Source organism: Dermacentor andersoni, chromosome 3 (genome assembly GCF_023375885.2).
Source record: "Dermacentor andersoni chromosome 3, qqDerAnde1_hic_scaffold, whole genome shotgun sequence".
In the NCBI taxonomy this organism is placed as follows: domain Eukaryota; kingdom Metazoa; phylum Arthropoda; class Arachnida; order Ixodida; family Ixodidae; genus Dermacentor; species Dermacentor andersoni.
Genome location: NC_092816.1, coordinates 223,595,042 through 224,171,757, shown reverse-complemented (window position 1 = coordinate 224,171,757; position 576,716 = coordinate 223,595,042). Strand labels below are relative to the sequence as shown.

General features: G+C 47.2%; 5 protein-coding genes, 4 long non-coding RNA genes and 1 pseudogene across 18 annotated transcripts; 5 read left to right on the top strand and 5 right to left on the bottom strand.

Annotated features, from left to right (window-relative positions):
- Window positions 1–204,499: 204,499 nt before the first annotated feature.
- Window positions 204,500–206,745, top strand: LOC140216663 (uncharacterized). The gene is made up of 3 exons (XR_011893238.1): window positions 204,500–204,615; window positions 206,160–206,316; window positions 206,479–206,745. It is a non-coding gene; the product is annotated as an uncharacterized lncRNA (long non-coding RNA).
- Window positions 206,746–224,019: 17,274 nt separating this feature from the next.
- On the top strand, window positions 224,020–225,153 carry LOC140216633 (uncharacterized). The gene is made up of 2 exons (XM_072287013.1): window positions 224,020–224,423; window positions 224,851–225,153. The coding sequence occupies exons 1-2, from the start codon at window positions 224,322–224,324 to the stop codon at window positions 225,151–225,153; spliced, it is 405 nt and encodes a 134-aa protein (XP_072143114.1). The 5' UTR covers window positions 224,020–224,321.
- A 28,109-nt stretch (window positions 225,154–253,262) lies between these two features.
- On the top strand, window positions 253,263–258,370 carry LOC140216838 (uncharacterized). Its single transcript, XR_011893544.1, has 3 exons — window positions 253,263–253,673; window positions 253,743–253,911; window positions 258,205–258,370. It is a non-coding gene; the product is annotated as an uncharacterized lncRNA (long non-coding RNA).
- Window positions 258,371–259,023: 653 nt separating this feature from the next.
- Window positions 259,024–263,059, bottom strand: LOC129386676 (uncharacterized). The gene is made up of 3 exons (XR_011893545.1): window positions 262,851–263,059; window positions 261,762–261,838; window positions 259,024–259,282 (listed from the first exon to the last, which is right to left on the bottom strand). It is a non-coding gene; the product is annotated as an uncharacterized lncRNA (long non-coding RNA).
- An 853-nt stretch (window positions 263,060–263,912) lies between these two features.
- LOC126538463 (uncharacterized) lies at window positions 263,913–269,664 on the bottom strand. 3 transcript variants are annotated; one of them, XR_011893542.1, is made up of 3 exons: window positions 269,418–269,664; window positions 266,150–267,848; window positions 263,913–264,123 (listed from the first exon to the last, which is right to left on the bottom strand). XR_011893542.1 is itself a non-coding variant. In XM_050185305.3 (2 exons), the coding sequence occupies exon 2, from the start codon at window positions 267,653–267,655 to the stop codon at window positions 266,435–266,437; it is 1,221 nt and encodes a 406-aa protein (XP_050041262.2). In that variant the 5' UTR covers window positions 267,656–267,848; window positions 269,418–269,664; the 3' UTR covers window positions 264,946–266,434. The 3 variants fall into 3 exon arrangements, 1 of the variants encoding a protein (XP_050041262.2); XR_011893543.1 differs by lacking the exon at window positions 269,418–269,664 and having other exon boundaries at window positions 266,150–267,866; XM_050185305.3 differs by lacking the exon at window positions 263,913–264,123 and having other exon boundaries at window positions 264,946–267,848.
- Window positions 269,665–297,997: 28,333 nt separating this feature from the next.
- nes (lysophosphatidylcholine acyltransferase 3 protein nessy) lies at window positions 297,998–528,216 on the bottom strand. The gene is made up of 12 exons (XM_050183807.3): window positions 527,815–528,216; window positions 479,291–479,398; window positions 463,840–463,946; window positions 451,583–451,676; window positions 418,226–418,263; window positions 397,782–397,889; window positions 387,160–387,230; window positions 381,339–381,447; window positions 373,658–373,744; window positions 356,690–356,856; window positions 325,106–325,412; window positions 297,998–300,753 (listed from the first exon to the last, which is right to left on the bottom strand). The coding sequence occupies exons 1-12, from the start codon at window positions 527,903–527,905 to the stop codon at window positions 300,637–300,639; spliced, it is 1,404 nt and encodes a 467-aa protein (XP_050039764.2). The 5' UTR covers window positions 527,906–528,216; the 3' UTR covers window positions 297,998–300,636.
- LOC140216902 (U2 spliceosomal RNA) lies at window positions 515,012–515,190 on the bottom strand (annotated as a pseudogene).
- Window positions 528,217–529,153: 937 nt separating the features above from the next.
- Window positions 529,154–534,619, top strand: LOC126536850 (thioredoxin-related transmembrane protein 2 homolog). Its single transcript, XM_050183872.3, has 2 exons — window positions 529,154–529,609; window positions 529,955–534,619. Exons 1-2 carry the CDS (start codon window positions 529,349–529,351, stop codon window positions 530,498–530,500), a joined length of 807 nt encoding a protein of 268 aa, XP_050039829.1. The 5' UTR covers window positions 529,154–529,348; the 3' UTR covers window positions 530,501–534,619.
- A 9,910-nt stretch (window positions 534,620–544,529) lies between these two features.
- LOC140216837 (uncharacterized) lies at window positions 544,530–572,787 on the top strand. 7 transcript variants are annotated; one of them, XR_011893535.1, is made up of 7 exons: window positions 544,531–544,837; window positions 548,266–548,553; window positions 550,833–550,917; window positions 558,641–560,030; window positions 560,961–561,085; window positions 565,258–565,324; window positions 572,659–572,787. XR_011893535.1 is itself a non-coding variant. In XM_072287421.1 (6 exons), exons 1-6 carry the CDS (start codon window positions 544,701–544,703, stop codon window positions 572,703–572,705), a joined length of 618 nt encoding a protein of 205 aa, XP_072143522.1. In that variant the 5' UTR covers window positions 544,530–544,700; the 3' UTR covers window positions 572,706–572,787. The 7 variants fall into 7 exon arrangements, 2 of the variants coding, with proteins under 2 accessions (XP_072143522.1, XP_072143523.1); XR_011893538.1 differs by lacking the exon at window positions 558,641–560,030 and having other exon boundaries at window positions 544,530–544,837; XM_072287421.1 differs by lacking the exon at window positions 550,833–550,917 and having other exon boundaries at window positions 544,530–544,739; window positions 559,979–560,030.
- On the bottom strand, window positions 552,076–572,665 carry LOC129382428 (uncharacterized). 2 transcript variants are annotated; one of them, XR_011893540.1, is made up of 3 exons: window positions 572,052–572,665; window positions 568,953–569,375; window positions 565,334–567,312 (listed from the first exon to the last, which is right to left on the bottom strand). It is a non-coding gene; the product is annotated as an uncharacterized lncRNA (long non-coding RNA). The 2 variants fall into 2 exon arrangements; XR_011893541.1 differs by lacking the exons at window positions 565,334–567,312; window positions 568,953–569,375 and adding an exon at window positions 552,076–553,694.
- Window positions 572,788–576,716: the final 3,929 nt, after the last annotated feature.

The following is a 576,716-nucleotide window of genomic DNA, read 5'->3' as shown; positions in this document are numbered from 1 at the left end:
GCGAACCGCGGCCAGCGTGACGCAGGACAATAGGTGTGCGCGATTCTACCACTCGGCCACTGCTTCCGAGACTTCGCCAAGCGATACGCTCATGTTTTTATAGATACCACGCGAATTTTCACGACATTGTTACAAATATCGCTTTTGGGAAAAAAATTATGGGGTTTTACGTGCCAAAACCACTTTCTGATTATGAGGCTCGCCGTAGTGGAGGACTCCGGAAAATTAGACCAACTGGGGTTCTTTAACGTGGACATAAATCTAAGTACACGGGCATTTTCGCATTTCGCCGCCATCGAAATGCGGCCGCTGTAGCCGGGATTCGATCCCGCGACCTCGTGCTCAGCAGCCTAACACCATAGCCACTGAGCAACCACGGCGGGTTCTTTTGGGAATAGTGTTACGCCATGTGTGGAGAGTTGAGATAGGCATCAACCAAAAGCTGAGTCTCCGGACTACATACGCTGCACTGGGTATTAACATAGACGCCGTAGTTTTATCACAGGCATCGTTCTTGCCTCAAAAATTTGGTACAGGTCTTCGTCGTTTCCATAGGCTTCTATTGCTAAATATTTAACCACTGTGGGAACAAAATTATTACGTGCCATAGCGTGATGACTGCATTTGGCTCGTGTGGATTGTCTTCCAGAACACGTCTGTCACCTGCCTTTTTCAATAATCGGCCTGCAGCTTTCGTTATTCGCGAAATACCCGCTCGTTCAATTGAAAACGCGCTAGCTTCGAGCCGGGCCCGCTTGGGGCGCTAGTTGGTACGTGTCCAGAAAAGCTGTATATGGTAAAGCAGAAGGTACTAATGTCATCCAAATCAAGTGTTGATGGCCTTGGCCGGTTGTAGGGTAAACATTAAGCAAGGAATTGGTTCACATGGAAGACCATGGCTACTCGCTACTATTGTTTAGACTAAGTGTATAATATTGTATTCAAGTTCTCTCCCACATTGTTAAAAGCATCTCATCGAAACGCACGATACGCTAAAAATAAAGTATTTTGTTTACAAGAATTATTTATTGGAATTTCGTTTCTTTATTTTCATTAGGATATTAACGAAAAGATGGAGTAGTATAAACAAGATGGGTTGAGTCTACCGCAGTATATAACATATATAACACACTATCTGAATCGCTCAAGTAGTCATGGAGCTGGTGTTGCATGATTTCTGTTCAATAATACACATTGCAAATTGCTTATATAATACTATGTCATTACACCCGATCTTGAGATACTCACCTTGTTGGCTAAACCGACAGTGCATTCTATACGCTCTCACTCACATTCAGGAAATATTGCTAAGTTATCTGAATTGTTTGATAATAACGTCCTTGCGTTTGCTGCTGAGAATGAATGTGTTAATTGCTGCTAAACATTTTAATGTCGGTATGAATGGTAGTTCTAAAGGAACCAAATATTTCAGCACAGTTATTACCTCCAACAAGTTTTTTTTTAATGTAATCACTCAACCAACTTGAATAACTGCTGGACGTGAACTATACTGACAGTGAATCTAATACGTATTAGTTATTTACTACTAATTTTTCTTGAAAGGGCAACAAACAGACACCAAAAAAAGCATAGGGGACATTACTTGTACTTACTAGTTTTATTAAAGAAATTATGAACTACTGGCAATGAAACTGGACGAAAAATTGTCTGTGGCTTAGCTCTGGTTAACCCTAGTTGAATTGCGAAAGCAAGAGCTGCATGGTTTCTGGCGTCTCGTGAGCGCGTTGCCTCTTCCTCGCTTCGTTCTGTCGTTGCGTCTCTTTCACGCTCTCCATAGCGACTAAATACACTGAGGCGAAGCATATATATATATATATATATGTATATATATCCCGCGAGGCGGAACCTCCTCTCCCTCTACTCCAGCGGAGCACATCTGGTCTGCTATTCTGCAAGAGTCTACCTAGTGGACTGTCCACTTCGGCCTGACGTCATCAGATGCGCGTTCTGTTGTTCTAAACTTCGGCGAGTGCTGACGTCATCAGAAGGGAATCCGAACTTGCACAAAAATGAAGTGGGAGACCTCGTACACGAAGAACATAGTGCCTGGGGCGCCCTGGAAGTCACCCGTGACAACATAAATCGAATGAAATGCCGTTTAGCCGCTTGCTACTAGTTTCGGTTGTGGTTTGCCGAGTGAAGATGTGAGACGAGCTTGGCCGCGTGACTGGTAACAACATAATGTGTCTGAAAATTTTAGTTTCATCATCTTTGTATACGGTATAGCGGCGTTTCGCTTTTTCCTGGCGTTGTAACGACTACAATTGTTAGTTTGCCACCAGATAGCCGCGTATCGAACCGAAACGCAAAATGGCAGCTGTTTCAAATGAATGAAACAGCTGACCACAAACCGCAGGCTACCGAGCATCCCCGTAAACTGACGGCAGCAGTATGTCATGTTGGTAGTTGCTGTCTTGGTGCATTCGCTGACACTAGTGTTGCAACGGAAGCGCAAAATGACAGCGTCTACGCTTGCAATGAATAGCTGACGCAGGATCGTCGGTGACTGAGCGTGGGTAATCCCTGTAAAGTGGCGGTGGCAGTATGTCGTGTTGATTGTTGCTGTCTCGGAGAGTTCTCCCATAGTACTGCTGAAATCGTTGTCAATAAATGCGCACCAGACGATGTATGCCTGGTCGTCACGACTGCAATGCTTCGAGAGAACTTGCAACTCGAATCGCCTCTAGTACCACACCGAAAACTGTCTCGTCTGCTGCGTCGACGAAATATGACATTCAACGGTAAGTCGCGGCGTTGAACAGACGACAGTGATGTTGATTGCGCATAATAATATTTATGCAGGCCCACAAGTTCAAGAAGAGTACTGCGAAGCATTTATTCATGATGCTGAATAAAAGAGTCCAGTAGCGGTCTGTACGTTTTCCTGAATATTTTCTACTCCCCTGCAGTCAAGCTTCCAGACGGCAGTGTTTGTCCATCACAGCGCCATGGCACCATGGGACATTGGCCCTCACATAAACCATCGGAAACAGGAAATTATATTCAACTTTATGGAAAAGAATCCCCACTTAGTGAAATCATCCGGAGATCTGGACCGAAAATTCACCGCTAAAAGGAAAAAGGAAATGTGAGAGGAGCTCGCCTATTTGCTAAATGATGCCGGGCCTCCCACAAAGCCCGTGGTGCAGTGGCGTTGCTGGTGGAACAGATTCGTAAGTCGTGCCAGGGCTGACGCAGGCAACCTCTCCGCCGAGATGAAGTAAGTAAAACAGGTGTGAATGCTTTACGGTAACGTCCGTTTCGAGTGTTTACGCAAACCACATTGCAGGTCTACCGGCGGTGGACTTCTCGGGGGCGCCAAGGGCCGAGTGCTCGCCCTACTTGGCCCTGCGAGCACCGTATCGGCGCGGCCTGCGCCCTTCATGAGCAGCGACTGCGAAGTGAGAATATCCTTTCTATATTTGTATTCCTTTAGAAAGGCCAGGATTGGCAGTTGGAAACCTTCGCCTGTCCTGTTGCTTTGTGTGACTAAGCAGTAAGGAAGGGCGTAATGAGATTTTGTAAATAAAACTAGTAGGTAATAAACAGTGCTGGAGCACAAGTTTCCATTACAAATGAAGGCCTTGGAGGCCATGCTGTACCTAAAAGAGCAAAGCCTACTGCACTGCACAATATGCTTCACCTTTTGTAACTATTGTGATCAATAGTTACAAAATGCAATGAAATGTTTTCCGGGTGATGGGGCCAGTCCAGCTGTTAAATGCAGCTTTTTTCCCATAACACCTAACCACGTCCATGTGCACTTTCATGTACCTGCCATGTGGTTGAATAAGTTCAAGCTCAAACTCAAACTCAATGTCTGCCTCTATTAAGCTTAACAATTTGTTTTTATTAAATGCGGAACGACTCCCAGCAACCTCGCACTTCAGCTGTGATTGAGGCGTCGCAGCCAGGCGACACAAATGGCGCACCGTCTGTGAGCACCGGCGTTGCATGAAGCAGGAGTACTGCAAGCCGTAAGTGTGTGGTGTATGCACGTAATTGCGACCTCACGCGAAAAATGTGTGCATTCAATGTCAACATAGCTGTAATAGTGATATAGAAGTTCCTTGTACTGGTCACAACAGATGAAAGGCACCTTGCAGTACTTTATGCATGTGAGGCAAACATGTCAAGTGAAGAAAGTTCGTGTCTTCGTTCTCGTGTCTGGCATACTTACTGGTTAGCTTGCTAGTTCTTTTCAGCCATTGTGAGTCAACGCTCTTTCTGTATAGGTATTTAAATACCTTAGCTGCCCACCTGTTATAGTCCAATTTCCTCAGGCGTTTTTCGCATAGGATTTTACTCTGAGCTTCCCGTGCTTCGAACGATGCCCAGCCCATATCCCCCTGTACTGCTTCGTTTGTTGTTTTCCCGGGAGCACCTAGTGCTAATCTTTCCACAGCTCTCTGATTTACTTCTAGTCTCGACTGAACCTCTGCCCTTAAACACACGACCGCATTCCTGAAAGTAAGCCCCGGCACTACTACTCCCTTCCAAATACCTCTCAGTACCTCATAGCTGTTGTACCCCCACAATGCCCTATGCTTCATTATCCCGGCACCTCATCGCCCTTTTGCTATGAGAGACTGTTCGTGGTTTTCCGTGTACATCTGCCCTTTGTTTATCCATACCCCGAGATATTTGTATTCGGCCACTCGGGGTATTTCATGGCCTTGTATTGCAAGCTCCTGATCAGTTGTTTCGTTCAAAAACAGCCCACCGGACTCAGCTGCACTAAAACTGAAACCTAAACTGTCTCCTTCGTCTCTACAGTAATTACCCAGAGTTTGCAAATCGTCCTGGCTCTCTACTAACATTACAATATCGTCCGCATACATTAAACCCGGTAGTCGTTGCTCAACAACCTTTCCGCCTAATCTGTACGACAGATTATACCCTAGATTGCTGCGTTGTAACCTTTTTCTATACTTCTCATATAAAGCAAGAACAGCAGCGGTGATAGAGGACAACCTTGCTTTAATCCTTTGTGTACCTCGACAGTTGTCGTACTCTTAATTCCTTCCCATGTTATTTCAACATTGTTTTCTCGATATATTTCCCGTAGAAAATCAATTACATCATGACCGATACCTTCTTCCTTTAATATGTTCCACAGGAGTTCCCTGTTCACGTTGTCGTATGCACCGCTTATGTCCAGGAAGGCTAAATACAGAGGTCTATTTTCCGCCTTACCTATTTCCATGCACTGGGTAAGCACGAACAGGCTATCATTTAAGCGCCTACCACTCCTGAACCCGTTCTGAAGTTCTCCGACTATTCTATTACTTTCTACTCATGACTACATCTTTAATTTCACCGCCTGCATCGCCAGCCTATATATAACTGATGTTATCGTAATTGGTCGGAAGGATTTATGTTCTTCTTATCACCTTTCCCTTTATAAATCAAATTCATTTACTCTGTTTCCAGCTGAGCGGAATTTGCTTATTTGTTACGACTGCCTCCAATGCTTTTATCAGCGTTTCCTTGCTTCTTGGGCCAAGTTCAATAACTTGATTGAAATTTCGTCTATCTCCGCGGACGTGCCTTTTGGAACATTTGCTTCCCCCTTTTTCTGGTTATGATTGGTGAGTTCTAAGCTGTTTTCTATTGTGCTATCCTGTGTTGCTCCCTCATTTAGGGCGATTACCCGATCGTCTTTTCTAAATGACTCTGCTATAACTGAACCGATGTAGTTCACAGCGTCCTCTCCCTCTAAGCAATTTCCTTCTGCATCGTGAATCTGTTCCTGCTTTCTGTGATTTGCTTTACTCAGCCAGCTTATATGGTTCCTGAATTTTCTTGACCTCCCTTTATTAGTTGCATCGCGAACTTCAGCCAGCCAGCGATCAGAGGACTGCTTTATTTTAGCCTGGACAAGCACCTGCACTTGTTTCTTTTGTTTATAAGATTCCAATTTTGGGCCTATTTCCTCTTCAGGTAACTGCGCCCTCTTTGCTTCTCTGTCTTCCCGAGATGCCAACCGTCGTTGTTCGATGGCCTCCCTAATTTCTTTATTCCACCATCATCGTGGCTTCCTCTCTCCTCTCCAGCGGTTTACTGCTTTTACTTCTTTTATTTTTGTACTATTGAGTAGTTCTAACTGATTATATTCCCACCTTTCCATTGGATGTTTCTCTATTGCTTCCTCTATGCCGGCCGCTCTTTGCGCTGTTTCTTCGTCAGTTAATTTTGCGTACTATTTTTGACTTCCCTGCATTTCTCTTTTGAAAAGGGCTCCCAACTGTACACTAATACGCTTATGATCACTTCCGAGGCTGTACTTCCCCTCTTCGTCTATTTCCATTATTGCGAGCTTGCTATACAAGCCCTGCGACATTAAACAGTAATCAATGGTCGTTTGTCTGTTAAAGGACTCCCACGTGATTTGTCCCACACACTTAGTTTCTCTATTTACTATAACTAGGTTGTGTCGTTCACAGAAGTCTGCATCAACCTCCCATTACAATCTGTGTATCCATCCAGATCCTCGATGTGGCCATTCATGTCACCCAGCAGACAAATATCAGCACCTTCTCCAAACTGCTTTATATCGTCATCGAGACACTTCACTAGATCCTTGTGCTCTTGCCTGCATTTGACCCCTGTCCCTAAATAAGCTACTCCTAGCCATGTCTCTTTACCGGCAATTGTGCCTGATACTCAGACATGTTCTTTGGAAGTTAACTATATTCTTTTCCAATTTGTTCCTTGATGTATCAGCATACGTACTCCTCCTCCCTTCCTCTCTGTTGTTGTTCTATTGCTCCCTTCACAGACGTAGCCTTCAATAAACGGTGGGTCTTTTAGATCCCCGAGATGTGTTTCGTATAGCGCGTATACACCTACTTCTTCGTCCTTTACCTGCTGTTCTATTTCTAACCACCTCGCTCTCTTTCTACCACCTTGCATGTTTATGTACCTGATCCTGGTGTTCAATTTTTTTGTAGTTTTCATCCTGGACCTCCTAGTGGCCATTTTATTGGCGTCAGCCGCTATTGTTGCACTTTCTACACTGTTTCTACCTACCCCTACGCCCTGAGGCGCAGTGGATCCCCTAAAAAAGCTACTGCCCGGCCTGCCAGGCGCCAGCCGATCTCGGCTCCTAGCCTTCCATTAAAGTGGACGCCATCGCGTGTAAAGCCTCCGCCAAAGCCTGCTCTATACACTTCTCTGTTTATGTCTGCCACTTCAAATCCTTTCTCCTGGCTTAGCTTCCTTATCTCACGATTAACAGCCACAACTTCCTTGGCACTTTCTCCGTTCCGTCCTTGCACCTCCGGCACTGTGCATACCACGATCTGGACTTGTTCTGCTATCGCCCTTAAATCGTCAACTCCCTCCGCTAATCTCTCCCCTACTTTTGCGGCTTCACCATTCAAGATATCGTTTAGCCCCGCCGCTACCACTGCCAAATTGCGCTCTGCAACATTGTCAGAAAGCTCGCTCTTTGTTTCTCTCAGTACTGCGTCCATTGTCCTGCCTGGGTACGTCCCGACTGCTACCCGCTTATCACCCTTTGCACGCTCCATTATACCTCTTTTGCACCTCCTCATATTTGAATCCCCACCGATAAGTACTAGGGCATTCCCTCCCTCCCTCCTTACTTCCAGATTATGCTGCCTCTTGTCATTGGCTATGAGCTCATTCCTTGGGGTTAGCTTGTTCCCCTCCTCTCCTCGTGCTCGTTGGCGCCCCTGTGGCTGCAGCGTCGCCTCACTCAGGGCGTGTTGCGCTGCTTCACTACAACTACGCCGATTCGCCGGCGGCGAGCTGACGACCGCTTTCTTTGGCTCCCTGCCTCCCACTTCGCCTGTAGGGTCTACCCTACTTTCAGAGTTTTTGCCACCGCTTTGTTGTCCTGACCCGACATTCTCCGCTGCCCGCGTCTCAAGCGCATCGAGCCGCCTTTCCAGATCGGCGCTCCTTTTTTTTCTCTTCCTCAAGCTCGGCCACGGTCCTTACTGACTGCGTCGCCTGGGCCGCCTCCACCTTGACGAAATTGTCAACTTTCGCCTGCAGTGCTACCCGCTTCTCCTGCTCCTCCCTCAGGTCAGCCTTAAGCTCTTTTGACTTAGCCACCCAATTCCATTCCAGTTTTTCTACGGCTTCCCGGACACCCTCGCACGACCTGCACGTGAAGCTAGACCCCTCCGCGTCTGCTAAATTCTGGAATTTAGACTCGTCGAGGAAGCACCATCGCAGACACTCGTCGCACTACACTTGCTTGCCGTCCCCCGCGGCCTTCACGTTCTTCGATTTCATCGCTAGGCTTACGTCCCTAAGCCCAACGAGCAAGTTCGCCAAATCACTCAAGCAAAGCCGACTCAACCGCTATACCAAACAAAAAATGACTGTGGCTTAGCTAAGGTTAAGCCCAGGATGCTGAGCATACTAGCCTTTATTTTAGTTGTTGAACCACTGTTTAGCATGGTGAACTGCTGTTGCTTGGCTATATTTGGTTCGGCTAGACGAAGAAACAACTCATGCGTTACTCTGCTTCGCCTTCAAGAGTGGAACGCGACAGCGTTTCCGTCGACCCGCCAAGGGGTGTAAGACAATGGGCTACGGCGCAGCGACTACGCGCCCCGCATTGGACGCGGTGAGCGTCGAGCAACGCAGCGTTCGGCGCGGCAACGAAATGTGCGCCTGAGCAAGCGACGCACGCCTGAGCCTTAGAAACAGCTCGTTTCTAAGGCAACACCGCATTCACTAGAGGCGCTTTTGTACCGCTTTGAAGCATCATACTCGTGGCTCAGTGGTAGCGTCTCCGTCTCACACTCCGGAGACCCTGGTTCGATTCCCACCCAGCCCATCTTGCAAGAGTTGAGCCAAAGCCACCTAGAAACAAGCGCAGCTGCTTATATACGGCCGCGACGCCGCGAGCGACGGCGCGAGTTGGAGCCCAGTTTCTCCTCTGTCGTGACGTCATGGTGTCACGTGGTATGGCATGGGGTCACTAAAGGTCATTGAAGGCGACACAGCCGCGCCTGAGGAGCTGGGTTGAGCTCTAGTAATATGTTTCGCATAAAATAGAGAATCATCACTCCCTACCCCATGTAAGAATCCGAAGGGCTAGCTGAAAGAATTAAATAGGCCTCTCAAATAGGTCCCTCCTACCACCTAGGCCTAACGGGGGAGCCGCCAGACCTAGACAAAGCCGGTACGTTAACTACTCTTACCAAGAATTCAAAATTTGCGCCCCTACTCCATGCAAAAGAAAACACTTCAAAACACTAACTAATAAAGATAAAGGAGCACTTAGCTACGAACGAAGACGCTGAAGCCTCGACACAGGAGCGTTCGCGAGCAATCCCCGTTGTGGGAGTGCCACTGAAAGAGTGGACTCTTGCAGAATAGCCCCCCTGGTGGAGCGAGCAGCGACGGCAGCGGGCGTCGACGGTGGCTCCATCTGTTGGAGCGCGGCTGCGGCGTTGCTAGGCAACGGCGGCTCAAGTTCGTTCGTCGGCCACGGCCACGGAGTGGCCACGGCATACGGCGCGACGAGCCGAAGTGGCTCGCTGGCTGCCGTAGTAAAGCTTTCGCTTTAAAAGCAAGTTGTCGCAGGTGGGGAACGATCCCAGCTTTTCGCATTACACGGCGCGCCAGCCGCTCCTCACATCACCTGTGCGCCAGCGGCGCTCCTTCGCTTCCGATCGGAGGGGTTGAAAGAATAATAAAACGTCATTGTCTACCCACCAATCACAGTGTCTCGTTCCATCCTGCGAGCGTGAGCCCTTGCGCAATGTTTTGAGAGGGGGAGAGGACGAACTGTGGACTGTTGTCTCGCTCGCTTGTTCGTCGCGGGAAGGGCTGAGAAGGGCGCGTACATTTGGGCAAGTGGGCATCGCCCTGGCGACTTCATCAGCACTTTGGACTTGATATGAGCAGGGCGTGCGCACTTCCCTCGGTGGAAGAACACAAAGAACCACAACGAGAGCAAAAGCGCGAGTGAACGCGAAAGCGACGAGAAGCCGCTTGCGCCTGACGCGGAGCGGCTGACTATTCTCGATCATCGAGTGTGCGCCGTGCAGACGGAAGATGGGACCCTCGTCACGACGGCCAACGTCCATCCGGCTACGCCCAAACGAGACATTGAGGCCTTTCTAATAGACCGCTTTGGTTGGATCGCATTCGTCGAAGACAAGTCGATCGTCATAGTAGGAGATGTTAATGTCGACCTAGCGCAACACGGACGTTAGTGTGCCGACCACGTGTCACCAGTCGTGTACAGATTCAACATTTGACAAGAACGTGTATAGCATAGCAGTAGAACTGATCGCGGTGCACCACAGCGACCACAAAACTATGGTCACTGTGATAACGAACGAGACAAAATAAAGACGATAACGACCGAAAAGTTAGAATCATGTGTCTTTATTCAATCAGTATAGGAATAACCATAAATAGCATTACAGTTGTGGAAATAGTCATCACAATACAGCTTCGTTAGTTATTCTTCACAGAGTGTAAGGGCACTAAAAGATTTCTTATCTACATGTGCCGCGTTATCGCCATGACCTACTGCGGACCCGACTTATCAGGTTACTACATCGCGCTAATTTTTATACTCCGCGGTTAAACTTGTTCACTGATGGTAAACGCCTATATTTAATTTAGCAACATTTATACCAGTAGCCCGTGATTTACCTGACGTAGTTTATCACTTTCGTTTCGCGTTTACGTTGACAAAACTATAGTTCTAGTATTTCCAACGCCGCGAAAAGCAGCATGTGTTACCATAATTTGAAAACAAACTCTAGCTGTGACATTTACGGAGTCCAGATAAGACCTGCTAATTCTCGTTACATTGTACTGGCGGGGAAACATAACGCAGCTCAAAACTTTGAGTTACAAATTTAACTTTGTATTGGGCAAAATTGTGTCCAGCAAAACAAGTAGCATCTAAGCACAACTATAAGAGTCAGGAAAGTCGGCGATGCTCGAAAATATGATCTGCGGAGCGAGCTAGTCGGCTTTTATACGTGATTCGTCCACGGTTCCTGCGTATCGCTAGTACCCGCGAGCCTGCCAGAAAGTGTTACACAATTCATGTCCCGCGTGCAACCTGATTAAACGTGGTGCGGCGAGAACATACAGAGGAGATAGAATAAATGATAACATTCGACTAGGTTCCATATAATGACGGGGCGTCTTCCACTGAGTCATAACGCGAAGTTGTTAGCGGGTGAAATCCAGTTCCCGGGAAAAGGATAAATAAGTACACCCGTCAATACGTAGCTGATATGTTTCCTGTAGTTCTCACGGATATTTTGATTATTTCTATAACAAATTGAATTTTCCGGAGAAATAAAAAGAAACAAGCACGAATATCTGTTCATAAAGAAGAGATCGAAAAGACATATTAAATTACATAATTATAGTCCATTCTGTTATTATTTTTCAAAAATGTCGAAAATAATCGCACACGCGGGTTTTCTATTTAACTGCGAGCACAAAATACACGTCCTCTGCATGGATTTACGAGAAATAAGTCAGCAAAGTAAAATTTATTGTCTATTCAGATAATGCCAGAATATTTCTTTTTCTGGAACACATGTTAAGGAGTACCACTGCGTGATGAAGGAATGCAATCACTACAGCGTTATACAGAAGTGCGTGTTGCTAGGCTGGTCGGTTCCTACTGCTGAGTAGACGATAAAATTATCGCTTTGACGGCAACCAAGGATGGACAGAAGGGAACAAGGGGAGCGCCAACTTCCGACTGTTTATTCTATATTGTATAACATGCAATATATACACGCAAGTGAATGCGCAACATACAGAACAGCTTCAATAGCGCAACACCCTAATCACAGATGGCTATCAAAAAACCTTCGTTCTGCACGCAAAAGTAAAAATTATGTGTCGCTAATAGAAGACGGACCTCGCTCTTTAATATGAAACGCCGTTAACAATTCACGTGCCATGGTGTCCCTGCTTTTCCCAAGAATCCGTATCTTGTCCAGTCATGGCTCACACGGATGTGTATTGCAGTGCTTAGGCACATGTGCTCCGTCTTTACCTTTAAGTAACAGTTCATGTTCCCGCGCACGCTCATTCACGCAACGCCCAGTTTGGCCGACATATGTCTTACCACCAGACAGCGGAAACTCATAGATGACTCCGGTAGCACGTTTTGTGTACGGCCTGGCATTTATTTTACAACAACCACGTTTCTTGCTCCCATCAGAAAATATGCATGGATACATCTGGGCGAGCTTGCGTGACGCAGAGAATACAACTGGCACCCCATGTCTGTCTGCGACCTTGTTGAGGTTGTGGGTTACACGGTGCATGTAAGGTAAGACCTCACCGTCCTCTGCGCTCGCTGAGCCCGCCTCCTGTGTTTGTCGCTCTTAAATTTCTGTAGGAGCGGCTCGGCGACGGCAGTAATGAGTGCGCGGGGAAACCGAGCAAGAACAATCGAACCAATTGATTCTTAAAGCTTGCCTGCATTACGTCAGGGCACGGCCGTACAAGAGCGGATCGAAGGAAAAGTTTAGCAATAGGCTCTCTTAACACTCTTGGCGTTTACCGACTCATATGGTAGTAATCCCTTTTTTTTTTCGAGGCAAATAAAGCCAGCCAGTTTTATCCATGTGAAAGGTCATGCTGATGTCAAAAATGGCAAAGAATTGTAAATTTTCCGTCACATTTACAATGCAGCATATAGATCACCAGCACAGATCTATTTAAAAAGTGCCAGATAATTAGCATACACCGGTAATATACATATCGGCTCAGTTTAAAATGTGAACTGGAGATGCAAGGATGCGCACATCTTCTGCAATGTCTGTCACACTTAGAGCAATATATACTCAATTAACAAACAAGACATGGTGAGTCAGGTTCTGTGTACACCTCGTATCAGTCCTAGCTAACAATGTCTGCGCTTCATTGCTTTTGCTTCTTAACTATCATGCTAAACACCGATATTTATTCTTGCAAATTTCGCGAGCTACGTGAAATATATAGGATTATATTTATTATTACACATTACCAATGTTATTCTCATATGAAATAATATACTTTGGTTATTCATTTTGGTATTGTTTGTTCAGGCTATATGTTACTGCGTTTGTAAGCTGATTTTGGTTAAATATGTGCGCTTTATCACGCTAATGCAAAAATATTGACGCCCCTACTACGCGCCAGCAATGGTCATCATCTCCACGGTCCTGTCCACGGCTTTCAGTTCCGCCACCGGGAAAATAGCCGGCGCGGTCGATGGAGGTGAGGTCGCTGGATGTAGCGCATTGCACACAATTATTCCTCCACCAGTTTCGATACTTCACAAAAGGCTCATTTGCTTGTTGACGATGTCTCCACAGTGGCTTTGATAGACACCGGAGCAACTGTTTCTGTGATGAGTTAAGTGATCAAGGAACTACTTGGCCGTAAATTTATGTTTTATTAGGACAAACCTACTGCCTTTCAGTGAGCGGCACCTTTTTGTGTGCAATCGGTGTATGCATCGTGTCTGTTTCTGTCACTGGCAAGGCCTTCTAGGCAGAATTTGCCGTACTTGCTCATTCCAGGCAGGACGTTATCCTCAGCATCAGCTTTTTGCAGGAGCGTCGTGCGATTGTGGACTGCGGAGCTGGCGAGGTTCTGTTGTCCGTTCTCGCCGAGCAGCCTCCCTGTCGAAGCGACCACCTCCTTGTAGTAAAATATTCTGTTGTACCGGCTTAGTCTACGTACAGCGTAGTAGTTAATGCTTCGACAACCCACCCGAGTACAGGCTGATTTGACATTGTGATTGAGCCGTTGCCCTTGCCTGGTGTGGACAAAAACATACTTGTGCCTGGCTGCCTTGCATCGTTTGCTGGTGGGAAAAACACAGTTATGGACGGTGAACTGCACAGCTGAGTCAGTTATGCTCCCAGAGGGCACGTGCCTTGCCCTCTTTGAAAAGGAGTATGACATCTGCATAGGAGCCCTACGCGACTGCGCTCACTCTGACCCTGCTAATGTCTCTGTTACAGAATGAGAGTACTTAAAATGACCAGCACGTGCCGGCCCTAGCAGACGCGCAAGGTCTTAGTTACATTGTTGGCTAGACAAGCTAAATATTTGATTTTGCACAGAAGGTGCAGGGAACTCAAGTACCGAGCTCACGCACGCGCTACAAGACTGAAATTCCTATGGAAATTGGAAATTCCTATGGGTCCGACTCACAAAGAAATGAAAGCTTTTTTAACGCCAGACGGTTTGTTTGAGTTTAAAGTTATGCTGTTCGGGTTGTGCAATGCCCGCACAACGTTGGAAACATATATGGACATAATTTGCGGGGCATCAAAAGGGAACTGTGTTTATGCTACCTGGACGATGGCTCTATGGCCGAACATGAGAGGAACATAACCATCGCATTGATCTTGTTCGAACCTGTATGGAGAAACCTGCACTGACATTGAAATCCAAGAAATCTCGTTTTGGAGAACGTGAAACACTGGTACTGGAACACATTGTGGACGAAATCGGCGTTAGACCGGATGCGCAGAAAGTCGCCGCTGTCAGCAACTTCAAGAAGCCTCAATCTCTCCGGGATGTACTCCCGTGTCTAAGCTCACACTTCCGCCACTTTATTCCAACTTTTGCTGATAGGGCGCAATCACTGAGTGACTTGTTGCAAAAAGATCTGCCATCGCAGCGGACATCGGATTCTGACTCTGCATTTACGCAGCTGAAGTTCATGCTGACATCGGGACTGGTGCTGCACCACTTTGATTCTTCTGCCCCTGGGCAAATTCATACCGATACCAACGGAATCAGACTGAGTGCAGTGCTCGTGTAATATCATGACAGCGCTGACCACGCGGTTGCCTATGCAAGCCGTTCATTGACCAAGGCAAAATATACGAAAAAAACATAATGGGCGTATGTTATCGTGCTCCGACTGACGCTGCCTCCTTTGCTAACGAATTACAAGACACAATCAATATCGTCCAAACACGCTTTCCTTCGTTACCCTTGTTTCTATTGGGTGACTTCAGCATTTCAACAGAGCCTGGCATAGCGAACCCATTGTGATGCAGGCCTTCTCCGCATTAGCAAAATATTTTCTTGAGCTGTGCGCACTGTTCTCTTTCACTCAACTGATAACACAGTCAGCCAGAATCACGCCTGAAGTTGCTAAAACCCTGGACCTTTTGCTAACAACACAACCCGATTTTCTTTCGAACATTACTTCTTACCTTCCTTAACCTATCACTCTCTTATGCATTTCAACATCTACATTTCACGTCCGAAATCAGAAAAAAAAAGATCAAGACAATTCACGACTATAAGAAAGCTTACTTTGAGTCAATTAACAACCAGGTCTGTATTTTCCTTGGCCCTTTCCTGACTGATTTTGATAACCGCAGTGTGCAATCAAACTGGAATACGTTTATTACTAAAATTAGTGAATTAACGACCTACACTCTTTCTTGTAATGATAACGCTCCCTGGTACAGCAACCACTTTAAGCGCCTTTCTAACAACAAGAAACGTATGTAGAAATGAGCTAAAACATCCGCGAACGCTGAAAGATGGGCAGCCTACAAACGCGCTACATATAACTATATAACAGCGCTTAACCAAGCTAAGGTGTGCAGCGGTGGCGTAGAGGTAGAACACCCGCCTCGCGTGCAAGAGGTCCGTGGTTCGAATCCCGGTGCCGGCAATTTTCCACCGGATTAAAAAAAAAAAAAAAAGTCCGCGTGTTGATAAAATTGCACAAACAGGCCTGGAGTGTGGCCTGATCCCGGTGACCAGAACCGGTAACGCACTCCCTCACCAGAGCAGGATTGGCCACCCTGGTGCAGTACTTGGCCACAACCTCCTATATGAACACAACAATCAAACCCCGGCCCTCAGTTCCCAGCAGCTGCGAAGCTACTGACCACGGCGGCGGTCAGACGTGCGACGCTGCAGAGGGTGCTAAGAATCACTGGCTCCGGACAGGCCGCCATTGGAATATGAACCTGGCAACGTTTAACGCTAGAACGTTATCTAGTGAGGCGAGTCTAGCAGTGCTATTGGAGGAATTAGAGGGCAGTAAATGGGATATAATAGGGCTCAGTGAAGTTAGGAGGCCAAAAGAAGCATATACAGTGCTAAAAAGCGGGCACGTCCTGTGCTACCGTGGCCTAGAGGAAAGAAGAGAACTAGGAGTCGGATTCCTGATTAATAAGAATATAGCTGGTAACATACAGGAATTCTATAGCATTAACGAGAGGGTGGCAGGTCTTGTTGTTAAACTTAATAAGAGGTACAAAATGAAGATTGTACAGGTCTACGCCCCTACATCCAGTCATGATGACCAGGAAGTCGAATGCTTCTATGAAGACGTGGAATCGGCGATGGGTAGAGTGAAAACCAAATACACTATACTAATGGGCGACTTTAATGCCAAGGTAGGCAAGAAGCAGGCTGGAGACAAGGCAGTGGGGGAATATGGCATAGGCACTAGGAATAGCAGGGGGGAGTTATTAGTCGAGTTTGCGGAACAGAATAATATGAGGATATTGAATACTTTCTTCCGCAAGCGGGATAGCCGAAAGTGGACGTGGAGGAGCCCGAACGGCGAGACTAGAAATGAAATAGACTTCATACTCTGCGCTAACCCTGGCATCATACAAGATGTGGACGTGCTCGGCAAGGTGCGCTGCAGTGACCACAGGATGGTAAGAACTCGAATTAGCCTAGACCTGAGGAAGGAACGGAAGAAACTGGTACATAAGAAGCCGATCAATGAGTTAGCGGTAAGAGGGAAAATAGAGGAATTCCAGATCAAGCTACAGAACAGGTATTCGGCTTTAACTCAGGAAGAGGACCTTAGTGTTGAAGCAATGAACGACAATCTTGTGGGCATCATTAAGAAGTGTGCAATGGAAGTCGGTGGTAACTCGATTAGGCAGGATACCAGTAAACTATCGCAGGCGACGAAAGATCTGATCAAGAAACGCCAATGTATGAAAGCCTCTAACCCTACAGCTAGAATAGAACTGGCAGAACTTTCGAAGTTAATCAACAAGCGTAAGACAGCTGACATAAGGAAGTATAATATGGATAGAATTGAACATGCTCTCAGGAACGGCGGAAGCCTAAAAACAGTGAAGAAGAAACTAGGAATTGGCAAGAATCAGATGTATGCGTTAAGAGACAAAGCCGGCAATATCATTACTAATATGGATGAGATAGTTCAAGTGGCTGAGGAGTTCTATAGAGATTTATACAGTACCAGTGGCACCCACGACGATAATGGAAGAGAAAATAGTCTAGAGGAATTCGAAGTCCCAAAGGTAACGCCGGAAGAAGTAAAGAAAGCCTTGGGAGAAATGCAAAGGGGGAAGGCAGCTGGGGAGGATCAGGTAACAGCAGATTTGTTGAAGGATGGTGGGCAGATTGTTCTAGAGAAACTGGCCACCCTGTATACGCAATGCCTCATGACGTCGAGCGTACCGGAATCTTGGGAGAACGCTAACATAATCCTAATCCATAAGAAAGTGGACGCCAAAGACTTGAAAAATTATAGACCGATCAGCTTACTGTCCGTTGCCTACAAAATATTTACTAAGGTAATCGCAAATAGAATCAGGAACACCTTAGACTTCTGTCAAGCAAAGGACCAGGCAGGATTCCGTAAAGGCTACTCAACAATAGATCATATTCACACTATCAATCAGGTGATAGAGAAATGTGCGGAATATAACCAACCCTTATATATAGCTTTCATTGATTATGAGAAAGCGTTTGATTCTGTCGAAACCTCAGCAGTCATGGAGGCATTAAGGAATCAGGGTGTAGACGAGCCGTATGTAAAAATACTGAAAAATATCTATAGCGGCTCCACAGCCACCGTAGTCCTCCATAAAGAAAGCAACAAAATCCCAATAAAGAAAGGCGTCAGGCAGGGAGATACGATCTCTCCAATGCTATTCACAGCGGGTTTACAGGAGGTATTCAGAGACCTGGATTGGGAAGAATTGGGGATAAAAATTAATGGAGAATACCTTAGTAACTTGCGATTCGCTGATGATATTGCCTTGCTTAGTAACTCAGGGGACCAATTGCAATGCATGCTCACTGACCTGGAGAGGCAAAGCAGAAGAGTGGGTCTAAAAATTAATCTGCAGAAAACTAAAGTAATGTTTAACAGTCTCGGAAGAGAACAGCAATTTACAATAGGCAGCGAGGCACTGGAAGTCGTAAGGGAATACATCTACTTAGGGCAGGTAGTGACGGCGGATCCGGATCATGAGACGGAAATAATCAGAAGAATAAGAATGGGCTGGGGTGCGTTTGGCAGGCATTCTCAGATCATGAACAGCAGGTTGCCATTATCCCTCAAGAGAAAAGTGTATAATAGCTGTGTCTTACCAGTACTCACCTACGGGGCAGAAACCTGGAGGCTTACGAAAAAGGTTCTAGTCAAATTGAGGACGACGCAACGAGCTATGGAAAGAAGAATGATAGGTGTAACGTTAAGGGATAAGAAAAGAGCAGATTGGGTGAGGGAACAAACGCGAGTTAATGACATCTTAGTTGAAATCAAGAAAAAGAAATGGGCATGGGCAGGACATGTAATGAGGAGGGAAGATAACCGATGGTCATTAAGGGTTACGGACTGGATCCCAAGGGAAGGGAAGCGTAGCAGGGGGCGGCAGAAAGTTAGGTGGGCGGATGAGATTAAGAAGTTTGCAGGGACATGACCGGGGTTGTTGGAGAAGTATGGGAGAGGCGTTTGCCCTGCAGTGGGCGTAACCAGGCTGATGATGATGATGATGATGAACCAAGCTAAAGTTAACTTTTTAAAGAACACATTGCCATCTATGCTAACTACTGATACGAAAAAGTTACGACGTCCCCATAACCCTTGTTGATAGCACTGATAACGCAATTCCCCCTGCCGATGTAACACCCTCATGTAACACACCCAACTAAACTATCTTACGACTACGCCGCAATGTACTTAATAATCGAACACGTCGGCGTAGAAAAAATAATCGCATCATTGAAACTCTCATCTGCTGCTGGCTGTGACTTAATTAATGCAAAGTTTCTACAAAACACTAGCACATATTGTTCCATTATTCTTACAAAGATTTTCCAGCAATCACTTGACAACGTTTCACTGCCTGCTGATTGGAAGGTGGGGAAGCTGATTCCAGTCTACAGAACAGGTACTAAACATTCCCCACTGAACTTTCCACCAATTTTTTTAACCATTATACCATGCAAAATTATAGTGCATATTCTGTTTCTCATATTGTCAACTTCTTAGAAGAAAACTTTTTTTTCGGAGTTTCAACACGGCTTCCGCAAAACATACACATGTGACACCCAACTAGCATCATTCACGCATAAACTGAACCTATTGCTTGACCACTCATAAGTTGCAGACCTAATTTTTTTAGACTGCCATAGCTTATTAATCTACAAAATGCACCAACTAAACCGTGATTCTAACATTTGGTACTGGCTTGTGGTTTTCCTCAGTAACCGTACACAGTTTGTGTCAGCTAGCGAAGTAACCTCTAAATCTGAGTCCTGTTTATTCGGGTGCACCACAGGGCCCCGTGCTTGGACCCCTCGTATTTCTCATATATATTAACGACTTAGCTTCCTGTGTTTAACTCAAATTCACCCATTTGCTGACGACTGTGTAATTTACACCGAAATAACTTGAGATGAGGATGTAAGTAGGCTTCAGGCTGACCTGAACGCCGTTTCTGCATGGTGCAATTCATGGTTAATGGAAATTGCAAATTGCATAATGCGAATTCATGCGTGTATCTAGAATTACCAGTGAACCACTTGTATCATGTACTCCCTTAATAACCTTCCATTAGATTTGGTAACAACTTAGAAGTACCTTGGCCTTATAATCACCTCCGATCTCACTTGGAATACCCACATCGCACATATAATAAGTAACGCTAACCGAATGCTAGGTTACTAACGACGCAACTTTTCCAAAGCACGTTCTTCCTTAAAATTAATTCTCTCTAAAACTCTAATACGACCCAAACTTGAGTATGCTGCTTCGATGTCAGATCCATGTCAAATAAACTTAACGTACTCACTGGAAATGCTTCAGAATAAATCTACTCGTTTCATTCTTTCTAACCATAATAGAACCGCCAGTGTCAGTGCCATGAAAGCTAGCCTTAACTTACCATCCTTGTCATCACGTCGCAAAATGTTCCATCTGTGCCTTTTTCATAAGTTATTTCATCACCCGCTGTTACGCAACAAACTTATTTCCCCGCCTCCGTATGTATCGCCCAGAACTGTATAACTAAGAACCTTTTTCTTCACATTGTTCAATCTGTACTCAAGAACGCCATAGCTAACTTCGTATATCTAGGTGCAATTTGTTATTGTTGTTTGTATATATATATATATATATATATATATATATATATATATATATATATATATATATATATATATATATAATTTTCTACTTTAATTACTCCTGTTTGTTGATTTGACCCGGTTTGCTTGTAACCACTCCCCTCTATAATGCCGTAATGGCTCTGAGGGCATACTAAACAAATAAATACATAAATAAATAAAATACATAATAGAATAAACAAACAATTGGGACTCCGACGACAAGCTGCGACATGTCTTTTTACCATTGGAAGACACGCCAGGATGTGGTTCGAGATTAGAGAAGCCGCCTTAACAACGTGGGACCAGCTCTGAAGCGGCTTCCTGCAGACATTCACAAGTGTCGCACGCAGAGAACGAGCCCAAGCTCTACTGAAAACCCGAGTGAATCTGCCCAATGAGAGCATTGCGATATTCACGGAGGAGATGAGCCGTCTATGCCGCCAAGCCGACCCGTGAATATCCGAGGAGAAGAATCCCGCCTACTCAAGCGCGGTGTGAAGGAGGAACTTTTCGCTGTAATGGTGCGAAGCCTACCGAAGACCGTCGACGAGTTTCTTCGCGAGGCCGCCAGCATCGAGAAGACACTGGAAATGCGGAACCGGCAAATAAACCGCCGCACGAACTCAGCAAACTATGCCGGAGTTCAATCACTGGCCACCGATGACCTGCGCGAGACTAACAGAGCGGTGGTGCGGGAAGAGCTGCGGAAGCTGTTCCCTTTATCACAGCCTCAAGTGGCTATGACTGCCGACGTCGTACGCGAGGAGCTCCAATAATCACTCGGAGTACCTCCATCGCCACCGCCCCAGCCGGAAGCAATGACCCACGCCGCCGTAGCCCGCCTTCACGTTCCCCCTACGCGCCTGCGCCTGGTATCGCCACAGTTCAGTCGTCCACCACTGACTATCACACCCACTTCGCTGAAACGAAAGCTCTACCGACAGGTAGCGCAGCTGAAGTGGCGAAACTCTTCGTCGACAACATCCTGCTGCGATATGGCGCCCCATAAATCCTCATCACTGACAGAGGAACAGCCTTTACAGTGAAGCTCACCCAAACCATTCTGCAATACAGCCAGACAAGCCACAGGAGGGCAACTGGCTACCACCCGCAGACGAATGGTCTTACCGAGTGCTTAAATAAGATCCTCGCCGACATACTAGCAAGGTACGTCTACGTCGAGTCGAAAACAAGACATGGGATGCCATACTGGCGTACGTAACTTTCGCTTACAACACGACGGTGCAAAAAACAACACAGATCCCGCCATTAATGCTTTTTAGGAAAGGAACCCGACGACACCTCTCGACACCATGCTGCCGCACGTTATCGACCAAGAAAACGTCGACGTCGCCCGTCTATATGTCCACAGCGCCGAAGGAGCCTGGCAACTCACCCGCCAGTGCATCAAGAACTAGCAGAGGACCGATAGCCGACGCTACAACCTTCGATCACGCTACGTCGAGTACCAGCCCACCGACCGTGTTTGGGTTTATGTCCCAAAATGCCGACGAGGACGTGGACCCTACAAAATCACCCGGCACGTTGGCGCAGCGGTGGCGTAGAGGTAGAACACCCGCCTCGCGTGCAAGAGGTCCGTGGTTCGAATCCCGGTGCCGCGCAATTTTCCACCGGATTAAAAAAAAAAAAAAAAAATCCGCGTGTTGATAAAATTGCATAAACAGGCCTGGAGTGTGGCCTGATGCCGGTGACCAGAACCGGTAACACACTCCCTCACCAGAGCAGGATTGGCCACCCTGGTGCAGTACTTGGCCACAACCTCCTATATGAACACAACAATCAAACCCCGGCCCTCAGTCCCCAGCAGCTGCGAAGCAACTGACCACGGCGGCGGTCAGACCTGCGACGCTGCAGAGGGTGCTAAGAATCCCTGGCTCCGGACAGGCCGCCATTGGAATATGAACCTGGCAACGTTTAACGCAAGAACATTATCTAGTGAGGCGAGTCTAGCAGTGCTATTGGAAGAATTAGAGGGCAGTAAATGGGATATAATAGGGCTCAGTGAAGTTAGGAGGCCAAAAGAAGCATATACAGTCTTAAGGAGCGGGCACGTCCTGTGCTACCGGGGCTTAGCGGAGAGACGAGTACTAGGAGTCGGATTCCTGATTAATAAGAATATAGCTGGTAACATACAGGAATTCTATAGCATTAACGAGAGGGTGGCATGTCTTGTTGTGAAACTTAATAAGAGGTACAAAATGAAGGTTGTACAGGTCTACGCCCCTACATCCAGTCATGATGACCAGGAAGTCGAAAGCTTCTACGAAGACGTGGAATCGGCGATGGGTAGAGTGAAAACAAAATACACCATACTGATGGGCGATTTCAATGCCAAGGTAGGCAAGAAGCATGCTGGAGACAAGTCAGTGGGGGAATATGGCATAGGCTCTAGGAATAGCAGAGGAGAGTTATTAGTAGAGTTTGCAGAACAGAATAATATGCGGATAATGAATACGTTCTTCCGCAAGCGGGATAGCCGAAAATGGACGTGGAGGAGCCCGAACGGCGAGACTAGAAATGAAATAGATTTCATACTCTGCGCTAACCCTGGCATCATACAAGATGTGGACGTGCTCGGTAAGGTGCGCTGCAGTGACCACAGGATGGTAAGAACTCGAATTAGCCTAGACCTGAGGAGGGAACGGAGGAAACTGGTACATAAGAAGCCGATCAATGAGTTAGCGCTAAGAGGGAAAATAGAGGAATTCCAGATCAAGCTACAGAACAGGTATTCGGCTTTAAGTCACGAAGAGGACCTTAGTGTTGAAGCAATGAACGACAATCTTGTGGGCATCATTAAGGAGTGTGCAATAGAAGTCGGTGGTAACTCCGTTAGACAGGATACCAGTAAGCTATCGCAGGAGACGAAAGATCTGATCAAGAAACGCCAATGTATGAAAGCCTCTAACCCTACAGCTAGAATAGAACTGGCAGAACTTTCGAAGTTAATCAACAAGCGTAAGACAGCTGACATAAGGAAGTATAACATGGATAGAATTGAACAAGCTCTCAGGAACGGAGGAAGCCTAAAAGCAGTGAAGAAGAAACTAGGAATTGGCAAGAATCAGATGTATGCGCTAAGAGACAAAGCCGGCAATATCATTACTAATATGGATGAGATAGTTCAAGTGGCTGAGGAGTTCTATAGAGATTTATACAGTACGAGTGGCACCCACGATGATAATGGAAGAGATAATAATCTAGAGGAATTTGATATCCCAGAAGTAACGCCGGAAGAAGTAAAGAAAGCCTTGGGAGCTATACAAAGGGGGAAGGCAGCTGGGGAGGATCAGGTAACAGCAGATTTGCTGAAGGATGGTGGGCAGATTGTTCTAGAAAAACTGGCCACCCTGTATACACAATGCCTCAAGACCTCGAGCGTACCGGAATCTTGGAAGAACGCTAACATAATCCTAATTCATAAGAAAGGCGACGCCAAAGACTTGAAAAATTATAGACCGATCAGCTTACTGTCCGTTGCCTACAAAGTATTTACTAAGGTAATTGCAAATAGAATCCGGAACACCTTAGAGTTCCGTCAACCAAAGGACCAGGCAGGATTCCGTAAAGGCTACTCAACAATAGATCATATTCACACTATCAATCAGGTGATAGAGAAATGTGCGGAATATAACCAACCATTATATATAGCTTTCATTGATTACGAGAAAGCGTTTGATTCAGTCGAAACCTCAGCAGTCATGGAGGCATTGCGGAATCAGGGTGTAGACGAGCCGTATGTAAAAATACTGAAAGATATCTATAGCGGCTCCACAGCCACTGTACTCCTCCATAAAGAAAGCAACAAAATCCCAATAAAGAAAGGCGTCAGGCAGGGAGATACGATCTCTCCAATGCTATTCACAGCGTGTTTACAGGAGGTATTCAGAGACCTGGATTGGGAAGAATTGGGGATAAGAGTAAATGGAGAATACCTTAGTAACTTGCGCTTCGCTGATGATATTGCCTTGCTTAGTAACTCAGGGGACCAACTGCAATGCATGCTCACTGATCTGGAGAGGCAGAGCAGAAGGGTGGGACTAAAAATGAATCTGCAGAAAACTAAAGTAATGTTTAACAGTCTCGGAAGGGAACAGCAGTTTACGATAGGTAGCGAGGCACTGGAAGTGGTAAGAGAATACATCTACTTAGGACAGGTAGTGACTGCTGATCCAGATCATGAGAGTGAAATAATCAGAAGAATAAGAATGGGCTGGGGTGCGTTTGGCAGGCATTCGCAGATCATGAACAGCAGGTTGCCATTATCCCTCAAGAGAAAAGTGTATAACAGCTGTGTCTTACCAGTACTCACGTACGGGGCAGAAACCTGGAGGCTTACGAAAAGGGTTCTACTTAAATTGAGGACGACGCAACGAGCTATGGAAAGAAGAATGATAGGTGTAACGTTAAGGGATAAGAAAAGAGCAGATTGGGTGAGGGAACAAACGCGCGTTACTGACATCTTAGTTGAAATCAAGAAAAAGAAATGGGCATGGGCAGGACATGTAATGAGGAGGGAAGATAACCGATGGTCATTAAGGGTTACGGACTGGATTCCGAGGGAAGGGAAGCGTAGCAGGGGGCGACAGAAAGTTAGGTGGGCAGATGAGATAAGGAAGTTTGGAGGGTCAACATGGCCACAATTAGTACATGACCGGGGTAGTTGGAGAAGTATGGGAGAGGCCTTTGCCCTGCAGTGGGCGTAATCAGGCTGATGATGATGATGATGATGATGACGTTGGCGCACTCGACTATGGGGTCATACCTGACGACATTTCGCTATCGCAGCGGCGCCGCTCACGACCTGAAATAGTCCACGTTGTGCGACTTAAGGAGTTCTACAAGCGCTGATGAACTTCGGGACTTTGAGTAGCTTACCTTCGGACTTTCTTTTTTTTTTATTTTGTTACTTTGGACTTTGTTTCTTTTCATTGTTTTATTGCTTTTGTCCATTAAGCGTCTTTTTGATTTTCACTCTCCTGTTATGTTTGTAGCAGCGGGACAATGCTTTTTAAGAGGGGGGCGTGGACACGTGTGCTTGTTTGTCTTTTCCAGATAGACCGCTTTTCACCGTCTGACAAGTGTTATTGCTACCCGCCGTGGTTTGTCAGTGGCTATGGTGTTGGGCTGCTGAGCACGAGGTCGCGGGATCGAATCCCGGCCACGGCGGCCGCATTTCGATGGGGGCGAAATTCGAAAACACCCCTGCACTTAGATTTAGGTGCACGTTAAAAAACCCCAGGTGGTCAAAATTTTCGGAGTGCTCCACTACGGCGTGCCTCATAATCAGAAAGTGGTTTTGGCACGTAAAACCCCATAATTTTTAAATTTTATTGCTCAGCGCGGGACGCGCCCGCACGCATCGGAAGTTTCTCGAATCTTGTCGATGGTTCTTTTTGCTGCCTGTTGTCACCGAACCTTGTGTAATCTGATTTCATATATACGCGACGCGAATGGTGCAGAAGTTTTTGGAAGACACGCGGGCACCAGCGATTACTCTGGAACCTTCGATGACTGATGTATAAAAGCCGACACGCTTGACCCACTGATAAGATTTTGGACGACTGCCAACTGCGTGCGCCGCTGTCGCCGTTCTTTGAGTGCAGCCTGTTTTGGGGGCCATAAGTTCGCCCAATAAAACACTAGTTTCCTCATTCGCAGTTTTGATGCTTTCTTCACCGCCACTACTACGTGACAATATTAGGAAGCTATATAACAGTGTGAGTAGCGTGCTTTCTTTGCATGCAGATCACGCGCGCTACACTGGCGCCACATCGTAGCCAACGTCGCCACACAGCACTCTTGGGGCGCTATAACGTAAAACTATTCCAGACTGTTCTATTCCAATTCTGCAATCAGCCCTCCGCGATTGGTCGAAAACATTTTTGGCCCTCCCTCGCTTCACCTGTCTGTCACGCGACGTTGATTATGCATGATTTGATTGAACAAAAGAAAAATAGTTATATCTGATTCGACGCTATTTCGCCATTAGCCCTCGGCTATTGGTCAAGAGTTTTCGGACTGCACCCACTTCACTTGCCTCTCACGCGACATCACAAAACCGCAAGAACTCACCGCGTCATAGTGACGTGCACGCGTTAAAGATGCATTAAAGTGCAGAACAAAACTGAATTTTCTTCTGAATAGCCACAGGCTGCCCCGTTCCGAAAGGAATAAAAGATGGCTGCCGCCGATCGCTCAGGCACTGGCTACTCGCACCTGCCGGAGAGCATGGGTTTATTTGCGTGTACTAAAGCTTTTTGCATGGCCGTCTAACGTTCTCGAGCACTTTCGGCGCGTTTGCGACCTCGTTTTGCCAACTCTTCTCTGACGAGGACACGTTTTAGCATCATTCTTAAGCTTCCGTTGCATGCCACCACGATTGTCGACGAGCCACCGCAAGCTATGTAAGGGAAAGCGGACCAATCGCAGACGCCCGCACCGCCCTCTTCATCCGGTTATCAATTTTCAGTGCAGTGGCTCAGCCCCATCGAATCCCTCTCCACTTGATCGTGCTCCTCGCCTCTTGTGAGGCAATTAGATAAGACAAGCCGCTCAGTGTAGGCAACGTTATTCGTTTTTCAAGCAAACAAAAGTGACTTCCTATGAACGAGGAGAGCGTTTGATTGGACAGTTGAGACAAACCCTCTGGGTGATAGCCCGATGTTTACGTCGGCGGTCACGCAAATTTGACGTCAGGTGATTGGAATAAAAACATATTGGAATAGCTTTACGTTATAGGGCCCTTGCATGGTACTAGACTTTTTCACCAACAAAGAGAGCGGCCCTTCGCCGCGAGGAAATCATGCCACGAGCATCAGCGCCGAGAACACCCAAGGGATCGTTACATCGAACCTAACTTGTAGCCGTTCGCCATCGCCTCTTCCAGGAGCAGTGATCACCGTCACACACACTGGTACCGCGGACTGACCTATGCAGCTGACGTAGCGCGCGAGCGAAGGCATTTCGAGGACAGAGGACAAGAAATACGCAAGAGCCTATACAGATGCCCTGCTTCTGAACGCGCAAGTTGTTTTCGACAGAATATAGGGAAGCTCTAAGACACCATATCCTTAGCGGGCACGTTAAATAAGCCAAGGTGATTGAAATTCATCGGTAGTCTACCACTACGGCATGCTACATGATCGTGGTTTCGGATGGGAAAACTCTAGAATTAATATTTCAAGGCCGCATATCAGCAGCTCCAGGAACTGCTCTTCGGACACGTCGCATTCCTGTTTAAAGGCACACGTACCGGAAGCGTCAGTCATTTCGTTCACAGATGGAAAAATGTAGTCGTGTAGGGTGGAGAAAAGAGTTCCTCGATGCCTATGGACATGCCGCAGTTCGCTCCTCTGAAGCCTTGCTGAACTGTCACACTTTCGGAACTCCTGACTTTGAAGGAATCCGTTTACGAGAACTTAAGATGCTTTAGAACGTAGCTGCTCAGGGCACCCGGAGGCAATGTCTGGGATCAAAAGAACATTCGCGCCTTTCAACACGGTTGTCGATTGTTCAAAGGGCAGTTGCTCAACCTTCCTGAGGTGTTACCTTGGTATCACCTTAATTTCTTTTGAAAAGAACTTCTACATTAAGAAGCAGGCTATTTATATAGGCTCTTGCATAGCTCTTGTCCTCTGAAATTTTTAGGCAGCTTTGAACGTCAACTGAAACGTCACCTCAACACAGCTGAACTAGGCTTGGTAAATGTATTTAGGTAAGTGGATGATTCTTCAGTCATTTTAAATTTAGACACACCGCCAGGCTTAATATCGGAGGTTGTGCCGGGCGCAGAAACCTTTAGCAGATCTTCCTCCTAACTGAGTCATTTGTGTTTGAGCTCCAGCACGCCCGTTTCCTTCAGTTTTTAGACTTTCCCAGAATTTTTAAAGGCGACCGAATTTGGTGGGCGTACGTGTCAAAATACAAGAAAGCTTTGATTGCTCAGCAATGTTGGAGCATGTGTGTGCGCAGAAACCAAATACACTTGTGTCTACATCGCACAACAGCGGGTCTAACAAAGACATAGTCGTCCGCTATTCCTGTTGGACCAGGTATAACATATTGTATGGTAAAAAATTCCACTAGAATTCAGTAAACGCCACAGTGGTGTTTTAGTAAATGAATATTAAAATCACCATGTATACTTATGGCTGCTGGTTAAGTTGTCAGCTTTCTAACGATGCTTTTCATATTAAAGTAAAAGTCAACTTTGTATGCGTTTGGAGGGCGATATGAGGTACAGATTATTTGAGCGCATTTCAGTTGTAATAAGAGCGTTTCAAGTGAGTTTTGCCCATGATCAATATCTTCGTGATTACGGAAATCAGGATTGCTTTTTAGAAACCGGGCACCTCCCCCCCACCCCCATCACCATGACTTGTAAAGTAGTGTCAATGTCGTGAGACCGTTTTAGACTAAGAAATATTAACTCTTCCACTTTCATAACATCATAATGGTGTCACGTAGTAGTGACGGCGAAGAAAGCAGCGAAACTGGGAATGACGAAACTAGCGCTTTGTTGAAGAAGTTGAAGCGAACTTGCGCGCTCAAAAACAGGATACACTCAAAGAACGGCGATAGAAGTGGGCTTAGTCGGCGGTCGTCGAAAATCTGATCAGTGAGTCAAGCGCGTCGGCTTTCATAATCGATCATCCAAGGTTTCAGAGTTATCGCTGGTGCCCGCGTGACTTACAGAAAGTTCTGCACCACTCGCGTTGTGCGAATAAATCAGATTACACAAGGTTAGGTGACAACAGACAGTGATAGCGAAATACCGACTAGTACGACCTCATAGTCAAGTGCGCCAATGTGTCGGATGATCTTGTAGGATCCGAAATAGCGGCGTAAAAGCTTCTCGCTAAGTCCTCGTCGGCGTATTGGACTCCAAGTCCAAACACGATCACCTGGCTGGTACCCGACGTAACCTCGTCGAAGGTTGTAGCGTCGGCTGTCGGTCCTCTGCTGATTCTTGATCCGCAGGCGGGGGAGCTGTCGGGCTTCTTCGGCGTGCTGGAGATAGGTGGCCACGGCAGGATTCCCTTCGTCGGTGACGTGCGGCAGCAGGGCATCGAGAGTCGTTGTTTAGTTCCTGCTGTAAACCAGATTGAACGGCGGGACCTGTATTGTTTCTTGCACCGCCGTGTGGATAAGCGAAGATTACGTACGGCAGGACGCCATCCCAGGTCCTGTGTTCGACGTCGACGTAAATTGCCAGCATGTCGGCTAAGGTCTTATTCAGGCGATCCGAAAGAACGTTCTTCTGCGGGTGGTAGGCGGTTGTCCTCCTGTGGCTTGTTTGGCTGTACTGCAGAATTGCTTGGGTGAGGTCCGCTGTAAAGGCCGTTCCTCTGCCCGTGATGAGGACTTCTGGAGCGCCATGTCGCAGCAGGATGTTCTCGACGAAGAATTTTGCCACTTAGGCAGAGCTACCTTTCGGCAGAGCTTTAGTTTCAGCGAAGCGGCTGAGGTCGCCCCAACGATCCACTTATTTCTGGATTTTTACGTCGGAACGAGTCCCAACAAGCCCATCACGATCTGCTGAAATCGTAAGCAAGGACGCTCGATCCGCTGCAGTAATCCCGCTGGCTTTGTCGGTGGTGTCTTGCGTCGTCGACTGCCTCCGCATGTCTTGACGTAACGGGGGACGTCGGCGGTCAGGCGTGGCGAGTAATATCTTTCCTGTATCCTCGTAGTGTCCGGGAAAATCCGAGGTGCCCAGTGGTCGGACTGTCATGTAGGGCGTGCACTACTCTTGGACGCAGCGCTCACGGAACAACAAGAAGGTAGTTAGCGCGCGCTGGTGAGGAGTTCTTCAGGAGCAGATTGTTTTGTAGCATGAACAAAGACAATCCGCGCTTAAATGCCCTAGGGACAACGTCGGTGTTCCCTTCCAAATACTCGAGGAGGCTTTTTAGCTCCTGGTCTGCTCGTTGCTGTTCAGCGAAATCTTCCGCGCTTATTCTTCCAAGGAAGGCATCGTCACCTTCGTCCTCTCGCGGCAGTGGGTCAATGGGGACATGTGATAGGCAGTCGGCATCAGAATGTTTTCGTGCGGACTTGTAGGTTACAGTGAAGACGAATTCTTTTAGCCTGAGGCTCAGCCGCGCCAGATATCCTGAAGGATCCTTTAAATTCGCTAGCCAGCACAACGCGTGATGGTCGCTGACCACTTTGAATGGGCTGTCATATAGGTAAGGGCGAAATTCTGATGTAGCCCAAACGATGGCGAGGCATTCCTTTTCGGTCGTAGAATGATTGCCTTCCGCTTTTGACAGCGACAGGCTGGCATCAGATAGCATCCGTTCAAATACGTCTTTCCTCTGGACTAGGACGGCACCAAAGCCTAGGTTAGTGGCGTCAGTATGGATTTCTGTATCAGCGTACTTGTCGAATTGCGCAAGTACCAGCGGCGACTGCATGCGTCGTTTGAGTTCTGGAAATGCGTTGGCCTGCGGCGTTTCCCCACTTGAACTCGACATCACATTTAGTTAGATGTGTCAGCGGCTCAGAGATGCGTGAAAAGTCGTTGACAAAGCGCCTGCAGTAGGCAGACAAGCCAAGAAATCGATGCACCGCCTTCCTGCCGATGGGCTTCGGCACCTTTGCGATGGGACCTGTCTTCTGCGGGTCGGGGCGGACTCCAGATTTGCTGATGATGTGGCACAGCAGCTCATCGTAAGCGAAACGGCACATTATATGTTTACCATATCATTTATGTATAAATTGAAAATAAAGAATCATACAGTATTGCCTTGAGGAACAGTGAGAAAATTTAACGGCCGAAGTAAAGTTTTTTTTTTATTATTTATTCCGTACTGCCAGCGTGTTTTAGAGGCCCTAGGCAGGAGTGGGATATACATAAAGGCTTTAAGAGCCAATAACATGTGAAACACAAGAAAGAAAAAAAAAAGGGAAAAAGAAAAAAAAAGGTGGAAACAAGCAAAGCGTCATCTTGGTACAATGCAAAAGAAAGAAACAACAATAAAAAGGAAGGAAGATATCAAAGAGTTCTGCAATACAGCACATGTTTACACAATGGCTTATACACACACACACACACACACACAAAGAAATTAACGGTGCCCTTAACATAATATGATCTATATCACATAGTGTATGGATTAGGATAGAAATCGTGGGAAACGTTTCGGTTCATAGATTAATGAGTGCGTCCATGAAGGACGATATGGTGGAGCTTTGAAGAACGTTTTCAGGCAGGGCGTTCCAGTCATGGATGGTTCGGGGGAAAAAGGACTGCTTAAATAATGTGGTATGGTACGAATACTCGTCTAACCTGAATGAATGTGATGAACGCGTTGGGCGCCGGCTACAAGGGGTAATATACATTTTTTTATCTAGTTTTACATGCTCCCGATGAAATAAATATATCATTTTGAGCCTGTCTCGATACCGTCTTGACTCTAGGGTTTCCAAGTTCGCCTGCTGTAAAAGAGCGCTAACTGATGTATGACGGTGGTAGGAATTAAAAATAAACCTGACTGATTTCTGCTGTATCATTTCAATCATATTTATGCTTGCTTGGGTGTAAGGATCCCAGACAGGAGTAGCGTACTCTAACAATGGTCTGATGAAAGTATTGTATGCTAATAATTTTATATTACATGTAGATTTAGCCAAGGTCCTCCTCAGGTATCCGAGCTTATTCATGGCTTTCTTTTTAATGTGAGCTACATGACTATTCCACCTATATGTGTACACACATATTGCTTTCTTAGGGTACGAATTCTTAAAGGCCATGACGCGTGTACCATATAAATCTATCTGTTGCAGTCGTAACTTTCCCTTCGGAGAGTGGAAAGCCTTGCTGAAATCCACAAAGGTACCGAGCATAACTTGTTTATTTGGAAGTAACACTTTACCCCGTCAATCCACATATTTAGGGAACGCTATTTACAGTGTCGAGGGGTTTCGTCTTCTTTTGGGGGGAGGGGGTCCATTTGACCACAGGTACCATTCAATACCATGAGACCTTATATCTTTCCACTGAAAATAAATCCTAGAGCGTCGCCTTGCTTTGCTATTGCCTATCAGGATCTGATAATCTTTTTCGCTGTCCACAATCAAAACAATATCGTCTGCATATAGCGAACCTGAGAGACGTTCACGAGGCACAACATCTCGTTTCTACGACCAAATATGTCCTGACCTACCTGACTCTAGCCACGAGTCGATGTTTATTAAGAACATCATTAGAGCAGCAATGACAACGAAAAACGCTGGCGCAAGCACGTTCGAATGGGAATCGTTCCTTCTCTAGGCAGCCTTTTCCATTAATCTCCACATCATTATTCTGCTAGATCTTCAACAGGGCTTTCTCCAGACTTTCATTCCTAAGTAGGTACCAACAGGTATTTTTCGACGTTGTCATAAGCTCCATTTGCATCCTGGAAGGCCAAGTACGGAGGTCCAGTATCTTCTATAGATATTTATTTTGAGTTTGCGATAACAAATGATTTATCTTATTGTGCGTTGTTGGTTGAGTTCGTACATTCTTTGCGGGTAGTAACGAGCACAAAATTTGAAGGGGACGGGAGAGGACCCAGAAGAGAACCCGTACCATTCATTATTATTAAATGCAGGACGTCAAAAAAGAAAAAAAAACCACTCCCAGATTTTCAAACATGTGCACAAAATGCATTCAAAGAAGTTTACCGAATTTGTCAAATTCCGCTTTTCTAAGTAAAACAGCTGTTTCACCGCTTGCCAGTGCATTGTGAGGAACGATCATGCACGCGACTGTCCACTAGCGTGTCCGAACAAGCTAATTATGTCGTCGCATGCGAGTGCCTTGAGGCTTGCCATATTCATCGGGATGGGTGCATCATTGGCGCGTCTGTCTTATTTACGAAAGTGAAATTTGTAGTAATACAGAAGCTTCCTTGAACGCATTTGTGACCTTCACTGTGCGTATGCCTGATAAGCCGGGGCGCAATTGGTGTTGAAATGCTGCATTTATTCTAAAAATCAGTTGCAATTGAGCACTTCCCATTTGTCCATTCTCGTTGCGGTCAAATTTAGTGCTCGTTCTTAGCCTCTGAATAGCTTATCGTCTATTCACAAATCCATTTCCTGAAGCTTCTTTAACGTTCTACATTTTTTTTTTTTTAGTTACCGTAGGCCATTATCTCGTTCGCACTGGCCGGCACGTCCCCCGTTGGGGTGCAGTAAAGCTCAGCGATCACTTGCCGCGTGCAGCTTTTCTTCCGCTATACGTCCATCGTATGCTAAAACATCATTTTCGTTGCGTGAACATGCCGTACTTTTTCATCGCTGGTGGCTGCTTCTTCAAAAGTCCTGTAATCCTGGAAAATAACGAGGGCTTTCTCGAAGGAGAATCTGGGAACACGGACACTGGCATCTGAGAACTCAACGCTGGATCGGCCGTGGTGGTCCTGGAAAGAGACATTAGAGTCGCATTAGTCATTGGGAATTGCGCGTGGCTCAGGAATACTGTGACCGTCGGCGTGGCAGATTGTTTACGAACGCTGCAATGAAAAACCTGCACTGTTACCTATGGGTTCGATTGGGTGCCACTAATCGGTATCTACATAAAGCTTACTTGTTCCGCTATAAATTAAAACTTAATGTCTTCTGTGCTTGTCTTCCCTTTGACGTGTGTGGGTGTACTGCCTTCAAACATGAATCACTACCAACTTATGCACTTTACTACTCTAGGCGAACGTTATGCAACAGTTGCTATTCTTCCATATCCAACGCGCCAAGCATAGGTGGGAGTGTCTAGCGAAAAAATCAATTTTCTATGCAATTCCTTCTAGCTGTTTTTGCTCGTTATTCTACGAGAACAGGAAGTTAGCAGAAAAGGCTTCAAAATATTGCCTGATTCATACACCATTTCCGTTTGCTTTGGAAGAGGCATGATAAGACCGCGACATATTGATTTATTCATGACACATTCATCCAAAGCGAACATTCTAAGGTAGACAATAGGAAACATTGGTTGCGCTTCCTACACAATCACATGTAAGAAGACAGGACAGGCGCAAACTACCAACTGTTAGTTTAGTTATTAGTTTGCGCCTGTCCTGCCTTCTTACATGTGATAGTCTAGAAAGCGCAACCAATGTTTCCTATTACAATGAACCAACTTCCCCAACAACGCATCCTGCTAAGGTAGACAAGTCTTTCGCGACGAATTGAAATAACTCAGTGCTGATCATTTCTGTCGTCATAGGTGGTAAGAATGAAAAAAAAAAGTCGAGACAGGGCAACAGAAACATTATAGCTCTGGGCTCATATGGATTTTTTTTATTTCACACGTTTCGTATCAGGATAATATTTTTGATTAAACACATTTTCTTGCATACCGGTACACCACATAGCTATATATTGCATTATAATTCTGGTAGTCTAGCAAAAATACACAGGCACAAAAGCACAAAGTTTACAAGGACAGCCGCTAACATTGTTTTCGAATGCCCCCCCACAAATATTTGCACAATTTATTGCGCATGAGATTCGCCGCATCCCGAGGGAAGACACCGCTACATGCGTATCAAAAAGCCGTTTGGATTAATTTGTATTCACACAAATGCAAGCATATCAGAGCTTCGCTAACACAAATAGAGACATTCTGTTTCATAAGAAACGCGTCCAACCGTTCAACTTTTACTGCTGCCTAGGATCTCCATGACGTGGCTCGCAGCCACATGCGGGAACGTGCGCGACCAAATGTGCGTGCGTACCACTTTCTTTTTCACTTTTAGAGCCTGCTCCCTAATATATTCATTAACACACCTATCCGACTGGCCGATGTAGTAGGTTTTGGCACTTGACATTCGGATTAGTAACATCTTCATGACGGCCAGTTGGTTCATATTGATACCTGTACTTGCATATATTTTTTCCGGTGACCACTTTTTACTGTCGAAAAGGTGTTATCGCTCAACGCAAGACGCGCCCTCATTTATCGGAAGTTTCTCGAATCTTGTCGATGGTTCTTGCTGCTCTCTCTCGTAACCGAAGCTTGTGTAATCTTATTGCACGTGCGACGCGAATTGTGTAGAACTTTCTGTAAGACACGCGGGCACCAACGATTACTCGGGAACCTTCGATGGCTCGTGTATAAAAGCCGATGTGCTTGAGCGGCAGATGAGATTTCAACGATCGCTAACCGTTTTCGCCGCTATCCTTGTGCCTTAAGTGTAGCCTTTTTTTCTGGGCGCAGGTTCACCAAATGAAAGTTAGGGTTGTCGTTCATAGTATTGCTACTGTGTCCTTTTCCGTCACTACTACGTGACAATATTGTTACGAGGCATCGCGTATGAGCATGCCGTTAAAGGACCACATTGTTCTGCCGAGAGAAAGAAGACGGGAAGTGCCCCGTGAGATGCTGTCAGCCATTCTGCGGTAGCAGCAGGATGTAAATAGTACAATATACGGACGCAACGAACGAGCTATCGATCCGCGCTCAGCCGTCCACTGAAACGCGCATATCCTACATTCAGGACGTATTGGCTCTTTGCCGTAAAGTTGACAGGGAGATAACGCAGTCGGACAAGGTTGGTAACGTGCTGAAGGGAATCGCAGGCGATGCGTTCAACCTATTACTATGGCACACTTGTGCAACGATTGACGAAATTATCGAAGAACGCCGGCGTTTTGAGCAGGCCAAAAGCCGGCGTACTGAGAGGACATTCTCTCGGTTACCGAACACCCCTACGACGTCATCATACGAACACAGACAGGTTTCTCGTCTGCAGACGTTGCCGCCGTTGGAACTTACACGAATCGTCTGTTGGGGAATTCGAAGCAATTGCTCCTGCTCTTCATAACACCGGTCACGGCGATTTTCACGTGCCTGCCGTTTCAGTGGTCCACTGCATTGTGCGGCACGAAGTCGACAACACTTCGGTTTCGTCGTCTGCACTGTTGCTAATTCTTGGATACCTGACTTTTGCTCCTGATGGCCGCCTCGGCGCCCCAGGAAGATCGTCGCCCCAGGAAAGAACAGTTCTACCCTCGCTCTCGGAATCCGGCTGAATGGCGGACGGCAGGTGATGGGCCGATTTGTTTTAAGTGTTGCCGTATCGGTCCCGTCGCGCGCCCTTGCAACAGCCTTTGGATGTCACCGTTCGCCTGGGACAACACTGCTAGCCGCACCGGCAACTACCGCCATTTTTTATCACCATGCCTATCAACTCCACTATTAGAAAAGAAATTATCTTAATTGGTGCTACTGGAGACTTTCGGAGGACCAGAATAACCTTTGCTTCCTTGACCCCGGAGATGCGCAAATATACAACTCCGCGGTAAGCTTTGGGGCTGGCATCTGTGAAGATGTGTACTCCCTTCCAGATATCTTAGGGTAAGCTACCATATCGTCTTAGCACTGTTACGTCCGTTAAATGGTGTAGCTGAGTGTGCCACTGCGTCCAAGCTGCTTCGACTTCTTCAGGCGCCCCCAGAGGGGAGTCACACTCAATACCCAATTTCCACAGTGTTTGGAAGATCAACTTTTTTGTCACTGTGACCGGAGAAATCAGACCAAGTGCATCATATATACGACCAATGCCTGAAGGATAAGTCGCTTTGTGTTGCTGTTTCGGTCCAGAAAATCTAAGATGGCCTCCATGGAAAATGCCAGGTGATCTCTGTCCTTATTTCATACAAGTCCGATGACGCGTGAGACAGTTGTACTTTAGACATTCCACTTAGCCAAGGGCATATCCGGTTCCTTCGTCGTTTAAAAGCTGATTAAGCATCTTTTAATTTGTGTTCTACTTGCGCATTGTCATGCTTGCTCGATTTATGACGCCTGGTGCTCCCCGGTAGAAACCTGTAGCCTCCACCATTGTATTCGCTCCGGTTATGAGGTCGTCCACGTAAGGGGTCTCGCTGATGGTTTTTCTTATTTCTGGATAATCTCCTGTCGTGGACAGATGGTGGCGCACGGTGGCTGCGAGGAGGAATGGGCTACTTGTCCCGCCAAAAGGGACACGTGTCCTTCTCCAGACCTCAATAGGAGGCTCTGGGTCTTCATTCGTTGGAAGATGCGCATACCAGAGAAATCGGAGGGCATCGTGATCCGCCGGTTGAACCGAAATTTGCAGAAGTGCTTTTTGAATGTCTGTACTTAATTCCGTACGATGAATTCTGAAGGTCAGCAACACCTTAAGCAAATTTGGATTCGAGTTCGGCCCTGGTTCTAGCGCTTCGTTCAGAGATATACAACCTCCATCGTGAGAAGATGCGTCAAATACGACTCTAATCTTGGTCGAAAAGCTGTCAGCTCTAAAAACGGCACGATGAGGCGTGTAGTATAATCTGCTTTCATCATTGTAGGTTTCTTGCGATGGAAGTCGTGCGAAACCTCGTTCCAGGTACTGACGGACAGGCTCGTCATACTTGATCAGTATCGTCTCATCTTTCAATAACTTTTTCATGAGGTTAGTTAAGTGCTTCGTTGCAACCGCTTTGTTGTGGGCGAGTTGCATGCTCAGGAGTTCCCAGGGCAGTGCTACCCCATAGCGCTTGCCCATTTTCTCTGTCGATGCCGAAAATGTGTTCATGACTTCCTTGCTGTCTTCATTCGTTTGGGCACAAGAGCCGATAATTCCAATGCTCTCAAGTTCCCAAAACGATTTAAGCTCCTTGGACAAGCTGGTTGTGTCGGCGAATACTCCGGCACGAAGCACTGCCACGGTTCAGCAGCAGGCAGCTGACCTACTGCTGGGAATCGCTTCTTGCAAAGTACAGCCGAATTCGGTCTTTACCGCAACTAGTGCGCCTTGTCTTTACCGCAACTAGTGCGCCTTGCATCTTCTTGACTTCGCCACAGACCAAAGTCCAGTAATAGTCAGCACCGATAAGAGTGTCGATCCCGCTTCCCATCAAATGGGCTGGTGCAACAGACACAACTGCCAGTTTATTCATGTACGCTAGCACCTTCTTTTAGAATGTCCTCAGGAATATGAAGCCAATCAGAGCAGATCTCCGGTATTTCTTGAGCTTCGATAGAGGGCTCTTTACGGTCGTATTGACTTTTTAGGTAAATTCTTACATTTCTGCGCTTCTCTTTGATAATTTTTCCTGCTCCTCCGAATGGGTAGATTGTGATGTCCTCTTCCCCTGCGACCTCTAGTTGCAGTTCATGTCAAAGATTTCGATGACAAAGGTTCGTTGGCTACCTCCGTCAAAGAGGGGACGAATGAGCGCTCTTCGTCCGTCTGCTCATACTTCAGCGGTTTGGAGCAGCACAGTTGGTACCTTTTCAGATTTCTTTTGTGTCCAAGAGCGCAACTCTGCGGCTTTGTTCTCGGGTGGTTTCCATGCCGGATCACACATCTTAGTCAGATGTCTTCTGCCACACTCCTAGCATTTCATTCTTTTGTTGCGGCATTCCCTTGAAGTGCGCCCTTTTGTGCAGCATCGGAAACACCAGCCAGATGTAGTGAGCCTTTTCTTCTTTTCATCCAATGAGATCGGTGCCTGGCAATCGTGAGTCGCATGATTTTTCCCAGCACAGAATGCACACGGGTCAGACTGCTTCGAAGCACCCGCAGAGAAAAGAGAAGCTGCTGACTCTTTTTGAGGTTTGCTCTTTTCTTTGTCTCGCTGTTTTGAGCTTGATACTCGGGCTTGGAGATTATCAGGTTGCAGTGCCTTTTCCCGGCTTTCTACTTCTCCTTTCAGAAAAAGACCCCCGAACAATGCAAGCAGAAATGTCGGCGAAGCGGGCGCAGACCGACGGCCCTCCGGTGGGGGCAAAGTCCAAATTGAAACTGACCAAGCTCGAGTTACAACGATTTAGCGGCGCCGCCACGGCGTGGCAGTCTTCTGGGAGCATTTCCAGCAAGCGGTTCACAGAAACGACGGAAAAGCTGCAGCGGCCATTGTAGGCATTCAAGTGACTGGGGCAAATTACACCACTGTCATCGAACTCCTAAATGAGCACTTCGGTCGACGATTTGTGCTTATCCAAGAACACCTGACTCAGTTACTCGACTTGCCGCCGATAGGGAACGAAAAGGAGTACATCAGCCTGCGTCGACACTATGGCCACCTGCAACGCAATCTCGCTGTTCTCGAGGCGCTCGGAGTCGAAAGGGACTGTTACAGCGCTTTGCTCTCCTCCGCACTCCTGCGAATGCTGCCAACCGGCTTGTTGTCGGATACCATAAAGGACCTTCCGCTGCAAGCAAAGATGACATACCTACTCCTGAAGAGCAGGCAGCTTTCGATCTGCAACACCAAGAGCAGAACCGGGAACCAGCTCGTCTACGCCATATCGATGCTGCAGCCCGGTCACAAGAACGGACTCGTGCAGCCGAGCGCAAGCAGCAACTGCGTACGGAGGATCCGGCAGCCTACCAAGCCATCGTTTATTGAACCGCCGGTGTTAACCAAGTGATAAATACCGGGGCCGCACGTTTCAGCTTTGCAGGTTAACCAGCTGCACGAAGTGCTTGGGCAGTGATTTTTTAAAGCACTTCGTACTTTCTGATGCCAGTAATAGTCCGAATGCAAACGGGACTGGAGTCGAGCGAACTATTTCTGCAGAGCAGGCAGGTGCCAAATCATAATTCACAGCAGCCCTGTTGCTTCACCGCACAGTTTTTAGATCATTCATGCCTTATTCCTAGGCCCGGCTACTGCAGCCGCATTTCCATGGAAGAAAAATGCGAAAACACCCGTGTACTTTGATTTAGGTGCCGAGGTGGTCGAAATTTCCGCAGCCCTCCACTACAGCATGCCTCATAATTAGCAAGTAATTTGGGCAAGTAAAACCCCATAACATATTTATTACGATTCCTAGGATTGAACACTGCATTCCCCATGGTAAGTGATTCCGAATGAACGTGGCACAATCTGTCTATATAACAGCCTATTTTTAGGCACTCATCTAATCTGACAACCAACTCAGCAGGCACGGTGCGCCTATCAATCTCACTAGGAGAAGAACTTCATCGTGATTGTTCCTCCTGCTTTTTTTCCATGCCGCTGTCAGTGAGAGCTTATCAAACCGGAAACACTGGGTGAACCGTGGTGTGCTTGACAAGCACTGAGCACGTATAAAAATGTTCGTCTATTTGCCATTAGTAGGCGCATGTGCCTAGCATGCTGTGCTTGCACTCGGTTGAAATCTTTTTAGTGTGAGGTGCATCAGCGCAAGCTCATGGGCCAGTTGGTGAATGATGAACTTGAAAATGGATACCAGCGAAACACAAAGAGACGCGCACACAAGGAAAAGGCGTTAGACACGGGCGGACGCTGGTCTTTCAACTACTTTATTGGAATACCCATTGCCGCACATAGCCTCCGACGCATGCGATTCTGCAACTCCTCCCCAGTCATGTGCATTGATAACACTTCGAAAAGTACATTGCCGCATGAAAACAGCTGACGCATGCGCAAAGTGTACTCTTCCCAAGACCCGTGTATCAATGTCAGGTTTTGAATCATATTTTACCTACCCGATAGGTGAGCACGTTTCTTGTTGGTTAAACAAAAGCCGTATCACTGACAATTTTTTTTTTCTCATTTCCAACGTGAGAAGCTTCTAAGATTTAGCGTTCGTATCTAGTCTTACCCCTCGCTAAAGCAGTCACATGACCAAACAGTGGCGCACTTTTTTTTGCGCTACTTGCTGCCGCGGTAATGAAGTGCCAGATTGCTTCCCTGGTCTCTGCTTAAGGACGCGTTATGTTCTTGCTAGAGCTTATTAACGCACCTACCTGTCTGGTCTATATATAGTTGATCAGAATCCAACGGAATGCGGTAAACAAGCCCAGTCTTGCACTCGATGGAGGGTTTCACGTGTTTGTGGCACTTCAATATCGCGGCTGCAAGAAGTTCAAAGAGTGTGCGCCACTGTTTAGTCGTGTGATCATTCTAGCGAGGGCTAAGGCTACATACGAACGGTAAATCTTAGAAGCTTTCGCAATATAAATGAGAAAGAAAATTGTGTCAGTGATACGTCTTCGTATTTAACCAACAAGGAACGTGCTTATCTATCGGGTCCGTAAAAGATGATTAAAAACTGACATTGATGCACGGGTCTTGGAACGACTACACTTTGCGCATGCGTCAGCTGTTTTCGCGCGGCAATGTACTTTTCGAAGTGTTATCAATGCACATGACTTGGGAGGAGTTGCAGAAACGCATGCGTCGGAGGCTATGTGTGGCAATGGGTATTCCAATAAAGTACAGTTTAAAATCCAGCCTCCGTCCATGCCTAACGCCTTTTTCTTGTGTGCGCGTCCTTTTTGTTTCACTGGTACCACCTTTTTCAAGTGTTTAGTATGAGCCTACTTACGATCCTTCTGGAAAGAGTGAAAAATTATCTAATGGATTTATTATGCTCTCTCTCTCTCTCTCAAAAAATGGGAAAATTTTTTTTAAAACGGAGTGGCATATGAGATGAGCAAATACTCTCACAGAGGACATTGCTATCACTGTTATTGCCGTTCGAGACGTATATACAAGGCACAAAACTGCATGACATCATATCATTCTTTTTAGTCATGTTATTGAAAAGGACACCTGCTGTCTGCAGCGTTCTTAAAATATGCTTCGATACCTGTAGTAGAAACACGGGCGAAAAGTTTACGCATGCCGTGCCAACTCACGTGCTTTCCTCCTGCTGAGGTGTCGGAGAAGATCCGCCGGTCTTGAAAAAAGGAAACTTAAATACACCTCTTCTGGGTTTCCGTACCGCTGGTTCGTCAACCACGGGCTTATCCTGAGATGTTCTGCGCGTTTCCGGGGCAGACGGAAGTGGCATGTCTAAATCGAACAGCGGTGGTAGCTCCGGCGCTGCCTGTAGAGGTTCTCCCATATCCAACGGAGTGGGCAAAGGTAGGTCCAACGGCGGGGGCACCCAGACTTGTGCACCATTTGCCTTGAAACGCATAAAAGGCGCACTTATTAAATGCATTCATAGCTATGTAGTGTGTACTTGACATTTTGTTACGCTTTCATAGTACTTTTTCTTCAGGTCACACTCAATCGGTTCGAACTTCGCCTATACGGAGCTCATCCACTCCTTCGCGTTCAGTATACGAAGCAAAATTGAAAAATTAACTCGAGCTAATGCGATCCCACGAGTGCCACTTCAAACGGCCATAAAAACCTCGAATACAGTAATAATATTCTCATTACATATTATTTAGATGGAATTGCAATGGGGTTGACTACGAACATGCGGTATGTGAACATTTCAGAAAGAGGCGATAGAATGGGAGTACGATAGCTGATGTGGCATAGACAAGAAAATGGGTAAAGGTAACGAACGATAAGGGTGGATAATGCCAATGCTGTCACACGCCATTTCTGAAACCCAGCTAACCGCGTATAAAATTTTAGTGCAACTCATAGCGGAGAATATCTGTGGGGCCTGAAATGCGCACTCCAAGACGCGTGCATCAAAATTAGAAATGATACGGCGGCTTTCCGGTCGGTTTGTGTAATTATTGGCATTGCGGTCAAAACCTTACGGCATTCTCGCTTTATACGCCCGCAAAATATTTCCCTGCTGGTGTCACAAAGAAACCAAAAACAATTTCACCTCTCGTAAAAAACACTTAACAATCTAATGCGATATGAGGACTCCAAGTATAAAAGCGAATCGAGGTCCAGAATTAAAACAACTGCACAAGTCTACAGAAACACACAATTTCAAATGGCTCCTCTAGCGCCTTTCTTCTGCCGTCCTCTCTGTTCGCTGTGCAGTATGTCGATCTAGGTTTTCGTATTTTTCTCAGACCAGCAAGTAGTCGCAGAGGGGAAGCAGGAAGTGTTCCCATCCTTGGTTTTTGATAATATTATCACGTACGAGTCCGTGCCGCTGTGGACAAAAGGACATTGGGAGGTGAAGAGGAGGTTGAAGTGTCTGGACGATCGGTAGATGGTGTTACCCTCACTACTGAGCTACAACCTTGTAACTGTATATATTGTACATACATACGCGTATATTTTCTCCCCGTAACATTTTGGTGGACGTGCGAAGTACTCTCGCCACAGGCCGGCCCTGGATCTTCGCAACGGGCGTCACATCCGTTCCGCTGTTATAGCTACTGACGCTGCCTCCATCACGCAGACACCAGCGGAAGTAGTGCTAACCCATCTACGTCACCCGGAAATCTTCATCGGCACTGGTAAGGTCGACGTCGAAGACTGGCTGACGTCGTATGAATGCACCTGTAAGCACAACAAGTGATATGCCACACTTTTGCCGGCCAACGTGATCTTTTACATGGGAGGAACCGCGAAGGTATGGTTCGAGACGCATGAACCCGACGTTAGAAGCTGGGACTCCTGCAAGGAGAAGCTACGCGATCTTTTCAGAGGACCTGTGAGACGTCAAATGGAAGCCAAGCAAGAGCTAGCGTCTCGTGCCCAGATATCAATCGAATCGTACGTTGCGTATATTCAAGACTCTCTGGCTCTCTGCCGTAAAACGGACACGGACATGCTGGAGGCCGATAAGATTGGTCATATCTTGAAGGGCATCGCTGACGATGCGTTCAACCTCCTGCTTTGCAGGAACTGCTCAATGGTTGAGTCAATCACAAAGGAATGCCGGAATTTCGAGTAAGCCATGAGCAAACGCATCGTACAACGCTTCGACCGACTTCCGAATACGGCTGCCACTTCCTACTGCAACGACCCTCCGGCGTCGCATCCGCCTACAACACCAAGCTTGACACAGGTCATCGGTCGCGAACTTGAGGCAACGGCTCCAAGTTCTCGTTGCCCCAGTACGCATGACAAAATGACCATCTCGCTCACTGAAGCTGTTGTCCGCCAAAAAATTCCGAATATGGACATCCAGTCTGCCGTCCGCCCACGTCCCACCCCTACCACTCCTGTCATTGCCTCTACTGCACCTCGACAGTCGTTCCCGAATCGATATCGCAACCCCTCTGAGTGGCGAGCACCGGATGACGGGCCAATTTGCTTTGCTTGCTCCCGGGTCGGTCACATCTCCCGCCACCGCCGTAGTAGGCGCTGGTACTCCTCTACTCGAGCCCTCGCCTTCCACAAAAGAACAGACTTGTGGATGGAATAAAAATTGTGGATTGATTGATTGATTGATTGATTGATTGATTGATTGATTGATTGATTGATTGATTGATTGATTGATTGATTGATTGATTGATTGATTGATTGATTGATTGATTGATACGCTCATCGCCGCTTCGACCGAGACCCTCGGCCTTTGTTGCACCTCTCTCAACCATATGCCGGCCTTCCCTCCCGGCGATACACCACTAGCCACTCACCCTCGCCGCAACGCCATCAGTCCCGTTCACCTACACGACGTCCCTCGCCCGCTATGCGCGCCGCTTCTCGGGAAAGTAAGCAATGCAGCCCTCGGAGGAGAGGCTACATGACGTCAAGCACTGAAACACCTCTGCTGAGCCCTGCTGCTCGAGCAGACCTTGTTGAAATTTTTGTTGACGATGTACCCGTTCAAGCCCTCATCGATATTGGCGCTGTGGTGTCAGTTATGCGATCAGACCTTCGTAGCCATCTCCGTAAATTCCTGACACCGGCCGAGACACCCGTCGTCCTAGTACCTAATGGCAGCACAAAAGCCGTGATGGGAATGTTCGCTATCTGTATTCTATTGCCGGCCATCTAGTGTTAGTCCTGTGCACTGTACTGGCCGAGTGTCCCCACGAAGTGATACTTGAAGTCGACTTTCTGACTGCCCATTCAGCATTTATTGACCGTGGATCCGGCAACCTTCGCTTTGACTGCCCCGTTACTTTTATGATCCGACCGACAACCTCAAGTCCCGACTCCGTTCTACTGAATTTCTTTGACTGCAACCTGATGCTGCTACTTACGTCCTCATGTCGCCTTGTCCCCCACTTCTAATTGTTCCTAACATGGTGTCCCCACTTTGCGACGTCCCAGGCCCGTCAAATAGTACTACCAAGCTCAATTGTAACTCTTGTCAACAATCCAACATTGCTGCATATCATATTGACCGCAAATAAAGATGGGGAAAGCGAAAGAGAACACAAAAACAACCACCCGTGTCGCTTTTGTGTTCCCTTGCGCTGTCCCCGTCTTCACTTGCGGTCAATATGATATGCAGTAAACACCAACTAGGCCAAACTGAAGTTCTTTTGAAGCGTGGTTTCCTCTTCTGAACCTTGGATCGTGTCTGCAAGTGTCTCCTGTCATTGCCTCTACTGCACCTCGACAGTCGTTCCCGAATCGATATCGGAACCCCTCTGAGTGGTGAATCTCTCGCTGTGCTGTACCCTTCGGAAGACTGTGGAGTAGCTGCTCTTACGGCCCAACCACGATTCGATACTGCTGCAGCTTCTGCCCCTCCTACTTCACGCAAAGACAAGTTTACGCCAATGTCAGCTACTGATTTACGACCTGCTTACGCCAACGCCCTTCGCCGCCTTCTGATGTCCTATGAAGACATCTTTGATTTTGGTAGTCGCCCACTACGTCGAACACGTGTCGTCACCCATCCAATTCACACTGGTGACGCTCCTCCTATACACCTGCGGCCCCACCGTGTGTCTGCGGCTGAATGCGAAGTGATCCAAACGGAGGTGGGCAAAATGAAGTCCAACGATATTATGGAGCCTTACTGCGGTCCGTGGGCGTGACCTGCCGTTTTCCTTAAAAAGAAGGGCAATACCTGGAGATTTTGTATCGATTACTGTCACCTCAATTAGATTACCAAAGAGGACGTGTATTAAAAAAAATCAATTATGGGGTTTTTCGTGCCAAAACCACTTTTTGATTATGAGGCACGCAGTAGTGGAGGTGTCCGAAAATTTTGACCACCTGGGGTTCTTTAACGTACACCTAAATCTAAGTACACGGGTGTTTTCGCATTTCACCCCCATCGGAATGTGGCCGCCATGGCCGGGATTCAATCCCGCGACCTCGTGCTCAACAGCCCAAAACCATAGCCACTGAGCAACCACGGCGGGTGGACATGTATCCACTTCCGTGTATTGATGACGCGCTGGACTGCTTACACGGTGCCAGTTATTTTTCTTCGATTGATTTACGCTCTGACTACTGGCAAATAGCAGTGGATGAACGAGATCACGAAGAGACCGCCTTCGTCACCTCGGATGGTCTCTACCAATTTAAAGTGATACCTTTCGGACTGTGCAATACGCCTGCTACCTTTCACCGTATAACTGACTCTCTTCTGCACGGATTCAAATGGATCACATGCCTCTGCTACCTTGATGGCGTCATTGTTTTTTCACCGACGTTTGAGAGTCACCTCCACCGACTCTCAGCTATCCTTGCTGTTTTTCGACGAGCTGGCCTACAACTCAATTCTGCTAAATGCCATTTCGTCCACCAACAAATACTACTTGGTCACTTGATTGACGCTACTGGCGTGCAGCCTCATCCTTATAATTTCGTGCCGTTGGTGAGTTTCTACTTCCGCGTTCTTCTACCAATGTCCAAAGTTTCTTAGGGCTGTGTTCCTATTTTCGGCGATTTATCCAAGACTTTGCCGAAATCACTCGTCCCCTCACAGACCTCCTCAAAAAGGACACCACTTTTCGTTGGGGACGAGACCAGGCTGCAGCATATTCAAGGCTTATCAGTCGCCTTATCAGTCCACCCGTGTTGGGTCATATTGATCCGCATGCCTACACAGAAGTTCGCACTGATGCCAGCGGCCCTGGCATTGGCGCAATCTTGCCATAACGACAACAGGACGCCAATCGCGTGATCGCGTATGCTAGCCGTCTTCTTTCAGCACCAGAGCACAACTACTTCATAACAGAACGTGAATGCTTGGAGCTTGTTTGGTCCATTGCTAAGTTCCGCCCTTACCTGTTCGCTCGGCATTTCATCGTCGTGACAGATCATCATGCCTTATGTTGGCTATCCTCACTCAGAGACCCGACAGGCCGCCTGGTTGCGGGGCTTTATGCCTGCAAGAGTACACCTTTTCCGTATCCTACAAACCTGGGCGGCTACATAAGGACGCCGACTGCCTCTCCCGCTACCCGTCAACCCACCCGATGGCACCGAAACCGATACAGATACCTACGTTTTGTCAATCTCCGACTTCTCATGCAACGCCGACAAGCAGCGTCGTGACCCATATTCGCCATCCGTCATGGAACGCCTTACCTCTGAGCAACAGGACATTTCCCTCCGTATGTTTCTTCTCCAGGATGAACCTTATACCGGCGCAATATGAATCCACATGGTGCTGAACTGCTTCTCGTCATTCACCAGCATTTGCGCTCTACAATTATCTCACAGTTACACGATGTGCCCACCGCAACGCATTTGGGTGTCTCCCGCACGTACGACCGAGTATGCAGGTGATTTTTATGGCCTGGGCTATATCGCTCTGTTCGAAGCTACGTCGCTGCTTGCGAACTTTGTCAACGCCGCAAGAAGCCTCCGTTGTCTCCCGTTTGGTACCTTCAGCCTATAGATATCCCCAGCAAACCGTTTTTCCGCGTCGGCCTGGTCCTCCTTGGCCAATTTCCTACTTAATCCTCGGGCAACAAGTGGGCGGTCGTTGCGACGGACTATACCACGCGTTATGCCATAACGTGGGCCCTCCCTACGAGCTAAGCAACTGATGTGGCTGATTTTCTTCTCCATGAAGTCATCCTACATCATTGTGTTCCACGTCAGCTACTCACTAATAGAGGCCGCTGTTTTCTTTCTAAAGTTGTCGACGACCTTCTTTGCTGTTCCTCAACGTCCCAAAAGTTCACGACGGCTTACCACACACAGACCAACGGACTTACCGAGAGTCTCAACCATACAATCACGGACATGCTCTCCATGTACGTGTCTGATGCTCATCGGGATTGGGACTGCACCTTACCCTTCGTGACGTTTGTATACAATTCGTCGCCTCACGATTTTACCGGTCATTCGCCATTCTATCTACTATATGGTCGTGACCCACTCCTGCCTCTTGACTCGCTGCTCCCTTCCGGTGCGACCACTACCACGTTCTGTGCTGACGACGCCATTGTTCGCGCGGCACAGCACGTCGCATTGCCTGTGACCGTCTTCTAGCGTCTCGGACTATCAAAAAGGACCGTTACGACAGTCGTCGTCGGGACGCTCATTTCGGCCCTGGGTCACTTGTCCTGCTTTGGTTACCCTTCCGTCGCGTCGGCCTTTGCGAAAAATTACTGCCGCGATACGTCGGGCCATACAGAGTTCTTAGCCAAGTCACCAGCATCGCATATGACATATCAACTGTCACTTCGACGTATTCTATCCCACCGAGAACTGATATCTCGCACGTTTCGCGACTAAACCCCTGTAATTGGCACACTGATTCGACACCCTAGGAAGCATCGAGACGATGCTTCTGCCGCCGGGCGTTAATGTCACGTACGAGTTCGTGCCTCTGTAGACAAAATGACGTTGCGAGGTGAAGTATCTCGAAGATCGGCAGATGGCGTTACCCTCACTACTGAGCTACAACCTTGTAACTGTATATATTGTAAATACATGTAATTTCTCCCGGTAACAATATAGTTAACTAACAATTCCGTAATTATCTATGACGCACGCTGTATGCAGACCATAGTTTAACTGGTGCTTTTTCATATTGAGAACGTGAATACGCCATTGAATAATGATTCGGTTCTCAGGTATCATTTACACGTTCCTATTGTATCAGTTACAGTAGGTATCAGTTACACGTTCCATTTACACGTTCCGTTGCCTATTCTTTTGTTTCCGTGTCTCTTTTCAGTTATGTGTGTTTATATTTTGTATGTTTATTTCTCTCATTGTGTGATTAGTATTTGTTGAGATATTAGCACTTAAATGGAAAGTTATTGTTTAAATTTTCATTACTCATTCATTTGTTATCATGTCAACTCTGAGTCATTTGTATGTTTTGATGAGTACGACCTCTGCTCTCTTGTTCCTGAGTCGGACCTATGGTGCCAAATAAAAATCCGAGGCCACCTAAGCCCATCTTACGAGTTCTGAATGCGAATGTCCACTTCAACACCGCTTAACGGTCCTTTAGTTATCAACTCCCAGGCAGGCAGGCGCGTTGGCCCCACGGGGGCGCACTTAGAACGCAGGCGGGAGCTTACGCTAATAAGGAAGGCGCGGATAACACAGGCTACCCAGAGCAATAACGAAAATCACCTGACGTCTCCCCTCGCGCAACACGTGGTGCGCTTCTAGCGCAGCAGGTGCCCCCTTCCGCCCGCTCTGCTCGGTCGAGGTGGCCTCGCGCCCTGGCATCGCAGCCAATGGGGACTCCGTGAAGGTGAGCTCGAGATGTTACGTTGCAGCCAAGCGAAGTTAGGTGCCGTTTCGCTGCTACAGACGCCGGCTTTTCGCTCAATGGGCAATTTGACGCTTTCGTATTAACGAATTATAAGCAGTGACGCACATGATACATGATTTTGTCGCCCGAAGCACTAATACTTCGGACGACAAAAGGTAACTACTTAAACTTCACGCTTAAAAAAAATATTGTCACGGTGGCACGGGATGGATAAAGACTCCTTGTCCAACTAGCGATGAAATTAGAAGGGCTTCGCAAAGCATGGCTTGGGGAAAAGCGATAGGAGAAGATTGAATAAGTCGCTTTGGTCAATAGAAGGAATATTATGATTGGATAATATTGTCACGTGGTAGTGACGGTGAAGAAAGAAGCAATACGGTGGAATACAAAACTAGCTTTTATTGGGCGAACCTGTGCCCACAAAAACAGGCTACACTTATAGCACAACGATAGCGGCGAACACGGTCGGCGATCGTCGAAAAAACTGATTAGCGGGTCAAGCGCGTCGGCTTTTATAGATCAGTCGTCGAATGTTCCAGATTAACTGATGGGACCCGCGTGTTTTCCACAAAGTTCTACACCATTCGTGTCACGCGATGAAATCTGATAACACAAGGTTCGGCGACAACAGACACGTGGATAGAAGCGTCGATAACTTTCCAGAAACGTCGGATACATGCAGGCGCGTCCCTCGCTGTGCGATTACAGTTGTTAAGCGGCGAAACGTGGTTGCCCGATAAAGATAAGTACACGTGTCATTACCCCCCTCTTAAAAAGCATCGACCCGATGCTGCTAACAAACGAAAGTAACAAAGAAAAGCACTCGTAGCAAAGAAAACAACAAACTAAGGAAGTTCATCAGCGTCCGTAAAATGGTTTAAGGCGCACCACGTGGACCACTTCAGATCGTGCGCGGCGCCGCTGTGAGTGCGAAATGCCGTCTGGCACGACCTCATAGTCTAGTGCGCCAATACGTCGGATGACCTTGTAGGGTCCGAAATAGCGTCGCAGCAGCTTCTCACTGAGTCCTCGCCGGCGTATCGGGGTCCATACCCACACACGGTCGCCGGGCTGGTACTCGACGAAGCGTCGTCGGAGGTTGTAGTGTCGGCTGTCGGTACGCTGCTGGGTCTTGATCCGCAGGCGGGCGAGCTGTCGGGCTTCTTCGGCGCGCTGGAGATAGGTAGCGACGTCAAGATTCTCCTCGCCAGTGACGTGTGGCAGCATGGCGTCGAGCGTCGTCGTCGGGTTCCTGCCGTAAACCAACTTGAATGGCGTGATCTGTGTTGTTTCTTGCACCGCCGTGTTGTAGGCGAAGGTGACATACGGCAGGACCGCGTCCCACGTCTTGTGCTCGACGTCGACGTACATTGCTAGCATGTCGGCGAGGGTCTTGTTCAGGCGCTCCGTGAGACCATTCGTCTGCGGATGGTAGGCGGTTGTCCTCCTGTGGCTCGTCTGGCTGTACTGCAGAATGGCTTCGGTGAGGTCTGCTGTAAAAGCCGTTCCTCTGTCGGTGATGAGGACTTCTGGGGCACCATGTCGCAGCAGGATGTTCTCGACGAAAAATTTCGCCACTTCGGCTGCGCTGCCTTTTGGTAGAGCTTTGGTTTCAGCAAAGCGGGTGAGATAGTCCGTCGCCACGATGATCCACTTATTCCTGGATGTTGACATCGGAAACGGCCCCAACAAATCCATCCCAATCTGCTGGAATGGTCGACGAGGAGGTTCGATTGGCTGTAGTAATCCTGCTGGCCTTGTCGGTGGTGTCTTGCGTCGTTGACAGTCTCTGCATGTCTTGACGTAACGGGCGACGTCGGCGGTCAGACGCGGCCAGTAATACTTTTCCTGTATCCTCGACAGCGTCCGGGAGAATCCGAGGTGCCCAGCGGTTGGATCGTCGTGTAGGGCGTGCAGTATTTCTGGACGGAGCGCTGACGGCACTACAAGAAGGTAGCTGGCGTGGACTGGTGAGAAGTTCTTCTTCACGAGCAGGTTGTTTCGTAGCGTGAACGACGACAACCCGCGCTTAAATGCCCTAGGGACAACGTCGGTGTTCCCTTCCAAATACTCGACGAGGCCTTTTAGCTCCGGGTCTGCTCGTTGCTGTTTAGTGAAGTCTTCCGCGCTTATTATCCCAAGGAAGGCGTCGTCGTCCACGTCGTCTTGCGGCGGGGGATCGATTGGCGCGCGTGATAAGCAGTCGGCGTCGGAGTGTTTTCTTCCGGACTTGTATATTACCGTTACGTCATATTCTTGCAGTCTGAGGCTCCACCGCGCCAGCCGTCCTGAAGGGTCCTTTAAGTTAGCTAGCCAACACAACGCGTGGTGGTCGCTGACGACTTTGAATGGCCTGCCATAGAGGTAAGGGCGGAATTTAGCTGTAGCCCAAATGATGGCGAGGCATTCCTTTTCAGTCGTAGAATAATTGCTTTCCGCTTTTGACAGCGACCGGCTAGCATAAGATATCACCCGTTCAAGTCCGTCTTTCCTCTGGACTAGGACGGCACCGAGGCCTAGGCTACTGGGGTCAGTGTGGATTTCAGTATCGGCGTCCTCGTCGAAGTGTGCAAGTACCGGCGGCGACTGCATGCGTCGTTTGAGTTCTTGAAATGCGTCGGCCTGCGGCGTTTCCCAATTGAACTCGACATCAGATTTCGTTAGATGTGTTAGCGGCTCCGCGATGCGCGAAAAGTCCTTGACAAAGCGCCTATAGTAGGCACACATGCCAAGGAATCTGCGCACTGCCTTCTTGTCGATTGGCTGCGGGAACTTTGCGATGGCAGCTGTCTTCTGCGGGTCGGGGCGCACTCCAGATTTGCTGATGACATGGCCTAGGAATAGAAGCTCATCGTAAGCGAAGCGACACTTTTCCGGCTTCAGGGTGAGCCCTGATGACTTGATGGCCTCTAATACTGTCGCAAGCCGCTTAAGGTGATCGTCGAAATTTCCGGCGAAGACGACGACGTCATCCAAGTAAACAAGACAGGTCTGCCACTTCAATCCTGCTAAAACCGTGTCCATCACGCGCTGGAACGTTGCAGGCGCCGAGCACAGTCCAAATGGCATAACCTTGAATTCATAGAGGCCGTCTGGCGTGATGAAGGCGGTCTTTTCGCGATCCCTTTCGTCGACTTCTATTTGCCAGTAGCCAGACTTGAGGTCCATCGATGAGAAGTATTTAGCATTGCAGAGCCGATCTAATGCGTCGTCTATCCGTGGGAGGGGGTATACGTCTTTCTTCGTGATTTTGTTCAGTCGACGATAATCGACGCAGAAACGTAGGGTTCCGTCCTTTTTCTTCACTAAAACAACTGGAGACGCCCACGGGCTTTTCGACGGCTGGATGATGTCGTCGCGCAGCATTTCGTCGACTTGTTGTCTTATAGCTTCGCGTTCTCGCGTCGAAACTCGGTAAGGGCTCTGGCGTAGTGGTCGAGCGCTCTCTTCGGTGATTATGCGATGCTTTGCGACTGGTGTTTGTCGAATCCTTGATGACGTCGAAAAGCAGTCTTTGTATCGTCGAAGCAGACTTCTGAGCTGTTGCTGCTTAATCACGGGGAGACTTGGATTTATGTTGAAGTCTGGCTCGGCAACTGCGGTCGTCGGGGTAGATGCAACAGAATCCGAGAGGACAAAGGCATCGCTGGTTTCCTGTATTTCCTCGATGAATGCGATCGTCGTGCCCTTGTTGATGTGCTTGAACTCCTGGCTGAAGTTTGTCAGCAACACTCTCGTGTTTCCTCCATGCAGTCGAGCGATCCCTCTTGCGACGCAAATTTCACGGTCGAGTAGTAGACGTTGGTCGCCTTCGATGACGCCTTCTACGTCAGCGGGTGCTTCGGTGCCGACCGAAATAACGATGCTGGAGCGAGGCGGGATGCTCACTTGATCTTCGAGCACACTCAAGGCGTGGTGACTACAAGGGCTCTCCGATGGTATCGCTTGATCTTCCGACAGCGTTATTGACTGCGACTTCAGGTCGATGATTGCGCCGTGTTGGTTCAGGAAGTCCATGCCGAGAATGACGTCTCGTGAACACCGTTGCAGGATAACGAAGGTGGCAGGGTAAGTCCGGTCATGAATGGTAATTCTTGCCGTGCAGATTCCAGTCGGCGTAATGAGGTGCCCTCCAGCGGTCCGAATTTGGGGGCCCTCCCATACAGTCTTAACCTTCTTCAACTGGGCGGCGATGTGTCCACTCATTACGGAGTAATCGGCCCCTGTGTCGACTAAGGCAGTGACTGCGTGGCCGTCGAGAAGCACGTCAAGGTCGGTGGTTCTTTGTCTGGCGTTGCAGTTAGGTCGTGGCGTCGGATCACGGCTGCGTCGTGTTGAACTGAAGCTGGAACGTCGCTTCGTCAAGTAGTCTTTCGTCGGTGTAGTTTTGGCTTCCTGACTTCGTCGGGACGGCGGCGTGTCGTCATTAGGTCGTCGAGATGGTTTCTTCGTCGTCTTCGTCGGCGGCGGAGGATCTTCGTCAGTTCGACGAACAGCAACCGCACCTCCATCGGTTGCTGCTTTTAGTTTTCCGGATATGGGCTCGCAGAGCGGCCCCGGGCTGGGCCGGTGTATGGTCGGTGCTGCGGCGACAGGTAGCGGCCTGGTGACGGCGAACGGGACGGTCGTCGAGGGCTCCACTGAGTAGCGGCGAGGTAGTCGGCGATGTCACGAGGGCGTTCACCTTCCCTCGGGCGCTGTGCGTTCACGGCGAAGCCTCGCAATCCCAGGTCGCGGTATGGGCATCGGCGGTACACGTGGCCGGCTTCGCCGCAGTGGTAGCAGAGCGGGCGGTGGTCGGGGGCGCGCCAAATGTCCGTCTTCCTCGCGTAGGTGCGCTGGGCGACGGGTGGGCGTGCTGGCGGCGGCGGCGGTGGACGACGGAATTGTGGCGTTACAGGGCCCTGGCGTTGTCGCGGAGGGGGAGCTTGACGGCGTGCGACGGCGGCGTAAGTCATCGCTTCTGGCTGGGGCTGCGGTAATTGTGGTTGCACCTCAGGAACTCCTAGCGATCGGTGCACCTCTTCTTTGACGATGTCGGCGATCGAGGCCACTTGAGGCTGCGACGATGGCAAGACCTTGCGCAGTTCTTCGCGCACGATGGCCCTGATGGTCTCGCATAAATCGTCCGTGGCCAGTGATTGAATTCCGGAGTAGCTTGTTGGCTTGGTGCGTCGGTCAAATTGCCGGTTCCGCAATTCCAGTGTCTTCTCGATGCTCGTCGCCTCACGAAGAAACTCGTCGACGGTCTTCGGTGGGCTTCTTACCATACCGGCGAAAAGTTCCTCCTTTACACCACGCATCAGTAGACGTACTTTCTTCTCCTCGGACATTTCTGGGTCGGCGTGGCGGAACAGACGGCTCATTTCCTCAGTGAAAATCGCGATCGTCTCATTCGGCAGCTGCGCTCTTGTCTCCAGTAGAGCTTGGGCTCGCTCTTTTCGCACGACGCTTTGAAATGTTTGCAGGAAGCCGCTTCGGAAGAGGTCCCACGTCGTCAAGGTGGCTTCTCGATTCTCGAACCACGTCTTGGCGGCGTCCTCCAATGCGAAATAGACATGTCGTAGCTTGTCGTCGCTTGCCCAGTTGTTAAACGTAGCGACCCTCTCATACGTTTCCAGCCAGGTTTCCGGGTCCTCAAATGTGGAACCGCGGAACGTTGGTGGTTCCCTGGGTTGCTGCAGCACGATGGGGGACGCTGGGGATGCCATTGCGGTTGCCTTGGCCACAATCTTCTTGGTCTTCTCAGGTAGAAGTCCGTGCTCCGGGGGCAGCTGTTGAAGACGGCGGCTTGCTCGGTGGTCCGGGACTACGTTGGTGTTCTGTTTGTGGTCTGGGCTGGGATCACGGCTTGTCGGGGGCGTCCTGTGCATGGACGAAAAGCACCTCCACCAGATGTCACGTGGTAGTGACGGTGAAGAAAGAAGCAATACGGTGGAATACAAAACTAGCTTTTATTGGGCGAACCTGTGCCCACAAAAACAGGCTACACTTATAGCACAACGATAGCGGCGAACACGGTCGGCGATCGTCGAAAAAACTGATTAGCGGGTCAAGCGCGTCGGCTTTTATAGATCAGTCGTCGAATGTTCCAGATTAACTGATGGGACCCGCGTGTTTTCCACAAAGTTCTACACCATTCGTGTCACGCGATGAAATCTGATAACACAAGGTTCGGCGACAACAGACACGTGGATAGAAGCGTCGATAACTTTCCAGAAACGTCGGATACATGCAGGCGCGTCCCTCGCTGTGCGATTACAGTTGTTAAGCGGCGAAACGTGGTTGCCCGATAAAGATAAGTACACGTGTCAATATATATATATATATATATATATATATATATATATATATATATATATATATATATATATATATAATTGGATAACTTCTAAAGACAATTTCTGATTTATTAGCACTAATACTTCGGACGACAAAAGGTAACTACTTAATTAAACTTCACGCTTAAAAACATATTGTCACGGTGCCACGAGATGGATAAAGACGACGAACACCTACAAGACGAACGCGACGACGTAAGAGGGGGGGGGGGGCTAACCTAACGTTCAGCCATACTGGTTGTACCGGCCATATCTTCTTCAGAGTAAACACGGTCCCATTTGGCCTTATATCGCTGCCCGTTTAATTTTTAGTGGAGGTGCTGTGTATTACACAAGACGGAACTCCGCAGTGGACTTGTCCTCGGCCGTCCTACCATGCTGACAGATGACCAGGCCACTGGTTTAAGTACGGCGTCATCACCCGGCGCACCCGGGCCGTCAGCATCCGCGACAGCGCAACCGTCAGTCGTCTTGACCCATCCGCGACCCCGGCACCTTCTCTGGTAACAGCACCAACAAAGTCGACATCGAAGAATGGCTTGGCACATACGAACGTGTCGCTGCACACAACCGATAGGACCCGACAGTGATGCTCGCAACTCTTCTCTTCTACCTCCAGCGACCATCACGCACCTGCTATGACACACACGAAGAGTTGACCAGCTGGGACGTATGCAAGCAAAAACTTCGCGACCTCTTCGGCAATCTCGCTGGTCGCAAGTTCGCCGCTGCGAAAGACCTACCCTGTTGGCCTCAGACAGCTGCCGAGTCGTACGTTGCGTACAACCTTGATGTCCTAGCTCTCTGTCACCGCGTCGATGCCCATATGCCCGAGGCTGACAAAGTGAGGCACATCCTGAAAGGCATCGCCGATCATGCGTTTAACTTGCTTGTTTTTAGAATGCTGGACGGTAGACGAAATTATCCGTGAGTGCAGACCTTTCGCAGGCGCAAAGACCCGTCACATCGCCGGACATTTCGTGCGGCTTCCCTACACGGCCGCTATGTCGTCGTGCGAAAACGCTCGTTCGGCTCTTCAATCGTCCACTACAGATAGCGTTGTCCGAATTGTGCGGCGCGAAATCGAGGCTGCGTCGCCATCTTCTTTCGCGCGCCCTACGCAAGTGACGATCTCCCTCATACGAGCAGTTGTCCGCAAAGAACTGGCCGATGCCGGAATGCAACCCGTGTGCTCCATCACACGCCCTCTGGTTAGCCCCTCTTCATCGCTCTGCGCCGACGTTATCCAGATCCTGTCCAATGACGAACGCGAGATGACAATCCCATATGTTTCCATTGTAGCGGCGTGGGGCATATTTCTCGCTGTTGCCGTTATCGACCGCCCTTGTTTTCACACTGCACATTCTCCTACCGCAACAATGACAACCAGCGACAGTCATTTTATGCTCCAAATGTCCCGACATACCATGACCGCGGCCCTTCTGCGTCCCTGACACACTCGAGCCATTTGCGGTCGCCGCGCGATCGTCGGTCCCGCGCACCCCTGCCCCGTCGTTTATCATCCATCGTTGCTCGCCCCCGGAAAACTGACGGACGCAGCCCCCGGAGGTGACGCTGCATCGGACTCTCGACCTGCAAATCCTCTTCTCACCTTGCCGACAGATCAGAACCTAATCGCCGTGAAAGTTGATGCCCTACTTGTCACTGCCCTGACAGGCACCGGCGCACACATCTCGGTCACGAGCGCTGATCTCCGGAACCGGCTCAAGAAAATGCTCACTCCTGCCGAGTCCCACGTCGTACGAGTCGCTGACGGGGGAACTCCCACGTTGCTGGGAATGTGTGCCACTCGTGTCAGCGTTGCTGGTCGCCACACATCTGTATTGTTCCACGTACTTCACCATTGCCCTCACGACGTGATCTTTGGCCTTGATTTTTATCGGCCCACTCATCTGTAATTAACGGCTCGGGTCGTGTGGTCAAACTTGATTTCCCTGATGTTACCGGCCTTACAGACACCGTACCGATCCAGCTCTGTAGTGCCGACTTTGTTCGTCTATCTCCGGAGGTACTGACCTGTATCACTGCTGTGCCAAACGCCTGTGTACTGGATGGTGACTATGTCGTCACTCCCTGTGTCAGTGCCTTACTTTCGCACGACGTATCGCTTCATCACACCGTAGTGACCGTATCTGCTAACAAAACTTACCTTCCGCTCCTGAATTTCGGCTTCTGCCCTCAGGTACTCCCTAAAGGGATCTCTCTCGCCATGCTGAAGTGACTAGCGCAAGAGTGGACACGAGGCACAAAAGGGCAACAAGAACAAACACACGAGTACGACCTTTCTTCCCTCTCGCCACTTCCGTCTTCCTTTAACTCTTCTGCCACCTGCAATTCTCATTCTGCCACGTCGCCTCCAGCGCACGACAACATTGCCAAGATGATAGCCCTGGTCCTTACCCCCACACAAACTGACGATCTTCGTGGTTTGCTCACATCTTATTGAGACATTTTTTTAGCTTGACGGTTGGCCTTTGGGTCAAACTTCCCTAGTTCAACATTGCATACATACCGGCGATGCGTCGCCTATTCACCGACGGCCCTATGGCGCGTCACACGCCGAGCGCCCAGTATTACAACAAGAGGTTTATAAGATGCTTATCAAGAACATTACTGAACCACCCTCGAGCCCGTGGGCTCCTCCTGTAGTCTTGGTAGGAAAGAAGCACAACACCTGGCGATTCTGCATTGATTACCGACATCTAAGCAAAACAACAGAGGATGTCTACACACTGCCACGCATACACGGCGCATTGGATTGCCTACACGGTGCGACGTATTTTTCATCGATAGACCTGCGCTACGATTACTGGCAGATTGCCGTCGATGGCATGGACCATGAGAAGACCGCATTTGTTACGCCAGATGGCCTTTGTCAGCTTTGAGTCATGCCATTAGGCTTGTGCAACGCTCTGACCACCTTCGAGCGTATGATGTGCACGCCGTTGCACAGCGTTAAGTGGTCTATATGCCTTTGTTACCTCGATGACGTCATCGTGTTCTCGCCGACCTTCGCGACACACCTGGAACGCTTTTCCTGTATTCTTTCCGTTTTCTGTGCTGCTGAGCAAAAATTAAATTCTTCGAAGTGCCACTTCCGTCACCGCCAAATTACTATCCTCAGTTATCTCGTCGACTCATCTGGCGTCAGCCGCGATCCCGCAAAAGTTCGTGCTGTCCTCCATTTTCCTGTGCCGACCTGTGCCAAAGACGTCCGCAGCTTTGTAGGCTTATGCTCTTATTTCCGTCGATTTAGGCAGCGGTGACAGCCAGTAGGCGCAGGACTAATCAAAGTGGTTTTGTACTGCAGATAACCTGTGACTCACCGCAAGAAACTGCTAGGCACGAGGGTGCCCTTCACTGGAAGCTTGAAAGCGGCGCAGCATTGGAAGCAGCCCTGCAGCTATCCACTGCGCCATTAACCCGGATACTTGCTGCGACGTACTGCTAAGTGTAAGGTGCCCTTCACCGGTGGTCCACGAAAAGCAACGCATCGGCATCCCCCGGAAGCTGCCCACAATGCATCAGCGAGAATACAAAAGGAAGCACTCGACACTCAGCAGAGCATTTGGCAGCGGTGACAGCCAGTAGGCGCAAGACTAATCAAAGTGGTATTGTACTGCAGGTTGGTGCTGTTTTTTGTCTGTTATAGGCGTGATTTATTTTATTTTCTTTGTCACCACTGCCAACTTGCTGTGTAATTTTGCTCATTGAATTTCGTTTTGCACATTTTGCACTTTCTACTCTTTGTGACGTCACAGAAGGAACGGGATGCACGCTCTCTATTGCGCGAATTGCGTGCCGAAATGAAAGAAATGAAAGCGGGACTAGAATTCATGGAAACGCAATTTGAAACATTGGTTAATGGAAGGGCGCATCGAGAGAGAAAGCTTAAGGAAGGAAAATGAAGGGCTGAAGGCTAAATGCAGTAAAAATTTGTAGATAATTGTAGAGCTGCAGAAGCGAGTTGTTGAAGGTGAGCAGTACTCGCACAGGTCGAATGTGGAAATAAAAGGGTTTGTTGAGATGAAAAATGAAAACATCATTGATCTTGTAGGCCAGATTGGTGATGTCAATGGCGAACCCATTTTTGCTAGCGAAATAGAAGTGCGCCACCGAGTACCGACTCGTGATCAGGGCAAAACGAACGGTATTGTTCAGTTCAAAAGCAAGCAGAAACGGGACCATGTCGTCGAGAAAGCCCGCAAGAATCGCATTCAGAATCGTAACGTACGGATCTCAAGCGAAGCATAAATCTTCGTGAATGAGCATTTCTGTCCACCACTGAAGCAGCTGCTTGCACAGGCAATTGCAAAAAACGGGATAATCAGTGGCAGTTTGTGTGTACTAAGAATGGGAAGATTTTCGCGCGCAAGACACAGTCCAGTCAAATGGTGCGCACTTAAACAGATTCTGACCTCGTCAAGATTGCCTAGGGTGCCTATGCTTATATTCTGTGTTACCGTTTCTTGTAGACGCGATGCTGTATCAAGAATTTTGTCTGCCATGTGAACTTAACCTTCCAGCGCAGTTGCAAGGCATGTTCACTGCCATTCACCTCAATGTACGTTCCACCGCCACTAAGCTAGGTGAGTTAAGCACATTCTTTAACGAATTCAACTTCCTATTCAACGTGATAACGTTGACTGAAACGTGATATCGTGAAGGAAGCGACATGTTAAATATGATTGACTGCAATCGCTATTTTATCAACCGAAGTGGCCGCCGTGCTGGGGGAGTGGCAATGCACGTACAATAAAAACACGTGCTCTGAGACATAATCCCGGAATTTACGTGCCTTACAGCTGACTATGAAGTGCTTTGCATAAAGAGCAATATCAGCATGTGTACGCGACGTTTTACCGCCCACCGTCTTGTGATATGAGTGTATTCCTGTAATTTATTGAAGAAATGTTAGAATACTCAATATTTCATCAGTATAACACTCTAATAGGTGGCGACTTTAACATAAACCTTCTGAAGGATAATTTGACCTCCCGGAAATTCCTTAACAAGCTTTACGCTTGTGGCTACAACAACGTCATTACTACGCCAACACGCGTAACGACAACTTGCCAGTCCATACTAGACTTGTTTATCATCAGCATATACACTGATGTAAGCGCAGCTGACACGGTATGCGCCGGCGTAAGTGACCACTGTCCTGTCTTTATTGCTTTTCCTAAAGCTATTGAAAATGAAATAACTTGTCATGATGTCGTTAAACATAGATGTGTGTCTAGCAAAAATATGACCTCATTCCGCATGCGTATGCTGAGGGAAGATTGGTCTTCTGTTTATGATAACCTAGAGCCAGATGAGAGCTACCGTGAATTCGTATCTATTATCATTAGTCATTATAACACATCTTTTTCTTACGTAAGCGCCAAAGCTAACAGAAAAAGAAGAAAACCTTCCGTAGGGCGCTAGCATATCAAAATGATCAAGAAAAAAGTCGCCCTTTTAAGAAGTTTTTGCGCACACGCGATATTAAGGAATTTGAGGCATTTAAAATTTACAGAAACAAACCAACTGCCACACTGAAAAAGGCAAAGGCCTCCTACTATAACCGCATGTTTTCTGACATCTGTCAACGGCGCCCAAACCAAGTTTGGAAAGCGATCAATCGGGCTCTGAACCGCAAAGAGGGTCAAAATATTTTAACGGAAATAACCATCAGCGGGAACAAGCACTCCGGTGTGCATTTAGCCGAGCACTTCAGTGAGCCCTTTGATAATGCGGTTCAACCACTGGGAAGCATTGCTCATACTCGCATTACTTACCATAATACTGATACAATTTTTCCCGCGCCTACAGATGAAGCAGAAATACTATGCACATTTCTTTCTCTAAACAACAGTAAAGTCGTCGATGTCGATGGATTTCAGGTAGAAGCGATTAAGCACATAATTGACCTGCTTGCTCCTTGTCTAGCCTACATGTTCAATCTAGTCTTTCAGACTGGCTGTTTCCCAAATCTTATGAAGATATCAAAAGTTTCTGTTATATTTAAAAGTGCAGATGTTAATGATGCTAATAATTACCGACCAATTTCGATAATTCCTGTATTCTCTAAGGGATTAGAGAAGATAATATGCTGCCGAGTAAACAGCTTCTTTAACAAACACAATATACTTTTGGAGCAGCAGCACGGTCTTAAACGGGGTAAATCTACACCGACTGCACTGTTAGCTCAAAAACAATTGATAGTTAATAACATCGCAGAAAAAAAGCTTATGCTGGGTGTTTGCATTGACTATAGCAAGGCCTTCGATACCCCAAACCCTTACATTTTACTCGGGAAGTTAAGCGCTTACGGGGTATGTGGTGTGGCTATTTCATTGTTTAGCTCATATCTGTCTGAGAGAAAACAATGCGTCTCAATTTCTAACTGTTTTTCGTCATCTAAAACCATTCCTTATGGCGTGCCTCAAGGAAGCATTTTAGAACCAATGCTCTTCAATGTCTACATGAATGATATTGTTAAGGTAAACAATGACACCTCATTCCTGCTCTATGCGAATGACACTAGTATTTTTGTTTCTGGACAAAATCCAACCGAAATTGTTGCCAGAACCCAACGGGTACTTTCAGATGTGCTGCGAAGGTCCACTGCTAATGGCCTACGAATAAATGGGAAAAAAACAAAAGCTGTCTTTTTTCAGATCCCGAGCACGAAAGTCAACGTGAACCAGTCATTAACGCTTGAGGGAATACCCGTCGAAGCAGTGGAAAAACATAAAGTTCTGGATGTGACTTTTTCTGCTCATATGACATGGACGTGTCATATTGAATGACTGACTAAATCACTGCCATGTGCTGCTGCTGTTTTGTCACGATGTAGGCACTTTCTTCCAGGAAAAGGTAAACTTCGGATTTATCATGCTCTGTTTTCTTCCCAATAAATTACTGCCTGTTAGTCTGGGGCACGACAACCCTAAGTAGCATAAATACAATTCACCTGTTGTAGAAAAGAGCACTTCGGTATATTGCAAACATCCCGCGCAATAGTTCTACAGGTCCATTTCTTACCCGCTAAAAGATAATCAGTGTGCAACGCATGTTAGATTTTCGTTTTATGTATGTTTATTTGTTCCCAAAGGAACAATTCAAAGTGTTTATTAAAGATTTATCTAATATAAACATGCATTGCACTGATTCACGCACCCGCAGCGCCTACAAGTGGCTTGTTCCTCGTTACCGCACGACCTATTTTTTTGCAGTCTCTTAGATTCACACTGCCCTCCCTACTTAATAAATATGAAGAGAAAGGTGCCAACTTTTCTACGTTTACAAAAAAAGAAATGCGTGCATTTTTTCTAACTCTTGTCTAATGTCTTTTATAGTGTCCGAACATGATAAAGTAGGTTTCATTACTCTTTGTATCACGTTTACTGTTCTCGTCATTTTATGACATGTATTTACGTGAACATTGAATATTTCATCTATAACGTACAACTGTTCTGGAGTGTACTTATATATTGACCTTATTTGTTCTATTGTTCCATTTTTGTATTTCCACAACCTCTTTTTATTTTCGTAAACTGCATTTTTACTCGATTATTGTAAATTTGTTTTTGAACATATGAATCTTAATACCGCTGTCATGCACATGGGCCTTTAGGCATTTTCAAGTGGCGTTGTTGCCACTTTTCACCTAAGGGAACCCCAAACTGTCGTTGGGAATAAACATTTGATTGATTGATTGATTGATTGATTGATTGATTGATTGATTGATTGATTGATTGATTGATTGATTGATTGATTGATTGATTGATTGATTGATTGATTTGTCAGAAATTTTGCGTTCATTGCTCGGCCTCTGACTGAACTTCTGAAGAAAGGCGCCCCCTTCCCATGGGGTTCTGACCAAGCTGCTGCTGCCTTCCAACGCCTCATCACCCGGCTCACTACTTCGAGAATTTATTTATTTTATCTAAATTTATTTACATATACTGTCATCTTGCATTGCAAGCTATTGCAGGAGTGAGTGCATATATATGTCAATCAATTGACGAATACATTTTAGTCGCAAGAAAGAAAACAAACAATATAAAAAGCAATATCAGGAAGAGCTAGTTGATCAATGAACGTCATTAGGCAATAGGTAGGCAAATTCATCACACGATAACTCGCGCAAGGACCCCTCAAGGCAAATTCCAAATCGCAATTGTATGTGAGAAAAAGGAAAACCTAAAACAATCAATCGATGCATTCAAAGGAACAATGTTCAGACGATGACGTCTTCCGGTGGGCCGAGAAGGAGCGTTAGCGAAAACAATAGATGCATTCACATAAGTTTTCGCATGAGCAATTTTATGTAGCAGAACGACACGGTCACAAGTACGTCTATGGGGCCGAGGCTTTAGTAGCAGCTTACTAGCATGTGATGTCGGCGAGAAATCGCGGCCACAACGATTATAATAACTCCTATGGCTTTTTTCTGAATATACTCAAGCATGTCTATGTCTTTGGAATGATGTGGTGACCACACTGCCGACGCGTATTCAAGTGATTAGTGATCTGTATGCCGTTAATTTACATTCTTTAGTTGCATCTCGTAAGTTTCTTTTAAGAAAACCCAATTTTCTCAACGCCTTGTTAGTTATACATTTAATGTGAGCATGCCATTTCAGATCAGGGGAAAAAGCACGAAGTTATTTGAAGGTGTGGACGCTTGCAAGCTTGTGCGCTTCATTAAAATATGTAAATTGTAATAGTTGTTTTTATTCGAAAAAGTCATTGATACGGTTTTCTTAAAATTAAGTGACATTTGCCATGTTCTGCTCCATTCGCAAAAACGGGCTTCGTTCAGCTCCAATTGATCATGATTACTAGTTATAGTAGAATGAATGACACAGTCATCAGCATATAGTCTTATTTTGACAGAAGCGCCTGCAATTACTTCAATGACATCATTTACATAGATAACAGACAGCAAAGGACCCAAGACAGACCCCTGTGGTACACCGGATGTAACATTGACACGAGATGAGTGAACATGGTTAAATGCAACAAACTGGGTTTTTGTACACTTGTAGTCCTGTATCCAGCCTAGTAGTATATAATCATGAATTATTGCCGTGAATTTTATGAAACGCTTTTTACGACACACTGTGTCAAAAGCTTTACTGTAATCAATGAAAATGGCATCAAGCTGTCCTCTAAGGTTGAGCGTGGATGCAATATGATGAGAGAATTCTAGAAGTTGTGTTACCGTCGAGAATGCAGAATGGAAGCCATGTTGAGCATGCGAAAGAACATTATGTTTAGATAAGTAATAAATGATATATATGTAAATAATGTGTTCCAATAGTTTGGAAGATGTTGATATTAAAGAAATAGGTCTGTAGTTAGAGATCACCTGCTTATTACCGTCTTTTTGAATGGGAACAACCTTAGCATATTTCCAGAGTATTGGAACAGTAGATGATTCTACAGACTGAAAAAATTAGGGATAAGTACCGAGAGCTCCATTCAGAATATCGCCGTAAAAACATATCTGGTGTATTGTCTGGCCCAATACTATTTATAGTAGCGATCTTGAGTATAAGATTATGTACACCAGCTTTAGTGATTCCCATACTAGGAAAAGGTCATGACGAAAGAGCAGTGCAAAACCTGGAGGTGCGTCCGTCATCACAGGTGAACACACATATAATAATTATAATAATAAGAATAATAATAATAATAATAATCTAAAGGTGTTTATTTGGCAGAGCTCGGAGCAGCGCAACGTCGACGGGCAGGGCAGTCACAGCTTCCAAACACGAGAGCCGTTGCTTAGCAGGAGCGCTCGACCCACTAGCGTTTAGAGCCAGTAGCGCTGAACCCACTAGCGTCTCTCTTCGCTACAATCACCCCCCGGGAGCGAGAAGGGAACCGTCCGGCGACCTAACAGCTCGTCACGATGAGGGGGTCGTAGTAACGCTTTAAACGGTCGACATGGACAATGTCTCGTCCACGGCGGCGCATGTCTGAAGATGGCTCAACTGGTTCTATGACATAGTTCACAGGAGATGCGCGTTCGAGAACACGATAAGGGCCTTCATACTTAGGGACCAGTTTTGATGACAGGCCAGGGGCAGTTAAACGAACTGAGAGCCACACGAGCGCTCCCGGATCGAAGGTGACCGCGGCAGTGGCGTCACCGCGAGTGCTCCTCTGGCGCTCTTGATCAACGGAAGTAAAGGCCCGTGCGAGGTCGCGGCTCTCTGCATGTCTGACCGTGGCAGAAATAGGCACGCACTCGGATGCATCCGACCGGTACGGAAGAATGGTGTCGATGGTGTGCGAAGGGTGTCGACCATACAGCAAGAAATAGGGTGAAAATGCAGTGGTGCTCTGCGTAGTGGTATTATACGCGTAGGTGACGAATGGCAGAACGGCGTCCCAGTTCGTGTGGTCGGAGGCAACGTACATTGAAAGCATGTCGCCGAGCGTACGGTTGAAGCATTCTGTGAGGCCATTCGTTTGAGGGTGGTACGCCGTAGTCGTACGATGAACAACGTGGCACTCTTTGAGAATCGCTTCAACTACTTCCGACAGAAGACGCGTCCGCGATTGCTGAGCAGTTCTTGAGGTGGACTATGCCGCAGGATGAATCGGCGAAGCAGGAATGATGCAACATCGCGCGCTGTAGCTGCTGGGAGAGCGGCGGTTTCAGCGTATCGTGTAAGGTGATCTACTGCCACAATGGCCAAGTGGTTACCAGCCGACGTGAGAGGAAGTGGCCCATGCAAATCGATGCCAACGCGCCCGAATGGCCGGGTAGGGCAGGGTAGAGGCTGCAGACCACCTGGCGAGTGGTGGGGTGAAGATTTTCGGCGCTGGCAGTCGGGGCATGAGCGAACGAACTTTTGAATGTAGTTGTACATTCCTCGCCAGTAGTAGCGTCGTCGGAGGCGCTGGTAGGTTTTGAAAAGTCCCGAGTGCGCACACTGTGGATCAGAGTGGAACGATGCGCAGATTTCAGAACGCAGGCTTCGAGCTACAACTAATAACCACTGGCGGCCGTCAGAGGTGTAATTGCGTCGGTGAAGCAGGTCGTCGCGAATGGCGAAATGGCGAGCTTGACGGCGCAATGCACGAGTGGTTGGCTGCGATGACGGATCAGCAAGGCAGTTGGAGGCAATCCAGGGGTCCTTGCGCTGCTCAGAAGCGATGGTCCCAATGTCGACGAAAGAAACGTCAAGCTGGGATATTGCGCAGCAGGCATTGTCGTCTGGCAAGGGAGAACGTGAGAGGGCGTCAGCATCAGCATGCTGGCGTTCGTTGCGGTACAGTACGCGGATATCATATCGTAATCCTGTAAGCGAAGCGCCCAGTGGACGAGACGGCCTGAGGCATCCTTCAATGACGACAGCCAGCATAGTGTATGGTGATCCGTGACGACATCAAATTGTAGACCATACAAATAGGGCCGGAACTTGGTAAGCGCCCAGATGATCGCCAGGCATTCTTTTTTCGTGACGGTGTAATTGGTCTCCGCTTTAGTAAGCATACGGCTTGCATATGCCACAGCATATTCAGGAAACCTTTCTTTACGCTGCGCTAGGACAGCGCTGAGGCCAACACCGCTGGCATCTGTGTGTACCTCAATAGGTGTCGTTGGGTCATATTGGCGCAAAATGGGAGGAGACGTCAACAAACGCCGGAGCTTAGTGAACGCCTCGTCGCACTCGGACGACCACGAATGGAGAGGTCCGTTGCTGCCAAGGAGCTTCGTCAGGGGCGATATGACGGCGGCGAAATTGCGAATGAAGCGCCTGAAGTAGGAAGACAAACCTACAAAACTGCGCAGTTCTTTGACGGACGTCGGTTTAGGCAATTCAGCTACGGCACGAAGTTTGTCTGGATCGGGGAGGATTCCATCCTTCGAGATGACGTAACCTAGTATCGTGAGCTGCCGCGCTGCAAATTAGCACTTCTTTAGGTTCAGTTGGAGGCCAGCGTTTGCTAAGCACGTCAAAACACGCCGTAGGCGTTGAAGGTGCGTGGTGAAGTCAGAGGCAAAAACAAATTTGTCGAGATAACATGAGCACGTGTGCCACTTCAAACCGCGGAGAACTGTGTCCATCATGCGTTCAATGCTTGCTGGCGCATAACAAAGTCCAAACGGCATGACGTTAAATTCGTATAAGCCGTCGGGTGTGACAAAGGCTGTCTTCGGCCTATCGACGTCAGCCATGGGTACTTGCCAATAGCCGGAGCGTAAATCTAGAGATGAAAAGAATTCTGCTCCGAGTAGGCTATCGATGGCGTCATCGATTCGCGGCAGCGGGTATACATCTTTGCGAGTGATCTTGTTCAGGCGCCGATAGTCTACACAGAACCGTACCGAGCCGTCTTTTTTCGTAACAAGGATGACAGGGGATGCCCATGGACTGTTCGAGGGTCGGATCACTTCGCGGCGAAGCATATTGTCCACTTGCTCATTAATCACACGACGTTCTGTGGCAGAGACGCGATAGGGTCGTTGCCGCAATGGTGGTTGGGAGCCAGTGTCAATATGGCGCGTGACAGCAGACGCCCGTCCCAGGGAAGGTTGCCCGACATCAAAAGAAGAACGAAATTCTTCTAAGATGCGCAGAAGCTGCCCACGCTGAGATGGGGTGAGGCCATCGGCAATAGATGAATCGACACACCTGTAGGCAAAGGGTCCGACGTAGAGAGAGAACCGAGCGTGTTGTAACTGGCGTAGGACGTGTCTTCGAGAACATCCGTAATTTGTACGGCGTCGATCACTTCCACGTGGCCAAGACATTCGCCTTGAAGCAGCATCACAGGGTATGAGATGGGGTTACAGAAAAAAAAAACGGTGGAGCCCTGTTTGACGTTCACAGTCGCAAAAGGCAGCAGCAGACCTTTTCGAGTACCAAAGTGGCCCGACGGAGAAAGTAGTGCGATGGCGTCAGAGGGGCTGCTGCAATGCATTGATACAATCACTGACGAGTTGGGAGGAACGTTTGTGTCGTGCCTCACGAGTAGTTTGTTCGCAAAAGAAGCATTATCGGCAAGCGTCATATTTGATATCGGCGACAGTTCTAGTTCGGCCCATGCGCAATGAATGACGCCATCGTGGCGGGCGAGAAAGTCCCACCCCAGAATAACTTCGTGGGAGCACGAGGAAATCACAATGAATTCGACGGCGTATACAACGTCCTCGATGAGAACACGAGCGGTGCACGTCGCAATCGGGTGAATACGCTGTGCGCCTGCTGTTCGGAAGGCGAGTCCAGCAATGGGCGTCGTAACCTTTCGAAGGAAGCAACAAAGCTTTGCATCCATAACTGATACAGCGGCTCCGGTATCCACGAGGGCATATGTGCGCACACCGTCAACTAACACGTCTATCACATTGGTCGGGCTACGTTGAGGACTTCCGCGTTTCAATGGCGTCGCAGCCCTTGCCTCATGGACTGCGACGATTAGTTTTCGTCATCCCGAGCTTCGGGACGAGGCCGCATCGGTGATGGGGAGCGTCGGCGTGGAGAAGTTGAACGGCGGATGTTGGCGGACCGGAGGAATGGTGGTGACGCAGCCCGAGGTTCGTCGTCGTAATAAGGGCGCGGAGAACCCGCCATAGGACTTGGCACATATGGTGTAGCGCTAGGCGACTGCAAGCGACTACAGTGGCGTGCGACGTGGCCTGCATAGCCGCACGCAAAGCATATCGGTCGATTGTCCGCTGTACGCCACCGAGTCGTTGCGGCAGGTCCCATCCATGTGGAAGGACGCGTTGGACGTGGCGGCTGGTGAAGTGATTGCATAGCAGGCTGTTGTCGGGGCATAGCGAGGACTTCGGCGTACGTGAGAGGTCCCCGTTGAGGGGGTTGTTGAGGCTGGGTGACGACTTCCGCGTAGCTGAGTGGCACAGCTGTCGGGTTCTGTTGGGGCCTGGCCATGACTTCGGCGTAGCTGTGAGGCGCAGCCGCAGGAACACACTGGGGGTGCTCAGGCAAAGCCTCGTGCAGTTCTTGCGCTATGACGCGGCGAAGCGGAGGCGCGTAACTTGGCGTAGGCGCGTGTACCGACTGCGGCTGTGCAAAATCCAGCAACGAGAGTTGCCGGGCAACTTCCTCGCGGACGAACGCCCTCATTTCTGCGAGCAACGCTGCCTGGTTGTACATGGCAGCCAAATCAGCGAGGTGTTGGTCACGCGGTAGAGATCCACGGGTCAGTGACCGCTGCCTGCGGAGTTCTTCATAGCTCTGACACAGTGTGACAATTTCAGCCACAAAGCGTGGACTTTTGGTCAGCAACATTTTAAAGACGTCGTCTTCTATGCCCTTCAGGATATTTCGGATTCGATCAGACTCCGCCATGGTCGAATCGACTTTCCTGCATAGGTCCAGGACATCTTCGATATAGCTGGTGAGCGTTTCGCCTGGCTGTTGAGCTCGTTCTCGCAAACGTTGCTCGGCACGCAGCTTGCGAACAGCAGGGCGACCAAATACATCGGCGAGGGAAGTCTTAAATTCCGACCATGTCTGGAACTCTCCTTGATGGTTGTTATACCACAGGCTGGCCACTCCAGCGAGGTAGAACAGAACATGGCTCAGTTTGGCCGCTTCGTCCCACTTGTTATGGTCGCCTACCCTGTCGTACGCCGTGAGCCATTCGTCCACGTCAGTGTCGTCCGCTCCAGTGTAGATAGGAGGGTCGCGAGGACGAGGCACCCCGGGACACGCAGTGGGTGCAGGAGGAGGCGTTTGCTGGGAGGCCTCTTGGGGCATGGTAGATGGTAGGGTACGGGACCGGACTTCCAGGATGATCGTCTGAGGGCACCCCGAACACTCCACCAATTCTAAAGGTGTTTATTTGGCAGAGCTCGGAGCAGCGCAACGTCGACGGGCAGGGCAGTCACAACTTCCAAACACGAAAGCCGTTGCTGAGCAGGAGCGCTCGACCCACTAGCGCTTAGAGCCAGTAGCGCTGAACCCACTAGCGTCTCTCTTCGTTACAACAATAATAATAATAATAATAATACTTTATTCATGACGACTATAATACAATGCAAGATTCGGGCCGGCCAAAGCCGCACACTGGGTATGAACGGCAGTGCCTGGCAGACAGCGACAGAGCCATCAGTAACACGTCATTATTTTGTAAACAGTGAAAAAAAAGAAAAAAACACTTGACAGGCTTCCGATCACGCATTAATGTGTCTAAGAGCCTTTCTAAGGCCATATTTCGCTTTCACGTCTTGTATGCTTTGGGGAAGTAAATTAAGCATTGCGGCGACATAATAGTTACAGAGTCGTCGACCGTATCTCGTCTTACAGCGGGGTGTAACATAAGGATTCTTTCGTCTCAGGCAACGAACAGGCACATAAGGAATTTTATAGTGGCTTATCCAAAAATGCTTTAGGAGAACAGTTTCTAGCAGCTAAGAATTGAAATCAGGTAAAGACAAAGCTTTCCATACATCAGATTTGGGAGAGATATATGCCACATGCTTCAGAATACCACGAAGGACGTAACTGACCCTGTTTACCAAATGTTGAGCGCCATGACACAAGACACAAGACACTGCGTGAAGTTTTTGACAAATATGTGTGAAATGAGAGTTCCAGGAAAAATCACTGTCAAAAATAACACCAAGGTATTTAATAGAACAAGCGTATTGCACAGGGTCACACGAACAGGGATTGCAATGTGATGTATGCAAATATAATGGGGACGATAGGGTAACTTGCTTGACAGGGTTGTGGAAACAGATTACTTGAGTTTTGGACGCATTAATATCGACTACATTATTCCGAAACCAGTCCATCACTTTTGTTGTGGCCATTTGTAAAGAAGAGATGGCGTCAGTGTAACTTCGAGCGTATGAAACAAGGACAGTATCATCAGCATACTGATATAATTTGACGTTCACAATATTACATAAACCGTTCAAATATCAATTGAATAATAACGGACTTAAAATTGAAGCTTGGGGGACGCCAGCTTTAATTTCGGTCAGGTTGATAGGAAATTTTCCAATAGACACAAATTGGTGCCTGTGAGATAAGTTTTTCAGGAGCCGAAAAACGTACCCCGAAAGCCTAGCAAAGAAAGTTTGGTTAGTAGTATACTATGACAGACCCTGTCAAGCGCTTTGCGGACGTCGAGAAACAGTGCACAAGCAATCTGATTGTGTTCAAATGCAGAGTTTAGTGTATCGGAAAAATCTTCAAGCAACAACTGCGTACCCCGATTCGGCACAAAGCCATACTGGATAGGAAATAACACGCCGTTATTGTTTAAAAAGCTGATCATTATCTTCAGCAGATGTTTTTGCAATATCTGCCCAACGCATGAAAGGATTGAAATAGCCCGTTAGTTTTCGATATTGTTGCGTGCGCCACATTTAAAAAGAATAATGACCAGTGCAATTTTCACATTATCGGGAATGATGCCAGTGGTAATAATATTGCTTAAAATGAGTAGTAGCACATCTTTTATTGCTTCGAAAGTTCTGCGCAGATCTAATATTGAAATACCATCAATTCCTGGCGACTTACTTGGTTTTAGGCTGAAAACGATTGATTTCAGATCATGTTCCGGAAACATGGGAAGAAAGGTGGATTCTGAAATACTAGTTTACAATGTGCAAATATCTGGATGAGGTCTCGCTACACCAGACACTTTAGAAAAAAAATAAGTTAAGATCATTAGCGGTGAGTGTTGATTAGGGACCACGTCTTGCTGCTGTCACAACGAGCGTCCGTAAATTTTGCTCGTGTGTTATTGCGTTTTGCTAGGCGTATCATAGCATTGACCCTATTTCGAAGCTCTTCGAACCGAAGCCGCAATGCAGTACGATTGGGAGTTCTCTTTGTTTGAGCCCATAACTATCCTTTTGTTTTTATTGCCGCGAGTATTTCTGTCGACATCCATTTTTGGTCCAAGCTACGTTGTTTGATTTTACAGACCCGTGTAGCTGCAAGCCGGAAATCGTTGAACAGCATTAAAAAGTTGTTATAGGCGTGGGCTGGAGGAACAGTCATCAAAAAGTTACACCAGTCATGATTCATTATGAATTTGTTGAAAGCCAAGGGGTCAACAACTGAGATTTGAAGCGACCAAGTCAGCAGTGTCATCTGATAGAGAGCAGCAGACCATGTAATGATCAGCAAGTTTCGTTGCAATAACGGCAGATTTGACACTCAAGTTATGTGCACGTATATTTATGATCTATGCAAGATGTGACAAGAGGACCAGCGAGGAATTCTTCGCACTTAGGTTCAAAGATCGTGTTTTGCAAGCCCCATTTGGAAATGCCGTCCAGATGATTACCAAATGTCGTGGCTGGATGGCGTAGCGTATCTATGTTGACATCCCCAATTAGGCTAACATGGCCCATTGACGAAAGCGAGGCCAGGGCGGCATCCAGTTCATCCAGGAATATACGACCATTGCAACACGGTGGACGATAAACCGCAAGCAGAATTAGTGACAAGGAAGGTGCGCAAAGACGCAGTGCCACAATTTCAGCTTGGGAAAACGAGAAAGTGAGCTCAGTTATCGCCCATGTGTCTCGGATGAAAACTTTCACGCCTCCTCCCCTTTTAATCGGCCGAGTGTGTGAAAAAAATTGGTATCCAACTATGTGATACTCATTGGTGCAGGCGGACGGAATATTAATCTCGGTAAAGAACCGCATTGAAATAGGAGTTCAGAGGAGTAATTAAGTACTGAAACTAGTCCCAATGCTTTTTAATACTGTGAATATTGACATAAACAGCATGGAAGGCGCCACCATAACGATTTGGAAAGAATCTACAGACCTCGTTCAGATTAGTACGTCTTCAAGGCATCTTTGTTCATGCTCATGCAATACTGTCAAGATCAGATGTCTTATTGATATACAAAATAGGTGCATCTTCGTCCCTCTCCGACAGCACCTTGCCGTTTTTGGTCCAAACAAGTTTAATTTTTTTTCTTTACCTTTCTGCCTTGCCAGCCGATACAGCTACCGTTGTGCACGCGAGAGATTGTCATTGTAGTAAAGCCGCGAAAAGGTGCTATCATGAGCAAGCTCGCGTAGGATTCCTCGTGCAGTGAGTCACTCCTGCTTGGCCGAGACAGTGCATTTGCACAAGGATTACAGAAATGGTATTGCTTCGTTCGGGAAGTCGTTGAACGGCAAAAACATCGGTCGGTTCGTATTCGGAAATGTTTAGCTTCGCGGCCAGTCCGGACAGGAAGGAAGGAAGATCCTCATTGGGGTTACATTGCAAGCCATGAATCTCAAAATTGCAGCGTCGGCTGTATTGCTCTAAGTCGCTAAGGTCAGAGCCAACCTTCTCAAGCAGCTCAGCCTGGGCAACAATCTTAGCGGAGGCTATATTTACTTGTCTGCCAAGCTCGCCGACTGCTATCTGGTTCGCAGTTACAGTGGACGACACACTTAAAGTAATTATTAAAGGCTTCAGTGATGCTAAGGTTATCTGAACATGGTTGATTGGCTATAATGAATGAAGGAGAGCTCTGGCTTGGTGGACTGATGGTTCGCTAGAACTTTGATGGTTTGCATTTAATGAAGTATGACAAAGTGCTAATAAAATATAAATTTTTCACATTCGACATACCAGATATTACGTATTTGTTTAAGTGTGAACGATACTGAAGCTTCCATTGGATTGTTTGCATAGGGTTGTTTGCAGAGACACCTGATGCGACGAATTAGGTCTATAATTTCACGTGTGTACCACGGGTGCTTGGGATTGCGCTTTACACACTTGGTTGGAATGTAATCCGTTATACATTGATTGACAATTGAACAAAAACGCTTCACTAACACGTTACCAGAGGAATGGTTCACGCAGCTAAAAAACTCATCAAAAGAGCATACGAGTAACTCAGTTATGGAGTTGTCATCGGCACGCTCAAAGTTCAATACTATCTGATGTGAAGGAAGCTTAGGCATAGAGGCTAAATTCAAAAAAACAATGACCCCCTTATGGTCCGACAGGCCTTCAACAATATTACAATCGTAACCATTTTGTTTAGGTTGCTCATTTATGAAAACAAGATCTGAAATTGAGTTTTCGCGAGTTGCGGAATTCACAATTTTCGTCAAATCGAAAGATATAGTCATTCATCATCATCATCATCATCATCAGCCTGGTCACGCCCACTGCAGGGCAAAGGCCTCTCCCATACTCCTCCAACTGCCCCGGTCATGTACTAATTGTGGCCATGTTGACCCTCCAAACTTCCTGATCTCATCTGCCCACCTAACTTTCGGTCGCCCCCTGCTACGCTTCCCTTCCCTCGGAATCCAGTCCGTAACCCTTAATGACCATCGGTTATCTTCCCTCCTCATTACATGTCCTGCCGATGCCCATTTCTTTTTCTTGATTTCAACTAAGATGTCATTAACGCGCGTTTGTTCCCTCACCCAACCTGCTCTTTTCTTATCCCTTAACGTTACACCTATCATTGTTCTTTCCATAGCTCGTTGCGTCGTCCACAATTTAAGTAGAACCCTTTTCGTAAGCCTCCAGGTTTCTGTCCCGTACGTGAGTACTGGTAAGACACAGCTGTTATACACTTTTTTCTTGAGGGATAATGGCAACCTGCTGTTCATGATCTGCGAATGCCTGCCAAATGCACCCCAGCCCATGCTTATTCTTCTGATTATTTCACTCTCATGATCCGGATCAGCAGTCACTACCTGTCCTAAGTAGATGTATTCCCTTACCACTTCCAGTGCCTCGCTACCTATCGTAAACTGCTGTTCCCGTCCGAGGCTGTTAAACATTACTTTGGTTTTCTGCAGATTAATTTTAGTCCCACCCTTCTGATCTGCCTCTCCAGGTCAGTGAGCATGCATTGCAGTTGGTCCCCTGAGTTACCAAGCAAGGCAATATCATCACCGAAGCGCAAGTTACTAAGCTATTCTAAATTTACTCTTATCCCCAATTCTTCCCAATCCAGGTATCTGAATACCTCCTGTAAACACGCTGTGAATAGCATTGGAGAGATCGTATCTCCCTGCCTGACGCCTTTCTTTATTGGGATTTTGTTGCTTTCTTTATGGACTACAGTGGCTGTGGAGCCGCTATAAATATCTTTCAGTATTTTTACATACGGCTCGTCTACACCCTGATTCCGCAATGCCTCCATGACTGCTGAGGTTTCGACTGAATCAAACGCTTTCTCGTAATCAATGAAAGCTATACATAATGGTTAGTTATATTCCGTACATTTCTCTATCACCTGATTGATAGTATGAATATGATCTATTGTTGAGTAGCCTTTACGGAATCCTGCCTGGTCCTTTGGTTGACTGAAGTCTAAGGTGTTCCTGATTCTATTTGCAATTACCTTAGTAAATACTTTGTAGGCAACGGACAGTAAGCAGATCGGGCTATAATTTTTGAAGTCTTTGGCGTCCCCTTTCTTATGGATTAGGATTATGTTAGCTCTTCCAAGATTCTGGTGCGCTCGAAGCCATGAGGCATTGTGTATACAGGGTGGCCAGTTTTTCTAGAACAATCTGCCCACCGTCCTTCAACAAATCTGCTGTTACCTGACCCTCCCCAGCTGCCTTCCCCCTTTGCATAACTGCCAAGGCTTTTCTTACTTGTAGTCATTACTCAAATGATATTGCGCAACAAAAAACGACATGGACGTGAGAGAGGACGACACACCAAGCACTTGGTGTGTCGTCCTCTATTACGTCCGTGTCGTTTTTTGTCGCACAATATCGTTTGAGTAATGAATTACCAACTTGCCCGTAATGCTGCTCTTATATAGTCATGTTAATCAAGTTATCATATATGACTTTGTGTCGACCACTTGCAGATAGCGTTGGCCACTCTATGCCAGGGGTGCTAGAATCACCAGTAATATTGTTACGTGTAACTGAGCCCAATGCTATATACACTTTATTTACACGCACGCTAACGGAAGGCCAAAATGGCGACGCTATATCAAGTGGGCCCACGTCGTCTTCCTCCTCCTCAGTGCAGCCACACTGTGGCTTCTGTTCCGTAGCATCACCCCCGGCAGTAAAAGCACCGTCCCGGTGCTTAGTCTACACATCCGCGGTGAAAGGTGTGTGGTATGGGTTTAGTCTCGCCACGTGAATGATGTCACTTGCAGCCGACGATGACGCTGAGAGGTCGGCGGGGATGACTTTATACGTGACATCGGTCACTTGTCGCACCACACGGTATGGGCCAGTGTAGCGCGACAGCAACTCTTCGGAAAGGCCCACATGTCGAAAGGGAGACCACAGAAGCACCAGAGAACCCGGAGTAAAGTGCACGTCGCGATAGTGGCAATCATAGACGCGTCTCTGATGCTCCTGTGAGGCCTTGAGACGGGTGCGGGCGAGTTGGCGCGCGTAGTCGGCATGTGCGATCGCGTCGCGGGCGTATTCAGTGGCTGAACGCTTGGCCGAAGGCAACAAAGTGTCTAAGGGCAACGCGGCTTCTCGGCCATATAGGAGACAGAATGGTGAATAGCCGGCGGTATCGTGACGCGATGAATTCTACGCGAACGTCACATATGGTAAGTGAAGATCCCAGTCGTGGTGGTCGGTCACGACGCACTTCGAAAGCATGTCGGTGATGGTCCGGTTGAGGCGCTCCGTGAGGCCGTTGGTCTGTGGGTGGTAGGACGTGCTGAACTTCTGCTTCGTCGAGCAGGAGCAGAGGATGTCCTCGACGACTGCCGACAGAAAGCTGCGGCCACGCTCAGTGAGTAATTGGCGCGGAGCACCGTGCACTAAAATTATGTCATAGAGCTGAAAGTCAGCAACGTCAGTGGCACAACTTGTCGGGAGGGCTCTGGTGATTGCGTACGGCGTAGAATTATCACTAGCGACGGCGACCCATTTATTTTCGCAGCGCGAGAGAGGAAACGGTCCAAGCAGGTCTTGGCCAACACGGAAAAAGGGTTCCGGTGGGATGTCGATCGGCTGGAGACATCCAGCTGGAGGTGTGGAGGGCTTCTTCCGGCGCTGACAGGGATCACAAGCGGCAACGTAACGCCGCACGGAGCGGGCGAGACCTGGCCAAAAGAATCGGCTGCGTACACGGTCGTATGTACGGGAGACGCCCAAGTGTCCAACCAAGGGAGTGTCGTGAAGTTGACGGAGGACGGTCGAACGCAGTTGCGATGGAATTACGAGCAGAAGGTCAAGGCCGTGCGGATCAAGACTGCGGCGGTATAATGTCCCCTCATTAAGGAGAAACATCCGGAGAGAGGCGTCGCCAGGCGTTGACTCCAGATGGCCGATGAGGGCTCGTAATGAAGGATCGCGGCGTTGCTCGTTGCCGATTTCAAGCAACTGGGACACAGAGAAAACGCAAGCGATGGCGTCCGCACCAGTTGGTTCGTCGACGGGGTAGCGGGACAAGCAATCGGCATCCTGGTGCAAGCGTCCCGTCTTATGTACCACGGACAAGGTATATTCTTGCAGGCGTAACGCCCAGCGAGCGAGTCGTCCCGTGGGGTCCTTAAGCGAGGATAGGCAGCAGAGCGCGTGGTGATCAGTTATGACTCAGAAGGGGCGTCCGTACAAGTATGGACGAAACTTCGCAACAGCCCATACAAGAGCGAGGCACTCGCGCTCTGTGATTGAATAATTGCGCTGGGCGGGTGATGGAAGTCGGCTGGCATAGGCTATAACGCGATCATGTCCACGCTGGCGTTGTGCTAACACTGCTCCTATGCCGTGACCACTGGCATCAGTTGGAACTTCCGTTGAGGCAGACGGGTCAAAGTGGGCCAGAATTGGAGGCGTGGTAAGGAGAGTAGTGAGCTGCGAAAAAGATGCGGCATGGTCAGGTCCCCAAGAAAATGGGGCGTCTTTCTTCAAGAGGTCGGTAAGGGGACATGTGCGATGGTTGCAAAATCATTCACGAAGTGTCGGAAATAAGAGCATAGCCCTACGAAACTACGAACGTCCTTGGTAGACTTCGGAACAGAAAAGTTCGTAACGGCGCGAATTTTGTCCGGATCAGGTCTCACGCCTCTGGCGTCCACGAGGTGTCCAAGGACGGTGATTTGGCGGAGAGCGAAGTGACATCTTGACGAGTTCAGCCGGAGACCGGCGCGGCGGAACACGTCAAGAATCACTGAAAGACGGTCTAAATTCGTGTCAAATGTGGGCGAATAAACGATGACGTCGTCCAGATAGCACAAAAAGGTGGACCACTTGAACCCCTGAATCAAAGAGTCCATCATTCGTTCGAAGGTGGCGGGCGCGTTACAGAGACTGAAAGGCATCACCTTGAACTGATAAAGGCCGTCAGGGGTAACAAATGCAGTCTTCTTTCTGTCCATGTCGTCGACGGATATCTGCCAGTAGCCGGACCGTAAGTCGATAGAAGAAAAATAGGTGGCACCATACGGGCAGTCTAGAGCGTCATCAATACGTGGCAAAGGGTACACGTCCTTTTTTGTGATTTTGTTCAGGTGGCGATAATCTACACAAAAACGCCACGTTCCATCCTTCTTTTTGACAAGTACGACGGGAGAAGCCCAGGGACTACAGGAAGGCTCGACAATGTCCTTTCCAAGCATCTTTTTGACTTCCTGTTGGATAACAGCTCGTTCTGCCGCAGAAACACGATATGGACGTCGGTGAATAGGGTTCGCATCGCTAGTGTTTATGCGATGGGTTACGACGGACGTTTGGCATAAGGGTCGATTGTCAAAGTTAAAATATCGCGATAGCTTTCAAGAACGCGGCAAAGAGCTTCAGCTTGAGCAGGTGTAAGGTCAGAGGAAACTATCTTCTCAATGTGGACGTCAGTACCGTGCGATGACGTCACGGCATGGGCTGAGCTGTGACGATCTTCGACTGTGAATGGCTCGATCTCATCTTCCTGCAAAGCGCTAATTATAGCCAATGAAATCCCCTGAGGCAGAACTTGCGTGGTTAGCGCAAAATTGACAAGGGGAAGGCAGGTGCGGTTGCCAGTAATTGTCAGCACAGTGTGCGGCACGGTAACACCATGTGTAATTATAACTACCGCAATCGGTGCGACCACGTAATTACCGTCAGGTACAGCTGGTGAGGAGAACAAGTCGCCGTGTGTCACAGAGTGAGGCAGTAGGCGAATAAAATCCATGCAGCTCAAACGGCTTGGAGGCGGGTCCACAGGGCCGGCAAGAACAGGCAAGTCAAGGCGAAGGGAGCCGCCCGAACAGTCAATGGGGGCAGAATGATTGGCAAGGAAATCCAGACCGAGAATGAGTTCGCGAGGGCAATGCTCGATGACGGTAAAGAGAACGACGGTGTGTCTGTCAGCAGTGGTGAGTCGGGCAGAGCACATGCCAACAATAGGGACAGTCCCTCTGTCGGCGACTTGTACAACTCGGTTCGGGGCGGGCGTCAGAGCTTTCTTGAACCGACGGCGAAGAGCAGCACTCATAATGGACACATGCGTCCCGGTGTCAATCAACGCGCACACAGGAACATTGTCGACGAGAACGTCCAAAAGATTCTTGTTCGTGGGTAATGCGAAGCGAGAATTTCGTGCTAATGCCGTCATTGCAGCTTTACCTCAAGAAGCTGCACTGTCTAGTTTTCCGGTCGGGGGTGCGGCGAGTAGGTCGGAGGAGGAGCACGGCGAGACGGGGGCGAACAAGATTGACGACGGGAGGGAGAAGGCGAGCGGGAGTAGCGGGGTCGTGTCAACGGTGTCGCAGGGTCAGATGATGGAGCGGGTGTAGAAGGGGCGAAGGAAAACGATGCGCTAGAGGGGCGAGGGTGGTAATTAGAAGAATAGCGTGTCGGAGAAGTACAGCGGCTGCGGCAGTTGCGAGCGACATGTCCAATGCGTCGGCAGTTAAAACAGATCGGCTTGTCGTCCACGGTTCGCCATTCGGAGGGGTTGCGCTCTCTATAAGAGTAAGAAGGGCGCGGTGGGGCCGTGCATGGACAGAGAGGTTCCGAGCATACGGAACGAATGGAGTGCAGGCCGACGTTGGACAACTCTTGACGGACGACGGCCTGGATCAAGGAGATTGTCACCGGAGAATGATCAGGTGACGGGAATGAAGGGGCCGCCGGTTGTGCCGCTTCAACCTCACGACGAATGATGCGGGTCAAGTTGTCACATCGCGACGGCTGGTGGAAGAGGTCCTCACAGGATAACATAGCAGCTGTGTTGGGAAGTCGCGTGATGTGCTGGTATACCCGGCGGCTTTTAGCATGCTCGAGACGGCGGCACTCCTTGAGGATCGTATCGATGCTGGTGACGTTCGTAAACACGAGTAAATTGAAGGCGTCGTCAGCAATACCTTTGAAGACGTGATTAACCTTATCGTCCTCAGACATGGTCGGGTCAGCCTTGGCACAAAGGGCCAAGACGTCGAGAATGTACGACAAGTAGGACTCGGTCGACGTCTGTACACGAGTGGAAAGGGCTTTCTTGGCATTGACTTGGTGACCGAACGGATTGCCAAAAAGGTCGCGGAGCTTCTCTTTGAAGACATCCCAGCTCGAGATCTCCTCTTCGTGAGTCTGGAACCATGCAATTGGAGCTCCGTCGAGGTAAGAAAGAACGTTCGCAAGCATAATAGTCGGTTCCCACCTGTGACTGGTGCTGACACGTTCGTATAAGCGAGCCAGTCGTCAACATCAGGACTGCCGACTCCGTTGTAAACACCAGGATCCCGAGGGGGGGGAAACGGCGACGGTGGTCGGGGCTGAAGGCGGAGACGGTTGCGTAGATGAAGTGCCGCCAGCAGGAGCCGAAGTTGCACTGTCGCCTTTGCGACCGCTGCGAAGCTCCATGACGGGTACGGGGAACGTCCACTTCCACCAAATTAATGTTACGTGTAACTGAAGCCCAATCATATATACACTTTATATACAGGCACGCTAACGGAAGGCCAAAATGGCGACGCTATGTCAAGCGGGCCCACGTCGCCTTCCTCCTCCTCAGTGCAGCCACACTGTCGCGGCTGTTGCGTAGCAATATTTTGCAACGGTTAAGTTTGTGTTTCGTTATATAATCGGTAAGAGCAGAAAATACACTAAAATCCCTGTCAGGGGGTCAGTAAGCAGCCCCTACAGCCAAAGTAGACCACAAAGCCTGATTTTGCACCCTACAGATTCACACTTAGGAACATCAAGCAATACTGTAAACTCAATATCTTGGTACATGAAGAGTGCCACACCGCCACCGCGCCGGCCACTTCTATCTTTCCTGAGGACGCCGTAACGTGGTGGTAAATTTTCATAATCTCAGATAAGTTCACCAAGCCACGTCAGTCATGCAAATCACAGAAGGATGCTAAAATGCAACAAAGTGATGAAAGTCTTGAATTTTCTTAAGAAAACTGCGGGCATTAGCATTTACTAGCGAGAAATTAGTGTCGGAATGCAGTCAAGTTTCATGTACTGCAGAGGTTTGCTTTTTGGTTTTAATGATTGAATCACCTGCTTCATTCAGCACATAGCGTACATTGTCTATCAGCAAGGAATCATATTGCAGACGAACCGTAGAGGCATTTTTCCTTTGATTTACAGAACTTTACAGAGCTTTGCGTATCTTTCGAACCCGTTCAGAGAAGTCCTCATTTTTACATATACTTCTGTACCTTTAAGCTTTCGGGTATTCTTTAATATTGCAAGCTTTGATCTGTAATTCAAAAAATTGAAGATAGCAGGACGTGGTTTATCACCTCAACGCGCCCCAAGCCTGTGCCAACGTTCAATGTCTGCTCACTGAACACCAAGGTTATCAGATATTAGGTTTGTTAACGAATCCAGTAGTTGTCCGGAGGGCTCCGAATGGGGTTCATATACTCCGTAGACAACAAGGTTATTTCTGCGGGACCTGTTTTCAATGTCGTCACACCGACTGTCCAGCTCGATACCAGGTTTGTAAGATGAGCGACAGTTTTTTCAGGTTCCTGAACGCACGGAATCACTTCCGTGACTGGTAGTACTGACGTCTCAAGCCTATTTAGCCTTTCTTGCATGGAAGCAAGCTTGGCTGTCCAATAAGATATATCGGAACGAATTTTCTCCTGCCCTGCGAGCAATTGCAACAGCGTTTCTTGTAACATATCGGGACCAGGATTGGTCTCGACGTCACGAGACAACGTCAACAACATTCTACGGACAGAAAAAGTAGATAACGCTCTCATTTCGCTCTCACCACACATCGATCGTCACTTCTATCACAGGAAAACTCGTACTTCTGGCCTACGTGAAAGACAGTGTAGACAAGTTTGAACAATGTGCTCGTCGTGACGCCGCAAGACGCACTGAAGAGAATAGCGTCCGTCCTCGGCTTCATAGCACTGCAGAAACGACCAGGTGACGCTGTGGTAGTACTCCATGCGCAAAAGGGCTCGCCAAAGGTTAAGCTACCCAGATAGGATGCATAAATCCAACGATGATGCGATGCTTGAATCACATCATCCGACCACGCGGTTCCGAGTAACGTGTTGAAGGATGGGCCAAAGGGATCATGCGCAGAGGTAGCAGATTCCTGAAGACATCTGGATTCGTTGCAAGCGGCAATCTGAAAGACAGTGCAGACTAGTTTGAACCATGTGCTTATCGTGCCGCCGCAAGACCCAGTTCTTGTTCAGTTCAACCCATCTGCCCTAACAGAGGTCCGTACATGTGCTAGTGGCTCTGAAATTGGCGCGGTTTTAGCTGAGTGTCACGGTGGGCGTGACAAAGTCATTGCGTATGCAAGTCGACTGCTTTCACACGCTGAACACAATTACTTCATTACAGAGCGCGAGCGCGTCACACTCGTATGCGCAGTGAGAAAATTCCGGTCGTACTTATGGTCGACCTTTCACTGTTACCACGGACCATCACGCTCTCTGTTGGCTCTCGACACTTAAGGATTCAACGGATCGTATAGGTCGCTGGGCACCATGTCTGCAAGAATTCATCTACACAGTGGTGTACAAGTCCAGTAGGCTACAACAGGATGCCAATTGTTAATCTCGGCACCCCGTCAACGCTCCTGACTCCATTGATACAACTAGTGGAATATTCACGCTCTCCGCCTTCCACCGCATCGGGCAGGAGCAAGCACGCGATACATCCTTGCGCGACCTCGTCAGCCGCCTCCGTTCTGACCCGTCAGACCCCTCGCTTAGCTTGTTCCTAGTTTTGGACGACATCTTATATCGCCGAAATATACGCAGAGAAGGACATGAACTGCCGATATTCGTTCCTTCTCATCTCCGTGCAGCTGTACTCACTCAACTCCATGACGTCTCCACCGCTGGCCACCTGGGTGTTTCCAGGACCTACGACCGTATCTGGCGACGATTTTATTGGCCTGGACTCTGCCGTGCCATGCGACGTTATGTCATTACTTGCGAACCATGCCAACGTCGTAAGAAGCCTGCTTTGCTTCCGGCTGGGACCCTCCAGCAATTTGACATACCCACCGAACCATTTTATCGTGTCGGCCTCAACCTGTTGGGCCCTTTCCTTACCTCCAGAGCGGGCAATTAGTTCATTGACGTTGCAACGGATTATTCAACCCGCTATGCCGTCACACGAGCCATCCCGACCAGTTTTGGTACCGTTGTCGCAGACTTACTCTTCCAAGACATCATCTTCTACGACGGAGCTCCTCGCCTGCTTCTCACAGACAGGGCAGCTACTTTTTATCTCGCGTTATTGACGGCCGGAGAGGCCGCCATTGGAATATGAACCTGGCAACGTCTAACGCTAAAACATTATCCAGTGAGGCGAGTCTAGCAGTGCTATTGGAGGAATTAGAGGGCAGTAAATGGGTTATAATAGGGCTCAGTGAAGTTAGGAGGCCAAAAGAAGCATATACAATGCTAAAATGCAGGCACGTCCTGTGCTACCGGGGTTTAGCGGAGAGACGAGAACTAGGAGTCGGATTCCTGATTAATAAGAATATATCTGGTAACATACAGGAATTCTATAGCATTAACGAGAGGGTGGCAGGTCTTGTTGTGAACCTAATAAAAGGTACAAAATGAAGGTTGCACAGGTCTACGCCCCTACATCCAGTCATGATGACCAGGAAGTAGAAAGCTTCTATGAAGACGTGGAATCGGCGATGGGTAGAGTGAAAACAAAATACACTACACTAATGGGCGACTTTAATGCCAAGGTAGGCAAGAAGCAGGCTGGAGACAAGTCAGTGGGGGATTGTGGCATAGGCACTAGGAATAGCAGGGCAGAGTTATTAGTAGAGCTTGCGGAACAGAATAATATGCGAATAATGAATACCTTCTTCAGCAAGCGGGACAGCCTAAAGCCCCTCAATCTCCCAAAGTAACGCCATTCGCTTCCCTCCTCCTCCGCTCGGCGCGGCCTCGACGGTGGCGCCGCCGGTGGTGGGCCTGCCGTAGCAGACGACGGCTAACACGCTACGGGAGGAAATCCGCAGAAAAGTTCGTTCGAGCCCTGCGGAGCAGTTTTTTCAATCGAGATCTTTCTTCGTCAGTCGGTAACTGGCCTTTAGAATTTCGTGTTAGAATTGCGGAGGAAATAGAGAAAATGACCATTATTCAAGGCGTATTTAAGGCGTAAAGCGCGCGACGTTGAGAGTTCGTGTTGCTGAAACACGACGCAAGCACGCGGTGTACTCAAACACGCGCGTAATTACCAATGTTTCAGGTGTTGACAGCGTGAAAGTATGTGTACGTGGTTTCGTAGGTTCATTCACGTACCTGCAGGACACTTTTGTTCGGTCGGCGCGTGAGAGATTCCGGCTGTGTGCGGTCAGCAATGCCTGGCAACAGGGCCGTTTTTTCATTGCGGGGTGCTTTGGTAATCGTGACGATATCTTGTTTTTTTTTTTACAAGTACTGCTCCAGGAGGGCACATGTAATGGCTAACGGAAGCCTCTGAAGAGCACGTAACATTACACTAATGCAGACGTCGCAGGGAGTGTTCGCATACAAAATTGGCTGTCCGCGATCTTATACCCCCGTGGCATGCACAGGCTTCGGCGAGCCCCATCTAGCGCTGGTTCTAGCTTTGGTGTTGCCGTTGCCGCTTTGGTGCCCTGACGGCGCCGTCAATAACACGAAATAATTACAAGTTGTTACACTAGTAAATAAAATTTATTGAAGAAATACAATCGCGCCGAGGCGCCAACTTCTAAAGCAGCACTAGCGCACAAGTATTATGAAACGCCAACGAGGAATTTACCGGCCCACGTACGACTCTACGATCAAAGTGCACGTTAAACATCCCCAGGCGAGCTAGATAAAGTTATCCGGAGCCATCCACTACGACCTCCATCCTAGATTTAGTCGCTTCGGAACGTTAAAAACATTAATCACCACAAACCAAATCAATACATGCGGGCGTACATTCGAAGCTAAAAGACTGCATCGTAAGTAATAGTGAGCCTTGCAATAGCGTTGAGAATGTGCTAACTTCTGGTGGAGCTCAAAACACACCCTGAATAAAGTCGCTTTTATGTCACAGGCGAGCTGCAGATGCGTGCATTTCACCGCAAGACGATACTACATGAAACAAAGAGAGCACATTCGAAAAAAGAAAGTCAAACAACGCGCTAAAAACCACGCAGAGCATGAACACCCACTTTTTCGAAGCGGAAGGCGTGAACTAGGCTCAAAATAAGAGGTTGTGAGTAGCCGTGGCCCTTACTTCACTAAGCCGTGCCCTCTTTGCCACTTCCTCGAAGTCAGCCCGCCCGATCCTGCGAATCCACACTTCTTTTTGCGTTGCGCCCGCCGGACGGCAAAGCAAAAAGCTTTATGCCCTCGCTGTGTCTGTTGCGGCAACCGAAGGTGCAGCAGCATGGCATCGCAATTAAGTTCTCGGTCCTGCACATTCGATTACGCTAACGCACTCCGTCAGTCCGCCTGCCGTACTTTCGTCGCGCAGGCCCAACAATGGAGGTCGGCGCGCGCTGGAAAGAAAAAATATACAAAAGCGCGGCGCCTGCTCCACGCTGGAAAGAAAAAAATATACAAAAGCGCGGCGCCCGCTTCCACGTGACACAGATTGGCCAATGGGGGAGCGGAGGAGGCTGGGGCGACAGGAGGCGTGGAGGAGGACGCGCCAGGGTGAGCGGGGTGGCGGAAAGATCTAAGAATGGCGCTACTTTTGAAAGATTGAGGGGCTTTAGGACAGCCGAAAGTGGACGTGGAGGAGTCCGAACGGCGAGACTAGAAATGAAATAGACCTCATACTCTGCGCTAACCCTGGCATCATACAAGATGCGGACGTGCTCAGCAAAGTGCGCTGCAGTGACCATAGGATGGTAAGAACTCGAATTAGCCTAGACCTGAGGAGGTACATAAGGTACGCATAAACTGGTACATAAGAAGCCGATCAATCAGTTAGCTGTAAGAGGGAAAATAGAGGAATTCCAGATCAAGCTACAGAGCAGGTATTCGGCTTTAACTCAGGAAGAGGACCTAAGTGTTGAAGCAATGCACGACAATCTTGTGCGCATCATTAAGGAGTGTGCAATTGAAGTCGGTGGTAACTCCGTTAGGAAGGATACCAGTAAACTATCACAGGAAACGAAAGATCTCATCAAGAAACGCCGATGTATGAAAGCCTCTAACCCTATAGCTAGAATAGAACTAGCAGAACTTTCGAAGTTAATCAACAAGCGCAAGACAGCTGACATAAGGAAGTATAATATAGATAGAATTGAACATGCTCTCAGAAACGGAGGACGCCTATAAGCAGTCCAGAAGAAACTAGGAATTGGCAAGAATCAGATGTGTACGTTAAGAGACAAAGCCGGCAATATCATTACTAATATGGATGAGATAGTTCAAGTGGCTGAGGAGTTCTATAGAGATTTATACAGTACCAGTGGCACCCACGACGATAACGGAAGAGAAAATAGTCTACAGGAATTCGAAATCCCACAGGTAACGCCGGAAGAAGTAAAGAAAGCCTTGGGAGATATGCAAAGGGGGAAGGCAGCTGGGGAGGATCAGGTAACAGCAGATTTGTTGAAGGATGGTGGGCAGATTGTTCTAGATAAACTGGCCACCCTGTATACGCAATGCCTCATGACCTCGAGCGTACCGGAATCTTGGAAGAACGCTAACATAATCCTAATCCATAAGAAAGGGGACGCCAAAGATTTGAAAAATTATAGACCGATCAGCTTACTGTCAGTTGCCTACAAACTATTTACTAAGGTAATCGCAAATAGAATCAGGAAGACCTTAGACTTCTGTCAAGCAAAGGACCAGGCAGGATTCCGTAAAGGGTACTCAACAATAGACCATATTCACACTATCAATCAGGTGACAGAGAAATGTGCGGAATATAACCAACCCTTATCTATAGCTTTCATTGATTACGAGAAAGCGTTTGATTCTATCGAAACCTCAGCAGTCATGGAGGCATTACGGAATCAGGGTGTAGACGAGCCGTATGTAAAAATACTGAAAGATATCTATAGCGGCTCCACAGCCACCGTAGTCCTCCATAACGAAAGCCACAAAATCCCAATAAAGAAAGGTGTCAGGCAGGGAGATACGATCTCTCCAATGCTATTCACAGCATGTTTACAGGAGGTATTGAAAGACCTTGATTGGGAAGTTTTGGGGATAAAAGTTAATGGAGAATACCTTAGTAACCTGCGATTCGCTGATGATATTGCCTTGCTTAGTAACTCAGGGGACCAATTGCATTGCATGCTCACTGACCTGGAGAGGCAAAGCCGAAGGGTGGGTCTAAAAATTTATCTGCAGAAAACTAAAGTAATGTATACCAGTCTCGGAAGAGAACAGCAATTTACAATAGATAGCGAGGCACTGGAAGTGGTAAGGAAATACATCTACTTAGGGCAGGTAGTGACGGCAGATCCGGATCATGAGACGGAAATAATAAGAAGAATAAGAATGGGCTGCGGTGCGTTTGGCAAGCTTTCTTAGATCATGAACAGCAGGTTGCCATTATCCCTGAAGAGAAAGGTGTATAATAGCTGTGTCTTACCAGTACTCACCTACGGGGCAGAAACCTGGAGGCTTACGAAAAGGGTTCTACTCAAATTGAGGGGGACGCAACGAGCTATGGAAAGAAGAAAATTATGGGTGTAACGTTAAGGGATCAGAAAAGAGCAGATTGGGTGAGGGAACAAACGCGAGTTAATGACATCTTAATTGCAATGAAGAAAAAGAAATGGGCATGGGCAGGACATGTAATCAGGAGGGTAGATAACCGATGGTCATTAAGGGTTACGGACTGGATTCCAAGGGAAGGGAAGCGTAGCAGGGGGCGGCAGAAAGTTAGGTGGGTGGATGAGATTAAGAAGTTTGCAGGGACGACATGGCCACAATTAGTACATGACCGGGGTTGTTGGAGAAGTATGGGAGAGGCCCTTGCCCTGCAGTGGGCGTAACAAGGCTGATGATGATGACGATGATGATGATGATGATGATGATGATGATGATTGACGATCTACTTCGCTCTTGTGCCACGAAACAAAAGTTCACGACCGCATACCACCCTCAAACGAACGGCATCACTGGACGCGTGAGCCGAACACTTACAGATGTGCTCTCGATGTATGTCTCCTCAGATCATCGTGATTGGGACGCCGCGCTTCCATTTATGACCTTCGCGCACAACTCGTCACGTCACGACACCGCTCTTTACTCCCCCTTCTATCTCCTGTTTGGTCGTGACCCGACATTGCCTATCGACACGCTCCTGCCAACTGCTCTCGAGTCTTCGTCTGAGTACGCTCGCGACGCTATAGCAACAGCCACCCAGCCACGCCAGATTTCCCGCTGGCGCCTTTCTGAGTCGCAGGCAAGACAGAAGTGTCTCTATGACAACCGTCATCGTGATGTCCAGTTCTCTGCCGGCGGCCTCATCTTCCTTTGGACTCCTTCACGCCGTGTGGGCCTCTCGGAAAAACTGCGCTTTCGGTACTATGGCACTTACCGCGTCGTCCGACAGCTCAGCGATGTGACTAATGATGTAGCCCCAGCCGATGCTTCGCCAAGGTTCACGTCAACTGATATCATCCACGTGGGTCGTCTCAAACCCTATCATGTGGACGCCATCTAGAAGGCGCCGGATTGGCGCTTTCTGCGCCGGGGGTTATGTCACGGTGCCACGCGATGAAGAAAGACGACGAACACCAACAAGACGAAAGAGACGACGTAGTGGGGCTAACCTAATGTTCGGCCATACTGGTTGTACAGGCCATATCTTCTGCAGAGTAAACGCGATCCCATTTAATCCTATACGTCTGCCTGTTTCAGTATGTTAAAAACTGATACGCAAAAGTTTTGGTGCGTTATACAGACGATGTACAATCAGGCTGTGCCGTCATTCACTAAATATAAGGGTAACACAGTGTCTATAGCTGATTGCTCAGATCTATTCAGTCAACACTTCTCTCAGGTATTTACTCATGAATGGAGCTTTTCAGAAGCATCCAGTGGCGCGTTTAATCCTGTTTTATCCTGGCGAGAGGGTGAGTCGGGCAGCTTCTGTCAAAGCGAATGCGAAGACGTCGTGGGAATTTTTTTTCGAAGTTTCCCCTTATCATTCGTCAGACAGTTGCGAACTGCTCGTGTGCATGCTTCGGAATCCCCGGCAAGCACTGTACTATTATTTGACTGCAATAAGCATCCCAATAAGCATCCAAACAAAAAAAGTTTCATGTGAACGTACCCGTCGAAATGTTCGATAGGCAACACCACCAAGTCTGAACATAGAAGACGTCGAGGAAAGGGGCTTACGCAGTTTCGCCGCATCGGCTTTGTGCAATCTACTCACTTTCTGGAAAGGTACATTGCGTCTCACTAATTTTCTTTGACTCAATTAACAAACAATAAGATTGGTTGTTCACCCATTCAACTTAGCGTAGACTACGTAACTCGCGTCTTTGAAATATTGTGCAATAAGACAAGTTGCTGCCCAGATGGTTCTAGCGCAGAACTCTTAAAATTTACCTGCCTGTTTACATCTGTCTGAACTACTTAATTTTTCAGCAATCTCTCGTCTCTAGTTGCCTACCGAATGACTGTAATATGGCTCACGTAACAACCGCGTTTAAATCTGCCGATGTGAATACTTCCATTAATTACAGGCCTCTTTACCTTACATCAGTGAGCTATAAAGTATTCGAATACATCATCTACTAACACATTATGGCACACCTGAATGACAATCCCTTCTTTCTTGATAACCAGCTCGCCTTTTGACATGAACGATGCTGGCAAAATAAATTATTTCAACTCATTACTATTCGTCTGATTTCATTGCATATGACTGGCTATATCGATGGTGATTTCGTTGACTTCGCAAATACTTTGGACTAGGTAGGTCATAAAAGCTATTATTCAAAATCCACAAAGTTCAACTTCATGAATATACCACAATTTGTATGTATATAATCCCTATCAAATGGTTCTTAATCTGTTACCCTTTGTATCCCAGCTGCGAAAAAAACATGTTGCCATATTGCAAATTAATGCTGCACATTTCATGCGTGTCGCTGAACATGCTAATACCACTTGCGTCTTTCAAGGCACTTCGACGTTTAAAATATACTTAATAGATGCCACTAACTATCCTGAGAGCAGTGCCGCTAGAGAAAGACAGATGGCGTCCTCCTCCATGTAGTCGACTTAGTATTTACCTGAACTGATGATCCATGTAGTATTTTGTGGCGAAAGGGACAATTATGACCAGGAGGGCAAGGCCAGTGTTAATGAGTTCAAAGTGAAGCGATGGATTACGAGCAGTGGATGTGATGGCGCTGTAAAAGAGCCTAAAATACTGTCGCAGTAAAGGGCGTAAAGCCTATGTGTAATAAGATATGGCAATGAATAATGAAGTGTGTTACGAGCGCGAGAGATACATTGTGAAACAATGACGATGTGCTAAAATATGCCAGATGCAAAAATTTTCCAACATAACTGCTGCCTTAACAGAGCCCTGGAAACTCAAGTACATGAAAGCGTGTGCTATACAACACTGCTATCACAGCGGCATCCTCTGGAGAGACGATGCGCTACAAAATTATTGCGCTAGTTTCATGCAAGTAGACATCGTAGACAACTTTGGTGTTAAAAAGCGGTCTTAACCAACAAACATAGCGGCATGGACCGGGACGCAAAAGTGGTATGCTAGGGGAAAATGGTTCTTTCTCTCTCGTTTGGCCTCCCGACACTCCAGGAGGATGTGGACGACGGTGAACATCTCACCACATCTACCACAGATGGTAGGTTCATTACCAGTCAATGAAAACGTAAAGTACCATGTGAGTGTCTTGTTCTGAGACGACAGAATCCAACATCAATTCGTCATGTTGCCGTTGTAGAGGACCAAAAACCTAACTGTGGCTTAATCAAGGGAAGCTTATTATTTGTTTCGGCGTTCCACAAGCATTGCCAGCGGCTTCGCTGTTTCTTTCGCACAAAAGGCTTCAGATCTGTGACTGGAGTAGAAGCGGTAGCATTAATTGGTGGCAATGTAATTGGTGTGGTCATTCGGTCTGCTAGCACATTGCTCTCGATGCATCTATGACCAGCAACCCCCCATATTGCCACATGTCTACGAGATGAATAAAGATTGCACAATTATGAGCAAAGCTCCTAAAGAACAGGAATCTTTTTCTGTTTTATTAAGGAAATTAGTGCTTTTAGAAGCCTTAAGGAGTCCTTAAATAGTATTTTCTTCTCTATGTTTAATTTTTACGTGTTTAACCACATACATTTTTGCTTAATGTCGGCAGTAAAGATATTATTCTGTATTAGGATTCAATACCTTCGATTGAGAAAACGAGGGACCAACACCCGCGTTACATACGCCCGCTTGCGACTTTGATGCATTGGTGCAGAATTCAGAGGAAGAGTACTTCTATTGGAGTTCATAGAAATGCCTTTGAATTTCGAGCTCTGGTGCGTGCGTTGTAACTTTTACAAAAACTATATCGCATTCTATCAGCTGCCACTCCCAAGACGGTAGCAGCTTCGCTGGAGCCATTAAGCGACGTTCGAGGAGTGGGACATGCGTTTCATGGCAAATTTCCCACATATACAGCAAGAACGCTGTCTCACTGAGGGTCGATTATGGAAAAGTGTAGTACACGTTAAATCATTAAAGGTTTTAGAACATGGAGTTCATGGTTAGAGTGCACCTAGATGAACTATGTGAAGCTGATGTATGATCTCTGCAGATGTAACGACTACGCATTCGATTCTACGCATAAGCTTTCAATAGGGCTTGTTCTGAAAGCGCCGGTGGCCAGGCGGATACGTAGATCCTAAACGGCATCTAACAACTTTAGTAGCGTTCAGGGCGGCATAGTGATAAACTACAGTGCCATAATGCAGTTGCTATCAGATGAGGCTCTTGTAAAGGTTCATTAAACATTTCCTTTGGCAGCCCCATGTTGTGAGAGACAGAATTTTCATTCGGTCCATCGTTCTTAGGCATTTCGCTTCGAGATAAATTGTGTTGAATGAAATTAAGCTTTGAGTCAAATATGATGCCTAAAAACGTGTGTTCTTCGTTTACAGGCGTTTGTTGTTCATACACTAATACACTAGCATCGGGAACTACGCCCCTCTTTCTTTTAAAAAGAACATAAATTCTGTGGGGGTTAAATTTAAACCAGTTTTCGTCTGCCAACTTAGACACTTTATTCAAGTTATGTTGTACTTGTCTCTCACACACTGTAAGGTTGCAGGATTTGAAACCTACCTGTATGCCGGCCACTTAGACGGAATGCAATAAAGGTGGTGGTAATGATGCACGACGCGTGTTCATCTTAAAAATAAAGAGCGTGCCACTCAGGACGCTTCCCTGAAATACCCCAGCTTTTTGTATAAAAGCACACGACAGTGCATTGCCTATTTTCAACCGGAATGTACAGTTATGCAGGCTGCCCATCGCCGACAGATCGCGCAGGACTCCGTAACGCCAAGTGATAGCGTAGGCCTTTTTCATATTGAGAAACAGGGATAAGAAGGATCTTTTATGCATGAAGGAATGAGGAATGTATACTTCGATGCGCATAAAATTATTGGCTGTACACCGCCCTTCTCTAAAACCGCATTGATGTCGATAAAGGATTTTATTGGATTCGAGGAAGTGTAAAGGGCAACGGTTTATCTTTCTTGCAAAAATGTTGCAAATACATCTTGTGAGGGCGATTGGGCTGTAACTTGTTACTCATGCAGAGTCCTTTCCTTGTTTTAGAATTGGAAAGGCAAGGGATTCTTTCCATGTGGCAAGCACGCACCTGGCAGCCCATATAGAATTAAAAAGTGCGAATAGCGCTATTTCAGTGTCACTTGGAGGTGTTTAATTATGTGAGACATGATTCTGCGAGATCCAAGTGCACAGCTCTGACATGCAGTCAAGGAGGCTCGCAACTAGGCGATGTTAAAATGGAGGTTACGGGATTCGTTCTGTCGCATTTTTGGTCAGTGGCCTAGCTTTTGGCAATTCGTTTGTGCTTGAGGAATTCCTGAGAATTATGACTGGAACGAGATACCCGCTCAAAGTACCTTTGCTTCGAAGTTCTTCGCCTGTCTTCGCCTACTTCTTAACTATGATTTAACATGCTTAAATTCTGTTAGATGTTGAGCTGCAGGACATACAAGTAGTTTGCCACAAGCTTTATTTTGTCTCCTTCGCGCCTATATACAATCGCCGTTCCACCAAGGGACCCGTCTTTTCAATGATGTACCACTAGTTTGAGGTATGAATATCTCAGTGTCATCCATGATCAAAACGGTAAAGTATGGTACAGCATGATTTATACGAAAATTATTTGTAAAACCTCTAAAAGGAAAGCCATTTATACGCAGTTAAGGCTATCAAAACAGCGAAGCTGGTGGTCGTGTTCTCATGTTTGAACTCGGGTTTAGCGCGATTTTTATAAAAGCATTTTTTCTCGTTGTCGTCATTTTGCTAGGTTTGAGCTTCGCTTCCTTATTGCGCACTCTTCAGCTGCGTGAGGGTGTGGCAAAAGCAAAGTCTATCACACACCTTGCAGCTGTGGCCGCACTCACGGTCGAGGAATTCTCTCTGCAACGGTCCATAGGCACCCCCGTGGGAGGAATGGCTCCGCGTCGACGCCTCTGCTCGCCCTCCTACTCCCAAATTTGGGGTTAGTTTGCCTCTGCTGGCGCGTCACTTGGGTTGCGTTCTGTTGAAAGTGGGCGTTGGCTTGCCTCTACCGGTGCTCGGCGTGCACGTACCGTTCTCAATGCTCGGCGGTAGCAGCTTCTATCCGATGGCGCTTTGCTTGCGCTTACCGCTCTCGAAGCTCGGGATTTGCGCGTCGTCAGCGCTGCCGCTGTCACGTGAGCTCGCGCCGAGGGGAATCCAGGTGACGAAAGGGCGCGCACCGACGAAGCACCTGATCCGAGACCCTCTTCTGCCCCATCCCCCGGCGCGCGCTCTGATTGACCCGCCTCTCCCTCGCTCCGGCGCGCCCTCCGAATGGTCAGCTCCTGTCCTGGTGGGGCCCCGCTCCTACCTTCGGCGGGTCCATTGGCAGTGAGCTGCGAAACCTGCCCTTCTGCGTGACATCGGACGTCAAACGGCGAAGGCTCTACTTAGAACAGCTCTGATGTTAACAGGTGGACTCTTTAATACATTCCCTGTCAGCTGAGGCCAGTTCCTGGTGAGGGACATGCGCAGGGTAATCATGCTTGGTTACTAAGTTCATCGTTACTCAGAAGTGATCACGTCCGAATGAATGTTTAATTATAGGCCATGCTAAATCAGGGAAAATACAAATGTAGCTAATCGCAAGCGCTACTGAAGAGTATGACTTATGATGATGTTCGTTCGTGCTTTTTTACTGCAAAGGCACGCACCGGAATTTACAAGGAAGCCAACCTCTCGCATCGCATCGTGTGTCTCCCCACATTGTGCTGTGAGCATTAAAAGCTGCCATGAGTATGAACAGCTCGGGTAACTCGTAAATGAGGTTATAGATGTCTTTTTTTTCATGATAATGGCTGGGGGTGTAATAATGAAAAATACAGTGACCAATTTATTAGAAAAAATGGCCCGAACTGAAATGCCCAATGAAGCGTCTGAAGGGCGGCGTGCAAGCAAGCTACAGACTTGAGGGCAGCTATTGCTACACCACCGCAGCCGTTGGCCTCGTCACAGTCGCACCGGGAGATGGTGTAACTATGAAGAAAGTTGTTCGTATGTTTCAGATGTACCTTTCGAACACGCAGCATGTTTGGGTTGTGCTTGTGTACGAGTTCTCTAATATCGTCGAGCTTATGAACCAGTCCTGTGACATTCCATTGTAGTATTTGTGTCTCCATTCTGAGAAAGGTTCGGCATGTTCAAGAGACGAACATTAGTTCACTGGACCTTTCAACGCACCTTGACGCGAGGTTTGTCTATTTTGGCGCGATCGCGAAACTCTTGCCACTCCTTAGGCGCTGGCGGCGCCGTCTGGCTGGTTGCTTTGTCCATCGTTACTTGCAAGGCCTGGACACGGTGCTCTTGCGAGTGTTTCACGTAAAGGCCGTGACACGTCCGACGAGACCTTTGAAGCCAGCAACTGCCTGAAGGTAAATGGCCCCTTCTGCTGGAGAGGTGTAGCAGCGCCTCCCCAATAGTAAGGTTAGTCGCCAAGAAAGCGGATGACTGCACAGAAATGCCTTCTGATTGTGCTGCTTGCTCTAAGCCGTTACCTTTGGATGCGAAATTTTCAACATGTTCGGCTTGCAAAGGTTTCCACCTTGGAAAACGATGCTCTACAGTAGTTGAAAACAGCTACGCAAAAATGAGTACAATTAAACGTGAAACCTCGCTGGGCCAAACATGCCGACAGGAAAAAAAGCCCACCAGGAGACTTGACACAGACAGCAAAAGAAGAATCGTTTACACATCAATTTATTGTTGTAAATGAAAAACTACACCGACTTGCATCTAACGTAGAAATAGTCGCCACGAAAGTGCAGGAACTTCTTACATTTAAGGAATCGGTTGGAAAGATCGAGAACGCGATATAGGAAGTGCAGACTTCAATACAATTTCTTTCCAGAAAGTATGACTCGGTATTATAGACAGTCAACAAAAATCAGACGGAAGTGGTGGAATTACGTTCCAAGGTTGACTCGCTCTCTTCTACCGTCGAGTTCCAGCCAGACCTTATTGACAAAATAAGTGATCAAATGAATGAAATGGAGCAGTATATTAGGAGAAAGAATTTCGAGATCCACGGGTTTCCCAGCAAGCCAAAGGAGAACTTGCAATCCTTCCTCAGTGATCTTGCGCAAACAACTTGAGGTACCTTACTTTGCAGCAACTCAAGTCTCTGCTATCCACCGTCTACCCAGTAGGGACAATACTGCACCAGCTATTCTTGTCCAGATGTGCTCCGTTGAAGCGAAGGAACAATGGTTTCGATGACGTAAAAACTTGCCAGGATTAGTTTAGATTGATTTTCCACGATTGTATTTCAATGACAACCTCACAAGGGTTAATCGTGAACTGTTCTTGCTAGCTCCTACTAAAGCAAAGTTAATGTCCTTCAAGTACGTCTGGACAAGAAATGGCAAGGTGTTTGCAAGGAAAGTAGACGGCACTCCACTCGTTCGCAATAATAGAAAATTGGACATTGAAAGGCTTATCTAGTCATCGGTAGTACTTTCAAGGTTTGCAATGACCTTCTAGAAGTTCTTCGGGTTTTTTTCTTTTGTTATCCCGGTAACAACGCTTTCCATGTTACTCACGTAAACATCAGAAGCATTCGTAAGCACTGGGACCATTTAGTAGCCATTCTATCTTCTGTTCCACTGCTTTTTGATGTCATCGTACTCACCGAGATAAATATCTCGCCAGGTCTATTTTCTAGTTTCGCGCTACTGGGCTAGCAGTCATTCTTCTTTTTTCGTCTGGTCCGGAAGGGTGGAGGCGTGGCTGTCTTCGTAAAAAAGACTTGGTCAGTCTCCGAACTAAATTGCTTTTCGACCATGCCGAAACTCTTTATCTCCGCTTATCTAATCCTCGATTTTCATTGGCCTTGCTTTCTGTATATCGTCCCCCATGTGGTAACATGCGTCTTTTTTTGGCTGAGCTCGACTCTGCGTTATCTCGGCTAGGAATCGATGAATGTATTTGCTTCACAGATGACAATAATATAGATACGTTACGCCCAACAGTAGGAATATTTGCTGATTATTTAGATACACTATCTAAATGGGGAATTCCAATGACAATCCATGTAGCAACTCGCGAGGAATTCCTATCTCAACGTCTTCTTTCATCCTGCATTGATCATGTAAATGTTAGAGCCCATAATCTGGAAGTAAAATGTACCATTGCACAGGTTAAGCTTTCTGACCACTACTTCGCCTGCTGTTCACTGAAACAGGCTGTGAATCCTTTGTTATCAGAGGCCATTAACTCTGTCAAACAAATTTGTGTAATTGATCATAGGCTTTTCGATAAACTAGTCCAGAAAATTTATTGGGATAATTTTTTACGTACTGTGTCACCGGAAAACATGTACCGCAAATTTGTAGCTGCGTTTGATGCTTTTAGGCAGGCGGCAACAGCCGTTGTCAAAATCAGGCAACGTAACCTGAGCCAGAAATGGATGACCAGCGAAATCCTATCTGCTATAAAGGAAAAAGACTTGTTGTGGACTAAGGCCAAGCGGTTGTCAAACAGCAATGACACGCGCTTAAGATATTGTTACGTAGGAAGACGCAGACGAAAAGCTATGTACAAATATATTTACAAGGAAAATACGCTGCGCTTGGCCAAGAGGCAACAGCCCGCGCTAGCTTCTAATCGTCGTCGTCGTCTTCACACTGCTGGCCTTTCGTGATCGCGCATATTGTGCCGTAGCACTACCCCCGGCTGCAAAAGCGCCGTCCCGGAGCGACTAAAGATCGGACTCGGAAGCAGTGTAGTAGGCCTTGAGCCTACTGACGTGTACGACATCACTAGATGCCACAGGAGAGGACGAGGTTGAGGCCACAGGAGCAATTTCGTAAGTCACAGGCGTCACCTGGCGCAGCACGCGGTAGGGCCCTGTGTATCGCGAAAGGAGCTTCTCTGAAAGTCCGACGTGACGAGAGGGCGACCACAGGAGCACGAGCGCACCAGGTGAAAACTGTACGTCACGATGGCGGGCGTTGTACTGACACTGCTGAGTGGTCTGTGAGGCCGTCAGTCGAGCACGGGCAAGCTGGCGTGCATGGTCAGCGAGGGCGATGGCGTCGCGCGCATACTCGCTTGTTGAGACCGCAGCAGGAGGAAGTGCCGTGTCTAGGGGCAAGGTAGGTTCGCGACCGTACAGTAGATAAAAGGGAGAAAATCCGGCGGTGTCGTGCCGGGAAGAATTGTACGCAAATGTTACGTAAGGAAGGGCAATGTCCCAGTCGTGGTGGTCCTTGGAAACGTACTTGGCCAGCATATCGGTAAGAGTACGGTTTAACCGCTCTGTCAGGCCATTGGTTTGAGGATGGTATGAAGTAGTCAGTTTGTGTTGAATGGAGCAGGAACGCACAATGTCAGCGATAACTTTCGAGAGGAAGTTTCGACCACGGTCAGTAAGCAGCTGTCGCGGGGCGCCATGAAGCAAGATAATGTCACGCAAGAGAAAGTCCGCGACGTCAGTGGCGCAGCTGGTAGGGAGAGCCCGAGTGATAGCGTATCGGGTGGCGTAATCAGTCGCGACGGCTACCCATTTGTTCCCAGAAGATGACGTGGGAAAGGGACCGAGCAGGTCTAATCCAACACGAAAGAACGGTTCCACAGGGACGGTGATCGGCTGGAGATGACCGGCAGGTAGCACCTGAGGTGTCTTCCGACGCTGGCAGGGATCACAGGCAGCAACATAGCGTCGAACGGAGCGAGCGAGACCAGGCCAATAGAAGCGGCGGCGGACGCGGTCGTACGTGCGGGTTACCCCAAGATGTCCTGAAGTGGGTGCGTCATGCATCTCAAAGAGCACAGTCTGTCGTAGCTGTTTTGGCACGACAAGAAGAAGGTCAGAGCCGTCAGGGAGGAAGTTCCTTCGATACAGAATGCCACCCTGGAGGACATATCGGCGAACGGATGCGTCGGTAGGTGTAGAGCGCAGACGCTCGATAAGTGCTCGCAGCGATAGGTCTCGGTACTGCTCATCGGCGATGTTACCGAAGGCAGAGACAGAGAAAATGCCGTTGGCGCTACTACTGTCGGCGTCGTCAGGCTCGTCGACCGGGTAGCGAGACAGGCAGTCAGCGTCCTTGTGCAGTCGGCCAGATTTATAGGTGACAGTATACGAATATTCTTGGAGGCGTAAGGCCCAGCGACCAAGTCTTCCTGTAGGATCTTTCAGTGAGCATAACCAGCAAAGCGCGTGATGGTCTGTGACAACGGAAAAGGATCGGCCATATAAGTATGGGCGGAATTTCGCAACCGCCCAAACTAGGGCCAGACACTCACGCTCAGTGATGGAATAGTTGCGCTCCGCGGGTGAGAGGAGCCTGCTGGCGTAAGTGATAACACGGTCGTGGCCACGCTGGCGTTGTGCCAGTACTGCTCCAATTCCGTGACCGCTGGCATCAGTACGGACTTCGGTAGGCGCAGAAGGATCGAAATGGGCCAAAACGGGAGGCGTTGTGAGAATGTCGATTAGATGAGAGAATGCAGAGGCCTCGTTATCGCCCCACTGGAAAGGAGCGTCTTTTTTCAAAAGGTCGGTTAGTGGTCGTGCTATGGCGGCGAAATTTCTCACGAAACGGCGGAAGTACGAACAAAGGCCGATGAAGCTGCGCACATCCTTGACACACTTCGGAACAGGGAAGTGCGTAACAGCATGGATCTTGCCTGGGTCCGGTTGCACTCCGTTCGCGTCAACGAGATGTCCAAGGACGGTAATCTGGCGACGGCCGAATTGGCACTTCGATGCGTTGAGTTGCAGACCGGCTCGCCGAAAAACGTCCAGGACTGCTGAGAGGCGCTCGAGGTGCGTAGCGAACGTTGGGGAGAATACGATAACGTCGTCCAAGTAGCACAGGCACGTGGACCATTTGAAACCGTGAAGAAGGGAGTCCATCATGCGTTCAAAAGTGGCAGGGGCGTTACATAGACCAAACGGCATCACTTTGAATTGATAAAGACCGTCGGGTGTGACAAAAGCAGTCTTCTCGCGGTCGAGATCGTCCACGGCAATCTGCCAGTAGCCGGAGCGAAGGTCAATAGAAGAGAAATAGCGAGCACCGTGGAGGCAGTCAAGGGCGTCATCAATCCGAGGTAGGGGATACACGTCCTTTTTGGTAACCCTGTTAAGGTGCCGATAATCCACGCAAAAGCGCCATGAGCCATCCTTCTTTTTGACCAGTACTACAGGTGACGCCCATGGACTATATGATGGTTCAATAATGTTCTTGGCAAGCATTTTGCGAACTTCTGCGTGAATAACTTGACGCTCAGCTGGTGACACTCGATACGGGCGGCGATGAATAGGAGGGGCATCGCCGGTATTAATGCGATGTTTGACAGCTGTAGTTTGGGCTAAAGGACGATCGTTAAAGTCAAAAATATCGTGGTAGGAAAACAGAACGCGGTAGAGTTCACGAGCGTGCTCGGAGGGCAAGTCGGGGGCAATCATTTTCCGTAAGTCAGCGATGGTACAATTTGCCGACTGCGATGGTAGAGGAGTATCGGATGAAGTGTCGTCTACTGCAATGGATGCTACTGAGTGATCCTCGAATGAACAAAGCTGGGCCAAAGACATCCCACGTGGCAGCACTTGTGTCGTCAAGCCAAAGTTGACCACTGGCAGGCAGACGCAATTCGCCGTAATAGATAAAACTGTATGGGGTACTGTGATCCCATGTGTAAGGAGGACGTCTTGCATAGGAGCCGCGATGTAGTGACCGTCGGGGACTGGTGGGGATGACACTAGGTCAACGTAGGTCAGTGCCGAAGGTGGCAAGCGAACGAAGTCGGCGGAACTGAGGCGACTGGGGTGTGGTTCAGCAGGATCAAGAACAGGCAGGTCAAGGCGGAGAGTACTGGCGGAACAATCGATGAGAGCAGAATGTGCGGAAAGGAAGTCTAAGCCGAGGATGATGTCGTGGGGACAGTGGGCGATGACTGTGAATAGCACGATTGTTGAGCGATCGGCGAAGGAGACGCGGGCGGTACACATACCAATTACGGGGGCTGTTCCGCCATCGGCGACACGGACAACAGGCGTCGTGGCGGGCGTGATAATTTTCTTGAGCCGGTTACGAAGGTCAGCGCTCATTACGGACAAATGCGCCCCAGTGTCTATGAGAGCAGACACAGAAACACCGTCGACTTGCACGTCAAGAAGGTTCAGATGAGTGGGCAAAGTCAGTAGAGGATTTGGCGGCGTAGGGAGCAATGCAGCGTCACCTCGAGGCGCTGCATCGTCTAGTTTTCCGGCTGGGAGCGGCGCCCGAAGGGAGTCGGCGAATAGGAGCGACGGGGCTGGGGAGAGCGAGATTGTCGTCGTTGGGGCGAAGGCGAACGAGAATAGGGGCGGTTCGTTGCAGGAGAATCAGTGGCGGCATTATCGGAGCGTGCGGCATAGGGACGAGAAGGGCCACCTGAGGGGCGAGAGTAGGCAGTATAAGTAGGCCGGCTCGGGGAACTCCAGCGACTACGACAGTGCCGAGAAATGTGCCCGATTCGATGGCAGTGGAAACAAATAGGCTTGTCGTCAGCAGTGCGCCATTCAGATGGGTTGCGGAAACGTGGTGGGTAAGAAGATGCGGGACGGGGCGAAATCGAAGAAGCCGGGCGGGTATTAGGGCGATGGGCCGAGCAGATGGTGTGAAGACCCATGTTTTCAAACTCCTGGCGGACAACTGCCTGGATCAGTGAGACCGTGACTGCAGATGTGTTGGTGGGACTGGAGTCGAAGGCAGCCGGATAGGCGGCCTCGATCTCACGCCGGACGATCCTGGTAACATCGGCAGTGTTGTTGGGACGAGGAGCGTCGGCACAGGAAGATGTCGCTGGGGTGTTGGGCAGACGGGCAAACTGCTGGTCAATACGTCGGCTTTTGGCGAGTTCCAGGCGGCGGCACTCTCTTATAACAGCATCCACCGTCGCTACGTTGTTGCAAACGAGCAAGTTGAAGGCGTCATCGGCAATGCCTTTGAGGATGTGGGAAACCTTGTCTGACTCAGTCATGTGGGTGTCAACTTTGCGGCACAGAGCCAAGACGTCCTGAATGTACGTGACATAGGGCTCTGTTGACGTCTGCACACGGCCGGAAAGCGCCTTCTGCGCGGCAAGTTGTTGACCGTAGGGGTTGCCGAACAAGTCTCGAAGCTGTGTCTTAAGTGAATCCCAACTGGTGAGCTCATCTTCGTGCGTGCGATACCAAACTCGAGGTGTGCCACCGAGGTAAAAGACTACGTTGGCGAGCATAATAGTAGGGTCCCACCGGTTATTGCGGCTGACGTGTTCATACAGGCTGATCCAGTCATCGACGTCTTCCCCATCTTGGCCCGAGAATACGCCAGGATCACGGGGAGCGGGGAGAGTGATGTAGGTCGTCGAAGTGGCAGCAGGTGTCGGAGCCGGCGGAGTCGGGTTGTCGTCGCCGGGAGCCATGAAGGAAGGCTCGACGTACCGTCCACTGCGAAGCTCCGTGACGAGGTACAGGGAACGTCCACCTCCACCAGATATGTTACGTAGGAAGACGCAGACGAAAAGCTATGTACAAATATATTTACAAGGAAAATACGCTGCGCTTGGCCAAGAGGCAACAGCCCGCGCTAGCTTCTAATCGTCGTCGTCGTCTTCACACTGCTGGCCTTTCGTGATCGCGCATATTGTGCCGTAGCAATATAAATGTGCCAGAAACAAGGTGAATGCATTGATCAGACTTGCGAAGCGCGTTTATTTTAGAAAGAAATTTCAAGAAGCTCGATCTTACATAAAGAAAGCATGGTCCCTAGTCAGTAATCTTAAATGCGGCAACATTTCAACGCCTAAACAGCGCCTTTCATATTATTTTTCTGCAGACGACGAAACTGTGGCAAAGTTATTTAATCAGAGCAGCATTCCGGGCAAGTTGGTAATCCATTGCTTAAATGATATTGCGCGACAAAAAAGAAACGACACGGACGTGAGAGAAGACGATACACCAAGCGCTTGGTGTGTCGTCTTCTCTCACGTCCGCATCGGTTTTTCTTTCTTGTTTTTTTTTCACGCAATATCATTTAAGTTACTTAATCAGTTCTTTTCAAGTGTCTCGGGATCGAGGACACGGTGACCATCGGTGTGTACTTTAACAGATAGCTTGCTAGATTCCGCATATCTTCCTTTATTATCGCTTGATGAATTAATGTCCATTGTCTTCAATCTTAAGACGAATAAATCACCTAGCTTCGACAAAATCTCTGTCAGTGAACTCCAGAGAAATTTTGACTCAATTTAACATGTATTGCTACCTCTTTTAAACTCTCTTTTGGATGGTGGTGTGATTCCAGTTGATGTGAAAACCGCAATTGTAATTCCGCATAATAAGCAAAGTGCGCTCAATAGTATTGAAAATTACAGACCTATTTCGATAATTCCCTGTATAGCTAAAATATTACAAAAATACGTGGCTCTTACGGTAACACAGTTTCTAGATAAGCATAGTGTATTATCTTCACATCAGTATGAATTAGTACAGGGGAAGGGTACACAAACACTGTTAGAAGCTTTCTCTAATCTTTTAAACTTGACACTAGACCGTAACCGGGTAGCATGTGCCTTCTTTATGGATGCCTCTAAGGCATTTCACAGTGTCTGTCATGACATTTTGTTACAGAAACTGTCTCTCCTAGGCCTCCGTGGATCATTCTTCAATTTATTAACTAACTTTCTGCAGGACAGACGACAGTGTGTAAAGGTGGGAAGTAGTTTAAGTGTTTTTGCCTGTATTCATTCTGGAGTCCCTCAGGACTCGATATTAAGCCCCCTGCTTTTTAACATTTATGTGAATGATTTCTCCAATGTCGTAGGTAATTATATATATCACTATGCCGATGATACTGTTCTTGTATCCTGTGCAACTAGTTACTCTGATGCAATCAGCTCCTTACAGAATGAGGCAACGAAAGCTATGGACTGGTTTGCGGCTAATTTAATAAGCATCAACCTTTCTAAAACGCGACTTGTCCGTTTCCATAACCCCTAGAAAAAACTCCTGCCTACAACATCATTATTCTTACACACATCGGACTGTTATGAATGTACATGTCAACCTGTTAAAAATGCATCTTCTGTTAAGTATCTTGGGTTGCTTTTTGACTGTGATCTTTTATGGAACTCGCATTATCCCACTTCTGTAAAAGGTTGCGCGCGGTCTCATGTGTATTATACAATATGCGATGTCTAATGCCAATCTCCGTTCAAAAACTTATTGTCCATGCTCTAGTCTACAGTGTGCTACGTTATGGCTTGACTGTGTATGGCCATTGTGCTCTTAGGTGGAGCTCAAGAATTAATTCAATTTTACGTTCACTGCTGTCAACAGTGGCTTACAATTTGTGTCCAAAGCAAGATGCAGACGTCTTTAGGTTGTTGAATTTGCCAAACTTCACTTCCCTGATTGTCGAAAGTGTTCTAATTAAACACTTCTTGAATAATGATTTTAAAACACGATATACACCTTTCCGCTCCTTAAGACCGAAGGAACCCTACGTCATCCCCAAGACTGCGACAAAGTAGGGGAGTAGAACGCAGCAATACTATGTTCCAGCCATATTTACTACATTGCCACCGCCTGTGTTAGAAGTAAACACAAGACATGTGATTAAGAAACTACTTAGAATTTTCGATGTTTATTGTAACATTTTGTACAACTGTTCAACATTTTGCTCCGACCCGCTAATAGCTAACTTCGCTATTAGCCCTGTGCGATTTTCTGTCACCTGACTGCCAGGCACTGCCAGTCAAGCCCTCTGAGGCTTCGGTAGGCCTGCTATATGTACTTTTGTTTTCTTTATGCACAATAAAGATTGTATTGTATTGTATTGTATTGTATTGTATTGTATTGTATTGTATTGTATTGTATTATTCTTGTGTTACCGCCGGCTCTATGGAGGAAAGCTCGCCTCGGCAAGCCAACTTCCTCTGAAGCCGTCCCTCCTACTCTCCGGGGTCTTGTGCGTGAAGCCTTTTGGGTAGGAATAGGCCCACACGGCTGCCGTACCATTCGTGACTGTTTCGTACGTGGTAACGATTAGTGGACACCTGCCATCAAGGGCATGGAACCACATAAGAAGCATAACGCGTGGGTTTCTGCTACCGCAGGCGTCGTTGTTCGATTCAAATGCGTTGCCTTGAAATGCCGAGAAAGACTGGGGAGCCAGACCCATCCCGACATCATTTTCAAAGCATCACTTGCGCTTACCAGCGCTGTTAATCCGCGCGCTCACCTCGAAACCCGCCCAAGAGTATGCCCGAGCGCGGTCTATCGTTTCGTGAATTAGCTGTTGTGTACCTTAAACTCCAGTGCGTATTTCCTGGCTAATTTTCATTCTGCTTCTTGCACCTATACAGGATGGGACGAGACCAACCGCCGGTAGCTACTTCTCACACGCTTCATTAGTGAATGGTTCTGTTGCGCGTCTTCGCCTTTGTTGAGGTGTCGGTGCAGTGTACTGTAAGATTGGGTGGTGCGATGTCGTTGCGCGGTAGAGACGCACCTACTGAGTTCTCGCCGGTCCGCAGAGAAGCGGAAGGCACCGAGCAGAAAGACAGCGTCGACAGGGACTGTCTGGCATAACAATGGGCTGGCACGACCATAAATATGGTGGAGGTCCCCGGCTTGTAAATGCGTCGTTGAGTCATTGAAAACCAGATGGGCCCAACGAAACCTGGATGCTCGCTTGATCGCCTGCACCTGTTTTCAGGGGCGAAAGGCATCACCGTTTCCCTGAAGGTACCCCCAAACGGGACAAATCGCCGTTGGAAGGGTGGCTTGGTGGCATTCACACGTTTGTAGGGCAAAAGGTTTCCTAGTTTCCCTGAAATCGCCCCGAAAGGCAACCAGTCGCCCTTGACGTGGCCCTCACGACGTGTTGGGCACAATGCTGGTTAATCACCCGAAGCATTCATTTGCTACAGATTTGCCACCTTGTCTGCTGCTTGCTTAAGCGGCGAGCTTCATTGTCATTCAGTGCGTTACCTGACTGACATAAGGGAGACTCGACTGCTTCATACACCTCAATTCCTTCGCTCAACCTCGGTAAGCATTTGTCATGCCTAATATGTGCGCCTATTCTGAAAGCATCGCAGCACAAGCAGCCAAAGCGAGCCGACTACATCTACCGCTTGCCTATCACGTGGGGCCTATTTTCTATCATTCCATTTATGTAAATTTTTTTTAACTCGCGTTCAAGGTTATCACGTGACACTTCCTCCACTGCATGCGGGCCAGACAGCCACGGGGGACTGTTACGGCTCCGCCCCTGACGCGTCACATCGGCAAAGCTGTTCGTTTGCACGTGGGAAACCCACCTGCGAGCCTCCTTGAAGTTACATTTTTCTTTACATTGATTGTGACTGCTTCTTTTCTTTCTTCCAGCAGCGGAAAGAATGTCTGCGAGTATGCACATTGCTCGCCATCACAGTTAAGGCAGCGTCGAGCGTTTTCGCAAGTTTGAGAGGCATGGTCACCTGCACTACAGTTAGTACATGTCGCACGGTTTCGGCAGTTCGGGGAACTGTGATCGAAACGCTGCCATTTCAAGCATTGAAGAGGACTTGGAACCAAATAATATGAATCGCAGCTTCACATAGCATGCCTCGATTGTCTCGCGCAGTATGCTTCAGCCAAAGATAAGTACTCAACCCTTGGTTTTGATCGCCGTGCCCTCGCTCCTTAAGGTAATTCGTTAAACATTATTCAAATTTGGCTCACTCAAGCCTTCCACAGTTCAGTTTGTGTGAGCTCGATCAGGTCATCATCGGAAGCAACACAACACCTGATGTTCATAATTTAGCGCGGGCATATTCTCACAGCGAATTCGCCGAATTAAACTAACTTAGGAAGATTTTCATGCTTTTTATGGGTGTCTTTAATTGTGCCCTTCGTTTCCATGATATAGTGACACACCGCGAGGAAAAACCACCGATATTAGTGAAGTGAAAACGGGAGGAGTGCTTTCCCTGTATACTAGCGTCTGTCTATCTTTATTTGTGGCCTTTGTCTCCATAATGTAGTGGCAAACTGCGAAATAGAACGCCGACATCGGTGAACATAAAACGGCTCAAGCATTTGGCCTGTCTAGCTCGTCTTTGTGGGCCTTCATTCGCGCAAATCATCTTCATCATGCAGTCCAACACCGTGAAATAGGACGCCAACACTCGTAAAGAAAAACTGCACGAGCATGTGGCCTGTGTACATCGTATTTGTGTGCCCTCACTTTCGCACTTCGTCTCCATGATTTAGTGGCAAACAGTGAAAACTAAAGCCGACATTGGTGAAGAGAAAATGGCACGAACATTTGGCCTGTCTACAGACTCCTTATGTAACTTTAATTGCGGAAATAGTCTCCATGTTGTAGTGGCGCACTGCGAAGAAGAAAGCTGACATTCGTGAACAGCAACCGGCACGATGACTCGGACCCTCCGCTTCGTCTCTGTGGGCCTTTATTTCTGGAATTCTTCTGCGTTATATCGCGGCATACAGCGAAATAGAGCACCGACAATGGTGAAGAGAAAACGGCACGAGTATTTGGCCTGTCTAGCTGGTCCTTGTGGGTCTTTATTTGCGCAAATCACCTCATTATGTACTGGCTCAAAGCGAAGTAGAATGCAGACATTGGTGAAGAGAAACCGGCACGAGCATTTGTCCTCTCCTGCTTGTCCTTGTGGGCCTTTATTTGCGCAAATCGTCTCCATTATGTAGCGGCACACTGCGAAGCAGAGTGCCGACATTGGTGAAGAGAAAACGGCACGAGCATTTGGCCTGTCTAGCTGGTCCTTGTGGGCCTTTATATGTGCAAGTCATCTCCATTATGTACTGCCTCGCAGTGAAATAGAATGTGGACATTGGTGAAGAGAACACGGCACGAGTATTTGGCCTCTCTAGCTCATCTTTGTGGGCCTTTATTTGAGCAAATCGTCTCCATAATGTAGTGGCACACAGCTAAAAATAAAGCCGAAATTGGTGACGAGAAAACGTCCCGAGCATTTGTCCTGTCTACCTCGTCATTGTGGGCCTTGTTTTACGCAAAACATCTCCATTATAAAGTGGCACAGTGCGAAATATAACGCCCAGATTTGTGAAGAGAAAACGGCACAAGCATTTAGCCTGTCTAGCTGGTCTTTGTGGACGTTTATTTGAGCAAACCTTCCCCATTACGTGGTGGCACACTGCAAAATAGAACACTACATTGATGAAGATAAAAAGGCACGAGCATTTGATCTGTCTAGGTCGTCTTTGTGAGCCTTTATTTGTGCAAATCGTCTTCATTATGCAGTGAGACCCAGCGACATAGAAATCAAGCACTGGTGAAGAGCAAATGGCACGATGACTCGGCCCCTCCGCGTCGTCTTTGTGGGCCTTTATTTCTGGGATTCTTCGTTATATCGCGGCACACAGCGAAATAGACCGCCGACAATGGTGAAGAGAAAACGGCACGAGTATTTGGCCTGTCTAGCTAGTTCTAGTGGGTCTTTATTTGCGCAAATCATCTCATTATGTACTGGCTCACAGCAAAGTAGAATGTGGACATTAGTGAAGAGAAAACGGCACGAGCATTTGGCCTGTCTAGCTGGTCCTTGTGGGCCTTTATTTGCGCAAGTCATCTCCATTATGTAGTGGCACACTGCGAAATAGAGAGCCGACATTGGTGAAGAGAAAACGGCACGAGCATTTGGCCTATCTAGCTGGTCATTGTGGGCCTTTATTTGCGCAAATCTTCTGCATTACGTGGTGGCACACTGCGAAATAGAACACTACATTGACGAAGAGAAAAAGGCACAAGCATTTGATCTGTCTAGGTCGTCTTTGTGGGCCTTTATTTGTGCAAATCGTCTTCATTATGCAGTGAGATAAAGCGACATAGAATTCAAGCATCGGTGAGGAGCAAACGGCACGAGCATTTGTCCTCTCTAGCTCGTCCTTGTGGGCCTTTATTTGTGCAAATCGTATCCATTACATAGTGGCACGCAGCTAAAAATAAAGCCGAAATTGGTGAAGAGAAAAGGTCCAGAACATTTGACCTGATTATCTCGTCTTTGTGGGCCTTTTTTACGCAAAACATCTACATTATAAGTTAGCATACGGCGAAATAGAACCCCGATATTGGTGAAGAGAAAGCGGCACGAGCATTTGGCCTATCTAGCTGGTCTTTGTGGGCTTTTATTTCACCAAATCTTCCCCATTACGTTGTGGCACACTGCGAAATAGAACGCCCACATTGATGAAGAGAAAGAGGCACGAGCATTAGATCTGTCTAGCTCGTCATTGTGGGCCTTTATTTGTGCAAATCGTCTTCATTATGCAGTGGCACACAGCTAAAACTAAAGCCGAAATTGGTGAAGAGAAAAATGCACGAGCATTTGTTCTGTCTAGTTCGTCTTTGTGGGCCTTTATTTGTGCAAATCGTCTTCATTATGCAGTTGCCCACAGCTAAAAATAAAGCCGGATTTGGTAAAGAGAAAACGTCGCAAGCATTTGGCCGGTCTAGCTCGTCTTTGTGGGCCTATATTTGAGCAAATCTTCCCCATTACGTAGTGACACACTGCGAAATGTGCTGCCGCTAAATTATGTCTAAATTCTGTTGTGTTATAGAAGATCGACCTTACATAAATCACGATTATTTGGAACGGGTTGAACAATAAATCCACATCTATGTGCTCGGCTCCTGCAATATATACAGATACGTTGAAGAACTTTACTGCACATACACGTAAGGAACATAGAATGGTAGTTAATAATAACAATACGCGAACCATAATCGTGGATAGGAGCAACCGATGTCATCTTCTTTTTAGCCTCGAGAGAGCTGTAACTTAAGTAATTTTCAAAGAGGATACTAACACTGCATGGGAACAAGACTTCTGTATGACAGTTGTTGAACAATTAGTGCCGATAGCCTTCGGACTACTTGTATAGTGTAGTAGTATTTCAATGCCTCAGTAGTCCATTATTAGGTTGGCAACGGAGGTGATTTCGGCCTCGACAAATCAAGATATTATCCAGGATTAGTAGGCGCTTTCGAATATTGAGGTAAAATAAAAATTGAACAATGTTGCCTTTTCCGTAGCTCACTATTGTTGGCATGCCTCTGCTCAGAGCCGAAATTGAAACGTCATTTTTGTTTCATTTTATGTGTTTCCAAAGTTTCTTCGGCCTATTGTTATTCTACTTTCCATCGTTTCGAAATGGCCGGTGCATGTTTGGTCTGTGGCGTTATATACCTAACGCGTCGTCATCTTAAATTCATTAGGATTATCTGCGGTAGCATTTTGCTTGAATGAACGATAAATTCATTGCTTTCTTTCTAGTAAAAATATAAGTTGTTTCGTGTACCACGTAACGCCACACGCGCCGACGTCTCTTGAAACGTTGTGAACTAAGCCCAGGTAAAGGTTACGCGGCTCTAGCCTAATGGTCATGAAAGACCCGACCGTCCAGTCAGCCTAGTTGACGAGTCAGCGAATGAAGAGTCCACTGCGACTGAGCGCATGCCGCAAGGCGTCAGCGATCACAAAGGGTGCCCCGGAAACTAGATGATCAGCCTCAGCACGTCCAACGGCTAGACTACACGGAATGCCGGCTATCATTAATAGAAGGGGAGTGCCGGGAATTGCAAACGAGCAAGAAACAGGCTAAGCAAGCGGACGCAGCTGTTGAGCGTTCGTTGTTTTTACAAAAAATGCATACGATGCAATTTATTGCGTGGTGATTGATGAAAGACCAGACGAACCACGCCTTGATAAGTTTGCAGGCTTTGAGGAACTAGCGGTAACGAGTGTAGCTTTGTCATAAAAAGCAGCAAGAACGCCGCGACGAAGGACGATGAAAGTTGCATTTTCTGAATAATCCTCTTTAACAAAACTATTCCTCTGTATTACACATTAACGAGCATATAGAATTCCCAATTTTGCCAGTCGATCTCTCTGCAATTTCAGTGGAGATTTGCACTAATCACACCTTTCCTTGCGTCGATAAATTTTATTATGCGTACTAGCATGCGTATTGCAGTTCTCCACTTCCGAGCCGTGTACTTGTGATGGGTCCTCGTCAAGCTGTTGAGTGTGCCCCTTTATCGCAGACAATATTCGTGTATGCGAGAAAACTCACCTGCTCATCCTCTTTTGAGTGTGCGGCGACTGTCGCGCCAGGAGCCGCTGGCGGTCTCTCAGTAGCGGTCGGGGACCCGGAACCGGAGACCTGATGGGATCTACAATAAAGAAGCGAATTGATGAAATTTATCAGATGGGCGGCGTGCAACTACAATGCAAGAAGTCTGGCAAAGTCAAATCCGTTTGTCGCCACACAAAGCTTTTCCTTTCGTCCGGTTTTCATGTCTTTTTGACAAAATGGACAAGCGCGCTGGGGTTCGGCTTCTTGTGGTCTTTGTTCTGCAGCCATTGTTTCCTCATAGGAAGGTGTGGTCGAATCTACCTGTACTATTCTACACAATACATTAAAGATCGACGTGACTGCACAGCAGTAAGCAATCACAACGTATAGTTATTGTGTATCACAAACATTGGCTGTGGTTTAGCTCTGGTTAAACCTGGTTGAATTGCGAAAGCAATATCTGCATGTATATTGTCACGTGGTCCTCACGTCAAAGAACACAGTAGCAATACTGTGGAACACAAAACTAACTATTATTGGGCGAACCTGTGCCCACAAAAGAGGCTGCACTTATAGCACAACGATAGCGGCGAACACGGTCGGCGATCGTCGAAAATCTGATCAGCGGGTCAAGCGCGTCGGCTTTTATACAACAGTCGTCGAATGTTCCAGACTAATCGTTGGGACCCGCATGCCTTTCACAAAGTTCTACAACATTCGAGTCACGCGGTGAAATCAGATAATACAAGGTTCGGCGACAACAGACAGCGGATAGAAGCATCGATAACTTTCCAGAAACTTCGGATACATGCAGACGCATCCCGCACTGTGCGATAACATTTGTTAGGCGGCGAAACGTGGTTGCCCGTTAAATATAAGTACACGTGTCAATACCCCCCTCTTAAAAAAGCATCGACCCGATGCTGCATACAAATGAAAGCAATAAAGAAAAATAATTTTTAATTGTGGGGTTTTACGTGCCAAAACCACTTTCTGATTATGAGGCACGCCGTAGTGGGGGACTCCGGAAATTTCGACCACCAGGGGTTCTTTAACGTGCACCTAAATCTAAGTACACGGGTGTTTTCGCATTTCGCCCCCATCGAAATGCGGCCGCCGTGGCCGGGATTCGATCCCGCGACCTCGTGCTCAGCAGCCTAACACCATAGCCACTGAGCAACCACGGCGGGTGCAATAAAGAAAAACACCCGTAGCAAAGAAAACAAAAATAATGAAGTTCGTCAGCGTCCGTAAAAGGGTTTCAGACGCACCACGTGGCCCACTTCAGATCGTGTGCGGCGCCGCTATGAATGCGAAATTCCGTCTGGCACGACCTCATAGTCCAGTGCGCCAATACGTCGGATGATCTTGTACGGTCCGAAATAGCGACGCAAAAGCTTCTCGCTCAGTCCTCGTCGGCGTATAGGGGTCCAAACCCAAAGACTGTCACCGGGCTGGTACTCGACGAAGCGTCGTCGGAGGTTGTAGTGTCGGCTGTCGGTCCTTTGCTGGCTCTTGATGCGCAGGCGGGCGAGCTGTCGGGCTTCTTCGGCGCGCGGGAGATAGCTAGCGACGTCAACATTCTCTTCGTCAGTTACGTGCGGCAGCATGGCGTCAAGCGTCGTCGTCGGGTTCCTGCCGTAAACCAGCTTAAACGGCGTGATCTGTGTTGTTTCTTGCACCGCCGTGTTGTACGCAAAGGTTACGTACGGCAGGACCGCGTCCCACGTCTTGTGTTCGACGTCGACGTACATTGCTAGCATGTCGGCGATGGTCTTCTTCAGGGGCTCCGTGAGACCATTCGTCTGCGGATGCTAGGCAGTTGTCCTCCTGTGGCTTGTCTGGCTGTACTGCAGAATGGCTTGGGTGAGCTCTGCTGTAAAAGCCGGTCCTCTGTCGGTGATGAGGACTTCTGGGGCACCATGTCGCAGCAGGATGTTCTCGACGAAAAATTTCGCCACTTCGGCTGTGAAATTCTACTTCCGGATGTTGATATCGGAAACGGCCCCAACAAATCCATCCCAATCTGCTGGAATGGTCGGCGAGGAGGTTCGATCGGCTGTAGTAATCCTGCTGGCCTTGTCGGTGGTGTCTTGCGTCGTTGACAGTCTCGGCATGTCTTGACGTAACGGGCGACGTCGGCGGTCAGACGCGGCCAGTAATACCTTTCCTGTATTCTCGACAGTGTCCGGGAGAGTCCGAGGTGCCCAGCGGTTGAATCGTCGTGTAGGGCGTGCAGTATTTCTGGGCGCAGCGCTGACGGTACAACAAGAAGGTAGCTGGCGCGGACTGGTGAGAAGTTCTTCTTCACGAGCAGGTTGTTTCGTAGCGTGAACGACGACAACCCGCGCTTAAATGCCCTAGGGACAACGTCGGTGTTCCCTTCCAAATACTCGACGAGGCCTTTTAGCTCCGGGTCTGCTCGTTGCTGTTTAGTGAAGTCTTCCGCGCTTATTATCCCAAGGAAGGCGTCGTCGTCCTCGTCGTCTTGCGGCGGAGGATCGATGGGGGCGCGCGATAAGCAGTCGGCGTCGGAGTGTTTTCTTCCGGACTTGTATATTACCGTGACGTCATATTCTTGTAGTCTGAGGCTCCACCGCGCCAGCCGTCCTGAAGGGTCCTTTAAGTTAGCTAGCCAACACAATGCGTGATGGTCATTGACGACTTTGAATGGCCTGCCATAGAGGTAAGGGCGGAATTTAGCTATAGCCCAAATGATGGCGAGGCATTCCTTTTCAGTCGTAGAATAGTTGCTTTCCGCTTTTGACAGTGACCGGCTAGCATGCGATATCACCCTTTCAAGTCCTTCTTTCCTCTGGACTAGCACGGCACCGAGGCCTAGGCTACTGGCGTCAGTGTAGATTTCGGTATCGGCGTCCTCGTCGAAGTGTGCAAGTACCGGCGGCGACGGCATGCGTCGTTTGACTTCTTCAAATGCCTTCGCCTGCGGCGTTTCCCACTTGAACGCGACATCACATTTGGTCAGATGTGTTAGCGGCTCCGCGATGCGCGAGAAGTCCTTGACAAAGCGCCTATAGTAGGCACACATGCCAAAGAATCTGCGCACTGCCTTCTTGTCGGTTGGCTGCGGGAACTTTGCGATGGCAGCTGCCTTCTGTGGGTCGGGGCGTACTCCTGATTTGCTGATCACGTGGCCTAGGAACAAAAGCTCCTCGTAAGCGAAGCGGCACTTTTCCGGCTTCAGAGTGAGCCCTGATGACTTGATGGCTTCTAACACTGTCGCAAGCTGCCTAAGGTGATTGTCGAAATTTCCGGCGAAGACAACGACGTCATCCAGGTAAACAAGGCACGTCTGCCACTTCAGTCCGGCTAACACCGTGTCCATGACGCGCTGAAACGTTGCAGGCGCCGAGCACAGTCCGAATGGTATGACCTTGAACTCGTAGAGGCCGTCTGGCGCGATGAAGGCAGTCTTTTCGCGATCTCTCTCGTCGACTTCTATTTGTCAGTAGCCAGACTTGAGGTCCATCGACGAGAAGTATTTAGCGTTGCAGAGCCGATCCAATGCGTCGTCTATCCGTGGAAGGGGGTACACATCCTTCTTCGTGATCTTGTTCAGTCGACGATAATCGACGCAGAAGCGTAGGGTTCCGTCCTTTTTCTTTGCCAGGACTACAGGAGAGGCCCACGCGCTTTTCGACGGCTGGATGATGTCGTCGCGCAGCATTTCGTCGATTTGTTGCCTACTAGCTTCACGTTCTCGCGTCGAAACTCGGTAAGGGCTCTGGCGGAGTGGTCGAGCGCTCTCTTCGGTTATTATGCGATGCTTTGCAACTGGTGTTTGTCGAATCCTCGATGACGTCGAAAAGCGATCTTTGTATCGTCGGAGAAGACTTCTGATCTGTTGCTGCTTACTCATAGGAAGACTTGGATTCACGTCGAAGTCTGGTGCGGGGACAATGCTCATCGGGGTAGATGCGGCGGAATCCGAGAGGACAAACGCATTACTGGTTTCCAGAATTTCCTCGATGTACGCGATCGTCGTGCCCTTGTTGATGTGCTTGAACTCCTGGCTGAAGTTTGTCAGCAACACTTCAGTTTTCCCTCCTGCAGTCGAGCGATCCCTCTTGCGACGCAAATTTCACGGTCTAGCAGTAGACGTTGGTCGCCTTCGATGACGCCTTCTACGTCAGCGGGTGTTTCGGTTCCGACCGAAATAACCATGCTGGAGCGAGGCGGGATGCTCACTTGATCTTCGAGCACACTGAAGGCGTGGCGACTACGAGGGCTCTCCGGCAGTGTCGCTTTATCTTTCGACAACGTTATTGACTTCGACTTCAGGTCGATGATTGCGCCGTGTTGGTTCAGGAAGTCCATACCGAGGATGACGTCTCGTGAACACTGTTGGAGGATAACGAAGGTGGCAGGGTAAGTCCGGTCATGAACGGTAATTCTTGCCGCGCAGATTCCAGTTCGCGTAATGAGGTGTCCTCCAGCGGTCTGAATTTGGGGACCCTCCCATACAGTCTTAACCTTCTTCAACTGGGCGGCGATGTATCCACTCATTACGGAGTAATCGGCCCCTGTGTCGACTAACGCAGTGACTGCGTGGCCGTCGAGAAGCACGTCGAGGTCGGTGGTTCTTTGTCTGGCGTTACAGTTAGGTCTTGGCGTCGGATCACGGCTGCGTCGTGTTGAACTGAAGTTGGAACGTCGCGTCGTCAAGTCGTCTTTCGTCGGTGTAGTCTTGGCTTCCCGACTTCTTCGGGACGGCGGCGTGTCGTCATTAGGTCGTCGAGATGGTTTCTTCGTCGTCTTCGTCGGCGGCGGAGGATCTTCGTCAGTTCGACGAACAGCAACCGCACCTCCATCGGTTGCTGCTTTTAGTTTTCCGGATATGGGCTCGCAGAGCGGCCCCGGGCTGGGCCGGTGTATGGTCGGCACTGCGGCGACAGGTAGCGGCCTGGTGACGGCGAACGGGACGGTCGTCGAGGGCTCCATTGAGTAGCGGCGAGGTAGTCGGCGATGTCACGTGGGCGCTCTCCAAGCTGTGGACGCGGCGCGTTGACGGCGAACCCTCTCAGTCCCAAGTCGCGGTATGGGCATCGGCGATACACATGGCCGGCTTCTCCGCAGTGATAGCAGAGCGGGCGGTGGTCGGGGGCTCGCCAAATGTCTGTCTTTCTCGGGTAGCTGCGCTGGGCGACGGGTGGGCACGCTGGCGGCGGCGGCGGTGGTCGACGGAATTGCGGCGTTGCAGGGCCCTGCCGCGGTCGTGGAGGGGGACCTTGACGGCGGGCGACGGCGGCGTAGGTTATCGCTTCTGGCTGGGGCTGCGATGATTGTGGTTGTAACTCGGGAACTCCGAGCGATCGCTGAACTTCTTCTTTGACAATTTCGGCGACTGTGGCCACTTGAGGTTGCGATGAAGGGAAGATCCTTTGAAGCTCCTCTCGTACGACTGCCCTCAAACCACGTCCTCAAACCACGTCCTGGCGGCGTCTTCTAAGGCGAAGTACACATGCCGGAGCTTGTCGTTGGAGTTCCAGTTGTGGAATGCAGCGACGCTTTCATATTTTTCCCGCCAGTTATCCGGGTCTTCAAACGAACATTACTTCTACGTCTACATCGTGAGTGACCAACACTTGCGCCATCTCCACGTAAATACCGAGCCGCCAGACGGTCTACTTTTGGAACTATCACGTTTACTGGCATGGGCATCTACGAAAGCCTGCAGCAGGTCGTGATTTCGCAATACGGCATCACTGTGGCTACGCCTCGCTCACAACCTACGCTGCCAGCGTTGCCTGGTACATCTCTCCTGCATCGCGTGGACCCGACACTACGAACAACGACACTATCTACAAACTTTACAGGGACTCCGGCACCTGGGCTCTACCACTGAACTTAATTTCAATCACGCTTCGCACTAAGAGGAGGGCCCCAAAGCGGTGCGCCTATCACCTCCAAAGCAGACCAAGAAGAAGGCACGTGCAGGTAGCGCGAGAATAGAACGTGCTGGCGCACTCGACCAGAGCGGCCATGGTGTCGCTCGCTCCTGAGATCCCGCTGTACAATGGCCGGCCTGCCTAAATAAGCCATGGCTACGGCGGCTACCTCTTCGCGCTGCCTCTCACAACCTCATCTTTACGGAAGAAGCATGGCACAGGGAATGGAAGAGAGCACGTTCTTCTGACCACGAGGAGCGCCATGATTTCCAAGCGGAATGGAGAAGCTATATTAGCTTTAGTTAGGACAAGTGCCGACAGGACGATGACCGATATCTTCACTTCACTATCTTCTTCAACTGTGCTGGAACTCAGTGCTTTACACCGAAAAAAGTCTACGGGACGCAAGAAGCCGACAACAGACACTTGACGCGGATATCCTGAACGATCGCAGCATGATTACGTCGCTCCACGGGCCGACATTTATGTATCGTCACCGCTATGCAAAGACAACCTAAATTGTTTTCTTTGTTGGGCTTCGTACCGACGACGCAGGTTTCCTCCGTTCCCTCCGTTGCCGGAGGGAACAAAGAGCAACTAGAAAAATCAAAACTCAGTGCACAGTGTTTAACGTTGAACAATATCGGCTGACCCTGCTTGTGTGTACAATCGAATTAACGTTAGTAAGCGAATCCTCGATCCTGATTTTGGTAAGGCGGAAATGACCTGGAGCAGATGGCGGTGGGCTCGGATCACAAGACGAATTTTCTCGTGTCACCTAGGAACTTACAAGGTCTGTGCGTCAGTTCTACACTGGCCAACTTTACCTTCCGGTTGTGTTGCCGGACTCTCTTTTCGCAATGGGCACGGAAATACCACTTTTTTGTCGGGGCGGGGAGTTTGTTGAAACTTCTCCGCTCACTTTCTATTACCACCAGAACTTATGTCTTTTCTTAATCTCGATGTTTGTCATGACACTGACCATGCGATTGTTGCGGGATTCTACAAAATCGTTTCTGAATTCTGTAGTTGCCCTAAAATTTGGAATGCCGTCTTCCCAAATCTCTCAAGTGTGCAAAGTAAATACGCAGCATTACTCACTCTAACAAGGTCCATGTCTTAAAATTTAAAAGCATTTTCATTGAATAGAAAATTGTGCTGTACAAGCGCGATTATCGCTCCAAAACGGGCGAAGAAGAAGAGGGCTCGCGTGCGGGTTGCGCGAGGATAGAACACGGGCTTGACGTGAGAGGCCGCGGTATCAGCTGAGATACCGCTTTTGCACCATGGCTGGTCGGCCTAAATAAACCATGTCTACAGCGGATACCTCTTCGCGCCGCTTCCCACAATTCTAAGACTATTGCGTTTATAATAGACGGCAGTCGACAAACACTCTAAAAAGATTTTTTATTAGCGCAAGTGCCTGAATGAGAAAACATGGGTAGGGCATTGCGTTGTCTTGCCTTTCTTCTTCAAACGGTCGCGTTAAATAGCGCTTTAAAAAAAATGTCCGACTAACAAGCCAAAAGAGCCCCGCTGGTCGACTTACTTATCTTTGGACTGAGTCTTCTCTGAGTTTTCAGCTGAAGTGCCCGTTGATCTTGGCGTACCTCTGAGAAATGAGATAAAGACAGATTGCATTAATGGCACGGCAGCAGGAGGTTTCCGTCAGAAGCATTTTGTAACCACAATAAAAACACAACAGAAAAGAGTCACACCAGTGTCATCATAATCGCCAATCTGAAGCAGCCCGCTGTCCCACATTGTGTACATTCTTGGTCTCAGTGATGTCAGGCGACGAAAACGCCGGACGCTCCTGTAGCGGCGCAAGCGTTTGCGTGTGCCACGAGGCGCCGAGGTGCTGTGCGACGTGCCTCAACGGGCATTCGCGCAGCATGCAGGACATAAAGCTCATGCAAAACGTGCGTTTGCATCTTCCACCCAGTGCTCCGCTATGAGCTGTATAACTCACAGTATAGACGTACTCTTCCGAAGCCGCATAGCATTTCACTTCTGTTCATGCGGCACCCATAAAAAATTATGGGGTTTTACATGCTAAAACGACGATCTCATTATGAGGCACGCTGTAGTGTAGGACTCCAAAATTTGAGTCGCCTGGGGTTCTTTATCGTGCACCGAAATACAAGTACACGCCTGTTTTCGCATTTCGCCCCCGTCTAAATGCGGCCGCCGTGCTCTGTATTCGATCCCGCGACCTCATGCTTGCAGCCCAACACCATAGACACTAAGCAACCGCTACAGGTGCTGCATCCATCGATCACAAAAATGGCCCACAGGAAGTGCCGCGACGGGATTAATGCCTCGTCAGCATTCAATAGAAAGCCGGTGTCCGCCGGTTGAAAAACAAAACATTATAAAACGACCTACAGCAGGCGAAATGCTGGAAACTGTGCTTCTTCGTAAGAATCTGTACCTTCAAATAAAATTGCGAAATACACCAAGGCATGGAGAAAGGTGATTTTCTGAATGCCTTTAAAGCATTTCGCCCCAATTTCTTGATGGCCAGTTTTGATTAATAAAGCAGTGGGAATTTAAGATTGACGGACAGAAGAAACATACTGAGCAGTACTTTTTTTGTTATGGCTCATTGATACTCATACTAGACTAATCACAGCGCGAAAATACAAGGACGAGACCGCGACAAAGACATTAGGTCGCTTACGACTACTTTTATTTTTGAAGTATGGCAAATATAAAGAGTACATGACACAAAAAATAAATAAACAGATAGAATCTTGTGCCCGTATTAGTCGCTTAATCACAGCTGCTTGTTGCCCTAAACATACACACCAATAAACATTTTCCCTCTTACACTCAGCATAAGGAGTACCATGCTTACAAATGCGCAGTGCAGCTTATCTGTATTTGCTGCATCGACTAGTCATCTTGTCGGAGGAGCAGCTAAGCACTGTCGTGCTGTCCGAATGTGACAACTAGAAGCCCCTGGATAACGCGCCAAATACTTCATCTAAAGTGTGCGTGAAACGACTATCGTCCGAAAATCAGAAAGATAGGAGCATCTTGGCTATGGTGGGATCAAATTTGCGACTGAAAATAAAAATGTTTAATGCGAGAATGCAGAACTTTCCACCGATCGTAGAAAGTGTTCGCTTCACTTGATACAAAACAAGGAACCAATTAATGAATTGAGAATGTACGATAAGTCGGTCATTGGCCCAACCATTGTAGCAACAGCATGCAATGATTACTTTTAATTAGGGTCTTTTTTTTTGCGCAGTACCGATAACAGTAAAAACTCCAGCAACGCATCTCGGTACAACTTCCCAAGCGACTAATAATAGAAGAAGGCATTTTTTCAGCATCGAATAAATTAGGCACTTCGAAATCTTTAGGGCCCAACGAAACTGCAAATACGTTTCTGTTTAGAAACGCGGAGTGGTGTGCTAATTATGGTCGTGTTATTCTTAGCGAAAATTTACAAAAAGGGTAAATTCCTGCTGAAAATAGGCAAAGCTATACCGATACATAAACCCGGTGATAAGTTCGCAGCAACAAATTATCACTCGGTGTCCTTGTGCACAACTCGCAAGGCATTAGCACATTTTCTTTTAAAACATTTAAGTGGCGTTTTAAAAGGCAACAAGTTTTTCTGAAACATACAGCCTGAATTCAGGCATGGTCTTTGAACACTGGCTGAGTTACTTCCCAATACTAGAAATTTCTTTTCAGTTCTTGATAATACTGGCCAGGTCGATATCAACGTTCTAGACTTTGAAAAAGCCTTTTACCGCGTTTCCCATTCCAAAATGATATTTACACTTAAACATATCGTTAAAACGAGCATATTCTGCGGCGGTTTGACTATTACCTAACGCAACGGCAACAGTTTAGCACTGCGCCCTTATTTATCATTTTCTCAGCATCTACAATCGACCCGCTCATAAAAAATTATGGCTCAGCACAAGACGCGCCTGCATGATTAACAACTTATGAGAATGTTATCGTTGGTTCTATGTGTTGTTTATGTTTTCTCCGAACCTCATATAACTTCATCGTATGTCCCTTCATATCTTTTCCGAACCTCGTATGACTCTCCTGTAAGTGTTTCACGGCCTCGTGTAATTCAAAACGTGCTTGTGAATGTGTCGCTGTGTGTCACACGCCACCATTGAAGGTCACAACGTGCGCGTGATGAACCAACACCTTCGTGACTTTCTTATTTCCAGGTAGAAGTGTCGGATGCTTGTCGTCATACCTCATATTTGTCTGCTGTATACGACCTTGCAATCTTAATAACCCCCTCTTGCCTTAAATACTTGGCAGCGTCTTAATCTTTGCAGATTTCCTGTTTGTGTGACCATTTCATTTCTTTATTCAGATTTATCTTTTATTCTTGCCAAATAAAAATTTCCTCTACGACTGATATTTCTTCACGTTTAAGAGGAACATACACCGAGCATTGGTAGCAAACCGAAGTGTCCATGGTGTAACTCCTAAAAACTTTGCGCAGTTGGTCATTTTGTCTATATTGATGCATCAGGCTCTGCGTATTTACGTGGTACCTCCAATGATGTTGACGCGCGTGCATGTTTACCTTTCTCAGATGAGCGACTTTTCACCGGCTAACAAATGTTAAACAATATCGCTCAGCACAGGATGCGCCCGCACGTATCGCAAGTTTCTCGAATGTTAGCGATGGTTCTATCTGTTGTCTGTCGTCACAGAACCTTGTGTGCTCTAATCGTATGCGCGACGCGAATTGTGTAGAACTTTCTGGAAGAGACGCGGGCGCCAGCGATTATTCTGCAACCTTCCATGACTCACCTATTAAAGCCGACCCGCTTACCCTGCAGACCAGATTTTCGATGATCGGTGACTTTGTTCAACGCTATGGTTGCGCGCTGAATGTCACTCGGTTTTAGGGGCGCAAGTTCACCCAGTAAAGAGTTAGTTTCGTCATTCACAATTTTGCTACTACTATGCTTTTGACCGTCACTACAGCGTGACATTCCGTTGAGGTGCTTTTGCGTTCATGTACCATGACGCCCCCGTCAAACCCACTCCCCGAAAACAACACGAGCGTCGCCCCGAACTATCGAGCAAGCCGCAGGCTAAAAAATCTTGCCCCCAGAGCGTGGACTCTTACTCAGTGGCGTAGCTAGGTCATCTGGCACACGGGGCCCATAGGTCTTCTGTGCTAGGCACCTGCCACGTTTCAGCGTGTGGTTAGTCGGGTCGAAGTGGCAGACGTATCTCGTCATCTTAGATGACGTTGTCGTCTTGGCCGGGAATCTCAACGATCACCTTAAGCAGCTTGGAGCAGTACAGAGGCCATCAAGTCATGAGAGCTCACTCAAAGCAGGAAAAGGGCCGCTTCGCTTTCAACGAGCTTCTGTTCTTGGCCCACATCAACAACGCAGAAGACGACTGCCATCGCTACACTTGCGCATTTTTTTCTCGCTTGTATGCCTCTACAGGCGCTTCGTCCAGAACATTTCGCCCATAGCCGAGCCATTAATCATTCTGGAAAAGTCAGACGTCGAGTTTAGATGCGAAACGCCGCAAGTATAGGCATTCGAAGAGCTTAAGCGATGCCGCAGTCACCACCATTACCCACCGATTTCAATGAAAACGCTGACAGCAAGATCCACACCGACGCAAGTAAGCGAGGCCTCGTCGCCGTCCTAGTCCAGAGGAAAGATGGATTTCAAAGGGTGATTGCTTAACCTAGTCGGTCGCTGTCGAAAACCGAAGCCAATTATTTTACGACAGAAAAGGAATACCATGCCATCATTTGGGCTACCACGCAATTCCGTCTTTACCTTTACGGCAGGCCCTTCAAAGTCGTAAGTGACGACCACACCTTGCGCTGGCTGGCAAACCTAATGGAGCCTTCAGGATGCCCCACACGTTCGAGTCTCGCACTCCAGGAATTTAGCATCACCATCACCTACAAATCCGGGTGCAAGCATTCTGGTGCCGACTGCCTATCACGCTCCCCATTGACCCGCTACCGCAAGACGATGAAAAGGGTGACCTTCCTAGGAACAATAACCAAGGAAGAATTCACTGCACAACAACGAGCAGAACCGTAGCTAGAAAGCCTCGGTCAGTATTTGGAAGGCACCACCGACGTCGACTCTAGACATTTGGGCGAGCTTTGTCTTCGTTTCCTCTACAAACTGACGTCCTAATAAGGAAGAACTTCTCCCCTGTCCGCTCAAACTACTTTTTCGTTGTGCCCGTAGCACTGCGGCCGAAATCCTGCACACCCTGCAAGATGATCGGACAGCCGGGCGCGTCGGATTTTCCCGTACACTCGCAAAGGTACAAGTACTGCTGGCCGCGCCTCACCATCGCCGTAGCTAGTTACATCAAGACATGCCGATACTGTCAGCGACGCAAGACATTAACAACAAGGCTATCAGGACTGCTACAGCTGAACGGGCCTCCTTGCCGACCACTCCAAGAAATTCGGATGGACTCACTGAACTCATTTTCAACGTCAACATACGGCAATAAGTGGGCGTTGTATCAACCGACTACGTTTTTCGTGGCAGCGAAACGAAAGCTCTGCCTAAGGGCAGTGCGGCCGAAGTGGCCAAATTCTTAATCTCCAACTTTCTCCAACATGCTTAATCTATCCAAATTCTTCTTCGAGAATGTACCGCAATGGCATCATGCCCCGGAAGTGCCCATCACCGACAGAGCAACGGCTTTTACTGTGCAGCTCACGCAAGCGATTCTGCAAGACAGCCGGACAAGCCACAGGAGGACAACTGCCTACCACCCACAGACGAATGGTCTTACGGAGAGGCTAACCAAGAATCTCGCTGATATCTTGGCAATGAATGCCGACCTCAAACACAAGACGTGGGCTGCCGTCTTGCCGTACGCAACCTTCGCTTTAACATGGCCGTGCAAGAGATAACGCTGATCACACCATTCAAGTTGATTTACGGAAGGAATCCGACGACGACTCTCGACGCCATGCTGCCGCATGTCACCGACGAAGAGAATTTCGACGTCGCCGCCTATCTTCAGCGTGCCGAAGAAACCTGACAGCTCACCCACCTGCCCATCCAAAATCAGCAGAGGACCGGATGCCGGCACTAAATCTCCAAGGAAGATACGTGGAGCACTATCCCAGTGACCGTGTTTTGGTTTGATCCCGACAGGCTGAGGAGGTCTTAGCGAGAAACGTCTGTTACACTATTTCGAACCATACAAGATTATCCGACGAATTCATGCCAGGAAGCATATCGCTATGACAGCGGCGCCGCTGACGATCTGAAATGAAATAGTAATCTTGTGCGGCTTAAGCCTTTCACCAGCGCTGACAAACTTTGAGACTCTGTTTGATAATTTTTCTTTGCTAGGCGTGCTTTTTTTCGCTTTCCTGTTATGTTTGTAGCATTTGGACGACGCTTTTTAAGAGGGGGCATTGAAACATGTACTTGTTTATCTTTCTTGGATGACAGCTTTTCACCGGCCAGCAAAGGTTAAACTATCGGTCAGCGCAGGACGCGCGTGCATGTATCGGAAGTTTCTCCATTGTTATCGATGGTTCTATCCGTTCTCTGCTGTCTATTGTCACCGAACCTTGCGTAATCTTGCTCTGTGAGCGACGCGAATTGTGTAGCACTTTATGGAAGACATGTGGGAAAGAATTATGGGGTGTTACGAGTGAAAACCCCGATCTGATTATGAGGCACGCCGTAGTGGAGTACTCCGGAAATTTGGAACACCTCGGGTTCTTAAACAGGCAGAGTTCTGACTGGTGTGGTAGAAGTCTGTTGCCAGATTTTGGGTGAATGTTGCCAAACTACCTGCCGAATTTGACGGGAAACATCACCGCCAAATGCAGCCAACGCCACGACGTCGTTCCCGAGGGGCACAGTTACCACACCGGGAACACAGCGCACGCGCACCCTCTCCCGTCCAGATGGTACCCTAAAGATGCTGCATCTCCAGCAGCTTTAGCGTCGTTTTCTAGATTTTGGGACCCGTTACTGAACATTATTCTGCGCGCTGGCTGCTACGGGACAAAAGCGATTGCGCCGCCTTGCTTCGCGCCGGATTCCGTTTGTTATGTCTTCGGCAATAATTCGCTGCGCGTGCGTGCACGTTTGTGACGCGTCACACAAGACTCGGACAGCTTTTTTCGCTGCGCGTGCTATGGCCACTTTGGCTGCTACGTAAGGGTTGAATCTTTCGCTGGATCTAAGTCTGAGACGCCTGGCACAACACTCCGATAGCTTTTATCGCTCCTCGCGACATGGGTGCTACGTACGGGTTGAAGCTTTCGCTGGATATTTTCACGTGGTAGTGACGGTTGAGGACACAGCAACAAAACTGAATGGCGAAACTCACTTTATTGGGCGAACGTGTGCCCAGAAAAAGAGGCTGCACTCAATACTCAACGAAAACGGCGAACACAGCCGCCGATTGTGAAAAATCTGATCAGCAGGTCAAGCGCGTCGGCTTTTATAAACCAGTCGTCGAATGTTCCAGAGTAATCCTTGGGACCCACGTGTCTTGCACAAAGTTCTAGACTATTCGCTTCGCTCGTACATGCAATCAGATTACGCAAGGTTCGGCGACAGACAACGGATTGAATGAAGCATCGATAACATTCCAGAAACTTCCGATACATGCAGGCTCGTCCTGCGCTGTGCGATAACATTTGCTAGGCGGTGAAACGTGGTCGATCGATAAAGATAGGCAAGTGCACATGTCAATATAGGTCTCAGACGCCTGGCACAACACTCCGATAGTTTTTTTCGCTACTCGCGACATCGGTGCTACGTACAGTTAGAAGCTTTCGCTGGATATGAATCTCAGACAATTGAACGGTGGCGTAGAGGCAGAGCATCCGCCTCGCGTGCAAGAGGACCGGGGTTCGCATCCCGGTGCCACCGGTATAAAAAAATCCGCGTCTTCATGAAATTGCATAAACAGACCTGAAGTGCGGCCTGATCCCGGCGACCAGAACCGGTAACGCACCAGAGCAGGATCGGCCACCCTGGTGCAGCCTTTGGCCACTACCTACTATACGAAAACAACAATAAACCCCCCGGCCCCTCAGTCCCCAGCAGCTACGAAGCAACGGACCACGGCGGCGGTGAGACCTGTGACGCAGCCGAGGGTGCTAAGAATCTCTGGGTCCGATCAGGCACCCATTGGAATCAGAACCTGGACACGCTTAATGCTAGAACGTTATATAGTGAGGCGAGTCTAGCAGTGCTATTGTAGGAATTAGCGGGCAGTAAATGGGATATAAATATGAGGGAACGGAAGAAAATGGTACATAAGAAGCCAATCAGTGAGTTAGCGATAAGAAGAAAAATAGAGGAATTCCGGATCAAGCTACAGAACAGGTATTCGGCTTTAACTCAAGAAGAGGACCTTAGTGTTGAAACAATGAACGACAATTCTATGGGCATCATTAAGGAGTGTGCAATAGCAGTCGGTGGTAACTCCGTTAGACAGCATACCAGTAAGCTATCGCAGGAGACGAAAGATCTCATCAAGAAACGCCACTGTATGAAAGCCTCTAACAGCTAGAATAGAACTGGCAGAACTTTCGAGGTTATTCAACAAGCGTAAGACAGCTGACATAAAGAACTATAATATGAATAGAATTTCACATGCTCTCAGGAACGGAGGAAGCCTAAAAGCAGTGAAGAAGAAACTAGGAATTGGCAAAAATCAGATAGATGCGTTAAGAGACAAAGCCGGCAATATCATTACTAATATGATGAGATAGTTCAAGTGGCTGATCAGTTCTAAAGAGAATTATGCAGTACCAGTGGCACCCACGACGATAATGGAAGAGAGAATAGTCTAGAGAAATTTGAGATCCCACAAGTAACGCGGGCAGAAGTAAAGAAAGCCTTGGGAGCTATGGAAAGGGGGAAGGCAACTGGGGTGGATCAGGTTACAGCATATTTGTTGAACGATGGTGGGCAGATTGTTCTAGAAAAACTAGAAGAACGCTAACATAATCCCAATATATAAGAAAGGGGACGCCAAGGACTTGAAAAATTATAGACCGATCAGCCTACTGTCCGTTGCCTACAAAGTATTCACCAAGGTAATCGCAAATAGAATCAGGAACAGCTTAGACTTCTGTCAACCAAAGTCCCAGGCAGGCTTCCGCAAAGGCTACTCAACAATAGGCCATATTCACACTATCAATCAGGTGATAGAGAAATGTGCGGAATATAACCAGCCCTTATATATAGCTTCCATTGATTACGAAAAAGCGTTTGATTCAGTCGAAACCTGAGCAGTCATGGAGGCATTACGGAATCAAGGTGTAGACGAGCCATATGTAAAAATACTGACGGATATCTATAGCGGCTCCACAGCCATCGTAGTACTCGATAAAGAAAGCAACAAAGTCCCAATAAAGAAAGGCGTCAGTCAGGGAGATACGATGTCTCCAATGCTATTCACAACGTGTTTGCGTGAGGTATTCAGAGACCTTGATTGAGAAGAATTGGGGATAAGAGTTAAGGGAGAATACCTTAGTAAATTGCGATTCGCTGATGATATTCCCTTGCTTAGTAACTCCGGGGACCGATTGCAATGCATACTCATTGACATGCACAGGCAAAGCAGAAGGGTGGGTCTAAAATTATTCTGCAGAAAACTAAATAATGTGTAACAGTCTCGGAAGAGAACATCAGTTTGCTGTAGGTAGAGAGGCACTGGAAGTGGCGAGAAAAGACATCTGCTTAGTGACCGCTGATCCGGATCATGAGACCGAAATAATCAGAAGAATAAGAATGGGCTGGGGTGCGTTTGGCAGGCATTATCAGATCATGAGCAGCAGGTTGTGATTATCCCTCAAGAGAAAAGTGTATAACATCTGTGTCTTACCAGGACCCACCTACGGGGTAGAAACCTGGATGTTTACGAAAAGGGTTCTTAAATTCAGGACGACGCAACGAGCTATGGAAAGAAGAATGATGGGTGGAACGTCAAGGGATAAGAGGAGAGCAGATTGGGTGAGGGAACAAACGCGAGTTAATGACATCTTAGTTGAAATCAAGAAAAAGAAATTGGCATGGGCTGGGCATGTAGTGAGGAGGGAAGATAATCGTTGGTCATTAATGATTACGCAATGGATTCCAAGAGAATGGAAGCGTAGCAAGGGGCGGCAGTAATTTAGGTGGGCGGCTGAGATTAAGAAGTTTCCAGGGACAACGTGGGCACAATTAGCACATGAACGGGGTAGTTGCAGAAGTATGGGTGAGGCCTTTGCCCTGCAGTAAGCGTAGCCAGGCTGATGATGAGATAAGATGATGAGTTGAATCTCAGACACCTGGCACAACGCTCGGATAGCTCTTTTCGCTGCTCGCGATATGGGTGCTGCATACAAGTTGAAGGTTTCGCTGTATCTCAATCTGAGACGCCTCGCACAATTCTCGCATAGCTTTTGTCCCTGCTCCCAATATGGGTGCTACGTACAAGATGAAGCTTTCGCTGGATCTGAATCTCAGACGCCTGGAACAACTCTCGGATAGCTTTTCTCGCTGCTCCCTCTTTGGATGCTACGTACAAGTTGAAGCTTTCGCTGTATCTGATCTCAGACGCCTGGAACAACTCTCGGATAGCTTTTCTCGCTGCTCGCGCTTTGGGTGCTACGTACAAGCTGAAGCTTTCGCTGGATCTGAATCTCAGACGCCTAGAAGATCTCTTGGATAGCTTTTCTCGCTGCTCGCGCTTTGGGTGCTGCGTACAAGTTGAAGCTTTCGCTGTATCTCAATCTGAGGCGCCTCACCCAACTCTCGCATAGTTTTTGTCCCTGCTCCCAATATGGGTGCTACGTACAAGTTGAAATTTTAGCTGTATCTGAATCTGAGACACCTCGCACAAGTCTCGCATAGTTTCTGTCGCTGCTCCCAATATGCGTGCTACGTACAAGTTGAAGCTTTCGCTGGATCTGAATCTGAGACGCATCGCACTACTCTCGCATAGTTTTTGTCCCTGCTCCCAATATCGGTGCTACGTACAAGTTGAAGCTTTCGCTCTATCTGAATCTGAGACGCCTCGCACTACTCTCGCAAAGTTTTTGTCGCTGCTCGCGCTTTGGGTACTACGTACAGGGGCTGTAGTCTGAAACGTTCGCCTTCCGCAATAATTTCGCCGCCGTGATAGTCACGTTCAATAAATCAAGCGACTGCTCACCCATGACGTCAGCGGGCACTACCAACACGTGCTGTCGAACGCTTCACATCGCATGAGAGAGCGCGCCGCGCGAACGGAGAGCGGCTGGGTGTGTTGTTGCAGTACGTGTTCTGCGTACTGACTACGGTTGGTAGCTGACTACGGTTGGTAGCTACGCAGCTCATGATGGCTGCAAAGGGGCGAAGTTGTTCTTGCTGCTTCGCGTCGGGTATATCGTTATCGCCACGAAGCGGTGGATATTAGTCAATGAGCTCGTGCAGCTGCTTGACTACTCCTGCAGCGAGATATCCTCGTTGTCTCATTTTATTTACCTTTTTGAAAAGGGCTCTTCTCGGAGGTACTCTAATGTTGTATCGGCTGGGTTCAGATATTTCACACTGCTCCCACCGTGACGCTCTCCAGCCGAGAAATTTATCGGTTGCACAACAATACGCATTTACTGCAACATTCAAGCGCATTCAATGCAAATTTAAGAAATGTATAGCCGTGACGACTGAAAGCTCTGAAATTGCTTAGGCTGCAGCGCTTGGTGACAGACAAGGAGAAGCATATGTATTGTGCAGGTAGGAATAATTTGGAGGCAGCTATAAAACCGCGTTGGCGCGCCGCGCAATTGCGCCGGGAACGCGCGCGTAGCGAGAAAAAGAGCGCAGGGGGTTTTTTGCGACGCGTTTCAGAAGAGCATGCAATACGCGCAGCGAAAGCCCCAAGTAATTCCCCATGCAAAACAAGGCAAAGCAGCCCCTTCATCCCGTTGCAGCCACCTCACGCTGCAGAAAAAGAGCGCCCTGTAGTGTTGTGCGAGGCGCCTCAGTTTCAGATCCAGCGAAAGCTCCAACCCGAACATAGCAGCCGTACAGCCCGCCAGAAACACAAATCACCAGCCCTTCCTTTAACGGAAAAACGGGTAAGCGCGGCTTCCCTGCGTTCACCTGATCTTCGTGACGGTTAAATAACCCACAGATAGCGGTGCCCAATTGCTTGGCCTGCCGCTACATCAGCTCGGAATCTTCTTCTCGTTGATGTCCAATTGCCAATTGGTGTTGTTGTTCAATTGATAGCTGGATCCGTGCGCCGACGGGGAGCACTTTCACGGGCGAGTTCTCGCCCGAGGTCCTCAAACGCTGCCCATTCCTAGGGGAACGCACGACGCATGGCCATCATATTGGTTTTCCCACATTAAGATGAACGGAAACGAAGCCGGCGAAGCGCCCGAACATTATCCGGCTCAATACTTCCCCGGTGGAAGCGAAACGGCTCCGATTGATTGCGCGCTTCACGATAGCGCGAGCCTATGCAGCAGGAATCCTCGCTAAAGACTCGCGCTCAGGCACCGGCGCAGCTTTGAAATCACCAAACCACCCTTTCCCGCAGCTGCTCTGCTCTAGGAGCAACTGGGCTGAATTCTCTCATATACACTCCAGGAGAAGCAGGGCAGAGCGACCACTTCCTCCCGTTCCAGCCATCGCGAACAACGAAGAAAGTAATCCGAGAGTTCTGCGACACGTCTAAGTTTCAGATGCAATGCACGCTCCAAACCGTACGTAGAAACAACAGCACACGCGGGGAAGAAAGCAAACGAGAGTTGTGGTGCTAACATCAATTACAGCGCGTACATAGACAGAGAAAACCAAAGAACGACGAAGACAAGCACTCTTTAGGAGAGACTAGCTTCGTACAAACCCTGCTTCGGAGAGTTGTGTGACGCGTCTATGTTTCACATCGAGCGAAAGCTCGAAACAGTACGTAGCGGCCATAGCGCAAGCAGGAAAGAAGGCTAATGAGAGTTCTGCAACGCGTCTCAGTTTCAGATCGAACGAAAGCTCCAAACCGCACGTAGCTGCCATAGCGCGCCGGGAAGAAAGCTATCCGAGAGTTGTGCGACGCGTCTCAGTTTCAGACAAAGCGAAAGCTACATACAGTACGCTGCAGTCATACTGCACGATTGGAAGAAACTATCCGAGAGTTGTGTGACGCGTCTAAGTTTGAGATCCAGCAAAAGCACCAAACAGTACGGTGCTGCCATAGTGCACGCATAGTAGAAAGGTATCAGAAAGTTGTGCGACAGGTCTCAGTTGCGGATCAACCAAAGTTCCAAACAGCATGTTGCAGCCATTGTGCACTCTTGGAAGAAAGCTATCCGAGAGTTGTGCGACACGTCTCAGTTTCAGAACAAGCGAAAGCTCCAAACAGTACGTTGGAGCCATAATGAACGCATGGAAGAAAGCAATCCGATAATTGTGCGACGCGTCTCAGTTTCAGGTTGAGCGAAAGCTCCAAACAGTTCGCTGCAGCCATAGCGCGCCCCGGGAAGAAAGCTATCCGAGAGTTGTGCGATGCGTCTCAGTTTCAAACCAAGCGAAAGCTTCAAACAGTACGTTAGAGCCATTGTGCACGCATGGAAGAAAGCTATCCCAGAATTGTGAGACGCGTCTCAGTTTCAGATACAGCGAAAGCTCCAAACAGTACGTTGCAGCCATAGTGCAGGCAATGAAGAAAGATATACGAGAGTTGTGCGACGCGACACGTCTCAGTTTAATATGAAGCGAAAGTTCCAAACAGTATTACAACCATAGTACACGCATGGAATAAAGATATCCGAGAGTTGTGCGACACGTCTCAATTTCAGATCAAGCGAAAGCTCCAAACAGTACGTTGGAGCCATAGTGCACGCATGGAATAAAGCTATGCGAATGTTGTGCGACGCGTCTAAGTTTCAGAGAACGAAAGCTCCAAATAGTACGTTGGAGCCATAGTGCCCGCATGGAAGAAAGCTATCGGAGAGTTGCGCGATGCGTCTCAGTTTCAGGTCAAGCGAAAGCTCCATACACTACATTGAAGCCATAGTGCACGCATGGAAGAAAGCTATCCGAGAGTTGTGCGATCCGTCTCATTTCTAGAGAAAGCAAAAGCTACAAACAGTACGTTGCAGCCATGGTGCAGGCATCGAAGCAAGATATCCCAGAATTGTGCGACAGTTCTCAGTTTCAGATCAAGCGAAAGCTCCAAACAGTATTACAACCATAGTACACGCATGGAATAAAGATATCCGAGAGTTGTGCGACACGTCTCAATTTCAGATCAAGCGAAAGCTCCAAACAGTACGTTGGAGCCATAGTGCACGCATGGAATAAAGCTATGCGAATGTTGTGCGACGCGTCTAAGTTTCAGAGAACGAAAGCTCCAAATAGTACGTTGGAGCCATAGTGCCCGCATGGAAGAAAGCTATACGAGAGTTGTGCTATGCGTCTCAGTTTCAGACCAAGCGAAAGCTCCGAACAGTTTGTTGCAGCCATAGGGCACGCATGAAAGAAAGCTATCCAAGAGTTGTGCGACGTGTCTCAGTTTCAGGTACAGCGAAAGCTCCAAACAGTTCGTTGCAGCCATAGCGTGCCCCGGGAATGAAGCTATCCGAGGGTTGCGCGATGCGTCTCAGTTTCAGGCCAAATCTCCAGACAGTACGTTGAAGCCTAGCGCACGCATGGAATAAAGCTATCGGAGAGTTGTGCGATGCGTCTCAGTTTCAGAGAAAGCGAAAGCTCCAAACAGTACTTTGCAGCCATAGTGCAGGCATCGAAGAAAGGTATGCGAGAGTTCTGCGACACGTCTCAGTTTCAGATCAAGCGAAAACTCCAAACAGTATTGCAACCATAGTACACGCATGGAATAAAGATATCCGAGAGTTGGGCGACGCGTCTCAGTTTTAGAGAAAGCGAAAGCTAAAAACAGTACGTTGCAGCCATTGTGAAGGCATCGAAGAAAGATATCCGAGAGTTGTGCGACACGTCTCCGTTTCAGATCAAGCGAAAGCTCCAAACAGTACTTTGCAGCCATAGCGCACGCATGGAAGAAAGATATCAAAGATTTGTGCGATGTGTCTCAGTTTCAGATACAGCGAAAGCCCGAAACAGTACGTTACAGCCATAGTACAGGCATGGAATAAAGCTATCCGAGAGTTGTGTATGTGTCTCGTTTATGACCAAGACAAAGCTCCAAACAGTTCGCTGCAGCCAGCGCGCCCAGGGAAGAAAGATATCCGAGAATTGCGCGATGCGTCTCAGTTTCAGACCAAGCGAAACAATACGTTGCACCCATATTACACGCATGGAATAAAGCTATCCGAGAATTGTGCGATGTGTCTCATTTCAGACCAAGCGAAAGCTCCAAACAGTTCGTTGCAGCCATAGCGCGCCCCGGGAAGAAACCTATCCGAGAGTTGCGCTTTGTGTCTCAGTTTCAGACCAAGCGAAAGCTCCAGAAGAGACGTTGGAGCCATAGCGCACGCATGGAAGAAAGCTATCCGAGAGTTGTGGGATGCGTCTCAGTTTCGGGTACAGCGAAAGCTCCAAACAGTTCATTGCAGCCATAGTGCACGCATGGAAGAAAGCTATCCGATAATTGTGCGACGCGTCTCAGTTTCAGGTACAGCGAAAGCCACACACAGTTCGTTGCAGCCATAGTGCACGCATGGAATAAAGCTACACGGTAATTGTGCCACGTGACTCAGCTTTAGGTACAGCGAAAGCTTCAAAGAGTACGTTACAGCCATAGTGCGCGCATGGAAGAAAGCTATCCGAGAGTTTTGTGATGTTTGTCAGTTTCAGATAAAGCGAAACTACAAAAAGTACGTTGCAGCCATGGTGCACGCATGGAAGAAAGCTATCTGAGATTTGTGCGACACGTCTCAGTTTCAGATACAGCGAAAGCTCCAAACAGTTCGTTGCAGCCGTAGTGCACGCATGGAAGAATGCTATTCGAGAATCGTGCGATCCGTCTCAGTTCTAGAGAAAGCAAAATCTACAAACAGTACGTTGCAGCCATAGCGCAGGCATCGAAGAAAGATATCCCAGAATTGTGCGACACGTCTCAGTTTCAGATTAAGTGAAAGCTCCAAACAGTACGTTGCAGCAATAGCGCACGCATGGAAGAAAGATATCCGAGAGCTTTGAATTATTTCACCCGCCGTGGTTGCTCAGTGGCTATGGTGTTAGGCTGCTGAGCACGAGGTCGCGGGATCGAATCCCGGCCACGGCGGCCGCATTTCGATGGAGGCGAAATGCGAAAACACCCGTGTACTTAGATTTAGGTGCACGTTAAAGAACCCCAGGTGGTCGAAATTTCCGGAGTCCTCCACTACGGCGTGCCTCATAATCAGAAAGTGGTTTTGGCACGTAAAACCCCATAATTTTTTTATCCCAGAGCTATGCGACGCGTCTCAGTTTCAGACCAAGCGAAAACTCCAGACAATACGTTGGAGCCATAGCGCACGCATGGAAGAAAGCTATCCGAGAGTTGTGCGATGCGTATCAGTTTCAGGTAAAGCGAAAGCTCCAAACAGTTCGTTGCAGCCATAGTGCACGCATGGAAGATAGCTATCCACGAATTGTGCGACGCGTCCCAGTTTCAGGTACAGCGAAAGCTCCAAACAGTTCGCTGCAGCCATAGCGTGACCCAGGAAGAAAGCTATCCGAAAGTTGTGCGATGCGTCTCGGTTTCAGACCGAGGGAAAGGTCCAAACAGTTCGTTACAGCCATAGTGCACGCATGAAAGAAAGCTATCCAAGAGTTGTGCGACGTGTCTCAGTTTCAGGAACAGCGAAAGCTCCAAAGAGTTCGTTGCAGCCATAGCGCGCCCCGGGAAGAAAACTATCCGAGGGTTGCGCGATGCGTCACGGTTTCAGGCCAAGCGAAGGCTCCAAACAGTACGTTGAAGCCTAGTGTACGCATGGAATAAAGGTATCGGAGTGTTGCGCGATACGTCTCAGTTACAGGTCAAGCGAAAGCTCCAAACAGTACGTAAGAGCCATTGCGCACACATGGAAGAAAGCTATCCGAGAGTTGTGTATGTGTCTCGTTTAAGACCAAGCGAAAGCTCGAAACAGTTCGTTGTAGCCATAGCGCGCCCCGGGAAGACAGCTATCCGAGAGTTGTGCCATGTGTTTCAGTTTCAGACCAATAATAATAATAATATTATAATAATATATGGGGTTTTACGTGCCAAAACCACTTTTTTGATTATGAGGCACGCCGTAGTGGAGGGCTCCGGAAATTTCGACCACCTGGGGTTCTTTAACGTGCACCTAAATCTAAGTACACGGGTGTTTTCGCATTTCGCCCCCATCGAAATGCGGCCGCCGTGGCCGGGATTCGATCCCGCGACCTCGTGCTCAGCAGCCCAACACCATAGCCACTGAGCAACCACGGCGGGTAGTTTCAGACCAAGCGAAAGCTCCAAACAGTACGTTAGAGCCATTGCGCACGCATGGAAGAAAGCTATCCGAGTTGTGCGACGCGTCTCAGTTTCAGGTACAGCGAAAGCTCCAAACAGTACGTGGCAGCCATTGTGCACGCGTGGAAGAAAGCTACCCGAGAGTTGTGTGACGCGTCTCAGTTTCAGATCTCGCGAAAGCTCCAAACAGTACGTTCCAACCATAGTGCACGCATGGAAGAAAGCTATCCGAGAGTAGTGCGACGCATCTCACTTTCAGCTACAGCGAAAGCTCGAAACAATACGTTGCAACCATAGTACACGCATGGAATAAAGCTATCCGAGAGTTGTGTATGTGTCTCGTTTCAGACCAAGCGAAAGCTGCAAACAGTTCGTCGCAGCCATAGCGCGCCCCGGGAAGAAAGCTATCCGAGAGTTGTGCGACACGCCTGAGTTTCAGATCAAGCGAAAGCTCCAAACAGTACGTTGGAGCGATAGTGCACGCATAGAATAAAGCTATCCGAGAGTTGTGTGACACGTCTGAGTTTCAGATCAAGCGAAAGCCCCAAACAGTACGTTGGAGCCATAGTGCACGCATGGAAGAAAGCTACCCGAGTGTTGCGCGATGCGTCTCAGTTTCAGGTCAAGCGAAAGCTCCATACACTACGTTGGAGCCATAGTGGACGCATGAAAGAAAGCTATCCGGGAGTTGTGCGATGCGTATCAGTTCTAGAGAAAGCAAAAGCTACAAACAATACGTTGCGGCCAAGTGCAGGCATCGAATAATGATATCCGAGAATTGTGCCACGCGTCTCAGTTTCAGATCAAGCGAGAGCTCCAAACAGTACGTTGCAGCCATAGTGCAGGCATCGAAAAATGATATCCGAGAATTGTGCGACGCGTCTCAGTTTCAGATTAAGCGAAAGCTCCAAACAGTACGTTGCAGCCATAGTGCACGTATTGAATAAAGCTATCCGAGAGTTGTGCGATGCGTCTCAGTTTCATAGAAAACGAAAGCTCCAAGCAGTATATTGCAGCCATAGTGGAGGCATCGAAGAAAGATATCCGAGAGTTGTGTGACACGTCTCAGTTTCAGAGAAAAGCCGAAAGCTCCAAACAGTACGTTGCATCCATAGTGCAGGCACCGAGGAAAGATATCCGAGAGTTGTGCGACTCGTCTCAGTTTCAGATACAGCGAAACCTCGAAACAATACGTTGCAGCCATGGTACACGCATGGAATAAAGCTATCCGACAGTTGTGCCATGTGTCTCGTTTCAGGCCAAGTGAAAGCTTCAAACAGTTCGTCGCAGCCCTAGCGCGCCCAGGGAAGAAAGCTATCCGAGAGTTGCGCAATGCGTCTCAGTTTCAGCCAAGCGAAAGCTCGAAACAGTACGTTGGAGCCAGAGTGCACGCATGGAATAACGTTATCCGAGAGTTGTGCTATGCGTCTCTATTTCAGAGAAAGCAAAAGCTCCAAACAGTGCGTTGGAAGAATAGTGCACGCATGGAAGACCGCTATCCCAGAATTGTGCGACGCGTCTCAGTTTCAGGTACAGCGAAAGCTTCAAACATTTCGTTGCAGCCATAGTGCACGCATGTAAGAAAGCTATTCGATAATTGTGCGACGGGTCTCAGTTACAGGTAAAGCGAAAGCTCCAAACAGTTCGTTGCAGCCATAGCGTGCCCCGGGAAGAAAGCTATCCGAGAGTTGCGCGATGTGTCTCAGTTTAAACCAAGCGAAAGCTCCAAACAGTGCGTTGGAGCCAGAGTGCACGCATGGAATAACGATATCCGAGAGTTGTGCTATGCGTCTCAGTTTCAGAGAAAGCGAAAGCTCCAAACAGTACGTTGCAGCCATAGTGCACTCATGGAATAAAGTTATGCGAGAGTTGTGCGACGCGTCTCAATTTCAGAGAAAGCGAAAGCTCCAAACAGTACGTTGGAGCCATAGTGCACGAATGGAGGAAAGCTATGCGGGAGTTGTGCGATACGTCTTAGCTTCAAATCAAGCGAAAGCTCCAAACAGTACGTTGCAGCCACAGTGCACGTATGGAATAAAGCTATGCGAGAGTTGTGCGATACCTCTCAGTTTCAGATCAAGCGAAAGCTCTAAAGAGTACTTGGCAGCCATAGTGCCCGCATGAAAGAAAGCTATCCGAGAGTTGTGCGACATGTCTCAGTTTCAGATACAGCGAAACTCCAAACAGTACGTTGCAGCCATAGTGCATGCATGGAGGAAAGCTGTCCGAGAATTCTGCGACGCGTCCCTGTTTCAGGTACAGCGAAAGCTCCAAACAGTTCGCTGCAGCCATAGCGCGCACCGGCAAGAAAGCTATCCGAGATTTGCGCGATGCGTCTCAGTTTCAGACCAAGCGAAAGCTCCAAACAGTTCATTGCAGCCATAGTGCACGCATGAAAGAAAGCTATCTGACAATTGTGCGACGCGCCTCAGTTTCAGATACAGCGAAAGCTCCAGACAGTACGTTGCAGCCTTAGCGCGCCCCGGGAGGAAAGCTATCCGAGAGTTGTGCGACGTGTCTCAGTTTTAGGTACAGCGAAAGCTCCAAACAGTTCGTTGCAGCCATAGCGCACCGCGGGAGGAAAGCTATCCGAGAGTTCCACGATGCGTCTAAGTTTTCGACCAAGCGAAAGCTCCAAACAGTACGTTGAAGCCATCTGTGCACGCATGGAAGAAAGCTATCCGATAGTTGTGCGATGCGTCTCAGTTTCAGATACTGCGAAAGCTCCAAACAGTATGTTGCAGCCTTAGCGCGCCCCGGGAAAAAAGCTATCAGAGAGTTGTGCGATGCGTCTCAGTTTCAGACCTATCGAAAGCTCCAAACAGCACGTTGCATCCCTAGTGCACGCATGGAAGAAAGCTATCCCAGAGCTGTGCGATGCATTTTAGTTTCAGATCGAGCGAAAGCTCCAAACAGTACGTACGAGCGATAGCGCGTGCCGCGAAGAAAGCTATCCGAGTGTTATGTGAAGCGTGTCACTTTTATATCTATTGAATGGTCCAACCTTTACGTATATTATAGCGTGCACTGAGAAGGAAGCTAACGACATTTGTGCGACGCGTCTCAGTTTCAGATCCAGCGAAAGCTCCATCTGCTACGTAGCAGCCTTAGCGTGCACATGGAAGAAAGTTGTCCAAGATTTTAAGGCGTAAGCCTTTAGTGGCTCTAGAGTGTCCGTGCAGAGTCCGTGGTGGACGCAGGAAAGCGGTGATTACCGGCGAGGGGAGCAAGGAGAGGAGGCGCCATGCCAGTAGCGCTGTGCAAGTGGGCGCGTAGGAGAGCGCGAACGTGCGCGCGGGGTGCGCGCACATCGGCGACAAACCTTGAAGCCATATGGCGGTGTTTTCATCCTATGCTCGCGGCCCCGGCGGCGTATTTCCAACTGCTCGTAGGTACAACGGGGCGTGGAACTTGCGGAGACGACGGACGTTTGCGCGCATGCGCGAGTGAGAGTGGGTGCGAGAGAGGAAATGTGGGGACTTTTGATTCTTGAAAATACGACTCTGCCTAGGTACTACGGAGGAGTCCCTTGGGGCGCGGTGTATGCGCTTGTCCCTAGGCGCGCCGTGCCGGCAGAAGTCGCGGGGCGCGGTTGTGCTGAACTTAGCATTGCAAGTTGGCGGCTCGACGCAATCATATTTAATCGATCATGTTTTTACTAATGAAAACAACGTGTCATTATTTCGCATTATTGGCGGCGCCTCCAGGACACCAAAGCGGCAACGGGAATATCAAAGCTAGAAGACGGACTGGTCCGTGGGTTGGGGCTCTCAGAGGCCTGCGCGTGCCAGGGGAGTATAAGATCGGCTGTCCGCTATCGCGGACAGCCAATGTTTTATGCGAACACCCCCAGGCACGCTTCGGCCTCTGCGGCCCCAACCCACGGGCCGCCCGGCTTCCAGCTTTGATCCCCCCGCTACCGCTTGGGTGCCCCGGAGATCCTGCGCCGCCTGCTTTAATATAACCTCAGGTGCTCTCCTGAGGCCTCCGTTTGCCGGTTACATGTGCCCTCCTGGAGCAGTGCTTGTAAAAAATCCGATCTATCGTCGCGACGAAAAATTCGACCTGCGACTTATAAAACACCAGTCAGAACATTGTCCCTTCAGACACAGCGATCACCAAGCGGCGTCCGCGCCCACTGCCTCACCGCGCGGGCAGCCAGCGGCGGAGCGTATAAACCAACTCGACCGAACTCCGCAATGCCGGCATGTCAGGGGACAAACGAATACAACGCAATCTAAGAAACCTCCTCCGTAGTGTCTAGGCTGAGTCATATATTCAAGGAGCAAAAGTCCCCAGATTTTCTCTCTCGCGCCCGCTCTTACTCGCGCCTGCGCAGAAACGTCGAGCTCCGTCAAAAGTGGCACGCCCCGTTGTACCTACGAGCAATTCTAAATACGCGCCCCGGCGGCGTCCGTTAGCAGAACAGTTCTGGAGAACAGCAATAGAGGCAGTTATAGACAGGATTTCGCCTATCGCATTTCAGTTCAACAAAGTGCTCATAGATTTTATGCTATGCGTCTCAGTTTCGGATGCAGAGAAAGGTCTAGCCCGTACTTAGCAGCCACAAAGCGCCGGGAAGTAAGTTAACTGACAATTGTCAGACGCGTTTCAGTTTCAGATCAGGCGAAAGCTCCAACCCGTATGTGCTCAACCCCTATGTACTTTTTGCTGTCGGGCAGTTTCGGCACGACCATTCGGTCACGCCACCAGTTACAAAGCCGGATTTTCGCGTTATGGGGCATATATGCCTTCGCATTAATACCCAACAAGAAGCCATCGTAATCTCACTGGTCACTTGACAGCAGTAGTCACGGCGATCGCGCCTTTTTCTCGGCGCCTTCTTGTACATTCACGGGAAGCTTTTAGTTCCTTGTCTTCAATACAAAATATTAGTGCAGGTGTCTCTCAAAGAAGCCTTTTGGTGTAGTCTTTGTGGTTAATTTATCTAAATGATATCTTATGGGGATGTTGGGAGCTTGCACTGTGGAATTGACAGTAAATTTGTGTCTTATGCTGATGACACTTCAGTGTATATATCCGGAAGTCAGAAATTGATATCGAAGAGAAAGCTAGTAGAACACCAGATTCATTGAATACATAGCAGGAAGCAAATAGTCTTTAGATTCATTTTAAGGAGACAAAAATGGCGTTATACTTTTTAAAGTGAAGATACTATCCGGGCTGCTCAATGTATTTTAAGCCAGCATATTGTAGAGATAGTAGATTATGTCAATATCCTTGGCGTCATATCTTCTAGGCACTTGACTTCGAATGATCATGTTGATTATATCAGGTCAAAAATATCTTCAGCGCTCAGTATTATGTCTCGCCTGCGTGCTATTCTTCCTCTTAAAATTAGGCTGCTGATTTATAGCTCTTTAATTCCCTCACACTCTTGCGACACTGCCGTACCGTTTGGGGTACTACCTTGGGTTTGGGGTACGAGTATCACAAGTTTGTCTGCCTCAGAAAAGACCTAGGAGATGCATTGCAGGTGTGCCTTGCTCTTTCCCAACACGTGACCTGTTTCTTTATTATGGAAGGTTACCCGCGTCTGCTTTGTACAATTACAAACCTTTATTGCTTCTCAAAGCTTCTTCACGAAGTGGTGAAAATTATATTGGTTGTCTTGCAGAACTTGCGAAAAAAACCATGCCCAGCAGACTAGCCATAAAGAAAATTGGAGGACGCTTAAGCTTCGCCTTCAAGAGTGAAACGCGACAGCGTTCCCGTCGACCCGCCAAGGGATGTAAGACAATGCGCTACGGCGCAGCGATCACTTACGAGGCGCCCCGCATCGGACTTTGCACCCACCAATCACGCGGTGAGCGTCGAGCAACGCAGCGTTCGGCTCGGCAACGAAACGTGCGCCTGAGCAAACGGAACGAACCAAAGAACTCGGCGTCTCGGAGGGGGAAACGATCTGCGCCATCAAAACGTCGTCTTCAGCACGGGCAGAGAGATATATAGATAGTGATCTAAAGAAAGGCAGGACGCTTGATTCTGCAACCCGGGAGGGAGCACCTCAAAGCGTCGTCAGGGCAGAGGGAGTCGGCGCCGCGACGCGCCTCGCACCGGTCCCCGCACAGCTCCAATGCTAAAGCCCCTTGATAATTTGAAAGTAGCGACACTCTCCTCCTCACAGCGCCTTTGTCCTCGATTCTCCTCGCCCGCCGGCTGCGCACGGCGCGCTTTTCCTCCTGGGCTCCCGCGGGCGGGCCGCAGGATTCTATGGAGGCGTGTTATTTTGGGCTAGTTGCGCGCCCCAATGGGGTTGAAAATTTCGAGAAATGCTACTAACAGCATCGATAATGCTGTAGGCAACGTTTATGAGGATATTGGTTTTTTTCTTAAAGCCGTATGAACGGGGTACACCGATGTAAAGGGAGCTTCGAGGCGAGTTCTATACTCCAGACAATTTTTCTGCCACATGATCAGATGCTTTACTTCGTGCGTCTGATCTAGTATTGCTTGTGACACATCCCTTTGTGTGTGGCTTTAGATTAGTGTGGATGCAGGTGCGTTGAGGTGCATTAAGGAGGATTATAGTAGAATAAAGTGCATGAAGAAGGATAAAGGTGGATTAAGAAGGATTAAGGTGCATTAGGAAGATTATGGTGGGCTAGGGTGAATAAAAGTGAATGAAGGAGTATTAGTGTGGATTAAGGAGGATTAGCGAGGACAAAGGTAGATGAATGTGGACTCGGGTGGATTAAGGTGAATTAAGGACGATTATAGTGGATTAGGCTAGATTAAAGTCAATGAGGAAGCACTAGGGTTGATTAAGGAGGATTAAAGTCTCAGTAATTTCTCTCGTCGTATTCGAGTGCTGATTGCCGTGTTATAGTTTGTTAACGAAGCTTTCCCCTCAAGTCTAAATATTTTAAGGCAGTTTGTCGTGTGCGTATCATGGCCACGGACGCTTATATCGCCTTCCGTTTCTCTACCATGGTTGCGCTTTAAAACCACGACGCTGCAAGTTTGCTTCAGAGACTTTCCTTCCCTCCCTTCTTCTCCGCCCTTAAACTGGCTCTCTTAACTACTACACACAGAACAAAGCAACAGCGCGCGCATTAGATCCCATAGATGAGATGAATATTTACAACTAGTATTAGGGTTATAATTATATTCGAGTGCTGATTGCTGTGCTTTCGTTTGTTACCGAAGCTTTCCCTCAAGTCTAAATATTTTAAGGCAGTTTGTCGTGTGCGTATCATGGCTACGCACGCTTATATCGCATTCCGTTTCTCTACCACGGGTGCGCTTTAAAACCACGGCGCTGCAGTTTTTGCTTTTCTTTTCTTTCTTCTTCTCCGCCCTTAAACTGGCTCTCTTAACTGCACTACACGCAGAGACAAAGGAACAGCGCGCGCATGCGATCCCATAGATGAGATGAATATATATATATATATATATATATATATATATATATATAAAACTATCAGTCATAGCTCTCGTAGTATAGCCCTGTGGGCCGTTTCCTTTTTTTTCGAAAGTAGTCCTATTAGGGTTATTATAATTACACGAAGGTATTTCGCCCTCATCAGCAGCAGTCCTTGGTATAGTTATTCTGGCGGCTAGCTTCCCACGCTATGAGTGCCGCCATCGCACCTGGTTAAGCTTTTCCTAGACGCTAGAGTTATGCTTTGTCCGCGCAACCTTGAGCGATCGGAAAGCGCGTTTCCCCCTCTTGGCCGGCGGAGAAGGGAGGCTTCGTTCCGGCCGCGAAGCTCTCCATATCTCTGTAAGGTGCCTTGTGGATGTCTCGTGCTGACGATGCCCTCTCGGTGAGCGCATATTTCCCCCCCCCCCCTCATCTTTTAAGAGGTTGAATACATACAAGCATTTGTCTCGCAAACCAGATTTTTTTTCAAGGGAATTTTCCACGTCTCAGTAATTTCTCTCGTCGTATTCGAGTGCTGATTGCCGTGTTATAGTTTGTTAACGAAGCTTTCCCCTCAAGTCTAAATATTTTAAGGATGTTTGTCGTGTGCGTATCATGGCCGCGCACGCTTATATCGCCTTCCGTTTCTCTACCAGGGTTCCGCTTTAAAACCACGACGCTGCAAGATTGCTTCAGAGACTATCCTGTCCTTCCCACTTCTCCGCCCTTAAACTGGCTCTCTCAACTACTACACGCAGAGACAAAGCAACAGCGCGCGCATTAGATCCCATAGATGAGATGAATATTTACAATTATTATTAGGGTTATAATTATATTCGAGTGCTGATTGCTGTGCTATCGTTTGTTACCGAAGCTTTCCCCCAAGTCTAAATATTTTAAGGCAGTTTGTCGTGTGCGTATCATGGCTACGCACGCTTATATCGCATTCCGTTTCTCTACCACGGGTGCGCTTTAAAACCACGGCGCTGCAGTTTTTGCTTTTCTTTTCTTTCTTCTTCTCCGCCCTTAAACTGGCTCTCTTAACTGCACTACACGCAGAGACAAAGGAACAGCGCGCGCATGCGATCCCATAGATGAGATGAATATATATATATATATATATATATATATATATATATATATATAAAACTATCAGTCATAGCTCTCGTAGTATAGCCCTCTGGGCCGTTTCCTTTTTTTCGAAAGTAGTCCTATTAGGGTTATTATAATTACACGAAGGTATTTCGCCCTCATCAGCAGCAGTCCTTGGTATAGTTATTCTGGCGGCTAGCTTCCCACGCTATGCGTGCCGCCATCGCACCTGGTTAAGCTTTTCCTAGACGCTAGAGTTATGCTTTGTCCGCGCAACCTTGAGCGATCAGAAAGCGCTTTTCCCCCTCTTGGCCGGCGGAGAAGGGAGGCTTCGTTCCGGCCGCGAAGCTCTCCATATCTCTGTAAGGTGCCTTGTGGATGTCTCGTGCTGACGATGCCCTCTCGGTGAGCGCATATTTCCCCCCCCTCATCTTTTAAGAGGTTCAATACATACAAGCATTTGTCTTGCAAACCAGATTTTTTTTCAAGGGAATTTTCCACGTCTCAGTAATTTCTCTCGTCGTATTCGAGTGCTGATTGCCGTGTTATAGTTTGTTAACGAAGCTTTCCCCTCAAGTCTAAATATTTTAAGGATGTTTGTCGTGTGCGTATCATGGCCACGCACGCTTATATCGCCTTCCGTTTCTCTACCAGGGTTCCGCTTTAAAACCACGACGCTGCAAGATTGCTTCAGAGACTATCCTGTCCTTCCCACTTCTCCGCCCTTAAACTGGCTCTCTCAACTACTACACGCAGAGACAAAGCAACAGCGCGCGCATTAGATCCCATAGATGAGATGAATATTTACAATTATTATTAGGGTTATAATTATATTCGAGTGCTGATTGCCGTGCTATCGTTTGCTAACGAAACTTTCCCCCAAGTCTAAATATTTAAGGCAGTTTGTCGTGTGCGTATCATGGCCACGCACGCTTATATCGCCTTCCGTTTCTCTACCACGGTTGCGCTTTAAAACCACGACGCTGCAAGTTTGCTTCAGAGACTATCCTGTCCTTCCCACTTCTCCGCCCTTAAACTGGCTCTCTCAACTACTACACGCAGAGACAAAGCAACAGCGCGCGCATTAGATCCCATAGATGAGATGAATATTTACAATTATTATTAGGGTTATAATTATATTCGAGTGCTGATTGCCGTGCTATCGTTTGTTACCGAAGCTTTCCCTCAAGTCTAAATATTTTAAGGCAGTTTGTCGTGTGCGTATCATGGCTACGCACGCTTATATCGCATTCCGTTTCTCTACCACGGGTGCGCTTTAAAACCACGGCGCTGCAGTTTTTGCTTTTCTTTTCTTTCTTCTTCTCCGCCCTTAAACTGGCTCTCTTAACTGCACTACACGCAGAGCCAAAGGAACAGCGCGCGCATGCGATCCCATAGATGAGATGAATATATATATATATATATATATATATATATATATATATATATATAAAACTATCAGTCATAGCTCTCGTAGTATAGCCCTGTGGGCCGTTTCCTTTTTTTTTCGAAAGTAGTCCTATTAGGGTTATTATAATTACACGAAGGTATTTCGCCCTCATCAGCAGCAGTCCTTGGTATAGTTATTCTGGCGGCTAGCTTCCCACGCTATGAGTGCCGCCATCGCACCTGGTTAAGCTTTTCCTAGACGCTAGAGTTATGCTTTGTCCGCGCAACCTTGAGCGATCGGAAAGCGCGTTTCCCCCTCTTGGCCGGCGGAGAAGGGAGGCTTCGTTCCGGCCGCGAAGCTCTCCATATCTCTGTAAGGTGCCTTGTGGATGTCTCGTGCTGACGATGCCCTCTCGGTGAGCGCATATTTCCCCCTCCCCCTCATCTTTTAAGAGGTTCAATACATACAAGCATTTGTCTCGCAAACCAGATTTTTTTTTCAAGGGAATTTTCCACGTCACAGTTTTCTCTCGTCGTATTCGAGTGCTGATTGCCGTGTTATAGTTTGTTAACGAAGCTTTCCCCTCAAGTCTAAATATTTTAAGGCAGTTTGTCGTGTGCGTATCATGGCCACGCACGCTTATATCGCCTTCCGTTTTTCTACCACGGTTGCGCTTTAAAACCACGGCGCTGTAATTTTGCTTCAGAGACTTTCCTTCCCTCCCTTCTTCTCCGCCCTTAAACTGGCTCTCTTAACTACTACACACAGAACAAAGCAACAGCGCGCGCATTAGATCCCATAGATGAGATGAATATTTACAATTAGTATTAGGGTTATAATTATATTCGAGTGCTGATTGCTGTGCTATCGTTTGTTACCGAAGCTTTCCCTCAAGTCTAAATATTTTAAGGCAGTTTGTCGTGTGCGTATCATGGCTACGCACGCTTATATCGCATTCCGTTTCTCTACCACGGGTGCGCTTTAAAACCACGGCGCTGCAGTTCTTGCTTTTCTTTTCTTTCTTCTTCTCCGCCCTTAAACTGGCTCTCTTAAGTATACTACACGCAGAGACAAAGGAACAGCGCGCGCATGCGATCCCATAGATGAGATGAATATATATATATATATATATATATATATATATATATATATATATATAGAAAACTATCAGTCATAGCTCTCGTAGTATAGCCCTCTGGGCCGTTTCCTTTTTTTCGAAAGTAGTCCTATTAGGGTTATTATAATTACACGAAGGTATTTCGCCCTCATCAGCAGCAGTCCTTGGTATAGTTATTCTGGCGGCTAGCTTCCCACGCTATGCGTGCCGCCATCGCACCTGGTTAAGCTTTTCCTAGACGCTAGAGTTATGCTTTGTCCGCGCAACCTTGAGCGATCAGAAAGCGCGTTTCCCCCTCTTGGCCGGCGGAGAAGGGAGGCTTCGTTCCGGCCGCGAAGCTCTCCATATCTCTGTAAGGTGCCTTGTGGATGTCTCGTGCTGACGATGCCCTCTCGGTGAGCGCATATTTCCCCCCCCCCCCTCATCTTTTAAGAGGTTCAATACATACGAGCATTTGTCTCGCAAACCAGATTTTTTTTCAAGGGAATTTTCCACTTCTCAGTAATTTCTCTCGTCGTATTCGAGTGCTGATTGCCGTGTTATAGTTTGTTAACGAAGCTTTCCCCTGAAGTCTAAATATTTTAAGGATGTTTGTCGTGTGCGTATCATGGCCACGCACGCTTATATCGCCTTCCGTTTTTCTACCACGGTTGCGCTTTAAAACCACGGCGCTGTAATTTTGCTTCAGAGACTTTCCTTCCCTCCCTTCTTCTCCGCCCTTAAACTGGCTCTCTTAACTACTACACACAGAACAAAGCAACAGCGCGCGCATTAGATCCCATAGATGAGATGAATATTTACAATTAGTATTAGGGTTATAATTATATTCGAGTGCTGATGGCTGTGCTATCGTTTGTTACCGAAGCTTTCCCTCAAGTCTAAATATTTTAAGGCAGTTTGTCGTGTGCGTATCATGGCTACGCACGCTTATATCGCATTCCGTTTCTCTACCACGGGTGCGCTTTAAAACCACGGCGCTGCAGTTCTTGCTTTTCTTTTCTTTCTTCTTCTCCGCCCTTAAACTGGCTCTCTTAACTATACTACACGCAGAGACAAAGGAACAGCGCGCGCATGCGATCCCATAGATGAGATGAATATATATATATATATATATATAGAAAACTATCAGTCATAGCTCTCGTAGTATAGCCCTCTGGGCCGTTTCCTGTTTTTTTTCGAAAGTAGTCCTATTAGGGTTATTATAATTACACGAAGGTATTTCGCCCTCATCAGCAGCAGTCCTTGGTATAGTTATTCTGGCGGCTAGCTTCCCACGCTATGCGTGCCGCCATCGCACCTGGTTAAGCTTTTCCTAGACGCTAGAGTTATGCTTTGTCCGCGCAACCTTGAGCGATCAGAAAGCGCGTTTCCCCCTCTTGGCCGGCGGAGAAGGGAGGCTTCGTTCCGGCCGCGAAGCTCTCCATATCTCTGTAAGGTGCCTTGTGGATGTCTCGTGCTGACGATGCCCTCTCGGTGAGCGCATATTTCCCCCCCCCCCCCTCATCTTTTAAGAGGTTCAATACATACGAGCATTTGTCTCGCAAACCAGATTTTTTTTCAAGGGAATTTTCCACGTCTCAGTAATTTCTCTCGTCGTATTCGAGTGCTGATTGCCGTGTTATAGTTTGTTAACGAAGCTTTCCCCTCAAGTCTAAATATTTTAAGGATGTTTGTCGTGTGCGTATCATGGCCACGCACGCTTATATCGCCTTCCGTTTCTCTACCAGGGTTCCGCTTTAAAACCACGACGCTGCAAGATTGCTTCAGAGACTATCCTGTCCTTCCCACTTCTCCGCCCTTAAACTGGCTCTCTCAACGACTACACACAGAACAAAGCAACAGCGCGCGCATTAGATCCCATAGATGAGATGAATATTTACAACTAGTATTAGGGTTATAATTATATTCGAGTGCTGATTGCTGTGCTATCGTTTGTTACCGAAGCTTTCCCTCAAGTCTAAATATTTTAAGGCAGTTTGTCGTGTGCGTATCATGGCTACGCACGCTTATATCGCATTCCGTTTCTCTACCACGGGTGCGCTTTAAAACCACGGCGCTGCAGCTTTTGCTTTTCTTTTCTTTCTTCTTCTCCGCCCTGAAACTGGCTCTCTTAACTGCACTACACGCAGAGACAAAGGAACAGCGCGCGCATGCGATCCCATAGATGAGATGAATATATATATATATATATATATATATATAGAAAACTATCAGTCATAGCTCTCGTAGTATAGCCCTCTGGGCCGTTTCCTTTTTTTATCGAAAATAGTCCTATTAGGGTTATTATAATTACACGAAGGTATTTCGCCCTCATCAGCAGCAGTCCTTGGTATAGTTATTCTGGCAGCTAGCTTCCCACGCTATGAGTGCCGCCATCGCACCTGGTTAAGCTTTTCCTAGACGCTAGAGTTATGCTTTGTCCGCGCAACCTTGAGCGATCGGAAAGCGCGTTTCCCCCTCTTGGCCGGCGGAGAAGGGAGGCTTCGTTCCGGCCGCGAAGCTCTCCATATCTCTGTAAGGTGCCTTGTGGATGTCTCGTGCTGACGATGCCCTCTCGGTGAGCGCATATTTACCCCCCCCCCCCTCATCTTTTAAGAGGTTCAATACATACGAGCATTTGTCTCGCAAACCAGATTTTTTTTTCAAGGGAATTTTCCACGTCTCAGTAATTTCTCTCGTCGTATTCGAGTGCTGATTGCCGTGTTATAGTTTGTTAACGAAGCTTTCCCCTCAAGTCTAAATATTTTAGGGCAGTTTGTCGTGTGCGTATCATGGCCACGCACGCTTATATCGCCTTCCGTTTCTCTACCACGGTTGCGCTTTAAAACAACGACGCTGCAAGTTTGCTTCAGAGGCTATCCTGTCCTTCCCACTTCTTCGCCCTTAAACTGGCTCTCTCAACTACTACACGCAGAGACAAAGCAACAGCGCGCGCATTAGATCCCATAGATGAGATGAATATTTACAATTATTATTAGGGTTATAATTATATTCGAGTGCTGATTGCCGTGCTATCGTTTGTTACCGAAGCTTTCCCTCAAGTCTAAATATTTTAAGGCAGTTTGTCGTGTGCGTATCATGGCTACGCAGGCTTATATCGCATTCCGTTTCTCTACCACGGGTGCGCTTTAAAACCACGGCGCTGCAGTTCTTGCTTTTCTTTTCTTTCTTCTTCTCCGCCCTTAAACTGGCTCTCTTAACTATACTACACGCAGAGACAAAGGAACAGCGCGCGCATGCGATCCCATAGATGAGATGAATATATATACATGTATATATATATATATATATATATATATATATATATATATATATATATATATATATATAGAAAACTATCAGTCATAGCTCTCGTAGTATAGCCCTCTGGGCCGTTTCCTGTTTTTTTTCGAAAGTAGTCCTATTAGGGTTATTATAATTACACGAAGGTATTTCGCCCTCATCAGCAGCAGTCCTTGGTATAGTTATTCTGGCGGCTAGCTTCCCACGCTATGCGTGCCGCCATCGCACCTGGTTAAGCTTTTCCTAGACGCTAGACTTATGCTTTGTCCGCGCAACCTTGAGCGATCGGAAAGCGCGTTTCCCCCTCTTGGCCGGCGGAGAAGGGAGGCTTCGTTCCGGCCGCGAAGCTCTCCATATCTCTGTAAGGTGCCTTGTGGATGTCTCGTGCTGACGATGCCCTCTCGGTGAGCGCATATTTCCCCCCCCCCCTCATCTTTTAAGAGGTTCAATACATACAAGCATTTGTCTCGCAAACCAGATTTTTTTTTTCAAGGGAATTTTCCACGTCTCAGTAATTTCTCTCGTCGTATTCGAGTGCTGATTGCCGTGTTATAGTTTGTTAACGAAGCTTTCCCCTCAAGTCTAAATATTTTAAGGCAGTTTGTCGTGTGCGTATCATGGCCACGCACGCTTATATCGCCTTCCGTTTCTCTACCACGGTTGCGCTTTAAAACCACGACGCTGCAAGTTTGCTTCAGAGACTATCCTTTCCTTCCCACTTCTCCGCCCTTAAACTGGCTCTCTCAACTACTACACGCAGAGACAAAGCAACAGCGCGCGCATTAGATCCCATAGATGAGATGAATATTTACAATTATTATTAGGGTTATAATTATATTCGAGTGCTGATTGCCGTGCTATCGTTTGCTAACGAAGCTTTCCCCCAAGTCTAAATATTTTAAGGCAGTTTGTCGTGTGCGTATCATGGCCACGCACGCTTATATCGCCTTCCGTTTCTCTACCACGGGATGGGCTTTAAAACCACGGCGCTGTAATTTTGCTTCAGAGACTTTCCTTCCCTCCCTTCTTCTCCGCCCTTAAACTGGCTCTCTTAACTACTACACACAGAACAAAGCAACAGCGCGCGCATTACATCCCATAGATGAGATGAATATTTACAATTAGTATTAGGGTTATAATTATATTCGAGTGCTGATTGCTGTGCTATCGTTTGTTACCGAAGCTTTCCCTCAAGTCTAAATATTTTAAGGCAGTTTGTCGTGTGCGTATCATGGCTACGCACGCTTATATCGCATTCCGTTTCTCTACCACGGGTGCGCTTTAAAACCACGGCGCTGCAGTTTTTGCTTTTCTTTTCTTTCTTCTTCTCCGCCCTTAAACTGGCTCTCTTAACTGTACTACACGCAGAGACAAAGGAAAAGCGCGCGCATGCGATCCCATAGATGAGATGAATATATATATATATATATATATATATATAGAAAACTATCAGTCATAGCTCTCGTAGTATAGCCCTCTGGGCCGTTTCCTTTTTTTTTTTCGAAAGTAGTCCTATTAGGGTTATTATAATTACACGAAGGTATTTCGCCCTCATCAGCAGCAGTCCTTGGTATAGTTATTCTGGCGGCTAGCTTCCCACGCTATGCGTGCCGCCATCGCACCTGGTTAAGCTTTTCCTAGACGCTAGAGTTATGCTTTGTCCGCGCAACCTTGAGCGATCGGAAAGCGCGTTTCCCCCTCTTGGCCGGCGGAGAAGGGAGGCTTCGTTCCGGCCGCGAAGCTCTCCATATCTCTGTAAGGTGCCTTGTGGATGTCTCGTGCTGACGATGCCCTCTCGGTGAGCGCATATTTCCCCCCCCCCTCATCTTTTAAGAGGTTCAATACATACGAGCATTTGTCTCGCAAACCAGATTTTTTTTCAAGGGAATTTTCCACGTCTCAGTAATTTCTCTCGTCGTATTCGAGTGCTGATTGCCGTGTTATAGTTTGTTAACGAAGCTTTCCCCTCAAGTCTAAATATTTTAAGGCAGTTTGTCGTGTGCGTATCATGGCCACGCACGCTTATATCGCCTTCCGTTTCTCTACCACGGTTGCGCTTTAAAACCACGACGCTGCAAGTTTGCTTCAGAGACTATCCTTTCCTTCCCACTTCTCCGCCCTTAAACTGGCTCTCTCAACTACTACACGCAGAGACAAAGCAACAGCGCGCGCATTAGATCCCATAGATGAGATGAATATTTAGAATTATTATTAGGGTTGTAATTATATTCGAGCGCTGATTGCCGTGCTATCGTTTGCTAACGAAGCTTTCCCCCAAGTCTAAATATTTTAAGGCAGTTTTCCTAGCCTCTAAAGCCGCTCGAGTTCGCTCTTCTCCTCGAGCGGCCATTTTTCCTAGAAAGTATGCCTTCCACCGACTATCGCGGATAACATGAGTCTCTTTCCACGTAAGTGTGAGGCTCGGAGCAGGAGCTGTGGCGCTTGAAAGTAGCCTGGGGCCTGACGAACCAACCGACTGAGCTATCTTTCCGGGCAACATCGGAGGGTCACGAGTTCAAATCACCTGTTCCTTTTTTTTTCGCCCCTTTTTCTTTTTTTTTTCTTTCTTTTAATGTCTTTTCCTTTATTTTATCACTGTACGGGAACCCTCCTAAAAAAGAAAAAAAAGAAAGATATATATCTTCAAATATGTATGGCCTCACACTCACATGTGCAGGTCATAAATACCAGGTTCTCTAGCCGAGTGCCATCCATGCGGTATAACCGAGCTCAGATTGGTCCACCTTGACTGACCAAATAGGGCACCACTGTAGGTTAAATGAGGCGTACAACTCCTGCGGGACCCGCCGTGGTTGCTCAGTGGTTATGGTGTTAGACTGCTGAGCACGAGGTCGCGGGATCGGACCCCGACCACGGCGGCCGCATTTCGATGGGGGCGAAATGCGAAAACACCCGTGTACTTAGAATTAGGTGCACGTTAAAGAACCCCAGGTGGTCGAAATTTTCGGAGTCCTCCACTACGGCGTGCATAATCAGAAAGTAGTTTTGTCACGTACAACCCCATAAATTAATTTTTAATTTAACTCCTACGGGGACGGTAGAGTATCCGTCTCCAGTGCAAGAGGACCGTGATTCAAATCCCGGTGCCGCGCTATTCTCCACCGGAAAATACAAAAAAAAAACCTTGTGTTGAGAAAACTGCACAAACAGGCCTGGAGTGCGGCCTGATCCCGGTGACCAGAACCGGTAACGCACTCTCTCACCAGAGCAGGATTGGCCACCCTGGTGCAGTACTTGGCCACAACCTCCTATATGAATACAACAATCGAACCCCGGCCCTCAGTCCCCAGCAGCCGCGAAGCAACTGACCACGGCGGCGGTCAGATCTGTGACGCTGCAGAGGGTGCTAAGAATACCTGGCTCCGGACAGGCCGCCATTGGAATCTGAACCTGGCAACGTTTAACGTTAGAACGCTATCTAGTGAGGCGAGTCTAGCAGCGTTATTGGAAGAATTAGAGGGTAGTAAATGGGATATACTAGGCCTCAGTGAGGTTAGGAGGACAAAAGAAGCATATACAGTGCTAAAAAGCGGGCATGTACTGTGTTACCGGGGCTTAGCGGAGAGACGAGAACTAGGAGTCGGATTCCTGATTAATAAGGAAATAGCTGGTAACATACAGGAATTCTATAGCATTAACGAGAGGGTGGCATGTCTTGTTGTGAAACTTAATAAGAGGTACAAAATGAAGGTTGTACAGGTCTACGCTCCTACATCTAGTCAAGATGACCAGGAAGTCGAAAGCTTTTATGAAGACGTAGAATCGGCGATGAGTAAAGTCAAAACAAACTACACTATACTGATGGGCGACTTCAATGCCAGGGTAGGCAAGAAGCAGGCTGGAGACAAGTCAGTGAGGGAATATGGCATAGGCTCTAGGAATAGCAGAGGAGAATTATTAGTAGAGTTTGCAGAACAGAATATTATGCGGATAATGAATACCTTTTTCCGCAAGCGGGTTAGCCGAAAGTGGACGTGGAGGAGCCCGAATGGTGAGACTAGAAATGAAATCGACTTCATACTCTGCGCGAACCCTGGCATCATTCAAGATGTAGACGTGCTCGGCAAGGTACGCTGCAGTGACCACAGGATGGTAAGAACTCGAATTAGCCTAGACTTGAGGAGGGAACGAAAGAAACTGGTACACAAGAAGCCAATCAATGAGTTAGCGGTAAGAGGGAAACTAGAGGAATTCCGGATCAAAGTACAGAACAGGTATTCGGCTTTAACTCAGGAAGAGGACCTTAGTGTTGAAGCAATGAACGACAACCTCATGGGCATCATTAAGGAGTGCGCAATAGAAGTCGGTGGTAACGCCGTTAGACAGGAAACCAGTAAGCTATCGCAGGAGACGAAAGATCTGATCAAGAAACGCCAATGTATGAAAGCCTCTAATCCTACAGCTAGAATAGAACTGGCAGAACTTTCTAAGTTAATCAACAAGTGTAAGAGCGGACATCAGGAACTATAATATGGATAGAATTGAACAGGCTCTCAGGAACGGAGGAAGCCTAAAAACAGTGAAGAAGAAACTAGGAATAGGCAAGAATCAGATGTGTGCGTTGAGAGACAAAGCCGGCAATATCGTTACTAATATGGATGAGATAGTTCAAGTGGCTGAGGAGTTCTATAGAGATTTATACAGTACCAGTGGCACCCACGACGATAGTGGAAGAGAGAATAGCCTAGAGGAATTCGAAATCCCACAGGTAACGCCAGAAGAAGTAAAGAAAGCCTTAGGAGCTATGCAAAGGGGGAAGGCAGCTGGGGAGGATCAGGTAACAGCAGATTTGTTGAAGGATGGTGGTCAGATTGTTCTAGAGAAACTGGCCACCCTGTATACGCAATGCCTCATAACCTCGAGCGTACCGGAATCTTGGAAGAACGCTAACATAATCCTAATCCATAAGAAAGGGGACGCCAAAGACTTGAAAAATTATAGACCGATCAGCTTACTGTCCGTTGCCTACAAAGTATTTACTAAGGTAATCGCAAATAGAATCAGGAACACCTTAGACTTCTGTCAACCAAAGGACCAGGCAGGATTCCGTAAAGGCTACTCAACAATAGACCATATTCACACTATCAATCAAGTGATAGAGAAATGTGCAGAATATAACCAACCATTATATATAGCTTTCATTGATTACGAGAAAGCGTTTGATTCAGTCGAAACCTCAGCAGTCATGGAGGCATTACGGAATCAGGGTGTAGATGAGCCATATGTAAAAATACTGCAAGATATCTATAGCGGCTCCACAGCCACCGTAGTCCTCCACAAAGAAAGCAACAAAATCCCTATAAAGAAAGGCGTCAGACAGGGAGATACGATATCTCCAATGCTATTCACAGGATGTTTACAGGAGGTATTCAGAGGCCTGGAGTGGGAAGAATTGGGGATAAAAGTTGATGGAGAATACCTTAGCAACTTGCGATTCGCTCATGATATTGCCTTGCTTAGTAACTCAGGAGACCAATTGCAATGCATGATCACTGACCTGGAGAGGCAAAGCAGAAGGGTGGGTCTGAAAATTAATCTGCAGAAAACTAAAGTACTGTTTAACAGTCTCGGAAGAGAACAGCAGTTTACGATAGGTAGCGAAACACTGGAAGTGGTAAGGGAATACATCTACTTAGGGCAGGTAGTGACCACGGATCCGGATCATGAGACTGAAATAACCAGAAGAATAAGAATGGGTTGGGGTGCGTTTGGCAGGCATTCTCAAATCATGAACAGTAGGTTGCCACTATCCCTCAAAAGGAAAGTGTATAACAGCTGTGTGTTACCAGTACTCACATATGGGGCAGAAACCTGGAGGCTTACGAAAAGGGTTCTGCTGAAATTGAGGACGACGCAACGAGCTATGGAAAGAAGAATGATGGGTGTAACGCTAAGGGATAAGAAAAGAGCAGATTGGGTGAGGCAACAAACGCGGGTAAACGACATCTTAGTTGAAATCAAGAAAAAGAAATGGGCATGGGCCGGACATGTAATGAGGAGGGAAGATAACCGATGGTCACTAAGAGCTACGGACTGGATTCCAAGGGAAGGGAAGCGTAGCAGGGGGCGGCAGAAAGTTAGTTGGGCAGATGACATTAAGACGTTTGCAGGGACAACATGGCCACAATTAGTACATGACCGGGGTAGTTGGAGAAGTATGGGAGAGGCCTTTGCCCTGCAGTGGGCGTAACTAGGCTGATGATGATGATGAAAGTGCGTTAAGGAGGGTTAGAGTAGATTAAGATCGATGAAGGTGGATTAGGGTGCATTAAGGAGGACTTCCGTGGACTATGGTGGATTAAAGTTAACGAAGGAGGATTAAGGTCGATGAATGTGGATTCGGTGGATTAATGTGCATTAGGGGGATTATAGTACACTAATCGGTCTTAATACTCAATGAACCCTAATTCCCCTTAGTCCACCCTAATCCACCTTAATGCTCCTTCATCCACCTTAATCCAGCTTAATACTCTCAATCCACCTTAATACAACCTAATCAACCTACATCGCCCCTAATGCACCTTATCCTACCCTATACGGTCTTAATCCTTCTTCATCCACCTTAATCCTTATTCATGCACCTTAACCCAACTTAATCCTGCTTAATAATCCCAATTTAATCTACCTTAATACACCCTAGTCCACCTCTATAAACCTAACCCAGCTCCATGGTCCCTAATTCACCTTAATCTACGCTAATCCATACTAAACGGTCTTAATCCTCCTTTATCAACCCTAATTCACCTTAATCCAAATTAGTCGACCGTAATCTGCCTTTATCCACCTTAACCCTCCCTAATCCACGTTTATTCACCCTAATCGGTCTTAATACCCTTTCATCAACCATTCACCTTAATCCACCATAATCCGCCTTAATCCCCCTCCACCCACCTTAATCCTTATTCGTGCATCTGAATCCTTAATGCACTCTAAGCCACCTTAATCTTCTTTAATACACTCTAATCAACCTTAATCCTCCCTAATCCACCTTATGTCAATCACTAATGATTCATTAATTAACTTGGGTAATCATTCCCTTATACAGGGGAGGACATGCTTTGTGTCACCTCTAGCCTTCCTTGGGTCCCGTGATACTTTCAGTTTACAACGCGACCTTGAAACAGAGATCTGAAGGCTTTCGCCTTCAAACTTTAAAAAAAACTCAATATTGACTAGCTAACGCTCATCACCTGCAATACCACGGGTATACTTACCACAATTTCTTTCAGGGTGCAAAGCAGAATCTATAATGCTGCACTTCCGACTGAATAACAACAGTTAGCGACGTGCTAGGTGATGGAGCCGCCCCAGGATATTAAGCATACTGATGACAACCGCAACAAAAACGCTGGTGAGCAGGCCGGAAGAATGAAAAAAAAATGGAGCATTACGGGATGCTTTGCTACGAGCTATAGGAAAGACGCCTCAGCTCGCAAGCAACGCTGTTCTTTGTCGGAACAGAGTTCTTTCGGCTAATGTCATGCAGCCACTGCTTCCTGCTCAAGCCGTCACGCTTTCCTTATGGTATTATAAAAATGGCATAACCATCATCAGGCTTCTTGCTGCAGTTATATGCGCAACAACCCGGCATAGCGCTAGCACATAGAGCAGGAAACACAGCGTACAACGTTCGCTCCACCGAGCTAAAGCGCCGAGCCAGCCGTGCTCAGGAGGAAAATGGCGTGAACGACAAAGAAAAACACAAGCAAAACTCAAGATCCGCGCGTTTCCAAGGGAAACGGCAGAGAGACCAATCGTCATGCAGAAAAACGGCGGCAAAACTGGTTGCCGCGGGGGAACGCGCAAGGGGCGAGGAGGAGGCGAAGAGGTCGCGCGGTGGCGGCAAAGTTCAAAGAGTGTCGCTACCTTAAAATTATCAAGGGGCTTTACCCAATGCGCGCGTGGCGCGCCATCTGTCGGGGCAGCGCCGTACATTGAGAGGCGGGGGTCTTCTGTGTTTGCCGCAAGATGGCTCTGCGTGTGCGGAAAGCGCACAAGAAATGTAGCGGAAACGTACTTCGCTACTCGTGTAACTGCAACTTCTGTAAGTTACATGCTCATAATTACCGATATACACCGCAGTATAACTTTCTGCGGCACGTTTCCAAGACAACACCGCATTCACTAGAGGCGCTTTTGTACCACTTTGAAGCATCCAACTCGTGGCTGAGTGGTAGCGTCTCCGCCTCACACTCCGGAGACCCTGGTTTGATTCCCACGCAGCCCTTGTTGCAAGTTGTTTTTATTTATGAATTGCCTGCCGGGATTTTTCGCTCACGGCCAACGCCGCGGACGCCGACGACACCGGCTTTTCTGCGACACGAGCTCCTTAACGCTGTCGCGTTAAAACGTGGCTATTTCCGACACCTAGAGGCTATTACATTGAAAAACTTATCTCTTAAGCTCTGCCAGTGTTATTCAACAAGTTAAATCAAGAAATAGTTAACCCTTATGAGCTTTCAAATCTTTTCATTAAACATTTGTTTTGTAAACAAGTTTATGTGATGACACGAGATGCATTTTATCATTATATTGTTTCTTCCTTTCCCATAGCGTGTTGCTCTTTTCTTTTGTACGGCAATGAATAGCGCTGTTTCTTACCTAGTGTTTCTTTTTATTCTGCTCTCCCTCAAATGTTTGTTTTTGTCAAAAAAATCATCGTTTGTTGTTGTTCTGCTGTACTGCCAAGTTGAAAAAGCGCGCACGACCTCTGTCAAGCTTGGGAGCTTTTATTCGTCTCCTTCTCTATTTCAGAGAAAATGAAAAATTGATTGAATGACTGATGGATTGATTGATTGATAAATACAAACAATTCTTTTAATAATATATACGCAGAAAAATCACGGTGAATAATCATGTCCTACCCAATGAATTTGCTTCCTCGTTAACTCGAAACATATGTGTACTTTGAGGCCAGTGTAGACATTTTTAAAAAGCAGCTAAATATATATTATCAACCAGTACGTTCCCATTAGTCGGTTTACGAATCTTCTTTCCTTTTAGTGAATACAAAAACATTTTGCGTTACGGAGGGTGCACTTGTCATGGCATGGTAATGTATTTTATGTCTGTGAGACAGATTATTTGCACTGTACGTAGGTAAGCTATATTGTATCGGGGTTTTTGGTATTTTTTCTATAGATGAAATTAGCTGTGAATTTTCTACCTTTTTCAGTTTCTTTATTATGTGAATTACTTTAATGATGTGTTTAAAAAACCTACTACATACTGCGAACTTGTGACTATTCACTTGAAATGTTATATTGTAACGATGTTAGTAAAACAAGGATATTTATTAAAGGCGAACTTGTGCCCACAAGTAAAAGTCACTGCGGTCGTGCAGAAATCCGCGGCAGTCGCGTTCTCAAACTGGGCTCGAACCGTCTTCCTCTTCTCCTCGCGTGACACCTCGTGCGCGTGGCGCATGCGAGCCGGGTCCAACTGGCTGCCCATGCCACGAAGATCGCTGCCTGTTGTTGCTGAACAACACCACTGTACGGCGTGCGCCCAATGCAAAGGGCGCGCAACTTGAATGTCACCAAGTTTGTCGTGGCATTATCCCCCTCCTTACCGCATCGGCCCGATGCGTGAGAGGAAGTAAGGGTTCCGGCAGTTGCACGGCAATTGAACGTCGAGTCCCTCCAGGCGCTGTATAAGTGGAAGCAATTCCGGGTCATCTCGTTGTTGTTGAGCAATTTGTGACTCGTCAACAATGCCAAGGAACGGGAAATCCTCTTCTTCTGACACAGTTGTCTCGACGGGTGCGCGTGACAAGCAGTCGGCATCGCTGTGTTTCCTCCCGGATCGGTATACGACAGTAATGTCACACTCTTGAAGCCTAAGGCTCCATCTTGCTAGTCGTCCGGATGGATCCTTGAGATTCGCCAGCCAGCAAAGCGAATGATGATCGCTGACTGCTCTGAATGGTCTACCATAGAGGTAGGGCCGAAATTTACATATTGCCCAAATGACTGCAAGGCACTCTTTCTCGGTTGCGCAGTAGTTTGCCTCTGCTTTCGAGAGCTTACGGCTGGCATAAGCAATTACTTTCTCGTGGCCGTTATTCCACTGCACTAGTATGGCACCGAGGCCGACGTTACTCGCATCGGTATGAACTTCAGTGTCGGCTGTCTCATCAAAATGGGCAAGGATTGGAGAAGCTTGCAGGCGTTTCCTTAACTCGTCGAAGGCGTCTTGTTGTTCGATTTTCCATATGAAAGGTTGATCTTCTCTTGTCAGTATTGTAAGGGGCTCAGCAATGTTTGAAAAGTTTTCCACAAATCTTCTGTAGCATGAGCATAAACCCAAGAAACGTCGCACTGACTTTTTGTCTGTGGGTGTCGGGAACCTCGCAACAGCTGCTGTCTTTTCGGGATCTGGCCGAACGCCTTCAGCACTGATGACGTGTCCGAGAAACCGAAGTTCATCGAAGCCGAATTGACATTTTTCCGGCTTAATTGTCAAGTCTGCTGCGCGAATAGCTTCTAATACTAGTCGCAGGCGCCCTAGATGTTGGTCAAATGTGGTGGAAAATACGACCACATCATCCAAATACACTAAGCATGACTGCCATTTCAATCCTGCAAGCACAGAGTCCATCATTCGCTGGAACGTTGCGGGTGCGGAACAGAGGCCGAATGGAAGTGCTTTAAATTCACGGTCCCGTTCACGGTCACGGTCCCGTTCATCCACTCTATTTGCCAATATCCACTCTTGAGATCCAGGGAGGAGAAAAACTTCGCACATCGGAGCCGATCTAACGTATCGTCGATACGCGGAAGGGGGTACACATCCCGCTTGGTTACGCTGTTCAGTTTACGGTAGTCGACGCAGAATCGAAGTGTGTTATCTTTTTTCTTAACCAGCACTACTGTAGACGCCCATGGACTGCTGGAAGTCTGAATAACGTCATCTGAAAGCATCTCCTCTACTTGCTTCTTGATGATCTGCCTTTCTTTTGGTGACACTCGATACGGGTGCTGGCATACCGGTCTTGTGGCGTCCTCTGTTATGATTCTGTGCTTCGCAACAGACGTGCGCCGTACCTTCGAGGACGTGGAGAAGCAGTCAGAAAAATCCTTTATCAGGGCATATATCTGTTTCTTTTGGGCTTCAGGGAGTCTCGGGTTGACGGTAATTGATCTGTCGACACTGCAGGTTCATGGCAGGGCAGTTGACGTAGTTAGGCTGCATAATTCGGTCGCTTCACAGAACTCGTGGAAATAGGAAATAGCTGTTCCTTGTGCGATGTGTTGGAATTCATTACCGAAATTTGTAAGTGCGACATTTGCACGGCCATCGCTTAACTGAACAAGGCCCCGAGCCACGCAAATACCTTTGTTGAAAAGGAGCTCTATGTTTCCATCCGCTATGCCTTCGCGGTCGGAAAATCTTTCATTCTCCACAAGAACCATTATACTGCAGCGTGGCGGCACAGTTACGTCATCGTCAACGACGCGCAGTGCAGCGAGACGTCGCTTCTCCGACTCTTCCACAGGTATAGCTTGTTTTGTCGAGAAAGATGCACTGGACCTACGTAGGTTAATTATGGCGCCGTTAGCTTGTAGAAAATCCATTCCCAATATAAGTTCCCGTGAGCATTCTGGCAGTACAATAAAGTCAGAAACGTAAGTGAAGCCTTTTATCGTAAGTCTTGCGGTGCATCGGCCAAGGGGCGTAATAAGATGGCCGCCTGTCGTGCGTATCTGCGGACCAGTCCACTTCGTCACAACTTCTTTAAGGTGCTTCGCCATCTTGAAGCTTACTACCGAATAATCAGCGCCGGTGTCGATTAAGGCATTCAGCTCGAATCCGTCTATTATTAACCGCAAATCTGACGTAATCGGTTCGTTCCTGCACCTGTAGACTGGAATTATCTCGTCACCGCACTGGAATCGCGTTGGAGGATCTTCGTAACTCTGGTTATCAGCGGCCTCACCTCCACAGGTCGCTTGCTTCAGTTTTCCTGGTGTGGGCTTGGTGAACGACGCCTAGGCAATCTTGGAGACGTGCGTGGGCTAGGCGATCGGTGACGCATGGGCGACGGCGCCCATGGTTGATGTTGGCGAGGAGTAACGGGGCTTTGGCGCGTCGACAAGTATTCTTCGGTCTCCGCTGGCCGTTCACAGTTTCGGGGGCATGGTGCGCTTAAGGGAAAACCCCTTAACCCAACTTGACGGTACGGGCAGAACCTATACAGGTGACCCGCTTCTCCGCAGTGGAAACACAGAGGCCTGCGCTCGTGGTCACGCCAGACGTCACTTTTCCGGGGCCTTTGTTCCACAAAACGAGGTGCACTACGTGCTAAAGGCTGATAGGCAGCCGGTGGTTCCAGTAGACGAGGTGCACTGCGCACTGTCGACGGGTAGGGAACGGTCGTCGCAACTGCTCCACTACTGTGTACCGCGGGTTGCCTGAGTACGTCGGCGTACGTTGGGGTGCGCCGCGTCGGCTGTGGCTCACGCTCTGGATCCCGTATGACGTTCCTCAGTTCGTCCCGGACAACGTCGACGATAGTGCAGCTGGAGCCTGAGGTATCTGCAACTTGTTGAGCTCTTCCCTGATCACTGGCCGGACAAGCTCCCGCAGGGCTTCCAGGTCGCTTGGTAGGCCTCCAGGGAAGACATGGACAGGTGCGCAGCTTGCCTCACGGTTGTATTGCCGAGCCCGCTGTTCCAGTGTCTTTTCGATGGTCGTTGCTTCACATCTGAACTCGGCGACCGTGCGCCGAGTTCTATTTATTATATATTATTTTATTATTATATTATATACTATTTATTATATATTACACATGCTCGAATTGTAAAATAAATGTGGTAAGGTGGTGAAGTCATTTATGCTTAGCAGAATCCCAAGCACTAACAGCTTAGGCCGTCTTTCGAGACATTGTTTTTTTATTTATTCTAATTAGGTTTCCAAACCGACGCCCTCTAGGAGTGCGGGGCGGTTCCGGACTCCTGTGATCCTTAAAATGAATGAGAAAGCGATCGTCCCTGGTGGCTCTTCCACCGGCTACACTTGAAACAGCTTCAATTAAATCTATTTTTCTAGTGACAAAAGCAGATCATGGCCATTCAAAACGGACATGTTCAACCTTAGACTTGGAATAAACCTGCTTTCTACAAGCAGCAATTCGTCACAGAAAACTTGGGTCGGGGCCAGAAGCTATCGCGAAAGGATGTCTACGTGAAGCTTCCTGGTGCAATTTTCTCAACTTGACTTCTAGGCGAGCCAGGCACTAAGCAAAAGTAGCGAAAATCTTCGAGAATGCATTTCTACCTTCCATTTAAAAGCTACTAAATAAAGCTAATAAAGAAAGGCTACTTGTAATTCTGGGACGCGGGGGCTCACTCATCGCGTCCTTCAATACCACTTCTGAGGACTCGACCTGCTACCAGACTTGTTTAACATGCATGACACAGAGAGTTCAGAGCAGTGCCCTGAATTTTCAAGGGCTTTAAATTTTTTGACCATTTGAGCTTAGCGCTGCGATTTAGCAATGCTGACTTCATTAGGTGTATAAGTTCAGCTATTACCAAATGCTATAAATATTTCGTACTAATCAACGTCACTGACACAATGTGGGGTAATGCTGTTACTCGGAGAAGTCCGCTCATACTCAATAAAGTCTATTGGCAATTTAAGCCGCTAGCTCTTCACAGAACTGAAACCGTCATCTGGCACAGTCCCAGAACTTACGATATTTCCCCTGTTCCGCTGCCGGACTCTGCCTCAGGAACTTGCTTCTTCATAACTGAATGCGTGCCTGAAAATAACAAAGCAAAACATCTAGAGAGCCTGTTGCTGGTACAGTTAGGTTTTATCAGAGAATCGCTAAAGGCGAAAAAGTCGGTTTTATAGCGACGCATTCTTTGCCTGGTTCTTGGGCACTTTACGGTACGCTATGAACAGCCCCTTTTCTTTGAACGCATCTTTCGCTGCCCCTAGGCTTGTTGTGCAAGAAAGCGGCGAAATTCCGATTCCCCGCGCATGCGCACTGTGCGAAGCAGAGACGCGCACAACGGCGGGAGTGCAACGGAGTTCCACCCAAGTAGTTGTGGGGGCTCGCACATGGCGCAAGCGCACTTTTTCCGCCGCGGTAATGTAAACGGCGTTAAACACAACCGCGTGTTGTGCCATGCTCGCCGAACTGGTCATTGGTGTTCCGTGACACGAGGGCATCGTTGCCGGTGAGGCAGCTGTGTTGTCCTAACCACCGCGCTCTTATTGATGGTTCGTGTAAAATAGCGCAAACGTTATGATCACGTTTTCTACCGAAGCTGTAGGCCTCTCGCCCCTGTATGCGTTACCGCACGCGTTTCCAAGGGGGAATACCCTGACCGGCTTAAGTCCGTAAGGGTGACAGGAATGTGCGCGCTGATCCCCGAGATAGTGCAATACCGGGCTGACCCGCGGTGGAGGTGAAGCAGGCTTAAAACAATAATGAATGAATGAATGAATGAATGAATGCATGAATGAATGAATTATATTTCTTTTCTTTGAAAAGGAAGAGTACGGGATTGAAAGCTGTAACAGCTTGACCGGGAGCTGCATTTCGATGGGGGCGAAATGCGAAAACACCACTGTACTTAGATTGAGGTGCACGTTAAGGAACCCCAAATGGTCCACATTTGTGGAGTCCCCACTACGGCGTGCCTCATAATCAAATCGGTGTTTCGGCACGTAAAACTCCATAATTTCTTTTTAATATTTTTTTTTCTAACAACTTCACGAGGTCACCACTACTTAGAAGTTGGCAGAACAGCAAGATGGCGGCCAGTAATACATAAGAACTGCAAATTGGACAAGCATTATCGAGCGACATGTAATACAGAATGAAAGTAACAAAGCGCCAAAAAATCATACAAGCAAAAATGGCAGTACAATTGCCAGTGCAGCTTTTCTGGCCTGTCTTGCTTCGTCGCCGTCAATGCCAAGGGCACCAAGATTTCTTTCAAGCCGTAAAAATACGGCTTTTATTCTGTGCCCCTTTCACAATGCGTACGTCATGTTGTGAAGAACAAATAAAGTGAATGAATGAAGTAATAACATGAACAGCAGTGGTCAACAACAACAGGAACAAAATGCAAGGCATTACCAGTCCTGAAATAAATAAGCTGGCAAAAACGTTTAATAAGAAAGTTTGGGTTACAGGAAGCATCAAAATCTTATCACTTTAATATGTGTAGCTGCGAAGGTAGCGTGTAAGACAGATTGTTCGTCACAGGAATTTCTTAGGGTGCGTGCGAACCATAGCACATCGTCTGGTCAGACGAACACTTGTATTTACTTGTAGACCTGCCAGACAAAATGCATCCGCCAACTTTGAAACACTAATGTTTTGGGTCCAAATATAACCGCATCATTTCGTAATTTTAAAAGATACGCTATATGTTGTCACGTATTAGTGACGGTGAACAAAGTAGAAAAACTGGGAATGACGAAACTAGCGTGTAATTGGGCGAACCTGTGCCCTCAAAAACAGGCTACACTCAAAGAAGCGCGATAGCGGCGAACGCAGTCGCCGATCTACGAAAATCTGATCTGCCGGTCATGGGCGTCGGCTTTTATACATGAGTAATCAAAGTTTCCATAGAAATCACTGGCGCCCGCTTGTCTTCCATAGAGTTCTACACAATTCGCGTCTCACACGCAATCAGCTTAGACAAGCTTCGGTGACAACCCAACCATCGATAACATTCGAGAAACTTCTGGTACATGCGGGCGCGTCCCGCGCTGAGCGATGACATTTCTTAGACGGTGAAAAACGCTCACCCGTAAAGATAAGCAATTCCACGCATCGATGGCACTCAAGAGGCATCGTCTCAATGGCACAAACATAACAGAAGAGCGAAACGCAAAATGACACTTATTAAACAAAAGTAACAAAACAACAAATTAACAAAGTCCAAAGTAACAGTCCACGTGCCAATGCACCCCTCTATATTAGAAAGTGCCCATAGTGTGGCAAGTTGGCCTTCATGCTCTTTATTTGTTTAAAATCCTTTTTGACTAATAATGAGAGGGGAGAAGAGTGTGGCGACGGCGCCTGTGCACGCTGCCTGTGCTTCTGTGGTTTCAACGTTACGATGTTACCCAGTCGTGTGCAATAGATAATTTCAAAACACTCCTAGCCCAACAATAGCACAGGAAGAGAGAAACGAGTTGTAATCAGATGCTGGAGATGTTAGCCTGGCGTTCTGCCTGATTTTCTACTCCAGATGCCGGTCGATAATTATGATATTGACACGTGTACTTATTTGTACTTTTCTTCGGCAGTGGATTTCAACCACCAACAACTTCAAGCTATCGCTCAGCGCAAGACGCGCCAGCATGATTGGAACTTGCGGGGATATTATTGATGTTTCTATGCGTTGTCTGTTGTCACTGAAGCTTGTGCAATCTGCATGTATATGTGACGCGAAGTGTGCAGTACCTTCTCGATAGTGATTACTCTGAAAACTTTGATGGCCCAAGTATAAAAGCTGCCGCCCTTGACTGCAGCTCAGACTTTAGATAATCGCCGACTGCGTTCGCCATATCGTTATTCTTTGAGTGTAGCCTGTTTGTGAGCCCACAGGTTTGCCCAAGAAATTGCTAGTTTCGTCATTGACAGTGTGCTGATTTCTTCGTTGTCACTAATACGTGACATCTGGTGGAGGTACTGGGTACGTTCAGCACTGAACTCACCCGAAAAGCCGTGATGCAAGCCCGAACCCGGAATACAGCACCAACGTCAGCGTGGACCATCGAGCAAACCGCAGACTATGAAACTTGTCCCCGGAGCACAGTCTTCTACCCGAGCAGAGCAGAAGCATCGACACAAAGTAAGCAGCAGCTGTAACGTAGCCCAGCCTAGCGGGAGCGCATTGCCCAGCCGGCAACACTGAGCCCCCAAGAGGCTGTTGCGCGTTCTCGAGTCGTCGGCGTGCGTTGCAATACAGGCAGTCTTTGTTCAGCACTCGCCTTGGTGGGCGTGTCGTTACTCACGCTCGTTACATGGCGTCAGAAGTGGGATAGCCGTTCCCGCGCAAGAGACCGTTGCATAGCAAGCTCGAATTTCAAGCCTGCGCATGGAAGCCCTACCGCCTCCTGCTCCGCTGGTGCTCGCTGAGAACGCGGCAGCCAATTGGAAGAAATTCAGGCAACGCATCGAGCTATATTTTGTAGCCACGGGAAAGGAACGTACCAGCACGGAGAAGGCTGCCATTTTTTTACATGTGGCCGGCCAGGAGGCCATTGATGTCTTCAACACTTTTCGACTTACGTCTGCCCAAGCGGAGGACTACGATGTGCTGGTGCGCAAGTTCGAAGAGTACTGCGCACCACAACAGAATGAAACATTTGAGCGATACGTCTTCCGCATGCGACTCCAGAATGAAGGTGAGCCTTTTGAGCAGTTCTTGCGGGACGTGCAGCTCAAGGCGCAGTCGTGTAACTTTGGCGATCTCAAGTACTCCATGGTGCGTGACCAGTTAGTCTGTGGAACTCGGGACAAAAAGTTGCGCAACAGGCTGCTGCGCGAGAAGGACTTGACACTCGAGAAGACCATTGATTTCTGCAAAGCGGCGGAGGCTGCCACGAGCCAGGCGCGAGTATGGGAGCAGGCAGAGACGGCACAGGTGATCGGCGCAGTGGAAGGAAAGTTAGACGGGCCGGCTCGGAGCAAGACTTTGCGGCGGTGCAACTTCTGCGGCAGCTGTCACCCGCCGCGAAAATGTCCGGCATGGGGAAAGAGGTGCGTGGTGTGCCGAAAACTGAACTACTTCGCGGCGTGCTGCAGAGCGAAGAGAAGCGTTCAAGAAGTTGAGTGCCCTGAAGAAAAGTCGGAAGATGATTTTGAAACATTAGACGTGCATATAGCCGGCGTCGCCAGCTCGAACGATTGGATCGTCCCGGTTAAAGTTGACACAGATACAGTCCACATGAAGGTCGACACGGGAGCCCAGGCGAATTTGTTGCCGTTATCTTTATACCGGAGACTCAAGCGAAAGCCACCGTTGCGCCCCAGCCAGACTGTTCTTTCAGGCTATGGAGGCAATGCTATACAGCATGTTGGTACAACGGTGCTACCTCTTCAAGTGGGCGATAAATGCGAACAGCTGGTTTTCTATGTGGTGAAGAAGGGCAAACAGGCCTTACTCGGCCTTGAGGCATGTGAGAAATTCGGCTTTATAGCACGAGTCCGGTCAGTGTCACAAGAGGAAGGAATGGACAAGCAGCGGATTATTGAAGAGTTTCCTGCTCTATTCCGTGGCCTAGGATGTACGAGGCGGCAATACAGGATCAGCCTGAAAGACGATGCGCGACCTATAGCGCTACCATCGAGGAGGGTGCCACGCGCACTGAAGGAGCCCCTGCGCCAGGAGTTGGACCGCATGGAGGCGGAGGGCATTATAATTCGGATGCAGGACCCAACTGATTGGGTAAGCCCACTTGTCATCGTAACTAAGAAAAATGGGAGATTAAGAGTGTGCATGGACCCGCGGCGTGTGAATGAGGGTATCCGAAGGGAGCACTACGAGCTGCCCCAAAGAGAGGACATTGAGGCAGAGCTGGCCGGAGCCAAGTATTTTAGCAAACTGGACGCTAATAGAGGCTTCTACCAGATACCTCTAGATGATTATACGTCCTGCATTTGCACGTTTAGCACGCCGTTTAGCAGGTACCGGTTCCTGAGGCTTCCATTTGGGCTGAGTTCAGCGCCAGAGGTTTTTCAGAAAGCCATGAGTGATGCCCTCAACAACCTCCCGGGGGTGCGAGTCTACATAGATGACATCTTAGTATGGGGAGCAACCAGGGAGGAGCACGACGCCCGACTGAAGGCGGCGCTCAGAGCAATTGAGACTGCAGGCTCTACCCTTAACCCGGAGAAGTGTGTAGTGGCCGCTCAAGTTCCTAGGGGATGTCCTCTCTAAAGAAGGAATACGGCCCGATCCGGATCTGGTGCGATGCGTAGCCAGCATGCCCTCACCCACGTGCAAACAGGAGGTGCAAAGACTCCTAGGCGCAGTCAACTATTTCGGAAAGTTTTTGCCTTGTCTGTCTGAAAAAACACACATGCTACGCTCCCTCGTGTGGAAGGACAGTGAATTCGAGTGGACAGAGGCGCATGACAAGGAATGGAAAAACTTGTGCGGCATACTATCCTCTGCCCCCTTGTTGGTCATTTTCGACACTCAGAGGCCCACTAAAGTGTCAACCAACTTTGCCTTGGGTGCTGCTCTCCTCCAGCTACATGAGGGGGGTTGGAGACCGGTGGCGTATGCCTCGCGTGTTCTAACGCAAGCGGAAACCCGGTATTCTCAAATTGAGAAGGAGGCACTAGGAATAACATTCGGCTGCGAACGCTTCAGAGAATTCATCGTGGGGTCTCATGTCACCATAGAAACAGACCATCAGCCCCTTCTAGCTATTGCGAAAATGGGACTGAATGAAATGCCCGCTCGTGTTCAGCGTTTTTTCTTGCGTCTGATGCAGTTCGACTTCACCCTGCAGTTCGTGCCTGGAAAGCAGCTCCTACTGGCGGATGCGCTGTCGCGTCTGCGGATCCCACCAGACTCAACTCGGGCAGAGGAATATGAAGATGTAGCCATGCATGCTGTGAACATACTTTCAACCCTCGTCAGTGACGCCATGGTAAAGAGGCTGCAGGCAGCGACGGCTGAAGATGAAGACCTCAGGCGAGTGATGACCGCTCTCGAGAATCGCGAGGCCATTCAAGGGCAGTTATCGCCGGTGGCAGCAGAGTGGTCGGTTGTGAATGGTATCCTTATGAGAGGCGCTAAAGTAATAATACCTAAGAAGCTACGGAAAGAAATGCTGGACCGCGTGCACGAGGGGCACCTCGGGGTGAACAAGGCAAAGGCGAGAGCTAGAGCCCTAATGTATTGGCCGGCTATGCAAAAGGACATTGAGGAAAAAACGTCAAAATGTGAGACCTGCTGTCGCTACGCGTATCGGCAGCCATCAGAGCCAGTGCTAATGAAGCCTGTCCCTTTGTCGCCGTGGTCAAGAATAGGGTTGGACCTGTGTGAGCATGCGGGAGTGCACTACTTAGTGGGCTATGACGCTCACTCAAACTACCCAGAAGTAGAACAGCTGACTCAAACAACGAGCCACCATGTCATGCAGAAACTGTAAATGTGGTTTGCCAGGCATGGGATACCTTTAGAAGTGTGCACGGATGGGGTACCGCAGTTCTCCTCGAGGGAGTTCCTAGAGTTTGCCAAGCTATGCGACTTTCGACACGTGGTTTCGAGTCCGAGGTTTCCAAGGGCAAATGGGCTAGCCGAGAAAGGAGTACAAGTGTTCCAAAGACTCCTGAAGAAAACAAAGCATGCTAATGAGCCTCTGTGGCTGGGACTTCTAAACTACAGGTCATCGCCACTAGAGGATGGAAGCAGCCCTGCGCAGCTGCTGATGGGAAGACAACTTCGAGGCCGTCTTCCAGACTTCTCCACCCCTCAGGCAACCGAGGTGAAGAAGCAGACACAAAGGCACCGGCCAAGGCCGGAACTACCGCCACTCAGGACAGGAGACACGCACGACCCGCCTTTTAGAAGATCAAGGTTGGACTAGCAGAGCCAAAGTAACGCGGCAGGTCACACCACGATCATATTTGATGGAAACCGAAGACGGGAGCCTACTGCGTCGAAATCGGCAGCACATCCTGCGGACGGCAGAGCCGTTCCACTCGCCTAGTGACACAGCGGGCAGCCCCCACCATCCTCAGAAAGCTAATGGCAGCGGCCAAGAAACAAGCCCTACAGGCACCCCAGAACGTCCACCAGCCTCTGGCCTGCACGACGCAGCAACTCCCATGCGCCGCCCTGTGCGGGCAAGGAACCCGCGAGTGCGTCTAACTTACGATGAGAACTTCGAGCAAGAACCTGGACCCTCACGTGGGAGTGAGGGAGGTGTAACGTAGCCCAGCCTAGCGGGAGCGCATTGCCCAGCCGGCAACCCTGAGCTCCCAAGAGGCTGTTGCGCGTTCTCGAGTCGTCGGCATGCGTTGCAATAAAGGCGGTCTTTGTTCAGCACTCGCCTTGGTGTGCGTGTCGTTACTCACGCTCGTTACAGCAGCGATCACAACAGCGTTGCCATCAGTCATAGAGCTTCAGCAACCCAGGGAGCCACCTACTTTCCGCGGAGCTTCATCGCAGGACCTGGAGACCTGCCTCAATACATTCGAGAGGGTGTCAGCCTAGAACAAGCGGAACCCTGAAGACAAATTTCGCCACGTCTATTTCTCATTCGAAAACTCTCGCAGGATTTGGTTCGCCAACCGAGAGTCCTCGTTAACCACATGGCACCTGTTGTGAAGCCAGTTCCTCAAGACTTTCACAAGTGCTGACAAAAGGGATAGGGCCGAAATTCGACAAAAAGCTCCATCATCATCATCATCATCATCAGCCTGGTTACGCCCACTGCAGGGCAAAGGCCTCTCCCATACATCTCCAACAACCCCGGTCATGTGCTAATTGCGGCCATGCCATCCCTGCAAGCTTCTTAATCTCATCCGCCCACCTAACTTTCTGCCGCCCCCTGCTACGCTTCCCTTCCCTTGCGATCCAGTCCGTAACCCTTAATGACCATCGGTTATCTTCCCTCCTCATTACATGTCCTGCCCATGCCCATTTCTTTTTCTTGATTTCAACTAAGATGTCATTAACTCGCGTTTGTTACCTCACCCAATCTGCTCTTTTCTTATCCCTTAACGTTACACCTATCATTCTTCTTTCCATAGCTCGTTGCGTCGCCCTCAATTTGAGTAGAACCCTTTTCGTAAGTCTCCAGGTTTCTGCCCCGTAGGTGAGTACTGGTAAGACACAGCTATTATACACTTAAAGCACCATCGCTGCTCCCTAATGAGAACGTCGCGGTATTCACGGAAGTGATGACTCGTTTTTTCCGTCACGCTGACCAAGAAATGTCCGACTAGAAGAAAGTACGTCTTCTCATGCACGGCGTAAAGCAAGAACTCTTCGCAGGACTGATGCGCAACCTCTAACTGGCGGAGCAAAGTTTCTGTCAGAAGCAACGACGATCCAGAACACGTTAAAATTGCACTCCAGGCCATTCAATCGCCGCTCAGTGCCAGCCTATACAAAAGTTCAAGCCCTCTCCTCCATCTACTGGCGAGAGACAACCAGACTGGTTGCGTGCGAACTCCGGAGTAGGTTCCCTGCGTCTCAGTCCTAAATTAATTAGATTGATGACGTAGTCCGGGGTGAAATCAAGCGGTTATTGGGAGTTCCGGAAGTACAACCGGAATCGCCACAGCCTCTGCCTGAAGCGACGACCTACGCCGCCCGTCGCCAGCGTTCAAGTACCCCTCCGCATCCAGGCCAAGGCCCCGCAACGCTGCAGTCCCGTCATCCGCCGCCGCCGCCGCTAGCTCGCCCATCCGTCGGCCAGAGCAACTACCCAAGGAAGGCCGCCTTCTGGCACGCTCCTGATCACCACCCGCACTGCTACCACTGCGGAGAAGCGTGAGACGTCTACCGCCGGAGCACATACCGGGAGATGGGACTGCGACGGATCGCCGTTAATGCGTCGCGCCCGCAGCAAGGTGAAATGCCGCGTGATATCACCGACTACGTCGCCGCCGCTCAGAGGAGCCCCACGACACATCTCCCGTTCACCCTCACCAGGCCGCTACCTGTCCCGGCAACGCCGACCATACACTGGCCCAGCCCGGTGCCGGTCAGCAAGCCCATATTCGTAAACCTAAAGCAGCAACCTATAAAGGTGCGGTTGTTGTTCGTCGAATTGACGAAGATCCCCCGCCGCTGAAGAATACGCCGAAAAGACTATCTCGAAGACATATCAACGAGACGCCGCCATCCCAACGAAGCCTAGATTCAAAGTCTGCTCCGACAAAAGGAGCCCCGATGACACCACGTACCAGCCACAGGTGAACGCGACGCAGCCGTGATCCGACGCCAAGAAACTTAGAAGCTCGTGGGAAGGCCTCCACATTAGGACCGTGGAGCAGACACAATAACGCCGACTGCAATCCGCAAGGCAAAAATTAGCGTTCATCAACGAACTTACCCTGCCACCTTCGTTATCCTTCTACAGTGTTCACGAGATGTCATTCTCGGCATGGACTTCCTGAAGCAACACGGCGAAATCATCCACCTGATATCGTAGTCGACAACGCTATCACAAGATCAAGCGATACCGCCAGAGAGCTCTCGTAGCCGCCACGCCTTGGGTGTACTCGAAGATCAAGTGAATTTCCCGCCTCACACCAGCATTGTCATTTCCGTCGGCACCGAAACAACCGCCGACGTAGAATGTGTCATAGAGGGCTATCAACATATACTGATCGGTCGTGAAATTTGCGTCACAAAAGGGATCACTCGACTGCATGGAGGAAAAACGAAAGTGATGCTCGTCAACTTCAGCCAGGAGTTCAATCACGTCAACAAGGGCATGACGATCAAATACTTCGAGAAAGTGGTGGAAACCAGCAATGCGCTTGTCCTCTCCCATTCTGCCGCACCTATCTCAACGACCATAATTCCCGAACCAGTCCTCGAAATAAATCCAAGCCTCCCCATGAGTAAGCAACAACAGCTAATCTGACAATGCAAATACTGATTTTTGGAGTCATCGAAGATTCGGCAAACACTACTTGCAAAGCATCGCCTAATAACCGAATAATCCGCTCGACCACACCAGAGCCCTTACCGAGTGTCTACGCGAGAACGAGAAGCTACAAGAGTAAAGTCGACGAAATTCTGCACGAAATCATCATCCAGCTGTCGAAAAGCCCCTGAGCGTCTTTTGTAGTCTTAGGGAAGAAGGACGATGCAACTCTGCGCTTCTGCGTCGAGTATCTCCGCTTGAACAAAATCACCAAGAATGACGTATACCCCCTCCCACGGATATACGACGCACTAAACCGACTCTGCAATGCTAAGTATTTTCTATCGAGGAACCTCAAGGCTGGTTATTGGCAAATTGAAATCGACGAAAGGGATAGAGAGAAGACCGCGTTTATCACTCCAGACGGCCTCTCTGAGTTCAAGGTCATGTCATTTGGAATTTGTTCTGCGCCTGCAGCGTTCCAGCGCGTGATGGACACAGTCTTGGCAGTACTGAAGTAGCAGACTTGTCTCGCTTACTTGGATGACGTGGTAGGCTTTGCCACGAATTTCGAAGGTCACCTGAGGCGGCTTCAGACAGTACTAGAGGCGATGAAGTCATCTGAACTCACCCTGAAGCCGTAAAAGTGCCATTTCGCTTACCAAGGACTTCTGCCCTTAGGCTACGTCATCAGTAAGTCTGGGGTCCGTCCTGACCCACACAAGATCGCTGCCCTCGCTAAGGTCCCGCGGGTTGTCGACAAGAAGGTAGTGCGCAGATTCCTTGGCCTATTTGCCTAATACAGGTGCTCTGTAAAAGACTTTCCAAGAATTACGGAACCGTTAACTGCTATCACGACAGCCGACATCGACTTTAAATGCGAAACACGCCAGGACAACGCATTTGAGGAGCTGAAACGACTACTGCAATCACTACCGGTGTTTGCACAGTTAGAGGAACGTGCTGACACGGAAATCCGCACGAACGCAGTAGCGTAGGCCTTGGCGCCGTGCTAGTTCAAACGAAGGATAGAGTAGCAAGCGTCATAGCTTATGCTAGCCGGTCACTGTCAAACGTGGAAGCGAATAAATTTACGATGGAGAAAGAGTGCCTTGCCATCATTTGTGCTACGGCGAAATTTCGGCCTTACGTATACTGCAAGTACTTCAAAGTGGTAAGCTACCCCACGCCTTCTGTTCGTCGGTGCAGTTAAAGAACCCTTCAGGTCGTGTAGCGCGATGTAGTCTGGGCTTCCAGGAATTCTACATCACTGTAATGCATAAGTCCGGAAGAAAGCATTCTGACGCTGACGGCCTGTCGCGCGCCCCTCTTGACCCGCCACGGCAAGACGAGCTGGCCGACGACGCCTTTCTGGGAACAATAACTGCAGACGACTTCGCCGAACAGCAACGAATAGACCCGGAGTTATGAAGCCTTGTGGAGCACCTAGAAGGCAAAATCGACATTGTCGAAAGGGTATTTCGGCATGGAGTGTCTTTGTGTTGCTTGCGCAGCGACGTCGTCGCGAATAAAATTGGCAGTGGCTTAGCTCAGTTCAGCTCTTTTTGTCGATGCAACTAGTTATGGATCGGGCAACCGCTACGCTATTGCCGTGGTCGATGAGAGCGGTAAATTAATAAGCGCGGCGTCACTAAGAACGAGCTCCATTCATGCCGCCGAAGAAGCAAGCATAGCACTTGCAATTACAATAAGGAGAGGCTCCACGATTTTCTCCGATTCCCGTACAGCTATTAGGAGTTACTCAGCCGGCTTCGTCTCAATGAAAGCACACAAGTTACTTATACACAGTATTAATACTCATAGTTACGACCAACTGAATAGCTCACACCTAGTCTGGTTTCCGGCTCATCAGGGCCACTCGGTCAGCCCCAATGGCTGCATTCCTAACGAGCAAGCTCACTCTGCTGTGCGAGATCTCAAACGCCGCGCATCAGATGAGGAACTGCTCCAGGATGACTGCGGCTCCTACTAAGACCCACTTACTACTTTTCACGAGATCACCGCACACTATAGGGACGGTAGGAGGTTTTTTCCTCCCCCCCCCCCCCATCAGAAGCTCAACGGAGCTCAGGCAGTCACATTAAGAATGATTCAAACTAAATCTTATCCCACATCTCTTGTGCTTAACAAAATTGACCAGGATTTTCCCGCGGAATGTAAAAGTTGTGGACACACTCCGTGTCTATTTGATCATATGTTCTGGCTGTGCCCCAACCAAAGGGCTTCGGATCTCAACAGTGAGGAAGACTGGAGTCGGCGCATATCCAGCGAAGCCCTCCAAGATCAACTCCTGGCCGTCCGGAGAGCTCACGACATCGGGAAAGCCTTTGGCCTACCGGTGCCTACGTGGGCGGAGCCACCTACTTAGCCTGGGGGCTTGTGCCCTCGAACCCTAGTTTCTCTGGACTAAAATAAAGTTCTTGCCATGCCATGCCATGGCTTAGCTCGGCTATGCCAGGATATACGTAGCGAAATCTAAGGCATAGCATGGTTAGCCTTGGTCAATCTTGATTGCATGTCCAGGTTAGTCTGGTTGTCTAGCAATGTTGCGGCGTTTACCCAGTCGTTCGGCGCGCTGTTCGTCTGTTTTCTAGGCGATTCGTTTCCTCTTCATCTCGTTCCGATGTCGATTAGAGGCATCCTCCTGCTTATCAGAATTGTCGCCGTCCATACTGCCGCCTAAACTGTGGTTGCGGTGCACGTGACCTCTCCTCTTCAATCCTCCGACATGTTATCAGGCATGCGACGAAGCTAGCGAAGCGAGTGGAGGCGAGCCCAACGACGAAGAATTCATACCAAACGGCGGCGCAGGAAAGGCGCGGCGCTGCCCAGCGGCGGAATACCTGTGGCTCGGTGCTACTAGTGGCGCATGCGCAGTAGTGACTAGGGAGCGAGAGAGATAGAGAAATATCCGCGGCGAGGCGCGCGTTGTGACGTCATGTGCCTCCTCGGAGCACCGCCACGACGAAATCGCAAGTTCGCGGCCAGTAAAGCTTTCGCTTTAAAAAGAAGTTCCCAGCAGTGCGCGCAAACAGCCTTCTCTATTTGGTAGTAGCACCCGGGTCATAAGTCTTACACGCCCTGCACGACGATCAGACAGACGGGCAGCTTAGGTTTTTCCGTACGCCCGCAAGAATAGACGCGAAATACTATTGGCCGGGCCTGACCGCCGACTTCACTCACTACGTCAAGACATGCGTGACTTCCAGGGACGCAAGGCACCACCGATCGGGCGAGCGGGTTTACTACAGCCGATCGAACCTCCTTGCCGACCGTTTCATTAAATCGGCATGGATTTTTGGGGCCCTTTTCGACCTCAACATGTTGAAACAAGTGGATCGTCGTGGCCACCGACTACCTTACCCACTTTACCGAAACGAAAGCCCTACCAAAAGGTAGTGCAGCGGACGGGGCCAAATTTTTCGTCGAGAGAAACCTGCAACGACATGGTGCACCAGAAGTCCTATTTACTAACAGAGGAACGGTTTTTACAGCTGAGCTTACTCAAAGCAGATTGCAATATAGCCCGACAGGTTACCGGAATACCACTGCCTACCAACTGCAGACGAATGGCCTAACGGAACGTCTGAACAAGACGCTCGCCGAACACGTTAGCGATGTCCGTCGACTTCGAACTGAAGACATTGGATCTTGTCCTACCGTACGTAACCTTCGCTTACAACCCGGCGGTCCAACAAACAACGCAGATCATGGCGTTCAAGCTTGCCTACAGAAGGAACCCGACGACGACTCTCGACGCCATGCTGCCTAACGTCACCGACGAAGAGGATCTCGACGTCGCCGAGAATCTCCAGCGCACCGAAGAAGCCCGACAGCTCGCCCGATTTTGGATCAAGAACCAGTAGAAGACCCACAGCCGACACTACAATCTTCGACGACACTACAGTTTTCCCACTCAGTTTAATCCAAACGCCATTGAAAATAATCCAAGTGCCAGCCAATATAATCATAAAGCCAGCATTTTTAATCCAAGTGCCAATAATTTATTCCAGGAGCCACCACATTTAATCCCAGCGCCATCCGAATTAATCCAAGTGCCACACATTTTAAACCCAGTGCCTATCAATTTAATCCTGTTGGAAATTGATTGAGAAACAAATAATTTTTGCGGAGGAGGTGGTAACAGACGTCATGAATGCCGTCTGTTTATTGATGGGATCATTGTATTGGTGTGGCTGCTTCAGAAACACTTCCGCGTGTTATATCGCTCGCTCATTAACTCCTTTTCGAGTCGTATTTCCGAGAGACAAGAGTGATTCACATAAGTGAGTCAGGATCGTGACGGATATTACGCGAATTTGTTTGCGATCATGACATGCCATTTCCTTCCCTATCGTCATGCATATCGATCGGCATCGTTCGCAAGGGTAAAAACTTGCTTATCATTACTCAGCAACTCACTGTAGCTCACTCATTGTAGCTCATTGTAGCTCACTAAGCTTGTATCTTGCATGCATGCACTCTTATGCTTCCAAAACGCATATCAAACGAAATGGTTCTGAGAATGTACCAGCTTATTTTTGAGTGACATGATTAGGTCACTAGTGACCCACTCGACGTCAACGCCGTCGCACCTCTCCTAACCTGCCTACTAACATATCAAAGGAAATAGCTTTGAAAGCTCAAAAACCTCCTCCCTATCACTCACTCGATTGACGTGATCAGTAGTGACTCTCGTGATGTCACTACGCTTCTCACGCATGCACTATCCTAAACTCCAGGCAAGCATATCAAACGAAGTGGCTTATAAAGGGTAATAACCGGCTCACTATCACCCGGCCAATGAGGTGATCACTAGTGGCTCTCATGACGTCATCAAGGTTCTCACCCAACTATGCATTTTCCTAACCTGCCGACATGCATATCAAACGCAATGCCTTTTAAAGAGTGACAACCTGCTCATTATCAAAGAGACGAATTAGATGATCAATAGTGGCTTACGTGACGTCACTACGCTTTTTACCCACCCATGTAGTCTACGAACCTACTAATATGCATATCAAACGAAATGGCTTTTAAAGAGGAACAACTCGCTCACTATCACAAAGTAGGGTGAGGTGATCACTAGTGAATCACGTGACGTCACTACGTTTTTACCCACCCATGTATTCTACGAACCTATTAACATGTATATCAAACGAAATGGCTTTCAAAGAGTAACAACCTACTTACTATAACTAAACCAAATTAAATGATCACTAGTGACTCACGTGACGTAACCACGCGGTTTACCCGCCAATGCACTCTACTAATCTGCCGACAAGCATATCAAACGAAATGGCTTTCAAAGAGGAACAACCTGCTCACTATCACAAAGTAGAATGAGGTGATCACTAGTACTAGCATGACGTCACCATGGTTCTCACCTAACCATGCCCTCTCCTAACCAGCCGACACGCATGTAAAACGAAATGGCTTTTAAAAACGTACAACCAGGTCACTATCACAAAGTCGAATGAGGTCATCACTAGTGACTCACGTGACGTCACCACATTCGCACACGAGCGTCAACACCCCTTACCTGCCGGCACGTGTATCGAAAGAAATGGTTTTCAAAGGGCAGGTAGCTGCTTAGTATCGCTCATTACCATGACGTGACCACTAGTGAGTGAGGATGCGCTGTTCTGAGGAACTCGCGCAAGATGCCGCGTTAGAGAAGAGGCGAATTGACACGCCCAATCCGCGTTATGATGGTGACTCACACGACGTCACCATGAAGACTATTCAGCACGCACTCTCCATTAAGGGCTGCATTCATATGAAATATTTTTAAAGGGCGAGATATATGAATTGAATCATACCTTTTTCTTACAAATGAATTGTATTGGTCACAATAGAACTATTGTTCTAATATGGTCAGCAACCTTCTTATTATATAGACCTTAAAAGAAAATATCACTGCATAGGCTTATACATTGATGGTTGCCGCGCGGTAGTCAATTATAAGTGGAAAACTGACGAATAGCTGAATCTCGCATGCGTGGGATGGAGTACGCATTCTTTTCTCCTAAAGCTCGAGGGTGGACAGCAAGAAGGACAACCTGCAAAATAGCGTCGTGATGCATTTTATGAGACATCTCGCTCGACACCAGATGTACACCAGATACGGTAAGTTCTTTTGAACGAAAAGATGTGATTTATTCCAAGTGGTATTTCATTTCGCAAGATACCAGTGCACTTTCTGAATAGGACTATAGAAACAACCCGAGAATAACTACCTGTCCTCCCCTCTAAGCACAGCCTGAACAAAAGAAAAGTTGTCCCTATCAAATGCAGCGGAATCCACGCGTTGAACAAGTGGCATTGCGTGTTGTGCAGCATTCACAAGCAACGAGCGCCTGTGCTCCTTTTGTGTGACTTCTTGTGGAGTCACCAGCAATGCGTCGCGCCACTCACTGAGGTACTGTTTAACTTGACATTTAAATTTGGAAAAAACTTCCTCAATTGGATTAAAAAAAGGGCTGTATGGAGGTAGGCGCTTGATAGAATGGTTCGAGCTGACCAGATTTGCCTGTTCTGCGCAATTGTGAGCGGGAGCGTTGTCGAAAATGAAGACGGCCTCTGTATCCGGCTTCTCAGAGTCAACCTGGGCAGAAACATCGGCGAGAAAGTCATTGAATACAATCCAATGGACTCTATCGATAATTCGCCAGTGCAGCACACCGTTTGCCGACATGCAGGCGATGATGTTGATGTTCGCGCCTTTCGTCGAAGTCGTCGTCTGGAGTGCTGCCATGCGCTTTTTTGCGCGGCCGAATTTTCTTGCGCACCATATATTGTAAATTGTTTCGTCAACATAAAAGCGGCAAACCCGGGGCCCATTGGTTTGTAACCATTGCGCATACTCTTTTCCCTTCTTCACATCGGAACGGTTGCGGTCCGCCGGCCTCTGGGTCGTTAATTTGATGGAGTAAATTTGTGCGTCGAGGAGGCGGTCAACAGTACTGGTGCTGATTGTGAGGCCAGGTACTTCTTGTTCAACGGTTGGTTCAACGATTAAAGTTTACCAAAGAATTTCCTCAGTGACGCGTAATCCAGTTTCTTGACATTTCCTTGATCTTCGAACAAAATCATGTTTGTTGGCAGTACTCCCCAGGACCTTCGAAGCCGTTGCTAAACTTTCAATCCAAGCAGTCCAAAGTAGTGAAAAACAGAATTGCCATGTTGTGCCTTAAGTCTTCCCTCACCAGATCCTGTATGCACAAAATGAGCGCCAGTTTCAATGCGCAGGTCCGCCGCCTATTAGAAGCAGGTTATCCTAGTGTAGCAGTGGCCACTGTGGCTGAGCGCCTAAAGAAGACGGTTTCGAGAGGGGCGGACGTGATTACAGAAAGCAGTAATAGCAAAAAAAGAGTAGTGGCTATTCCATATATTCATTCAGTTTCGCACAGGCTTAAAAAAGTTGCAAGTGGATATGATGTTAATGCTGCTTTCACTGCTCCCAATAAGCTAGGTAAGATATGCGCTGCCGTACAGAGAAAAAAGGAGCGGGTAAAAGGCAAAAAACGAACAGATATTTGTCCTGTGAAGCACAATAAGAACAACAGTGCTATTGACTGTCGTATGGGTGTGGTTTATAAGATTGCCCTTAGCTGTAGCCAATTCTACGTAGCGCAAATGGGACGGTGTATCAATCAGAGGCTAATGGAACATAAAAGGTCGTTAACCGGTGGGTCGCCTTCTAATCTTTCGTTACATTGCCGAGATTGTAACTGCACGCTAGAGTTAGATGAATGCGCGATATTGTAAAGGCATCAGAATGAAGATACGGGTCTTATGGTAGAGGCATGGCATATATATAATGGTGGAAGTGCGTGCGTGAGTCAGCCTTCGATTACTTTACATAGGAAAGATATTAAGTGCCTTAACAGTTATCTCTCACGTAGGCCGGCACGTGTACCCGACTGACATGTGGTGTTACCATTCCTGAGCATGCGCAGATGAGTTTTGTGTCTTCTTTCTTTTTTCGCCTCAGTGCTCCCTTCAGTTGATATTCGGCGTTCGTGTTGTCCACTTCTCTAATCTTGTGTTCTGTCTGCAAGCCTTACTTCTTTTTTGCATAATGAATCCGTACCAACTAACTCAGCTTTCTGTCGTATTAACGATTTGCCCGATGTTCTTGACCTTTCTAATGCTATTTTATATGCTGATGATACCACTTTTTCCATGTCTGATAATTCTTTACCAACTTTACTCTTTAACCTGAACAATGAACTAGCGAAAGTTCTTGAATGGGGTCAGTTAAATCATTTGATTTTAAATCTTCTAGAAACTCAGTTCATGTTATTTAAAACAAAGCAGGGGATCGTGCCGCGTATTCCCAAAGTAACTCTCGACAGTCACATTATTGCTTCCGCAGACTGTGCGTTGTTCATTGGCATAAAATTAGATTCTCACTTGAAATGTACTAATCATACACTAATACTAATCTCTCACTAATACCAACCACACTTGGTTTGCGCATAATTACAACTTTTTATTACCTAACTCTAACACAAACTATGGACAAATGACATCCTCGTTTCCAGCATTAAATATATGGAATGACCTACCCCATTCACTTGAACTAAAGTCATCTTTGAATGCATTCAGACATGAGTTAAGACGTTTTATTTCTTTTTGTAAATAGTTTGTTTCGTGTCCTATAACATCTCTGCATTTATGCTTTTTGATATACGTACTTTTTGTTTATTTTCGCTTACCAATGTATTGCATTACGCGCATTTATTTGTTTTCCTTGTACTCTTCTTTTAATCTTTGCTGTTTTAACCCACCTTTTGTACGCATCCTTTTTTTTCTTTTTAGATGGGAGGGTCCCCTTGCAGTCATTGACTTTGTGACCCTCGTGTGCATACTATTTGTTATTTACTCATTGTTTTTGCAATGAAGAATAAACTGAAACTGAACTCCGTGGCACCCGCCACAAAACCAGTCTGAAAATGATCCACACTGGCTTGAAGAAACGCTGCTATCCGTCGAACTCGACGGCATGGATGATTTAGGGTCCCGCAATCGTGAATCCAGTCTTAGCACCTTGCCCGCTTTCGCAACTACGAGGTCTTCGACCGCCCGCCGTTCGCCGCCTTCGTGCTGAGCAGCGCTTGCATTGTCGAGCTCAAGCAAAGGCGAGAGCCTTATTACTTAAACTGAATACGTGCGCCATCTCTGCAAGCGCGTCAACCCCTCTATGGACAAATCTGACAAGATCAAGCACGTCATGAAAGGCATCGATGACCACGCCTTGCAGATGCTCGTTGCCTAGGGTCCCCAGGCGGTTGCAGAGGAAATTCTGCTCTGCCAGCAGTGCGACGAGCTGCGCAAGCAGCCTGCTTCACACCTGACATGATCAGGACATCGCTGATCTCACTGCCTTGGATTTCAGCCGCGACGCTGCCGATATTTCTGCTTTAATGCCGCAAATAAAGCGATTCATCCGCCAGGAAGTCGCGCGTCAACTCTCTCTGGCGACTAGCACACCTGAGAGCGTGACATCATTGGCTCCTTCCCTTCCTCAGGTACTTGAGTCGTACCCGGACTCCGGATGCGGACTCCGGAGAAGTACCCCGGACCCCTCCCATTCAGGCCGGTGGCCTTCCCAACGTCGCTGGTACATTTCCGCAATGGTTCGCCGACTCAGCCCAGCCCGAGAGAAAAACTAGCAGTCGCGCTTATAGAGGGCAAGTCTCTTTACGTCAAACATTTCAAGACCTACTTTTTCTCTTGCGAACGCAACTCAACTATTCGTAGACGGCGTCACGTACACGCACTTATTGATACCGGAGCCGCCGTGTCTATTATTAATGAAAAGCTTTGCCGCAATGTGAACCAAGTGACCACTCCATTTACCTATCTATGTCTGCGTGCGGCAACATCGCATTCAGCCTTCAGCATCAAGCACAGCCCGGCTCGTCATTCAAAGCGTTCGGTTTTTTGTCGAATTTGTCATCATATCCTGTTCTTCGCACGACGTCATTCTTGGATGGAATTTCCTATCTGTCATTCAAGCTCTTGTCGACTACACTCGTGCAGAACTTACGTTATCAGTGCCGTGCTTTGACCCTGACGACCACCATTTTTTTTTAAGTTGTTTACGCCTCTGACATCGGCATCGCATCTTTCCCAGCCACTCTGGTCCCTGTGTCATGTAACTCTGCCGCGAACTTACCTGCTTTGTTTCCGCCATCGGCCACTTCTGCAAGCCGTCGGAACTTTCTGCATCCGTTCGCTTTCGTCACTTTTTGCGGCTGTTCTCCTGCCTTTGACTTATGCAATCGCTCCGCTTGCCCATCACCCACACTCCGCGGCAAGTGCCTAGGGAGCTCTCAATCCTTCGATTGAGTTCTCCCGGCTACCATATTTACCGATACATCACTTCCGATTTGTGCCGTCAATTCTCCCGCCGCGACAGATGCCCCTGTGGACGTCTTCGCTCATGCCCTCGACTCAGAACTAACACCTGTCCAGCACACAGGAATTTTCAAGCTCCTCCAGCCTTTTCGTGCCTCATTCGACTTTAGCTAACCGTCCATGTGCCGAGCGTAAGCAGTCGTTCACGGTATCGACACCGGTCGAAAAACCCCATTGCACCAGCGTCCGTATCGTGTGTCGGCCGCTGAACGAAAAAGACGACTCGATAAGATTCTGCGTCGACTATCGCGCCTGAACCGAATAACATGTAAATATGTCTATCCTCTGTCGCGCATCCACGATGTCTTGCACAGTCTACAGGGAGCTGAATTCTTTTCCAAGCTAGATCGCCTCCGGGTACTAGCAAGTGCCGACGGCAGAGGCCGATCACCATGACTGCCTTTGTTACGTCTGATGGGCTATATGAGTTCAACGTGATGCCCTTCAGCCTCTGCAACGCGCCTACCGCTTTCGAAGGAACGATCGACACTATTCTTTCAATCCGGAAGTGGAAGATGCGCCTTTACCGCACCACTGCCGCCTCGAGCAAATCCTCGAGTACCTCTGCACTGCAAGACTTCAACTAAATTTGAAGAAATGCAACTTCAGTGCGGGCAAGGTTACTACTCTCGGTCATGTGGTTTCCAAAAACGGTATCTTCCCGGAGCCTACGAAACTTAGTGCCGCATCCGCGTTCCCTAAACCAACTACCAAGAAAGAGCTTCACTTCACAGATTCTCTTTGAAGTCTCTCCCTTTACAACCAGCCGCCACCGACAACAACCGCACGTGACGTCACTGTACTAACCATTTTAAGTTAACATGCCGGGGAGGACGAGGCTGCCTTTGACGAAGACAGGTCCGCCTACCAAAACGTTGGCCAGCCTTTCTGAGGCACCTTATCCCTGTTTATAACCTTTATACGAGAACGTCCATGTACAGTGCGTCAACCCTGCTTTCTGGCGCGTTGTACAGGCAATATAGTTTTCGTCGACGTTGAGTGCCGTGTCAGGCCAACACACGCAGATGGCGAATTGCTCTTCACCTGGGATAGCTTTCCGTCACTTATTATGCCGTAGAACGGGCTACAAATAGCTTCTCTAACGATTTCCCGCTGTATCGTGTGGGCCGTGAGTAAATCGTTCTTCACGTCAGTGCATATGCATTTGTCCGTTTTTGCCGTCCATTTTTTTTTAATGCTGGAATATTCCTGTCCTTTCATCAAGCAAACCGACCAGATTTCAATCGTATTTAATGCACCCAGTCAGAGCTTGACCCGAGCGACCCAGGTAGCAGGTGGCGCTAATAATGACATGTAGGGCCGTACCGGCTTCTTCCGGTTTGATCAACTGGCCCCGACGTCGCAGGCGCTTCTACTAAAGCAAGAAAATAAGTTTTTCCTTTGGCCTCTTTAGTCATCGCAGCAGATCTGTGATGACTATTTGAGCCTACTGATAGTCTGCTCGTCTTTTAATGTTACGGGGTACGCATTATCGCCTGAACACTGGAGGCAATTCACCTGCGGAACAGCCTGTGGACGATGGCGATAACTGGGAAGACTGGATGTAATCAGGCCGCAGTCGCTGTCCGTCGGCAATATCTATGGCAGTTGCGACTTCTGACTGGACTTCTGTGAAACTAACGAGATTTAGGCTGCGTCCTTTGGCTGCTAATTAAAACGCAGCTTTATTAGACAAACCTTACCGTCAGAGCACGTTTCTTGCGTAATATGGCTGCGTTGCTGGGACTGAGACTCAAAATAGGCTGTCACGATCCGCCCGGCTTTGTAAACGAGGGAGGGCTCGAGGCACCCTGCGTTAAACAGACGCTCCGCAGCGTGGTGGTGATGACCGATGCCTGAAGGCCGAGCAGCTGTTCGCAGCGGTGTTTATTGTTGCGGTGATCAATGCTGCCTACCGAGCCTAACGTGCCACCGAGCCTGGCGGGCCGACGAAGATTATGCCCGAGGGGGCGTCACATACTTTGTACACCCCCTTACCCCCAGTTTATTAACTAAAAGAAACAAGCGTCCATGTTCAGAGCATAAGGCTCTGCCGCCGTCCCAGACAAGTTGACGGTGCCTGCTATCCAGGCGAGCAACGGTCCTGCGGCCTCCACGGTCGACTACTCCGCCTAGGCACCGGTGTTGATGGGCTGGGATCTGCCTGAGCCAGCCTCGCTCCGTTCAGAGGGACCGCAGTGATCGGCCCTGTCAGTCGTGCCGGACTTGACACCGGTCCCACAGGCGCCGCACCACTGGCAATGCTTGCCGCCTCTGAGGTGGGCGGTGCTCCGCTGGAAGCTACTGGTGTTGCCGCTAGTCTTCTTGCGGGATGAAACTCTGAAGTGGCAGTCGAGGGTGCTGTCCAGGTCCCGAGGCGAGGCCTAACATGGTCGACGTGTCTGTGCCACGTGGCCCCGTCTGGCATGTGGACGAGCAGCGATGAGGAGCTGCCAGGAGACATCACCTGTCCAGCGGATCAGGGTGGGCCACGATGGAAGTTCCTGGCGAAAACTGGATCTCCCCACTACGGCAAAGGCCCGGGACGGCCCCCTGGGTCAGCAGCCCGCTTCTGTTTCAGATGCTTCAAAAGCACTGTAGATTGGAGGTCCGGATGCGAGACGTCCAAGGGTGTCTTGACCATCCGCCCCAGCAGGAGCTCACAGGGGGCACGCCCAGTGACATAGTGGAGGTGGCCCGGTACTGGAACAGTATCCGGGCAATCTGCGTCTGCAAATCCCCAGTGTGGCTCTCCTTGAGCTTGTCCTTGATGGTTTTGCACCACCCGCTCGGCTGCACCATTTGAAGCAGGGTGCTACAGCGGAACCATTATCCGGCGGATTCCGTTCTTCGTCAGCCAGGTCAGGTACGCTGTGCTGGCGAAAGCAAGACCATTGTCGGACACGATGACGTCCGGCAACCTCCGGGTGGCAAAGACCTGTCATAGCACTGCAGTGGTCGCGCCTGCTGATGGAGTGGTGACAGGTAGAACCTCCACCCACTTCGAAAAGGCATGCACCCCCACCATGAATTATTGGCTGGTGAAGGGCCCCCGAAATCCACTAGTAGGCGGAACCAGGCTCTCTGTGGGAACGGCCAGGGGGTGATTTCCACATGACGTGAGGCCCGCTGATGCTCCTGGCAGATTTGGCAGCTTTGAACCATGTGAGTGATGTCCTCGTCCAGGGCAGGCCACCAAACATGGGACCGGGCCACCATCTTAGTCTTTTCTATCCCTGGATGACCCGCGTGCAGTAACTGCACGACCCTGGACCGGAGACTTTGTGGGATCACCACCCTCGAACCCCACAGTAGGCAGCCTTGGTGCAACCTCAGCTCGGCCTTGTAGCTATAGGTCTGCTGAACCAATTCCTCCCCACGGGACACCACCTTGACCACCTGAGACAGGACTGGGTTCCGGCTCGTCGCTTGCCATACCGCAGATCTGGAGAGTACCTACGGGTATGTGTGCTCCAGCGTGAGCACTTCAGCAGGTTCTGGAACAGTATCAGGTACCTCTGGCCGGGGCAGGCATCTCAGGGCATCAGCATGTCCCAGGTCCTTTCCCGGACGGTAAACCAGCTGATAACTGTAAGCCGCCAGCCTCAAGACCCAGCGTATCACGGGAACTGCCACGTCAGGCCCCAGCAGCCCCAACAGCGGCTTGTGGTCCGTGACCGCCTCGAACTTCCGGCCCCACAGATACTGGTGGAAACGTTCGACACCGAACATGAGGGCCAGGCCTTCCTTGTCCAGCTGGCTATAGCGTTGCTCCGCAGCATGAAGCCGACGAGGAGCAAACGACACAGGGCGTTCCTGGCCATCCTTGTCCCGGTGCGCCAGGACGGCTCCCACACCGTACGGTGACGCATCTACGGTCAGGACGACATGCTTGGCAGGATCGAAGTGTATCAGCACAGGAGCCTTGGTGATTAGCTCCTTGCTGCGCTGGAAGGCCCAGTCCTGCTCCTTCTAGAGCCGTTACCGACCATGTCGAAGCAGAAGATGGAGCGGCTGTAGATGCTCCAACATGTTCGGCAGGAAACTCCTGTAGAAGTTGATAAGGCCGAGGTAGCTCTGAAGCTCCTTCTTTTTCTGGGGCTTAGGCGCCTTGAGCCCAGCATCAACTTTGAGGGGAGCCGGGGCTAGGCCAGCCTGAGAAATGACATGTCCCAAGTACTCAACACTGGAGGCCAGGAAAATGCACTTTTCCAGCTTGAGCTTGAGACCGGCATCCTGCAGTCGCGCCAGGGCGTTGTGCAGGTTCTGCAGGTGGTCCCCGTCACCGCTTCCAGTAACCAGAATGTCGCCCAAGTACACCGTCACTTGCCTCATGCCCCCGAAGAGATTGTCCATCTCCCTCTCAAATAGATGGATGGATGGAAACAACTTTATTTTGAATCCGGCAAATTTGACGACCCGGGCTCAGGTCTCCCATGAGGGGACTTCGAGGCCTTGCATCGTCGCCGCCTCTCGGGCTTGCTGGACAGCCCACTCTTGTGTCTTGAGGTTGGAGCTGCGCAGAGCGGCGGCCCACTTCGATGCAATAGCCTCCGGAGCTACTGCCATTGTAGCTGATGTAACCCGACACTCCCACAACATGTGTGACAGCGTCGCTCTAGTTTCCTGACATACTTTGCAAAGAGCAGTCGGGTATTGCGCGGGGAAAATGTGCTGCAATCGCACCGGACTGGGACTGTTTGCAATTGTCGCCAGATGACTGCCTGGCGATGTGTCAGCATGGGGTGAGGTGGGGACAGCAACCGCCTGCCTAGCTGGTAGTGCTTGGTGATGTCATTGTACCTGACCAGGCGTTCTCGCGTGTTTTGATCCAGGAGTTCCGAACTCGAAGAGGCGGTCTCCGATTCTGCACGGCGGGTCAGTTCTCGCGCAGAGCGGTGTGCTACCTCGTTCAAGTTAATGAGGCCCTCATCGGTGGGGGTGGCGACGTGCGCTGGAAACCATATGATCGCGGTGTTATCGAAGTGCTGTCGACCAGCTTTCTTTAGAATCTGGAGAGCGTCGGAGGAAATGCGCCCCCGCGCGCAGTTGCGAACTGCGGATTGTGAGTCGCTAAAAACTACCTCGCAGAGGGGGTCGGTAAGCGCAAGCGCAATCGCTACCTCGTCTGCTGTTTCGGGGTATTCCGTTGTGACACTAAACGCGTGCGTAAGCCTGGAGCTAACGTCTACGACTACCGCCGTGAACCGGTGTTCTCGTGTGTATTCTGCGGCGTCTACAAAGCGCGTAGTCCTCTTTCCAACCAAGGAGTGCAGCAGTTGCTTGGCACGGGCCTGGCGTCGGCCCCGATTAAATTCGGGGTGCATGTTTCGAGGTATAGGGGCGACAATCAGCGTGTCACTGAGGTCAGGTGGAATGACCTGTTTCTGACCGTGTTGGACGTGGTAGTTGAAGCCGAGTTTCTGCAGGATGTAATATGCAGGATGAAATATGGCTGGGGCTGAAGCCACGCCGAACGGTAAACACGTGTACTGGAAGAGCCCCAAAGTTGTCGATATTGTGACATACTTCCGGGAGGCATCCTGGAGCACCAGCTGCTGGTAAGCACCTCTGAGGTCGAGCTTAGTAAACTTCTGTCCACCGTACAACGCTGACCAGAGATCTTCAATTCGTGGCAACGGGTACTTCTCGACGGCAGCGGGGTTGATGGTAACCTTGAAATCCCCGCAGATCCTGACACTGCCATCTCGTTCGAAGACTGGTACGATGAGAGCGCCCCATTCAGACGTCGTGACGGCCACCAGGATGCCCTCTCGCTGCAACCGTTGCAGCTCATGGGTGTCTCCGTCCTTCAGGGCGAACGGCAGTGGGCGAGGCTTGAAAAAACGTGGCCGGGCTCCCTCAGGTACATAGTTGCCAGCCATCGTGCCAGCGAATGTGCCGACCCCTGGCTGGAACAAGGACTTAAACTCGGTCAGGAGGCTGGGGACGTCTTTCGCCACATGCAGGCTGGCTTCCTGGTACTCTGGCAGACGAACGCCCAGTGCATGAATCCAGTTTCGGCCCAGCAGCGTCGGCGACAACCCTTTCGTTATGTAAGGGTTTCCTCCGTGTCGCCAAAGCGAACGCTGATCTCGGCCTGATCATGGACCTGGGAGAGCTGGCCGGAGTAGCTGCGCAGCATCCAGCACGAAGCCTCGACGGACACGCCGGGGAAAGTACGCTTGAATGGCTTCCCGGCCATAACTGACACGCTGGCGCCTGTGTCCAGCTCTATGTAAATGGGGTGCCCGCAGGCTTCGACGGTCAGCATGTACGGTGGCACAGACGACGGTACAAGGCCTGTGTGCCACATGTCGAAAATCGGCATGTCCTCGGTCACGACGTGGAGCCTGGACGCGAAAGAACTCGAGCCTTGAGACGGCTAGCCTCCCCGCGAGCTTGTGTGGTACCTGGGCTTGAACCAGGCTGCTGCTCCTCTTTGCTGTTCGACCTCCCCCTTCGGCATAACTGTGCCAGGCACCCAGTTTTTCCGCGCGTGAAGCATTGTGCTTGAGAGAACTGGCACTGTAAGAGGAAGTGGGCACTACCACAGCGACCACAGGTACTGCCCTTTTTTGTCAACTTGGTGACCGCCGCTTCCGCCGGCGGTGATCCAGTCGCACGGGCAATCTCGCCGGCGTCCCTGGCGGCAGCTTCCATTGCCAGCACTGCTTTCACGGCGGCGTCCAGTGAGAGGTCGGGAAGCTCCAGGAGCCGCGTCTGCATGGCGGGGTTGTTCATGCCGCAGACGAAACGGTCCCGGAGCAGCGAGTCCAGTTGGGCCCCGAAGGCGCAGGCACTCGCTAGCCCTCGTAGAGCAGCGACGAACTGCCCGAGGGTCTCCTTCCCGGCGGCTCCGGTTGTTGAAGCGAAAACGCTCCATTAATGTGGACGGTGCTGGGTTGAAATGCGAGCGCAGTAAGGCGAGCAGCTCACACAGCGTCTTAACATGCGGCGTGGCTGGCTTGAGAAGGTCGAGCGGGAGACTGAAGACGCGGGTCCAGCCAGGAAAATGTCCCGCTGTTTGGCCTCGGGTGTGTCGTTTGCCCGGAAGAACGCGTGGACTTGTTCCTCGTAAACTGGCCAGGCGGACCCATCTCCCTCGAACGGCTCGAGCCTTCCGTAGAGCGGCATGGCGACAGCAACGGGGTGCGGTGTTTCGCGGCTCGTGGCGGCTTGGGACGATCTGTGGGTACTCGTCGCCAGTGTCATGGTCCGCCCTGGTTCGTGAACGAAGGAGGGCTCGAGGCACTCTCCGTTAGGGCCCATTTACGCTCGAGCCGCCCATCGCCGCAAGCCGCACCGCACGCGTGCGGTAGCGTGAAAGATTGCACGTATCAAACACTTGTGCACAAATTTCGGTTTACAATGTGTAAGGTATACACTGTGTACACAATGTAAACGGTAATTAAGTGGCCCGGTGAGGCAAGATTGCGCAAAAATTTTTTCGCCGGTGTATGTTCATCGAATTAGGCGCGCGACGAATGCGCCGGACAAGCTGTCGATACACTGCGACGCAATTGGCGTGTATAGGCACGCTGCTTCGCAAAGCACATCGTACGCAAATATTTATAGTATGTTTTCGTGATCATAAAAGAGTGCGAATAAAATAAAAGGAACACCACCTTCGTGGCATCGCGGTTCTTTACAGTAGTCGACGTTTCTCGTTACGGTGGAGATTTCAACAGGTAGACAATCGTATCGACGCCGTAGTCTGGTGCTGCATAAGGCGTCCAGCAAACGGATACTCTCGTTCTACACGTCTACTCGAGTTATTGCCGGCAATATCGATCATTAATAATATGGATGAGATAGTTAAAGTGGCTGAGGAGTTCTATACAGATTTATACAGTACCAGTGGCACCTGCGAAGGTAATCGAAGAGGGAATAGTCTACAGGAATTTGACATCTCACAAATAACGCCGGAAGAAGTAAAGAAAGCCTTGGGAGCTATGCAAAGGAGGAAGGCAGCTGGGGAGGATCAGCTGGGTAACAGCAGATTTGTTGAAGCATGGTGGGTAAATTGTTCTAGAAAAACTGGCCACCCTGTATACGCAATGCCTCATGACCTCAAGCGTACCGGAATCTTGGAAGAACGCCAACATAATCTTAATCCATAAGAAAGGGGACGCCAAAGACTTGAAAAATTATAGACCGATCAGCTTACTGTCCGTTGCCTACAATGTATTTACTAAGGTAATCGCAAATAAAATAAGGAACGCCTTAGACTTCTGTCAACCAAAGGACCAGGCAGGATTTTGTAAAGGCTACTCAACAATAAACCATATCCATACTATCAATCAGGTGACCGAGAAATGGGCGGAATATATCCAACCCTTATATATAGCTTTCATTGATTACGAGAAAGCATTTGATTCAGTCGAAACCTCAGCAGTCATACAGGCATTAAGGAATCAGGGTGTAGACGAGCCTATGTAAAAATACTGAAAGATTATAGCGGCTCCACAGCCACCGTAGTATTCCATAAGGAAAGCAACAAAATGCCAGCAATGTGGAATACTTGCCTAATTTTGTCCCCGACATCAGGTAGAGACAAGGTTTCCTGCCATTTGACCCGCTGCCATCGCAAGAGTGAAGGGGCAGGTAGCACGAGAGGCACGTGAAGGGATGAGTTGATGAGGAAAATTTTGTTATTCGACATACCGCCAACAAGCAGTAGACGGGGCCGTGACATGCATGGGGGAGTGAGGGTGAAAAACAGAGGGATGGGGGGGGGGGGGGGCACATATAGGAAACTTCCGGTAGGCTCCGTCCAGTCAGCTAAAAGGATTTTCCAACCGCCACTGGCGCAGCACAGATCAATGCACTGACGCGCACACACTCACAGAGGCACCGCCGATATCTTCTATGCCGAGTAAGAGAACGAGCGAATACGTACAGTAAGCTAAGCCCTCTCGCTCGCTCACGGGTGAGGCCAGGCGGACGTCAGGGAGTCTTGGGCGTTGGGAGGAAAAATGCGAGAATCCGCCCACAAAGGCTAACGTCTATTCACCGCTGCGGCCTCCGAGGCGTTTTCCAACAGTTGCAGGCGGCTCAGCGTATTTGGAACATCGGAGCTTTCGCCGTGGCTTTGGCAGCGTGAAACAAGTTGTTAATCACGCAGGTCAGCCATAACAATGCCAAATTGGGTGACTCGTATGTGCCACTAAATGTCCGCCGCTCTTCAATGAACGTTTTAAGGCCAACTTTTGTAACAAGGTATGTGCCACAGGGAATGTGCCGCTCTACAATGACAAGATCCCTTAAATTTCTCAGACGCTGAGCGGAATCCAACCTACGTCACAAGGGTTCCTCAAGTACGGCCTCCCGACGTATTAGCAGGGTGCGCGACAAACGCACTGGGTCTGTGTCGCTTTTCAATGATCGCCGTTCACGCCAATGCGTTGGCGGGAAATAACTCGACAAATCGCCAAACAACGAGTGAGAATATAATAACCTTCAAAGTGTAATTACCACTGAAATACAGTAAGAGAAGCAACATTCTTGTTAGGAAGGAAAAAGAAACCGAAAACCTGATTGAACAGGGAAATACGAGAAGCGATGGCAGGACGATCGAAAGCATTATGAAGACACAGACAGGCAAAAAAGTGCAGTCGCCGCAGGATGAAGTAGCCAGAAAATCTGAAATACACCGGGAAAAATATCTATGGTTCAAATACTGGTGCAAGCAAAGACAAAAGGTGAAGGCGGGCGTTCGCTGTCAGAAAATACGTGAGAGAAAAGTCACCGCCCGAGCACTCCCAGAAAATGGTTAACCAGCAAAGCTGAAACGTGCGGCCCCGGTGTTTATCACTGGGTTAATGTCGAAGGTTACTTAAACGATCGCTTGGTAGGCTGCCGGATTCACGGCACGCAGTTGCTGCTTTCGCTAGGCTGCACCAGCCTCATAGAATGAAGAACCAACTTTAGAGAAGGCAAACTGTACCTTCCGCAGTGGTACGGAAATAAGCAGCGGCAGCGCATGGAACTTAGCATGGCGGACGCCAGATGGCGCTGCTCAACCAGAAAGCGGAAAGCGGAAACTATGGATTCAGAGTGGAGGAAAAGAACTAGGAAGCTTACCAGCAAGCATGTGGCCTGTAGGGTGGTCAACACAGCAACAAAGACGGTCAAGCGCAAAGTCAGAGAGGCTGAAATAATCTCATGGGTGGCGGCAATGGAAAGGAAACCTGCCATGAGTAACTACTTAAGAGGAAAAAACGAAATAAGGAAAGAAACAATTTATGATAACTCAAAGGGAAGCTCATTACTTTTCGAAGCGATATCGGGATGCCTTAGAACACGCACCTATAAAGCGAGATATAAGAAGGAGCAAGAAGCATGTGCTTGCTGCGGTAAAGCTAGGGAAACTATGGAGCATGTTTTATTAAAATGTTAAGTCGTCTACCCAGCGGTTAATTTAGGCACCACTGGCCTCCTTGAAGCCCTTAGTTTCAGCGGGAGCAGTGGAAAAGTAAACATGTCCGCAATAGGCATTGGTGGACGAAAAGTAGGGAAACGGCAAAAAACGGAGACGTACAAAAGCACAGTTAGCAATAGGGGATCAGAAAATTTGGGCGTGGGAGTTCATAGTGTTTATTTATTTTTTTATTGTTTTATTGTTTAACTTAGGTAGGACATTAGGCAGTATAATAGCAAGAGCTTGGTTGCGCAACCCACCGCCCCGTTCCAAAGGGGACGCTCATAACTTCCATTCATCCATCCAGCGGAAGTGCAGTTTTTTTTTTAAGAGCAAAATCCAATATGGCCGCTTTCCGCCGGTGGCGTGCGCTGGTACGCGCCGTGCTCGCCCTGCTGCCCATGCGACGTGCCTCATTGCCTAGGCTCCCACGTAGCTGGTGCGTTCTAATTGCCAGGAGACCAAAGAGCCTCTACTGACGCCCACACAAACAACCCACAAGTGAGTGAACAGGACGTGCGACTTTATTGGCAGAAGAAAAGCAGTGCACCTTCTCGTACAAGAGCAGAAATAAAATTTGCATCTCGAGATGCGCGCAGAAGCTCACTTACGTCGTCGCACATGGCGGTCTGGTAACGAGCGACAATCAGCAGTGCGAGCAAATTGGACAGTGCCCCACCTGTTTGCATCGAGTCGCCGTAACTTGCATTGCGAAGCAATCAGGTGACGCATGAACCTGCTGCCTCAGCCAACATAGCGACATGAAGTACCCGGCATTTCAGTGTTACCTCCTTTTCGACATGCGCGTTTCTTTTTGTTCCTTCGCGTGCCGCTAATGGGTGACTCGCACTTGGTGCCCCACATTGTCTAAATACGAGCGTGATCGGTTTTGTGGGCATCGCCATTTTGCAGCCGCTTTTGCAGAGGCCTTTCCACCCAAGTGGATATCGAATTCATACACTTCGGACCATGTAATCACGTATGATAGTCTCCGTTGACACCAAATCATGGCCGAGGAAGGCCGCAAGCAACATTTGAGCACGGCCGCAGTAGGAAAGGAGGGAACGGGGAGCATCAGTCACGGTGCGTGTAAATTCGCAGTCTATGTCGCTGTGCGGACTGCAGGAGCAAGTGCTTGCCTCGAGAGACTGTTTCCCAATGCAACTGACCAGGCTCCCAGACATGAGAAACGTAACGCGGTGACAAGTACCAAGTCGGACAGCAGCGAAATAAGATTCCGCAATAGACTCCTTCAATATAGCTTGCGCAAAAACACAGGCTGTCGAGCAAGAATAGCAATTATGAACGGGAATAGGAATTAAATATGGGAATGAAAATGCTTGCATTGAAGAAAGAAGCCACTCTACCTTGCAAGCACTGAAAGCCAAAAACATTAAGGCATGCTTTATCGATAACCCCCATGAACGCACGGAATAACTGTTTCAAATATTCTTTTTTTCCTAGGACAATAACAGACTGGAATAATCTTAATTCTGATATTGTTACCCAGAATTCGTTATCACTGTTTGAAAAATGCTTGCAAATGTTATGAATTCGTGTGCGTTATCTACTTGTGTGCTTTTTTTCTTGTATGTTATGTAATCTTCACCCAATGTCTGAAAATGCCTGCATATGTGATGAATTTTGTATGTGTTTACATGCTTGTATATTTCTATGTATACCCACCCTGCTATGATCTGATTTCAGATCGCAGTATCTATAAATAAAAAGGAAAGTTTAATGCTACATAGCACACAGTGCAAATGTTAATGCAAGACACACACCAATGCCACATCAGCAATTTCAGAAGAGGATTTGCACATGGCAACGTACACTAGAAAATACTGCTACACATATGCTACTAGACAGTGACTGGTATTAAGTATGAGCAAAGAATTGGTTGACTTTTAATGTTTGGATGAGGAAGAGGGATGATCTTAAACAACAGTGGAATGAAAATGCTTGCATTCCTTGAAAAAAAATTATACTTGGCACAAATGGTATTTGAAAAGGCCAGGAAGATCAAGCTGACGGAACTCTTTTGGCCAGCGTCGTCTTTGCTTGTTCAGAGATTGCAGGTACATCTGAAGAGACAGAATTTTTGTCCTCGAGCGATGTGCCAGGGTATTGATGGGTTTCGTCCTTCCATATGTTCGAATATAGGTCGTAGTGAGTCGTCTGCGCGCTGCCGTGTGGACAAATCAGTAACGCTTACGGCCCCAAGGAAAACGCCGTCGTCCTCAATGTCTTGGTCGGTAGTGTCGATAGGGGCACGCGAGAGTGCGTCAGCATCTTCGTGTATGCGGCCCGACTTGTACACGATGGTCACGTCGTACTCCTGCAAACGTAGACTCCACCGTGCCAGTCGTCCAGAAGGGTCCCGCAAATTTGCAAGCCAACATAACGAGTGATGATCGGTTACAACTTTGAATGGGTGGCCGTAGAGGTAAGGTCGAAATTTGGCCAGCGCCCATACGACGGCAAGACACTCTTTCTCCGTAGTGGTGTAGTTGGTCTCTGCACGCGATAGTGCGCGACTTGCGTAGACAATCACACTTTCAATACCTTCCTGCCGTTGTACAAGCACCGCACCAAGACCGACGTTACTGGCGTCTGTATGAACTTCCGTGTCCGCCTCCTCGTCAAAGTGGGCCAGAACTGGTGCTGACACTAGACGCTGTCGAAGCTCAGTGAAAGCAGTCTCTTGCTCTGAGGCCCAGACGAACGATACATCGTCCCTCGTGAGTCGAGTCAGCGGCTCTGCCATCTTCGAAAAATTTTCGATGAAACGCCGGTAGTCTGCGCAAAGGCCCAGGAAGCGTCGGACACCTTTTTGTCGGTCGGTGTTGGAAACGTGGCTACAGCGGCAGTTTTCGCGGGATCGGGGCTAACGCCTTCCGCGCTGACCACATGTCCCAGAAATATAAGCTCCTTGTAGCCGAAGTGACACTTCTGAGGCTTAAGGGTGAGGTTAGCCGATCGGATGGCTTCGAGAACTTGCCGCAGTCGTTACAGGTGATCGTCAAATGTCGCCGAAAAAACAACCACGTCGTCGAGGTAGACGAGACAGGTTTGCCACTTCGGACCAGCGAGAACGGTGTCCATCATTCGCTGGAAGGTTGCTGGTGCCGAACAGAGCCCGAAAGGAAGTACCCTGAATTCGTAAAGGCCATCTGGAGTGACGAAAGCAGTTTTTTCGCGGTCTCGTTCATCCACCTCAATTTGCCAGTAACCGCTCTTTAGATCGAGAGACGAAAAATACTTAGCTCGCCGCAACCTGTCTAATGAGTCATCGATACGTGGTAGTGGGTACACATCCTTCTTGGTGACATCGTTGAGGCGTCGATAATCAACACAGAAACGAAGCGTTCCGTCTTTTTCTTGCCCAGAGCGACCGTGGACGACCACGGACTGTGCGAAGGCTGAATGACACCATCATCTAGCATCTCCTTGACTTGGGCTTGAATTGCCCCACGTTCTTTCGGCGAGACCGGATAAGGCTGTTGTTTGATGGGGCGTGCGTCGGCGGATGTCGTTATTCGGTGCTTCGTGATCGGCGTTTGGCCCACCTTAGTAGACCGAGCGAAGCATGCGCGGAATTCGTTCAGAAGTTCCTGCAGTGCGCTCTTTTGGTCGTCCGTAAGCTCGGAGTCTACATCGATGTCTCTGAGTGAAGCGTCGTCTGTGTCCACTTCAGAAGCAAAGCACTCGACGATGTCCGTTGATGGTTCGGCGTAGGCGACGGCAGTGCCACGAAAAATGTGCCGATGCTCAGAGATAAAGTTGGTAACGAGGACCGCTGTATGGCTATCACGAAGTTCCACAAGGCTTCGCGCTACACAAATACCTTGGGTCAGCAACATATAAATGTTGCCTTCTACAATGGCTTCACCGTCTTGTAGCTCGTCGGACTTGACCGGAACCATAACACTTGCACGCGGCGGTATCGTGATGCTGTCGTCCGAAACGCGAAGTGCGGATCTGTGTCCAACGGCGTCGGTCTGTGTTGTAGCCCTTTGCGTCTAGAAAGTGATGCAGCGCTCGCGGAGGTCAATAATGGCGCCATATTCCCGGAGAAAGTCCATCCCAAGGATTAAATCGCGGGAACACTCGCGTAGAACCAGACAAGTGGCGAGAAAAGCAGCACCGCGAATTTCTACTCTCGCCGTGCATAAGCCAAGTGGTGTGACGACGTGGCCACCTGCAGTGCGAACTGGTGCCCCGTTCCAGGGCAACGTAACTTTTTTCAGAACCCTCGCCAGTTTGCCACTAAGAATGGAGTAATCGGCGCCGGTGTCTACAAGTGCACTCATTTTTCTGCCGTCGGTCAACACAGGTATGTCCAGTGAAATCTTGTTGGCGGGAACTGGTCCTGGCGTCGTCGTGTTTTCGTTGTTCTGCGGTCGGCACGATACGAGGTCTTCAGCGCGTCGAGTATCAGTGGCCCCGCCTCGGAAGGTCGCTGACGTCAGTTTTCCCGGCGTGGACTTGGTGATCGCCCTTGCGTCGTCCTCGAGGTGGTATCGCGAGCAGGGAAATGTCGCCGCAGTGAGGGTGAGCGTGACTGCCGCTGCGATGGGCCCGGTCTGCGCTGCTGTTTGAGGAATTCTGCGATGTCGGGTGGCCTTTGGCCGAACCTAGGTCGAGGTGAATCGATGAAAAAACCCCGCAGGCCGAGTCGTCGATAGGGGCACTCCCGATACACATGACCAGCTTCGCCGCAGTGGTAGCACAGCGGTCGTCGGTCGGGTGCTCGCCAAACCTCTGATTTCCTCGCGGGCGTTCGGCGGTCGTCTAAGTACGGTAGCGGAGTTGTCGGAGAGGCTTGCGCCGATTGCAACGCGACTGGCGACGCAACATAAGTAGGTGCGAAAGCTTGGCGGGGCTCAGTAATGTTTCTGTGTAAGTCTTCCGCCGGGACTCATTTGGCAGAGGTGGCGCTTCACTGCTGGAAAGAGATGCCTGCAGTGCCTGCTGTACTTCGTTGCGTACGACGTTGGCGAGGGAGCTGACTGGCGGTGGCGACGTACCGTGGTGCTTCTGCAGCTCGTCGCGAACCACTGAGCGAATCAGCTCGTAAAGCAAGGCGACGTCGCACCCGAAGCCTACCGGCGTATCCGGAGTGCAGGCGGAATTTACTTGTCGGTTGTACATGTTCGACCGTTGCTGCAACGTCTTCTCCATTGCGGTGGCTTCGGTGAGGAACTCCGCGACAGTTTTGGGCGTATTCCGAACAAGACCGCCAAAGAGCTGTTCCTTTACGCCTCTCATCAGATGACGCACCTTCTCCTCTTCCGACATGCTCGGATCGGCACGCTGAAAGAGACGCGTCATGTCCTCCACGTATGTACATACATCGTGACGCTCTCGTTGGGCTTTTGGACGCGTGACTGAAGGGCTCGCTCCACTTTTTCCCGGCGATCGGGGCTGGAGTAAGTCTCCAGTAGCTTGCGCTGGAATTCAGGCCATGATGACAGGGCACTTTCGCGGTTCACAAACCACGTGCGAGCGCCATCCTGGAGGCTGAAGTAGACGTTCCTGAGTTTGGCGTTGTTGTCCCACTCGTTAAACGCAGCCACGTGCTCGAGCTCCGCCAACCAGTCTTCCACGTCTTCAAACATGTCGCCATGAAAAGCCGTCGGCACTTGGGGGTTCAGCAGCGTTAAGTAAGTCGGTGTTATTCTTTCCGTAGAAGTCGCAGTGGTCGTAGTCATCACTTTATACTGGAGGTTTCCAAATTCTGGGGCGAGGCCTCGTATTCGCCGGCTTGTGCGGTGAACTGGAGTCAACTCCAATTGTGCGAGGTTCTTGCTGCCCAGGGGGGTCTCCTGCATAAGTTGGGTGTACCCAGCAAGCTCCACCAAATTGTCGCGTATACCCTGCCGAAGTATACACGCTGAATGGGGATGCAGGCGTTTGTACTTCACGAAACCTAACCGTTGACGCGCGATGCCGAGACGAACCTTGTTCTCCTCCTCTTCAGTCCCCTTGCTGTGCCACACCATGTGGCAATACTATACAGACAATATACTTTCACTTGATTTCTGACCCTCCACCGAGGAATTTTGATGTCTTCAATATGTCCCATACTGCTAATGATTGACGCTTCGACTTCTTTCTGGCTGCAGCAATGCGGCCAAACAGGCATAGTTGGGCCGAGCAGCCTGTGTCAGTTCGCCAAACAGATTCCTCATGAATATTCCTCAAGCGACAAGCACCAGTAAATTTCTCAAGTGAGTTGAACGTGTAGCACGGAAAAGGGAATATATATTGGTACATTCCTATTTGTGTTCTGTAAATAGCTGTAAGCCTTCATTAACTTTACTTCAAATTTCCGCCGCTTAAGATAAACACGTCAACAACCGCCTAATGTTGACAAGCAGTTAAAGAAGCAAGTGGTGCTTGTAGAATCTAAACTGCAGTATTAGTTAAGTCCCCGTGTTACTGCCACGCGTTTTTGTGAAGAAATGCAAAAATTCAATATTATACCATGAACCACACGTCGTGAGCAAACCTGTTTAGCGGATTAAAATCAACGTAACTGTTGTATAAGTCGTATATAGTCAGCGTTTGTGACATACTTGTTGCACCGCGGCAGGTATGGTATCATAACTGGATTCTTATATGCTATGTTATTGTGATTGTCCATCCGGGCATGAAAAACCCGCAATGGGCTGGTCTGCGCTCCTTCAGCTGGCACTGCAGCGTTGCCTTTGGGAGCTGCATTGTTGTCTAAGAAATTAGCTCTTTGAATAAATGTTCGCAAACTAAGACGTCGTAAAAACATATTTGAGACGACCACCATAAGTATACAAGCAGAGAGAACGAGGGCGAACAAACGAAAACACCGCAGAAAGCGCCTGGACAACGCCTGAACTGTAGCAGACAACAGGCGCGAGTCCGTGCCCTGATGTCACGCGAGCGTAGTGTTCCTGTATTGGCCTCGAGCTCCACCACTGGAAAAGCTGGCGTCACTGTCGGCGTGACGTGCTAGGAGGGATCACGTGGACATAGCGGCCGCGTCGGCTGCTTCGGGTGCGCCGAAGCGAGCTGAAAACGAGTTTAAATTCCCTCGTACGCTGCGGTCCTCATTTAGTGGCGAAATTTTCCCGCTTCGAGTGTCTCCTTTACAACGCTTGAAAGCACTACAATAGGTAGTGGCTGCCTTTGAAGGCGCGCAACATGGTAGGCTACTGCTCGGTGCCGCAGGGCCGGACGCACGTAACGGAGGCCGGTGTCAGCCTTATTCACACGTAGCCGCAGGACAAGAAGCTGCGTAATGCTTGGCTCGCGAAACATAAAACCGGCAAACAGTCATCGGCTACAACTCGGGTATGCAGCAAGCACAGACGCGAGGAAGATTTCTGCTACGGCGCCCGGTCTGCGATGTTCTGAAAACGCGCACTGAGACGCTCGCCCGAGTCCGCTGCCCGACTAATGTCGTGACGGTTTGGTCTATGAACTTGTCGATGCTATAGATACTGGCAAGTTCAGTGGAGTGGAAAGGCAGCGGTAAGAAGCACATTTAAAGAAAGCATGGCATATGGTCATGTTAGTGTTATGAATTAATGCGCTAAATTACAAAAACGGAGCAGCGGGAAATTGCACGCTGAGAACACCGATAAACATACAATGCGACGCAACTCGAGAAATAGTATTGAAAGGTCAAAGAATTTAGAAGAAAAACAAAAGATTGAATCGTCGCGACGGCACATCACAGTCCCCGTAGGCGTCGAAGTCTCTACAATGAAATTATTTTTGAACAGCTGTCATATCGCCCACGCAACAATGGTTGCTTGTATACTGTCAAATGCTCATATTCTGGGGCCTAAAGCTCATGGCACGGTGCGAAAACGCGCGCGCGATGAAAACGAAACAGTGCGCGGACAAGCATGCAGACGCGCAGTCGGTCGCTGCGAATCTGCGCGATCGCTGCATTGAAGGCTAAACCCCATTGGCGCGATTTTGTGCGCGACAGCGACGAGCGACGGGTTCGCGCGACGGATCGGGTCGTGCTTGAACAGATCGCTTGGTCTTGTCGCGCGATCGCTCGGTTTTGCAAATCTAGAATTCGTCGCTCGTCGCCCGGAAGTGCTATGAGCGACTAGCCAATAGCGCAAAGCCGGAACTTGATCTACATAACTCCAGTACTTCCGATTGTCGCATGGAACGAGCAAACGATTGAATTTTTATAGGTGCAAAGATAAAAACCTAGTGCAAGACTTTCAGAAATTTTTTATGCTGCTTTTTACAGTAAAATACATCAACATAAGTTAATAAAGCACGCGTCACGCTAGTTTCGGCGCCTATATTGCTGCCCTCACACCGGCAACACTGGGGAGACGTCGCTCGAAGTCATCGCTCGCATGGGGTGCAAATTGTAGGCGACGAGCGAACCCGACAGCCATCTCCATCGCGTCGCTTGTCGCTGTCGCGTGCAAGATCGCTTGCATGGGGTTTATACTTGAGGCTTCGTTCTATTACACTCCTTTTAGTTATACAAACACTATAAGAACATATTTCACATAGTTTGCTCTCAGCGTTTACCTACTTTTCACGCAAGAAGCCGGTTCGGGAGACTCCATCGCGGCGAGCGCGCGCAGTGGCGTTCACTGTACGTATTCGGTAAAGAGATAGCGTCTGTAAGCGATTGTGTGCTTTCAGTTTGTCCAAGATTATTATTTAGACAGTAATAAACTTCTCTCGTTTCGAAAGTACTTACAGAAATGTCCGGGAGAGCTCGCGCGTGGTGTTTTCAGTGAGCGCTGACAGCAAAACCTATGAGGAGCGTGCCACGTGATCCCTCATAATACGCCAGCGAGGCGCTTCCGATAGATGGCGACTCCGTAACTCCTCGCCGCCAATATGCTACGCGAGCGGAGCTCGCAGCGCCCATGTAGTTCGTTCTCGGGGCTAATAGACGAGGCAACCTTGCCCGCGCGGCACCAGCGCCGAATGCTCCCCTAGCGGACCGATGGAAATTTCGAAGGTCATCGCTGGGCTAGCGCGCGCCCGCGTTTTGTGCGGCGGTAGGGCTCGTGCGCGTGTTGTTTGCGATGCCAAGTGCGACCTCATCAGCCAGGAAAGGCGGCACGCAATACTGCTGTGTTGTTGATTGCCACAGCAGCCTCGAAAACACGAAAGGTCGTACGCCGCCCGTGAAGTTCTACAGATTTCTGGGGAAGTGGCACGAGAAGGACAGACGACTAGCATGGATAACTGCAGTGCGCCGAGTCAAGTAAGTCTATTACTTTCGCTTTCGCCTGCAACATCACGGCCGCTCGATGAAAGCGGAATAGTGATATGCCTGTTGTTAGCGCACGGCCGTTTGTTTAGTCGTGTCGCGTAGTTGAATTGTGGTGACATCCGCCGTTTGTAAATGCACGCGTGTTGCGCCGTTAAGCTCGATTCCCGGCCACGGCGGCCGCATTTCGATAGGGGCGAAATGCAAGAACATTCTTGTTACCGTGTGCTTTGATTTTTGTGCTCGTTAAAGAACCCCCGGAGGTTAAAATTATTCCTGAGACTCCCCATTACAGCGTGCCTCAATGATTTCGTGGTTTTGGCATGGTTTTGCCACTTAGAACCCCCGATTTTCTTTATTACACTTTCCTTCCCTCGTGATCCGCATGAACGAGCTAAAGAGAATTATTTCCCTTTTCCAAACGCTGCAAGTTAAATTACCAGTTGTGCAGGTAACGAAAGGGGCCGGGCGCTACTTTCGTGTGGTAGAAGACCGTATTTAATGTAAGCTGCGGTCATCGCGTGCGTCGGTAAGCGGCAGATCGGAAAGCAGCCGCTCGAGACGTGCGCGTTATGTTTGTTGTTTGGCCACCCTTTTTAAGTTCACAATATCCCAGCATGCTTTAAGTTAATTACCACCTTGCACATTCCTCCTGATTCACTCTTCCTGCCAACAACCTTCGTTTCCTGTAGTAGCCGGCCGTCGGCGCGAGCTTACTTTAGCTGCTCGCCCGACGAGGAGCTTGATTTCCTTTGGCGGGGCATGTATCGCTAATGCTTGCGCCCGTACTGCTGGTCCCAAGGTAATCTCTGGTTAACGTGGTGTCTGTTCATTTCGCGGAGCAGTCTGTACGAGCCATTTCTCGTGAGCAGTGAAAATATACCTTGCTGACTAATGCAATTTGTTGCAATGACTCCAACATCTGCATTGAATAAGGCGTGATATACATTAAATATTTATTGCAGCATGATATAAGGCAGTATGAGCCTATGTAGTACTTAAATTGTTAATTAAATTGTTAATTGTTAATTAAAATGTTGTTAAATTGTTAAATTTTGAGCAGATGTGTGCTTTGGCTGTTGCGCTCTAGGATTTTGTGTACTCTGGGAAGGAAACTGCTTTAGTGCTCTGGTGAAGCAGCGGACTGACCAGGACAATGCGGACACACACAATACATGACACTCGCTTTGTACTGGTCAGTGCGCCGCTTCACCAACACGGTTTGATTATTAATCACCAACTCGCCCAACTTTCCACATTACTGCGTTAGCTTTATAATAATGCCGTTCTCTTCGTGCCATGCAGTGATGTTATGTGACAAGAAATAGGCAGCACAAGTTACAGGCATCTCCGAATCACCACATATTAAAGGCGTGTATAGTTTGCCAAAAACATCTTAATTTGTGATTTGCCTGAACCTAAGGCTGAGAGGGTATAAGGAGCTATAAGCTACGCCACGTTGCTTAAGAGGGTCTTTCTCGTTAGTATAGTGACGTGCTCATTGGTGCCTAGTGCGTGTGTTCTTTCTGTGCTCGCAGTGCTGATGACACTCCCTCCATCAAAAAGCACGCGAATTTGCAGCAACCATTTGGTTGGCAACTGCACGAGTGACCCAAGTCAGCGTCCATCATAAATCCCTACCATCTTCCCACCTGTATACAGAAGGAAAGCACCAGATCGAGAGAGGGCGAAAAGGTATGATTGGCAGTGTGCAAGAATCATAACTTGTAGTGGCAGCACTCTTGTAGAATAATATATGCACACAATCACAGGAACGTTACCTTTGCAAACATATTATTGGGAGTAATTTAATTCCCACAATAGACACACATACTTTCTCATTTCTATGCGATGCAGATGGGAGCGGCGTCTCACAGACAAATGGCAATCACAGCAGTCTTCTCAGCAGTCAGCACCACCAGGACATGTGCTTTCGTACTGCAGCGACGCAGCTCTTGAGCAGCAGTAAGACACATGTGAAACAGACTCCAGAACATGCCTTTCTTAAGTGACGGAACCGTCAACAAGCAGCCCACTGGTTCTGCAGTCATCGAGTAGTATGACAACAGAAGTTCCTGCTGCCAGAGTGACTTATGTTGTAATTGAAATAAAAGTGGCTAAATTTCTGAACTTGGTGCGTACCTCTAACTCGACGTCGTAGACAATCTTGTCGGACACCTGTGACACGCACTCGGCTTTCACTGTCACATCACCGTCCACAATCTGTTCAACGCCGTACACGTGCGGAAGCAGACGCTCCCCTTTAGTGAGGTTGCCGCCACGAAAAAAAGCTGTCGGCGTCGGCAACCTTCTTGAAACCGCACTTTGCATCGCTGTTGCACAAGCAGGCGGTCTGCCGCCGTCGAAAACGGAGCGCCGTGAGCACGAGCAGCGAAGAAAAGAACGGACGAAAGAATGCAAACAAAGCGGAGGCTGCGCCACGGCGCGACCGCGCTGCTTGACGTTTCCACATTGGGGCCGCTGTCAGGAGGCGCGGTAGCGCCGCCTGGCCATGCTTTTCGTAGGCGCCGCCATATTGTGAACGCAGTGGCGCCGCCTATGAGCAGCGCCATACTGGCTTGGGTGAAAGCGGTCTTTTGCATGGCAGGTATACGCTCGGCGGCAGGTTCTGGCGTTTGTTTTCGCGGTCGTGCTTTCTGTTTAGTATGACGCGCGTCTTCTACATGGTAAACGGTTCTGTGGGACTTGCTGAAGTGGTTTAAGGCGTCATGGCCGGAATTTCTGCTGGCGTTGAGGCGGACAGAACACGCAGCGCGATGTGTGCACGCATATTTGAGCCTACAATCAGCCTCGGAGATCAATTGTGTATTTCCGAATGTCCCAATCAGTAATGTGACCTTATTACAGTATTATCCTCTATTTCTAAGCTGCGGTTTAGGAGCCATGAAACATACGCGACGACGATCGTAACAGCGTGGGTACCGTTCTGCTACGATAGGAGCTGTGCTATTATACTTTGACAAGCGTTCAAACTATTTGCTGCAGGTTACATTGCGTGACTACTTGGTTGGATGGATGAGGTTTCCACCAATGAATAAAATAGTTTTGGCTAGTAATAGCAGCATACCTTATACAGTCTGAATTAAGCTTGTCCAGCAAAGCGACCGTTTACGAACTGCGCGAGCGTCCTAAGCAGTATTAGGTGCTGGATTACAGATATCTTTGTTATATATAGCGCATGGTCCAAGCATACGGCATCAGCGGTTTTATATTTATAAACGCTGTGAGACGTTAGCCCGTTTTCTCTTGCTTTTTAGAGAAAGACGATGATAACCGAATTTTTTTTTTTCGGTTGTGTTCGTTCAGTTCTCTATGACGTACTCACACGTATTACGGAAATTTTGCGCTCAAAAAATAGCCATCGCATTCTTTTTATGCGAACCCTCTCATATATTATGGCTGTATACAGGCCAAAAAGGCAATGCCGAAGCACACAGCTTATATATGTATCGTGCTGGCTCACCAACCGCAGTGATCGCTGTGTTGAGCAGCGCCACGGGCCTCATGCAGCAAGGCTAGCGTAGACATATGGTAATTTCAAGCATACTACACTTGAAATGCGTGAGAACGATGCCAGTGTATCACAAGTATTTGATAGCGCCTGCCGCTTAGATGTTTCATGCGCTCTTATGTTTTATGTTTTACTCCCTACGCCGATCGATCAGGCAGTGAGCTGATTTACCATTTAATGCTGCTAATACAGATACGCCGGTTTTATTTGTTGAATTAAAATCGATATAAGCAAAATAGTAAACAACACATACATGCACCGCGATTGATAATGCGCGTACACCGCGGCTGATTATGCGAGTCACATTTTTGCGCCCCCAAGACATATTTCTGCCTAAAGTAGTTACCGATGCACCGAAAGGCTTCCCTGACGACCTTATATGAACGAACATGGCGTAAATTTCACAAAGTACGATCTAAAACATCTCGAAATCGTTCCGCAGCACGCGACAGCAATACTTTCAAGCAGCGCCGCGCCGGATCGCCCAAGCCAGAGAGGAGGAAAGGCTCTCCGCGCGCCCTATCCTCCTCGCCCGATGAAACTGTCTATAGCATCGGCACGGCGTAGACGAGCTCCTTCTAGGTTCTGCTCGCGGCGCTGCTGACCGAAAGCTGCCTGCTCCTCAGGAGTATGTATCACGCGTGGCCTCCCAATTTGGAGCCGTAGAAAAACTGCTGCGCGCATGGTCGGCTTTAACGAAGAGCAACGATGTCACTACTTACATTGCCAATCGCGCGCTTCTCTTTCTCTTTTTCTTATCGCGCGTGGAGTTGCGCCGGAGGACTTTTCGACGTACAGGCGACAGACGGACGTACGGACGAATCGGCTCGCCATAAAGAGCTGTCAAAGAAGGCCGCAGCTAGAGTACTTTGGAACTACAATAAGTTAGTAGGCAGGAAGTCGGGAACAATACAAAGACATATCCTAGACAAAGATGGAAACATGCTAGAACGGGACGCCGCATAATGCCGACTCATTTCAAGGCAATGGCGAGCTGTTTCCAAGGAAAGAAGAGCACCAACGAGAACCACACGGAAACTTCTGGAGCTGGTGCTGAGAAATTTGAACTCGACGGTGGAGAGAAAAATCCTAAACGCACAACCACAGGGTTAGGCTATGTTCCCGCGAGGCTGATTAATCAGCTAGGATAGCGCAAAAGCAGACAACTGGCGAGAAAATAGAATATACCTAATTTATAAAGGTAATGCGGAAAAAGATAGAAGTCACTCTTATAGACTGATATATATATATATATATATATATATATATATATATATATATATATATATATATATATATATATATATATATATATATATGTGTGTGTGTGTGTGTGTGTGTGTGACACATATGCAAATGTGACACCCTTACGTGCGTAGTCGGTTTACGCCTCAAGAGTATGTGGGGAATTCAAAGCAGGTGAAGGAGGAAGACCACGTGCGGCTGGCTAGCTGAATGCCAGTCCCGGACCAGGACGAATTTTTCTTCAACTCCGAGGCTTTTTCTTTCGATGAACCCGTATGGGTTTCCTTTGTAGCAATTGCTGTGATAGGGTGGATGTCTCATTTTCCCCCCAATTAGTACCTCTTATAAAGGACAAGTTAATAATATCACAATGCACAGGTTTATTGCCACAGAATATGCCAGAAAATATTGCAGCAAGCAACCCTATAGGCGTCACACCAGCCGCATTGTGGAAATCGCAATCGTGTGAAATGAGCGCTTTAGTTATCGCGCTGCGACGTGTGCAGCGCTGTTTTTCGCTCCATTCGCAGCGACGCGTTTCTCCAAGCTTGCACGCTCCGGGCGGGCCGTGGATTTCGGAGGCCAAGCTTCGCAGCGGCGGCGCTAGATGGCGCCGAGTGTTCTCAGGGTAGTCTCTGCGCTCCACACAGTTTCGACGGTATCGCTATCTTTAACATCGACCGACATCGTGAGATGGGTGCTGGCGCAGTTGTTCAGTGGCACGAGCATCGAGTGACACTCGTGTTTCTTACGCCGCACTCCCGGTTCACTTTCTCAGACGACCGGGGAGGAAATCCAATTAAATCAGAAAAAAGTATAGAAGAAATAGTACAGTACAAAATTCATGGGTTTCGTATATGTGGTATCAGAGCATAAGCTTAGTTATAAGTTCCGTTACTCAAGTGTATCAAACAATTAGAACTATTTAGAAATCACTGATTACCGGACGCTAAACCACCGAATCATAGAGTTTAGAGAGCGGCCACATGAACACGACTTTAGCGAAATTCCAGGAAACCCGGAATTACGCAGCCGAAGTAATCACGTAACTAATGACGTCACACACAAGAAGGTGGCATGATAGTTAACCGGCTAATTAAAGAAAAACAGTTGCCTCGAAGGTCGGTTCGTGTGCTGTGTTCGCCAAATGTTAGCCCAATGCCAAGGTGCGAGTGCCACGAAGAGACACCTAAGTTGAAGATTGGGATCGGCCGCCATTTTTAAGGGTACGGGTCGACTTATATTCAAACTTATGTTTTTTTTATTTCTCGGCGCGTAAAACATATAAGGGTCGACCTATATTCGCGTTCAACCTAGCTTCGAGTAAATTCGAGAATACTAAGCAATTAAATAATAGCAAGACGCTGCGAAAACGTAGCGGGCCCTTCCCGTCTCTACTGTAGGTATCCCACTTCCACACAGAATTGACTAAACAGGCTGTAGGTTCTTTTATACGGAGAAGCATATTTGCATAAGAGCAGGAAGTCTCTTTTGTCACGATTCATTATTTTATAAAGATATCCGGAAGCATAGCTCGGAAACGCTATCTAACGCTAACTATTCTAATCTTAAGCAAAATAAAGGCTACAAATTAAAAATAAATCGGTAATAATAAATGCAGAATTTTTAATTCTCTAGGACTATTCCTAACATGACGATGCACCTATGGCAACTGCATGCGACAAGCAGCAGCAGCTCGTACGATACAATTCCCGGATTACAGTTTACTGCGACAACTCTTTAACTGAGATCGTCGTTTACGAACAGGAAACCCCAAGATCTTTGACATGCTTGGAACACGAGCCTCTCGGAAAGATGGTCGCGGGAGGTCAGGCAAACATCGCAAACACCGACCGTGCTTTACATCCTGGCCACATTATTGTTTCTCTCCGGCATCGATCCATTCGCTGCGCAGCTTAACTTTCTAGTACTCGCCTTTCTTGCTTGCTTCGGCAGTGGTCACTTGTCGCTGTCTGTCACTGATCGTCGGCAGCTGGCTGCGTGTTACCCACTACGGCCTAAAAACGGCGGTTAAACGGAAGACTAAATAAGTAAGCCTTGAAGAGAGCGATTTTATTTTTATTTCCGAACTTCTCGGGCGTTTCGTCGTGGTCGTCGATTTCTCAGCGAGTAGGAGCTGATTACGAAACCGGATCACTCATAGCACTTTCACAGCGAAACGTTTCCTGTCGGCGGCGAATCTCCGGACCGTCGCGCGCCAAGCGTCATCGGCACCGATTTCCGGCGCCAGCAAAAATGGGAGAGAACGGACGCTTCTCGACTCTCGCTTGTAAACATCTGGTTAGCTGTTTTGCAGATGGCGCAAGCATGTCTCAGCACGTCATTCTTTCCAAGTACATCTGCTGGTGTTTTGTGAATTTGTACCGTGCTTCGTGTGAAGATCGAGAAGCCTCCAGGGCAAATGTATTGGGGTGTAGGTGGATGTTATCTGCATTAACATAGCGGTGGATCAATCGAGTGCTTTAAATATGGGTACGAGCCAAATGGTGCTTTCTCCATAACTATGTAGCGATGGAGAAAATTACCGGACCATTGCAGCCCATTAGAAAATTCGGTCGTATGGTTCGCGCTCAGTATGGTTCAATGTAACTGTTGCCCTATTCGCGACTCCAAGTAAACTGTCGCTACCTAGCGGCGCGAACCAGCCGATCCAGGCTGAAGAGAGTCTCCCATCGCACTAATCGTCGTGATGCCACCGCAAACAAAACTGGAAGACGCAAATCGAACGGCTTTTGTTGAGTGCGTTTGTGCGTGTCGTCGCGGTGGAAAGACGGCAATGTATGGCTTCCTCCCGAAAGACGACGCGCATCGGAGAGCCACAAAATAGGTTTGCGCATTGGGAAAAAGTGACTGGTAACATAACTGTTTGTTCAAAATATTTCCTTCGGAACTAATTCTTTTTTGCCGGAACATTGCTTTATTTTTGTTTACATTAAATAACTTGCTGGTGTTTCAAATCGCGGAATGTACATTGTTTAGGCAGGTGTTCTACTAAATCATAGCTATGTACGCTCGAGTTCCATTTCGTTTTTCTCTTTTACAGTTTTATGGCCCAGCGTCAATGTTACTAATGCTTTAAACAGCGCGAATATTCTTGCAAATATACTTTTGTCCGCCAGCACTGGAGCAGGAATGATGACTACCTCGCAATGTCTGCTCATGATCATGACAGATGTTATGTCGCGAGGTGACTTAGCATGGTCTAGTTTAGCGCTACAAGAAGATGCTCTTCTCTTTCAACGCGTTGAGCTGCGAGTTTATTTTCCCGCAAGAAATTTAGAAGCAATAGCTTTGGAGCATTAGACCTGGGCAAAGCGCCGCTACTTTGTTTCCCAACAGTGTGCACACGGCTAAATTTCATTACAACAGGTTCAATTCGTTTGCAAGCCAAACATTTGCAGTAATACAAGTGACATGGCCCAAAAGGAACCCCTCGCTAAGTTTTGGAAACCTGTTGTAAGACACTCAAGTTGGTTCGATTGGGTTTGCTTGACTTGTCACGTTTCAGCAGTGTTTGATAATTCGTAATTTCTATGGGCAGCGTGTCTATGCTGTGTTCCCATGCCTGGAACCCTACCTCACAACACCTTATGCTGCAAGCTCGAAGAAGTCCAAGTCATCGGACGCAGTTGACCTTATCACACGTATTAGCTAAATATAGAAAGAAAATGCACTTCGGGCCCGGGTTGCGGCATTAGCAGACGGCTTTCTGGACTAAGAGAGCCGCCCACCTAGGGCGAAGAAAGAACACTTTCTCGCTGTTTCTTACAATAAACGTTCATTCCTCCCCCTCCTCGACTCACAAAGGGAACTCTCATTTGTTTTTATCCCAAGACACACTGACGTGGTAACTTTTTTATCCTTGTTCTATCAGTGCAGTGTATCGTAGCGCCTAGGAAGACGAACATGCTGGGCCGGGGCAGTGGGGGAAAGAACCCCGATTTATTGAACATGTGTACATATATAGGTTTTAGGAAGGGGTGTGTCTTTTTATCAAGAACAGATAAGTTGTTTGCACATCATGCAGATGGTGCATGCGTATTGACATACAATGCGCTTGTGCGGAACACGTGTGGCGCTCGGCGCCCAAGATACGATACATCTTCCTTTGTACGAAAAACAAAACAAGAAATGGGAAAGCAACATTAATGAAAATTGTCAGGCACTTTAGTTCAAGGCACTTGCGCGAAGTTCTCGTCGTAGGCCAGACGTTGAGGCGGTCGACGTTGTCTGAGCGACCTCCTTGGGGCTGGTGTGGACGAGACACTAATTGGGGCACAGGGCTCAGAGGGAATAGACAGGGCTGTACATTCTGTGTAGCTAGGTGCCGACCCATTTCTTTGCCCCGAGTTTCCCTCGAAGTCATCGTCGTCGTCTTCCTGTACGATGCGTCGGAAGGGCTCCCGGGTCAGTAGCAGGTGCTGCCGGTTGCGCCTCAACACCGTGCCGTTTTCTGTGACGACTGTATACGACCTCGGGTAACCAGCAGGCTTGAGAACCTTTGCTGTCGTGTCCCATGCACCTTTCTTGATCCGGACCGTACCTCCAGGGCTCAAGCGTGCCATTGATCCCCTAGAGTGGTCTCTTTGAAGGCGCCGGATCACCTCGTGACTGGGGTTGCCTTGAACGTCGGGAATTGTTGTGCGGAGCCTTCGCCCCATCAGCAGCTCAGCGGGCGATGCGCCGCACTCGAGTGGAGTTGTCCTGAAAGCGAGCAGTCCCAACAAGAAATTTTGTTTCGCTTCAGTCGTTTTCTTGAGGATACGCTTAGTTATCTGAACACCTTTTTCTGCCAACCCATTAGAACGTAGGTATCCCGGGCTAGACGTGACATGCCTAAAATCGTACAATTGTGAGAATAACGCGAATTCGCGACATGAAAATTGAGGGCCATTGTCAGAACAAACTTCTATGGGAATGCCGTGTCTAGCAAAGATCGAACTTGTTGCGTCAACCACTGTTTTGGCCGTTGTGTCTTTGAGTAGTTCCACTTCGGGAAAGTTGGACAGGGCGTCGTAAACGCACAGGTACGACCTACCGCCATATTCAAAAATGTCAATGCCGACACGGTACCACGGTTGGTCCGCCACAGGGCGCATCAGTAGAGGCTCTCGAGGTTGGCTATATCCATACTTTTTGCAGATAGAACATGTCTGCACGAAAGATTGTATGTCCGAGTTCATTCCTGGCCAAGAAACTAACTGTCTTGCCCTGGCTTTGCTCTTGTTGATTCCCAAGTGCCCTTGATGAATTCTTTCCAGTGTCTCTCTTTTCATGCTAGCCGGAATAACTACTTTGCAGTCTTTGAGCAAAATTCCTTTCACGTGTGATAACTCGCCTTCGAATAGTTTCCACAGCCCCTCCAAGCATTTTCCAGCTTCTAGATCTCGCAGCACGTTTCTTAGCTGTTCTTCACGCGCCGTTTCCGCAGCCAGCCGCCTCCATGTGTTCTCACTAACAAGTGAGGAAACCGTACTTACAGCATGCACCTCTACATCGTTGCTGTCAAAGTCGCAGGCCGTTGTCTTGGTTGTGGCAAGGGACAGCATGTCGGCCAGGAGGAGCTTCTTACCTGGAACAAATTTTAATTGAACGTCATAACGCAGCAATCCCAGAAAAAATGTTTGCAACATCGGCGGCATATCACCAATCGCCTTCTGCGAGATAGCGATCAAAGGGCGGTGGTCTGTTTCAGCAGTACATTGTCGACCATAGACGAAATGATTAAATCTTTCGCAGCCAAAGACCACGGCCATAGCTTCTTTCTCAATTTGAGAATAACGCTGTTGAGTTTCGGTAAGCGCTCGCGATGCATATGCCACGGGCTTCCATGTGTCGTTGTGACACTAACAAAGCGGCTCCGATTCAGTCTCGGGATGCATCGCATGACACTTTTGTTGCTTTGGCCGGATCGAATACCGACAACATGGGTTGTGTGCTGAGGTAGTCACATAGTTCTCGCCATTCCTTTTCGTGGTTATTGGTCCATTCAAAGACAACGTCTTGTCTGATCAAGCTCCTCAGAAGAGCTGTTCTTTGAGCTAAACATGGAAGAAACTTGCCGAAATAATTGACGACACCTAGCATCCTTTGCACCGCGAGCTTGTCTTCTGGGGTCGGCATGTGCAGCATGCAATTAATCAGCGCCTGGCTCGGCCTGATGCCTGCTTTATCGATGACATCTCCAAGAAACTCGATTTCATGGACGCCGATACTGCACTTATCCGGATTGAAGGTTAAGCCGGCGCGTGTTGCTGCTAGCAGCACAGATTTCAGACGTTCATTGTGCTCTTCTACCGACGAGCCCCATACCAGAATGTCGTCCACGTATATTTTCACGCCGGGAAGGCCTTCGAAAATTTCATTCAGCGTTTTTTGGAACACCTCAGGGGCGGACGATATGCCGAAGGGTAATCGTAAAAAGCGGTAACGACCAAATGAGGTTGAGAACGTGCAAATGCGCGATGTCGAGTCATCCAAGGGGATTTGGTGGAATCCAGAGTTAGTGTCTAAGCGGGAAAATACAGTTGCACCAGCTAACTCAGCTTCTATATGTTCTCGTCGCGGCATCATGTAGTGCTCCCTCTTTATGCACTCATTGATTTTACGAGGGTCAATGCAGAGACGAATTTTCCCATTCTTTTTTCTAGCAATCACAAAGGGACTCACCCAGTCAGTAGGCTCGGTGACTTGTGATGATTCCGGCGTGCTCCATCCTCTCAAGTTCACCCCGTAAGGGCTCTGTCAGGGCCAACGGTACGCGTCGAACTGGTTGAATGACTGGCTCGGCGTTGTCTCGAAGAACCATGTGATACACTTTGTTCACGCAGCCTGTCCCAGTGAAAATGTGACGAAATTCTTTCACGATTTCTTCACAGTCGTCCTGTGATACGCTGTGGACGCGCGAGAGCAGTCCAAGTCGCTCGGTTGCTTGTAGGCCTAGGATTGCGCGACCTTTGCGCACCACAAAAAATTCGAGAGGAACAGTTTGGTCACCCAGCGTTACTTCCGTTTGGATGACTCCACGATGTTTGATCGTGTCTCCACCGTACGAATGTAGCACCACGCTACTTTGCTTCATTTCAGGGCTTGGGCGCATCCTTTTGTATATTCCAACGGGCATCAAATTGACCTGAGACCCTGTATCGACTTTTAGTTCGACCGAAACGTTATTGACGTTCATTCGAACCATCCAGTCGCGTTCGCTTATGACGGCTCTTGCAGACACCTCTAAGACGCTGAAGTCGTCTTCGTGATCTTGAATTTCACCGACCAGCTCGGTGGCTCTGCAGCAAATCGCAGAGTGGTTTCTCCTTTGGCATTTTCTGCACATTCGTCCGTACGTGGGACAGTCTCTAGGCTGATGCGTGCGTCCGCACTTGCAGCATTTGTACATCTTGGGTTGCGCCATTTTTGGATTCGAGCATGCATTGCGAATGGTGTCTACTTGCTTTTGACCTCGTTCCCAAGTTTCTTGGCGGTGAGCCGATGTTTCGGCTGCCTTGCAGACGTGCTCAGCCTTCTGCAATGTCAACTCACAGTCCCTGAGAAGCTTTTCTCTCACCTTGTCGTCGTTGGTTCCGTACACAATCCGGTCTCGGACCATAGAATCCTGAAGCGCGCCGAAATTGCACGCCCGTGCCTGTTGCTTCAGGTCCCGCAGGAAGTGTTCAAATGGCTCACCTTGGCTTTGAACTCTCTTCCGAAATATGTAGCGTTCATGTACTTCGTTGGTCTGCAGCTTGAAGTAATCGTCAAATTTCTTGATGACCGTCGCGTAGTCGGCCTTGTCTTTGCCTTCTGCGAAGCTCAGCGTATTAAGTATCTCGATGGCATCCTCACCTGCGACACTGAGAAATAGCGCTGTCTTCGACGACACTGATCGCTTCTTGTCATCCGGTTCTGATGCCGCAAGGAAGAGTTCGAATCTCTGCTTGAACGTCTGCCAATTCTTGCTTGCTTCTCCCGTCATGTTTAACGGACCAGGCGCTCTCAATGAATCCATTACGTAGTCCCTACAGTGCTGCCCGTCGAAGATCAAAGCCGTGCTTGACTACGCATCCCACTTCTGACACCATGTATCGTAGTGCCTAGGAAGACGAACATGCTGGGCCGGGGCAGTGGGGGAAAGAACCCCGATTTGTTGAACATGTGTACATATACAGGTTTTAGGAAGGGGTGTGTCTTTTTATCAAGAACAGATAAGTTGTTTGCACATCATGCACATGGTGCATGCGTATTGACATACAATGCGCTTGCGCGGGACACGTGTGGCGCTCGGCGCCCAAGATACGATACATGTAGCATATCCGCAGTAAGCTTTTTCAAAGCGCGACAGACTGTCTATATATTGTGAGATACTATATGTGATATACTGAAAAACGAGTCGAAGTGCGGAGTTCCCTATGAATGTCTGAAACAGTCAGTATCGTACCTGTACCAGTCGAGCAACGCCACGAACCACTGCTTGCACCTTTCGGAAGCCCGCTACAAACACTTGGCTTTTTAACCTCGGGCGCGCTAGCAAGGCTACGAAGAAATCTGGTGCGGACAGCTGGGCAGACGCTTGCAGGCACAGCGCAACTACTTCCGCGCTTTCATCGCTGAAATCCTTGAGGACAATCTAAACAGTGTGGTCGGCAGCAAGCGCCCTTTTGGCTTCGACGAAACGCCTCCATTCGACGCCATAAACGAGAAACGTGAGCGCAGTATCAAGTGCCACCGCGGACTTGGATGCCGTAGGCATTTCCTTTTTTTTTTTGGGAGGGGGGGGGCAGTGTTGTCAACATAAGTAACGGATTCTAGATTGCCACTGTCCACGAGTCACGGTTGGCCGGACATGCGAATGGACTTAGACTTCCCAAAAGTTGTGCGGGTCCACTACCTGGCGAGGCATGAAGCATAACGTTCTTCACTACGCCCGCTCGTGTAACAATGCGGAAAGCCACGTGCATGAACTCCGCGGGGCTCATGCAGCCAGCGACCCTGGAAAGTAGCAGCCTGTGGCATTATGAGACCATATGCCAGAAGCCGGCATTTTTGTCCTGGGTGTCACTTACTTTTTTTTTTATTTATTTACCCTAAAGGCCCAGCTTGGGCATTACATAGTGGGAGGGGGGGGGGGAGAACAACTGGTATACAAAGGTATAAGGCGACATGCATGTAAGTCGAATATCCTTATATCAAGTCGTACATGCTGTGCAACTTTTACATCACTTCTCATTCGACATCATATGCCAATAGTTCTTACATTATACCAACAATAATCTTACATCCTCTGACATCTGAAGAAATGCGGGAAGAAATGTTTTATTTACACAATATTTACACAATACTGGAGGCCAGTAATCTGGCCCTAGCAGGAAGGGCTACAAAGGATACATTCAATGTAACGAAGATCAATAACAACAAAAATCAACAGAACACGAAGACTGTAGCAATGTTCATCCATCGGACTTTACAATATGAGACTCGAGTACCTTCATAAAGTCGGCGGATACAAAAATCTGTCGGGGCAAGGAATTCCATTCGGACACTGTTCGAGGGAAAAAAGTGTACTTGTGTGCATTGGTTCTAGCGAAAGTTGGCGATAAAGAGTATTCATGGCTGTGTCTACTTGTCCTTGTAGTTAAAGGTTTTATGCAATTGGGAAGTATTAATTTAGTTTTCCTGCAAGACAAGTGCGAAGAAAGCCAAGACGACTAATTTTCCGGCGAACCTCGAGAGTCGGTACATTGCACTCCTGCATCAATAAGGATGGCGAATCGTGCTTTCTGTATCTATCAAAAATAAAGCTTATTGCCTTTCTTTGGACTCTTTCGAGTTGCATAACATCCTTTTTATAATGGGGATCCCAAACTTCAGCAGCATACTCTAGTTTTGACCGAATACATGTATTGTAAGCTAACATTTTGGTACTAACTGGAAGCGTGTTTAAGTTTTCTTTTAAGGAACCACAGCTTCCGCAGGGCTCATGAAGAAATGTCCAATATATGCTCCGACCAAGCAAGCTTATTAGTTAGAGTCACGCCTAAGTACTGATATTGGGGAAACTTCTAATACAGGCTGGTTATGGAGCTGATAAGAAAAAGAACTAGGACATTTCTTCCTTGTGACACGCAAAAGTACAGTTTTCTCCGAATTCAGCGCCATACCCCAACGCATACACCAATCATCGATTGCCGAAAGAGTGTTTTGCAACAATAAATGATCATTTGTGGATGATATTTTCTTAAAAACTGCACAATCATCAGCAAACATTCTTATGGATACATCATGAGGCACTACGTCCACCAAATCATTAAGATAAAAAAGAAAGAGTAGCAGACCTAAAACACTCCCCTGTGGAACGCCCGAGGTAACAGACAGCACACTAGACGGACAATGATAAATTTCCACAAACTGCTTTCTATCAACTAGGTACGAGGCAATCCACTGAATTATGTACAAAGGTAACCCTATACACTCTAAGTTATACAATAATTTTCCATGAGGCACTCTATCGAAGGCTTTCGATAAGTCTAAAAACAGTATGTCAATTTGACCAGCCTGGTCAAGTACACTCGATATCTCGTGTACCGTCGAAATAAGCTGCGTGGTTGTAGATAGACCCTCTCGAAAACCGTGCTGGTGGGGAGACAATATGTTGTTTTTAGTAACAAATTCCTGAATAAAACTCACGACTATGTGTTCCAAAAGCTTGCAACAACTACTAGTAACAGAGACATGACGGTAATTTTTAGGAAGCAGCCGGTCACCGGCTTTATGGATAGGCACCACACGGGCTATACGCCAGTCAGCTGGTACGACACCAGAAGTTATTGAGAAGTTAAACATCATGGCCAAAACTCGTTTCCAAATGTTTCCAATTCCCGAATGTATCATTAAATGCTTGTTTGAATATAACATGGTGAGTTATTTCTGCCACATTACTTGGGAGATGATTCCATTCAGATAAGTGCAGACATGAAAACTGCAATAGTTTAGTAGGTGCAAATGATTGTTCGAGCTTAAATACGTGATCAATTCGTGGGAATTCCCTTTTGGCTGGTAAGACGTGTGCCTGAGAGAAGATATTTGGGTGATGAAATAGCTGATGGAAGAAAGTTAATCGAGATATCTTTCTTCTAGTCTGCAATGGGATGAGTCCTAGGTCATGTTTTATTTTGGTGATGCTTGAATGTTGTGAATAGTTACCTGTAATAAATCGCGCTGCCTTGTTCTGAAAAGATTGTAATTTATTAATAAGCTGCGTTTGGTGCGGGTTCCATATAAATGAGGCATACTCAAGCTTTGAACGAAGTACGGTGGTATATGCAAGAAGCTTGGTATCGCTATTAGCCTGACGAAGCGTTCGACGAATGAAGCCAAGAGATTTGCATGCAGCGGAAACAATACAACTCACATGATTATGCCAAGGCAAAGTCGGAAAAAGATGAATACCTATATATTTAAAGGGGTGGAGACAAGAAAATTTTCGTTCATGCGTTCTCCAATTCAAGCGTTGCGTACTGCTTCAGGAAGCACGATACACACCGCGGGATTCATATATACCCGATAAATAATTTAATAATAGCATTCTTATACAGAGCGATTTCGGTTTCGCTTTCTGGGCTCTGGGTGATGCTATAACGTCGCAGGAGAGGAAACACAACACGGCTTGGTCACGTTGGTCACAAAAATAGTGACGTAAAACTATGCTGCGTCGTCTGCTAGCGCATACGCGTGCTCTACCAGAGGTAAACAACTGGCGATTCGAAGTGCGTGTCGCGATTATTACAATTATTGCCAAGAGAGACAACAACGGTACGAAAATATTGCGGCTTGTGAGAGTCGGTGATTCATTCCGAAGCGCCGTAAGCTTTAGCTTTGAAGTGAGCCGGAAGAGGCCTAGCGACGATATCGGCGCCGCCGAATGATCAGCGGCGGTGACGCTGCCGTCAGTGCCAGAGTGACCACTCCTCGGTCGCTGATTGGCCGCTTCGCCGTACGGCTGCCGCACAAATGGGTCACGGGCCCATTCTTTCTACGGCGAGAAAATCTCGCCGTTCGCGAGCAAAACCGCCGTCGCACGGGGGCCCGCGAACGGCAAACGGCGTGCGGCGAGTTTTCGTGCCTGTAAAACGGGCCTTTTATACACTTTGAGAAACGCCAAGCGAACGAGAGACCGCTCCGAGCTGCCGAACTATGCGACTGGCAGATGCTACGTCAATTGCTCTCCGCGACAGCGCTGTGCATGTCTCGGTTAGTGAGGGGCCAGGGTTAGCTCGGTTACAGTGTTCTAGAAGCCTTTAGCATAGAGAAAGGATTTTTAGAATGACAGAAAGCTGAGCTAGTTGGTTAGGATTCATAATGCAAAGAAGAGGCAAGGCGTTCAGACATGAACACAAGAGGAGAGAAGTGGACAACACGAACGCCGCATATCCTGGTCCCTTTCGGAATTGGCCGGTGTCGCTCTGAAGTCTCGGGCCAAGATGGTTTTCGCTTCGCCCGGAGAGCGCCCGCCACGCGTTCGCCACCGTCGCCATGCCAGTTTGAGCCTGGGGTGCGATTTTGTAGAAATGACTTTTTTCATGCCAATGCCTTGTCGCGTGACGTCACCGATTTTGGAAATTGTGTATACGTAGGCACGACGTTTTCTTGGATCGTCTAATCAGAAGCTCCCTTCATTGGCCGGATGTTTCTTTCGTATTCTCTTCTCTTTTTCCGGGACTGTATAGCAAATTTGTTTTGTAAAACGGCACTTAATAAAAGCGGACTTCCATGCTGCGTAAAGCAAATTCATTTTGTTACATTACAACGCAAAAGCTGCCGCAGTCCAAAGAAATGCAAACGCAAGTGCTCTATTTTTGAAGTCGTAGCCACATAGTAGTCGGATGTGCATCCAATCCATGCCGTTGAGCGCTCGCAAAATGGCAGCCTTTGTTTACCTGTGAACAGCTGACAGCCCCTAGCGTGTCTGTCTGAACAGCTGCCTGCCCCTTGCGTGCCCGTAATTGCGGCCCCGCCCCCGTCAGATACTGATTGAGGTGAGTAACTATCGCTCGTGTAGTGCTTGCATTGTCGTGTGGTTTTCGCTGCATGTCTGACGTGTGATAATTTCTTCTTTAGGAAGGGCCAAGAAGAATTATCCGTAGCCCCCGAGGTGAAACTTTCCAACATAGTGGATCGAGAACTGTCAATGCATTTTCCATAGGGCACCGCCATGACATAACGATAGCTTCGTCAAAGTTATCGCTGCATCGGTAATACTTCCTGCACTGATACGCTCCGAGAAAGAAGCTGCTACAACATTAAATGTGAGTAGTGACTTCACCTTTTTTTTACATTAGTGGTATAAAAAGGCAGAAATAAGTCGTAGTGAGCACTTTATGCAGGCGCTTAGCTTGGACAGAATGTTTGCCTCTAAATTTCTTACTGTGCTGCGGGCCGGCTGAAATTCGCAAGTTGACAAAGAGAAAATGGCAGCAAAAGGGCCGCGGGTGTCGAAAGAGCAGGCGGCTATTCTCGTGCAGTTCATCGAGCAGCACCCATACCTGGCGAGAGCTTCTACAGAGTTCTCGCCACGTATGACTGCTGCTCGAAAAAACGAACTGTGGGAGGAGGTGGCGGCGGTGCCTAATGCACAGGGGCCAGCCGTAAAGGCCACCAGCCGTTGGCGCAACCATTGGGCCAAGATGGCCCATAAAGCGAAAAAAGAAGCGGCCAGGGCCGCGAGCGAGAAGAGGTGAGCTTCTAATGATGCTGACAGTAACGTAGTTTCACGTTGTCGTTGTTGCCGTGTTTGCAGGGCTACTGGAGGTGGCAAAGTGGGTGGCGTGGACGGCCGCGTCCTCAACGTCCTTATGAGGACAGGAGGGGTCCTTGTTTCCCCCCCCCCCCTGAGTACTTCCCCGATAGCGAGGTGCGTACATTGGATTTAAAAAAGTGTTGTTTGTGTGACCTGCTGTGACCTCACAAGTTTTCAGCATTACATTGTAACACAATATTGCAAAATTTTTAAGCCCTTTTTTTTGTGCAAGTGACAATATAGGTTATGTACTCTGAGCAGCAACTTGTGTACATGATGCGCATTGCACACACTGCTCGCAATGTCTGAACACTACTCTGATTGCAGGACGAGGCAAGTTCAGAGGAAGCTGCAGGGCCCAGCGGTTCCCGCAGACATCCACCAGCGACAACTGCTTTCGTGGTGTCTGGCCCTGCAGCTGTTGCTGGGCCAAGTGGCCTTACACGTAAGGCAGTGACCTAGCTTTTGTAGTAGCATTGTTGTTTGCAGTTGCTGTATGATCTTGCTATGAAGTAAAGTACGTCACTGTGCTGTTATTACCTTTGTGTACAACATCCAGCTCTTATTCATGGAGGAGAAATGCAAGACTACAAATGACATGATGTTGTAATAGAGATTCCTTGTGCTTCTTAAGGGTTACTGCTACCAGCAACTTTCTGTGGCATCTTTTGCTCTAACTACCTGTTTTGTGTATCATTATTGTAGCTATGCAGCTATAATGGCATTTCAAAGTGACTGGTTAGGACAATCAATCTGTGTAGGTCGGATAACAGTGAATGAGCAGTCTTTGCTTTTGCCTTGCATGAAGAGCCACCGGCTACGCCCCAGGTGCTGCGGCCTACCACCCAGGTGCCGCGGCCTACCACCCAGGTGCCTCAGCCAACCCCGCAGGTGCCGCAGCCAACCCCGCAGGTGCGGCAGCCAACCCCGCAGGTGCGGCAGCCAACCCCGCAGGTGCCGCAGCCTACCCCCCAGGTGCCGCAGCCTACCCCGCAGGTGCCGCAGCCTACCCCGCAGGTGCCGCAGCCTACCCCCCAGGTTCCGCAGCCTACCCCTCGAGAGCCACGGGCACCCCGTAGACAGCCCAGGCAGCAGGAACTTGATGGTGCTGTGATGACGGCTACTGCCGCATACGTTCGCCAGAGCCAGTTGGAGGAAGCCAGAGTTCAAGAGGACACCCGCTTCCGCCAACCACTGCTGGAGCAAAACCGGCAGGTATGTGTAAGGCCACAGATGTATATTTTTCTGCGTATGAAATCGATGAGCATATGACCTCTCTAAAAATTATATTAATCAGTGAACAAGCATAACGTATACGTGTAGTCCTGTGGTGATATCTTGTACACATTCGCGTGATATAACATGTGTAAATATCTACGCGATTAGTGGCAAAAAGAAAAAAGTGGCGTTGAATTCAAGGAAGCAGGTATAGCAATGTAACACATCTTAATGGAATGCGACGGCACAAGTTTGATGGGCCAGAAAGATATTTCCAGTGTTTGAATATACAATGACAAGACAATAGCCTGCAAATGGGGATGAATGCAACACACAAAGGCCTTGTTACTGAGCTTCTGTAATTACACTAATTACACATCTTTGCTAACAGCACCACGAGGCCCACCTGCAGAGCCTGCGGCAGCACCACGAGGCCCACCTGCAGAGCCTGCGGCAGCACCACGAGGCCCACATGGAGAGCCTGCGGCACCTCGGGGAGGAGGTGGCGGGAATGCGGGAAGTGCAGTCTCAGCGCCTCGAAGTGCAGCGGCAACGCCTCGAAGTGGCGCGTCGGTCGCACGAGACTAACGAGCGCCTGCTTCAGCTGCTGCTGGCTGCACTGGGGCATGGTGGCAGCCAAGCCCCTCCCCCTCTCAGGCCCCACATAATTAAAGGATGCAAAAGTAGCATAGGCAAGGAATTTGTAACTTATCTTAAAATTTGCTGATGTATTAATAATATGAAGAGCAAATATTGCTAGTTTGCAAATAAATAATTGCTGAAGTCACCCTTTAATGCAACCATAAGTAGCATAGCCGTTGCAGCATGAATTTTTTCTTCAAGGTTTACTTCAGCCATAAGAGCGTGCACACCATCAGGCTCACCTGCAAAAGTGCCTGTAGGCCTGGTGTGCGCGGGCATTCCGACTGTGGCACTGCAATTTTGAGGTGCCTAGTTATTGTCATGTCAATTTAAGCACGACGCCACACTGCAAGTGTTCTACAATTTAATCCTTGTCATCGAATGGTGAAATTTTCAGGCCTTACTATAATGTCGAAAGCAACCTGTCAATATACACAGCAAAAAAGAAAAAAAGTTATGAAAATTCCTTGCCTATGCTCCTTCTTTTCATTTGTAATGTTTATTTTTTGCTTGTTGCATATTTGTTTGTGTCACTACCTACTGAGCTGGAATGTCTCTTTTCTTGCACATCTGTCTCATTATCAAACATTTTGTTGTCATTCAGTAATCTTTCAGGTTGTGATACATTGTATTTTAGCCCTTGTGGTGCAATTTGCGTGGAATATTTATGCAGTTTGTCTTACTGAATATCATAATATGGTGCTATGGCTCTTTCAGTTTCAGAGCGCCACAACAGCATGTTCCTTTCACATGTAGTGATGTACCTATACATTTCGCTGTGATAAATATTCAGTTGGCGTGTGATTTAAGCACCTGCTCATTTCTGTTTCTGGTGCAGTTTAAGCCAGTTGTTATTACTGTGTACTTGTGCAGTGTACAACAGTTTTCGTAAACGATGCATGCCGTTACCTGTGATATATTATGATGCAAGAACAATGTGGTCCAATATTTATTCCAACGTGTCTGTGATATGTTGCATAATGTCTCTACTACTTTAAACACTGAAAAAACTAAATATGTTATTTTTCGTTCAAAACAAAAGTGTATTGAATTAAGTGATTTTTCTATATGTGTTGACAACAATGTTATTGATAGTGTGTCTTCTTTTAAATATTTAGGGGTCATGTTCGACTGCCACTTGTCTTGGAAGGAACAGGTGCACAGTGTGTGTAAAAAGGTTGCGTACGGTTGTTTTACCTTGTCTAAGGCACGGCGGCACTTTCCACCTGCTATTCTTAGATCACTGTATTTTTCATTATGTCACAGTCATCTCAGTTATTGCAGTGAATCATGGGGAATCACATACAAAACGTATTTAACACCATTGCTAAGACTACAAAAACGTGCCTTGAAAACCATGGGATTACCTTCTTCGAATAGTTCTAGCAATAACATTTTTGACGCAATGCAAATCATGTCATTCACAACCTTACGCGATTACAAAATAGCTCTTATGGTTAATAATATTATAAATACCAACTACCCCTTACCTCTTGGTGCATTCAGTATTCCCGTCCGCAACACTAGACAAGCCAGCAATGGCAATTTTAACCTTCCTATTTGCCATAATGCGTACGGAGAAAGACGAATAGAATTTACAGGAGCGAAAATTTGGAACTCGTTGCCAATTGAAGTAAAGCAAGCTAGGAATTTCAAACTGACATGCAAGAAACATTTTTTGGGAATGGAAGCAAGGCTACAAAGTTAGTTTTTCTTCAATGTGTTTGTGATTGCTGTCCTATATGTTATTTTGTATTGGACCGCTTACTAGCCTCATTGGCTATCGGTCCAAATATCTGTGTATACATTTTGTTTGTGTTACTCAATAAAGACTTCTTGATTGATTGATTGATACTCATGATTCTCACACTTCAATGTAGAGACTGTCGCATGTGATGTGTGCATAAACAAGTGTATGTTGAAGGCTGAAATACAGAAAGGTGCAGTTTTCCTCTAGTGCTTTTATTTACACATCGCAACCACATTTCTAGTGCTAGCTTGCACTGTACAAATATTACTGTTTAACATTGCTGAGTTCTGCTATATACAAGTGAGGTCACTTTGTTGAAATCTATCCACTGCTCGTGCATGCACACACTTCGCGGGAGCCACAGCGTTTGACATGTGGGATGACCAGTTGGACGGCATTTTCGTCACTCGAAAGGAACTTTGCCGTTGTTGCGAGACAAAATGGTGGAGGACTTAGAAGCTGCGCGTGCAACAGCACGTTCCATGGAGCGGAAGGTGGGACTTGCACTGTACATCTTGGCTTCTGTGAGCTTCTTTGTGCTAGTAGAAAGTGAGGAGACAGGCGCTTATGTCCATCAATGCGTAAGGGGATACGAGTAAGAATCAGGCTACATGCATCTAGATGACGACAGCAGCAACAAGCAAATTGTGGCAGACACTTTGAATATGCACTTATTTTTAGCTTGCTTTCAATCTCATATGTCACCTCTAACGATACTGTTTTACTTACTATAAGTGCAGGCTTTACATAACCCTTCACTACACAACTTTTATGTACCCACCGTGGTTGCTCAGTGGCTATGGTGTTAGGCTGCTGAGCACGAGGGATCGAATCCCAGCCACGGCGGCCGCATTTCGATAGGGGCGAAATGCGAAAACACCCGTGTACTTAGATTTAGGTGCACGTCAAAGAACTCCAGGTGGTTGAAATTTCCGGAGCCCTCCACTACGGCGTGCCTCATAATCGGAAAGTGGTTTTGGCACGTAAAACCCCATAATTAAATTTTTTTAACAACTTTTACATTTCTCAACAAATCATGAATGCTTTTCATTACGCAGACATCAACTGCAATTTCACAGCATGAAATGCACAATGCAATTACTTAAAACTGTGTGCATGCACCTAGCGATGCTGACGCTGCTGTTGACGTCGCAGCTGCCGCCGCACGCTCCTCAAATAACGCATGTGCTGCGCACGGGTTGTGGCAAACATGCCAATTACATTGTCGCGAACAGCCCGCCCTCTCAAGTAGTGCATTCTAGAGCCCGTGTTACGGGGCAGACTGTGTGGCGTGGGGTCGCCGTTATTGTCAAGCTCACTACTACTACTGCCGCTGCTGCTGTCGTCATCACTGTCATCGCCTGACTCGTCGCCTTCAGAAAGGCGAAGATTGTGCAACACAGCACATGCCGCGACAATGTTGGCTGCACGTTCCGGCTCGTAGAGGAGGGTGCGATATCGCTGAAGACAGCGGAAACGGCTCTTTACGAGCCCAATGCACCTCTCCACTACGGAACGCATGGCGGCATGTACTGTGTTGTACTGCCCCTCGGCTGTGTGCACTGGAGGATGGCCAGGAACCGGGGTCAGGAGCCATGGCTCCAAGGGGTAGCCACTGTCACCTGCACAAAGATGGAAATAGTACATTGAGTACTCCGCTGACGAGAGGCAAGTTGTCAACTGAGGAAAGCTACAGCATCATTCAACAAAGGTAGACTTCAGGGTTGCAAGTCCCAAGTAAAAGCATGAGTTGAGCATGTCCATACCCGACACAAACTCTTAACCAATTTACAAGTGCACTACTCGGTGCCTGCCACAAACAAGAAATCGACACTTGTTGGTGCTATCAATGACAGTAGTAGCAGTAATGTGTGTTCATTTCTTCTGCTTCTGGCAGTCACTAGGTGCAGAAAGCACTAATACGTGTTGCTTTCGTCAGCTTTTCTTTTTCTTTTCTTTTCGTCAGATTTTCTTTCTTTACTCTGGAATTATTCATGTTCTTGTGGTTTGGTTAAAAGTTTGGGTTGGAGCGGACACGGCGTTCTGCGCTGCTGAAGCGTGACTGCGCCAAAAAAAATGTTTTTTTTTTTTTCTCACCGAGGAGGTATTCCCCGGCATTCACGATGCGCCCCGCTTGGAACCGCCGGCGCAACCATGTCGTCCGCCAGACAAAAGCGTCGTGGTCCGACCCCGGTCGCATAGGGTCCAAGGCCAAGATTTTCATGTCCGCGTCGCAGATCTGAGGTAAAACGTAAACCAGAGAAAGTGCCCGTTGGCAAGAGCAACGTAACTTTCAAAAAGGATCGCAGAAAACGTGAGTTTTACTTACGAACATGCAGTTGAGGGCGTAGTATCCCTTGCGGCACATGAACACAGCCTTGCGCTCACCCTTGGGTGCGATAATGGCTATGAGGCTGCCGTCTACGCATCCGATGACGCCGCGCCGAAGGAAACCCTCCTTTACGGCTGCCTTTTCCGTCTTTGGAAAATGGACCCACTTGTTGCGGGCCCCTGCGTTCACGACAGCCTCTGACACACGGATCGTCTCCTCGCTCCCAACGGACGCTTGGAAGCTCCCGGTAGCAAAGAAGCGCAGCGCACACAACACTTTCCGCTCCACCGACAGTCCCGTCGCTCGCTCAGCTTCTAGTTCCCCCGTCAGTTCCTCGCACAACAACCGCACCGTTCCCTTCGAGAGGCGAAAACGCCATCGAAAATGGTCATCCGGCATGTCAAACGCGTCGTCTGGCTCTCCCTGTTCACGTCGGCGACGGCGAAGAGCCACGGCCATAGCGATCAGAGGGGCGGCCATTTTTTTCATGCCTTCGGAAACGACCCTGCCTCTGGCCGTGCCAAAAATCCGTGCCTTTTGCTCCGCATAATGAGTGCGTCAACGTCACGATGACGATTACAGTTTTTGCGGGTTCCTGACGTCGCGTGATTGACAGACAAAATGGGCGCGGCCCGGTCATTTTCGACCAATGGCTGCTCAGTGATGGCGGCAAAAGGCATGGAAAAAGTAATAGAATTCCTACAAAATCGCACCCCTGGTGACACTCGGCCCTGCATTCCTCGACGAACTCCGGGCAAGGGAGGACTTGGAACTTCGTGCCACTCGTGTGCTGGGCCAGTGGCTCAATTAACGGGCCACCACGATCAACCTCCCTGTAGATCCCCCCTGCCTACTACCGCTTCGAAGCCTCTCCAGGATGGCCCCCCAGTACAGGAGCCCCATGCTTCGGTCCCGCTCCCCCCCCCCCCCCCCTCCGACGACGAGGACATGGATATGTCCAGCTCCCGGAAACGCGCCCGCGAGACGGAGAGCGAGGACGAGGAGCCAACCGGGCGACGTAAGCAGCCGTCGAGTTCTCCCCCCAGCCCGGAGCAGCACACGGCAGCACAAGGGCGCGCCCGGCACCATCCTCGACGCGCTGTCTGCTCCTGATGGCGGCGCGTCCCCTGCAGCGTCTGCTAGCGAACCAGCTACAAACGAAAGCGCTGCCGACGCGATGGAGCTGACGGACGCAACACCCACTGTTTCGTCACATCAGGGCCCTGATCACCCCGCGGCGCGGTTTCTGAAGGACCCACCATGCCAGCCTGCTTCGCGGCCGAAGCCAAAGGGGAAGAAGAAGAAGCAGAAGAGTTGCGTTCGTATGGGAAGCGCAAGGGACTCTCGAGAAGAAGGAGCGTTCGGAAGCAGAAGAAGCGTGACCTCGACAGACTGCTGCTGGTGTCCCTGGTCCCCGTTCCACCCGGGGGCCCTGGTCCTGGTCCAAAGCCTGTTCTTGCCTGACTGTTCTTGCCTCGCAGGGTTTTGGCCAAGAATTGAGTAGCTGTTATTTTTTTTTCTTCTATCGCTTGTCAACAGTTCAGCTAGTCTCATTATTATTTAGCTAATCAGACCACGCAGATGTCCTTTTCTTCGCCAGGGCCAGGGGCATTCCCCTGGTCCGCTTCTCTTCCTCCGCAGGAGTTACCTGTGGATCTGTTTCTACGAAACGGCATCACATCAGTTCCTGTGGCTCTTGTTCCAACCAATAACGGAGTCATACGGATGAAGAATCCGAAAGCGATTCAGGCGGAATTGCGATCGGTGACGGCCCATTTCCAGAACATCACTGAGGTCCGCCAGTTTGGAAGAGGTGGAGTCCTCTGCTTTTCGGCAGACCAGTCCTGTGTACAAGACCTGTTAAACTGTTCGCTGTTTGCCGCCAATCCGGTGAGCGCATTTATTCCTCCCCACTTGGCATGTGTGAAAGGGCTTGTCCGCGGCGTCGACGTGAACATGACACCGACAGAGGTATTAGAGATGCTTTCACCCGCGGGTGTAATTTCAGTTTATCGGTGTGGACGTGTGGTCGAGAAAAACAGGATCCCTACTGAGTCGATCATAGCCACATTTGCAGGGACAAATCGACCCTCAGAGATAAAGGCATGGCCTCTAATCTACAGAGTGGAACCTCTGTCCCCTCGTCCCCTCCAATGTGTGAAATGCTGGCGCTACGGACACACGGTAAAAGGATGTAGATCTGCTTCCAGGTGCCGAATTTGTGGACAAGAGCACAATGCTAGCGAGTGTAAGAGCAAGGAAGAAAGGTGCTGCCTCTGCAATGACGCGCACTCTGCTGATTATTCTAATTGCTCAGCCAAGGCACGGGAAATTGAAATTCTGGAAATCGTTGAACGAAGACGTTGCTCACGTAGAGAAGCCGTAGCGGAAATTCATTCTAGGACACAGGGTTACGCCGGCGTCACAGCCCGCCAGGTGACAGCAACGGATACGTCTCTTTCACATTCTATTGCTAATGCCATTGAAAGGGCAATGGAAAAATCTATGGAACGCCTAGCTGGAAACCTTTGTGAGTCCCTGACACAAATTCTAACTAGCCAGATGGCGCACATATTTGGAACAACAACAGCAGTAGGTATAACTTCTCGAACTACTGAGTGTCAACGTACTTCAAACGAGGAAGTAACCGCCAATTTCACGTCGCAAGATGCCCAAAGTGTAATCCCACCTGTCGCTGTTAACGAGACCCAATGCACAGGCTCCAACGATAACACAGAGGGCGCAGAGGAAATGGACATGGATCCTCGATATTTAAAACGATGTAGGTCCCCTTTGTCTAAAAAAGCTACGACTCTAACTCAGGCAAAGACAAAAAAGTATCAGAAAGACAGCCTTACAAAGGAAGATTTATTAAAGGAAAACATTTTAGGTAAGGCAGTTACTGAGTCCATACTTACGCAACCATAGGTCTCCTCAAAATTCTTCATTGGAATTGCCGATCAATTTACTCCGCAGCAACAGATTTATTGTATCTATCATCGAAATTTTCCCCGGATATTATTGCTTTGCAAGAAACATGGCTTTCAGCTCATCAATGTTTTCAATTGGCTAACTATCGCTCTTTCCGACTGGACCGTCCATCGAAGGGCGGAGGTTTAGCTTTCTTCATCAATAACAGAATTAGCCTTAAAGCAAAGATTTCATATAAACATATGTCCCCCGAAAGCGAAATTTTCGCATTAGATATAACTATACCAGGGTGTCTACCTTTCTCTTTAGTAAACGTATACTTTCCGGCGGGTGTACAGAACACTCGATGTTTGAATTCAGCAGTGACTTCATGGTGTAAGGACAAAATTCTGGTTGGAGATTTCAACTCCCATCACACGTGCTGGGGTTTTCGAACTGACCAATGTGGCAAACGCTTGTGGGATTGGATAATAGATAGTAATCTGACTTGCCTGAACTCTAGAATTCCTACATATATTTGTAAACAGTCCCGCTCCGCATTGGATTTAAGTTTTGTAAGTTCGTCCTTCACTAACTTATCCTGGACAGCCTTGGACTGTGCAACCAACAGTGACCACTTTCCAATAATGGTTGAAATTGCTTGCCCGATTATGCCATCGTGCTCCCAGGTACGCGTATTTGTAGATTATAATAAATTTAAATCCGATCTTAAGGTACATTTGGCTTCTCATTCCGAAGAGCAGGAAGACACCAAGGCTATGAAACTTTGTGCGATAATTAAAGGAACATACAAAAAGGCTGAATTCAGTGTTACATCTGCAAAGCAAACATCTTATAACCCTTGGTGGAATGCAGACTGCACGCGAGACCACCGACGCCGACAGGCAGCTTGGAAGCAGCTCCTCTACAACCAGTGCCCCAAAAATTGGTCTGATTACAAGTTTTATGCTGCTGTCTTTAAACGTACAGTTGCTAAAGCTAAAGAGGATTATGATAGGAAACACTATGATTTCCTTTCTAAATCTAAAAACAAAAAACCGCTGTTTAGGTATATGAGATCTCGGAAAATTCTGCCATCGCCAGCTAATATTGATTGTGTCAATCTGTCTCCCGATGAAATGAGAAAATCTCTCGAACTCCTTGCTAAAGGCTTGGAGAGTAGATTCACGTCATCGATGTCGTTTAATTTGCAAAAATTAGCCCCATCCTTAGTGTATACTGAAGTTTCATTGCCAGAATTATCTCAAGTGATTCGAACCTTACCATTGTCAGCCCCTGGTCCTGATGGAATTACCGTTCACATGATAAAAATTTTATTTGATCTATCTCCTGGAGACCTTCTAAACGTTATAAACTATTCCTTACAGAAAGCCTGGATACCTTACGATTGGAAAGTAGCTAAAGTAATCCCGATACCTAAAAAACAAGGACAAGGTTATAACATAGAAAACATCAGACCTATTTCTCTTACTTCTAATATGGTCAAACTCATAGAGAGGGTATTACACTGCCGCATTACTATGTGGATGACGGATAATTTAATATTAAGTCCAAATCAAATAGGCTTTAGAACTAATTGCTCAATATGGTGTGCCCATGCTGATTTAGAGAGCCGCATCCAACTTGCCCGGAAAAGGAGAGAATATTCTGCTTTGATGAAATTAGATATAGCTAAAGCTTATGACAGCGTCGAACATTCAATTCTGCTAGATATTCTGCAGCGTCGTAATTTTCCCTATTATATAACCGCATGGGTGGCAGAATTTTTGCGATCAAGAGAATTTTATTGCTTTAAGGACGGATGTTCTTCGTCTAAATTCAGACAAACTCGCGGAGTTCCCCAAGGATCTGTCCTATCCCCAATATTGTTTAATATATTAATGAGCTCTATCCCCACTTGTCAGGACGTGCACGTTTACGTGTATGCAGATGATATTGCATTCTTTGCTGCCGACACTGACATTAACACATTATACCAAAAATTACAAAGCTACATGAGCATGCTAGAAGTATGGCTTCAGACAATTTGTATGTCATTAAATGTAAGCAAAAGTGCCATTTTAGTGTTCTCGGTCATGGATCCGGTTTCAATTTCTATTACTTATAAACACGAACCCATTCCACAGGTTGAGTCTCTAAAATATTTGGGAGTCACATATAATGGAAAACTCAACTGGAGTCCCCACATAGAGAGTGTAGCGGGTAAGGCACAACGTGCTTTAGGTATTCTGCGCAGAATGAGCAACCGAAAATATGGACTGCGTAGGGATTCACTGTTGATGATTTATAAAATGTATATGCGTCCCATATTGGAATTTGGGTGTGTCTTGTTCTCAGGCGGCCCTGCTTATAAAATAAAGCCTCTGGTTCTTTTGGAGCGTGAGGCTCTACGCCTATGTCTGGGACTCCCCAGGTTTGTGGCTATTAATGTTATCTACCAAGAAGCGCGCCTTCCAACATTGCCCTGCAGATTTCGCATCTTAACAGTTCAAGCCTTTCTGAAATTTTACAGCTTGCAGCTTAGACGATCTGAATACGCATTCATTGATGATCCAAATTCCTTCTTCCTTGCTCATTGGCCTCGATTTCACACTCCACAGATCATATTTGTTCAAAAAGAATTAGATAGCCTGAATGTGAACATTCGAGAGGTAATTCCGTCAACCGAATCACATCAGAATATTAAGATAGATTTTGATGACATATTCCCCCCAACTCTAAAAATCAATCTGCCACTTTTTTAAATAACCTGTTGCAAGATTACCTAGCGCACTTGCAAACAAATAACATAATAGCTACAGACGCTTCAGTGAGCAACGAAAAGGCGGGCGTAGGCATCTTCTCGCTTCCGCTTGGCTGGTCATTCTCCTTGAGACTGCCAGATTTCACACCTGTTTTTGAAGCCGAGCTTTTAGCAATTCTTTTAGCGCTTCGGAAACTCCCGTCGAACTCAATAAGTGCAGTTATTATAACAGATTCCCTTTCGGTCTGTACTTCTCTTACGGCTTCACCCAATTCGCCACCAATAAAGACGTTTCTAACATTAGTTCCTCCACAGTTGACTTCTCTAAAACTATTATGGGTACCTGGACATTGTGGCTTACATTCAAATGAAATGGCAGACGCATTAGCGCGAGCATCCCTGAGTGGACCTATAATGCCTGTTCTTCCTTTGGTGGCTCACATAACAGCAATCAGATATAGAAAATATTCTATTCATAGAGATGTCAGTGAATCAATAACGACATGGACAGAATATCAGCACCTCAGATTTCCGTGGAAGATCCAGTGGTGTCCATCAAGACAATCAGAAGTAGCGATCACGAGATTACGCTGCCGTGTCCCTCCATTAAACCTATATTTACACAGGACTGGTCTGACGCTATCGCCTCTGTGCCCATACTGCCAAGAAACAGAATCACTAGATCATTATTTTTTGGTATGTCGACGATACAAATTGTTAAGAAAAAGACACCTAGAACTTCCGTTCGCAAAATTAGGGTTAATATTATCACCAGAAATCATACTATCTTTCGGTGCGTCAGTTATAGGGGTCAGCCACAGGGACGTATTTGATGCCGTTTGCAGTTACATTCAGTCAACAAAACGAATAACTTTTTAACTTTTGTCTTGTATTTTGTTTGTTCTTGTGCATTTTTTTTTTTTAATCTCTCTTTCGTTATATTTTTTCTCATCGAATAAGTAGCACTTCAAAAGATTAGGTGAACGTTTCAGCACGCAATTCTTGGCCAATCCCCCAGCGTGGGTATGAGCCATAACATGAGGCCATCATCATCATCATCATCATCAGGAGCCTGCCCATGTTTCCCGTTCGTCTGCCGGGGCAACGGACGACTCGCTTCGCCCACCCGCTACCCTGGTCACCCCCAGCGTGCCTACAGCCGCAGTACAGAGAGCGACACTATCCGCCCGCGAGTCCACCACGTACGACTTCACGCTGGTGCAGTCAAAGAGGGACCGGCGGCGTGCACGAGCCCTGGAGACTGCTGCACTCCCGGTTGACCCTGCGGTCGTCGGTACGGTGCTCTTCCGTCCCTCGGTGCCCGGTGGAGCCTTCCGAAGAGCACCGCACCTCTCACTCGCTGCAACCCTCTCTTCGCGGCCCGGTGTTGCAGTGGTTCGCGTTAACCATAAACGCAACATCGTGGCCGCCGATACTACCACCCGGGAGTGCCTGGAGGAGCTGCTGGCAGTCACTGAGCTGCACGGAATCCCAGTGACTGCCCGACTGCCAGCCGAGCGCGGCAAGAGCACCGGCTTCCTGCACGGGGTGGTCGGGTTACCCGCGGACACAGACCTGCTGGGAGCCATCGAGTCGAGCGTTCCTGTGCTGTCGGCAACGAGGGAGGAGAGCACCATCACCATCCGATTCGCGGGACCGGTCCCCCCTGAACACGTGCGCCTTTTCAAGCTCGGTTTCAGGGTGAGGCCTGCCAGGCCCCGTCCAGTGCAATGTCGGCAGTGCGGCCGCTTCGGACACGTGCTGGAGTCCTGCAGATGGCCGACCGACTGCATCTCCTGCGGCCAGAGCCACGCGGAGGGCGCCTCCTGCCAGAAAGTCCGCTGCAGGAACTGCGGGGCCCCCATAGGGCCGACACTCCCGCCTGCCCCAAATGGCAGGAAGAACGGGAGGTGGCCACCATCATGGCTTCCTCCACCTCAGCATTGTCGAGGCGTGCTGTCAGGGCAGCAGTCCGGCAGAAGCAGCCGCAGCAGTCCTCCTCATCTCCGGCGCGATCCTATGCGAGCGTGCTGAAGGGCCCCAGCCCTGCACCCAGGCATCCGGTACCAGCCCCTCGTGCCTGTCAACGCCAGCAGACGCAGGATACTGCTGCTCCACCCGCCTAAACTACTATGGATCAGCTGGTAGAAAACCAGCTGCTCACCATGCAAGCAGTCAGCACCATGCTTCCAGCTGACCATCCGCTCCGGGCCATCTGCCAGCAGGCAGTAGCATGTCAACAGCGACACAATCACCATGGCTAGTCGCACAGCAAAACGTCGGCCGCGCGTCCTGCAATGGAACGTGCGCTCGCTGCGCCGACGACACGCCGAACTGACCGAACACCTACTCCTGCACGAGTACGACGTGGTCGCGTTGCAAGAGACATACGCGCGCGACGGGGAGTGCAACCTTCCGGGATTCGTGAGATACCACAGTGCGACCACCGGCGAGTTACGGACTTGCGCCAACGTGCAGTGCTGTGAACCGCTCCATCCACCCGGTCGCTCCCGCGCGTCTATTTACGTCCGTGCGCGCCTTGCCCAAGCCATCGTTCGTGTGGCCGACATCGTTCCCACCTCCGTAGAGTGTGGGGCTGTGATTGTGCGCGTTGAGGGGGCCGACACTTGTGTCGCCAGCGTGTACGTGCAACCCGTACGACGGTGGGATACGATCTTCATCGAGAGCCTCACCGCGCGCATCGGTGGTGACTGTGTCGTGTGCGGTGATTTCAACTCCCACCACACGGCATGGGGCAGCGCCCACAGTGAGCCGAACGGCAGGGAACTGCTGAATTCCATCCATGCTTCGAGCCTGCTAATCATCAACACCGGAAGTCCCACTTTTGTGCGTCGGAGGGTACACGGGAGTGCGATAGACTTGCCGCTCGCTATCCGATCTCCCTCGACCCGCTCGGCCTGAACCGCACGAGGACATGTACGTACCGCGTCACGGACTGGTCCAAGTTTCGGTCCCTCTGTGCCATACCCACTCCGGCAAATACAAACTTTCTTACGCATCTTACGAGGTGTTTGGATGCCGCTACAAAATCGTGCACGGTGCCTGCTGGAACGCCGGTCCCCGATATCAAGCTTCTCAATCTGCGTGCTGTCCGTCGTCGCGCCGAACGCCGTGCCATCAAGAGCGACAAGGTGGAGCATTGGACTTTATATAACCGCCTGGACGCTGCGTGCCGCCGTCACGCCAGGCAGCGCCGCAACCAGAGCTGGCAAAGTCTGCGTGTCGTTGGAGGACACTCGCGACAAGTCGCGCCCTTGGCGCATTCTCGCTTCCCTCCTCCGTCCCAGGATCCCTCGCCATCCTGCACTCTCCATCGCGGTGGCTACGGGCTTCAGCACAGAGCAACTGGCCGAACTCTTCGCCGATGCCTTCGCTCCACCGCCACCGCTTGTGCGCCCCGTCAGTGCAACCTGCGAACTACCGCCGCACAACAAGGCTGAACTCCTCGCTCCTCTGGGCTACTTTCCTACGAGGGCAATCTTGGAGCACGTTGAGGTGCTTTGCTCGGCCGAGTTTACACTCAGTGAGTTGCGCATTGTTTTGAACACGCGTAAACGACGCTCAGCGCCTGGTGCCGACGGACTAACACATCAGGTCCTCAGGAACGTCGATGCAGCGCAGCTCCCTTCCCTACTCGAGGCCTTCAACGGCGTCTGGCACAGTGGCATTATTCCTGCTGACTGGAAAGAGGCGATCGTCGTCCCTATTCTCAAGCGCGGCAAAGCTGCCACGAGCGTCAGCTCCTATCGCCCAGTGTCGCTTACTTCGGTAGTCGGCAAAACTCTGGAGGCCATGGCTTTGCGCCGCCTTGAGTGGATTGCCTCCGCCCTCGACGCTTTCGCCCCTGAACAGAGTGGTTTCCGGCGACTGCGCTCAGCAGCTGACTCGCTCGCGGACGTCGTGGCTACGCTCGAGCACGCAGCAAGTCGCCAAGAAGCCGGATATCTCGTGCTGCTCGATGTGCAACGCGCATTTGGTGGTCTCCCTCACACCACCATCATTCAAGCCCTTCGTGAGCTACGTGTCACCGGCCGCCTCTTTGACTACATCGCGGCCTTCCTCAGTGACCGCACGCTCAGAGTGCGAGTTCGCGACACGCTCAGTGCCCCTCGCAGCGTGACCTCCGGGGTTCCCCAGGGCAGCGTGATCAGTCCATTTCATTTTAACTTGGCTCTGGCAAGACTACCTGACTACATCCCCAAGATGACAGCCCACGAAGTCCGCGTGGCGATCTACGCCGATGACATTGCACTGTTTGCGTGTGGGCCCAAGGACCTCGGCTTCCAAGTGCGAGAATCCCTGCAGTCGGCGATCAACGCCGTCGATGAATATCTCGCCAGCATAGGGCTCCAGCTCTCGCCGTCAAAAACTGAGGCGTTGTTAGTACACCCCCGTGCTCGTGCGCGCTTCGAAATGCCTTGTCTCACGCTGCGCGGAAGCACCCTCCCGTGGCAGAGAAAAGTGCGCTATCTCGGACTTGACATTGACTGCCGGGTCAACTTTAACGCCGCCGTCTCCCAGCTCTGCAAGAATTTTAAGAAGGTGGCTGGCGTCGCACGCTCCTTGCTCGCCCGTGGTCGTGGTTGTACACCGCAACTTGCGCTTCGAGATTACAACTCGGTCGCAACAACGCGAGCACTCTATGCGCTTCCCTTCACGAAAGCCAGAGCCACCAACTGGAACGCCATCGACATGGAGCACCGCACCGTAATCCGCCGACTCTACGGGCTTCCTCGCAGTTCGCAAGTGGGAGCAACTCTCGCCGAAGCGGGAGACTGGCTGCCCTCACTACGCGCGCGGAAGCCAGCGCTGCACCACATCGAGCGCCTCCAGCGTTCGCCACAGGGCCAGCGCCTCGTGTGCCGCCTCCACACCCTCGAGGGCTCAGGCCAGCGTGCCACCGAGTTCAGCGTACTCATCGCGTCGCTGCCGCAACTTCTCCCTCTGCCGCTCTCGCCGCACGACTCCGCGCTACTCGACGTCACCACCACTGTGCCAGGTGTCAAGTCAAAGCGCCGAACAGCCGTATGTGCCATGCAGCAGGAGGCGGCTGCACTTCTCTACGAGCGCCTAGGGCACCGGCTGCTCTTTTACACCGATGGTTCTGTGTCGAGTGATGGCTCCGGTGCTGCTGCGTGCACGGCACCGGACATTTCCGCTACGCGACAGTGCCGCCTTCGGTTTGCTTCGTCTTCGACGGTGGCCGAGCTCGCTGCGATCGACCTTGCGGCTGACCTACTTCTACAGCAGAGCGGTGTCGTTTCCGCTGCGATCTTATCTGACTCGCGTGCGGCACTGTGCATGCTTGCGAAGGACGAAGGACTATGTCGGTCTTCCGCTTGTACTACGGGTCGGTTCAAAACTCCGCCACCTCGTCGGGCGGGGCTGCGATTTGGCCTTGCAGTGGGTCACGGCGCACATCGGCTTACCGGGAAACGAGGCGGCCGACGCGCTCGCTAAGGACGCTCACTCCGATCGCTTCCCCATCGCCACCACAGAACACCTATACAAACTTAGAGAAGGGAAACTGTACCTTCCACAGTGCTACGGAAATAAGCGTAGCGGTGGCGTCGTGAACTAAAGTATGTGACCACGGGTGGCGCTGTACAACAGGAAACGGAAACGGGGTTTTGCACACGCTTCACCAGGTTTGCACACGCTTTACCAGGTGTTCTGTGGCTTTACTGGGTTTCTGGCTGCTGCGCCTCGATCGTGCTCCCGCCAGTTTAGTTGCTGTGTAGCAAACGTAGCGCCTACATATTTGTAGGCGCTACGCTTGCCACACAGCAACCAAACTGGCCGGAGCACGATCGAGGCGCAGCAGAATACATGTAGCGCTGAGTCATATCGAGTTAAGGCACACTCTGAACTGACTTTTAAGGGCATTCCGAGCGGTTTTTCGTTTATTACGCCGCCGTTACGGCGAGTTGTGCCGCCGCGCTCCAGCTGTTGCATTTCGTGTAGGGCTACTGACAGAATGCGGTTTCCAGGTGGCACGATGGCCTCGACTGGAATAAACGCACACGACACCAAAGATTGAGTAAGCCTGAAAATATTTTATTTGCATTTTACAAGTACAACAAAAAGCACACGTCTACGCATCCACACAAACGCGGTTACATAGTCAAGAACATAGTCAAGAGATGGCTCATTAATAAGGGTAGCACAAACGCACAAGAAAGAAGACCTAAGCTACAAAACGTACGGTCGGCTGCTAAGTATATTAATTTCCCTGTCACCGCGTGTCACTTTTATACAGCATCTTTACAGCACTACCAGGCCGGGTAGTTTGGCGGAAAGAACGCAACAGCTTATACGGCCGTCAGCTGCCTCTTCCTTACGGGTGTCATAATTATCCTAATCTCCGCATCAACGTCGTGCAAGTTCGCATACAGGTATCTGTATCTGAACCACATGTGCCAGCTTAATACACGTGTAGTGAAATTATGATAACCACTGCGTCTTATCAAACGTATTGGTTTTGCAAATGCGCATTACAGCTGACGGAACGACATACTGTAAGTGAAGCACAAGAGAACAAGGACAAAAGGAGGATACAACACTTGAAGAAATGAAGAATTAGTAGGCATACAGCAAACAAGCGATGACGGAGAACACACAATGATGCATCGGGTGTTCTGCGACATCGGTTTGCGTACTTACGGTGTTATGGAGATCAACGGCATAAAAACGTACCTTCAAGCGTACTCCCTCAACCTCCGCCGCATTCATTATGATAGTCAACGCCTAAACAAAATGAGGCACTATTCTTTGCCAAGAGTAGACCTTCTTACAGCAAGTCTATGTAATGACTCGCAGACGAAACCAGCATGCTTTCAAAAATGTTTTACCGCCGTAGTATTCGAACGCCAACGGCCAGGAAACACATCGATACCAATAGGCTGTCGGCTGTCGGTGGTTAATCGAGCACAAAAACCTTGACGCTATAACTAAAAAGCAGCTTCAACAATCAAATTAAAAGAAAATCAACTGCCTATTTGCCTGAGGTAAAAAAGCATCCTTAGACACCTCGATTGTTCATGTCAATGGTTTGTGTAAATTAAAAAATTCAGCATGTTCAGCGCCCCTAGCAGAGAAAGCACAAATTAAACTATTCGACCAAATTACAGTAGCTCCACTTGCGCGCTTATGCTGAAACGCGCCTCGATTGATTTTTCGCCCTCTGTGGCCATTTGTTGAACTTGAGAGTGTGCGGGGCCTGTCGCCACCTCCGTCACCCCTTTCGACGTGGCCAAGACGACGATCCTGCGCACGCTCCGCGCGCAGCACCCGGACCCGCGCGCTGCGGCAGGTACGCCCCCTCGCCTCCTCCCCCGTGCCGGACTCTCCCGCGAGCGTGCGTCTATTTGTCGTACAAAAATCCCTCACGTGACCTGATCCTAGGTGCCTAGGGACAGCATCGTTTAGGGATTTTTGAGAAGGCGCGATGCTGGCGCCGAGCGACGCCGTGGCGTGTTCGTCCTCGGCGTGATCGTTCTCTGGACCGCGCGTTGTTCAACATTGCTCATGTGATTAGAGTGTTTTAGTTGAGCGTATTTACGCTCCGCTAAGCAGTTAAGCGGAGCGGAAGCGCGAATGCGCATGCGCCGTCCGCTTAGCCGTAAGCGGGATAGCGGAGCGAGGAACACGGTCCGCTTAGAAGCTGCCTGAGCGGAGCGTGCCGCGCAGCACTTTGGCTAGCGTTGGCGTCCGAACGGATTGGATTGGATGCCGAAAGCAAGCGTGCTGGCTAACACGTGGCGTTCCCCAAGACGGCGCTTTATTTTCCATTGGATAAAATGGACCGGTAACGCATTACAAGCGCACGTCTAGATACTTCATGGAGAAACAAGTTATATATATACATATATACGTTTTACGGTATAAGAGTGATCATAAAGTGTTTTTATTTTCTTTCATTACCCTGAATTTAGCCAGGGGGCGCTGCAACTACGAAAGGTCCGCTCCGCTACGCTAAACGTGCAACTAAAACGTGAAAATCGCCCGCTGCTCCGCTGTGGCTTAGCGGGGCCGCTCGGAGCGGAGCGTACCGTAAAGACGCTCAACTAAAACACTCTATTGTTACGTGCGTTGCTTGTGTGTTGGTTGTAGGTTCTGTGTTATTGGCGGAAAGCCGTGAGTAGTGGTGGTGCGGCAGTGTGGCTTTGACCTCGGTGAGCTCTGGCAGTACAGAATCTGCCTTGTGTGACCCGTGCTTTCTTGAGAACCCGGCGGTGGTGACAATTGAAATAATTAAGTGGCCTAGCGCCTTGGCAGCGAACCGCGATGTGGCGTCGCCGTGTCCGACTTTGCTTAGCGGACATCGAGGGATGTGCTGCTCGCTGCAAGTCATATAAATGCAACTGCGTCGACCGCCCACTGTTAAGCGCTGAATGTGTGTTTGGTGTGCTGTGCTTGAAACGAGTGGTGCAGCCGTGCAGAGGGGGTGGCGGAGTAGCAGAGTGGCTTAGGGGCTCCGTTTGCGAATTCACAGACATGTGCTCCCGTCTTGGTCTCATTAGCTGCTGTCGCGGGATTGTGGTGTGCTAGCTCCTTGCCTAGTATGAAGTGATGTGATAGCACAATTTTTATTAAGTGGACAAGATGTTGCCGAGATGGTTGCAGCACAACGTTTTTTTTCTTCCAGGCACCTTTTCTATACTTGAAGCTTCCGTTGCAGTGTTTCGAGCCTCTTTGAACCAGCACGTAGTGTATATAAAAATTGGACACTGATTGGGAACATCACCTAAGTTCATGCCTATATATAGTAAAAAGATGTAGCACGACCAGACAAAATAAAAGAAGGGGGTGGGCTGCAGCAATACTAAGTGTTAAATGGTGCTTTATCCTTTCCCTAAGTTTTCTGTTTTTGTGCTTTTTATGGATCCTCCGCAGTAACCACGCGAGTGCCGAACTTGAGCTTGTTGTTTTCAAGTCTCATGGTTGTTACTAACAGAACAGTGTGATAAACGAACAAGGGCTTGGAGGCATCCGTTCACCTTGCTTGCCTCATGGTGCTGCTTCATAAGCACCGTGAGCATCCAGGCCAACTAGGAAAGGAGCTTTGTTGCAATCGCTTCTGAACTGTATTGCCACCAAACCAACAGTGCTCTCAATGACAGCTTTTGGACAGTAGAATGCTTGCACCCAGCAAAATAGCAAGAAGGAAGCATTCAGGATGTGCAAAGTGGGCTTTTGAAGCTGGCAGCATTACTGAAGGGGCTTTGCCCATCTGCCCTCTTTATGGATGCACAAAAATGATTTCCTCTTTAAGAGAGATTGTTTCAGAGGTCGTTACATGCAACAGTGTTGGGTGTTTAGTAGCTTGTCTTTGCCCACTGTTAATAATCTGTTCCTTCTCCAGTGCCCCTGTGAAGTGCCTACTTTTTGGACACAATGTGCTCTCCATGCATGCATGCATGTTTAGCTTGTAAAGACGTCTATTACCCCTTGCCTCAAGCTGGTCCGTGCTGATGTCACCCAAGAAGCCATTGGGGAGTATGGCAATGTACACTTACAAAACACTGTTGATACCAGTGAAACCAAATTAATGGAGCTGCTGTTCTTTTTTTGTCCACTCCATCCTTGTTAGTTACAATGAGCAATGTCCGAACAGAAGGCATATTTTTTTATTTAGCAATACTGTAAGCCATTTACAGGCTCATACAGGAGTGGGTCACAATCAAAACAACGAAACATTGTTGGTCAAAACAGAAGAAAGCAATGAAACACGCCAATTATTACAATTCAAAGATATAACACACAAACAAAACGACAGACCAAAGCAATTAGTACTAGGCATATGTAGTTGGTCATGCATAGTCTGCGCACTAAGACTTGTTGGCATGTTATGGCCTTAGCACAGTGTTTGGATGTAAAAACCGTCTCACGTGTTGATGACTTCCTTCTCTTTATCATACTTTACCTGATGGAGCCAGCAAGTGGGTCAACCTGATGTTCAACAGGCTTCCCACTAGTTTTCCCAGAGTCTCCTTTACCAGGGTGCTGCTCATAGATATGTTTTCTTGACCTTGCACTGCACTTCAACCATGGCCACACCTGCTAAACCTGTAGCATGCAATCAAAAAAGTGCTATAAATCATGTTCCTCCAAACTCGTGACATGTGCTACAAGGCCTTGAGGAACACCCTCATCATACTGTACGAAGCTTCGCATGATAAGTGCGACAATTAACATCTGCTGGTTTTTCAGTGTTATTCCTGTCCAGCTTGCTGAAAGCTATCCTGAGTGTTTCAAAAGCAAACGACTGCTGCTGGACAAGAAGTGCTTAAAACAAGGGTCGCTGTAACCACATATGTCACACGATATGAAGAAGGCCACTGAGTATACAGGCGGTTTACTTCATATCCAACAAGCTTGGTTTTCCCTTTGCTAGTGAGTAAACTCAACTTGCCCCGAATACATGGCCTGTGACAAACTATGTGCCAGATGCTGTGTCCCCTGCAAAGCTGAAGATGTGTATGTGATCCTGACACCCTGCAGCGGCTTCTACACTGGGCAACCAGGCTACTATAAAAACAACTGCCTTTACTAATATGCTAATAACATGAAAACGGGCAGAAATTTTGCTATTAATTGGACCCAACTGCAGGTGCAAGCCACTCTTCCACCAGATGTGCGTTGTTCACAGAAACTGGAGCTCTATAAATACAGATAAAAACAATGATGTTTGAAAGTAGCAGAGTTGAACTATATTCTGCACAAGCAGTGCTACCTGCAGTGCTGGTACCTTATAGCCACAATTCATGGCTGCATCACCATGAAAAGGCATTATTCTTGAATTATTAACTTCTATTATATTTATGGTGGCCATATATAGCAATTACGTATCATCCACATTGTGTGCAATATGGTTAAATGTCAATTATGATAGCCATTCCTAATCTGAAATGCAACAAAAGAGCAAATATAGGCAACAAATTGCAATTCAAAGAGAGAACCAGTGCACAGGATAAGTGACAGACTTCCTTTTATTGAAAAAGAAATGTCACATGAGTCATGCCACCAGCAGTGGGTAGCAATCTTTCAAGCTTGGGTGACAGAGGCAAAACTTAGCAAAATGCTACAATCACGCTGTAAAACGGCCTTGGACACAAAAAAAACCGACATCATATTGTACAGAATGAAAGGGCAAGACTCCATCTAAGAACAGTCTATGGCACCACATACTTGACATGGTGTAAAAAATGTTGACATGCCCTACCCATAAAGAAAAAGCAACAAACACAGAAAACACGCCTTAAATGCAATGTGCAGAGTCTGAAACCAAGAATAAACAACCCGAAAAAGGCTTCGTTAAGGCTTTCAGCGATTAAAATTGTCAAACTGTCTCATCACTTCTTAATGAATCTGCACAGGTGAAAATGAAGGAAGGAAAGCCCAATAGCAGGGCTGCAGAAAATGTCACCGAATAAATATACTTTGCTTACCAATGATACCTGTGGTTTAGTTGTGGTCTGTGTATACACTAATTGTGTATAAACCTATCTTGTTTACAATGGTTCAGCGGATAGCGAAAAAATGACCATAAGAGCACCAGGTGTATGCATAGTCTACGCACGAAAAGCCACTGCTTTCTTACTTTTTTTTTCTCTCTGCTACTATGCATGAGTATTTAAGTGCCTTAATAGCACTGCTAACATCCTACTGGAAAACACAAAAGTGGGCAAGTTGTGGCATAAAGAAAATTGCAGTTTCACTCGTAATGTGAAACAATGATGCAGTAGCTGGTGAAATATGCGCAGGAAGCTTACTTCATGCAGCGTTTGTTGAACAATTGCCAATGCAAGTCGGTAATCTTCAAAAGTAAAATAAGTAAGAGTCGTATTTATTTGTGGGAGTTGTTCCTCCCAGTGTTGAAGTGGAAAGACTCAGCTTTTCTTCCTCCTCTTTCATATCCGGACTTGGCCACTGCTCTACACCGAAACAACCCTTTAGCTTCTTACTGCTGAATTCATTTTGGTGTTCTCAAATATATATTTGGGCTACCCATTGCTAGGTCTCGTGCTTAAAGAATGAATCAATGAAATGAATCATTTCTCAAAGAGCATGTGCAGTCCAGCCAAAAGCAGGGGGCAAGAATCGGCATTGTGCTCCTGCACTGAAGGTGAATAACACGTACCATAATGGCGAATGTGCTTTAGTAAGCTTCCCTGCAATATTAATTTGTAATGTACAAAGAATTGTCAATGAAGCTTACCACGAGCATAGATGCACTTGCAAATTATGTCACAACTGAAAATAATGAGCACAGTGTAAACCTATGTGCCCCTTCCACTCTTAGTATGCTTTACTGCATGATGCTTATTTACACCCCTGTACTGCGGTGTAGCAAGCTACGAAAGAAACGTTGCATAATTAGGCTTTTTACGATTATCTTTCTCGCAATACACTAATATTTCGCGGTGAAGCCTAAGCAATGCACTGCGGTGAAACGTACTAAAAGTGAAAAGGGGCCACTGTCACTGGACATAATAAGAGTTCTGTAATTATACACTCGCGCACCCGCGGCCTCTGAGGTCGCCTAAGTGGACATACTATGCTGGCTGATAGCGGTCCCCTCCCACTTTTAGTATGCTTCACCGCGTAACTAAAATGTACTCCGGCGAAGAAGCCGTACATCTTTATTGAGTGAATAAACAAGTGGTTTTTACAACAGTACAGCAATAAAATCGCACCATGCATCAGTCTACCACACGGAAGAGCGTCGCAACATACGGCAGCTGATTCACACAGACACGTGTTTATGTTTACGTTCGCACTCCTTGCGTAATAAGATTCCCAGAACTTCCATAACAGAACGTAATTTACAACACACAAACGCAAAGAACACAGACATACGTCTCGTTTTCAACTCGGCCGTCATGCAAATGACATATAGCGCGGAAAAACGTGAACATGCTGTGTGTTAGCGTCGTAAACTTCATACTAGGCAAGGAGCTAGCACACCACAATCCCGCGACAGCCGCTGAGACGAAGACAGGAGCACATGTCTGTGAACACGCAAACGGAGCCCCTAAACCACTCTGCTCCTCCACCACCCCCGCTGCACGGCTGCACCACTCGTTTCAAGCACAGCACACCAGACATGCATTCAGCGCTGAACAGTGGGCAGTCGACGCAGTTACATTAACATGACTTGCAGCGAGCAGCACATCCCTCTATGTCCGTTAAGCAAAGTCGGACACGGCGACGCCACATCGCGGTTCGCAGAACTTCGCTGCCGAAGCGCTAGGCCACTTCGATATTTCAATTGTCACCACCGCCGGGTTCTCTAGAAAGCACGGGTCACACAACGCAGATTCTGTACTACCAGAGCTCACCGAGGCCAAAGCCGCACTGCCGCACCGCCACTACTCACGGCTTTCCGCCAAGTAACACAGAACCTACAACCAACACACAAGCAACGCACGTAAAATCACATGAGCAATGTTGAACAACGCGCGGTCCAGAGAACGAACACGCCACGGCGTCGCTCGGCGCCAGCATCGCGCCTTCTAAAAAATCCCTAAACGATGCTTTCCCTAGGCACCTACGATCAGGTCACGTGAGGGATTTTTGTACGACAAATAGACGCACGCCTCCCGCGAGGACCATTCGTTCCTCCTTCGCCTGCGTGTCGGCACAGAACACCTATACAAACTTAGAGAAGGGAAACTGTACCTTCCACAGTGCTACGGAAATAAGCGTAGCGGTGGCGTCGTGAACTAAAGTATGTGACCACGGGTGGCGCTGTACAACAGAAAACGGAAACGAGGTTTTGCACACGCTTCACCAGGTTTGCACACGCTTTACCAGGTGTTCTGTGGCTTTACTGGGTTTCTGGCTGCTGCGCCTCGATCGTGCTCCCGCCAGTTTAGTTGCTGTGTAGCAAACGTACATATTTATGTAGGCGCTACGTTTGCCACGCAGCAACCAAACTGGCGGGAGCACGATCGAGGCGCAGCAGAATACATGTAGCGCTGAGTCATATCGAATTAAGAGGAAGCTTTAGCTCGGGTGCTCCTATCTAAATACATGTAAAAGGAGAATTCGTTTTTCTCGGCAACCACTGCACCAAATTTGACGGGGTTTGCTGCATTTAAAAGAAAAGCTTAAAATCTAGTGACTGTTGGTTTCGAATTTTCGATTTAGGTCGTCAAATTTTTATAAAAATTTGGCGAAAATCGAAAATTTTCAGAAAACGAAACTATCAAGTTTACAACTCCGTAACTCAGCAAGAAAAAATGATATCGAAATTCTGTGAATTGTACCTGATAGCACATCTAAAGCGGACAAAATTGATATGTTACACATGAACCTCAAAAAATGGTGTAATGTGTAATTACAACTTTTGCAGAACCTTCGTAAACAACGTAACAAATTCACGTAAGATGTAAACTGACATATCAAATTTGTCCGCTTTGAATGGTCTAATGGATGCCGTTTACACAATCGCGGTAGCTATTCTTGATGCAGAGCTATTGGCTTGTAAACTTCGCGCTTCTATTTTTTTCAAACGTCTGAATTTTTGAAAATTCTTTTAACAAAATTCAAGCCCTAAATCAAGATTCCGCTTCCAACAGTCACTAGGATTTAACTTTCTCTCTCAAATGCAACAAATTTCATTAAAATCCGTCCAGGGGTTATCTCAGAAAAACCTTTTTGTGTTTTTACATGTATTTGAATCGGCCGCGTCGGAGTTGGGCCCGAGCTAAAGCTTCCTCTTAAGGCACACTCTGAACTGACTTTTAAGGGCATCCCGAGTAGTGCCACCGCGCTCCAGCTGTTGCATTTCGTGTAGGGCTGACAGAATGCGGTTTCCAGATGGCACGATGGCCTCGACTGGAATAAACGCACACGACACCAAAGATTGAGTAAGCCTGAAAATATTTTATTTGCATTTTACAAGTACAACAAAAAGCACACGTCTACGCATCCACACAAACGCGGTTACATAGTCAAGAACATAGTCAATAAGAGATGGCTCACTAATAAGGGTAGCACAAACGCACAAGAAAGAAGACCTAAGGTACAAAACGTACGGTCGGCTGCTAAGTATAATAATTTCCCTGTCACCGCTTGTCACTTTTATACAGCATCTTTACAGCACTACCAGGCCGGGTAGTTTGGCGGAAAGAACGCAACAGCTTATACGGCCGTCAGCTGCGTCTTCCTTGCGGGTGTCATAATTATCCTAATCTCCGCATCAACGTCGTGCAAGTTCGCATACAGGTATCTGTATCTGAACCATATGTGCCAGCTTAATACACGTGTAGTGAAATTATGATAACCACTGTGTGTTATCAAACGTATTGGTTTTGCAAATGCGCATTACAGCTGACGGAACGACATACTGTAAGTGAAGCACAAGAGAACAAGGACAAAAGGAGGATACAACACTTGAAGAAATGAAGAATTAGTAGGCGTACAGCAAACAAGCGATGACGGAGAACACACAATGATGCATCAGGTGTTCTGTGACATCGGTTTGCGTACTTACGGTGTTATGGGGCTCTTGCATTGCCCAGGGGGCGCTGCGAAAAAGGTGCTAAAGAGCGCCCTCTGTCCTAAAATGGGTCGTACCAAGCTCGGTCGTCTGCTTCGGAAAGCACGTTTACAATATGGACCCGCCACTCGGTTGTGTTGTATCACGGCCTGCAGCGAATATCGGGCGCCGAAGATTTTTTTCAGGGGTGGCACGCTGCGTAAAGGCAAGAAATGATGCAGTGCCAAATACGTGTACGCCGTTCAAGAATTAAGCGGCGAAGTTTTAGCGCAGTGCCAATCACAAGTGAAGCGAGTTGCGTACGAAGTGGAACTTCAGGTAAGGTTTGCACGCTGCTAGATTCAGGCGCACAAACGCGAGGAAATGCTTGCTATAAATGAATCCACAGCAGCGATAAGCAGACATCATGTGTACGGAACTGCTCGAGCACACGACGGTACGCGCCGCGATGTACGAACTGCTCGAGCGCACGATCGTACGCGCCGCGACGGCAGCGGTCTTTCGACATGCCGCTATAAACGGCGGGCCTCCTGCAATCTTTGTTGACTGCATGCCGCTAAACAAGTAGTTATGCCTGCGTTGTAGCAGCTACCATCTGTCCCTTTTGGTAACTGGTAATAACTGATGCAATGCATATGAGCTCGCACGTACGTGCGAATCGCGCTGCAGCGCGAGCTCGTGCGCTGCTCGCTTGATGTAGCTTTTAATGACAGCGCGCGAACATCGATCTGCTGTAATCAATACTACCTTGTTGCGCTGCCTCAACATGCTGGCTTGAGGTCAAGTATGAGCACATTTAACTCTCTAACCTGTGCTGCTCGTAGTGGGGTAGTGAATTGTCACCGAATCAGCCCAGCCATTTGTGGTCATTTGCACACACCTGGTCACTTCACCACTTCGCATCGGTCGAATTGTTAATTGTCACTGTGGCCGGGTCTCGAATCGTGCATTACCAGCCATGCCTGCTGCTATGTGGTCTGCTGTCGGGACTGTAGGTGCAGAAGACCGAAATTTAGAACGCAGATAATCAAGCAAGCTTCAAGACAGGCGAAGCAGTCAGCATGGCGCGAAGTTTCGCTTACTCAGCGCGACGAACTGCAGCTATGCAGCGCGCCCGACGCTCCACTTCGTGAGGCCTTGAAGGAAAACGGTAGAATTTGATGTTGGGATTCAGGCCTTCTTGTTCATGGCAGCCCACGACGCAGAAGTAATGAGGGTGACGCGCCTTTTCGAGGCTGGGCTAGGTCTCTCCGGATCGGCGTCACCGATTCCTTCTGCTCCCAGCATTACGTCCCACGGCACACGGAGAGTCAGTTTTCGTTAAAGTATAGGCTGCGGCGAGCTCGCAGCGTGGTCAGCGTGGTCTGTGAGAAGTGACGAGCGTTTTCGCACTCGCAACAGGGCAGAAAAAAGTGCGAATCGACGCAAAACTCGGCCTAGAAACGTGCTTCGCCACAGCCAGGGCTCAATACGACCCAAGCTGGTACGACCCAGATGTCGTTTCCCGCGCCGCCACCAGGCGCCGCTACTATACCTCAAACTCCAGCGCAAGACGCCCATGGAGATCAACGGCATAAAAACGTACCTTCAAGCGTACTCCCTCAACCTCCGCCGCATTCATTATGATAATCAACGCCTAAACAAAATGAGGCACTATGTTTTGCCAAGAGTAGACCTCTTTACAGCAAGTCTATGTAATGACTCGCAGACGAAACCAGCATGCTTTTCGAAAATGTTTTACCGCCGTAGTATTCGAACGCCAACGGCCAGGAAACACATCGAGGCTGTCGGTGGTTAATCAAGTACAAGAACCTTGACGCTATGACTAAAAAGCAGCTTCAACAAGCAAATTTTTAATAAATCAACTGCCTATTTGCCTGAGGTAAAAAAACATCCTTAGACACCTCGATTGTTTATGTTAATGGTTTGTGTAGAGTAAAAAATACAGCATGTTTAGCGCCCCTAGCAGAGAAAGCACAAATTAAACTATTCGACCAAATTACAGTAGCTCCACTTGCGCGCTTACGCTGAAACGCGCCTCGATTGATTTTTCGCCCTCTGTGGCCATTTGTTGAACTTGAGAGTGTGCGGGGCCTGGTGTCGGCTGCTACATGACGGCCGCCAGACTACATAGACTGCAGGGAAAGGGCAGCCCCGTGTGCAGCAACTGTGCCGATGTCGAGACGCTCGGGCACCTCCTACTTCACTGTCCTGCTTTCAGTGTGGAGCGCACGGACTTGTGTTCTTCGTATCGGCGTTTGGGACTGCCTTGCGACACGACCAACGCGCTGCTTTTTCCTGTTGCCCACTCGTCTATCGTCAAGAGTGCGCTTGCGGCACTACTTGACATTTACAGTGCGACACAACTAAGAGTGCGGTTCGAGCGCGTTCGCTTATGTTCTTTCTTTTTCTTTTTTTGCCGCCTCCTCCTTTCCTCTCTCATCTTTTTCTCCCCACACCCCTTTCCCCGTGCAGTGCTGTTGAGGTGTCCTCCTGTGAGAGACAGTTACGGCACTGCACTTATCTCTTCCATTCTCTCTAAAATCACTTCACACACACACGGAATTGGCCGGTTAGTGTCCACTCAACGTGTAAAGGCCCGACCACGCTACCGGCACGGCAACTCGCCGCACGCAGTTTGCCGTTCGCGGGCCGCCGTGCGGCGTTCGTGTTGTCCACTTCTCTCTTCTTGTGTCCGTGTCTGCACGCCTTAGCTCTTCTTTGCATTAAGAAAGGATTTCTATATGCCTGTAGCTCAGTCGATCATAGTGGAGGCTATCCTCGGTCGCTCGGCTCAGCAGGCTCTGTAATCGGCATTTCATCGCTACTTATCATACGTCACGTTTTAGAGAAGCGTATCCCCGCAGGCTGGCTGTACCCGGTTTAGAGGCAAACCGGATGTGACGTGTGCCAGTGGCGTACTCCCTGCCCCCAGATAGGTACTTGTACGCCTAGGGAAAGACGCTGCTAGGTGCTGCTGCTAAATCCCTGTGGTTTCTGCCAGCCACATGCGGCCATTGCCGGCTCACGTAGGTTCGTTCGCGTGGTCTTGTTACGCCTCGCTGGATCGTGTTCAGTCATGCCGTCCTTGCGCGGCGTGATTGTCGGTGAGTCAGGTTAAATTCTTAAATAGGTCGCGCCTGCGCCTAATTGAGTCTATAAAAGCCTGCACATTCAGTTTTGCTAGCTACAATGCAGTGCGGCTGGCGTGAGCTGTCTCCACGATGCGCTTCGAGCGTGTCGATTTCGCCGTTCTTTATGTTGGCGTTAACGACCTTGAAAGCAACATGGATCCACAAGAAATGTGCGACAACATCAAGGTAAGTCTACTGAAATCACAAAATTTGAAACAATAAGCGCTAATAGTTGTGTTTTCTTTTAAATTTTAGGCCTTGATTGTTCAACGAGACGGCCCCCGTCGTGCTGGTTTTCAAGGTGCTCCCTCGCTGCCTAGAAGATGCTGATGCGGAATAGAAAATGCAAAAACGTCGCTTGCTCAACCGCAAATTGACGGCTACGCTGAAGCGCATGTCGTGTCTGCGGAATTTGAACCCCGAGGTATGGACCCCCTTTTTCCAGCGGCATGCCGTTACATACCGTCAGGAACACGCTTGGCTTATTTCTGACTCGGTAAAAAATGTTTCACTTTTTCTCGCTTCTCGCTGCGGAAGAAATGCGGACCGTTTGTCGTAGTTGTGTCTCCATTACAGGGTGGCATTACTGCGGTGAATAAAGCAAGTGTTGCCGTACATACTGTGCGCATTTCACCCTTTGTTGGGCGGTCGGAAAATATTGGTCCCACTTTTCAGGGCTACTTCTCTATTATGTAGCGGTGAAGTGTAATTTCTACCATTGAACATTCCTGTGTAGACGTGTTTCTGAATCACGTTAAGCACATTTTTTCGTCCATTTCTTTGTCAAACAACGCGATAGAGCGATTGCGCAGATTGTTTACTTCCCTTTCTACAATGTTTAGTTTATTCTGTCGCCTTCCTTCAAACCACCACAGCGGCAAATGGACTTTTTTTATCGAAATTCCGCGTTTTCATAATAGCTGAATTTTGGTGCGGTTAGGTGTCTAAATTTCTCGTACCCACAGCTACCAAAACAGTTGATCAAATTATTAGCATCGCGAACAAATCGCATTCCTACATATGCGAGCTGCTACATATGAGCCCTCAAGAATTTTCAAGAAGCATCTTTTTTCTAAGAACCCTTGCGATATTGGAAAGCCCTGATTGAGGATTCTCATACAAAGCATGCTCAGTAAGTATAATGAAAACATGCACAAACAATGTATAATGTACTGGGTACTCTGGCTGCTTCTAATCACATTACAGGTGACCACGAGTAGGTAGAAACGGGCCTTGAGGCTGTATAGTGGGACGTAATATTCCCACTTTTCGCTATTACTGAATCGTAGTCAGCTTTGAGATTTTACATTATGTAAAAAATGCTTCATAAAAAAAAAAGCACTTGTAATGTCTCGGACACAAAGCGGCCTGTTCTCTGCTTGCGTCTATGAAAGGGTTAAGATGCACACACTATTCAAAGGTCGCATTGAGAACTGAGTTGCAGGCGCTACTATGCTCCGCAAGCAGCAGGATACTAAAAGGAGAAATGAGCAACACCGTACTGCCTTCATTTCTTCAAACCCTTCAACAAAGCTTGAACAAGAAATGCACGCGAGGGTGTCACTACAGACAGCTGCGGCAACACCGACGCATGCGCGAGGATATAAAATGAGGTGCAGCTGTGCGGTGCACGCTGCCATGAAGTTCGAATTAGTTTCCCCCTTGCGAAACTACCGGAAAGGACATATTGCATCCATCGGTGTTAATATATTTTCTAGCATATTTTCTTGTTTTCAGCCAACATACACATCCCCGTTAAATCAAATAGATCACTGTAGATGGCGGCCACAAGCATATTACAAGGACTGTGAATTGGAAGCTGTTAGCTACCTGTGGCACAAAGTCATGCAAGGGTACACGTAGTCTTTGTGTGCACATTGATTCATGTTTTACCAATTTGACTGGCTCCTCTTGCACTCCGGCTGAATAGCAATAACACACAGGCCACTTTACGTTCGAGCTACTCAAAAGCTTGCATTAGTGAAAAACATCTAAACTTTTTCTGGTACAGCCGTGCGTTGTTCGAAGTGTCTCAATGCATTGGAGTGATTGAACAGGCACATATTGGCTGTACCACTTGGATTTCAGCGTGCATGCGTTGGCTGGACAAAAAATTCTACCATATTTTACCTCCAAACTTTTGCTCACGATTGGAAAGCGCTGTTTCTGTTGTAAATAGGTGTGGCTTGCACACAAGGTATGTGCATGCTAAGTGTCTTGGTAAAGAAAAGTAAAGGTATGCTGCATGAACAGAAGGTGCTGCAGCCACATAACCTGACCTTTGATCTTCATTATGCTCACAGATTGAAGGGATGGAACTAAGTGCGTGTCTTTTAGATGCTTGATTTCAGCCAGTTAAATTTGCCAACATGGGGATTCAAACCACTGGTGTCCATCTGCTGTTGGGCTGAACTCTCAATTTAGTGAGACTACTAACTACTGCGTTCATTGGTGCAGACAGATATCAAGTCCGTTGTAGCTCGGCATTACTGTATTCTGTCACCAAAATGCTAGAGAACCACTTGAGATCCTTCGATGTCAGCATCCTCATTATCAGTGGGCACCCCATAAAAAAAATAGGTCAACTTTGGCTGGTATCCTTGCAAGTGTGAGAAGGCTAGGCCACAGAAACTCGTTTTTCTGATTTGTGCACTATTCAGCCACGTTAAAATGTGGGGAGCCTAGACATCTAAAAGACGAGGAGCAAGCAAATTGAATGCAGCTACCAAGCAAAAAATGTGGAAGCGTAAGCTGTTGATTTTTTACTCTAAAGGCACGTTCACACCAAAGACGGAGCGGCTAAACCGGGCAAAGCTCTTGGCCAGGGGATAGAAGTAGGCGTTAAACGAGGCGGCAAGCCCGATCGCTTGCGGACCACTTTTCCCGCCCGCCAGAGCTGTCCGATTTGCCGCGGCCAATCAGAACACCAGACGACGCTGGCGGGTGCTGCGCGATAAGGATGGACGACCGGTGCCACGAGACGGCGACAAGTGCGCCACGAAAACGTTAGATGCTCCGCCTCGGCGGTGCGGGCGGCCAGGCAAGCCGTCCAGTATACAGGGTGTTTCAGCTAACTAGTGCCGAGGCACAAAGAAACAACTAGCTGCTGTGGTTATTTTTTCAGGACAAAAGAAAGTGCACAAAATCGAAAAAAGTACCATGCAACTATGCACTTGTTAGCAGTGACGAACAAATGAACAATGCGGCATGCAGACAGGATGTAAAAAATATGCAGATCCGACACACTGTGAAAATTATGTAAGCAGCTTTCTTTGCTGCTTGTGTTCATTGATGGCATTTGGCAGTGATATGTTAAATGTTACCTCGCATGCACCACTTGTGTTCGTAGTACACAGAGCTCATAGGCAGACGTGCGCTCCGATGCTCAAGGTGGTGCTGTGCACCATCCATATCCTGTGAGAGTAGTGGCACTGTCATTCCCTCACACGGCGCATCGCATGGCGGGTGAGGTAGAGAAATCCGTTTATTGAATCCTTAGGAGAAATAGTTGCTGCCACGTCCTGTGCCCGACAGAGCAGCACCTGCTGGCCACACAGGCTTCTGTCATGCAGCATGGCCTCCCAGTGTTGTAGTGCAGGGAGATTGAAGTTTTGATGCTGAACCACCACTTGCATACTGTCCTTTTGACGCCGTGGTGCTGTATTGCAGCTTTGCATCTGCACATCCTGTCTCAATTGTTGGCATGGACACACTTTCCGTGTTTATTTTTTCAGAAATAGCATAAACATGCCATACCACACCTTGAACTATCATTATAATATTTTTAGTTTGCCACTACAACTGTCACCATGTCTAGATGTAGTATTTTTCTTTTAAAGAGACTCTATACGAAGGATGCTTTCTGATGGCATCTTTACCTTCTCGTATGATCATTCAGCAAGCACAAAGTGCTGCAGCTTCTGCAATGCTTGTCTATTCCTTCCAGGCACACTACTGTCAATGTATCATTAGCGCTGAAATAGAATACCGCCCGTTGCTCAAAGCAGCTTCAATATAGATTCCAATCGGAAGAATAGGCAGACTTGTGGCAGTATACAACTTTCTATAGCCATAAAAGGCAAGCTAGCATAGTGGGGCATCTCAATGCTTGTAAAAGCATTCAACTGCATGTATCTCCAAATAATTAAGCTCAAGCAGACACTGCCAAAATTCGTGCTTCTCATGGTGAGTCGGTGCGGGAACTTGAAGGTGTCGCTTTTCCTTCATTTTTGTGTCTCTTATGGTTTTGCTAAGGCTCTTGCCACAGCAAAATTCCTCTTGTGGTATTTTAGAAGGGTAATTTAATAATCACCTAGGCGATGTCATTTCCTTCATTTGGTTGCACTGTGTGCATCAGTGCAATAAATGGGTCAAACGGCTTAATACGAAATGTCGCCAGGCCATTTTGGCACGACACTTGTGGATAACATTTTGGTGTGGCTTGGGCGAGACTGAAAGAGAGAAATTGACACATACAAGCACAAAGGCCAGGCACTGTTCCCTTGTGGCCTGCACAACCACTAGAATAGCAGCTAGTCTTATCAATTCATACTGAGTATCACAAAGTGTAACATTGCAAGAACTGTAGCTTGCTTGATGAGACAAGGCACTTATAGCTGTAGCTGAAACATGTGGTGTGATCAACATGTACAAGGTTACAATACTCTACACCCTTTTTGTATTTAAGTTTTTAACTTTGCCCACAATCTGATTACAGCTTTCCAGAGTTCCTTGGAAAATCCTCCCATGCACCTGCCATGTACATTGCCCTCCTCCTCGATGTGGCGTGCAAGATGGCAGCAGCAGCTGTGGGAACAGTTGAAGAGGCGAAGAAAGGTCCACTTTATAATAGGTTGTATGTAAATAAAACTGATCGACCTCAACCGATTCGGCTTCCACTTTTGTCAAGACAATTGTCAGCAAAGCAATGGAGCAATTTCAGTAGGGCGATAGTAATAAATAGTGCATAGGAATTCTTGGAAGCCCCGTCAGCTTTCTTGCTGCTAACAAGCTGTCTTGGTGAGGTGGTTTAGGCAGGGAATGCCAATTCATGAGGGATGGTCATGGCCACCATGTTCAATGTATGTGCAGCATTAATCAGTTCTCTAGACAGAGTGCACTAATGTCACATGATACATTTTCAAACCTCGCATGCTTTCTTTGGGGCTGAGAAAATTAATGAAGCATGAAACTCAGCATGTTGCAGTTTTCAATTAACCATCACTGCATTTGTCCATTCTTGAAACAAATTTTATTGTACCAAATGCATACAGAATGAATTTGTGGAATATCCAAAGTACATTTTGCTTGTGTTGGTCAAGCAGCTGGCAGAACAAAACCACAAAGTTCCAAAGCAGAAAGGTAACACTTCTTTTGAAGTACACAACTGGCGAAACAGTGTTGCTAACACACGAGTGCAGAACTTGCTGCCGATTAAAAAAAAGGGAGCTGCTACACACCACTTCGTTCCTTGACCATTTATTTTTTTCTTTTGTGGCTGATTTTTAAAAATCCTTGCTATAGCAAATGCAGGACATCAGAAAATCAACGCACAACAGATATTGGTGCAATGGTGTAAAGTAATGAAGATATAATTTTGCATGCACATTATTTAGTCTGAAATAGAAGGATACAGCACAAACGTTACTCTTCAATCCCAATAAAAAATATGGAACTCGTGGGCTACACGAGGGCTACGGATAAATCTTGAGGGCCTCGGATTCTGTAATGTGCAGCTATACTTAAGTACACAAGCATTTTTGGATTCTGCCTCTACCTGGGTGCAGCTTTGTGACCTGGAATGAAAAGCCACAGCCATCGAGCTGCTGCAGTGGCGACATCACAGTAAAAGGTAATAGCGAAAAATTAAAACAATAATATGGCCATGCAACTTGCACATCAGATAGGTCACCTGAAGCTTCTTTTTCCAATTTTTCTGGTGTTGCATAGGACAAAAATTTTGAAAAGTGATAGTGTACGATTTTCATACATTAACAATTATGCATATCTAGTTTTTTTTTTTTTAACCATGCAGATATTTAGCAAAAAGTTTTGAGCACAGAGAGCCTGTCGTTCTTGCAAAGGAGTTTCTAGGCGAGGAGGACACACTTTGCTGCTAATGCGAGTTTCAGAAAATTAATTTTGAAAAATTCAGTCACTTTTTTATTAGTAACTTGGCGGCAGCCTTCTAAATGGCATATTTGGAGGCAGTCACATGTGAACGCACACCCTTTCTTTTTCGAAATCTCGAACATGGCACTTATTTTGAAATATTCATTATCGCGCTCAATTGAGTACAATCAAAACTTGGTGCATCCTGCTCCACATCAGGCGGCAGTGCCCTGTCAAGAAGTGTGGGACAAAGCTTAAATGATAGCCTGACACGGCACACTGATGCACATGCTTGCCAGGCAAAGTGTGTCGTATCAGCTGCTACAATGACTGGCCAAGATGTTGTTTCAGACTTTCTCAAGCCTGTTGTCGGGGGTGTTTCCATCTGATGAGGTAGCGGGACCTTCTTTTCTGCGCTCCCAGCACACTCGGTTCCAATATTGCCTCGATTTACCAGTGAAATTCAATGATGAATATCTTGAATTAGGTGCAACTTTCAAGATTTGTAAGAAATGAGAGTGCTATAAAATGTGACTGCCTCCAAATTTGTGGAGTTCCAAAATAGAGGAATTCCTCTGCAAGAATGCCACATTTGCTGCGCTCATAACTTTAAAACAAGAAAATCTGTATGGTAATAAAAGACACCCTGTACATATACACTGTGCATTGGAGCATTTCATGCAACCAATATTCAAGCACCTTCTGTCTACAAAGAATTCATAAAGCAAATTTATGCTTGGAATCAGTTACGAGCACTGGAAATGCAAACACTGTGATGAACCCTGGTCACATGCCAGGCATTGTGTTGCTGCTCTCTGCGTAGGGCCTATGAATAAAAACCACCTTCAACATTACACAGTAAGCTACCAATTGCTATGTGTAGGAAGACTTAGTTCTTCAAATGCAATTATGACGTAGAAATTCTAAAGCTTTTCTGATAATGTACTTTTAGTGAACAAGTACCCCAAACTTGAACAACTCTGAAGCTATAATGCCATTATTATCTGAAAGATGCACTCACATTTTTTTAACGCAGTAAGGAAACATTCATAATCGACAATGCCACCATAGACATGAGAGTCATAATATTGCACTGCGTGCAGCAAGGATAGCACAATCTCGCACAAAAGATTAGTCTCTCCCGCAGACTTTGAGGGCTTCTTTATTATGTCTCACTTATGATGCTGTGACATGGTACGAAACCATGATGACGTAACTTATGATCATTAGTTACTCTTGAATGAAAGCTTATGCACACATGCATATTCCTGCATTGTAACTCTGGAGTGCACTTACAGTAAGGACACTGTGAAAAGAAGAAAAGGCCAACAGCAAGAACCAGGCAGCGCAGTGCTGATTGCACCTTCTCGGCTGTTGTCGGTTTAAGTCACCTTCACTGCAGCAGAGTCGTGTTATGCGGCGAAGCATATTTAGCATCATGCAGTGAAGCATATCTGAAGTTAAAGGGGACACTGTTACGGGGCCCCTGCTGGTGCTTATGGTTACCCGACACTATCAGCTTAAGTACTCGTACTGTGACCTCTTCATGCATTTGGACAACACCAATCGCCATGTGAAAACCTCTGTTCACTACTAATCTTGCTAAGAGCCTAAATTGTTTCCAAACTACAAATTTCACCAAGTGGCAAACTTGGCAATGCTTCTGGAACCTCTTTTTAAAGTACTTTAATACTACCAGGATGCTTCAATGTCAAACTGGATTAAAAACCTGGGATGAGATTGGGCAAGCTTCTAGCTTTCTGACTGTTTGCTTCACCTTCTACATCAGTGAGTAGGCAGTGTTCAATAGGCGCCCCCACTTCACCAAGCAGACGACCGCTGACGAAAGCATGGTGAAGGCGAATAATGAGAGCGCAAGCAAACATTCAGAATGCAAGATCTCGCCCTTGGATTTAGAGAAAGGAAGGATAATTTCAACACCAAGGAACACCAACACTGGGCAACATTCATGCACCAGCTTTGTCAGTTTTTTGATGCTCCCACTACTTGTGCTGAAATCGTGAGAAAAGCCCAGAGAGAGTATACAATTCGAGAATCATGTACCTCTTACATTGTGGATGTCCTTGCACTGTGCTAACGCATGAACACCACCACGTCTCAAAATGATCGAATGAGACATATTAAAGGCACAAACACTGTTACCTTATACGTCCTTGGTATGCAGAACCCCAGCACCTCCACCACTTCTAAGGAACCGCTTTATTCTTGCCGAGCTAGAGCTATGGCGAGGAAGAAGCGACACACACTACGTACGGATGAGGAAGATGACGGAAAGTCACATTGCGCTCACAATATCGCTAACGTGGTAGTTTCCCAAAGGAAGCGGTCACACCACTGCGTATAAAGTGTATGCACAGGGATTCTCATACGTATTCCCTGTCCAAGGGACTGGTGACAAGCACCACAAAGCAGCACTGGTCAGGTGCATTCCAATTAAATTCTTAAGAATTGAGAAAAGGCCGATTCAACACAAAGCAACGACCTGACACCCTTGCCAACAAACCTGTTGAACTGGCATTAAGTTTCAGATATTTGCGGCCACACATATGTAAACCAATGGGCAAGGTTCTGACTGGTGTTGTAGAAGTCGCGGGGCGCTTTTTTCGTTGCGACGATAGATCGGATTCATTTACAAGTAAGGCTCCAGGAGGGCACATGTAACCGGCAAACAGAGGCCTCAGGAGAGCATTAGATTATAATCAAGGAGGCGGCAGGGTACCCAAGGGGCAGCGGAGGGATCAAAACTGGAAGCAGGTTATGTTGCCCCAACTCACGGACCACCCTGACTCCAGCCTTGTCCGCGAAAGCGGACAGCTGCTGATCTTAAAATGCGTCAGAAAATTCGGAAAGTACGACTTACACACAGCCTACAGACATCAAGATATACTACTAGCACGCGCAGGCCTCGGCGAGCCCCAACCCATGGACCAGTCCGCGTTCTAGCTCTGGTGTCCCCGTTACCGATTTGGTGTCCTGGAGACGCCGCCAATAATATGAAATAGTGACACGTTGTTACTAGTAAAAAACACGACTTAAGCCGCTAACGCTACGTTCAGCACTGCCGCGCCCAGCAACAACTTCTACAACGCCTGTGAGAACTTCACCAAGCAATGGTTGTTCTTGGCAATACTAAGAACTTGTGAATTTTGTGTACCGCTCATGCTTAACTTTGTAGTGCACTGTGGCTTAGTGAAGCACTACGATTGCGTGTAGCATACGTACACATCTTACCTGATAGACGGTGAACGGGGTCTTGTACAAATATCCGCTGAAGAAGAAAAGACTACACCTTCACATGTGTTAAAACACATGCCAAACTTGAAAAAACAGACGTACAATGAACCTCCACACGTTAAAATAGCAAAAGCATCACTTAATAGTCGAAAACTATTGAAAACTTTGCAAGCGCCATGGCAAGCGCAAATCCGCCATTGCTGCTGATGTTGATGTTGATTAGGCTGTCCCCTTGCGATCGAGTCGGCAAGCGCGTGGAAGCGCGTTTCTTTATTCAATGGAAGCGCAATTGGCGCAATGTAGCCAAAATAAACAAATAAAACTGTGAATCAACTCCAAATACACACACGCAAAAGAAAAATCGTCGGGATTCTCTATAACGACGTTTCCAACCCCTTGACCGATATTTCATACAGCTCGTTGCATTAATTAAAATACCTGCAGTGCATTGTTTTCATAACGCGCAAAAAAAATTCTGCACTTAAGCTTACCCGCACAAACACGCGGAGCAAATTCGTAGAACGCCACCAGTGCAGCCCCCACCCGCCAAGAAAATATATGACTAGTCAATAATAATAGCATATAATTATAATGTGAGCGTCGGCGCAATCAATGGAGAATTCAATTTTATTTGTTATAAAAAATCAAATGCAATGCAGTAAACAATGGATAGAATTAGGCATATAGCTTCCTGGAGTCTAAAAAAATCTGCCTTGAAACTTGACGTGGTGACACGGCAAATTGTGGGTATACGATTGAAAATAATTGCTATAGTGTGTTCGTGTATGAGTAAGCTTCTCAAAAGGAGTTTCAAGTGTTTCCATGGTATGGCAAGCTTATATCTTGATTCATCAAGTTTTTTTTATTCATGTTGTTCAATTATGTTTAAAAAGCGAATTGTAAATCCCAATGGTTTTGTTTTTTACCAGGGGAACACAGAGTTGAGCCACTGTTTTGAAACAAACTTTTATTTAAAGGTAGTTACAAGTAACACCGACACCCTCGCTCATGAAAATCCCAATGGTTGTGTTTTTTACCGGGGGAAACACAGAGTTGAGCCACTGTTTTGAAACAAACCTTTATTTAAAGGTAGTTACAAGTAACACCGACACCCTCGCTCATGACAAAACAACTTTCACTCGCTGTGTCCAGACACTTGGTTCAAGGTGCATGTAATGCTTCATCTCCAAGCTTCGCGTGGTTTCTTAAAGGCATTGTGAAATCTACACGGTGTTTTTATTTTACACCTCCTCATCTCATAGCACAAGATCTGAAATGCGTTAACAAGAAGAATCAGGCCAGCACATATTCACAGAAATGAACTCTTCACAGTGCAGTTGACAAGTGCAAAAATTACAGCAGAAACTGCCAGTCGCATGATATGAGCACAACATAACTGTTCTTTTTGCGGGAAAGCCTCAATCCCATGCTGACATTAACCTATATGGTGGTCATCACTGGCAATGTTTGAAAGATTTTCATAAAATAGAGACTGAATGTCTGGAGTATTTATCATAAGGGAAGTAGAAACTCGCACATCTTCTAAACAGCCCTTTGCAGTGCTAAATGTATGCTGGCTATTGATAGTAATAAATAGTATGACTGTTACAACTGTTAAACAAGACAAAAGCTCACAGGAATATGAAGGCTTGAAGTGATAAACAGTGTTTGGAGGGGGAATGTAGCTGGAGTGAACCTTTTGACAAAGATTTGTTTTCGTCAGTGCCGCAATTAAGTTCGGCACAGCAATCTTTATGCACGCTTAGCTCACTTTCCCACACCCTCAATGTAGGATGAAGAGGAGAATAAGAAAGTGCGTAGAATGAAGTTGAAGTGTAGAAAAGAAATGGGGAGACAGTGAAAGAGAAGGTAGGAGCACTGTTGTAGATTATTCTTCGAAGGCTACTCTTCCAAAAGAAAAAGAGAAAAATATTAAATGTGTAAGGAAGCATTGCCAATTGTTATTATGCCTACTCAAGTAAGAGATATGCACCATAAGGGATGCAATATAAAACTGATCTGATATGTAGAGTGGCCTAAAGCTTTCTGCATAGTCTTTACAATCATTATGACACTGTCTGCTGCAGCCAAATATGCAGAAGTTTTAATTGAGTGCTCATGACCAGAGCAACTTATCCAGACTGCACACAATACCACTGCATATGCCCTCTATTTTGGTAATCTGAAAAATAAAAGTTTATTCAAATGGGCAATAAGAACATCACATGGAACACAAAATCTAGATCGAATTATGAGGCATGCCACAGTGCGGGACTCAGTAATATTTTTGACCACCTCGGGTTTTGTGATGTGCACTTAAATTCAACTACACACTTTTTTTTTTCATTTCACCACCACTGAAATGCAGCCACCTTTGCTGGGATTGAACCCGCAAGCTCGTGCTCAACAGTGCAACATCATAACTACTGCGCTACTGAGTGTTTACACAAATTTATAAGTAGCAAAACACATTGGAGGCTTTTGCACACTGAAACACTACACACCATCCAATGCACTTCCTTACATCTATGTATAGACATACTTACCAGCGGCTCATATGACAAGCATGGAGGCGTGCTCTAACACACTACCATCCAACAGCTGCCACATACCAGAGATGACCACTGGGTCTGTACCTATCTTCACAGAACACTTACCAGCAGCTCATACAACAAGCATGGAGGCATCTCTCGTGCTCTAACACACATACCATCCAGCTGTGACATATGGCTGCACACCACAGACAAAAACAGACGGGCTAATCATCAGAGACCACATGTCATGATTTGTTAACATGCGAGCCCTCAACCTGCTTCAATAAGGCATGACAGCACAGCACTACTGCACCACTTCTCTCTTCCTAACTGCACTGGAGGCTTGTTACCAGTAATCGTGCCCTGCTGACATGGTTATCTCTTGTTTCTATGTTGCTGTCCCTAAGCTGTTATTTAAGGACTTCCTTTTGAGCTTCAGTGGGCCTTGAAAGGCTAGATGATGGCTTCGACAATCTAGGGTTTTTTGTAGAGTGAAATCTTAACAGGTGCACAACTTTTTTTGTTGGCTGGTTCATTTGAATGGTCTGGCATCTTTCTTTTTGGATCACTTTCACTTTCAACAAGCATGAAAACTGGCTCAAACAAATTGTTTGCCTTCTCAGCCACACCTTCAGAGACTTCACCATCTGATATTGCCTGTCTGACCGAGTCCATTTTTGCTCTTAAGAGTGCTGAGCTTTACACTGCTTTGGCTGCTTCCAGCTTTGTTATACTCTGTACAATGTGCAATGCCCGACTTGCCTCACATGCTTCTTCGGGTGAGCTCTCATGGGCCTTGTTGCTGCTAGTTGGATTAGCGATGACCACACAGTGAATGTGCTTGCACACTGTAAAGTGTATAAGATGGTCATAGCAAGTGCACATGTAAGTATGCACACACACTGCACATTCCTTACTCCTCAAAGGACAGCAAGCACCATCTCCCACTTTTGACACTTTATATGAGAGCCCTTTAATAGACTGAGATGGCACAGTCTATATGCCATCTTCATTTAATTTGGCACAGCCATCTTCATTTAATTTGGCTCAAGCTGCCATTTCACTGCCAGACCTGTGGTTCTTCTGAATTCTACTCAGCTTCTTACCCTTTGCCCCTTTCATCATCTGGATAGCCCTTTTCATTAAAAAATGATTTGTCAAGTCCATGAGGGCAGAAATAAGTTTGTCACCATGCTTATTCTGTTTTCTCTCCAGCATAGTATGCTTTAACATCCTGCGCTTGCTCTCAAGGTGCATGTTAGTGTTGACAGCTGCTCTAGTCCTAAAGCAATAGGCCCACTCTTGCGGCCTAACTGCATAGTGGTCATTGAAGTACTTCAGGAAGTCCCTCAGTTTTTCTTCCTCACTAGAAAGGAATTGCTTAAAATAATCTTCAAATGCCTTTTCCCCGAGGAACTCTAAGAGTAGCCACACACTATGGTAAACATGTGGCCTTAGCTGTTTCTCTACACACTCGAGTATCTTCTTACGCCAATTGTTATCCACATGCCAGGCACTGAGAAGTTTCTGTTTTGCGGCACCCATGACCATGGACCATGCTTTGTAGAATTGCGACGCATCATCAGATATCAATGTCTTAGCAGCCACTTTTTTGGCCATGGCCGACTCCAGATATTTGAAGAATGCTGTCAAAGTTTGCTCGTTCATCCGGTTGCAGATGAAATAAGCTATAGCTACACCTGATCCTATTTTATCTAGCACCAGAAGAGTGGTCAGCTCAAACTGGTACTCTGTAGTTCCATGTGTGGAGTCAAGACATACAGTACCTGCAGGGCCCAATTTTTCTAGTAGCTCCTTCCGAGACTCTGTCATCAGAACAAGAGCAAAGTCTGCTGAAGGAAATGTACCACTTGGGTCCACTGCACCTTGTGCCTTGTACAGGCGGACAAGTGTTTCACCTTTTTCTTTCATCACAAGCACCCACATGTCTACACTGATAGCGTCATTAGTGTGACAATGTTCAGGAGCAGCAATGTTAAACTGCTGTTTGATGTTATGCAGGGTTGAGCACTCTGCCAAGTGCACGGGCCTCAGCTTGGATGCCACAGATGTTCTTACTCGCTTTAGAATGGTTTTCATAGGCACACCCCTTTCTAGGTTCTCTGCTACGCTGGCCTTTTCCTTGTCACTCATTCTCAAGTGCTGAATTTCTGGTTTATGACCGTAATGGTTTCTTTGATACCTGACTTTTATGGTGGTGCCTTCAGGTGTCGGACGGTAATTGTGACGGTAATAAATGAAAGACATATCTTACCAGACCTACAGCTCCCCTGACTTTTCTCCCGACGGTCACTATGACCTTCCTTTTTCCTTGCCTCGCCTGATCTATTACAGTAATAGTGGATCCTTGTTTCTCCACTGGCCAGCTTTTTGGGGTCCCTGTGCAAAATGAACCAGCAGTTTTGGCTACCCTCTTCTTCTGCTTTCCATTCATGAAATTCTGTAATAAAAGCACAAAATAGCATTAGATAGTGACAAGTACTATTGGGAGAGAGATGCAAACAAAAATAATCACTCTGAAGGCTTTGGACACGGGCTAATGTAGCATTTATTTTACTCCCTCACCTTCAACTCCACTGTCATGAGGTCACCCTTGATATTGCTCATATTTATGTTAAAATTGAATTTCAAATGCAATGCGCCATAACTTCAAAAACTTTATCCTATTAGTTTTGTTTTAATAAGAAACAAATATGAAACTTAAGCATGATCTATGCTCACTCCTTCCTCAATATTGAATCAGACTGTACATTCATAGCAATGCTGTTACGATAAGACAAAGACGAACTGAGAGCACATGGTGCAAGCTACGCCCCAGAACAGTGTGAATCCCTTCTCTCAGTTTCTTCTTGAAAAGCTCCTTCTTTTCAAGAAGAGCTTGATTTTTTACTGTAGATAGGGGCTTGGCGAGGGAGTGTTCCATCGTCACGCGGTTATGATCTGGCTTGGGCATGCGCCTGGTTCGAAGAGGCAGCATTATGTGTGATTTCAATAAACCAGTTGCTAGTCTGCGTTCGTCCTGTCTTCTTCTACGTTGGTGTCTTTTCTCAAGTGCAGTTTAAGTTCACAAAAAGATGTCTTACCAAGTAGCCTCCTAACACACTCTTCTTAAAGAAAAAAGGATTGCGCGTGCGTCAAAGTTCGCTCTACTTTATGAAATCTACAACCAGAGTCCTTCTATTGAGGGACTGTGGTACTACTAAAGAATTTTCCCAAAGTACGCCGGGAGACCAAGCCGCTGACAGCCGCAATTGCAAGTGTGGTCGTGGACCTACGTCGGCCTGCATTCGGACCTATTGCGGCCTGCACTGAGGCGAAGACTACACCACGCACGCAAGTAGCGCAGAGCAACGTCAGAACGCAGAGCAAATCCCTCCTCTCGTTTAAGTAAAAAAAAGGGGGGGTGGGGGTTGCGCGAGCGTCACATTTCGCTCTATTCTATGAAATGTACTGCTAAAGAGTTTGCCCACAATACGCTGTGAAACCATCCCGGCGACATCCGCAAATTCATGTATGGTACCGGTTCTGCGTCTCTGCCGCATTGCAACGTGCACTGAGGCGAAGACTAGGCCACGCACGTATGTGGCACAGAGCAACGTCAGAACGCAGAACAGCTTACTCCTGTCGCTTAAAAAAATAAGATGTACAAACGTCAAATTTCACTCCACTTGCTGTGCAGGAAAGCAGACAATGCCAAACGTATGTCATGTAGCGCATCGCTGGGAGCGCGCACACGACTATACTATAGATGGATAAACAAACAAATTATATTTAACGAGGATACAAACTTCAAAATACCCCAAGGAAATAAATTAGGCACCTGCGCAAAAGCTGCTCTTCGCGAAACAGATAGAGAAAGAGAAAACAAAGGCCCGCAAAGCATAAACAACTGCCTTTTTGGAGGCACACTGCGCAACAAGAAATTAAAAAAAGTCCAAGATATAATATTGCGTTTAAACGTCATTTGCTCACGATGACTGAGAATAAACTTAATAAAACTGTTCCTCACCCTTATTGTTCCGGCCCACCAGGTGCACGTAATCAGCCTCGAAGTTGTGCGCAGCGATCTGGTGCACCGAATACTTCTCCATTGTAGGCAGGGAAGTGCCACATACGTCGCATTTCATCAATTTCTTGACATCCACGGCCATTTTGTGAACGTTCCTGATGTGTTGCAGCATGTTCTTCCTCTGTATGAACAGTTTGCTGCAAAATTCGCAGCGACGATCGTCATCGCCGATGGCAGCTTGATCACAGACGTGCGCCATTCCGACATTGCACGCACTAGGGTTGTTGTATAATCCGGCAGCAATACAGGGAAGAAACCTCCCCAATCACGTGACACACTAGGTATTCAGTGGCCCCATAGAGACAGTTGGAAACCAACTTAGGGAACTAACATCCGGGAACGCAGGGTCACGTGGATGCTGCCTTCTATTGTTCACCGGCCTCAGCCGGCCTGCGGGGAAACGCATGTCGTTTTAGTGCTAGTGTGCTATGACGTCAATATTTTCGTTCCTCCGCTGTGACGGCGTGCGTCTATTTGTCGTACAAAAATCCCTCACGTGACCTGATCCTAGGTGCCTAGGGACAGCATCGTTTAGGGATTTTTGAGAAGGCGCGATGCTAGCGCCGAGCGACGCCGTGGCGTGTTCGTCCTCGGCGTGATCGTTCTCTGGACCGCGCGTTGTTCAACATTGCTCATGTGATTGTACGTGCGTTGCTTGTGTGTTGGTTGTAGGTTCTGTGTTACTTGGCGGAAAGCCGTGAGTAGTGGTGGTGCGGCAGTGCGGCTTTGGCCTCGGTGAGCTCTGGCAGTACAGAATCTGCGTTGTGTGACCCGTGCTTTCTTGAGAACCCGGCGGTGGTGACAATTGAAATAATTAAGTGGCCTAGCGCCTTGGCAGCGAAGGCAGCGAACCGCGATGTGGCGTCGCCGTGTCCGACTTTGCTTAGCGGACATCGATGGATGTGCTTCTCGCTGCAAGTCATGTAAATGCAACTGCGTCGACCGCCCACTGTTCAGCGCTGAATGTGTGTTTGGTGTGCTGTGCTTGAAACGAGTGGTGCAGCCGTGCAGAGGGGGTGGCGGAGTAGCAGAGTGGCTTAGGGGCTCCGTTTGCGAATTCACAGACATGTGCTCCAGTCTTGGTCTCATTAGCGGCTGTCGCGGGATTGTGGTGTGCTAGCTCATTGCCTAGTATGAAGTGATGTGAAAGCACAATTTTTATTAAGGGGACAAGATGTTGCCGAGATGGTAGCAGCACAGCTTTTTTTTTCTTCCAGGCACCTTTTCTACTTGAAGCTTCCATTGCAGTGTTTCGAGCCTCTTTGAACCAGCACGTAGTGTATATAAAATTGGACACTGATTGGGAACATCACCTAAGTTCGTGCCTATCTATAGTAAAAAGATGTAGCACGACCAGACAAAATAAAAGAAGGGGGTGGGCTGCTGCAATACTAAGTGTTAAATGGTGCTTTATCCTTTCCGTGAGTTTTCTGTTTTTGTGCTTTTTATGGATCCGCAGTAACCACGCGAGTGCTGAACTTGAGCTTATTGGTTTCAAGTCTCATGGTTGTTACTAACAGAACAGTGTGATAAACAAACAAGGGCTTCGAGGCATCCGTTCACCTTGCTTGCCTCATGGTGCTGTTTCATAAGCACCGTGAGCATCCAGGCCAACTAGGAAGGGAGGTTTGTTACAATCGCTTCTGAACTGTATTGCCACCAAACCAACAGTGCTCTCAATGACAGCTTTTGGACAGTAGAATGCTTGCACCAAGCAAAATCGTAAGAAGGAAGCATTCAGGATGTGCAAAGTGGGCTTTTGAAGCTGGAGCATTACTGAAGGGGCTTTGCCCATCTGCCCTCTTTATGGATACACAAAGATGATTTCCTCTTTAAGAGGGATTGTTTCAGAGGTCGTTACATGCAGCAGTGTTGGGTGTTTAGTAGCTTGTCTTTGCCCACTGTTAATAATCTGTTCCTTCTCCAGCGCCCCTGTGAAGTGCCTACTTTTTGGACACAATGTGCTCTCCATGCATGCATGCATGTTTAGCTTGTAAAGACGTCTATTACCCCTTGCCTCAAGCTGGTCCTTGCTGATGTCACCCAAGAAGGCATTGGAGAGTATGGCAATGTACACTTACAAAACACTGTTGATACCAGTGAAACCAAATTAATGGAGCTGCTCTTCTTTTTTTGTCCACTCCATCCTTGTTAGTTACAATGAGCAATGTCTGAACAGAAGGCATATGTAGTTGGTCATGCTTAGCCTGCGCACTAAGACTTGTTGGCATGTTATGGCCTTAGCACAGTGTTTAGATGTAAAAACCTTCTGACGTGTTGATGACTTCCTTCTCTTTATCATACTTTGCCTGATGGAGCCAGCAAGTGGGTCAACCAGATGTTCAACAGGCTTCCCACTAGTTTTCCCAGAGCCTCCTTTACCAGGGTGCTGCTCATAGATATCTGTTTTCTTGACCTTGCACTACACTTCAACCATGGCCACACCTGCTAAACTTATAGCATGCGATCAAAAAAGTGCTATAAATCATGTTCCTCCAAACTGGTGACGTGCTACAAGGCCTTGAGGAACACCCTCATTTATTTATGCTCTCATCATACTGTACGAAGCTTCGCATGATAAGTGCGACAATTAACATCTGCTGGTTTTTCAGTGTTATTCCTGTGCAGCTTGCTGAAAGCTATCCTGAGTGTTTCAAAAAGCAAACGACCGCTGCTAGACAAGAAGTGCTTAAAACAAGGGTCGCTATAACCACATATGTCACACGAAATGAAGGCCACTGAGTATACAGGTGGTTTACTTCATATCCAACAAGCTTGGTTCTCCCTTTCCTAGTGAGTAAACTCAACTTGCCCCGAATACATGGCCTGTGACAAACTATGTGCCAGATGCTGTGTCCCCTGCAAAGCTGAAGATGTGTATGAGATCCTGACACCCTGCAGCGGCTTCTACACTGGTCAACCAGGCTACTATAAAAACGACTGCCTTTACTAATATGCTAATAACATGAAAACGGGCAGAAATTTGGCTATTAATTCGACCCAACTGCAGGTACAAGCCACTCTTCCACCAGGTGTGTGTTGTTCACAGAAACTGGAGCTCTATAAATGCAGATAGAAACAATGATGTTTGAAAGTAGCAGAGTTGAACTATATTCTGCACAAGCAGTGCTACCTGCAGTGCTGGTACCTTATAGCCTTAATTCATGGCTGCATCACCATGCAAATGCACTATTCTTGAATTATTAACTTCTACTATATTTATGGTGACCATATATAGCAATTACATATCATCCACATTGTGTGCAATATGGTTAAATGTCAATTACGATAGCCATTCCTAATCTGAAATGCAACAAAAGAGCAAATATAGGCAGCAAATTGCAATTCAAAGAGAGAACCAGTGCACAGGATATGTGACAGACTTCCTTTTATTGAAAAAGAAATGTCACGTGTCATGCCGCCAGCAGTGGGTAGCAATCTTTCAAGCTTGGGTGACAGAGGCAAAACTTAGCAAAATGCTACAATAATGCCGTAAAACGGCCTTCGACACAAAAAACGACATCATATTGGACAGAATGAAAGGGCAAGACTCCATCTAAGAACAGTCTATGGCACCACATACTTGACTTGGTGTAAAAAATGTTGACATGCCCTACCCATAAAGAAAAAGCAACAAACAGAAAACACGCCTTAAATGCAATGTGCAGACTCTGAAACCAAGAATAAACAACCCGAAAAAGGCTTCGTTAAGGCTTTCAGCGATTAAAATTGTCAAACTGTCTCATCACTTCTAAATGAATCTGCACAACTGAAAAGGAAAGAAGGAAAGCCCAATAGCAGGGCTGCAGAAAATGTCACCGAATAAATATACTTTGCTTACCAACGATACCTGTGGTTTAGTTGTGGTCTGTGTATAAACTAATTGTGTATAAACTTTTCTTGTTTAGAATGGTTTAGCGGATAGGGAAAAAATGACCATAAGAGCACCAGGTGTATGCATAGTCTACGCACGAAAAGCCACTGCTTTCTTACTTTTTTTTTTTCTCTCTACTACTATGCATGAGTATTTAAGTGCCTTACTAGCACTGCTAACATCCTACTGCAAAACACAAAAGTGGGCAAGTTGTGGCATAAAGAAAATTGCAGTTTCACTCATAATGTGAAACAATGATGCAGTAGCTGGTGAAATATGCGCAGGAAGCTTACTTCATGCAGCGTTTGTTGAACACTAGCCAATGCAAGTCGGTAATCTTCAAAAGTAAAATAAGTAAGAGTCGTATTTATTTGTGGGAGTTGTTCTTCCCAGTGTTGTAGTGGAAAGACTCTGCTTTTCTTCCTCCTCGTTCAAATCCGGACTTGGCCACTGCTCTACATCGAAACAACCCTTTAGCTTCTTACTGCTGAATTAGTTTTGGTGTTCTCAAATATATATTTGGGCTACCGATTGCTAGGTCTCGTGCTTAATCAAAGAATGAATCAATGAAATGAATCATTTCTCAAAGAGCATGTGCAGTCCAGCCAAAAGCAGGAGCAAGAATCCGCATTGTGCTCCTGCATTGAAGGTGAATAACACGTACCATAATGGCGAATGTACTTTATTAAGCTTCCCTGCAATATTAATTTGTAATGTACAAAGAATTGTCAATGAAGCTTACCACGAGCACAGTTGCACTTGCAAATTATGTCACAACTGAAAATAATGAGCACAGTGTAAACCTATGTGCCCTTTCCACTCTTAGTATGCTTTACTGCATGATGCTTATTTACACCCCTGTACTGCGGTGTAGCAAGCTACAAAAGAAACCTTGCATAATTAGGCTTTTTATGATTATCTTTCTCGCAATACACTAATATTTCGCGGTGAAGCCTAAGCAATGTACTGCGGTGAAACATACTAAAAGTGAAAAGGGGCCACTGTCACTGGACATAATAAGAGTTCTTTAATTATACACTCGCGCACCCGCGGCCTCACAGGTCGCCTAAGTTGACATACCATGCTGACTGATAGCGGCCCCCTCCCACTTTCAGTATGCTTCACCGCGTAACTAAATTGTACTGCGGCGAAGAAGCCGTACATTTTTATTGAGTGAATAAACAAATGGTTTTTAAACAGTACAGCAATAAAATCGCACCATGCATCAGTCTACCACACGGAAGAGCGTCGCAACATACGGTAGCTGATTCAGACAGACATGTGTTTATGTTTACGTTCGCACTCCTTGCGCAATAAGACTCCCAGAACTTCCACAATAGAACGTAATTTACAACACACAAACGCAAAGAACACAGACATACGTCTCGTTTTCAACTCGGCCGTCATGCAAATGACATATAGCGCGGAAAAACGCGAACATGCTGTGTGTTAGCGTCGTAAACTTCATACTAGGCAAGGAGCTAGCACACCACAATCCCGCGACAGCCGCTAATGAGACCAAGACAGGAGCACATGTCTGTGAACACGCAAACGGAGCCCCTAAGCCACTCTGCTCCTTCGCCACCCCCTCTGCACGGCTGCACCACTCGTTTCAAGCACAGCACACCAAACACGCACTCAGCGCTGAACAGTGGGCGGTCGACGCAGTTGCATTTACATGACTTGCAGCGAGCAGCACATCCCTCGATGTCCGTTAAGCAAAGTCAGACACGGCGACGCCACATCGCGGTTCGCAGAACTTCGCTGCCGAAGCGCTAGGCCACTTCGATATTTCAATTGTCGCCACCGCCGGGTTCTCAAGAAAGCACGGGTCACACAACGCAGATTCTGTACTAGCAGAGCTCACCGAGGCCAAAGCCGCACTGCCGCACCGCCACTACTCACGGCTTTCCGCCAAGTAACACAGAACCTACAACCAACACACAAGCAACGCACGTACAATCACATGAGCAATGGTGAACAACGCGCGGTCCAGAGAACGAACACAGCGTCGCTCGGCGCCAGCATCGCGCTTTCTCAAAAATCCCTAAACGATGCTGTCCCTAGGCACCTAGGATTCGGTCACGTGAGGGATTTTTGTACGACAAATAGACGCACGCGCTGTGGCGTTGTAAATACCGCGCTAGCGATGGGTCTCAGCCACGAGAAGGAGCTTTTAATGACTTTTTGGAGTTGAATTAAATTTATTTTGAAATGTTTCCAACGTCCAATACCTCGTTGTGGATGTCCTCGCATACGGAAGCAGCCTACAACATACTATTTATAGCCTCAAACTCTGGTGTCTCAACCCCGTTAGATGATTCTGCAGTTTCTAGAGCCTAACCATTAAGAAAGTATGTGTATTTCGTAATTTCATTGCAAGTAGTAAATTGCATAAGTTCAGTTTTTGAGGTATTTACGCTCGTTTTTCAGTCTGAGCTCCATCTTTCAATCTTGTTCGGGTCATTTTGTAATTTATCACACTCAGCCTTACATTTTATAGGCCGATGCAGAACGCAGTCGTCGGCATATAACCGGATTTCTGAGTCTATACCCTGATGAATATCATTTATATAAATTAAAGATAGAGTAGGTCCCAAAACGGAACCTTGAGGCACACCGGATTGAACAGGTTGAAATGACCAACGGACATTATTAATTACGACAAATTGTCGTCTGTTAAATATTTTTAACCCAGTTTATTCCTTTTTCGTCAACTTTAATCAGCTTCATTTTATATATGAGGCGGTTATGAGCCACACGGTCAAAGGCTTTAGCAAAATCTATAAATATGGCGTCAGTTTGTGTAAGTTCGTGAAGGTTAAGGTGAATGTCTGTAGTTAGTTCAAGAAGCTGGGATTCACATGACCGGCCTCGTTGAAAACCATGCTGGTTTGCAAATAGAATGTGGTTGCTAGCCATGACTGCATGATTTGAGAAGATAACACGTGTTCAAGTAGTTGGCATACAACAGATGTAAGGGATATAGGCCTACAGTTTCTTAGCTTGTTTTAGTCACCGGTTTTATATATTGGTGTCACATGTGCCAATTTCCAGTCATCTGGAATTTTGGCGGTGTCGCGAGAGAGAGGAACAACTTCATGTAGTCGCCTGCAGAACGACACCATGACTAAATGGCGCCGTGACGCGGGCCCTGACGTCTTCTCAGCGGGTGGTCTCTACTCAACTCCAGCGCGTGTTACTCCCGCGGTCGGTCGCCCTGAGGGGCAACGTTCCGTCGGTTTCGCTCGGCCTTTGTCTTTCAAGAGCCGCCGAGACCTGCTGGACGGCCCAGGTTTCGCTTTCGTGGTCGTAGCATTCCGACGCCGCCGCGAGTCGCGGCGGAATCGTTGTACTTGTCGAAGCTTCATCGGGGAACTTGGTGCAATCCCACAGGATGTGTGTCAGGGTGGCCCTCTCCCGCTGGCACACGCGGCACACATCACTCACATATAATTTCGGGTATAGATGAGTCATTAACACTGGGGTGGGTAAAGAACCAGTTTGGAATTGTCTGAACAGCACCGCCTCCGCTCAGCTCAGCCCCGGGTGCGGGGGTGGGAAAGTCCTTCGAGCCAGGCGGTGGAACTGTGTAAGTTCGTTGAACGTCGTCATGCGGTCCTTGGCACTACACCACGTTGGACGGTCGGTTGCAGCGGCGCGGTTGGTTAGCGCTCGTGCCACTGCGTGTGCCGTCTCGTTGTGGTTATCGTGCTTCTCGGACGCATCGTTGCCCGCGTGCGCCGGGAACCACTTGATTCTAACATACCGATTCCCTCGTTGCAGGTCAGCCGAGCACAGAACGCGCACAGCCTCACCACACACTTTGCCCTTTGCATAATACCACACTGCACTTCGCGAATCGCACAACACCGTCTGGCACCTGGGGTCGGCAATGGCCAGGGCAATGGCCACCTCCACTGCCTGACACGCCTCGCGGACCCGTAAGCTCGCCGCTGCCCTTGTCGCGCCGGACGACGCCTCGATGACGGTAGCTACGAACGCCGCGCAGTCTCCCTGGTATTCTGCCGCATCCACGAACCTTGCGTGCTCGTCCTTGGCGTGAAAGCCGATGAGGGCCTTGGCCCTCGCCGCTCTTCTCTCCTTGTTATACTCCGGGTTCATGTTTCTCGGGATGAGGTCCACCCGAATCCGTCGCCGGGTTCCGTCCGGGACAGAAACGTCGCTACTCGCCGTTTTCGCTCCGGGCGTGAAGCCCAAGTATTGAAGTATGCGTTTGCCGGCTTCGGTCATAGAGAGCCGCTCCAGCTGGGCGGTCCGTTGCGCTTCCGCAATTTCCTCGAGGGTATTGTGTACCCCCAGGCTCAGGAGCTTGTTGGTGTTCGTACACTCGAATAGTCCGAGCGCCGCCTTGTAAGCTCGGCGTATCAGGGCGTTGATTTTATTCTTTTCACATTGCATCCAGTTGTGGAAGGCTGCAACGTAGGTGGCGTGGCTGATTACGAAGGAGTGCACAAGCCGAATCAAGCTTTCCTCTTTCATCCCGGCCTTGCGGTTGGCGACCCGTCTGATGAGACGTATTGCGTTGGTAATCTTGGCTGTAAGGCGGGAAATAGTCTCGCCGTTGCCCCGTCGCTTGTATATAATCATGCCGAGCACCCGGATTTTGTCGACCTCCGGGATCACGTGGCCGTTCCTCGTCACGATCTTGAAGGCCTCGTAATCCCTCGCTTCGCTCTTGTTACGTCTGACGTACTTCGGTGGTAACACCAGCAGTTCTGACTTGCTCGGTGAGCAGATCAAACCGGAATCGTTCAGCTGGTCTTCGATCGCGTCGACGGCTTCTTGCAGCGTGCTCTCAATGTGACCATCGCTGCCTCCCGGAACCCACAGCGTGATGTCATCGGCGTAGATGGTCTACCGGACGCCCTCGACGCGAGAGAGTCGCTTGGCCACCCCGATCATAACGAGGTTCAATAACAACGGCGAGATGACCGAGCCCTGGGGGGTCCCGACACTGCCGAGCCTCTTCTCTTGGAGCCGTAGATCGCCGGCGCAGAGCTCGGTAGTCCGCCCCGTCAGAAAGTCCTTGATGTAATTGTACGTTCTTGCGCCCATATTGAGTCTGGACACCTGGGCTAGGATCGCAGAGTGCTTCACCTTGTTGAAGGCGCTCTGTAGGTCCAGCCCCAGAATGGCCTTGTTGTCTTTCGTTAGGGTGTCATCGTCAATGATATCTTTCTTCAACAGAATCATCGCGTCTTGGGTGCCGAGGGAACGCCGAAACCCGATGATCGTGGTGGGGTATAGTCCCGACTCCTCCAGGTAATCCTGCCACCTACACATGAGGACGTGCTCCAGCACCTTGCCCACGCAGGATGTGAGCGAGATGGGCCGGAGGTTGTCCGTGTTCGGCGGCTTGCCTCGTTTGGGGATGAGGATGGTCTTGGCAGTCTTCCACTGCTGGGGCAGTGACCCCGCACTCCAGCACTTGTAGTAACCTGTGATGTTTTCGATGGCCACATCGCTGAGGTTCTTGAGCGCTCTGTTCGAGATGTGATCCGGGCCGGCCGCCGACTTGCTGTTTAGTTCGTGCAGGGCCGCTCGCATCTCCTCGACGCTGATGTCGCCGTCAAGCTTCTCGTTGGCTTGACCGCCGTACTCGGGATGCCTTTCCGTGGGTGTAACCGGAAGGTACTTGTTGTTTATGCGTCTGATTACTTCAGTTTCCCCGTTTTCCTTGACTGCTCTGTGAATGATCTTTGCGAGGCGGTCGCCTTGGTGGGATTTTGTTTTAGTCTCGTCGAGCAGATGCCGCATCAAGTTACAGGTTTTGCCGCAATGCGTCTGCCCGTCCGTAGCATTACAGATTTCGTTCCACTGTTGCGTGCAGAGCAGCCGACAATGAACTTCGATGGCGCGATTCAGCTCCGCCACCTTCTTCCTTAGGCGCCGATTTAGTCGTTGCTTCTTCCACCTGTTTAAGATAGATTGCTTTGCTTTGCTTCGAATATCTGCGCGAGGCGGCTGTCAATCTTGTCGACCTGCTCATCCGTTTCTATGATTTTGGTCGCCTCCTTGACCTTCCACGCGATGTGGGCTGACCATTCTTCTATGTTCTCGATTTCCTCCATCTCCGTTGGTAACAGGCTACGGAAGGCATCCCAATCCGTAAAATTATGTTTTCTGGTGTCCTCCGAGGCCTTGACCTCTTCCGGTATGATGACCTCTACGATGTAGTGGTCGCTGCCGAGCTCTGACCCCGTGTTGCGCCAGGAGATATTCCCCTTCTCGTCGTTCTTCACGAATGTGAGGTCCGGCGTCGTATCCCTGGACACAGAGTTCTCAATCCTTGTAGGATCAGTCAGGTCTGTGATGAGGGTGAAGCCCAGGTCTAGTGTGTCTTGGAACAGGTCTCGCCCCTTGGCCAATTGCTTGTTATATCCCCATGCCGGATGTGTCGCGTTGAAGCCCCCGCAAGCGACGAGCCTGTGAGTCCCCGCCACGGTGCTGGCTCTGTGAAGGAGCGTCTTGAATTTTTGCTTCCAGTGTGAAGGGCTACTGTAGACGTTAAGCAGAAAGGTGCTGTTCTTTTGTTTCTTGCCCGTAACGACCTCGATGAGAGTGTATTCAATTTTACCATTGTGCAACTCGTGCTCAATGAAGGTGAGTCCCTTGCGAACCAATGTGCATATCCCTCTACCGCCGCTGACCTTTGGAGACTTGGCGTATACCCGATAACCGGGTAGCGACACTGCATCAGTGCGAGTCTCTTGTATCATGATTATATCGGGCTTGCCTGCTACTTGTGTTATGTGTTGCTGCAAGACTGCCTTCTTGCTAGCGAAACCGTTACAGTTCCAGTGCGACGTCACGAGACCCTTCACTGCTGCAGTTGTTGCTGTTGCTGGAACGGCCATTATTGTTGCTGATTGTACTGCTACGTTATTTGCTGTATTGCGTTCGTTAACTGCTGGCACGTCCGCTCGATGGCGGCGAACCTGTCGTTAATCATCTTGGTGAACGTTGTCTTAATATCATCTTCGAGCCCGTCGAGGTGTTCCTCGATTTGGTCGACCTTGTCTTTCAGGTTGTCCACGCGGTCGTTGAGCTTGCGCTCCTTCAGGTTCTCGATCGCTCGTCTCTTGGGTGCCGGTTCCTTCTCAGCGGATGTTGATGGTACAGCGCTGCTGATGCTGGGTGTGGGTGGTGGAACGGGTCGTCAGAAGCTTCTTGATTTCCGTGATCTCGTTTGCCATCTTGCTAATAGTGGCCTCTTGCCTACTGACTTTCGCCTCGAGCTCGTTGTTTTTGCGCCTGAGTGCCTCGTTGGCTTCCTTCAACGTCCTCATCGCCTCGTCTTCCCTAGCATCGAGCTCGTCTTGCTGTTGTTGTTGCCATCGACGGTCTTGCTGGTGCTAATGGTCTTGGTCGTTGCGGTATTGGTGGTGGTGGTGGTGGTGGCAGCCCCCTGTGCTTTCTTGGCACCCTGCATTGCTGCATCGGCCCAGCTCACGCGGTCACGTAACTGCGATCGCTTACGGCTAAGGCTACGCTGTTTACTCTCGCTGGCCCTACGCTTCGAGACGGAACGTGACGCTCGGCGACCAGCTGGGCCGGCAGGTGTTACGGTTGCTGACATCAGCGATGGAAATTCCTCAACTCTGAGAGATGCTCGTTGTTGCTGCTGCGCTTGTTGTTCGGCCATCTTTCGCTCCCATTGTCTCCTTGTAACTACGTATGGGACCTTGAACCTATTCTTGCAAACCTTGTCACCGGTCATATGTGGCCCTCCGCACAATCTGCAAGTGGGGGTACATCTATGGTCTTCCTTGGGGTCAACGGCCCCGCAAGCAAAGCAAGCCCTCACGTGAGGGTTTAAACAAACGTCGCGGCGGTGGCCCACCTTTCCGCACTGCTTATATACATCGAATTGTTTTCGATATAGGCTGCACTTGGTGAGAACAGGACCATAGCCCACGTAATTCGGGACCTTCAGGCCCTTGAAAGCCACGATGACTGTGGTCGAGCTACCAATCCTCTTCGCGCCAAGTGCCAAGGGATTTCTCGAGTTGACAATGTTCCGGTCGATTGCGGCCGTGGAGTCCTCTATTGGGATACCTCTAATAATGCCTTTAACGGTGCAATATGGCGCGGTTTGATATGCGCCAACCACGTGTTCCTTGCCACCAATGCAGATCGATTTTATCTCGGCGTAACGTGAAGCACGTATATCGTCGGGGGTACTCACCACCATGATGTTTTGTTGCAAGTTGGGGCAGAAGGTGTCCGCTGCTCCGTCCTCCCTTGATACGTTCGCCGCCGTCATGATGGCTGATGCCACGGTGGCGGTCTGAGTCCTCGCGATGTTAAGGCCTCCCCGATACCGCACTATCACCTTGGTCTCCTCCCTCGGTAGAGCGTCCGGCATCCTTGCTGTCCTCGTCACCGCAGCTTTCACGTTCCTGGCAAAGTTCTTCGTCGCAGGTCTTGACTGGCGAGCGACAGTCCTCTGGCCGGCCAAGGTCTTTATACGCCGGCCTACGTGCGACCAGTCTGCATCGTCGTCGAATTCCTCGGAAGAATTTTCTTCCATTTGAATTTCAACTCACATCTGGCTAACGCCGGAATTCGCTGGGTCCCGAACAATGGATGACTTTATCTCGGTCGACATGTTTGTATAGCCGCCGCCCGAAGACGACGGCCTTTCCTCGCAGAGGTTGGGCCTGGCTATGAGCAGATCCAAGCTGTTCGATTAGGCTTAGTGGAACGGCGCCGGCCTCCACGGAAAGTCCCGGGAAATTGGCGAAAAATCGTACCTTTTGGTAGCCACCGGTACCGGTTGATGACCCGCACCCTCACAGACACAGTGGTAATAGGTATACCGCGGTAAAAAATAATTAGCACTGCAAAATTGGTCATAAAATCCGGAGCCGATGTGAGCACGTCAGCTCATACCATGGCTCATACCCGGTGTCGGTGTCGAGAAACTGTTGAAACAATAGTGTAAGTATAAGAGCATAATTGTGATTACAGTACAAATACCATCAGGACCAGGACTAGAAAACGATGGCAAACGCTCAATAGCTTTCATAATACCGTCACTTAATTGTCACACTAATGCATTCCATAAATAAAAAACTAGCCAGGCCCGCGCCCGCGCGATTCTCGACCGCGTGCACCGACGCGGATCGTGAAGCCACCGCATTTGTGGACGCGGCCCAGTACGGCAATACATCAACTTTCGCGATAGCAGTTGTGGACGGCAACGGAACGTTACGATCATCGGCATCGGTTAAATCGACCACCAGCGCTAAAGCAGAACAGATAGCCGTAGCCATCGCCATGGCAGACCCCACATTTACCCATGTCCTCACGGATTCGCGTGCTGCAATTCGGGCTTACGAAAGCGGCAACGTATCGAAAGAGGTAGCGCATATACTACTAGCAAGCTCAAAAGAGTGCAAACGATGCCTCTCCTGGTTCCCCGCTCACATGGGGAAAGACATTCACCCGCAAAAACCCAACCTCAATGAAACGGCCCACGACCGTGCGCGAGAACTTGCCCGCCGCGACGGTCCCACGGCCTCCGAGGGGCTTGACATTCAGTTTAATGACCCGCTACTCACTTACCAAGAAATCACCTCACACTATCGAAAAGGCAGAATGAAATACCCGCTCCCGCACGCCAAACTCGAGCGCGCGCAGGCGGCCGCGTTTCGAATGATGCAAACGGACTCGTATCCGTCACGAGGCCTATTAAGCCACTACAATTCAGAAATCCCGGCTAATTGCCCAGACTGCCCAGAACTCTATTGCTCACTCTCGCACATGCTTTGGCAATGTACCGCGTTACCAGAGGGCCCTCTCTCCAGTGAGCCCGAATGGGAAGAAGCCCTCAAAAGCCCGGACCTCAAACTCCAACTCAAGGCCGTCCAGAGGGCCCAAGAACTGGCGGAGGGTCACCACGTTCACGTCCCGACTTGGGCGTCGCCTACGGTTTCGGCCCAAGGAGCTCCCCGCGTGCGATCTCCAACGGCTTAAACCCCTTCAGGACTTCAATAAAGTTCTTGACTGACTGACTGATCATTAAATAGTACAATTTTTTCCGCTCCGAAAGTTAAGAGCACGCGCAATCTGGGACAAGTTGTCCGATGTCTTTAACCGCTTCTACTTTGCGGCAGAGCTGATATCGAACGACGTGTTCACGGCCAAGGTATTCGGGGATGCGCGTGCCGCACCGCAAGACAACCAGGTATGAGCCACAGGCAAACCCGACAGAGCGGATTGACCGCAACCCCAAGCCCTTGCTAGCGGTCTTAGGCCCGGCAACACAGTGATTTGGATGTCACAGATAGGCCTTGCGGTCTACGGTTCGACAGAGTGCACGGCCGCTTTCCTCAACTTCGGGAGAGAGCTGCCAAACCCCATGGACCGCGTGCTGCGGACTGGCCGTGCACCACGAAAGCCGTCCTTTCCGGCTGCGCGGTAGAACTGCGCTCACAGATAAATGCGGCCCTTGACCCGACCCAATCCAACCTGGCAAAAGCGCGAGCTGGACCGATCCCTTGTCCCCTCGGGACGCACACTGCGGTGTCGGCGATCTCTTCCGACGCAACCATGTCTTGGGTGACGCTGCCAAGGGCATTGTCGGCCAAATGGTTGGGCCCTGTAATGTCAGGTTCTTGGGACAATATTGCCGCTAGGTGTCACGCGCCAGCGCTTAAAAAGAAGTGACTTGAACGTGCGCTCGGCAAGAGGTGGGCGCTGAAGAAGAAACCCATCGCACCACCTAGCGCACCGTTTGATCAAATCGGTATGGATCTTCTGGGACCCTTTCCCTTGTCAGCCAGCGGAAACAAGTGGATTATAGTCGCCACAGAGTATCTAACACGCTACGCCGAGACGAAAGCTGCACAACGTGCCACCGCCTACGAAGTTGCCCAGTTCTTTATCGATCAGATAGTCTTAAGACATGGTGCCCCATCACATGTCATCAGCGACAGAGGAACTGCCTTTACGGCCAAACTGATAGAGGACATATTCGAGCTGAGCTGCACGCAGCATCGCAAGGCCACTGCCTATCATCCGCAGACCAACGGACTGACGGAACGGCTAAACAAAACCATTGCTGACATGCTGTCTATGTATGTAGACGTCCACCATAAAACATGGGATCAAGTCCTGCCGTACGTTACATTCGCGTACAACACCGCCATTCAGGAAACAACACGCTTCACACCGTTCCGTCTTGTCTACGGGCGCGAGGTCCAGACCACGCTAGACACAATGCTCCCGCACGACACCGACAACCTTCGACATCGGCAAGTCGCGTACCAGCCAGGTGACCAAGTCTGGGTGTGGCCTCCAATTCGTCGCCAGGGGTTGTCTGAGAAGCTGCTGAGTAGATACTTTGGACCCTACAAAGTGATACGCCGCGTTAGTGAAGTGAACTGTGAGGTCATTCCCGACGGTGCCGCGTCGCCTCGGCGTCGACAGCACCACTCAGAGATAGTGCATATGTTGTTCGCCTCAAACCGTATTTTGCGCGTTAAGGCGGCGCCAACCTGATCTCATACGACTTCCACACTTCCACTTTCTTTTAGTAAGCATCGTAGTTTCGTAAGCATCGGGTCGATGCTTTTCTTTTGGCGGGGAGATAATGCCGCTAGGTGTCACGCGCCAGCGCTGAAAAAGAAGTGACTTGAACGCGCGCTCGGCAAGAGGTGGGCGCTGAAGAAGAAGAAGCAGAGGCTGAGGACGCCAGCTTGAGTTTTGTGTACGCCATCTTGGACAACTGTCTGTCTCGCCGACGCCGGGTACATCTTCAATTGTCTTTTCGTGACAATATCTTGCAAGCAAGGGCAACTTTGCGGCGAATAATAGACAGAGCCGTTTGCACACGAAATGCGATTTTTTCACACTGTAACACACTCATAAGATCGAATAAGCTATATTTAAAGCACATGCAGGAGTACTCGGAAGAAAACGTCGTTATAGCTGGCAGGAACAATTAAGCAGGGCGCGATCACAGCTATAGAGATGCTCTACACGCTTCACTACTCCTCCCGTTAACGACCTTATAAGTCATAGAGTCACAGTGATGGTATAAACACGGTTTCCCGGAAAAATTGAGTCGGCCCAGGCGACGGGGCACATGCTGAGGATGCGGCAGTGGATGAACCGCAGGGTCACTTGTCGATGCTGACCGCAACGCGACGCTTCGTAGCCGCGACCAGCACGATCGATGAACGGGTCCCAGCTGCGTTCTCCGGGCCAGTAATTGCCGGGTGCTGGATCAGCGCTTAGGAACGGTTGGCGTATGGGTCGCTCTTCGGTGGGAAGAGCCGGTCGGGCGCAGGAGCTCCGCTCAGTCGGCGGGTAAGGCCTGGGTCCTGACCGTCCGTCGGTTCCATCCACCACACTCAGCTCGACCGTGGACATCCCCGGAACAGTCCGGCCCATTGAAATAGCAGGGCTGCCGCCTGGATATGCCTAGGCAGGCTTTTCTTTTTTCCGCTCCACGAATGGGCGCCGCCTCCTTGTCGCCAGTCCTTGTCGCCTCCTTGTCGCCAACCTGGCTGCCAGTCATCCCGGGCTGCCGTTCCTGTTAGCGAGCAATGCGCGGAGCCCAGTGACTTTCGTTGTGGCTGCTGCACCAAAATGGCCGCCGCGCTCCGCGTGTTCCTGGCAGCTCCTGTTTGGCGGACCCCAAGCGTTGCTGGCTGACCCATGGTGCTGCCTCGCCCCATCCTTTCCGGACTACCGGCCCTTCCTCGTGACAGTCGCCCTTCCTGGTGTGCGGGTATTTTGTGACCATGGCACGCACCTGGCTTCGCATCACGCGAAGTGACATCTTCGCCTCTTCGAACAGCTGCGGCACCTTCTTCCTGTCATGGCCCTGACGAAGACGACGACACCATCTTGGACTTTGCTTCATTCGCTTAGCCCTCCTGGCGACGAGCGATCGCGTAAACCGGTGGAGTCTGGGCCTTCCAAGAGAGAGAGCAAACCGACACGACCGATCTCTTAGCCTAATAGTATTTTTAATATCCTCAAACGCTAGCCCGTGCCGGTGCGGGGCAACAGCACCTGCCTCGTTTAGACGCGAGCGTCTACGTAATTCTGATGCCACGGCGATGGTGCTGCTGCTACAGAGGGCTCCACCCCCCCCCCCCCCCGAAAGAAAAAGAAATTATGGGGTTTAACGCGCCAAAACCACTTTCTGATTATGAGGCACGCCGTAGTGGAGGACTCCGGAAATTTCGACCACCTGGGGTTAAAATCTAAGCACACTCAACAAAGCTTGCCATTCGGCAGCGAAGTCGGCAAGTGATGGCAGAGGTGTTCCGGTGGTGACGGCAAAGAAATCGCTTGGAAGGCATAGGTAAGTGCCATAGATTAGCTCGGAAAATGAGCAACCAAGGTCGCTCTTGATGTGGCTCTGATGCCAAGACGAGGGCAACTGTAGGGCTCACTCCCCCAGGCGATTCATGGAAGAGAGGACTTGAGATGCCGGTGAAAACGTTCAACAAGTCCATTTGACTGCCGGTGATAAGCAGTCGTCAGAAAGCGTGTCGTTGTGGGAATTTTGAGTAGCTCGTTGAAAAGTGCCCAGTCGAACTGCCGACCGCGATTGGTGACTATTGTGGATGGGATGCCGAACCTTGCAATCCATGTAGACACGAAAGCTGATGCAACAATTGAGATATCACATATGGGCATGGCTTCTGGCCACCGCGTGTAGCGGTCGATGCATGTCAGTATGTACGAATAACCTTTCGAAGGTGCGAGATGGCCGACGAGGCCTAGGTGCACGGTGTCAAAACTAGCATCCGGTGGAAGAAAAGCTTTAGCAGGCGGGATGAGGCGACGCTGGATCTTGGAGCGTTGACACGACAAACAGCAGCGAACCCAGTCGCGAACTTGCGCGTTTAGCTGAGGCCAAACAAAACGACAGGAAAAAGGTTTTTGTGTCGTGCGTGTTCCAGTATGCGACAAGTTGTGCATGGTTTTGAGTAGACGTCTGCGGAGAGAAGCTGGCATGTATGGTCGAGGTGTGCCGTTAGAGATGTCGCAGACCACGGGCATACCAACGGGGCTCAAAACAACGTCCCCCAATTTCAGGGAATTTCAGAGAACGTTGACAAGGAGCCCATAGTCGTGCAAGAAATCTGCTCCATCGAGTGCGCGACGGACCTGTGCAGCCAGGAAAATCAAGCGCAACGCTCTCGTCGAAGGCCAAGGTTTAGCGTGACGAAGCGAGACAAAAGAAAAATCTTGGTACCCTTGACTGCTTGCAAAAACTACACAGGTGCCGCTTTTCGGTAGGAGTGATGGGCAGGAATAATACTTATGACCATTCCTGTGTCGACTAATAACTGTTGTCCGGAAACTTTGTCAGTCACGTAGAAAAGGAGGCGTGTGTTGGGCCGACCTATTCGCCGCCGTTAATGGTCGGCCGTACTGGTTACCTGACAAGCGCAGTGACGAGCGTCGTTTCCAAAACGGCTGTGGTAGTAGCAAACGCCAGGAGTTGTAGTTGATGTTTCATGGCGTGTGCCTGTGCGTCTTGATGTGCTGGAACTACGGCTGCGTGGGTGACGGGATTACATGCGACGATATTCTGCTGCACAAATAATGCGTTCCAGGCGCTCACACAAGGAGTAGATCGGAGATTGTGCTCCTGTAGAGCAGGAACGGTTTTGCCGGGCGGTTGTATTGTCACCAGGAGACCGTGTCATGGCTGAGATGGCTGGGGTGGCTACTTCCATGACTTTGTCGGCCAACGCGGCAAGTCCGGCAAGATCCATTGTAGAAGCTGTGGCCAAGACCATCTGCACGTTAGCCGGGAGTCATTGCGAAAACAATTCACACAATAGCTTATCATCTATGGATCTCCCGTCGCCTCCGAGCAGCTGCCTCCTTCGGCGAAGAAGTTTAATAAGGCGTCGTTCACCAAGTTCTTCAGCGGACAAAAGCTGCTCGATGCGAGAACGCCGTGAACCCACTGTGCGGTTTAGTAGGGCTGCCTTGTGATCGTCATAGGAGGCGGTAGACAGTGGGACGGTCAACAAATCTGCCACTTCATCAATGGCAGCGGGTGAGAGCACTGTGATGGCGTAATGAAACTTTAAAGCTTGAGAGCATATACCAGACACTTGGAATTACCATTTGGCCTGAAGAAACCCCGCCGATAGATGCTGGTCCCACTACTGTGGGAGGCGCACGGCGATGGCCGAGCAGGTGGGCTCATCGCATTCCTCGCAAGGATTCTGGCCTTGAGCCCTCGTAGCTTTGGTCTGGTCCATGTTCGTCTCTACCACAGGAGCGTATGGCAGGATCACGTCCGAGGTAACCAAATTGCTGCGATCAGCGACGGCGTAGACAGGTAGATCTTCGGCCTTCCGAGAAAGAGAGCAAACCGACACGACCGATCTCAGCTTAGCATTCTTTAACATCATCGAACGCTAGCCTGTGGTGGTGGTGGTGAAAAGCATTTATTAAACAACAAAGAGAGGTGTGGACTCACGCAGGAGCCCTACATACTAGGTGGAGTCCCTAGTCCGGGTCCCCATTGGTCGAAGCCGCTAGCCAGGCCCTCTTGACCAAGGCCTTTTGGACACGAAGGTCTGAGCAAACAAGCAGGGCTGCCTCCCAGTCCACTATGGTAGGGTTGGGATGGGGTGAGAGCTGAACTTTGCTGACAGGCCCACACCAAGTGATAGGTGTCAGCCACCTCTCCACAGTGTTGGCACCTGCCAGTGATCGTAGGATTAAAATGTTTCATTACTGTCGGGCACAGCATTGCGTCAGCGTATAAGGTAAGTGGGACGCGTTCGTTCGCTTTTCCCATTCCCTTTGCTGGCGCTGGGTACCGGCGATGGCTATCCTTATAATAGGTAGCAATGTCTTTGAAACTTAAGAGAATTCCGCCTTCTTGTTCCAGTTCCTCAAGGGCCAAAGGGTAGGCCTGGTAAGCGAATGCTCAGGCTGGAGCATCAGCAGCTTCATTCCCTTGATGGCACTGATGGCCAGGAGTCCCAATTATACAGTGGGGGTGGAATCTACATCACTGCGGCAGTTTCGCAGTATTTGTTCGGCCAGTAGGGTGACCCAGCCAGCCTCGTAATTACGGAACACCCCACGCGAATCCGTACTAAGCAAAGCTTTATTTGCCTCTTCCTTCGGCTTTCCCATGCTGCTGCTGCTGCTGTTGTGGCTGCTGCTGTGGCTGCTGCTGTGGCTGCTGCTGTCAGGCACACCGCGTCCGGACGCGAGGGGGGTCGCAACGTGTGCGTACATGACAGGAGCGAGTCATAGAGGAAAGGCGACACTAGAAACTCGTTTTCACCCACCGCGTCGAATGTGCACAATGCCCTCTGGGGCTCCCTGGCCGTCGCCACATTAGCCTCTTGACAGCTGCAACTATTCGTGACTCCACGCAGAAGCAGTGCAGAAACTGCAGCGCTTCCTTTTGTACTAAGGTACGAGTCCAGAGGGGGACGTAGGAAGAACTGTAGTAAGGAAGGATGAGAAGAGGCAGTTCCCATACAAGGGAGGGGGGAGGTCACGTGAGAAGGCAACCAATCCCGACTACTATATGACGACGGTTGCGGGAAAACTGGATAAGCTTAAGTTCCAGGTACTGTAGAGTACGTTGCTGCTATCTTTGAAAAATAAACCCCATGCAAATATGTCAAGCGGACAAACTACGCAGGGTATGCAGAAGCAGAACCGCATTAATTAAAGCGCACCGCAGGGTCCAGGCGACACTACGGAAGTGGTCGACCATCAAATCAACACTTCTGTGCCCGCCACGTTAGCTTTCCGGCTATGGCATTGATAGAGGCCGTGGATTTGATCCCAATCGCGGCAGCCGCATTTCGACGGGGGCGAAATAGAAAACGCATGAGCACTTAGATGTTGGGACACGTTAAGGAACATCACAGTGTCAAAATTAATCAGGAGTGGGCCACTACGGCGTGCCTCATAATCCGATTGTGGTTTTGGCACGTACAGCCCCATAACCCAATTCAAGTTTAAAACTTCTGCCACAATGCGATGTGCCATGTCACGTACTAACTATGCCCAACCCTCTCAGAGATGAAATATGGCGCACAACAACGCCTCAAGCAAACACCTCTCCCTGTGTGTTCTGTCTACTACGCAAACAGCAGTGGTGCCCTCAAGGTAACGTTTAACATCAGCTCACTACCCTAGTATTAGACTAAACGCTGAAGAAATTAAGCTTAAGCTGTCAATATCACCACTAATTGTCGTCCATCAAGGCATCCAGCACGCAATGATTCGCTTACATCGATTCCCACAGTGCGTGGGATCTGCATAATATTTAGAATTAGAGCCCGAGGCAGCTAGGGCGATCGCTACCTCCTCTGCTTGTGTTGTACCTGATGCACGAAAACTGAGACCATCCACCTGTGTTTCATGATGTGTGACTGCTGCCCTATACAATTCCCTGTGGTTTGGCCCAGTGACACCTACATACTAAACTCCGTGTTTGTTGCCATAGCGACGTTCCAAACCTTACGCCTTAGCTTGGCGGCGTCCATTATGGTTTTCTCTATCCATCTTGAATGGAAGAGGTCAAACTCGGATTGCGCGTCTCCATAGTTCTGGAACCCTGACCCTTTCCTGTATATGAAAATTCTGTTCGATCTGTAGTCGAGCCAGGAGTAGTTGACTCGATCGTGTTTGGGCTAACCTTGTGTAACCTTGTGATTGTGTTTGGGCTAACCTTGAGTGCGCCGGTGTATGGATTCTGCCGGGTTCTTGCGAAGCACAAAGATAAAGATGTGCGAGAGATTATTGAGGCTCAGGCTATCTGTCGGAATAGTGATACGTGTTAGTGCCCCTTCGGTCGACTTGTTAGATAAGGAGACGGCTTTTTTGGATGGTTAAGATTTGGATGAGGTGGCACCACTGTGCACGGGTTTAATAGGTGTGTGTTTCCTGAAAATCAAGTTGTTGAAGTCAGTGCATTATGGTGTCGTCTCCCTTCTGTCCTTGTTTGCTGGCGCTAAATATGCTTTCCAAGTCAGTTTACCAACACGCCCAACAAATGTCAATGCTTGTGTATTGATTTGTTAGACGAGCTTTTTAAGCTCCTGGAAGGTGTTGAGCATTCCAAGAGCGAGGAGTCGTCCGGTGGAAGTGCATACCGGGAGATCAAAAGCCCTTTTCATTATTTTGCAGAGGATAACCTCTACCCTGTCTTCATCGTGCTTCGGTAAGTGGACATACCGGATGCGGCTAGTTACGAAAGCGTGAGCTAGCCGTACCGCGTCCTTGCTTCGTAACCCTCCTCACTTGTTGGAGACCCGCTGCACCATTCGATCCACCTGGCCTCCAATCTTCCGGAGCTAGTCAAGTCTTGTGTCGACCTTTCATTGGTGGTGTATGAAGAGTCCCAGAATTCTGCTCTCAGTCTCGTGGATGGGGCCGCTGGCTAGGAATAAGTGGATGCTTGTCTTATGCTTAGAAGAATCCCTAAGGTGAATAAATTCTGACTTTGCCGGTGCACACTGGAGGCCGCAGTGCTCCACGTAGCGGTCCATGCTGCTGATTGCAGGCTCTCCTCCATGTGCCCTAAGTTGCCTTCTGTGGCCCAGATTGTGATATCATCAGCATACACCGCATGCTGTACGGCTTCAATATCCTTCAACTGTGCCGGAAGGTGTAGCATAGCTAAACTGAAGAGCAGTGGGGAGAACACCACGCCTTGTGGTATGCCTCACGTGCCCCTTCGATAGGGTCCATGTTCAGTGTCTTGAATACGGATCAGTGTGGCCCGATCTATCAAGAAATCCTTTATGCAATTAAAGGTGTGTCTCACTGAGGTTGGTCAGTATAACGCTGCGTTAGACGATATCGAAAGCACCCTTCAAGTCCAAAGCTAAGATAACCTTAATTTTCATTATGAGGATGCTCGATAGGCTGTATTACATCTCTGTTAACTTCGAGCAGGATGTCGTGTGCTGACTTATCTGGGCGAAAGGCGCACATCGTGTCCGAGAAAGTGTTACGGTGTTCCAGATATTCTCGGTCTATCCCGCATCATCGTCTCCTTCAGTTTGCGCACACACAATGTGAACCATATAGGTCTTAAGTTGTCCGGTTAATTCGTTGCATGATTTAGCAATGAATGTAGCCAATGAGGTTTCCCAATCTAAGGGAACCGGTTTCTCCCCTTTCAATATCGCGTTAATGTATTCGAGCAGTTCTTCATATGCCTGGTCAGGGAGGTTCGCCTGCAGTGTGACTGTTACCTTGTCCCTACCCGGCGCTGTGCCCCGCGCATCTTGGCCAGGGCCGCCTTGAGGTCGGAGAGTTGGGCCCAACTACGGATTACCCTTGCCCGCATAAAGATATTCCGTGCCTCTGTGGTCCTGTTTCTGGCACACATACTTGTCCCGTAATGTCCTGGCCAGTTATGTTATGGTGCCTGAAAAGTTGTGGTGTGCGCGTTGTGTCTTTGTGTCTTTCCTCTTGATTGTGAGAGGTCAATGAGACTGCATAAAAGCCTGTGCCGGCGCCAGCGGAACCTGCCTCGCGTAGACGTCAGCGGCTGCGTAATTCTGATGCGACGCCGATGCTACTGCTGCTACACCCTTTGGCTGAGTCGAATATCCCACATGGCACCAGTCAGCCTCTGTCTTTAGCCGCTGTCTTTAGGAGAAGGGAATGTGGGAATCGAGGTGCCTTCCCGCGCCTAATTCCCCACTTCGCGCGTTCTGCTTAGCTCGATCTCCGGGAACCACCGCCGCGTTGGCAACATGGCGGACATGGCTAGCGCGCCGGAGCTAGTTTCCCGCGCAAACGGTACTTCTCCCTCCTGGTGTTGAGACACCGTGCGAGCCTACGTCACCATACGTTCCCTGACTGCCCTCCCGAGTGGTGGGACCCCTGCGCCCTCTCCACCCGAGCTCCCTTCCGATGAAGGCTTCAACGCCACGGCTGATGCTCATAGGCCCGCAACAAGGTCACCTGGGACCTTTGTTCCGACGCCGTGACTATCGCACTGTGCTGCATATCGGGTTAACAAACACGTGTTATTCGGCGATTTGATTCCGGAGCTTTCTCTGCGATATGTTGGAGAGATGACGAACCCTGCCGTAGTGCCTTTGTGCGTAGCGGAATGCACGAGCGTCGTGCTCTTACCTGACCGTCCCTAGTAGGGCGAGCCTGGCTCAAACCCATTTGCACACCATCGACAGTCATTGTTAGATGGTTCCTGCCGTATTTTTTTTTTAATTGAATGCATGTAAGAATATTTTGGCCTTTCGTGTTGGAGGTGAAGCATAAGATACCACCAGTGCGCCAGTTAACAATTGAGTTACATCATATACCGAACTTGTGGTCAGGAAAACAAGCAATTCTCAGAACAAAACGATAGTGGCAAGCACAGGTTTAAGTTGTGCAACTGTGACTGATTCTTGGGATACATGTCGCAAACTTTTAAGGCAAATTTGAAGGCTTTTCTACGCTCTTATACTTAGGCGTTATTATATGAAATGTTGTAACATATATGTTCAATATTTTTTCGATATCACTTCTTTCTTAAGGCATGTCACCACCTTCATAAACAGATATTCTGGAAAAATGTCAGTTTTAGCCCGTTTAATATTCTAAGCTCTCTCGTTCAAGAATATTTTGCAAAAAGAATTATAGCGTCCTCGATCACCTTGCCTCGGGGTTGCCCCGAAACCAGAATGGTGCGCTTTGCCCCGCCGTGGTGCCGCACTGCGGAGGGTCAACATCGAGGACAAAACTGCACCCTGTGCAGGGTGCTTGCATGCAGCGCTACTTTGCCCCTGGCGCGCAAAACGTCCGCGAACACCCGCGCGCGCATATTTTTTATTGTTTGCAGATGCTGAGCATCTACGGCAAGCGCTCGAACCTTGTCAAACTGCGTGCTCCGACATACCTGGTTGCAAGCAAACACCAATGGATTTTATAATTAAACCTGACGGCCCGTTCAATGAACCTGTCCACTTTTGGCCGCTCTTCACCACACTGTTTTTGGACGAGGTCGAGCAGCATGTCGTCTTCGCTGTCAGACGAACTTGAAGAATGCTCATCGATTGCGGCAACTAGCAGCGCATCCTTTCTCATTGCCGACAAATCCACTAGCTAACTCCGTCAACTCCGTTGCAACGTACCGCAGCTATCGGGCCAGAGCGTCCGCGGTTCTGCAGCCGGCAGTACGCGCGCACGTCGCGCGTCCCGCAGTGCTTGCTGGGATTGCACTCCGGCGCACCGCCGATTTTCTCGGTGCGAGACGGGGCAACGGAAAACCGCTCCAACAGGGTGCGCTTCCGGTGATCGAGGATGGTCAGTGCGCACCGGTGCGGTTGATCGAGGATGAAAGTGCGCACCGGTGCGGTTGATCGAGGATGAAAGTGCGCACCAAGGCGCCCCGGTGCGCACCGGTGCGGGTGATCGAGGACGCTATTAGGTTCCATCTTAAGCCATTGATATGTAATGAATGTTTTTCCAACCCCTCCTGCTCGCATCCGAAGCCGAAACTGAACTCCTTTTCAACAATTTCATTAAAGACATTGCTTGCTTTGAATATTCATCATCATCATCAGCCTGGTTACCCCCACTGCAGGGCAAAGGCCTCTCCCATACTTATCCAACTACCCCGGTCATGTACTAATTGTGGCCATGTCCCTGCAAACTACTTAATCTCATCCGCCCGCCTAACTTTCTGGCACCCCCTGCTATGCTTCCCTTCCCTTGGAATCCAGTCCGTAACCCTTAATGACCATCAGTTATCTTCCCACCTCATTACGTGCCCTGCCCATGCCCAATTCTTTTTCTTGATTTCAACTGAGATGTCATTAACTCGTGTTTGTTCCCTTATCCAATTTGCTCTTTTCTTATCCCTTAACATTACACCCATCATTCTCCTTTCCATAGCTCGTTGCGTCGTCCTCAATTTAAGTAGAACCCTTTTTGTAAGCCTCCAGGTTTCTGCCCTGTACGCGAGTACTGGTAAGACACAGCTCTTATGCACTTTTCTCTTGAGGGATAATGGCAACCTGCTTTCCATGATCCGAGAATGCCTGCCAAACGCATCACAGCCTAGTCTTATTCTTCTGATTATTTCAATCTCATGATCCGGATCCACGATCACTACCTGCCCTAAGTAGATGTATTCCTTTACCACTTCCAGTGCCTCGCTACCTATTGTACACTACTGTTCTCTTCTGAGACTGTTAAACATTACTTTAGTTTTCTGCAGATTAATTTTTAGACCCACCCTTCTGCTTTGCCTCTCCAGGTCAGTGAGCATGCATTGCAATTGGTCTCCTGAGTTACTAAGCAAGGCAATATCATCAGCGAATTGCAAGTTACTAAGGTATTCCCCATTAACTCTTATCCCCAATTCTTCCCAATCCAGGTCTCTGAATACCTCCTGTAATATGCATGTACTCGTTGCAATCCCATTGTTCTGATACCGTTAGCTTGCCATCGTAGTCATTGCGTCATTGTCATAGTCGTAATCATTCATTCGTGTCATATCGTCGTTTCATTATTGTGATTGTATTTTCACATGCGACTCTCATCATGCTATCGGCGTTTCGCTATTATCGTCATAGTCTGCGTGATCATACAAAAGTCATGCCATCGTCGTCATATGCTCATCATCGCATTGTTCTGATACAGTTATCTTGCCGCTGTCATCATCTATCCATTGTCATATCGTCTACGTGGTCGTTCTGTCGTCACGATTCTAACATCGTCATCCCACACATTGTGTCATCATCACACTGTCGCAATTCACCGTCATCACTTCAGAGCCACTGGGCCGGACGCACGGCTTTAGAAATGCCACATCTTTGTGAATTTGTATATACGCATCTGTTCCTTATATCATCATCATTCATCAGCTCTCTCCCTCCCCGTCCCTTTTCCCCGGTGTAGAGTAGCAGGCCAGAGCATGTTATAGCTCAGGCCGACTTCTCTGCCTTTCTGTAAATAAACTCTCTCTCTTGTCATCACTTCAGAAAACCATCCCATTGTAGTCATGCCGTCATCGACATACTGCTTTCATCGTTCCTTCTCTGTTGTTTCAGCATAATCATGCTGTCATCATTCAATTGAGTGTGCCCTCATCATGTCACCGTCATATTGTTGTGTCTTTGTCATACCATCGTTGTCATGCCGCCGTGGCCACCACTGTCATACAACCATCATGCATTCATCAGGCTGTTTCAGAATAGGGGACCCAAAGATAAGGGGCCTTAATGATTACAGTCCTGCCACAGTGCATGTGCCTAATCCAAACAATCTCTTTGGGTTTGGGTTTTGCATGCCCTTAATGCTAAATTTCAAAATAGTGGGGGTGCCCCTAATGCCCCAAACCACCTTTTCATTGTCTGAACGTCACCGCAAACATCTCACAAATGCATCAATGCCTCCTCACTGAAAATTATGAACTCTCAGGGATACTTTTCATCCTGTAAAATATTACAGATTGCAATATTTCACTTTATTTTCTCTGGCATTATGCTTTCATTTTCTTCTGCGTGGAGGAAGGGCTCTGTAGTAGCATGACTGCCATTGTTGTGAACCCAGCTTCGTCATCTGGCTGTCATCATACACTCATCGCCGTCCATTGTCCTCGTGCTGCCGTTGTCACACTGCCGTTGTACCACCGTTATCATTTCACAGACGTCCTCCAAGTGCCGCCATCGTCATACCGCCTTTTTCTTTCAATTGATGCTATTCCTTCGTCATTCTATTGTTGCCACTGCATCATCATCATAGTTATCATCACACTAATTCTCATGGGCAACCTTGGCAAGCAAGAGCCATACCAAAGTAGGCTGATCCCGGACATTGCTTATGTTGCATGTAGCCGAAGCAATAGAAGTCTCAGAATGACTGCTACATATCTGAAATAAACGTGACTTTAGCAATAGGGTGTTTGGCTACATGGCTTGAATGCTAATCACATTTGTTGACAGTCATTGTGAGATGGGTCCTGCCTTTTTTTTTTCATGCTTTTTGAACTACTTATAATTAATATGTGAAACACGAATATGTTGCCAAATATGGGTCACTGCCTTTAGTAAGGCGAAGTGCTGGGTTCGTTTGAACATGGTAAAAAAAATTAAACCAGCAAACTATAAGCATACACAGAGACAAGTACCCAGGACGATTCTAAAGCAGCGTCATCCTGTGCACTTCTTGTCTTTGTGTCTGCGTCAAGTTTGCTGGTTTAATTCTCTGTTTACAGCCAAGAGCTCCCAAACTCTGTTGCGAGCATACTTCCTGGAAGTACTCATGCAAAAGTTGAAAGCGGCCAGTGACAGTTGGCAGGCTATCTGAAATGTAATATTACCTGCTGTTCAATGATCTACCATTTCTTTGACTGGCAAGTAGAAAATGAAACTAGAATGCAAATTCTGCAAGATACTCATAAGTGCCACACCCTATTTTGTGCTAACTTTAACAATCGGTGCAAACTCACTAGGCATACCTAGTAGTTTCCTAGAGGTAGTCTAGGGGTACCTAGTGATAGTCTAGATACCTTTATACCTTAAGCTAAATTTACTATATCTACTAAATACAAAAGGTATATGTTGGCATCCAACAAAGGGCTGGATTACCAGCCAGCTGTTGAATACATAATGAAACATCAGGCAGCATCCACAAGTCAAAACAAAACTTTTATTATTTATTAAGGCACCTTCATGTATGCTGTGTAATACTGCACAAGAGAATGAATATGATCGTAAGAAACCAACTGCATCAAAATCAAAGTTAATGAACCAATAAGGCAGGAAAGCCTTCAGCATACTCCACCAATGCAGGGCAGCTGTGGTTCAACATGCATGAAGAAAATGGACACCATAAGCTGCCACAGCACCATTTTGGCATTCTGCGCTGCTCCTTATCACCCACACTGCATTGCCAACTCTAGTGCCATTAAAATTGCAACCACACAAATGCTAATAACAACAGCAAGCGCCAGCCAATTTTGAAACGCACCACGCAGAATTATGACAGTGAGAAGGAGCAAATAATGTGCAAGATTGACTCAAAAGCTATCTCGGCCTCATAGCCAGTCACCAAGTGCCATTGCAACGATGTGACGATGTGATGCTTTTCCACTATACTTGCATAGGCATATTATTCAAACAAAACTTCATGCTTTTCTATTGCGTGTCACCTGCAAAGGGTGCCAAAGCTTCGTCAGTGAAGAAACATCGACATGTCCTGCCTCTTTGTCTATGCGCTAAGAGACAACAGGCTATTTCTTGACAAAATCTGCCAGGCTGTACAGCAAACCCTGAAGAAGGCAGGCCAATGCTTTACAAAGGTGAACTTATCGAATGGACAGGGCCGCTCTGCAATTTTGACTACATATTGGTTCAGTCCAAACTAGCACCAGCACATTTCACTCCATCACAAATGAAATAAAAGGCCTATTAACCATGAGAGGAAAAAAAAAAAACTGATATCGGGGCAACATGCTGTGAGTGTTCAGCAAACTCAGTGCCACTTAGCAGCTTGTCTATATCATTATCATCAATTTGCACTCCAGCATAATGAAAGGGCTTTGTGCGCTTGTCAACATTTTTGGCACTGAGGCAAACTCAGTGCCAAGCTGCCAGATGCATTGCACTGCATGGCAGCCAAGTACAAATTTTAAATGTTGCATGTGCACATAAGGTGTTGGAAAGCTACTGGCACGGAGCACATTGAAGCACAGAATGAGTCTCACCATACCAGGCCAGTTTCAGAAAAAGGCTTCGACAAGGAGTGAGCTCCCCAATGCATGATGTGCAAGGCTTGCCACAATGGCACCCGGGTATATGTGATCTAACATTTGCCTCGTACAATGGCCAGAGTAAAACATTGTCCTGGTGGTGAAAATTATTTAATGGTATCTACGCCTGGTCTCGGTATTACTATCATGATAATATCCTACCACCTGGAGCAAGACAAAATTCACCTACTCAAGGCAAGAAGGGGCTGCCGCCATCACAGAGCACTCAATCCCTCAAAAATGAGAGTGAACCATAGCTGCACCCATCTGCTGACACTATAACAAGGCATCTACGAGAGAACCATTTTGCTGCTCGAGCATGGTATCCCATCGAGAGACAGCCACAACTCTGTGGAGATTGCAACCAAGCCCTACACTATCGATTCTATTTACAGGGAACAGGTCGACTCCAGTGCACTGTGATAAAAGTAGTTCAGCTGCCTTTATAGGATCCACTACTTTCAGCTGAGCTAAAGTTGAGACACTTCCTAAAACGATGCACCTAAATGAACTGCTGATTGAAAAGACCTAAGTATCTAGCTCCCTCTGGTATATTCCACATAACCAGAGAACAAAATGCAGCCATCTCGAAAGAAAGTGTGTCCATACCTTAGTCATAACAATGCACAAGTACCTGGACAGAATTCACAGCTCTGAGCACAAACACAGCCCTTCAGTTAGACAAGCAATTTGGTCCACGTGACCATCCTCGAAAGCGGCGGTCCAGGAAGGGGGCACAAACCAAGGCACTCGATAGGAAACAAGAAAAAGCAACACAATGTCAACAGCACAACCATGCAAACTTGCAGCAGCGAACAAAAAGTTGTCCACAACACTGAAGATGTATTTTCGTGTGAGGAGACTTGAGTGGCCTCAGCGCAAATGTGCTTATGATTGTACTGCGCTTAGTATTACGCTGACGGAAGAACTAAAGAACGAACATAAATGTGGATGTGCATGGCACAAGCTTTTGTTCCTTTTTGTTCATTCTTTAGTTCTTCTGTCAGTGTAACACTTAGTGCAATACAATCATGAACGTCTACCAACTAGCCCTGTTCATTGTTTTACTAAACAAATGAGCTGCTCGGCTGCTCAGCACACTTGGGGATGAAGAAGTCGCAATGCATAGCAACATCTATTTGTTCAAGACTACAGTTATGCTTCACATTGGCACATCTTGGCATTGATGTGCCACTTGATGTGTCGGAACACAGTTTGCACCTGAACCCAAGAACAGGACAAAACAACAGGCAAGCTAAGAGCCAGCTGATGATGCACAGTACTGGCTGTTGTACACACTTCAGGTTCAGGTACGAGCTATGCTGCGACTTCATTGCATGCAGCAACAAAAATCCGAAGATTAAATGTGTCATGTTTGCAAATGGCGGAGACTATTTGTGTACATCCTTCCTCAAAGCTTCAAAACTGCTGGCAAACCTTTCTATGACAGGCTCGCATTTAGCTACACCTTCCCAATAAAAAAAGAAAACCAAACAGGGCCTCGTGAGCGAGTTGCATCACTCGTTCTTGGCAGGTGCTTGAGGTGGCCTGGGTAGAGCCTTCATCACAACGATTGATAGTGGCATCCAGCTCAGGTAGATGATGTGCCCAATCCAATAGACTCGGCTGTATGCCTGCACAAGACACAGCAGCGCACGCAGTTAACAAATCTGACCAGTACTCAGGTCATTAAGAACAAAAATCACATCCTGTTGGCTATAAAAACAAATTGTATCTCATCTACACTAATTTCATCTACAGCATGATCAGACAATGGACAGAGGAATTGACACGATACATTGCTCGTAAGTAAAAGTTTCAGTGAAAGGAAACTTGCTCATGCAAGTTAGGAGCAATTCACAGCATCAAAAAGAATACACAACCAGGAAGGGAGAGATGTGAGTAAATATGGCATTGGTTATACCATTAAAATAGCCATTTTTTTCTACAGAAGCTGACATCAATTTGGCAGGAGGGTTCACATACAAGGATAAAAAGAACTGACAAATTGCTCTTTTCTTTCCTTTTTTTTTTGAACCAAATTTCTTATTAACATGTAGAGACTAACCCAAAAATTGTGATCAACACCTATTCTTTTATTAAAAGCACGTATGTGATCCAAAAATTCATTTTTATTTGCATGCTGCTAGCCCCTTGTTGGTTCATTGTCGTTGCTGGCCCACAGCGCATCATCTTCAGTGTTGCCCAGGCAGTTTGAGATTACCATTTTCATAAAACCACAAGTGAATGTATTGAAGAGAATTGTGGTCCATGCCTCCAGGATCATTACTCTCCAGTGACCTGGAGGTGTGGAACAAATTCTCAAGATGACACCAGTTTCCAGATATTAATTCCCAAGCTTTGTGGAGAAATGCATTGACATTTCAGTTACCTCTCTGCTTCAATGCCTAAAACGATGTTTTGATAAGTAAGGTTTAACAGCACATATCTCGTAAATGGTGTCATTCACATAACTATCTTCAAGTGGATATGCCTTGCAGTTTGGCCTGCTAGAATTTGTAAATTGCAATATGTGACAAAAGGTTATTAGTTAAAAACTTTGTCAATGAATGTTTGCTAATTAGCTGACTATGCATTTCATTTTTTTTTATGCTAGTAATGTCTGCCTCTTCAAGTAGACCAGCACATGGACTAGAATTCTGCTATCACAAAAAGGCAATTTTAAAAAATTCCTGAAAGTGTTCACTGAAACAGCCTGTGTCTGTGATCTGAGACAGGAAGAGCCATGGCATCAACCTGAAGAGAAGTTGAGTCATCAGGCACATCGCAGACACAGCTCGCGTCAAATTCGTCAGCAGAACTGAGGCACTTGCCATGATGCGAGCTTGACGGACACAAAAACGGATTAAAAACATAAAGTGCACTGGAGCCCTGGTGAATGGGAAGGAGAGCAAAAGGAAACAAGAAGGGATGATGGCGTGCAGCAAGTTCAAACGGCGTTAATAGAACTGTTGAATCGTTGAAAGCAGCACAGGAAACAGGCGCACGGGCAGAAGAAAAAGGAGAAATATCGGTGTCAGTGGCGACAAACACTCGAGCAGAAGACAGAGGCAAACCTTGAGAAAGACTGCTACACAATGGAGTCAGCACTAGTTCTGCATGGGCACAATCAATAACTGCGTGATGAGATGGCAGGAAGTCCCATCCTAGAATGATGGCATGAGAGCAGTGAGGAAGAACAACAAACTCAGTGTGGTAGAAACTGTCTTGTATGGCAACACGGAAGGTGTATCTTCCTAAAGGCTCAATTGGCTGAGTGCTTGCTGTATGTAGCAAAATGGCAGAAAACAGCGTCACGAATTTTCGGACTGTACGGCAAAGCTGATCGGCAATCACTGACACTGCAGCACCCATGTCGACAAGTGGGTGAACGAGGATACCTTCGGTGTAGACTTCAATGACGTTCGCAGGGAATAAACGAGGGCTTTAGCAGTTCGATGAGATCGCAGTTATTGCCCCCGGAACTGCACCTTTTAGTTTTCCTAAAATAAAACTAAAGGGCAGCAGATAATTGGGGACAGTGAACGTCGAGGGGGAGATGGAGGCCAACGGGTGCCGAAGCTTCGGGGAAGAGGAGAAGAGGAAGCGAAGGGTGGTACTGGTGGAGCATAGCGGGACTGGGAGTCAGGAGCATTCTCTTGTGCTCTTGCAGTATCGGGAGGGTACCAACTCTGCCGGAGGCAGAACCGTGCCACATGGCCAGCAAAGCCAGACGCGTAGCAGTTGGGCCAGTTGTCTTGGGTATGCCATGAATTGTGAACAGGGGGGCCTTGGTTGGAGTGCACAAAGCTGAGCCAGGTGGAGCGGTTGTGGATACACACTGAAGCCACTTCGGGGTGTGTAGTTCACAGCTTCAGAATGCGACGTGTAGAAGCTGCTTGTGGCTGTGTAATGCGCAACTGCAGGCAGAGGTCTTAGACTGGCGACGATAGCAGCGTACATGAGTGGAACCGGCGCTGGAGGTGGCTGATTAGCGAGGGGCAGTGCGTTGCTGACTTGTTCGTGTATGACCCATCGGAGTTCGGAGACAAAGAGGACCCAAGACGACTGGATAGCAGGCAGAAATGACAGTTGGCGCGCGACTTCCTCACGAACAAATTATTTGATTAGATCGGGGAATGAGTAGTGGTGGGCAGGAGCAGCACTGGAACTGTCAGTTAGGGCCAAAATCGTGTCGTCCGGCACGACAGCTCGGCGTGTAGTAAGGCGTTGTTTGCAGAGCATGTCGCAGCTCTGGCACAGTGTAATCATGTCGTCAACCGCTTGAGGATTTTTTGCCAAGAACATTTAGAAGGCGTCATCCTCTATGCCTTTCAGGAAATTTTTTATCTTTTCAGCTTTGGGCACAGCGGGATTAATGCGCCGGCAAAGGTCAACTACATATTCAATGTAGCTAGTGAAGTTTTCACCCTTTTGCTGAGCGTGACCATGCAAGCACTGTTCCGCGCGAAGCTTGCGCACAGCAGGGCAACTAGACTTCTTTGAAAGAATGCGTGAATGCTGTCCAGGTGGAAAGGGTGTATTCATGATTTTGGAACTAGAGATTAGCGACTCCAGAAAGACAGAAGATGACATTAGTCGGTTTCGCTGTGTCACCCCATTTGTTATGAGCATTTGTTGTATACAGTCATATGACGAGAGCCAATCCTCCATGTCGTGATCATCAGTGCCACTGAAGACAGGAGGATCTCGTTAGCATAGAGAACAGGAGCAGAGGGTAGGCGATGCCTAGACAGGAGTGGGCTGCGCGGCGCCCTCAAGCATGGCAGAGACAAGAGGGAGCGTCTGGCTGCGGAGTTCCAGGTCGGTAAAGGGCCCAACACCTCCCCCAAATTTTCGATAGGTTTTCTGAGGTAATTAACCCTTTGAAGGTTTTTGCCGTACATGTACGGTAGCGGTTTTCTGTCCCGCAAGGTCTTCGCCGTACGGGTACGGTTTCGACCCTCCATTTGAAATTTCGCGCCATAATGACGATGCGTGTTCAGTGGGAGGTGCTGCCACCTCTTAGGACTTACAAGAAGCGTTTGAAATTTGTGGTACCTTCTTGGAGAGATAAACGGAACTGATTTCTAGCTTCAGCGCGTCGCGCAGACTGCGGCAACGCCCCTTTTGCGGTTTCGGTTTCGCCGCGTGATCGCAATGGAGGCGCGCCAAACGTCATTTTTCTCTTTGTCGACACTCTCTTGCAGGCACGGTGGAAGTTGATTTCTATCTTGATTGGCGGTGCTCTTAGCTTATCACCATGCTCACGACGTATTCTCGCTCTCTGCGGCAATGCGCTTTTGCGGTTTTGGTTCCGCCGCGTGATCGCAACAGAGGCGCGCAAAACGTGATTTTTCACTTTGTCGGCACGCTCTCTTAGGGGTGGCGGAAGCTGATATCTATCTTGATTGGTGCTGCTCTTAGCTTATCACCATCGCTCGCAAGGTATTCTCGCTCTCTGCGGCAACGCGCTTACATGATAGGGTACCTCAGACCTCTGCCCAAGGCAGCCGCACGCAGAGAAGATGTCGTGTGCGGCAACACAACTTGTCTCAAGAGGAGAACAGACAGGCATTTTAGGTGTGCAGAGTGCGATAAGGCGCTGTGCGTAGAACCGTGTTTCCAGGAGTACTACGCTCTGAAATACTATTGAACATTTTGCAGTTCTGAGTGATGCCGACACCAAAATACTGTTCCTAATTTTTTTTTTACTATTTATTCCTGACTTTATACATTTTGTAAATTCAAGATCCGCAATAAAGTAATTTGACCACCTGGGAAAGTTTTTTCCAAAATAATTCGACCCTCAAAGGGTTAATGAGGCTGTCAGAGAGCCACACAGCTCACAGCGAGAGGCCACACAGCTCAGGCGATCCGGGCACACGGCTTGAACTAAACTCGTCGTTGTCTTCCTTGAAGCAGTGCTTACCGCTAGTGAACACTATATCTTATGGCAGCAAACTACACTCGGTTGACATGAAAGAGAAATGTGAGGAGTTAAGCATCCTTCAGATTCATCAACTGTTTTATTTTGTTGTGTTGATGCGGTATTATTAAACCATGGGTCTATACTATTTATGGTAAAAAGTTGGGCAATTACGATGTACCAGCTATATTTAATGAAATACCTAGTGATTTATCTCTTGCAACTAGCAATAAAAAGACCATGACTGATATAAGAGATTGGTGCGTAAATTTAATGCCTTGTCTATGGCTTGACTTGTTTTGTATGGGTTACTTTGTGTTGCCAGTTTTATTGACGATGTCGTGTAAATTTAGACAAAAAGGGCACGTATATGAAGTTATTTTTTTGAAAAGCTTCCTCACCCGCTGCCTGACCAGTGAACAAGCAGAACATGCTTAGGTGCGTCAGAATTTATGTATGTATATGCTGTACTGACAAATAAACTTTGATTTACACCTGCCTTCTTGTGCTACAGACAGGAACTACATAACCCGTGGAGCCATCGTAATCAGGCAGCTGGCACCGATGAGGTGCCCCCTTCTGCGCCTCATGCACCTTCGCGATGCCTGGTTTTTGCACAGGACTACCAAACTTTGGCAAGAGTCAACCAGGCAAAGCACTACAACAAAAAGCGCACACAAGCTACCTTCCAGGCTGGCAACTTGGTGCTCCGGAATATGCACTGGCTGAGTAAGGCGGCCATGGGATTCACAGCCAAGTTTACCCCTCAAGGCAGAGGGCCATTTAGAGTGGCTGCGCACATTGGATGCAATACCCACAGACTTAAAGACCCAGGCAACAGAAAGGCCTCGCTAATGCAGAACAAGTGAGCGTTTATCATGTGCCTTGGAAGCCCTCTTCACAGGCTAAAAGGGGGGATCTGTGGGGGTACCGGGTTGACACCAGGCAGCGTAGAGTCGCAGGAACGAGACGGTAGGCAACCGTGTGTGGCGGACGAAAAGAGTAAATGGTGGCATGCATGGTCGGCATGGCAGGAGTCCGCGACAAAAAACAGAATAAGTGAAGCTGTTTGGCAGAGCAAGCCACGTCCGGTGCGGCTGAACTGAACACAGACTGTGTGTGCATGCACCGAGGATTTCCTTAAATAAATAACGTACTTGACAGCCTTGATGCCATTAGGTAGCATACGAGGGTTTATTAGCCATGTGCCCGCTTTCCCACGTTCATGTTTTATCTGATGCCATTGGGCAAGCGACGTTTCACACCTGCCTAGCTCAGAGCTGAGTGTCATTGGCTAACACTCCCAGGGTTAGATATAATAATTGTAAATACCCAAGGCAGTGGCTGGATCAATAGCCATCACTGTAGCACAATTTGCAGTGCAACGCATGTATGATATGAAGGATCTGGGTTCAGCACCCACCACTTCTCCAATTTTCACTTTTCCTCATTATTTTCTACATGTCAAAGACAACGACAGCTAATTACCAGTATGCTTGGCTTGGCTTAATTGCCAGTTGGCTTTGTATTGTCACGATTAACGAAAATCGAGCCCTGCTATTTCCCTTCCTCTCATTCATTCATAGCAAGGGTCCCGAACCTAGCTACCTTGATGCCATTAAGTAGCATACAAGGGTTTATTACCCACATGCCTGCTTTCCCAAATGCATGTGTTATGTCACACCACTGGACAAAAATGGATGTTCCATGCTTGCCTAGCATGGAACCGAGTGGCACTGGCTGACACTCCCAAGGCTAGATATAGTGAACATAAATACCCAACATACAGGCTAGATTAATAGCTGTCGCCGTAGCGTGAGACTGCAACTGAGGAGTATGATGGGCACACGTGCTGTGGCTCCACGGCAGCCACGGAGATGCGTGTGCATGGTGTATGCGCATACGTATGCAATGCGTTGCTCGCACTTTACATGCCCCGGGCAGAATCGGTTGCCCGTAGGAGCGGGAGATTGCAACTGAGGAGTATGATGGGCGCACAGGCTATGGTTCCACAAACAGCCACAAAGATGCATGCGCACGGTATACATGCATATGCTTTCTGCATCCAATGCAATCCTTTCTGACGCCAACGCTAGCTAAAGCGCTGTACAGCTCGCTCCGCTCAGGCAGCTTGTAAGCAGACCATGTTTGTCACTCTGCTAGCCCTCTTGTGGCTAAGCGGAGGCCGCATTTTTCTCCTCAGCTGCCAAGTGGAGTGCACAAACGCCAAACTAAAGCACTCTAATCCCGCTTCTGACGTGCAGTCATGGCAAAAAGTCCAGAAAATCAGACGGTGAATATCAGACCTCCTTATACGTTGACTCTATGGGGTACGTGGTTGTGCTGTAAAGCGGTTTGAATTATCGGACATGTCCTAAAAATCAGCCGTCCGGAAAATCAAACATTGGCTGTACACTGGCAACTCCTCCAGCCAACGATACAGTGTCAAAGATGATTTATTACGATTCCTCTCTGTTACTCGAGTCAGCATTAGTGCGACTTTCATTCCATTTCAATATAATTACAGCTACCTTTCCCTGATAGAAGCACAAATTCCCTGGGAATTCCCAGTTCTTCCAGTTGGTAGGCACCCTGGACTTCTAAAATGCACTTTATTATTCAAAAGCCATATGTGAGTGGCCGAAATTGGCTCTACAACGCGTGGGCTCTGTGACTATGATGAAGCAACAATTGTCTTCACACCTTGCTTCACAGCATGGTGGTGGCCTTCACAATATTCGCCAGTGCGCTAACAAAATGACTTATTAAAATTTTTTTTATGAAACGATTTGAATAGGTGTAAACACTCCGTGTTTAGTATTTTCCCTAGATATGTTCGATTGGCTGATATTTTCAAGAGTAGATGCAAATAAACTTACCAAAGCCTATTGCGATCCATATTATGGTGAGAGTTAGAAGTCAGCGAGTGAATAATAAGACAATCTAACTGTTGAAAGGGGTAGATATTAGTGCAGCTAGACTCTATCATACGCGTCTGAATGCACCTTACAGGAATGGAAGTAGCCAAAGAAGTTTTGCAGCAGCTCTGGAAGGAGCAAATTTGGCACTTTGGAGCAAGTTTGGAGCACGAATTGACCGTTTTGGAGCAGCTTGGTAAAGGTGAATATGAGTGAAATACAGGCAGATTAGGAAAAGGTGTTCTCTACTTGACATTGCAGAACACTATTAGGCCACGGCAAAACGATTCTGCGGAAGCCCACTATAGTCAGATACAACTGAAGCCTGCAGTGAAGACCCGTCCACGCTCTCATAACCGCCAACCACTGTTCCTCCGCGAGGCTGCAAATAGTTCGTACTTCAACTTTCCTTGTTACCTAAATAAAGCAGTAACCACAAAAATATAATTATAAGTGCATAATCTTGCACATTTTCACTCATCTATCATAGCGGAATGGTGAAAGCCTAATTCTTTATTGAAGTGAAATAAAACGCTTGCTTCGCTGCAACTATTTGTTGCCAAGTTTCACTTCAGTTGGCAGTGAAGTTTCATGAGTAAAATGGGGTCAGGAGTGAAATGAACTGTACCGCCGACTTTTGAAGAGTGAAATGCTCAGACTCCATACATTTTGTCCACGTCTGCTGCCCACCTCCTAGCTTCTGCCAATGAAAAGACTCTTCAAGAACAGCAGACGCTCCGGAGTATCAGGTACGACACCGTTTTGAAATGGCCGCATGACAACGATTTAGTTTGCGTCTGTTATCGGCTGGTGGAGTAACACAAGACTGCGCTGTCCGTGTGCCTTGGTTACCGACTGCTGTTCTTTTAAGTTGTTTTAAGGCGAGAAAAATTGATGACAGGGAAAAATTTTCATCCACCTGACTGTAGCACGAAGCTACAAAAGAAAACCATACGGCTTTCTCAGAAACCTCCATTAAGTTAAATACTGGATGTGCCAACTAAATGTGTCCAAGAAAAAAAATTACCGAGGGCTTTCAGCAAACAGCACCCACTCTATGTTGATGGGCTTTTGTTGATGCTAGTTTAGTTTTTCTCTTTTTCTTCATTGTGAGCAACCAACTAACATTTAGGCTTAACGTGCTAAATATTTATTGCCATACTTATTCAATATGATCACAATGCAAAGGTTCCGGAATATGTGGAAAAATGGCTGATAACAGCATATATATAGCAACCTAGGTCTTGTGTGGTCCTTTTTTCGAACAAAAACAAAAAGCAAAGAATGAAGCCAACGAAATTATTTTAAAAAATCATGTGACAAGTCCCCATGCCAGTAATAAAGGAAATCTCGGACAGAAACGTCATCATCTATTACATTGTGTATACAATCAAATCTCAATAATCCGAACTCGAAGGGGCCCGAAAATTTGTTCGAATTAAAAGAAGGATTTGTTTTTGAAGTATTCATGCAGCATAGCATGATGCACAAAAGGTGCGAGCCGTGAAGTATCGTGGTGCGCAAGCACACAGCAAGCGAGGACCACGAAACTGCCCACGCCGGCCTACGCTCGCTTCCTGATAATGGCAGAAAGTGAAACTTCAAGGAGCGGGGTAAGCTGGCACCGGGCTGGCGGGGCCAGCGGCGTCGGCACAGAGGCGGGCGCATGTGGAGACCGTCGAAGACAAGGGAGATGTTCAGAGGGAGGGCGAGGGGAGCGTAATTGCAAGGAAGGATGGGAGGGAAGCGGATTGGCTTTCTCACCAGCTTGCTGGATGGCTCTAATTACCTCTGCCACCTACTGCCACGGAAGCAGTGGAGTTGCCGAGGCCAGAACTGGGCCTCCGCCGCTGTTTCCCTCTGCATGCTCGCATGTTTTTTCCTTCATCCTACAGATCGATCCACAGTGCCGATCCTACAGATCGGCGCTGTGTTTACCTTCTTCATCCGAGTCATGTCTTATCAAGATGATGAAGTCATTGCCACTGATCATAATCGTGTTGGTGTGCTCCCTTCTGTTAAGGCATAACCATGTTCAAAAGACAAGGAGAATGAGGTACTGGGTGTCGCCTTCGCGTCCTTGTATTTAGGGTCTGTCTTGTCAGAATTGGATATGAAGCACTATTTCGAACAACCTTTCTGTCAAGACATTTCGGTTCAGACACGTCATTGTAAAAAAACAAGCATGAAAAAGACTAGCCAAGCCAACCAAGACAAGCGCGAGCGAGAGCTGTCACTGTAGCGGCCACTCTTATTGGCCTCCTTTGCTGGCGGCTCGCTTGCCGCAGTGGCAAGCCACGAAAAATTGGTCCAAGGCTGATCCCTCCCGTGGAACACGTTTTGCAGCTAAAGTGGCTGGGGCATTACGGCGCGACGCAATAGCAGCGACCTTGCCATTTCAGAGAGGGTTAAATTTCCGCCACAGGATTTTTTTGTTAGGTTTTTTTTTTCTTGCGCGCAGTGTTGAGGGGTTTTTCCTGAGCCTTTCCTCTATGGAGGGGTCATATCAATGTTGGTCGGATGCGATGCCGCATGATTTGGCATGCTGCTGAGAGCACTGTCAGAGCACAGTACGTTTGAATTAACTGTTGCAAATGCTTGCGCGTTCGAATTACTGGGCATGTTCGCCCATTGGAATACACATAACTTTGACGGGACCACTGCGTTGGTTAGAATAAACCAGAAGTTCAAATTAAGCGTGTTTGAATTAACGAGGTTCGACTGTATTACGAATGTGCAAACCTGGGTCACGGTCTAGCAACGATTCCGAAAGCGAACAGTTAAAGATCACACTAGCTCACATTTGATAAGGATCAAACATACGTGCCAATAAATGCTGACGGGTCAAGCGAAAAGCTCAGACGATCATTCGCAGTGCCCCTATTTGACGGGCTTTGGGCAAAGATTGACGCAATCTTTAGTGCGCAGAAGCATTGTCACGGTCATAGCGTGTTTTTACATATTTTTTTATTGTTTATTCCACAGGCTTCCTTTTTCATTAAAATATAGGTCTTCACAAATCCTAGCTTGCTTTAAATATTGTTATCGGTCATTTCTCAACGTCATCCACAACTTTTTCATTGGCATCTCATTGATTAGGCAAATTTATAAATTTAGCTAATTAAATGTATTCTTGCACAATGAACGAGAAATATTTACAGTGGTCAAACAACACCTATCAACTACAGTGGACGCTGTTCGCATGGTGTCCTTTGGTAATGTTTAATTCTTGGTTACCATCAGTTAAGATAGCAGAATACCGCAGAATAAAGGTGAAGTGACATACTGGTCATTTCATGCTGGCGAGTATTTCACATCGCTTGCCGAGCAAGAAACTAAGGTATATTTAAAAACAATGAAGGGATAAAAATGTTGACTGGCTTTCCAATCTGCTTCATCAACCAATATTTTGAATTGGTTCGATTATAATGGCTTATTCGTGGTTCCGCCACAGGCGCCATAAAGTCAATGTAAAACGACAAGCAATATTTTCAGTTCCGAACAATGGTATATTAGAATTTTTGGACTTGATCTGCACAAGTTGTGCTGTGAATATTGTTGCCGTGAATGCGATTTTGGAGGTTCCCATTTTCACTGAACTTTCATGTACAACCACCATTTCGCCCCTGGCTCACTAAATACAAAACTTGATGTTCAACCCTTAGCTTACATTCTGTGGCAGCAAAAGCCTGATCTTGTGTGGTGTGGCTGTGCAGAAAATAGTGTAGCCTGGGTGCAAATTTGAGTGACAATTGCAGTTGCCACTGGATATTTGCGACCAAGAAGTTACATAAAGCAAGCAGGTCGTTTGTTGGTATACTGCACTACCATGGCAGTAACCAGCCATGATGCACGTTCGAAATAGATTTAGGGCGTCACATGCACGGCATTTAATTGATGCCGATGAACCAATAAAGGGCAAACATGGGTGCTAAAATGTGTCACAAAACTGATGAGCTACATGCTGAGCAAATCGAACAACCTCATTCATTCAGCGTGGCTTTCATTCCCAGCTGCCCCATGAAATGAGTGCTAGTTCAAATCATGTTTAGCTAGTCCGCATATTTATTTTTATTTATTTAGAACATACTGCAGTCCAGAGATCAAGCAGGGGTGGCATAATACAAAAAAAAAACTAACAACTAAATTCAAACACACAAAAATAGAAGTGGTGAAAAAAAGGTTCAATAGTAGAGCACACTATAGTAACTACAGTCGACTCCCGATAAATCGAAGCCGCTTAATTAGAAGTGAAGTGCTGGTCCCGCCAGTTTTGAATACAATCCTATGGAAGAAATCGCTCGATAATTTGAAGTCCTCATCCAGTAATATTGTTTAATTGGAAGTTAATTTTCAGCTGGGATCCTCGAGGTGGCCGTCATTCTTTGGAAGAATGTGCAATTTTTCAAGTGCTGCAACAGCTCTGTGCTCTGCGTTGGTGTCATCGCCACCGCAGCCGTCCGCAACGCCGCCCTTCTTGGAGCGGCGCGATTATTCATTGCTATGGCTGCCGTAGCTTCTGCGATCAGCTCCGGCGGGAGGCGAAGCGGCTTCCGCGCGTGGCCGGAGCTGATCGCGAAGGCCGCGCGGGTGCCATAGGTGCACGCAGCGCTGCATACTGGCAGTGGCGAGATTGTGCGAGATTAGGCTTGCAGCGTGCGTAGTGATCATAAATGGATTTCTCCGCTCTTTCTGCTCATGCGCGAGGAGCAGTGGTCGCAAGAGAGAAATGTGGGGACTTCCGGTCCTCGAGATTTCTCTTCGCCTAGATACTAGGGAGAAGAAAGTTGTTAGCTCCATTCGTCCCTAGCCGAGCTGCAACACAATCGACAGAATGCGTGGCCGGCAAGGCGAAGAAGCCGTGTCCAAGGTGAGTTGGTTGCTATTTTGTTACCACGGTAGCATATCAAATTTTTGTAGTCGCAGGGGGATACGTTTGGAAGTGAGGTGTCTTCTCGGGTTACTTTAGTGGCAAAGCATTACATCGTGCCGATGCATTGTTCATTAGTGTCGTTGAGCATACCACACACTTCAGGGAAATCACGGGAACGGAAACAGCTTGTGAATTTAACTGCCGTGCGGATGAATTAGTTCTTAAGTAGCTGAACATACAACACACCTGGAGATTCGTGGGAATGGAACATTTTGTACTCTGTATGTGAAAGTACTAAAACTTGCGCCGCCATGCAATCTGAGCCGTAAATCGTGAAAGCTGTACAGCCACACTGGCAAAACACTACGCTCTGCAGATGAATACGGAACAAATGTAGGCTAAAGAAAAATGGTCGTCATGCAATTTCATAGCAGTAGACCCTTGGAAAGCTGTACAGTAACACTGATATTGGCTACGTGGTGCAGATTCGTAGCGATTCTGAGGTGCTTGTGTGCAAGGGTAATTAGTGAAGGAGCACGTATTACTAATCCCTGCTGTTACGATGTCTAGCTCATATACGGGGAGCTCTATGTGGGCGAAACAAGGGCTCAGATCGCTACAACCGCGTGGGAAATAGCTCTGAAGGCTTGCCAGTACACTTGTTCGGCTTCTCCGTGCTTGTAGTGCGACAGGAGATGTGACGGCAGGTGCGCACGTATATCACACTATATCCTCTGACAGTGGCCGCTTTCCACTCTTTGTATACTTTGCCGCAATACACTGCTAATGCTTGATTGCACGACACTGGTGCCTTACGGCAAAGCTGACTTTAGGCAAACGGCATTGTGCAACGCTCAAGCCATCTTGTCCGTCACTGGGGATAGAAAACGCATACACGTTCAAGCTATAGACCGTTTTTTCGTAGGCGCCGCCATATTGTGAACGCAGTGGCACCGCCTATGAGCAGTGCCATACTGGCTTGGTTGAAAGCGGTCTCTTGCATGGCAGGTATACGCTTGGCGGTAGGTTCTGGCGTTTGTTTTTGCGGTCGTGCGGTCTGTTTAGTATGACGTGCGTCTTCTACGTGGTAAACAGTTCTGTGGGACGTGCTGAAGTGGTTTAAGTTGTCATGGCCGGAATTTCTGCTGGCGTTGAGGTGGACGGAACACGCAGCGCGATGTGTGCGCGCATAATTGCGCCTACAATCAGCCTCGGAGATCAATTGTGTATTTCTGAATTTTCCAATCACTAAATGTGACCTTATTACAGTATTATCCTCTATTTCTAAGCTGCGGTTTAGGAGCCATGAAACATACGCGACGATCATAACAGCGTGGGTACCGTTCTGCTACGATAGAAGCTGTGATGTTATACTTTGACAAGCGTTCAAACTGTTCGCTGCAGGTTACATTGTGTGACTATACTTGGTTCGATGAATGAGGTTTCCGCCCCTGAATAAAATAGTTTTGGCAAGTAATAGCAGCATACCTTACAGTCTGAATTAAGCTTGTCCAGCAAAGGGACTGTTTACGAACTGCACGAGCGTCCTAAGCAGTGGTAGGTGCTGGATTACAGATATCTTCGTTCTATATAACGCATGGTCCAAGCATACGGCATCAGCGGTTATATATTCGTAAACGTTCTGCGGCGTGACTATGCGAGGTCGTATTGCGGCGTTAGCCCGTTTTCTCTTGCTTTTTCGAGAAAGAGGATGATAACCGAATTTTTTTTTCCGGTTGTGTTCGTTTCGTTCTCTGCGACGCACTTACACGTATTACGGAAATTTTCTCCTCAAAAATAGGCATCGCATTCTTTTTATGCCAACACTCTTATATTATGGCTGTATGCAAGCCAAGAAGGCAATGCCTAAGCGCACAGCTTACGTATGTATTGTGCATGTTGGTTCACCAACCGCAGTGATCGCTGTGTTGAGCAACGTCATCGGCCTCATGCAGGAAGGCTAGCGTAGACATATGGTAATTTGAAGCCTACTAGACTTGAGATGCGCGAGAACGATGCCCGTGCATCACAAATATTTGATAGCGCCTGCCTTTTAGGTGTTTCGTGGTTGCCTTAGGTTGGCCGTGCATAAGCATGCGCTCTTATGCTTTGTTTTACTCTCTACGCCAAATGATCAGATAGTGAGCAGATTTACCATTTCATGCTGCTAATACAGAGACACCGGTTTTCTTTGTTAAATTAAAACCGATATAAGCAAAATAGTTCACAACACATACACACACCGCGACTGATAAATGTGCGTACGCAGCGGCTGATAAAGCGCGTCACATTTTTCGCCCCCAAGAGATATCTACGCCTACTGTAGTAACCGATGCAGCAAAAGGCTTCCCTGACGACCTTATATGAACCGACATGGCATAAATTTCCCCAAGTACCATCAAAAACATCTCGAAATCGTTCTGCAGCATGCGACAGCAGTATACTTTGAAGCAGCACTGCGCCGGATCGCCCAAGCCAGAGAGGAGGAAAGGCTCTCCGCGCGCCCTATCCTTCTTGCCCGATGAAAAGGTCTATTTGAGCTGCATCATTTTGTCGATGTTTATCCCTCTTTACTAAATGAAGAGGATAACGTACGCCTGTGAGGGTGATTTAAAAGATTGGTAGAAAGCCTGGTAACTTATGTGCAGTCAGTCAAAAACACTATTTATGCAGTACGTGTCCACGCTCCTGTAAAAACAAAAAAGAAAAAAAAGAAAATGCAATTCAGTGATGACCCTCTGGAGGTGGATCCGCACCTATGTAAGCACAGCCGGCTCATCAGTCGAAAAGTAGGAGCGGAAGATAACTTTTGAATGCTTATCATACGGCATTGATAGCGATTCATTTGCCGTCAGCCAGTGACAAACGCATTGCACTAAACAGTGAGACTTTGCCTTAATCCGCAATACTTATGTGGCAAACAGGAGAGCAAAAGGTGAAAACAATGTTTTCATTCAAGGCAAGTCATCCATGTAGTGGAATTGCGTTTATTGTGAGTGTAATGACGCATTTACTTTCTGAAGTCCAACATTTACTGCAACTTCGTTTCCATTGGTGCAGGTGCTTCTATTGGAAACATCCAAACTATGATTTATCAAATCAGAATGCCATCTTGTAGTTTGAGAAATAAATCTTGCTCTGGTCTTAAGTCTTTTCTGAATCTGGAAGAGCTGGCTGATTGAACAAACCACGTAGCCAATATCAGTGTTACTGTACAGCTTTCACAAGGGTCTACTGCTATGAAATTGCATGACGACCATTTTTCTTTAGCATACATTTGTTCCGTATTCATCCGCAGGGCGTAGTGCTTTGCCAGTGTGGCTGTACAGCTCTCACAACGATATACGGCTCAGATTGCATGGCGACGCAAGTTTTAGTACTTTCACATACAGAGTACAAGATGTTCCATTCCCACGAATCTCCAAGTGTGTTGTTTGCTCAGTTACATTAAGAACTAATGCATCGACACGGCAGTTGAATTCATAAACTGTTTCTGTTCACGCGATTTCCCTGAAGTGTGTGGTATGCTCAACGACACTAATGAACAATGTATCGGCGCGACGTAATGCTTTGCCATTAAAGTCATCCAAGAAAGCGCCTCACGTCCAAACGTATCGCCCTGCGACTATCAGAATTTAATATGAAACCGCCGCAAGAAAACAAAAACGCAACAAACTCGCATCGGCACGGCAGTTGAATTCATAAACTGTTTCTGTTCCCGCGAATCTCCTGAAGTGTGCGGTATGCTGACCTTGCTCAACGACACTAATGAACAATGCATCGGTACGACATAATGCTTTGCACAAAAGTCATCCGAGAAGACACCTCACTTCCAAACGTATCCCCCTGCGACTATAAAAATTTAATATGCTACCGTCGCAACAAAATAGCAACAAACTCACCTTGAACACAGCTTCTTCGCCTTGCCGGCCACGCATTCTGTCGATTGTGTTGCCAGGTCGGCTAGGGACGAACGAAGCTAACAACTTTCTTCTCCGTGGTACCTAGGCGAAGAGAAATCTCAAGGACCGAAAGTCCCCACATTTCTCTCTCGCGACCACTGCTCCTCGCGCTTGCGCAGAAAGAGCGGAGAAATCCATTTATGATGTGCTCGTGAGACACCAGGCCCCGCACACGCACAAGTTCAATAAATGGCCACAGAGGGCGAAAAAATCAAACGCGCGCCGCTGCTAATGAAACAAGCATAGTAGAAGCACTCAAGGGATACCCGAGTAAGTTTCCATGTCTCCCGCTAGGGGCACCGTAATAAGCGCAATTTTTTTTACAAGCTTTCTCCTACAATTACCGAAGCATGTTTATTACATAAAATAGGCCATAGAATTATCATTGCTAATTACATACTGTACTTTTCATTAGTAAGTTTACTGTTTTTTGTCATTATAAACGCAAATAGCGTTCACCATCATCGATCTTCCACGTGACCTCTGGCCTGGATTGAAAATTTTTACTGATATTTTCAAGTGCATGGCGGCATGGATTCATTCGTTCGTACCATGGTTCGTGCACTTAGTCTGGTTGCTTCTTTGTTGCTAAAACTAGTTTACTGCGCTTCGATGTCTCCCGTAATTTAACTTGTGGTGAAGTGACGTGTTTGCAAGCAGACATGTAAGCCTGAAAGCTACGTTTCGGTCGTGAGCCATGCATCTGCATCGAAATGGGAACCATATTCTGCGACTGAGGACAGCAGTACCGGTAAGTCGTTTAATATCGCTGCCTGAATCCTTATGTAATATTGGTCTCGTTAACTTACAGGCGGAGACAAGTTAACGAACCGAATGCTGCATTACATATGGGGCAGTCAGGACCCTCCGTTGCTGTTTCCGGAACAAACTTTTAGTTGCAAATTCACGAAGGAGAAGGCGATATCGGAACTCGCGTCACATTTTTATCTCGTTGTAGCCGTAGCCATGGGTGGCAGAGTAGCCTTATCAATGTATTTTTTTAGAGTCCACCTGCAAGTTCTTTCGTCCACAGAACGGAATAACTCTTTGATAAACTGAAGCTAAAGTACTGAATTTAATTTATCGAACAGTTTCACGCATGGTAATTCACCTATATTTCATACCTGTTGGTTCCAAATGTTCTTGGTGTGCAGCTTAGTTTACCTGAGGACATTTATTTTTGTAGTAGTGAAGCGGTGCATCACGTTCATGCAGAAAAAGAATGCATCATTTCTAATAGCTTCATGTCTTTCATGCATTTGCTTGTGAAACCAGCAGTGTGGTCTCTTCTAGTGCATAAATGAGCACACAAATGTTCTCATTTGTGATCTTAATAATACTTAAGCTGTTGACATGCATTGTAGTTAGGCAGACATCAATTTTATGGAAAGTAGCAATATTTATTTACCATGCTGCTAAGCACCCTAGAACAAACAGTGTACATTTGCATGTGTTCTGTAGTCACAAACCATTACAATGTATGTCACACCTTTTCACATTTCATATTGCAAAATTGTGCTTATTCAATTTCTGATGCAGCCAAAATTTTTGTTCCAGACATGCAGTCACGAGGACGGCACCAGTATAAAGCAACAAACTCCACACACTAAAGAGAAGTTGCTGTCTGCTACAACAAGGTCATTGTGTGGACTTTGGCTGCTACTACAAGGTAAATACCTGGTTCAGAAATAAATATGCTTGATATATGCTGTATTGCCTTGCTAGTCTTGAGACACGTGTAATTTTTTTGTAGCAGATGATATGAACGTTTGTATTTACAGTTCAGCATAATTGGTTCGAACATAAGAGAAAACACTGCATGACTTTGGATAATCTCTGCTGTATCTCATGTGTCACTCTTCTGCCCCAACAGTCTGTACCAAGCACATCTCGGTCATCACGGGAGCCCCCATTTACACCAACAGGAAGGGGCTGAAGCCGAATTTGCAACGCTTTACACCACGAACAAAGAAGTCGTTCCAGAAGTATGTGGATGAGATATCAAGTCTACAGACGACTGTGTCAAGAGTGAAAAGAGCCTCTACCATCATTCCACCAGCATGGATATTGGTCGAGTCATCCAGGTACCTCAACAACAAAAATTCTGTGTCCTCAGATGTACCTGCAACCTCTGAACAAGCACAGACGACGCTGGCCAAAAGGATTCCGTCAGCTTGCCCTTCCTTAATGACCTTCCTGGCCTTGTCAAATACCATTTATGCCAAGTATAATTTCTTTTTCAATGAAGGCAAGCTTTTTCATTCCACATTCTTGTTAAATATCACTCCTTTTCGTCGTCCAAACATTAAAGGTCAACCAATTCTTTGCTCATACTTAATACTAGTCACTGTCTAGTAGCATAACATATGTGTAGCAGTATTTTCTAGTGTACGTTGCCATGTGCAATTCCTCTCCTGAAATAGCTGATGCGGCATTGGCGTGTGTCTTGCATTAATATTTGCACTGTGTGCTATGTAGCATTAAACTTTTCTTAATGTGTTTGGCTTTCAGTGCTTGCAGTGGCTTCTTTCTTGAATGCAAGCTTTCTCATTCCCATATTCCTAGTCTCGTTCAGAATTGCTATTCTTGCTCGACAGCCTGTGTTTTTGCGCAAGCTACATTGAAGGGATCTATTGCGGAATCTTGTTTCGCTGCTGTCCGACTTGGTACTCGTCACCGTGTTACGTTTCTCGTATGTGGGAGCCTGGTCAGTTGCATTGGGAAACAGTCTCTCGAGGCAAGCACCTGCCACTGCAGTCCGCACAGCAACATAGACTCCGAATTTACACACACCGTAATTGGTGCTCCCCATTCCGTCCTTTCCTGCAGCTTCCATGTGCAAATTTTGCTTGTGGCCTTCTGCGGCCATGATTTGGCGTCAACGGAGACTATCATACGTGATTACGTGGTCCGAAGTATATGAAGTTGATATCCACATGGGTGGAAAGGCCTGCAAAAGTGGCTGCAAAATGGGGATGCCCACAAAACCGACCATGCCCATATTTAGAGAATGTGGGGCACCAAGTGTGAGTTACACATTAGCGGCACACGAAAGAACAAAAAGAAATGTGCAGGTTAGAAAGGTGGTAACGCTGAAATGCCAGGTACTTCGTGTTGCTATGTTGGCTGCGGCAGCAGATGCTTGCATCACCCAATTGCATTGCAATGCAAGTTGCTCATCTTCAGTGGCGACTGTCAGTGCAAACAGGTAGGACACACTATTCAATCTGCTTGCACTGCTGGTCGTTGCTTGTTACCCGACCACCATGTGCGACGAAGGCAAGCACTGTGCCTGAAGTCGGATAGCTGAATGTTCTGTAAGCGACCCATAGTGCGTGAATGCTCACTGTTGTCATGTGGATCTTAGCCAATGTACGGTGTATTGTCTGAACCTTATGCGGTGATTGAATGCCGAGTCTCATTTGATCATCGTTGCCGTGTTATATTTCTTGGATGTGGCGACCTGGTCAGCTGCACTGGGCAATAGTCTCACGGGGTAACCATCTGCTCCTGCAGTCCACAGAGAGACAATGACTCCCAATTTACACACACTGTAATTGGTGCTCCCCATTCAACCTTTCATGCTGCAGCAGTGGGCAAATTATGCTTGTGGGCCTTCATCAGACGTGCTGTACCGTGAATGGAGACCAGCATACGTGATCACATGACCCGAAGTGTACGAAGTTGATAGCCACATGGGTGGGAAGGCCTCTGAAAAAGTGGCTGCAAAACGGTAATGCCCACAAAACCGACCATGCCCATATTGAGAATGTGAGGCACTAAGTGCGAGTTACACATTAGCGGCACACGAAAGAACAAAAAGAAACGTGCAGGTCAGAAAGGAGGTAACGCTAATATACCGGGTAGTCCATGTCGCTCTGTTGGCTGCGGCAGCAGATTCCTGTGTCACCTGATTGCTTCGCAATGCAAGTTACGGCGACTGTCGATGCAAACAGGTGGGGCACTGTCCAATTTGCTTGCGCTGCTGATTGTCGCGCATTACCAGACCGCCATGTGTGACGACATAAGTGAGCTTGTCAGCACATCTCGATATGCAAATTTTATTTCTGCTCTTGTACAAGAAGGTGCACTGCTTTTCTTCTGCCAATAAAGTTGCACGTTCTGTTCACTCACTTGGGGGTTGTTTGTATGGGCGTCAGTAGAGGCTCTTTGGTCTCCTGGCAATTAGAACACACCAGCTACGCGGCAGCCTAAGCAGGGCGTCAGTAGAGGCTCTTTGGTCTCCTGGCAATTAGAACGCACCAGCTACGCGGCAGCCTAAGCAATGAGGCATGCCGCATAGGCCGCAGGGCGAGCACGGCGCGTACCAGCGCATGCCACCGACGAAAAACGGCCATATTGGATTTTGCTCTAAAAAAAAGAACACTTCCGCTTCCTGGTTGAGCAATGCCATCTGGCGTCCGCCCCGCTAAGTTCCCTGCGCTGCCGCTGCTTATTTTCGTACCACTGTGTAAGGTACAGTTTCCCTTCTCTAAAGTTGCTTCTTTATTCTATGGAGACATCGTTGCGATGAAAGCATATGAAAGCCCGAACGCTTGCAGCATTGTTGGGAATGGGCGACTTCGTTTCGTCAGATGGATGGTTGCCGCGCTTTAAAGATCGCCATGACCTGGTCTTTAAGAGTGTGTGTGGTGAAAAAGCGTCCGTTAATCAGGAAACATGCGCCATGTGGAAGGACGGAAAGCTGCATGAATATTTCGGTGAACACAGACTGGAAGACATCTTCAATGCAGATGAGACTGCACTCTTCTATTGGCTTCTACCAGAGAAGACCCTGACATTCAAGGACAACAACTGTGCTGGGGGCAAACGCAGCAAGGAGAGGGTGTCGGTGGTGATCGCGGCAAACATGACTGGCACAGAACGATGTTGCTTACTTGTGATCGGGAAAGCCGCCAAGCAGAGATGTTTTAAAGGCGTAATGACGCTGCCTGTCGACTATGAGTCGAACGAGAAAGCGTGGACGACGGCCGAAATCTTCAAGAGCTGGATAACGACATTGGACCGCAAGTTTGCTTCTCCGAACCGCAAGGTGTTGTTCCTTGTGGATCACTGCAGTGCTCACGTGAATGTGCCAGCCTTGAGTGCAATATGCCTCGCATTTTTGCCTGCAAACACAACAGCTGTTTTGCAGCCATGGACCAAGGCATCATCAAGAATGATAAGGTCCTGTACAGGCGGCACCTCCTCGAGCGCATGATTTTGTGCATGGATAACTCCGAAAAATACGAGGTGAGCCTGCTCAGTGCCATTCACATGTTAGCGCAAGCATGGGATCATGTGAAGCAAGAAACAATCGCAAACTGCTTCAGGGCTTGCGGTTTTGTGGCAGATTCTTCGGAGGATGCCTCTGCAATTTCATCGGAGGAAGCGCCTACAAGCGAGTTTGACGGCACTGATTTTGGTGATGCTCTCGGAGATGTAAATTTTGAAGATTACGTCGCCGTAGACAAGGCGGTCGAAACGCGAGGTGCAATAACGGATTACGAGATTGTGGAGATTATTCGGCCCCAGGAAGCGACCCAGGAAAGCGACGGTGACGTTGAAGACGAGCCGAAACATAAGGCTGCCGATGCAGCTGCAGGCTTTGCTCTCGCGGAGCGCTTTTTTGCAGCTGAAGGTAACGCTGAAAAAGCGTTCTGCTGCATCTACAGCCTGCAGAACTTGCTTTCAGCAGCGCGATTCGGCAAGAATAAGCAGAGAAAGATGAACGACTATCTTTATTAGAGAAAATACACGATTTCGCTACAGTCGAACCCGACTATATCGAACCCGTTTACATCGAATTATTCTATATATCGAACAATTTCTGGTCACGGTATAGTTACAATGAGTATATATAGCAAAAATTACGCTTATATTGAACAAATATTGCAGTGACTCCCGATATATCGAACGTCAAGCGGCGGAAAAGTGCCCCAGAAGTTGGCTTTCCCTCGCGGTAGCGGGGAAACTCGGCGGCGCGGCTCCATCCAACCGCTCTCCCTACCGTGACCGCGCTGCCTCGGCGCGGTCACTCCCCCTGTCGCGCATAGTGAAGTCTATTATCCTCCCTCTTTCTCTATCATCTTTCACTTCCCACTCCCTCTCCCCTGACGACGCTTCGCCGTGCTCCCTCACGGGTTGCAGAATCAAGCGTCCTTCCTTTCTTTAGATCACTATCTATCAACACTCCCCAGCAAAAAATGATCCTGGCCCGCCTACAGTGCTTGCTCAGACAGCCAATCAGAGGCTCTTGTGCGCTCTTCGTGTAAGATGGCGAAAGTGCGAGTTGTGTGGCTGCTTCTCTGGTTTATCGTGTTTGCGCCTTGTGGGCCTTCTCCCGCAGTGTTGCCGTGATGAAGCGGCAGAATTCGCCTTTCGTCGTGAAGATCGAAATCATAAATCACGTCGAACGCGATGTCCCCACAGCGTCGGATCGGAAAACATTTATTGGGCTCTAGAAAAGAGATCTTCGCGGCTTCAGACGGCCTCTTCCATCTTCTGATGGATTCTTCTGTCTGCAATCACAGGGTTGGTGCCCTAGTCCAAGGCTCCACTGAGTATGGCCAACCCGCGAGCTCGCTCTACTAGGCGCTTTTGGCCGTTTCAAGCTTACGCTGGAAAGCATACTCTCCCACTGTTCCGCACTCGGGTTTTTAACGTGCAAGATTCCGAGGAGCACTCTCGGCACGATTAGGGCTAAAGTGGCCGGACTCGCAACCTGGTGCCCATGGCGCCCGACGCGTACGCACGGCCGTGTACGAGGCGTTCTTCATACGTGCCGGTTTTCGCGTGCTCAGTGATAACTGTAAATTCTGATGAATGCGACGAAGCCGTTGCCGGTGTTGCCGAAGTTTGGAGCAAGCTGTCAAAATTTCAGGGACATTCGAATCAACGGTGGACGAGTTTGTGAGTGCAGATGATGGTGTCGCAACGACGGTAGATCCCGAAACGAAGACTACATCGCCGACATCGTACCGAGCACAAATGAAAGTAGGCACGTTGAGGAAAGCAACTGTGGTAGAAATTATGGGGTTTTACGTGCCAAAACCACTTTCTGATTATGAGGCACGCCGTAGTGGGGGACTCCGGAAATTTCGACCACCTGGGGTTCTTTAACGTGCACCTAAATCTAAGTACACGGGTGTTTTCGCATTTCGCCCCCATCGAAATGCGGCCGCCGTGGCCGGGATTCGATCCCGCGACCTCGTGCTCAGCAGCCTAACACCATAGCCACTGAGCAACCACGGCGGGTAGCAACTGTGGCCCTTTGCCCACATCCCCCGAAGTGATTGGTGCACTCGCATTAGTCCGGTGCTTCTGCGCGAATGCGGAAGGTTGCGGCCTCAGCTGCTCGGACTCCTTAGACAACGTTGGGAAGTGCGTGCGTCGCAGGCAGCGAAATTGGCCAAGCAGAAGAAAATGCAGGACTAATTTATGCGAAACTAAGCTAGTTTCGCCAATAAAGTGATTTTATAAATAGTATGTGCTTTTATGACATCCAATTATTTAGCAGGCTTATATCGAATTATGCTCTATATCGAACTGATAGGCGTTTTTCTGCGAGTTCGATATAGCCGGGTTTGACTGTAGATTGTTTCTGTGTTTTAGACAAATGGTCCGTTTCTTTGTCTAGATGTCAATTTTTCTCCAAACAAAAAACACAGTTTCTAAGGTGTATCAGGAACTGTTTGTTTTAGGACAAAAATCAGCACATGAAAATACAGACACCGAGTAAAGTTGGTTAAGATATATTAATAAATAAGACAGTTGTCATTCAAGTATAGCATTAGCCTACTAACACTGCTGGAAAATACAATGTTGATTCCTCATCCGCACACATCACAGACAAATGTGAGACGTTTCAGTAAACAATTTATGCCACATTAGCTTATATCAGTGTTCTAAAATGCTTACATTACCTACAATTTACTCAAAGGCTTTAGCAACAATTTGAGCAACTTTGCAGCAAAATTAGCACTCTAGAGGAGTGCTCTGGCATACATTTGAGGGATTGAAATCAATCGCTCGAAACACACTTGCCTGGCTCTTTCAGAACACTCAAAGGCCCGTTCGACCAAGGAGCATGACTGAAATCTGGTGGAGTGAGGTCATGCCCCTGCTGCTGCAGCTTCCATTGTTGGTATAGAGTCTGCTGCCGGAAGTGCAAGCACACTTCTGGCAGCAGACTTACTTTGTTTGTTTACAACAGAAACAAGTGCTTCTCGCTTCGGATTACTCTGGCAAAATGTATCACTCGGGTGTGGCTTGTCGGATCTAGAGTGTAGCCAAGTGACGTACCTCAATGTAGCGCTGGTGTGAGAGCAGCACAAAGGGCACGATGCAGTATCCAAACATGGCCAGCACGTAAACCTTGAGGAGGAGGAAGCGAGGCAGTCGCAGGTATGGGTGGTAGATGAGCTGCTTGAGGCGTGGCAGCCGCTCGATCACCTCGAGGGCATCGCGCTCAAACTTCATCACAATGAACTCGTTAAAGAAGCAGACGTAGTAGCCGGAGTGCAGGCCATGCCACAACGCCAGGAAGAACAGGGCGCTCAGCTGAGACAGCTGCTTGTTACCCAGGAAGCGCAGACGCTTGAACACGTACCTGCACAAGCAATGTAAGGGGCTGCACAAAAGGACACAACACCGACTCACACCTGTGCACTACTGATACAAACTATAAATAACTGTCGTAGACAAGGTATAATGCTCAAAGATAACTTTCCCACAGGTCGTTTGATGACCGGCAAACCTTAAAATGTGAAACATACTACTGCCAAAGTCATGGAATACTGAAATCTTGTGAAAAACACCAAAAGTTGTTTTATTAGTCAAGACACACAGTATACTAAAAAAATAAATTACAATCAATACCTGACTTTGCTCAGCATGGTTGACTGCTACTTGTTGACAACTTGCTAACGAGTTGACCGCTAGCGCCACGCCACGCCTAACATTGTGTGCTGCACTGTGTTCCCTTCCCCTCTACTGGAAATAAAACTAAGTCTACATTTCGGCCCCACCGAAAACGCCCATCTCTTTTCAGCAGCGCTTTGAGCCCTGGCTGTTAGGCCCCACATTGTATGTTCCGCACCCGGCTGCCCCATCGATGTGCTACAACTGGCGACGAGGTAGAACCCCAATGCTACTACTTCTCCTCTACTTGCGGCATGGAGAAAACTTTGCTTGCTTCAACTACTTCTGCTCCGCCGACTGCAACTTCACTTCCCTTGCTCGGCGTTCCCAGCATGGCGTTCGCTCCTACTACACTGCCATTCCTTGCTACACCCAGGACTCCTACTGCACCTTGGCTAACATGGAAATGCTCTTTTCACACGTTTCTTCAGGCAAACGGAGGTGAAGCACTACCAGACGAAAGGAAGAAAGCCGATCGACTGAACAACTTGGGCTTCGAGGGGCAGCGTTTTTATTACGACCTTACATTGCAAGTGGACCCAGCTACTGCAACGTATGAAAGGATCCTGCACATTTTCAACAAACATTACGGAGATAGCACCAACTCTCTGGTACATTGAATCATCTTCCATGACTCAAGACAGCAGCCAGGAGAGTCCTTTCAGGACTTCCTCACTGCGCTACATAGGTTGGCGCTTGCTTGTGCGTTCAGCACTTGGCATGATGAGTCCCACCGAAACCAAATCCTACAAGGTGTCGCGTCTGGTGATTGAGCATGTTGGTAGGACATGAATGCTGCTTTTTGCACACAAGACAAGAATGAAGAAGAGGGCCGGGACACACGAGCACAGTACTGCGCTCGTGTACAAAAAGCTGCATTCACGACGCAGGAGCACTTCCACCTACTACTGCTGCGATTGTTCGCGATGTTCTACACTCCCTGCTCGTCGACCGTTCCTATGAACTCCTTAAGTGGGGGGTATTCTGTTCTTCATCAAGACCCCCTTTACGAAATTTAATAAAACTGCACAGTCTTGTTCAGATTTTTATGCTGATTCCAAATATGCAATTGCTTTTCAAATATGCCAATTAGTTCAGAAGTTTACTAAAATTAACTAGCATTGTTTCTGGGAACAATGGAGCAAAAATAACTCAACAAAATCTTGCTTTAGGCACATAGCTGGATACTAGGAACCATAAGTTTCACAATGGTAGAAATAGTTTTTTTGTATAACAATTAGTAACAATTATACAGCACATCAAAGCTTTCTGTTCAAAATGGGTTCGAAGTGGTTGTTTAATGTACGGACAATAAAAAAATATTAAAACTGAGACACGAAAATCTCATCACGTTCTGTTAGCAATTGACGTGGAGCACCATGAACCAAAATTTTATTATGTAGGAAGAAGTCCGCAACATCAGTTGCGCGACTGGTCGGAAGAGCGCGAGTTAAGGCGTAGCGGGTCGCGTAGTCCGCCGCGCCTGCAACCCACTTGTTTCCTGATGTAGATTCCGGCAATGGGCCGAGAAGGTCTAAGCCGACACGATGGAAGGGCTCGACAGGGATGTCGAGCAGCTGCAGGTAACCGGCGGGGAGCTGGGAAGGCTTCTTGCGTCGTTGGCAAAGTTCACAAGTGGCAACGTAACGTCGTACGGAACGGGCAAGGCCCGGCCAGAAAAAACGGTGACGTACACGGTCATAAGTTCGAGATGCGCCAAGGTCAGCTGCCGTTGGTGCGTAGTGAAGCTCTTCTAGAACGGTGGAGCAGAGGTGTTTAGGTATTACAAGTAGGAACTCAGAGCCGTCCGGATGAAGGTTACGACGGTACAGGATACCGTCGAGGAGGACGAAGAGGCGTAGAGCAGCATCAGCCGGAGTGTGTTCAAAACGGTCTATGAGTGCTCTGATGTAGGCGTCACAATGTTGCTCGTCGGTGAAATGAAGCAGCTGTGATACAGAGAATACGCAAGCACTGGCAATATTGGAGGAGTCAGAGTCGTTAACAGGGTAACACGACAAGCAGTCAGCGTCTTGGTGCAGGCGGCCAGACTTGTACACCACGGAATACAGTTAAACCTGGATATAACGAAGCTGACAAAAGCTCGCAATTTTTCGTTACATGCAGGTTTTCATTCCATGCAGGTTTCGCGTGAAGGCTCGTACGAATGATGCAGAAACGAAACCAAATAGCTCAATATATCCGTGCAGGTGAACTCACCCTTCAAACATTTATTTTACACCAAAAAACTGCATAATTTCCGCTTGCTTTTTCGGCATGAGTGAAGGCACAACATGCCGCTCCAAAGAAGCTAAATCGTGTAGAGCTCCTTCATCGTCAAGCGAGCCGTCCATTGCGCTAACGTCCATTGCGTTCATCACCTCCTTTGCAGTAGGCACGTCACACGGATCTGCCTCACAGGCACCATCATCTCCGCCATCGAGATTTTGCATGGTTTCAGCTACTGTTGCATCAGACATTTCTTCTGTAGCCACGGCGGCGTTGTCGGCAAACAAAAAGTCAGTCAGTTCAACGTCGTCGGGTACACCACCGTTAGTACATAGGCTCGTCCCACGCTTCGGCCACATCGGACAGAATAGAAAGGTCATCCTTCTCCTCCTCGTCGGCACCAGCCTGTGCGTTTTTGGCTATTCCAGCCTTTAAAAAGTAATTCACGATAACTTCTGCCCTGACCTCTTGCCAGGAGGCAGCAAGCATCTCGACTGCTTGATAAATGTCGATCTTCATCTCCCGTTCCAGACGGATGTCAAGAAGTATCTTCAGGATTAGTCGGTGCCGGTAACAGCATTTAGGACTGTTAATGACCCCTTTGTCCAGGGGTTGTATTAGGGACGTGCAGTTGGCCGGAAAGTAATGCAGTTCGATGTTCGACAGCTGCAGGCCCTCAACGTGGCACGCCGAGCAATTGTCCAGCAGTAGGCAAACTTGACGGCCTTGCCGCTTGACGTCCTAGTTAAATTCTTTTAACCACGCAGAAAATATTGGCCGAGTCATCCACGCTTTGGAATTCGCCACATACTTCACGGGCATACGCTACAAGTTCGTATTTTCGCCCCGATCTGTGTTAGCACATGTATTGAAGAGTACGGTGCGACTGCCACTCCCCCGTCTCTCTTTGCTGAGTGGCGTGGTGGCTCCGCAGTCGCTGGATCATGCGTCGCGCGCATGTGGTTATAGGTTCAAGAGTTGTTCTGCCATCTCGGCTGGTTTGAAGGTTTTTATTTTTCTTTTGTTGGTGTGTCTGCTACGGCGCATCAAGTTCAGGGGGACACAGCGCCGTTGCCTCTCCAAAAAGAGTGACTCGATTGCTGCTTTCGCTCTCTCGCCGCACCCTCGCTTCCGACTTGCAGCAGTAAACGTAAAGCCCTTCGAACTTTGTTTTAGCCTTTTTCCATCTCCCTCTGCCTTCTTGATCACACAACGTCCCATTTCTCTCTGTTGTGCGGGCGAGTGAAAGCGCATCCTCCCTGCGCGCGGTTACTTTCGGATGGCTGAGCACGCGGGACCTTCGTCTGCTCATTGGAGCGGTGGCTCTTCCGATTCAGAATACGAGCCAAACTCGGATTTGGACTCTGACAGTCTCATGCGAGGAAGAGATGAATTCCGCATCGTCAGATTCGGATGTTGAACGGATGTTACAGTCAGGCTGATGATGATGTTTACTAACAACAGCTGCAGAACACTGAAATGTGCATATTGCATTGACTATGTTATTGCATACCAATCATAATCAAAAATAAATTGCTATGTTCATTCCCTGTTATGCTCGTTCCCTGAAACCAAGCCGACACTGGGGGCACGTCACAGCCAGAAAGGTCCGACAGCGAAAGGGTTAAAATTGCGAGTTCATCTTCAAAAGACAGAACTTTTCATTTTCTGGCAGTAGAACTCATCACGACCAATCGACGACGCAGTTACAAGCGGAGACGCACGACTACATGCTGACAGGCAGGCCTAGCACCTCCAAAACAAGTCGGACAAACCAGTACCAGAGCACAGTTGACGCGCACACGTGCAGAATGCAGGACAACACTCAAAATGGCGAATGCAATGCATCCATAGAGAACGAAAAAAAAGTGACGCATCGTCGTTCGTCATGGAGTGTCGTTCGTCATTGTCCCTCCCCCTCTCCCTTCCCGCGCCCTACCAATGAAGGAACCGGCTATCAGCGTTGCTTTTGAAGTGAATTCTTACACATAAGTGTGTCTAAGCCGTTGAAACAAATGAAAATCACCAAATAAGAATGCTTGTCCTCAAATCCATACGAAACAAAATTCTGCAAGAGAAATCAGCTGCCGATACCAATGCCACCTGGTGCCACACTAAACAAGCAAAGCCTGAAAAGACTGCTACGTTAGGCACGGAGCGGCGCTAGTCGCCGCCATCATCATCATCATCATCATCATCATCATCATCATCGTTAACTTTGCTCGGTCACGGCAATCCCTGGCGTTCGCGTAGCTGCTGGCTCCTTACAGTATTAATATTCAATAATCTAGAGCATTTCCTCGGCCGAATTTTCCATAAAAGTGCAAGAAGTAATGGCTCATCAGCTTTGTGAGTTCGTTACATCAAGGCTAACTGCCACAACGCGTTCGTTACATCAAGGTTGAAAATACATGGGCTTCAATGGGGGCAGCGTTGGGGAATTTGAAAACTTCGTTAAATCCAGGAATTCGTTACATATAGGTTCGTTACATCCAGGTTTAACTATGAAAATTCTTGTAGCCTCAAAGCCCATCGACCAAGCCGGCCTGTGGGTCTTTTAGTGGTGAGAGCCAGCAGAGAGCATGATGGTCAGTGACTATGGAAAAAGGGCAATCGTAAAGTTAAAGACGGAACTTCGCAACCAACCAGACAACAGCAAGGCATTCTCGTTCCATAAAGCAATAGTTGCGCTCCGATGGTGCTAGGAGGCAGCTCGCATAAGTAATAACGCAATCCTGGCCACGCTGACGCTGGGCTAAAATGGCATCGATGCCATGACCGCTGGCATCTGTACGCAATTCTGTAGGGGCATTAGGATCGAAGTGGGCGAGAATGGGTGGTGAGGTTAGAAGAGTGACGAGACGAGAGAAGGCGGCGGCTTCTGAAGTACCCCACGAGAATCGTATGCCTTTCTTCAAAAGATTAGTGAGGGCTCTAGCAATTGCCGCAAGATTTGGAACAAAACGACGAAAGTACGAACATAGACCTACAAAACTTCGAACGTCTGCGGCTGTCTTCGGAACCGGAAACTCTCGGACAGCGCGAGTTTTGTCGGGATCAGGCTGTACTCCGAAAGCGTCGAGATGGCCCAGAAGAGTAATTTGGCGGTGGCCAAAACGACATTTGGGCGAGTTAAGTTGCAGCTTCGCCTTTCAAAATATATCAAGTATAGCTGTTAGACACTCAAGGTAAGTGTCGAACGTTGGCGAGAAGATGATGACGTCGTCGAGCTGGCAGAGGCATGTGGACCATTTAAAACCTTGGAGCAAGGAGTCCATCATACACTCAAAGGTGGCAGGGGCGTTCCATAATCCAAACAGCATTACTTTAAGTTGGTACAGGCCATCAGGTGTTATGAACACTGTTTTTTCTGTGTCCGTATCGTCAACAGCAATCTGCCAGCATCCCGAACGAAGATCAATAGAAGAGAAATAGCTGGAACCGTACGGGCAGTCAAGGGTGTAGTCTATACGTGGGAGCGGGCAGACGTCCTTCTTAGTAATGTTGTTCAGATGACGGTAGTCTACACAGAAGCGCCACGTACCATCCTTTTTCTTAACCAACACCACAGGTGATGCCCAGAGACTCGAAGAAGGCTCAATCATGTTTTTATCTAGCATTTTGTTCACTTTGATATGCTCGACGTTCCGACGCAGAAACTCGATATGGTCGTTGGTGAATAGGCATAGCATCGCCAGTAAGAATCCGATGCTTGACCGCGAGCATCTGGCCTAAAGGGCAATCGTCGATGTTGAAAATATCTCGGTAGGACAATAATACTTGGCAAAGGTCTTCAGCCTGCGCAGAGGACAGGTCCGTCGCAACCATTTTCTTTATGTTGGGATCGGCGCCCAAGGCTAGAGCGAGGGTCCTGCTGAGCTCACGAGAACCATCGGCCGATAACGCTGCCACATGATGGTCGCCGAGACAATCAACAGTGGCAAGGCAAATACTTTGCGGTAGAATCTGGTTTGCCAATCCAAAGTTAAAGACAGGCATGCGAGTGCGGTTCGCAGTAATAGTAAGTATACTGTGAGGCACGGTAACGTCATACTGTATTGGAATGTCGGGCAGAGGAGTGATGAGGTACTCGCCATCAGGGACTGGTGGGGAAGACAACAGTTCAATATAGGCTATTGACTTTGGCTGCAGGTGAAGAAAGCCGGTGGGGCGTAAGCAGCATTGCGGTGCGTCAGAAGGTTCTGCGAGAATCGGCAATTCAAGGCAAAGGGTACTGGATGAGTAGTCAATAAGAGCAGAATGCGCGGAGAGAAAATAGAGTCCAAGAATGAGGTCGTGGGGGGCAATGAGCAATTACAGTGAGGCAGACAGGAGTGTGGCGGCCAGTGATGCTGTCACGTGCCATACACGTGCCAATGATAGGCACAGTACCGCCATCCGCAACGCGGACGATGCGTGCCGACGCTGGGGTGAAGAGCGTTTTGAGTCGTCGTCGGAAGGCAGCACTCATAATAGAAAGATGTGCTCCTGTATCGATGAGTGCCGTGACAGGATAGCCTTAAACATCAACATCAAGAAGGTTTCGGTTCGTAGGTAACGTGAGCAGAAAATTTGAGGGCAGGGTTGACAACGCAGCTTCACCTCCAGAAGCTGCAGTGCCTAGTTTTCCAGCTGGATCCGAGAGGCGATAGGCGGCGAAGAGTAGCAACGGGGTTGGGGCAAACGAGACTGATGGCGTCGAGGTGAGGGCGAGCGTCTGTAGAGAAGTTTTAGAGCTGGAGCATCAGCGGCAGTAAGTTCATCGCGGGTGGTATGGGGAACAGAAGGTCCAAAGGTGCGCGAATAAGCGGCGGCGTATGTCCGAGGATGTGTTGGCCATCGGTTGCGGCAGTGACGAGTGACGTGGCCATTGCAACTGCAGTGGAAGCAGATCGGTCTGTCATCAGGGGTATGCCAATTCAGACGGGTTGCGGCAAGATGTGGCAGAAAAGGACTGTCGGGGATGAGGAGGGCCGCTAGAAAACTGGGGAACGCTGGGTTGAGACGTGGGATACATGGAGTTCAGACCCATGTTCTCAAATTCTTGTCTGACGACGGCCTGAATCATCGCAATGGTGGTTGCTGGTGGATCGGGAGACGTCGCGGAGAAAGCTGGTGAACAGGCGGCCTCGAGCTCGAGGCGAACAATACGGGTGACGTCGTCACAGGTGGTGGTCTGATGCGGTCGGCCCGTACATGTCGATGTGCCGCACATCACCGCACATGTCGATGTAGCAGCAGTGTTGGGTAGCCGCGTGATAAGGTGTGTGATACGGCGGCTCTTAGCTTGTTCAAGGCGACGGCATTCTATTATGATGGCGTCGATAGGTGAGACGTTGCCGAAAACAAGCAAATTGAAAGCGTCGTCGGTGATGCCTTTTAGCACATGTGCCACTTTATCTGCTTCGGACATATTATCGTCATCTTTGTGGCATAGAGCCAAGACGTCGAGGATGTATGAAATGTACGGCTCTGTAGATGACTGAACATGAGACGCAAGAGCCTTTCTCGCGGCAACCTTGCGCCCAAAGGGGTCGCCGAACAGTTCCCGTAGCTTTTCTTTGAAACTGTCTCAAGTGGTTATCTCGTCTTCATGCGTTTAGTGCCACACACGTGGGGTGCCGCCGAGATAAAAGATGACATTGGCGAGCATAATCGTTGGGTCTCACCTGTTATTAGCACTGGCGTGTTCATACAGCTTGATCCATTTGTCAATGTCCTGTCCCTCCAGGCCAGAGAACACATCAGGGTCGCGATGTGGGGCAACCGTAATGATTGGAGCAGTCGGACAAGCCGAAGCTGTTGTGAGGCGGGCTTGTCACCGGGAAGCACGGTGACAAGCTCGATGTGCTGACCACTTCGCAGTTCCGTGGCGAGGATGGGGATCGCTAACTTCTACCAGAATGTTACGTGTGAAAAGACACAGACGAAAGAGGCTATTTACAGGTTGTTTACACTGGAGCCAGGCAGCCAGGCCGACCCTTGCTCGCGCTAAGAGCTGCGACCACCTTCATCTTTGTTCTCGCGGCGGCCCGTCTCTTGAGCATCGCTCGATGATATCGTAATAATACAATGACTTCACCGATAGTGCACAAGCGCCCATCAGGACAAGATCCTCCATCTCATGTTCAACATCGACGTACACTGCTAATGTGCAGGCAAGCATCTTGTTCATGCATTCCATTAGACAATTCTTCTGTGGATGGTAGGTGGTTGTCCTCCTGTAACTTGTCTGGCTACACCGTTGAACCTGGCAATAACGAAATCAGCGGGGAAGAAATTAGCTCTTGCGAAAATTTTGTTGTTGCAAAATGAGACAGCACAGATATGTAATGCGTTGCAGAACGAAACTTTAGTGTCGAAATTCCATTAGCCTACTTTGGCAAGCTTTACCACATTGCCAGCACTACAATGTGCACCGTATGCGTAGGTCAGCAGTGGCAGCCCTGCCGTGCAGTAGTATTCACGGTCACTTACTTTCAGCGATACGATCACTTTTGTGAGATTTTGCATAGCTCGGCACCAGACGCAGAGCAACAGTGCTCCACGCTGAGGCTGACGCATCCTGTGTCGAGCGCGAAAGTGATTGTATCTCGTCTACCCGAAGGCAAGTGATCGAGATTACAGCCCCTTAGTGAAAATCTACATCTGGTGCTGAATCTGCATGCAATGCCAGTTGGGTGGCACCGAAACCAGTGTTCTTGAAGCAAGGGATGCAAATTTCCGGACGATCGCTTAATCACGGTCCGATGCGTGGCACTCCATGCTGCGACTGCCATCTCAAGCGCCATATTCCATGTCGGTGGGACGTAGATTTCCTTGTTTTTGCTGCATTTTGCTCATCGAGGCGCATATTAAGCTCTGCACTAGGTGTGCAAAAAACTGTCGTCACATGTCGGTAGCAACATGCGTGCCGCTTCGAATGGGCAATCATCAAACGAGATGGCAGCCATGACATGTTTCTGGCACATGCGATCGTCCCCAGTGCTTCGTTGTTTTTGTAAACAAACATAGCTGCGCCCATGCAAGTGTAATGTGGTAGTACTTTACTCAATTGCATTGCAAAGCAATCGCATCATTGACTTAGTCCTCACGTTTAACTTCACCCAGACAGTTAAAGTGCCTACTCGTGGCGACAACATTCTCGATCTTGTTCTCGCTTCCAAACCTGAGTTAATTGAGTCATTAACAAGCATCACTGGTCTGAGCGATCACGACGTGCTTGTGTTCAATTTTTCCGTTCCCATCCTCACAAAGCAACGCTCCGTAAAATACATTCGTGACTACAACAAAGCAGATTTTTGCCCTATTAACCGTGAGTTGGAAACTTTTTTCCACCTTTTCCAGCAGGCCCCACCCACTAGATCAGTAGAACAAAACTGGTTGCTCTACAAGAATAAAATCTTATCACTTGATGATGATGTGTTGTGTTTAGTGGCGCAAGGGCCAGGTTTGGCCAAAGAGCGCCATGACAAGTGTTAATGTTGATGTACTATGGAAGATGTGACTTGGCTGTAAAGTGGCCTAAAAATAGTCGCTGTAAAGTGCGTAAAATCTACGTGCTATAAAATTATGGCGATGATTAATGACGAGTACTATGAACATTAAAATCCATCGTAGAAGGATGATGCAAATTATAAAATATATAAGATGGTAAAATTACTTGGAGCACTGCTGCCTCGCCAGAGCCCTTGAACCACAAGGGCCTAGAGGCATGTGCTATTCAAAGTAATTATCATAGCGCCATCCTCTGAAGAGAGGAGACGCTACGAACATGTGGGGCTAAAAACATGAAACACAACATCTTTCAGATAACTTAGAACTGCGACGGTGTCAAATAGCGGTTCTGGGCCGAGTAACATTACTGGATGAAGGGGGATCTGCTGCTGGTATGCTATGGAAAAATGTTTCTTTCTTTCATATTCGGCTTTCCGACACTCCAGAAGGACGTGGAGGACGGTGAGCCTCTCCCCGCATCTACCGCAGGTTGGAGGCTCGTTTCCGGTGAGTAAATAGTTATGTGTGCCAAATGTGTGTCCTATTCTTAGACGACAGAATAGGACATCTGTCCGGCGTGATTTTGTTACGGAAGGCCAGAATCGTAATTGTGGCTTTATCACGTGGAGCTTATTATTTGTTTCCGCGTCCCATAGGCGTTGCCACTGGTTCTGTAGTTTCCTCCGTAAGAAGGGCTTCAGGTCTGTGACAGGAACTGCAGCGGTGTGATTAGCAGAATGTGATGCAACTGACGTGGCCATCTGGTCCGCCAGAACGTTACCTTCGATGCCCCTATGACCTGGCACCCAGCATATGATGACATGCTGATTACCTATATACGCTTTACACAGAGCAGAATAGAGTTCGTTAATTACCGGATTTTTGTGGTTAGAGAATGCCATCAGGGCCTTCACAACACTAAGAGAATCCGTATATATGACTGCTTTCTGGAGTTTTGATTTTCTGATATGCTTCACAGCCGACAATAGTGCGTAGGCCTCAGCCGTAAAGATACTAGTTTCCGCATGTAGTACATCGGTTTCCGAGAAGGATGGCCCGACGGCTGCGTAGGACACCCCGTCGTGTGACTTCGATGCGTCTGTGTAGAACTCCGTGCAGGAGTGTTTGTGCTGGAGTTCCCGGAAATGCATTTGGATTTCAATGTCTGAAGCGTGTTTCGTAACTTGGATGAAAGATATATCGCATTGTATGAGCTGCCACTCCCAAGGAGGTAGCAGCTTGGCTGGATGCATTAGGCGAAGTTCGAGGAGTGGAACACGCATTTCATGACTAAGCTCCCTCACACGCAGCGAGAAAGGCTGTCTTACGGAAGGACGATTACGAAACAGTGTAGCATATGTCATATCATTAATGGTGTTAAAACAGGGATGTTCAGGATTAGAGTGGACTTTCAAAAAATATGTTTGGCTGATGTATGTTCTCTGGATATGAAGTGACCACTCATTCGATTCTGCATATAGACTTTGTATGGGACTCGTTCTGAAAGCACCAGTGGCCAGCCGGATTCCTAGATGGTGGACTGGGTCCAGCATCTTTAGTGCGCTCGGGGCGGCAGAGTGATAAATCACGGCACCATAGTCTAATCGTGATCGAATGAGGCTTTTATAGAGTTTCAATAAACACTTCCTGTCACTACCCCACGTAGTGTGGGATAGAAGTTTCATTATGTTCATTGTTTTTAGACATTTTTCTTTAAGATGTTTAATGTGGGAGACGAAAGTGAGTCTGTAGTCAAGTATGATACCTAGGAATTTGTGCTCTTTGCTGATAGGTATTCGTTGTCCACACAGTTCTAAGGAAGGATCCGGAACCAGGCCTCTCTTTCTTGTAAAAACAACACAAGAGCTTTTGTTAGGGTTGATCTTAAATCCATTCTTGTCTGCCCACATTGAGACTTTGTTCAGGCCATGCTGTACCTGTCTCTCGCACACTGCGAGGTTACAGGATTTGAAATCTTATCACTTGTCGAAACCTATGTCCCCCTTGTCTGCATACGTGGTGACTGTAACAGCCCTGATATAGCAACGCCTTGCGACAGTTAGCAAACAAAAAGAAGCGCCTCTATCGTGCGGCCAAGCACACAAATTCTGTAAAAAAATGGGAAACGTACAGCAAGTGCCTACAAGAATACATTAGCATACTATGACGTTCTAAAAATAAATTTTTTCACGAAGATCTTGAAAACATTATACACGTTAACCTCCAAAAATTCTGTAATCTGGTCACCCCGTGCAAAAGCCGTACTCAAAACATTTCTTTGGTTAACCATGATGGCTTACATGTCCCTGATATTGAGCGCGCAGATGTCATGAATTCATATTTTGCCTCCGTGTTCACCCACAACCTGCACTTCGTATTCCCCCAATACCTGCCACTAGTTTTTCCCTAATGCCACCAGTTTTTATAACCCATGAAGGTATCGCTAAACTCCTCAACAACCTTAAGTTGTCAAGCGCTCCTAGGCCAGACAACATAACTGCCAAAATATTGAAGGGCACCGTGAGCATTTCTAGCCGTATTTTGCAAATTATTTTTCAGCAATCTGTTTCAAACGGCGAAATAACAAATGATTGGAAAACTAGTAAAGTAACCACAGTATTTAAGGCAGGCAATCGATCCGATCCTTCTAATTACCGCCCAATTTCATTAATATCTATTCCATGCAAGCTACTGGAGCACATTTTATATTCGTAGATCGCATCACACCTCGACAATAACGCTTTCTTCTATGAAAAACAGCACGGTTTAAGATCAGGCCATTCTTGCGAGTCCTAGCTTTTCGAATTCACCACAGACCTTCACTTAAACTTAGATTCTTCTTTTCAAACTGACGTCATTTACCTAGACTTCTCCAAAGCCTTCGATCGCGTTCCACATCGGCGTTTAATGGCAAAACTGTCCTGCCTCCACATTAACCCTTTAATTTTGTCATGGATTGACTGCTTCTTCCGCGAACGCTCACAATATACAGTAATAGGGAACCACAGATCGCAAAATACTACAGTCATCTCTGGTGTCCCCCAGGGATCGGTGCTGGGACCACTCCTTTTTCTGATATTTATAAATGATCTTCCTATGCCATATCACCTTGTATCCGCCTCTTCGCAGACGATTGTGTCCTTTACCGCCGCATATCTACTCCCGATGATCAGACTCTGCTTCAACGCGACTTAAATCTCATAGAAACCTGGTGCGCGACATGGCTTATGCAACTGAACATTTCCAAATGTAAGTTCATGCATGTATCAAGAAAGCGAAATAACCTCAGCTATCCGTATTCATTAAATTCTACACCACTCTCTGAAACAGAATCATACAGGTATCTTGGAATCATCGTGAACAACAAACTAACATGGTCTGAGCACATTGCAAAACTTTGTACAGATGCTTCTAAGTTGCTTGGGTTTATCAGACGATCCCTCGCTTTTTCACCCCGTTCTGTCCGTCAACTCGCCTACGTAACGTTCATCCGTTCGAAACTCGAATATAGCTCGGCGATTTGCAATCCCCATCAGAACTATCTAATCGATCAGCTTGAAGCCATCCAAAATCGCGCGGCCCGTTTTATCACATCGCAGTATGACAGACGACACAGTATAACTCTTATCAAGGCATCCCTTTATCTTCAACCCCTGGCACTTCAGCGTAAAATTTCACAGCTTTGCCTATTTCACAAATTGTACTATACCTTCCCACAGCTAAGAAATTCTGTATTACACCCGCCGCTTCGCACCTCACGCCGTCTTTTCAACTCTTTAAGTTTGCAGCGCATACATGGCTCCACAAACTCTAATAAATCTTTTTTACCTAGCTCCATTACATTGTGGAATGACTTACCCGATTCCATAGTTACTGAAATAGAACCTAATAAATTCAGACACTTATTAACAGCACATTTCAAGGGCCGAGTTATTTTGCCGTGTTTTTGAATGTGTATGCGTGTTTTGTTTTGTTTCCAAGTTGTTCTTGAGCCGCTGTGTCTATCTTAGTGTTGATGCTTCTGATGATGTTAATGTTGAACATGAACCCTGCACTTTGTATTGCTTTTTTGTTGTTACCGACCATTGTATATGTAACGACTGCTCCCCCCCCCCCCTTATGTAATGCCCTAAGCCAAGGGCCTTTAAGGGTAAATAAATGACGATGATGATAATCTGAGCGCATTTTGGAGCCTGCTAGCCTTGCGCGAGTAGGTAATATGCTGGGTTACGTTCTGACAAATTTCATTGATGCGGGGTTGTAGTACAGCGACATTTCGTTGTCAAAAGGTAGGAAATGCATTGAATCCTATGGGCGCTCGCCGGGGATACGAAAATATTTCATTGTCGTGAGAATTTTGTTGTTCGCAAAGTAAAGTTATCAAGGGTTTCAACGGTATTGTAGAATGGTTTGCGTAAGCTCAAGGCAACTCTGAAAGGGATGCCTTGAGATTGGGCAGTGCTTTCATTTTGCCGTGGCGGGAAAGTAGTCGGTGGCCACAACAATCCACTTTTCTGATGCTGATGCCTGAAAGGGCACCAAGAAGTTCATCCCAGTTTAATAAAATGGTCAGCAAGAAGGCTTTATTGGCTGTAGCAATCCCACTGGCCTTGTGGGTGGTGTCATGCGTCGCTGGCAGCCTCGGCACGTGTTGACACGGTGGGCAACATGGCGTTCAGGCGTGGTCAGAAATACTTCTCCTGAATCCTACTGAGCATATGGAAGAACACAAGATTGAGTGTTAGATGACCATTGGAGGACCGTTGGGTCATCCTGAAAGGCGTGTGGAACCTATGGCCGTAGTGCTGAAGGCAAAACCAGAAAGCAGTTGGCGTGTACTGGCAGAACTTGCTTTTTACGAGGAAATCCTTTCGCGACAGAAAATGAAGAAATCCGTGCTTAACTACTATGGGATTCTCACCCGTGCTCTTGGGATAAGGGAACGACAACACAGTAGTGCACTCACAAGGGCATTTATTGCACCTTTCATAGACCAATGCCTGCTAGCTGAGTTGCTATCCACAAAACATGCCGATAGGAGCGCGACAAATCGCGGAAGTCCGACTCACCACAACCGGATAGCAAGCGAATATGTCCGCCCCCTGCTGGACACCAACTCGTGGTCGTTCGCACATACGGTCATGCGATTGGTGGCGCGTTTGAACGATCGTGTTCAGCCATTCCGGGGAAGGCCTTGCGAGACAGTCTCACAGAAGCATGGATCGGCGCACGCACAGAACATCCGCGCCGCTTGCCGACCCCGAGCCAAAGAGGAAGAGCCTTCTCCTTTTTGTGCCCAAGTCACCCTGCTGTTAGGTGGCGTTAGCAGAGCAACACTCATGCCATCTCTCGTACTACCCTGCAAGCATACTGACCACTGCAGTAAAGCCACGCGGCGAAGCTGGATAACAGGAGACGGGAACTACGAGGTGTGACACAAAAGAAACGAGACTAAGTGTGTAGCTTGAAAAAAGAGGGGAGTTTGTAACAACTGTTTTGCTGACGTAATCCCACACACCTCCTCTATTCATGCATCCAGTTTCGACGGAACCGATCATGCCAGTTGGGAGTGCTGCGTCATTGAGTGAACATGTGCAACTGCATTCTGCCGGGAAAATGGCTGATGTAAAAACCGAACAGAGAATCAACATCAAGTTTCTTGTAAAACTTAAGAAATCAGCCACGGAAACATTTTAAATAATAACCGAGGCTTATGGAGATGTAACTTTGTCTCGTGCACGTGTGTTTGAATGGCATAAGCGGTTTTCAGGGGGAAGGGACAGTGTGGAAGATGATGAACGTGCTGGGCGCCCAAGGTCAGCGATTACAGACCAAAACATTGCCAAAGTTCGTGATGTGATCAGTGGTGACCGAAGATTAAATGTTCGTGCAGTGGCAGAGTTGGTTCATTTGGATAGGGAAGCTGTTCGATGCATTTTAACGGATGAATTACACATGAGGAAGATTTGTGCGAAGGTTGTTCATAAAGTTCCGTCCGTTGACCAAAAACAGTGCCGTAAAGACGTCTGTGTGGACATGTTAGAACGCATTGCAAACGAGCCAAATTTGTTGGAATCTGTTGTAACATGTGATGAGACATGTATTTTTACTTATGACCCAGAAAGTAAGTGCCAGTCAATGCAGTGGAAGTCTCCAGGATCCCCAAGATCCAAAAAAGCACGTATGTCAAAATCAAAATTCAAGGCAATGTCAAATGTCTTCTTCGACATTAATGGAATTTTAATGATTGAGTGGGTTCCCAGTGGTCAAACTGTTAAGACTACTACATTGAAGTACTAAAAGTCTTCATGAAAAAATTAGGAAAAGAACGGTCACAGCTGTGGAGTGATGGATGACTGTTGCACCAGGACAATGCACTCGCTCACACAGCCTTATCTGTCAAGCAGTTTTTGACCAGCAAAAACATTGCTGTGATTTGGCATCCTCCTTATTCACCTGATTTGGCTCCATGCGACTTTGTTTTACTTCCTAAAGTTAAATCTTGCTTAAAGGCAACCCATTTTACCTCAGTTGAAGAGGTTCAGGCAAAAACGGAGAATCTCCTGAAGGGCCTTCCAAAAACCTCATTCCAGAACTGTAACCAGCAATGGCAGCACCAAATGCAGAAGTGTGTGAATGCTGAAGAGGACTACTTTGAAGGTGATAATGTCACAGAGAACTGATTCAGTAAGTAAAATAAGTTATTGGACCAGCCTCATTTTTTTTTGTGTCACACCTCGTATGTGAGAGAACAACATATCAGGGGATGCGCGAGAGTCATGCATCCCCACACTACATAGGGAGAAAGTCAGTCTTCCCTCCCAAAACTCAACAAGGCTTCTTAGCTCTGATTCTGAGTCTCTGAGTCTGCTCACTGCTACACGGTGAAGTCCTCGGCACTTATTGTCCCTAGGAAAGGGTCATCATCCTGATTGTCTAGCGGCAGCGGGTCAATAGGTGCATTGGGAGGCAATTGGCATCAGAGAGTATTCGTCGAATTTTGCGAGATGGGTCAATGGCTCGGCTTTACGCGAAAAGTCCTTGACAAAGTGCGTGTAATAGGCGCATAGACCAAGAAATCTGCACAATTCCTTTTTGAAAACAAGTGTTTGACGAAAGCTTGTCTGGTCGGGATTGCTCATAGTCAAGAGTAAGACAAATGCCGACCAAAAACATTAAAAGAAAGGAAACCAAGACATTTCGGCTCCCATACGAGGGCCTTGTCCACAAACTCAATACAGCTTTGCCAGAGTGGTCGAGCACCTTCAGTTATTATGCGATGCTCTGCAATAGTTGTTTGTCCAATCTTCAAAGACACCAAAATGCTGTCCTTGTATGATTGTAGAAGACTTTGAAGCTCTTTATTTTGACGCATGGGAAGGCTTGGATTGATGTCGAAAGCTAATTTGGAAACTAGGGCCGTCGAGGTAGATGTGGTGGAATCCAAGTGGAGAAATGTATTGCTGGCTTCCACAATTTCTTCTATGTATGCAATCATTGTGCCTTTGTTGATGTGCTTGTATTCCTGGCTGAAGTTTGTCAGCATCACTTTCACTTTTCCTCCATGTAATCGAGCGAGACCCCTTGCGATGCAAATTTCACAGTCAAAGCAACAAATGTTGGTTGCCCTGGATGAATGTTGGTTGCCCTGGAAGCAGGAGCTTTGGTGCCAACAAATATAGTGATGCTGGAGTGAGGTGGCATGCTAACTTGGTGTTTCAGTACATTCAAGGTATGGTAACCGGGAGTCCTATCCAGCTGTAGTGCTTAGTCCGTCAACAGGGTGATCGAGCTGGATCTTAAGTCTATCAATGTGCCGTGTTGGATTAGGAAGGCCATGCAGAGGATTATGTTCCATGAGCAATGCTGCAGGATTGCAAAGCTTGCAGGGTAACGGTTGTTGAACGTGACTCTTACTGTGCAGTACCCAAATGACATTATGAGGTGTCCCTCCCCGCTGTCAGTATTTAAGTACTTTCCCAAGCAATCTTTACTTTCCTCAACTTGGTAGCAAAGGGTTCACTCATGGTGAGAGTAGTAAGCTTCCGTATCAACCAGAGCGGTGATATTGTGGCCATCGATAAGAACGTCGAAATAGGCAGTCCTTGGCCTCCCATTGCAGTTCGCTCGTGGCATCATATGGCAGCTGAATTGCATTATCCTGCGGCTATTACGTCGCAGCATCGTCTCTTGTTTAGGCGCCATGCGTATTCTTAGTGACAAGGCGTTATCTGGATGGCAGTATGCTGTTGCATCGTCGTCGAGGTGGTTCTTGCAACAGCAGCAGCGGAGGATCTTCGGCATCTTGATGAACAACCATTGCACCTCCACCGGTTGCCATTTTCAGTTTCCCGGATAAGAGGTAACGGACTGGCCATGTGTTGGGCCAGTGTAGAGTCAACGCTGAGCTGAGGAGTACTGACCTGGCAAAGGCAAATGGGAAGGTCATCGAGGCCTCCACTGAGTCGCTGTAAGGTAGTAATCCTCAGCCATGCTAGTGCCTTCCCCGAGGCTGCGGGATACAAGAAGTGAGCACTAGCACAAGAAGCCAACCTTCCGAGTGAAGGTTCGCCTTCACCAGCACGCCCTGGTACCTGTGCCGTGGTACTGCTGAGCTGCAGCGGCACAAGCCTTCTGAGCAGTGGTCTACAGAAGCTGGAAATTGCGATCCGAGGGCCTGAGGGCATGTAGGCCAGCCATGCCAATGACGAACTACATAACAAGAGTGCCATGCCTTCTCCAACAGGCCCTGATGTGGTTAACTTGAGGCGACGTTCTGAGATTACATGTTCTGGTGAAAAGGAGAGAGCCAAGCATCAACACCACAAACTGCATTGCCGAAGCCTCGACAACAAGCAGGTCAGTTATGGTGAGACTGTCGTAACACTGCGTCGCTGAAGTCAAGGAGGCATGTGGACTTAAGGGGGGACACAGGTCTTAAAAACCAAAAAATCTGAAAACAATCGAGATTTTGGAAGTGTTATTTTCGAAATAAACTATTTTTCTACCTATCTGCCAAGTTTCTCGCTTCAGGAATCAGTATTTTAGGCGAAATATTAATTTGTGCAATGAGTTCCGGCTGAATTCCAGCCCAAATGAACCCCGAAACCGTCCTTTCTTCCCATCGCACAGCTGCCATTTCATGCTGCCTATCGCCGCCACCTCAGTCTCATTTGAAAGAGCCACCTTCCTGCTTAAGTTTACCACCACCGCCGCTCAGTTTCACCCATCGGATGGTGCAAAATAAGTCAATAAAGAAAAACACATTATTTGTTTCCTATTGGCTGAATGAGCCCACGTGAGAAGACCGTGCCACCCGATTGGCGGAGCTGGCTGGTGTCTGCTAAGCAAGTCGGCCCGCGTGCCACCGTCGCGCTGAGACACCATTTTCAAAACTTGGTGCAGTGACTGAGAAACGCAGCATGCAAGGGTCAGCGAGAAAGTTTCACACACTGAACTAATTCGGCAAAAAGCGGAAGAAATCGATGGTTGGTAATTTTAAAGGTCCCTGAGATGTGGCGAGGGCGATGTAGAGGCTACATTGACTGGACAAGGCATCGAAGTTAGCGACAATGGTGTGGGTCCAACGTGTGCACCAGCTCACAAAGCCGACAGCGTCCGCGCCCGCCGTGACACGGTGGTGCTGCAGCCTTCCGATGTGGAGCAGAACAGGATTCGAACCGAGAAAAAACTCCAGGAACTCGCGACAATGGCAGCGACGAAGCGGAAATTGGATTGTTTTAACTGAGACTGAGACAGCGGCGTGGTCGACAGTGCGCTTGACGAGACTGCATTCACAATCGTCAATTTGGATCTGCAAAACCAGCTTTTGAGGTTTACAAAGTGCACAGCGTGTGATAGCGGCAACGTTGAGTTCAAGAAAGGTGAGCGAGAATATGGCCTCGCTGTGAGCTCATGTTCCATGCGGAGACATCGCGTCCACGTGGAGCTCGCCGCGCGTAAGCGGTGAACAGACGGTGAACCTGTTCATAGTAAATATTTTGGCAGCACGTGCTATGCAGTGCACTGGGAACCAGCAGACATCATTTAATGAGATTTTTTCGGGGATAAACATTTCCAGCCGCGGTCTCCACACCAAGACGTGGCAGAATTACGTGAAAAAAAAAATTGACCTCGCAGCAATTCATGCGGCCAAAGAAGTGATGAAGAAGTGAGTTATTCCTTGGCCAACAGTGTTCAAGGGACATTTAAACAGCAGCAGGCAATTAGACTACATTCCTGGTGGTTATTAGGAATGTACGTGTGTAAATATGTGCAAAACATTTGTTAATTTTCATTAAATTTTGTGCGGTTTGTTTTTTGCATTTTTGTCAAAACAAAAATTTTTGGCTCCATGCAATATTGAGGCCTCGATATCTCAACACCTAGAACAGTTAAAACTGAAATTCTTTTTGCAGTATGAAGTGTAATCTGTACTCTATGAAAGATAGCAAGCGGATTTCTTACCTTTTATTTCAGAAATTAATTGTTCTGCTACATTTTGTGCCACATGGTTGCCACATTTTGCAGGTTTACATTCAATGGGCTGTAAAGTTTCTATTAATGGTCACATTAAAAAGTCTTTGCTATACTTCAATCCTTACTCCTTATGCTATCTAACCATGCCTTACATGTAAATTTTATTGTGCCATTTATTTTATTTGACGCCGCAAACAAAGGAAATTAAATGCTAATTACCTTAACTAATTGAGCTACAGCAAAACTAAGTACATATTTGAAATCAGTGCAAAAATACCAATAAGAGTGACGAGCTTGATTGGTATGGATGAGAAAATAAAGAAGATTTTATATAGCACTGTCCCTCCAGAAGGTGGGAGGGATGTGGAAATTATAAAGGTTCATATTTTCCCACGTTCCTATGCACATCACAGAAGCAAGGATAGGACACACCTTCTTTTCCCGTGCAGGGAGCCAAACTTGAGTGGCGGATCTCTCGAGTGGCTCAAGTAGCGCTGCCTCGAGTGGCGGAACACTGCACCCCGTTCCTGCCGCCATGCTCTGGAAGCTCGGGGCTGTTCGAGGGAGGTGGGTCTGCCTGACCAGTCTACGAGGAGCAAGTCCACGTGTTCTTCCGGGCAAACAACACACCCAAGGCGAAATAGCAGAACATTTTTTCTGATCGGACCCCCGTCTGCGGGACCCAAGTCTTCAGTCTCCTGCTAGACCTCCTCAAGCTGGCCACACGCTGCTCACTATACTGCGCTTGCATTTCAGCCCGGCACCGTCCACACTAATGGAGCGGTTGCGCTTCAATAACCGGAGCCGCTGGTAAGGTGAGATCCTCTGGCAGTTTGTCACTGTGCTACAACGGTTAGTGAGTGCCTGCGCCTTCGGGGACCAGCTGGACCCACTGCTCTGGGACCGTTTCGTCTGCGGCATAAACAACCCTGCCATGCAGACACAACTCCTGGAGCTTCCCGACTCTTTGCTGGACGATGCCGTGAAAGCAGCACTGGCAATGGACGCTGCAGCCAAGGACACCAGCGAGATTGCACATGCGACCGGCTCACTGTCGGCGGAAACTGCCTACAACAAGTTGACGACAAAGGGCAGTAGCTGCGGTCGCTGTGGTGGTGCCCACTCCCCCTCACAGTGCCAGTTCTCCCAAGCACAATGCTTCACCAGCGGGGAAACTGGGCACCTGGCATGGGTATGCCGAAGGGGGAGGATGAACAGCAAACAGCAGCAGCAGCCTAGATGCAGCCCAGGTTCAACACAAGCCTGCAGCCAGGGTAGCCATCACAAGGGTATGCAGCAGGCTCGAGTTCTTCCACAGTCAGGCTCCACGTCGTGGCAGAGGACCCGCTTGTGGTATCCTGTGTTGACTTCTGGTTTCGGTTTTGGGTCGTTTACGTCAGGGCGCCACTCAGCACCAAACACTGTAAGTTGCCTTCCTGCTTCCCCTCGGAGAAATAAAAGTGCATTCTTTATCTGGTCCCCGACTGAAGCAGTCCGGCTCTTTCTTGCGGCGCTGTGCGCCCTGGCCGTTTAGGCCTCATGCTGTAGATCCTCCGTCCAGCCACCCTGTCGGAGCTACAACAAACTGGCGACGAGGTAAACCATTACTCTGCTTCCTATGTGCCCTTGCCGTACTACTTCTGCTCCTCCTCCTGCTTCCGGCATGCAAGACGCAGCAACTACGTCTCCTCTGTCAACCGCAACTCCTCCGCCTTTGTTCTCGGTGCCCAGCATGGCGTTCGTACCCCCCATGCCGCCTTTCCTGGCGCTACCCAGTACTCCTGCGGTCTCACATGGAAACGGTACTTTTGCACGTTTCTCGAGGCAACCAGAGGCGAGGCACTACAAGACGAGAGGAAGAAAGCCATTTACTGAGTAACTTAGGCTTCGAGGGGCAACGCCTCTACTACGACCTAGTGTCGCAAACGGACCAGACGGGTACTACGTTCGAAGACATTCTCCGCATCTTCGACCAGCACTACGAAGAAAGCACCAATTCCCTGGTGCACCGCATTATCTTCCGGGACAGGAAGCAACTTCCTGGAGAAACCTTTCAGGGCTTCATCACCGCGCTACAAAGGCTAGTGCCTCCTTGTGCGTTCGGCGCTTGTCACGACGAGTCCCTTCGCGACCAAGTCCTCCAAGGCGTCGCATCAACAAGAATACGAGAAAGGCTACTCTACGAAGGATTGTCCCTCACGCTCAAGAAAGCCGAGGAAATCGGATGAAGCATGGAGCAAGTTGACAGGGAACTTCAAGTCTTCAACAGCTCGTCTGTTCAGTGCGTCTCGACGCAACGCCAAGATGGCGTCGACAGCCATCACCTTCCTCGCCCGGGTGCGCAAGATGGCGGTTCCCGCCACCTTTCTCCCTGGACCCGGCGGCTTGAAGATGGCGCTTGGCGGCATGGCAGAAAGTCGCGACCTGGGGAGGCCGGCCAACATGGCGCGGCCCGAACTCTGCGAAGTCAGTCGAGACATCACGGGCCATTGCTACCATTGTCGTTCACCTCACCACATCGCATCCAATTCAGGCTGTCCAGCCAAGCACGTTTCCTGCCGTGCATGCAGAAAAGTGGGACATCTCGCTTCAGTTTGCCGTTCAAGGAAACGAATGCATCGACAGTCCCCTGCTCGTACGCAGCTTGTTTTCGCTGCATGCCAACAAGTGTCAGGAGTTCCAGCTGACCCAAGCGTTCAGCTTCCATTTCTTCCGCATAACGCTCCCTCGTCGTTCGCCCAGCTGTACTTAGGACAATTGGGATTTGTAAAGGGCTTCATCCACAACGTTCATCTTCGAGCTTCAGTGCAACCAGTCTCAGCGAAACTGCATCCTCTACCTCGGGTTCTCCATGAGCAAGTCTCCGCCGAACTGCAACGGCTGGAATCAGCGAAATCCGAGTGGATTTCTTCGCTCATCGTCATTCGGAAGAACGACAATTCCATTCAACTTCGCGTCAATCTTAGAGAACCCAACAAGGCTATCATCATGGACTCCTTTCCGCTACCAAGGGCTGACGAACTGTTGCATCGACTCGCTGGTGCTACTGTCTTTAGTAAGTTGGACTTGCAGTCCGCTTATCATCGGGTTTTATTGCCCGAGAAAAGCCGTGAGCTTACTACTTTATCACTCATGACAGTCTCTTTCGCTTCAAGCGTTTGTGTTTCGGATTGGCATCTGCACCTTCCGCTGTTCAGCAGATAAAGTCATCTGTTTTAAGAGACTGTCCAGGTACCTTGTGCTGCCTAAGTGATGTTTTGATTTGGGGCCGCACACAAGCTCAGCATGATAAAAATCTGCAAACTGCGCTTTCCAGAATCTCAGCTGCTGGCATGTAGCTAAATGCAAAGTGTGTATGCAGTGTCCCAGAGCACACTTTTCTTGGACATAGGTTCAGGTGCTGATGCACCGCAACCAACTGACAAGAAGTCGCTGCATTCATTTCTTCGTCTCACGTGATACTACTATAAACTGATCCCACATTACGCTGAATTGGCAGAACCACTCAGGAAACCGCTAAAGCAAGGAGAACCGTTCGTCTGGGATCAGGATACCGAATACAGCTTCCAGACTATTAAGGAAGTGGTTGCATGTGAATTTGGCTCTTACGCCAGAAGCGTTAAGATGTACGTGGACCGTCGTCGCGCAACAAAATGCCCTCAATTTCGTCCAGGAGATCTTGTCCAAGTACATAACTCGAGAACGGCCGGTCCTAAATACTCGGGACCATTTAAGATTCACCGTACGGTAGATCGCAATACTTCCACGCTGGAAAATGGCAAACGATGAAATGCATCCCAACTTGTGAAATGCCCTGCACTACAGGATTTTCTTGGAAAATTCACTGAAAAGAGTCACTCAAGTGACTACCCTGCCCTTGATGATTGTCTCCCACCTTTTCTTCCAGTTACTACTGGTATAGGGGATACATTACGTTTCTTGTAGCGTAATCGTGCAGTACGCACATCATTACTACGGTACTGACCGCCATACGAATTGGCCTTTCATGCCAAAAATATTTTCAACATTACTTAGGTTGTTAGCATTCTTACGGAGGAACCATCACAACTTGGAGTGTAAAGTGCTTTTACGCACAATGTTCAATTCACGACAGCCACAGAGACTGTCTCGAGTCCGGCTCAGGGCGAATGAGCCACCCATCAGTGCTGTCCCAGGGGGCACATAGATGTTTGCACTGTCTACTTTTGTACTCTGTGAAGTTTTTTCATGTGTGATCTGTGTGTGCAAGGCTGCATCTCATCGTCTTCCCAAGATGGGTACTGAAACTCTGCAGAACTGTAGTGCAATCGTGTTCATTTTCAGTTTTCATGTTGTGCGTTTTTCTTAAAATGGGGAAGCCAAAGATGTCATTTTCTACTGTGTAAAGATGTCATGACTAAACGCGTGTTACAGTGCTAACATGTGTTCTTCTGTAACTCATGACTTTTGTTGCAAGGAGAGCGAGTAGCGCATTTTCCTCTCAAGGGAGAGGTGATGTGGTATCCTGTGTTGACTTCTGGTTTTGGTTTTGGGTCATTTACGTCAGGGCGCCACTCAGCGCCAAACGCTGTAAGTTGCCTGCAGCATTTCCCCTCGTGGAAATAAAATCATTCTTTGTCTGGTCCCCGACTGAAACAGTCCGGCTCTTTCTTGCAGCACTGCGCGCCCCGGCCGTTTAGGCCTCATGCTGTAGATCCTCCGTCCGGCCGCCCCGTCGGAACTACAACACCGCTGATCTTCACCATGTGGCACACAGGCCCTGTTCCGTCATCTGTGCTGTCGTACATGCTGACCGTCAAAGTCTGTGGGCACCCCTTTTCCATGGAGCTGGACAGAGGGGCCAGCGTGCGAGTCATGGCCAGGAAACTGTTAAAGCGTACCTTCCCCGGCATGTCCATCGAAGATTCCGACGTGACACTGCGCACCTACTCCGGCCAGCTCTCCCAGGTCCAGGGTCAGGCCCAGGTCAGCGTTCGCTTTGGCAACAGGGAGGCAATCCTTCCCCTTTACTGAACCTAGGGGGTCGTCACCAACACTGCTGGGCTGAAATTGGATTCACGCACTGAACGTTCGTCTACTGCAAGAAGGCGAACTGCATGTAGTGAAAGACATCCTGAGGCTCCTCACTGATTTCAAGTACCTGTTCGAGCCAGGGGTGGACACAGTCGCCGGCACGACCGCTGGTATCTACATACCCGAGGAAGCCTGGCCTCGTTTTTTCAAGCCTCGCCCACTGCCATTTGCCCGGAAGGACGGGGTCACCCAGGAGCTGCAACGGTTACAGCGAGAGGGCATGCTGGTGCCCGTCAAGAGGTCTGAATGGGCCGCTCCCATTGTACCAGTCATCAAGCGAGATGGCAGTGTCAGGATCTGCGGGGATTTCGAGGTTACTGTCAACCCCGTCACTGCCGTTGAGAGGTACGCGCTGCCCCATATCGAAGATCTCTGGTCAGCGTTGTCCGGGGACAGCAAATCACGAAGCTCGACCACAGAGATGCCTACCAGCAGCTGCTGCTTCAGGATGCCTCCCGGAAGTATGTCACAATATCGACAACTTTGGGGCGCTTCCTGTACACGCGCTTATTGTTTGGCGCGGTCTCAGCCTCAGCCATATTTCAGGGGGAGATGGACAACCTTTTCAGAGGTATGAGGCACGTGGCGGTGTACTTGGACGACATCCTGGTTAGCGGAACCGACGACGGCAACCACTTGCAGAACCTGCACAATGCCCTGGCACGACTGCAGGACGCCGGTCTCAATCACAAGGTGGAAAAGTGCGTTTTCTTGGCCCCCAGTGTTGAGTACCTGGGTCATGTCATTTCACAGGTCACCCTAACCCCCGCCCCCCACAAAGTTGATGCTGTGCTCAAGGCGCCTAAACCCCAGAACAAGAAGGAGCTTCAGAGCTACCTTGGCCTCATAAAATTCTACAGGAGCTTCCTGCCAAACCTGTCGGTGCATCTACAGCTGCTCCACCTTCTGCTTCGAGATGGCCAGCAATGGGTCTGGAAAAAGGAGCAGGACCGAGCCTTTCAGCGCAGCAAGGAGCTAATCACCAAGGCTCCAGTGCTCATGCACATCGATCCGGCCAAGCCTGGCGTCCTGACCGTAGATGCGTCGCTGTACAGCGTGGGCCTGCAGCAGGGCTGCCTACTATGGGGTTCCAGTGTGGTGATACCACAGAGTCTATGGTCCAGGGTCCTGTAGTTGCTGCACGTGGGTCATCCTGGCATGAAAAAGACAAAGGTAGTGGCCCGGTCCCACGTTTTGTGGCCTGGCCTGGACATCGCTCATATGGTGCAGAGCTGCCAAGTCTGCCAGGAACATCAGTGGGCTTCACGTCATGTGGAAATCACCCCCTAGCCATTCCCATGGAGACCTTGGTCCCGTCTGCATGTTCCTATTTTCGCCCAAGCCCAGTGCTCGACCGCTGCGCCGCCCGCACGTACCACATTTCTAGGTACTTTTTCCCCGAAGCATCATGGCACACGCCCTACATATTTGTAGGTATTTGGTTTTGCATTCCTGGTTGTGCCTGGGTGCGCAGTCTGCTCGGGCCAGCCCGCATTCGCAGCATTTAGGCGGTGTAGGTAAGTTTTAATTTTAAATCCGTAAGCATTTGTATGCTTACCCAATGAGCAAACCGTCCTTTCGTACGTCCCGTAATAAGACGACCGCTTTAGAGATAGCGCCCACAGCAGCGAGTGAATTTGCCTTTACACTGCCTCCCGCTTCAACGCCAACGAAGACCCGCCGTGGTTGCTCAGTGGATATATGGTGTTGGGCTGCTGAACAGGAGGTCGCGGGATCGAATCCCAGCCACGGCGACCGCATTTTAATGTGGGCGAAACGCGAAAACACCCGTGCACTTAGATTAGGTGCATGTTAAATAACCCCAGGTGTGGTAGAAATTTCCGGAGTCCTCCACTACGGCGTGCCTCATAATCAGAAAGTGGTTTTGGCACGTAAAACCCCATAATTTAATTTTGTTTAATGCCAACGAAGCAGCGAAAACACAGTGCTGACAATGCTCTCAGCAAACACCTCACTCTGCCACTTTCGCAGATCACTTTTAAGTTACAGGGGCACACGTCTCCTCAACACTAAGTAAGCGGCAAGAACACAGCGCGTGAAGCAGTCGGCAATCTTCGTGGCATCGCAGATAGCTTTCAAGCTGTGGCCCGCACGGCAGTGCCATTACAAGCCGCCGCTCGAGTACGTTCACAGTTAAATAATGGTTCGACATGGATGGATAAGGCGCTAAAGAGCTATAACGGCTTATAATGATCGGAAGTTCATCAACACACCTGACACGTCCACCTGCAGTACTTTGCTTCAACATCAATGCTCCTTGCGCCGCCGTCGGCTTCAGTTCGTGTCAAAACTGAGCTGTCATCAGTACTGGCCTAATCAAGTTTCATAACATTGGTAATGATACCAGGCTCCGTGGACGTGAGCAAGTGACACAATGCTTAAGCTTCTTACGCATAGTTCGTTTAACTCCCAGAGGCGTTCCTGCATAATTTTTTTTTTCCTGGACGTCGCGCAATAGTTTGTTTAATATGCGTCGTGTGTGGCGCCAGCGCCTTGCTATTGTTTCGGCTGGAAGAGAGATAGTGATATCAAGAAGGAAAGGACGCTTGAGCGCAGCGATGATGTGGCTCATGGTGCGAGAAACCCTCCATGGTCCACCAATTATTCCAGCTTTTGTAGATCAAAGCACCTGGCACACCACGACCATCTTCTTATCACATTCCTTTATCCTCTTATACAGACTGGAAAATTTCGTCCGTTGTTACTTCAGCTTCCGCATGCAACTCTTATTTCGATATAGCCTAGGCGGCGTGTTTTGAAAAACCTATTTCCTCTTAGCGACAGCTGGGTGAGCAGATTGTGCGCCCAGGCATAACATATCCCTAGTCCCACCAAGTACCTACAAGGATCTAGGGCGCTTGCTCTGGCACTTCGGGGAAAAAGTACCTAGAAACCTGGTTACACGCGAGCGGCGCATGGTGGCGCAGAGGTCGAGCACTGTGCTTGGGTGTAAATAGAAACCCGCATCCCGTCTGCATGTGGATGTTGGGGGCCCTTCAAGGGCCATTACTTCCTGGTGGTGGTGATGGACGCCTTTTCAAGGTGGGTGGAAGTTCTACCCATCACTACTCCATCAGCAGGCATGACCATTGCGGAGCTGCGACAGGTCCAGGAGTTGCTGGACGTCATCATGTCCGACAATGGTCTTGCTTTCGCCAGCACAGAGTACCTGGCCTGGCTGACAAAGAACAAAATCTGCCGGATGATGGTTCTACCACACCACCCACTTCAGATGGTGCAGCCAAGCGGGTGGTGCAGATCATCAAGGACAAGCTCAAGAAGAGCCAGGCTGGGGATTTCTGGATGCACATTGTCCGGGTACTGTTCCAGTACCGGACCACGACCCACGATGTCACTGGCCGTGCCCTTTGTGAGGTCCTGCTGGGCCAAATGGTCAAGTAACCCTTGAACCTCTTGCATCTGGACCTCCAATCCAAAGCAGTCCTGCAGCAGCTGAAGCAGAAGCTGGCTACTGACCATGGGTGCCTTCTCGAACATTTCCCAGAGTTGCGAGCTGCAGTCTCTGCCAGGAACTTTCGTCCTGGCCCACCCTGGTCCGCCAGACAGGTCGTAGTTCCTGCCAACGCCTCGTCGCTGCTTGTCCGCATGCCAGACGGGACTACATGGCACCAAAGTGCAGACCATGTTAGGCCTTGCCTCGGGACCTGGTTTGCGCCACCGGCTGCAGCTTCAGAAGTCCAGCCCGCAGAAGGACCAGTGGCAACACCAGTTGCTTCCAGCGAAGCACCGCCCACCTCGGAGGTGTCAAGTCGAGCACCACTCTCAAGGCCGGCCACTGCGGACCCTCCAGACAGAGCGAGGCTGGCTCAAGCAGCACGAGGCGTTGCCACCCCCAGCCCGTCAACACTGGTGCACAGGCGGAGTACTCGACCACAGGGGCCGCCGGACCGTTACTCGCCTGGATAACAGGTGCCATCAAGCCAGCTAGGACGGCGGCAGAGCCTTGACTGGGCGTGAACTTACTTTACATTGAGCCTGGACATATTTTGTTTGTGTTGAACAAACAAACTGGAGGTAAGGGGTGGGACAAGCATGTGACATAATCAGGCATAATCTTTGTTGGCCCGCCAGGCTCGGTGGCCTGCCCGGCTTGGTGGGCAACGTTGGTCACCACACCAAATAAACACCGAACGAGCACAGCTGCTCAGCGGTCAGTCATAATTCACCACCACGCTGCAGAGCATCCCTCTGATGGTGGGTGCCTTGAGCCCCCCCTCGTTCCCGAGCCCAGGCGGACCGTGACAGTGTGTTGTTGCGTTTCTGCTTGTAATGGTACTGCAGAAGCTTGGCCGTACAAGAAAAGCAACAGAGAGTTCGGCATCAAGCCTAAACCTTGCGCACAAGGGCGGCTTGAGAAAACCCCTGTCTACAAGTAAAGGCCCATGCAGATGGCATGTGCAGATAAATCTAGCAATAACTGTCAACATCAGATTTACTCTATAAAGAACACCTGAAATTTTTTTTTGCAATATGAACAATGACATAATAAAGAAAGCAACAGAGTTTGAATACTTAGGCATCTGGCACACTCCAGAATTATCAAAGCAGCGAAAGGTTAAGTATGTAACTGCCAAGGCAAGGAAAAAAATTTTGGGTTTTCTACGCAGCAATTCTAGAGCATTCAATCAGTCCACATGAGAACTACTGTGGAGAGTGTGCCACAGTAGTGTCAGGCCCTCCGACGGCCCGTGACACCGATCAACTTGAGAGGGTACAAAATTACGGGGCACAGTACGTTTCAAATAGACACAATGTGAATTTCAGCGCTACAAAAGCTAAGCAAAGCTTAAAATGGGAGACATTAAAAGAGCAATGAAGAAGGTCACGCGTAAAGCTCTTTCATTCCACATAACAAAGTAAAACTGTTATACCAAGGGACAAGTACGTACTACAGCCTCATTTCTGATCACAATGTGTAGACCATAAGTAGAAAGTACACGAAATTCCTTGGAAGACAGAGTTCTCTAAAAAGTCCTTTTTCCAAAAACTATTGAACAATAATATAGTTTGCCTGCTGCTGTTATGCCAAATGACATACTTTTTTTCTTCTTGATTGAAGTGTATCAAAATTCCTATTTCTTTTTATTCTTGCATTGCCTGCGTAGAATTTGTATGTTTTGAAACTACTGTAACTATATTGCTGTTATTTTTCTCCCTTAAACGTTAGGTATTCAATAGAAGAAATTTTCTATATACGTCTCATACTGTTTATGCACTTTTAAGGTGCATTTATGCAGGTGGACACTCCAGAGAAATGCAGTATTCCATCTAAAAACTATTTGTGCAGTTTTATTTTCTTGAAAATCACGTTAAAACGCTGAATATTTTTCATAACCCCACACTATGCCCACTTCCAGAGCCACCTTGTGCATTTCATGAGTTATGGAAACAATTGTGGTGCTAAGCTGAAATTCTGAATATGCACTTGATATGTAATATGCCATATCAACACTGATAATTAGTTGGTGATGAAATAACCGGATGAAAATTAAAGCTTTTTTCCTCGCAGCCCTATTGAAACAGAGATGTTCTGAAACTTTTCTAAGCTGTTAGTGACAATGCGCTGCTGTGCAGATGAGTCATGGAGGCTTATAGCCGGGCAGAGCAATAAAATAACCTAGTAAAAAAGAAAGGTTGAGGACGCACTGTGCAACCCATAGGTTGGTGTTGATGTTGAAAGACTTAATCAGGTCATCGAATGTAGTGGCCATCTCGTAACGCCACACAGAGATGTTGACGCAGCCGTTCCAGAGGTCATTGCCATTCTCGTCCTGGCCATTGTACGTCAAGCCCGCCATGATGCAACTGCCTTCCTGCAATACAACATCCCCAAGACCATTTCAATCTATGTCCCACAAAACAACGTCATTTCATGCAAATGCTGCAAGTGCTGAGCCAGTGGGTTGCTAGCTGTCACACAGCCAGTAAGACACTCTTCTCTGAACTGCAATTTCACATACCACACTTTCAGTAAACTTATTTGGTGAGATCACATAGGGCCATAGAACAAAAAGGTGCAAAAGGGCTCAAATGCTGCTTTCCAATGATTGCTGTGCTTCAGAAACATTGCCTGTTGCTCACACTCTCCTATACAGTGGAATTTCGTTGCTACAAACTTCCTATTAACAATTTCCTTAGATTAAATAAGGTTTGAAAAATTCCCAGAAAGAAGCTGATAGCGTTAATGTCAATATATCAGTAGTAAGAATTTTAGAAAACAAATCTTTAAAAAAATTCAGCAAAATTTTATGCTTTCTCTGTATTAGTAGCACCTCAATATTGACATGTGTACTTGTTTATTTTTTTCTGGTGACTGCTTTTTCACCAGCTAACAAAGGTAAAATGTCATCGCTCTGTGAAGGACGTGCCTACATGCATGTTCCAGCTCGGCCCCCTCCTACAAATACATGAATAATAACTGCATTGCCATTGCCAAAGATGCGGCAAACTAATTCTTGAACGTTACGCACTGTACAAACAATTAAAATACGTGTTTTTTTTTTTTTTTTTGTCACGAAAGAATATACTCGTATGTCTAAAAAATTGTGCCCGAAATAACTGATATCAATGCTTCCAAGTTTCCTATTTAATAAGCGAAGAGAATATCACACGAACTTTAGAACTATATCAGTTTGAAACCAGCAAGGCAGTGCATGACGCTGAAATGAAAAATTTAAAGGTCATGAAATGACCAAGTTGAGGACAAATATTTTAACGAAACTTTGTCATCCAAGAACCTCGTTTCCATTTTTGTACATATGCAACGGCTAGGGAAAAATCTCAGTGACACTGTCCTTTGTTCAAATCTATTGTCACCAATGCTGTCACCTGTCGTACATTGTAATTGCACCGAAGTTATAGTAGCAACAGAGAGCACTTATAAAAGCCATTCTGCAAAATATACGAGGGCGAGCCAAATGAAAGTGAGCCAATTCGAATATATGACAAACGGGGTACTTTATTTAAAAGTAGTCTTCATGAGCATTTACACATTTGTCCCACTGACTAACAGGTCACGTGATTCCCATCCCATAAAACTCCTTGGGTTGCTGTTTCAAAAAGTCTGTAACTGATTCTTTCCCGTCATCGTCCCACACGAATCTGATTCCCTTGAGTAGTTTTTCAGTTGCCCAAAAATGTTTAAGTCGCAAGGCGACAGGTCTGGGCTTTATCGCGGATGTTGCAGCGTTTATCACTTGAACTTTGCCAGTTTTGTATTAATCACATCAGCGACGTGGGGATGGGCATTGTTGTGGAGCAAGATGACCCCATTCCTCAATTTTCCACGTTGTTTGTTTTTGATGGTGACGCGCAGCCGATCCGGCGTTTCATAATATTGGAAACGATAGTCCCTCCAGGTTTAGCAGATTTGGTCAATAAAGGCCCCTGATGATCGAAAAAAAAAAAAAAAGTCAGCAACATCTTTCTGGCAGAAATGACGGCCTTCGCTTTCTTTAGGGCTAGTGAATTCAAATGTTTCACTGTAAGCTTTGCCATCGCATTTCAGGCTCGTAGTAGTGGCACCATGATTCGTCCCCGGTCACAATTGCAGACAAAATGTTGTCAGCCTCATTTAATACCGGATTAGATGAGCCAAGGCAGTGCCGAACCTCTTCATCTTCTGGCGGTGGTTCAAAATCTTGAGCATCCATTGCGCACACAAGAGCCGATAAACGAGATGTTCATGAACTATGGTGTGACCCGAACCGTGATTGATGTTCACACGCCCTGCCAATTCATCGATGCTTATCCTCCGTTCTTGCCTAATCAGCTCATCAGCCTTTGCAATTGTGTAGGGGGTGATTGACGGTGGCTTTCACCCGGTCTTGGATTGTCTTTGCAACTTTCACGCCCTTATTTGAACCGTTTGTTTCAATGCTTCGCAGCGGCCAATGAAATGCAAAGTCCAACATACACGGCAGCCATACGGCGACTGATTTCTTTTTGGGAAACACCTTCAGCTGTCAAAAACCTGATGACACCACGCTGTTCAACTTCTGAAGCGTCTATTATGCCGTCGAACCATGTTCGATCCAGTGTATGCGAGCATTAGAGAACATTTATCCTCACACCTGCGTGTCACTTGTAAATGAGAGATGCCCGAGATGCCTCACAGATAACGAACAGAACCATTATTGCGCGGGATCGCTTGGAAAACTTTCATTTGACTAGCCCTCGTACATTAGAAATGCGAAGATACAATGGAATACACAAATCGAAGATACAGCCTGATAAAGGGCAAAAATATGTCACTGGAAAAAAAGCTCACTGCACGTATACACAAAACCTCGCAATAAGTTGATATTATTTTCTGTGACATGATGGCAAAAATGAACCACCATAATGCTTTGTCTCATCGGACCTCGCTGCATGCTTTGTCAACTTGTTTGATAGTGTGTTGATTTGACTTGTCTCATTGTACAGTCCGATGTACGACTTTAGAAACGTCAATACACCTTTGACATCAAACGTTCATAACAACATTAAACCCACTAGGTTCCGGAATTGAAAATCGAAAGCACGACTTTGGATATGTCAGTGCACGTTTCGCATGAAAAGTTTGAGAACTTTATACCCATAAAGTTTCAGAACTGAAATACACGCGCTCCGTAGATTCCGCGGTCTCCATGAGATGCCGCGACGAATTCGCTCGCCATCAAAATGCCCTTGAAAGTTTGTGCTCAGATGGGGCTCCTTGCGTAATGTGACTCCCGGTGCATGGGCATTGCCACGAAATCCAACCCAATTCCGCAATGCTCGCGATGAAATGTCTTTTCGAGCATGAAAAGGTCATTCTAGACAAAAGCCAGAATGATTTCCAGCACCGGGGTTGTTTTGGTCAGCGGTACAATTTCGGGAAGGGGGGGGGGCTGAAGCCCCATAAGACCCCCCCCCCCCTGGCTATGCCCCTGGTACCAGCTACAGAACAACACGATGCAGCCATGGTGCAACACCATGACCCAATTACAATGCAAGATGGAGAACCATTGACCTTGCCGTGCTTCTCGATGGCCACACCATCAACACTCTAGTAGACACAGAAGCCGACTACTTCATCATCAGTGGACCCTCCGCCGCCAAGCTGAAGAAAGTCAAGAGTACATGGGACAGCCCTCATATCTGGAGAGCTGGAGGACACCTTAAAGTGCCAACTGGAAACTGCAAGGCAACAATTACAGTTTGTGACCGGACCTACCCTGCGACTTTCGTTGTCCTCCAACAGTGGTCGCAAGGCATAACTCTCGGCATGAACTTCCTGAACCAACATGGCGCAATCATTGACCTAAGGTCGAAGGCAACAATGCTGTCCGGAGACCAAGCAACACCGACAGAGAGGCCTTCCAGTCAGCGTGCCTTGAGTGTACTTGAGGACCAAGTCAGCATCCCGCCTCGCACCAGCATTGTCATTTCCGCTGGCAGCGAAACACCCACAGACGTAGAAGGCATCATTGAGGGCAACCAACTTCTATTGCTCGACCATGAAATTTGCGTCGCAAGAGGGATCGCACCACTGCATGGATGAAAAGCAAAAGTGATGCTGACCAACTTCAGCCAGCAGTTCAAGGACGTCAACAGGGGCACGACGTTCGCATACCTTCAGGATTGCGAAAACCAGATATGCATTTGTCCTCTCGAATTCTGCTGCATCTACCTCAACGACCATAGCTCCCCAACCAATCGTCAACATAAATCCAAGCCTCCCCATGAGTAAGCAACAGCTCGAAAGTCTCCTCCGAAGATATAAAGACCGCTTTTCAACGTCATCGTGTATTTGACAAATACAGGTTGCAAGACACTGCATAATAACCAAAGGATCCATTCGATCACTCCACCACAGCCCTTACAGAGTTTCAACACGAGAATGTGCTATAAGGAAACAATTCTGTGCAATGACATCATCCAGAGTCGAAAAGCCCATGGGCAGCTCTTGTAGTCTTGGTGAAGAAAAAGGACAAAACCCTCTGTTTCTGCATTGATTAGTGTCTGTTGAACAAGATCACAAAAGAAGGATGTATACCCCCCACCACGCATAGGCAACGCATTAGATCAGCTTTGCAATGCTAAGTACTTCTTGTCGATGGATCTCAAGACTTCCTACTAGCAAACAGAAGTCCACGGGAGAGATGGCGAGAAGACCGCCTTCATCACACCAGACGGCATCTATGAGTTCAAGGTCAAGACGTTTGGACAGTGCTCGGCACTTGCAATGTTACAGTACTTGATGGACATGGTGTTAGCAGGGTTGAAGAGGCAGACCTGTCTCATCCACTTGGATGACATCGTCTTCGCTGGGAATTTCGACGGTCACCTTAGGCGACTTGGAAGTGTATCAGAGGCCATCAAGTCATCAGGGCTCACTCTGAAGCTAGAAAGCTGCCGCTTCACTTACGATGACCTTCTGTGTTCGTGGGCCTCGTCATCAACAAATCTGGAGTCTACCCAGATCATAGAAGACATCTGCCATCGCTAAATTTCCACAGCCCACAGACAAGAAAGGAGTGCGAAGATTTCTTGGCTTGCGTGCCTCTCACAGGCGCTTTGTCAAGAACTTTTCGAGCACCGCCCAGCCATTAACCTTTCTCACGAAATCGGACGTTGAGTTTAAGTGGGAAATGCCGCAAATCTATGCATTCCAAGAGCTTAAACGACGCCTGCAGTCACCGCCAGTACTTGCCCATTTCGATGAAGATGCTGACAGCGAAATCTGCACCAACACAAATAGCCATAGGCCTCGGCACTGTCCTAGTTGATAAAAAAGATGGATTTCAAAGGGTCATAGCTTATGCTAGTCGGTCGCTGTCGAAAGCGGAAGCCAATTATTCTATGATGGAAAAAGAATGCCTTGCCATCGTATCGGCTACCACGAAATTCATTCCTTACCTTTATGGCAGGCCCTTCAAAGTCGTAAGCAACCACCATGCCTCGTGTTGGCTGGCAGATTTAAAGGACCCCTCAAGACACCTTGCACATTGGAGTCTCAGACTCCAGGAAATTGACATCAGCGTCGTCCACAAATCGGGACGTAAGCACTCTGATACCGACAGCCTATATGCGCCGCCCCCACTGACCCGCCACCAGAAGACAACGAAGATGACGACACCTTCCTAGGAAGAATGAGTGCGGAAGACGTTGCTGAACAACGAGCAGACCCGGAGCTAAAAAGCTTCACTGAGTACTTGGAAAGCAGCAGTGACATTGTCCCTGGAGCATTTAGGTGAAGGTTGCCTTCGTTTTCCCTGCAAAGCATTGCCCTCATAAAGAACTTCTCCCCAGTCCCACAAACAACCTTCTCGTTGTGCCCGTAGCCTATTAGCCAGAAATCCTGCAGGCCCTGCATGATGATCAGACAGCCGGGCACCTCGGATTTTTCCGTACACTTGCAAGGATACAAGAGAAGTACTAGAGGCCTCGCCTCGCTTCCCCACTAACGTCGCCTGTTACGTCTAGACATGCCGAGACTGTCAGCGATGCAAGACACCCTCAACAAGGCTAGCAGGACTGCTACAGCCAATCAAGCCTCTTTGCTAACCGTTCCAACAAATTGGGCGGACTTATTGGGCTATTTCCCACACCAACACCTGGCAATAAGTAGATTGTCGTGGCTACCAACTAATTTACCTGCTACGCTAAAACGAAAGCCCTGCCTAAAGGTAGTGCGGCCAAACTGGCAAGATTCTTCGTTGAGGATATACTGCTACAACATGGTGCCCCGGAGTGCTCTTGACCAACCGAGGAACGGCTTTTACAGCAAAGCTCACGCAAGTGATTCTCCAACACAGCTGGACAAGCCACAGGAGAACTACCTACCACCTGCAGACGAACGGTCTTACGGAGAGGCTAAACAAAACTCTCGCCGACATTCAAGCTGGCTTATAAAAGGAACCCGATGACAATTCTCAACACCATGCTGCCGGACATCACCGACGAAGCTAAGGGAATCTCGACATTGCCGTTTATCTACAGCCCGACTGCTCGCCCACCTGCGCATCAAGAATCAGCATAGGGCCTGCTGGCACTACAATCTCCGACAACGATACGTGGAGTACCAGCCTGGTGACCGTGTTTGGGTTTGGACTTCAATATGCCGACGAGGTCTTAGTGAGAAACTTCTGTGATGCTACTTCAAACCCTACAAGATCATCCAACGAATTGGCGCACTGGACTATGAGGTCGTGCCAGACGGCATTTTGCTATCACAGAGCCGCCACTCACAACCTGAAATAGACCGTGTTGTGCGGCTTAAGCTGTTCTACCAGTGCTGACAAACCTTGGGACTCTGTTTCTTTGTTACTTTTTTATTGCTAGGTGTATTGTTTTTTTTTTTTTTTTTGCTGTTCTGTTATGTTTGTAGCATCGGGACGATGCTTTTATTTAAGAAGGGGGCATTGACACGTGTACTTGTTTATCTTTCTCAGGTGACCATGTTTTTACCGGCTAACAAAGGTTAAACGTTATCACTCGGCGCAGGACACGCCTGCCTGTATCACAAGTTTCTCGAATGTTAACGATGGTTCTATCCCTTGTAAGCTGGCGCCAAACCTTGTGTAATCTGATTGTATGCACAACGTGAATTGTCTAGTACTTTACGGAAGACACCAGCAATTATTCTGGGACCTTCGATGACTCATGTATACAAGAGAACACGCTTGCCCTGCAGATCAGATTTCGACAATCGTCAACTGCGTTCGCCGCTATCATTGTGCTTTGAGTGCAACTTGCTTTTGCGGGCACAGGTTCGCCCAATAAAAAGTTAAGTTTCATCATTCACAGCTCTGCGACTGTTTTCTTCATCGCCATTACAACATGACAATATACAAATTCGTAAGCCAAAATAACATGCACATTTGTGACATACAAAGCAGTAAAAAACTTCGTACGCCGCTATAGTGGCATCATCACCAGCAGCACCAGTTATCCCTGGACAGCTGCGAGCGCATATTTGCAACTGCTAAATTACAAGTATTATCAAGTGCAGCGGTAAAAGGGACTTCAATAGATTCTCCGCACGAAGTGTACAAACAATGTCTAACTGATTGCTTAAAGGAGGCTTAAAGGTAGCTTAAAGGAGGTGACGTATAGGTGCTCTTCAACCAAAGGGCAAGGCTCAGCACCATTGTTAGCGGCCCGTCTCCCCACTCTAAGGATTTGCTCTTTGAGTGAAAGTCTCTGCCAAGGTATCCTTCTCTCACTTGGCACTTCAGTCTTGGGCGGTGATTCGGTATTAGTTCCACCTCGTTAGGAATGACTTCTCCAATGCGTGAGACAGGCAGCCAAGACCGTGAGCTGTTTGGGGTACCCCCGTCAATCATCATCATCAGCCTGGTTATGCCCACTGCAGGGCAAAGGCCTCTCCCATACTTCTCCAACTACCCCGGTCATGTACTAATTGTGGCCTCAATCGCGACTAGTAAATCGTCAATACGCGACTAGTAAATTCCCGGTAAGTGCTGAAAGTTCTTGTTTTTCTCATTTTCTTTTTTTTTTCTACACTAAATTTAAGCATTGCTCACGCTTGCCGGAAATTTATTGTATATGTAGCCGCGTTCATGGCCGCATGCATACGGGTGACTCCGAAACCATGACGTTGGAACCATTGAGAAATACAGCCGAACCCGGTTATATAAAACTCATAAAAAAACTACTATCAGTTCGATATAGAGCATAATTCGATATAAGCCTGCTAAATAATTGGATGTCATAAAAGCACATACCATTTATAAAATCACTTTATTGATGAAACTAGCTTAGTTTCAAATGAAATAGTCCTGCATTTTCTTCTGCTTGGGCAATTTCGCTGCCTGCAACGCACGCACTTCTCCACGTTGTCTAAGGAGTCTCAGCAGCTGAGGCCGCAACCTTCAACATTTGTGCAGAAGCACCGGACTAGTGTGGGCACACCAATAATTTCGGAGGATGTGGGCAAAGGACCATTGTTCCTTTCCTCATTGTGCCCGCTTTCACTTGTGCTCGGTACGATGTCGGCAATGTAGTCTTCGTTTTCGGGCTCTCCCGTGGTCACAACACCATCATTTGCACTCACAACCTGGTCCACCGTTGATTCTTGAACAGCTTCCGGAAATTCTGACAGCTCACTCCAAACTTCGGCAACACCGGCAACGGCTTCATCGCATTCACCAGAATTTACAGTTATCGCTGAGCATGTGGAAGCCAGCACGGCTGAAGCAATTTCGGATGAACCACTCGTACATGGCTGCGCGTACGCGTCGGGCGGCATGGGCACCGGGTCATGAGTTTGGCCGCTTTAACTCTGATCTCCCCCTTATTCTTCAAGATCGTGCTCCTCGGAACCTTGCACGCTGCGGGGACATCCGACTTCTCACCGCGTTCGACCCGATATATAATTTCGAGCTTCACGACGAAAGGCGAATTCTGCCGTTTCCTCACGACAACATTGCAGAGAAGGCCCACAAGGCGCACACACAATGAACCAAAAAAGCAGCGAGACAACTCGCACTTTCGCCATCTTGCACGACAAGGACACAAGAGCCTCTGATTGGCTGTCTGAGCAAGCGCTGCGAGCGGGCCAGGATCATTTTTTTCCAGGGGGATGTCGACGGTCACGGTAGGGAGAGCGGTTGGATGGAGCCGCGCCACCGGGTTTACCCGCCGCCACGAGGGAAAGCCAACTTCTGGGGGCACTTTCCCACCGCTTGACATTCGATATATCGGGAGTCACTGCTATTTTTGTTCGATGTAAGTGTAATTTGTGCTATATATACTCATTGTAACTATACCGTGTCCAGAAATTGTTCGATATATAGAATAATTCAATGTAAACAGGTTCGATATAGTCGGGTTCGGCTGTACTGTGTCGTGTCACCTGCTGCGATCAGCAAAGCCTCTATTGCGCAGATAATTCAAGCATGTTTTCAAGCGTTTGAGATATACAGATATACGAAATTGACTTAGACTGACTTGAAGCGAGTGCATCGTGCACAATATTATTTTGAATGCGAGTCGGAGTCGGCTGTATAGTTCTTGCCTATAGCCGAATTCACGGCCAGAACTGTTTAGAAATCGTTCTATATTAAGTTACCCACCGCAATCAGCAAAACACATCTACAGCGGACAAAGCAACAAAGATTTAAGGCATGTAGGGCCCTCTGGGTTGGTTGTACTTGTCAACGAGAAGATAACCTCGCCGCCTACGGGCTTACCTGACTGAGCTATGTCGAATGCTTGGTTGCCTCAGCCGAAAGTTCGAATCCGCTTTCTTTTTTTTTTTTTTTTCCTTTAATCTGACGGCGGTGAGCACGAATTTCACCTCCTCCAGTACACTACATTTGCAGGCTTGGAGCGACGCCTGACACTGGCAAAAAAATGCCGAAAGCGAGTGGGGCTATACTAATCCAGGTACAACCAAATTAGGAAGGCCCACTAAGCTTCAACAGACACTCCCTCACCAGAACAGGAATTGGCCTCTCTAGTGCAGTATGCGGCCACCCCCTCCCAAATGTAAACCATTGCCCTCAGTCCCCAGCAGCTGCACAGCACCTGACTAAGGTGGCAGTCAGACCTGTAACGCAGTGGGGGGTGCTAAGAATCTCTGGGTCCGGGCAGGCCGCCAATGAAAACTGACCCTGTCAACGTTGAACACTCGAACCCTCTCAAGTGAGGCTAGCTTAGCAGGACTCTGAGGAACTATCAGGCATTGTTTGGAATATCATTGGCCTTAGCGAGATTAGAACTGGTGAGGCTTCTACAGTGCTGACTAACGGCCATGTCCTCTGCTATATAGGTCTCCCAGATAAGAAGCAATACGGGCTAGAATTTTTTATCCATAAGGACATAGCGGGCAACACTGATGAATTCTACACCATTAATGAAAGAGTAGAAGTAGTCATAATCAAACTTAATAAGAGGTATAGATTAAAGATAGTTCAAGCCTACGCTCTAACATCCAGTCACGACGATGAAGTAGATCAGTTTTATGAAGACGCTGAATTAGCAATGAGAAAAGTGCAAACTCAGTATACTGTAGTAATGGGCGACTTCAATGCAAAAGCGGGGGGAAAGCAGGCTGGGGAACAAGCAATTGGCAACTACGGCATTGATCCTAGGAATACTAGAGGAGAGATGTTGATAGAATTCGCAGAAAGAAATAAGCTTCGAATAATGAATACCTTTTTCAGGAAGCGTAGCAACCGAAAGTGGACCTGGAAATGCCCTAATGGTGAAACAAGAAATGAAATTGATTTCATACTTTCTGCCGATCCCAGCATAGTGCAGGATGTAGACGTGATAGGTAGGGTAAGGTGCAGTGATCATAGATTAGTGTGGGCTAGGATTCACCTCAATTTGACGAGAAAAAGAGTAAAATTGGTCAAGAAGAAATGCGTCAACCTAGAGGCAGTAAGGGTAAAAGCAGACAAATTCAGGCTGGTACTTGCAAACAAATATGCAGCCTTAGAACAGAGAGATGATGACATAGAGCTAATGAATGAAACCGTAACTAGGCTGGCTTCAGAGGCAGCAATTGTAGTGGGAGGCAAGGCACCAAGGCAGCCAGCAGGCAAGCTCTCCCAAGTAACAAAGGACCTAATAAAGAAACGACAAAGAATGAAAGTGTCCAACTCAAGAGAGTTCCGCGTATTCTATCTGGAGATAGAATATGCGGAACTGTCAAAACTGATCAACAAGGCGAAAATAAATGATATTCGAAACTATAATGTGAGAAAGACTGAAGAAGCCGTAAAAAATGGACGTAGCCTGAAATCAGTGAGAAGTAAACTTGGCATAGGGCAAAATAAGATGTATGCACTGAAAGATAGGCAGGGTAATGCCATCAGCAATATCAAAGGTATAGTAAAAGCAGCGGAAGAATTCTATACTGACCTGCACAGTACCCAGAGGAGCCACGATACCTCCATTCGAAGTAGTAATGAACAGGTTGCAGAGACTCCTCCTACAACTAGAGATGAGGTCAGAAGGGCCTTGCAAGACATGAAACAGGGAAAATCAGCAGGAGAAGATGGAATAACAGTTGATTTATTCAAAGATGGAGGAGACATAATGCTTGGAAAACTGGCAGCTCTCTATACGAAGTGTCTATCGACTGCGAGAGTCCCAGAAAACTGGAAGAATGCAAACGTTATACTAATCCACAAAAAGGGCCACGTTAAAGAACTAAATAATTATAGGCCCATTAGCTTACTCCCAGTATTATATAAAATATTTACGAAAATAATATCCAATAGAAAAAGGACAACACTGGACTTTAGTCAACCAAGGGAGCAGGCTGGCTTCAGGAAAGGTTACTCTACAATGGATCACATCCATGTCATTAACGAGGTTATTGAGAAATCTGCAGAGTACAATAAGCCTCTCTATATGGCTTTCATAGATGACGAAAAAGCATTTGATTCAGTAGAGATACCAGCAGTCATAGAGGCATTGCGTAATCAAGGAGTACAGACTGCTTACGTAAATACCCTGGAAAATATCTACAGAGATTCCACAGCCACCTTAATTCTACGCAAGAAAAGTAGGAAGATACCTATAAAGAAAGGGGTCAGACAAGGAGACACGATCTCTCCAATGCTATTCACTGCATGCTTAGAAGTATTCAAGCTATTAAACTGGGGAGGCTTAGGAGTAAAGATCGACGGCGAATACCTCAACAATCTTTGGTTTGCCGATGATATTGTTCTATTCAGCAACAATGCAGACAAGTTGCAACAGATGATTGAGGACCTTAACAGAGAGTGTGTAAGAGTGGGGCGGAAGATTATGCAGAACACAAAGATAATGATAAATAACCTGGAAAGGAAACAAGAGTTCAAGATCGCAAGTCAGCCTCTAGAGTCTGTAGAGGAGTACGTTTACCTAGGTCAACTAATCATAGGGAACCCGGACCATGAGAAGAAAATTCACAGAAGAATAAAAATGGGTTGGATCACATATGGCAGACATCATGAGCTCCTGACTGGGAGCTTGCGCAAAGAGCGATGGAGTGAAGATTGCTAAGCATAGCATTAAGAGACAGAAAGAGAGTGGTCTAGATCAGAGAGCAAACGGGTATAGCCGATACTCTAATTGACATTAAGAGAAAGAAAATGCAGCTTGGCAGGTCATGTAATGCGCAGGTTAGACAACTGTTGGACCATTAGGGTTACAGAATGGATACCAAGAGAAGGGAAATGCAGTCGAAGACGGCAGAAGACTAGGTGGAGCGATGAAATTAATAAATTTGCGGGCGCTTGCTGGAATCGGTTGGCGCAAGACAGGGCTAATTGGAGATCACAGGGAGAGGTCTTCGTCCTGCAGTGGACATAAAATAGGCTGATGATGATGAGCTGTGATTCCAAATTCTTACCAGCCATAGTGCCCATCTAGAGTTGCCAACCATCCTGAACTTAGTGGGACAGTTCTGACTTCTGAGCAGATATCTCATGTTCTAACTAAACCCAGTCGAAACACCCAAATGTCCCGACTTATGCTTGTTTTTTCACTGAATAAGAGTAAATAGACGATTTTTTTTATAATGCTCAACAGCTCATTTTCACATTGTTCTTTTCAAGGCGGTTTTTTTGTTTTTCATGGTTCTAGTTCTTTTTTAGGCCCTAACCATTCACAGTGTCTCTATCTGTACTGGTAGTCATGTTGGTCCGGTAAATTAATACTGCCCATTTCTTGTTGTATATCAGAACTGTATATCAGGACTATCAGAAGTCTAGGTGGTGCGACGAAATTAGGAAATTTGCAGGTGCTAGTTGGAATCGGTTGGCGCAGGACATGGGTAATTGGAGATCGCGGGGAGAGGCCTTCGTCCTGCAGTGGACATCAAATAGGCTGATGATGATGATGATGATGATGATGATGATATCAGGACACAGTAAGATAAAGAAATTATGTATAGAAATTACATATAGACGCACTTGATTCACTCAAGAGTTGGCAGCGCTAAGGCATTGCCCACAGTAACGGTGGCTCACAGAAATAAAAACTACACTAGACCCACCATAGTTTTATTTCTTAGTTATACTAATGCTATACACAAATCAGCACATTTGGCACTGTGAAGATCCTGAGATTGCACCTTTGGACAGCTCACAATTGTGACAATCTTGAAGGATTGAGCAAAAAAATCGCCAGCAAAAGGTGAGTTTGCTTGAAACTCCACCAAAACTCAAGATCCATTAGCAAGTCCATGAAGAACACAACCAAAGTGATAAGATTTGTGAACACTTCAGGACTTCGGTAATGTTTGATGTTGATGTGCGGTGAGGTAGCATGTACAGTCTGAATCATACTTGTCTAGAGTGGTCAACCAGTCAATTTAGCTGGCATATTTCAACAAAACAAAAAAGCATGGTCGACACCATGGTGAAATGAAAATGGTGGCTCACAATGAATCACAGTGATATCAAGAAGAACAAAAAATCTAGTAGTTATAACCGATCATAGCTATATCTGGACTGCTGTAAAAAAAAAGCTGTCGAAGATACCATTGTAGCTTTGAAACCAAATTTGCCACTTGTGATAAAAAATGACATAGTAGAAAAGTTATTTATACCTCTAAACAGCGTAAGCATAAGGCATGCTGAAATAGCCAGAAATCTGCACTTGCTTTCGCTGAAGTTTCAGGTTCACAACCGCGGAGTGAATCACATCCAGCTGCTAAGCGAACACCGGTGGCTATAATTTAGTGCACATGAAATCAATGAGTGACTCAATCGAAGACAGCACACTCTGCATGAGCATCGGGGTTGGTGTCAACCTTGTTGTCACTGCCGCTGATGAAATTGCCTCCATCGCACAACGCCGCTGTCTGCCATGACAACAACCGCCCTGTTTACGATCTCTTTGCAAAACGAGGCAGTGCTATCTTCACTCAGGAACTCCTCCATTGAAGCACCACCTGTTTCATAGTCAGTAGCGACATACTCCCAGAGCTCGGTAATGTCAGCGGCTTAAACCATATTGGTTTTGACCTGATGCACAAAGCCCACCTTTTACCGATAATCGGCATGGCCACTGGTTCCTGCCTTCATACCTTAAAGGCAGGAACCAGCAGTTCCGGCCATATCTTGAAACTAATGTGCGATGCCGACAGAGAGTACCGACTGCTGATAGCTTGGCGCATTGTGTTCTTGCCACTTAGCATTGAAGAGAGACGTGCGGGCCTGTATCTTGAAAGCGATCTGTGAAACGGGTAGAGTGCGACGTGTGCCGAGAGCTCCGTGAGCACTGTGTTCTCGCAGCTTCGTTCGCCTTGAAGCGACAGGCAGCACGAAGGTAAAGTTGCTCACTGCTGCGGGTTCTATCTTGAAAACAACCGTCTCGCAAGAGGGACGAACGGATGGTTTTCTCGTTAACAAGCATAGAAACGCTTGTGCATTTGAAATGTTATAACTTTCATCCCACCCGCAATGGACATAATGGACTGGGTGTGACACAGCGAGCTGTGTCACACCCAGACTTTCCTGGCTAAACACAGTCACTCGGGATAAAATGTTTGGACATGGCATTCAGCAGCGGCTACTGCTTGACCTTATTTGTGACTGCAGCACCTGCACCCTCTCATCACATTAAATCAGAATAGATTTTACTGCAGTACATCTCATAGAATAGTGGCACCCAAACCCAAAACTAGAGAAAACGTCACTCTGCCATCACCGGAAATGACATACGTCTGGTTGGGTCCCGAAGTTATACACAAATATTAATTGACCAACAATTTATTAAACTTTACATGACAATGCCTGACTGCATATGCTCCGAAGAGCCCTGAATTTGCAAACAATATGGTTAGTTGTTCCTAATACTACCTTCACGTTCTTAAAAAACATGTTTTTATAATGTGCAGTGCAATGACAGAAACTGTCCATTGTTGTGAATACCATGACGTGAAAAATGTTAAAGGGCCCCTCCCACCAGGTCTGGCCATTTTGAGCTGACAAGTGCAGAGCATACAATGTGCACCAACGATCGTGCCTGCAAAGAATTACATCCCCACGTGCCGTGGAAAGGTCTGAAATTTCCATCCGAATGCCAGTTTCCCTTCTCCTCGCGGCCGCTGTGCTACAAGCCGGACGGTGACGTACTCGTGTCCCTGCATCTATGTACTCGGGTCCGCAGTGTGACGTCGCTCCTGGTGAAACGTGACTTCGTGAATTACTCAAGGCACCATCTGTTATTTGTGTGATCTGTTGCTTAAATTGGCGAATTGAAGTTTAGAGGAATAATGAAACACACAAACAGAATGTCTGCATGTTTTTGTTTTACTTTGCACCGAAGCGAGAGATGTACTTCCGCTTCGTCTGCTTGTTCACATGGTCATGCAGTCATATGTGCAGGTACCGAAACTATGCCATTTTCTACCATGTTCCAGCGCCTCATCATGCTATGTGATCCGCTTGTTCTGCCTCAGTATTCGTGTAGCACTGCACTATACCGCTAGTCATGTGTCCTTGTGCACAGCGCACAAAATCGTGTGCTGCACGAAACCAGACAATCACAACAGCTCGTGCGCAGCGCCGAAAAAAAAAAAAAAAAAAAAGGGAGAGAAAAAAAATGAAGGCAGGGCCCGTGACGTATGTGTCACGCAATCCTCGAGGTCCGGTATGGGAGAACGCAGAAAAGGAATTTCGCTTATGAAGGCTAGACGGGGAGAGTGGAGAGGGTGTCTTGCTAAGCAGTGGAGCTCTCCTCCTGAAATCATGGGTTCGCGGCACTGAAATGTTTCTATCTTGGCTATTAATGAGCCGATTTGAAAAACTTTTCGCAGCAGAATGCTTCCTAGAGGACACGTAACAACTTTCAGCATGTAACAAAAATTTGCTATGAGGCCTGGTGAGGGGCCCTTTAATGAAAAGGCTGTACAACAAAGCTGCTATTCACCCACCCAAACATATATTAAATCAGTGCAGATAACTTGACAGAAATGTAAGGTTTTGTTATGATGGCCGAACCAACCCAGTTATAACAATATTCACGTTCCAAGAAAATTCCATTGTTGCAACCAATAATTGTTTAACAAGGTTACCAGAAAAAACAAAGAGAGGTAGTTATCAAAACGTTTTAATAGACAAAGTAAGTATTAAATTCTGGTTAAGAATTGGTTAAGCATCTCTGCCAAAAGCAAAAGGAATGCAAAATCTTGGAAAAGAAGCACTAGTCGACCCCTCCGAAACACTGAACGATAGCTCTGACAGCTGCCCTCGCCGACACTCGCCAGCTCATATTGTTGGGGATGGGATGAACAAGGCTGGCGCTACTGTGAAGGAGCATGGTGACATGTAGGTGGCTTGCTTTTTTTTTTTTTTTTTCACGAATCTGTGTCCCTTTTTCATTTGGCACAGACACCTAGTAGCTAGATTTACTTGCTATAACCAATAATGTGGAATGGGAATGCTGTAGTAAAGCAGTTTATTTTACCACAAAACAGACAGAAAAGTTCACAGTGCTACTGCTGTTCATTCTTATGTCAGATATATTGTTAAAGCCAGTATTGTTATAAGTAAGCTTGACTGTATAAATTAAAGATATAGCAATGAAAATGCTTTGAATACCGGTGTCGGCTGCCCACAACATACCCATCTGCAATTTCAGAATGAGCTGATATAACATATCACGGATGTCAGTACTCACCGCAAGTAGCCAGCAGGCAACGTACTTGTGCAGTGTCACCACCTGCCATATGCCCATGAGTATGAATCGCATGGGCGGACCATGAGCCTGCACAACAACATCACTGCGTTTATGGTTAACACTCACGTCATTCCGTACTGCACTTGTGAGCCACAAGTGGAAGCGAGGCTCCGTTTCCCTGGTTTCGCAGTGCCTTTAACGAACCGGGAACAACTGTGCTCGAGAGGCCTTGTAAGGCAGCCCAGCCTGGGTCTGCATGCTAGGCTTGCTGCCACAATGAAATGCAGGGGACATTGTTGAAAACCAGGAGTTTAAGTAGTGAACGTCTTACTTATTCAAAACTTGCAAAAAGAAAAAAGAAATGCAGGCGCACGCTCGTGTTTACGCTCGCTTCTAACTTCGTCGTCTTCTCTTTTTTTTTCGGTGCATAATATTTAACAGCTCCCTGCCGAACAATTTCTGTGTGCTTGTTTCTTTTCAAGACGGAGCTTGTCCAGCAGATTCTAGGTGGTACAGCGTCTGTACCGGTCTCCGCAACGTGTTGCCACTAGTGCGTACTTTGCAGAAGCGAACTTTGCCGTCGCTGCCCAGAAATAATTCTGTCACTTGTGCCATCTTCCACAATTGTTTTGACGAGTTTAATTCTTTTCTCAGTACTATGAGTCCAAGCTTCGCTGATTCTGAGTGCCTAGTTTCCTTAATGTGAGCTGAACGAAGTTCTTGGAGGCACTCTCGTTGCCACCGGTTCCAGAGATTGTTTAACACATGTTCTCTGTGTTTCCATCTTTGTTGAAGTAATTCCCGTGACGACGGTGTCTCTTTTGATGCTGTGCTCAACAAGTCTGGAGGAAGCATAGTCAATCTTTGGCCTATGTGGAAAGGACTTGGCGTAAGCGGCATTGGTTCAGAGGCTTCTGCATACACAAATGTTATCGGTCGTGAATTCATCGTCGCTTCAACTTGATAGAGCATGGTTGAAAGTTCTTCATAGTTATTTATTTCCCAGTGTTTTCTTCAATGTAGACTTCACAGATCTAATGAGTCATTCCCAAAATCTTCCCCAGCAGGGAGCTTCTTCAGTGATAAATTTCCAAATGATCCTGTGACTTCCAAAATACGTTCGTACTTCCTGTGATTTCATTATTTATAAAGTCGCTGGATCTCCCTTGAGGCCTTTCTAAATGTCTTGGCATTGTCGGAATATACAATCTTACAAATTCCTCGTCGTGCCACAAATCGTTTAGATGCTAGCAGGAATTTGTCGTAAGTAAGACTGGTGACAAGCTCCAGATGAACCGCTCTGACGACTGCACATGTGAAGGTGAGTATATAACACTTCTTCATTGGTCCTCCGTTATCTTTGTGTAGAAGCAGTGCAGCAAAATCGATACCACTGACTTCGAAAGGTGGAGAGGGCTAAACACGTTCAGCTCCGAGTACTGCTTGCAGAAATATCACCGGCAGACTGTGCATTCATGAATGACTTTCTTTACAACCTCCCTGGCCCTCAGTATCCAAAAGTTTTCTCTCAGTTCAGTCAAAAGAAAACCGAGTCCAGCGTGTAAAAGTCGTTGGTGTTCCTTCATGACCAACAACTTTGTGAATGTGTCTGAAGCAGGAAGCAGAATGGGGTGCTTGGAACTTTCCCAGAGGTTGCTGAACTGAAGACGACCTCCCAAACGAAGAAGCCCTAATTCGCCGTGATATGGTCTGAACCGCTGGAGTGTTATGTCCATTCTGCTGACAACCAGTCCAAATACTTTATCTTGTGTTCGACGTATCCAATAAATTTCAGCCTCTTGCACTTCAGTTGCGTCTAAAGGTCCCTTCTTTCTGACGTCTGTGTGCCTGCAATTTCTAGCAAATGTTTGTATCCACGTAGTTATACGCATCAGTCGGTTATAAGAGCTGTAGTTGTTGATGTTTACAATTGGAAGCACTGGTCGAGCAGCTGCTTTCAAACACGTAGTTTTCTCTTCTAAGCTGACTGCATCCTGAATTGCAGCTGCTGTGCAGGCAGTTTCTTCTATTTCGACTGCATCCTCAGTGTAGCAGGGCTCGTCGGATGTCATCTCAGTGTAGAGAAAGTTTGGTCCTTTCCACCAAACTGAACTTTGTATGAGTTGTTTCGCAGTGGATCTTCTACACAGTAAATCGCCTGTAGCCAATGAATCACGATCATAGAATCTGTCCACATAACTGCTTCAATGCCCTCTAGATTTAGGGCACATTTCACTGTTGCAGTTAGTCAAGCTGCCACGAGGACTCCCATCAGCTCTAATCGTGGCACAGTTATCTTTTGTAGAGGTGCGACTCTCGACTTGGCTAGCAGTAGCTGAACTGTTGTGGCTCCCTTGAAGTCTCGTATCTGAAGGTAAAGCACGGCGCCGTACGCAACTGGGCTAGCGTCACTAAAGGCGTGGACAGTAGCCTGCACATTCTTGTCCAGGAGGGTTTGACCAAAACGTCTCTTAACTTCCAGCTGATTAACAGTTCTGAGGCCTTTAGTCCACGCTGTCCACTCTATAAGACGGGACTCCAGAAGTGGTGCATTTCCCTAACCACAGCCTTTGTATAAATAACTTGACTACCAGCACGAACGGCGCTAAGAATCCAAAAGGATCCTACATAAGTGAGGCGAAACTTAAGATCTGTCTCTTCGTAACCTTTTGTTTGCTCAATGATTCAAGCATCTTCGTTAGTGATGGCTTTAAGATGTCTTTGTCGGTATCCCAAGCGAGACCAAGAATCTTCTTTTCATTTTCTGCATCAAACTGTACCCTTAAGTCTCTACTATTGTAAAAGTTTCGTAAGTGTCCACATTTGTCGTCCACTTTGTTAGATGCATTTTTGCCTCTTTCAAGATACTGAAGCAATCGCTAACGACTTGCTGCGCTTCTTTGTTCTGTGCCCCGATGACCAAGTCATCTACGTAGAAATTATCTTTCAATAGTTTGACAGTAGAAGGGTATTTGTCTTCTACCAGTTGGAAGTGGCGTCGCAGAGTTGCAGCAAGGAGAAAGGGACTGCTGCAGGTGCCAAAAGGAATCCTTGTCATGCGTAGTTCTTCAATATTGGAAGACCCTTCTTCAAACCAGACGTAACAAAAAGTGTCTCGGTCATGTTCAGCCAGTGACACTTGAAGAAACGCTTTTTCGATGTCGGCGGAAATTCCAATCTCGAAGCTGCGAAACTTAAGCAGTAAGTCGAGGATGTTGCGGTTCAAATTCGGCCCTGTCCACAAGACATCGCTGAGTGAAGGTGAGTCCGAAGCACGAGAAGAGGGGTCGAATACCACCCGTACTTTAGTCGTAGTTATGTCGCGTCGCACTACGGCTCAGTGTGGCATATAGTACGCGATATGTTCACTTGTACTGTCTGTTGTGACTTTCTCAGCAAAGTATTTGTTATAGTAGCTCCTAATGGCAGTGTCATATTCCTTCTGAAACTCTGGTTCTCTATGTAGCGTTCTCTGCAAGGACTCCAGCCTTTTTAACATGACATCCCGGTTATTTTTAAGCTGGGAACAATTGCTGCGCCATGGCAGTTCAACTTGATAACGACCATTGTTTCTAACAGTTGATTCCACGAAGTTCTTCAGGACGTGTTCGTCATCTTTCGAAAGTCTCTCTTCATTAGTCAGTCCAAGACGTTCTACATCCCAGAAAGACCTCAGTTGCTCGGAAACATTGGCTTCCGTAAGGCATACATTGAAGTTCCTTACGGTTTCCGACTTGTAGAACATAGGTGGACTTCTGGTATCTCCATGAAGTGTCCATCCTATGATAGTTTCGACGGCAGTCAAGGAGTCGTCCAGTCGATTAATTCTTCCGCTAAAGAGCTGCCAGTAATAGTCTGCACCTATAAGGATGCTTATTCCAGGCTCATGGGAGACCTGAACTGCGTTGACGTCAGCCAAACGTAAGTTCATGCTTCTCAACTTTCCAAGTACATTTGTCTCTGTCAATGCTGACAAGTCATTGCATATTTCGGGAACTTCTATAGCCTCTATTTCAAGTGAGTTTGAGTCGTACTAGTTATGCAGCATGACTCGTACTCTCCGATAATATTTCCGCAGTGTTGAAACGTTTCCAAATCCCGAGATGGTGAGCTGCTCTTAGGCTAACACCGTGGCTTTCAGCTTCCTAGACCATTCTTCCATGATGAAGCTGCGTTGACTGCCACCATCAATCAACATTCTTAGAAAGCATTTGCTTCCAGTGCCCAGAGCCCAAACTTGGGCGGTCTGCAGAAGAACTGTTTACTTTAGCGAGTCTGCTGATGAGCTGGACGTCTCCACTTCTGTATTCTTCTTCTTTCATTTTGGATCACACATCGTGGTGATATGTCGCTCCTTGCATTTTGCACAGCTTAGTCGCTTCCAGCTTCGGCATTCCTTAGCTTTTTTGAAATTGTCTAGCGCAGCGGAAACAGCATCCTAATTTGCGTAGTTTCTCTTTTTTCTCGTGACATTGAAATCGTGACATCTATGGACTCCACCGAGTGACCTTTCTCTCCGCATAGTATACAACTCTCTGGAGTCAGTTTCATGGCTAACATAGAAGCAGAACCTTGAAAATGCTCATTAGATCATCGTTATGCAATTGAGGCTTGTTCTCTCTTGTCAGAAGTCATCATTATAGCCTGTTCCCGGCTTCTTACTTCAAGGCTCAAGAAGTCTAGAAGAACAGACATTTCATTTAGCCTGTCACTAGCGACGCCTGTATTTGTCGAAGACAAGATGCGCTGAGTATAACGGAGTACCATTTCTTGCGGAAGATTTTGTATTATAGCAGTTTTCAGAAGCGCTCCATATTCTTATTCTTCGACGCTAAGGTTATGCAGGGATCTCACGCGAGTCTGCACTTCTTCATGCAACCTTTGAAGCCCTTCGAAATCTTAGCAAAAACGAACTTTACGTAGGTTTAGAAGATGACGCATGTGGTCGTTAACAATCGGAGACTTCTGACCGAATCTTTCTTTGAGAAGTTCTATAGCTGTGCTATAGCTTTCATTAGTTGTCGACCGGCCGCTGATGATGGCCGATAGCTTTGTATGCGCTATAGCACCCACACGCTTGCGTGTCACCAGCGTTCACAAAGTGAAACTTCATTGTCTCTTTTCGTTTCCTCCTCTTGTTTTCACCTCTGTCCACAGGTGATGAGTGCCGCAGGCCTCCAGTGGGGTGCCTTGATGCGCGCACCCCCGGGCACGGTGAATCGAGGCACCCCAGCCTGCAGGCTGCAGGATCGGTAGCGGTGGTGGTCACTCCGAATGTTCGTTTTAACCGAAAAGCATGTCTGAGGCGGTTTGTCGTAAGCAGATTTTTTTGCATTGAATGTATGGAAAACCAAACAAACATTCCCACGTTATATGCGAGAATTCGGCTTAACTGAGTTTATCTTAACGAGAGTTCACTGTGCTTGATGAGGCAGACAATACTTCTTTAAGAAATCAAAATGTATAACCAGATAATTAACAAAAATTCACTAAATATGTTTTTAACTAATTACTTCATGGCACATATTGCAATGCATGAATTCCAGCTGACAAGTTCGCAACATGTATCCACTTGGAACTAACTATAAGGATCGCACAGGTTTTGCGACATTCATTTTCAAAGTGTGCGATGAAATGCATTCTAGTTACTTTTGTGCTTTAATGCATAAAACAGCGTTTTCTTAAAAATGGAAGTTGCACAACAGTGCATTTTTACCACAAGTTTGATGGCGCATATCCCCAAACTGGTGCTATCTTTTGAATTCCTTACAATTGAATACCTTGCCAATTCACTGGCTTCAATTAGTAAATTTCAATGTGTGATGTAACGTAATTAGCAAAAGCTCAATTATAAATTTATCAAAAGTGAAAAATGGGCGAGTTGGTATGGAAGCATGCATAAATTCAGAGCTCGAACTACTGGGACACAAGCTAAGGCGCATGAAAAGACAGGACACGGCGCTACTTGGCACTGAGCTCGCCACCATTTGTCTCGCCGTGCGCAGGTGCAGTGAAAGATCGAGCAGCCACCCTACAGATGTAGGCAATCGGTCTGGTTGCAGTGTCAGTCACGGAAGCGATTTCATTTCATGCTCAACTTCAGTGGTGTATTCTGCGCCTTTCTTGTGTGGAGAAACGTATGTGGGCCAAACGGGACAACATCTTAACACTAGACTGAAAGAGCATTCCAATTCCACAAAAGGGATTGTGCACACACATCTTGCAATGCACGTAAGAGACTGCAATTACAAAGATAAATGCACAAAGATCGAACAAGAAAAGGTGTAGAGGTTCACGAGATAAAGGGGGCAGGATGTGTGAGTCATGCTTCTAGAGCGCTTCATGACACTGGAATATTTTCTCTAGATACGACCTAACACGAGGAAATTTTTTGGCGAACTAACATAGATAAATAGTCATTTTTGTCATTTGTGTGTGTGCACGTTTTTTAATTTTTGCTTTTAAGCCATTTAATGACGCTTGATTACGTAGGACATGTCAGGTTTATGTCATCTCTAACCTTCTGAATAAACTTTCAGTTGCAATAATACCGTGTCCTGTCTTTTCTTGTGCCTTAGCTTGTGTCCCAGTAGTTCGCGCTCTGAGTCTAGCAAAACTTTGTTAGTCAACTGTGCACTTGACTGCTCAAGGAAGTAATGTCCGCCTCATAGAGTAATTTAGTTCCAAGGGTTAGAATTGTGCTATCTGCCACTGACAATTTAAAAAAATTTGGAACAGCTAAAAAAAGAATGTCCTGTAGTATCACCGTCAACCTATTTTATGTCCAAGGCCTTGCACTATTCATCATATGCCTGAATACAAGGCTATTCTCTTCTTTCTCTACGCACTACGCAATCCTTAGTAACTTGCTCTAATGCATACTGCCCCCTTTTCATCTATTGGCCTTGTTGCATGGTCCTTGGCTTTTTCTCAAGTTCTTTTGTTATCTTCTTAGTTTTAGTTCCACAAGGTTAGTAGAATGCACTGATTAAGTGCTATCCATTAAACACATTTGTGCATGCAATTTGTTTGTGCCAGTTTGTATGTGAATTGAACTCTCTGCGTACTCAACGTATTTCTAATTAATTTCAATATACTGCACACAAACACAATGCTAATGACAATATTGTGTATTTGACAGGATGTCCAGCTGCTCTGGCAGCAACAGTGAAAGAATATTTTTGCTTTCTTGTAATGCTTGTAGCCAATAATTAACTCGTGCAGGTACCTCGATCCGGTCATTATATTCCTTTTATGCAAGAATGTAATACGATTGAATACACAATAGATATTTAATTACACTCTAAATATAATGACTGACTAGAAAATGCCCAAAGCAACATCCTACTATACTTTTTATTGCAGTCTTAGTAGCTGGTGCATTTGAACAATGTGTAAATTTGACATATTTATCAACAGTCCATATTTTGCACCTGAAAGGCCTACAGTATACATCGTCAACAGTTCAACAAGAGCTCATTTGGTCAGGCAGCATGATACCAAGAAGTAAAAAATTGAGGTCGCTTAGCAAGCAAAAAGGTGCTTTATGTTTCAGGAGTCCTACCAGTACCACATTCAAATGCAGCAGACACAGTGTTGTGCAGACCACGCATAAACTATGGGCATCTGCCTGGTTGATGGTGTAACCACTCAAGTTCACCACCAGGAGGCACACACTCACCACAAACTCATCTGAGAGCATAAACTTCTCGTCCAGGTGCCCAGAGCCAATCAGGCTGAACAGCAGGCAGCACAGGCCCAAGGCCAGCCGAGACAGCGCCGGCACAATGCTGCACGCACAGAAGAGTTTGTATGAAATCCTTATAGTGAGTGAATTCATGAACCTTGCTCTTCATGTGGACCACTATTGCAGGGCATTCAAGCTGTTGTATTCAAACACCGAGAGAGGCTAACTGGAGAAATAGTTGAGGCTTTCTACATAAAAAAAATTTAAATGCCCCTGCACGTGTTAGCCACTCATCAATGACTCTACTAAACAGTGAACCCGAATTTTCGCATTCTGAGGGCACAGCAATGTGATGCTAATGTTTTGATGTTCGAAGTGTTTGACACACATACACGCCACGATTTGATTTTACTTTTATGTTTTTGTGACGACGGTTAAAAAAGTGCTTTTGGTCAGGTATAAACTTTTGTTTGCATTATTGCTTGTCCTACCATCTTTTCCGATGTTGTTGTCACCCTTGCACTATTAAGGCAAACAGCCACCAGTACAATCCCCATGTCTTCTTGGATCATACTAAAAATATAAATTCCCTGACCAAGCTACAGCTTAAGTGGAAGGCAAATGTTAATTTAGCATAAATTTTCGCACATTCAGGTGGCTGCCACTTATTCGCACTGCACTGAATGTAAACATCCTGAAATTCAGACACATAACTATTCTTGTAACCAACAAAGCAAAGCAAATATGCCACAATATGCAGTGTCATGTTCATGATATGCAGTGAGTGGGTCCAACAGTGGCCTGGACCACCAAAGCTTCTTCTGCCTCTTCTTGCAGATTACCACAGTGACCACCTACCTTCTGAAACATATTCCTTCAGTGCAAAGTGGTTGGCTCGCGCCAGTTTTGCAAACTTTTCTGCTGTTGTACTACGTGCAATGCTGTGGTCTGCCACAGGAACACGATGGATACCACACAGCGCCCTCGCTGGCAGACCCCCAGCATCATCATAGAAAGTTACACATACAAAAATGTTGTTGCCCCCATTCCACTTCAGTGCCCCCGGCAGCGGCATGGATTATGAGTGCCACAGGTTCTTCTTGCAGGTAGCACACTCGTATACATATAGGTGCTGCAGAAGTGATGAGCGCTTTCTATTGCTGCTGCACCCCCCCCCCTCTCCCGAGAGTTTTTGGAGTGTTGCATCTAGTCTCGCGCATTAACTCAGCTTTTGCTATTGGCCGACGTAGAGAGCAATCCTGGCCCTGATTATGAGTAAATGCTTTTAGTTCTGCTCAGTGGTCAAGCATGTAATAGCCAAGAGATTCCATAGCTCACCATGAATGCCATGTAATTTCGGGAGAGGTATACTGTAAGAGTCCACCTAGTGGACATGTCTATTTCATCTGCTGCTGAAGATTGGCTGTAGCACCTCACTGCTGCGAGTGTGCAGCCCAGCCCAGCCAATCAGAACTTCAACAGCACATGAAATTGACATGTCCACTAGGTGGACTCTTACAGAATACCTCCCCAGGAGCGACAAAGGAAGCTAGAATCAAATGTACTGAAATCTTCCGATTTTCAGCACATGCATGGCTTAGAGCAAAGGGTGGCTAATCTGACAGGGTTGTTCAAGCGCTTGAGTGCAAAAACCTAGAAAAGAATTTACAGCAGAACAATGTGATACATGGCTTACAACAGGCACCAAAGAATTGCCTGATCAATTGCTGTCAACAGTACCTGACTTAATACTAACAAACTTTGCTGCCGAAGCAACAATACTGAACATTACCACAGGCTTAAAATGCGCAGGAACGATAGGCATATCCCTGTCATTTTTGAGTGGTTCAATTTTCAAACAAAGCTTGGAATAATGAGCAACGTACAAAAGTTAAAGGGAACAAATGCTAACCATGATTTTTCAATTCTAGTGAACTGTGGCAGTGCTCCGTTGACCTGAGAAATGATGCACAAAAAATCACTTTGCAGCACAATCAACTTATCATTGATGGATTATTTGTATGATGTTGGCCAAATTGTGAATATCAAAATTTTTTATCCCAGAGCTTCCTCCAAGACAGACTCACCTTCCTTCAGCAATCTCTGCCTAACATTGTTGAACATGAACACATGTAGCCTCATAAATAAAGTAGTAGAATTTATTTAATTTCACCCTATCATTCCTCCTAAATCATTATCACCGAGACATGCTTGAATGACTAAATTTAAGAGGTAGAATTTATATCCCCTGGTTATAGTGTTTTGACAAATGAGAGCCAAGCTGGCCGAGGTGGGGGTGTTGCCCTGTGCCTCAAAAAATTCACCGACGATTACAGTACTCCCCAATGTGAAATCTGAGCGCAGCTCTTTAGGTTTACGATCTTGCACAGTTTCAGAACTTTCTCAATGAATGTGGTGCAGCATGTCTCTCTGGAGACCTGAGCCCTCTGAGCTAAAGTTAACTGTGCTCATTTCTTCTTAGCATCCGAATCGCCAAAAACTTCTTGATCTCCTCAATGAAACAGGCCCAGGTAGCTGGTGCGTCCGCATGGTTGTCATACCAAACCATCGCCGTTTCGGTCAAAAAGGAAACAATATTCCTCAGTTGCGAGGCAGCGTTCCAGTTATTGTACTGGCTTACCCACTCATAATGGGCGAGCCACTCATCAACATCTTCCCCAGCCTTTGCAGAGGACGTACGTGGCTCGCGGTAGTGCTGAATCGGGGCTGGTCCTACCGATTCAGTACTGGGAGCATCTTCGTTTCGAGGCATGCTGGTGGCCGGGGGCAAAAGTCCGGCAAGGCAGCGGCTTTTACGAAGGTCTTGTACAGACGGCTCCATTGTCGGTAGTGGGAGTTACCCAGCACTTCCACCAAATGTTATGCGCGCACCGTTTACTTAAATATGCAAGGCAGATCAAGGGAGCGGTCAAAAGGGTGTTTATTCCGGGAGCGGTCAAAAGGTAGCCTGCCGAACGTCGTCATTCTCTTCCTCCACCCTCCATCTTTTTTGTCATTCCCGCTCCTTCTGCACTTTGTTGCGAGAGATCGTGGCAATATAAAACATACTGTTTACGTAAAGTGTAAAAACAAGGGCCCTAGACTCAACCTCTGAGGCACTCCTTGTTTTATCGTAGTAGTTGGGGAAATAACATCACCAATTTTTATACACTGTTTCCTGTGAGAAAGATAATTTTGTTAAATATCTAATACCCCTGTCAAGCAGGTAAGTTAAGTGCACTTACCGAAAGTGCACTCGGTTTTAAGTGCACTTTCCCAAATTTAAACGTCGCAAGCAGAGTGTACTCGCAGAAGAGTGCACCCAAGTCGCAGTGCATTCACGGAATGCACTTTGCTGGTCAAGTGCGTAGCCTCGCCGCCAGCGGTTTCAACGATACAAAATGTAATGCATAAAAAAAGACACTGAAGTTCATTCTAGCTGTCGAACAGCTTTTAACAAAATAATCAGAACAGAACTCGCAGATATTCTGTTCTACCAGGATCAAATGCCACCTCGTCGCATGCCACCATCTTGTTCTGTTTTGGCCAGGCATTCGTCTTGGCCGGCCTCGACTTGTAACACTCTTATGATAAAAATATTTTTGTTTTTTGTTGAGTAAATATAGAATAAGATTGTTTTTCATTTATAATACAACCAAAGCAATCACCTTTTAGAAGTTTTTTTTTAATTTTAATCTGCATCATTAAAAACCATTATTTTAGTCTGTCGCCACTTTTTTTTAGCGTGAGTGCGCTCTATTTTACCGTTTAGCACTGCGTTGCGTAAAGTATCACTCAAGGTCCTGAAGTGCACTCTCCGTAAGTGCGCTTAACTTGCCCGCTTGACAGAGGTGTCAGAAAAATGCCGCGAATGCAATAATCATGAACTTTAACCTTTTTAGGGTCAATGACGTAAATATACGGTGCCGCGAACAAGTCCAAAATGGTCGATGCCGTATATTTACGGTACCGTCTGTACATTTAAAAAGCATGGCAATTTCCAAACTTTTATTTTTCCTTTTCTGTCTTGTACTGCCCTTTTCTCGCACCTCCCTCTCTCGGTTTTCGTTGCATGGTTTGTTTTATAGCTGATTTGCTCCGGTGCATCTATATACTACTGCTCGCACATTGGCGCGTGCGCGGGCGGGCGGCAGCTTGGGTTTTGTTCCACAGGCGGTTTCGGCTTCTTGCACTCACAAAACTGATGGCTATCTCCTTACTAATCACTCAAAGGGTGGCCGCCTGTTTCTCAGTCGTTTTGTGCCCACAGGAGTGAGCATAGGAAGGATGCCGCCGTGCAAGCGTTTCCTTTTCTTTTTTTTTTTTTCTTTTTTTTCTTGGGAGACTTGCAATATCTCATTGCCTCTGGACGGCGATAAGATGAAGATTAGCGGAAGTTCGTCACACGTTTAGCTTTTTTGACGGGCACACAACCACACAGTTTTCTTGAGTGGGCTCACCTACACAGTTCGAATATGCTATGGACGTAAACATTAGTGTAAGAGCAGGAACATTCGAGACTTTCGAAATATTCTCGTATGCGCATATTCTAAGCCTTGAACTATAACAATGCATCAAATTTTTAATTATTATAGGTTTATTTCCTTTTTTTATTGTTGTTATTCATGAATAAAGAGTACATATATACCAACACAAAATATATTTTTCTCCACTTTACGGTCACCCTAGAGATATTACGGTAAATTTTTTTTCGAAATAGGCCCCTCAGAAGAATTGGAATCTGCAATAAAAAAAAATAGACTCTGGGCGGTTGCATATAGCGAAAAAAATCAACCCTGATAAGGTTAAATAAAATGTCACGGTTAACACAATTGTATGCTTTCATAAGATCAATGAAGAGATCAATGGAGTAAAGCTTATTTTCAATGTCATTCATTATTTTATCTTTAACATGTAATAACGCTAGTTCAGTTGTTTTATTTTTCTGAAAGCCATACTGTGCGTCATTTATTACGTAGTGTTTAGCTATAAAATTCACGAGACACGTGTTAACATTTTCAAAGACTTTAGATAGCACAGGCAGCACTGAGATTGGCTTGTAATTACATATGTCACTAATGGCCCCACACTTGTGCATTGGGCATATGCGGACAAGCTTAAAACCAGAGGGAGAGATTCCAGTTTCAAGCATTCAATGAATTATATGCATTAGCGGTAGAGATATAAGAGATGCAACATATTTAATGGGTACAACACACAGGTCATCAATTCCTGCCGAGATGATGTTTTTTATTTTACCCAGTGAGTTTTACACCTATTATGGACTTGTCGGAAACACAGATAGTGCATGCCTCCTGCCTCTGTAACAGCAGGAAATGTGTGTATGATTGCAGTTTGGCAATGCACTGAACACTGGTGCCAGAACACCGCATTTTCCAAGAACACAATAACCAGTAAAAAAGAAGTGCAACAGTAACAGGTCATTTACTGTGTTCTACATAGCAAACATTGGCACCAAGAAATTGTACAAGATCACACTACATCAATGAGGTTCTACTGTAGCCCACCAAGTGCACCAACAAATGAAGGTGTTCTTTGGAATTCACAATTACAACCACAATATAATTCAGGTTCAGCTTTGTGCAACCCAAGGGAGCAGACTCCATATCTTACCCTGATGCAAGCACATTAGGGAGAAACACATTTGTCTGCAGCATCAACTTTGCACACGAGTCCCTGAGCTTAGTCTCGGTGTTTGTATCTCTCCATGTTGGATATTTCTTGAAAAGCATTTCTTTTTCTTCACTAATCGTTGGACCAGAAAGAGCTGAACCATGTGCAGCTGTCGGCTTACCAGGGGGGCTTGACAGCTTTTCCATGGAAGAAGTGGCCTTGGGTGAAGTCCAGGTACCGCTTCATGGGGAACTGCACATTATCACAATAAAGTCAGTCAGCCTGCCATTGCAGAAGCTACATCGGGGCAGCAATGTAGCAAGTGGTGCATGTTCACAAGGATTCCGAGCACTCCACCAGTCAGTCCAAAAATGAAGTGTGGATAGGCCAACGCTTCATAACGTAGTTATTGCCAAGCCGCTGTCATGCCAGCAATGTGAAAACCACATTCCTTACTTCATAATGAACTGCTTTATGAACCAAAATGTCAACTGCACACAATATAATACACTGAGACAGAAATAGGTACTTGTGGAACATGTCCACCTGTAGGCAAAACTAGTATGCAGACTAAAGTTCTTATCAGAAACTGTTTCCCTTGCAGTAGCCTGAACAGGGCTGCCACAGAGCGTAATTCTGAGCTCTACAGTCTAGGTTTTCTGGTTCGACTACCCATGTGTGATATAATCACAACGCCTGTACAAAATGGAACAAATCACACACTGGAGAAGGAGAAAGCCATCCTTTGCAAGCGCATGTTACACTGCAGTACTCTCCCAATACCTGTCGTTCACACATAGGCCCAATGGTGCTTGCTTCATGTGAGAGTGGAGCCACATCTTCCGTACATTCCATACAGTTGTTCCTTTTTACAGCAATCCCTTTTTGTTGGCGACTCAGGCCAAGCCTTCCTGCACAGCCTACCCAATTGGCTTGGTGCTCAAAGAACAACCTCTGCATGTTGCACAATTTTGTGAAGGTGTGGGCTGACCCTTTGCTGAGGTTGCTGATCTGAGCCTTCCGCCCTGCTCTGCAAAATCCTTTTAATAAGTTTCCAGAAAACAACACTGGCAGTGTATAGCCTGTTTTGGTCAAGCACCCCATTCACTGCCAAAAGTCCCTCCAGCACAAAATGATGGTATTGTGCTAGCAGGATTTCTTCAGCGATTTATCAAAACATTGGTCAAGAAAAATGGCAAACAATGCTATGCTTCAAGAGCTGAGGGAGCATAATTACATTTACAGGGTGTCTACCAAGTTTACATTTACATATTCCCTAAGTTTTCCAGGTTTTCCCTGAGTGCCTTTGCAAAGTCCCCTGAGTGTTACAGAACTTTGTTTTACATCAAGACAGGCTGACACCTAGTCGCCCAATGCTGTCACTCTGTAGTAAGCATGCTAAAAATAAAAAAAAAACTTATTCCAGTCTGAATAGTAAGGAGTAGCATTTATTTTATTCAAATAGAAATCAGAAGGGAGGGGTTAGTAAAATGCACAGCGAAAAAAATACATGTGAAAAATAAAATGATAAAACTCATTGCAAATCGAGTCGAACATTCTCAAATACGAATAAAACGGAGACGCATACAGAAACAAATATTTTCGAATACGAGATATTTTTATCAATTGATAGCAAGCACATTCAGGCCCGAACTTTGTCACAAGTAAGATGCTCTCTCAACAGCTGATGTGTCAGCCTCAACTGTCCTGACATACTCTCAGCCCGTGCACAGTGCCTCAATGTTGCATTTCACTGCTTTAAAGAGTTTATTTTGGTTTGGATGAGGGACACCTGCATCTCAGCATCAGCCAACACTTCGTTTTTTGAGCTCAAGCTCCTTGAAAGAAGCGGCGTCATGCTTCCTTTCCCGTTCATTCCTCAATGCGTAGGGTCCTTTCTGTTCTCGTGCTCCTTCCACCACGCGTTTGCCCCACGGACCATTTGAAGCATTCTCTTCGTCAGTTGTACAGTCAACGTCCATATTCTTTTATATTCTTGGACTCCCTAGGTCCGCGAAAACATTCGCAAAATCACGCAGTTCGAAGAAATGAATGTATGTATTTTACTGCCCTTAAGGGCTCAAATCGCCCCAGGCACATCCAAGAAGGCCTACCTGTGCATTTATTAGGCATATCGGTGCTCGTACTGTGACAGGAGATGGCAGGTGGACGCGCTTATATTTAAGGAATAGATACTGTGTCGCGTGACAATTGGCCCTACCCACGCTTAATATGCTTCACTGCAACACTTTAACGTATGTTTCACCGTGTAACATTTACGTATTGAGGCGAAGCTGACCTTCAGGAACCAGCCTTACGTAACGCGCCGTGCTTTCCGAGCTTCGAAGCCAATCGCGAGGACCACAAAGACAGAGTCGGTGCCATTGCTTATAGCGGTGAATTCTTTCCATGAAAAACACGGCGCCGAACGGCAAGAAGCTTAACAGCGAACGTTGAAGCAGCTAGGCCTAGTGTTTACCGCGGCGGCGAGGTAATCAAAACAGCAGCAGTGGTGGCTTTGATACCTGCGGTCACAGCAAGAAGTCCGGAAAATCGGACGGTGAAGGGTTCTTGCGTCAACAATTTCAGACATTCTTATACATTGACTCTATGGGGTACGCGGCGGTGCCGCGAAGCCGTCCGAATTATCGGGCCTCCAGAAAGTCGGTCGTTGACTGTACACTGGCAACTCCTCCAGCTGACGAGAGGGTGACAAAAGACCTATTCCTTACGATCCCTCGTTGTTACGCGAGCCAGCATTACCGCGACTTTCATTCCCTTTCAATATAATTACAGCTAATTTTCCCTGATGTAAGCGCGAATTCCCTGAGTTTTCCCTGACTATTTCCAGAATATTCAAATTCCCCGAGAATTCCCGGTTCTCCCGGTTGGTAGACACCCTGATTTAATACACAGGAAGGGTGGCTCTCACAATCGAACCCACTTATAACGACACTGGCTTTAACAATATATCGGTTACAGTCGAACCTCGATATAACTAAGTCCAATTTGCAGCCGAAAATTTCGTTAAATCGCGAGTTTCCTTAAGTCGAGGTTCGCATGCTTCAACAGTCCAAATAAAGATGCAGGTTCTTGGAACACTTCTGGCGTATGGCACCTTGTAGATAGCAAAATTACAAAGATAACCAATAAACCCTGGAACTAATAACACAACCAATAGCATGATGCCCGATAGCCAGCGGGTACGAACGCATTTTTCTCCATTACGCGTACAGTGAAGAGCAGGTCTGCAGCAAGCGCCGCGCCTAGTGCTCATAGCTGCCACTAGATGTGGCCATCAGTGCCATCATCATCATGATTTGTCATCACTAAAAAAAATTTCCTTTCACGAAGATATGGCTACCCGTGGCGCAAAGAAAAAAAATTATGCACATACCAGAGCTATCAACCTGAATATTCTTTCAAAGAAAATTGGAAGTAATATTAACTTGGTGGATCCATGAGGCCACCACTTACCATTAGAGCGCTTAACGCTCGCAGCCATCGGATGATGCCACGCTCAGTAAAGCAATGACGATGTTGATTCATGAACGCTGGAATATATTTAGTATTTAACTTCTTGCAGAGCAATTATATGCAACTCAGGTGTAAGCGAAGAACTCCGTCAGCTTCATCTGCCGCTTTTTAATAAGCGTCGAGGTTATAAGGCACTCGTAGGTTGACAGGGCTGCTAAGGCTTGCTCTTGCGAGTGTGCGCCCGCATACATGCGTAAGAGATCCAGCGCATCCATGACTTGCTTCGGTGTAGCTAGGCTGCTTGCCGCCTGGAGTTCTTCGTCCGAGTCGTCGTCCTGCATTTCTGTATCTGTGACACTCTCGATTATTGCATAATTGTCCAGCTCCTCAGTTGTCACAGCGGAAACATCGCTGAAGACAGTTCCTCGACTGTCACGTCGCTTGGAGCACCTCCCTCATCGCAGAGCAGCTGCCATGAGTCAACGACATCTGTTGTGTACGCCATACTTTCGTCACCGTCATATGCTCTGCACTCCGCTTCTTCATTCAAAGAAACACTCTCCTTCAATCCCGCTTTCCTGAAGCACTTCGCTACGATCTCCCTATTTGTTGCGTCCCAAGACCACGAAAGCATCTCCAAGGCCATGAACACGTCGATTTTCGTCTCTGCGGAGCTCAATGTTCAGCAGAAGCCTTTCGATGACCCGCTTGCGGTATGCACATTTGACACTGTTTATTGTTCCCTGGTCGAGTGGTTGTATCACGGAAGCAGGAGACACACGGTACGATTCGGCGTCCGATCCGACGTGCGGCATACGACGATTCGGGGCACACGGTGCGTGCATCCGAAAGAATGGGCGGCGCGTAAGCTCCGCCCAGATCCAGCCCCCCAGCTTGACTTCGTAGCCACGTCGAGAAACGCAATATAAACAACTCTGCACAACACTGCTTCGCTTTACGCGAACACTGTCAATAAAATTATGCCCCTGCGAGTGACAGAACACTTCACGACGGTGCGTTTTCCACTGACAACTCCGCTAACAGCCAACGATAGGGCCGGTAGGCCTAGCTAGGCGGACGCCGCGGCCGACGGCGCTTACGATCCAACCAGAGCTCGTCGAAGAGCGCTTATGTTTGCCAAAATAATTAACACTGTACACTTAAGTCACCCGTAATTAAATACAATTGGTTTACTCGACGCAGTTGTTGCGAAGGGCAAACATGCAAGCGAAGCGAGCAACCTCCCTCAGACAGTCGGTATGTGCTGTATGCTCGCGCAATGTCCTCGCGTCGCTGCTCCTGATCTCGCCAGTAGCTTAGTGCTAGTGTACTAGGCGCTGCTTTGCATAACAGGCACACATTCAAGATAATTTTACTGAACTGCTGGTAACTATTTTGTGTCGGAAACAAACTGCAGCAGGCAAGGAAAAAAAACACTGCGAGAAACCGGTCAGCCAGCGCCGCCTCCGTGGAGGGAACGTCAGAGAACGTCACTTGCCAGCCGCGCTGTCATTGGCTGTGGCCAGACGACGGTGCGGTTGTCGGACGATGAAAATCTGCCTGGTTTGTAGCACGCCGGACGTCTGATCCGGCGCTTCAGCACGGCAAAACACCTCGATTTCGGCTGCCATTCCGGCGCATCGGACGCCGGATCAGACACCGAATCAGACCGTGTGTCTCCCGCTATACTTCCGGTTGGCACTTTCCCGTTCCAACAGGCCGGTGACATCATAGCGTGACGCATTCCGGAACTTCTGAAGCACTCCGGCTAGCACTACAGAAGTGCGTCCGCTGTGGGTTTCATACGTACACAGTAGATGGCGCAGCGGCACGTTCTGCTCCACATATTGAAGCACACCGGGAAAATTTGAGCATTAAAGGGCGCATGCAAATCGCTGTATACCCGGCTAAAGTGTTCGTCTGCCTGTCAAGGAGGCTCTTGGTACATGCATGCTATGCGCGAGAACTTCGTTAAAACGGAAGTACAGTATAAAGTGACCTCGTTAAATCGCGAAAAAAAATACATGGTTTTCAATGGGGCAGAGATTGGGAAAAATAAAAAGTGCGTTATTTCGAGAATTTCGTTAAATTGAGATTCGTTATATTGAGGTTCGACTGTATAACAACGAAAAGCTGCTGCACCATCAACTTCTGTATGTTTTTTATGGGGAAATAACCTGCTTACTACAATGTTCCCATGGCACATTATCGGTTATAGTGCTGAAGTCTGGCTGCTGTGTGTCCATGCCGAAAGCTAATGGAATGCAAAATCCTTTAAAAAGAACAAAAAGTGAGATGCGAGCTGCTGCACGATCGTCGGCCACCCTAACTGCTGTCGTGCATTTCTTTCCATGAGATATGCATGCCAGCCTCGAGCGGATCTCTCCCATCGACCTTCCACCCCTCCGAACACAAACAGGCTGCACCCATAGCTCTGTGCCACGCCGCCGCCCGAAACACAAATGGACCGTGCCAACTGCGCTACCTGCACTGCTCCCAGATTGCTCGCTGGGCCCTCACAGTTGGTTCTTTATTCTATGGCCCTCATCCTGCACAATTCTGCTAACGAATCAAGTCACTCGTGCTTCTCTTTGTTCATTGCATCGAAGTTGTTCCTGGCCACGTTGTTTCTCAGCTTCGTTTGAATCGACGCTGAAACGGAAGATGGCTGATTTGCCCGCTGATCATCAGCAATGCACGACGTTGCCGGTGAAAAAAAAGTGCACTGCTATAGATTTGGAAACGAAGTGCTTCTAACAGATGAGGCAATCGTCGCGAACATGCTTGCATCAGACAGCAACAGTGGCGACCCTGATGGCAGCGCTGACATGGTAGGGCAGGCTGCCTCAACATTGTCCCTGCGGTAGGTCCTGTAGATGATTCTGTCCCACTGGGCTTGTTTTCGTGAGGGACCTTCTGCTTCCCTATGTGAAGCACCTGGATGCCTTGGAGAAGGATGTCGGCGAGCTTCGCATAAAGCAAGCAAGGCTGATGGACATGCGGTTTTCTTGTGCAAGCCAGAGGGGAGTATGCGTCGAGATGCTTGTGGCGATCACATCCCAGCATTTCTTCTGGATTTCTCAAGCTGCGATGCTGTCGTGGCAGCCTTCCCGCATTATTTAAAAGGTACCTTTTGGGGCCACCAAAGCGATGCCTCGGCGGAGCTCGTATGTCACTTGCCACCCGTGACCCCTCTTTGCAGTTGTTATAGCAGTGCCATTCTTGAATGCCAACAGCCCTGTCTTGTTAATAACATGCAATTGGAACGTGGAGGAAGCAGAGTTAAACAGTTAAATGAGTCAACATGATCGGAAGCCGCATGGAGGAAAGTGGTGGGGAGGAGACCTGGCCTCCCGGCCATTATAGTTTTTTCGGAACAGCCACACCATCCCCCTATTTTGAATTTTTTTCATGCAACCCGGTTATAACAATTATCGGTTGTAACAATGGAATTTTAGTGGAATTTGAATATTGTTATAAGTGGGTCCGACTGTAGTCGCATGTGGTTACTCACCACTATTTGATGAATGCCCCAATTCAGTAATACAGACATCCAGATCATTTCACATGCAAGACAGTTGAGGCAGAAAAGATAACCCAATACCCCTTGCATAGCCTTCACTAAGAAAAAGCTCAACTAGTTTCAGGACATGTGCTGATGGTAGGATTCATCTATGTGTTGGCTTTCATCATTGGATAATGGCATACGGTGAGTGTATATTTGAAGAAATCTATAGTGCAAAACACAACTAATTTGTTTTCTCCAGCAGAAATGGCAAAATTCCTTTGTTGTGTTTGTCAATATGAATTCCTTGAAATAATTTTACAGGTGCCAGGAACTCTGTTTTCATTATATCGTAAATACTTCTATAATTAACACACATCTTTCCCCAAAAGGCCGAAGCAAGGTTGGGGGTGCATCTATTAGGCAGGGTAAATTTTATGGGAGCTTTCTCGAAACAGCAAAAATTGAAAAGTAAGAAGTTAACAATTTCAAAAATGCTTTAGATAACTTATCTCTGAGGTAAAATACACATACACTATTTTCAAACCATAACAGTGTTCTAACACGAAAACAGACTTGTCGTGCAGGTCTCTGGCCGCTTCATCCAGCTCGCGGATACCAAGCCATGGCTCTGCAGAAGTAAAGCCAGTTGCTGCCACCTTGCTAGAGGCAAGAAGCCTAAACCACTGTAGCAGTTGTTGTAGAGCACAGAGAATGTTCACAGTGCTTATAACCAGTGCGGCTTTGCAACAGTGTTTAACAAGTTGACATTTCTAAATTCCCTGAGTTTTCCAGGTTTTCCCTGAGTGCCTTTGCAAGTTTTCCTGAGCGATGCAGAACTATGTTTTATGTCAAGACGGCAAAGCATGTCGCCCGATGCTGTCACTCTCTAGTAAGCATGTGAAAAAATTAAAGAAAACGACCTACTTAATCCAGTTTGAATACTAAGGAATAGTGTTTATGTTATTCAAAAAGAGAATAGAAGGGAGGGATAAGTAAATGGCACAGCAAATAAAATGTCTTCAAAAAAAATTGCAAATCAAGTCGACATTCTCAAATACGAATAAAATGGAGATGCATACAGAAGCAAGTATTTTCGAATATGAGCTATTTCTATCAGCTGATAGCAAGCTCAGTAGTATGAGGCCCAAACTTTGTCATAATTGAGATTCTCTCACAATAGCTCGTAAGTCAACCTCAACTGTCCTGACATACTCTCAGCCCGCGTACGGTGCCTCAGTGTTGTGCTTCACTGCTTTAAAGAGTTTATTTTGGTTTGTATGAGGGACACCTGCATTTCAGTGTCAACCAAAACTTTGTTTTTTGAGCTCAAGCTCCTTCAAAGTGGCTGCAGCACGCTTCCTTTCCTGTTCATTCCTCAATGCGTAGGGTCCTTTCTGTTCTCGTCCACGTTACGCCGCACGTTCGCCATATGGACCATTTGAAGCATCTTCTTGGTCTCTAGGGGCTGTGAAAACGTCCAAAAAATCGGCCAGTTGGAAAAAATGAATGCATGTCTTTTACTGTCCTTTAGGGCTCAATCCGCCACAGGCACATTCAAAAAAGCCCTGATGGCTTGTTGGTACACTCATCAGGCATATTGGCACTCGTACTGTGACAGGAGATATTGCGTGCACATGTGACATTAACCCTTTGACGGTTTTTGCCGTACATGTACGGCGGCGGTTTTCTGTCCCGCAAGGTCTTTGCCGTACGGGTACGGTTTCGACCCTCCGTTTGAAATTTCGCGCCATAATGACGATGCACGCTTACTGGGAGGTGCTGCCACCTCTTAGGTCTTACAAGAAGCGTTTGAAATTTGTGCTACCTTCTTGGGGAGATAAACAGAACTGACTTCAAGCTTCAGCGCGTCGCGCAGACTGCGGCCACACCCCTTTCGCGGTTTCGGTTTCGCCGCGTGATCGCAACGGAGGCGCGCGAAACGTAATTTTTCTCTTTGTCGGCACTCTCTTGCAAATGCTGTGGAAGTTGATTTCTATCTTGATTGGCGCTGCTCTTAGCTTGTTTATAACCGCCGCTCGCGAGGTATTCTCGCTCTCAGCGGCAACGCGCTTTCGCGGTTTCGGTTCCGCCGCAACGGAGGCGCGCGAAACGTGATTTTTATCTTTGTCGGCACGCTATCGCGGGGGCGGCGGAAGTTGATTTCTATCTTGATTGGCACGGCTCTTAGCTCGTTTATCACCGCCGCTCATGAGGTATTCTCGCTCTCTGCGGCTGCGCGGAGACTCGTGTTTCAAGGAGTACCACACTCTAAAATACTATTGAACATATTGCAGTTCTGAGTGATGCCGACACCAAAATACTGTTCCCTAATTTTTTTTACTATTTATTCCCGACTTTATACATCTTGTACATTCAATATCCGCAATAAAATAATTTGACCACCCGGGAAAGTTTTCTTCAAAATAATTCGACCCTCAAAGGGTTAAGGAATACATACTGTGTCCTGTGGCAATTGCCCCTACCCATGCTTGTTATGCTTCGCCACAATACTTTTGTTTATGCCTCACCAAGTAACATTTCTGTACAGAGGCAAAGCTGACTTTAGGGAACCGGCGTTATGTAACGCACAGTGCTTTCCGAGCTTCGAATCCAATCGCGAGGACCACAAAGGTCAATGCTATTGCTGACAGCGGCGAATTCTTTCAATGAAGAACACGGTGCCCAACGGCAAGAAGCTTAAAGCGAACGTCTAAGCAGTTAGGCCAAGTGTTGCCGCAGTGGTGGCTACGGCTTCCAGCGGATCTGCGTGCGAGAGCGCCGGTTCGAGGTGGCAAGGTAATCAAAATGGCAGTGGTGGTGGCTTTGATTAATGCCGTTTTGGACCTGCAGTCATGGCAAAAACTCTTGAAAATTGGACGGCGAAGGGTTGTTGCTTGCAAAATTTCAGATGTTCTGAAACGGTGATTCTTTGGGATACGTGGTGGTGCCGCGAAACCGTCCAAATTATCGGGCATCCGGAAAGTCAGTCGTTGACTGTACACTGGCAACTCCTCCAGCCGACGAAGGGCCGTCAAAGACAATTCGTTACGAGCGCTGTTTGTTACTCGAGCCAGCATTACCGCAACTTTCGTTTCCTTTCAACAAGTTTACAGCTAATTTTCCCCGATAGAGGCACAAATTCCACGAGTTTTCCCTGAGTTTTTCTAGACTACTCAAAATCCTTGAGAATTCCCGGTTTTCCCATTTGGTAGACACCCTGAAAATACAATTACAGAAACCTTGCAGCACTTGTATCATTCCAAGAAAAAGACTTAGTTTAAGAGAAAATTGTGTTTGAAGAGCCCACGTACCTTTAGCACAATTGCAATCACCCACCCCCAAGCAGGGAGTGGCAATGCTATGCTGCATATGCCATCACCGCCCTTTACTAGAACAGCACCCGACAAATGGCACAATGGTTTTATGTACAAAACAGAAACACATTGCCATGCAGAAACCAAGCCAAGACAGAGCATTGCATATCATATGCCACTGCAGCTGCCAAAAAAGTTTCAAGTACAAATGATGCATGGTGACATGATGGTGTCCATCTGACAAAAGGTGCGTACTACAACACAAACATGGAAATGTCATTGACGCTGAAATGGTTAAGAGCCAAAAAATGAAGTTCGTAATTTTTATTAACTTTTACTAAGCTATTACTGCCAAAATATAAGAAAATGCATTGAAATCTATGACGCAACACTGGCAGTGGTGCTGAGGTTCTGAAACAAAATTTTTAAAAAGAGAGAGAGAAGTATGGCCTTATTTTCCTATTATAGTAATTTTGCCATTTGAAAGAATACCTCATTACTGACCTGTGGGCCAACGAGGAACCCGCCAAAGAAGTAGGAGTGCCCCATGACCTCGAGAAAGGTTGGCACATTGGCGAGGGCAGTGCGCTTCTGGTCGTGCGGCAGCGCCTCCTGCAGACAGGCAGACGCACACACTTTGCAATTCAAGCCCCACACATTCTTCTCCTGGTGCTACAGAAAAAGAAGGCACCAAAAGCCAAATAGAAAACACCATGATTTGCAGGCCAATTTCACAGACGTGTAGACTAGTACTGAGCGCAAGACAAAAGCAGCACTGCAGTGAGACCAGCAAAGCAGAACACAAATGTCACGGCTACCCCCATACATAAACAACACATTCTGCATCACACATAAAACTGAATGGCCGCAAAAGGGAATGCAAAGATACCGCAGGTCTGCAAGCAAGCGTGCTACCCATTCCTAATAAAACCAAACTTCACTTCACTTTGTTACCTTAAAAACCCCATTGGAGGGGTATTACATAAGGGGTGGTTAATAAGATAAACATTAGAAACAGGCGCTCATTTTGAGATATGGGTGACAACAGCTTCAGTAAAGGCAGATGGGCTTGTGATGGCTGCGATGGCGTGTGGAAGGCCGTGCCAGTCCCTTGATGCTCGAATAAAAAATGATGCTTGAAAAGTAGTGGTCCAGGCACGTGCGCGTGCAACTTGAAGTGAATGACCGGTGCAATGAGATATGTATGAAGGGGGCGTGATGTATGGTGGGTGATTTAGGGAGCTGAAAAAAAAATGAATGGAAGAGAGAGAGGGTGGCAACCTGTCGACGGAAAGAAAGCGTTTCCAAGCCAGATTCCACTTTCATCGATGAAATGCTGATATCGTATGAATATGAAGATTGAATAAACCTAGTAGCACGATTTTGCACAGCCTCAAGCACATTTATGATATAAATCTGATACGGATTCCAGATGGGAGATGCATAGTTAAGTTTCGATCTTACAAATGATTTATAGGCCAACGCTTTTACTTGTTGTGGGGTATGACGCAGATGTCGCCTAAGAAATCCCAGTTATCTATTAGCAGCTGAGATGATGTTAGTAGCGTGCAAGCACCAGGATAGATCACAAGATATGGTGACACCGAGGTATTTGAATGATTGGACTGATTCTATTGGAACATCAGCAATGGAATAGGTAAATGTGAGGGGCCTGCGAGTGAAAGACACAAGTTTACATTTGTTAGGATTTAGTTTCATTAGCCAGCGATTACACCATTCTTGTACAGAATGCCTGCTAATGTAAACCGTGCTTAAGCTGTCTCATTGGAAAGCATCCATAATGAAGATGAAGCACATGATTTCAGCTTGAAGCAAGGTGTGTGTGACTGGGAAAGTTGGTAACCAATTATAAAAACCGTATACCTGCAGAGGGAAGACTAACGGGTTGAAAATGTTTGGCTATGCTGTATGGTTGGAGGTGTCTGTTTTACCAGAGACTGTGCAGCATGTTCAAACCAAAGTCTGTATACACAACCGTGTTTTACAATAGTATGTATACAACATTTGCAGTCCTAGCAAGCATCAAGAGGTTTAGTTACATCTTGTCCAGGGACATCAGTGATGCAATCAATATGATTAGAATTAGTGATCCCCCATAGAAATGCAAGACATAATAATTAGTGATCCCCCATAGAAATGCAAGACATAAGGGGGGGATGTCCCCCCCCCCCTTTCACACTGAAAAAAATGGACAAGTAAATTTTTTTGAAAATGACACTTTAAGTTTCTATAACACTTTCTCCACTTGATTCTGAAATATCTTCAATGAAAACCATGTAGAAGTGATCTAAAAAATTTGTGTCAGCCAAGCTGGCAAAAATTTGCCCAAATATAGCAAGAAAATGCTTTTCAAGCCTCGCCACCTCCGCAATGGCCCAGCCAAATGCAGCCATCTAGATCTCGTCACCTTTCTCCACCTTCAGTGATCTCCAGAGACAAGCACACAAAGCAAAAATGTTTGAAAGTTGCTAGAGGGAACTCTGGCATTGCAATCGTTCATAAAATGATGGTTTCAGCTTTCTGCTTGTGGTTTCATTTATTACGCATTATCTGCCTTCATTGGCCTACTGAATTTCAAAGCAATCTATACAACATGCATAATCACTACTAATTGCAGTGATTCTCCCTGTTGATGTGGCCAAATCAAAATGCACTGAGCATTTCATCCAACTCGTTTGGTCGAAAAATTCTTAAGGGGGTTCATGCTGTTTGTCGATGCATCACCCGTGGCATAGTGGTTTCAATATCGGGCTTCTGTGCTAGAAGTCCTGCATTCAAATTCTGTGGTTATAAATTTTATTAAGTAAACATTCTCTATAATGCAGTACTAAATTGGAAAGAGTTTGCTAAGTTGCAAAGCAATTTTAAAACCAGAAGGGCCAAGTTTAGGCAAATCCATCTGCTAGCCATCATTCCCATGCTGGCTGAACTGCCCTGCTTGCAGCTCCCGTAGACACTAGCCCTCCAGTAAAACTCTACGGTTCTGAGGTCTTTCGAATGGCCACGTCCACCAAGCGGTGCCAGCACACTTTACTGCTGGTCATGCGCTTGCTCTGCAGGGGCATCGTCCGCTCCTTGTGCCTCGCAGCCTCTCCACGACTATGTCAAAATGGGTGCACCATAGTCCTGCGTCCACACTCGTTCAGTTATCACGGATCGGCAAGCTACTGCGCATTAGTTTGTCAGTCATGAATGCAAGTCTCTTACGGCAAAAAAAAGAAAGCTAAATCAGCAGATTACACAGAGCATCGCAGACACCGCAGAAGCCCAAACCATCCTTTCATTACCAGACGTCTCGGACCCACAAGCACATCTTACACCAACTCCTCGGACTCGCAACAAAACAATTTGTGCATCAGGACCTCGGACTGTGCTACCAAGCGCATCAAGCGCATAGTTCTCAGACTCTGCGATGAAGCACATAGTGCGCCGACTACTCATACCCTGTAACGAGGCCCATCGGGTGCCGATTTCGCAGACCTGTAACCAAGCCCATCAAACATGGAAGCCTCGGAACCTATGGCCCGTGCAACACCACATGCTGACTCCTCAAACCCGTGGCTAAACATTTCACACATCGGCACCTCAGACTGCATGACCAAAAACATCGCGCACAGGCTCCACAGACCCCACAACTCTCACTTTTGCCATTATTTCGTTAAGGGCCCCACACTTGGGGCATTACATAAGGGGTGGTAGAAACACAAAATCACAATTCATGAGGACGACCAAGTTGTAAAAAACATTGTGACTGCATCAGTGAAGGTTGATGGAGTAGTCATAGCTGGGATGCTGTACGAAAGGCCATCCCAGCTGGTTGCTGTACAAAGAAAGAAGAATGACGAAAAGGTGACAGTATGTGCATGAGGACAAGCAATGCTAAGAGCAACGTGTGAGAAGTGATGTGCATGAAGGTGGTGATATGTAAAGGGGACGGCTTGAGGGGGCCATAGAAAAACATGAAATAACAACACGCTTGCAATACAATGGTGACAAGAAAGAGACTGCAAGCTAGATTCTACATTCTATGAGCATATGCCGACTTCATAAGAGTATGATGAATGTATAAACATAGTAGCTCGGTTCTGATCAGAATCAATGGCATTAATGAGGTGTTCGTGGTGAGGGTTCCAGATGGGTGCAGAGTACTCGAACTTGGGCCTGATATGGATCATTTCAGCTAACAACTTCCCGTGGTGGGGATGTGAGACAAACAACGTTTCAAGAACCTCAAAGTCCTGTTAGCAGGTAAGATGATGTTAGTTACATGCGAACACCAGTCAAAATCAGAAGAGATTGTCCCGCCTAAGTACACGTAAAAGTTAACGGCTTCTATGGGTACAACAGGAACTATGTTGAAAAATTTTGGGTTATGATGGCAGGAAAGTTATATTACTTTGCATCCGTTTGGGATTAGAACCATTAGCCAATGGCTTCACTGGTTTGGAATAATGTTTATGTCATCTTGCAAAGATATCTTGTCATTAACATTCAAACTGGTTGGTAAATAACACAGTGGTGAGCAAACATATGAATTTTACAGGCAACATGCAGAGGTGGGTCATTACATACACTAAAAAAAGAAGAGGGCCTAGTACGGAACCTTGGAGGACACTTGCGGTTACAGCAAGTTGATTTGACGCCGTGTTATTAACATGCATGCGGTGCGAGTGATTTGTCAGTAATCATTTTATCCATGCTACAATGTCAAGATGCAAGTTCAACTTAGAAAGGCTTACAATTAAACACTTATGGGCTACTTCATCAAAGGCTTTAGAAAATCAACAAAGGTAACATTGGTCTGGGTGTTAATACATTTAACCCTCTATATAACAAAGCTGGTAAAATCAGCAATTTGCTGATATTTAAATGGTACATAAATGTTGCTATAAGTGGGTTCGAGTGTATGTGTATGCTGGTGAGATTTGGGTATATGTACGCTGGAGGAGGTATATGATGGTGAGACCCCACAAATGCATAAAAAAAGTCCTTGCTATCTGAAAGGTCCATTATGGGTGTTATTTGTATTATACATTACCTCTGCTCCGGCAGCCAAAAAGCATGGCAGTATAATCAAATAAAGAAATATGACACGTTCTATGATTTTACAAGGAACACTAGTTAGGGAAATGAGGCAGTAGTTTAATGGCGAGTGTGTTACCCAATTTGTACACTGGGACAACCTTCCCTACCTTCCATGAATGTGGCAGGCTGCCAGGACATAATGACTGAGGACAACAAGGTCAACTATACATAAGAAATGTGCTCAATATTTCTGTAGCTTAAAAGAAATTTCTCAACCCTGGCTGACAATAATAATTTAATAAAATAGGCTCTGTATCAGACCTAGTTGGTAATGCAACATCTTAAAGAGGCGCTAAAGGCAAACACTAAGTCAACATGGACTGCTAAAATACCATTCCAGAAAGCTCGCAGTGATTTTTTGTGACAAGAAAAGACTAAGTGTATGAGAAAATTGCGTCTGAAGGGTCTGCACACTTTAGGTGCAATTCAATTCACCCGCCTCCAGGCGGGGTGTGGTGACGTTCCATACACCATCACCGCCGTTTGCTGCCTCTGGTGAGTAAAACGGCACCCAACAGATGGTGCTACGAGTTTTCTGTGAAAAATGCAAATGCGAGCCATGGAGAAACCGACCCATGACAGAGCAATATATTCGCCACTGCAGCTGCTCTTGGTCAAGTGGTGTGGACTATTCGGGCATCCTGCAACATCACATGGACGTGGAATTCTCTGCTACTTGCAGTTTTGTGTGTTTCGCAAGCCACAAAACCAGTGCAGCCAAATGCAATAACAAAAGCGCAGGTGGTGAAGAGTGGAGAAAACAAAACCTTTCGATCGCCCGCGTCATTGTCAAGGCTAGTGTCAATGAGTTTTTTTAATGAAAATCAAATAGAACTGGACAAGCAGCATTTTCTTTCGTCTTATAATACAACACAATGATCTTTTTATTATGAGTGGCTGATTTCTAGTGACCTAATTATTATGAAGAGTGCTTTCATCATCGGGGTAGTACTTTAATGTCCCAGGGGAGTAATTGCGAGCTGCATTTACCGCTATTTTTTTATTGCTATAGCTTTGTTTACAAAATTTTGATGCCTTAGACATTCTAGAGCACTAACCTATTACTTTAACTTGGATTAATATTTGCCCTTAGTGTCCCTTTAAGGCAGATACAGTACAAATAAAACAGACAGCGGAAAGAATGAGGACATATAAACACTCTTTATGTCCTTGTTCTTTTCGCTGCCCGTGTTTTATTTGCAGTGTACCTAAATAAATGCCTTAAGATAATGTAATATTCTCGACTATACAAGCAATTCTTTTTGCTGAAAAAATTATTTTATGCATTGCAGTTATGGAAGGTGCAGGAACCGGTGAATTAGATTGTGGTTAAAAAAGACAAAATGGCAATGTTACACTTGTTAGTGCAGTTAGGGTATGGAAATATTTCACTCTTGTTCGAAATACCGATGTCCGGGACGATTGTGCGTTCATAACCTACCAGAATTTGTTGGCACTGTTAGTCGGCATTCGAGGCAAACCTGAGTGAAAGAAGCTGTGTTTGTGCTGGCAAATGGCTGTCACACGTGGGCACAGTTCTGCTTCGCAGCAGTACATCATTCCCCACGAGCAGGGGCTAGGTTTTTTAGCCTATGACATGGCAGTTTTAGTGCTTTTGTGAACCAAGGTTGATTACAATTTGCACAAACGATTATGAAATGTACTTTTTTACCATGTCATTCATTTTGTTTAGAAAAAGCAACCATTTTCTTTTTTTTTCAATAGAGCAGTTAAAGCCTGATTTGAATGTTTCATAACGTATGACTAGTTCATTGTTCATAGCAGTGCAATTTGCTTTGTCATAGAGCTGAATAATTTTGTTGTGTATTTGATATAAAGAAGGAGCAAAGTTGAGAGTGGCATGGATTATTGTATGGTCCCTTACTCCCTGGAGGAAATTAATACAGGATAAACTTTCAGGATACATAGTTAGCATGAGGTCTAAGATACTTGCCAAATCATCTGTAATGCATATTGGTTTCTCAATTAGCTGCATAAGGCTAAAGTTAAGGCATATGTTAATTCATTAGCTTCTCTGTAGGTCTTGCGTTTAGGCCAGATACACTAGACCAGTAAATATCAGTGTAATTGAAGTTTCGAAGCAGCAAGAGACATGCATTGGGGTACTTTTTAATTCATGATGTTATTTAGATTGCTGGGAAAATTGAGATTAGCTTTGGGAGTCCGACAGCTTAAAAGGACTAGTCGTAGCGTGGTAGCCGTAAAATTGCGAGTTTGGGTGGTAGGTTCATTTTCGACCACAATAACAGTTAAATGCCAAGAGGACACTGCCCCCTCCACATCCTTGCCTGTCTTTGTGGAATAAATAAAAGTTGGGTAGGTCATACAAAACTTCAGTGTCAGAAGTATCGTTTGTGAACCAGGTTTCGTTAGTACAAGGCGACTGATTTGAGATGATAAGACAAGATTTGACACATGCTCACACTTATTAATATAGCAATAGGCAAGAGCTGCGGGTGAAATGCCTCTTTACTCAAATGATATGGCTGTCGATAGTGAAGTGTTATATGTGTTAGCTATGGTAGCTCTTGCACATTCTGTGATGGCTTGTTGCGTACGTATCACTTCGACCCAATAAACTAAGTTTTATGTCGGATAGAAAACGAAACAGATTTACGTTTGGCAAAGGCAACAATATTCTTGCATGCATTTCGACCTTTCAGTGAGAAATCTTTGGCAAAGCTGGAGTTGGCTAAATGCTAAAGACGAAGCCCATAACGTGCAGATTGCTTGGACCCGCGACCAAGCACATCCCACATGAAAGCCTCGAACCCTGCAACCATGCACATTGCACGCCAACTCCTCGGACTCGCTGTTAAATATTTCACGCATTGGGACATCTGAATGCGTGACCAACCAGATTCAGCGCATACTTCTTGGACTCAACAATAAAGCATATCGCGTGCCGACACTTCTATCATATCTATCATACCACCCTGTCATAAGAACATCATGGGCTCTGTTCACCGAGCCCCTTGAGCTGATGCAGGCATCGAGCTGCAGAAGCTGAAGGCGAGACATCACAGATGTATATAAACTGGCAAAGCATCCAGGAGCTGCACTGCTGCCTATCTATTAGCGGTTCTCTGATCATAAGTGCCACAGCCATCATCAAGGGAAGAAGACTCTGCCTTCATTCAGTGATAGGGTCCATTCTACCATGTGAACGGAATGGCTTTACTGACTGCACTGGAGACTGCTGTCAATGAGGCAGTATGCAGGTACGACAATTATTATTATTAGTAGTAGTAGTAGTAGATATGGAAACATACAAGCACACAAAGGAAACAAGGAGGGAGCAAGCTGACAACTGCCACCAAGAGGAGCACAATGCCTGCCTACTCTTTTGGGAGGAAGGAGCAGGTATGACAATGGAACTATTCAAGCCTGCATGGAGTTCTGCGCCTAATTTGGCTTCAAAACCAGACAAATACTCTTTGTAGAGCAGCAGAAAACGATATCATCAAAAAAATCCGCCTCCATTCCACTCTGTGGAAGTGTATGTACAGTAAAGCTGTCGCCAACGTTAAACGAGCACCACCAACACAAGCAATGTACATCATGTGCACGCACGCGAGTGAACAAGTGCAGCATACATCCTCATTCTCCTAAGTCCTCCACCAAATGCATGTGCATTATTGGACTGATTGAATTTCCCAGTGAATTTTGTCAGACAATTCGTAAAGTACGACCTACACACAAGCTGCAGACATGATAGCTTCGGATTGTGATTATAATGTACGAGAAAACTTAATTTTGTAATCCAGGAACTCAAAGACAAAGCACTTTTCCAGCTGCCATTTGAGGTCTGAGTCGCCGCAGCTGCTAGGTGGCGGTACTGTTTTTGGGTGAGCACAAAACAAGCCCATGAAAAACCCAGACTAACAGCTTTGCTGTTAAGAGGGTTGGGAGAGGGGGGGAAGGAAGGCACACCAGACCAGAGGCCACATGTCCAAGAAGCCCCACATCACAAAACCCACCAAAGACTTGGTGCCTTTTAGTGAAATGTAGAGAAGTTGAAGATACAAAAGCTCTTTTCTCAAAACTGCTTTTTTTCGCTGTCTGCTCAGCTTGTGGAGCTGATTTCTCCGTTACCATTTGGTATATTTTAAGTAGATTCATTTGTCACATTCCTTGAGCCACAGTACAGATCATTGCATTCTTGATTTCTCAGCTTGCATACTTCTAAATTTATGATATAGCTTTTTGTTCACCACTTGAAGTGTCTGATGGAAAGGTGACAAAAACTGAAAACAAAGTTATGTTGTGAAAAAGAAAAAAATTAAGAATGTCGCAACCTTCAGCAGATATTCAACCGAACCTTCCACTGCATGGAATGGCATCTGTCTGGCAGCATATGTCACCATTCCACTATGACCAACTAACAACCCATATCGCCACCCTCATCCCTACGACTGCATTTCATAACCTCTCCAGGCCTTCCAGAAGGTAAAAAAAAAAAAATTTGTACAAGAAAATGTTCTCATCCCTCGACTGAAATTTTTATGGAGGCATCAGGAAGGAATTAATTTTTGTGTCAATTTTCGTTAAGATTTATCAAGAAACAATAAAGTTGGTTCTGAAAGCCACATCTCCCCTTAATAAGAGAACAGGGTAGGCCCTATACCTGCCATGTATTTTAAGCAATGTTTATGTACCTTTTTCTCCATAACCGTAGAAGTTACAACTCTTATAATATCATTGTGATTAGAAGCTCTTCTTTTTATTGTAGCAGATTTATCACTTAATATTGCCATGCACTTTTATTGTTAATTTTTTTACTGCAGATACTGTTGTATTCAGTTTCATTATTCATTTGAATTCTTTATTCCCCAGGGGGTGCTTCTGTTCTTCGTTATATGTATGGTTGTATGTGCTGAATAAACGGCTTTTTTACATTGGGATGGCTGGAGTCTGACTCCCACCTTCGGAAGTACCACAATGGCAACAAGGATGTTGTGAACATACCCCCAGCCCCACTGCACCATCCGGATCTGCCCACCATGAGCTTCACCGGGTTGCTCCGCCCCAGTTTTTCTTTCCGAAGCCCGGCGGTCCGTCACTGCCATGGGAGCAGATGTTCAATGTGCACTTGCTGGCATCCGGAGCCGCCGCATTCAAGCCGGAGCAATGCAAGGCTATTCTTTTGCACTGTTTGGGGGTGGAGGGCCAGCGTATTTATCAGATGTTACATGCAGGGACCAGCGCTGTGGCACCGGCAGCGCCAAGTGCCGCAGCACTCACCAATTCCAAGTCTATCATGGCCCCTCCTGACGAATTCGACTCTGCACTCACCGCATCTGGCGGCACCAGTTTTCAATGTCATGCAACATTATCATCAAGCGTCATCGCTTTCACCGCCGCAGCCAAAACACAGGCGAGTCCGTTCATGAGTAGTAAGGTCTTGATGAGGGCTAGTTGGTTCATATTGTTGTTGTATATTTTTGCCGCTGTATAAGAGCTAACGTCAAATTGTTCGTTTGCCTCGCAAGATGATGCTCTGCAGGATCAATTCATTGCCAGCGTAGCTGTCAATCGCGTACATGAGCGGTTACTGCTCGAGGTGTTCCACACTTTCATTCGAGAAAGTCTACGGGGCCACTGGTGGTGCCATGAAGCTGTCCGAATAATCATGCATGCCTGAATGATTGGCATTCAAATTATCGGTCAGCAACTGTACAGGTAGGGACAACCTTGGCAACGACGTCAGAACACAGGACTCACTGTCATCATTTGAAAAGCACCTAACTTGAATTTGTTCTTGTGTGTCATTTTAATGCACTTTTCATAATTATGACCAGCATACAGTTTATCTTGTACCTGTTTGTTGTATGCAACAAAAGGTTCATCCACCGTGCTATGATCTTGACGAAAGATCACACTATTCATAAATATAAAAAAGCATATTGGACACGATCTATGTATATGATGACATACATGGCTGACAAAATTGCCACCATGGTACATAGTGTTGTTGCCATTCAGGCTGTTCAGGTGATTTCTCGGCGAGTGCTGCGCAGCTGCCACGAAGAGACTTTTGTTGACTGTGCACACTCTGACCATTTATGACCGCCATATCGCTGCTGAGGTTGACAAAAAGCGAAATTTTACATCCTCAGTTTGCTTTTGTGGTGCAAAATTTTGATTTTGTATAATGCGGTCGTGCAGGAAATGGAGCACCCAGAGTCCAAACTTGAGTGACGATTACAGTTGGCATTGGATATTCTTGTCAAGAAGTTTCACAAAAGCAAGCAGGCTGGTTGTTGGAATATGGCTTCGCCATTAATCGGCGCATATTTACCAATAGGGTACAAGCAAGCCCTAAAATCTACGATAGACTATACGACTCATTCATGCAGCTTAGAGAGCGGCTTTCTTTCTCAACTGCCCCATAAAAAGAGCCCTAGTTCACATCACCCTTAGCTGGTCCGCATAATATGCAAATATGCAAGACATAAAAACATTCCAATGTATTCTACAGCCCAAAATATTTTCATTTTCCTGCGACACCAACAACACCCACACTCCAGAGATGCAGAATTGGTTTGGCTTGGCTTCAAGAGGTAAATGCTAGCCAACACATGGCTGTGCAGATGCCACTGAACATGCACATCCCACAAAGTAACTTCATCAGTGTTGTGGTGCAGGCTGGCACAGCTCAATGGTTTGGCGGCACAATCAGCACAGAACTTCCATCCCTGTGATGAATCCTGACGAAGCGGCATCAGATCGGTCTAGCGGCACACGCAGCATGGTTGTTAGGAAAATTCACCGCCAGCCAACGGAGCAGCAGGCAGCAAACGGTTGCGGGAAGCTCACCACCAAAAAACCGCTGTGGCGATCAGGCGGAAGGTGAAGTACTAGCTGCAGAAGCATAGTCCTGCCACAAATTGTTCGCAGAAAGGTTCAAACCAAATTATTGCAAGGGACAGCGGTGCACAGTTGTGCTTGCATATCTGCATGTCCACAGCAAAAAGGATGAATGCTGCACCATTCCAAAATGCCCTCACAGCCTGGACCATCATGGTACCTCAAGTAGATTCAACTAAGCACAAGACAGAGCAAAATTAGACAAGCTTCCTGTGTCACTAGCATTGTAAAAAGCAACAAAATTAATTTTAGTGCTTTAAGAGGCACAAGAGTCTCAAAAAATTATACACAAGATCTCCTGTGGAAGTTATCTAAATCATTCGTAAGCATTTGCTACAAATTACCTGCTGTTTCATTGTCATATGCTGCTGTGTTTGGTATAATTGCGAGAAACACCACAAAAGAATCATGAAACAGAGACACGCAGTTGCTATACCGAAATGTCAACAGAGAACAGCATGAGACAACAAGGAAGAGGCGAGTAGTAGCAATGCCCATTTCATGTTATATGATGGTATGTTTGGATGATGCTGCTGCTTCGTGGACGATGAGCACCGGCGATGCTTGCTGTGGTATGTGACGTAACTGAACAGTGTAATGCTTGGTAAACATTGCACGTAGATGTGGTCGATTATGCTGCCTCCTCTCGGCGGCTACATATGGTGTGGGCACGCGAGCCTTATCTTGAAAGTGATCTGCGATGGAGACAGAGTGCTTCGAGTTAAATTCATTCGGCGCTGTGGACCCTATCTTGAAAGCGATCTCGTGTTACGTAACAGACAGTTTTTTTCTCATTGAGTAGGCATTGAAATGCTTATGCATTTCAAATTTTTTTTTTTTTTTCATTTGTCAAGTTACCTTGCTGAAATTTGGCAGGCACGTGCATCGCCAAATGGAGATTTCAAATATCTCATCTATAAAGGAAGATATGACAAAGTGTCGTATAACTACAGTTGAACCCAGATATATCGACAGCTCTAATATTTTCTTGAAAATTTTTGTATAAAGCTTATTTCATATATTGAATTATTGACATATCAAACTATTTCGTGATCTCCTTCAAGTTTGATATGTCCGGGTTCAATTGTATTAGGCAATCTCTTACAGGTCGTTATACTAATTTATGATTTGAAAAGTTAGCTTTCAAAAATATGTAGTTGTTCTTAAAGGCCCACCACACAGGCTAAAGCTAATAAAATTTTTGTACAGCTATTGTGTGATCAAAAATAATTTCCAACATTGGAGATACAAAACTACCTTGCAGTAATTTCATTTCATTTTTTTCATTTTTGTTTCCTTAAGGACCCTCTGCGGGGGTTTTACATAAGGGGTGGGGTTAACATGAGAAAGCAAAACATTTTTTTTCATGATGCTAAGTGGGATGTAACTTTTTCTAGGAAGGTTGATGGACAGGTGATGGCTGCAATTTCACGGGGAAGGTCATTCCAGTCACTTGCTGTTCGTAGGAAAAATGACTTGAAATATGTAGTCATATGGGCACGTTGGCGTGAAACTTTCAGCAGATGACCAATTTGGTGAGACGTGCGTGATGGCGGTGCGCAGATGTATGGTTGCTGTTTGAGCTGGGAATAATAAAATTTTTGAAATAGGCACAGGCTAGAAATACGGCGACGGAGGGGAAGACTGTATAATTGGGACTGTAGCTTGAGAGATGAAACACTAATATAGGATGAGTATGAGCGGTGAATGAAACGGGCGGCTCTGTTTTGCACAGCTTCTAATGAATCAATGAGGTATACTTGCTGTGGATTCCAGATGGCGGATGCATACTCAAGTTTTGGCCTGATTAATGATTTATAAGCAAGTAGCTTTACATTTTGAGGGGCGTCGTGAAGATGACGTTTAAGAAAGCCTAGTTTTTTATTCGCAGATGATATGAGATGAGTCTAAAAAGATGGCGTCAGTTTGTAAGTTAGCATCAAGGTTGGAATGAAGATTGTGAAGAAAGATGGCAAGCTGTGTCTCGCACGATAAGCCTTTTCTAAATCCATGTTGGGATGGAGTGAAAAAATTTAGAGTCTAGATGCTGCATTATCAATTAGCTTACTTATCACCTAAATTCAAATGTATCAAGGTTATCAAAAAGAAGGAAAGCTTTATCCTGTAGTTGAGTTGGTACTGAAAACAATGATACCAAGTTTGTTTATGTCCACTCATGGAAACATCCTCAAAGCTTCCATAAGGCAGAGGCACCTCACAAAAGAAACAAAGCTAATAAAATCGCATTCAAAGTTTAGCAAATGTAGGAAATCTTTATTGAGCCTATGATAAATAAAAAATATGAAGCTCAGGTGTTCCTGAACACAATGAAACCAAATTTACTGAAACTTGCTCAAAGAAACACGAGGTTAGTTTATTTTCATTTCTAAAAAATATAAAAATGGGCAATTTCCCTGCTCATATGCGTTTGTTTGTTTTCAATGTGCATAAATGGCATTGGCGCCACCACCGCACTTGCCATGGTACGTGCACAAGACCCAAGTCATGTTCACGTAGGTTGCGGACACAGTGCCTGCGTAATTCGCATTTGTAAGTGCTGCACTGTCTCCGCTAATGGTGACACTATAGATGTACCTAGTCTCAAAATGGGGTCTAGGCTGCAAGAAGCCGCAGCTGCGCGGATAGTCGTTGGAACAAGCACCACTGGGCATGGTCCTGTAAGGTTGGCTAAGTAAAACGGCAAGCATGCAATGTCTGCGTCGTCACATAGTCCACGACTCCACGATTACAGGGCTTTGCTTTGCTATAGCTGAACTGCTGACGCGATGTGGGACTGTGGGACGCATTGGCGACTTTTACAGCCCAGTATGGCACGACCCAATCACCTACTCGCATGCCAGCTCGTTTGATCCTTATGGCAAGCACTTGCTCTTTCTCGCCGTATGCTCACAGAACAGTTACGCTTCACATTCCCTATGCGAGTACAGTTTTGAACTTCTTAAAACAAGCGTCGGGTAACCGCTGCTTGTGATCACGGTGTGATCAAGAAAGAAACCAGTGGATCGAATTCAAAGCAGGCCTTAGCAGGCGAGCACACCGGCCGCAGCAACAGCCAATCGTCCAGTGCCTCTCAGCCTGCTGGTGCGCTGAGCCAAAAGCAAGGCTGCTCGCATTGCCAACTTCGTTAGACCGGCCCCAATTTTTATGTTTGCACTTTTCCGATGCGGTCATCGAAAAGAGGGGGGTGGGAATGAAAATGCTGAATTTTTAGCTCCGGAATTTTAGCTCAGTGAGCGCCGGCATTTCTGCACCATTATGGGCATCTTTCTTGCCATCTGCACTGACAAAATGATTCTTTTCAGATACTCTTGCGTGTGTTTTCAGCTAAATCATTTTGATACAGCATAGCGGATATGGAGGTACGGCAACTGCAAACATGCATCAAACACCTTTCCGTTTCTTGATGCAGATTTTCACCCTGTTTGCCTCGTGGCATTATACTCCTGGCGCCGCGACTGCGCAGCTGCATTCAATGCTGCAGACACCAGATGGCAGCTTCCAGCCCTTGGCATCACTGTCAGCCGACCCGCTTTGCTGCGAGGGAATGGCCCCCTTTTTTGATGATAACGTTCCTCACCTCACCTTGAACATGTCATCGGCATCGACTGATGCGTCATCTTCAGCACACTACTTAAGAAGTCGGCACCCCTGGAATCCTCTTAGTGGGTATGGAGGTACGGCAACTGCGAACATGCATCACACACCTTTCGGTTTCTTGATGCAGGTGGGTTCAGCTCCTGAACTGTTTTAAAAAAAATCTGACGATGCTTTTTTGCTCGTACTTCCATGTCCACAAGTGTTGTTTTCTCTGTCTTGTGAATGTGTTCATGTCGCGAAATTGCTGCTAACGTCCGGTGACGTAGAATTGAATCCCGGACCCCCTAGGGAGGAGTCTTCCCGCCAATACAGTGAGCTAGTTTCACTTATAAAATCTCTACATCAAAAAATGGATTCTAGGCATCACGAAGTTATTACTGAGCTCAATGAAGTCAAGGCTGCCAAAAATTCAATGGAACAGCAGATTACAGATATTGAAGATCGTCTTAATGCAGTTCAAAAAAAGCATTCGTACATCTGAGGCACTGCAGTTTCAAAGTGTTGCTCCGCAAGTTGTGACACTTGATCAGAGACTCAACGAATTCGAAGATCACTCACGCTGTGAGGATCTAATATTCCACGGTATCTCCGATAGTTTTAAAGAGACGTGGGCCGAATTTGAACAAAAAATCTGCTCTATTCTGAATGACTCATTTAACTTGGGTTTGGATGGGATCGACAAACGCATATCTCGCAGCCACAGACTTGGCCGTTTGGTTCCCGACAAATATCGACCTATTGTTAAATTTGTGTCTTTTAAACTCAGGGAAACTATTTTTCCTTAAAAAACAACTTAGGATCCTCCAAAGTAACTGTTAGTGAAGATTTTTGCAACGTGACAAGAAATGCGAGGAAAAAGTGTGAATTTGGTACGCGATGCGGCAAGAAGTTTTCACTACGGTGTAACAAGCTTCATATTGGCAATAAGTGTTATGTTTACTCGACGGACAGACAGCGTGTGTGAATTGGGACCAACCAGTGACAGCAGTATAGCCGGGTCTTCGTCTAGCACTAGCCATACTGCCGCAGATACGTCTTTATCGCAACCAAGAACGTGCTCTTAATATCGACCATCAGACTTTATCGTTTCTACTTACTAATGTCCGGAGCATTGTAAACAAACGTGAAGATTTATCGTCCATTATTGACTCATTTGCTGCCGATGTGGTGGTGCTGATGGAGACTTGGCTTTCAAACGCTATCAGTAATACAGAATTATTTGACTGTGAAAAAAATCACACCATCTATCGCCAAGACCGGACTCAAAAACACGGAGGTGGTGTACTGATTGCTGTTGCCCATTACCTCGTATCAGACATCGTCATCGTCGCTACTGCCCTTGAAATTCTTTGTGTCCACATAAAACTTGACTACCAAAGTACATTATTCTGTGTGTGCTATAGGTCACCGAGCTCGACACCATCTTTCTGTGATGAATTATGTGATGTATTGAATGGTTTGGTTACGAGATACCCTTCACTACCTTTATTTTTGTTAGGTGACCAACTTTCCCAATATATATTGGTCAGGTCCTTTCCTACTATCAGAGACACTTCCGCTGTCAGTCAATCCTTCTTGAACCTATGCATGCAGTTCAATCTTACACAGCTGGTTTCAAGACCTACAACGTTTGGCTCCGGTACTTCTAACCTGTTAGATTTAATTCTTACCACTGCTCTTCACCTTTTGCATGGTGTTACTTACATGTCCGGTTTGAGCGACCATTGCCTTATTCACTTCCACATAACTGTGCATACTACAAAGAAAGTTAAAAACGTTAAGACAATTAGAGACTATTTGAGAGGTGACTACACATCAATTAACACCAAACTTGCACTCTTCATTGAAAATTGCATGCCTACTTTCTTTGGGAGAACAGTTGATCGAATTGGGCTTTATTTAAGAATACAGTCGCGTCCCTAGTTGATAAGTATGTCCCATTACGCCTAATTGCGAAAAACTCCTGATCACCGTGGTTCACCGTCACCCTGAAACGACTTTTGAATAAGAAGAAATGCTTCTTTCGCCTTGCAAAACGGGTTAACACTTCGGAACGTTGGTTCGCATACAGCGGTGTTCTCCGAACTTATCGATTAGCTATCGAAGAAGCCAAACATGTCTTTCTGAATAACACACTTCATTTACTTCTTTCCACAAATCCATCTAAATTCTGGAGCGTTATCAATCGAAATGTCATTCAGCTTTCTGATAGCGCTGGGAATACTATGGCAAGTTATGACTGCTGTACTGCCTTAAATGTCGCCTTTGCGAAATCGTTCTCCGATTGTTCTTTTGATATGGGCCCAGAAGTGCTTAAGCGTGACTTTTTCCCTATTGTCATCGATTTCACAGGTATTGTGAAGCTAATACAGGGCCTGAAGTTATCGTCTAGTTGCGGCGTTGACAACATCAATTCAAAGTTTTTGAAAAATACTGCTGTTTATTCCAGCGTATACATAGCGCACCTTTTCACCCAGTCTGTTGAACACTCCACAATGCCGGCTGATTGGAAGGCAGCGAGGGTGGTTCCACTTTTCAAACAAAGTAATCTGAATTCTCCCCTTAACTACAGGCCTACTTCATTAACAAGCATTCCCTGTAAACTTCTAGAGCACATCATATACTCTAATCTCATTTCTTTTCTTGAAAGCAACTTGATTTTCAGTTCTTGCCAGCACGAGTTTCGAAAGAATTTTTCTTGCGCGACTCAACTCTTGTCTTTCACTAATATCTTAGCATTCTCTTTAGACAGTGGTCTGCAAACGGACTGTATATTTCTAGACATCGCTAAGGTTTTTGATAAAGTGCCACATCAATTACTCCTTCTTAAAATTAGTTCCCTAAATAATGACACTAATCTTTTGAAATGGATTGAATGTTTCTTGACTAACCACTCTCAGTTTGTATCAGCTCACGACTCGTTATCATCACCATGTGCCGTAACATCTGGTGTTCCCCAAGGTTCTGCTTTGGATCCTTTACTCTTTCTAATTTATATTAATGATCTTCCGATTAGAATTAACTCTTCCCTTAGGCTTTTTGCTGATGACTGTGTTCTTTTTCGTGCAATAAATGACCCTAACAATAGTTGCGCCCTTCAGTGTGATCTTGACAACGTATTTAATTGGTGGGAGCGATGGTGTATGGTTCTTAACCCATCTAAATGTAAAGTTATGTACATCTCACGCCAATCTAATCCATCCAAAACGTTCGATTACAAGATTAATGGAGTTTCACTAGAGAGTGTCCCATCTTATAAATATCTTGGTGGTCACATTACCAACAATGTATCATGGCCCATGCACATCCAATATGTCACTAACTATGCGAACCGCACCCTTGGCTACATGCAAGAAAACTTCTCTCAGGCTCCATCCCATTTGAAGTTACTTTTGTATAAAACACTAATATGGCCTAAACTAGAATATGCATCATCCATGTGGGACCCCGTGCAACTCACTTCAATTGACGCTATAGAATCTTCAGAATCACTCAGCTCACTTCATCCTTTCTAATTATTCTCACACAGCTAGTGTTTCTTTAATGAAATCAAAACTTGATCTAACTAATCTTGCAGTTCGTAGAAAAACTGCATGCCTTAGTCTTTTATACAGCATTTTCTTTCATAACCAGACACTAAAACAGGAATTTTTTTCTTCAATCCCATCATACATATCATCACCTGCTGATCATCCGCATAAAGTTGCCATCCCTAGCTGCAAAAGAAATGTGCTTTTTAATTCTTTCTTACCTAAGACTAGTGCAGAGTGGAACCACCTTCCACCTCTTATTGCCTGCATTGAAGACAAGCCATCCTTCAAGACAGCCATCACCAAGCATACCATTGAACAGGCATCTGCATTTTGATTATTTCTGTCCTTATTTTTGTTCTTTTGTTTTTCCACCCATTCCCTCTGTAATGCCGCTAATGGCCCTGAGGGTATTGTAATAAATAAATAAATAAATAAATAAATAAATAAATATACAGTAGAACCTCATTCATACATTTGGGAAATAATGTGAGAAACAATGTACTAACCAAGAAAACACACAATACAAAGTAACTGAAAAATTTGACAGACTAAACTGTAGTTGACATCTACATAGTGCGAATCGTTGTGCATGAGGCATGAGATGCCGATGCGCGTCGAGCTGAGGGGCTTCAGCGGCCAGAGCCATGTTTTGTTTTCCTTTTGCATAGTGTTTTAAGACGGTGGAAGAAAACTAAAACGAACTCAAGCTGGCGGGCAACACTGTCTTCCGCCAAAACAAAACGTTGCACTCACATCGCGCTGCCTGCTGCACGGAACGGCAGCACGTTTGGATTATAGCCTACTAAAAGCAGTGCAGTACACTACCAATGGCACTATGCACTACGTGCTGTAAAACAGATTGGTGAAGATGCTTATTGCAATAGGTTTGGCAGCAATAGCTGTGAATGCAGCATGCGACGAGCCGGGAGATTAGCTGCTCCAGAACAAGAAACTGAATTCGCACAAGCGTTTTCACGTGAGATGGGCGGACAAGTATTTCGGGGAAGCTGATGTGCCGGTAGCTACTGCTTTAAAACGCACACGCCTCACGCATTTTCTTGTTTAGATGGGATCTAGTGGCTGGAAAACATATCATACAATCACAGTTTGGCGATGTACTGAACAATGGTGCCGAAAAATCTTGTTTTCCGGAAATGTCTGAACCAGTAAAAAATAAGCGTAACTCCATTGGGTGGTTATTTATTGCATTATCGATAGCGTATGTTGGCACCAGGAAATTATACATAACATGATCATATCAATGCGGTTCTCCTGTATTAGGCATTGCAGATGCTGTAGCAAGTGGTTTCCAAAAATCAATTGTTTCACTATATCTAATTTTTTAAGACATGTGTCCCCTCTTAAATTTGTTTTTCCAGACTGGCTGATTATTGCAATGTCTTCACGTTGCCCTTCGTGTCCAAAAAATTAGCCAGCGATCGTACTCGCATGCTGTGAAAGGAAGGAACTGTCTGCACAAACCCTGGAAAAACCAAGTGAGAGAGAAATGGTATACGAGGCACCACAGAGAAGACAATGCAAAGAAGCACTTGAAGTGATGGACACTGATAGACTTTCTAGGATCAATACAGAGGAGCAATTTGCAGTGGATGCAAAAGCACTGCACTGAAGTCTTGCCACCAGTTTAGCTGCAAGAATCAATGCAACATTGCGATCACATTAAATTACACATCTTAATTTGACAACCCAATGGCACAAATTTTGCTACACAACACAGAAAAAAACCATAACGAACAAAAGGCAGAAGTAATCGATGAATTAGCCACAAAGGCCACTCACAGGGTTCTTTGTGCCGTCGTAGATGTCAAACACCAGGCCTGCAAGCACAATAAGCAAGATATTTGTGAGACGTCTACCACACTGCTTTAACAAAGCCTGCTATAGACCCCTCCAAGCCAATTCAACAAACAACACGCTATAGTATCAGCCAATGAAAGCAAAACTTTCGCACTGCTCTTGTTGCAAGCCCATGCAGCAGTCTCCAATAAAAAAGCAATGGCAAGTGGCACTTTGTAAAATGCTACTGGTTAAATGCACTCCAAAAAAATGTGCTTTTCTGCTATTGGTAGACTCAATGGTTTTTACAGCACTCAAGCTCAGTATTGGAGCCAGAGACAGACGACTCCCACAGCAATGATAGAAGCCAGGCCATCATTGTAAAATATGTATGCAGGTCATAGAGCCTATCAAAAAGGGACCACGATGAAGAAACTGTTCCCCTGACATCTGGCTACACTCGGCACTTCCGTAAGCCAGCATCTGATGCTACAACCAGAATTCTGCTGGATTTCAGTCGCAATCCCAGCTCAATGCTGAGACTATGAGCTACGAAACAGGAGAAGCACTACCCAACAAGCACTGCAAGCACATCTCCGCTCCTATCAAGTTCATTCGCCAGGTGGTGAGGCAGTCGTCAGACGGGCCGAGCTAAGCCCTTCACAAGCTTTTGCGGCACTGTATAAGGTAAGTTAATATTCCCCATTTTCTTATGCAAAAAGGTTGCTTATGGTCTTATTAGCATGCTGAGGCTTTCGGCTGGCCTTGTACACAAAAATGGGCTTTTCAGGCTGTATGCAACTTAAAAATATCAAATACACACAGGCAATCTTGATACCATTCTGGCATGGGTCGCCTATTGTGAGCGAGCCGCACATATTTTTGCTGAAGCGTGAAAATTCCTACCGGTAAGTATATACCGTATTTACATACATAATGATCCCACTTGCGTAATGATAGCATCCCTGAATTTTGTCGGCAAAATTAGATTTTTTTTTCAGATGCAATGATTGCACTCCAAACTTGCCGCAGCGATATGCCGTGTGCCAAGTCTAGCTTGCGATAACATTTGTTAGATGGTGAAAGGCGCTCACCCGAAAATGATAAACAAGTACACGTGTCAGTGCCCCCTCTCAAAAAGCATCGTCCCGATGCAACAAACAACTGTAGAGTGAAAAACAAACGGACACTTATTAAACAAAAATAACAAAACAAATAAACAAAAAAGAACGTCCAAAGTTCGGCTATGCCAATGTCCCAAAGTTCGTTAGTGCTGGTACAACGGCTTAAGTCACACAACATGGACTATTTCAGGTAACAAGCGCCGCCACTGTGACAGTGAAATGTCATCTGGCACGACTTTATAGTCAAGTGCTCTAATGCGTTGGATGATCTTGTAGGGTCCGAAAGAGCGGTGTAAAAGCTTCTCACTAACTCCTCATCGGCGTGTCGGGTTCCAAACCCAAACACGGTCGCCAGGCTTCTATTCCAGGTAGTGTCGACTGTCGGTCTTCTGGTGGTTCTTGATGCACAGGCGGGCGAGCTGTCGGGCTTCTTCAGCGCGCTGGAGTAAGGCAGCATGGCACCAACATTTTCATCGCCAGTGATGTGCGGCAGCATGGCAGCGGGAGTCGTCGTCGGGTTCCGGCCGTAAACCAGCTTGAATGGCATGATCTGTGTTGTTTCTTGTACCATCGTGTTGTAAGCGAAGGTTACATAGTCCAGGACCGCATCCCACATCTTGTGCTCGACGTTGACGTACATTGCTAGCATGTCGGCGAGGGTCTTGTTCAGGCGCTTCGCAGACAATTCGTCTGTGGGTGGTAGGCAGTTGTCCTCCTGTGGCTTGTCTGGCTGTATTGCAGGATGGCTTGGGTGAGCTCTGCTGTAAAGGCCGTTCCTCTGTCGGTGATGAGGACTTCTGGGGTACCATTTGGAAAAGGGTCCCAACAAATCCATCCCGATCTGCTGAAATGGGCAGCAAGGAGACTCGATCGGCTGTAGTAATCCTGCTGGCCTTGTCAGTGGTGTCTTGCGTCGCTGACAGTCTCAGCATGCCTTGATGTAACGGGCGACGTCGGCGGTCGGGCATGGCCAGTAATACCTTTCGTGTATCCTCGATAGCATCCGAGACAATCCAAGGTGCCCAGCGGTTGTATCGTCATGTAGGGCATGCAGTACTTCTGGACGCAATGCTGAGGGAACAAGGAGGTAGTTGGCACAGACTGGTGAGAAGTTCTTCTTTATGAGTAAGTTGTTTTGAAGCGAAAATGAAGACAATCCTCCTCTAAAAGCCCTAGGGACAACATTGGTGTTACCTTCCAAATACTCGATGAGGCCTTTTAGCTCCAGGTCTGCTCGTTGCCATTCAGCAAAGTCTTTCGCACTTATAATTCCAAAGACGACGTCATCACCCTCATTGTCTTGTGGCAGCGGGACAAGGGGGCGCGTGATATGCAGTCGGCATCAGAGTGTTTTCGTCCGTACTTGTAGATTACAGTGATGTCGTACTCTTGAAGTCTGAGGCGCCACCGCACCAGGCATCCTGAAGGGCCCTTTAAGTACACTAGCCAGCACCATGCGTGATGATCACTGACGACTTTGAATGCCCTACTATATAGGTAAGGGAAGAATTTTGCTGCAGGCCAAATGATGGCGAGGCATTCCTTTTCGGTCGTAGAATAATTTCCTTCCGTTTTTGACAGCGATCGGCTAGCGTAAACTATCACCCATTCAAGTCCGTCTTCATTGGACTAGGACGGCACCGAAGCCTAGGGTACTGGCGTCGGTATGTATTTCTGTATCGGTGTCCTCGTTGAAGCATGCAAGTACCGGTGGCGACTGCAGACGTCGTTTGCATTCTTGAAATGTGTCGACCTGTGGCACCTCCCACTTGAACCCCACACTGCATTTAGTTGGATGTGTCAGCGGCTCAGCAATGCCTGAGAAGTCCTTGACAAAGAACCTGTAGTAGGCCCACATGCGAAGGAGTCTACACACTGCCTCCTTGTCGATAAGCTGCTGGAACTTTGCGATGGCAACTGTCTTCTGCGGGTCAGGGAGGACTCCAGATTTGCTGATAACGTGGCCAAGTTCATTGTAAGCGAAGTGGCACTTTCCCGGCTTCAGAGTGAGCACTGATGACTTGATGGCCTCTAGTACTGTCGCAAGTCGCCTGAGGTGAGTGTCGAAATTTCCTGTGAAGACGATAACGTCATCCAAGTAAACAAACAGGTCTGCCACTTCAATCCTGCTAAAACCGTGTCCATCACGCGCTGGAATGTTGCAAGCACCGAGCACCGTCTAAATGGCATAACCTTGAACTCACAGAGGTGTCTGGCGTGATGAATGCGGTCTTTTCGCGATCTCTCTAGTCACCTTCAATTTGCCAGTAGCCAGACTTGAGATCCATCAAGGAGAAGCATTTAGCATTACAGAGCTGATTGAAATAAAATTATTTAAATTATGGGGTTTTACGTGCCAAAACCACTTTCTGATTATGAGGCATGCCATAGGGGAGGACTCCGGAAATTTCGACCCCCTGGGGTTCTTTAACATGCACCTAAATCTAAGTACACAGGTGTTTATTTCGCCCTCAACAGAATGTGGCCGCCGTGGCCGGGATTCGATCCCGTAACCTCGTGCTCAGCATCCCAACACCATAGCCACTGAACAACCGCGGCGGGTAGCCAATCCAATGCGTCATCTATCCGTGGCAGGAGGTGTACGTCCTTCGTGATATTGCTCAGTCGATGACAATCAACACAGAATTGTAGGGTTCTGTCCTTTTTCTTCTCCAAGACTACAGGAGATGCCCACAATGGCTGGATAATGTCATCGTGCAGCATTCAGTCTACTTGTTGCCTTATAGCTTCACGTTCTCATGACAAAACTCGGTGAGAGCTCTGGCGGAGTGTTCGAGCGCATTCTTTGGTTATTACGCGATGCTTTGCAACTGGTGTTTGTCGAATCCTCGATGACGTCAAAAAGCGGTCTCTGTATCATCGGAGAAGACTTCCGGGCTGTTGCTGCTTACTTACGGGGAGACACAAAAAACACAAAAATTAGGCTACGCTCAAAGCACAGGGACAATGGCGAACATGATCAACGATTGGCGAAAATCTCACCTGCCAGTCAAGTGCATTGGCTTTTATATATGAGTGGCCATCGAAGGCTCCAGAGTAATCCCTGGTACCTGCATGTCTTTCAGTATGTTCCACATAATTCTCGTCGCACATGCAATCCAATCAGATTACACAAGCCTCGGTGACAACAGACAGCAGATAGAACCATCAATAACATTTGAGGAACTTCCGATACGTGCGGGTTCTTCCCGTGCTGAGCGATATTTGTTACAAGGTCATAAGCGGTCACCAAAAAAAGAAAGAAAACAAGTACATGTGTCACTATGTTATACAGTGCAGTCCACTTACAGGGATATATAACAATATGTCGGTTATAGTGATCAGTCAACTTAAGAGTGTCAAATTATACATTAGGGCTATGAAAAAAAAAACATATATGACACATTACTCCCCGCATATCGGATATATCGGATACAAAATTTTGCATTATGGAAGGCATTTTACATGCAGGATAATCATGAAATTTGCCTTGCTAAGTTTCCCTTACACGAATGATGCTGAGACAGGGCGAAATGTTTGCCTACGTGTGTTCTTATCTGCCGCCATGAGCCATGCTGCGCACCCCACCCAGCAACCGACTGTGAAAGCTGCGGAGAGCATCACTAGTTGGTACAGTGCACCACAAGATGCTGCAAGTCAATTTGCATGTGAAATGCCCATGAGCATGCTATGCATGAGGATAGAGAGAGAGAGAAGTGACAAAAGGCAGAAGTGCAGCGGTGTCCACCCTTTGCCCCCTTCTTGGCGAGTGCAGAAACGTGCTACAGACAGTCCAGTTGATAGAAGATGGCTCCGACAAAGCGCAATGCTATGTCGCTTGAGACGAAGCTGCAAATTTTGCAAGTACAGTCAAACCTCAATATATCGAACACGAATATATTAAATTATTGCGTATATCGAACACTTTTTATATCAGCTAAAGATTCGCATGCATTTTTCATTTTTTATTTCGAACAGGGTGGAACGCAATATGGATATATCAAACTCCGCCACCCCAGACCATGTCTGCTCTTTCGACAGGTGGCCAGTTTTCCCACAACGCCCCCGAAGATAGCAATAAGCGTTCCCGACTGCTGCACACTATAGCTGCACATATAGATTGCGCCAAGGGCGCCATTTGAACGTCGCAGTGTACACACGCGGTGGCTTGTCTAATTGGACATCAACGACGCAATGCATTTTCCGCACTGACTCCTCCTCGGTGCCACATTCTGCACCTGCCACGCTGCTTCGCAAGGACTGGCGGTGCGCATCCACAAAGATGCGCGGCAGCGCACACTCACTTGGTTCAGCTAGCTCAGCCCAGACTTAATACTTTGTTATTGACAGTGTTTCAAAATGCTTCAATTGACGGACGTGGAGACCGCAGTGGAAGTAGCAGCCAAACGAAGATGATGCTAAGGTTGATCCCGCAATACTGATGCTTGTTTATTTTTATTTATTTATTTATGAATACTTTCAGCCGTAAGGCTGTATTAGAACAGCCCCGCTCCCGACTTCAACTGGTAGCTGCTTTGGCCCTTCTACGTCACTACTGTGGCGCAATAGAAGGCACTGAATTATAGCTTGTGGATCGTTTAGACTTGTTGAGGTGCTGGGGTTAAGCATGTGGCTACCAATAAAAAGCAGGCTACACTGCTGCAGTACTTTCAGCCAAAGAAATAAATAATTGTTGTGAAGCTTCAAATGAGTATTTACTGTACCACGATAGGGGCACGATCGGGGATCGCTGTTTCAAGCATGCGATCGGTTGCGCCGCGCCGACTTCGCGCAGCTGACGAAGTTGGCGTGGCCTAGGATAATTACATGCGGCGCAATCAACCGCGCGCCCACAGCCGACGAAGTCATCGCGGCCTGGCCAATTGTGCGCAGCGCAACCGAACACGCGTTCCGAACAACAATCCCTGATCGCGCCCTTGGTTCATTGATCGATTTGCAGAAGTTTTTGAAGAGTTTTTTACGTAATTTTATATATCGAATTCTGGCTATATCGAACTAGTTTGCGATCCCCGCACTGTTTGATATACCTACGTTTGGCTGTATCAGCTCCACAGGAGCACCACGATCATGACAGCTCCAACCAGGGGCCATGCCGATCAATAGAAAAGGGAGGCTCTGTGCACTAGAGCGAAACTCCTCGTGATAGTGGAACTATGTGTAACCGACACAATGGAAGCCGCTGATATTACCGAGCTCTGGAAGCATGTCGCTAATGACGATGAAGAGGTGGTGCTTTGATGGAGGACTTCCTGAGTCTAGATAGTGCTGCCTTGTTATACGAAGAGATCCCCTATGGGGCGATTGTTGCCATGACAAACGTCAGAGTTCTACGACGGGGGCGACGAAATTGACAGTGACCAGTCATTGAACAGACCCCAATGTTTACGCGAAATGCACTGTCGTCAATCGAGTCGCTCATTTATACCATGCATGCTAAATTGTTGCCAATAGTGTTTGCACAGTGGCTGGACCCCACAGATGTGGACCTGAAACTACCGCAAAAGCAAGTACAGATTTCTGACTATTTCAGCATGCCGAACGCTTGATACACTGTTTAACTCTTTCATTACCATGCCTATTCAGATTGATAACAGTGATCGGTGCATTATATCGCCGATTTCGACATGTTGGAGCCATTTCTTATCCACTTAAGGCCATCTAGTAGTTACTACAGGCTTTCAGAATCACTTTCAGTATACTTTCAGAATCAGTTTAAATTTTCGCACTCCAGCGATGTTGCGATTTTTGGCGGACCTTTTTGCAAACTAACATGCATATGTTGTGGCAAAAAGAGGTGTGGCTGTCTTCTGCCGCACTTGCGAAAAAAACATGCCGCTCATGATTACACCGCACTAGCATCAAAATTTTGTAATCAAATGACTCCCAACAAGTCGGGAACAATTATATTGTCGGCTTTGCCATCCGACCGTGCTGAGCAGTCATAATTAACTGAAAATAATGCCAGCTGTTCACTAAAGAGCCTTGGTTTGGAGTCCGAGTTATTTTATTCCGCCAAAGTGTATTTTTGAAGGTCTGCCACATGTCCAACTTGTGGATCTTGCATTTTCAACCAGTTTCGAAGAGTTTAGGTTTCACTTCTCTCGTAAAATCCCAGCAAGGGGGGCGCTGCCGGTGTCACTGCACCGTTATCAAAAGTCGCTCCCATGGCGTCGTCCTGCGTGACTGCGTCGCCAGAAAAGCATTGCGCTCGAAATTATGCTGCACCCGCACTTCAATTTAGTGATGCGGACTCAAGTTATGATTTCGAAGATGACAACAAAGATTCTAACACGCACTTTTTCTAGTTCACTTTATTTTATAAGTTATTTTGTGTCAGAAACAAATTGTAGCCGATTTACGTGCCGCCGTCAGCAGCGATAGAGGTCCGCATTTCGACCAGGGAAAAAAAAAAAGAGACATAATCGGAGCGGCGAGGCGCTCCCTCGCCGGCCCCGCCCCGCCGGGGCTACCACATGGCCATGACGTTCGCGCTACCGGTGCTATCATTGGCTGCGGTCGTCCGACCGATGCAGCAGTCACACAACAATATTCAGCAAATTGTTCGCATGCGGGGCGTGCGATTTGGCGCCGCGTGCGGCGGATTTGGTTGAGAACCTGTTGAGTGCGGCTGCCGATGCGAATGGTCGTACGACTGATCGCACCCGGAATCGCACCACGTGTCTCGGGCTTTAGAATGAGGCTCGCGAGACGGTCTCGCAGAAGCATGGATCGGCGCACGCACGGAACATCCGCGCCGCTTGACGACCTCGAACCAAAGAGGAACCAAAGAGGAAGTCTTCTCCCTTCCGCCCCAAGTAACCCTGCCATGAGGCTGCGTTAGCAGCGCAACACTCGCGCCATCTGCGCTTCAACCACACCAACCGCCGCAGGCCCCAGGCCACACGGCGAAGTCGGATTACAGGAGACGGGAGCCATGCGGGAAAACAACATATCAGGGGACGCACGAGAGTCGCGCATCCCCACAATGAAAAATTTGGTTTTTGGAGCTACAAAGATATGTTCAGCAGCTTTTTTTACGGCCCTCTAGATAGAGCAATGATCGATTATAACTACTGGATTTTTCATTCTTCTTGATATCATTATATGTGGACTGCACTGCATGCAGCTTTTACAGCGGACAAGTCATGTGCAGTGGTAGAAATGGCCAAGAACGTTTTGGAGCAGATTTGAGCAGATGATTTGGAGCAGATGATGATTGTGAATGGTTGTCAGCTGGACACTACTCCTGCAAGTCAAAAAATATTTCCAGAGTACCGGCGTGTGTCATCGTGAATGTTCTTGAGGAAGATAATCTGCATACGCCACCACTCCCAAACAAATTAAAACAGTCATGCGGTCTCACCAAGTCAAACAGTGCACTCAAAAAAGGAAATACCGCTTCTCCCCAAAGGTAAACTAAGCCACACAGAGGCATGCATGAAAGTATAGACCTCGCAACCTCACCTAGGCAGCATTACTGCTCCCCTTGAGAAACGCCCCCAATGTTAAAGGCCACATAGCAAATCTTGGCTTTACGCTGAAAGCTGTTACGTGCCCTCTAAGGAGTGTTCTACCACAAGAGTTCTTCAAATTAGTTCATTAATAGCAGAGATAGAAATATTTCAAGTCCCGCGAACCCATGATTGCAGGAGGCGAGTGCTAACACCAACACAGACACTTCACCTTCCCAGTCTAGCCTCCGCAAGCAAAATTCCTTCTCTGCGTTCTCCCATACCGGAGCTAGAGGATCATGTGATGAATGCATCATGGGCCCCACATTTGTTCTTTTTTTTCTCGCCCTCTCGCATTTTTGCGAGTGGCACACACGTCCAGTAGTGATCTCGCACGCGGGCTGTTGCGTTTGTCTCGTTTTGTGCAGTGGACAAATTTGAAAGCTCTGCACAAGAACAACTGATTAGCGGTATAAGTCAGTGCCACAGCCAAGCGCAGTGAGGCAGACACGAGAGGATGAAAAAGCATGATCATGGTGGTGGAACACGGTAGAAAATTACATAGTTTCGTTCTCTGTGTTTGCGATGTCACGATTGGGAACAAGCAGGCAAAACAGAATTATATCTCCCTTGCTATGGCACAAAGTAAAACAAAAATACACAGACATTTGGTTTGTATGTTTAAGGAAGGAGGAGGTGATCGGAACTAACATTTTTGTTTCTTGACAGAAAGGGCTGAAATTTGGCACACACACTGCACACTGCCATAAAGAGACAAATCTAAAATTTCATAAAAATATTTTCAGTTTTTGTTTTAGAAGAATTTATAAGTTCCTTGCTTGTGGAAAGCATGGCACAGTAATGAAACATGGTAGGGAGCCAAGAATACTGTGCATATTTGCCCAAATGTCTAGTCTACAGTAAGATCATGTTCGATTCTTTTTTTTTTTTAGCGCGTTAATATTTTGCTTCCCTGCTCGAACTATGTAGTTATTGTGAAATAAATGACGGAAAGATAAAGAAACATTTCAAGACTGTCATTAAGTACAGCATAGCTTATGGATCACAGCAAAACAAACTGGATAAAAATCGGTCCAGCCATTATTTCGCTATGCTTTCCATAAGTGAGGTGATCGACAAAAAAATGCAATTGAGAAAATGAGCTGCAAAATTTTAAGAACACTGCAGATTTAGTAGAAAGCACCAGGGCTGTCATTTTGTTACGTGTGCATAATCCAAACAGCATTACTTTAAATTGGTATAGGCCATCAGGTGTGATGAACGCGGTTTTTTCTTTGTCCATATCGTCAACAGCAATCTGCCAATATCCCGACAAAGATCAATAGACGAGAAATATCTGGAACCGTGCAGGCAATCAAGGGCGTCGTCTATACGTGGGAGCGGGTAGACGTCCTTTTTTGTAATGCTTGCTGTTCAGGTGACGGTAATCAACACAGAAGCGCCACGTCCCGTCCTTCTTCTTAACCAACACCACAGGTGACGCCCAGGGACTCGATGAAGGCTCAATGATGTTTTTATCGAGCATTTTGTTCACTTCATCTTGAATTACTCGGCGTTCCGACACAGAAACTCGATACGGTCGTCGGTGAATAGGCACAGCATCGCCAGTAAGAATGCGATGCTTCACCGCGAGCGTCTGGCCTAAAGGGCGATCGTCAAAGTCGAAAATATCGCGGTAGGACGATAATACTTCGCAAAGGTCTTCAGCCTGCGTAGAAGACAGGTACGTCGCAACCATTTTCTTTATGTTGGGATCGACGCCCGAGGCTGGCACGATGGGCATGCTAAGGTCGCGAGAACCATCGGTCGATAACGCTGCCACCTATTGGTCGCCGAGACAATCAATGGTGGCAAGGCAAATACCTTGCGGTAGAATTTGCTTTGCCAATCCAAAGTTACTGACAGGCATGCGAGTGTGGTTCGCAGAAATAGTAACTATACTGTGAGGCACGGTGACGTCATACTGGATTGGGATGTCGGGCAGAGGAGTGACGAGGTACTCGCCATCAGGAACTGGTGGGAAAGACAACAGTTCAATGTAGGCTATGGACTTTGGCGGCAGGCGAAGAAAGCCGGTGGAGCGTAAGCGGCAGTGGGGTGCGTCAGAAGGTTCTGCGAGCATCGGCAACTCGAGGCGAAGGGTACTGGAAGAGCAGTCAATTAGGGCAGAATGGGCGGAGAGAAAATCGAGGCCGAGAATAAGGTCGTGGGGGCAATGAGCAATTACGGTGAAGAGTACAGGAATGTGGCGGCCGGCAATGCTGACACGTGCCGTACACATGCCGATGATAGGCACAGTACCGCCATCCGCAACGCGGACGACGCGTGCTGACGCTGGGGTGAGGAGCTTGTTCAGTCGTCGTTGGAAGGCAGCACTCATAATAGAAAGATGTGCTCCTGTATCGATGAGTTTCGTGACAGGATAGCCGTCAACGTCAACGTCAAGAAGGTTTCGGTTAGTAGGTAACGTGAGCAGAGGATTTGAGGGCAGGGTCGACAACGCAGCTTCACCTCCAGAAGCTGCAGTGCCTAGTTTTCCGGCTGGGTGCGGGAGGCGATAGGCGGCAAAGAAAAGCGGCGGGGTTGGGGCAAACGAGACTGGTGACGTCGAGGTGAGGGCGAGCGGCTGTAGCGAAGGTTTGGAGCAGGGACATCAGCAGTAGTAGGTTCATGGCGGGTGCCATAGGGTACAGAAGGTCCAAAGGTGCGGGAATAAGTGGGGGCGTAAGTCCGAGGAGGTGGTGGCCATCGGTTGCGGCAGTGACGGGCGACGTGGCCGATGCGACAGCAGTGGAAGCAGATCGGCCTGTCATCAGGTGTACGCCATTCGGATGGGTTGCGGCGAGATGTGGCAGAAAAGGACTGCCGGGGACGAGGAGGGCCGCTAGATAACTGGGGAACGCTGGGTCGAGACGTGGAACACACGGTGTTCAGACCCATGTTTTCAAATTCCTGTCTGACGACAGCCTGAATCATCGCAATGGTGGTTGCTGGCGAATCGGGATGCGGCGAGGAGAAGGCTGGCAAAGAGGCGGCCTCGAGTTCGCGGCGAACAATGCGGGTGACGTCGTCACAGGTGGTGGTCTGACGAGGTCGACCCTCACATGTCGACGTAGCAGCAGTGTTGGGTAGACGCGCAATGTGGTTTGAGATACGGCGGCTCTTAGCCTGTTCAAGGCGACGGCATTCTTTTATAATGGCGTCGATAGTCCACACGTTGCCGAAAACAAGCAAATTGAAAGCGTCGTCGGCAATGCCTTTTAGCACATGTGCCACTTTATCTCCTTCGGAGATATGATCGTCAGCTTTACGGCATAGAGCCAAGACGTCGAGGATGTAGGAAACGTATGGCTCTGTAGGTGACTGAACACGAGACGCAAGAGCCTTTCTCGCGGCAGCCTTGAGCCCAATGGGGTCGCCGAACAGTTCCCGTAGCTTTTCTTTGAAAGTGTCCCAACTGCTTATTTCGTCATCATGTGTTTGGTGCCACACGCGTGGGGTGCCGCCGAGATAAAAGATAACATTGGCGAGCATAATCGTTGGGTCCCACCTGTTATTAGCGCTGGCATGTTCGTAGAGCTTGATCCAGTCGTCGACATCCTGTCCCTCCAGGCCAGAGAACACACCTGGGTCACGATGTGGGGCAACCGTGACGACTGGACCGGTCGGACAAGCCGAAGCCGTTGCGGAGGCGGGTTCGTCACCGGGAGCCATGGTGACAAGCTCGGTGTGCCGACCACTTCGGAGTTCCGTGGTGAGGACGGGGATCGCTGACCTCCACCAGAAATGTTACGTGTGGAAAGACACAGACGAGAGATGCTATTTACAGGCTATTTACACTGGAGCCAGGCAGCCAGGCTGACACTCACTCGTGCCGAGGGCACCGACCAACTTCTTCGTCGTTCTCGCAGCGGCTCGTCTCTCGCGGAATCATATCGTAATAATATTTTGCATTATTGCTTTAAGGCATTTTCTTACACCTTTATTTGGTGATCTTTGGATGCTGAAGTGTAAAGATAGTGGACCGTCACGTTTGTTGACGTGCGGTATGGTGAAGGATAAAGCCGTGGATGCTTAAGTTGGTAAATAACATATATGAGGACTAAGCACTCTATCATACACTATACAAACAGAACGGTGGACATGTCACACATTAACTAAAATACATGCTACACATTCATGCTGTCCCGATGCTACAAGTTTTTGCTCGCGCTCACGTCCTCGTCGTCTTCAGTGGGTCGCGTCCATGACCGGACGATCTGGTCGCTGAGTAGGACATAGCGTGTCGACATGCCAAAGTGCTGGGTGAGTGGTGGCGGCGGCCCAAACGTTCAAGAACGGCAATAGATCAGGTCGACCTGGAACAGTACTGGCCGGGAACAGCCACGGGCAAGTGGTAGCCACACTTGACCCCGACATCCGCAGGAGCATGAACGGTCAGAAGCTGTCAAGCGGTTCACCCGGGTAGCCCTCTCGAACCCCAGCTGCTCGAACGCCGTGTCGAACCAGTTTTCTTTTTCCATCCCCCGCTGCGCTCGAGCCTGCTACCTCATCTTTTTCTTCCCTTTCCCTGCCGCCGCCACCTCGTGCTCTCCTTTAGGCCGCGACGCACCACATAGGTAGTCACTGTCATCGTCGTCGTGTTTCACCACAGATGCCTTATTCAGGCATTCTTGTTCATTTTTTTGAGCCCTCTGGACAGCAAGGGCACCAGGATGTACACCCAAGATGGCACACATTTCCGAGTAGGCTCTTTGGCTCCCTGAATTGTATTTCACGACTGCCTCATTCACTGCTGTCTCTATTGCAAAAAGCAAAGCATGCTCGTCCTTTGACAGTGCTGACGAAATAACCTAGTGCATGCTCTCAGCTGCATTCTGGGTCCTTGCACCCATGCAGCGCTCCAGCAAGTGGATGTCTCAAAGACGTTGAACTTGATACACAGGCAGCATGGCTTGAGCAACTCTGCTCATAGGCTTGTATTTATGAGCAGGCTGTGCTTCTTTTTTTGCTTCTGCTGCTCTCTGCTCACACCAGCTGAGAGGGCCAGGGGGGCACAGCTCATGGTAGGGGTCACCGTCAGTAGATGTCACGTGACCATACATAGCCATGACAGTGGGCTTTCTGCATTGCAGCAACATCATTGGTGTTCTTACTGATAGCCAGGCCATAGTAGTTGATGAGCTTTTTTATCAGCTGTTGTGCGAGCCCACCTTTGCCACCCTGTGGTTCCCCTTTCTTGGCCTTGCTCACAATGGAGCGAAGGCCAGTGCCCATTATTTTTTTACATGGTTTACGCAGTCATCTTTTGTGGCTGCCATAAACCCACATGCACCTGAAAAACACGGCTGTCTGCATCAGAGACAACTGTTGTATATCACAGGTCGCTCTCGGCCAATGAACGGCCAAAAGCTGCAATGCGGCCTCCACTTCCATTCGGCCAGAGCCAGCTTCAGTGTTTTTTTTGGAACTGATGCTGCTGCCTCCACTGAAGGTACGTGAAGTTGCTCTCTGCTGGCCCTGCACCCAAGGCAGAAGTTTGACAGAACACTGTCCAGCACAAGCCCTGTGTGGAATTCCATTATGTAGCCAACCCCAATGTGGGAGCTATGACCGCGCGTGAGCCAGGTGCCATCATAAACAACGGTCACATTTTTAGTGAAGCCAACCTCCATCTCGCTGTGCACCTTCTTCACAGCATCTACAGCCTCCATAAAGATGTTATTAGCAGCCTCCTCTACAGCAGGATAAAACAGCCCCTTCAAGTGGCCCTGGAATGTTTTATGGTGTAAACCACAATGGGACACATTCATTGTGGCCCAGAAATCATACAGACCTGTCTGTCCTTTCCCTATTACTTTCCAGCTTGCATTGAGCAAATGTTCCCACCAAATACCCTTGCACCTTCCTTCGAGAGGACCACTGGGACTCAACTGGGCCACAAGTAATGCATGACAGCACCATTTTCACTGCCAGACCGAGCCTGGTATCGCAGTATACACCCACAGAACCCTGTTGGCATCTTGGGCAGGGAATTTTAGCAATAAAAGAGTTCACCAAGGAGACCTGCACAATAATAAACTCACTGTCACAAGGGGCCGATATTTGTTTTTGGCCTTGCTGGTGCATCAAACTGAACTTCAGCTCAGTTGCAGACACTGCGCATATGGAGTCGCAAACACTGCATGCCTGCAGTTCTGCCGTCACCACTGACATGAAACGCAGTTCGAGGCGTGTCTAAATGGTGTGACATTTGGGCGACGATTCATCCGGTGAACCTTCAGTCATCACACTGTAGCTCGTCGACAGTTGGAGCTCACTCACAGGCTGCATGACCATGTCACACAATGCATCGGAAACAGTACACCGTATCTGCCGGCGATGGTGACCTTCGACTGGCGTCGCCTCGAATGATGCGATCTCGGCCACCGACTTGCACGGCCATACAGAAAGGTGCGAGAGCCTCCGTTGGCAAGTCTTCTGGTGGCTGGGTTATCGGTGTCGACTGCGCAGAGCGATTGTCGGCTTCGCTGCTGGAGTCGCATGGTGCAAGATATCGCGACATGTTATCCGCATGTTCAGTCGGGTGCTCCACTGCTCGCCCTGGCCACCGGGCCACCGTCATTTTCTCACTGTAGGAGGCTTGCGCTTCCGTTTTCCGAAGGCGTGCTTCGTTGAAAATTTATTATCAAACGAGCACAATCTACCACTGACCTCAAGAGATTTCCGAAAGCCGAATTCTGCATATCAAATGAAGACGCTGGCGTGGCTTGTGAAGCAGACAACTGCGGTCCGCTGTGGTTGCCAGCTTGCCCGCTGCTGCAGCAGCAACCAATGGGGAGACGCCTTTCAACACAGCAACCTATCGGAGGCCCGCTTCATCAGAGGGTCCGTGTGACCACCTCTAGCAGACCCACGCTTCTTTTGTGTTTGTGTTTGTTGCAACATGGCAACAACCGAAGAATTCAGAAACGGAATGGTGGAACTTTGAGCTTTCTAACAATACCAAGATGGTGGCGCTCGGTGGCAGGAAAGACGAGGTATGGCTCCGCGAACTGCGGTAATTTTACATGATTTAAAGCTGTCTTCTTGCCCTGCACACTGACAAATTAATTTTTTTCGGGCAATTTTTGTGCATTTTCAGCCAAACCATTTTGATACAACGTAGATTAGGTGTTGCAGATATCGAAAAGCGTAGTTGCCAAAAATCAATTTTTTTTTTTTAGATTTTCGCACTCTGATCCCCGCATCCCTCCCTAATCATTTTGCTAAACTTAAATTGGTCTACCGAAGCAACTGATTAAACAAATAACTGATATCGCCTTGAGTGATGTCACAGCACAGCCATGTACACAGCCGCACTTGTGCGATGGACATGGACTCTCCAGGTGGGAGTGCAGCGCTGCGAGAAGTGAAAATGACGTTTGCTTTGAAATTTAAGCTCTTTCCTAAGTGCGTAGGAATGTAATACTTGGAAGACATGATCATTAGCGTGCATTGCATTCACCGTACTTGGCAGCTCAATATGGCTCGACCTGGTGTGGTGCCCTTTAAACAAGTGCGATATTGTAGTCACGTTCCCATGCCACAGTGGGCCTCTTCGATTATCAGCATCTGACACTCCCAAACTGCTTGGGACTGCTGTGCTGCATTCGATTTTGCTCAGAGAGTTTCGGAAGCTCCGCACACCAGGCTGAGAGCAGCCAGAATTGCATTAGTTTTTCGCAAAGCGGTAGTCATGGTCTGTCAGTAAGAGGCATGCGGCACAAAAAGAAAAGAAGAGGACGATGTGCGCCGACCGGTCCGAACGGCGCGAGCCCTCGAGGCGCGTGACCCAAGGTGTGGTCGAAGGAGAAGTGGCGCCAAGATGGCATTATCGACGTGGCTCTGGGCCAAGAAGGTTGGAGCGCCAGCTTCGTACTGGCGACGGGACCCATGGAGGTATGGACAGGCCCGTGACGCTGGTGACCCAGGATGTGGCCGCCGACCTCGGCGACGTTCGAGCGAGGCTCCCTGGACCTGCTGCAGCCTCCCATGGCGGTGCCGGGCACTCCAGGAATTGGATCCCCCTTCTTCAGCAGACCAGCACGGACGATAGTCCCTGGGCCTTCTCGTCGGCACTCGGAGAGGCAGCGGCGGAGCCCGGTGTTAGGCCTAGCCAGGCAGGCTAGGCCTAACACGTCACCGACATAGTTCGGGACGCCTGCATCCGAGACGGAGGAGCTGGCCGGCCAATACCAACGAACCAAAACTAGGCGGGAGCACTGACAGTGACCAAGAGCCGACGCACATCGGACTTGGAGTGACGTGCGCCAACGGAACCTTGTAAGAGCGTTTTTTTTTTTTTGGTTAGCGTGCAGCCATTGGCCAGGGTTGCCGGACTTTCGCGCAAAACGTGCTAAAAACGCACGTAGGCGAAGATAAGGACATTATTTAGGATAAGCAACTGTGGAGTTTTATCTTTGTCAGTTGAGTTTCTAATTCCATTTTGAGTGTTTTATTTTGGGGTTGTTATTAGTAAAGTCTGTTTGCTGTGCTCGCCTGCGTCTCCCGACTCCATCTCTGCCAACATCCGCACGGCCCGGAGATCAGTGTGAGAGCGGACTCTTGGTGATGTCGGCAGATATTTACTTGGACCAGTGCAAGCAGCTAGCAGACAACAGCTGTCTTAAAAAGACGCGTTTGTCATTATGTTGTGAAAGATGCTGCTTCTGCGTACTTTTCGCATTCCAGACAGCGAATATTGTGCACTGAGCTATCGTGTCTGTTATATCGGTGGTTTGTGTGCCATCATGCGAGCTTTTCTTGACCCGTGTAATTGCTGCAGCTTTAGTCTGTGTTTTTTAAGAAATAAGTGGAGCAATCAGGTGCACAAGTTTGCTTTTATGATGCATTTCACTAAATCTGTCATGCTCATCAGCAAATATGCGTAGTAAGCAGGTGGATATCACTTTTCAGATGATTGAAGCTAGTGTGCGAGTACCTAAGTATATCATATCGTATGTGGCTATATTACATTGATAATTGGAATGGTATACAATCATAACTTACCAAATTATCTCTTCTATTGCCAAGTTCGAGCATTTGCTTTCTGACGTGCAGGACTAGTAAACGGTGTACTCATGTTCAGCCTTAGACACCCGTCGGGTGTTCCGTAGATGGTCTAACGAGCTTTAAGGATATCGGCGGATACCATCAGTGTGCACAGCAACGTGGCACAATTGCGACTTTCCTTACGTTCGTATCGGAATTCCATTTAAATTTTGCAGGCAATAACCCATCCTAATTACAGCGTTTCGGTGGCACAAAGGGTAAGAGTGCAGCGTACTCAGGCTGTGATTTTGCTATGCAAGCTTTACAGTTGCATCAGCGACATGGCCTCCAAGGCTACACCACCTCGGATATCAGGCTAATCCATTTGCTGGGTAGAGGGGTTAGCTACAAGCAGGCTTTGCCAGCCAGCAGAGTAACTTCCGGTCACAGTGGTTTCAAGCAAATCCTCGGACAGTCCCTGACAGCTGGATCACATGACTGTCATATGCGCTTATGTCACATGCGCTTCTGTCGGAAGCAGCAGACAATATGCAGACATTCCGGGGACAAGGTAATCAAAAAGGCTCAGTGGTAGTCTTTGCGGCAGCACCAGTGCTCTTCTCTCACTCACAGTGCTCAGCCACGCTACATGCAATCTCTATTGTTGCTCGTAGCACTCGCACTTCATTTGCTCTTCTCTTCTACGCAACGTTCACTCATGCTGCACATGCTCTCTCTTGTTGCTCGTGGTGCTCACACTGTGTTTGCTGCTCTCTTGTACGGAATACTTGGTCACGCTGTGCATGCTCTTTCTCTCATTGCTCGTGGTACTCGTGCTGCATTTGCTCTTCTCTTGTCCGCAATACTCAGTCACGCTGCACATGCTCTCTCTCATTCCTCGTGGTACTCACGCTTCATTTACTCCTCTCTTGTCCGAAATACGAGAACTAGGAGTCGGATTCCTGATTAATAAGAATATAGCTGGTAACATACAGGAATTCTATAGCATTAACGAGAGGGTGGCAGGTCTTGTTGTGAAACTTAATAAGAGGTACAAAATGAAGGTTGTACAGGTCTACGCCCCTACATCCAGTCATGATGACCAGGAAGTCGAAAGCTTCTATGAAGACGTGGAATCTGCGATGGGTAGAGTGAAAACAAAATACACTATACTAATGGGCCACTTTAATGCCAAGGTAGGCAAGAAGCAGGCTGGAGACAAGGCAGTGGGGGAATATGGCATAGGCTCTACGAATAGCAGGGGAGAGTTATTAGTAGAGTTTGCAGAACAGAATAATATGTGGATAATGAATATCTTTCTCCGCAAGCAGGTTAGCCAAAAGTGGACGTGGAGGAACCCGAATGGTGAGACTAGAAATAAAATCGGCTTCATGCTCTGCGCGAACCCTGGCATCATATAAGATGTAGATGTGCTAGGCAAGGTGCGCTGCAGTGACCACAGGATGGTAAGAACTCGAATTAGCCTAGACCTGAGGAGGGAACGGAAGAAACTGGTACATAAGAAGCCTATCAATGAGTTAGCTTTAAGAGGAAAAATAGAGGAATTCCAGATCAAGCTACAGAACAGGTATTCGGCTTTAACTCAGGAAAAGGACTTTAGCGTTAAAGCAATGAACGACAATCTTGTGGGCATCATTAAGGAGTGTGCAATGGAAGTCGGTGGTAACTCTGTTAGGCAGGATACCAGTAAACTATCGCAGGAGACGAAAGATCTGATCAAGAAACGCCAATGTATGAAAGCCTCTAACCCTACAGCTAGAATAGAACTGGCAGAACTTTCGAAATTAATCAACAAGCGTAAGACAGCCGACATAAGGAAGTATAATATGGATAGAATTGAACATGCTCTCAGGAGCTGAGGAAGCCTAAAAGCAGTGAAGAAGAAACTAGGAATTGGCAAGAATCAGATGTATGCATTAAGAGACAAAGCCGGCAATATCATTACTAATATGGATGAGATAGTTCAAGTGGCTGAGGAGTTCTATAGAGATTTATACAGTACCAGTGGCACCCACGACGATAATGGAAGAGAAAATAGTCTAGAGGAATTCCAAATCCCACAGGTAACGCCGGAAGAAGTAAAGAAAGCCTTGGGAGATATGCAAAGGGGGAAGGCAGCTGGGGAGGATCGGGTAACAGCAGATTTGTTGAAGGATGGTGGACAGATTGTTCTAGAGAAACTGGCCGCCCTGTATACGCAATGCCTCATGACCTCGAGCATACCGTAATCTTGGAAGAACGCTAACATAATCCTAATCCATAAGAAAGGGAACGCCAAAGACTTCAAAAATTATATACCGATCAGCTTACTTGCCTACAAACTATTTACTAAGGTAATCGCAAATAGAATCAGGAACACCTTAGACTTATGTCAAGCAAAGGACCAGGCCGGATTCCGTAAAGGCTACTCAACAATAGACCATATTCACACTATCAATCAGGTGATAGAGAAATTTGCAGAATATAACCAACCCTTATATATAGCCTTCATTGATTACGAGAAAGCGTTTGATTCTGTCGAAACCTCAGCAGTCATCAAGGCACTACGGAATCAGGGTGTAGATGAGCCATATGTAACGATACTGAAAGATATCTATAGCGGCTCCACAGCCACAGTAGTCCTCCATAAAGAAAGCAACAAAATCCCAATAAACAAAGGCGTCAGGCAGGGAGATACAATCTCTCTAATGCTATTCACAGCGTGTTTGCAGGAGGTATTCAGAGACCTGGATTGGGAAGAATTGGGGATAAAAGTTAATGGAGAATGCCTTAGTAACTTGCCATTCGCTGATGATATTGCCTTGCTTAGTAACTCGGGGGACCAATTGCAATGCATGCTCACTGACCTGGAGAGGCAAAGCAGAAGAGTGGGTCTAAAAATTAATCTGCAGAAAAGTAAAGTAATGTTTAAAAGTCTCGGAAGAGAACAGCAATTTACAATAGGTAGCGAGGCACTGGAAGTGGTAAGGGATTACATCTACTTAGGGCAGGTAGTGACAGCAGATCCGAATCATGAGACGGAAATAATCAGAAGAATAAGAATGGGCTGGGGTGCGTTTGGCAGGCATTCTCAGATCATGAACAGCAGGTTGCCGTTATCCCTCAAGAGAAAAGTGTATAATAGCTGTGTCTTACCAGTACTAACCTACGGGGCAGAAACCTGGAGGCTTACGAAAAGGGTTCTACTCAAATGGAGGACGACACAACGAGCTATGGAAAGAAGAATGATGGGTGTAACGCTAAAGGATAAGAACAGAGCAGATTGGGTGAGGGAACAAACGCGAGTTAATGACATCTTAGTTGAAATCAAGAAAAAGAAATGGGCATGGGCAGGACATGTAATGAGGAGGGAAGATAACCGATGGTCATTAAGGGTTACGAACTGGATTCCAAGGGAAGGGAAGCGTAGCAGGGGGCGGCAGAAAGTTAGGTGGGCGGATGAGATTAAGAAGTTTGCAGGGATGACATGGCCATAATTAGTACATGACCGGGGTTGTTGGAGTAGTATTGGAGAGGCCTTTGCCCTGCAGTGGGCGTAACCAGGCTGATGATGATGATGTCCGAAATACTCAGTAATGCTGCGCAAGCAGCATTACTGAGTATTTCGGTTGCATGTGGGGCTCGCACTGTGTTTGCTCCTCTCTTGTACACAATACTCAGTCACACTATGCATACTCTCTCTCATTGCTCGTGGGACTCGCACTGCATTTGCTCCTCTCTTGTCCACAATACTCAGTCACGCTGCACATGCTCTGTCTCTCTCGTAGCTCGTGGTGCTCGCATTGTGTTTTCTCCTCTCTTGTACGCAATACTAAGTCACACTGCACATGCTCTCTCTCTCATTTGCTCCTCTTGTACGCAATGCTCAGTCACGCTGCGCATGCTCTCTCTCGTTGCTTGTGGTGCTCACACTGAATTTGCTCCTCTTGTACGCAATGCTCAGTCACGCTGCGCATGCTCTCTCTTTCGTTGCTCGTGGTACACACACTGCGTTTGCTCCTCTCTTGTACGCAATGCTTAGTCAAGCTGCGCATGCTCTCTCTCTCATTGCTCGTGATACTCACACTGCATTTGCTCCTCTCTTGTACGCAATTCTCAGTCACGCTGCGCATGCTCTCTCTCTCATTGCTCGTGGTACTCGCGCTGCATTTGCTCCTCTTGCATGCAATACTCAGTCCCACTGCGCATGCTCTCTCTTTCGTTGCTCATGGTGCTTACACTGAGCATGCTTTCTCTCTCATTGCTCATTGTACTCGCGCTGCATTTGCTTCTGAAACATTGAGGTTTGAGAGCGGATACCAGCAACTTCGAATTGTGGTTCGGCCTGAAGAAACCACGCCTAGGCACGCTGGTCCCAGTACAGCGGGAGGCGGATAGCGATGACGAAAACGGAGGGCTCACCATGTTCCTCAGAAGAGTTCTGGCCTTGAGCACCTGTAGCATTGGTCTGGTCCCTGGTCATCTCTACCACACAAGCGTATGGCAGTATCACGTCCGGGACACCAAATTGTGGCAACGAGCGACCTCATAGACCGGTAGTCTCGGCTTTACGAGAGAGAGAACAAACCAGCATGACCAATCTCTTAGTGTACAGTCGAACCCGACTATATCGAACCCGTTTACATCGAATTATTCTATATATCGAACAATTTCTGGTCACGGTATAGTTACAATGAGTATATATAGCAAAAATTACGCTTACATCGAACAAATATTGCAGTGACTCCCGATATATCGAACGCCAAGCGGCGGAAAAGTGCCCGCAGAAGTTGGCTTTCCCTCGCGGTAGCGGGGAAACCCGGCGGCGCGGCTCCATCCAACCGCTCTCCCTACCGTGACCGCGCTGCCTCGGGCTGTTCGGGCCAGCCGTCGACACTCCCCGTGTCGCGCATAGTGGGGTCTATTAGGCCACATCCTCCCTCTTTTTCTATCATCTTTCACTTGCCACCCCCTCTCCCCTGACGACGCTTCGCCGTGCTCCCACACGGATTGCAGAATCAAGCGTCCTTCCTTTCTTTAGATCACTATCTAGCAACACTCCCCAGCAAAAGATGACCCTGGCCCGCCTACAGTGCTTGCTCAGACAGCCAATCAGAAGCTCTTGTGCTCTCTTCGTGCAAGATGGCGAAAGTGCGAGTTGTCTGGCTGCTTCTCTGGTTTATCGTGTTTGCGCCTTGTGGGCCTTCTCCCGCAGTGTTGCCGTGATGAAGCGGCAGAATTCGCCTTTCGTCGTGAAGCTCGAAATCATAAATCACATCGAACGCGATGAGAAGTTGGATGTCCCCGCAGCGTGCAAGATTCCGAGGAGCAGTCTCGGCACGATTAGGGCTAAAGTGGCCAGACTCGCAACCCGGTGCCCATGGCGCTCGACGCATACGCACGGCCGTGTACGAGGGGTTCTTCATACGTGCCGGTTTCCGCGTGCTCGGTGAGGACTGTAAATTCTGATGAATGCGACGAAGCCGTTGCCGGTGTTGCCGAAGTTTGGAGCGAGCTGTCAAAATTTCCGGGACATTCGAATCAACGGTGGACGAGTTTGTGAGTGTAGATGATGGTGTCGCGACCACGGTGGAGCCCGGAAACGAAGACTACATCGCCAACATCGTACCGAGCAAAAATGACAGTAGGCACATTGAGGAAAGCAACTACGGTCCTTTGCCCATATCCTCCGAAGTGATTGGTGCACTCGCATTAGTCCGGCGCTTCTGCGCGAATGCGGAAGGTTGCGGCCTCAGCTGCGCCGACTCCTTAGACAACGTGGGGAAGTGCGTGCATCGCAGGCAGCGAAATTGCCCAAGCAGAAGAAAATGCAGGACTAATTTATGCCAAACTAAGCTAGTTGCGTTAATAAAGTGATTTTATAAATGGTATGTGCTTTTATGACATCCAATTATTTAGCAGGCTTATATCGAATTATGCTCTATATCGAACTGATAGGTGTTTTTTTGCGAGTTCGATATAGCCGGGTTTGACTGTAGTATTTTTTTAATATCTCCAAGTGCTAGACCATGACAGTGCATGCCAGTGGCCCCTGCGCTCATGTAAATGCAAGTGTCTACATATCTCTGATGGGACGCTGTTGCGGCTGCTGCTACATGCTAAACAGTGCGCAATTGCTAATCCTGTATACTACTACTACAGTTGTCATTATCTCACATGGCCACCTCAGAGGCTCGCAGACCCCACGAAGAATTTCTGGGATATAGCCATGGTATTTGCCCTTGAAATTGCTGCCAGGACCATGGAGGTAGCATGGGCCCAGCGGTATCGAGATTGACCAGCAAAGAGGGCCAGGCGAGACGATCGACGTAACTAGTAACAATAACTTTCATCACATCGCTATAGAGCGGTCAGTTTTACAAGCCTTGTGACGGGGGAGTGACACGAATGCTCTTCTAGCTTGTGCTTAAGGCTGAAGTTCTTTGGTGGAGGCATTTTTATAGTGTCTTTGAAATGCCCTCGCTCAAAAGAAGGAGAGGGCAAACACTCTCCATGCTTGCGGCTGCTGCTCAGAACGTACAGTCAGCTCAGCAGATTTTCCAGCCGCCAATGCCGTAGCAGAGGGAAAGGTAATGATGCGCGCGCATGCACACACCGACATTGCCAGTGTCTTCAGAGCCAAGGAGAAGGAGGAGCTAATGTGCCACACGAAGCTTAACTGTCTCGCTTGCAGAAAGGAGACTGCACTGGCACGCTACGCAGACATCAGAGTGCCACCCGCATTGAGGGGAAGGAGGCAAGAATGAATGCTTCCTCTAAGGCTGATGGCCTTAAGCTGTTGCTGCCTCCTAGATGTTTTTGTATAATAGCTGGCGGTTCAGCGCATTTGAAAAGTCCAGGTTTTTGGCGTGGCATTGGCGAAGTGACAAACCGTTCCATCACAGAAGCCAGTCATAACACCACTTGACCACGATAATGTTTCTCACCAGCTAGTCCTGCTGGTGAGCACTGAGTGAACGAATTCGTATATAAGAAGCTTACTAAACTTTATTGCTGTGTACAGAAGGGCCATTACATTCATCACAAGACATCCATCAAAAGAAGGCATGCAAGCTGAAAAATTAGCAATTTGACTGTGTACAGCATGGCACTCGGCTCATCTGCAAATTTCTCTGAAATAAGCAGTTTCACGGACTGGTTATAGTGTTTCATCTTTTTGAGGCTATTGTGACAATGAGTGACACAAAAATAGTGTGTACCAAGCTTATGGGATGACGAGGCTACACTTGTCCCAAGCGTAAACGCAAGCAACGGTAGCACACACTTCGACACATATGGGCATGTGGTTGGTCCGACAGGAAAGGAGGCGACAAGCGACGTTGGAATCCATCCACTAGAGGAGCGATCAGTGCTGGTGTTGCGGGCAGAAACCTGTGGTTGTCTCGTCTATGCAGGATGGCCATTCGAGTATTTTTATTTCAGGCTTAAAGACGCCTAGCTAGTAAAATGGCCAAGCTACAAATCTGCTGTGTTATGAGCAAGCAGAGATAAATGTGACACAGGAAAGCGGCTCATAACATGCAGAGGGCAAGTTTCAGCTTCTATATGCACCATGACACATCCACCACGCTGCATCCACCACCATGCACGTCGTCAGTTGAGGAACACTTCTCCCACTAAGACCACACCACTTGTATGAAGTGTGAATGGCAGGCACTACACTAGGCACAACAGAACTTCAGTTTAAACTATGCACGACTCGTGAATATGGTGCATGGAGTTTCCAAATGACTGAATGCAAGCAAGCATGCATGAGCGCATACTGGATTGGATTGCGACTAAGTGACAACCCTTTAACTCATATTACATAATCATTGGCAGGAGATATGCAAAGGCATATTTCGCATAAAGTAGTGGCAATCGCCGCCACAACTCTTGTATGCCTTACCTCTGAGGATGCGTGGCATAACTAATCCTGAAACAGCTTTGCAGTAGTTTCTCTCATTTGCAGCATGGATATAGCAGCTTCAACAAAATGCAGCAGATCGGGGAAATTGTACCACCATTCCCACTACTGCATTTAAAAGCACAAAGTGGTCACTGGTCCATCAACTCAATCCAAGTATAACATTTTTCATTCATTTCTTTGCATTGTTCTCACAATGCCATTATCTCCACATTATACAAGTCCTCTAAAGTTAATGTATAAGTAAGTTGCCTGCATAGGTGGTTTATCTGCTTTCACAGACACCGTGCTTGCGAACAAGTAGAGCCAGAATGTGACAATTTTAATTTATTATTTGGCAAATCATGGTATATATGTTTATATTAAGAACTTGAATGGTCGATTCGAAGGCAATTTCATTTTGTTTGATTCTTCAAGAATTCTTCCATTTCAGTATCATCATCATCAGCCTAGTTACGCCCACTGCAGGGCCAAGGCCTCTCCCATACTTCTCCAACTACCCCGGTCATGTACTAATTATGGCCATGTCATCCCTGCAAACTTCTTAATCTCATCCGCCCACCTAACTTTCTGCCGCCCCCTGCTACGCTTCCCTTCCCTTGGAATCCAGTTCGTAACCCTTAATGACCATCGGTTATCTTCCCTCCTCATTACATGTCCTGCCCATGCCCATTTCTTTTTCTTGATTTCAAATAAGATGTCATTAACTCGCGTTTGTTCCTTCACCCAATCTGCTCTGTTCTTATCCCTTAGCGTTACACCCATCATTCTTCTTTCCATAGCTCGTTGTGTCGTCCTCCATTTGAGTAGAACCCTTTTCGTAAGCCTCCAGGTTTCTGCCCCGTAGGTTAGTACTGGTAAGACACAGCTATTATACACTTTTCTCTTGAGGGATAATGGCAACCTGCTGTTCATGATCTGAGAATGCCTGCCAAACGCACCCCAGCCCATTCTTATTCTTCTGATTATTTCCGTCTCATGATCCGGATCTGCTGTCACTACCTGCCCTAAGTAGATGTAATCCCTTACCACTTCCAGTGCCTCGCTACCTATTGTAAATTGCTGTTCTCTTCCGAGACTTTTAAACATTACTTTACTTTTCTGCAGATTAATTTTTAGACCCACTCTTCTGCTTTGCCTCTCCAGGTCAGTGAGCATGCATTGCAATTGGTCCCCCGAGTTACTAAGCAAGGCAATATCATCCGCGAATCGCAAGTTGCTAAGGTATTCTCCATCAACTTTTATCCCCAATTCTTCCCACTCCAGGTCTCTGAATACCTCCTGTAAACACGCTGTGAATAGCATTGGAGATATCGTATCTCCCTGTCTGACGCCTTTCGTTATTGGGATTTTGTTGCTTTCTTTGTGGAGGATTACGGTGGCTGTGGAACTGCTATAGATAGCTTCCAGTATCTTTACATATGGCTCATCTACACCCTGATTCCGTAGTGCCTCCATGACTGCTGAGGTTTCGACTGAATCAAATGCTTTTTCGTAATCAATGAAGGCTATATATAAGGGTTGGTTATATTCCGCACATTTCTCTATCACCTGATTGATAGTGTGAATATGGTCTATTGTTGAGTAGCCTTTACGGAATCCTGCCTAGTCCTTTGGTTGACAGAAGTCTAAGGTATTCCTGATTCTATTTGCGATTACCTTAGTAAATACTTTGTAGGCAACGGACAGTAAGCTGATCGCTCTATAATTTTTCAAGTCTTTGGCGTCCCCTTTCTTATGGATTAGGATTATGTTAGCGTTCTTCCAAGATTCCGGTACGTTCGAGGTCATGAGGCATTGTGTATATAGGGCGGCCAATCTTTCTAGGACAGTGTTCCCACCATCCTTCAACAAATCTGCTGTTACCTGATCCTCCCCAGCTGCCTTCCCCCTTTGCATAGCTCCCAAGGCGTTCTTTACCTCTTCCGGCGTTACTTGTGGTATTTCAAGTTCCTCTAGCCTATTCTCTCTCACCTTATCGTCGTGGGTGTTACTGGTACTGTATAAATCTCTATAAAACTCTTCAGCCACTTGAACTATCTCATCCATATTAGTAACGATATTGCCGGCTTTGTCTCTTAACGCACACATCTGATTCTTCCCTATTCCTAGTTTCTTCTTCACTGCTTTTAGGCTTCCTCCGTTCCTGAGAGCCTGTTCAATTCTATCCATATTATAGTTCCTTATGTCCACTGTCTTACGCTTGTTGATAAACTTCGAAAGTTCTGCCAGTTCTATTCTAGCTGTAGGGTTAGAGGCTTTCATACATTGGCGTTTCTTGATCAGATCTTTCGTCTCCTGCGATAGCTTACTGTTTTCCTGTTTAACGGCGTTACCACCGACTTCTATTGCGCACTCCTTAATGATGCCCATAAGATTGTCGTTCATTGCTTCTACACTATGGTCCTCTTCCTGGGTTAAAGCCGAATACCTGTTCTGTAGCTTGATCCGGAATTCCTCTATTTTCCCTCCTCAAGCCAAGGCTAATTCGAGTTCTTACCATCCAATGGTCACTGCAGCGCACCTTGCCGAGCACGTCTACATCTTGTACGATGCCAGGGTTAGCGCAGAGTATGAAGTCGATTTCATTTCTAGTCTCACCATTCGGGCTCCTCCACGTCCACTTTCGTCTAACCCGCTTGCGGAAAAAGGTACTCATTATCCGCATATTATTCTGTTCTGCAAACTCTACTAATAAGTCTCCTCTGCTATCCCTAGAGCCTATGGCATATTCCCCCACTGACTTGTCTCTGGCCTGCTTCTTGCCTACCCTGGCATTGAAATCGCCCATCAGTATACTGTATTTTGTTTTGACTTTACCCATCGCCGATTCCACGTCTTCATAGAAGCTTTCGACTTCCTGGTCATCATGACTAGATGTAGGGGTGTAGACCTGTACAACCTTCATTTTGTACCTCTTATTAAGTTTCACAACAAGACATGCCACCCTCTCGTTAATGCTATGGAATTCCTGTATGTTACCAGCTATGTTCTTATTAATCAGGAATCCGACTCCTAGTTCTCGTCTCTCTGCTAAGCCCCGGTAGCACAGGATGTGCCCGCTTTTTAGCACTGTATATGCTTCTTCTGGCCTCCTAACTTCACTGAGCCCTATTATATCCCATTTACTGCCCTCTAATTCCTCCAATAGTACTGCTAGACTCGCCTCACTAGATAACATTCCAGCGTTAAACGTTGCCAGGTTCATATTCCAATGGCGGCCTGTCCGGAGCCAGGGATTCTTAGCACCCTCTGCAGCGTCGCAAGTCTGACCGCCACCGTGGTCAGTTGCTTCGCAGCTGCTGGGGACTGAGGGCAGGGGTTTGATTGTTGTGTTCATATAGGAGGTTGTGGCCAAGTACTGCACCAGGGTGGCCAATCCTACTCTGGTGGGAGAGTGCGTTACCGGTTCTGGTCACCGGGATCAGGCCGCACTCCAGGCCTGTTTGTGCAATTTTCTCAACACACGGTTTTTTTTTGTATTTTCCGGTGGAGAATTGTGCGGCACCGGGATTTGAATCACAGTCCTCTTGCACGGGAGTCGGATACTCTACCGTCCCCGCAGGAGCTAAATTAAAAATTTAATTATGGGGTTTTACATGACAAAACCACTTTCTGATTATGAGGCACGCCGTAGTGGAGGACTCCGGAAATTTCGACCACCTGGGGTTCTTTAACGTGCACCTAAATCTAAGTACACGGGTGTTTTCGCATTTCGCCCCCATAGAAATGCGGCCGCCGTGGCCGGGATCCGATCCCGCGACCTCGTGCTCAGCAGTCTAACACCATGACCACTGAGTAACCACGGCGGGTCCCGAAGGAGTTGTACGCCTCATTTAACCTACTGTGGTGCCCTATTTGATCAGTCAAGGTGGGCCAATCTGAGCTCGGTTATACCGCACGGATGGTACTGGGCTAGAGAACCTGGTATTTATGACCTGCGCATTTGTGGCCATACATAACTGAAGATATATATCTTTCTTTTTTTTTATTTTAGGCGGGTTCCCGTACAGTGATAAAATAAAGGAAAAGACATTAAAAAGAAAGAAAATGGGGGAAAAAAAAAAGGAACATAACAGGTGATTTGAACTCGTGACCCTTCGATGTTGCCCGGAAAGATAGCTCAGTCGGTTGGTTCGTCAGGCCCCAGGCTACTTTCAAGCGCCACAGCTCCTGCTCCGAGCCTCACACTTACGTGGAAAGAGACTCATGTTGTCCGCGATAGTCGGATGGTTGGAAGGCATACTTTCTTGGAAAAATGGCCGCCCGAGGAGAAGAGCGAATTCAAGCGGCTTTAGAGACTAGGAAAACTGCCTTCAAATATTCAGACTTGAGGGAAAGCTTCGTTAACGAACTGTAACACGGCAATCAGCACTCGAATACGAGAGAAATTATTGAGACGTGGAAAATTCCCTTGAAATAAATATGGTTTGTGAGACAAATGCTTGTAAGTATTGAACCTCTTAAAAGATGAGGGGGGAATATGCGCTCACCGAGAGGGCATCGTCCGCACGAGACCACCACCAGGCACCTTACTGAGACGTGGAGGGCTCTGCGGCCGGAACAAAGCCTCCGTTCTCCGCCGGCCAAGAGGGGAAAACGCGCTTTCCGATCGCTCAAGGTTGCGCGGACATAGTATAACTCTAGCATCTAGGAACAGCTTAACCAGGTGCGAGGGCGGCACGCATAGCGTGGGAAGCTAGCCGCCAGAATAACTATCTCAAGGACTGGTGCTGATGAGGGCGAAATACCTTCGTGTAATTATAATAACCCTAATAGGACTACTTTCTAAAGAAAAAAAAAGGAAACGGCCCAGAGGGCTATACTACGAGAGCTATGACTGATAATTTTCTATATATATATATATATATATATATATATATATATATATATATATATATATATATATATTCACTCGGAAAAACACTTTTATCTAGCACGTACTGAACAACAGAAAGCTGTATCGGGAGTTTTTCATGTTGCTCTACAATTTTCTCATTGACACTTTTCATCTAATTGAAATATTTGAGAAATTAATTCATTAAGACTAATGACCTAACTAGGCTGAATGAAAAAATAATTTTAGTATCTCCAAGCAACGGCAAACAAAAAACATGTCCTGCATGTATCGGAAGTTTCTCAAAGTGTTACCTCAGTTCTGTCCAGCTACGTGGCATTCACATATTTTAACACTGTGGCTACAGTTAGCTGGAACACCGTGTACATACACACTCTCGGCACTTAATTTCGGGAAGAAAAAAAAATGAAGCTAGCACCATTTCTTTCATCAGGGCACCACATTCACTAAAACCTATGTGAGCAGACTTCTACATTCAAGGCAGGTTCTCGCTGCAGGAACGGAGCATAAATATGCATTCGTATCACCAAAGAAAATTGGATGATATGGGCCATAAACTCATCAAAATGCACACAGCATTGAAAATGCACAAGAGTGCCGCAAAGAGCACCGAGATTGCAGCAAAACATGCAAGTATACACACCGCAGTGCTTTGCTGCCTTGTCTGCACCGTGCTGACCGAGCAAAGTGCGGCAGCAGCACCCCAGGACGCGAGGATCGGTGGTGGGTGCATGCAGTCACAGGAGCTTGAAAATTGAGCCTAGTCTAGTAACGTTCGCCTAACTAACAGCGCTTTATCGGTGTCCAGCGGCGAAGGCTGCTGCTTGGTGCAGAGTCAGCCAAAATCTTTGTAGCAGCCTCACGCCATTCTTAGAGCCATAAAATTCAACCGAATCAACTGAACAAGATTATGAAGAAATACGTATAGTACCCCCTACCACGGATAGATGAGGCAATGGATCGGCTCTGCAACGCTAAATGCTTCTCGTCGATGGATGTCAAGACTGGCTACTGGCAAGTAGAAGTCGACGAGCGGGATCACGAAAAGACTGCCTTCATCATGCCAGACGGCCTCTACGAGTTCAAAATCATGCCATTCGGACTGTGCTCGGCGCCTGCAACATTCCAGCATGTAATGGACATGGTGTTAGCAGGGTTGAAGTGTAAGACCTGCCTCGTCTACTTGCATGACATCGTCATTTTTTCTGCAAGTTTCGAGGAGCACTTGAGACGCCTTGAAACAGTACTACAGACAATCAAGTTTTCCGTACTCACGTTGAAACCAGAAAAGTGTCACTTTGCTTCCCTGTTGTTGTGTTACTTTTGCTAGGAAGTGTCCTTATTGTTTTTCATTCTCCTGCTATGTTTGTAGCATCGGGACGGTGCTTTTTGAGAGGGGGGCATTGACACATGCACTTTTTAATTTTTTTCAGGTCACCGTTTTTCACTGCCAAACTAATGTCATCCCACAGTGCAGGACGTGCCTGCATGTATCGGAAGTTTCTCTAAAATTAGGTATCGATGGTTCTATCCACTGTCTGTTGTCCCCGAACCTTGTGTAATCTCGTTTCGGGTATGCGCGATGCGAAGGGTCTAGAACTTTCTGGAAGACACGCAGGCACCAGCGATTACTCTGGAACCTTTGATGACTGATGTTTATATATAAAAGCCAACACGCTTGACCGGCAGATCAGAGTTTTGACAATCGCCAACTGTGTTGGTCGCTACCATTCTTTGAGCATAACTTGCTTTTGAGAGCACAGGTTCGCCCAATAAAATGCTAGTTTGATCATTCATAGTTTTGATGCCTTCTTCACCATCACTACCACGTGACAATATTAATCTTCAACCCCACTTTTACACTCGCTCTGTTAAGGTCCTCAATTATTCAGCTCCTCAATCAGCTGAACAGGACAATGTCACCTGTAAACCGAAGGTTGTTGAGATATTCGCCATTGATCGTTACTCCTAAGCTGTCCACTTTAATAGCTTGAATACTTCTTCCAAGCATGCAGTGCATAGCATTGAAGAGATTGTCGCCTTGTCTGACCCCTTTCTTTACAGGCATCTTCCTACTTTAAATAAACAATTTTGTGTCCTCCGCCACCTCATTTCAGTTGAACGTTGCTACCACTTTTGTTCACAGCGCACATTTGCAGTCTGAATTAGCCGATGTGTGGCCAAATACTTCCGAATTAGGAGAGTTTGATAGCATTAAATAATGCATACGCCTTCCTGGACCAGAGGACGAGTCCGAAATATCACGTTTTCCAATTTAATGAGGACCAAATTTACGAGGCTTTACTGTATTCCTTATTCAATTAGAAAAATTATTTGAACACCAACAATATCATGTCCTATGTTAGAAACTGGTTTGAAAGTCAACTTGGATTACCATATTCATTAACTGGTTATTTAACTAAATTTCATTCGTTTACAACCTCTGTAACTTGCAGAAAATTAGTGATGTACGGATACTACCAAATGAAGGTCAAAATAATTTCTACATTTCTTTTTTCTGTTTCCAGTACACAGTACAAGAAAAAGGTGTTCTTTATCTCTCTGCCATTCTGGATGTGTGATGTGGATGTGTGCCGTTCTGGATGTGTGTTTAAAGTGTGACTACCCTCTCATATTTATGTGCCTTGCTTTACCATACAAGAAAATTGTTGATTCTAAGATGGTATAATGCAGGTGTTACATTTGATTGTAGTTGAGCCCAACGAGGATCAAAAGTGCCCCTGTGACACCAGTATAACACTGGTCAAATGTAAATGAACCCAACAACAACTTGGAGCAATAGCTGTTGAAACTGCTGTCATGGCAATTAAAGAACCCAAATCGATAAGGTGTGCGAGGCTGAGTGCCACAATCACAGCATGTTACACTGATGCATGTTGGCTCAGACAAGTGTGAAGGACTGACCGATGAGCCGCAGGGACAGGATGCAGTGGGGCATGGTCCATGTGATGTCGTAGTCCTTGGTGGCTGTGTGGTAGTATCCAAGCACCAGGTAGCCCTGCACAACGTATGAGTCCTCATTCTATACTGGCCAGCACAACTCACTAGGTATGTTGCATTTACAATATTCCTTTACATTTCCACTTGCACAGTACGTACCTTAAAAGCATGGATCTTTTTGACTTGTTATTTATATTTTTTATGTTACGTGAGAGTGTGAACCCTTAAAAGCTTAGAAAAATATTGGCAAATGTGCCCCAAATAGGCGTAAGCTAGTTACACTGGTTTGCGCTCCACAGTGATAACTGCAGCTGCGACACGTATGCACAGCGAGAGGTCCTACATTTTACGACGTGTTCCCAGCTCCGCAACCTGTTCAGCCACACGAAGCTAGCAACAGCATGGCCTTCAAGACTTGTTGTCCAGAGAGCCACTGCTTGCATCTTGTAGACACACACAGCAGTCACATTTATCATTATTTACAAGCAACACCATCATACCTAGCTGCACTACTACACAATATTAAATTTTGCTCTGTGCCATGGCAACAAGCATTTCAAGATGACTTTTGTATTAGATTATAGTATGTTTCCCAACTAAATGTGATCCTTTTAGATCAAAGAAGTATGTGGTATCGTGGAAAATATATGTCAGTACTCCTTCAATATCAAGATTCAGTTGTACACATGGTCACACACTTTTCAAAGATGACTAAACTGCCATTCAAGACTATTGTCCTACTCAGATAGCGTCTATGTGCCACTTAAATCTGTACAAGAAAACTGGTTGCTTTTTAAGAACAGAATCCATGAACTAATACTGCGAAATTCCGAGCAAGCACGCCCTCTCAGAAAGTCTAAATTACTGAAAAAGTGGGGTGGAGGGGGGGGGCTATCTCAGAAGCATTCTTACAATTCCTAGTAAGTACAGCGGGGCGGGGAACTTTCGGAAGCGCCCGACGTTTCTGTGCAGGCGAGAGTAAGAGCGGGTGCAAGAGAGAAAATCTGGGGGCTTCTGCTCCTTGAATATCTGACTTTGCCTAGGCACTACGGAGAAGTTTCTTTGCTAGTGTTGTATGCGTTTGTCTCCTAGGTGTACTGGCATTGCGGAGTGGGATTGAGTTTTTTTACATTCCGACACTGGCTGCCTGCACGACGGGGCAGTCGGAACGGCCGCCCCATTTGGTGATCGCTGTGTCTGCAGGTACATTGGTGAGACTTTCTCGTGCCTGCAGTGCTGGTGCCGAGCCAGTCATGCCGTTTTAAGCCTTTCTTGCCCCTTACGACGCTCTACCTTCAAAAAACATCACTGATTTTTCTGGAGAAGCAGAAGGGGCTGCAGTAGAGGCTGGGCCTGCTGTCCTGCTGTAGTATCTTTGCTCTTAGCAGGCTTTTCGTATGTTGCTGTCCGCAACTTTTCAGGAGCATTTTGGAGTGGTCCCCTTTGAGTGAAATAAACACACAGCGCCTTAGCAACCGCGGTTGAACGCGACTGCCTAAGGTCACGGCGTGAGGATTAGTGGCTTTGTGTCTTACCCACGTTAGGTTAGGTTAGCTTAGGTTTAGGTTACCTTAGCTTAGGTTAGGTTAACGTAAAAGGTAACAGGGTGGCGCAGCGTATTCTCACTGCGGTTACGCCGTGACAATTATTGTCTTTGTGTCTCAGCCACGTCTGCTTAGGTTAACGTTAGGTTAGGCTAGCGTTAGGTTCGGTTCGCTTAGAATAAGAGGTGTTTGGGTAGTGCGACGTATTCTCATAGCGGCTGCATGGGCGTCCAGCATCACCAGCAACCTTTCAGCCACTAGTGTTCAACTGTGGTTGCTAATAAGTTGCTCTGCCTTCTAGATTTGCAATATATGCGAATCGGACTCTACTACAGTCCCTACTGCTCCCATGGAAACATCTGTGATGCTATTTTCAAGGTACATCACCCTAAGGCATGGGAAAGCTATGATCCGGCATGACTGACTTATTAGCACGAGTGCTGCAGGACTGTCTGGCACAGCAGTCGCCAAATGGGGCGTCAGTGCCCACTGCTTCAACTATTTCTCTGCTCCAGCAGTCAGCGTCCGACAACAAAGCCTTCAAAATGATCTTAACCCTATTCAAGAATGGTGTGACCATTGACTTCCGACACTTAACCCTAAGGTCATTTCGTATAGCAAATCAGCCAGCATTTATTCTAAACATCACAGATATACCTGAAAAAATCTTCAAATGTTTGTAAGCGTTCAAAACTCATCCACATTTACTTTTTCTGCCAAAAAATTTTGTCAAATTTTGGCGACAATTTATTGATTTCTGGGATTTTATGTGAAACAACCATGATTTGATTATGAGGCACGCCGTAGTGCGGGACTACGGATTAATTTTGACCACCAGGGGACCGTTAACGTGCCCCCAATGCATGGGGCACAGGCATTCTTGCATTTCCCCCATCGAAATGCAGCCGAGATTTGATCCCGCGACCTAGTGCTTTAGAAGTGCAACACCATAGCCGCTCAGCCACCGCAGCGTCGGTCTAGCCGAGCTAAAAGACACCAATCAACATTTTTTTTTTTTTTTTCAGAAGCACACCGTAAGATCTAATCGTTCAAATTGCGTTTATGGCAACACAGAGAAGTGGTGCGACTGCCAAAAGAGTCAATTTTTCAGACATTTGAATAATTCAAGTGCTTTTGGCACGGACAAAAGCGAGTAAACCTGCAATGTCTGAACTTTTTCCCAAAATGCAAAAAAAATCTAGGAGCTACAAATTAAATACAGAAGGGTAGCCCAGTTGACCTAGTATAGCCGAAAAATACGTAAGCATTCGAAGGTTCCGACGATCGCCTGAAAAATACTGTAATGTTCAGATCTCTTTGCAAAAAGCTTTGTGTTCAAGGTAAAAAAATAGCTTTTGTAGTTCGCCTAAAAATATACTTGATACATCACTACACAGCTCTACGTGTCTGCTAGGCATGTGAGAAGTTAGCCAAAATAACTTTCAAATGAAACAAAAAATTTTTTTTTAATTTTTGTGTCAGCACCAGATTTTCTTCGATGTGCCGGCCTGGGATGCAGATGACAAAGCTGGCTTCATGTGCAACACAGATGACAGAGCAACGGTGTCATAGTCTGCATTTTATTGCCAAGAGACGCGAGCTCTCAAGCAATGCGGCTTGTGCTTGGTGTGTGCCAGGTGTACCAGACAGGCATTCCACATGGCATATCACGATGTGTTAATTTAGTTAGGGAGTCCTGCAGAGCTGAAAGGTACATTACATGCAGTTTATAAATAGAAATATTTGTACCCCAGTAGGAAATATATTCAGAAAGAGCCCCGATATCATTTAAGCAAAGCATTTTAAAAGACATGCAACACAGTAATCGGTAAATTTCTTGTCTACGTTACGAGGAACACCTTGTGCCCTGCGCCTCAAAACCTAAAGATTGTCACAAGATGATGCAAGTAGAAAACACCTTCGTAATTGCAACAGGCCACACAAGCGCGGACAAAGTTACCACTGCTGAATATGCTTGGCTATGAAAGGATTCATATTATTACTATATCATCGAGCGATGCTCAAGGGACGAGCCACCGTGAGAACGACGAAGTGGGTCTGTGCCCTTGGCGCGAGTGAATGTCGGCCTGGTGCTCTTGCTCCACTCCAGTGTAAATAGCCTGTAAATAGCCTCTTTCATCTGTGTTTTTCTACACGTAACATTCTGGTGGAGGTCAGCGATCCCCGTCTTCGCCACGGAACTCCGGAGTGGTCGGTACATCGAGCTTGTCACCATGCCTCCCGGTGACGAGCCCGCCTCTGCAACACTTCTGCTGGTCCGACTGCTCCAATCGTCACGGTTGCCCAACATCGCGACCCTGGTGTGTTCTCTGGCCTGGAGGGACAGCACGTTGACGAATGGATCAAGCTATATGAACATGCCAGCGCTAATAACATGTGGGACCCAACCATTATGCTTGCCAATGTCATCTTTTATCTTGGTGGCACCCCACGCGTGTGGTACCAGACGCATGACGACGAGATAAGCAGTTGGGACACTTTCAAAGAAAAGCTACGGGAACTGTTCGGCGACCCCATTGGCCACAAGGTTGCCGCGAGAAAGGCTCTTGCGTCTCGTGTTCGGACATCTACAGAGCCGTATGTTTTATACATCTTAGACGTCTTGGCTCTATGCCGCAAAGCTGACGATGCTATGTCTGAATCAGATAAAGTGTCACATGTTCTAAAAGGCATCGCCGACGACGCTTTCCATTTGCTTGTTTTTGGCAATGTCTCGACAATAGACCCCATTATTAAAGAATGCCGTCACCTTGAACAAGCCAAGAGCCGCCGTATCACACACCACATCACGCAGCTACCCAACGCCGCTGCTACATCGACATGTGAGGGTCGACCGCGTCAGGCCACCACCTGTGACGACGTCACCCGTATTGTTCGCCGCGAGCTCGAGGCCGCCTGTTCGCCAGCTTTCTCCGCGACGCCTCCCGATCCGCCAGCAACCACGATTGCCATGATTCAGGCCATAGTCAGACAGGAATTTGAGAACATGGGTCTGAACTCCGTGTGTTCAACATCTCAACCCAGCGTTCCCCAGTTCTCTACCGGCCCTCCTCGTCCCCGACAGTACTTTTCTACCACATCTCGCTGCAACCCGTCCAAATGGCGTACCCCTGATGACAGTCCAATCTGCTTCCACTGCTGTCGCATCAGCCACGTCGCTCATCACTGCCGCAACCGATGGCCACTGCCTCCTCGGACATACACCACCACTTATTCCCGCACCTTTGGACCTTCTGTTCCCTATGCCACTCGCCATGAACCCACTGCCGCTGATGCCCCTGCTCCGAACCTTCGCTACAGCCGCTCGCCGTCACCTCGACGCCATCAGCCTCGTTCGCCCCAACCCCGCCGCTTCTCTTCACCGCCTATCGCCTCCCGGGCCCAGCCGGAAAACTAGGCACTGCAGCTTCTGGAGGTGAAGCTGCGTTGCCGACACTGCCCTCAAATCCTCTGCTCACATTAAACACGAACCAAAACCTTCTTGACGTTGACGTTGATGGCTATCCTGTCACGACACTCATCGATACAGGGGCACATCTTTCTATTATGAGTGCTGCCTTCCGACGACGACTGAACAAGCTCCTCACCCCAGCGTCAGCACGCGTCGTCCACGTTGCGCATGGCGGTACTGTGCCTATCATCGGCATGTGTACGGCACGTGTTAGCATCGCCGGCCGCCACACTCCTGTCCTCATCACAGTGATTGCTCATTGCCCCCACGACCTCATTCACGGCCTCGATTTTCTCTCCACTACTTCTCTCCATTCTACTCTTATTGACTGCTCTGCCAGTACCCTTCGCCTTGAGTTGCCCATTCTCGCAGAACCTTCTGACGCACCCCAGTGCCACCTACGCCCCACCGGCTTTATTCGCCTGCCGCAAAAATCAATAGCCTATATTGAACTCTTGTCTTCCCCACCAGTCCCTGATGGTGAGTAGTACCTCGTCACTCCTCTGCCCGACATTCCACTACAGTATGACGTTACCGTGCCTCACAGTATACTTACTATTACTGCGAACCGCACTTTCATGCCCATCTTTACCTTGGATTGGCAAAGCAAATTCTACTGCAAGGTATTTGCCTTGCCAACGTTGATTGTCTCGGTGACCATCACGTGGCAACTTTATCGACCGATGCTTCTTGCGAGCTTCGCAGGCCCATCGTGCCAGATTCGGCCGCCGATCCCAAGATACAGAAAATGGTTGCGACGGACCTACCTTCTGCGCAGGCCGAAGACCTTTACCAAGTGTTATCGTCCTACCGCGATATTTTCGACTTCGACGATCGCCCTTTAGGCCAGACGCTCGCGGTCAAGCGTCGGATCCTTACTGGCGATGCTACTCCTATTCACCGACGACCGTATCGAGTTTCTGCATCAGAACACCAAGTAATTCAAAGTGAAGTGAACAAAATGCTCGACAAAAACATCATTGAGCCTTCTTCGAGTCCCTGGGCGTCACCTGTAGTGTTGGTTAAGAAGTACAGCACGTGGCGCTTCTGTGTAGACTACCGTCATCTGAACAACATTACTAAGAAGGACGTCTACCCACTGCCACGTATAGACGACGCCCTTGACTGCCTCCACGGTTCCAGCTATTTCTCTTCTATTGATCTTCGTTCTGGATACTGGCAGATTGCTGTTGACGATATGGACAGAGAAAAAACCGCGTTCATCACACCTGATGGCCTATACCAATTTAAGGTAATGCCGTTTGGATTATGCAACGCCCCTGCCACCTTTGGGCGTATTATGGGCTCCTTGCTCCGAGGTTTCAAATGGTCCACATGTCTCTGTTACCTCGACGACGTCATTGTCTTCTTGCCCACGTTCGACACTCACCTTGAGCGTCTAACAGCTACACTTGATTTATTTCGAAAGGCAAAGCTGCAACTTAACTCGTCCAAATGTCGTTTCAGCCGCCGCCAAATTACTGTTCTGGGCCACTTCGTTGACGCTTCCGGAGTACAGCCTGATCCCGACAAAACTCGCGCTGTCTGAGACTTTCCGGTTCCGAAGACAGCCGCAGACGTCCGAAGTTTTGTAGGACTGTGCTAGTACTTTCGTCGTTTTATTCAAAATTTTGCGGCAATTGCTAGACCCCTCACTAATCTTTTGAAGAAAGGCATACAATTCTCGTGGGGTACTGCAGAAGCCGCCGCCTTCTCTTGTCTCGTTACTCTTCTCTCCTCACCCCCCATTCTCGCCCACTTCGACCCTGATGCCCCTACAGAATTGCGTACAGATGCCAGCGGTCATGGTGTAGGTGCCGTCTTAGCCCAGCGTCAGCGTGGCCAGGATCGCGTTATTGCTTATGCGAGCCACCTCCACACACCATCAGAGTGAAACTATTCCACTGCAGAACGAGAATGCCTTGGGCGGTTGTGAAGTTCCGTCCTTACCTTTACGGTCGCCCTTTTTCCGTAGTCACTGACCATCATGCTCTGTGCTGGCTCTCATCGCTAAGAGATCCTACAGGCCGGCTTGGTCGAGGGCTTTGAGACTACAAGAATTTTCATATTCCGTGGTCTACAAGTCTGGCCGCCTGCACCAAGACCCGGACAGCTTGTTGCGTTACCCTGTTGACGACCCTGACTCCTCCAGTATTACTAGTGCTGCTTGCGTATTCTCTGTGTCGCAGCTGCTTCATTTCGCCGACAAGCAACGTCGTGACGCCTACATCAGAGCACTCATCGACCGTTTTGAACACTCTCCGGCCGACGCCACATTACGCCTCTTCGTCCTCCGCGACCGTACTCTGTACCGTCGTAACCTTCATCCGGACGGCTCCGAGTTCCTGCTTGTAGTACCTAAACACCTCCGCTCAACCGTTCTAGAAGAGCTTCACGACGCACCAACGGCAGGACACCTCGGCGTATCTCGAACCTATGACCGTGTACGTCGCCGTTTTTTCTGGCCAGGCTTTGCCCGTTCCGTACGACGTTACGTCACCACTTGTGAACTTTGCCAACGACGCAAGCAGCCTTCCCAGCTCCCCGCTGGTTACCTGCAGCCGCTTGACATCCCTGCAGAGCCCTTCCATCGTGTCGGCTTAGACCTTCTCGGTCCATTTCCGGAATCTACATCAGGAAACAAGTGGGTTGCAGTCGCGGCGGACTACGCGACCCGCTTCGCCGTAACCCGCGCTCTTCCGACCAGTTGCGCAACTGATGTTGTTGACTTCCTCCTGCATGATATCATTTTAATTCATGGTGCTCCGCGTCAATTGCTAACAGACAGTGCCCGTACGTTCTTAGCCAAAGTCATTGACGACATCATGCGTGCCTGCTCAATACAGCATAAATTTAACATCTCCTACCACCCCCAAACGAACGGCCTCACTGAGCGTTTGAACCGCACCCTTACAGACATGCTATCCAAATAAGTTTCAGACGACCACCGTGACTGGGACCAGGCTCTACCTTACATCACCTTTGCGTACAACACTTCCCGTCTCGACACTGCTGGCTTTTCTGCTTTTTACCTCTTGTATGGCCGCGAACCGACGCTACCACTGGACACTGTGCTTCCGTCCACCACAGCATCAACTAGCGCTTATGCCCGTGATGCTATCGCCCATGCTGACCATGCTCGCCAACTTGCGTGCGCTCGTCTACAAGTCTCTCAAGGCAAACAAAAGCAACGCTACGACCTTCGTCACCGTGATGTCAATTTTGTGCCCGGCACCCTCGTGTTGCTTTGGTCACCATCGCGTAAAGTTGGCCTTTGTGAAAAACTGCTTTCCTGCTACATGGGCCCATATCGCGTGCTTCACCAAGTGACCGATGTCACCTACGAAATCGTTCCAGCCACGCCCACTACGTCCTCTGCTGTGACAACCAGTGACATTGTCCACGTCGCCCGACTCAAACCGTACAACTCTCCACGCCATTTGGATATTTAACAGCACCGTGACGGCGCTTTTGCCGCCGGGGGGTAGTATTACGATATCATCGAGCGATGCTCAAGGGACGAGCTACCGTGAGAACGACGACGAAGTCGGTCTGTGCCCTTGGCGTGAGTGAATGTCGGCCTGGTGCTCTGCCTCCAGTCCAGTGTAAATAGCCTGTAAATAGCCTCTTTCGTCTGTGTCTTTCTACACGTAACAATATGTTCAGGCTGATGTGCCCAACTGTGGTTGACGTTCACTTTTCACATTCAAGGAAATTTAAAAACTTGAATTCGAGGCTGTGGCACTTGACGTCAGTTGTCCTGGCATTGACAAAAAAAAACAGTCACAGTTGGCTGAATAGTTTGTCAGGCTCATTTTATAAACAATCTCTATTTGCTAGACAGCCAGGATTCCATATTTATGCTGTCTGTGCAATTCATGCATGAACATTAAAAAAAATTATTTCTTGAGTTAAAAAAAAATATCTTCTTGTAACTTCTCACATGCATAGCAGACACATGGGGAATATCATCGATATTTTTAAGCCAACCACCAAAGTAACTTTTTCAGCCTTGAACCCGAAGCAATTTGGGAAAAATTTGAACTTCGCAGTTTTTTTTTTTTTTCAAGCAATCTAAGCTTCAAATATTTTTTTTTTTGGCTATACTATGTCGACCAGGCTACCACAGTAGATTTTTCCTGCACTCTGAGAAAAAAATTCATACTCTGCAATTTTACTCACTTTTGTTGGTGCCAAAATCAGCCTAAGTGTTTAAATATTTGAAGTATTGGCTATTTTGACAGTCACACCACTTCGTTGTCTTGCCATACACACCACCTTAATGCTTAGATCAAGCAACGTGCTCTTGAAAAAAAATGTTGATTGGTCTCTTCTAGCTCAGCTGAGCACTAACAGTAAGTTTTCGTCAAAATGCTAGAAAATTATTGGAAAGAAACATAAATATGGAGAACTAGTTTTGAACATGAACAACATGCATAAATCTTTTCAACTATATCTGCGACGGTTGAAAAAACACTGGCCGATTTGGTGTGGAATGAGCCCGTAGTAAACGTAAATCACTATCTTTTCATGTCGTTGTGACCCCTTGTCTTTCCCTTAAAACAGTCGGTAACATCCACACGGAAGCAGTCGAATCATTTACAGGGGCCCCTAACCACTTTTTATTGAAGTAGAGAAATGCATTTGAAGCTAAAATAGACTAGTTAAGAAATACTTTGTGCAAAAAGTACTTCAACGTGTTCAGCAGACACAAAGTAATTGGCAGCCAAACGTACCCTACACAGCACTTCCACTCCTTCTGCAACGACTTGCACTGCAAAGGCTACAGAGCAGCGGGACGTGCCTACAACACTCAACCTACTGAACATCACCGTGGCAAGCCGTTCAAACTTGATTTTGGGTGTTCACGTAGACACTGCTATTTCCAATTTTGGCACCTATGACGTAGCAAACATGGTTGTCCTCGTCAAGCAGCAGTGAGCTCAGTCAGCGGACTTGTCGTGGCACCCTGCGATGGCCACGGTATCTACGCTATGTAGCAGACTGCAGCTACATGCAAGTGTAGTGTGTATGCACAGCATTTGCTTTGTGCACGACAGCGCTAAAGTGCGTAATCTCGTTTATGTGCTCCAGTCTGGCCATGCTACGTGATACGGACCTGCTTTGTCCTGCACTAGCTTGACCAATCAATAATAGCCACGTTCAACTTACACATTTACAAGTATACCTCAATATGAAGTCAGGTCAGTCAAGGCGTCTAACGAGCTTTGCATTGGCAAGCGTACGTGTAGTCTGACCTTAAATTTCGCATGGTTCGAGGCTAGTTGAGTGTTCAAAACTAGTAGAAATTAGAGAGACTCGACGGCTACGATAAGCAGGGCGGCCAAAGTGTAATTCCTACGTGGGGGGGCGCGGCCAGGCCTCAGCAGATGATAGTCAGCTTCTTCTGGAAGTATGTCATTTTTAAGCAAGCAGATTTTTCACTTACTTCAGTTTGTTTGTATAAGTGCGTCGATAAATATACACAGAAACAGTAGGAAGAAGCACACTGGTCCAAACACCCTTCCCGATTGGTGTCAGCTATTGGCCAACAGCAGTCACATATGGGGATCTGCTATGTTATGAAATAAAGCATCCAGAAAAGAGTTGGGAGCAAGCTTCTGTTGAATAAAAAGCATTTGTGAAAAAGGTGACTTCGCACTCCGCTTATGAGATATACTCACCACGCACGACTGCAAAATCTGGCTGAGATTTTCACAGTAGCATATGCTATCCACGGACTGTGTTTTTTCACCAAGACCGAGGGGTGGTTCAGAACGCCCTCGAAGTACCCCCTTGCCACATGATTTAGCTTGGTACATGCATGTCACTAACATAGTAGTGCTCAACTTTCTAAACCATCGGTTATGTCATGCACCTCATCACTTAAAGTTGTTGGCTTACATATCCATTACCAGACCAAAGTTTGAATATGCCACTGCCATTTGAAGGCTGTATCAAATATATCTTATACTTTTGAAGCAGTACAGGACCGTGTAGCCTGGTTTATTCATTCATTTTCTTTGTACCATACATCTTTACATGTGCAATCAGCTCTAGCCACCCTTGCACATTGTTGCCAAGTCGCATCTCTAGCCTGCACCCGTCACCGTCCAAGCTTTATCACCGTAACAGCATGCACATGACGCCTCTCCAAAGCTTCATTCACCGAATAAAAAAGTTTATTCTCTCTCGGCACCAGTCATGCCCTTCAAGTCGCGCAATGCCACGCTGCAACATTTCCCACCTCCTTTTTTCCACGTGCAGGCACAGATTGCAACAACCTTTCCGACAACTTGTCCGTCAACATTTTTACGGAATGTAACAGATTGCCTGTCACAATAATAACATGTGGTTAACATTTCCAATTATTTCTGTATATCCACCCCTAATGTAATACACCCTAGAAGGGTGCCTAAGGTAATAAAGTGAAGTGAAGAATGTGCCAGCATAAACAACAGCATCTTACTGCAGTGAAGTTGGATGAACACACAAAAAAAGCAGCTTTCTTTTTCACAGATGCCTCCATGAAACCTCTTGCATCAGCACGTAAAAAACAAAGCCAGCAAAAGGGCAGAGTGCACACTCAAACTGGTGGAACACAACAAACTGAATTGCTCGCTTCCCTCTGCTACGCCACTTGGCAAAAAATACCTAAATACCGTGAGCAAAAATATGAGCTTTTTTTTAATTTGCTGGTTAATGCAGTATACATTCACAAAATAGACTATCAATAAATGTGTCAAAGTTAAATAACGTTATTCCAAGGCACTGGATACTGCACAAAAGGTAAGTCAAGGTGGTAGTATGATGCTCTCTGCAATTGCTAGTAAGCCATCATAATACTTACAGACTAATTAAATTTCCAATTATTGTCAGTCAGTCAGTCAGTCATGTAGTTTTTCGTTTCTTTTTTTTTTATTAGCGTTTAAATCTCTGGCTCAAAGAACATGCAGAAGTTAATTCTTGGCTACAAGCATTACAAGGCAGAAAAAAATGCTTTCATCATTTCTGACAGAATACGGCACATTGTACAGTGCGTCCAACACACAGAGGAGCTTACAATGCAAAGTCTACAGCAATACAATGAACTCTGAAATGAGCCACTTCAGGTAAATAGACTGTTTTCTCTTACCACCATCAGAGAGAAAGGGGGCACACAGTGAACACAATTGAAAGAGCAGCAGCAGCAGTCCTGCCCTCACCATGCAGAAGATGAAGCTGAAGGCGACCGAAGCACGTGTGCCACCAGCCAGTTTGAGCACAGCATACACCACCACGATGTTGAGCAGCGAGTGGTACACTGCCAGGCCTGCATATTTGTTTCAGTCAAATTTGTTTCAAGGCAGCCCCCAAGACACCCAGGTATGGAAGGGAGATCACACTTGTCAAAGCATGGACGGAGAGGTACAAGTGCACGTCCATGGGTCAACGACGACAAACAGCAGCTGCAGTGATAAAGAGCTGCAGCTTTACAAATGCGTCAACAGAAATAAAAACTAATGTGTTTTAGTTTGCAGGCATTGTGCCAAAAGGGCACAGAAGCAACGAGGTTTAGTGTGATGCCAGGTTATTTCCCAATCCAATCTTGCAGGTTGTTCCAGTATGACCAGGTGACCCATAAAAAGCATTCCATGCATTAATGCTCAAAGTCATCACCCAATGTGTTACTCCAGGCTTAATTTTTAAATGGCCCTCGATAGGTGCAATTCAAGCCCACTAGATATAACATAGTTGATATTCTCATATGTAATATTCCCGCAGCAGGTTTTTCTGTAAACTTGACAAAACAACATAAAATTGAAAATCCGTAATTTATTCTGCTGCTGTACACTTTTCACGATTCTGAACGGGTGAGAAATGCAGTGAAAGTAAGATTTTATTCAACAGAAATAAAGGTGCCTGAAAGGGTCAGGAAACAAGTTGAGCAACACCTGCTGGGGACTGTACTAGTGCAGCACACTAACACTACACAGCTCTGAAGTACTTCATCAGTGCTAGTGCAAAGCAGTGAATCTATTGACTCAGCTAGACACAGCTGGACCAAATCACTTGTCGCCACACAGTTGAAAAGCACCTGCTGCCACAATGTCCTTCGATCAATTCCTAAAATGAGCACATTTTTGAAGTTGTATTGAAACGTCCAAGAATTTAGAAGAAAAAAAAGAAAGACTGAATCGTCGCGACAACACATCACAGTCGCCGTAGGCTTCGAAGTCTCTATAACAAAATTATTTTTGGGCAGTTCTGATAGCGTCCACTCAGCAATGGTTGCTTGTGTACTGCCATATGCTCATATTCTGTGGCCTAAAGCTCATGGCATGGAGCAAAAATGCGCACGCAGCGAAAGCGAAACATTGTGCGTAGATATGCATGCAGACGCGCAGTCGGTCACTGCAAACCCGTGCGATTGCTGCATTGAGGTTTGATTCTGTTATGCCCCATTTGGTTTTACAGACAGCCTACTATAAGAACATATTTCACATAGTTTACTTTCAGCGTTTGCCTGCCTTTCACACAAGAAGCCGTTTCGGGAGACTCCATCGTGGCGACTGCGTGAAATGGTGTTCACTATACGTATTCGGTAATAAGATAGCGTCTGTAAACGATTCTATGCTTTCATTTGGCCCAAGATTATTATTTCGACAGTAAAAAACTTCCCTCATTTTAAGAGTAATTACAGAAATGTCCAGGAAGGCTGCCCCGTCGTTTTTATTGAGCACCGTAAGCGAAACCTGTGAGGAGCGTGCCGAGTCATCCCTCATACTACGCAAGGAAGGCACTTCCGACAAATGGCAACTCCGTAAGTCCTCGCCCCCAATACAAGCAAGGGAAGCAGACAACCCAGACGCTGGTTCTCTATAGTCTCCACAGTACATCACTTTTGGCGACTGATAACCGCAGCAGCATCTTTATCTTTTTCCAGTTTCGGTATGAGAAACATCAATTTTTGCGAGCATTTTGTGAAGTGCCCAGTCACATTTTAAGCGTAAAATTTTTCACAGATGTATAAATTATCTGTAGGTATAAATTATCTGAAACAGGGCTTTTTACATGGTCTGTAATTTCGTTGCAGTTGGCCTTCAATGAAAGAAGCTTCTAGTGGCCGTGTATTATGGCATTCCTGAAAGCCAGCGTATTTAAATTTATATTTGTGCCAAAATTATTGGCTCGAGTTCCATCCCTGTACATCCCAATGATTATACAAGATTCAAAAGTGAGATAAAATGGTTGGCAGTGCCTGCGGGAGTGCACGGCACTTGTGAGATCAAGATGGCCACACTTGGCGAGAGGCTTTTTAAGACTTGCCCTGAAAATTTTGGTGCCACTTCAACTCAAATAAGCGAAAAATAATTGCCCTCTAAAAATTAATAGATAATTCATAAGCAACAATAACCGTCTCAGTTTAATCCCTACTTTTACTTTGTCTTCTCAGAGTCAAATCAGTGCTCTCTAATTCTGACAATGCAGAAAATGTTACTAATTTTATAACACACGAGGACCTATTTTCCATGCTTTTAAATCTGAAATCGAAAAAGGCATATGGTTCTCAGACTCTCCTGAATGCTTTCTTTCATTGATATGCAGAGTGGCTTTGCCATTTTCTTATAATTTTTAACACATCCATTTCCTATGGCATCATTCCATCATGCTCGCGTGTCACTCGTCTTGTGCCTTTCTTTTAGAAATGTGACGCGGCTTTACTGACAAACTATCGTCCCGTATCACTAACATGCCCATCATGCAAGCTTCTAGAGCATATTACTTCAAATATTACAGTAGAATTTCTAGAAAAATGCAACATTCTGCCCTCATATCAACACAGGTTTCACAAGGGATTGTCTAAATCTACTCAGCTTCTCTCTACCGCTCATACTTTTGCTTCAGTTCTTGATAAACCCCCCAGATTGATGTTATATTCCTTGATTTTAGCAAAGCTTTTAACAGGGTCTCTCATTATAATTTGATAATGAAACTTAGCAACCATGACTTTCCACCCAACCTGGATATCTTATTACTTGAGCATGCACAGGCAATTTGTCGCTGTCAAAGGTCATTACAGTGGGTGTCTTCCAGTAATCTCAGGAGTGCCGCAAGAGTGCGTGCTCAGACCTTTACTTTTCCTAGTGCATATTAATGACAACACGCATCAATGATGGCATTAGTATGAGGTCGTTCGTGGATAACTGCTTACTCTGCAAAGTGATAAACAATGCTAATGAGCAAGTAACCCTCATTAATAATTTTGGCCCAATTTCTCAAGGTGTGATACTTAAGAAATGAAACTTAATGAAGAAAAAAATTTTTATGCGCATCACTAAAAAGAAACGCCGTCTACAATAGTAGACTACTAAGGAATGTGCAATCATCAAAACAGACTTTTTAAATATTTAGATGTCACACTAAAAAACAGCTTGAACTGTTTGGAACACAGCAATAATGTCTGTGCATCTGCTCAGTGCAAATGCCTGTTAAGGCACAAACTTAAACATTCCCCTTCATCCGTGAAACGATTAGTGTTCAACCCAGTGGTAATGTTGAGATTGGAATAGGCCTATGTCGTCTGCTGTCGTATTGGGTTTAGTGCACATAGGCAACTAAGGCTATCAGATGCCAAACACAAGGTACAGTTTCTTTAAAGGGATTGGGTCCCCTCAGCGAGTCCTTGTCTGGGTAAGGGCACTGATCATGCCAGCAAATTAGGTAAAGGCCTCAGCCTTTTCAGACATAGGAAGGTGGATGAGGTGTACCACAATATGTAACGAAGCACATGATCAGCATTTAGAGTTTTTCAAAAACCCTGGCTTCCTTTAAAAAGCTGAAAACATGTGTGATGTCAACAAGTGCATTTTCACCTAAAATCAATACTGGATGAAAAGGAATGTGTCCATTGTAAAATGGGGCAAAATATTTTTTCCTCTATGTTTCAAGTTCTGTGCATGAGAATAAGATGCAGTTTATCTCTGTATTTATCACAACCAGGCTTGTTTTCTTTAGTCAGAATGAAGTTGTGTGTGAGGTGTGTGTGCCCAGTGGTGCAAACAACATAACTTCAAAAAACCGTTCCCGATCTGTGGATGACTTCCATCCTCCTTGGGTAGGTTTTATCATTTGTAGCTTGTGACTTAGTTGATCGCTCCATGTAGACAGCCATATGTCCCCAAGTTTGCTGTGTACCAACTTCATGCAATCTTTATGGGGCATGCGTATATTTCCTAATTGTTGCGAGCTTGTGCAATGCATACGTCTGCTCTCTCAATGCCATCAATTCCTAAATGACTTGGAACTCAACAGAGCTTTATGTTATGTCCTCATGTTGTGATCCTTGTTATAATATGTATTGCTTCCCCAAGTAACGGCATGCCTGCATTTCTGCAGTGTAGTGCTCTGATTACACCGAAGGAATCAGTGTAGATAATGGTGCTCTCTATATTTTCGCATATTATTTTCTTTGCAACTAGCAACACAGGGTAACGTTCAGCAGTAAATATTGACGCACACTGAGGGAGACTTGCCATTCCCATCCATTACTGCACTTCCAGCGTAAGCTGCGGCTTTGGAACCATCCGTGAAAAATTCAGTGCAGTTATTGAAGCTTACTTTAAGTGTGAGATATACTTGCACAATGTGTTTCTAAGGGTTTGTCTTTTCTTGAATTGTGTAAGAATGAGATCCAACACTGATGGAAAACTTTACGAAGGGGGGCAGTGAGACATGGTTTTGTGCAGTGTCAGGCAATGTGTCCAATAAATGCAGCTCCTGGCATCTCCGAAGCGCAGAACCAATGGCCTTGTTGCTTGGGGGTCTATTGGTGAACAACGTTCGAGAAGGATAAGTTGCAACAATCGGATAACACGGATGTGTTCACGCTCTGATTGTAAGAACATATGCACACGCGAGTGCTATTCTTCTATCGTCTAATGAGAGCTCATCTGCTTCTACATAAAGACTTACTACAGTGGACGTTCTGTATGCTCTGCATGAAAGGCACAGACCTAGATTATCAACAGGATCTAATCGTCTTAAATATGAGGGTCTTGCTGAACCATAGACTATGCTCCCGTAATCTAGACAAGAACATGCCAGAGAATGTTAGATGTGTAGAAGGCATGTGCTAATAGACCCCCAGCACTTATTTGAGAGTAATTTAAAAATGTTCAGAGCTCGGCAAGCTCAGACTTTCAAACTGTTTATATGCAGCAGGAATGCAAGCTTTTATCAAATGTAAGGCCTAAAAATTTGTGTTCGTGTTTTACTGGGAGCACTGCCTCATTTAAGTGCAGAGAAGGATAAAGCTGTAGGCCTCTTTTGAATGAGAAAAGAACAGCAACTGCTTTTTGTGTGGCAAACCTAAATTCATTTCTGTCCGCCCAGATCGCAAGTTTTTTTAATGTGAGTTGTATCTCTCTCTCACATGTTGGCAAGCTAGAGGACATGCATGCAATTTGAAGGTCATCAACATAAACAGAGTACATAATAGCTTTGGGATTATTTTTGCTATGGAGTTAATTTTTACTATTAAGAGTGTAGCAATAAAACCCTGCAGCACTATATTCTCCTGAACAAAGTTCCTCAAAAGGGTTGAACCAAGGCATACCTTAAATCAACAATCGCAGAGGAAGTCTTTCAGGAACTTCAGCATCCTGCCCCAGATGCCACGGTCTGCAAGGCCATGGAGAATCCCAAACCACAAAGTGGTATCGTAAGCTTTCTCCATATCAAACAAAACTGCCAGACAGTGTTGTTTGAGTATGAAAGTTTCTCGAACTGAGTTTTCAAGGTGAACAAGATGGTCAACTGTTGAGCATGTTCTTTTAAAACCACATTAGCGGACATCAAGAAGTTCATGGGATTAGAACATATACATTAACCTAATATTCAGAATGCTTTCCAAGGATTTGGCGAGGCAAGGTGCCAGTGCAATAGGTCTATAGCTACAAGGTATTAGAGTTGTCGGATGATCTCGCAACTGCCAGCAGTTGAAGGGGTTGAAGGTCGTAGAGAGGAACTTGGGAGGAACTAGGTGTACAGGGTTTATTTACAGTATTTACATTGTAAACAAGAGATACATTCGACAGTCGAGTGTGGCCCCCAAATGGAGCACGCAAGACGAAGCATATAGCAAACGAGCACACAGCTCACGAGTACGAACACGAGCACGACGACGAGCACCCTCTAGCAGCAGGCAACAGCTGCTTATAAACACTCCATTGGCCCCTAGTTCCTTAGGTGAGAGAACCGTTCGACCAGTCATCGAAGTTGACCCGCCGGTTGTCCATTATCTTGAGTCTTGAAAGGCACGTCGGTTCCCCATGCTGACCCCCGCAGCGCAGCTGCCGGTTGCCCATTGTCTTGCGCCTCTAAATTCCAGAGCTGCCCTTCTCCTGTAGTCGCCACGAGTGTCAGCAGACTGTGACGAATCCTGGAGCCCCCGAACCGCAAAGCCCCCTTTTGTTAGGAAAGCTTTTGCTGCGGAGAGACCATGACGACCCGGCAAATCAATCAACAATACATTGGGTGCCAAACATGGCCCACCCTGCTGTCGTCACCGATTCTCCGAACGAGGCGTATGGTGGATTAGCGCTGTCGTCCTCGCTGGTTCTCCGAAGGGCGCCAGCACCGCGGGTCGATCGAAGCACGTGCAGCGGGCTGAAATAGCTTTGCAGAGCAGTACCCCTGCAGGCCGATCCTAACAGCGCCTCCATGGCCCTGAAAATCTCGCCTGGCCAGTGCTGACAACTGCTTGGCAGGAAGAAAATGGCTGGCGAACAAGAAGATGGCTTTGCTCTCTGCAACTCCTGCACTTGGAATGCCTTCAACCATCTCGCAACAACCGGCACAGAAGAGTCGATCCCGGCAACACAATACCACTCAGCGTGCAAACGCCCGGAATCAGCTGTTAATCCACCAGGCTTCCTATCGAAATTTCAATGCAAGCCGCTCAACTGGGAACCCCAAATTTTGCCCCAAAATTTCGTGCCGCCAAAGCAAGCGTTCATGTTCCCCCCGAATTCGACCAAACGTGACCGTCGTGCTGCATAAGAGTAAAGGTTTACGCAGAACTAAACTGAAGGCTCGCAACTACCAGTACCCAAACATAAGCAGCCTAACTTCACGAACAGTCTCTTCTTACCCTATCCCAGTGGCTTATTTATCACACGTACTGGTGCCACTGAAAAGTCTGGTGAACTCCTCAGGTACGTAATTACAATTGCGCTAGCTTTGTGGTCCCTATTCCGAACGCGTACTTGCGTCGTACGTAAGCATTTAATCACGCTTACTTACATTTGTACCTTTAGTCCATACAGGACACATACCTTAAACAAACAACCAAACTTACGTAACTTAAGCAACTCAGAGGAACCTTTAAACAAATGTGTCTTCTAATAACCAGCTCCACGCACACTTACTAGAGAAGTCAGAATACGGCTGCCCTGAACACACACAAGCAACCCAGTCAAACATTCTGCTTCCTTCCGTCCGCACAGGACACGCGCTAAAGGAACTAAGAACGCTTCTCAGTGCAAATCATGCACTAACTGAAAATCTACGTGCTTAACCATAGAAAATTAAAAAAAACTTATAATAAGAAGGTTAACTAATACACACCCGCATTACCATAGGCCTCTCAACGGTAGCCGGGACCTTCAGGTTACTCACACACACAAAAAAAGCCTATCTACTCATTAACACCTCGCGAAACTACAGGTTTTCATAAAACGCATCTTTCAAATCTCAAGCTTCTCAAACAAAACATAAACAAAGCTCATATCTTACATATTGAAAGACACCTTAGTCTTAAATCGCGAAAATTTTCCATTGCTCAAAAAAATAAAACCAAACAACATGCTTTACTTCTACGGAAGCTCTCTTGGCCTCCCGTTCCAAGCATTTTCGGCTGACTTATAATTTTGAGCCATACTCGAGGTAGCCGCGGTTCGAAAGCTATTCTGGCTACCCAGGAACAACAAAAGGGCTGACACACTATCAGCTCCTACAAGACGTTAGTCTCCTGCCAATTTGCGTCCTGGCGCCACGCTTTCATCACGAACTCGACTGACCGCGTCGCGACTCCCTATCACCTCGTTTCGTCTTGCCACCTTGCGCTCCCTCGCACTACATGCTGCACTCCGAAAAGACCGACGGAACGACGAGGAACGTAACTGCCCCGTGCCCTTTGTCCGCGTCCGTGCAGAACATGCTTCACGGTCTCTTTGTGACTGGTGGCTCGGACGTGCTCGATGCGCACACGTCGTCAATGACGACTGCACCTTTCTTTTCATTGCGCCCTGCCTTTTTGCGTCTGTCGCCGTCTTTGGCTGCGCCACATTACTCGCCGTCTTTCGGTCTTTACCGCGCTTTCTCTTTGAACTCGCTTTCAGGAATGGATACAGTTATAGGCCTTTCGTTCCATGCTTCCTGCAGTTTTCATGCTTTCTGCAGTTGCATGCCCACAAGTGCAGACAAGAAGAATCGAAAGGTGCCTTTTTTGTTGTTGTTGTTGTTGACCACAACCATTATAAAGCCCACACATAATAAAGGCAAGCTTGGTTGTATCTTTTTTTTTTTGTCATGAAAGTGCGGAAAGTGATGAAATGGGGCATCTGCTTAAGAATGTTTGGTGCGTGCAGACCACTTGGTTTATCTTCAAGAGTCGTTCGCATAGCATTCGACATATGGTAAGCGTGATCATTATTAACTAGACTTGGCACACGACATATTGCTGCAGCAAGTTCGGGGTGCGATCATTACACGGGAAATTTAAAAATCGTATTTTGACGACAAAATTCAGGGGTGCGATCATTACACGAGTGCGATCATTATGCGAGTAAATACGGTATAAGAATATTCAAGTGCCACGAAAATTCGATTGTTATAACCAATAATTGTTATAACCGGGTTGCATGAAAAAATCAAAATAGGCTCATGGCAGAGCTGATATGAGAAAACTATAATGACGGGTAGGCCAGTGCTCCTTCCCACCACCTTCCTCCATCTGGCTGCCGATTGTATTCACTCGTTTACCTGCTTCCTGGGCACTCCGATCGCGTGTAAGAATGGCACTGCTATAACAAGGGCAAAGAGGTGTCATGGGTGGCAAGCGATACGCGAGTGCCACCAAGGCACCACTTTGGTGGCCCTGAAAGGGGCCTTTTAAAATTGCAAGAAGGCTGCTGTGGCCACCTGTCAGCTTGAGAAATCCAGAAGAAATGCTGAGGAAAGATTACCACGAGCATGTTCCCACATACTTCCCTCACTGGCTTGCACAAGAAAAGCCCATGTCCATCAGCCATGTATGCTTTACGTGAAGCTCGCAGACATCCTTCTCCAAGGTATCCAACCACTCCACATAGTGCAGCGGAAGGTTCCTAGCGAAAACGAAGCCCCAGAGGTACTGAATCATGCCGGGTCTCCCGTGAGGACAACGTTGAGGCAGCCTGCCCTACCACGTCATCGCTGCTGTTGTCGCTGACGCTATCCGATGCAAGTACATTCGCGATGATCGTCTCATCATTTAGAAGCACTTAGTCTCCAAATCTACAGCCAAGCGGTTTCATTTCACCGGCAACGTCGTGCATTGCCGATGATCAGTGGGCAGATAAGCCATCTTCCATTTCGGCAGCGCGTCAAGCGAAGTTGAGAAACCACGTGGCCAGGAACTTCTACACAACCAACAAAAAACTTAAGCTGCTTGCAGAACTGCACTGAATGAAGAGCCAGCAAGCAACATGCGAGCAATCTGCTAGCAGCGCAGTTGGCACACAGTCCATTTGCGTTTCAGAGCGGGGGGGGGGGGGGGGGGGGGTAGAGCTACGGGCGCAGCCGCTTTGTGTTTGAGCTGCGCGGTGATGGCTAGAAGATGACCGTGTGGCGGCTGTTGGAGCAGTGGCCCATGGTGCAGTGGCTCGAATTTCTAGTTTTCTTTTTTTTTTTTTCAAAGATTTCACATTTCACTACCTTTCAGCTAAGACACCCAGCAGCCAAACTTCGTTATTACTGATAAGGCGGCATCGGGGCATTGTAGTAAGCGGGTTATTTCACCACGGAAAATATACAAAAGTTGACAGCGCATCAGCTTCTCAATGTTATAGCCAATATATTGTTAAAACCAGTATTGTTATAAGTGGGTTCAATTGTTCAACTGGTTTTAAGCTTCACTTTGCGAGTTGCAACTCCATTGTCCACTATAATCACGACACCTCTAGAGAGCCTACCTACTTGCTCTCGGTTGCATCGAAATACTTTGTACTTCTTCAAAAAGGTTTTTTTGTGTTGGGGACATAGGTTTGTTTCTTGGAGACAGAAGGCTGTTGGTGAGAATTTATTATGTCTCTGATGTCCCCTAGGTTATGGATCAGGACTCTGTAATTCCAATGCATGATGAAAGCCATTGTAAAGCAATTAAAACTGCTAACGTGTGTGTGTGTGTGTGTGTGCGCGTGCGTGCGTGCGTGCGTGTGTGCGTGCGTGCGTGCGTGCGTGCGTGCGTGTGTGTGTGTGTGTGTGTGAGCTATATAGACAGGTGAAATGTAATGAAAGGATCACTAATCAAGGGCGGTAACCGTTCAAGTTACCTGTCCCTTTTTCGGTGCAGTTGCAAGCTTTTCCTTCTTGGTGCACTCCAGGGAGCATGGACCTTTTGACGTCGATGACACCAGGGTTTTTGCGTCAAACTCCATCACCTTCTCAGAGGCGCTGGATGATCGAGAGCCAGGTGCCCAAGCGCGCATATTGGGCCGTGGAGTTTGGTTCAACTTTGGGCCCTGTGACACTGCGGTCTGCCGGCCCATCTTCGATGATGATGGAGCAGCACTAGCTGCTGCCACCAGCAGCTAGTGGCTGCTGGTGGCAGCACTAGGAATACCACTATAGGAATACCAGGCATGCACAGTGTAGACATTGGAAATCGTGTGAAGCTGCCCCCTGCTGTGATGTACTGGCATAGCTTACCTGAGGCAATAACACTAGCCTTTTCCTCGCTTCATAGAATGATATGTTTTCAGAGGTGGAACATCCGTTTCACCTTCTCGCACAAGTCCTGGCACAAGCAAACAGCCGATTTGGCACAGCAGCAAGTTCTTCTGGCACACGATCATATTCACGTATGCTTATCATATACCATACAAATTTTAATTGATATAGCTGACACATTCTGGAGACGGGTTTGCACAAGCATACCTTGTGAGCGCAGTCATGGAAGGACACGACGCTCTTTCAAACCGCGATGCAGAAAGAGTGCTGCAGCCAGGTTCGTCGACTCTCCGATAAGGCGCAGAAAAGGCGCCTCAGACAGATTGTCATCAAATGTGGGTTTATTAACCGGGGATGCAACACAGTGCAACAGTCATGGCTTGTGGGCAAAGGCTCACTGCAAGACCAATCGAGTACGCACGCCTGCACTGAACATAACACCATGCAGTACACTCGTGTCAGGCCATGCACATTAGGGAGTTTTTGAACAAAGAAATAGGATCAGCGCAACTGCGAGATGCAAGAAGGGTTTTGCGTTTGCATCAGCGACGCTACTTCCCCAACACAGCACAGTGACTCGAACTCGACACAATAGTTTTGCTTCAATAAACGTGACGGCACCCATCAAAGTGGCGGCTCTCGCCGTGTACCACATTCGACCTCAGTCCTCATAAACCTGTGGCCATCAAATGCGATAAACGGTGTTGTAGGTTCTCACTTTCTCTCATCTGTCAATAAAGCATGGCACAACATAAGAAAGTTATGCAAACAAATTTTATTTCTGCCCCTTTGCAATTTTTGTATTAAAGGCGTTCATGAATCTTGCCCTCATCAATATGTGGCCACCACAGCCGCAAGCAAACCCACGATCTCGACCTCTGCAGTGCAATGCCAAAGCCATTGTAAAGGCTACCCCAACAGGTCACGAACTTCGGGGTGCACTGATAGCTAAGTCGCCAGTGCGAAATGGCGTTGCGAAAACAGTCGCAATATCTGGACATGGAAATAAATGCAAGAATACATATAAAATGTTACTGCAGAACGGACTTGGGCCAGTGATGAATACTCGCACAGTTCTCTTTCACAGCAAAGCTGTTTATGGCTAGGGTTCTGTGCGTCAACAAAAATGTGGGCCGATCTTGGTGATGGTGCACAAAAGGGTCCAAGCACAATGGCATATACCCCTGGGGACTCTGGGTGGTGGGCTCCGAAACCGGTAATGCACCCTTTAACTAACCCTGTCATACCTGGCACCCAAAGTGGTCCCAGGGATACTACGACTGAATCTTACTACGATACTACAATCGAATCATAGCCTAAAAGGCTGACCTGCGTCGGCCCTGCCTACGTTAGCGCCGCCCTCTCTTTGTCGGCGTTCCAAGCACTTGCATATCTAGTTTCCTTTCCTTCCACTCTCCCAACGTGGTGGTGCCACTGAAATGTCATGCATGTCTCGTTTCCTCCGGCTCCTCGTGGCGGTGGTCCCGTCGTCCATGCAGATGTATATAAAAAATCAGAAAGACAAGTTGCCGTTGTCCATTTTCGATTTCACTTCCCTTCTGTCATAATAGGGTGGCCTCGTTTAGTCCGGACTCCCAAGGATCAATGTGCCTACGAAAATCAATGTCCCGCATGCCTTAGGCATTTGTGCATGATCTTCATTGGTGATGTTTGCCACCAGCTGGCAACGATAACATTCTCGTCTCTGTTCCTGCCATCGCTGTTCGTAGGTGCATTGCTCCTCAGGAGTCCGGACTATACGCAAATATGATGAATTTAGCATAATAATAACAGACGTGACACAATAATGTGTGTGCATATCTATCGTCACGATGACCACTGATCAAGACAATAAATGTGTTCATACTTTTGTTCAAAATTGTGCGTCACCTCTGCATCGTGTACTAAACAGCTTCGCTGGTCATGCACATTCACAGAGTGCAATGGCTCATTACTTATTTTTTTCTCAACGGCCTCCATGTGTTCACACCAAGCGCTTACACATAATGCCAAAATTGGCAATCTGGCCCACATCCATGCGAGCAGTAAAACAAGGTGGTACTATTATGAATTATAATTATTCGCTAGCTCAGAGACGCGAAAGACAGCATGTGCTCGCTAATACTATTCTAAACTGTACACCGCATGCAATTCTGATCACAGCGGCTCTTTTACAAAACCTTGCTATCACCTCATAAACATAGGAAAAATTAACCTTTAATCCTATAATGCAGCATCCTCCATTGGCAAACTTTGCGGTACCACACAGGTTCGATGAACACGTGCGACCAAGACGGTACAGCACTACTACATTGTACATCCACCAGAAAAAAATTTGGGAGGCATAGGCGAAGCATAGATGGAAGGAGGATTTCGCTCGTATGCTTGCTTTGGTGCAGGCTTGGCACAATTTCCCGCTAAAATGCAGTTTTCTCGCAGGACGGTGCAAAGGCCTGCTCTTGGCGCAGTTTGGCACAATTGGCACCGCTGTTCCACCATTTTTTTTTCTTTTACGGTGACTGGATTCTCCCTTACCGAACTCTGGACTCACGGGTAGGCTGGATGGCCTCCCTTGCAATAGACACATTGTGCAGGAGTACTGCAGTTGTCAGAAAGATGGTTTTTGGCACTGCACTTTGTGCATGTTTCTTTCTCTCTACATGATTGTGAGGCATGCACGAACCTCTGGCACTTGAAGCACCACTTCGGCTTCGGTATGTATGGTCGGACATTGATTTTCAAGTATCCTGCGTCAAGTGAACTGGGCACAGTACTGGTATCAAAGGTGAGTATCACGTGTTTCGTGCAGATCTGTTGGTCATTTCAGCAGAGTGTCATTCTTTGTACCTTAATAACGTTTTGATCTTGGAAACCTTCAAGGAGCTTTTCGTCACTAAGGTTCAGGAAATCTTCTGATATTACTCCCCTGCCTGTGTTGAGCAAGTGATGTGGAGAGATTGTCACATTAATGTCACCGATACTGGTGAGTTTTGTGAGCTTTTCTACTTGGTCTTTCTTTGTCGGTTAGAGGAAGAGGTCTCCGCTTGCCATCTGTGAGGCTTTGTAGCCAGGTCCAATCATGTTTGCTAAGTATTCGGATACTAGGAAGGGTGACAGTTTTCTTACAGTTGTGTTGCCTTCACTGTGAGGAACAGGGAAGGTGTTTATGTTTTCTTTCAAAAAGAACTCCGAACTTTTTTTGTTGTGCTCTGTTTTTAAGGGGCAATATTGAAGGAGCGGAAAGCGTTTGCCGTGTAAGCCTTCTAAATATGGGTGGCGATGGTGGCCACCCACCACCGAGTCCAACAAGCAGACGCTATTAGGTTGGAAGAATACCTGCAGACACCAGCCATGCATTGCCACTGCAACCTAATATGTATATATACCCAAGACTGACTATATTACACAAGATTAACCCTCGCCACCCGGGAAGTCAGAAGTAAAAGGAAATGAGTAGAAGACAGGAACGACTGAAAGTGAGAGAGGAAGACAAAGATTGAAGAGGAGGATAGGAAAAGGTGACTGCCAATTTCCTCCGAGCTGGGGCAGTCTGGAGGAAAAGCAGAGACAAAAGAGGGTGTGTTGCCTCCCCTGGGGGGCCTTAAAGGTCTAAACACCCGGCACTGGCTCAACTCCCAGCATCTCCCTTTCCCCAGACATGACTCGGCCACTCTCGGCTACACACGGGAGGGTGGTGCCACATCACAACCCACCAAACTGCCTGCTGATGCAGACGCCCTTGAAAGAGGCGGGGAAGGGAAGGGGGGGCTATGTTACCTGGAACCCATTTACGAAAAAGGGCGTTAACTGGAGCACATCAACAGACTAGCCGTACACTTTATTTTAATTGTTATGGACATCACAATATTTCACTTAAAGAATAAAAATAATATTGCCACACTTGAAGCTCCAAGAAAGGTGGCAAGGCTAAAATTTCTTTTTGGCCTCTCGAAATGTGGCTCAGTTTGATCCTTTGCGCTATCAGATTAACTAGGCATCATCACCCAAACAAGATAACTCCAACTTTCCAAAGAGGCAAATTAGTTTCTTTCTCCCCAGAAAAATTACCTAATGGAACGCCCCGCTAGTCAATGTATTCACGTCCAATAACGTTCCACTTGCAATGGAAAATTGTGCTTGATTATGTCATGTATTTTATACTGCTCATATTTTACTCTTTTCACGAAAAAGTTTTCTTTGCTTTTAATGACATGTATGCAGTTTCTTGCATTGTACATTACCTCTTTACTGTACTGCACACAATTATTTTTCTTCTTTTCCTTGGAATGTATTAGGTATCGCAATTGTATAAACAATAATCCCCTCCTACGTGGCCACACATCGGCCTGCAGCATTTTGTAAATAAATAAAGGTCTATTATGTGTTGCATAATGGCTAGTTTCATAATGGCCAGTTTTCTCAGGCCAACTTTGCCCCTGCACACACCTGTTATGCGGCGAAGCATATTAGGAGTGGAAAGGGACAAACAGAATATAGTAAATGCTCCCTCATTAAACATGCATGCATGCATCACCTCCGGTCACAGTATGAGCACCAATATATCTAAGAGCTGTACTGGTAGTCATTGAGAGCTGTTTCCGACGTTGTGGCCCAGAAAGACAAGAATGCAAAATTTGGTACTCTGCCAATAAAAGAACTGCCACGCTGTGCAGCAACACTCACCATAGTTGAAGCAGCAGAGCACCAGGCCACAGGCAGCAAAGTAGAAGTGCTGCGCGTTGGGACTCTTGCCCAGCAGAAAATTACGATGAATCAGGGCCAGTGGGTAGCCTACACACACACACACACCACAGTCAGCCTCCTCAAACATGGCACCCTCTGATCAAGCTGTCATCATTGACGTCAAGATGACAGGAACGACAGTGAAAAAATAACAATCAGATGACGATGACAACACATTGTTGACTGTCACCTAACACAACAAAGAGAAGCTGTTATCAGGAGAGGAATGAAGAGAATAAATGCTGCACTGAAACCAAAGTTGCAGCAACCTATCTTCACCAATTTTTGGCAATTGATTATGACTATGCTAATTTTCCAACAACCTTAAAATTATGCTAATTTTCCAACAACCTTATAATTTTGCAAATCTTCTCTATACTTTTCTTAGCCTGAGAATGTGTGCATTGAGTGCAAAGCTATAGATGCAATCGAAGTGCGACAACCTTAGCGCATTTTGCACAGTAAAAGGAGCAAGTCAGAACTGTACAAACTGTTCCCTACAACGTAAGTTAGTGAAAAGCAGGCCTTTCCCAAAGTGGTTTATCATAACTGCAAATATCTCTGTTTGCCCAATCAGACATGTTGTTTCTGAGGAGTGTTTTCATACTCTGATCATTATGTCAATGGTCGCAGCCTGAATCTCACTCCCTGCATTCAAGCTTTTGTACAAAATAAATTTATTTTCCTGTGATAATTCTGAGGTGATGTACACAAACAAACCATCTCAAGCAGTTTGAGCTGTTTTTCTCCCACCAGAAATTTTAAGATTTGGTCGAAGAACCACTAAAAATAAGGTACATTAAAGCTATGCCAGGAATTGTAGTTTCAGTAGTACCCTTTCAGTACCGACTAGTGTTGCCATATACCTACTCAACATTCACATACCCTTAGCTAGATTATGTGTTAACTTTGCAACTGCTCACTAAATTAAAATTAAAACTGTGGAGAGCAGTAAGATTCACTTCAACCATCTGGGGGTGCACACAAAGCACATTCCTTTCCCACCCATCCGAATCAAGTACATAACCTTGCACTCAGCTAATAGTGGGAGCAACTGTTCCCTCTGCTGTGGCACACCCCTTGCAACAAATCTGCTCAGCCACCTAAGCATTCTGAAATGCTATTGCTATTGGTAGTTGAAATTCTTTACACATTTTAGCCAGTGTATCAGGCGTGGCTTGAAAGTGACAATGGCATGCCAGTTACCATGTTAATGTGCCATTAAAAAAAGTGTTGTCACTGCTGTTTTCCTCTGAAAGCAAGCGTTTACTTGCTTGCAATGAGCACAAGAGAATAAAAAATTCCTCAACCTGCAAGGCAGCAACTTAAAAGCAGGCATCATAACCTTGCCACTTGTACAAATGCTCTCTTCTCCTGGGCGGCTTTCACACCCTCTGAAGTTGCACGAGACAAGAAAACAGAACCACTGCTGTTCTCTTGCCTTAAAAGACCTTGATTTCATTAAGTGCATCCCGATTTAAAGGTACCAAACGGAGAAACAAAACATCTTGTCCCGTCAACTCTTGTTTCTTTGTGTAGTGCCTTTAAGTCGGTACATTCTTAGAGGACATCAAAATGAACACATTTACCACATTTATTGCTCTCTTGAAACATCACTTCCCCATGAGAACAAAAATTTCCAGCAGAACCCATTTCATGATGAATGTCAATTTAAGTAATTAAATTAATTCTGGGGTTTTATGTGCCAAAAGCACAATATGATTACGAGGCCTGTTGTAGTGAGGGAATTCCAGGCCTATTTTAGTGAGGGAATTCCAGGCCAGGCCTGGTTTTCAATAAAGTGCGCCCAATCCGCGGTACACAGGTGTTTTTGCATTTCACCCCCATCGAAATGTGGACGATGAATGTGAGAACCATTAATGTGATAAAATTTAAAGCAACGTAGAGACATGCCTTCAAGGGCCCCTCCTCGGGCCACATAGCAAACTTCGGTTATACACTGGAAGTTGTTACGTGTTTTCTAGGGAGCGTTCTGCCACAAAAATTTTTCAGATCACTTCATTAATAGCCGAGATAGATATATTTCAGTGCCGCGAACCCATGATTTCAGGAGGCGAGCGCCACTGCAAAGCGAGACACTCTCTCCACTCGCACCTTCTAGACAATGCAAGTGGAATGCCTTCCCTGCATTCTCCCTTACCGAACCTCGAGGATCGCATGACGCATACATCACGGGCCCCGCCTGGCGCGCGAATGGGTATGAAATGGGGAATTGCGGAAGTCATCTTTTCTTTTCTCTCCTCGCTTTTTTGCAGCGCGGCACAGTTCCACTGACAGCGTAGTGCGCCAGCTGTTGTAATTGTATCGTTTCACGTAGCACACGATTTTGCGCGCTGTGACCGAGGATACCCGACTAGCAGTATAAATCAGTGCTACACAAACACTGAAGCAGACACAAGCAGATTACAGAGCATGATCCAGCGCTGGAACATGGTAGAAAATGACATAGTTTCGGTGTCTGCGTGCATGACTGCACAACGTGGCAACAAGCAGATGAAATGAAAGTACATCTCTCTTGCAGCAGTGTGAAGTGAAAAGAAAAACATGCAGACATTCGGTTTGTGTGTTTTATTTTTTCTCTAAGCTTTAATTAGTCTATTCAAGCAACATATTACACAAATAACAGATGTTGCCTTGAATATTTCACGAAGTCACATGTCACCACGAGCGACATCACAGTGCAAACACGTGTATATAGGCGCGCTAGCACACGTATGTCATCCTCCAACTTGGAGCGCAGCAGCCCCAAGTAGAAGGAAAAACGGTGTTCGGTTTGAAATTTCAGGTCTTTCCATGGCGCGCAGCGATGTAATACTTTGCAGACATGATCGTTATCGTGCAATGCATGCTTCACGCTTGTCAGCTCAAAATGGCCAGACCTGGTGAGGGGCCCTTTAAGCGGCAAGCACATGCACACAATATTCAAGCGACACAACAGGCAGATCCTCATAATAGACACAGAGCAGCACAATACAACAGGGACCAAGGATAAGAAAGACACATACACAGCGCTAACCTTCACCTAAACATTTTATTTGATCACACATGTAATTTATACAATGACAGCGAATCGATAATAATAGGAATAATAGGAATCCACTGCTAGAATTGCAGTTGTATTCCAGTTTATAAAAACACAACTGTTGTGTCGGCAGCGGCAGGCAAGAGGGGGCCCATGCCCAGCGAACGCGCGTCGAGCGCCGACGCAGTGAAGGAGACTCGGAGCTAACTGCTCCCGATGAAAACCGGAACGAAGACTCAGCCGACCCGCGGCCGTTTATTACTAATAAAGGCTTCACATGCCAGATGACACCTCCCGATTGGTCCAAGCTCGTCACATGACAGAAGGGGGGTGCGCCATCTAGCTAAACAACTACAAAACATACATGTACGATGACACAGAGATCTGACAGGGGGCGACACTATACTACAACAACCATTCTAAGTGAGGCCCAAGGCAGAATGACAAGAGATAATTGAAGCATATACAATTGACAAGATTAAAGAAAAGTGTGTGAGCTTTCCATCTTTGGCCTTATCGAGAAGGAAAAGAGGTTTCCGGAATGGTTGCCTTCCAATGACCAGGTGCGATGTGCTTACGGTGATAACATGTATTGGTTCTGTACTGTATCTTTGTATGTTTGTCTCCTTGGTTTTATTATCGATCTGTTGTCAATGTATCAATGTATAAATAGCATCCCAGGAAGCAAAAGTTGGCTACAAGCATACCTGGCTCGTCTTGACCCAGCTTGGCTCGGCTAGTGCTAAGTTAAGCTCCAAATTAAATGTCTGCTGTACAGCTTATAGCAAATGGCTCCAAGCCTTCCGCTGTAAGATCTGATGGAGACATAAAGGCTCTAGTATGTTTTTAATTTCGATCTCCAAGTCTTACAAGCAAAATTTGCACGAATTGTTTTTACCTCTGGCTTGCAACAATTCGTTCAACACCATCAGTGGAATAATTACATCGGTATGTTATCGTCATATAACAGCGCTCTGCAAAATACAATAATCAACTAGTATACTGCAAGGCTTATGCACGAGACGATTTCGCGAAGACAGCTGTTGGTGACAGTGCATATGAATATCTGCTAATTTAAATTTATCGCGTCATCCGAAACTAAAGCCAGGCCGAATTTTCGTGTCTTTGACAATACAACAAAAATTTTCAATCAAAAATATGTAACGCTAGTACTTAATTTGTAAAAAGATATTTTAATGAAGTTTCACAAGCTAACGTAACATGGCAAGGCGCAACAATAGGTGCGCAACTGTGGCTTGGGTGCTTCCATCGTGCATTGCATATGCTTGACCGCTTAACTACCATGCTTTTTAATGTGTTCAACGGGTTTGTTCCGTGCATGTATCGCCCGGTCTGTGTCTTTCTGCGTTGAAGGCGCAGCTTCATTCGGGCAAGTGATCTAACTTTTAGCCTCTTTCAAAGCTCTGTTGCATGATTTTAGCACCATGACCAACTTGGTTTATCGTTTCACATCAATTAATGCCTTCAAATTTCCTTGTGACATGTCCGTTGTCGCGGACACAACTTAATAAACTGGTTTAGTTGAGATTACATTTTGGTTGGTGTAGGATCACTCGATGCCGTTAGTATTAATTCTCTATGTTACATCGTGAACCGATTCTCGATAAGTCCCCGCGTAGTTTCCTTATGGTCTAAGATTGCCTACTCTTTAATCTAGTGCTGTAACTATATAAATGCGAGCTATACCGTTTATTGACATGCATTACTTTGTTGAGTCTGAAAGCTGCATCACGATCCGAATAATATATCTGTGTCCCTCCGACTAATTGCACCGTCCGACACGCAAGCATGTTCGTTCACGGTGTCCACTGCGTTAGTACTTTTTATTGTCCCTTTGATCTTCACATTACAGAAAACTTCGCAAAACTTGTTTGGTCCTATAGCCTGGCTGGCTAGTAATGGGACCAATTGTTCAACACACCTACATAATTCAGCAAGTGGTTACAACAGTGACAAAAGGAAAACAAAATTAAATATAGATATCAGGAAGTGCAAATGAAGAACAAAAAGCAATGTAGCGCACCACAACAAAGTATGGCAAGATTCTGACTGGTGTTGTATAAGTTGCGGGCCGATTTTTTTTCAATGTGACGATAGATTGGATTTTTTACAGGTACTGCTCTAGGAGGGCACATGTAACCGGCAAACGGAGGCCTCAGGAGAGCAGGAGATTATAATAAAGGAGGCGGCGCATGATCTCCAGGGCACCCAAGGAGTAGCGGGGCAACCAAAGTTGAAGCCGGGCAGCCTGTGAGTTGGGGCCGCAGAGGCCAAAGCATGCCAGAGGATGTCCGCATAAAAAATTGGCTTTCCATGACAGCGAACAGCCTATTTTATACAACCCTGGCACACGCAGGTCACAGCGAGCCCCAACCCACGGACCAGTCCTGGTTCTACCTTTGACGTCCCCGTTGCCGCTTTGGTGTCCTGGGGGCACCGCCAATAATGCGAAATAATGACACTAAGTACAGCACTACCGTGCCCTGCAACTTCTGCTGGCACACTTAGGGACAAACGCATACAGCACACACTAAGAAACTCCTCCATAGTGCCTAGGCAGAGTCATATATTCAAGGAGCAAAACTCCCCACGTTTCCTCTCTTGCACCCACTCTTAGTGGCGCATGCGCGCAAACGTCCCGGGTCTCCACAAGTGCCACGCCCCGCTGTACCTACTAGCAATTGTAAATATGCTGCCCAGTGCAGTGAGGCAAGCGTTTCAGCTAAGAATATGAACCACAGTGATACAGCTCGAGCCAGATTGCATGAATCATGAAACTAGTTCTTAAGACCTTGGGACACCAGGATCAAACCTGCGCAGCTATACAGGAGCTAGTTATGCATGCTGAATGTGTGTCATGCAGCATGTTATTAGCTACCGTCCAAGCAGGCAAAATGTTCATGACTCCTGTCTGTCTTTTGTAAGTGCTTGTGTACTACTGAAAGACATGGGAAGACTGTAAAACATCAAGATAAAAGGCTCCTAACAGCTATCAGTGTTCCCAGCAAAACTGGCAGAATGGTAATAGCCAATAGATGCTCGATTACAAGCTGCCCTTCGAGAACTAGGAAAATGTGACCACATTAGAATCCAGGTAGAGCTACGATCCTGCTTTTCGATGTCACCTTGTAAGCAAAAGACTTATGAATTCAAAATGTGAGCACGTTTTTATAACTTGTGCCAGGTTTAACTAAAAAGTTACACCTGGCACGAGTTATAAAAATGTGGCATGCATGTTAAGGTGACTTCATAATTTTATTAACGAGAAGAAAGGGCACCTAGGGGCCTGATTTTTATTAATCATAAGAAGCCAACAAACAGACACCAAAGACAACATAGAGAAAATTTGTTGTACTTACTAAATGAATGAAAGAAATGATAAATTAATTGAAATGAAAATGAATGGAAAAACTGGCTACAGGAGAGAAATGATACCACGTCATTGCATTACATGTGTGATGCTCTTACCAATTGAGCTACCGTGGTGTCGTTTGGCCATCCATTTCTGGGCCACAGAAATCCATTTCTGGGCCGCAGGCGTCTGAGTACATGATCTTTTTTGGCGAAGGCAACTGGTCCACAAACCCACACATGCTCCCCGAATGCATTATTTGACATTTCATGACTTCATGTTTTCGAGCTGTATACAAAGTAGGTACAGTCATACTTTTTTATGCTATGTATATCTTGCAGTTCCTGTGCATAAATGTTGCTACAATTATTTCTCTGGAATGCATAATCATCCAGTGTCATTTGCTCTTCTACCTTACCTTTTCTGGAGCTTTCATTCCTGCCTTAATGCAGGCATTGTAATAGCCACATTGTGTATGTTAGTGTTTTTAGCTTTGAATTCCTTTTGCTGTTAAGGGTTTTTTTTTTTTGCTTTCACACATGACGGCTCTCTTATGGGGGGCTGGGACTTGAAATGCTTCACTGCGGGCATCCTACCCAGTATTTTCAGACAGCTTGGGTGGAAACTTCAGCACTAAGGCCAGTGGCAGAAAAGGAGCCTCAGACCTGCATGTCTACAGTGTCATTGACGGTAACTTTAGAGGGCTGTTTGTCTAGGCATAAATGCAGTGATTCTCCCGAAATTCATGGTGTTCGGAATGAAATAAAAACTGATGGTCACATATTAAAGAAAAATTGTCCTGCATACAGTGTAGCTACAGTTGGCTGGATGGCAATATTTATATAAAGCTCCCTCCCATTTGCAGTTACGTTGAACTGAGTTTCCACAAATTTAATTTAATAATTGCAGAACTGTTCGTATGTGACACTGATTCGAATATCAGCCAAAACTGCTGATACTCTGTGTTACTTGCATTGTTTGACTAGATGGTTTAGTATTCCAGAAGCTATTCAAATCTATTTGACATGGGAAAATGCAACAACCCATTACATTTGCCAAGCAGCAGTTGCCTGATTGAAGAATTGTAGTTTGCAAGTGGGTAAGAAGTTGGCACAATATTTTATGTTTATGGTTCAGTTAGTTTTTATTCAGAAATTTAAACTACACTAATGTTATTGACTAAGTCAGCATTGTATAGCATGTTTACATTTCAATGAAATTGACTGTTGGTTCTACATAAGAATTTAGTGCACGGTATGTGATTAATATATTGTCTTAGGGTTCTAAACTCTCTTTACATCAACATGCGATCTTCAAATACCTATTGACAATGACCAGATAACGTCCAAAGACAGGGGCGTAGCCAGGGGGGGGGGGGGGGGGGCTTATGGTGCTTCAGCTCCCCCCTTAAATTTTTCCATGCTGTCCTGCACCACCACCTAAAATACCTCCGGCTCCGGAAATCATTCTGGATTTTGCCTAGAATGTTTTTTTCAGGCTCGAAAAGACATTTCAGCGCGAACATTGCGAGCTTGGGCTGGACTTTGTGGCAATGCCCATGCACCTCGAGGTGCATAACACAAGAAGCCTCATCTGAGCACAAAGTTTCAAGGGCATTTTGATGGCCAGTGAGCTCATCACGGCATCTCACGGAGGCTGCGGAATCTACGGAATGCATGGATTTCAATTCTGAAACTTTATGGGTATAAAGTTCTCACAAGCTTTTGATGCGAAAGGTACATTGACATTTCCAAAGTCGTGCTTTAGATTTTCAATTCCAAAACTTTGCGGGTTTAATGTCCTCATAAACATTGGACGCCAAAGGTACATTCACTTTTCTAAAGTCGTACAATGGACCATACAATAAGACAAGCGAAATCGACCCACTTTCAGACAAATTGACAAAGCGTGCAGCAAGGTTTAATGAAACGAAGGATTGTGGTGGTTCATTTGTGCCATTTTGACTTTTATTCGCGAGGTCACATTGAGCCTCTTCAATTTTTTTGTTCTCGCTACCCGTAAGCTACTAGAGCCAGCCAGAGTGCATGCATTTTTTTCGTGTTGCCCTGACCACCACGCAGTGCACTTTGGTGTGCGTTAGTTTTTTTCTGGCCGAGGGTATTTTCGCCTGGCAGAGCTTTAGATGCTTCGCGGCTAGCAGACGAGAAAAAGAAACAATGGTCGCTGGCCACCAGCACTGCGGGGACTCGACAGATTGCAACACGTTCACTTGAGCGCAACCTTTCCAGAAAACCTTGTCTCGCCGGTGTATGATACCGAGCACTATCTCTATGGACCAAGCCTTCGGTACTTCCTTCGGTAGCCACATTAGGTGCCCAAAGTAGGCATTCGATTGTGCTTCCCTTTGGATTTTTTCATTTTGGTGCTCCCACAAAAGAAAAAAAAAAGGCATTGTTGCGGCTCAGCAAGTATTCGCATGGTGAAAGTTCGATTCTGTTACTTCTTTCGCGCAAAGTGATGAACTGCAGGACGCTTCAGTTGCCGGATATACTCTTATATTATTGCGATAGCAATTAAATGGATACTTTATGCGCATTCCTGCTGTCGCCATCACCCTCATGTTCCGTATGTGACAATGGTGGCTCAGTCTTGTGTGCGCAACGGAGAAAAACGGGGAGGAAGCGTGCTGCCTTCCATCGCACGCGATACGTCAGGGGGAGTGCAGGCTAGAAGCGTACGGTGAGGGGCTAGTTGGTATAGCATTACGAAATCCAAGAAAAAACTGCGCAAAAAAAGGGACAAGACAAAGAAAGAACCACACGACACAGGGATGGGGGGGCGGGCCTTAGGATTCTGTGATCTGTGAATCTGTGATTGCGCAACATGTTTATTTCCCTTTTTTGACGCATTATATATGGTTACTTTTTCTTAGATATGTAGATTTATTGGAACTTATACAAAGATCTAAATATCTAGTTGCGAGGTTTTGTGTATATGTGCACTGAACTTTGTTTCCAGTGACACTTTTTTGTCCTTTATCAAGCTGTACCTTTGCAAATGTATATTTCATTGTATCTTCACATTTCTAATGTACGAGGGCGAGTCAAATGAAAGTGAGCCAACCCATCCCGCGCAATAGTGGTTTGGGTTATCATCTGCGAGGTATGCGCATTGCACACAGGCATCTCTCATTTACAAAAGTGACACACAGATGCGAGGATAATGTGCTTTAACGCTCTCATACACTGCATTCAACATGGTTCTGTGACATAATGGACGGTCGGAAGGTTTAACAGCATATTTTCGTGCGGTTTTTGACAGCTGAAGGTGTTTCCCAAAAATAAATTAGTTGCCACATGGCTGCCATGTACGTAGAACAATGCATTTCATTGGCCATTGTGAAGCATTGTAGCAAACAGTTCAAAGAAGGACGTGAAAGTTGCCAAGACGATCCACAACCGGGCCAAAGCCACTGTGCAATCACCCTGAACACAAATGCAAAGATTGACGAGCTGATTAGACAAAAACGAAGGATAAGCATCGATGAACTGGCAGAGCGTGCAAACATCAGCGACGGTTCAGGTCACACCCTAATTCATTAACATCTCGGTTATCGCCTGATGATTGCCCAAGATTTTGAACCACGGCCAGAAGACACAAGTTCGGCGCTGCCTTGACTTATCTGATCCGGTATCACAGGCGAGGGTGACGACTACTTGTCTGCAATTGTGACCGGTACTTTTAAATAAAGTACCTCGTTTGTCATATATTCGCATTGGCTCACTTTTATTTGACTCGCCCCTCATATATTTTGCAGAACTCCTGCTTTCTATATGTGCTCTCCGTTGAGACTATAATTTCGGTGCAATTTCTCAAAATACACGACCACTGAAAGCTGCTCCTGCGCAATACATTGGAACAAAAGGACAGCATCACTGAGATTTTTTCCTGGCCATTGCATTTGTACAAAAAATGTAAACAAGGTTCTTGAATGACAGTTTCATTGAAATATTTGCCCTGAACTTGCTCATTTCATGGCCTTTACATTTTTCATATCAGCAGCATGCACTTCTTTGCCGGTTTCGAACTGATATAGTTCTAAAGTTCGTGTGATATTGTTGCAGGAAGAAAGCAGGCCCACGAGTGTAAAATAATGTATATTGTTACGCCCACAAAAGGCGTTACTTTGAAGCCGGGTAGAGTTAGATGTGATGGCCTTGATCAGCTGAGTGCCTGTCGATATTCAGCTAGCCAGCCACACCTCGTCTTCCTCGTTCACCACCCTTCGGTGCCCACGCATACTGTTTGTTGAGGCGTGAACCCACTATGCTTGTAAGAGCGTCACAATATTTACAACTGAGGTTAATGGCGTTCAGGCAACTGCCAGACTTCGTCTTCCTCTCGTCCAATGCGACTTCTTTCTTCCCTTCACCGTAACATCACCCTCCCGGCGGAGTAGCTCCGTCCCGGTGCAAGTTATAGAGCATCACTTAATGGGGGGACTAGGGCTTCAGCCTGGCGACGTGAACAACATCGCTGGTGACGTTGGGAGGCACTGAAGGCTGACCGACTGGGGCGATCTCGTATGTCACGTCGGACAGTTGGCGTAAGATCTGGTACGGACCAGATTAACGGCAAAGTAGTTTTTCCGACAAGCCGACGCGAAGTGAAGGCATCCAGAGAAGGACAAGGGAACCAGGTGAAAAATGGGAGTCTCGGTGCCGAAGGTCGTAGCGTCGCTTTTGAGAAGCTTGCGAGACTGTGAGGTGATGACGGGCGACTTCTCGGGCCTGGGCGGCTAAGTCAATAGCACGCGAGCGTAACCAGTGCTGGGTGATTATACTGCGGAAGGTAGCAACGTGTCAAAGGGCAAGGTGGGGTTGCGGCCATACAACAGGTAAAATGGTGAAAATCCGGCAGTATCGTGACGGGACGAGTTGTATGCGAAAGTGAGGTATGGTAAAGCGACGTCCCAGTCGCGGTGATCGTCGGAAACGTACATGGCCAGCAATTCAGTTAGCGTGCGGTTGAGTCGCTCGGTGTGGCCGTTCATTTGAGGGTGGTATGCGTAGCAATCTGGTGTTCTGCAGAACAGGAGCAGAGCAGATCGTCGACGACCTTCGATAGAAAGTAGCGGCCGCGATCCGTCAGCAACTGGTGAGGGGCGCCGTGGTGCAGGATGACGTAGTATAGTAAGAAGTCGGCGACATCTGTAGCGCAGCTGGTTGGTAGCACTCGTGCGATGGCATATCTCGTGGCATAATCAGTTGCTACAACAATCCATTTGTTTCCTTTGATGGAAATTGGAAAGGGGCCAAGGAGGTCTAGGCCCACCCGGAAGAAGGGCTCTGTAGGGATATCAATTGGTTGCAGCAAACCAGCGGGAGGCATAGCAGGCATCTTCCGGCGCTGACACAGGTCGCAAGAAGCAACATAACGGCGCACAGAGCGATAAATGCCGGGCCAGAAGAAGCGGCGCCGCAGGCGGTCGTGTGTACGAGTGATGCCCAGATGTCCAGCAGTAGGAGCGTCGTGAAGTTGCTGGAGCACGGCTAGTCGAAGGTGCTTGGGAACGACTACGAGGAGCTCCGGGCCGTCAGGACGAACGCTACGACGGTATAAAGTTCCATCGCGCAAGGTGAACGAACATCTGGAGGGATGGGTCATTGGGCGAGAAGCTTAGGCGTTCCATAAGTGTTCGAAGAACAGGATCCTTGCGCTGCTCGTCGCCAATATGGAGGAAGCCGGAGAGGGATAGAACACCGATGTCCGAGTCTGCATCGGTATCGTCCGGTTGATCCACGGGATTGCGGGACAGGCAGTCAGCGTCTTTATGCAGGCACCCTGATTTATACATAATAGAAAATGTATATTCTTGTAGACACAAGGCCCAACGTGCAAGTCGTCCAGTTGGGTCCTTCAAAGACGAGAGCCAGCAGAGGGCGTGACGATCGGTTACGACGCAGAAGCTCCAACCGAAAAGGTACGGCCGAAATTTTGAGACCGCCCATATGAGCACGAGACATTCTCTCTCAGTAATGGAGTAATTTCGCTCGGGCATGGAAAGAAGGCAGCTAGCGTAAGCAATGACACGGTCTTGGCCCAGTTGACGGTGAGCGAGGACAGCGCCGATGCCATGACCACTCGCGTCAGTTCGTACTTCAGTGGGCGCAGAAGAGTCAAAGTGCGACAGAATTGGGGAACTTGTAAGCCGCTCAATCAAGGTAGAGAATGCTTTCTCCTGCAGTGGTCCCCAAGAGAAAGAGACGTCTTTCTTAAGAGGGTCAGCGAGAGGGTGAGCTATGTCGGCAAAATTTTTCACAAATCGCTGGAAATAAGAGCATAAGCCCAGAAAACTATGGACATCGTTTGTGGAACAAGGTACAGGAAAATTTCGCACGGCGTGAACTTTCTGTGGATCAGGTTGGATTCCGGCAGCGTTTACGAGATGGCCGAGCATGTTAATTTCACGGCGACCGAAATGGCACTTCGAGGAGTTAAGCTGAAGGCTAGCCCTGCGAAACACGGACAGTATGGTTGTGAGGCGCCGCAGATGGCTCTAAAAGTTCGGCGAAAATGCAATCACATCGTTACCCACCATGGTTGCTCAGTGGCTATGGTGTTGGGCTGCTGAGCACGAGGTCGCGGAATCGAATCCCGGCCATGGCGGCCGCATTTCGATGGGGGCGAAATGCGAAAACACCCGTGTACTTAGATTTAGGTGCACGTTAAAGATCCCCAGGTGGTCGAAATTTCCGGAGTCCTCCACTACGGCGTGCCTCATAATCAGAAAGTGGTTTTGGCACGTTAAACCCCATAATTTAATTTTTTTAATCACATCGTCGAGGTAACAGAGGCATGTAGCACAAGAGAGAGTCAATCATGCGCTCGAATGTAGCTGGCGCATTGCATAATCCAAAGGGCATGACTTTAAATTCGTATTGACCGTCTGGTGTGATGAAGGCGGTTTTCTCGCGGTCCATCTCATCGACGCTAATCTGCCAATAACCGGAGCGGAGGTCAATTGATGAAAAGTATTGGGATCTGTGAAGGCAGTCAAGAGCGTCATCAATGCGAGGCAGGGGATAAACATCCTTCTTTGTTATCCTGTTGAGGTGACGGTAGTCAACGCAGAAGTGCCACGAGTTGTCTTTCTTCTTTACTAAGACAACTGGTGATGCCCACGGACTACTTGAACGTTCAATGATGTCCTTGTCCATCATCCTGTCTACCTCTTTTTGTATGATGGCCCTTTCTGTTGCGGAGACACGATATGGCCGCCTATGAATGGGGCTGGCGTCACCAGTGTTGATGCGATGCGTGACAACAGATGTCTGGTCAAGTGGACGGTCGTCCAAATCAAAGATGTCCCGATAAGATAACAGGAGGTGACGAAGAGCTGCTGTTTGCTCGGAAGGAAGGTCAAGGGCGATCATCTTAGAAACATCGTCCGTAGGCATCGAGTACGGAGGAGTGGGTGACAATGGTCCGTTGGTACTGAGGAAGGATTCAGAGGTCAAAGAAGAAACCTCAAATTCTTCCAAAGAAGTGATATGCGCTATGGCGATACCGTGTGGCAGCACATGCGACGAAAATCCAAAATTGAGGATGGGCATGCGAGTGCAATTTTCGCGGATCCAGACTACGGTGCTCGGCAGGGCAATATTGCGCGACAAAACCACGTCAGTAAGCGGCGGCACGACGTACTCGCCATCAGGTACGGGAGGACAGGGCGTCAGGAGGACATTTGTAGCCGCTTGTGGAGACAGCCTTGCAAACTCAGCAGAACATAAGCGGTGTGAAGCACAAGTTGTTGTTTCGGCAGGAAGCGGCAAATCCAACTGTACAACACCTGCGGAGCAGTCAATTTGGGCAGAGTGTTTCGAAAGGAAGTCGAGGCCGAGAATTAGGTCGTGCGGACAGTGTTCAAGGACGATAAATAGAACAACGGTATAATGGCCCCCAATGGTCACACGTGCTGTGCACATTCCAAGGACAGGTGAAGTACTCCCATCGGCGACTCGCACAGTGCCCAGTACGGCGGGTGTCAGAACCTTCTTGAGCCTTCGGCGGAGAGCAGCGTTCATAACTGAAAGCTGCGCTCCTGTATCAACGAGAGATCTAACAGGAACGCCATCAACTTCAATGTCCAGTAGGTTTCCACATGTAGGCAGGGTCAACAGAGGATTTGTGGGCCGGGTCGTAGTTGCAGCTTCACCTCCGGGAGCTGCACCGCCTAGTTTCCAAAAGCGAAGCGACCGGTTGCAGAAGGGGACGAAGAGCGGTGAACGAGAGGCGAACGGGACCTACGACTTTGCGGAGACGGGGAGTGGCTAGATCTTGGTGGAGCACTGTCGGTGTTGATGTTCCTAGTCGGCGTATAAGGCGAGAAAGTGCGATTGTCTGGTACTTGGCGGTGGTGACTCGGAGACGACCACCGAGGAGGCGACGACCAGTGGTTGCGGCAATGACGGGCGATGTGTCCAATACCGGAACAATTAAAGCAGATGGGTTTATCATCCGCTGTGCGCCAGTCAGCTGGGTTGCGACGAGGTGGCGGAAAGCTTCGCGTCTGGGAGCGAGCGGCTGGAGAAATCTGGTAGTTGTTTGTATGGCGGACCGAGCAGAGAGATGAAATGCCCAAACTTGCTATTTCTTCCCGAAGGACCGCTTGTATAAGGGAGATAGCAGGCACGCTTTCCCGACAGTCGGGAAGAACTGGAGCCGGAGCCATGGCCTCAAGCTCACGGCGAACGATGCGCGTGATATCTTCCGGTCCCACGGGCTGAACGAACCACGGCGGGTCTTCGCAAGAAGATGTTGCGGCGGTATTGGGCAATCGGTCGAAACTTTGAGCGACGCGGCGGCCCTTCGCTTGTTCGAAGCGCCGGCACCCCTTTACAATTGCATCCACAGTGGCACAATCCTTACACATCAGGAGATTGAATGCATCGTCTGCAATACCTTTCAGTATGTGACCAATCTTGTCTACCTCGGTCATGTTGTCATCAGCCTTGCGACAGAGGGCCAGCACATCCTGTATGTACATGACATAGGATTCTGTGGACGTCTGAGCGCGGCACGCAAGTTCTTTTTTTGCTGCCAGCTGACGACCGACAGGTCTGCCAAACAGGTCCCGCATTTTTTCTTTGCACACACATCCCAGCTCGTTAGGTGAGCTTCTTGTGTCGTACCATTGCTTCGCAGTTCCTCTTAGATAAAATATCACGTTTGCTAGCGTCATTGTTGGATCCCACCTGTTGTTGTCGCACACTCGCTCGTACATCGTAAGCCAGTCCTCGACGTCGGCGTTGTCCGTGCCACAAAATGTCCCTGGGTCCCGCAGATGAGTGAGGATGACCGTTGACACGGGCTGCTGAGGCGTTGTCGCTTGTGTCGGCTGATTTGCCATTGTGGCGGCAGGTAGATGACGTCCGCTGTGAAGTTCTGTGATTGTACCCCGCACCTTGCACCAAAATGATGCAGGAAGAAAGCAGGCCCACGAGTGCAAAATAATGTGTATTTACAACCGAGGTTAATGGCGTTCAGGCAACTGCCAGACTTCGTCTTCCTCTCGTCCAATCCAACTTCTTCCTTCCCTTCACCGTAACAATATTTTCTTATTAAATAGACAAAAAACATGGAAGCAATGATATCAGTTATTTCGGGTACAACTTCAGGGACATAGGAGTATATATTTCCACGAAAAAATTGATACTTCACTTGTCTTGACATTGCATAGCATTCAAAAATTCGTTTGCAGCATCTTTGGCAATGGCGATGCAGTCATTATTCATCTATTAGATCCCTCGACAAATTCATAACAAGGAGGCCTAGCTACAACATCCCCCTTAGTCCTGTGCCTTATTCCTGGGATGTGGATGCGGGGTCAGTTTTTCTAGACATGCCATTCATAATATATATATATATATATATATATATATATATATATATATATTGTAGTCAGTCAATGCAAAGCATGGCATGTCATTCGTTACCTATATATAAATTTAGTCACAATCAATGCAAGGCAAGCAGATGTACATAACTTGCAAGAATAAAAATTTGTATTTTGCTGATTTCTTGCTTCCTAAACATCGTTATAAAATGCTGGTTATCAAAAAGGCATTTCACAGTATCATTACAAGATGTCTTTTCAGTGTGGCTCATTCAACACCCTCGTGTGCTGCATGTATTTTTCTTGTGTTAGCAGTACCCAAATTTCGAAAGTGCTGTTCACTTGCAAAGTGTTATGCTGTTGCGAGACTATTTATTCGTGAAGAATTTCATTTTGGTGCAGAAGTGACATGGTTGCCATATGTACAAATGTTAGTGTGTCATACACAGGCTCTCAATGTTATACCTTCACAGATTTTATTCCAAACTGAGGAATCTATGCAGATGCATTCAATAATGTATGCCTTTGCAAAAGCATGCATTTAGCCCATAATACTGAATGTTTTTCAGATTAGTAGATTTTCACATGTTTTAATTTTGAAGTTAGAACCAGTCGTATTGAATACATGTACATGTACTAGAAATCCAGAAACACGACACTGGTTCCAAGAAAGCCATACCAGTACCAGTGATCTGCGTTAACACATGATTAGCATAGCTAACCTTTTTTTTCTTTACAGTGCAAATTGCATACTGGGTGATTCAGCGAACACTTTCACAAATCTTTTTATATTGTCTTTGGCAAATAGCACAATTATAGTCATTGAGCTGGTCTACTCGAAGAGCTTTATTAAGTGGATATGCCCTGCAGTCTCACCTGTTGGAATTTCTAAATTACAAAAGTGTCATAATGCAATTAGTTTAAAACTGAAGTAAACTTTTGTAATTAGTCAATTATGCATTTCAATTTCTTCTGCAAGTAATGCCCACCTCTTCAAGTAGACCAGCTCATAGACTAGAATTGTGCTATCCGCCCCAGGAAATCTTTTAAAAAAGTTTGCATGTGTTCGCCGAAACAACCTGTATTTTTTCAGGCAAGCAAAAAGCCTTCATATGCGAGTTCTACACACAGTCTAACGAACAGCTTGCCAAGACTTCTCCAAGATGAATACGGAGAGAGCATTAGCTTGGCTTCAGGAGTGCTTGCGGAGTTCTAGGGTTATTGCTCAGCTTGGTAAAGCCGGATTGTAGACAACCTTTTGGCATGAACAAGCCCAAATAAAGATGTCTTCTAGATGGGTTTGTGCTACCTGGGATGTGTGAGAAAATTAAACCTTTAGTAGAAAGTTAGCACTGTAAGTGTGTCTTTCTTATCCTTGGCCCCTGTCGTATTGCACTGCTTCGTGTCTGTTATAAATACAAGCCAACTAGCCCAGCAACGTGCCCTAGGCAGACACTGTTGCATCACAACTTAGTGCAACCATATGAACACAACATGGCAAAAAAAATGTGATAAATTTACATTGTTCTCCAAATAAATACAATCGTATGCCAGTAAAAGAATTGCAAACATACCATGAGGCCAATGTTTTAACTAAGCTGCATTAGACCTAGCTTTATTATGCTGTCATCACCAGTGGAAATCCATTCAATGCAGTCAGCATGAAATGGCATGGCACCATCTGGTGAGCAAAACCCAAAACACTTTCGCAACTCTTCGCGACACCTCAGGCTTAACAGCGTCAATACAAACAACTGATCTCAATAATAATGACAAGACAACGCCAATACTTTGGCCAAAGCTTGAGTTGATGCGAAACGATGGTTGATTTTACTATTTCTTTTTGCGGTCATGGCAGAGAGCAAGTAGCAAGAGCAAATTCAGATCGAAGCGGGCCGACCAGAGCAGACTGGCTGCTGCCATGTTGTTGCACAATAAAGCTATCCCCAGCAGAAGTCACCGTGAGGACTTGCAGGCAACAAGCAATGTTTTCTGGCTGGCTAAAACCTGGCGACACAACAAACAACAGCGATGGATTGCCCTCCGCAACAGTCAAACCTGTCACTCTTCACCACCACTCGAAAATTGTGTGCCTTTATAGAGCAGAATATTGCAGTGCCTGTTGGGGACAGCATCTTGTTCTGGGGACTTCGCAAAAGAGACCACTATGCATGTTCTTGTCGCATGTGCAGCTTGTGCAAAGACTGCACGTTCAAAGACAATATCTCACTTGTTCCCCTGTTCCCCCTTTGAACAAGACAGCTGCACTCGACAGGCACTGCAAAATTCTTGTCTATAGCCACCACAGACACACACAGCATCAACCTCGCTAACAGCAGTATGTACTGTTGCAATGCACTGCAGCCCAGTTGAAACTCCATTGCAAACTTCATTGCAATGGCTACTCATCAAGCAGCTGCACTCAACACTGAGGCGTCTGTTGCATATGGTGTACTATCATTTGAATATATTGTTACATTGCAGAAGTCGCATATAACAATTTATTTAGAATGTTTACAAGAGAGACAATGATGCATAAACAAGATTGCTGTTGAGACCGATTCCAAACCTCTACACGTCAAAGTCGTCGTCTTCTGACCGGCGCCACTCTTGGTTGCACCGTAACATTACCCTCCCCCCTGTAAAGGCGCCGCCGTCTCTGCGCTATAAGGGAGCTGAACTTGCGGCAAGGTAAGGCATCAGTAGGGACACACAAGCCCTGTGGAGCGATATCACACTTCACATCGCCAAGTGGACGCAATATCATGTAGGGCCCTGTGTAGCGCGGCACCAGCTTTTCAGATAAGCTGATGCGGCAACATGGCGTCCACAGGAGGACAACGGATTCAGGAGGAAATAAAACATCCCGATGTCGGCTGCCGAACCGGATCTTCTGCGCTTTTCCGTAAGCTTTTTCCATTGTTCCATAAATACTGGAATTTCTTACCCAGTCCTATTCGTTCATGCTCACCTCGAAGTTTTGTATCTGCCATCCAGGATGAATGGCCCTAGAGCGTCTACCTCATCAATGTATCGTACTTTTCTCTGTATGATTTTCTTCTGTTAATCCACTCCTGCTATAGCACTTATTGCGCTGCAATATGTACAAATAAATAAATAAATCTGAGACTCAGTGAGCCGGGAGCCAGCAATCTGGCCTGCGGTGCGAGCCTAGGCAAAGACGTCTTGAGCGCATTCAGTGAGAGTGTTCGTTGAAGAAGGAAGCAGTTGGTAAAGCAAAGCAGTAAAGTAAAGCGAAGGGCAAAAAGCAGCCAAACAGAAGGTAAAAGGGTGAAAAGTCATCGGTCTCGTGATGGGACAAATTATAGGCAAAGGTCACAAACGGTAACATACTATCCTATTACTGTGGTTGTCAGAAATGTACATGGGCAGCATTTCTGTCAATGTGCAATTGAGCCGCTTCGTCAGTCTGTTTGTCTGTGGGTGGTAGGCAGTAGAAAGCTTGTGCTTGGCAGAACAGAAGCAAAATAGGTCTTCAATTACTGGAGATAAGAAGGTGCGACCGCAATCAGTGCGGAGCTGCTGAGGTGCGCCGTGGTGGAGGACGACGTCATGTAAAAGAAAATCTGCCACCTCAGTTGCACAACTTGTGCAAAGCTCACGTGTTGCATTGGCTTTCTAAATTAAATACTCTAGAGGGAAATGTGGCGCTAGTGTCTACGGGGGCTCTCCTGAGCGTTGCCTCAACCTACATGGAAGGGAAGTACAGCCTTCGGATTGACTTCGATCTTTAGACTAGTGGCGTTTGCTTGGAGCGCAGTAAACGAAGCTAGACTCAAATATTGTGGCGTAAAATGTAATTTTATTTCTGCATTATCTTATATAATGTACAACACGTTACATAAACTTCGTATGACTTTGAGATTGAAGCACAGTTTACTATGGTTTATCACCAGGGCACACCAGGGTATGCATTCTTATGCAATTCTGTTCCCTATTTAACGCCAGAGAATAATTATTTATTTATTTTTAGAACAGCAATGACAGCCATGCATGTACTTATATAAAAATACTCATCAAGTATTTATGGAAATAAAAGTTTTGTATTGTGAGAAAGTGTTGCGCCCTTGAGAGGAATACTACAAAGGACGTCTGCTACGATGCCTGCTCGCTGCGAACGCGAGACTTTTCTCGCAGACGACAGGCACTTGCTAACTCTCTCACTCTTTCGAAACGCTGCATCGGCTGTGACGGTCAACAGGACGGTCAACAGGATGACGGGAGAGGCAATCAGCGTCCCTGTGCAAGTGGTCCGACATATATAAAACAACAAATTAATATTCTTGGAGCCATAGCGCCCATTGACCCAATCATCCAATGGAGTCTTTAAGTGACGACAGCCAGCACAAGGCATAGTAATCGGCAACCACGGAAATTGTGTGGCCATACAAAAGTATGGGTGGAATATGGCCACCGCCAAAACTAACGCCAGGCACTACCTTTCAGTATTTGAAAAATTCCTCTTGGAGGGTAAATGGCTTTCGCATTGGTGGTGGTCAAATTCTGCCTATACTTTTGTATGGCTCCTCAGCCAGGGTATCAATAACTAATACGCCTGTAACAAAGTTTACTTCTCTCTCTCTCTCTCTCCTTTCAGTGGTTAACAGGAGGCCGTTGGCATATGCAATTAATTATGCACTCTGTGTTACGCTGCCATTGAACGAGTGCAGCCCCAATTCCATGGCCACTGGTACTTATGTGAAGTTCAGTGACGGCAGGTAGATCATAACAAACCAGCAATGGGGGAGCCGTTAGCATGCGTACAATGGCGGAGAACACTTCGGTTTGAGCAAGGCCGTGAGTGAAAGCAACGTCCTTCTTAAGCAAGTCAGTGAGTGAGGCAAGCGGTGTTAGTGCAATTCTTGATGAAATGAAAATATGAACATAGTTCAACAAAGCTTCTTACGTCTTCAGTGGAAGACGGAACAGGAAAGTTCTGGACAGCACGCGAATTTTGTCCGATTCAGGTTGAATACCAGTGGCACTGACGAGATGGACAAGAATGGTAATTTGACAACATCTTGACAACATCCAAGTGGCACTTGGATGATTTCAATTACAGGCCGATGCTTCGGAAAGCAGCAAAAATGTCCAGCAGACGTGTTAGATGACTCGCAAAAGTTAGTGAAAAAACTATCACACTGCCTAGATAACACAGACATGTAGACAATTTATAGCGGCGAAGTAAGGAATCCATCATCTTTTGAAGGTTGCCAGGGCATTACAAAGGCCGAACAGCATAACCTTGAATTGGTAGAGGTCGTCAGATCTTACAAAGGCAGTTTTCTCACGTCATCTACTGAGATTTGGCAATAGCCTGATCAAAGATTTATCGATGAAAAGTACTTGGTGCATGGCAAGGGGTAGACATCCTTGTGTGTAATCTTGTTGAGGTGTCAGTAATAGACACGAAAACACCAAGTGCTGTCCATCGTCTTGACAAGTACAGCAGGAGAAGCCCATGAACTGGAAGATAGCTCGATAATGCCTTTAATCAACTCTTATCAACCTCTTGTTGTATTACTTGTCGTTCAGCATGTGAAACACAGTACGGACGACAGCATATCGGACTGGCACCTCTGGTACAAATAGAATGGGTGACCACCGATGTCTTGGCTAAAGTGCGGCCATCAAGGTCGAAAATATCATGGTAAGTTTCCAAGAGGCGGCGGTTGTCAACAGCTTGTGCAGGAAGGAGGTCAGGTGCAATCATCTTGCTGAGTTCATCTGTGACTAGAGTCGGTGAATCGGAGGTTCCTGTAGAGGGCGATCGAATTTCGGCGTCAAGTGCTGATATCTCGCAATCATTGACAGGCAAGATGTCACCCAAAGACAAGCCTCTGGGAACAATTTTAGTCGAGCAGTTAAATTTAAGGAGAGGGAGCAAAGTCTGATTGCCTGTAACAGTGAGCATGGTATAGGGAACGGTCAAATTCCTTTAAGCAGTATGTCAGCGGTGGGACATAACACCTAGACGCCATCAAGAACACATGGAAACGACGTTAGAGTGATGTACGTAGTGGTTTGAGGCAACAGGCAGATGTCTTTGGGAAAGCATAACCGTGGTTGAGTGACTGGTGGACTATTAGCAGCTGTGGGGAAGTTCAAGCCGAATAACATTAGACGCACAGTCAAAGAGGGCTGAATGGAACTATGAAAAGTCCAGCCAAGTACAACATCGTAAGGGCATTGTTCCAAAATGGCAAACAAAACAGTGGTTAGGTGCCCCACGATGCCAATGCTAGTACACCTACCAAACACAGTAGGCGTTGCTCCATCAGCGACGCGGAGGGTGCGTGGTGCAGCAGGTGTAAGAACTTTGTTCAAGCGTCAGTGCAATTGGGCACTCATCACGGATATGTGCGCCAGTGTCAACTAGTGTTGGGACACTAATGCCACCAACTACAACGTCCATAATGTTCTGTTTGGTTGGCAAAGTGATCAGAGGGTTTGCGGTCGAATCGTCAATGCAGCGTCTCCTCCAGGAGTTGCATCGCTTAGTTTTCCAAAGGGGGGCGTTGTGGCTGCATCGGGGACGGAGGGTGACGAGCCTGCAATGATAAGTATAATGGCCAACAAGCTGGTGGCAAATGGGACTGACGATGTTGGAATGACGACGAGGGACTGTTCCAAGAGGTACAAGCGTCACTGTTTGGCTGTTGCAGTTCAAATGGAGGCTGGTAATGACATGGGCTCTGTTCGGGGCGATAACTGGTGAATGGCAGTCGCAGAGGGGAGGGGACAGTACGGTTATTACAATGGCGAGCAATGTGACAGATACGCCGGCAGGCAAAACAGATGTAGGCAAGTTGTTTGGCTTTCTGGGGCAAGAAAGAAAAGGCTGCAAGAGACATGGCTTCAAGTTCATGCCACACTATCCTCGTCAGGTCGTCTGATGATGATGGTCGCTGCATTCCTAGCCCATCGTCACAAAAGGATGTCGCAGCTGTGCTCGGCAGATGTGCAAACAACGTTGCAATGTGGCAGCTCTTTGCCTGCTCAAAGCATTGACACTCTTTTATGATGTCCTATACTGTCTCACAATTTTTGCAGATGAGCAGGTTGAAAGCACCATCAGCGATCCCCTTCAGTACACGCCCAACTCTGGCTCAGTCATACCACAGAGCCAGCACGTCCTGGATGTAAAAGACGTACGATTCTGTGGAAGTTTAGACGAGGGGTACTAGTTCTTTCTTCACGGTGCCCTTCTGCCCAGCGGGATGGCCGAACAAGTCACTCAGCTTCTGCTTGCATGTGTCCCAGTCATAAAGCTCTTCCACGTGGTTATCATACCATACCTTCGCCGTGCCTTGCAGGTAGAATACCAGGTTAACTAACATACTCGTCAGATCCTATTTGTTGTGGGCACTTGCACGCCCACACGTGGCAATCCAGTCTTCCACATCGAGGTGGTCGGTGTCACAGATCATTCCTGGATCCCACAGCTGAGCCAGGACAGCCATCGGGGTTGTAGGCATTCATGTGCGCCTCGCCATTTTGGGTCATGTTTCATCCATCACGTTGTCCACCCCAATGTGACGACTACTGCAGAGCTCCGTTGTTGTTTCTTGTAGGTACCCCGCACCTCTCACCAATCTTATACGTTGGGGAAGCCACATATAAAGATGTATTTACAATATTTACAGAAAAGGCAATGATACACAAACAAGATGGCTGTCGAGACCGATTCCACCTCGACACGTCAAATCGTCTTCTGACTTTGGCGCCACTCTTGGTTGCACCATAACAATGTTTGAGGCTACATGCCTGTTGTGTTACTTTGGCACTTCCTTTCTGGGGTATTTTCCAAGAACGGGCACTTGACAGTATCACATAGACATCTTCAACGTTGTCTGTTCAGACACATATTGTGATCCAAGTTGTCTAATAGGCCAGATAGCAGAAGCAAGTTTTTTTTATTGGGGCACATACCTAGCAACCCAAGTTATTTGCTCAGCAAGACAACAGCCAGTGCATACATAGTAGTCCAAGCTGGCAGACAACTTAAGTCACTGCATGAAATAGGTTAGATATTGTCACGTGGTGGTGACGTTCAAGAACACAGTAGCAATGCTGTGAAGAACAAAACTAACTTTTATTGGGCGAACCTGTGCCCACAAAAACAGGCTACACTTATAGCACAACGATAGCGGCGAACACTGTCGGCGATCGTCGAAAACCTGATCAGCGGGTCAAGCGCGTCGGCTTTTATACAGCAGTCATCGAATGTTCCAGACTAATCGTTGGGACCCGCATGCCTTCTACAAAGTTCTACACAATTCGCGTCAAGCGATGAAATCAGATAACGCGAGGTTCGGCGACAACAGACAGCCGGGTAGAAGCATCGATAACTTTCCAGAAACGTCGGATACATGCAGGGGCGTCCCGCGCTGTGCGATTACAGATTGTTAAGCGGCGAAACGTGGTCGCCCGATAAAGATAAGTACACGTGTCAATACCCCCCTCTTAAAAAGCATCGACCCGATGCCGCAAACAAACGAAAGTATTAAACAAAAGCACTCGTAGCAAAGAAAAGAACAAAAATGAAGTTCGTCAGCGTCCGTAAAAGGGTTTAAGGCGCACCACGTGGACCACTTCAGATCGTGCGCGGCGCCGCTGTGAATGCGAAATGCCGTCTGGCACGACCTCATAGTCCAGAGCGCCAATACGTCGGATGACCTTGTAGGGTCCGAAATAGCGTCGGAGTAGCTTCTCACTGAGTCCTCGTCGGCGTATCGGGGTCCAGACCCAAACACGGTCGCCAGGCTGGTACTCGACGAAGCGTCGTCGGAGGTTGTAGTGTCGGCTGTCGGTCCTCTGCTGGCTCTTGATTCGCAGGCGGGCGAGCTGTCGGGCTTCTTCGGCGCGCTGGAGATAGCTAGCGACGTCAACATTCTCTTCGTCAGTTACGTGCGGCAGCATGGCGTCAAGCGTCGTCGTCGGGTTCCTGCCGTAGACCAGCTTGAACGGCGTGATCTGTGTTGTTTCTTGCACCGCCGTGCTGTACGCAAAGGTTACGTAAGGCAGGACCGCGTCCCACGTCTTGTGTTCAACGTCGACGTACATTGCTAGCATGTCGGCGAGGGTCTTGTTCAGGCGCTCCGTGAGACCATTCGTCTGCGGATGGTAGGCAGTTGTCCTCCTGTGGCTTGTCTGGCTGTACTGCAGAATGGCTTGGGTGAGCTCTGCTGTAAAAGCCGTTCCTCTGTCGGTGATGAGGACTTCTGGGGCACCATGTCGCAGCAGGATGTTTTCGACGAAAAATTTCGCCACTTCGGCTGCGCTGCCTTTTGGTAGGGCTTTAGTTTCAGCAAAGCGGGTGAGATAGTCCGTCGCCACGACGATCCACTTATTCCCGGATGTTGACATCGGAAACGGCCCCAACAAATCCATCCCAATCTGCTGGAATGGTCGGCGAGGAGGTTCGATCGGCTGTAGTAATCCAGCTGGCCTTGTCGATGGTGTCTTGCGTCGTTGACAATCTCGGCATGTCTTGACGTAACGAGCGACGTCGGCGGTCAGATGCGGCCAGTAATACCTTTCCTGTATCCTCGACAGCGTCCGGGAGAATCCAAGGTGCCCAGCGGTTGGATCGTCGTGTAGGGCGTGCAGTACTTCTGGGCGCAGCGCTGACGGTACAACAAGAAGGTAGCTGGCGCGGACTGGTGAGAAATTCTTCACGAGCAGGTTGTTTTGTAGCGTGAACGAAGATAATCCACGCTTAAATGCCCTAGGGACAACGTCGGTGTGCCCTTCCAAATACTCGACTAGGGCTTTTAGCTCCGCGTCCCCTCGTTGTTGTTCGGCGAAGTCTTCCGCGCTTATTATGCCAAGGAAGGCGTCGTCATCCTCGTCATCTTGCGGCGGTGGGTCAATGGGGGCGCGGGATAGGCAATCGGCATCTGAGTGTTTTCTTCCGGACTTGTATGCTACAGTGATGTCGTATTCTTGTAGTCTGAGGCTCCACCGCGCCAGCCGACCTGAAGGGTCCTTTAAGTTAGCTAGCCAACACAACGCGTGATGGTCGCTGACGACTTTGAATGGCCTGCCATAGAGGTAAGGGCGAAATTTCGCTGTAGCCCAAATGATGGCGAGGCATTCCTTTTCGGTTGTAGAATAATTGCCTTCCGCTTTTGACAGCGACCGGCTAGCGTAAGCTATCACGTGTTCATGTCCATCTTTTCTCTGGACTAGGACGGCACCGAGGCCTAGGCTACTGGCGTCAGTGTGGATTTCAGTATCGGCGTCTTCGTCGAAGTGTGCAAGTACCGGCGGCGACTGCATGCGTCGTTTCAGTTCTTGAAATGCGTCGGCCTGCGGCGTTTCCCACTTGAACTCCACATCACAATTCGTTAGATGTGTTAGCGGCTCCGCGATGCGTGAAAAATCCTTGACAAAGCGCCTATAGTAGGCACACATGCCAAGGAATCTGCGCACTGCCTTCTTGTCGATTGGCTGCGGGAACTTTGCGATGGCAGCTGTCTTCTGCGGGTCGGGGCGTACTCCAGATTTGCTGATGACGTGGCCTAGGAATAGAAGCTCATCATAAGCGAAGCGACACTTTTCCGGCTTCAGAGTGAGCCCTGATGACTTGATGACCTCTAATACCGTCCCAAGCCGCTTAAGGTGATCGTCGAAATTTCCGGCGAAGACGACGACGTCATCCAAGTAAACAAGACAGGTCTGCCACTTCAATCCTGCTAAAACCGTGTCCATAACGCGCTGGAACGTTGCAGGCGCCGAGCACAGTCCAAATGGCATAACCTTGAACTCATAGAGGCCGTCTGGCGTGATGAAGGCGGTCTTTTCGCGATCTCTTTCGTCGACTTCTATTTGCCAGTAGCCAGACTTGAGGTCCATTGACGAGAAGTATTTAGCATTGCAGAGCCGATCTAATGCGTCGTCTATCCGTGGGAGGGGGTATACGTCTTTCTTCGTGATTTTGTTCAGTCGACGATAATCGACGCAGAAACGTAGAGTTCCGTCCTTTTTCTTCACTAAAACAACTGGAGACGCCCACGGGCTTTTCGACGGCTGGATGATGTCGTCGCGCAGCATTTCGTCGACTTGTTGTCTTATAGCTTCGCGTTCTCGCGTCGAAACTCGGTAAGGGCTCTGGCGGAGTGGTCGAGCGCACTCTTCGGTTATTATGCGATGCTTTGCGACTGGTGTTTGTCGAATCCTCGACGACGTCGAAAAGCAGTCTTTGTATCGTCGAAGCAGACTTCTGAGCTGTTGCTGCTTAATCACGGGGAGACTTGGATTTATGTCGAAGTCTGGCTCGGGAACTACGGTCGTAGGGGTAGATGCGACAGAATCGGAGAGGACAAACGCATCGCTGGTTTCCTGAATGTCCTCGATGTATGCGATCGTCGTGCCCTTGTTGATGTGCTTGAACTCCTGGCTGAAGTTTGTCAGCAACACTTTCGTGCTTCCTCCGTGCAGTCGAGCGATCCCTCTTGCGACGCAAATTTCACGGTCGAGCAGTAGACGTTGGTCGCCTTCGATGACGCCTTCTACGTCAGCGGGTGTTTCGGTGCCGACCGAAATAACAATGCTGGAGCGAGGCGGGATGCTCACTTGATCTTCGAGCACACTCAAGGCGTGGTGACTACGAGGGCTCTCCGGCGGTATCGCTTTATCTTCCGACAGCGTTATTGACTTCGACTTCAGGTCGATGATTGCGCCGTGTTGGTTCAGGAAGTCCATGCCGAGAATGACGTCTCGTGAACACTGTTGCAGGATAACGAAGGTGGCAGGGTAAGTCCGGTCATGAATGGTAATTCTTGCCGTGCAGATTCCACTCGGCGTGATGAGGTGTCCTCCAGCGGTCCGAATTAACGGGCCTTCCCATGCAGTCTTAACTTTCTTCAATTGGGCTGCGATGGGTCCACTCATGACGGAGTAATCGGCTCCTGTGTCTACTAACGCGGTGACTGCGTGGCCGTCGAGAAGCACGTCGAGGTCGGTGGTTCTTTGTCTTGCGTTACAGTTAGGCCTTGGCGTCGGATCACGGCTGTGTCGCGTTGACCTGTGGTTGGTACGTGGCGTCGTCAGGTGGTCTTTCGTCAGCGTGTTCTTTCCTGCCAGACTTCGTCGGGACGGCGGCGTGTCGTCATTAGGTCGTCGAGATGGTTTCTTCGTCGTCTTCGTCGGCGGCGGAGGATCTTCGTCAGTTCGACGAACAGCAACCGCACCTCCATCGGTTGCTGCTTTTAGTTTTCCGGATATGGGCTGACGGACCGGCCTCGGGCTGGGCCAGTGTATGGTCGGCGCTGCGGCGACAGGTAGCGGCCTGGTGACGGCGAACGGGATGGTCGTCGAGGGCTCCACTTAGTAGCGGCGAGGTAGTCGGCGATGTCACGAGGGCGTTCACCTTCCCTCGGGCGCTGTGCGTTGACGGCGAAGCCTCGCAGTCCCATCTCCCGGTATGGGCATCGGCGATACACATGGCCGGCTTCTCCGCAGTGATAGCAGAGCGGGCGGTGGTCGGGGGCTCGCCAAATGTCCGTCTTCCTCGCGTAGGTACGCTGGGTGACGGGTGGGCGTGCTGGCGGCGGCGGACGACGGAACTGCGGCGTGACAGGGCCCTGGCGCGGTCGCGGCGGGGGACCTTGACGGCGTGCGACGGCGGCGTAGGTCATCGTTTCTGGCTGGGGCTGCGGTAATTGTGGTTGCAGCTCGGGAACTCCAAGCGATCGGTGCACCTCTTCTTTGACGATGTCGGCGATCGAAGCCACTTGGGGCTGCGACGAAGGCAGGACCTTGCGCAGTTCTTCGCGCACAATGGCCCTGATGGTCTCCTGAAGGTCGCCGGAATCTAGTCCTTGGATGGCGTACTGCGGCGTGAGCCCCTGGCGGTTATATTGCCGGGTGCGCATCTCCAGAGTTTTCTCGATCGTCGAAGCCTCTGCCGAAAACTCAGCTACGGTCTTCGGCGGGTTACGAATAAGTCCTGCGAAAAGTTCTTGCTTGACGCCCCGCATCAGGAAGCGGACTTTTTTCTCTTCTGACATTTCCGGGTCGGCGTGCCGGAAAAGACGGGCCATCTCTTCCGTGAAGATCGCGATCGTCTCGTTTGGCAGCTGCACTCTGGTTTCTAGTAGTGCTTGGGCTCGCTCTTTTCGCACGACGCTTGTAAACGTTTGCAAGAAGCCGCTTCGGAACAGGTCCCACGTCGTTAAGGTGGCTTCTCGATTCTCGAACCAGGTCCTGGCGGCGTCTTCCAGTGCGAAATAGACATGCCGCAGCTTGTCGTCGCTGTCCCAACTGTTAAACGTAGCGACCCTCTCATACGTCTCTAGCCAGGTTTCCGGGTCCTCAAATGTTGATCCGCGGAACGTCGGAGGTTCCCTGGGCTGCTTCAGCACGATGGGGGACGCTGGGGCTGCCATTGGGGTTGCCTTGTCCACAATCTTCATGGTCTTCTCAGGTAGAAGTCCGTGCTCCGGGGGCAGCTGTTGAAGACGGCGGCTTGCTCGATGCTCAGGTACTACGTTGGTGTTCTCTTTGCGGTCCGGGCTTGGATCACGGCTTGTCGGGGGCGTCCGGTACATGAAAGAAAAGCACCTCCACCAGATGTCACGTGGTGGTGACGTTCAAGAACACAGTAGCAATGCTGTGAAGAACAAAACTAACTTTTATTGGGCGAACCTGTGCCCACAAAAACAGGCTACACTTATAGCACAACGATAGCGGCGAACACTGTCGGCGATCGTCGAAAACCTGATCAGCGGGTCAAGCGCGTCGGCTTTTATACAGCAGTCATCGAATGTTCCAGACTAATCGTTGGGACCCGCATGCCTTCTACAAAGTTCTACACAATTCGCGTCAAGCGATGAAATCAGATAACGCGAGGTTCGGCGACAACAGACAGCCGGGTAGAAGCATCGATAACTTTCCAGAAACGTCGGATACATGCAGGGGCGTCCCGCGCTGTGCGATTACAGATTGTTAAGCGGCGAAACGTGGTCGCCCGATAAAGATAAGTACACATGTCAATATGTAGCTGCACCAATGAGGTAACGCACTGAAAGATAAGAATGATCTACTGTGGGTGCCGTTTGCATTTCTCTGTGGACAGCGTTTCCCCACAGTGTCCATGACTACAGCCAGTCCCTCTGACGGAAAATCGGCAAGTTTCAACCTTGGAAGAAGAGTTCGGTTCACTCGTCCAGTAGCGTCGCAAGTCGCTACCTCTTTCTGCCTCGCGACGCTTTGAATACAAGTTCCTGGTGTGTGTATTTTATTATTTACCAGAATACCCGCAGTACATTCAATAGGCATTACAGTGTATAGGGGAGGGGGGGGATCACATAAAAGAAAAAATAAAGATACATAATACAGAACACATAGGATAAAACACGAGAACATGTTGATGTCTATATTATTACATCATGAAGCAATGGTACGAACTTGAACTTGTACGAACTTGAACTTGTACGAACTTGAACTTGTACGAACTTGAACTTGAACTTGTACGAACTTGTACGAATTTGAAGTTTTTTTCACCTTGAATATGTGATCAACTCTCACAGAGACTTAGTCGGGCATATTTAAATACGAGTAGTTCGTGTTATTGATACCTGTTCTTGAATGAAAAATATGATAGAACAGTTTTACTCTATGAATTAAACGTCGGTCTTGCAGCTGTGGGGATGCGCGACTCTCACACGTCCCCTAATATGTTGTTTCCCCGCATATCTCCCGTCTCCTGTAAACCGGCTTCGCCGCGTGGCCTGGTGCCCACGGCAGTCGCTGTGGTTGAAGCGCATTGCGAGAGATGGCAGGAGTGTGGCTCTGCTAATACCACCTAACGGCGGGGTTACTTGGGTGCAGAAAGAAGGCTCTTCGTCTTTGGCTCGGGATCAGCAAGCAGCGCGGACGTCCTGCGCGTGCGCCGATCCATGCTTCTGCGAGACCGTCTCGCGGAGCCTACCCCGGAATGGACTAACACGATTGTTCGAACGCGCCACCGTTCGCGCGAACGACCAGGCTTGGTGACCAGCATGGGGCAAACATATTCGCTCGTTATCCGGTTGCGGTGAGTCAGACTTTTGCAATTTGTTGCACGCTCATCGGCATGTTTTGTGGATAGCAACTCGGCTAGCAGGCATTAAGTCTAGGAAAGGTGCAATAAATGCCCTTGCAATTGTTTGCACTGCTGTGTTGTCGTTTCTTTGTCCCAAGAGCACGGGTGAGAAACCCACACAGCATGTCCCACCCAATTTTCTTTTTGGCCTCTGATATGCTAAAATTTCATGTGTAATTTTTAAATAAAGAGCGCACAACCCTACTCGGTACACTTTCCAATTTGTCTATGTTCGTCCGTGTCCAAGGATCCCAAACCATGTTGGCATATTCAAGATCCTAAACCATGCTGGCATATTCAAGTATTGATCGGACACTAGAAAGATATAGCAGAGCCTTTGCTTTCATTGGACATTGTTTTGTTTCTTTTCATAAAGCCTAGAACATGAGATGCTTTGGCAGTAATGTGATCAATGTGACACGTCCAAAATAAATCAGTGGTGAAATACACTCCCAAATATTTAAACTCTGACACAGTCAACAGTTGCGTACCATTAAGCACACAAAGTGGGATGCCTTCCAATACGTGCGTAACCGCAAGTCCCTCACGGACATCGCAGACCTTTTTGCATGGACTGAGGACCTCGTACAAGATGCCGAAAATGCAACGTTAGAAGCACCCCTTGAGGAGGAGGGCCGTATGCCAGACACAAAATTAGTAACCTTATGGTAGAAACAGCAGGACCTTCAGAGTAGGTGGATGGGCAACAAATTCAACCACAATCTTAGGAAACAATTTGCAGAATTGGAAAAATAAATACAGGGCTATTCGAACCAACTAAGCAATAGGCAACGGCAACAACTTTGTGATAACATCAATGGTAACCTGGGAAAGAAGGACCCATGGGCCCTCCTTAAGCCCATGCTTAATCCGGATCACTCGAAAAGTGCCATCCCAGAAAAGAATTCAGGAAATTCTGCGCACTCTTCCTGGCAAAGACACGGCTCTAATAAATCTTTTAGCAGCACGATATCCCAACAGGGACAAAGAGAACAATGTGTACATAAGATTTAACGGATAGGCAAATGCAGCTTTAGACGAGGACTTCACAGAGGCGGAAGTTCGAGCTGCACTTTTTCAACTACGCACGACATCAGCTGCCAGGAAGGGCAAAATTACAAGCAAGATGCTCAGAAATTTGGACGATCAATCAATCATAGGCATCACCACAATATCCAGAAAACATTGGCAGGAAGGCACTCTCCCTCAAGAATGGAAGGATGCCAAGGTAATCTTCATTCCGAAACCTGGGAAAGAACTCAACCTGGAAAACTTGAGGCCAAATTCACAGACCTAATTTTTAGGGAAGGCAATGGAACATGTGGTCCTCAGTTAACCAGCTCTTCCCGGCGACAATGACTCAATTTTGGCCTAAATTATCCACGCAGGACATCCTCTGGCAAATTCAAAAAGACATTCTCAGTCCAGCCCACATACGTGCGACAAGAACCATACTAGGCCTTGACATTCACAAAGCCTTCGATAATGTTTTGCATAGGGTTGTGCTCGAAAACCTTTTTAGAATGAATGTTGGGAATAGAGCCTATGGGAATGTTCTACCTTCTTCAAGAGACCCAGTGTTACTCTTAAATATCGGAGGATTAAAATCAATACTATGGAAATAGGAACACTGGGCACACCACAAGGTGCCGTGCTTTCTCTGTTTCTTTTAAATGTCACTATGAGAGATCTATCTGCCTGTCTTCCCACGATCCACCACATCAAACATACAATATACACCAACAATGGCATGGTCAGGACAGGGGCAGCACCAGAGGGGGAGGCAGCGCTGCTTCTAAATGACAGCCTTGTTTAAGCATAATTTATTATAGAAAATTTCTGATCACAAGCAATTACCCTCTCACTTGTGATAGAATAGGCACTTGAAATATGAAATACAGCACAAACTGCCACAATAAGATAAAGATGGTTCCAACGGTTCTAAATAAATTTTAAAATGGGCTACACTTCTTCATTGTTTGGTCTGCTTGCATGAACTGGCAAGTTCGTGCCTCGGATGTAATATCCGCTTTTTCAGGTGCCTTCTGCTCACAGGCCTCTTTGGCAGAGAATAAGCTTCTCCCTGCTGAGGTCGCATAATTGCGAGTGCTGTGTAACTGAAGGCAGTACACATATACCACGCAGGATACATGTGTCGTCTTTATGCGGCACATAAACAGCAGAACACAGACACAGCAAACAGCGTCAACTCGAAACCATAGATGTTCACATATTGGGCCGGTTTCAATACCTTTTCATGCGAACTCTGGTCGGCTACTGGGCAGAGTTGAACCTTGGCCATGTGCGGATCCCGGTCACGTCGCTGAAGTGCAGTGTAACCGAACCCAGAACACAGAGCACACAAAGCAAGGAATGTTGCCACTAATCTACACGTTCACAAATTACGTGAGGCGGTTAAGCGGCAACAGCCCACAGCTTTAAGTGCGTAGCAGACTTTCGCTTGGACATCAGGTTCGATTTGTTCAGCCCTCTGACCAAAAAAATGAAGCCTCATTGTTGCAAGTACAGTAAAAGCTCGTTAATTCGAATTCCGCGGGGATGCTATGAAAATTCGAATTATACAAAATTCGAACTAATTAAAGTCAGAAAAAAATCGCTCGGTTAAGGCGCGTATATAGTCTGACGTGGCGTGAGCACGCGCGCACACGCTACGTCACGTTGGCGTGAACAACGTCTGTACTTCGAAGCTCTGGCGCAGCCAACGTAACCGGACGCGGCCAGCGCGGTCCCACCCGCCCGACGTCGAGATGGCTCTTGCTCCATCCGCGCGTTTGTCGCGCTGACTGGGGCGGAGAAAAAAAAAGAAGTCTCCGTCTCGCGCGAAAAGCGAAGCACCGATTGCGATAGAAAATTAGTAGATAGCTTTATTGGCCGTATAAACTTGTAAGCATTCGCTTACTAAATTAACAAGCACTGTGCACGTGTCACGCGCGCACAGGTGAGCATGAACGCATCTCGCTCGATGACCGTGGAAACTCGCTGAAAAACGCTGGAGTGAGGGCACGCAGCAGTAGCAGCGAGCGAATTGACGTTCGTACAGCCCTCGCTTTAACGCGAACGAAACGTAGAAAGCACATCGCATATGAAGCTACCGGCAATACGCCCACTCTGCAAACATCGCAGATCGCTTTGAAGACGAGGCCCACGCGGGCGCGCACTTTGGCCACGTCGCAGATCGCTTTCAAGATGCAGCGACCGCATGGTTGCATGGTCGCGCGGCCGCGCCGTAAGCAGCAGCCGCCTCAGCCGCCGAAGATCGTCCCCCGGTCCCTCCCTCCTCACCCCTCTGCCTCGCGCGCGACAAGAGAGGGCGCGCTCCTCCAACACCCTCTCCTCCCCACCTTCCCCTCTCGCGCACGTGAGATTGAGCCGCGTTCGCCGGCTCACCCTCGCACGCTCGTACGCAAAGAACATGGTGCGCGGCGAGGGCGTTATTGCCGCTGATCGAAAAAGCAAAAGCTGCGCGACCCGCGCGGCGACGCCAGCGTGCTCCCGCGCACTAGTACTCTCCCCATCCACGATGATGCGGAGTTCGAATTATCGGTGGCGGTGCGGATTTCAGTGTGAATTAGCGGGATGTGTCACATATTGCTTTCAATACATTGTGGGACGGACCGCGGCAACTAATTCGAATTATCCGAAATTTCGAATTAACGAGTAGTGAATTAACGAGCTTTTACTGTACTCGTCAGGTTATTTAGAGAAGAATCTTTCTTGATCGCTGCAGTGCCTTTGCATGTGTGCATTTCACATGCGTGCTACAGTAGCTCTGTAGCGACATGCATCGTCAGTACAGCCTCGGCAGTGCGCCTCATCTCGTCCAAGAACCCGCTTCATCCCAAAAGCCGCCACCAGTCTGCAATTACTGGAAGAGATGCGCCGCCACTCATTCACCAAGGAGAGGTGACACAACCGTGACCAAGGGTTTATCAAGTAAACCTACCCTACCTAAAAAGGCGCCGAGTCAAAACGATATCATTTCATTTTCTTAGCAGAAGCACTGCTGTGTAAATATCGTAAATTTTAGTTTATATCTTACTGCATTGCTGGAATAGCTTATTCACACTGATGTGTTAGAAGGCCTTCAGGCCAATCAAGTTGTTAAAAACATTTTAGCAATCGAGCAATTGTCATCCACATTGCAACCCTGTTGTGCTCTCAGACTAGTGTGTTAAACATACATAAATAAATGTTCGCTTTTTACAGCGAAGCTGTATATGGCTAGTTTCCAGCAGATCGATGTCTGTAGACTAAAAACATGAGCAGATTCCGAAAATAGTCCAATAACGGGCCAACCCACGGTGGAGGTGAAGAAGGCTTCAAGCACTCCGCCAACGTGCAAAAATAAGTTTAATATCTTGGGAACAAATACAACCTGTATCAGATATTAAGCTGATAAGAACAGATACTACACTTTGACCCGCCTTGGCATTTGAACCGCCCTCTCTTTGTCGGCGTTCCAAGTGCTTGCATATCTCCTTTCCTTTCCTTCAGCTCTCCCGTGGCGGCGGTCCCGTAAAAACGTCACGCGTGTCTAGTTTCCTCCGGCTCCTCGGGACAATGGTCCCGTTGTCCACGTGAATGTATATATAAATATAACCAAATGTATATATCATCATCAGCCTGGCTACCCCCACTGCAGGGCAAAGGCCTTTCCCATACTTCTCCAACTACCCCGGTCATGTGCTAATTGTGGCCATGTTGTCCCTGCAAACTTATGTTGAATTCCAATGGCGGAGTCGGAGCAGCCGACAGACTCCGCGAGCGAGCACTTGACTCTGGCGTAGAGCAACGCCTCCAAACCCGCGAGTGGAACACAACCTGCGCTGCTGGAGCAAGGCGGAAGCGGAACTTCTATCGCTGAGTTACCCAGGATGCCTCGCGTGTTGTCATTTCCTTCCGCTGTTTGATCCCAGCACCGCCGCACCACTCACTTGTCTCTTCAGCGCCGTTCACCTGTTGTTTTTTTACAAGTGCGGAATGGATATCTCGCCAAGCGTGCAGCAGCTTTTGCTTCCTCGCGAGACGTGACCAGTGGCAAGCCCGTGACATCCTCATAGGACCAATGGGGCGAATTTTCGCAGGCGACGCTAGCGCCGCCTGGATTCTAACGGTAGTTGCACTGATACCAGAAAAATGTTTACTTACTGATAATAGATAATGTTTTGAATATTATTCCCTTACAATCTAAATTTAAAAATGACAGGTGACGTCTGAATAATTTTTAGTTGCTTAGAAAGTTACATGCGTATCAAAAGCGCAATGACGCTTGTGAGGAATACAGCACAGCAGACGACCGACACCAGCGTCGTCTGCTTCTGCTATTGCGCTGCCCGCTTGCTTTGGCCAGGTATATCCCACTATATATATATATTCTTATTATAGAAGTCTAAGGTGTTCCTGATTCTATTTGCAATTACCTTAGTAAATAGTTTGTAGGCAACTGACAGTAAGCTGATCGGTCTATAATTTTTCAAGTCTTTGGCATGTCCTTTCTTATGGATCATGTAGGCGTTCGTCCAAGATTCCGGTACGCTCACGATCATGAGGCATCGCGTATACAGGGTGGCCAGTTTTTCTAGAACAATCTGCCGACCATCCTTCAGCAAAGCTGCTGTTACCTGATCCTCCCCAGCTGCCTTCCCCCTCCCTTTGCATAGCTACAAAAGCTTTCTTTACTTCTTCCAGCATTACTTGTGGAATGTCAAATTCCTCTAGACTATTCCCTCTTGTAGCGATGGCGGAGAGGTAGAGCATCCACCTCGCGTGCAAGAGGACCATGATTCAAATCTCGGTGCTGCACAATTTTCCACCGGATTAAAAAAAAATTTTTAAATCCGCGTGTTGACAAAATTGCATATACAGGCCTAGAGTGCAGCCTGATCCGGGTGACTAGAACCGGTAATGCACTAACTCACCAGAGCAGGATTGGCGACCCTGGTGCAGTACTTGGCCACAACCTCCTATATGAATACAACAATCAAACCCCGGCCCTCGGTCCCCAGCAGCTGCGAAGCAACTGACCACAGTGGTCAGACCTGAGACACAGCAGAGGGTGCTAAGAATCTCTTGGTCTCATCAGGCCTCCATTGGAATCTGAACCTGGCAACGTTTAACACTAGAACGTTATCTAGTGAGGCTAGTCTAGGAGTGCTACTGGAGGAATTAGAGGGCAGTAAATGGGATATGATAGGGCTCAGTGAAGTTAGGAGGACGAAAGAAGCATATACAGTGCTAAAAAGCAGGCACGTCCTGTGCTACCGGGGTTTAGCGGAGAGACGAGAACTAGGAGTCGGATTCCTGAGTAATAAGGATATAGCTGGTAACATACAGGAATTCTATAGCATTAACGAGAGGGTGGCAGGTCTTGTTGTGAAACTTAATAAGAGATATAAATTGAAGGTCGTACAGGTCTACGCCCCTACATCCAGTCAGATGACCAGGAAGTCGAAAGCTTCTATGAAGACGTGGATTCGGCGATGGGTAAAGTCAAAACAAAATACACTATACTTATGGGTGACTTCAATGCCAGGGTAGGCAAGAAGCAGGCTGGAGACAAGTCAGTGGGGGAATATGGCATAGGCTCTAGGAATAGCAGGGGAGAGTTATTAGTAGAGTTTGCAGAACAGAATAATATGCGGATAATGAATACCTTCTTCCGCAAGCGGGATAGCCGAAAGTGGACGTGGAGGAAGCCGAATGGCGAGATTAGAAATGAAATAGACTTTATACTCTGCGCTAACCCTGGCATCATACAATATGTGGACGTGCTCGGCAAGGCGCGCTCCAGTGACCATAGGATGATAAGAACTCGATTTAGCCTAGACTTGAGGAGGGAACGGAAGAAACTGGTACATAAGAAGCCGATCAATGAGTTAGCGGTAAGAGGGAAAATAGAGAAATTCCAGATCAAGCTACAGAACAGGTATTCGGCTTTAACTCAGGAAGAGGACCTTAGTGTTGAAGATAGGAACGACAATCTTATGGGCATCATTAAGGAGTGTGCAATATAAATCGGTAGTAACTTCGTTAGACAGGATGCCAGAAAGCTATCGCAGGAGACGAAAGATCTGATCAAGAAACGCCAATATATGAAGCCTCTAACCCTACAGCTAGAATAGAACTGGCAGAACTTTCGAAGTTATTCCACAAGCTTAAGACAGCTGACATATGGAAGTATAAGATGGATAGAATTGAACATGCTCTCAGGAATGGAGGAAGCCTAAAAGCAGTGAAGAAGAAACTAGGAATAGGCAAGAATCAGATGTATGCATTAAGAGACAAAGCTGGCAATATCATTACTAATATGGATGAGATAGTTGAAGTGGCTGAGGTGTTCTATAGAGATTTATACAGTACCAGTGGCACCCACGACGATAAATGTATATATAAATATAATCAAAGGAGGCAGTTTGTGGGGAACCAATTTGGTGTGGCCACTTGTGATTTTTGAGTGACCTCACAAACATTACTTGTTAACTGAGGGTCCCACTGCAGTCGTTTGAGTTTGGGACACTTGCCTGTATACTACTAACAACCAACTATGTATCTTGAATGAACCATAAACTGAAACTGCACTGCAGAACGTCGACCAAAGCACTATAGCCTTGGCTACGGTGAAGCAGTATGTACCCTCGGAGTGCGGTGAGGTGCGTCTGTTCTACATGCCAGGATTCGTTAGTGAAAAGTGTCGTGTCACATTTTGCAACAATACATGGGTATGTATACCCCCCGTGCCCTATCATCTTCGGAGGTTCAGCATCATGGAGGAGCGACTAGCCGCGCCTCACTTTCCATTTATGTATATATGGCGTTTGACGCATGGCAATTTATTTATTTATTTATTATACCTCAAAGGTCCCTAAACGGGACATTACATGAGGGGTGGGCACATATTGAAAAAACGACATGTCAGGTTAGGTAGTGTGACTTGAAAGATGGTCTTCAATGGCAGCTTTGAAACGAGAAATGTCAGTGATGAGGGCGATGTCAGAAGGAAGGGTATTCCATTCACGGGCTGTGTGTAGAAAAAAAGAATGTTGATACGTATTGGAATGTGCACAGCATTAGGATGCGTGTGGCGGGAGAAGCAATGGGATGGAATGACCTGTGGGCTGTGAATGAAAGAACTTAAAAAATAAAAAAGATGAGCACTTTTGCAGCAGAAAGTGAGCGAGGGAAGACACAACCAGGATTTTAAGGCTGACACACTTGTATTATAGGAGTAGTCAGAAAGAATGAATCCGGCAGCTCGGTTCTGAGCCGATTCAATGGTGTCAATCATATTAACCTGGTGGCTGTCATAAATAGCACAAGCATATTCTAGTTTAGATCGGATTAAGGTTTTATATGCAAGTACTTTGAGGGAGATGCTGAAGACAAGTTACAGTGTAGATAACTTAGTAATCAGTTGCAGGAATTAGGTAACTGATTGATAGGAATTGTACGCATCCTATCAATCAGTTACCTAATTCCTGCAACCTAATTCCTAATTACCTGTTACCTGTTGCCTAATTCCTAATTACCTGTTACCTAATTCCTAATTACCGTATCAACATTCTTTTTATCACTGCTCCCATGCCCTTCAGTGGGCATGGGAGCAGTGAGAATGACATGGCTCCAATGCTCCGTTTTTTTCACTGTGCAAGTCTGTAGGCAGTATTCTTTGCACACAAAAAGGAGCGACGATCGCTGTTTGTTACTGTTTCCATGCCCAGGGGTTGGCTGTGATATTGCTTGCGATTGTTTTTCGCTGGTTCTCCTGCTATTGCGCTCAGGTGACATTGAGTCAAACCCGGGTCCTACAACTCGCTCTCAAGGCCCTCCTAGAAATGGATAGCCTACCAGACAATTCATCTGATGAAACGAAGGTTATGTTTCAGCTCCTGAAAGAAGTACTCTCGTATGCTGCAAATAAAGGTCAGACTGAAATAACTGCAGACATAAAAGCCATTAAAAATAGTCAAAAGGACATTGAATCAAAGCCAGTTGGCATGCATAAGAGGCTTGATGAACTCGAGGAAAAGGCCACGAAATTTGACAACATTAGTCAAGAGCTTTCATATTTAAAGAAATCGGTGGAAGAGCAATGTAATCGAAATGATTCTCTGCGGTCTCGTGTTGATGAAGCTGAAGGTCATGATGATCACGATGTGAGAACTTAATATTTCAGGGTATATCAAATTCTAAAGAGACTTGGGCAGATACCGAATCTAAACTATTGAAAGCATTGACTGAGGTCGCCGACTCATGCTCTGGTGCTTTAATCCAGCGTGCACAACGCCTGGACATTTTTTCACATTATAGGTGTCGTCTTGTCATAGTTAAATTTACCGACTCAAAAATGAAAGAAAAGATACTGTCCCTGCATAATGAATTCAAGTCAGAAGGCATCACTATCAGCAAAGATTTCTCACCTGCAACACACTTGGCTCAAAAAAATATGTTTGAATTCGGAACCACCAACGCTGGCCCTTGCACATGTAAACTACGATACAAGAAGCCATGCTTCAACGACAGGTGCTTTATGTACAACGCAATCACAGGCACTGTCAACGAGGTCGAGACACGTGACGAACATGGTGTGGAGGCAACAGTGACCACTGACACTGTCAATGGGACTGACACAGGCGGCGAAGCCAGTGTAGTAGATACCGATTCTACATCGGATGTTGTATTGTAGGGAATCTCGAGGGGCAGTGGGGAGTTATTTCCTGTGTCTGTCCTTTTTACCAACATCCGATTAACGCTTTTACCAACATCCGATTAAGAACGCTTCTGGGTGCCCCCCCCCCCCCCCCCAGAAGCGTTCTTAATAAACATGCTAACTTATCTTCTGCAGTTGACACATGTCCACCTCACATTGATGCAATAACAGAAACCTGGATCCCAACGCACGTGCCAGATTTTGAAATCTTTCAGGATGCTCTTCATTACTCGATGTATTGTTGCAATAGGACAAGACACAGCGGTGGTGTTCTGCTTGCCATTTCAAAAGATATTCCTTCTTCGTGCATTGAAATCTGCAGCGAGTTGGAACTAGTTTTCGCTTCAGTAGTGATCGGTCATCTGAAAATAATTATAGGTGTCTGCTACTGCCCTCCATCCTATTCGTTCACATTTACTAATGAACTCCATGATGCTATAAACTTGGTACGCAAACATATCCTTGGCGCCGCTTTTTATACTCGGAGACTAACCTTCCAACTATCTTGTGGACTGCTCAACCGCCTTATTCATCACAGCCTTTGTCACAAGCTAAAGAATTCCTAGACTTATGTTACATTGTTTTCACTAACTCAGTAACACAAGCCACTAGGACTGTAAGAAGTACTGCAAATACTCTAGGTTTATTCCTAACCACTAATTCAGAGTTAGCTACAGATCTAACATATCTGCCAGGTATCAGTGATCACCGTCTGTTTAATTTCGTCATTAATACACCACGTCCTAAAGTGAATAAAATAGAAAAAAACATTTTAGATTACAAACGGGCAAACTGTGCCGCTATTAATAATGAACTATTTGCATTTAATGGTCATTTTCTTGTTAATTTCGACACTCGCTCTGTCGAAAAAAACTGGCTACTGTTCAAAACAAAGGTACACCAACTATCAGACAAATATATTCCTAAGCATATCATCACCTCTAACACTCAAGTACCCTGGTACAATCATACATCAGGCAAAAGGAAAAGTTTATACCGTCTTGCCAAGCTTTCGCCTTTTAGTGAGCGATGGTCAACATACAAGACTGCTTCCGATATATACATGAAAGCCCCGAAACTAACAAAGAACAACTTTTTCTCTTCTACTTTACCATATATTTGGAAAACAAATGCTAAAAAGTTCTGGCACACTATACACCCTGCACAAGACCCTTTAATTACATGCAAGACACCTATAGCAACATAATCCCAAATAATCTTTGTGCTAAGAGGGAAAACAGAGGAATTCCAGATCAAGCTACAGAACAGGTACTCGGCTTTAACTCAGGAAGAGGACCTTAGTGTTGAAGCAATGAACGACAATCTTGTGGGCATCATTAAGGAGTGTGCAATAGAAGTCAGTGGTAACTCCGTTGTACAGGGTACCAGTAAGCTATCGCAGGAGACGGAAGATCTGATCAAGAAACGCCAATGTATGAAAGCCTCTAACCCTACAGCTAGAATAGAACTGGCAGAACTTTCGAAGTTAATCAACAAGCGTAAGACAGCTCACATAAGCAAGTATAATATGGATAGAATTGAGCGTGTTCTCGGGAGCCGGCAATATCATTACTAATATGGATGAGATAGTTCAAGCGGCTGAGGAGTTCTATAGAGATTTATACAGTACCAGTGACACCAACAACAATAATGGAAGAGAGAATAGTCTAGAGGAATTCGAAATCCCAGAAGTAACGGCGGAAGAAGTAAAGAAAGCCTTGAAAGCTATGCAAAGGGGGAAGGCAGCTGGGGAGGATCGGGTAACAGCAGATTTGTTGAAGGATGGTGGGCAGATTGTTCTAGAGAAACTGGCCACCCTGTATACGCAATGCCTCATGACCTCGAGTGTACCGGAATCTCGGAAGAACGCCAACATAATCCTAATCCACAAGAAAGGGGACGCCAAAGACTTGAAAAATTATAGACCGATCAGCTTACTGTCAGTTGCCTACAAACTATTTACTAAGGTAATCGCAAATAGAATCAGGAACACCTTAGACTTCTGTCAACCAAAGGACCAGGCCGGATTCCGTAAAGGCTACTCAACAATAGACCATATTCACACTATCTATCAGGTGATAAAGAAATGTGCGGAATATAACCAACCCTTATATATAGCTTTCATTGATTACGAGAAAGCATTTGAGTCTGTCGAAACCTCAGCAGTCATGGAGGCATAGCGGAATCAGGGTGTAGACGAGCCGCATGTAAAAATACTGAAAGATATCTATAGCGGCTCCACAGCCACTGTAGTCCTCCATAAAGAAAGCAACAAAATCCCAATAAAGAAAGGCGTCAGGCAGGGAAATACGATCTCTCCAATGCTATTCACAGCGTGATTACAGGAGGTATTCAGAGACCTGGATTGGGGATTGGGGATATGAGTTAATGGAGAATACCTTAGTAACTTGCGATTTGCTGATAATATTGCCTTGCTTAGTAACTCAGTGACCCATTGCAATGCATGCTCACTGACCTGTAGAGGCAAAGCAGAATGTTGGACTGAAAATTAATCTGCAGAAAACTACAGTAACGTTTAACAGTCTCGGAAGAGAAGAGCAGTTTACGATAGGTAGCAAGGCACTGGAAGTGGTAAGGGAATACATCTACTTAGGGCAGGTAGTGACCACGGATCCAAATCACGAGACTGAAATAATCAGAAGAATAAGAATGGGCTGGGGTGCGTGTGGCAGGCATTCTCAGGTCAAAAACAGCAGGTTTCCATTATCCCTCAAGAGAAAAGTGTATAACTGGTGTGTTTTACCAGTACTCACCTATGGGGCAGAAACGTGGAGGCTTATGAAAAGGGTTCTACTTAAATTGAGGACAACGCAACGAGCTATGGAAAGAAGAATGATGGGTGTAACGTTAAGGGATAAGAAAAGAGCAGATTGGGTGAGGGAACAAACGCAAGTTAATGACATCTTAGTTGAAATGAAGAAAAAGAAATGGGCATGGGCAGGACATGTAATGAGGAGGGAAGATAACCGATGGTCATTAAGGGTTACGGACTGGATTCCAAGGGAAGGGAAGCGTAGCAGGGGGCGGCAGAAAGTTAGGCGGGCGGATGAGATTAAGAAGTTTGCAGGGACACGGCCACAATTAGTACATGACCGGGGTTGTTGGAGAAGTATGGGAGAGGCCTTTGCCCTGCAGTGGGCGTAACCTGGCTGATGATAATAATAATAATCTTTGTGCTACCGTACTGAATAGCACATTCATTGAAAGCTTTTCCTTGCGCACTACTGTTGATCCTCCGGATATGCCACACTACGGATTTACCATTATGTCACCAATAACTATTGATGCTCCTGGCATTGCTAAATTAATCGAATCTTTAAAACATAATTCATCTCCTGGGTCTAATGCATTTAGTTCTAAATTCTTAAAAAGTACTTGCGCTTATAGTTCAATTACACTAACAAAACTTTTTCAGCAGTCGCTCGATTCATCAAACCTCCCTAACGAATGGAAAATCGGGAAGGTGGTCCCACTTCACAAATATGGTAATAAGCACTCACCTCAAAATTATCGCCCCATTTCACTCACTAGCACATGCTGCAAATTACTAGAACATATCATTTTTAAAAACATCGCCACCTTTCTTGATGACAACTCTTTCTTTGCTTCTGTGCAACATGGTTTCCGTCAAACATATTCCTGCGAAATACAGTTACTGTCACTCACCGATAAATTTCATTGCATTCTTGACAAGTCACCTTGCGCTGATTGCATCATTTTAGACTTCTCGAAAGCATTTGATAAGGTGTGCCATCAATCGTTGCTTTGTAAATTAAGTCCTCTTAATATTGATCTACGTCTTTAGATAGATTTAATCTTTCCTTCTTAACCACTGGCAGTTTATTTTCGCTAACGGCACAACCTCACCACTTACGAATGTGCTATCTGGTGTACCACAAGGATCCATCCTCGAACCACTCCTATTTATAATTTATATTAATGACCTTCCACCCACTGTACCTTCCGCCATCCACTTTTTTGCTGATGACTGTGCAATTTTACAATAAATAAGTAACTTCAACTACATTAATACTCTCCAGACCGATCTTAATTTGGTCTCTAACTGGTGCAACAGGTGGAAAATAGAATTAAATATTAACAAATGTAAGTTCATGCGCATTTCTTGCTGCTCTAACACTCCCCCTTCATATTGTCTTAATGGCATTCCTCTTGATTTCGTCGCATCATACCAATACCTAGGTGTACATATATCACGAAACTTAACATGGAATGCCCATACTGAATACCTGACTAACAACGCTAATCACGTTAGGGTATTTACGTTGGAACTTTTCTTCTGCTCCATTGTCCTTAAAACTCCTACTTTATAAAACACTAATACGACCTAAACTTGAACACGCATCATCTATATGGGACCCCGCACATGAAAATCTTGTACCTTCTCTCGAACTTATCCAAAATAACTCCGTTCGCTTCAGCTTTTAAATTACAACCGCACCGCAAGTATCACAGCCATGAAAACTAACCTTTCCCTCCCACCTTTAAAATCTCGCCGGAAAATCAGACACCTAACTTTATCCCACAAGCAATCCCATCACATCACGCTACACAAAGATTTTATTTCACCATCAAAATACATCTCCCGTCGCACTGATTATCGGCAGAAGGTTGGCATAAAAAAATGCAATACTAAAGCCTTCTTTCAGTCTTACCTTCCATTTGTCGAATAGAACCATCACACTCCCGATATTGCAACCATTGAAGATAATTAACAATTTCACAATGCACTAACAACCTTTGTTTATTTTGGAGAATGCTGAATTTGTGCTTTAACAAAATTCACATTATTGTATTGATTGTCTTTGTATCCTATATTACCCACTCCCCTTTGTAATGCCTTTGGCCCAGAGGGTATAATAAATAAATAAATTAATTAATTAAAATTAAAATATGCATTCCTAGGTATTTAAAGCGACACTAAAGGCAAATATGAAGTCGACATCGACTGTTTAGATACCATTCCAGAAACATTGAAATGCTTGTTAAGTGCCAAGAAGAGACTTAGTTTATAAGAAAATTGTATCTGAAGGGTTCGAATACCTTTTTCGAAATTCATATTTCCTGCCACCGGTAGCGGTGATGTTGCATACGCCATTACTGCCCTCTACTGCCATCGGTGAGTAAAACGGCGCCCGACAGACGGCGGCACCGAGCCAAGACGGAGCGGCGGATTCGTTGCTGCAGCTGCTTTTTGGTCAAGTGGCATAGACCATTCAGGCATCCCGCGACATCACATGGAAGTTGAAGTCCCTGCTACTCGCAGTTTGTGCGAGCTTCATGAGATGAGCCAGCAAAACCATCAAAGCACTATGCAATCGGGAAAGTACTGAAACGCGAAGGTGTGGGTGGCGCGGAGTCCACTGAAAACGAAACCTTTCGACCACCTGCATCGTTGTCAACGGTAATTTCAATGAGTTCTTTTTTCTAAGCATGAAATGGTACTGGACAAGTAGCACTTTATTTCATCTTATAATACAATACGAGGATGTTTTTTGCAACGAGTAGTTGAGTACTAGTGACAGAATTTCACTGAGGACTGCTTTCGTCATCGGGCAAGTGCTTGAATGTCCCGGGGGAGTCTCTATTAACATCCGCACCAAAATTGCTACCCCTCTCCCCAATAACATGGGAAAGGACAACACAGACCGACGTAAAGCCTGAGCAGACACTCTCTGGCGAGGTCTTAAAAACAAACCAGCCATCTATGTGGAAGCCGCTTGCCCGAGCAATGACCGCTGCACAATCGCTGCCGTTTATGGCTGCGGTCGGACCATTAATTTTGCTACGGTCAACACATCCTTCATTGTGGAGGCGGAAGACTCTGCAATTGCCATGGGCGCGTCCCTACCGCATGTTAAATTCATTGTGCCAGACTAAATCGGCCATAAGAAGCTACTCTATTGGGGCAATCAGCCTCATTGCAAGCAGATTTCTCAAACCACCGGACACTATCCACCTAATGTGGGTGTCAGCTCATGCCAGCAACTCAGCTAGCAAAGCATCTCACCTAGCCGGCCGAGCAGCAGATAACCGAGAGGAAGGATCACTCGACCTGGATGGTCGGCTTGAACCCATCCTCACATACCATGAATTAACTCAATTTTGCAAGTATTCACACAATGTATCTGTACCCGATCACGATTTTCTCCCGGGAGCAGGGCACCACTCTACGGCAGGTACAGACTCGATCCATGTTAAGCCCTAAAGGTTGGCTGAAAGTCCTAAGCAAGAGTTTAAACCTAACTACAGCCACTGCGAAACACTAACCGCAGGCCAAGATCACATACTTTGGGGGTGCCCATCCAAGCCCCAACGAAGAACGATTCTTCGGCAAGTTCCCAAGCTCGAGGCCTGGGAGCGTACAATCGAGATTGATGACCCAAAATGCCAAGTTATGGTGGCAGAGTGGGTTAACCGCGTCGCGGCCACATGGCCTCCACACTAGCTCCTCTGCCAGGGTCTGAATAAACGCCTCTAATAAAGTGTACTTTTCTCCCTCTCTCTTGGTGGTGCGAAATGACTCAGGATGTGAAATTGAACTGTCTCGTACTATGAGGTCTTGTATATACCCATATAAGGCCATCACTTCTATATATATATATATATATATATATATATATATATATTGGGGGGTTCGGAAAGCTGGTCGGGCCCCAGCCCCCACCCACCCATCCCGCGAAAAATTTAAACCTTCCGCCTATGCGTGTACGTCAGTTTGGTGTAAATCGAAATCTGCCCGTGTATGATTAAAACGGTTCGCATCAGCAGCGAACGAATGCAAAATCGAGCACGTTTCTAAGCAAGGAATACTTGGGAAATTACTAAAAGCTGAACGTTACTGCACAATGCCACGTAACATGTAAAAGACGATGGAACTACGATATAGACCGTCTTCGAGAGTGAAAAAGAAAAAGCTCCGGCATCAAAACGGCCCCTAACAGCAACACAAACCCAGTATTACGGCGCGCACGTCCATCCAGGCACGCATCCAATCCTAAACCCATAAATGCAGTAAAAGTCCGACTCGCAGTACATAACGCCGCGTAAGGATCGAGGCACAGATAGCTCCTCGTCATTCACCAGTCGCTGTCTCCACCTCGCGCACTTTCCTCCTGCTATTCTGGCGCTTCGGCCAACGAACCCAACCACAGTCGGATCTCAGCTGGAACGAGGGCCACGCGGCCGATGTCGTTCACTTTTCTCGTGTTTAACCACCCGGCGCTTACATAGTACTGACACGTCACTGCGTATCGTCGACACAGGGACCAACCCGGCGGCGGTGAAACGAGAAATGAAATGAGGGCTCACCTGACAGGATGGTGAGAAGAAGTCGAAAAGCGGCTTCCGAGGATCCCAAGTAGGTGGCCACCTGAGCCAGTGTGCCCACCGGTGCGGTCATGATGCACGGCGCCCAAGCAGTCGACTACTCACCACCACTACCAATGCTTTCGCAGCCAGCACGAGGATAGCTCAAGAACACCGTGGATGGCAGCAGGGAGCGACAGACAGGCGTCGTAGAGCCAGCATGCACCACCACAACTGCAGCTGATAAAAGAAAACTTCGGTCGTCAAGCTCGGCGTACTCCTCTTGCTACGGTGTACGCGTACACACTATGCCACATAGAATAATGCCATCTCAGTGGACACCTCTATGTAAGCGCACCCCTCAGACTGCGCCAGACCATTCGCTGGCATTAAAGTGTACAGGAGCCATAGAGTTTCTCACTACATTACCTAGAGGGAAATCTGGCGCTGGTGCGCTGTGGTATGCATGGGAATGCCGGTATGTTGTGACTTCGGATTGGCATCGTTCTCGGAGAGACAGGACACCTTGAAGACGCAAGACGCGCTTGGCAATCACCAGAGTTTCTCACTATTTATGTAGTGAGAAACTCTATGGCAAGCTCCGTTCCATCTAAAACAGCACGTTAAAAGCTCTTTTGGCTTTATTATTACGCAAAAACATGTTTTGTTTAACTATGAGTACTTGTTATTGCGTGTACGAATACATGTTACCTAAAAAGTATCAGCGGGCCGCTAAAGTTGGAGAACAAACAACAAGGTTCGCGCTCGCTTTGAAACAGCGCCCCCAGTAACGTTGGGCTGACGGTATAAGAGTTTCTCACTGACACCTAGAGGGAAATCTGGCGCCACCGTCTATGGGAGTTTCTTAAGGAGGCACTGTGCCGTCATGGGAATGACGGTATGGTGTTGTAAGATGATTTGTCTAAAACGTGGATATGGCTACACAAATAACACGTTCTGAAAGTAAAACCTTCATAAAATGTTTCCATTCACGCATATGACATCTTTACTCACCTACAACGCATGACCAAGCGAAGAAAAGTAAGAACAGACGACCAACTGTTTCAAAGCGAGCGCGCACCTTGTCGTCTGTCCTCCAACTTTAGCGGCCCGCTGATACTTTTTACGTAACATAAAGTCGTACAGTTAAACAAAACATGTCCTCGCGTAATAATAAAGCTAATACCGCTTTTCACGTGCTGTTTTAGTAGAAAATGAATCATTGTGACAGACGGAACGGTATTTGCCAAGCGCGTTTTCAGAGTTTTAGCAGTGCCGTATACATTGGCTGCAGATGCAGGGCGCGGACATATTGTTGCAGCCAATCTCTAGCCAATCTAAGCCAATCCTACCCCATGTAGCGCGCTTGCCGTCGTTGGCCAGGTCGCACAGCGGTCGTCGCGAACACCCTGGACGTATTGCCGTTGTCGAAATCTGAGACGCGTCGACTGTCCTTGGCCCGAGAGGCAAAACAAGTCTCCACAGGGTTTGTATTTGCCATTCTTTGTGAGGTCAGAGGTACGGCGGGACAGTAACCATGGCGCTCGTGACGGGTGCCGAGCTGCGGCGTCTGCTGCATCCGCACTACCTGGTAAACTTGCTTCTGGCGGCATGTTTCCCCGTGCTTCGGTTGGTGCGGCCATTCTGTGATGTGCTGTTTCCGGGCGGCGATTGCCAGCTGGACTTTCGTGAGACCGAGATCCTCACGTTCGTGGCCGTGGTGGTGCTCTTCCGAACGCGCAAGACGGGCGTGGTGCGCCTGCTACCTTATCTGAGTACGGCATGTATGTATGCCAAGGTAGGACACGTTCATCATGCTTTCATGCCCCTAGCGTTGGTACAAGATTATAGATATGCATCTGGCGAGTGCAGCAGCGTAGCCACAGCACGTCACGAAGACCCCAGTGGTGCTCAAGCAGCACGCTACGCTCTGCGTGAAAGTCTCCGCAGGGTCTCGTTTCTTTAGCATTGTTTCTCTAAAGAGGCAGCTATTTTTAGATGCAGTGTGTTCAACGTCAGGAGGAGTCGATTTGAGCGAGCGATTGGTTCCGTAATTGATACATTCGATTGTGGCACGTTTGTTCCTGGATGCCCGCTGAATTCGGTAGTTCTGGGTGGATGAAGCGGTTGCACCTGTTTACAGGTGGCCGGCCTGCTACTCTTCTTCTACTGGGACCCGCGGCTGGGCCTGGTGTACGGCGCTCTGTGCCTGCTCCAGCTGCTGGTGCTACCCGAGCCGCCGGCGTACGGCGGGCCGGACCCCGTCCTGTACCTGGACGCCGAGAGCTTCGGCGAGCAGGTGCAGCGCGGCGACCGGCGCGTCTGCTGGCTCGTCGCCTTCTACGCCCTGTGGAGCCCCGCCTGCGTCCAGATGGCGCCGGCGTTCGCCCAGCTGGCGGCGCGTTACGCGCTCGACAACCTGCGCTTCGCCAAGCTGGACGTGACCCGCTTCCCCGACCTGGCGCACGCGCACCACATCAGCACGGCCGCGCTGAGCCGCCAGCTGCCCACGGTGCTGCTGTTCCGGGGCGGTCGCGTGGTGGCGCGTCGGCCTGATGCCCAGGGCGGCAAGCTGGCGCCGTTCGCCTTCACCGAGGACAACATGGCGGCGGCGTTCGACCTCAACAACCTGCACCAGGAGTGCCGCCAGAACTCGATCCGCAAGAAGCCGGCCGGGAAGCAGAGCTGAGCTCACACTGTGCCAAGTGGACTGCCTTGTGAGACCAGCCGCCAGCAGTTTGCCAAGTGCAGAATTGGTGAACCACAAGACCAATCGCATGATGCTTGCAGATTGCAGGGACAGTGATTATTGGGGCAGAGCCTAGGAAATACACAATTCTATTGAGTGTGTACCATGCATGCCAGAGAACGGATCGTGGTCTGCAACATGCTAGTCAGTAGATAGCAGGTTTTGGATGCTAAGTTTGAAACGTAGGAGGCCACTCTTTCCAGTATGGTATGGAGTACCATGTTGCACATATGAGACCACATACTGGAAATTTGTACTTGCCATTTGAGATGAGCTTGCTCTGGACACTGGACAAAGTACTGGATCATCATCTACACTAAGGTCGAGATTTGGAGAGAACAACTAATTAGTATTATAGCACTGATTAGCGCTACAATTAAACATAGAGGGTTGCAGGCTACTTCATAGATGATTTGCGGTATTGGCCACCTTGGTTCAAGGAACCATGGAATGTACAGCTAAATTTTGCTTGGGTTCGGTGTTTACAGAAGTTCTCATCTGCTCTGCACATCCACGAAGACCTCTATATAAAATGAATTTGTTATTGTTGCATTCTTGTCTATTACAAATCAAGGACATCCAAAAGAGTAGGCAAACAGTTCAACATGTGAAAGGCTGTGGTGATTTTGCCTGTTTTTGCATATGAAAAATAACTTAAAATCTAATTCCTTCAAACAGGCATTCACTGTGGACTAACTCTAAGTTCTCACACTGCCCAAATGCATTCATAGAGAGGGATAACTGTAGCCCCTCCCTGTCCCAAAATTTACACAAGATTTGAATGTTGTGCCATTTGTGCATTAAAGTGTTGCCAACAAAAAAAAAAAAGACAACGCGACAGCTGGCAGTTCAGGGTTATTAAATAATGGAGCACTACACGAAAGAACAGCGTTTTTATTGTTGAGCAGTAGCTTAAGATTAATAAAAGTTTGGCAGCTACAGTTCGCAATTTTCGTACTAGATATAGTCAAAATAGTGATTGCATCTGTGAAAGAGATTGGGGTTATTTGAAGTCTACGGTTCATGCCAACAAGCCCATGATCACCCATGCCTTGGAGGAGATTGAGTGCTGTATCAACAAAGTTCAGCCACACTTATGCAAAACAGTTATGGAAAATTTCAACAAAAGAGTGCGCATGTGCCAGCAAAGCCGTGAAGGCCATTTACATGATATGCTATTCCGTACATAACCCTATGCTGTGTACTTTATGAATCAATGAAAAAGGTACAATATTTAATTATAAACTTATGTTTTCTATCAACATTACTGCTTGCATGAACTTTGGGACACCCTATATGATTGGGCATTTGAAGGTTCAAGTGCAGCATCTGCCTCAGCTTATGCAACAGTAGCTCCCAGACTTTCTTGTTTCAAGAAATACCATCACCAAAAGCCTACAAGGCATCCCACTTTGTTGCTTCAACAATGGAAATAAGACAAAATGTATGTAAACAAGCAGTTGCTCATGGAATGCCTGGGCTTTAAATTAAAGTTGTCATGTTGGCATTTTAGTCTGCAGAAAGCCAAAATGGTTCATAATCATTGTGCCATAAAGGTATCCTGTAAAATATATTTAAATAAATAAATCGGCATGAGCATGAGTGAGTACTCGGGGCAATTGCATTGATGAAGAAAATTCAACAGGGTTAAGAAATGTGAATCCCTGAAAGCTGTCTCGAGACTCAGGGGGCTTCCATGTAACCAAGTTTATTGCCTCGTAGTTTACAAGAACGTCCAGCTGAGTAGCATTTTTTAGTGTGAAATGCTCCTTTCCAACCAGTTTTTTGCAGGGAGTATCCGTAATCCAATCTAGGTAGCTTGAAATCCACTGCAAGCCATTAGAGGTGGGATCAAACCCTGGCTCCATTGGGCAGCTGTAGGTAATATGCCGATGTGCTAATGACTGAGCTCATTGGCCAGGTGCACGCCACTATGCTTTGCTTGTCATGTGATGCAAATGCAAACACTGGCTCGGAAGAGTAGTTGCTTGTGCGTGTCGTACAGGCAAGACCAAATAGCAAAAGAGAGTCCTAGGGAGAACGTTGCCACATCGACAACAATCTGAAGTGACCCCGAGCCAGAATGGCACCCATCAGAACGAGTCCTTCCAGCAAGGTCACCCATGTTTCCTGCATTGTCACAAAGACCGCAGAGGAGATGCCGTCCTAACGAAATTACTTGTGCCGGTGCTCTGGCGTTGGGTGTGTGACTGCAGTTCAGTGTGCTCCCTTTGCTGAACACCTGGTAAGGGAGAACTGCTTGTTGGGTCAGTTTGTGCCCCAGAGGCAAAGCAACACTTGGATGACAACAGCAATGGCCAGCACAGCCAGTGATTCGTCAAGTTGGATTGTCCTACTCAAGAATTCATCTGTTATTTATACACACATTTTTATCATACGTTCCATAGCAGTTGGTGGTTGTTGTACAGATTCGCCTTAGGATAGCGAGTTGGTCTAAGTTCACAATGGCATCATAAAGCACTGCAGTGCTTTGCACTTGTGCTTGTACCTCTTTCTGCCAACCACACACATATCTTCCTGGAATTCGGTGCTTTGGGATGCATTCACACTGTGCACATGTACTGCACCATTTGCATTGCACACACGATCAGATTAGGCAGGCCTCTCCAAATGTTGAATTAGCACCAACTTTTTCCGATAAAGCGAGTAGGCCTTGTGTGAAGGCGATAACATAATCCTGATAATTTTGTCAGAGAAATCACCAGCAAGAAATAAAACAATGCTAGTCTGTTGCTGCACTCATGCTTTGTGTGCCACATGCAAACGATATGTGTGCTGATCAAGAATAGAATACTGGGCAAGTTGGAATAGGATTCATGAAGCGGTGTTCACACATGGGACTTCTGCCGAGGATATTGGGTTGGGCCATCCATGATGTTTCCAGCGAGCCTCCTCTCCCTGCCCCGCAAGTACCAAAGTAGTGCGCTGAGCAGATGCACACGCGAAGGCTGGATGCATCTCCGGGGATAGGGTAGCATTTGCAGCTCTCAAGCAAGTGTTCTCCTCATCCCCGTGCCACCTGACGAAGGTGTGATGTCGCGGTGACATGGTGCACTCTCCTTGCAGGGTAGTGGCAGATTTCTCCTCATAATGTACAGTGCAGAAAAGACACGGACAAGCCTATGTCGCAGCACTCTGTCCGGTCTCATAATGTTTTCTGGCATGTTTATGTGCTGTAACAGTACGAAGAATGCTCCACAAACTAGCCCACCAGCAAATATTATTGCAGTTGTGTGTAATATTCGAAGCACACTCCACTGCATGGGGTTGCTTGCACCCATGCAGTGGAGTGTGAATCTGCTTTTTGAACTATGGATGCGCAGATTCCTTTCTTAATATTAGTGTTTTATGTCTCTAGCAGAAGCTGCTAGATGGCTAATTTGCTGCTTACCATTACGCACTTAATGCAATCTTGACCTGATCGAAAAAGCGCCAGCAGCTGAAATCCTCAATGAGAAAAAAAGAAAGGAAAAGAAAAGGGCATTTGTCAAAGGTTCGCATGCTCAAGCCGACTTGACAGCCAGTCTAGTAATGGGACTCTTCTTTGATCTTCATCAATTTTCCTGCTGGATAGCTGAATAAACTCTGTGCAGTCATTACCATACAGCGATCCAAAATATGTTTGTTCCGTGACAGGTGGTTTTGTTGTGAGGCCTTGAGTGCAGGCTGCCTTAATTCATCTTGGGGAGATAGTGGAAACAAGAGAAGTATGTAATATTTGTGCCTGCCCAATGCTTTTTCTTTAATAATGGTTTCTGCCCTTTCCTGAATACCAACCTACAAACTTAGCCAACCATGTATAAGACCACTTTGTTCTGGCGTACCAACACTGGGCTGGTGTAATGTAATAAGTCCATTCCAATTTTTCACTCCACGCTTTGTCATTAGTCTTTCTATGTTACAACCAGGATTGGTCACTCACAAGCAGTGTAAAGGAATAGAAGTCGGCAATAAAGAACCATTACCTTGCGTAGACCATGGCCTTTAGACTTCGCTGTAGCTGTGCAATTTTCATTTGAATAAAAAGTCTCAACTTGATTCTTTGTGGCTTCATCACTGTGATCATGAAATGGTCAGCACTAGCATCACACCTTTGCAAAGACTGGCAAGACTACTCACTTCCAGCCTTGGCTATGCTTTGCAAAGACATGATCCTGTAACATAGGGAAAGCTTCACAGACCTCGTGTGGCACAGAGTTTATGCGTTAAATTCATGCTGAGCAGCTGTGCACCAACTGGCCTGCACCATCAGCCTTACACCTTTTCCATGGCATTCACCCTGCATGCAGATAGCAGCATGAGGGTATTGTGCAGTCTATGATATGCGGAGTAAAGGGTGCATGTCACAAACTTATTGCACTCCTAAGTTTGAAGGCCACAAGAGGAGAATATTTAGATAGCTTGGCAGATTGCTCTGTTACAGACCTACTAGCCTTATAATTCAAAAAACACTGCACTAATAGCCAAGAAACAGCAAAATTTTAAGAAAAACACTAAAAGTTATTTGATTATTCAATATATTGACTGTTTATGTAAGGTTTGCAGACTTTGTTCTGTACAGGTGCTGTGAACAGCCACTTTTATCTATATGGGGTGTTTATTAACATAATTTCTTTTTTATATCACTCATGATATGCAGCACAATTTTACTTCTTGAGCTAGATACTCTCAGAGGCAGATGTTATTTGCACAAAAAATTAGAAATGAATGTTTGACTAATTCACAAAGATTTGCTAATTTCAACACTTATGACGTTACAACACATTTCGCATTTTAGAAATGTAGACACTGGCTTTTAAAGGCATACCCAGTTCAAACAATTCTGAGGATGACACAAGTTTCAAGATATGCATTCCCAAAGTTTGCAATGCTTGCATTGCAAACTTTGATGCGGCGTCATGATGCGACGTCACATCGTCCACTTCCGGTTGTTTTGGAGCCCGCCCCCGCGAAACCTCTCCGCTAGCTGCTTGGCCGTCGACCCCAAGCGAGCGCTATCGAAGCTGCGTGCGTTGCGAGCATTCTGTCTTAGCGCCGAACGTGTCTGGTATTCCGGTAAACACACACTAGCTGAACGTTTCGACGGAACGGTGGAGGCATAAACAGTGGCGTAGCTAGGTTGTCTGGCACCCGGGGCCCATAGGTCTCCTGTCGCCCCCCCCCCCCCCCCCGGGTGTAGTCGAGGAAGGCGAGGATATCGACAATTTCCGGGTTTCAGCACCAGTACAGCCGCCTTGCATACCTCGCACGTCCCCCGGCTCCCCTTCTCCTTCGCTTTCTTTCCCAGAGATCGCGAATGCAGCAGGTATTGGCGGCGAGGAGTTACGGAGTCGCCATCTATCGGAAGCGCCTTGCTGGCGTAGTTTGAGGGATCACGCGGCGCGCTCCTCATAGGTTTTGCTGTCAGTGCTCAGTGAAAACACCACGCGGGAGCTCTCCCGGACATTTCTGTGAGTACTTTCGAAACGAGAGAAAGTTTTTACTGTCTAAATAAAAATATTGGGCAAACTGAAAGCACAGAATCGTTTACAGACGCTATCTCTTTACCGAATACGTAAAGTGAACGCCACTGTGCGCAATTGCAGCAATGGAGTCTCCCGAACCGGCTTCTTGCGTGAAAGGTAGGCAAACGCTGAGAGCAAACTATGTGAAATATGTTCTTATAGTGTTGGTATAACTAAATGGAGCGTAATAGAATGAAGCCTCAATGCAGCGATCGCACAGCTTCGCAGCGACCGACAGCGCGTCTGCATGCTTGTCCGCGCACTGTTTCGCTTTCGCCGCGTGCGCGTTTTCGCACCGTGCCATGAGCTTTAGGCCGCAGAATATGAGCATTTGACAGTTTACAAGCAACCATTGTTGCGTGTGCGCTATCAGAGCTGTTCAAAAATAATTTCGTTGTAGAGACTTCGACGCCTATATCTACGGCGACTGTGATGTGCCATCGCGACGATTTAATCTTTTTTTTTTTCTAAATTCTTGGACATTTCAATATTATTTCTCGAGTTGCGTCGGACTATATGTTTATCGGTGTTCTCAGTGTGCGATTTCGCGCTGCTTCTTTTTTTGTAATCCAGTGCATTATTTCATAACACAAATATGACCATATGCCATGCTTTCTTTTTAATGTGCTTCTTACAGCTCTCTTTCCACTCCAGTGAACTTGCCAGTATCTATAGCATAGAAAAGTTCATAAACCAAACCGTCATGACATTAGTCGGGCAGTGGACTCGGGCGAGCGTCTCAGGGCGCGTTTTCCGAACATCGAAGACCCGGCGCCGTGGCATAAATATTCCTCGCGTCTGCGCTTGCTGCATACCCGAGTATTAGCCGATGACTGTTTGCCGGTTTTATGTTTCGCGAGCCAAGCTTCACGCGGCTTCTTTTCCTGCGGCTACGTATGAATAAGGATGACACCGGGCTCCGTTGCGTACGTCCGGCACTGCGGCACTGAGCAGTAGCCTACCATGTTGCGCGCCTTCAAAGGCACCCACGACCTATTGTAATGCTTTCAATCGTTGTAAAGGAGACACTCGAAGCGGGAAAATCTCGCCACTAAATGAAGACCGCAGCGTACGAGGGAACTTAAACTCTCGTTTCCAGCTCGCTTCGGCGCTCCCGAAGCAGCCGACGTGGCCGCTATGTCCACGTGATCCCTAATAGCACGTCACACCGATGGTGGCGCCAGCTTTACAGTGGTAGAGCTCGAGGCCAATACACGCTGTTTTTTCTGCGCCAAATAACACAGGGTGCTGCACTGATAACTTGTGATAAGCGCATGTGCACATCTTCTGTCAGACTGTAAGGCTTGACAACCAATATAAATGCGGCATCGTGGCAAACACGGCTCACGTCACAAGAAAAGAAAAAACATTTTTGTAAACTTTTAATTACCAATTTTAACGGGAACATTGCATTTGCAATATTGAAGGCCGACATTAATATCTTGCCCAACAATAACTTCACAAAAATTTGGAGGACGCTTAAGCTTCGCCTTCAAGAGTGGAACGCGACAGCGTTCCCGTCGACCCGCCAAGGGGTGAAGACGCGCTACGGCGCAGCGACTACGCGCCCCGCATCGGACGCGGTGAGCGTCGAGCAACGCAGCGTTCGGCGCGACAACGAAATGTGCGCCTGAGCAAGCGACGCACGCCTGAGCCTTAGAAACAGCTCGTTTCTAAGGCAACACCGCGTTCACTAGAGGCGCTTTTGTACCGCTTTGAAGCATCGAACTCGTGGCTCAGTGGTAACGTCTCCGTCTCACACTGCGGAGACCCTGGTTCGATTCCCACCCAGCCTATCTTGCAAGTAGTTTTTTATTCATGAAGTGCCTGCTGGGATTTATCGCTCACGGCCAACGCCGACGACACCGGCTTTTCTGCGACACGAGCTCCTTAACGCTGTCGCGTTAAAATCGTCGTAGGTACTATGGCCCGCAGTATTTTGGCTGTGGGCAGCCCTGAACGAAAACGAAAATTAAATTGTCTCAGTGACGCTGATCTCCCCACCATATTAGAAAAACGGAAAACGCCAACTGCCTCCCTGCTGCGCGGGCGCCAATGCTATGACAATTACTAGTTCTCTTCATTCTGATCAATAAAGCCTTGTTTTCATTGGCTGCTATACGGACAAACGTGATTATCCGAGCTGCGGTACCACCAAAAGATTGGGAACAGAATAGAGCAACGCTTCGCGTCGATTCTTGGCGTCACCATTAAAAAGAAGACCGCGATGAAGCCCGTGCCAGCGAAACCTGTTGGTCTGCACTCGCAATGGAGATGGTTGAGGGATCAACGTACGTCACTGGTCCACTATTTCATATTTCTTTCGCTACTGCCATACTTGGCGCCGCCCGCAGTGCCAAAGTACTGTAGGTTGTAGCACTCAAAACGGTTTTGTATAAGAAGTTTTTGTTGAGTTAATAATATGACTTTGAGTTCTCAATTCTCGAATTGAAGTGCTTCCTCTATAAGTACAAATTACGGAATTATTAAGGATATGGTTATTACTTATCTGCCATATTTTTCGTGCTACCGAGTCACAAAAAGACATAAATCACAAAAAGACATAGCTTCATAGAATCTCGATCGGGAAATATCCTTACAAAATTTACCTTTCTTTATATAAAATTCTGTGCAGCTGAAACAGACACTGTACTTGTGACATGAAGTCACACAACAACAACAGTTTTCTGAAACTTTCGAGGGTAAGAAGGAAAGCGTGAAACATAACGGCAGGTTTCGCAGCCGCTTCTCGGAGTGAGCGGGATAGGGGAAGTAAAAGCGAGCCGGACATCGCGGCGGGCCCGCGACTACAGCCTGTCGAGTCATACGCCGCCAAACTCTTCGGCCGAACCGAGTCTGAAGACGATCCAGAGAATCCCATTCGCGACTTTTGACGGCCCCTCTTATGCAACGTCGCTCTCAACGAATGCTTCGTCGTAAACGCGCGCGCCGGGCGCGCTGGTTGAACGCCCTCTTGCTGCTGTCTTTGTTCGTCTTCGCTGCGCGTTCTGAACGGAAGAGGTACCCAAGAGCCCCAACACTTTACAACGCCTCACTGTATGTTTAGCGACTCCTGCTCCCAGCATGAACGCACAGCACGATCGCACCCCACATGAAACGTTCCGCTAAAGCGAATAGTTTAGTGACCTTATTGCGAATTAAAGTTTTTAGCCCGAACATTCGTGCAATTGTTTCGTGGGGTGTTGGATAAAGCTGCAGCCGACAATTCTGCGGCGCAACGCATCGGGTACATGAGCTCGGGCTACTGGATACTGGAGCATTCTTTGCCATTTGCGCCCAGTCAAGCCGGCGGAAAGAGGGTTGTCTTCAGGCGTATGACACCCCCCCCCCCACTGGCCCCTTGCACCCGGGGCCCACGGCCCCCCGGCCCCCCCTGTTGCTACGCCACTGGGCATAAACTCAAGCTGATGAAGGAACTTTAGCGTAGACGTACGTGAGCTGCCTGATTGGTCTCCACGGTCCAGCCAACCGTTGCCGCAGAGCTTAACCAGCCAAAGAAAGCTAATATTGCTCTAACCAAGCGTAAAACATTTTAAACATATACAAAAACAATGTGTTAACGATTACACTTCTGCGAAAAATTTACATCAGCAGCAAAGAAGAATTCATTTTGTTACTGCTACTGTGTGTGGTTGAGCTTTGTGCCACTAGGTGGCTGCACCGTCACATTTGCGCTTTTGTTTATCCCCTGAAACGACACGCAAGGGGACACGGCCAGGCCCTGTCCCCTTGCGCTTACCTTAATACCGGACTCGCGAAACAGTATTGCGTTAGTAATCTTCCGGTGGAAAGTGACGGCCACAATCGCGCAAATCCTGCGCCGATCGGATAGCGGCAGTCCGATACGCTGCAGCCAGTACGCTCGTCTACTTGCTTGCAGAGGGACACGATGTCGCAGCTTGACATATTGCCAGTCGCTACGTTTGCAGTCCACAACGCAACAAAGCCGAATCATAGCGCTGGCGAAAAGACAGACCGACACTGACGGCGGAGCTCTCGTCAAAGACGGAGCACGTTGTAACACAAGCAGACGACACTTGCTGTGTGCCGGAAGTACTTAAGTGTACTGAAAAATTGTTCTTGTGCATTTTCTTTATGTTACTTTCTTTTTATGAAAACAAATTAACTAATATTCCAACTATTACAAACATCATTAGTTTACTATAAAGTAGGAAAAATTATCGATCACGCGCCCTGGTCAGCCAATCGGATAGCTCACCCCACTGTCGTCATATGGGTGATTTTCGTCATATGGGTAGGACATGGAGGAAGGAAACTGAGGAGAAGCCACGGAGGAAGGAAACTAAGGAGAGGCCCTACCCCCTCCGCGCGCTAGGAGAAAAGTGTGGCGGAAATGACGTAGTAGGTTCTCATTTTTTTTGCTGCCTTTTTATTTTTTTTTGTTGTATGGCCACGCCTTTTGGGCCACAATGGCGGCGTTGTTATGGTTTTGAGCGCTCACACGTGTTGCTCTGGTAGGTTTCGGGCCGTGGCAAAGGCGCTGAGTGGGCGGGTTTGCGTTAGTCACCGTGTCTTGTTGCGCTGTGTTACCTGCGCTGTGTTCTGCCAGATGTTGCGCGAGCGCGCGCGCTCCGCGCGCGACACCACGCGCAGCGCCGCGTGGTTTCGCGAGAGATGTAAACAAGAGAGGAGGGTGGCCCAAAAGGCGGAGCATCGCCATGAGCAACGCCAAATTCCGGCTTCACTTTTGCTTCACAAAGAGTGACGTCAGGGCCTCTCCTTTGTTTCCTTCCTCCGTGGGAGAAGCCCTGTATACCCCCTCCCATAGAGTTCCCCCTCCGCGCGCTAGGGAATAAGTGTGGAGGAAGTGACGTAGTAGGTTCTCCTTTTTTTTTACAGATTTTTTGTTTCTTTGCTGTAGCGGCCACGCCTTTCGGGTCACAATGGCGGCTTTGTTATTGTTCTGTGCGCTTGCTCCGTAGGTTTCGTACCGCGGCAAAGGCGCCGTGCGGGCAGGTTTGCGTTGGTCTCTGTGTTTTGTTGCGCTACGTTATCTGGACCGTGCTCTGCCGGATGTTGCTGTGGCCAGGTGGGACAGGAGGAACTAAAGTTCGTGAAATGAACGCGCATGCAACGCTGTACGCAATGTACCGCGCCATTGCAACGGCAACGGACGAAGGAATATCCGCGAGAAATGTTGCCCTCTTTGGCGGAATCATGCTAACGTGCTAACGATTGTTTAGTATTGCTGCGGAGCACGCGCGGCCGAGCAGTATACGGTTGCGCGCAGCGCGGCGTGGTTTCGTAAGAGATGCAAACAAGAGAGGAGAGCTGGCCCGATAGGCGGAGCAACGACATGAACAACGCTAACTTCCGGCTTCACTTTAGCTTCACGAAGAGTGACGTCAGGGCCTCTCCTCAGTTTCCTTCCTCGGTGGGGTAGGGGCGGCATAAAATTCCGCCGAGCAGTGTGCTGCGATCGACAGCGATGTAAATTTTTAAAACCTTATAATATATTGGCTAATAAATTACACGCTTTGAGCGGAGCACTTAGATATGTCAATTAATGATCAGAAGGACCTACTCTAACGGCTCAGTACGTTTGTAGAAAATCGTTTCAGGGTCCCTTTAAGAAACCTCCATTGTGCCTAGGCAGACTCACATATTTAAAGGGACACTAAAGTGAAAAATGATTTCTCCTGCATCAGTAAATTACCGTTCTACAACAGCAAAAACAGCACTCTTACAACGATAAGACGTTTGGTAAGCCAGAAAAAGCGCAAGAACGAAATACGGGTGGCGCCGCCTACTTAAGTTCCCGCACCTGGGGGCTGTGACGTCTTGCATTTTGATGGCATATTCTAGGGCCTACTAATTATATATAGCGGTACAGATTGACTACATTGTGTTCTAAAGGAACCAAATATTAAACATGGCAAGTTTCGGGAACCTTTATTTAGCCAACGCGGCCCAAATGCGAAAACATACTTTGGAATCCCTGACGTCAAGCTGACGTACCGGCGCTGGGGTTTCGGCGCGAAATTCAAATACTGATACTTGGACCTTCATTTTCTCATCTAATAATCAAACTATATTTTTGAAGTGACTGATTACAGGGTTCTCAGACAATGCTTCATTAGGGTAAACTAATTGTTTCGCTTTAGTGTCCCTTTAACGCGTGTTGTAAGCGTTTGTTCCCTAGGCATACCGGCATTCCGCGCGACGAGGCAGTGGGCACGGACGCCCCATTTGGTGATCGCTGTATCTAAAGGGGCAAGGTTCTGGCTAGTGTTTATAAGTCGCGACGATAGATTGCGTTTTTTACAGGCACTGTTCCAGGAGGGCACATGTAACCGGCAAACGGAGGCCTCAGGAGAGCACTTGAGGTTATAGTAAAGCAGGCAGCGCAGGATCTCCGGGCCACCCAAGCGGTAGCGGGCGGATCAAAGCTGGAAGCAGGGCGACCCGTGGGTTGGTGCCGCGGCGGTCGAAGCGTGCCCGGGGGTGTTTGCATAAAAAATTGGCTGTGGCTTAGCTAAGGTTAAGCCCAGGATGCGAAGCATACTAGCCTTTATTTTAGTTGTTGAACCACTGTTTAGCCTGGTGAACTGCTGTTGCTTGGCTATATTTGGTTCGGCTAGACGAAGAAACAACTCATGCGTTACTCTGCTTCGCCTTCAAGAGTGGAACGCGACAGCGTTTCCGTCGACCCGCCAAGGGGTGTAAGACAATGGGCTACGGCGCAGCGACTACGCGCCCCGCATTGGACGCGGTGAGCGTCGAGCAACGCAGCGTTCGGCGCGGCAACGAAATGTGCGCCTTGTAGGATTTGTCGGACGTAGCTGTAGAGATGAACTTGGGACGACAGGACTAGGCGAGCAGGATTTAATTGCAGGATTTACATTTAGAACAGGACATACATTGGCAGCGTAGCGCGACTCCCATATGGAGCCCGCAAAACTAACATACAGCAAACAGTTTAGGAGCACACAGCTCACTAGTACATTTCGAACATGACAGAGCATTCAGCTCCCGACAACGACCACGACACGAGCACACCCCAGCAGCCGGCAAACGCTGCTTATAAGCTCTCCGCTTGACGTCATAGTTCGACGTCATCGTTCGGACGAGGACGGAGCAGGAATGGAGGGTGAGGTGTGCCGGCTTGGAGGATGAGGTGTGCCGACTTGGAGGATGGGGTGTGTCGGAGCAGGAATGGTCGGGAAGGTTCGTCCAAGCATTGTAAACTCGCCGCCGCCCCGCACTATGGCTCATACACACAAAGGCACACACATTCGAACCCATACACACAAAGGCTCCGGAGTCGACGACCGAGGGCTTCGTAAAACTGCTCCGTCTCGGGTGGTGCGGCCAAGTACCAATTTCCGGAGTTGATCGTGCGCCACGTGGCTGCCTGCCGACCGCAGCTCTCGGAAGGGCGCTTCGACTGGTGGGCTTGGAACACGTGCAGCGGGCTGAAAGCTGGCTCGTTGCCACCCCGTATGGCCATTCTTAACAGCCTGAGCAAGCGACGCACGCCTGAGCCTTAGAAACAGCTCGTTTCTAAGGCAACACCGCATTCACGAGAGGCGCTTTTGTACCGTTTTCAAGCATCGTACTCGTGGCTCAGTGGTAGCGTCTCCGTCTCGCACTCCGGAGACCCTGGTTCGATTCCCACCCAGCCCATCTTGCAAGAGTTGAGCCAAAGCCACCTAGAAACAAGCGCAGCTGCTTATATACCGCCGCGAGCGACGGCGCGAGTTGGAGCCCCGTTTCTCCTCTGTCGTGACGTCACGGTGTCACGTGGTATGGCATGGGGTCACTAAAGGTCATTGAAGGCGACACCGCCGCGCCTGAGGAGCTGGGTTGAGCTCTGGTAATATGCTTCGCATAAAAATTGGCTGTCCGCGATAGCGGACAGCCGATCCAATACTTCCCTGGCACGCGCAGGCTTCTGCGAGTCCCAACCCACGGACCAGTCCGGGTTATAGCTTTGATGTCCGCGTTGTCGCTTTGGTGTCCTGGAGGCGCCGCCAATACTGCGAAATAATGACACGTTGATCTATTTAAACACGATTTCATAAGTATATTTGCTTAAGCCGCCAACTTGCGATCAGCACTACGGCGCCCCGCGACTTCTGCCGGCACGCCTAGGGACAAGCGCATACAACAGGCGTAAAGGCTCAACCAGACGTACGCGTTCTAATGCGCCCGCACGCGCCGCACCACGCCTGGGCGCGTACGGCGTCGGGCGCGTACGGCGTCAGGCGCGGAGGCTGTTTCGCGTGTCGGCGCGCGGCGGCGTGGAGACCTACAACCGCTAGAATTTTTGCGCCCGCGCCGGAAGCTACCGCTCGCGTCAGTAGCATGACACGCCTCACATGACCACGGCAAGCCAACGTCACTTCCGAAACGACTCTTCGCGCGACGTTCAGGCAAGCCCGGGTCACCCACGAGACGGTCATTAGAGGAAACGCCAGTTCACGGGATTGGCCAGTCGTTTCAGCGGGTGCGAGAGAGAAAATCTGGGGGCGTTCGCGCTTGAAATTTCTCCCTTTGCCTAGGTACCACGGAGGAGCAGTTTCTTTGGTCGTTCTGTCCCTAGGCGTGCCCTGGCGTGCCGGCATTTTGCCATGTGTCGGCTGGCGATCTGTGCGTCGCGTACAAGCACGGTGCGTACAAGTTTTTCTCGTGCGTCTCCTTGGGTGTTGCTGGCGCAGTGCACTGGCGCGAACGATTGTTGTCGTTTGGTCAGTGGTCTCCCGTGAAGGCGAGTATGATATGGCGTTGCCCTGTCACTAGCAGTGTCACACGTATACTTCTCATCGCGATCGGCACCGATCCGGATCGAAATTCTCGACTGTGATTGGGTCTCTCGCTCATTTTGTCCAAAGAAGGCAATCACGACCGCGAAATTCGATCAGGATCGGGCGTGATCGCGATGAGCAGTGAGCCGGAACACAAGATACACACACAGCGCACACTGTCAACAATTTCATTGCGAAAGCATTGCGACCTTTGAAGATTATAGCATGGCACTAGTCACTTGATAGATATAGCATATATTACATATATAGCAAAATATATAGCATCTTCACAGTTTGCCCTGTGTGTGCTTTTTCGTTCCTTGCTTGTGCCCCTGTCACACTGGTATCTTACCGTCCTCGCGAATTTTTCCATGCGTCGAACGCTTCGAGAGGGCTCAGTTGCGCGTTATTAAATTGCCATAATTTAAATATTAAAATACTACTAACTTGTAGCGTGGGGTCTCTTTTTCACGTTTCTGTGTCTTCGTCCGCTTCCGCTGCTGCCTTAGTATGTCAAACGGCAAACTTCTGACTGCTGTTGCAGAAGTCTTGGCGTCACAAGTTGGCGGCTGGACGTAATAATATTTATATTAAGTCCAGCACGCTTAGGCCTCCGCCACTCCAATCCTACGGGCCATCCTGCTTCCAGCTTTGATCTCCCCACTACCCCTTGGGTGTCCTGGGGATCCTGCGCCGCCTGCTTTATTATAACCTCAGGTCCTCTCCTGAGGCCTCCGGTTGCATGTGCCCTCCTGGAGCAGTGCTTGTAAAAAATCCAATCTATCGTCGCGACTGCAAAAGCGACCCGCGACAACAGTCACAAAAAGCGACAACACCAGTCAGAACCTTGCCTGTCGAACCAAGTCATTCTCACCTAATTATTTAAATGATTAAGCAACTTCTGTAGGTGTCGGTCAATGTCATATTAAGCGACTGGCGAATTTGTTCCCTTTACTGGACGGATCCTGCATCTCGGCATGCATGTTGTAGCTGTGTATTCGTATAGATGTAGGAGCTCGGTGGGAGATCTATTAGTGCAGGCAGCATGCGCTAACACCATGTGGCAGCAGATACTGCTTGATGATTTCTAGTATATCATACCCGCGCGCAGCTATCGTGTGCGCCACAGCCCTTATAAGTTATTTGGCTCAGCCATAAGTTCCAGCTTTGCTCCGACACCACGTGAGTGCTGGTTTCCCATGTCTGTCTGTCCACACAGTTCTTTAAGCTGACAATGACCGCTGTCATCATTGATTTTCATTTTTCGTTGCCAGGATCGTGATCCCCATCTTCACATTGCATTAGTACAAATAATAAGAAAACTTTGACCACTATTGTCACCACTTTGATTAAAGTTCAGGTCCCTGCAATAATGTGCATTTCACTCTATATCTATACATTTCTTTTCTTGGGAGTTCTTCGAAAGTATATTTTTTTCACTAGAAGGTTGGTAACAATGGGCACCTCACCGTCATGGGCTACCAGTTTGGTGCAATGTCCTACTCATTATAAAAATCTTATAGATGGATCGTCATTTGAAGAAAACCAATTCTTTAACAGATGGTCCATTCTGCATTATGGTTCTACCTACCTGTCTTCTACAAGCTATGCATTCACATATGAAAGAACTGTATATAATGATAGTGATGAAGCGGTGTATCTGAAATAACCTTTGACATCATCACAGGAACTTGGAAACAGGTACCACATAGTGATAACTCTGATAATCATTAATCATGTCTTATACATGGCTGGACATGTTTTCGTTCGCTTCTGGCCTTCCTTGGGTCACATGATATTTTCTGTACCTCACAATGAGACCTTAAAGCATAGGCATCTAAGGCTTTCACCTTAAAACGGAAAGACGCAAAATTGATTGCTTCAATGTTGCTTCCCATGAAAATGAACTACGTGTACTTTGTTTAATTTATTCACTTGAGAAATGCACATATAATACCATCCATGTTAACATAGCAGCATAGACGGTGACTATGTGGGGGGCTCCGGGGCCCGAGCCCCCTCCAGAGATTTTCAGGGGGTGGGGGGCTGAGCCCCCCACCCTGAAAAAAAAATTATAATCTTGGTCCCCCACTTGATTAATGGCTAGCGTCATTACTATTGTAGTGTTGATAGCTCAGATATGTTGAAATAATTTTTGCTCTTCAAAATGAGAAAACACATGACATTGCTGAACTGTGGCTGTTCGTCAACTCTTGATATTAAACAATAGAGAATCGTCTTACCGCCCTCAAATAGTTTGTGCGCGGTTTACAAGCTGGAACATACATTCAACTAACTTTCTCCTCAAAACTTAATAACCGCTTCTCAGAATTACAATATTGAAAATTGTTCGTGGCAGAACAGCCCTTTTTGCATCATTTTGTGGAGTCTTGATAATAGCAATCCCTTGCTATTGAAAGTTGTAACATTCTTTTCATTAACATTGAAGTTCGAATGCTTTCAAGTCCTTTTAAATAAAAAAATAGGAGGCTTGGGACATTGTGGTATAGGGCCTATCCAGACATTTTTAAACTGCTAGAATAAGAAGTTAACATTCACGAATGTTTGTACTGAGAAAAAGGTACCGAGTTCGATTTATCTAAGCAGTGGTTCATACACACCTCTAACACCACCCCAGGAGGAGCCAGACACTGCCAAATTTTTTCCAATATACCCCCCCCCCTCCTTACTTTCTCCCGCACGCAAGAGGTATTCGCCAAATGCCAGTTAGGTCGGAAGAGACAAAATAGAAAGGCGTCTTTTTGCGCCTCTTGTTCATCGAGCAATGTTTCAGAAAAAATGAGGACATACAAGGCACTGTTTCCAACTAAATCTTTTATCCAAGAAAACCAATATACAGTAAACTACCACTTGAACGTCACTTAAGCAAATTATTCAGCTGTACGAACTTTTTTTGTATCCCCCATCGAAACCCCATTCAACCCAATGCAAATGCCTTTCAGTTTAACAAAATTCAGTACAGTGGCATTTCAGTTCTGTGATCATATTCTGCTACATCATCATCATCATGATTTTTATTTTTACCACTGGATACAAGGTGAAAAAGGGAGAGCCGGGAAAAAAGCCGAAATCTCTTCGGCTTGACAAAGTTCCGGTCTCCCAGACAGGCACGGAAGCGGCTGGTGTAGCAATACAATTACGCATAAAGTGTGGAAATAAGAGTTTTTTAAACACAAATACATATAGAAATTTTCATGTTATTACATGGAAACTAGTTGTAATACAGTTGTGTCAAATGACTCCCAGTATACAATTATAATCTGTTATCTTGCATATTATTATTTAACACAGACTCAGTTGCATATATCATAGTGGACTTGGAAGCACCGAACGAGTACGGATGCTGATCAAATTTTTTCTGATCGCACAGATCGTGCTGTCGAGGACCGGATTCGTCGACGCAGGGTCTGAGCATGCACTGCATCAGGCCTATCTACTGCTACCTCCGGCTGTTTGCCCTGCTGGCTTCATCGGACAAAACAAGTCGCAGGAAGCTGTACCACGTGCACTGCACTGGGACCACCTGACCAGCACGGTGACGTCGACGGAGACATCGTGGCACCCGGATAAAAGCAGCAGCCTTTTCGACGTTCCCTTCAGTGGACTTGGAAGCACCGAACGAGCACGGATGCTGATCAAATTTTTTCTGATCGCACAGGTTAGTGACCAGCATTTAGTCTCTTCAGTTAGAGACAACGGCGTAACGTTAACGGTGCTCCCAAGTCCACAATGCTGTGTTGCTATTTTGCGGGGTTGTTTTAATGTTGTCCGCTTAATGTTACTAACATCCGGAGACGAACAAAATCCAGGCCCTTACTCTCATTCAGATGAATGTTCGCAGCGGGAACTAATGAAACACATTCTAAGAGAACAAAAGGAAACGAACAAAACACTGAAACAACTGTCTTCAAATATCAAGCATGTGGAGACAATAGTTGCAGATTTGCAAGAAAGAATGACAGTTATTGAGAATGAAAGGGGATTATGGAAAGAATGCGAAGACAGGATAGTACACTTCGAGGAATCTTGTAAATCTACCATGATGCAAGTAGAATTTCTGGCATCGAAGGTCGATGATTTAGAAAATAGAAGTAGGCGGAATAACCTAGTAATTTATGGATTAAGAGAGAGCTCTGATGAAGATGTTAAAACACTTGAAGAAGAAGTGCACGGTATACTTAAGAAGATCCTAGGAATAGAAATTACACTCAATAGAACGAGTTCACAGAATTGGTACAAAGCAAAGCTAAAGGACACGCCCCGTTATTATCAGGCTATTCAACTTCGCTGAGAAAAACAAAATATTATCAAGCTGCTTCAAGGTGAAAAACACCCGGGTTTCAATATCCGAGGATTTCTCAAAGAAAGTATGCGACACACGTGCTAAATTATGGTGTTCTGCAGTAAGTGACAAGGCGAAAGGGGCAAAGGTATCTCTGTTATTTGATAAGCTAAAAATAAATGGCAACACCTTTATATGGAATGAGTGTGAGGTCAGAAGAATTGAACTATCTAAACCGAAAACTTCTGCACACGCTGGCCCAGCAGCTTGCGATGGCACGTGACAACAACGTACGAAATGTATCAGAGTGTTATCACTGAATGCGCGCAGCGTAGTCAATAAGTCCAGCCTACTTGAAAGCATAGTTGCAGCCCATCAACCGCACGTTATAGTCATCACGGAAACCTGGCTTCAGGAAAGCGTCCAGGATTCCGAAGTGTTTCCACCTTCTTATCGGCTCATACGGAAAGACAGAGAATTGCGGGGGGGGGAGGTGTAGCTGTCGCAATTAAATCTAACATAAAATTCACAGTTTTAAACAGCATACCTGACCATGAAAGCGTATGGTGTAACCTTACATTTAATGGAAAAAGCATATTTCTGGGTGGTGTATACCGACCTCCGAATGCGCCCCCTGAATACCTAGACGTTATGCATGATTACATTGCACAACACACTTATTCACGTTCCAATATTATTATCACGGGTGATTTCAATTTACCAGGAATCAATTCGTCTAATCTTTCGCACAACAGCTCCGACGCAAAAAGTGCTGAATCACTATTGTTCATGTCATTTACCTTCTCTCTAGACCAGCTAGTTTCCGAACCGACTAGAATAGCTGGTCAGTCATGTTCTGTGCTTGATCTGATGTTCGTAAGCAGTCTATTTCAAAATAACACATTAAACGTTGAAAATAGCATTTCGGACCATAAAACTATTGTATTCTCCTGTCCGATTTTAGGAAACTGTGAACGCGTTAAGCCATCGATTGCTGTTATCAGGGATTACACAAGAGCGGATGACAATGCTATCTCAGAATATTTAAACGCCTGCTTTCTGCAGGTTTCATTACTTCATGACGTAAATGAATTATGGTTACGTTTTAAGCATATTGTACACTTTTGTGAAGAAAACTACATTCCCTCCAGAAAGAAAAGAGTGAACAGAGAACATCCTTGGGTATCGCGCGAAATAATACATTTAAAACGAGAAATTAAAAGGAAGCGCAGAAAGAAAACCACACGTGACCTTCAAGATCTCGTACGCTTATTACAAGATAAGATAAACATATGGCCAAGGAGCGTTTTTTCACTGTTACTCTGCCTTCTTACACAACGAATAAACCACAAAAATCCTGCTGCTACCTATCGAGGGAGTGGCACACCGTATCGCAGATTACTGTTTCAAACGAGACGATTGTTCAGCCTGACGTCATAGCAAGCAAATTTAATGAATTTTTTCTATCTGTATTTAACAGAACTACATTATCATTTCGAGAATCCAATGCCTGAAATAGATATCGACCAACAAGGAATTCTTCGACTCTTACAAAAACTGGATGTAGAGAAACCCTGTGGCCCTGATCTTATATCAGATGCATTTTTGCAAAAACATGCAGTTTGGACGTCAAAATACTTATACGTAATTTACAGGCGATCTTTGGAAGCTTCAGTGATACCTGACGACTGGCGAAGGGCCAAAGTAATACCTGTGCACAAATCTGGCTCTAAACTCGACGTAAGTAACTATAGATCTGTTTCATTAACATGTGCATCCAGTAAATTGTTCGAACATATTATTTATAAGGCCATAATATTGCACTTAGAGAATAATAACCTACTCTACAGCCGGCAACATGGATTCCGTTCAGGTCTAAGTACTATTACTCAGTTAGCTGAGTTAACCCATGATGTAGCTACCACAATAAATAACAGAAGCCAAATAGATGCCATTTTCTTAGATTTTTCAAAGGCCTTTGATGTTGTTCCTCATCCAGATCTTACTACTAAACTAATTGCCATTGGTGTACACGAGAAAACAGTATCATGGATCAAGAACTATCTCGAAAACAGAAAGCAATGCGTAGCTGTGAATGATATTACGTCTGATTACGTCAACGTTTTTTCTGGTGTTCCACAAGGCTCGGTTCTTGCGCCCCTCCTATTTCTGATCTACATCAATGATATTCGTTCATGCGTTCAGCCGCCTATTCGTCGATGATTGCGTAGTGTACGCAACAGTGAATACCAGAGAGGATCAGGTAAAACTAGATGATTCGTTAGCTGCTGTACAAAATTGGTGCAACATTTGGGGGATGAAACTGAATGCATCAAAAACTACCAGTATCTCCTTCACTCACAAGAAAAATGTGCTTCAGTTTACATACACAATAAACAATATATCACTAAGAAAATACGAGGAGGTCACATATCTCGAGGTCACTCTTACAACGAAATTAAATTGGGAAACTCATATAGATAACATATATGACAAGGCCCTAGGTAAACTACATTTCTTGAGAAGAAAACTTAGAAACACACCTCCTAGTGTTAAATTAAATGCATGCAAAACCCTCATTAGACCCTCTTTAGAGTATGCTGACATTATTTGGGCCCCGCACCAGAAGCATTTCACCGAGAAACTAGAACGCATACAGAACTTAGCATTGAGATTTATATATTCACAATATTCACGTCAAACGAGCATTACGAACCTGCGCGTCAAGGCTAACATTCAATCACTGGCTCAACATAGAATGATTTCCAGATTAAAATTTCTATACTTACTTTATCACGGCTCCTATCGAATACCACAAGCAACATAAATTCAAGCGCCATTCAGACTTTCTGCCCAAACCAACCATAATAAATCAATACGACACCATCCCAGCCATAATAACACTCACAAGTACTCTTTATTCCCACACGCCATTTCCCATTGGAACATACTACCCTCCAGAGCCGTAAATTGCCCATCTGCCAACGCAATTATTGACAGTATTGAGAATCTGGAATTCGAATGGTGATATTACCTGTATTTCATATGCAGCCTCTGTAGATGCATTCTTATAGTAAACGCTGTTTCTCCTGCTTCCCGGGCGGCTCATTTAAACAGTGTATATATTTATTGAGTGTGTTCTTTTTTGTGTGTGCTAATGCTCTTTGTTTTGGATACACTAGTTTCACTTTATTCTTTTTTTGTACTGTATTCCATGTTGTAACCACTCATGCATGGGCCCGACGATGGCCTGCAGTATTGTAAAATAAATAACTAAATAAGAATGCAAAAGCAATATATGTATACATATATATACATACACACACATACATATATAAATATAACAAATTTCACAGAAGTTTACACTAAACACAAGTTAAGTTACCATCAGGAAACATTCTTTTTTTTTCAGAAATTATTTTACATACTTGCAAATATATATGTGCATCTATGTTAAAAAACATAAAAAAAGAAAATCTGCATATAGGCTGCTGCTTTCGCGACAGACATCACGGCAACGTAGCCCAGGGCGTCATCACATCCTTGAATTTTAACAAACGCGAAGACGCCCTTTGCAGCATCCAGTTTACAACACGAAACCCTGCCACGTGGTTCGGGCACAATCACTGCAGCGGAAACCCGGATTCTAGGAATAGTAGTTACAAGTGTGAATGTATAAACAAAATGAGAATATATGATAAGTTCTGCGGAACTGTTGGAGCAGTTAACAATACACATCTATAAGAACAAATCCAATATTTTAGTTTTGTTTAGAGATAGCACATCAACATGTTGTTGGTTAAAATAGTTAAGTAGGGACGGTAGTGTATGTTTAAGGCATTGGCAGCCATAATTAGTACGTGAGAAAGGGATCTGCCATGGTGCCTGGTGACGATATGAATATGCACTTCTATTTTGTTGTAGAGTTGCCGGGGCTAGGAATGAATAGAGTTTTCCCAGTATAGCATTTCTATAGCTTAGTAATGTTTTGAATTTATATATGTCACGGGCTCTGATTATTCTGTTTTGTTGGAAAAGCTCTTGCGTATGCTCGAAAAAAGAAACGTTCGCTATCACCCGAATTGCTTTCTTTTGAAGTATTTCCAGCATTTGAATATTTTGCGCTGTAGTGTTACCCCATATAAGTGAACAGTAACTGAGGTGTGAATGGAGAAGAGCATGATAAATGAGACACTTAACTTGAAAATGTAATGCACTTAAATTGCAATTTAACACACCAACAACTTTTCGTACCTTTGAGCAAACATGACTAACGTGTTCATTCCAGGACATATGCTCTGCGAGTATTATGCCTAGGGTTTTTATGGATGACGTAAGGTTAATTTTATACAGACCCCACACACTATTATCTGGCAATGTAGTAGAACTTCCCAGAGCATGAAAAATAACGCACTTTGTTTTGGTTTCATTGAGGATGAGGCCGTTTGCCTTAGACCATGCTCGAAGTCCATAACAAACGGAGCTTGCTATAGGCGTTATTTCTTTTAAATCTTTACCTGTAAAGAAAACAGAGCAATCATCTACATACGTGACAAATTTACACATATCGCTCACTTGTACAATATCATTAATGTAATACAGGAAAAGTATCCGGCCAAGAATGCTACCTTGGGGCACACTCGCTGTCAAAGATTTTATCTGCGATCTGTTCTCATTAATTTCAGCAAACTGATGTCGGCTTTCTAAATAAGATCAGATAAGTTCAAGTGTTATTCCTCGGAAGCCATATTTTTCCAGCTTTATCAGCAGCAATTTCTGGTTGACCCTATCAAAGGCGTTGCTGAAGTCTAAGTATAACCCTAAAGTCAGAAATTTTTTGTCAGTGTTCTCTAGAATAAGCTCCTTCTGTATACTTAAAGCAGTTTCCATAGACCGCTTTTTCTTAAACCCGTGTTGACAGTCGGTTAGCAGGCTATGTTCTTGCGAAAATTTATTAATACAAAAGTTAACAATTTTTTTTAGTCCCTTTGATAGCACAGGAAGTATAGATACTGGCTAATAATTGCCCATATTATTTTTGTCACCTCCTTTGTGAACTATTACTCTCGCTACCTGCATATTACGCGGGAAAACTCCGGTTGACAAGAAAATATTAAAAATGTGCATTACTGCAGGTGCAAGTAAGTCTATGACGCACTTAATTGGCCTAATTTCTAAATCATCTACGTCTCGACTATGGCTATTTTTCAAGGATGAAAATGTTGTAATCACCTCAGGGATGCTAGTAATCTTTAGGAATAAAGATTCTCTTAATGAAGCGGCATGCATTGTATCTTGAATGTCGTGATCTATGCATCCTACTTTAACAAAAAAATTTTTAAAACGGTCTGCAAGTTCTGTACCACCTACAAAAGTGCAATCAATGTTCAACGTATCTGTTTGTGTATCGACTGGCTTCCGATTTAGTGCTTCGTTTATTTTTTTCCATACTTTGTCACTTCTGCTATTACCTCCATGGAGTTGTTAGTTGAGTTTTCTTCTCTATTAGTTGCAGGTGTGCCTAATACAGTGTTTTCACTTTAACCTCCTTATTTGCCTTTCTTCACTCTCATTTCCACTTGAGAATTTTGAACTTTGAGTGCCTATAACCTATATTAGGAAGTAGCCGCTAGCAACACTTGGGAAGCAGTGTTTTTTAATTTTAAGCATGAATGACATTGTCATTCACTGAATTTTGTGTGTAGTGCACAAAGCATCACATGGCAATAATTTCTTTGTTGAAAGAACTATAAAAGACACCGGTAAAAAATTACTGCATAATTCATTTGGGATAAGTAAGCTGAAAACCCTGTATTGTTTTTAGAATGCTTTTCTTCCCAATTGGATGTTTTACTGGAAAACATTTTGCAGCAGAAATTATGTTCCTGTGTCATCCTTCCAAAAGGCATAGTAAAACTTGTGAGCCCACTTAGTGTCTGCAAAACTGAATGAATTGGTTTTATGTGTAAGATTAAATTGCCCAAATTATACAGAATTTTTAATGTTAATTATTAAGCTCAAGGATGTAATTAATGCTTTGAAACATTTGTTCTATGCTTCCATATATGTAAATGTAAGCTTTCACACAGTGAACACACTAAATTAGAAATATGCCTGCTATCCATGCTTTTTGCGCGTTAAAGGAACTTGCATGCTTTTGCATGTTTAGGAAATTGCCTTTTATTCTGTTTATACAGCATAATTTTCTCACCTATACTAGTAGCTACAGTGTACTGAGGTTGAGTGCCAAGGCAAGGAACCCGGAAGTTTTACGGGAATAACTACCCAAAATTACTGTGGATGGACCTGGCAGTGGGAGCGGTTCAGGAAGTGCACTGAAACTTCGAAATTAATGTTCAGTGTGACCTGCAGCATCCTGGAGTGAGGGTCTGCACTGGAAGGAAACTATGAAATATGTTAGCAACTAGTCAAACATTGTTTTAACCCCAATGAGTGCTTTTAATGGTGCATAATGGGAAAGGATAACCAGTGACATCGATGCGAGCCTTCAGACTCTAAAGTTTGCTCTATGCATTCCTCTGTGTCATTTCATCAATGGCAACAGAGCAGGCGCGTATGCAGTAATTTTTTTTGGGGGTGGGGGGGCAACCATAGGTCTCCTTCCTATGCAAATTAGGGGAAGGGTACCTTTATTATACAAATATGAATAATGCCGACCATTCACCACAAAGACACATAAACCCGAAAAGAGAAATGAAATAAGGTGCATCTCACAGGTAGGCCTGTGAGATGCACCTCTCCTTTACATGGCAAACAAGGAACCCCATCAAATGGACTCACACTGGAAAGAACCGCAGGAAGAACACTGCCAAGAACAAGTAAACAAGTGAAAATGTAAATTAAAGATTTCTATAGTAGAATACATAGCAACCATGGCACATGAACCGCGCGGGGTTGTGTTACTTAGCCAGCCAATCACAAGAGCAAACAAAATCATCGTCATGTGACCTTTTCAACAATGCGTCGTACTTGATAGATCCGGAGAGTCTGCTGTTCTTGAAGAGCCTTTTATCGGCAGAAGCAATGAGGTGTGCAACAGACATGGACAAAGTGTATGGAGTCTGAGCATTTCACTCTTCAAAAGTCTGCGGTACAGTTCATTTCACTGCTGAACCAGTTTTACTCATGAAACTTCACTGCCAACTGCACTGAAACTTGAAAACAAATAGTTGCAGCAAAGCAAGCATTTTATAATTTTCAGTTGAATAAAGAATTCGACTTTCGCCATTATTTTATTTATTTATTTTATTTACAATACTGCTACTCTCATTTGAGAGCGTGGCAGTTGGGCGATACAGTAGACATGTATATGAATACGCATTTAGGCAGAACAGTTAATTGAAAAAAGGAAGAAAAAAGAAAACAATTGCCCGAGGATGGTAATATAAGAAAGAAGCTGAGTTTAGAAACAAAAATGCAAGTTTTCACATGACAGTTAATTAACATGATTCTGGCAGTTAAGAACACGTAATTAACTAGTTTATACGTAAAATAGGAGCGAACTGAAAGATAACACTTAACGTGTGAAGAAATTTTAAAGTTGTGTGAAGGGATACGCTTTAAAGCATACACTTTGAGAGCGAGAAACACGAATGGAAAAAGAAAGAACAATCTAGGCAAGCAATCAGCAGGAAATGGCAGTTATAACAATTATCTTAGGACTAGCAGTAGTACAGTAATGAAAATTTATTTTGGGAACACAGTGTACCATATGTCCACATAACGACAATCAAACAAAAATGGAAAAAGAAAACTGGGAAGTCGAAAGCAACACAATGCGAAATTTCTGACGATGACACGTGCGATGATAAATTGTTTTATTTACGCACTGCAGCTTCCACTTGTGAAGTAAATTCGGACAACGATTCGATGGCGGTTATAGCAGGATCAAGTCGGTTCCATTCAGCAATTGTAAGAGGGAAGAATGAATACTTAAACGTGTCATTGTTGCATGTGTATTCTGTTAAAGTGTGCGCATGTTTGTTACATGTTTTTCGAGCCTCAGAAAATGAAATGTACCTGGACACATCTATCTTATAGTTATTTTTTAGAAGCTGAAACAAGAACTTCAGGCGAGCGTATTTTGCCCTGGTAGATAGCATTTGCAATCCAGACTGCGTTAGAAGATTAGTCGGTGAGTCAGTGCGTATATATTTGTTGTGAATGAACCTTATAGCCTTTCTTTGTACTGCCTCTAATTTTGTTATGTTAGTTGTTCTATGAGGAAACCAGACTGTATTTGCATATTCGAGAACCGGCCTAACGAACATTGTGTAGGCCAGTAGCTTCGTTGATGTTGTAGAGAGCTCAAGGCTTCTTTTGAGGAAAAATAGTTTGCGTAATGCACCTGCCGTGATATTTGAAATGTGTTTATCCCACCTGAGGTCTGAGGTTAATGTAACTCCCAGGTATTTATGTTGTTCAACTTTAGTTAGTGGTATGCCGTTAATCTCATATGTAAAGTTAGATGGTCTTGTTTTCCTTGTTACGGTCATGACCACAGACTTTTTTACGTTAATTGACATCTGCCAATTAGAGCACCATATAGCTAGAGTGTTGAGGGATGTATTAAGTGCGATGTTATAGTTATAATTAGTGATTTCACTATAAATAACGCAGTCGTCGGCGAACAGTTTTATATTACAACCAATGTTAGCTGTGATGTCATTAATATAGATTATTAAGAAGAGTAATGGCCCAAGAACTGAGCCTTGGGGAACTCCGGAAGTAACGGTGACAGTGTTAGGTGGCATTTTTTCGTAGGTTACAAATTGTGAACGATTGGCTAGAAATTCTTTTATCCAGGCTGAAAGGAGCCCTTTCCCAACAACACTTTCAACTTTAGCGATTAATTTGTTATGGCATACACAATCAAATGCCTTAGATAGATCAAGTAAAATCATGTCAGTCTGGCCGCGGTGATTGATAGTATATGCAAGATCGTGGACTAGTTCTGTTAGTTGGGTTATTGTTGATAAAACACTGCGAAAACCATGTTGGTAGGGAGACAAGAAGCCAATGCTCTCTAGAAAAACCGTTATGTGCTTTAAGATTATGTGCTCTAGAAGCTTACAGGATGTACTAGTTAATGAAATGGGTCTAAAATTTGAAATTTCTGCTGTGTCGCCTGATTTATGGATAGGTATTATCTTTGCAATTTTCCAGTCGTTCAGTAGCTGTGAAGTCGTGAGTGATTTACGAAAAATTATGCCGAGGTATCTACTGCACCATTCCGCATACCTTTTCAGAAAGTCGTTAGGTATGTTGTCAGGACCGCTGCCTTTTTTAGGGTCAAGATTAAGCAGAAGATTAAGTATGCCAGCGTCCGTAATGTGTAATTTGCCAATGCTTACGCCCTGTCTCGTTAGAATGGGGGGAATAATGTTATTGTCTGTAGTAAATACTGATTGAAAAAAAATGTTATATGCGTTGGCTTTCGCAGTTTCTTCCTCTGGGCTTAAGTGGGACGCTTCTCCATCATTGGTGCGAAAGTGCCTCCAGAACCTTCCGGGATTATTAGTAAGAAAGCTCGGTAACTTTACATTAAAATAATATTCTTTTGCTCGTTTGGCTGCAAGCTTGAATTCCGCGATGGCATTAGGAAGTTTCGTCACCCTGGATTCGTCTCCTCCTTTAATTTTTATTGTTCTACGCAGTCTTTTCAGACGGCGCTTTGCCTGAATAACTTCTTGGGTTATCCAGGGATTATTTTTTGGCGGCCGCTTGGTTTTAGTGGGCACGTAGTTTGTGACGCAGTAGAGGACGATAGATTTGTACTTATACTCGCCTATTATACTTTAATAGGCGAGGGAAAATGTATAAAATTATGCGCTAATAATATTATTTTTGTGGTTACCGCCTTATTTGCCTAACAGGAAAAGTTTGAAGTATGAATTATTTGCAGCCTCGCAGAGGAACAGTGGCTGGCGGCTATGAGGCCGTGGGCGGGGCTTCGCTGCATACTTAAGTTGCATCCGACTATAGTTTCGTTTTTTTAATTACCTCTAGAAGAATTATAGAGAAATATATATTTGCGGAACAATCACATTTCTTTTGGATCCCTCGTTTACTGCTCTACCAAGTGCCAAAACTGACTTATTGTTATTTGGGAGGTTGTGTAACGATGCGTGGCCGCCAGTCCCGTGCAACCGCATAGAGCGCAGGACGCTGCGGCTCTAGACATGCTGCACCCACCGTGAAGGTTAGAAAAAAGCCCACATAAGCACAACAGAGAAGTGGCAACATTAGGCGGTTTGACCGATAACTGTACAAGCGTCATTCAAGACACACGGAATTGCTCCCCACTTCTGGCGGCGTTTACAGTAACGAACGGCACACGCGTTATCAGCATGATAGCATTGCCTGTTACTTTCCTGTCGGGAATGATAACGCGCATGCCGTTCGTTACAGGAAAGTACCGGGCTCGCCGCGTTAAAGAAAGGAAATGCGGACAAGCAGATGACGATTATCGTTGTGTGGCAAAAGGGTGTAATTATGCTTAAGAGTGTATGCTAGCCACCATGCCCTTAGTATAAACATATCTTCTCTGTAAAAAAAAAAAGTTTAACACAGTGATTTTCGTCTGGTGACAAAAAAAAAAAAAGTCTCTTCCAAAGATTGTGCGCATCTATAGCCAAGCCGATCCATGCCTAAAGCTTCCCAAAATGGCCGACTGCATCGTCGAAATCGTTAATACACTCTAATCGTTCACTTGATTTTTCGCTGCATTGGAAATGCAAGCGGTTAATTTCGCCGAATGAAATGTCTCGACGCTTTTCAGCGCCCGTCTCGTGCTTCTGAAAAGAACTTGCTGTATTGGCGTGAACAGACAGGCAAGTGCACGTATTTATTCTACAGTTATTGAACAGTTACTTATCGATACATCTTGAAGTTAGCCTACAAGCTGTCGTTAAAAGTTCCGTCTTTCAGTAGACCTTGTGCAGCATACTCTCAGCTCAATACGAAATTCTTGACTGCGTTCTCGAGTTTTGTTTAACGGTAATGAGAAGGAGTTAGATAATGCACAGAGGCAATATTTTGTCTGGTCTTGCAGGAGTCCCAGGTGCTTTTTCCGCCGCGTACACTGTCGCAATCGTTACACGTCTGAGGAACCAGACTGGCGGCGCATAGGTAAAGCCGGCTGCCAGTGCAAGCCGCAGTCCCCTACATTGTCGCTATAAAGAGGAAATTTGTACGTGTACTAAGTGTACGCAACGTTTCTTTGTTTAGTATAATTTGGCGGTGCCTCCAGCAGACAAAATGTGGATCCCATACTGCTCCGTCGGTTTGGGCTCGGCAATGCCTCCGCGTGGCGGGCGCGTTTAAGAGAAAGCTTTAGCTCGGGTGTTCCAATCTAAATACATGTAAACGCACTATTAGTTTTTCTCGGCAACCACTGCACCAAATTTGACGAGGTTTGTTACATTTAAAACAAAAGCTTAGAATCTAGAATTTCTGCTGGGTACACAAAAGATTTAAGCGAAACAATTGAAGCAAAGCGGGGCATGGTGCTTTCAGTGCCCAATTTTTTATAGAACATGTAGTTTTCCATTATAAAGGGGACTGTAATGCGATGTCTTTAAGTAGGGGGTTGTCTTATATTCAGAGTCGTCTTATGTTTCAATATGAACGGGAATGAAGTGTTACGCAATTCTATTAACGAAATTTACCTCTGCTGTTTAGTTTCCATATTGTGCGTAGAAGCAACAGTGCGTGCACTTACAGCTGCTCAGTTTATCTTCAATGCTGCTCTCATTTTGTAGAGTTCATCACTTGTGCATGTGCAACACATTGGCGGAGGCAATACGAACTGCATTTCTTACTAGCTGGACAAGTCAGAATGACAATGCACCTTGGAGAACAAGACTCGAATTGTGAAAGTCTGGTGGTAAGTCTGAATTAATATATTTTCATTTATATTTGGTGTTCACTTTCCAGCGCACTTTCTATCCTATTGAAGAAACATTTAGCCCCGTTTGGTCTGTTTTTTGAGGGCCTTACATCAGGCCCCCTAGCAAGCTTTAGCTTACACTGCAATTTAAAGCTTCTTGAGACCCGAATACAGCCATGGGACATAATTACTTTTCAAGCTGGTTATTATTGCCTCCAGGCATGTTACGAACATGAAAGATGTTTTTTTAATAACATAGTTTTAAATAACTGGCATCTTCTTTAAATGTCAGTCATACGTAGACAGGCTAAGAGCTGCATCTCCAACAAGTGAACATCTCATGTTCGCTATGGTAAAAACTGTATTTCATTGCCTGAACACAGAGGTGAAGATGGAGTTATGTGTAGTAGACTGTTACTTGGCTGCTGCATCCTGGATTTTCATGCATTAATGAGGAATTCAAAACAGACTTCAAGGTTGCTTCCTGCTGTTTGTGACAATGCAGAGGTCTAGATCAATTTAGTGTGAAATTTCTTGAAAGTAGATGAGAAGAATATGAGTGAACCACTTTCGACAGTTCCACATGCATTGGACTTCATATCCATGATGAATGTTTGGAGTAATGACTTCAGACTTCTGGCATTGCTTTACCGAAATAATCTTTTAAACTGGTTTATTATTAGAGGAGACAGAAGAAATTGAATGCCCTCTTACCAGACCACCATGAGGTGAGCGTGACTGCCAACAGAGACACACTCTCCCTCTGCCTTGAGTAGCATCCGCAAGCGACATTCCTTCCTCGCCTTGTCACATACTTGAGCCGAAGAACCACATCGGGTTCACGTGACTAGCACCACCCGCTTTTTTTTTTTCTTATCCATTTTTGTTGCGTGGCACATTTTCCACCGTGGCATTGTGCATTCTGAATTGGGCGATTTACCGAAGTAATGCGTCATGGCGAGCGACACGACTGTGTTTTGCATCGCACTGTTTGTTTGTGTTGCCTTGACTCTGGCTGGGTGTGGCGCTTTCTCGAGAGGGAGGAAAGTGGCGTTTCATTTGAAATTTCAGCTGTCTGTATGACATGCACAGATTTGTCATGAATATCTGTGTCATGTGCTGTAAGGCTGTAAACTTAAGAACAGCATTAAATACATTCTCTTAGTGGTGAATGCAACGCATATTTATCTTTTGCGCACAAAGAAAATGTGAACAGTGTACAGTGCTCCCACTTCTGCGTCAGTCTGATAAAAAGGCCAACAAAGAGTCATACTGCACTAAATCAAGTATCTTGAAATTTGGAGACATACTAGGGATGCTTCTGCAGCAGACATGATTGACCAGAGAGGTTAACAATGTACAGCTGCTTGCGATGACCAAATGCACAGCACCATCAGTTTTGTGCCATGCTATAATTCTATCAAAACCGCCTAAAATTCTTGCAGCTTTTTAAGAAAGGATTAGTGGCACATAACAGTGTGCCTTTTTTTTTTCCTGTTTTTTGAATGTATATTTTGCTCCCACATAGCTGATGTGACTCAAAGGTTTATAGTCCTGAAAGCTTGTTTGCTTTGTTATGAATGTTACCAAAAACTTACGTGTGCAAGCTTACCTCTGCCCACACTGAACGCAGACACAGTGAGTTTATTTAGTATGGAAAGCTAAAACAATGTAGTGGCTGCACTATTGTTATGAATCTGTCGTAGTGATAGATGTTGCTGATTTTATGTAGTGCTTGTTTTCATCACTCAGGATATCACCCAAAATGCTAAGAGGCAAAAAAAAAAATGTATATAATGTTCACAAGATATGGTTATGGGACGAGTAGAGACTGGGTGATGGCAGCCGATTGAGGGAACGAGCTCGCCTGCAGATCTTGCAACCACAAGAGGTTCAAGTAGATTTTATCGCGTTAAAGTGTAACAAGTGACTAGAAAAAAAAAAAGCCTGGGCATGTCATCAAAAGATACCACTGGGAACAAAAGTCTATGGATCTACACGCACCATGAAATACCCAATTTTGTTTCTTACTTGCCATGTTGGCATACACTGGTCCACAGTAAAGTTGCAGAATGGGGCGGGCCCTCCATTTCATTCCTGCTTGACAAAGTTGAGATCTCTTAATTCCACTCTTTTTAACTCCCCAGAATGCCATGAGTTGTACCATTCCTCCAACTTTAAATGAAATTCTTACTATACTGGCTCTTTCAGTATCTACCTATAGGTCACTATCTCTGCCGTGGTACTTGCCAACAAAATGGTATTGTACTTATTGTGAAATTCTGAAGTACTGGAGACTGTTCCAATGACGAGCTTTAATTGCACCTAAACACTAAGCTTTAGTTGCCAAGAATGATTCTATTTAGCAAGAGCATGCTTGGACTATGACACAAGGATGGAGGCCAAAAAGTTACTGCCCTTCCACTGCTGCGAAGTGGGGTGCAAGCGAAACTTGGGATCTGCGGCTCTTTGTAACTCCTCACGGCGAGGGCGGCACGTCAACGTCGACCCCTTTCTCAGGTTCCCGGTGGCATCAATCAAACACTGCCTGTTCTTTGGCCAAAGGCACAACACGTGGCCTGCTCCCACTGCTATTCCTTCAACACAGCCTGCTCTTCGGCAGAACAGACCAAACGCAGCCTCCCCACCTGAACTGGTGTGGGAAACTGTGGGTGTCAGGCGAGCGAACACACCCTTTCCCTCCTCTGGAGGAAGGGGACGCCCGTGATTGGCTCATGCCTTGCGCTGCTTCTACTTACCCACCTTAAAGGCAGCGTTTGATGAACTGACAGTGGCTGAATCGCTTAGCATGGTGGTCTCGCAACCCAGAGGTCGGTGGTTCGAATCCGCAGCCTGATCAGCAATTTCTATTTTTGCGCAGCTTGGGTTTTTTCGTGCGGTAACACCGACACCAGTGAGGCAATACAAGCTTCTGTTAAAAAGGTCACAAATGGTTGCATCTTATGCCAGTTCCTGTTCATGTGGACATTCAGTGTTATTTTTCACTGTCAGAAGTATCCTTGAAGAAAAAAGGGGAGGGGGGCCAACAAAGTATCAACACTAAAGAAGCAACGTCGACGTACACGGTAGTTGAAATAAATCGATGATTAAATGTTGATTATGCTGTCATGTACGACGCACAAATTGTGAGATGGATCTGGCGAGCTTCAAGCTCACCTGTCAGCACTCTCATTGGCCTGTTGAGCATGTGTAGCGTTGGTAAAATTAGCATTTCCTCTCTTCAGCGTTGACTGCTGCATTGTGGCGTGGTGGAGCACTGCCATTACGAATCCCCTCACAAACTTATGACCTACCAAGCTGCACTAAGACCAGTGCACCAGTTTCACGTCTGTGCGCACTCAAGGATGACAGCACGCATTGCATGCGAACTCAGATGTGCATACATACAAATTCTTGATTACGTCTCTCATTGTACTGTTACACTAAGGTACGTTTTAATACTGCATAAAATTACTGCTTAATTTGCACATCACATAGCATTAATTATAAAAAATTCAGCATGTGCATAATATAGCCGGCTATAAAGAAAAAAAGTTAGAGCTCCTTCCAACATGCTATGTTTCGCAAGCTGTTCCAACAATGAAATAGATGATTATACAATGGTGGCCGCTTTTCATAAGTTAGCTTCGCTGGAATACATCTGTGTTAGTGGCAAAGCATACGAATTTGGTTTCGTGTCTTGGTGAACTGTGCAAGCTATTTCCGGCCCAAATTTCTTTTTAAAGAGTTGCACGCATTCATCATCCTATTTTAAAGTTCAATGCAGAATGAAGGTGCCTCCCTGCAATCTCCAATTATCATTGTCTTGCGCTAGCTGATGCGAACTTGTGCTTTCATATTTCATCATCTCACCTAGTTTTCTGTCATCCTTGACAGAACTTCCCTTCCCTTGGTCCACTGGTTATCTACCCTATGCATTACATGGCCTGCCCAGCTTCATTTTTTCCTCTTAATGTCTACTAGAATATTGACTATCCGCACTGCTCTCTTCCTGTCTCATTGTCATTTATCATTGTATTGCTCTTTGTACGGCCCTTAACATGTTCTCGAGATTCTTCGTTAACCTCCAGGCTTATGTGCCATACTGCATGCTTAGAAGAACAACGTGTCTACCAAGTTGACATTTTCAAATTCCCTGATTTTTTCAGGTTTCACAGAACTTTGTTTTATGTCAAGATGGGCTGACACCATGTCACCTGACGCTGTCACTCTCTGGTAAGCATGTTAAAAAAATAAAAACAATCCAGTTTGAACAGTAAGGAGTAGTGTTTATTTTATTCAAAATAGAAAACTGAAAAGAGGTGTTTGTAAAATGCACAGCTACTAAAATATCTTCGAAAGAAACTCTGTGCCCTTTTACTCTGTGAAGGATGACCAGCAAAGCTGCGTACGTGGGCCCCTTAATGGTGAACTGCACCTCTACCGTGGGTCGGCCTGGTATTGCACTACCTATGGGATTGGCGCACGTGTGGCGAGTGCTTAAAGCCTGCTTCATCTCCGCCGCAGGTTTGACTGGCATTTCACGACCTTCGGGATCAGCCCACATATGGGGAGTGCTTAATGCTTGCTTCACTTCTGCCTCGGGTTGGCCTGGTATTGCACTTTCTTCGGGATCGGCCCACCGTATGAAAAATTGTTGGTCTATGCGCGGATGCGATCTGCCAGATCCTCACCATAGACAGCTTCACTGTAAAAAAGTGGTCTAGCTCACGGCAAATAGAGTCAAACATTTTAAAATGCGAATAAAAAGAGATGCATACAAAAGCAAATAGAGCTATTTGTATCAACTGATAGCAAGCTCATTGGTATCATCCCAAACTTTGTCACATATGAGATTCTCCAAGCAACTGGAAAGTCAACCTCAACTGTCCTGACATACTCTCAGCCTGCGCATAATGCCTCAGTGTTGCATTTCACTGCTTTAAGGGGGTTATTTTGGTTTGGATGTGGGTAACCTGCATCTTAGCATCAGCCAACACTTTGCTTTTTGAGCGCAAGCTCCTTCAAAGAGGCGGCGGCACAGTTCCTTTCCTGATCATTCCTCAATGCAATGGTCCTTCCTATTCTTGTCCTTGTTACGCTGCGTGTTCGCCCCATGGATGAAGCATCCTTTTGGTCAGTTGTACAGTCAGATTTTTCAGACTCCCTAAGGGCCGCTACAATGTCCGAAAAAAAAAAAAAAATGAATGCATGTCTTTTACTGCCCTTAAGGGCCCAAATCGCCACAGGCACGTCCGAAAAAGCTCTGAAGGTCTGCCAGTACACTTATTAGGCATATAGGTGCTTGCACTCTGACAGGAGACGGCAAGTGCACGCGAGTCTAACAATATATGTACTGCATCCCATACACTTCACCGCGTAGCATCACTGTGCTGAGGCAAAGCTGCCTTTCGAGGACTAGCAATATGCAACGCGCCGTGCTTTACGAGGATTGCAGAGGCAGAGTGGGTACCTTTGCTGACAGCGGTGAATTCTTTCAATGAAAAAGACAGCACCGAATGTCAAGAACCGTAATAGCATACGTAATAGCATAATAGCCTAGCGTTCCCGCCATGGTGATTACAGTGGCCAGTGGATCTGCGTGTGAGAGTGTCAGTTCAAGGTGGTGAGATAACACGGCGGTGTTGGCTTTGATTAATGCCATATCAAATCTGCAGTTGCAGCACATTCGGAGTGCGGATCAATGGTGAATATCTCGCCAACAGTGGGGACAAATTACTAGTGATTGAGGACCTTAACCGAAAAAGTGTTAGAGTGGGTTTGAAGATTAATATGCAGAAGACAATGTTGAATAATTCACATCGCCAGTCAGCCTCTAGAGTCTGTACAGGAGTAAGTCAGTTGCTCGTAAGGGACCCTGATCATGAAAAGGCAATTTACCTAAGAATAAAAATGGGGTGGAATGCATATGGCAGGCATTACCAAATCATGGCTGGGAGCTTACCACTGTCATTGAAAGAAAAAAAATTAAATTATGGGGTTTTACTTGCCAAAACCACTTTCTGATTATGAGGCACGCCGTAGTGGAGGACTCTGGAAATTTCGACCACCTAGGGTTCTTTAACGTGCACCTAAATCTAAGTACACGGGTGTTTTCGCATTTCGCCCCCATCGAATTGCGGCCGCCGTGGCCGGGATTCGATCCCCATCCTCGTGCTCAGCAGCCGAACACCATAGTCACTGAGCAACCACGGTGGGTGTCACTGAAAAGGAAAGTGTACAACTATTGCATTCTACTAGTGCTAACTTATGAGGCACACATTAGAATCGGGTAAATACCGTAATTAAACTTTGTGATATATGGTTCTTGCTTCAAAAGTTTCCTATGGCAAGCATAAATGGGAGTTGTCGACACGCGATCACACGTGTTGAATGCATACATTGTTTCCTAAGCATCGCCGAGCTAGACGTGCTGCCACTAAAGGGGTCGCTATTGGGTTCACCATAGGGGTCAACAGCGAGTCACTGTTCCAAGTTCAAGTTATCCTGTGAAGGCCAATTTTACAATCAAAATAAGAGATTCGGGACTGTAGAAATGTATGACTGCCGGCCAAGACCTTTGGCCAGGATTGAATTACCCGGAGTCGAATTAACAGAAGTCGACTGTACCATATGGCAGTGGACTTTGCAGCAAGAATGTATCTCCTACTACACATAGCAGAATATTGGCATGCTGCAGTGCTCAGTGGCTGCAGAACAGTAGACTCCCATAAATTTGATCCCGTCTGAAAGTCCCAGCCGACACACGTGCATTTCTATAGGTCCAAACTTCGGTTATTTTGATACTAAAATAGGCTTTCACCCAATAATTCCAACTTGAGCAGTCAGCATGCATGCTGACCCCTACAGTGAACCCAATAAGCGGCCCCTTTGGTGACATACCTTAGAGGACAGTAGATGTGTGAAACAGACTTTATCTCCTGCAGGAAATGCCTATTTTCTGCCTGCCCAGGAGGAGCTTCAAGCAATAATCACAGATCAAAACGTCTGATTGTGGTATTCACCCATTTCTAATGTGCCATCTTTAACAAAACTTGGCGATTTTCGTATGCTTTACCGCATAACACGGATGTATTGCGGCGAAGCTGACTTTGGAAAATTGGTTGCAATGTGCAACACATTGGACCCTTGTCCGTTTTTTTAAAAACAAAAATTGTGTGCGCATTTGATTTCTGTTTCATTTTAGGGGCTTTTGTCCTTTCTATGCTAGTTAACACTTTGGACACACAGACAGCGGGCGTGTGTTTCACTCTGGGGCATGTTAGAATCTGTACGTAAACCATGGCAAATAAATCAGTCATGTGTGTTGGCATTTCTTCTGCATCTTCTTAAATTTGACCCACCAGATAATTCAATCTGTTTCGTCAGTCCCGTCAGAGTCGAATTAACGGAATGAAGTCAACTGCATTTTGCTTGCTGCTCAGAAGTATGAGCTTGAATAAATAACATAGCATTACAACACGTAGGACATAAAGGAGACAAATGAAGTGCTGCAACATGTGCCAACTTGCCTAAGTTAGCACTATATAAGCTTGAACCCAGATGTGCCAGCTGCATTAAGGTTGTGACAAAATGTAATATCGCATGTGTTGGAGACTCAGTAGGTTGGCTTTCCTTCTTGAAAAAGTGTTGCAGAGTGCCTGTTAAGGATTTACTGATTGATGCTGTCAAACTGTCAACAAGGCTGCCAAAAAATTATTCTTAATACAACCATTTCATGGACACAACAAGGTAACAAATTGTTTTGTGTGTGAAGCATTAAGAGTATATTCGTGATCAAATATTGTTCTTAAAAAGTGACCTCAACGAGACAGCACACGAGACTGCACAAGATCTAACTCACCGTGTGAGCCCGGACTCCCTCTCGGCAGGATGGGCAAGCGAGTGCGATCCCCTCGTCACAACGATCTCACCCAGCATTACAAGTTAGTCAAGAGAACCATGCCGCTACCGCACAAAGCACCCAATAAAGCACAAGAAGTCACGTACAGGTGGCTTCAGACAGGCACCTACGCATGCCCGGCCTTCCTGCACAAAATCTTTCCGGACGTGCACCCTCACAATGCGTGTCACTACTGTAAGGATATAGCTAGCCTTGATCACATGCTCTGGGCTTGCCCCCTGGTGCCAGGACCACCAAGGAAGAGTGGGACCGAGCTCCACACAGCTCGGACCTTGAAGCACAGCTCTGGGCTGTCCATCGGGCCCGCGACGCGGCAGAGGGGCATGGCCTCTCTGTTCCGACGTGGGAGTGGCCCACTGCGCACTAATCGCACGTACCGACGGATGTCAAGAAATTTATTGATCCATCCATCATCAAAGCAGTTGTCAGAAAACATTCTGCAGGGAACAGCTAAAACACTATGCATTTCTCATTATAGTGATATTATGTGTGCGTGAGTTTAATAAATAGATAATTTGCAGGTGTGTGTATGGCAAATTCAGATGCTAACTTCACCAAAGTCATAAAAGCACACAGCACTCTACTTAAAAGGAATCTGAGCATTTGGCCACTGTTGTGTCACTAATGTGCACTGTCGTAGCCGTCTTCATTACCAAGCAGAAATACACCCAACAAACTATTTTTCGGACATGCATGAGAATTCGGGTACCCTTGCAACACTGCCACGTACCTCACAGAGGCAATTAATTATAAGCACAGCTGAAATTTCGGATGCTGAAATGCTTTGCCTTCAAAGTGCGGAAGGCACAACCATTGTAGAAAGTGTTGTATAATGCCGGTTTTCAAGCGTCAACTTTGCTGCAATATAGCTTGCTACGGGAAGAGGCTTATGCAATGTATCGTGGTGGAGCATACCAGCAGTGAAAAGGGGCCATTGTAAGATGGCATGATTTACATTTTTTTATTTACACACATACGTACTCTCTTTTGTTACAGCACAAGCACCAAGAAGCCTGATAAGTGTTGTGGTTGGTCTACAAAATTAAGAAAAATTATGGGGTCTTACATGCCAAAACCACTTTCTGATAATGAGGCATGCCGTAGTGTGGGACTCCGGAAATTTCTACCAACTGGGGTTCTTTAACGTGCACCTACAGTAAATTTAAGTGCACGGGTGTTTTCGCCTTTTGCCCCCATTGAAATGCGGCAGCTCTGGCAGAGATTCGATCCTGCGACCTCATGCTTAGCAGCCCAACACCACAGCCACTAAGCAACTAGGGCGGGTACAAATTAAGTTCCTTGCCTACCCAAACAAAAATGTTTGCAACATGATGTGCGTGGTATACCATCCTTGGGAAGGCAAGCTTAATTGGTTGCTGTTGGCTTTGTGTCTTGCTTCACTCTTGAGCAGCACTTACTGACTGCACAGTAATAATAAGCTCCACCAAATGGCTAGATTACTTCTGTACTACTCCAAGTGTTCCAAGAAGACTTTTGGAACACGAAGTAGAAAAAAAATTTCTGCTCCTAAACTGCTCCAGAATGTCAACTTTGTGCTTGAAACCCTAAACTGTCTTGACCACCACTGAGGGGTTGATCTTCAACATCACTTATATACTTAAGATAAAATCTTGAGTAACACTTACTGGTTGTCTAAACATTTTGAAATGGTTTCACAGGTTCTAATTTAACACTTATATGCACTTTTTAAAACAACAGTGAATAACGATTTCGGTAACATATTTCAGTATTCTACAGTTGATTTGGAGGATTATGCGCCATCACTGGTCTGCAATTATGGAAGTTTAGAGATAAAAAAATGGGGGCAATAATGCCTACGTTTTACACATTGTCATTGTACAGAACACAACCTATGCAACTTGCTATAAAACTGATTTATATAGTATTTGAAATTACCATAAGAGTATGTAAACAGCTGGGGTTTCATAGTTCTAGGTTCTTGTTATGTTTTAGACTAGCACCTCCCTTTAAATGGCAGTAAAAGGCATGCATTAATTTTTTTTTGGACTGCCTGATTTTCTAAATGTTTTGTTTTTGCAGTCCTCGGGGAACCACCCATCGCCACCAAGAAAAAGCACTTTTGACTGTAGCAGTAATCAGTGATTCGCCTAATTGGCAAACAGTTCAGGATGCCAAACAGCCTCTTGACAGCTGTACCTCTGACAGAAGGCACTAATACACAGTGCAATGCCCTGTTTCTGCACTCTAGACTGTGGGATTCTCATCCCGTACCTTGGGTCAAAGGAACGAGAATCACAAGGGCATTTATTGCACCTTTCATAAATCAATGCCTGCTAGCCGAGTTGCTATCCACAAAACATGCCGATGGGCGTGCGACAAATCGCGGAAGTCCGACTCACCGCGACCGGATAGCGAGCGAATTATGTTCGCCCCTTGCTGGATCCCAATGCCTGGTCGTTCACGCGTACGGTCACGTGAACGGTGGCTCTTTCGCACAAGGCCTCACGAGACGATCTCGCAGAAGCATGGATCGGCGCACGGGCGGCACGTTTGTGCTGCTTGCCGTCCCGAACCAAAGAGGAAACGTGTTCTCCCTTGCGCCCCCAAGTAACCCTGCCATGAGGCGGCGTTAGCAGCGCAACACTCGCGCCATCTCTCGCGTGGCCTGGGGCCCGCGGCGAAGCCGCAATGCAGGAGACGGAAGCTATGCGGGAAAAACAACATATCAGGGGACGTGTGACAGTCGCGCATCCCCACAAGACAAATGTGATAAGAGCTGTATTATGAGACCTATTATAACTCCGTGGTGACAATACAGACAGGATATGCAGGGCATGTAGCGATGAGGTCAGTAGCAATGGAATGATATCACCAGTGTACAGAGCGCTAAATTCATTCTTGCTCTGTTACTGATAATTGAGAACTCCATCAAATGAAAAATTAAGAGAAATATCATGTGTGAAGGAATACTACTCATCATATCTATTGCAATTATTCTCGGACAGCATTCCCTCTTTCTTGCTTTTATTATTAATGCATTTATATAGTACTGCTCACCTGCTGTTCCATGTGTTCCATCGACACATATACGATCAGTTTCAAGCCTCTTGAAAAGCTCCTGTTGTGGTGTGGTCATGATGACTAGCATAAGATCTCTGTCATCCAAAAGGTCCTCATTTTTTTTCTCTAAGAAAATGTCACTTTTTGTCGGGTTGTCCTTGGTGTTTAAAGAAGAGCAATGGGTTTTCCTTTTCACTATGCATCCTCTCAACCCAGAGTTGCATGCTCACATAGTCATTATCGTGCAGCCGCTCGGTCTTCGAGACTCTGGCATCCCTCATTATTTTGCAGAGATCCTGCTTGCTTAACAGGTTAATGCGGTGGAATGTCTCATCCACGTTGGACCGCACATTATCCAGTACTGCATCCATGGACACGCCTTCTCGCAGCTTGTCTTGAGAGAGTAGAGAAAAAGTGTATATTAGTTGAAGCATAAGTAAAAATTACCGAGCACGCAAGGAAGTGAAATGGGCACTGATGAACATTTTTAATATCATTATTTAGAATTCCTTTAATTGAATAATGAGTTACATTGACTTACAAAAACCTTTTGCAATGGTGTGTGTTAAATAGTTCAAGCTGTCGCAATTTTTGTTCTTTTTAGGTCAGCTCTTTGCAAGGACATGGTGCTATGCAGCCTTCAGCTGCTGAAGAGGCAAGATTACATTTCTGAATTACACTACACGATTACATTACATTTGAAGAGGCAAGATTACATATTTAAGTGTTTCAATGTTTGGTGTCATTGATAAACCGTCATAGGGATTATCTGCACCAGTGTTATCAGGTACGTAAGTGAAGAAATTTATTGTGTGTACCAAGTTTACAGCTAGGTTGCCAATTTCATCCTTCACTGTTGGTAACCTTGTTCACACAAGACATTACTGAACCATTGTAAAAGCATTGCACTGGACTGGACATGTGCAGATTGTGGTTCAGATCCTACCCAGGGCAAAAATGTCTTCCACTTTTAGTTCCTTTACTAAATATTGCCATTGTTATCAATTTCTATCCTACAGTTAGAACTTAATTTTCCAATTACATTCCATAGCATAAGTTATTGCCACTTCCATAGTGGCATGCCACCATAGACGGGCAAAACAGTCTGCAATCGAAAACATGTGCAGCATTTCCAGATTAACTTAAATATAAACATCACTGTTACTGACTGAATTGATGCACATAATTTGATTAATGTCAATATAAAAATTGTCAATTAAAGCTTTCAGCAATTATTTTTAATGGTTGATTTATCAGTCATTCATCCATATTTACAGAGCAGACACACCTGTGAACGTATGCTTTGAAGGCTATGCAGTCATGTGGGTTTTTGAGTTAAAGGTATTATTTCAGTCAAGTAGAGTACTGACTGGACACTTGAAGCTGTTTTACAAGTTCATGTCTAATACCCCTGTCACACGGCAAATCTAATGTCATTTACAACGAATGACATTCGCTGATAATGCCATTTCTTTGGTGTCACACGGTAAAACGTAAGGACATTTACGAAAATGACATTTACAAACAAATCAGTTCGCCAAACTCATTCGCATTCGTTTGGAACTGAATGTGTATCCTCGACACCACGAGTTTACCAGTGTTTCGCAAACAGTACGTGCTTCTTTTTTTGTTTTAACAAAAAATCACTATTCTATCCATTTTATTACCTAATTATTGCTTTAACGACATTGAAGTCCATCACATAGGTAAATACAGAAAACTACTCTCAGTCCAGTGACCAGACAGCCATCTTTAGCTTTCGCTGCAGCAGTCGTGTTGGTTCTCACCGGAGCATCGGCCGCGGCCACTTCAATTGACTTGGCATAAAAGCGTGCACGTTTTTTCCTGTGGCACGCGCCAAGAATGAGGATATTAGAAGCTCGCATGCACATCAGAAAGGCGATGACATGCAACTGCCCTTCTCGTACCACTTTAGCAGATGTAGCGGACGCGCCTATCGTTCTCTTCGCCCTGTTGCTTGCCTTAGCTCGACTCGACTTCGTTGGCAATGTCGACAAGTTAGTAATCGAACACTACGGTTTGAAAGCAATGATCACATATTCTAGTAGAATTTAGCATACTGGAAAATAATTATTGGACAAAAGTGGGTTTGAGGCGTGTCTTTTATTTTTTTTTTACTCTCGTCATTGTCATCATTTTCAAATGACATTAGTTTTCGCCGTGTGACAGGGGTATAAGCCTAATTATCGTGATCGTTTCAATCATGTTTCATAAGCATTCAAAATATTTAGGTACCATATTTTCCAAACCATAGGTGCCACCATTTTCTTTTCATTTTCGTCCAAGCGTATTGTAGAACAGTGTAACTTATATATGCAAGACCAACATGAGACATTCTTTTTCTCCAGCAATGTACTTGCAGTTTATTTTGTCTGCTAGAATGTGCGGCTCATAAAATTTTTTTTACTGAAGTTTAGTGCCCTGAAATGGGTAAGTACAACATTTTAGGATAAGTGTATAAACATGCACAATCGCATTTCACGATGCTGACCCAAGTTAAGATAGATGCATCTTATACAATGAGTTATATACACATATTTTTTCTTTGAAAGTTGTGAAAAGAGGGGGGAAAGGGGGTGACTTGTACAACAGTTCAAATTATAGTCCAGAAAATATGGCACATGGTTTGTGAGCCCTACATATAGTAGAGTAAAATACAACTTGAGCTGATGAAAGTTTCACATGGAAAGCACATCTGCTGTGGATGACCTGTAGGTCATCCTGTCCGACTTGGACAGGATGACCTACAGTAGTGGCGAGAGGTCGCAGTTTCATCGATGTCTGTAATACTTGCACTTCAGTTTAGTCAAAATGGCAGACATAATTATGTACAATGCACCTTAAGTAATCCCAAGTGGAAATTATTCCAGCTTACTGCTATTTTGAGACATTGAATTGCACTAGGATCATAAGTCATACCAATACAGTTAACTGAAAGCCTGAAAAATAAAACAGAAAAAGAAAAAGCCACAGTCTGCGGCGTGGCCTACAGTGCACCAGGAGGCACTACACCTTCCTGCTTGGTACATGAAGTGATGCAAACAAGTATAAAATAACTAAAGTCGTTGCCTGCAATAAGAATAGCCATATAGGTCAAATATAGGCCACTGGCTGTGCCAAGGTAGTTGTTACCGCTGTGAAATTGGAGAACGGTTCCCTTTTTTCTCTCTCTCTTTCTCTGAACCCTTCAGGCATTGATACAATGTAGCAAAATGATAAACATGTTTATGATGTCATTAACTATAATGCCCTGCAGTCAGTAAAGGTGGCCTCGAATTATGTGGAAATTATGAATTTCAAATGAATTTCATGTGCTCCAAGTTCACTGCATGGTCTGGCATGAGTATTGCCTTGTATTTGGGATGTTGAAAACTCAACAACCACTCTTTATGTATTATAAAGCAGGGCAAAAGTGGTTTCTTACCAGCAATAGCAGCTCTTTCCGACTTGGACAGAAAAACACGACCCAGTTCAAAGTCGTGGCCTCTGTGCTTGAATTGGAAAACCACATACACATCTGTGTTGTCTTCAGTCACAGCCATTGCCGCAAAACATCTTTTTCCACATTTGACACTTGAAGGCCGCTTCAGCTTTTGTTTACTTGTAGCTGTGGAAAAAGATAACCAGGTAGTTTATTCTAACTTAAGCACTGGACTTCCAACACATGCTTAGTGGTGGTTCTACTACACCATTTACACCATTTAGCTACAATTCAACTTGCCTGCAACCTAGCTACGCGAACTGCGCAAAGGTGTGGTATTTTCACGCTTTCAGGGCAACGCAGCGTTTTCAGCAGGGGTACGAGAAGACTTAAATATAAGAAACAAATAGTGAACGTGCAAGTAATTCAGTTTGAGATGGATCATCTACTAGACTTTTCAAATATTGAGTAATATTTGCAGTAATGCAATGGATTGCCCGAGGTCAAAGCATTGCATGCAGCATTTCAAGGGCACTTTGTTTGTCTCGAAACAAGAACAAATAAAACAAATCTGGGTTTTTACATGCCAATACCACGATCTGATTATCAGGCATGCCTCTCTCAGTATAAGTTTCGTCCTGGCTGTCAACACCAATCGAAGCAATTACTATATGCAATGCTAACAGGGTACGGTGACAAAAGCAGCATTCATAGCAAGCACAATGGCATGCGCTAAGACCCACTGACCACTGGAAGGCACACAGTTTGCATTGCATACATGTGTTCTTGCACGTGGTTCAGAACTGTACGGCAATTTGTGATCTTTTAAGTACAGGAACTAACTTCTGTGCACACTTGTGATAGTTGCTGACTTGTGAAAAGAGGGGCAGGTTACTTGTGCCAGGTTCAAATTATTGTCCGGAAAATATTGTATATGGTTTGTGAGCCCTGCATATAGTAGAATAATATACAAGTTAAAGTGATGAAAGCTTCACATGGAAAGCAGATCTGCTGTGATCTTGTGGACTCGTACAGCAGTGCTTCATCAGTTATCAAAAACTCGTACTAATGATCTCGGAAACAATTGCCAATCGTACCAATATATTAACACCAAGCTTCCTGTAACTGCTTGCAGCCCATATCACAATCACCAAAAGCTAATTTCATGGCACACTACCCTGATCATTGGCCCTAATCAGCACTGCTTCATCAGGTCGGTT

Excerpts from the sequence above, each read along its gene's own strand:
- LOC140216633 (XM_072287013.1), top strand. The coding sequence starts at position 224,322 with ATGACGGCTACTGCCGCATACGTTCGCCAGAGCCAGTTGGAGGAAGCC. Across the intron at positions 224,424-224,850 it reads TGCTGGAGCAAAACCGGCAG|CACCACGAGGCCCACCTGCA; the intron begins GTATGTGTAAGG and ends AGCCTGCGGCAG.
- LOC126538463 (XM_050185305.3), bottom strand. The coding sequence starts at position 267,655 with ATGTCTTTCATTTATTACCGTCACAATTACCGTCCGACACCTGAAGGC.
- nes (XM_050183807.3), bottom strand. The coding sequence starts at position 527,905 with ATGACCGCACCGGTGGGCACACTGGCTCAGGTGGCCACCTACTTGGGA. Across the intron at positions 418,264-451,582 it reads CCTGTCCCTGCGGCTCATCG|GCCTGGTGTTTGACATCTAC; the intron begins GTCAGTCCTTCA and ends TTGTGCTTGCAG. Across the intron at positions 325,413-356,689 it reads ACCAACCTATGGGTTGCACA|GTACGTGTTCAAGCGTCTGC; the intron begins GTGCGTCCTCAA and ends TTGCTTGTGCAG.
- LOC126536850 (XM_050183872.3), top strand. The coding sequence starts at position 529,349 with ATGGCGCTCGTGACGGGTGCCGAGCTGCGGCGTCTGCTGCATCCGCAC. Across the intron at positions 529,610-529,954 it reads CGGCATGTATGTATGCCAAG|GTGGCCGGCCTGCTACTCTT; the intron begins GTAGGACACGTT and ends ACCTGTTTACAG.
- LOC140216837 (XM_072287421.1), top strand. The coding sequence starts at position 544,701 with ATGTGTCGGCTGGCGATCTGTGCGTCGCGTACAAGCACG. Across the intron at positions 544,740-548,265 it reads GTGCGTCGCGTACAAGCACG|ATCGTGCTGTCGAGGACCGG; the intron begins GTGCGTACAAGT and ends CTGATCGCACAG. Across the intron at positions 565,325-572,658 it reads CCTGACGCTGTCACTCTCTG|GTCAGCTCTTTGCAAGGACA; the intron begins GTAAGCATGTTA and ends TGTTCTTTTTAG.